Source organism: Mustela putorius, unplaced genomic scaffold (genome assembly GCF_011764305.1).
Source record: "Mustela putorius furo isolate JIRA1106 unplaced genomic scaffold, ASM1176430v1.1 tig00537248_pilon_pilon_pilon, whole genome shotgun sequence".
Taxonomy (NCBI): domain Eukaryota; kingdom Metazoa; phylum Chordata; class Mammalia; order Carnivora; family Mustelidae; genus Mustela; species Mustela putorius.
The window spans coordinates 10,150,679-10,727,394 of NW_025422387.1; the positions used below are offsets into that span (position 1 = coordinate 10,150,679).

The 576,716-nt window shown below is 42.2% G+C and overlaps 1 protein-coding gene and 2 long non-coding RNA genes across 4 annotated transcripts; 1 reads left to right on the top strand and 2 right to left on the bottom strand.

The window, feature by feature from the left end:
- Window positions 1-59,056: 59,056 nt before the first annotated feature.
- Window positions 59,057-64,613, bottom strand: LOC123390147. The gene is made up of 2 exons (XR_006604772.1): window positions 64,486-64,613; window positions 59,057-61,945 (listed from the first exon to the last, which is right to left on the bottom strand). It is a non-coding gene; the product is annotated as an uncharacterized LOC123390147 (long non-coding RNA).
- Window positions 64,614-118,663: 54,050 nt separating this feature from the next.
- On the bottom strand, window positions 118,664-405,244 carry MED13L (mediator complex subunit 13L). 2 transcript variants are annotated; one of them, XM_004753301.2, is made up of 31 exons: window positions 405,050-405,244; window positions 371,251-371,488; window positions 263,050-263,134; window positions 249,309-249,392; window positions 183,255-183,400; window positions 180,120-180,314; window positions 179,543-179,731; window positions 175,810-175,975; window positions 174,661-174,765; window positions 169,835-170,563; window positions 168,798-169,023; window positions 167,692-167,797; window positions 167,257-167,381; window positions 163,903-164,002; window positions 158,314-158,531; window positions 157,801-158,006; window positions 152,892-153,829; window positions 148,863-149,042; window positions 148,016-148,239; window positions 145,968-146,160; window positions 144,844-145,273; window positions 144,068-144,287; window positions 142,642-142,830; window positions 138,137-138,360; window positions 137,794-137,936; window positions 134,979-135,137; window positions 133,424-133,600; window positions 132,048-132,205; window positions 129,415-129,576; window positions 127,205-127,317; window positions 118,664-126,187 (listed from the first exon to the last, which is right to left on the bottom strand). In XM_004753301.2, exons 1-31 carry the CDS (start codon window positions 405,119-405,121, stop codon window positions 126,055-126,057), a joined length of 6,633 nt encoding a protein of 2,210 aa, XP_004753358.1. In that variant the 5' UTR covers window positions 405,122-405,244; the 3' UTR covers window positions 118,664-126,054. The 2 variants fall into 2 exon arrangements, with proteins under 2 accessions (XP_004753358.1, XP_004753357.1); XM_004753300.2 differs by having other exon boundaries at window positions 158,314-158,534.
- Window positions 405,245-525,808: 120,564 nt separating this feature from the next.
- On the top strand, window positions 525,809-528,491 carry LOC101688178. Its single transcript, XR_199475.3, has 3 exons — window positions 525,809-526,004; window positions 526,324-527,588; window positions 528,142-528,491. It is a non-coding gene; the product is annotated as an uncharacterized LOC101688178 (long non-coding RNA).
- Window positions 528,492-576,716: the final 48,225 nt, after the last annotated feature.

A 576,716-nucleotide genomic window follows, 5' to 3' on the forward strand; every position in this document is an offset into this window, starting at 1 on the left:
TTCATTTATTCCCACTAGTTGTCCATGTGTCTGTTGCTCAAAAATGCATATCTTCATTCTTCCCATAACATATAATACACAAGTAATACATACATAATATAGATATTATGATACATTATAATATTTTATATATATTATATATAAATATATATATTTGAATAGTAACAAACATTATATATTTTATATATATAATGATTGCATTTATATTATATTTAGATTTACAGATGGTGTAATGATTATATTATATATAATGATTATATTATATATAATGATTATATACAGAATTATTATATAATGATTATATCATAAATAATACAATTATATATTGATTATATTAAATATATATTATATATGATCATTATATATAATAAATAATCATTATATATAATGTTTAATTATATATTATAATCATATATAATTATATATATTACATATAATCATCATATATATAATATATAATGATTGTTACTATTCAAATATAGAGAAAATCTAAATGTCCCCTTAATCTCACCTCCCAAAGAAATCTGCAGTTGTCAGTTTAATGTATTCTTCTGGCCTGTTTATGGCTTTTTTTAAAAGATAAATTAAGATTATACTAAACATATTATTTTGTAACCTATATTTTCGCTCAAATAGACAGGCATCTCTCCCTGGCAATATAAACACATTTACCTCATTTTTCTGAGTATTTCATATTTCATATTTCTGCCCATTATTTCATTGTTTGAAATAAATTTATATTTTTAAATAACTTCAGACTCAGAAAAGTTGCAAAAATAGTACAGAGTTCCCACATACCCTTCATGCATCTTCAAATGTTATGGTGTTATGTGACAAACTATGACGATCACAACCAGGAAGTTAACCTTCGTACAGTACTATCAACGAATCTATAAACTTTATTTGGAATTTTCCAGTTTTTTTTACCGTCTTTTTTTTCTGTTCCAGGATCCAACCCAGGATCCCACCTGATGCTTAGTTGACACGTCTCTTTACTCCTCCTCCATACGTGACAATCTCATTCTGTCTTGGTCTTTCATGACACTTTTAAAGAGAGCCAGGTGGGTTTTGGAGGGTAAAATATCCTTGCCCACACCCCCAGTTTGGAATTACTGATTTTTCTCATAAATGGAGCTTTTGCAGTTGGGGCAAGAATGCCATAGAAATAATGGGGTATCCTTCTCAGTACATCATGACAAGAGGCATAACATGTGATGTCTATGGGCACCTGGGTGGCTCAGTGGGTTAAGCCTCTGCCTTCCGCTCAGGTCATGATCCCAGCATCCTGGCATCAAGCCCCGGATTGGGCTCTCTGCTCAGCGGGGAGCCTGCCTCTCTGCCCACTTGTGATTTCTGTCTGTCAAATAAATAAATAAAATCTTTAAAAAAAAAAAAGTGATGCTTAATTACTAGTGATTAACCTTGCTCACGTGGTTAGTAAGTTGCCTGCCAGGATTCTCCACCATAAAGTTACTGTCTACCTGTTTGTAATTATTAAATATCTTGAGATACCCTAGTTGAGATTACACAAATATCCTACTCCTCAAACTTTGGCTTTCTTGCCTTGCATCCACCCGTGGATCTTGTAAGATGCAGCACTGTTTTAAATGTTGGATCAATAAAATAAAACCCATGGACACAACACACCTGATTAATTAATCAGTAGCTGGTGAGATGGGTACTTTAGCCTGCAGTTTACATTGCCCAAGTAAATTCAAGCACATCCACCCGCCCTTTAGGGGAGCACTGAAGCATGACCTAACCCCAGGGCCAGGTCACCCATCCCAGGGCCAGCAATATGCCACAAAGTCAAAGACCTACTCTTGACCCTCATCAAATTGGGACTAAACCTTGTGAGCCAACCTAATACACGCGGCTGGGGTCACATGGCCTCCCGGGAGCCAATCCCTGAGTCGGAGGGATGGAGGGCTCTGATTGGTCGCATCCTAACCTCTGGACCACCTGACCTATACCTATACCACCTGACCCACTACAGCCTCTTAGCTGTAGTGGGGTTTTTCTCCGCAGAGATTAAGATGTTTGGTGCTGGAACTCTGCTAACAGAACCAATTATTTGAGAGCGCTCTTGTCTCCAATTTCACACTCAGGGAGTAAGTTTGCTCTCTCCCCCAAATCACCGTCATTTTATCATCCTCGTTAAATCTATCACTATTGCCAATTCTTTTTTTTTTTTTTTTAAGATTTTATTTATTTACTTGACAGAGATCACAAGTAGGCAGAGAGGCAGGCAGAGAGAGAGAGGAGGAGGAAGCAGGCTCCCCGCTGAGCAGAGAGCAGGAGGCAGGGCTCAATCCCAGGTCGCAGGGATCATGACCCGAGCGGAAGTCAGAGGCTTTAACCCACTGAGCCACCCAGGCGCCCCACTATTACCAATTCTTAACGTGGGAATATCTGACTGGGTTGTTCAGGAATTGAACCCAATAGAGAGCATCTCTGGCTCGCAGATCTGGACTGACCCCAACTATGCTGATCCAGGCCAAAGTAATTCTGATCTGTTGGCAACGGTCCAGAGTGTTGAGCTCCTTGTAGGAGAGTGTGGTACTTGATTAGTGATGTCTGCCCTGGGCACCAGCAAGAGGGAAAGGAGCATTTTTGCAATGTGTTTATCATTGAATATCTCAATAATATCTTCCTGCCCTGATGTGCTAACATCCACGTTGAGGCAATAAATGTCAGACCCCAGATTGTGCATCCGTAGGAGCTAGAGGCTAAAACTTGGAATACAGCTTTGCTCTACCAAGGAACTTACTTTTAACTAGGAGGACCAGATATTTAGGAAAACATCTGGATGTAGGGCTTTCAGGATCAAACTCTCCCAATGACTCCCTCCCACTTCCCCAGCTTTGATCATCTTGGGCTGCCAGAACACTTTTGGTCTCACCTTAGGACAGCTACTCTGCTATTGCCTGCAGAACCAGGCACCATTTACAAGGGGCTAAGTACAGATAAGCTCCAAATAGAGTCTCTCCTCTTGATATACTCAGAAAAACACAGAAAACTTGAAAGAGTACTAACAAAGAGAGAACATGCGTATCAAGAACAGGGTTCCCTTTGTGCCTAAACCTTTAGGACTGGAACATTCAGTGCCTCCTTTTGTTGGTGAGAATGCTCAGAATAGAAGCTACTCAATGAGAGTTCCTGAATGTTATGAACACATGCACCCAGTGGAGAACAGTCTATTGGGCAACACCAATGACCTTACCATGCACAGGAGTCACCTGGGGACCTTGCTAAAATGCAGCATCTAATTTGCTAGATCTGGGGCAGGGCCAGAGATTCTACATTTCTAACAAGCTTCCAGGTGATGCCAGTGGTGCTGGTCCCCAGACCACATTTTGGAGAGCAAGGGGCTGAGTAATAGAGGACAAGAATGCCCAGGGTAGAGACTAGGTGGGAAGATGGAGAAGGGGACAAGGGAGAGGAGCAGCTGGACTACAGAGCATAGGGAAGGAAGGGACATGAGTAACATTCTGAGCATCTCCATGAAAGCCCCAGTCCAATGTCTGACATGCCATATACAAAATAAATAAAACTAAAAATTTCCTGTCTTCCTTCTCTCCTTAATCCTTATGACTTTAGAAGTAGGTGGAATTGCTGTTTCTACTCCCCATACTCTCCAACACACACACACACACACACACACACACACACACACGTACACACTTCCTATGGGGAAACTGAGACTGGGAAGGGTGAGTAACCAGTCACAGGTTGCACTTTGGGCAAAGACTCCAGCCAGAAGCCATCTCACTCCTCTGTACTGCAACATGGAACCCGCAAAGGACCTCGAGAGGCTCTGGGGGTATGCGCAGAACCAGCTTAAGGGCGCTTGTCCAAAGGCCTCCATTTTCTCAAATAATGAGGCCAGTTGGAAGCTGTTAACACAGATGAGAACCAGCCAGCAACAGGTGAAAGGCCGTTCAACCTATCAGCACTGCTTTAAGCTATAGCATGCTCCTGGCTTCCTCTCCCCAACATCCAAGGGCCCAATCCCCAGATGCACCTGCCAGCAAATGAGCGGCAGCCAGAGGGGAGACTCAGGTCTCCCCCACTCTGAACTCGCTTGCATGTCCTCCCATTTCCTGGAGCCCCTTGGGAGAACAGTTTCTCTAGGTTACTATAGAGTGCTAATGAGGGGTAGCCGGCGGGAAAAGGCTGGGTCTACTTGATCCAGCACTTGGAATGAAGCCAAGGTCTCTCTGGCCGTAGATTCTCTCTCCCCTTCCAGGTTAGTGTGCTGTGTGCAGAGATTAAGATGTATAGTCTGCAAATGGACTAACCTTTTCCAGGCCTCTTTAATGAGGCTTCCCATAATAGGGCCATTTCTCTTTCTTATGTATGTATACACATTCATACACACATGCGCATGTGCACACACACACACACACACCCCTTAACATAATCCATATGGAAATAAAAATCTCTCCCTTGCTCAATTTTTTTAAGTGGACTCTATAATGGGCAACACTTTTTTTCTTCAAATGAAAATCCATGGTTCAACAACATGCATTTCCAGTGAATTAAAGAGAGGAGTTTCTGCCAACTGGCTAGGCTCCTTCTTAAAACTCAACTTTGTGAGTAGCAAGCAATCAACGAGACCGAAGTCCTTCTAGGATGTAGTGGGAACCCAGCACAAGGTATGGTAAAATCTCCCAAGAAGTATATTCAGTTCTGGAACTCTCTCTGAAGGAAGGAGCATGAGTAGCCTCCAACCCTGGATTCTTGCAGGGAGGAACATTATGGTTTGTATCATTCAGAAGTTAATCTACCTAAAGGGAGAGAATTCTAGCCTTTGATATCACCAGGTGCCTTCCAGTTTTAAAATACATATGTGGGAGGGAGGTTCAAAAAGCAGATTCTGAAATTGCCCCTCTAACCCTTCACTTCTCAACCACCATCCCTATAATTCATATCGGAGCTACAAACAGGAACCTTCTGGCAATTTCAGTGGTTTCAACTCCATCCTGGGTTAAAGGGCCCTTCTGACTTTAAGCTTCCCAAAGACCTGTGAAATCCCCAGTATCCTTTGTCATACAGCTGAATATAGGAAAACTCCAGATACAAGATAGCTCCACATCTACAGTGAGCCATGCTGTTCCCAATGGGAAGATCTAAAAATAATCTTTAAAAGTTATATAAACATTACTTGAGCTTACAAACTTCAAGGAACTAGATGAAGTCAAATATCTTCTTATCATATATAATTCATTGGGTTTGGCATTTTAAAATTATACACATTGTAAAATAACATTGATGTAGGAAATCTACTTTCCCTCACTCATTCAGATCAGGAAACACTTTAATTCAAATTCTTTGGTTACATCTTTGTTTTAAGAAGGCCACTTCTTGTATAGTAAAACTAGAAGTTATTCTAAGGATTTTCAAAAACCTTGACCACTTAGAAATTTAAAGCCATGCTCCCAAATAACTAGAAACAAAGAGGAAACCAAAGATTACAATTACAATTACAATTACAACAAGAAAATAACAATCATGAGAATCCTGGGTATTTTTAACATCACATGGGATGTGCCCAAAGCTGTAAACAGAAGCACAAGTCATAGTATTACATGTTACCATTATTTTGTTTAAAAAGATACAAATAAGTAAGCTAAATATCAACTTAGAAGGTTAGAAAAAACAACAAAAAAAATCACAGGAAAATATATGAAGAACTATGAATAAAGAGGAAAGGAAGGGGAATACAAGAAATTTGGATTTTAAAAGTCCAAAATGAGTATACAAAGCTCCAAAGGGTCTAATCAAGAAAAAAATGAGTAAAATATACAAAATTAGGAGAGAGTTGGTAGGAATAACCAACTCGATAGAAAAGATTAAAAATTTAAAAACCTCTTGTTCATGTGCAAAAATCTATCCTGAATATTTGCAGCATTTAGAAGGTTAACATTTTAATTTTTAAAAATAGCTATTAATATTCCTACATAAAGCATACTTGCAAGTAAGACAAATAAAAATCCCATGATAGGAAAACAAGCAAAAAACTTCATATGCAACTCAAAAAACAGAATGGATATCTATAGGTAATTAACATATCAGAAAATGCCTATCCACACTGTAAATCAAAGAAGAATAGAAACAACAAACAACTCCAATGCCATTTCCCACCACCATCGAATTAGGAAAAATTTTGTGTCTGTGGTTTGTTGTTAGTGTGAATGGCTATAGCCAATAAGAATGGAGATGAGGTGAACCAGATGGTCTCCCTCGTAGGTATATTAGCAAATTAGTTCAGTCCTTCTGAAAACCACTTGGAAGCATTTCAGGTAAATATCTAGCAATTTCCTTTAAGTGGAGAGGTTCTGAATGGAACTCTTCTTTACCAATGCTAATGAAGAAAACCTGATTTCTACACATTTGGGACTTGCAAGAAAGCAAAAGAGTCAAATTTGGGGTGCACACCAGTGAGATCAAACCAAGGGTGAGAATGCCTAGCTCCTGGCCCGTCCTCTGCCACCAGCTACTTGTATGACCTTGACAAATGATTTAATTTCTCCCAAGCTCCATTTCACCATCTGAGTAATAAGGCCACTAAATTTGATCTCTAGGACCTTCCCCTGATTGCTGACATGTTTTTTCACTCTTCCCAGTGCCAGGGTCTTCCTGGTGTCTCTAAGATAGCAACATTTCTGCACAAGAGAGGAAGAGAAAGATTAATGGGATGGGAGTCAAGAAAAATGGACTAACCATCAAGTAGGAGAGAGAGGTCCTAACCTTTCCTCTGCTTCATTTCCTGCATTTCTTAAATGGGCTATAATGCCTTGTACATTAAGCTCTCAACAAATATTTGTTGAATTAATGAAGATATGCAAGGAAGGAAGGAATTAATGATATAGAAGGCAATTTCCACAAGTTTTTTTCTTGCTCCTCCCCAAATCACTGGAAGGCTAAAATAACAACCAGCGATAATTAAGGTCTCTCAAGAAGAAACTGTGAGCCAGGGAAGGATACACTTGATTTCCTTGCCCCAAAGCAGACCTCACCTACCAATGCCACAACAGAATAAACACCAGTCCCTCTTGCCGAATAATTTCAAAGCAATGGGTCATTTCAGAGGGGAGAAAAACTGTCGAGTAAGTTGCAGGTGATTCTTCAGAGCTAAGAGGTACCTGGCCAGGAACATCAGCCCCATGGACCCAACCATGTCCATCTACTTATTCCTCAAGCATTATTATCACCCTGGTGGTCAGAATGGGAGGTACCACAGTGGGCAAAGCCACATTTGGGGTGTGGCTACCACACAGCATGGCTCTCTGTGACATGATGGGCTCAAACCCAAACTAAAAAGCAGGGCAGCTCACACTGGTTTCAGCCAAAAGGACAACCTCCTGTCTGTGTAGCAACACTCCTCAGGCCTTCACTTACAGCAGTCATCATCTGAGTCTTCCCCACTGTGCCCAGAGGGAACCTCAGAATCCTTCAAAACACTGATCCTCCCAAGCTGCCAATACCAGCCGATCAGTCATCACACAGACAAAATGTACTTGTGATCCCTCCCTGTGTCTCCCTGTGATTAATGACCCAATAACAGGGTATTATGAGCTGGGTGGTATCATCCCCAAATTTCTAGGTTGAGGTCCTATGCCCCAGTACCAGAGAATGGGACAGTATTTAGAGACAGGGTCTCTGCAGAGGTGGTTAAGTTAAAATGAGGTCATTAGGTCCTAATCTAATACGACCAGTGTCCTTAAAAGAAGAGGAGACTAAGACACAGACACACAGAGGGAAGACCACATAAGGACACAGGGAAGAAGGCTGCTCACAAACCAGAGAAGGAGCCCAAAGAAGAAGCCAACACTGTGCTCACACTGATCTCGGACTTCTGGTCTCCAGAATTATGAGGAAATGAATTTCTCTTGTCTCACCTCCCAGCCCATGGTCTTTCCAATGGCAGCTCTAAACAGAAGAACACAATGGGCACGTTAACGGTGTTTTAGGGAAATAAATTTTTTTTAAGATTTTATTTATTTATTTGACAAACAGAGATCACAAGTAGGCAGAGAGGCAGGCAGAGAGAGAGAGAGGAGGAAGCAGGCTCCCCGCTGAGCAAAGAGCCCGATGCGGGGCTCGATCCCAGGACCCTGGGATCATGACCTGACCTGAAGGCAGAGGCTTTAACCCACCGAGCCACCCAGGCGCCCCTAAATTTTTTTTTAATTGAGTTTTAAAGGAATCCATGAGTTAGAAGTTTTATAGAATGCCATATCTAATGCAAGTGTGTGCACGTGCAAATATGCAGAAGAGCGCGTATACCCACAAAGAAGATCACAAACCAAAATGTTCACAGTGGCTCTTTCTAGATGGCGGGGTTCCAGGCGACTGAGGGAGCAGAGGTGTGGTTTCTTGTTCTGGCTAATCCATCCTGCTTTTGCAGTGACCGTGTGTCAAGTGCATAATTCTAGAAGATTTTAAACCGTGTACGCAAATCTAAGGACCCAGATGTAACACCACCGCAGGTGTACCACCACCTGTGTGCAGGGGCTCACTGCGTGGAACTCACTCTGTCCTCGCAATCATCCCACAAGGCAGGGAGTGTTGCTATCCTCATTTTCTAGCAGGGAAAGCTGAGGCACAGAGAGGTTAGGTGACTTGCCCAAGATTGCGAAGCAGGCTGGTTTCCTGTCCACAGCCCTGACCATAAAGTCACTCTGCCTCTCTGCACAGGTGTCCTCTCAAGTCACCGCTCCGCTAAGAGCTGATCTGAACACATTTTGGGTTAGTGTGTGATTTGCTACAAGCGTGCATTAACACAAACATGTGCACTCATGCACATACGCACACTTGGTCACATTTAGCTGTGCTTTGTGGCTCAGCAAATCACCTGACTCCCTTCCCACTTGAGGTTCACAGTCTAAATGAACTCAACCCCCGACACCTTGACAGTGGGACACCCCTCTCCTGAATACTCACAGAGACCCTAGAAGCCTTACCTTCCTACGATGCAAGGCGATGACCCTTGTGCTCTTGGACAAGGGGCAGGGTAAGCAACCCATTCATATTTTATAAGTTTGTTTAATGGAGCCTTATTTTTTTGGGTTATGTATTTTTAAAGACCACTCGCTTAGATTGATGGAGACACTATGCTGAGTCTCCTCTTAAAGCCCGAGAGTTGGAGGAAGCCCAGCCCTTCTGGGGCCGAAGAGGGACAGGGCAGAGTTGCAAATGGACAAATGCCCGTCAGCAGGGAACTGGTTAAATAAATTATGTTCATCCCCGTAATGGAACCTTGCCTAGATGTTAAAAAGAAGCAATGAGAGCTATAGGTCCTGTCAAGGAAGGGTGTGCATGATGTACTGTTAAGAAAAAAAAGAAGTATTGCAGACCACTGGGGATAACAAGATCCTATATAGTGATAGAAATTGTGGACAGGAGATGAGGTTGCATGCCGATGTGTGTGCGTGTGTGTGTGTGTAATGATTAAGGACACAGACCCTCATTGAACAAACTGGAGTTCACATCCCAATCCCACTAGTTGCTAGCTGTGTGACCTTGGGTTTTCTTAACCTCTCTGAATGCTAATTGCCTCACCTGTAAAGTAAGGCAAAACCCTAATACCCACACCTCGTATTCACACTGAAGTGGGGGTGAAGGGAGAAGAGGTGGGAAGCATTTTCATTTGCTTGACATATATTAGGCACTCAAACAACAACAACAACAACAACAATAATTTGTTGTTGTTGCTTGCTTTTATATAGAAAAGGCCCATCTGGAAACCTGGCAAAGTTTTCAGTGTTCACCTCCGGAGAATAATATTGGCTCTCACTAGTCACATCAAACATGTATCATATTTGAATTTCTACAATGTGTGCTTTTGACTCTTGTCATTAAAATACAATAAAATGGTGTGTGTGTGTTTTAATGAACAAAGCTGACTTCTCTCCTGAAAGGAATCACATGAATTCTGAACATGCCAACAGTCTCATTTCTGGTGAGCTAGTTGTGATGTGGCCACACTCCTGGGGCAGGTCTCCCTCTGTGGAGAGGAGAACAGGAAGTGAGTCTCCCTCATGGAGTGGAGAACAGGAAGCAAGTCTCCCTGATTCTCTCTGGTGGGAATCAGCAGGTCCTGTGCGTACTCCCCAGATACAGACTTTGACAGTAAAGTCCACTCTAACTTACTAATTACCACATTCTCTTTTTTCAGTTCAATTCCAGAAAGCTGAACAAATGAAGCTGGGCCAAGTGAGCAAGCCACCAAAGTTCATGGGCTTCGAGAAGAAATATTGCCGCAAACAACTACAATCATTGCCTAGGTACTCGCTAGTGTCAGACATGATGCTAGTTACTTCTGTATCATCTCACTTCACCTTCCACAGAAATCCTTTACGGAGAGTGCTGATTGATTCCCTTTTTTACAAAGCAGGTAACTGAGGCTCAGAGAGGGGAAGGCCCTTGCTCAAGAGCACACACATAGAAGCAAAGCCAGAATTTGAGTCTAATTCTACTCGGCAAGCCTTCCATGGAGCACACAGTGGCAACCTGTGTACTCCATCAGAGGGAAAGAGATAGACTTTTACTGTGGTCAATTAAATACTTAGATGCCCTCAACCATCTAAATAACACCAACAAATTGTGCAAATTCTTTCATATTTGTGAACCCCTCCTTGAAATTTTGGTAGCTCTAGTGCGGAGTTTCTCAAATCATTTCTGGGATACCACTCTGTTTTGTTTTGTGTGATGGCAATAATCCTTAAGAAAAGATTTTCAAGGTATGATAATTTTCAGGAGTTTTAGGTTAAATTCATTTTGATCAGTAGGTTTCCTTATGCAGGACTTGTCAGAGCCTTTGCTAAGAGCCAAATGCATGGACTCCCCCAAGAGGGTGCAATCGAGTGCCACATTGTCCAAACTTATTTGATCATGGAACTATTTTCTTATAAAGCATATCCCAGAACAGAGTTCACTTTGGGACATGCTATCTTAAAACAAACATGCCTTCTTTTCTCTGGTTTGCTTTTCCAAGTACGTTTAAAACAGTAGAAAAGTTTAAACAGGTTTAAATCTAAGACCACAAGAAAAATCATCCAGATCTCTCCAGAAACTACCCCTGTGAAATCCCCAGATTCCTTTGACATACAGCTGAATATAGTACAACTCCAGATATAACATAGCTCCACATCTACCATGAGCCATGCTGTTCCCAATGGGAAGATCTAAAAATAATCTTTAAAAGTTATATATACATAACTTGAGCTTACAAACTTCAAGGAACTAGGTGAAGAAGTCAAGTATCTTCTTATCATATATAATTCATTGAGTTTGGCATTTTAAAATTACATTGTAAAATAACATTGATGTAGGAAATCTACTTTCTCTCACTCATACAGATCAGGAAACACTTGAATTCAAATTCTTTGCTTACATCTTTGTCTTAAGAAGGCCACTTTTTGTTGTCCTAAGAAAGCCATCTGTTCTGGCATAGTGTCCTAGTTCATGTCACATTCACTCCTGCATAAGCTGCTTAGAAATGCAGCCATGTTTAACGCATGGACTTCACCCATCTCTGGAAACATGGTCCCGGGGATAGAAGGACCAATGCTCATAATGTGGGGACAGCCGAGACAGCATCGTTTTCCTCCTCCTTTATCCTGTCATTGTCTGCTTGCGATCTCTACAACATCACTGCTCCCAGAGCTGTTTGTGAAGTGAGCTGAAGAAGGCTTGCTTACATGACATCAGATGGGCCGTTCGGAGTCATCGCTGCTGGAATTACTCTCAGGTCTCTCTGGTTCTGACAGGTGAATGGTGGAACCCTCCAGAGAACCAGCTTTGACATTCAAGTCATGCCCAAATAGAACTTTGAGAGTCTAAATAAAATATCTGTGGGAGTGCTCCATAATAGGACAGATTTTATTGGGACCCATCTATTTTCAACTCCTTCTCTCCTGTGGATAATTATGGGGAGGGTCTCTCACGTCACAGTGGGGCATGGGAGGGCATTTCTAAAGCGGAGATCTCCCTTCCAAGAGGCGTCCGCACTCAGGCAGCAATGAGTGGGTTAAACACCGGGTTTGCACTCCAGCTCAGGAAGGAGTCAGACCTGATGTGGCATGGGCCTCTTTCTGCCCAGGACCAGGAAGAGTGAAGGCAAGAAAGGAAAAATTATTGACCTAGGGAGAGCACTCAACTGCACCCTTATGAGTAAATAGGCCATTTATCCCCGGGCCCAGAGCTCCTTGAAAAGGTGACCGTCCATCACTCCCTCCTCCGAGCTGCCCCTTGATGAGCTGCTCTATCAATGGACTAATTTAGCTGATTACAGAGGAATTTGAGAGGAATGGACCGCCAGAGCCTGGGTCTGGGCCAGCAATGCATTAAGTCCACCAGTGTCTCCATCACCCCCATTGGGACCGATAGAAGCGTCTTATTCCTGAAAACGTGTCCCATCTGATGGGCTTTTGTTAAATTCAGCCCCAGCTTATCAGGTGCGAGGTGGAAAACCTACTGCTCCAGGGCATGGATCGTTCTGTCCTCCAAGTCCTTGATGGGGGAGGACAGCCTCTGGGACCGGTGCCAGGCTATTCTCGGCTGCTGGTCAGCAGCATGTCAACGCCCAGCCCGGTAGGATGGGAGAGCAGGAAGAGAGGGAAAGGCCCGGCCGGACTGCCATTGCTCCTTGGCTTCCCTAACTTTTTACAGTACACAAGGCTTAGAAAAGCCTTCATCCTCCTGTCAGGGAGGGTTAACCTCAAAGACAGGTGGAATGGATAGGATATCCCTGCTGGAAAGAGAATAACTCTTTCTTGAAAGTCCCAGAGCAGATTTTCATTAGACCCATTTGTGTCTCACACCCGTCCGCCCACGAGTCACTGGGGCCCAGGGACAGATCATCCGATGGGCCAGACCAGGTCTCACACCCAGCTTTGGATCTGATGGGGGTCAACCCCATCCAAGCCATGTGACTTGTGAGTAGAGGAGGTACTTCAAAGAGAAGTCAGGAGAAACAAAGGGTCCCTAAAAGCTCATCAATAAGTTCAGGACATTAAAGTGTTCTAGCTTCCCACACGGAAAATTCTAGATCTCAGTGGTGGTGAGCACAGAGGGAGGAGAAATTTCAATGATTCCCATGAGATGTCATCAAGACAGGTTAATCTCCCCGTGGAGTTTTACCCCACTTCCTGAAATACACTGGAATACACTGATCCTTCGAGATTTTTCCAACCCATTTGGCTTCGCCATAGCTTACATGGTACGTCAAAGACCAGCTGCTAATGAGAAGAGGCTTGACCTTATAGGAAACATGTGAGGTAGTGTTCCAGAAAGACGAATTTCTTCCCTCATCTCAAGGAGTAACTTTAAGCCAGCTGAACGAGCTCCCTACGCCCCTCCCTTGATTCAACCCAACAAAGAGTGGTAGGTAGGGGTTTCCCATGTCCCCTGGGGATAATGAATGAACCTCTATGAACCTCAGTTTCCTCCTCCCATAAAAGGAGGCTAACGAACCTCTACCTTAGAGAATTGCTCTGCGGGTTAGATTAGTTACACTTTCACCATCAACTGGACATACTTGCACCTGCTCAGCGTGGTACTCGCACTGGGGAATACAAAAAGAAACAAAACCAATAAAATTCTCCACCATTAGGAAGCTTATAGTCTCCGTAAGCTCATATTCCCGTAAGGGGAAACAGACAATAATCATGAAGAAATAGGTAAATGATTTTGAGTGTTAAAAGATAAGGTCTATGGAAGAAAAGCAGAACAAAGTAGCAGGATTAGGAGTGTGGGGAAGAGAAAAGGGGTCAGTATTAAATAGGATGGTCAGGGCGAGTCTCCACGCAAAGGATGTATTTGAGCAGGGACTTGAAGAAAGTGAGTGAGCGTGAGTAGGTGGGAAAGTCAGAGAGAAGAGCCTGTGCAAAGGTCCTGAGGTGGCAGCAGTCTGGCATAGTCAAACACAGCAAGGACATCATTGTGGCTGGAGAGTGAGCAAGGAGGGACATGGAGAAGACTCCAAGGGTCAGATACTGCAGAGCCTTGTAGCCCCTGTAAGACACGGGCGCAGGAAGTGATATCAGCATAGCTTGGCCCATAGAAGAGTCTGAGGAGCGGAGGGGAGGCGACAAAGATGATGGTGAAGATGGTAGGCTGAGGCTGATGGTGATGACGACCACGATGTGACACGCTGTGGCACCCAGACCTCCAACAATAGCCTCCGGGCTATCACAGACATGCTCTCGTCTTTCTGAGCTGTTCTGAGGATTTCCAAATTAACACAAGCACTTTGCACTTTGAACCTATGCTGAGAAAATTGCTCTGTAAACATAGGGTGTTTCCTGCCATCACGTCTTTATCGTGCGCCTGACACCATTATCACCCAAAGGTCAGCTGGCAGCACCCATTAGCAGAGCTAACACATCCCTGTTCTTCTCTTCCTCCTGATCCCAGCAAAATACCCTGAATCCGACAAACCACGCGAGGGATGTTGCATGCTCCTCGCTCATGGCCTTTTGCCCAAACCCACTACCTGGGTGATGTGTGTATGTAGTCCAAACACGCTGGAGATTATTAAAAACTAACAGACAAGGCTCTGAGCTATCAACATCTACATCATGGAACCAGCAGTGCCTGCCTCCTCCTGGCTCTTGACTCCTGGAAGCCATTCTCAAGTGTAACTAATTTGTATCAGGTGGCTTCTAGCCCAACTGAGTGGTACCTTCACGCCATTTCTCCGGAGAGGAGCTTCCCGAACATTTCCATCTCACAGACAGACTCCCTGTGTTAGGTGGCGGAGAGAGCCTTTGGGCACGTTTCTTCCCATTGCCTCTGACCTGGTTAACTGGTCTTGTCATGCCATCTAAATTCATTTTCTAAAAATCCATTATCACTGGAAGGTTCCTTCTGAAATTTAAGTCTGAAACTCTCCAACTCCTCGGTATCTTCCAAAGGCCCCCAAGAAGGTCTAGACTCCTTAGCACATCAGCCTCTGCTTCCTTTCCTGCTTTAGCAACCAACAGCCCTTAAATGCAAGAACTACTGTGCATGCAGTACCTCACTACCCAAGCCATTCTCTCGGCCCAGCCAGCTCCCACGTATGTACCTCCTCTGTTAATCCTTTATAGACACCGCCCCATCCCCGGCCAGGATCCCCAGCCAGGTGCACCCCAAGCAACCCTTAGCACCACGGAGCCCTTAGCACTCGGTTGTGTCTCCCCGTGTTTCTCTCACCTGCAGGACATGGTGTCTCCACCACCCTTGGGTCTCCGCCTCCGACGAAGGGGTCTCTTCATAGTAGATGCTTAGTTAACTCTCGGATGTTTAAACAGAGGAACTGGCCATGTGCTTAGTCCTGTACCATCCTTGATCTATGCCCTGAAGCAAATGCAAACACACGGTCCTTGGCGCTCTGCAGCAGGCTGGTTCAACTCTCTACTCCACTTCTTACCCGCACCGACCTTGGGTGACTTAACCATTCTGGTCCCTGTCTTCCTCTAAGAGAGGGGTAGCCCTCACCACTGCTTAGAGCCATACTGGGGACTAGATAAGGTATCCTGGTGGGTATTCAATGAGTGTTAATAATCACTGTTATTATATTCACCACAATTAAGGGGCCGCCATATCCCAAAGCTAGGGATTCTTGTCTAGGTGTTCACAGATGTATCCCAGGCACCTACCACGGTGCCTGGCACAGAGGCGGCGCTCAACAAACATTCGTTGAATGACCACGCAAGCTGGCTTTACTTAAGGGACAGGGAAGATTCCTTCGGCTTCATGTGTAGGATTCTCAAGATGAGCATTTTCCCATTCCCAGAAGGACTGATTCAGCTGGGCTTGGGTGGGACCCAGAAACGTGCATCTGAATGGGCTTCCCACGACCCGCCCCCCACCCCATGCCGCGCCCCCTGGGTCTCTAACAGTTCAGGGACTCAGCACCGGGATGATTCAAGTTTCTGTGAACCTCTCCCTCTTTTGCAGCTCATCTCCTACCCCTTTTTAGTGGAAGTATCCGAAAGCCCCCAACCCAGCATCCGCAGGGATCACTGCACCGGGGCTAATATTATTTTCGTGAGGCCCAGAGACCCAGCAGAGGCTTTTAAGTGAATTCTTAGTAACAGAACAATCAAGTTAAGAGATCAGTGTGACGCAGGGCATGAAATAGGAAAGTATCGTGGCCAATTGATTTGGAGTTTGTAAAATGAATTTCATTTTCTGGACCAAATGGAAGCCCGTCTTATAAATCACTGCCGCTCTTGGAGATTAATAAAGGAAACAGGCTTGATTAAGAATTCAGAGCATTGGTCCCATCGCAGATTTATAGACCCAAAGGTCTTGCCACAGGGATTTCAAGATGTCCCACCTGTTAATTGTCATTTAGGAAGATTAAGCCTGGGGGCTACTGGCAAAGACCTAAGGGCAGGGCCCGAGCCCTTCTGGAGGCAGAAAGGCAGATTCTAAAAAACGTATTTCCAACCCTCCCCAGAAACAAGCTAGTCACGTGGCCTTTGACAGGAATTTTTCCCAAACAGGCAGGAGATTTGACTAGAACACCCTTCTGAGTCTCTATTACAATCTGGCAAAGCAGGTTGGAGTCGAGATTTTTAAATAAAACATAAAGCAACCGGGTGGGGTGGGGGGCAGGGAGATGATTCATGAACTCAACCAAACCTAAAATATCTCCAGTGGGGCTCACGCAGCCTGCATGTGGAAAGGGTTCCCATGAGTGCCGAGGCATTTGGTGTCCATAATGATCTCTGGGATTCCTGATCTGTCAAAGGCTGTCGGCTCGGACTACAACAAGAGAGTACACCTGAGGACGCCGGCATTAGGACAGGAGACAGGGCCTCACTAACGAGTTTGCCAGGACAGAAACGATGCCTGTTACTCGGTGAAATGTCCAGGTTTCTGATCCCACACGTGCAAAGGTGTGCCGGGCAAATAGGAAGCCATGAAGCTTAGCATCCCACTCTAGAATCTCCCTGACCCTCATGGTTTAAAACCCAGTGAATGCTGCAGGTCAGGATGGGGTTCATAATTGTGTGTGATGAGCCCAGGGGAGGTTTTTGAAGTGCTGATAATGTTCTGCTGCTTTTTTTTTTTAATTTTATTTATTTATTTGACAGAGATCACAAGTAGGCAGAGAGGCAGGCGGGGGTGGGGGAGCAGGCTCCCTGCTGAGCAGAGAGCCCGATGTGGGGTTTGATCCCAGGACCCTGAGATCATGACCTGAGCCAAAGGCAGAGGCTTAACCCACTGAACCACCCAGGTGCCCCAGCGTTCTGCTTCTTGATCTGGATGTGCTCCGTTTGTGAGATTTTTGAACCCAGCTTTATGCCTAGGATACTCACTTTGCTGACGCTGATACTCAGTACAAGTTAAATACTTAAAAGCAGCACAGGAGTATGGGAACATAGTCTCTGCACCTGATGGTTCAGTAGCTGATAGATGGCCACCAACCTGGGAAGCCTTGTGCGTAGCTGATAGTCATTCATTCATTCATTCATTCGCTCTAATAAACTCTGTAGGCCTACTCTCTTCAGTATGATTCTGTTGAACCTTCTTGAGGGAACTTGCCACTATCTTAAATACTCCGTGTGGGTGCCTGGGTGGCTCAGTGGGTTAAGTGTCTGCCTTTGGCTCAGGTCAAGATCGCGGGGTCCTGGGATCGAGTCCCACATCGGGATCCCCGCTTCGCAGGGTGTCTACTTCTCCCCCTCCCTCTGTTCTCTCCCTCTCTCCAATAAATAAATAAAATCTTAATAAAATAAAATTCTCTTTGTAACTTATTGGCTTTGTTTAGTGCATTCTGTGTCTCTCCCTAGCGGAAGGCAACCTTGTGAAGGCAGGGATTTTGTCTCTCTTGCCAGGAATGAGTCCCCAGAGTCTGGCAAGTGCCTGCACATAGTAAACGCTCAACAAGTATTTGTCGGTTTCCCAAATAAAAGGAATCAAGGTAGTTCCCTAAGCTCTGGAGTTTCCAAATGCACACGTGTGTTGTGGCACTGGATCCCATGGTCATTTCAAGCGAGCAAAAATTACGGAGTGCCTTGAGACCCTGGAATGGCAGCAAAGAGCAACCTGGAGAGTGTCCTGAGCAAACTCCCTGTCCCTGGGAGCTTAAGGATTTTTAAAAAGCCATTAAGGTAACAGGTGATAAGACTTACGGGAGGAGAAAAAATGATGGGCTGCTGGAGAGGAGGAAGAAGGCAATTAGAAGCAAGGCAAAGCACAAGTAAGAGAAGCAAAAAGACACGTGAATTCACATCAAACTGAAAAGTTCCTGCACAGCAAAGGAAAAAAAAATAGCAACTTGAAAAGGCAACCCACAGAAGGGGAGAAAATATTTGCCAACCATCTATCTGATAAAGGGTTCATATCCAAAACATGTGAGGAACTCCCGCCCCTCGAGAGCAAAAAGCAAAGAACCAAATTAGAACATGAGCAGAGTATCTGAATAGACACGTCTCCAGGGAACACGTATGGGTGATCAGCCCACCCATGAGAAGGTGCCCAACCTCACTCCTTAGTGGGGAAATGCAAATCAAAACCACAGTGGCGGGTCCCTTCACACCCGTTAGAATGGCCGTCATCAAAAAGACCAGAGGTAAGTGTTGTCGAGGATGTGGAGAAAAGCCAACACTTGCTCGTACCCTGTTGGTCGCATGTAAATTGGCGCAGCCACTATGGAAAACAGAATGGGGGTTTCTCAGCGATTAAAAAATACAAACACTTGGGTGGCTCAGTGGGTTAAGCCTCTGCCTTTGGCTCAGGTCATGATCTCAGGGTCCTGGGATTGAGCCCCAAGTCGGACTCTCTGCTCAGCGGGGAGCCTGCTTCTCCCTCTCTCTCTGCCTGCCTCTCTGCCTACTTGTGCTCTCTCTCTCTCTGTCAAATAAATAAATGAAAGTCTTAAAAAAAACATATAATCCCACTCCAAGATATTTATCAAGATGAGATGAAATGGGGATCTCAAAGTGATATCTTCACTCCCCTGTTCACCGCACCCTGTTCACCGCAGCATTATCGGCAAGAGCGAAGACAGAAAACCCAAATGTCCATCCACAGAGGAATGGATCGAGAGAGTGTGGTGCATCCATCCATCCCATGCATAGTATTCCTCCTTGAAAATGAAGGGAAGTCCACCATGAGTGACAAAGTGAATGAACTTGGAGGACGTTATGCTCCGTGAAATAAGCTGGACTCACATACAGGATCTCACTTACATCAGAAATCGGAAACAGTCAAACTCTTAGAAACGGAGGGTAGAATGGTGGTCACCAGGAGCTTGGGGAGGAGGAAACAGGGAGGTGATGGTCAGAGGACACATTTTCAGTTACACAAGGTGATTATGTCCTAGAGTTCTACTGTATAGCATGGAGATTAGAGTTAACTTAAAATTTTGTTACAAGAGTAGATCTTACTTAAATCGAGTGTTCTTATGATAAAATAATAAAATAAAGAATATAGGAGGACACTTTGGGAGGTGATGTCCCCTTCTATGGGACAGACTGTGCTGATGGTTCCAAGGCTATATCCTGAATTCAATTCTAAACTCACTGAGGTGTCCAATACGTACGTCCAGCTTTGTGTCTGTCAACAACACCTCAATAAAATGGCTTGAAAACAAAAACAAAAAAGAAGTGGATGCTTACTGCAGACACTCAGTAAAGAGCTAAGTTATACCTGGAGGGTATAGAAGCTAGAACAGAAATCACACCCTAGCTTCAGAGGACCCGGGGCCCCTTCTGCCAAGAAGCTCTCGGAACTCACCTTAATCATAAGCCCATTTATCTTGACTTTGCCTATGTCAGAATCTCTTAAAAATGGGTGTTATGGACTGAAATGTGTCCCCCCCAATTCCTATGTTGGAGCCCTAACTCTCAGCGTGACTGTATTTGGAGAGGACCCCCCCCCATAAGAAAGTAATTAAGGCTAAATAAGGTCCTGAGTGTGGGGCCCTTACCCCATAGGGCTGGTGTCCTTATAAGAAAAGGAATCTCTGTGTGTTTCTCTGTCTCTAGCTCTCCCTCTATGGTCACAGGGAGGAGGCCACGTGAGGACAGAGACAGCAAATGGCCACCTGGAAACCAAAGAGAGAGGTCGAGTAGGAAACCAACCCTGCGGGCACTTTGATCTTCTACTTCTAGCCTCTAGAACTGTGAAAAAATAAATTTCTATTGTTTAATCCGCCCAGTCTGTGGTATTTTGATATTGCACCAAATGTATCTGGGTTTGTGGCTTTCAATTATACAGATTAGCTAATACTCCACTAATACTGCTGTACCACAAAGGTCTTAATGGGAGCAGCTTTTACTAGCCAAGAAAAAGAGTAATTCTTCATCAGTCTATCAGGAGATGTTTAATACACCCTGCTGGGTATGGGTGGTCAGAGTGGACCACTGAAGTAGTTTAAACAGTGTCCCCAAGAACCTGTTCAGAGTATCTTTCTTCTGAGTCATTCATTCAAGAAACATCTACTGAGTACTAACCATGTATCCAGGATTGTGCCAGGCCCTGGTATTGTGCCCAGTAAACAAGGATTAGCAAGTCCTGTTCTCAAGGGGCTGATGGTCTAGTGGGGGAGAGACAGAAACTCAACAAATGGACAAGACCATTTTGAAGAGTGAAAACAGCCCACAGGTGAATAGGGTGACAAGATGATAGCCATGGCGGGGTAGCTTTGATTGGATGGGCAGGGCAGGTCTCGAAGAGGAGGTGACATGTGATCTAAGACCTAAAAGGCCATCAGGGACCAGATGAGAAGAGCCTTTGCAACAGAGGACAGAAGCACAAACACCCCGAGACAGAGATGAGGTCACATAAAAGCCTCTTCAGCCCAAACTTAGAATTAATCACTGTGTTTGAAGGAGAAGGAGTGCTCAGTAATGTCTGTGGCTTGAACAGTACAGCTCACCTGTTTAGGCATATTCTAAACTCAGTAATGTAGGCATACCGGGGCACCTGGGGGCACTGCCCATTAAGGGGCCAGCTCCAGGTTTCGGCCCAGGTCATGATCTCGGGGTCCTGGGACTGAGCCCTGCATTGGGCTCCCTGCTCAGTGTGGAGCCTGCTTGAGATTCTCTCTCTCTCTCCCTTTCCCTCTGCCCCTCTCACTCCCTATTCTCTCTTTCCCTCTTTTTCTCAAATAAATAAATCAATTTTAAAAAATCATGAAGGGATAGCAGAAGTCCCAAGAGCCCCATCGCAGGCTGCTTCAGCCGATGTGGGTTTGGATCCCTGCCCCACATCTTGTCACTATCAGGGGCTACTGAGGGCCTGGTGGACTTGTAAGTGGGGGCCAACGTTTCTCTGGTCAGATGCCATTTATTCAAGCCTTGGTACGTTACCCCAACTTGTTATTATCAAAGTGGGATCCTCAGACCACCACCAGCAGCAACAGCAGCAGCCCCTCAGGGCTCATGAGAAATGCAGAGTCCCCAGCCCCACCCAGACCAACAGATCAGAACCTGCATTTTGAGAGTCAGGTGAATGTTGTCCATGGAGACTCAGTCCTCTACAAAACGCTTGATACCCATCCCTTCATTTTTCCCCCAGGAGAGAAACATTACAAGATGTGGAATCATAGGCAAAGGATGACCACACAACCCCCTGCCTCATCTCGCACTCACACCAACCTCAATGGCAGTGGCCATCGGGCTGCAGAGACCCAGTCCGGGAGAGAGATCTAGATCTGGAAAAGACCCATCGGTCAGAAGGGCTCGGAAGGGAGGAGACTCAGAAACGTCTGGTCTTCATTCTGTGTTCAGCTCATCCCAGAAATTAGAGTCACAGACAGTGTGCCCTGAGGAAGCAGGACCAAGCAGAGCACTGAGTTGTTGTGCCTCAGGGGGAGGTGAGTGAGTCCTTCGTAATAAGCTCTTGTAAAGTCCCGGGAAAGGGGTCAGTTACCAGCATGGCTAATCCCCTACTTCAGGGTCTCCAGGCCAGAGGTCTGTTTCCCCCCAAGGAATTGGACTATGGATACTACTGAATTGGTGCTGTCTTTGGTGGGGAGAAGGGTCTGGAATTTGCTGAGGCACAGCTGGCGTAGCGAGGGGTCACCTGCCTGGAAAATGAGAGCTGCCTTGCCTGCAAAACCCTTAGTGGGGAAAGTGCAGGGGTCGGCTGAAATGGTTTCAGCACCCATGGATCACATTAAAGGGCAAAGAAAAGAATATAATTTATAATTCAAGAGCCCAATAAGAGCAGGAAAACTCCATCAGAGGGAAAAAACACACGCACATGCAGAATGGGTTTCGTCGCCTGATCGCCTTCGGGAAAATGATGGTGATGATTTTGCACAGGAAGGAAAAAGGTTTCCAGGAATCGATGAAGGACACTGTTCAGAAACTTCCATAAGCGGGCATAAGAGACAGGACGGGAAGGCTCTGAGTATCTAATTGACAGATCGTTTAAGGATGCTGACAGGACAATGAATTACTCGGGCGATCTTCTAACATGAGGAGCATCACCTACAAGGCTGTTTTCCATCTCCGCCCCTCAGATTCCTCCTCCCCGTGACTCGACTCCGTTCACCCTCCAGCAGCTGTCAGGAGAGTAAGGAGAGAAGTCCATGCACGGGGGTGGCTCACAGAAGTTCAAAGGCCCTCTGGCACCACCCTCCCCCCCTCATTATGGGGCAAGGACAGGGATCATTTTAGGGAGGAAAATACAAACCCTTGGCTCCAGGGAGAACCCAACCCTTAGGCAATGCAGATTCAGTCGCAAGTCCTCTAAACCAAGACTCAGCAAACTTCTGTCAGGGACCAGACGGGAAATAGTTTAGACTTTTCAACTACTTAACTCTGCCAGTGGGGCATCAGAGCAACCATGGACAATATGTAAAGATAGGAACCTGGGTTTTTCCAATAAAACTTTATTGATAAAAACAAGTAGAGGGCCAGACTGGGCCCGCAGATCAGAGCATGCCAACCCCTAATCCCAAACAGTTTGGCCCTCTCTTCTCATTTGATAGATGGGAAAACCAAGGCCCAAGGAGAAAATGACTTGTGCAAGGCCACATACCTTGCTCAAGACAGAGCTTGGGTTCAAAGCCAAAAATGTTCACTCCGTCTTCAAATCTCTCTTCACATGGCCCCTTCCTCCCCTCCTGCCTTCCTATCTTCTTGATTACGTGCTAAATACCGCGATATCATACACAAACACAACCCCTGCATTCATGAAGTTCTAATGCTATCCTCAGAAGTTGTTCTTTAAATAAGCTTGCTTACAAAATCATTGTTTGGATTAGCCTGTAAATATGAATTCTAAAACCACTGCAGTTAAATTATTAAAATAGTGCTGACCTGAGACACGCAATACCTTTAGAAAATATATTTTTCTTTTCATTGGTATGTAATTATTTGTTGATTAATTATACAACTAATCATGCTCATTGAAGGGAAAACATTTTTAAAGCAAATAAAAATGGTGGAAAGAAATTGGCAATAACTCATTATTCAAATGTATTACATTAGCAATTTGGTGTATGTTCTTCTAATATATATATATAATGATATATAAATATAGATATAATATCTACTATATATTCTATTTTATTCTATATATTATATAAATATCTATATAATCACAACTCACATGTATGCACTCCCACATATATTCATGTCTCTATAAAGATATATGGGAGTTGTATGTGATTACATCTACGCATCCCACTCTGCACAGGTATAATACTGCTTCTACGCTGAAATGCATATTCATCCCCACCAACAGACTTACCGCAAGTTCAATGCCCGTGAGCTGGCATCTGCCCGAATTTCTCGGAAATCTGGAGGGACCGGGATGCACTAGCACTGGTGTTGGCTGAGATGAGGCAGGAAGGTCTACAGAGATGTGGCTGATGCTACCCCACGTTAAAAAAGGTGAGGAGAGCTGTCTTTGAGTGTTTCACATTTTAACAGGGTTGCCTGAGGGTCTCTCTCTCTCTAACATGACCCTGATGGTCCAGAAATAAGCATGTTTAATAGTCGAGGACAACGTCTGTAAAGATCCAGACCGATGAGCAACCGAAGATAAATAATCCGTGGCAGGGTAATGTTTGGCATGAGTTCTGGGGAGTTAGGACTGAGTATTTGTTTTTTGTTTTTTGGTTTTTTTTACCTTCTTCATCTCAGATTTCTGAATCTGACAAGCAAGTAAAACATGAGACCCTCCCAGGCCGGGGGACTCGGGGCTGTGACATCTAAAACCCGGTCAGCCCAGTGGCTCTCTCCTCTTTGAAGGGCGCCTCATGTCATATAAATCATCCATGTCCCACTCCAGGTCAAACACGTCCGTTTTCTGAGACCAGCGTGGGGATGGAGCATTTTTTGATTCAGACTGACGGATTCCATTCTTCCTCTCGTCAGCCCAGCTGCCACAAAAGCATTCCTTTAGGATTTTGCCAGTTGTAAGCAACAAGTGCCAACTCTGGGTGACATAAGCAAAATGGGACATTCTTGGAAGATTACTGGGTAGCTCACAAACCCTGAAGAAATGACTCAGAGCGGACCAGAAGAAGGGCACTATGGCCAGGAGCAGGAACTGGCTGTCTCCAAGGCACTGTGGTCTGGAAAGATCAGCTCCAAGCCCATTTACTCTCTGCATCCTTCCACACAAGGCTTCAGTTTTCTGAAGAGTCCAGCTGATCTTCCCAAGTTTCACACTCCACCCACGACAAGGGAAGGACAGCACTGCACTGGCGTTCTGCCCTTGGGAGACAGGTAGCCTCTCCAAAGCAAAACTAGAGTGATGTTCCTGCAGGCGATGTGCTAGGGCTCAGGGCTGATGTGCACACAGTCAGAAGAGCTCAGAGTGCACAGAATACATGGTCAGCTTTCCTCCCTAGGCTTGGGCACATGATGCTTGGGGTTGTGTGCGGAGGCTACAGTTCTCAATTTCCTTACACCAACGTGTAGTCATGTAATTAATTTCTTGTCAAAAGGATATATGGCAAAACCATTTACTTTTTAGCTGGCTGGAATGAGAGTATGATGGCTTGACCCAAAGCAGCCTTACTGGGCCATGGGGTCACTTGGGAAGTGGTAGCATCCATGGCAAAGCAGCAAACTCAATCTTGACTGCTTATCTCTCGACTTCTAAAAGAGAGAAATCAATACCTAACTTGTTTACACAAGCGAATCTGGGCTTTCTGTTACAATCCATTTATGCCTAAGTAACACAGAGTTCATATGCAGGAGCCACCATTAAAGAACTGAATGCAAGAGCAATGGGAGATTCAGGAAGCCAATGTCCCAAGCTGAATGGAGGTGGAGAATCAGGGAAGACTTCCTGGAGTGCAATGCTTTTGAGCCAGGGCTTGTGGAATGGGAAGGGGATAGGAGTGAGAAGGGGTCCCTCTGTGCAGCCAAGGAGGAGAGCTTAGCGACAGGCAAAGAGCAGAAGACTTTCACTGAATGCACATGACTGAAGCAGATTTGTCATACACAAGAGACTGATAAAGAAAGATAACACTAAAAGCAGGTTGGGGTGGGTCAGATTCTGGAAAGTTTTGAACTCTAAGAGAGTTAAAACCACATCCTCTTAGGCCAGAGGCCAACAAACTTCTTCTGTAAAGGTTCAGATAATAAATGTTTTAAGTTTTGTGGGCCACACACATTCTCTGTCACAACTACCTGACTCTGACCTGAGCAGTCATAGATAATGTGTACGTGAATCACCATGACTATGTTCCTATAAAACTTTACTTATAGGAATAGGAGTCCAGCCCACAGACCTTGGCTTGCTGACCCCTGCTACAGGCTTAAAGTTCCCAAAGTATGTTTCCTGGATTACCTGTCCCTAAACAGGGCTCAACAGAAACATGGTTCTATCAGCAAACAAGATTGGAAAGTGCAGTACTTTCTATGCATCTCCTAGAGTCACAATGCACACAGTAGTAAAGGCTCTGAAAAGTCCTGCAGCAAGAAAATCTGTTGGTCTTTGTTTATCCACCAGCCCTTCCCTAATTTATTTCATGAGAAATAAATTCTTCAGTTCCAAAGAAGAGACTTGGGAAACCCTGTGTAAGTGACGAGGAGCCACTGAACAGGCCCCACTGAGCCAGAGGTTTTCAAGTGCCAGACTGTGGTAAAGTTCTTACCAGCCATCTGTGAAATGATTGAAGTAACATCTATCTAGTAAGTTCTTCAAAACACAAAATTTATTCAGTTTGCAGAACTTTCCTTAATTTGGACATTATATCCTTTTCAGTTTGGTGTCTAGTTTTCTTTTTAGAAACTGCTGATTTTATAGGAAGGTAACCATCATTCTTTTAAATTCATTTATTAGGTCTATAAAAACCTGACATCTCTATGACAAGCCCCAGATAATATCTTTGCTTTAATTTTTAATCATGTGATATGGCACACACCAAGAAGAGAGCTTGAAACGAGGCTGGACGACCAAACTGTCATAAAAATGAACACGTATGAAACCACCAACCAGGTCAAGAAAATCAAATATCGCCGGCACCCCAGGAGTTTCACTGACGTCCTTTGCTCTTGATGGCCGCATCCCTCCTCTCCACAGGAAACCCCCAGCCTGATTTCTGGTAGAATTCTCCTGTTTTCAGTTTTCTGAATGGAATTACGTTCTTTTGTGCTTGGGGTTTATTTCCATCCAGCATGCTTCTGACATTCATCAGAATGTCATCGTGCTGTTGTGTCCAGCACGAGCCCATTGATTTTTGGTGATACAAGTAGTCCACTGAATGATGGGCAATTCTAGCTGTTGCCAGTTTGGAACTATTGCCAATAGTGGGACTAGGAACAAGTTGTACGTGCATTTTGATACTCGGGCATACATTTCTGCTGATACACACACACATGCACACACACACACACACTCAGCCCTAGGGGTGGCATTGCTGGATCTTAGGTATGAACACATGCAACCTTGCTTAGGTCAGCCCTATGCCCCAGGATAGTCCTCATCAATGCCTACTGAGCGAATTAACCAACTCCCTTTCCTTCTCCAAAGTAAACTGGTTTGGATAATAAATGAAATGGGCACCCCATCTTTAGAGGGTAATACCAAACTGCTTTCTGAAGAGGCCATGCCCATGACACCCTCACCAACCATGATGAGAGTGGCAGCTGCTCCAAGTCCTCGCCAACACTTAGTAACGAAGAGTCTTTTTCATCTGAGCCACTCTGGTGGGTGTGAGTAGCATCTTCTTGTAGCTGTAACTGGCATCCCTCTGATTACTAATAAGATCGAGCACCTCTTCATAAACATACTGATCATTTGGATGCTTTTCTTTGGAAAGGGCCTGCTCAAGTCGTGTTTTGATTTGGAGGGAGTTCTTTCAAGGTCTGCATAGAGCCCCTTCTGGACCACATGCCCTCCAAATACCTTCTCTTGCTCTGTGAGTTGACCTCCTATTCTCTTAATCTATTTGTAGAAATTCTAAGTTCTCCATGAAATCCAGCACCTTTGTGACTGATCTAAAAGCTGAATAAAGGCAATTCCCGCTTCCTCTGCACCCCTGGGCCAGTGCTGTCCCATAGAACCTCCAGCAGCAATGCGTCTGGGGCACATTTCATGTCGCTGCAACACAGCAACCAAATCTTTAATTCTATTTCATTTTAATCTCAAAAGCCACATGTGGCTACCATATTGGACAGTGCGGTTTTGGAAACTGGCACACTATAAGGAAAGAACAACTTCATGCTTCCGAGTAGAGAAATGGTTTGATGACAGTGGCCTTTGAAGGGCAATCAAGCTAAAAAGAATTGAGCTGAAACTCCTGGGCATGAGCACAGTAGGTTCAAACCGTTCTATACCCTTTCTTGAGCACCAGGACCCAAGTTCATCCTCCACGCAGCAGCGAGGGCACCATTTCTAACAGTCACACCCAGTTGTCATGCCTGTCCCTGGTTAAAGCCCTTCACTGGTTAAAACCTTCAAGTTTCCCCCCAAAACGGATGCCACAGTATGTATGAGAGATGCCGGAGTCTGGTTTCCAGTTTCATCTTCCGCCTGCTCTCTCCCCTCACTCCCTTATGTATCAACTCCTTCCCCACCTCAGGGCTTTGGAACATGCCTGTTCTTCTTTCTCGATCTCTCGTCCTTTCCTCTCCTCCCTTCCTGACTGCCCCCTTCACCTGACTAATGCCTTCCCCCCTGCATGAGTTCGCTAGGACAGCCATGGCAAAGAGCCACACACCGAGCAGCTAAGACGTGCTTCTGGAGCTCTCACACTTCTGGCCGCTGAATATCCAAGATCAGGATGTGGGCAGGGCCATGCTCCTTGTGGAGGTGTTAGGGTGTGAAGGGTTGTTTCATGCCTCTCTCCTAGCTTCTGGTGGTTTGCTGCCAATTTCTGACATTCCCTGGCTTGTAGATGGACCACCCCCATCTCGGACTCCATGCTCACATGGCATTCTCCCTCTGTGTGCGTGTCTGTCTCCCAATTTCCCCTTTTTACAAGGACACCAGCCATATTGGATCAGCAGCCCACCCTACTCCAGGATGACTTGATCTTAACCAATCACATCCACAACCAACAACCACGCAATTTCCAAATAAGATCACTTTGGGGGGTTTTAGGGATTAGGACTTCAACACACACACTAGGGAAGTGGGGGAGGACACAATTCAACTCATAAGACCATCTTCATGTCTGGAATGAAAATGGCACATACACCGGACAGTCTTCCCGGACTCCCCGAACCAAGTACACTGTGTCTCCCCCACCAAACCCTGAAGCCATATTCATTATGTCTGTTCACTTCTCGGAGCTCAGACCGCCTGTCTGTTTGATGTGTGTCTTCTACCATCAAGTGACACCCATGAGGGTAGGGACTATATCACCTCCTTTATACAGAATCTCCAGCGACCGACATGGAGCAAGATCTCCATCCACATCTGCTCAGCGAATGAACCAGTCACAAACTAGGCACAAACTGTGTCGTGTGCGGTGCACAGGCTCAGGTTTTGGAGACAGATGACCTGGGTTTGAAGCCTCACCTCAGTCCTTCCTATCCAAAGAGGAAGTCCGCTCTTCCATGACTCAGTTTCCCCCTCAGTAAAATGAGGATGCTCACAGTACCGCCCTCATTTCGTCAGGGGGTCAAAGGAGTTAAGACACATGGCCAGTGTGGACTTTGCCTCCTGGAGCAGGGCAAGACCGCAATGATAGCTCCCTTCAGGCAGGGAATGGCACAGAATGACCATTAGCGATTTTGCTATGACATCAAACACACGGCTTTTGCCCTAACTTTCAAAGCAATTCTTTTCTCATTTCATAAGGTCACTGTCCGCAGTCTCCTCCATCCCCGCATTTTATATTTCTGGTTGGTTTGGCCCCGATTCTCACTGGAATGCAATTTCATGGGGTTTGGGAAGAGATGATGTTCCTTGAAACTTCCGCCCCACGGCTCTCGAGATTTCTCAGAGATAGAAAAGTGGACTTGGCTCCGCTCGGAACCTGTTTGAACTTTCGTTACACATGCTTCAAAACCCCGAGCCCTTGGACTTCTCACCCATTTACTCTTGGCAAAAAGCAGCTTCCTGCTTCTGCGAAGTTAAGCTTTCAAGCTTTAGGGGAAAAGGCTTTTTGGACAACAAACAGCCCTTTAAAAACAATATTTTGATGAGTTAAGTGTAAATGAATCAGAAACACATGGATTAGGCTTCTCTTGATGTACACATGGGTTTAATAATTATCGGAGGTGGAGAAGAAGGGGAGTGGGGCTGGAAAAGCCGTGTCTTGGGTTTTATCAAATCTAAAATGTTTGAGAAGTAATTCAAGACATTCCACACACCCCCAAATGTAGCCAGATTTTCCAATTCCACTTCCAAGGAGCCACACAGGATCTTTCTAGTAACGACTGAGTGCTCCAAAGCGCCAGGTTTTCATGGCTTCTGATTGGCTGGCTCTGACGCCGTGATTTATGAGGCCATTCAAAGATTTATATATTGCCATTATAACAAATTCCTTCCAAACTGAACAGTACCCAAATGCAGCTTTATAAATATCCTTCCTGTTAGAAGCCTCTTTCTATTCACAAAACTCTCCTTCTTTGCCTTTTCCCCAGCCCCCCTCAAGCCACAGATCCCCCCACGAGGTCCCAGACCAATGGTGAGTGAGGGAATTAATTTTACCAGGGCTGAAACGTGTTTCACTTCGGATTGAGTTTTAAATGACTTGGGTCTATATAAGCTGCGGGTCATAAGAAGGTTATAGCTAAAGGGCTCATAAGTTAGGTGAAGGGTAGAGGGGTGGAATTTTACAAATGCTTATTGCTTTCATAAAAAGAAAAGCTAAGTTGTGTTCGTGCCGAACACAGTCAAACACTCCATACATCAGGGCACGCTGTTTCCTAGAGGAAATGTCCCTCACTGGTCTGGCGGGCTTCTGCCTTCCTCCATTTCAATGACATCATCTATGTTGGAGAAGTAACTTCTTCCACATGTCACCAACTGTGTGTCCTTCTCCCAAGTGAGTTCTGAGTCACTCACAGCTCTGAGGTAGGCTAACTTTCATGCCCTAATGGGCGGCAGAAAGGCAGAGAGAAAAGTGGTAGGGGAAGGACGTCCCACTGTTTAAATTCACTGCCCCAAAGGTCTTGTTTCCAATGATGTGCTCACAAGCCCCATCCACCATGGAGTAGACGTTATCAGGAAGAAAAATAACAAGAGTCCATTCTGCTTGAGGCTTGCAGGCAGCCCCATGACTACCCTGGAAAAACTGCAATGGGAGAGTTGTCTGTTTTAGCAAACACACAAGGGCTGGGGATCCAACACTGCCACCTGTGAGAGCCATCACACCAGTGACCCAGGCCATCTGTATTAGTCAGCGAGGACACAGCAATGCTGCATAACAAGCTATCCCCAAATTCCTAGGATTATAAGGACAATTGGCTGTTCTCATGCTCACAGATGTGAGCATGTGACTTGACCACATCCAGCTGAGCTAGGATGGACTTCACGCTCCAGATTGTGACTCTGGGTTCCAGACTATAGATTGGGTGCAAATCCATTTCAAGTATCTTTCCAACCTCCTTGTCCCAGCAGTCACCCAGGTCACATGGCCTGTTCCTCAGGTCCCCCTCTGGAGCCTGGGTCCGCAATCATTTCCCAGGTACAAACACTGTCACTATGCTACACCACTCCTTGTTCTCTGCAATTCATAACTTGTGCACTGAAATGCCTAACTGATACATATATTCCTGAAGGTGAGAGGAAGACACAGGGGTGGTTACCAGACCCAGGGGAAGGGAGTCATGTAGCAAGGGCTTCCTGAATAGAAGCAGCGACCTTGAGTCCAAGGACATCACCAGACCAAGGCAACAGCAATCTCCTTTTCCCCCCCTCCCTCCCATCTCCTTCCAGGAACACCATGGCTCAAACCCAGCCAGAAGACAGAAGGCAAAGGAACCCATTGATTCCACCCACTTAGGACAGCTACCTGGGCAGAGGAGAGATAAAGATCGGGAGTGGACCTGGAGGGGCAAGCCAAAAGGATCCAGCATGAACAAGGTGCTCAGAAAAGAAAGGACAAGAGGCTTCTGGGTGTGCTTAGAGGTAAAAGGTAACCGTTTCCAGCCAGCATAGAAGCAACACGACAGAAGGAGTCAAAACACCTGGATTCTTGTGTTCTGCCACGTGCAAGCTGGAGACCTCAGTAAGTCACTCCACTTCTCTAAGGCTTGCTTTTCCTTTTCTGCAAAAGGAGATAATCAGATTTCCCCTGCTCCCTTGAGACAGTTGCCTGGAGTTCAATAAGCAAATAACTGGAAAAGCATGTCCACTTCCGGAAAGTAGATTTTTGGTCTCTGCTACATCTCTAACCCCCCGAACAGAGTCTAACATGTAGCAGATGCTAAACATCTATGTGTACAGATAATGTCATTGAAACCCAATCCATGTCTTCTGGAATCCCACTGGGGTGTTCACAGCCTTGCCTACCCAATAATAAGGTGGGCTGTAGAACTTTCTCAAGGTTGCAGGCACTTGATCTGCCTTTCCAAGAGGCTGTGCATCCAGAGTCAGTCACTTCATAAATTCAGTGGGTCATGAAGGTGGTAGTGGCTGTTGGTGAGAGTTAGGATTGTACCATCAGCTGGAAAGATGAGAAACCCAATTCACATTGGCCTGACCAAAAGGGGAGATTTCTTGGTCCACACAACCAAGATTTCCATGTCCGATTAGGCAAATCAAGAGAAGGACCCCGGAGTTAAAACAAGCACCCAGCTGCTCTCCATCTCTCCATCATCTTGGAAAGTGTTAGCATTAGAAGGTGTTAGTTCCCCCTTGAACTTGTGTACAAGACATGCTCATGCTCATGTTGGGGGAGCTTCCTTTCTGGGAGCCATGTGGTTGCCCATTCTGAGGAAAAAGGAAGATCTCCTTGGGTGGCTCCCTTAAAAAGGAAACAAACCAACAAACCAAACTCTTGTCTTTATCAGAAATCCAAACAAGCATCTTGCACACCAACAGGTCCTATGGCTACATACTCAACCCTGAGCCACTGACTGATGTCTGGGGTGGGTGGGATTCATACCTTGATTGCACCTGCTGGTCCTTGGAGAAGGGTAGGAGGCAATCCCACCCAAACCCCGTGTCTGAGAAGGACAAACGCTTGCACAGGTGGTGCTAATGGGAAAAGAGTGGATTGAATGTTGGTGTGCCCTCTACATACCACCTCCCACTTGGGTTACCAGTGTACAATTTCCAAAGCTCTTTCCCCCACAGGCTCCCTATGGAGCCTACTCTGTAAGCGACATGAAGAAATATTTTGGTTCTGACATTTTCCTCCATGTTTCCAAGGAGGGGACCCATCTTATGCCAACTTTGCGGTAACACCACATTGATGGCTTCAAATCAGCCATGGTGGGATTATTTACACCATCGACGGAAGCTACCAGTCCGAAGTCAGGTTGCCAGAACGTCGCTGGACACGGGAGGTCTCCTGGCTCCGAGTTTTTCCACCATGTCCACCAAGAGAGGCGTCTGTTAACCATCCATTGCTCATCCTCCTTTAACTCGGCAGCAGTCTTTAGAAAATACGAATTTGGCTAAGCCATTCCACGCAAATCCTTTCTTGCTGCCTTTTGCCTTAAAAGGATCTTTCCAGGCTCATTCCTGTGAGCTCCCGTCATAACAAGCCAATTGCTAGTCGCTAAAACACCAGATTCTACATGTTACCGCCTCCATGTGCAACACCTTCTCCATCTGGTACACTCACACCCTCCATCAAAACCCAGTTCAAATGCTCATATGCCATCACAAGCCCTCCAGGGAGCACTGACCAAGGGCTCTCTGTGCGCCTGTCACACCTCTCCTCCAGGGCTTGCCACTGTGAATTTAATTACTCATTTACACATCCGTCACCCAAAAAAGACTGCCTATTTGGTTCACTGTTACAGTCCCAAAGTCTAGGACAAAGCCTCACAGACAGTAGGCAGTTCAAAAATAATCCTCAATAGAACGGCAAAACACACACACACACACACACACAAAACAAATATGTATTTGCCACTCGTTATGTGCCAGACACTCCATTAAGTATTGGGCTTTGTGACGGGGCTCAAAACACGGTCCCTGGCCTCCAAAAGCTCAAATTCTGCAGATAAACAAACAAGATAGAGACCTATCCTGATCATCTCTACACCCCTCCCACCTAGCGTTTATTATGAGCTAAACATCTGTTTATGGTGAGAAGGATGGTTAGTACCCGCCCTTGGCTGATTCAGGCCAGCGGGAAAGCACTCTTGACCCAGCTGTCATTTGCTGTACACCATCGTCCCCAAACACTATGAAGCATCCTTGTAGTATAAACACAGAGCGAGTTACAGAGACGCTGAGCCTGATGTCCGGGAGCCTGCTAGTGCTTCAACGAATGACATCAACTCTCCGCAAACAGGAAAGAACAAAGGAGCAGAGAAAGGGTTGTGTGCGGCACAGCGCAGTGGGAACGGGTGGCAGTCTCGTGCCGGGATCAGAGCACCGGGACACAGAGCACAAAGAAGCTGAGCCAGCTGCCGTATTTGGGTACAAGGGGAGCACTTCATCACCGCCACCCTGCGCTCAGAGGAGGAATGAAGGAGCAATGGCTAGGGTGCCTCGTGGACAAGGTAGAGACAAGGAGCACAGCCGGTATTTTTTGAGTGTTATCTCTGCACCAGGCACGGGACTGAGCACTCTGTCCCTCGAAGTCCATCGAATACCCCCAATCAGGGGACTGTGAATATGCACTTTGTACAGATTCCAAAACCGAGACTCGGCAGTACTGAGACACTTGCCGAAGAATGCACAGCCAGTAAATGAGAAGCCTGGGTTTCCAGCTCAGCTCTGTCTGATTCCTGAGCCGGGTTTTTAATCACAGCACCTTACTACCACGGAGAAGACAGAAAAGAATGCAAGACAGGTTTTGATCCTCTTCTTCCAAGAGGGAACGATTTGGAATCAAGTGGGAATAAGAACTTGAGAACAGGCCAATCTCTGATGCATTCTGGACTCTGAATTTACCTTGTTTGATTGTTCCCACACTCCTGCTCCTTTTTTCCTGGCGGATACTTGTTTCTGTCTTCTCTCTGGGCTGTTAGAAAGGGAGCTACAAGAAAAGATTTGAGGGATGCGTGGGTGGCTCAGTGGGTTGAGGCCTCTGCCTTCAGCTCAGGTCATGATCCCAGGGTCCTGGGATCAAGCCTCGCATTGGGCTCTCTGCGCAGCATGGAGCCTGCTTTTTCCTCTCTCTCTGTCTGCCTCTCTGCCTACTTGTGATCTCTCTGCCTGTCAAATAAATAAATAAAATATTTTTTAAAAAAAAGAAGGAAAAGAAAAGATTCTAAGATCCTAAAGGGAAAAAAAAACCGCCCACACTATAAATCCATCCCCTGAACAGAATGCCAAGGTGGGAGATCTCACCTGCCTCTCAAAGACTCCAACCCCCCATCAACTCTTAAGTCAAATTTTTGTATAGCTGGTGAACTTAGCCAGGACAGCAGGACTGGCAAGGGGGGAGGGGATTCTAAGTGCAAAGTCAATTTTTTTCTCTTTGCCCGAAAATTATAAATCTGTGTATGATGCAGACGCCACATTATGCAACAGCCAGAGTCAAGAGCCATAGGTCCGTAGTAGGTTAAAGAAGGCTCACTTACCTTTGCGAATTTCCTAAGTATCGTGTCTGGATTACATGCATGAGCTTTGGATTGCATTCAGTCTGATATTAATTCTCTGCTCCAGCACCTGGCAGACCCTAGAGTGGGTTGAAGAGTGCCCCCCCACAAGAGTTATGTCTACTTGGGACCTCAGAATGTGGCCCTGTTTGGAATCAGGGTTGTTGCAGAGGTAATGCATGTGAGGATCTTGAGATGAGGTCATCCTGGGGGTCTCCATATCCTGTGATGGGTGTTCTTGTGTGAGACATAAAAGGCATGCAGAGAAACCCAGAGGAAGACAGAGGCAGAGACTGGAATGCCAGGAGCCACCTGGGGCTGAAAACATGGGGAAGGATCCTTTCCTAGAGCTTCTGGAGGGCCCATGGCCTGCCCTGCTGACACCTTGATTTCAGACTTCCCACCTCCAGAGCGAAGAGAACCAATCTCTGTTGTCATAAGCCACCAACACCGGCAGTCCTCGAAACCAGCACAGACGTGATGCCTGCAAGCCCCTTCATTTCTCCTCTGTAAGCCTCCATTTCTCATCTCTAAAATGGGTCCAATAATAATACCTCCCTGTCAAGGAGAGCAGGGAGATTTGGGGGGAGGATGTCTTCAGGGTAGAGCTCAATAAACAGTAGCTGCTGTCATTATCAGTCCAACCAGCCTGTCAACCTGATCCCCGAGCAGACTATCCCCACTCCCTAAAACAAATGTCCAGGGTCCAGAGAGAGAAGGAGAGGGTGAGGCGTGTCATGGCCGCCGACTCACCCTGGGCATCACAGGTGGGGCTGGGAAAAGCAAGATAAAATCAGAGAAGACCCCAGATGACATGGGGAGGCCAGGGACCCCAGAGACAGGCAGGAGAAATGCAGAGAGAGAGAGAGAGAGAGAGAGAGATCACACTCCTTCCAATGCATCTTGGAGTACCCAAGACACAGAGGTACATCTGTCTGCCCCGTTTGCTTTTCTGTAAAATCAGGGAGACAATAAAAGCCCCTCCCTGGCAAGGCTGTTTTGAGGCTAAAATGAACCTCTGCATGGAACGTGCTTCATACATTGCCTGCTATTCACTCACTCATTTCATTAATTGCCACGCCCTTCTGTGGGCCAGACACTGTGCTCTGCATGGAAGAAGCACTCAGCAGATGGCCTCCAGGGTTTCTGTTTTTGTTACTCTTATTGGGTTAGGGGAACCATCAATACTAACCTCAGGCTCCTCTGACTGCGGAAGACAGATGCAAAGAGACCCATGCTTTCTCCTCTCTCTCCATCCCAGTCCGTTCCCAGACCTTCTCTTTGGCAACCCTCCTGCAGGCATCCACCCATCATCCAAAGATTTTTCTGGACCACAAAGGAGGAGAACACTGTGGGCAACTTCGTCCTACCCCAGTGCTGTGGGAAAGTGCCCCGAGGACACGGCCCCTGCTTCCCAGAATTGCACCGGGAGCTGTGGGGGGTTCATAAATCTCAGCAGAGACCTCAAGCCAGCAGTGCTGCTCTGTTGAGAAACAGGATGCAGGGACTTCACAAGCTCCCCTGTGCCCTCAGCCCCAACAAGGGGCTATTTGTCCTTCCATCCGTTCTTTCAGTAAATAGTTACTGAGCATCTTTATGTGTCAGAAGCAGTTCTAGGCTCTGAGAACAGAGAAGGGGAGGATATGAGATGCCCCTTCCATCACGGAGGTCATAGCTCTATTTATCATAAAGATAAATACATTATTTCCGATCATAAATGAGTAGACCTATGGGGCATTTATCCAACATGAGGATACTGTTTACAGAGGCGTCAGACCATGGAGTTGAGGAGAGGGGGCAGGTTGGGGAAGGGTAAGGATAATGAGTAGGAGTTAATCAGGCCAGCAGGGGAGTGGAGAGGGTTCCAGGCAGCTGTGCAAAGGCCCTGTGGTTACAAGGAGTTTTGCTGGAGGGCAGAGGGAGAAGAGCAGTGGAGAGCAAGGAATGTGATAGGGCTGGAAGAGGGCAGGGGTGAGACTCAGGGTCCTATAAGCCTTGGGAAACACTAATCTTTCGTAACAGAGCTAACATTTCTTGAGCACGTCCAAGTGCCAGGCCCAGTACAAGGGCTTTGCATGGATAGACTCGGCCAGCACCCCCCACAGAATCATGAGACTGGCATGTCCCATTCCCAGGTAGGAAACGCAGGTCCAAGAGATAAAATCATCTGCTCAAGCAGCAAAGGAAGTCCTTGAAACGCTTTAACTTGGAGTTTGGGGCTTTTGTGTTCTTTGCTTGCTCCCATAAGCAGGACGACAAGGAGAGTTTTGGGAAGGGAGTTGCAATAAGGTGAACCGTGGTCAGCCTGCGTGACCTGAGTACAGCTCCCAGGACAACCGGAGGGGCCAGAATAACAGCATCACTTTGCATCTAAATAGTGCTCGGCTTTTCCAGGTACGGTTCCCTTCCTTCAAGGTTAATTATTATGATCCCCATGTTCCGAAGGGACACTGAGACCACGAAAAGTCCGATGACTTGCTCCGAAGCAGAGTGTTCATAAAGGCCAGGTTGGGAACTCCCCTTTCCAGGCTCCCACACCAGTGCCTCCACCTGCCGCTCTGGAGCTATCAGCGGCCTCAACTGGGCACCGTCCCCTGCTAAGGCCACTCTCCCAAATGCCCAGGCGTAACAAGAAGAGGACACTTCCAGGAGGAGCTTCCGTGAACTTGCACCTGACGTCTGCACCCTCAAGTGGCACAGGAAAGGAAAGTCACAGTTTCAGGGAACTTCATTTGTAGGAAGTCACCACGGGTTGGGATCTATACTGCGTTCTCGTCTCCTTTACTCTCTGAGCCTCCATTCCTTATAAAAGACTGTGAAAACCACGGTTTTGTAGAAGGAGTGACGAACACCTGGTCCTCAAAACATCCCTCGTGAAAACAAGAGCCAAGAGCCGTGGCAAGAGAAGGCATCTGGCCATTCTGGAAAGACCCTTAACATGAAGCTTTGGAACAACCACAGAAAAGAAATGATCTGTGGTCGAGCTGTTGGTCCCTCAGGGAAAGAACGTATAGAAACTCAAATCTGTGGGAAAAGTCTGTTCACACAGGTATTAGCTAGCAGACAGGCAGACTTCTGCTGGGATATTTTTTTTTTAATTTTTATTTATTTATCAGAGAGAGAAAGGGGGAGAGAGTGAGCACAGGCAGACAGAATGGCAGGCAGAGGCAGAGGGAGAAGCAGGCTCCCTGCTGATCAAGGAGCCCGATGTGGGACTCGATCCCAGGACGCTGGGATCATGACCTGAGCCGAAGGCAGCTGCTTAACCAACTGAGCCACCCAGGCGTCCCTGCTGGGATATTTTGTAGGGGCCCCCCTCTTCTCTGCAGGAACACCTCAGGACCTTATTATCCCCACTGGACACTTTAGCTCCTGCCCCCCACCCAGCTGTGACAGGAGAAACCAGGTTAACAGTTATATTTTGTTGAAAACTTACTCTGCCCAGATACGATGCTACTGTGGGCAGGCACTGATGTCCACTGCATCCCATTTAAGTATTTTTGCTACCCCCATTTTACGGATGAGAACACTGAGGTTCATTAAGCCACTTGCCCAAGTGACAGAGCCAGCTTTTGAAGCCTGGCCTATTTGACCCTGCACTCTTAGAACATTTTGTTCAAAAGGCCCACTGGTTAATGCTCAAGCTCTTTTCACTTCTCAAGATTGCATGGTTCTCAGGTGTAGACCACCCCCACCCCTTGGCCCTGCTTCCTGGAAATCCTCTTATAGACATTATTCTTCCATAGGTCAAGTCTTGGCAGCCCCAGGCAGGGTCAGGGGACAGCCAGGCCAGGAAAGTTGAGTTTCTAGGCCATAAATTCCCCGTCTCCGACATGCCCCTTAACTGCTTATCTTTGGAAAACATGACCCAGGATAAGCGAGGGGAATGGCAGGCCAAGTCGTAAAGCAGCTGGCTGGGGACACAGGGTAGCCCAAGTTGTGTTCCTGACATCTTGACTGTGTCATGGCGGTAGACTAGCCCACTATGGAAAATAGCCCAACCCATTAAGAGGACACAGCAAAGTCACCATCGGTCTTCTCTCATCTGTCCTCAAGACATCCATTCTTGCTAGATCCCCTCGGAGCCATTACCCCATGTCTGTCCTTCACCCTCTGATTCGTTTCAGATGTGTGAATATGATATGAAAGCTCCGATTTCAAAGTCCCTGTGGATGGAGGCTCCAGCCTCTTGGGCCCCAGGCTCTGCATTAAGGTCCTTTCCCAAGGATGGATGGATGGATGGATGGATGGATGGATGGGAGCCTCACACATCATGGCAGGGGTGCCATCTTCCCAAAGGTTTCGTCTTTCTTACAGAAAGGGCACCAGAAGCCCCTTACTCCAAAGTGAGACAAGGGGAAGAAAGCTGGAGACAAGATTCTACTCTTGCTGGCCAAACAAGAAGCTCCAGTGACCATGCATTGAGGTGGGTATGCAGGGGGAGGGGAGCACTCAGGGAACCTGTAATCGTGGGAGACAGTTTTCCAACAGCAGCGTCTGCGGCAGGGCTCCTTAAACTTAGCTGTGCACCAGCATCGTATGGGGAGAGTTTCTTAAATACCATTGCTTGGACCAACCCCTGGAGACCCCAATTTAATGGCCCAGAAGGTGACCTTCTGGGTCGAACCATAGCTGTTCTTGCATTTGTTGTCTTTTAAGCTCCTTGGGTGATTGTTCTCTATCACTGGTAACAAATTACCACAATTGCAGAGGCTCAAGACAACACACATTCACTGTCTCATGGTTTTGGGGGTCAGGAAACTGGCCAAATTCAGCTGGAGCCCTTGCTTCAGCATTTTTCACAAAGCAACAATCAAAAAGCATTGGCGGGGGTGGGGGTCACATCCGAAAGTTCAGCTGGGGAAGGATTGGCTCTCTTTGAGTGCTGATGTAGTTCCAGTTTTTTTCTGGCTGTTGGTAGAAGGCTGCCCTTGGTTTTTTTTTTGGGGGGGGGTGCCTACATGGGCCTCCCTAACCCAGCCCCTTGCATTGTGGAAGCCAGCAAGGGACAGAGTCTACTAGCAAGACAAAAGTTACAATCTTATGTAACCTATCACAGACATGGCATCCCATGACCTTGGCATGCGCAAGTCACAGGTCCTGCCCAGGTCACAGGGAGAGAATTACACCCACGGTGCAAATACCAGGAGGCAGGTTCACTGGGAAGCATCTTAGCATCTGTCTTCCACAGGGTCACTAATGCACGGCCAGGGTTGAGAACCACTAATCTAGGGCAGGTCCCTCAAACCAAACCTGTACTTCTCAGGTTGTAAAAAGCCTGGACATCTCCCGAGGATCTTGTTAAAAGGCGGGTTCTGGCCACAGCACCTAAGACTGAATTCTTATGAAGCCCCAGGGGAGATGCCAATGTAGCCAGTCCTCAGACATTTGGAGGGAGTAGTGAGGACCTAGAGAATTTCATAGGGCCGAACAGATTCTTTAAGGCCCAATTCTTGTTCTGCCATTTGACATCAACTGATCTGAACCACACCACCTGCCACTTGAGAACCAGGTAAAGACCAAATTGAGAAAACCGTCCATTGCCTTCCAATACCTCTTGACCCATCCCAAGACACACCAGGATTTCTAGGAAGGCTGTGCATCACTGGGTTCAAATCCCACCTCTGCCACTTACTGGCTGTGTAACCTTAGGCAACTTACTTAACTTCCCTGTATCTCATTCATACAATGAATGAGACGTGCCTGCCCGCAGTGCCCCTGCCCTGAGCCCTGGGTCCCCGCTCCTCCTAATGAACGTGTATTCACCATAGTTGTACCATACAGAGTGACGTGACTGCATAAAGTCCTCTGTGCTCCTTCTCTGCATCCCTGCCCCTACATCCCCAGTGCCTGGCCCACCTGATCTGCTTACTGTCTCCATAGGTTTGTCTTTTCCAGAATGTCCCATAGTTGGAACACTACAGTGTGCAGCCTTTCCAGATTGTCCTTCTTCACTGAGCCCCAGGCATTTAGGCTTTTGCCATGTATTTCCACGGCTCGAAAGCTCATTCCTTCCAGGGCTGACCACTATCCCATCATGTGGGTGGGTCACCGTTAATATATCCATTTCCCTTTTTGGAGAACATCTTGGTCACTTCCAAGTTTGGGCAATTGTGAACAAAGCCATTCTAAATGTCTGTGTGCAGATTTCAGGGTGGACATAAGTGTTCAACTCCTTTGGGTAAATACCAAGGAGCACAACTGCTGGACTGTCGGGTAAGAATGTGTTTAGTTTTGTAAGGAACTCACAAACTGCCTTCCAAAGTGGCTGTCACATTATTCATCCACATCAGCAGTGAATGAATTCCTGCTGCCCCACGTCCTCACCAGAATTCGGTGGCATCAGTAATCTGGATTTGCACCGCCCTCATAGCTGTCTAGTGGTATCTCATTGTTCCTTCTCAATAGATCACTTAGAACAGCAGATGAACCTCCTCCCCAAAGGAAAAAAAAAAGGCTTCTGCTTAGCCAGCATACCTGTTCTAGAATAGCAGAAGTGGACAGTGTTCTACAGAGCAGATCTCGGAAGTGGGGGGCACAAGCCCTGAGGATATATGAGATGATCCCCTGGGGAGCTGGGGAAATAGTAACACTTGGAATTACTTTTGCCATTTTATGTCATGTTTTTTAGCTCCCCCCAATTTTCTGCATGTGTGGTGTTGTGCCTGCCGTGTATTTACAAGGTAGCAGATATCCTGGTTCCCCAGGTTACATGCTCTTGACTTGTCCGTGGCAGCTACACCCATGGTAAGCGGTTATGTGGGATGTGAGTCTCCGTGGTCAGCACCCCACCTCCCACTCACTCCCTGCAGCTTTATGCTTTGTGCTCCGGGGCTTGGCCGACTTGGGGAGAGCTTGCTGTACCCTTGCAAAGTGTAGCTTGGAAGGGTAGGGTTGCTGATGGTCCAGGAGGCAAGTCCCAATGGGTGGGTTGCAGACACAGACAGATCAACGTGCGAGTTTCTCAGCCTGGGGACAGACAATTCCCAGAGACAAAATCAAACCCAGTGACGATCTACCCGCAGTGAGGATCCGCTCACAGACACATTATGTGGACTTTGCCTCCGTCCCGGCTCCCTTTCCTGACTCTTTCACTCCAACTACCTGGGATCCCATCCAAGTAAACAACCTGCACACAAACGCTTCATGAGCTTTGCTATTAGAGGACTGCAAAGACAGAACCTAATACACAAACGCTGTGGTTCATGTATACAGTCACACCTAAATAGACAGGCAGGCACCGCAATATTATTACCGATACTGGTAGAGGATCAGAACCTAGAGATCTTGTAGATCATGCCTGCCTCTAGTGCATTCGATATGCAGACCCTGGGCTGAGTCCCACACTGGAGAATGTGTCTGTTACAGTTGTGGTGGCACTAGTTTTTGTCACCAACTCCCAAACGGTCCTACCAGTGCTGACATTTTCAGAGAACATAGCTCTTGCCTTTTTTTTTTTTTTTTTTTTTTTTTTTGTAATAGCCTTGATTTTGTTCGAGATTTCCAGAGAAGTTGTGCAGGGAGTACAGAGAGTTCCCCCACACCACGCCCCCCTCCACACCCCACCTCAGATTATCCTATTGTTAACATCTTGCATTAGTGTGGTGCATTTGTTACAGCTGAGGAACTAATATTGGTATGTTATTAACAAAAGCCTGTAGTTTACATTAGGGCTCATACTTGGTACTGTATATTCTTTGGGTTTTAACCAATGTACAATGAGTTGTATCTACCATTACAGTGTCACACAGTATAGTTTCACTGCCCTAAAAATCCTCTATGCTCTGCTAATTCCTCTCTCTGCCTCTTGTCAACCACTGGTCCTTTTATTGTCTCTATAGCTTTGCCTTTTCCAAAAAGTCGTATAGGTGGAATCACACAGTATCCAGCCTTTTCACATTTACTTGATCACTTAGCAATATCCATTGATGTTTTCTGTATGTCTTTTTATGTTTTGCCACCTCACTGCCAGCCTCTATTTAAAAAATCACACACACACAGCAGAAATGAAAGATTCAGGAACAGCTTGATCAAGGCGTGCAATGCTGTCATCAGGATCCAATCTCTTTCCTTCTCTGACTCTGCCTTACCCAGTGTCCCCTTTATCCTAAGGCTGGACATTTCTAAAGTCACAAGAGGTCCTGCCACAGATTGATACTTTTAGGTACACTCTCAACCTGATCCAATCACTGCCAAGGGGAATGGGGTTAGACAGTATGACTTGAGGCAGTCAGGGTCCAACCCCTGAGCTGAGGGTAGGCTCTGTCTTTCTTCTCTGGAGGCTTCTAGAAAGGGAAAGATGGGGTTAACAGCAGCAGGCTACCAAGGAGAACACCCCGAGCCCTCCCCAAAGAGGACACATGAGCTTCAAGCTCTATAGGGCACTGGATACACTAACACACTATTTCTGGCCTGATTCCCCAGGATGAGCTTGCCTAAATCTGTAAGCACGGCGTTCCCTGGAAATAAACATTGCTGGCTCCCAGAGGACGAGTCCCCCAAGGTTTCCAGTGGACCCTGAATTAGTTACAAAATTCCAGGGTCCTTATGGGCAAAAGATGTGAAATGCCACAGGTTTTTTGTTTGTACTTTTCAACTAAGAACTCTGTCCATGACCTGCTGAATGGCTTATTAAGAGTTACTAGAAGTTGGTATTCATAAACCCAATTTGCAAAACTCCAGGGCTTACCAAGCACTCCCCCACTTCTGAAGAGTTCCGAAAGCCCTGATTCATGATCCCATGACTCTGCCAGGCTCCCCATGAAATGCACACTCTGTTGGAATTCCAGGAGAGGCTGGTGGGTCACTGGGCCCTTTGGACCTTCCTGTGCCTCCTACAAAGGAGAACTGAAACCTTCAAAAATAAATGCATCACTGAAGCAACAGCCAAGTATGGGGGTGTAAAAACCTTACACAATACAAAAATGCATAAACAGTGAAATAGTTTAGGATTCCTCTCCACCTCCCCCAATCCCACCTCCTCTCCAGATGTGGACACCATTAATATTTTAGTATGTGTCCTTTCAGATCTTCTCTTATGCATTTATATCACGTATACAGACACACCGATTCAATGTTTAAAAACCATAAAACGTGATATTTGTAATATACATGGAGGCATTTCTAAAGCGTGCTTTCCCATTTAAAAATATGACTGCTGACCTACCCATTGGAGACCTACCTGTATCAGCCCATGCAAATCCACTCTGTTGCTTTGAACAGTTGCAGAGAACTCTCTAGTGTGAATGGACCATGATGCTATTCGCTGCTATGCTGACTCATATGTATTAACTCGTTTTAACCTCAGTTACCCCTCTGTCTTCACTTCCCCTTCGCCCTCACTCACTCCTTTACACTTTATCAGCCTCCTTACTATTCCACAAACACACCAGGCAGGCTCCTGCCTCAGGGCCTTTGCACTGGCTGCTCCCTCTGCCAGCAGTGCTCTCCCCCAGAGAGCAACTCATCTCTCTCCCTCATTTCCAACTCTTTACTCAAAAGCCACCATAGCAATGATGACTTCCCTGGTCACCCTACCCAAAATTCCAACCCACCCTTATCCTACCACTTCATACCCTACTTTAGGTATTTCTGTTGGCTTGACCAGCTCCTCTAGGATCAGTCTCCCTCCAACAAAGCCACCAACCCACCAGAGCAGTGGTTTTTGTCTATTTTGTTCATGGCTATGTCCCCAGTGCCTAGATATCAACACCTGCACGTTGTAAGCCCTCAAGAAACGTTTGTTGAATGAATGAACTAACGACAGCCGTTGTGTAATTGGCACTCACCTTATTCCCAACTTACTAAAGAGGAAACCAAGTCACTCACAGAGGAAGGTCAGTCAAAGACTCAACAGACCAGATGCAATTACATCATCGCTAAAACCTGTCAATTGCACCCTTGGTTTTTGCTGGGCTTCTGATTCGTTCACGTAACAAATATCCACTGAGCACCTATCATGGGCTTGGCTTTGTACAGAGTCGATTTGGGCAACGATTCAGCTCCTGCCTTTATGCAATTTACACTCTAGTGGGCGGGCAAGCCTAGAAATATCACAACGACAATTCTGAAACCACCTCAGGCTCATGGCGAGGGCATTAGCAAGACTTGGGAGTCAGGAAGGCTCCCTGGAGGCAGTGACATCCAAGGCAAGGGTGCGTGAAGGAGGAGCATTCCAGGGTGTAGAAACAGATGTGCATAGTCCTGGAGCTCAAAAGAGAGAGAGGTTAAGTAAACACAGGCCCAAAGGAGACCGGGGAACTTCTGCCTTTGGCCTAAGGCACTCCCCTCTTTTTTTGTGGGTAGCCAGCGAGAAAAGCCCAAGCACGCCCAGCCCCAGCGACGGGGAGGGCCAGAGACATTTTGCTGGCATTTAAACTGTCCCTAACACTTCCAAACGCTGGGGGCTCCTTCTGCTTTAATCCACGGAATTAGCTCCTGGCCCCACCAGCGCCATTCCCTGAATTGCTGGATGGCAAAGGTCAGTGCATTAAGCAGGGCAGATGAATACCCAGCCGTAAATCCCAGAAGCTGGCCTGGAAGCAGGCAGTCGTATTTCACACGGGACTGCTCCAGCCATCGACCGGCCCATCTTCGGGAGCGCGTGTTGTGTCCTGGGCCTCCGCATTTAGGAGCCTCGCTGAGCCCTCCTGCGCAGCGCCCCACACACGCTGCCCTTTGATCAGGGAAATCCAATACTTGAGGTCTGGGCTTTATGGACGAGCAAGTCTAGATTAAGGGAATTAACCACAGTGGATCACAACTAATAAAACGGTGCCCGGGCCCCACCGCAGCGTGGCCCTGGGGGACCGACGGTGGGGGGCGGGGGGCAGGCTGCTGCTGCCCAGGGTCCCACCGCCGGCCAGCGTGCCCCCCCTCCTCCCAGAGCAGCACAGTCCAGGGAGGCCGAGAGTGCCTTGCACATGCAAACACCCGAGTGGACTTTTCCTACAGAACTCGGGACTCCCAGACCATCTATTTACGCACATTTCTCCATGCTCTCATTCATTCCTCAAAGACTGATGATGGATAGGTGTGGTAGGCACTGTCCTGGATGAATTTTGTCCCCCCAGAGGCTAAGTCCAAATCCTAAGCACTGGTCCCTGTGAACGTGACCTTGTTTGAAAGTAGGGCCTTTGCAGATGCAACCGAGTTCAGCTGGAGTCCCACTGGGTTGGGGGGTGCCGTGGGTCTAAGACTGGTGTCCTCATAAGAAGAGGAGGGGACTGGAGGGGAAGAGGCCATGTGATGAGACAGGCCAAGATTGGGGTGACGCAGCCACGGGCCAAGATATACCAAGGACCACGACAACACCAGGAGCTGGGGCAGGCATGCAACAGATCCTCCCTCCAGCTAGCAAGAAGGAACCAACCCCACTGACACCTGGTTTTGAATGGCGAGGCTCCTGAACCATGAAGAAAATATATCTCCACTGTCCTAGGCCACCTGGGTTTTGTGGGACTTTATTGTAGCTGTCTCAGGAAACTAACACAGGCACTATGCTTACAGCGGTAAATACAAGAGACCCAGCCCCTACCTGCACGATCCACCTGTGTCCCCAGGAGACAGCCAAGGATGAGGCCATTGCAAGGCGATGGGGTGAGCTTTGGGAGCTCAGGACCATCTGGAGGGCAGAGGAGCACCTAGCATGGACGTATCATGGAAGTCATCCAGGAGGAGGTGAGGTTTCAGTTGAAGCATAAAAATGATAGGAGTTGGCCAAAGACTGGGAGGGAGCAGTGCTAAAAGTAGGGAGGGTCAGCCAGAGAGCATCCAGAGGTGAGTGAGAAAATGGTGCATTCAAGGAAACTAAGACTTCTGGGAGAAGAAGAGAGGGAGAAGGAGAGGGAGAGGTAATGCTGGCTGGGAGACTGGTCAGGAGGACCCTGCAAGTCCGCGTTAATGAGCTTGGGGTCATCCTGTGGGCAGAGGGGAGCCACGGTGGCCATGGGATGAGATGCCGGTCTGTGTTTAGAGGGGATTCAGGCAACTGGTATTAACTGGAGTGATGCTAAGTATACCTGGGAGTGCCCCGGGCCAAGTACCCGCCACTGCAGGAGTCTCCCTATTAAGGGCTGAGGGGTCCAAAGCCTGTCTCCATCCTCTCTCACTCCTAAAATATGGAAAACATGAGAAAGGAACTGCCAGGGAGTCGGGCTTGCACGCCATGCTACTGGCCACGGACTCTCTCAAGGAATTTGCCGAACACCTGCCGGGTCCAAGTCCTAAACCTGCATCAGCAAACTCGGTCCCCGCTGGGCAGGAACGCTGCCAGGACAGAAATGTCCTCCAGGGTGCGATGATGCAGCGCACGCCGCTCGAGGTCCACACAGAGCCACGCTGTGGTCAGAACAGGCCCCCAGGAAAGAACTCCCGATTGAGGAGAGAAATTTTAAGCTGGGCAGGTGATTCTGTAACACAACAATAAGAAGTATGAGAGAATTCACTGAGCGCCTACTGCATGCAGCACTCTCTGCAGAGGGCTTTGCGAATGGCTGCCTCTTCCAAGGCAGGCAACAGGCCGGTGCCACGACCAAATTATAGAGGGGGTGGGGGTGTAGGTAGGTGACCTGATAAGGTCCCACGGCTCTTGAGTGGTGCACCTGGGCTGGAAGCCCGTGTACCTGCTTAACCCCCCACCACACACCCTGACATGCTCTTCTTTCTCCTTTCTGAGTTTTTGAAAGAGAAGCTGAGCAAGGGAGAGTCAAGGAAAAGAGATGCAAACCAGACAGAGGTTGGGCCTCTGCTGCATTAAGGAGGGTAGTGGAGGGAAGGGGGTCCTCACCCCTGTGCATCGCCATGACCTGAGGAGACCCCAAGGTCTCCCCTGGAAGAGGTGCCTAGTGGGATGGTAAACCCCAGACACCGGTTTATAAATATCCAGTCCTTTTCAAGGAAGATCCACTCCAGGGTTTGAGAAGCAGGAGAGAAAGGGACCCTTCAAGTCAAGAAGGATGCTTTAGGCAACGGCGCCCACCATCCTGTATGATCTATAGTGGAAGTTTCTTCCTTTTTTTTGTTTTTTTCTTTTAAGATTTTATTTATTCATTTGAGGGAGAGAGACAGAGAGACAGAGAGCATGAGCAGGGGAGAGAGGCAGGGGGAGAAGCAGACTCTCCACTGAGCTGGGAGCCCAATGTGCGACTCGATCCCAAGACCCTGGGATCATGACCTGAGCTGAAGGCAGATGCTTAACCAACTGAGCCACCCAGGCGCCCCTAGAGGAAGTTTCTTCCTAATACACTCTGAGTCCTTCCTTCCCTCCTCTCTTCCTCCCACACACATCATAACTGCAGGTTTTATTGGAAAAATAAGAAAACTAGAGGGTGTGGTAGGCTCCCCTAAAGATGTCCCCTCCTAGTCCCCAGAACATATGACTATGTGATGTCTCCCCCAACACCCATGCTCAAAACTCAGTCTACCCATTCATCCCCTGCTCAGTGCCATCCATTCTACCACCTCAGCAGTGCTCACATCTACCCACCACTCAACATTTTCACTGCCCATGCCTCAGTGGAGACTCAGCGTATCTTGTCTGGAGTGTGGCCATGCCCTCTATAAAGGTGAATTTAATGTATCCACTTGGCTAGGCCATGGTCCCCGGACATTTGGTCAAACATCAGTCCAGATGTCACTGTGAAGGCATATTTTAAGATGAGATTAACATTTAAATCGGTAGACTGACTACAGTAGACTAATCACCATAACGTGGGTGGGCCTCACCCAATCAGGTGAAGGTATTTAAAAAAAAAAAAAAAAAGACTGGGGAGGAGTCTAGGGAGGAGACATTCTGCTCCAGACTGCCTTCAGATTCGAGCTACAACAGCAAGTCTTCCCTGGGTCCCCAGCCTGCCCTAAACACTGAATTTATCAGTGCCCAAATCACAGGAGCCAATTCCTTAAAATCTCTTTCACTCTGTTTCATTCTCTCTCCCTCTCTCTCTCTATACATATATCATTATGACATATCACCATTATCACACCCCCAAAATATATATATAGAGAGAGAGACATATATATGATAAATATATACATAGGTAATAGATAATATGCATTCATATTTAAATAATATAATTCACATTTAAATAATATATTATATAAAGAGAATATTCATATACATATGTATCGATTACAAGTTATAAATATAATTAAAATCTATAGTTTTTAAGTTATAGATTCGTATATAAATTATATATATCACATGTATTTAAATTATCTATATCTATTTATTACACAAGACCCTGACTCGGACTCAAATCCAATCTCCCTGCCTCAGGCCCTGTTCTGCCCGTCTGTTGTCATTTCTGTGTCTTTACTCACGAAGCTTCCTTTGCTTGGAATTTCCCCCCTCCCAATTCCTCTCTTCTCCTTCCCCCCAACCCCCTGCGGCCATCTCCCCCCTCACTGCTTGTCCCACACAGAATCAACCATCTGAATCAGTCAGGTTCAGACTCACCCAAGCTGATGTGACCTCAAAGCCCATGCTCTTAACTACAGGTGATCGACAGTTAATTCAGAACCTAGTTCATAACCTAATTCGAGTAGGCACCTTGTAATTCTGGAGATTTCCAGCATATATTGAAGGAGGTACAGTCAGGGAAGTAGTGAAAGGAACCCCCTCCGGGCATCTCTTAGCCTGGACAGTTTCTGGCTCTGGGCTATTCCTTTTCTGCCTACACACACCTTCCCCTTTCTTTGTCTCTTGCATCATCTCGAAGCAAATCCTAGGATCAGACCCACTGTCAATTCATTCATAAATATTCCAGAATGTATCTTTAAAGAGCAAGAACTTCTTGCTTTAACAAAACCACAATACCATTATCGCATTCCCCAAATTTAACAATTTAACAATACTTTCTTAATATTATCAAATGTCCAGCCTGGTATTCAGACTTCTGCTTATGTCATATATGTCATTCAAAGGGTTGTTGGGGTTATTGCTTTTGTTTTGTTTTCATATTTTTTTAATTTGTTTGAATCAGGATCCAAATAAAGTCCAGGTAGTTCCAGGCACAGGTTGTGACAGACTGATATGTCTCTTAAATCTCTCTTAATCTCTGAGTCTGTATGGGTTTCCAGAAAAGCAGAGCCAGAGATAAGGATTTGGGGACAAAGAGTTGATTTGGGAGGTGACCCCAGGAAGCACGGCGAGGGAGTGCAGAAGTGATCCAAAGAAGGCATTAAGAGCCAGTAAAGTCCATATTAATAAACCGTAGCCATTTGAGGCAGCTGGGGACCTCCAAGGACTGCCCACCACCTCCCATGTGCTCACTGAAGGCTGTTCCTGGGACACTAACAGGCCAGCACATTTCAGCAAACAGAGGGACCCTCGGGCAGCGACAGGACACAGGAAGTCATTGGTCTGTAAGGAGCTGTCTATTGCTGCCCTCCAGGACCGCCCACGTGGGGAGGTACGGACTCTGCCAGCTACAATCTCCATTTTTAACATGCATTTTCTCCCCTGAAGTACATAGGCCATTTTTTGGTTCTCATTTCTACTGTAACAAATGACCACAAACACGGCCTTCAAACAAGACAATAATGCTTACAGTTACGGACTCTGGAAATTCGGCACGAATCTTTTCTTTACCTTTTCTTTTTCTTACCTTTGCTGAGCCCATGGGAGTCGCTGGGCTCACAGCCCCCTTCCTCGTCTTCAAAGCCAGCGATGGTCTGTCTGGTCTGTCCATCGCTGTCTCACATCAGGTCACTCTGCAACTGACTCTCCCTCCCTCTTTCATTTATGACCCTGGACCCACCCAGATAACCCAGGAGCATCTCCCCATCTCAAGGTCAGCTGCTTAGCAACCGTAATCTCATCTGCTCTCTTGTTCTCTCTTAGAAGTAAGCACCGTGTTACTCACTATATTCACAAGTTGCAGGGATGCGGAGGTGGGAATATTGAGGGGCTGTTATTCCACCTGGCTCCGGTCCTTTGTTCTGGAGAATATCCACAATCTGGAAATTCGCAGGTGTTCCCCCATGGTACCATTTTAACACATCGCTCTGTCCTCCGCATTTTCTGCAAATTACAGTGGAATTTAGAGACTTCATTCAAGGATGGTTTATTTTGGGGGAGACCATGTCCCAGTGGTGTTGTGAGTGGGCTAAGTTTTAAAGAATTATAGTTGGCCCTGGAACAGCATAGGTTTAAACTGTGTGGGTCCACTTATATGCAGATTTTTTTTTTTTTACAATTAATACAGTACAACACTGTAGATATATTTTCTCTTCCTTATGACTTTCTAAATAACATTGTCTTTTCTCTGCTTTACTGTAAGAATACAGTATGTACTTCCCATAACATACAAAGTAAGTGTTCATCGACTGATTCTATCATTGGTAAGGCATTTAGTCAATAGTAGGGTATTGGTAGTTATACTTTGTGGGGAGTTAAAAGTTAAATGCAGATTTTTAAATGTGTCAGTGCCCCTAACCCCAGTGATGTCCAAGGGTCATCTATGCTAAATGGACTGAGAATTTCCAGCTGCTTCTAATCAGTCCTCCTGGTGCAATTAACAGGTGTCAGAAGTTGGACTGGGAAAATTTTTCAAAGAAAGACAACATCAGGGAATCAGAGAGATATATTCTTTGATTCTTTGCACACATACACAAAGTATTTTCTATTCCATGTTTACGCAAAAAATAAAAATCAAGAAAGAGAAGGCTTTCAAAAAAATTTTTGTGTGGTTTAGAGAAAAAAGAATGTCCTAAACAAGGCAAGAAATTTACATACCCATCAATCTGTGATAAAAATTCTAAAAAAAGTTACACTTTATCTGTAACTCAATTTGTTGAGCACCAAGGGCTCCCAGGTGCTGAGAAAGATGCCTAGAACCACACCCACAGGAGGTGTCTGGGGGGCTCAGTCGTTAAGCGTCTGCCTTTGGCTCAGGTCATGATCCCAGGATACTGGGACCAAGCCCCACATTGGGCTCCCTGCTCAGCAGAGAGCCTGCTCCTCCCTCTGCCCCTACCCCTGCTCATGCTTTCTCCCCCACCCCAATAAACAAATAAAAATCTTAAATTAAAAAAAATTTTTTTTAAACCACACCCACAGGAAAAAAGATTCCCCGACTAAATTCAAAATAAGAGTGAGGCAAACCAAAACCACACCACACCCATTACAATGGCTACTATCAAAAAATGTTTTTAAAAGGGGAAAGAAAAAATAACAAGTGTTGGTGAAGATGTGCCGTGACAAGTCCTTCTGCTTTGTCCCCGGTGAGACTGGAAAAGGGTGCAGCCCCTCTGGGAGATGGAACCGGGACAGTTCAGGTCAAGTAACTGAACACAGAGCTACCGTCTGATCCCGCCCTTCCCACTTCTGGGTACCTGCCCAAAGGAATCGAAAGCCGAGACCCAAAAAGAACTATGTACATCCAGGTTTCCAGCAACATTATTCATGACAGCCATGAAGTGGAAACAACCCAAGTGCTCATCAACAGATGACCAGATAGGGGCGCCTGGGTGGCTCAGTTGGTTAAGCAGCTGCCTTCGGCTCAGGTCATGATCCCAGAGTCCCGGGATCAAGTCCCGCCTCGGGCTCTCAACTCCAGGGGGAGTCTGCTTCTCCCTCTGACACTCTCCTCTCTCCTGCTCTCTTCCGTCTCTCTCTCAAATAAATAAATAAATAAAATCTTTAAAAAAAAAAAAAAAAAAAGATGACCAGATAAACAAAATGTGGTCTCTACATACAATGGAATATTCATCAGCCCTAAGAAGTATGGAAATTCTAACACATGTGACCATGAGGTCACACTGAAGACATCACACTAAGTGAACGAAGCCAGACACAAAAGAACAAATAGTGCATGATGGTGCTTTGACATGACCCAGGATAGTCAAAGTCACGGAGACAGCAAGTGGTGGTGATGGCCAGGGGCTGAGGGAGGGGACAGTTGGGAAGCTACTGTTGAAGGGAATAGAATTTCACTCTGGGATGATGAGAAAGTTCTGGAGCTGGATGATGGGGATGGTTGCACAACACTGTGAATGCCCTCAATGCTACTGAACTGGGCACTTAAAATCATTAAAACGTTAAATTTTATGTTATGTATATTTCACCAGAATAGTAGTTTAAAAAAAAAAAAAAGACACACAGTTGTGTCTCATTTCCTTATTATGAAAGCTTGTTTCAAAGTCAAGCCAGAAGCAAAACCATGTGCCAGGGACACGTAAAGAAGAAATCCTTCTAGGCAGGACGTTCCAGGTGAGGAAGAATAACCACATGGCCCATGCCAAGACTTAATATTCCTTTTGTTCTCTGTTTGCTTCCGGTTTTCTAAAATTGCTACATGTCTGGGTTTTCAAATATCAGGGACAGAAGATTTCTCCCCGTAGAGAATCTTCCAGAACACTGTCATCAGATTACGCACCGGATGACGAGGCTATTTGCATTCATCTATGTCACAGATGAAAACCATATTTCACAGCAACTCGTCTTTTAAAACAGACACCGAAAGGGAGAGCCACTATAGACCAAAGGACCTCGAGTTGGCCAAGAGAGAGGAAAAAGAAGCCAACAGAAAGGGAATGTGTTTTTCAAAGAGCTTTTAAGATGGGGAGGAAGAGTTGCTAGGGAGATGATGTGGATTCTGTGGAAATGAAAGCAACATGATTTATTTTTATTTTAATTTTTTTTAAGATTTTATTTATTTATTTGACAGACAGAGATCACAAGTAGGCAGAGAGGCAGGCAGAGAGAGAGGAGGAACAAGGCTCTCCCCAGAACAGAGAGCCTGATGTGGGACTCGATCCCAGGACCCTGGGATCATGACCTGAGTTGAAGGAAGAGGCTTTAACCCACTGAGCCACCCAGGCACCCCTGAAAGCAACATGATTTAAAGGAGGATGTGGGTTCACTCACATCCCTAGACTGAAGAGGCACAGGTCAGGCATAGACTTGCTAAATCTAGCACGATGTCACCAATAAGAGCATTTACTACCATTACACAGATTTAAGTTATATAGAATTGTTGGCTCTTTATTGGTTTTACTAGCTAAAAATATTCAGTCCATAGGCAGAAATAGAAAAGGGGCACTTCATAATCCTATCACACAGAGAAAACACCATTAACAACATTGGAGAAGGTCTTTACAAATGTTTTTACTATGCAGAGAAATATGTAATCATCTCTGCTCATGTATATGTAAAAGAAGTTACCACATATATGATTTTATGTAACATATACAATAAATTATAGATCCTATTTTATAAACAACAGAAAGGAGGCTCTCACAGTTCTGTAGGCTGGGAAGTCCAAGATCAAAGTGCGGGCATGGTCTGGGTTCTTGCTGGTGAGAAAGGACACTGATGGGCACCAAGGAGGGCTTTACCCCAAACCGGAGACCCAATACCCTCCCAAGGGTCCCACCTTCTAATACCATCACCTTGGGGTAGCGGGGGTGAGAGGGAAGGGATTAGGTTTCAGCATACGAACTTGGAGAGGGACACAGACATTCAGACCCCAGCGGAAGGGGAGACCACCCATAAAAGCTCATTATCTAGAGTGCCACAGCTTAACCAATAGGGGTTTCCCCTGGGGATAACGAAAATGTTTTGGAACTAGAAAGACGTGGTGTTGGACAACATAGCGAATGTGCCAAACACCACCGAATTGTTCACTCGAAAATAGTTCATTTGCTGTGTGAATTCTGCCTCCGTTTATTTAAAAGCGCTGTATCAAACCAGTGTGGACAGCGGGAGCTTGATCTGTCCAGGGAAACCCAGGGTGTGTCTGACACACATTTCAGAGTTAACCCCGCCCAGCAGCGAGGGGGCAGGGGAGTTAATACACCAGCGCCCGGCCGTCCACAGTTGAGCACTCTCCTAAGGTGTGCTACTTCGTGGCTACTTTTCCAGTGAGTGACAAAGGAGGCAAAGGGGCTCCAGGGGTGGCCCAAAGGTCACAGGTAGGACAGGTGTCAACTGTGTCACTGTTATCAAAGTTTGCCACAGTTTTGGCTTCGGTGTGATGTTTCATTATTTGAAAATACCTTCACTTTATTCATTTAGTCTCTCACCAATGGGTGTTGAGTATGTTTCCAGCTGTTATTACTACACCAGCTCCGGGTACATTCTTATTTTTCTTGGGCATACATCCAAGAGTAAAATGTGTGTGAATTTCCACAGAGGATGTGTGAATTTCCACCATGAAGATCAACACAAGACGGTTCTTCCAAAGTGAATGCATCAGTTTCAATTCCCTTTGCACTTGACATACCTTCTTAGCCCTGGCTGGTCAGATTTTTCCTTTTTTAAATTTTGCCAAACGAATGGGTAGAAAATAGTGTCCAATGCTGGTCTTGATTTGCCCTACCATTTATGATGCTCATCATCTCTTCATAAGCTTATCAGCCACAAATATCTCCTCATTTGTTAGTTCTGTTCATGCATTTTGCCCATTTTTCTATTGGGTTGTTGAGCTATACTTTTTGATTTCTAGAAACTCTTTTCATAGGTTCAATAATACTTTCCTTTCTTAGTTGGGTTTGTTGTATTTTTTCCCATTTTATAATGTGATTTTTAACTGTTTTAAGTGTCTGTTAGTGAGAAAAATTCTCAATTTTAACAGTCAAATTGATTGGTCTTTTTAGTTGTTTTAAAACCTGAAGATATGATGATAGGGACTTAATAGAATAAACCCTAGTTATGTCCATGCAATGGAATATTATAGAGCTACTAAAAATCATTTTGTTGGAAAATACTTCTTGCAACAGAAAGATGTCTGTAAATTAATGTTAAGTCAAAAATAAGGATATCACAAAAGCAGCAGGTACAAGATCTCACAGTATGATATTTTTTAAGCTTGATACTTAATAAAATATATTATGTTTTAAGCTTATAGACAAATGAGCTCTCTCATTTGTTACTGGTAGATGGTATAAATTGATACAGTCTCTCGGAAATGCAATTTGGCAATGTCTACCCCAAATTGAAATATATGTATATAGTAGCCCCCCACTGCTGTTATCCATGGAGTATACATTCCAAGACCCCCAGAGACCACAGATAGTACAGAACCCCACATGTATTGTGGTTTTTCCTACATATACATACCTGTGGTAAAGATTATAAGTTAGACACAGTAAGAGGTTAGCAACAACAATAATAAAATAGAACAATGAATCTACTATAATAAAAGTTGTATGAATGTTTTTCAGAGTCCATAGTCTCTCATGATTCACCTCCCCTTCCAATTTACCCCAACTCCCTTCTCCTCTCTAACACCCCTTGTCCTCCATGATATTTGTTATGCTCCACAAATAAGTGAAACCATGTGATAATTGACTCTGGACTCTGAAAAACAATCTGAGGGGATTGAAGTGGCGGGGGTGTGGGAGGTTGGGGTACCAGGTGGTGGGTATTATAGAGGGCACGGATTGCATGGAGCACTGGGTGTGGTGAAAAAATAATGAATACTGTTTTTCTGAAAATAAATAAATTGAAAAAATTAAAAAAAAAAAGAAAGATTAAAAAAAAGTTGTATGAATGTGCTTGCTCTCTCTCAAAATATTGTTTCAGAGATATTATTTATTTATTTGAGCAGGAGGAAGGGCAGAGGGACAAACGGACCCTCCATTGAGCAGAGAGCCCGATGCAGAGCTCCACCCCAGGACCCCGAGATCATGACCTGAGCCGAAGTCAGACACTTAACCGAGTGAGCCACCCAGCGCCCCTCTCTCGAAATATCTCACTATACTGTACCCACCCTTCTTCTTGTGATAATGTGAAATGCTAAAATACCTCCTTGATGACATAAGACACATGAACGTCGTAGGCACTGAGACATCGCGTGACGTCAGGAGTGACCTGCTTGTGTGTTCTCGTACGACCACCTCCTTCCAGACAGTGGTTGAGCACGAGCACTGAGCCCATGAAAAGAGAAACTGTAGATAAGGAAGGACTACAACAGGTCCTCTTTCTGGATGTTTACCCAGCCAGAACCCTCCACAATCACAGAGCAGTGCTGGCTCTCAGCAAAAGATAAAAATCATGAACCAACCACAGGATAGAATACAACGTAACTCTTTAAAACGAAGTAGTCTATATGTATTGTAATGAAGTCATCTCTGGGGCATACCATTAAATGAAATAAGCAAGAAGGTCTGTTACGGTATCATTTGCATTACAAATATTTGCAGCAACGTGAATTCTCCGCATGTGTTATTTGCACTGAATATCTCTGGAAGGAAGCAGAGGAGACAGGTAAATTACTGCTTCCCGGGGGGAGCCCGGGGTGGCTCAGAAAGTCTTAGGGCACTAAATAGTACCATACTTATTGGAGATGAGTGCTCCAAGAGCACCCCCAAAGCCTCAGGGGTGCAAAAAGAAAAGAATCATACCAAATCACCTCTACTAATTCACTCCAAGTTTCTCGATCATTTTCTCTGCCCCAGTCTCTATGGGACAGTAACAGCACCGATGCTATGGAGTTGTCTTGTGCCTCCTGACTCAGGTGACTCCAGGACCTGCCTCCCAGTGGGTGCTCGATAAATGGGAACTAGCTTTTGTAACAATATTCATTTGTATAGTGATTTTGCACCTTATCTCATTTGGTTTTGCCAACAGCTCTGTGCATTAAATAAGGCAAGAATAGTTCTGTCATTCCTGTTTTAGGGGAAATGGAAGCGCAGAAAAGATAAACCCACATGGGCTTCTCGCCCAGCTTGGGAGAGCACAGAGGAGGCTTCCCGGAGGCCGTGGCGCTGACCACAGGCTCTGGCACAAGACGACTGTGATCCGGTCCTGGCTCTGCCCCTCACTCGCTGGGGGACCCTGAGCAAATTACATAGGCTTTCCATGCCTCAGTTTTGTATCTGTGAAATGGGAACAATGAGAGCACCATTTTGTGAATTGAGAAGACAAGATAATACATGTTAATTTCTGCAACCCACCGCTCCCTTCAAAACCTTAGATACGATCACGTCACTCGTCTCAAACCCTTCAGTTGGGCCCTTTCTCAACCTGGAATAAAAGCCAAAACTCCTTACAGGAAGGGACCCACAAGGCCCAACATGGCCTGTTTGTCCAGTACCTCCCTCTCTGTTCTCATCCTTTGGCTCACTCTTCATCCGGATGCCTGTCTGCCCCTCCAACACCCAGCGCTCTGCCTGCCTGGAGGCCTGTGGATACTTTGTTCCCTCCGCGAGGGACACTTCTGCCACAGAGGTCATGTGGCCTCCCTGCCTCTTCGGAACTTCCCCACCATCTCCTTTTAAATCAGCCAGCCTCCCCTGACCACCCACCTCTTCATTCTGCACGATTGTCCTTAACCAGCACTTGTCCCCATCACAGATCTCTTTCCAGGCCTATTCATTTCTTGTGGGGACCAGGGACGTGCTCTGTTTGGTCCGTGGCTGCATGCCCAGCGCCTAGAACAAGACCTCGTGCCCTGCGGGCTCTCCGTAGGTGACAGCTCTCCCGATGCGTCTCGGGCAGTGGGCACAGCCTAAGCAAAGGCATGGCAGAGGGGAACAGAGCACTGTCCCCGCTGGGAGCCAATGGCAGTTCCTTTGAAAGGGCTCCTCGACCTCACTTATGGGAAATGGCCTCTGCTTAACCACCCGAAAGTTTGTGGCCTTGATTCCTTGGAAGCCCAGCTAAAGTGTTTTGGGGCTGCCGTGTGGTCTGAGCCCGCCTTCATCCCTTGCTCTGTGCTCCCCAGCCCCAAAGGCTAGGGGTCCAGGAAGCCAGAGCTGGGACTTCCCCCTCAGCTCCAGCCAGCAGCTCTGGGGGCCTTGGGAGGGCCTGTATCTGACAGAAAGAGGGAAAGACTTTGGAAAGGCTTTTCCTCCCCAGAGGAAAGCCGCCTTATGGAGCATTGACAGCTGACAGCAAATAAACAGAAGAAAAACCAGAAAGGGCCTGCATCTCCTCCATCCCTTTAAGAAAGACACCTCAGGACTCTGGCTGGAGGTTGCAGCAGGAAACCAAACACACACAGAAGGGCTGGGCGGCCAAATAAATAGTCATTTATTAAGGTACTTGTCTCACAGCCGGAAATCAGCATGGGGGACGGGAAGCCTCCAGAAGAGGCCGCCATCTTTAAAACCAGGGAAGGGGACAACTTGATTTGAAACACTTGTCTCCAGATGGGACCAGTAAAAAAACAGGCCCTCAGTCTGGTTCCTAACCTGACAGGAAAAGGAGTAGCAATGAACAGCTTTCTGGAACCTGCCAGGGCAGAAAGAAAGGCCTCAGTCCAGGCCATGACCATGCTGGCTGCTTGCCTGAGCCTCCCCAGACCTGGGCCCACAGGGCTTTCTCCAGATGGATGGCTGGGTCTAAGATAGTAGCCCAGTGGCACATTTCCTTTCTGCAAAGGGAGGCCGTCTTTGAAATGGAGCCAAACAAGACCTGAACAGGGATTTCCTGGCCACAGCTCTGGGCAGCACAACCGGCATGGGGCCTGTCTAAAAGCAGCTGGTTTGGGCCCCGCGGCTCATTTGGAAGCTTCATGAGCTCTCCTTCCATGGAGCCTGGGCAGAGCTGTCTCACTTGGCCTGGAATATTCTCTCCCTACCATTCCCCACCCCCGGCCACCACCATCACCACCTCTTGGCTGGACAACTCCTTCTGACCTTTAGGTCTCAGTCACCAGGAAAGTCTTCTCAGACAAGTTCACATGCCTTGTTAGGGGTGCTCCTGCGCCTCTCCCCCTCCCAAGTTGCACATATCACTGTGACATCTCACATTTATACAGGGGTGACACTCTGTCGCCACTCTTCTCCATGGCTCTGGTTGTGCTCAGCCTGATCACCGTAGTGTATGACACATAGTGAGCCCAGATTCATGTGTGTTCAGTGGACAGAGAAATGGAGGCTCAGAAAAAAAAAAAAATGAATATACCTTGGGCTTCTTAGCAAGTACCCAAGCCCTTGAATGTAGGCCTGAATGAATGAGTGAATGAATGAATGGATAAATAGGGGAGTGAATTAATGAATGGGTAGGTGAATGAGTGAGTGAGTCAGTCAGTATTAGAGGGAGAATAAACAGCACTGTTGCCCTCCGGGGTGGCCCAACCAGGCAACACCTTTTTTTCTGTCTCTCCTTTTCTCTATATGCAGGGGAAGGAGGCAAGAAGGTTGCTATGAGTATGACGAGCCAAAACACACATGGCAAGAGGGGGCATTTCCCGAAGGGGCAGCTCTGTCTCTGACCCCTTTCACCTTCGCTTGTTCTGATCTTTATGGGGCCGTCTGCCTTTCGGCATCAAAGGAGACAGCGGGGCCGTGATTTGCCCCACAACAGCTCTATAAAAATGTAATTACTCAATAATCCGCTGTCTGCAAAACAAACCATCTTCCTGTTTCTTCTCCCATAAAAAGCATTTGACAGCCCTGTTCTATCAGCTTATAAAACCTGGAGAGAGTTGCCTTAGCCCTCTCTGGAATGAAAACCCTCGAAGGGGGAGAGGCCAAAGCAGGAGAAACACAGCTCTGATCCCCGCAAGCAGCCGACAGCAAAATGCCTGGAGGTTTCTGGAGAAGGCCCACGGAGCAAGTCGGTTTGGTCCAGTGTGGGACTGGACAGGCAAAGGGTGCCTAGAAAGGACAGGTGGCTGGAGACAAGTGGCATCCTCCCAGCCCCTTGGAAACTCACTCTTTTGTATAGTCACTCGACAAACACGGACCCGGCACTACTATGCACTGGGCAGTCGACTAGGCTCTGAGGGTTCAAGTGCAGGATAACGTGTGTTTCTCTTTCCAGAAACTCCCATCTATCACTTGGGCTTCTTTTAAATGATGAAGGAGCCCTCTCAGGTGAAAGAAAGATGGGTGTATAATCTATCATCAAGTGGACCGAAGTCAGTTTCATCACAGTGAGGACACGATGGCCCTATTTTCATCTTTTTCATTGAAAAACAAAAGTAATTTGAGGCATCATTGATAGGATGGCTCTGTATCTTGATTATGGAGCTCTGTAGTGGGTTGAATTGGGTCCCCCAAAAAGATAGTCAGAGCCCCAAGGGCGGTGTCTGTGACTATGACCTTATTTGGAAATGGAGTCTCTGCAGATGGGATTAAGGCAAGATCAAGGTGAGCTCATCCTGCATTAGGGTGGGTCCTAAATCCGATGGCAGAGTCCTCGTGACAGGAGGAGAGGAGATATGATCTACAGGGAAGGCACCACGCCACGTGAAGGCAGAGGCAGAGACGCAGCCGTGGGCCAAATGCCAGGAGTTGGAGGAAGCAAGGAAGGGTCATGGAACTATTCACTAAAATGGGTAAGTCCTACAGTATTAAATTATACTTGGATTTTTTAAAGTGTTTAAAAAACAGAGTACGGATTTGCATAGACATTTCTCCAGAACCCCACCTCACACCCCCTAGGATGGCCACTACCAGAAACAAGACTAAATAAAACACGTGTCGGTGAGAACGCAGAGAAAGGGGAAGCCTCGTGCATCGCCGGTGGGAGTGTAAAGTGGTGCGCCCACTCTGGAAAAAAGGTTGGCAGGCTCCCCAGAGAGCAAACATGCAGCCGCCCTGTGATGCCACAAGTCCACTGCCAGGCATCTGCCCGATGGCAGGGGAGGCAGGGACCCAAGCACATTGTCACACACCAGTGCCCTGAGCAGCAGCAGTCTCGGCAGCCGAAAGGCGAGAGTGTCCAGTGACAGATGAATGGCTGAGCAAAATGTGGTCTCTCCGCACACAGGAGCATTTCTCAGCTGTGAAATGTGAAAGGAAAGTTCTGGCGCCTGCTCCAATGGGGATGCACCTTGAAGGCTGATGGAAGCCGGTCACAAAATGACAAATGCTGTACGAATCCACTTCGAGGAGCAACCTAGGACAGGCAAGTGCATGGAGCCAGAACGCACAGAGATGCCCAGGAGCTGGGGGAAAGAGAGCAGGGGTTAGTGTTCGATGGGGACAGAGTTTCACTTTGGGATGATGGAAAGTTCTGGAGACGGATGGTGGTGAAGCCTGCCCAACACCGTGAATGCACTTAAAGCCACCAAACTGCAACTTAAAAGTGGGCAAAATGGTAAATGTTATCTATTATATATAATGTGGTATGTATATGTTTGTTAAATATGATATCTAGTATATTTTGTATAGTTTATTATATGTTTGTGCAAGTTTTATATAAGCTTTATATGATTCTAATTATATATAACATCTAACTTAGATAAGTTTTATATATTATTTATATATTGTATATTATGTATATATATATATATTACATATTTGGACAGTTTTACATAGGAGAGATGCCTAGATGTTACCAAGGACTTGGCGTGTTCTTTGTTTTCTTTTTTATACTTTATACTTTTTGGTGTTTCTAATTCTTAGTTTACTCTGGATATACATAAATATTTTTTTAAGATTTTATTTATTTATTTGGGAGAGAGAATGAGAGAGAGAGAGAGCATGAGAGGGGAGAAGGTCAGCGGGAGAAGCAGACTCCCCGTGGAGCTGGGAGCCCGATGCGGGACTCGATCCCGGGACTCTGGGATCATGACCTGAGCTGCAGGCAGTCGCCCAACCAACTGAGCCACCAGGCACCCCACTCTGGACATATATTATATGTAAAGGGCTCACAGTCTGATGGGGGAGATGGACAAGGAAATCAGCTATTGCAGTGTATGATAATATACACACAGAGCTGGGGCATCTAAATCACTTCTATGGCACTGTGAGGGTGCCATAGAAAGGTCCCCAGAGAGAGCAGTGAGGAGGAACGAGCCGTTCAAGGGGCAGGGGTGGAGGAGAGAGGACATTTCGGGGGGAACATGCATTGAAAGTGCAACAAAACTGCCCAGTATGATTCTTGGCCTGGCTACATATTTGCTGTGTGTCCTTGGGTAAGTTAGTTTACCTCTCTGTGCTTCAGTTTCCTCTTCTGGAAAACAGGGATACATAACTGTACTGACTCCAAAGGGTGTTGAGAGGATTAACTGAGTCAATACATGTAAAGAAATTACAACAGTGTCTAGCATATGGTAAAGACTGTATAAGAATTAGATTGTTTTTTTTTTTTAATGACAATAAAGGACAGGAAACTTCTGGGAATAGGACAAAAAAAAGAAATGGAATGGCTAAAGGAGCCTGGGAAAAGAGCAACATAAGAATCATCTTCACTGAAATGAAAGGCAAATAAAGCCTTGGGGGGAAATAGACAAAAGGAAATCTGAAATCTGAAAATAAAGTGTCTTATGATGATGGAATTATGTCTTGGATCAAGATATTTATAGCGAACAAAATTGAGTTAAAATGGGTTTTGACTGAGTGAAAAGATGCTGAAAATGCGTAAAGGAGCCAGACTTGAAAGGCTGACTATAAGTCAGCCCCTTTGTTAGAGAAAACTCCACTGTATTCAACATTTGGAATTGATGACTTGGTGGTTTCCTTTGGGGAAGAAAATATCTTGACATTTCCTGGTAAGTCTTCCTTCCTACCCCCTTGCTCTCAACGACGTTCTCTATCAGCATAATGTCCTTGTGTGAGCATTGATGGATGTGAGTCCACAGATGATAGTCGGAATATTAGCTGTTTGGAGGCTCGGGGCAGCCTCTGCCATGAAGATGCAAGCCATGTCAGTGCATAAGCGCCTCTGATAGTCGTAAATCTCCGTTCAAGAAACTCCAGGACTTCAGAGCTGTGGCATAAATTTCCAAGCCCGAAGAGTAGCAGGGAAGCTTTAAGTGCTGGGTTTCAACCCTCTAGACTCCCTGGAACCACTGGTGAGGGTTCTGGCACCATCGATATGGCTCTTTCATCCCTCCAAGGAATATGTATGGTGTGGTAAGCCAGTGAGACACAGAATGTGGTCTCCAAAGGGAAGCCACAACGTATACATCAAGGCTCTTGGATCCGCTTTGAAATTTTGAATGGTGGATCTTTGCTCCTCGTTCCTCTGCATTATCATCTTTAAAATGGGTATATTCTGGCATGAATAAAAGGTCTTAAAGTCTGTGAGGGAAGGGGGACTGGGTCAGTTTTAGTCTATAAGTATTAGAACCTTATTTTGCATTTGTGGAAGGTTTGGAATCATCCTCTTATCCATTAGTCATACATTCAGCTTCAAGTAATGGCATATCTCACTGCAGTGCCTTAAATTAATCAGAATTCATTTGTCTTACATAACAAGGATTCTGGAAAGGGTCGACTACATGTTCTGGTCCAGCAGCTGCTGGAAACAGCTGCCACAGCTCCAGCCATCACATCCAAACTCCAGACAGGAAAAAAGTGGAAGGGGAAAGTACTGCCTCTGTCCTCCCTTCTGTTGGCAAACAAAGTGTTTCCTAGAATCTCTCGCAGTGACCTTTTGGACAGTCTTGTGTCCCATATCTTCCTGCTGCAAAGAAACCTGGGAAATTAGATCAATGATGATTCATAACTCGGGGCTGGGCCCCTTGGGAATCATACCCACCTCACAGACTGCTAGAAAGAATGAAATGAAATGATCCACCGGGAACTGTTGGTCCTGTGCCTGGGAAACAGCAAGGATTCCGAGACCACGGTGTGCCGCAGCCATCATTCCTCCTACACAAATCAGGGAGTACCTAGATTCATGTCTAACAACCTGTACAAGAAGAAATAAAGAGTGATGAGAAGTGTAATTTGAAATAAAGACAAAGCAACCTCCATATCCCTTAAAACCAATCATGGTCAGGGAAGGTCTCAAAACTTGACTCAAAGACTTTCTGCCTGTTTGGAACCATGATGAAATTCCTCAAGTGATGGAATTGAGAGCCTGTGTCGTGGTTCATTTGAGGCTCTGTGGCCTCATTAAGCCAAATCAATAGGAGGAGTGATTTAAGCAAATGGATAAAAGCTGTTTATTATTTAGCATTTTCTATTGGCTGAGGGCTGACCCATTCTCTAGCCCTACCTGTTCCTGACCCCACATTGTTAATTAATTTTTTTCGGAGCCTCTCACTGATGGACAGGCATCCTTGGGTGCTTGGAATGAGCAAGTGTTCCCATTCTACAGATGAATGAGGGGGTGGCAAGGAGTATGTCTCTTAGACAAGGAGACTGAAGCAAGGCGTGGCTCATCCCCTTCATCAGCTAAGGAGGTGAGAACAAGGACCAATGGAACAGTGGGCCAAACATGGGTACAATGGCCCCAGATCAGCCTAGATGGCCACCCACAAATTCTATCCTCAAAGGCCAAAGACTCAGGTCCAGCGATAAGAGCTGCATTAAGTTCTGAAGGTTATTAACAGCCATGACAATGATAATAAGGACTATAGATACTACTGTTCCTTACCGAACACGCACTGTGTTCCAGGCACTGGGCTAAACTCTGTATTCACTGCACCTAGGATCCCCCACCAATCTTACGAGGTAGATGCCATCGTCCAGCCCATTTTACAGATGAACAGATTGAGGCTCAGAGGCGATGTGTAACCCACTCAGCATTCCTCGAAGCAGCAGCTGAGGACACAAGGATTGAAACCGAGCTTTCTCAACCCTACCTACGACAACATGTCCAGGGTTTATATGGGTTCTGAAAAACTCAAGAAGCCTTTGCCGTCAAGCTCAACTCAGTCATCACTTTGGGGTCGGGGAGAGGGGAATTGTGAATCTACAGACTTTTTAGGGATGTGAACAAGTTTTCAGAAGTTGGGACCCTAAATCGCCACTATGTGTTAGGAACTTGCTGTTTGCTAGACAACGTGCGGAAAGAGGAATCCTTACCCACTTCCCAGGTCAGGGGCATTAGTCAGACAGGTGAGTGAACCCATGTGTGGGTTCTGTATTCAAGATCGTGCTGTCGTCTTTCCCCACAGAGACCCGCAGTTGCTCTGAGCCCTTTAGAAACCACTCCTCTTACCTCCAGAAGCCCGGAGGGAGCATTTATCTCTATGAAAATGGCATAAATGGAACTTGGGAAGACCCAAGCATCCCACCAGAGTCCCCACTCCTGTTCCTCTGGCCCCCAACCCAGCTGTCGTGGGTCTCCCAGGACTTCTGTAAACCTCCATGGTCTGAGATGGTGTGCAAATGTGTCCAGGTCCTCTGACAAGAGGACAGCAATGCAGGAGCATCTATAAAGGATTTTCCTGGGGGAAATGTGTGCGGGAGAGAGCACCGGCTAGGGAGCTGAGAGAGACCAAGAATCACGTCTGACCTGCAGTGCAGGAAATGGCGTTGGAGGGAGGCTGGGTGGAGGCTGGACCACCCGAGCAGCCTCAGGAATGATCAGCAAAGCCTCTGGGCAGCCCTACAGCAAAGTCACTGGCAGAGGATCCTTGGTCTCCCAGGAACAGTCCTGCCTCTGCATCCCTCCTCGCTTTGTCACTGCTTGGGGCCGCCCATGGGGAGCGCACCCTCCCCAAATAGCCCTTGGGGTCAGAGCCCTGGGGAAATTACGCTCCCTGTCCTTAAAGGTATGCAAGCTCATTCTCATGGCTACCCCAAGCTTCTGAAAGGTTTATAGAAACTCAAAGCAGGCGAATGTTCCCAGAATGACCCCGATCCAGTCTCCAAAGTCCACCTGCCTCGGGCACTGGCAGAGTCTCACCTGGGACCAGCTGGCTGCCGACGTAGGGATGAGAGCCTCCCTCTGGGGGTGACGTGCACCCGGGTCCTGCAGTCGGCAGTCTGAGCTGGAGAGGCGGAAGCCAGTCTGGACCGAGGAGAGGAGAAGGAACAGAAGCCTCCCTGGGGCCTAAGTCCAAGGCAACACAGTCCGCCCTGTCAACCAGTGCTTCCTCTGATTGGCGCGCATTGTAGGAACAGCCTGTTTCCATGAGGCTCACCCTGAGATGGCATTCAAGGTGCTCATGGTTACGGGTCTTTGGGTCAGACCTCACCTCCATCTCTGACTCCCTAGGTGGTCTTGGGAAGCTCAAGTGACTTTACCTCAGTCTACTCATCTGCAAAATGGGCTCGAGGAGAGCCCATCTCCCAGTGATGTTGGGGAAAAATAAAGGAGAGAAAGCAGTTAACCCTGACTGTTCCCACTGTACTCACTCCATCAGTGGTATCCTGAGTCCCATTTCGAAGACATGAGAAAACACCCAGTTCATGGACTTGTGACGTGAAGACAGAGCACGTATATAGACCCATTCATGGCTGTGATCATTACATCAGTTTTATAAATACTAACCGAAATCATCACTATAAATAGTAACCACGAAACCATCATCCCCAGGGTGCCACATGAGCCCTCAGCTTGGGCCACATGGAAGTGGGTCAAAGTTTAGTCAGATCTACCATCTTTACAGTCCAAAGGGGCTAATTTCATGAGGGCATCATTCACAGAGCTGCTGCGGAGTGTGGCGGGCACAAGGAGCCAGTGCCATCCATAGCCTGAAAGGTCAGGGGAGGCTGTAGTTCCGAGAACCTCGAGAGAGAACCATCAGCAGGAGGGCTGCTGTGACCTTAAACTGGGGGACACGGCAACCCCACCAAAGGTGCTGGGGAACAAATGCCCCAACCCCAGCTCCTTCCCATCCTGTGATCCTCCTGTTGATCCCCTTGGCTGAGCCCCCAGGATGCCAGAGGGCGCGAGTCTGTGCAGTGATGGAGAGGAATTGGAGGGAACCACTGGAGATACCTGACTGCTCAGGCATCTCGAAATCTTAGACTCCCATGCCCCCACTTGCTCCCAGGTTCGTGACCGAGAGTGGTAGTTCTGCTATGACCAAAAGTGAAGGACCTGGCACAGGAGCACTAAGCAAGCTCTACGGCCACACAAGTCCCTGTGCCCCTCCCTCCTCCCACCCCAAGCTTGTGGCAAAGTCACCAAGGTAAAGACATCCCAGGGGGGAGCACACAGGAGTGCATCCAGGAGTGCTTCCTGGAGGAAGGGATACCCACCTGGGCTGGGAAGGAAGAGAGGAGTGAGTCCTGTGAAGAGGTCAGAAGAGCAGGGTTGATGTGGGGGCGGGGAGATCGGGTGGGTATGGAACATATAGGGACAGGAGGCTGGAAAGGTAGGCTGGGCCAGGTCTTGCAGAACCTCAGAGACTGAGGAAATCAGCCTGAGCAAAGCGTGGGGGCCACAGGGAAGCATGGGCGGCGTGTCGGCAGGTGAGTGACGGTTGCCTTCCATCCCCAGCAGAAAGAGAGGGAGAGAGAGGGCCTGAGCGCCTGCGGAGGGGGGATCCGGTGAGTAGCGATGGAGCTGTGCCTGGAACCAGAGCGAGGAGTGAGAGTGTGTGTAGTATCTAATTTCTGCTGGCGTGTGTGGCCGGGAGCTCATGTGTGACCTGACCTGGGAGGAGGTCAAAATGACCCACAAACAGCTGAACATTCCTGATCATTCTATTTCCAAATCCAGGGGTTGTTTCCAGGAGCTCAGCAACTCTTCCTCACACAAAGCACCCCATGGCCACAGCCTCCCAGACCCTCTCCCCTCCACCCCCGACTCCCTCACCCCCGCCACCACCCATCCATGCCCAAACGAGCGCTCAGCCAGCTGCCAAGCTGCAGGGGTGGAATAGGGAGAGCCTGGGGGCTCTGAAGATGACCCAAGTCAGCTTACTCAGGAGACAGAAACGTGATCCGTCGTCCCGGGGGCAGGCACGACTCTGGGGGCAATGAGCTGCCAGATATAATTAGACTAAGTCCCAGCAACAGGCTCGATGCCCTGTGCATATCAGCACCCTCGTCCTGGCTTCTGTTTCTGGTGCCTAAGCACCATGGCTTTACCCAAGCCCTGACCTAGAGAGCCTTGAGGCAGAGAAGGGCTTGAGGTTTGCCCTTCGGATGGGCATGGCCACGGCCGCTACCCTGGAATCATGAATCGTAATAATAGAGTTCATAATAATGATTGACGATAATAGTAGAGATGATGATAATGCAATCAGGGTGACCGCCCTTTTTAAAATTAATTAACTCATTTGTTGAGAGTGGGGAGAGGGGGAACGGGAGAAAGAATCCCAAGCAGGTGCTGCACTGAGCAAGGAGACTGATGCAGGGTTCGATCCCATGTCCCGGAGATGACGATCTGAGCCGAAACCAAGAGTCACCGAGACACCCCAAGTACAACCACCTTCTGAGTTAACATACATTTGTGACAGGTACTGTGACCGCATTGAATCCACCCAGTGATCTCATGGGGGAGGTCGTATTATCCCCACCTTTTAGAGATGATGGCAAGGCTCAGAGAACACCAAGTGAGAAAAGCAGAAATTGAACTTGGGTCTTTCTGGACTTCCAAGCACGGCTTCTTACTGCTCTGCTAGTTCCTACCGACAGAGGGTGGCTCCGGAAACGTCCTGCCATTGTTCCAGCTCATAAGTGAGTCCCAAACTCCAACCTGGGATTCTGAGAACTGGATTCACTGGATTCTAGCTGCAAATTACTCGACCTCTGTGCTCTGGCTGGAGGCAGCTTTGTATCCGTGCTGGTAAGTAGGAGAAACATACAAAGGAAAGTTGGCCCCTCATCTTCGAATGCACTTGACCTGAAGACCATGGAGTGAAGTGACCCGGCCTCTATTTTTGAAGGATGTATTTCTGAACACTCGTCTCCAACTTTTGTAACAGGCCCTACATGGAAGTACTCAGACCCACGAAGCATTTATGTGGCACCTGCTGGACACAATAGGTTGCTATAGGCATTCTACCAAACGCAGGAAGAGACCAAGGGATGACTCCCTGGGAAGGTTTAATCCCTTGGTGAAGCAGAAGAAAGTGGCCCCACTTCACGCAGAGCTGCCCATCACTGCCTGCACTCCAGACAGCTCCAAGCCCTGGCAGGTGAGCTGGAGAAAGGGGGTATTGTCATCTCCCAGCATGTGGCGTCCACGACATTCCCACAGCCTCGCAAAACATTCTCCATGTCTTCTTCTCCCAGCTCCATCTATATATCCCTGGGTTGAGAAAAAATTGCACCCCCCTCCCTTGTAAGCTCAGAGTTCCCGGCATCATTTTGGGCAGAAGTGTGCACGGACGCTGATAGAGTCTTCTTTGATGGGATCCAGTCAGCCCAACTCCTCCTCTATCAGAATGCCTTGTTTACCCATTAGTGAAGCTTTGGACTCCAGCAGCAGACAGGCCGGCTCCAGGGCATTTAAAAGGTCAAGAATCAAGGGCCCAGGAAGGCAGTCAGCTGGGATTCTGATCAACAGAATTTCCAAGGATGAACATGGTTTTCTAAAGGCACCAGCAATGTGTTCTGTCCTAGAAGAGAAGGGACCAACTAGTCAGAGGTGATCCTCTCCAGAAAACAATCTTTCTCTCCTGCCTGAGATGGCCCGTGGTCCTGGAGAGCCTGTCCTTGATTGGAAGCATTGTTGCATCCCTTTGACTTTGGGGAAACATTCTTGGAAAAGCTGCTGCCTTGGAGAAACTGAGGCAGTAAAACTGAACGGGATTCTGCCCTAGTACTGGGGTCCACGTAGTCCTCAAAAGTAAAGGTTCATTCCAACCAGGAGGAATCCCAAGGAGTTAACTATAACAAGCCTTGCCTTTTAAAATCCCTTGAACGCCCTTGGCACTTCTGTGGAGCCGGTCCCCGATTCTCCCCTCTAATACGACAACTCGAAGAGGTACTTACTCTCTTCCCGGTGTTACAGGTGAGGCTCAAAGAGGATACGTTCTCCAGCTAGCTAAGTGGTGGTGTCGGGATTTGAACCCAGTTCTCTAGATCTAGGTTGGCTCCATCCCTAGGCTGGGAGGAAAATGCCCCAACCTAGCAGCTGGGAGTGACAGAGGGGCTGGGGTGGGGAACTTGTGGAGGCCAGAGTGGAGGAAAAGGCTCTATTTGCTCATTGTTTGCTTTTCCCAGCGCAGTTCAGGGGAGAAGGAGCCCTGACGGGCTGAACTGGTCAGACTGGGGTGTGGCGGTGTGGGGAGTAACACTGGGACCAGCTGAAGGTAGAGGATGACTCATCACTTGAACGGCGTCTACCTCGCAGGAAGCACAGGGAGAGACTCTTGCTGGCCAGTGTCTTTAGAGGAACAAACTCAGTTCATTTTATAGATGTGGAAACTGAGACCCAGACAAAAAGGGTCCTGGCCAAATATGGACTGAGGTTACTGGTTCCCTGGTGCCTACAATACTTCTTTTCCAAATAACAACCACAATAATCATAAAGGCAGCCACCATTTCACTAAGTGCTTCAGACGTGTCAAGCTCTGTGCTAAGCATCACATCGATGACATTGTGCTATATTTTATATATATATATATATATATATATATAATATATAATATATATAATACAAGTAACATATATAAATAATAATTATATATTAAAATTGGGTGATCCTGTACAAGTCCCTTAAATTATGAGCCTTGGTTTTTTTCGTCTGTAAAGTGTGGGCAGGAGTAACCAGTTATTAGAGCTGTAATATGTTAGATTTCATAAGGAATGGCAATAAGGTGAGCAGTCTCAATCAGTATAAACGGAAGGGAGTTCTTACTATGAGACCTCTTTCTTGGCTGTATGACTAACCTACTGCATCACAAATCACCATGAACTTAGTGCCTTGAAACAACACATATTTACTCTCTCCGTTTTTGTGCACCAGGAATTCAGGCAGAGTTTACCTGGGTCCTCTCTTGTAGAGTCCCCCACTAGCCCACCATCTAGGTGTTGGTCAGGGTTGAGGGCTCATCTGAAAGCTCACCTGGGGAAGATACTGCTTCCAAGCTTATAATTTAGGGGACTTGCGTTGTTGTTGGCAGGACCCAGCTCCTTCTGGCCTGTTGGACTAAGAGCCTCAGTTCCCAGCCGGCTGTTAGCCAAAAGGCACCCTCAACCCTCAGTTCCTTGTCAAATGGGCCTCTCCAATATGGAACTAGCTTTCCCAAAGCCAGCAAGGGTCTGCTAGCAAGAGGGGGGTTGCAACCTTATACAATGTAATCATGGAAGGAGCATCCCATCTTGTGCTCCATATTCTGTCGGAATATGCCAACAGATGCCAGAAGGCAGATGGCAGATGCCAGAAGGTAGGGATTACTGGGGCCATCTTAGCGTCTTTGTACCACACTCGCTGACATTTCCCTCCCCTTCTACAGAGGTCTTTACTACTGGACCATCAAGGAGGACACATCTGCTCTTCAGCCCAAAAGAACTGTAGCCTTAAGACCCCTCCTATATAGCAGACCAGGTTAACCACCAGCTGGAAAGCACCAGAAAATCCAATGTCCCGTCTTTGAAGAGGATAGAAAAGAGGCATGGTTTTAAATGACACATAAGCACGGGCTTCATAATCTAATTTGAGGTGGTGTTTCTCCTAAAGACAGATGGAACCTTGCTTATGAACACTTTTATAAAAGAAGGTGTCCTGTTTGAGATCAGGCAGAATCACATAGAACTCAAAATACCTTTGAGCCCAAATTACATTTATTTACCTAGCAAATATTTACTGAACATCTACTTACTGCCAGCACTGTTCTCAGCCCTGAGGACACTGTTGGTTAAAAATTATAATAATAAAATTCACATTCTATCAGCAGAACCTGGAGGAGGGGTGGGAAGAGACAGAGAGTAAAACAAATACCCAATTCTCTCTGCAATAGCAATAACCCATCATATGTGACTCAATTATAAAGTTTAAACATGAAATTTAAAATCCATGGTTTATTTCCAAATATGAGAATTGCTTTAAAACATTTATTGACAATTCCGGTAACTATTGTCTCAACAGAACAAAATTTCTCCAAAATGAAATTAATCTTTAAATAACTATGAAAATCTTAATGGAGGTAATAAATACATGGGTATATACATTTGTTACAACTCGCTGAAATGTTCTATTTAGAATTTGTGTGTCTTATTGTTTGTAAGTTATACCACAGTGAAAAAAATAAAAATTCATTTCAGAGAAAAACTACCTAAGGAGTACCATGCCTGGGAAAAAAATTTCCAACGATATTGCCAAATTATCTGAAGATATTGATTGTGGCCATATGTCATCTTGCTAAAATGACAGTAAGAAAATATACTTTTACATTACGAATAGAGAGCAACTTGTGAATTATAGATTCCTTTATGTTACCACTCATCCAAACATCAGCAGCCCATTAACCAAAGACCAAGTCTTGCATGATTATAATCAAAATCAGTCATTTTTAATATTTTGTTGATTTTTGATTATTAAATACCATGTTATTATACATATATTTTTTTTATTTTTGTTGTTATGCATTGTGTATGTCAAGACTGGAGCCCAGGACATCTTTTAGGTAATAGTTGGTTAGTTTTCATTGTAACATTGAGTATGTGGGTCTCCCAGTTTTCTTTGTGGGGGGGGAGGGAGATGCCTTTTGAGTGTTTGTCGTAGGGCAAGTGGGGGAGGAGAGGGGTTAGGGAACGGGAATGATTATGGGATATCAGGTTAGGTTAGAATCCAGAGCAGAAGGCAAAAGACTCGGCAGAGAGAACAAAGGTGAAATGGGGCTCTGAGTTCCTTGCGGCTTAGCGCTAGCATTGTTCAGAGGAGCATGACCATGTGCCTTCCTCTTACAGCCCCACTGCTCCTGGGGACTCAGGACCAGCGTACCACCAACACTGCAGGTTCCCAGGACTCACCCACAGAAAGTCTGCATCAGGTTCCAGGATGTGGCCCAAGACTGAATTTTTTACAAAGGTCTGCTAGTAAAATTACAATTTACAAGGGTTATTTTCAGGGTAATTCCAAGGATCGTGGACCTTCTTATGTTCTAACTAAGTCGTATTTATGGCACCCTTTAAAACATACATACTTGCAAGCAGTTAGAACCCCCAGGACCTCTGCTTCCCTTCCCCAGGAGGGTAGGAATTCACAGGTGTCTCTCTCTCCTCTGGCTAAGACCAGGCTGTTTTCTGACATCAGACCAGCACGCTGGAACCACCAGACTTAGGAATCGTGGTTCACAGACCAGCAAGAGATGGTAGTAGTTAAGAACACTAGGCCTGGATAAAGGAATGACAAACTTCTGTAAAGAACCAAATGGTAAATATTTTCACCTCTGAGGGCTAGACAGTCTCTGTGGCAATAATTCTGCTCTGTCACTGTGGCACGAAAACAGGTATTGGTAATACACAAATGAATGGATGTGGCTGTGTCCCAATAAAACTTTATTTATAAAAATGGGTGATGGGCCACATTTGGCCCCTCCACCATAAATTTACCAACCGTGGCTAGAGATCCAGGTGGAATGGTCGTGAAAACCCAGCTCGACGGGGCTGTTTGCGCTCACCTGAGTCACCCAGCTTCTCTGAGCCTGTCTCCTTATGTGCAAATTCAGAAAAATGATCAGACCAGCGTCACGGTGTCGCCAAGAGGCCCCTCACGTTTTAAATACAAAGTATTTGGCATCATTCTTGGGACTCGGTACACCATGAGGAAAGTCAGTTGTGACTACTGTCCGGTTTAGATGGCCAAGGTTCTGACCATGGCCCCTCCCCTTCCTACCCCCACCCAGAGGTTGACCTCTCTGTGCCTAAGTTTCTAATGCGTCAAGCCAGAATAGTAACAGTTGCGAGAACTGAATGAGATGCCAAGTATAACGCATGTTATAAGTGTGCTCAAAAGTTAGCTTGAATTGTTTTTGTTATAGCATGGTTATAAATTACTGTTTTATTATTATTATTATTATTTTATATCCTTCACAAGCAAGAAAACAGGACCCAAAGCCTTACCTTTTCCAAAAGTCTTTAAGATTTGAGACTTTGGTCCAAAACCCTGACTGAAAAAACGTATTTCTGGGCACCCACACACCAGCTTGGGGCCAGCCATACTGAGACCAAAAGGACCAGTACTCATCACACCTAACATTGTCTTTAAATTCTTAACTAAAGATGAAGCACAACATCCAGAAACCCTGTGAGAGCTTTGAGACAAAGCTCTGGCTCAGGGAAAAAGAAGTGGGGGCTATTTTAATAAATAGATTATTTTTATCTGGTTTTAATCTGCGATTTGCACTGGGTTCATCCTGCCGTTCATCTCCAGGATTGGCCATCAGCCTGTCAAAGGCAAGGCTACCTGGGCAAATGGGCTCTCTTTTGTTATATATATATATCCTGAGTCTGTTTTGATGGGGATTCTCCTAACACGCACAAAAGCTGACATAATTAACTCTGAACTTAGAGAAAATTACAGGGCCTTTTGCAAAAAGTGGTTCTTGAACCTCTCCTCTAGATTGCTACAACACACACACACACACACGCGCGCACACACATGAAAGTCTGAACAGTACTAAAGTAATTAAAGCAGCTGGGATTGACTGGGGTTCTGAGTGACCTTTTGGTAACTTACCTATGTCTGCCATTTAGAGAAAGAATAATTTATGATGCAAGTCAAAGAGCAGAAAACCAAGGCAGACAGAAATAGAATTCTGATTACCTTCGAGGGGTGAGCTGTCCCGAGGGCCTGAGCCCCTTGTGAAAAAAGGAGCAAAAGCAGTAAATGCCCAGGTTCACCCAGACCCAGACACCTGTGGCTCCCAGGTGGCTGCTCTTCTGATTTGTAGAATGTAAGAATTTCAGGGCTGGCACAGTCTTTACAGGTTTGACTGAGCCCATTCACTTGACAAATAAGGAAACTGAGGCTCGGGGAGGGGCTGAGTTGTTCCAGAGCCCATTACAGTGGACCTGTCCACAGGTGTGAAAATTTAACACTTTATCAGGACACTGGTACTCCAGATGGAAGGATCTTTATTTGTAAATTCTAAATAAGTTTGTCATTAGAGTCACAAATCGGGTTTGCAGAATCCAAGCTCCAAAGCCACGGCCCCTATTCTATTCCGGTTCCCTATTAGACACTCAACACATTTTTGTGGAACCAGCTTTCAGTAGAAATTACCCCTGGACTCGAGAATGCATGGGAGAGCTGGGGAGGCTTTGTACCAAAAATGGTGCCCATTTTGGGGACCAAATCAATGAAACAAAAGATCCGCCAACAACCACGCCCCCAACCAAGACTTCCCTTAATGCACTCCTATAGTGTCCCACTTTCACTTATGCTGTTACCGAGACCTGGGAAATGCATCCTCCATCTCTGGAGCTTCATGTCCCACCCATAATTGAAACCGCAGCTCACATGCAACCTCCTCCAGGAAGCTCTCGCTGCTCTTTCTCCTACATGAAAGCAATCCTTCCCTCTTTCAAGCTAACTCCCACACAGCCCTCGGGATTTTGTTTAAATGTCGATTTGTCAGGGGAATCTTTCCTGAACCTCTGGATGAGATTAGATTTTCTTACTTTTACTCTCAATAACAATGGCTACACTTTCTTTATTATCTATCCTTCCCCTCTGAACAGTAAGTTTCATGAGAACAAAGACTATATCTGTTCTGTTTTCTGTTGTACCCCTAGAATCCAGCACAGTGCCTTGGCCACAGGAGGCATGAGTAAATGGATGGGTGGATGGATGGGTGGATGGATGGATCAATGAATGGCTGAATGAATCAATTAATGAATTATGAATTACTCTGAAAATCAGTGAACAACAGTACAAATAAATGAATAAATCAATGAATTAATCAACATATCAATGAATTAATCATTTGTATGCTATTTATCTTATCTCTGCCATGCAGTTAATCTTATTTCTCAAAGACAGAACAATGCAATGATTGAAAGTGTGTTTCCTGGAGCTCCTGGGTGGCTCAGTGGGTTAAAGCCTCTGCCTTTGGCTCAAGTCATGATTCCAGGGTCCTTGGATCAAGCCCCACATCGGACTCTCTGCTCAGGAGGGAGCCTGCTTCCCTTCCTCTCTCTCTGCCTGCCTCTCTGCCTTCTTGTGATCTCTCTCTCTGTCAAATAAATAAATAAAATCTTTTTAAAAAGAAAGAAAGAAAGAGAGAAAGAAAGAAAGAGAAAGAAAGGAAGGAAGGAAGAAAAAGAAAGAAACTGTGTTTCCTAAATCCAGTCTGCCTGAGATCAAACCTTGACTCAATTCCCCACCTGTGTGATGTTAGGCAAACCACTTCACATTTCTGAGCCTCAGTTTCTCCACAGATGATAACAACCATCCTGCCCACACCTCTCAGGACTGTTGTAGGTTTAAATGAGATAATACATGTAAGTGCTCAGCACATCATACGTGTTCAGTAAATGTTCACTGTTACTGTTCTGAGAGTGTCCTACTTGGGGCAAGAATTGCCAAACTTATCTTTGGAAGACCTAGCACCTAGCACAGCACTCTATCTCATTCTCAAAAATATCAACTACACAGACAGATAATTTAAGACTCTCTGTATCGTGGGAATGTCAAATGTGTCAGTGTTTTAAATGGAAGCTAAAGGGACAGGACAGCTAAATGCAATACTTCACACTGAATGGGATCCTAGGTGGACGCTAAGAAGGACATTGTTGGGTCCACCAACAAAGCTGGATCCAAGGAGGTAAGGGAAAGTCTTGTATCAGTGTTAAATTTTCTGAAGTTGCTACTGTAATGTGGTTGCATGAGACCATCTCTGTTCTTTGGAAATACTGAAATATTCAGGGGTAAAGGCCATGGTATGTGCCACTTATTCTCAGATGTTTCAGGGGAAAAAATATATATATGTATAATTTTACATATAATTTTATATATATAAATAAATAAATATATTTGAGAGAAAAGGAGCACTCATAGCAAAATGTTAACAACAGAGGACCCTGATAAAGGACAGATGTATGTTCTTGAAACTCTTCCATAGGCTTGGAATTTTTTCCAAATAAAAAGATTTCTGGAAATCATGGGATGATCCTGGAGCCAGCTTGTGTTATCATTCCGGGTTTTCAAATAATAGTTATGTCTTAAAAGTAATCTGGTGGATTTATTTCAAGTAGAGAGTCCACTGAGTAGACTTGAGAAGGTGCGCACACACGATTTCCCCAATCCTCCTTCATAGCAAACATTGCTAATCAAGATGGCGCTCTTTCTCAGTAAATCCAGACACAGCCTCAGAATCCTTCTTAACACAGCTAGCTACTGCCAGCCCCACAGAGATGGCTCTCTGGAGGAAACAGCCACAAACTTGACCTCTTTCAGACATTTTTTCAGTTCCAGTTGGGGACACATCAAGATTCAAAGCCCCTCGAATGAAGGCACATTGGTCCCTGGAATGCCTAATCTATAAACCGTACCTCAAAGATGTCTATACTTTATCCCTCCCAAAGCCTAGAACAGATTTTCCTTTCGTGAGAGGAGGTTCCATGTGATAGGAAGATTCTGGGAGTCAGGAATCTTTGTGTTTGAATACTACCTCTGTCACCTTCCAACCCAGACAAGCTGCTTTGCTTTCCTGTGGCTCAGTTTCCCCATTTACAAGTAGGAAACAGCAACCCCCAGGCTATTGCAGGGCACAGCTAAGGCAGTGAACGTGAGCATCCTGGGCCCTTTCCAGCCAAATGATAGGAATACGGTGATCACAATTATCCTCGTCTCCATAATCATCTTCCCCGTTTCTTCTCTGCAATTCTCTGCGATTACACCCCCCACCAGCTAATGGAGCCCTGCTGCTCTTTAAGAGGCGGGGAAAGCTGCCTCTGCCCAAAACATTTCCAGGTTGGGTTTTTCAACAACCCACCCAGCCCTCCTGCCTTGAACCTGAATCATACTGGAGTTTCAAGAGAGCAGTTACGTGTCCATTCTCTTCAATTATCACTGAAAGGTTAAGTGCCCCAGCCCTTAGCCCCAGATGCCCATCTAGGGTTTCCATTATGAGCCAAGCCAGAGGAGCTGGGTCTGTGAGTTCATCTTCCCGCCCTGGCCCCTCCAGCTAATAGAAGCTCGGCCATTCTCCTGCGCGTAAAGCTCTCTCCCTGGGCAAAGCCAATTTAAATGGCACTCACAGCTCATGCCCGCATGTCATGAGCTCTGGGTACTCCAAGGAGCAGAAGCAATAAAATCTATTAGGTCTCCTTTGTCCCATCTTCTCGTGAACTTCTAAGAAAAAGGCACTAAGAGGATCAGTACCCAGAAAAACCTTCGTAATTGTGGCTTCTACACAGCGAATGAGGACAATTACCAAGGCAACCGGCCCATCGTTCTGGTTAAGGGCAGAGGGAGTTTCGTCGAGAAGAGGCTGTTTCGAACCTCTATTGCGCTGTAATCAGAGAGTAACCAACATTTTAAAAGGCCCTTGTGTAAAAACAGGAGGGACAGCAGGGGAGGGAAAGAAGAGAGGGGGGAAAAATTAATTTCCTCTCATTTCCTGCCTGTTCCATTGATTGCGGTCCAAAGGCAAGATGATGCGATGTACCCTTGCACCTGGGGCCACGGGAGCTGGCAGCCGAGAAGGCAGTCTTGTCTGATTTTTACCGATGCATTTATTTATTTATTTTCCCCGCTGGGCCTGGCATCTGCGGCATAGATTCCCAAGATGGGCGCGGCGAAGGTATCAGTAAAAATCTCACAGGCTACCTTGCAACTGCTGTGGGAGTTCTCCCCAGATGCATGTGTTTTGAGTCTATAAATATAGAAAATATATATTGGGTTTTTTTCCAACTTATTAAACAATAGGTTTATTAAAGCATGAAATGAAAGGTTGCATATCATGCATTCAGGTTCTTTTCTAGTTTTGTTCTGACAGTGCATGTCTTTGAAAGCATGCGTAAACAAGACTAAAACAAGTCAAGTAACGGAGAGAAACATTTGTATTATAAAAAAAATAAAAAAATATAAATAATAAATAAAAAAAAAAAATCTCACAGGCTGGTAGAGAGCCTCTTCTGGTGCCTTGTAGCCCCCGGAGAAGGAACACAACGTAGCCCTTCCCAATCCAGCTTCTACCGGCTTAACCACTCGTCTGGGCCGATCGTATTGGGACAGAAGTCATTTTGCTCATCAGAGTGTCTTGTGTGAGTTTCAGCTGGAAATCAGGGTCCTGGCACGATAAAGCGATAATCAGGACACAGAGGGGACCAGAAAACTCCAGATAGTTTTTCTGTCCTTGGGACTCTGAAGATTCTAATTGAAACCGAACGGGAGATGAGTTTTTTTTCCTCCTGTGCTGTGCGAGGCTCCTGGGAGGGCCAATGGCTCCGAGGAGAATTTGTCTTTGGGACATGGTCCCCATGTCCTGACCCCAGGTCCTCGCAACCCTGTCTTTTTTTTTTTTTTTTAAAGATTTTATTTATTTATTTGACAGAGAGAGATCACAAGTAGGCAGAGAGGCAGGCAGAGAGAGAGAGAGAGAGAGGAAAGTAGGCTCTCCGCTCAGCAGAGAGCCCCATGCGGGACTCGATCCCAGGACCCTGGGATCATGACCTGAGCCGAAGGCAGCGGCTTAACCCACTAAGCCACCCAGGTGCCCCCCTCGCGACCCTGTCTTGATCCCCCTTCCCCACCCACCCCCAGGCAATAAAATAAATACTCCAAGACCTGCCCCGTGTTTGCTCAGAGGAGAGAATGCACAAGCCTTCCAGTGACAGAGAAGCCACCTTTTCCACTGATGAGCTCCCCACCCCCGGGACAAGGGGCGCGAAGGGAGAAGTGTTCCCAGTGGAAGAAATTCATTTATCCACTCAGCAAATCCAGGCCAGACACTATTCTCCTATTTCTTACGGCCATGGTTGTTTCCAGCTAGCAGGGTCTATAATTCCGGTTACCCGGAGGGAACAGTAATGAAAACAGTCGTCGCCAAAGTCATCCTAATGGCAAGGAGCAGCAAGAGAGTTTGCTCCGTGCCAGGCTGCTTGTCCTTCCTTAAGCCTCTGGTATATTATGGTATCAAGTCAGGGTCCCAGCCAGAAATAAGCGGCATGTCCAAAGGGTTTAACTGAGGAGCATTTCATGTAAGGTCTCTCTTTTTTTCTAGATGTGCTACGATGTTTTTAAATTTTTTTCCCCATTTGTAGCTTTATTGAGCTATCATTGGCACGGAACGCAAGTGCAAGAGTAAGGCCTATGAAGTGTGCACTGGATACACAGATTGCCACGTGGTCCCAGCTGCAGGGCTCGCTGACACTTCCGTCGTGTCACGTGACTCCCGTTTCTCTTCTTTGGGGAAGAATGTTTAAGATCTCTCAGCCACTTGCAAGTCTTTGTTAAGTTCTGGGGTCACAGGTGTGAACAGGGTTGAAGGAAGCACTAAGGGATCTTGAAACTTCTGCGGCCTGCAATCGTGGGGTGCCATCAGCATCCTCGGCCAAGGGAAGGGGAGTAGTGTCCCAGGCGAGGGAGTGCCAGACCATGGAAGGAGAGCTGCCCAGCAGGAACTGGGGAAGGAGAATGGCCCAGCTGGTTTCTCCCTCTGTCCTCTCTCCTCTCTCTCATCAGAGATTCCCACTGGCCAATTCCAATAGGAAGCAGAAGGCGAAAGAACCAGGTGACACATGCCATGCCAGACAGCCCCCCCAGAGCACACTGAACGGGGTTAGAAGGGCAGGGAGATATGGGGCTCAGGAAGGGGCAAATGGAGAGCAGCTAGCACCTCAATGTCCCCATTTTACAGACAGAAATACTGAGTCCCCAAGAGAGAGGAAAGAGGTCATCCCGTCAGCCTCCCGATGAGGGGGCCCGAAGACTCCTAGTTCTGGAACTGAGGGATCTAACGACCATAAGGGGCTGGGACAGTGGCTCTCAACTTTAGTCTGGAGAAAAATCACTGGGGAGCTTGTTGAAATGAAGACCCCCAAGCCCTGTATCCAAAGTGTCTGATTCGGTAGCTCAGGGAGTGGGTGTCAGGAAGCACAGAGTAACAAGCACGTGGTCTAAGAACCTCACTCCAGCCAACACCAGCCCAAGAACACACAGGTAGGGGAGCGTCTACGTTGGATGGAATCACTCTGGACAGATACGACACTTAGTGTTCACAATGGAGTCCACCAAATGGAACTTACGCACATGAACAGGCCCCTCTCCCGCCTCCCCTGGGACCGGACCCACAGTGATCCAAACCCATTCTGGGCCCGAGCAATGAACAAAGCAGCTTACTTGTTACATAACTCTTCAAGAGTTAACAGAAGACACAGAAGAAAAAGTGAGAGGATCCAGTCTTTCTCTGGTATCTGTGTGATACCAAAAGAAATTTCCTCCAAACTGGGCAGCCATTTGCCCCAAGGATCTGGAGGAAGAGTCAGCATTTGGCATCCTGTCTGCTCTAAAAGGGACACCCGCTTCTTCTTGGCTCCACCCAGTGGGAACCATGCAGACTTGAGGACCCGGTTGGCTCCTTCTTCCAGTTGTTTAAGAGGACCCAGAAATCTAGATTCTTACCTGGAATATTTCCCTCTTTAAATGAAGGCAGCTGGGGTGCCTGGGTGGCTCAGTGGGTTAAGCCTCTGCCTTCGGCTCAGGTCATGATCTCAGGGTCCTGGGATCGAGTCCCACATCGGGCTCTCTGCTCAGCAGGGAGCCTGCTTCCTCCCTCTCTCTCTGCCTGCCTCTCTGCCTACTTGTGATCTCTGTCTGTCAAATAAATAAATAAATATTTTAAAAAATAATAATAATAAAATAAATGAAGGCAGCTACCCCAGTGGGCCTCACCCAAATAAAGCAAAAACAAAACCATCACTGCAGGGGTGCAGGGGCAGGAGACTTCTCAGAGGGCCACGAGTTTGTAAGCCCCATTGCAGGCTACATCATCCAGGATCCAGGATGGTCAGACCCTGGGGAAGTGCCCCAGCCTGTAATCCTGGTCCTGAAGCGAACTCACCATGTGGCCCTGGGACGCCACTCCCCTCATCTGTTTACCAAAGGGAGATGAAGATGACAGTCCCAAAGACCCTTTCCTAGAACTTGGGGCTGCCTGATTGGCCCACTGCCCCCTCGGAAGTGAAGCTATTGGACCGCATGACCCTTGTCAAGGGATGTCCATGCTTACCTCTGAGAGCGGGTTTTTCCAGGCTCATCCTCCTGTTGTCTGCATAATCCCCTAGTGTGACTACTGTCCCCCTCTCTCCCTGAGAAGCAAGAAGGTTGACCACAGTTACAGAATAGTTACCAGGAAAAACCTTTGAGGACAACACGGGCCTCTTCGAGTACCTTCTAGTTCCACGCAAACAGAAATAACAGTGCCCCTTCTCTACCCAGATGCACCACCTGCTGCTGGGTGACACGAGACATGTCGCTACCAGAGCCGTTTTGCCCACCAGAGCGTCCCTTACGCATATGTAGAAGGCATGCTGGAAATGGTCCTGAGGAATCATGGCTGGGCCACCCAGAAAGAACCTTGGGTTACAACAGCCCTAGACCAAGAGCAGACTCAGATTTTTTCTATCCTTTCCATTCTGAGACCCAAGGCTACATAGCCGCATCACTGCTTTTGATGCCAAGACTCATCCCGCGTCCCCCTCCATGGCAGTTGTCCTGTCCGAGCCTGTGTCATCTCCCTCCTGGATGATGGCAACAGCCTTCCAACACCCGCTGACGTCTTAATCCCTGAGGAGGCCTGGAAATCATGGCAGCAACACTCTGCCTCTCTTCCCATCAACATGTCCAGTCCATAATTCCGCCACATGAACCCAGGCTTGCTTTGTCCCTTGCTCTAATGGAAAATGGTAGGGATGGCATTTGGGGGATGTTATGTCACACTGGCTTTCTTGTTCCTCCCCCAGGCGCTCAACCACCACACCGCGAAGGGGCTGGTCCAGTGCAGCAGGGGAAGGGAGTGCCCCCTGCCTTCCATTTACACCAAGAGATGGCCAAAATAATGCCTTCTCAATATCCGTCCCCAGAAAAGAATTCTGCAATCAGTGTATGAGAATCGAATGCATGCAAATCAGCGACTCTACCTTTGGGGTGAGTAAGAGGAGTGGGGGCAGGAGGAGCCTTCCTGTGCTATTGGGGGACAGGAGAAGGACCAAACCTCCTTATCCTTTAGGGTCCTGATGTGTGTGAAGAGCTATCATAAACACTAGTGAAGATAGCTCACAGGACTGGTTGCGGTTGTTTTATTGTGATAAAATACACACAATAAAATACTGAGCATTTTAACCATTTTGAAGCATGCAATGCAGGGGCATTAAACATGTTAGCAATGTCAAATGACCATCACCACTATTTAGTTCTGGAACTTTTTCACCCGTGAAAAGAAATCCTGTACCCATTAATGGATACTGGGGCAGCCACTGTGGAAAACCGTATGGAGGTTCCTCAAAAAATTAAAAGTAGAGGCACCCTACAATCCAACAATCACACTACTGGGTATTTACCCAAAGGATACAACAGCACTAATTCAGAGGGGTACATGCACCCCGATGTTTACAGCGGCATTATCTACAAGAGCCAAATTACGGAAGCAGCCCATGTGTCCATTGACTGATGAATTGATAAAGATGATGTGGTTCATAGATACGATGGAATATTACTCAGCCGTAAAAAAGAGTGGGCTCTTGCCACTTGCACTGACGTAGATGGATCTAGAGAGGATACTGCGAAGTGAAATAAGTCCGAGAAAGATGGATGCCATGATTTCACGGATATGTGGAACTGAAGAAACAAAACAAATGAGCAAAGGAGAAGAGAAAGAGAGACAAACCCCAAAACAGACTCTGAACTATAGAGAACAAACTGATGGTTCCCAGAGGAGACGTGGGTGAGGGGAAATAGGAGATGGGGATGGAGGAGAGCGCTTGTGGGGATGAGCATGGGGGGGGAGGGTGTGCGAGTGCTGAATCACTCTATTGTGCACCAGAAACTAATATAACACTGTCTGTTAACCAATGGGAATTAGGAAAAGAAATGACATGAAAAGGAAAGGAAAGGAAAGGAAAGGAAACAGAAACAAAAAAAAAAAAAAAGAAAAGAAAAGAAAGAAAAGAAAAGAGAGAGAAAAAGAAACCCTGTCCCCATTAGACAATCATTCCCCACGCACCCCGACCTCTAGCCCCAGGTAAATACCAATCTACTTTCCGTCCCTACTAGGGATGATGCACAGAAGTAGAATCATGTGAGACACGATCTATCTTTTGTGTCTGGCATGTTGTGCTCAAGGTCTGTCCATGGCACAGCAGGCACTGATGCTTCATTCCTTTGTGTGGCTGAGTAATACTGCGTCATATGGACACATCACGTTCTGGGGACCCGTTCGTCAGCTGATGGACAAGCACCTCAGAGGTCTTGGGAACCATGCTGCTGGGAATACACATCACGTAGGTTCTGATCTAATCTGGCAGGGCTCCACCGGAGGTCCTTGTGCCTTCCCGGGGACATTTGGCCGTGTGTCAAGACTTCTCTGATTGTCACAAATGAGAGGAGTAGGACACCTGGGTGGCTCAGCTGATCATTGGGCTCTCTGCTCAGTGGGGAGCCTGCCTCTCCCTCTGCTGCCACTCCCCTCTGCTCCTGCTCGCTCTCTCTGACAAATAAATAAAATCTTTAAAAAAATAAAATAAAGTAAGAGATGCTAATAGCATCCAGGATGTTACTCACACCCGAAAAGGCACAGAACAGCCCCCCATGAGAAGTGTCCTGCCCCCAGCGGCCCCAGTGCCGAGGTGGGGACACCCCACTCTGACCCAAGCTCTCCAGCCTCCATGGAGGCCAAGGGAATATATCAAACTCTCCTTTGAGTACAGACTTGCTCTGCACATCCTTCCCAGGCAACAGTAACTCCATCTTCCCAGACCCAGAATCCAAGGCCGGCTGGCCAGTTTAGAAACGTGTGATTCCGGGTTGTTGCCTTTTTTTTTTTTATTTTTAACACCCACCATTTCCAAGAGGGAAATCAAAACAAAACTCTCCAAATCAATTTGCAGGGAAAAATAAAAGGATATTTCTGATGTTTTTCTAAGCTTTTCATCCTTTTTAAAACGGGGAGTAGGGGGGTCAAGCAGCTGCCGAGGAATAAAAGCAAGTGTTCAAAAGCATCAGTGACCGAAAGTCCGCAGGAAATCAAAACAAACCCAGCTCTCAGTGTGCGTAATTACGGGTACAATCAAGTAATAAAAGCTTTATTAGTTTAATGTGATTCCATCAAGTACCAAAAAGCGGGAAGGGGAAAGAAAATGGATATAAAAGAAGAGAGGGCGGGGGGAGACATGAAAGAGGGACATGAGTGGGCAGGATGGTGATGTTAAGACGCATCTTTAATTAAACCCCACGCTCTGGGTGTTGGACCTGTGTCTACCCCAGGGAGCAGCAGGAGCAGACACGGTCACCGCCCCCAGAATGGCGCCTCTGTATTCATGCAGCCAATCCATTTTTGATACTATGTGCTGGCACTGTTTTGGGCAGCGGGATTCCAGCAATGAACAAAATAGACCAGAACCCCTCCCTTTCCCCCAGAACATACACGCAAAGGAAGAAAACAGACATTAAACGAAATAGTAAGATGGGCGGTACGTTAGCCAGAGAAAAATAAAGCAGGGGAGAGGAACAGGAAGGGTCAGGGATGGGGCAGTGTTGGGATTTGAAGCAGGTGGGCAAGGAAGGGATGGCAGACAAGCAAAGATCTGAGGGAAGTGAGGAGGGAGCCAAGGGCAGATCTGGGGGAAAGAGCATTCCAGGCAGAGGGCAATGGAAGTGCAAATGTCCTGGGGTGGGATGCACCTGTGGAGGACTAGTGAGGGGGCCACCGGGAGAAGAGGGCAGGCCTATAATGAAGGCCAGATCCTGTAGGGCCTCACAGGGCCCAGGAAGGTCTTTGACTTTTACCCTGAGTGAGAAGGGAACCCTATGGGGGTAGGGGGGGCTTGGGACAGAGGAGAGACTCAGGACCTACCTGCTGGGTAGAGAGGAGAGAGAAGTATGACAAGGACAGGGGTGAGGCAAGAGAGGCATCTAGGGGATAAAATGTAGGCATCACTCGCTCTCAGGGTGCTGGATGTCTTACTCGCCCTGCCTACTCTCACCCCTGGAATGAAGGATTATCTAGACCTTGATATGAGGAATGCACAGTGGACAGTGACCACCCCATTCAAGGAAGGACTTGTTGTCCCGGCCACTGGGAGTGCTGTTGGTAGACGGCCCCTATAGGGATGGCCCTCAAGCAGAGAGCAGCCTCCCCCAGGTCCAAGCCCTTCCTGGAGTGTCTTTTAAAATGTGAGTTTTAGGGGAACCTGGGTGGTTCAGAGGGTTAAAGCCTCTGCCTTTGGCTTGGGTTATGGTCCCAGGGTCCTGGGATCGAGCCCTGCATTGGACTCTCTGCTCAGCGGGGAGCCTAGTTGCCTTCCCCTCTCTCTGCCTGCCTCTCTGCCTGCTTGTGATCTCTGTCAAATAAATAAATAAAATCTTTAAAAAATAAATAAATAAAAATAAAATGTGGGTTTTAATACAACTCAGGCAGAGTAAAGCCAACGGATCCGGAAATGATGGCCACTGTAAGGGTGGTTCGTTACACTCACAGATCCCGGGAGGAGGGGACCCACCACACGTAGCCACTCCGGAGAAGCAGCAGGGCCGGGCAGGAGGAAGTGGGCACAGGAAAAACATGGGAGAGAGCCTTTCCTGTGGTTTCCATGGGAAGGAATGGGTGAAGCAGGGTAAGCAGGCGTACAATCGGCTTGTTTGAATAATCTGGCAGGCTCTGGGGGAAAGGGGCTGCCCCTCACTGTCTGGTACCTGGTCTTGGGGTGATTGAGGCAGGGGGAGCTTGAGAGAGCCCACAGAGGAGGTGACCGGTTTGCCTATGAAAGGCAAGGTCACAGGTGGCTGGTTTACTCTCTCCAGGAATTGGCTACTCCTGAGAGGGACAGTCCCCCAAGGTCTGAAAGGTCCCAGATGTCAAAAACATCAGAATGAAAAGACATGTGTGACACAGGGTGGCCCCCTCCAGTGACTGACCCATGCAAGTGTATAAAGACCTGGGCCTCCCATTTTGTTGCCATATAGCATTCACGGATATGTTCCATTGCACTTGTGCAGACATTAGGGGCAATGGGGGGTCACCAAAGAATATATCTCCCAATGGCCAACAAACGCATGAAAATATGCTCAATATCATTAGTCACCGGGGAAATGCCAATGGAAACCCAAATGGGATACTACTCCATTCTTGGAACTGGAAATTACCAAGTGTTGGCGAGAAGCCTTTCTCTTTTGCCAAGTCAAGCTGGGGGGGAGAAGAAGTCCACTGTGTTCTCCAAAACCAAAGGAATCCAGAGACAGTCCCGATGGATCTGAGAATTCAAGTCAACAAAGTAGCTCTTCAAATATCAAGGCAGACATCAGGCAAATTCCCCATGCCTCCATCTTACCTCCTGAGCCCCCCACCCGGCGTGGTTTTCCCTCACAAGGCAATGTCCCCAAGAACACATGAATGGGGGGGCCTCTATTTTGGCCTCAGAACCAAAGCCAAGGGGCAGAGGGTGGCAGACACAGCTGCAGGCTTGAACCCCAAGTCTGGAGAGCTGATGGCTACGTGGATGGTCACATCTCTGACACGCTGCATGAGTCAGAACCACACAAAGTCAACTTCAGGTCGGTTGTTTTGAGAGGCATCCAAATGGCTTTCAAAAAATAAAAAAATAATCGCAGAGGTTACAGTGATGGGTATTGAAATCCAAATCCTAAAAGCCTCCTGACTACGGTGCTCCAGGTGGCCCAGAGACATTCTTTTTTTTTTCCTCTTTTAATCTAAATCATGTTCCCAGACAGCACAGAGCCTGGTATAAATTCTCTTCTGCACTAATCTTTTATATACTTTTATGCTTGTCTGAGATGATTGAACATGACTCATTCATGGTTCTGTTTTCAACCACCACTGGTCTTTTCCAGTCGGCAACATCTGGTTTTTTGCAGTAAAAGGCTCCCTTTGTCTATCACGTAACTCTGTGGTGCTCTTAGGAGAAGGAGTGCCTACACCAAGGGCTGGTCAGGTGCCAGTAACTGCCAGGCGTGGTAGGCGAGCTCGGAACATCTGCTCCGTTTACTGATGGTGATATGAAATTGAATGTCGGCTGAATGAAAACTGCCAGCTCCGCCAGTGCAGACTGGTGAATCTCAGCCTCTTTTACTGTTTTTGTCGCAAACCCCCTAAATAAAACTTAAGGAAAACTTTGACAATTATTCCTGTTCTGGGGCATACACACTCTCTCCTTTACCCTCAAGAGAATTCTGGGGGCACCTTCTCAGAAACCCCAGCGCTCCAGACAGCTGCTTAAAAGCCACTGGTGTAGACAGAGTTCACGATACAGTTCTGGGTTGATGTGAGTTATCTGCAGGTGATTTTGATTTTTACCTCTGCTTTCTGTGTATTTTAAACTCTCGATGATGAATGTTTATAACTCTGTAATCATAAAATAAATCGAATGTCTTAAAGAGAACTAGAATTGCTTGATACTCCTTCAACGTCCCTCATAAACCATCAAGCCAGTTTCTGGCAATCTGTCCATCAGTCTTTTTTTTTTTTTTTTTTAAAGATTTCATTTACTTATTTGAGAGAGAGCATGAGAGAAGTCAGCAGGAGAAGCAGACTCCCTGCCAAGCAGGGAGTCCGACGCGGGACTCGATCCTGGGACTCCAGGATCGTGACCTGAGCTGAAGGCAGTCGCTTAACCAACTGAGTCACCCAGGCACCTCTGTCCATCAGTCTTAACCAAGCCGTACGTGCACACCGGTCTCCGTGTTGGCATCTAAGACACGCAGATGAACGGGATGGATGGCCACTGAGCTCCGAGCTCGGACATGTTCATGGTGGGAAGACAGGACAGAAGTGGCTCTGCTCACCATCCATCTCCAGCAGCTCAAGGAACTGCTTTCCATCCCTGCCACTTGGAGCCCCATGGGTCTAGAGAGTGTAGACGCCAGAGCGAGGATGCTTCCATCACGGGACGCAGCAACAATACCCTCTTTAAACTCAAATCAATGACGGCCCCTGGTCACTTTGGGCAACTCTCGCCAGTTGGACAAGAAGGCAAAGCACCCGCCATATTGACAATTTATTGAACCACTCTTCTGTAGATGGAAATTGGGGCTATTTCTGACTTTTAGCTACTGTGGGCAAAGCTGCTACAAGAATTCTTGAGCATGACTTTTTGTGAACGTGTGTTCCCATGTGGGTAAATACCTAGGAGAGGAATGACCAGGTCGTGAGATTGGATGGATAACAACCTTAAAAGAAACTTCCAGTTTCCAAAATGGTTGTACCATTTTACACCAGTGTCCAAAGTGGTTGTACCATTTTACACCAACAAAGTCAATGTCCCCGTTGCTCCACATCCCTGCCGACACACAGCATTACCAGACTATTTTAACTATCCTAGGCCGTGTGAAATATCGCACTGTGGTTTTAAGTGACATTTCCCTGACAGCTAACAATGCTGAGTGTTTTTCCCTGTGCTTATAAGCCATTCATGGATCTTTTCTTCTCAAATATCTATTCAAGTCATTTGCTCATTTTATTGTCTTTTTATTATTAATTTATGGGTGTTTTTAATATATTCTGGATACAAGTCTAAAGGATATATTTGTTACGAGTATGTTTTCTGCCTCATGGCTGGCCTTTTCATCTTTAATGGGATCTTTTGGTAAGGAGGAGTTTTAATTTTGATGAAGTACAATTTATCTTTTTTTCCCGTATGGTTAGTGCATTTTGTCTCTTCTCTCATAAATTTTTCGTGGACCCCCAGGATTGCTAAACTATTCTCCAATTTTTTTTCTTTTAAAAGGTCTGTGGTTCAGCTCTCACACTGAGGTCTATGATCCTTCTCAAATTCGTTTTTGTCTGTTCAAGCAAAGTAAGCATTGAGGTTAATTTTCAAACATTAATCCAGTCGTGCCAGTGCTGTTGCTTGAAAAGACTTCCCTTTCCTAATGGAACTGGGGCATTTGCTGAAAATTACATGTGTGTGAGTCTATTTCTGGATTCTGGATTCTGTTCCATTGATCTACTGGTCTACCCTGAGGAATATCCTCCTGCTTAGCTTTTGTCCCCTGTCTCACCACGTTTCCTTTACCCTCATCTGAGAGAACCCTCTTAATAAACCACTTGAATAACATTCCCATTACAGGCTCTGTGTGGGGGGAAAAGAGACCTAAAACAACAGACACGTGAATTAATAGTTAAATGAGATGCTTTCAGGTGCTAGCTAGTACTAGCAATAAGACAAAATATGGTAAAACTGAGGAAAGGGACATTTGAGGCCCACTGACTTAGACAATAAGAGATCAGGAGAGCGTCAGTGTTGTGGTCGTTTCAGTGGTTCAACAGTGACAAGGCCACTGCTGGGGTTTGTTAATAAAGTTTTATTGGGACACAGCCATGCCCATATGTGGACATATTCACATATGTTCACATACTGCCTGTGGCTGCTTTCCCACCCTAAGGGCAGAGGTAATAGTCGCACCAGAAACCATATGGCCTGCAAAGCCTAAAATATTTACTATCTGGCCCTATAGGAAAGGTTGGCTGACCTCAGTCCTATTTTATCACTAGACTTTGAAATTTCTTGATGACATGACTGGGGTTGGAAGTAAGCAAGGAGGTACCTGAGATAGGGGTCATGACCTCTTATAACCTAATCTCTTCTCTCCCAGTCTCTTTGATCTGGTAGGTTTGTGCCCTTAAAGATTATTTTACTGTCTTCCCCCCCCCCTTTTTTTATCTGTCTTTTTTAATGAGCTTCCAGGAGGAAATGAGATATACATGTTTTCAATGATGATTTCCAAAGAAGTACTTAAGGGTCCATAGGAAGAAGTCTTCACAAAACTCTAAGAAGGAAAGTACTGTCTACTGAGAGGAAGTTGAATACACTGTGTATTATGAAGATGGGTGTCTCTTTCTGCCCACTTCGGGCCACCAGCCAGGGTCAACTCATCATGAAGATTTCATGCATCTGGAGCAAAATGAGAACCATGAGAAAAAAATTTTTTTTTTGTTCTCAAATAAAACCAAACATGTTCATTTGCCCTTTATGTGGAAATTGTCTTGTCAACTTTTTCAGCGTTAAAAAATATGCTTTCTAAAAAGAACAAATAGTGATTTTAAAATGGCAGAGATTTTTCTATTGTTTAGTCTCTGTCAAAACAAAAAGTTGACAACTTGATGTTAGTCCCTCTAATTTTTCAGAAAATACACTGATCTAGAAAATACCGAAGTCTGGGAACCAACGCACTAAGAGCAGTGCTGCCAGTGCAGGCCTCCTCCCATGCCCCTCCCCAGGGCACCGTATTGAGTGGGATGCTGAGGCCCTGTCTGATCTCACAGGAGCGTGCAGTGATCCACTAGTGATGTCTGCATGAATGCAGGAAGCCTCGCAGCGTGCATCTGCCTTCTGTAATGAGCATTATTATCAGCAGATACACCTTGATGAGTCTGGTCTTGAGAGCTGGGTGGCTGCCCAGCACACCGTAACCAGCCTGCTCCCAAGCACGCCCTAAGGCAACAAAAGAGGACATTTCTGGGGCTGGGGCTAACACCCACTGCAGAAACCAGCTTGCCAGAAGGACCCCAAAGATGATGTCAAAGGCAGAAACAACAGTGTCGTCATAAATTAGACCCTGCTTCCCCCTAGCAACAGTGTTACAATGAGTGCCCTTGGCTAGTCACTGGGCCCAGCCCGATCAAAGATAACACAATGTGGCACCAGGCATACGATTATAATATTTCAGTGGCATCTCAGATCTTTTTACCCTTTCCTCCAACCTCCCACCGAAGGACCAAGCCGAGGGGGATGGCATCACCTTCTCTCCAGGAGCACACATGAGCTAGACCCAGTCAAGAATGATTTACAGAGGTACTGATGACACAGAGGAGGGGAGGGAGGAAGAAGACTTTGCATTGTGTATATGCAACACCTGTTGGAAACTAACTTCCAAAACCTTAAAACCATTATTGCTGGTGAGGAGAAAAGACAGTTGTTGCTCACGAAAGGAAAAATAAAAAGAAAAAGAACATGGTCACGGTCAGAGGACAAAAGACCGTCTCTCCCCAGAGAGAAGACTCCACAACCTGACAACCACCACATTTTTGTGCATTTTTTTTAATGCAAAAAAAAAAAAAACCTTTTAGTTTGCAATTTGACATTGCATACAACTGTCATCCTGATAAAAGGCTGTTATCTGGGGAACTCTCAGGGGGTACAGCTTCAAGCAAAATCTCGTCTAATTTATTCCAGATAATTATTTCTATCATATAGCTGTCCGAACATCTGCTTTCCCCTGTGAACATGGGGAACCCTGGAATCAAAACCTTCACAGAGCCTTCGGAATCTCGAATCTTCTGGGCAAAGCTAGGAGGATAAGGGAACCAAAGGTGAAGGCCTCTGGCTACTTCTCCTGCCTTCTCCCTGCAGGGCCTGTGTACAGGACTGAGGTCCAGCCAGCAAGTGTGAGGCTGAATACTTATAGCTTGAACTAATTTATTAAAAAACAAAACAAAACTATGGTACTACTAGGCCCTTTTAAGGGCCTGCTGAAATCTCAAAACAGCTGTGTGAAGTCAACACCACATGACCCACTGCACAGAAGAAACCAGAGCTCAGAGCAGTTAAATGACTTACCTAGGAACACACAGCACCTAGGAAATGAAGACAAAATGCAAACCCAATTCAGCCAGACGGCCAGCAGCACTCAGAAGGCACACACGTGCCAGCTGCTCACTCAGCATTGGCTCCCTTCTTGAATTTTTACCGCCAAGGGGTCCTGCAGGGTGTAAGCCAACCAAGGGAAAGAGGAGGGAGCCAAGAGGCCTAAAGTGGTGCTTTCGTCTGGTTCAAGAGCAGGGTCAGGCACGGGCCCACTCTGGACTTGGTGCTACTTCTAGCAGACAGCCTTGGTGCGTGGGACTGGGTTTCCCCATAAATACAGACCTCTTGCCAGGTGCCCCTGGTCCACGTACGAGTGAAACCCAACCCATAGAAATGACGTGGGATGCCAGGCCTCATGGGCCTGATGAGGAGAAAGGGCCTTTCAATGATACATGCACACATCCAAAACCCAATAGGCCAGGCGGTCCCCTCCCTGCCCACCCCACCCCTAAGCCTGGAAACCATTTCTTAAACATGAAAACAGGGCCTCTAAGCTGTGAGATTAAACCAGAGGCAGCCTTCTTATCTCAGGTAGGAGATCCGGAGGCCCTCTGGGTAGAGAAGATCCCTTCGTGATGTAAACTACGTAAACTAATCACTGTGAAAGCTTTTTCAGGGAGTGGGGGAAGGAGAGAGACAGGGGCCCCCTCCAGCCCAGCCCAATTCCCCCCGCAGTGACCCAGATAAGGGACTAAATCCACCTGCCCGAACCCTGGAGCCCAGCCTCGACCACAGCCGCAAAGCCCAGGGCTGCAGACAAGAGAGGCCAGGGATGGCCAAACCCATTTCACAGATGAAGCCCAGCAAGATTCAGACATCGCGACATGTGACATCCCACTTCCCAAAGCCATGCTCGGGAAGCCATCCAGGGTCCTCTTACCATCCTGAAAACCACCCCAGCTAGCCCACCGTCCCCTCCCAAAAGGGGCACTGAGCCATGCGCCATAAGTGAGTAATTAAAATGAGTTTTGTGAGTCAGTTGTTGAACTGTCGGTAGCTTGAAATCAGCCCTTGATGGGAGCATAGACATCCCAGGAACCCCAAAACACAAAAAATCAGGGGCTCTTTCATTCTGTTCGGTCTTGTTTTCCAAAGAACTGGTTTGCCGACCCAACTCTGTGCGAGGTGGTGAAAACGCTTCCGGCCTGAGGCCAGGAAAATGGGAGTTCGCAGCCCGGCTTCTCTGAGGCCTTCTCTGGGGCCTTGGCAAGTTATTCCCGCCCCCGCCCCCATGGACCTCAGTTTCCTCATCTGTAAAATGAAGCTAGCAACTACGTCATGTGGCATGTGAGGACTGGGGGTCGGCATTGGTCTACGCAGGACTAGCTGGTACTAAATCAGCCCCAGGTTCCTGCAATTAAAATAACAACACAGGGTCCCTGACTGGCTCAGTGGGTGGAGCTGGCGACTCCTGATCTCCAGGTTGTAAGTTTGAGCCCCGAACTGGGTATAGAGATTACTTAAAAATAAAATCTTTAAGGGACTCCTGGGTGGCTCAGTCCGTGAAGTATCCAGTCCTTGGTTTTGGCTCAGGTGGGATCTCAGGGTTGGGAGATGGAGCCCCGGGTCGGGAGATAGAGCCCCGCATTTGGCTCTGCGCTCAGCAGGGAGTATGATAGAGATTCTCTCTCTTCCTCTCCTGCCGCCCCTCCCCCTCTCAAATAAATAAGCAGATGTTTAAAAAATAAATAAATAAAGTGTAATCTTTAAGGGGCACCTGAGTGGCTCTGTTGGTAAAGCACGTGACCCCACCTCAGGGTCTTGAGTTCAAACTCCATGCGGAGCGTGTAAACACCTTAAAATAAATAAACAAATTAATTAAATAAATAAATAAAAGTAAATAATACTCATTAATTTCCTTCTCCCGGCAATGTCTTTTTACTGCCTGATTTTAGCTGTCCTTTCCCTCTGGAACCCCACACGCGGGTTTGGGGGGGAGGTCCCGTGGGATTAAGGCAATGCAATAACTGAAAGAATTTCAACTCCAACCCAAAGCCACTTACCAGCCCCAGGAGCTCAGGCCAGTCAGGTGACTTCTGGCATCTGTCCGTGCCTGCCAGTACAGACAGGAGAAGGCCACCTACCTAGGAGTCTGCCAGACCACACGAGCCAAAGGTTTGTAAGGCACAGAGCAGGTGCTCACTACCCTGATTTGCATGATCTATAACGCTGTTGGCCTGGGGGATCATCTCCCCCCCCACCCCCTGCCCCGTCTTCCTGCCAGACTGGGAGTTTGCAAAGGCAAGGGCCATGCCCGGCACATAGCAGGCGCTCAGTGAATTCTGATGGAAGGAAACCCATTCACAGAGGCCTCTATCCCCTTCACGCTCCCAGGAGCCCAGCAGCGGGACAGATATTCCCTTGGGAGGAGCCAACAGACGTCCAGACGTCGTAGTCACCCGCCTGGGCCATGACCTTCAGAAGCCAGCGGCATCCAGGACCTAAGCCACCATTCTAACTGACGACTCAGCGAAGAGGTACACAAAGACCGGCTGTCCTCGGTTTCTAGTTATAAACCCCCCTCCCCGAAAGGAACACGCACTGCATCTCCGCACATGTACCCAGGCTCTTCCTCCTCCCAGGCGATGCCATGCCTTCCCCGCTCTGGGAGCCCTGCCCATCCTTCAGGCTCGGCTCTGGCACCTCCTCCAGTGCAGCTTCCCTACAAGAGGAAGGAACATCCCCAGCTTAGAGACACATCGACTACTGACATGTCTACATGCCTTGCCGTAGGCTAAGGAAGACACAGGCTCCAGACAGCCGGCCCCGGGCCCAAATCCACTCTGGGTGACTTTAAGCAAATCATTTCACCACGCAGAGGCTCGATTCTTGAAAAACTTCTCAGAGCTCTTGCAGGCATTAAACAAACCCAAAACAAAACAAAACAAAACAAAAAAACCCAAAACCCAAAACAAAACAAAAAACACACACAAAATGTATGTAGAGTACAGTACCTGGGACTTAGCCAGCCCTTGATAAATAGTAGCTTTTACTTTTGCTGAAAATAAGTCCCAATTTCTCCACCTCCACCCATACACACACACAGACACACACTTTATACACAGGGGATGTCAGGGGCGCCTGGTTGGCTCAGTGGGTTAAGCCTCTGCCTTTGGCTCAGGTCATGAACTCAGGGTCCTGGGATCGAGCCCCACATTGGGCTCTCCACCCAGCAGAAAGCCTGCTTCCCTCCCTCTCTCTCTGCCTTCTGCTCTGCCTACTTGTGATCTCTCTCTCTCTCTCTCTCTGTCAAATAAATGAATAAAATCTTTAAACACAGGATGTTCAGCGTGTAATTTTGGGGGAAGGGCTTGTGATATAAGACAGTAGAAGGTTTATCTCTATCAAGCACTGTGTGCTAGAATTGCACCCTGGGGTGGGGGGGAATGATGACAAAGGAATCAGCTGGAGCGTTCTAAATACAAGGGAGGCCAATCTGCCAAGAGAATAAGGATGTATCTGCTACAAACAGGACTGAGCTCTCAACCACAGGCTTCTAAATTTCCCTGGGTCCCGGTTTCCTCATTTGTAAGAATGTTACAAGGTTGTACAGCATTCAATTCCACAATCTACATGAAGTACAGGAGCCGAGGAGGAGTTAAAAATGTTAGCCATCATCAGTATGACTGTTACAAGTGCTTATAAATCCCAGGATACCTTGGAGTAAAGGGCTAAGGAGAAGGAAGTCATGGCATCCAGCCTGGGCCTCTAGCCCGCCTTCTGTCTTTGAGCGGGAAAAGGCCCTGTGCAGGCGAGAGAGGGGTTAGTTAGGAACCTGCTCAGCTGCAAGTAATAGAATCGCCTTAAACAACAAACTCTGACTGTCCCCCCAACACCTTCAGAGCAAGCTTCCCAGTGCTGTTTGGGAGCTCGGGGATGCCAAGGTTCTGACTGATATACTCCAGTGTTCTTGACCTCAATTCAGGGGCTCAGCTCTGTGTTGATCCTCGCCTGTGAGCCTCCAAAAATCGTGGGGAAAAAAGAGAGGGGACGTTTCCCAAAACAGCCAGACCCCCCTCCCACTCCCATAGCTGCTATTGGGTCTCACTGGCCAGACCCGGGTCACATGGCTTCCCCATCAGCCAAAGAAGCCCTGGCAAAGAGATCTGGTTTACCATGACTACTTAGAGATTCACGTAATTCACGCCCTGGGGCTAAACCCACCTTCCCTGGAGAATAGACACTGCCAACCTAGTTCTCGTTGAATGGTGAGATTGTATTAGCAAGAACAAAGAGGAGGAAGGTGGGGGTACCCACCCTGATTGTCCCTGGGATGCACATGAACAAAAGAAGCCATGAGGATCCTGTCCCCTAGTCTCTCAGGAGCTGAAGGTCAATCAAGACCTCAGGTGGGACTTATTAGATGCCTACTGTATGCCTAGTCTCCTGCCTGACACCATGAGAGGTACAGGAGACTTGGACCCTGTCCCTAAAAGAACAACGTAGGGGCTCCTGGATGGCACAGTCGGTTAGGCGTCTGACTCTGGGTTTTGGCTTGGGTCGTAATCTCAGGGTGGTGAATTCAAGGCCTGAGGCAGACTCTATGCTCAGTGTGAAGTCTGCTTCAGAGTCTCTCTTCCTCTCCTGTTCATGCTCTCTCTCTTTCCCTCTCTCTAAAATAAATAAATAAAGCTTAATAAATAATTAATAAATTTATTTATTATTAATAAATTGACTAATAAATAATGATTAATAATTCATCATTAATGACTAATATAAATATACTAAATAGAAATAATAAAATTGTTAGTTTTATTAAATAAATTGTATTAATAATAACTTAAATAAAAAATCAAAATGTCAAAAATAAACAAAAGAACAACGCAGTCAAGTCCTAGCTATAAGACACACACACAACGAACTAAAGGATGGACCCCTCAGTTGCTCCTGGGCAGCCAGATTTAGTGGGTCTCACCGTCCTAGGCCTGAAGAGTGGGCAGGGCCAGGGGAGGTGGAAGATACACTCCAGGCAGGGGCCTCAGCCTGAGCAAAGTCAAAGAGGAGTCAGTGATTCCAGAAAACACCTGTAGTAAACTGTCAAGGTCTGCACTGAACGCCAGGGGCAGAGAGGAATCCCAGACCCTGTCCTCAATGAGCTCCCGCTCCTGCAGGCACCGCGTTCCTTGCTATATCTCCAGGACCAAGCCCGTTCAGTACTACATCCCCGAGAAACAGCCCCGCCAACGATACATGGACACCATTTGCTGGGAGTCTGCTGTAAGCCAAGCACCATGAAAGCACCTCCCAGTCACGATCTCCTGTGATTAGGACAAGCAAACTGGTAGGGACCACAAATGCGCACCTTTTACAAATGATGAAACCAAGGTTCAAGGACCTTAAATCCCTAAAGAAGCGGTAGGATGGGGGTCGGGGAGAGTACATCAGCTACGTGCACTGTAGGACCCTGAGTGAATGATGTCCCCTCTCGGGGCATCAGCTTCCCCACCTGTAAAACGGAGGCACAGAGCTCCGGGAGATGGTGGCTCTCCAACCTTTCTGTGCATTAGAAACCCCTGGGGACCTTCTGAAACTTAATATCCTGGCCAAATTGCAGCCCAATTAAATCAAATGTTGGGGGTCAGAGCCAGGCATGGGAGGGTTTGGGGGGTTCTGTTTTGTTTTGCGAAACTGTCCAGGTGATTCCAACATGCAGCCACCTTTGGAAACCACTGGTCTACGAATTCCAATTTGCTGGCTGCCTAGGATATTCCTGAGATGACCTGGTATAGAAAGAAGGTATTGGGCCAAAAATAAAATAAAATTAAATATCCAGAATCGGCAAATCCACAGAGATAGAAAGCAGATTAGTGCTTGCCAGCGGCTGGGGGAGAGAGTTGGAAATTACTGCTTAATGGGTCTGAGTTTGCTTTTGGGGGATGAAAATGGAGATGCTGGCTGCACAACGTTATGGAGGTATTAATGCCACGGAATTGTACACTTTACCACGGTTAAAGTGGCAAATTTTATGTTCTGTCTACTCTGCCGCAATAAAAAAAAAAAAAAAAAAACGAAAAAAAAATAAGTAATTCGATTAAAAGGGGCACACAGGCTCAAAGCTCGGTCCCTCGACGCAAATTTGGGTTCAAATCCCCGCTCCTGCAACTTGGTAACTGGATGCTGTGTGACCTTGAATGAGTGACCTCAACTCTCTGATCCTCTCTCATGGATGGGAGAAATGGAGGTGAGAGCGACCCACCTCGGGGCCATCCTGAAGCTCCAGTAGAAAATGCTTGCAGTGCGCGCTCGCTCGAGGGATAGGTCCCACTTGGAGCCACAGGAATGCACCTTAGGGATTTCAGAGACCAAGAACGCGGGGCCCAGAGAGGGAAAGGACTGGCGCACAGCCACCCAGCGGTGTCGAAGCCAAACAGCGCGAGAATCCGGGTTCCGGGCCGTACCCCGCCCCACCACCACCTCCCACCTCCCGCGCGGGCCCGGACGCCTGACTCACCTGGTCCCCGGGCGCGGGGCGGGGCTCCCGGCCCTCACCTGGCGCTGCGGGCGGCCCACACCCGCCTCCCGCCTTTCATCTCCCCTCCCCGTGGCTCCGGGCGCCGCTTTCCCAATTGGCCTGGTGACGCCAGGGCCTGAGCTCTGGCTTCCGCGGGGTGCGGGGCGGGCGGGCGGGGCCGCGGCCAGGTGGGGCCGCCGCCAGGTGAGGCCCGCCCGCCGTGCCGCTTCGCCTCCTCCCGGTCTGTGGCGACACCTGCCGGCCGGCCGCGAAGGGACGCCACCCCCGCTCAGAGTACCTGCTTCTAGTTAACAAATTAATTCTTGAGCACCTACTATGCGCCGGGTATGGCCCTGGGTGTCCGGGATTCACACCATCCCTGCGCCGCTGTAATTTATAGACTACCAGAAAATTCAGATGCAACCAAAGAAAAGATGTAAGTTGTATCTGTCCTTGCTCAGATACAAAATAATTAGTCTAAGGGGACCACGGGAGAAGGCTTAGAAGAAGCTAAAAATCTAATGTGAAAAGAGCGTCAAAGTAATCTAAAAATTGGAAATGGCACGTGCGAAGGCCCTGAGGTAGGAAGGTACCTGGCTGTTTAAAGAAAGCAAAAAGGCCCTTAGCTGGAACCTAGCAGGTGTAATACAAGGTAGGCAGAGACCAGAAGAGACACCAACTATAGTCCCCCAATTCCCACTGGAGGACTGAGACCTGCTGGAGGAAAGGACTTGCCCTGTGGTGCAGAGTGAGGTAATAACAGCCAAATATGCCCAGTCCAGGGCTCTCTCCACTACTCCAGGCCTGTCATGTTTGTTATCGGTGTCCAAGAACCCATTCATTCATTCATTCATTCAACAATCATTTCTTGAGCAGCTATAATGTGCCAAAGCTGTCCTAAGCATTAAGGATATAATGGTAAAGACATACTCCTTGACATGCCCCCAATGAAGCATGTAACCAAACTAGGAAGATTAGAGAGGGCTCCTCCTTCTCCACGAGATATACCCCAACGGATGAATCTCAAACGGTGGAAATCTGGGACAAGAGGAACCACTTGTTTGTAGATGCAAAAAAATTAGGCCACAGAGGGAATGAGTTGGAATATTGAGCTGGACTCCTACTGAGATGCCAGAATCTTGGTGGCAGATTAAGCTCTGAGGGTGTGTCTTAGTAATAATCATTCACCCCTGGCTCCGAGACTGGAGAGTGGAGAACCTGCTTCTGCAGGAGGGTCCTCACCGCACCCCACCCAGGGCAGGCTGAAGGGCTGATGTGATCCACCACCACCATCCGTTATCATCATTTGGAACCTACAATCATTGCTTCCTGAACTGACTGCTCACCAGCTCCCAAGTCCTTGATTTACAAACCAAGAAAGATTTAACAATCACTCATCCCATTTGGGGCAGGGACTCACAAAGATAGAGCTATCCCTGCACAGATCACAGAAGGGACAGGTTGATGTTTAAACAAATCACTTCAACATGGTGTGATAAAAAGCCTCACCGGAAGGTGGGGGGCGGCGCCTGGGTGGCTCCGTGGGTTAAGCCTCTGCCTTCGGCTCAGGTCATGGTTTCAGGGTCCTGGGATCGAGCCCCACATCAGGCTCTCTGCTCAGTGGGGAGCCTGCTTCCCCCTCTCCTTCTGCCTGCCTCTCTGCCTACTTGTGATCTGTCAAATAAATAAAATCTTTAAAAAAAAAAAAAAAGCTGCACCAGAGGTTATTTCCATTTTCAAGCAAGCACGGAAGGTGGCAGGGTTTATCCTGCCTGCGAAGGCCTTGCGAGAGAAGGGATGTGTGGGCCAGGAGACCATTGATGCATCATCACAGTCCCCAGTCCTGTGGTTCTCAAAGCGTGGCCCTGAGGCAGCAGCATTTTTACCACTTGGGGATGTGTTCAAAATGCAGATTCTGAATTTGAAACTGTGGAGTGCACCCTGGCTGTGGGCAGTCTGTGATGCTGGGGCTCACTGGAGATTGAGGGTCTCCTGTCCTTAAGGGCAGGCCTTAAGGACACTGAAAAATCTGTGTTTTTGTTGAGCGCCTGAGTGATGCCCCTAATCTGAATGTCTGGAAGCAACACTTGGGTTGAAATCATTGCTTTTGCTTTTCCTCCAATTTTTGCTTTTCGTTTCTCCTTTTGTCTCAGGATGATTCTTGTTTGTTCTCATGGGCAGTCAGGGGCACACCCCAATGCAATGAGAACAAACATGACCACTAGGGAGGGATCCAGCAGACAACCATCCACGTGCCTGGGGATCTCCTGGGTTGAGCTCTGGAGGTCCCACATCCCCGAAAACCCTTAGATCTTAAGCGAATGGAGCATCCCATACCCATGTGATACACTCAGAGCTGCGAATTATGGTTTCTACAACCTTTTTATGCCACTCCTAATCCCAGTCCGCATTTTGTGACCTTCTTCATGGTCATCTTTCTGACTGAGGATTTCCCACCCACTTTAGCAAAGCTCGTCAGCACCATATTACACATTTTACTTCCATGGCTATAGGACTGAGGAATATCCTTAAAAGGTGACTGTATAAAGTCAAAAGTGAACATTCCCTGATTCTGCCATTCCACTCTTAGGAGAAGCTTCTAGAGAAGTTCGAAGAAAGTTCATTGCTGCATTGGTTGTAACAGTATGGAAATACAGAGGCATCCTAAATGATCAGTAGGACCATGGACAACTATATGGCGCTGTTGTCAAGTCGTGGGCATGAATGGACCAAAGCTGCATGTATCAATCAACGAGGATTTATGAAAAATGTAGTGCGGTGAGAAAAACATCTAGTAGACCATTCATAAAAACTGCAAATGCACCTGTATAAATGTTTATGGATCCTTAAGTCATACAATTCTTTAAAATAGGCATGAGAATGATGCACTGGATACTGGTTCTCTCCAGAGGCAGGGGAGAGGAGAGCAGGGAGGGAATGAGCCCCCACAAGAAGACTTCCACTGTGGGTTTTTTTAAAAAGATTTTATTTATTTATTTGACAGAGAAAGAGATCACAAGTAGGCAGAGAGGCAGGCAAAGAGAGAGGGGGAAGCAGGCTCCCCACCGAGCAGAGAGCCCGATGCGGGGCTGGATCCCAGGACCCTGAGATCATGACCTGAGCTGAAGGCAGAGGCTTAACCCACTAAGCCACCAGGTTCCCCTTTCACTCTATTTTTTAACAGCATGTTTTATCTCCTTAGCTGCGACACATGCAAAGTCATTCTATTATTCTCCGTGCTCTTCAGCACATCTAACGTACCTCACAAGTGTTTCTGCGCTACCTGGTGGTTTGTGCAGAGATCCACGCTCTTCATTACCCAGAAAGTCTCCGTGGCTTGATAAAATTTGAAAATGTCTGGGCTGCGTAGTCCAAACAGGAGTTTCTTGTGCTGTTTTGGGTCCGTATATTTTCTCAAGAAAAGGGTCTGTTCATCTGTGAGTTCCCCAGGCCTAGCAAAGAGCTCGACACCTTGGAGGTGCTCAGTAAATGTTGGCTAACGAGGAGGATACTGACCAAAAGTCTTCATCTTCTAGATGAAGAGATGAGCTGGGGGGTGAAGGGGTTTAGCTCCAGCAGCCACTGACATAGAAAGGGAAGCAAGGAGTCTTTCAAATTCCCCAGGACACTGCATGGCCCAGTGCTCCCGTGGTTTACGCCACCTACCCCTCACACATGGACACAATGCTTGGTGGATCCCTTTTGGATTCCAGAGACAACATATGTCTGAGTGAGCTACTTTGACCCTCTATGGAGGGACGCATAAGGCTGTCCGTGGAGAGTGGGGACCAGGACAAGAGAGGCTCTGTGGGAGGGTCAGGCTGCAACACACACAGGACAATACAACAATGGTTCTGCTGAAGTAGAAGATGACACCGCCATCTGGATATGTGGGACCCCTTACGCCAATGAGCCAGAAGGAATTAAAAAAAAAAAAAAAAAAAAAGTAACGGACTGGCTGGAGTGATTGACTGGAATGGGCGGCTTGCCCACAGTGGAGACAAGGAGGGCCATGTCCGGAACCAGGGGCTTCTCTGGGGGCCTCTGGCTCTCCCCTGCCAATAGTAATGGTTGGTACAAAACTATAGCACCCCCAAAAACCACAGCACCCACATCAGGATCTCAGAAGGGCAGATTTGGGTCACCCCCCTCCAGGCAAAGAGTCCCCACCAGCTGAAATTCAGAGTTCTGACCAAGAAGAGGGACACAGAGGGGCTAGCCTCTTGATTTCGGCTTAAGTCATCATCTCAGGGTCGTGAGATCGAGCCCTGCATGGGGCTCCCTTTTCAGCAGGGAGTCTGCTTGAGATTCTCTCTCTCCGTCTCCCTCTGCACCCCCACCGTGCTCTCCCTAAGATAAATAAATAAATCCTAAAATAATACTAAAAAGAATAGGGACATACAGAATGAGTACTGTTAGAAGGAAGTGGTAGATATAGATTAGGACCTCAGGACTGTGATCACAGCAAAGGGGAGGTAGTGACTTTGCATAGTTCCTATTTGCTTGTTATAACTGACACACAGCAAATATTCGTACACTGTGTATTTATTGTTACTATTAATATATAAATATTTCTATGTTGGCTTTGATTTTATACGCTGTTGTCTTTCTTCTACCTCCCGTTTTTATTTTACAGACAAGGTATTAGGAGTCACCATCACTATATAGGCTTTAGGGAACAGAATATTCAGCGGGTCCATGCCTGGATTTCGGGAATGATCTATGCCTCCAATTACAGCTGCAGTAACCCTGGGGAATGTGCTTGCCCTCGTTTTGCAGAAAAGAGTGAGTATTTATTTGTACGAAGCATGGCTGTGTCCTGTAAGATAGGAATATAATGTTGTTTTGTTGTATATAAAACATAAATGTGTGTAGCCGGGCACACACGGACGCAGAGGGGTCAAGGGAGGTGATGCTGTCAAAGGAAGAGGCGATTTATTGCCTCTAGCTCCAAATTCACCTCTTGCCCGCTCTGTGAAGAGGAATCTGAGCCTCTTAAATTATCTTCCTTTGCCAGATGGCGCGATATTGAGCTTTACCTGTAGAAAGAGCTGGAGACACTTTGCAAAGGGCTCTTTGCTGGTGCAGCACAGGGCTTGCGGCCCGGCCTTCTCAAGAGCGCCCCCCAGTGTCCGGCTCCTGCAGTGAACGGCAGGTACGCGCCGCTCCCACCTTCCAGGTGGTTTTGTAGCAGAGCGCCGCCTGGAAGGAGACACCCTGAGAGAGCTTTTCTTGACACCCTAATGGTGGGGGGCGGTGGGAGATTTCCAGCAAGTTCTGCCAGCCCGGCCCCACAGCACTTCTCCAACATCTGGCGAACCATGGCCAGGCCCGCTTAACAAGGTAGAGCTCTCAGTCTCTCTTTGGGGGCTCTACCTGAGCCCTGGGGTAGGAGCTGCTGCTTCCAGCTGCTGCCCCTGTGTTCTTTCGAATCCCCCATACTTCCCACTTAATTTTCACCAACAACTTAAGACCAATGCAAGCTGTCCTTGGGGAAGAGGACGACCTAAGGACCATCTCAGACCTGTCCTACCCTCTCCTCCCCCCTCTTCTTCCCCTCCTGTCCTCCTCTGTCCCGCCCTCCCTCCTCCTCCTCCTCCTCGCCTTATCACCCCCCTCATCCCTTTTGAAAAATAAACAACTCCAATTTTGTGCACTTGAGATGAAGATGCCTCGGATCCATTAGTGCTTGGCAGAGGGCTTCCTTCTTTTGCTGGGATGTCACGCTGGAAAGGGGTGGGCAGAGGGCACTGGGCAAGCTCAGAAGCCTTCATGGCCCCCAACCCAGCCCCAGTACAGCACTAGCCTCCCTCCAGGCACCTCCTGCCAGCTCCCTCTCCAACATGTGCTCCTTCAGGGTGTGCAGATTGAAAAATCTACACAGAAGAAGTCGAAAGAAAACTGAGACCCACAGACAAGCCCCAAGGGATGGAGTGGCCGGAAACTTCCTTTCATTCATTCCCTCTGCCCCCGCAGAAGCGAGGGGATCCACACAGCGTGGGTACCTCCTTCTGGTCAGCTGTACGGTCCGGAAATAGTGGTGCCTCACACGTGTGTCATGTGAGAATATATGTAATCTGTTACCAGGTGGCTTTTGACAACAGATTATGGGATATGCTGTGCCTGTCTGTCACTGGGGTCTCTTGGATGGATGACAGTGGCCCCGCATATTGGAAAGCAAGGGAGCAACTTAAAGAACAGAATAGATTCCAGATTAGCATGGAAACGAGTCTGTGATGCATTCATAAGGAAACACAAGCAGCTAGTAAATGTATATGTGAACATGAATATTTTTATTAAATCTGGAAGGATTAAGCCCCGACTCCTCAAAAATCTTAATTGCATGGGGGAAGGAGTTAATGAATGCATCACTTTCAAGTTCAAAGGCTTCAGCAATATTCGACTATTTTATAATGTGTGTATGATCATTTCTTAATAAAACAGCTGTTTCTGATTTTAAAAAAATCAATGTATGAAATGCACAAACAGACTTACGCTGGCCAAGTCCCCTCTCCAGACCTCAGTTTTCCCATTTGTAAAGTGGGGATGACTTTCTTTCCCTCTGTTTTACCTATTTAACAAAGATTTATATACACACATTCTCTGTGCTAGCTACCATTCTAAGCACACTATAAATATTAGCTCAATCTTTAAGAGGCTTTAAAGGAGAGACTTTTAATATCCTCGTTTTGTGGGTGAGGGAACTGAGGCACAGAGAGGTTGAGTGACTTGTCTGAGCTCACCCAGCTAATAAATGGCAGAGCCTGGTTCAAACTCAAGCAGTCAGGCTCCAGAGTCCAGCTTCTTAGCTACTACACAATGTTGGGAAGACTCAGTGGAACACATAAAGGTATCAGTACTATTTGGGGGAACTCGTGACCACTTCTCAGATTCTACCAAAAAATGTGCGCTCCCCACAAATCACCTGGATGGCCCCTGGCCCATAAAAGCACTTGGGACCCAACTGCTGAATGAATGAATGTGTGAATGAACAAATCTGTAGATATCTGGATTACAGCCTTATTCTTGTTAGGTTTTTTGCATGGCCAGCCTCTAGACCCAGAGTTAGCACATAGTAGGGCCACGGGGTGGAGGGACAGGAAGAGGGAGAGAGAGAATGATGACTAGCATTTGGCACACAATAGGCCCTCAGGAAAAGACTGATCCATTATAGCGGGATGGTTTTTCTTCTGTTTTGTACAGCCCCATCCTGACCCTTCCACTAGACAGGGAGCTCCAAGGGGACACCCAGCCCAGGGCCTGGCATAAAGTAGGTTGAGGAACACATGGCTAGGCAGAGTGGACCTGAAAGAACAGAAAGGACCAGGGCTGGACAAGACTCAGTCATAAGAGCTCAGGCAGGCTGACCCCATAGCACAGCACTCCTGCCTCTCTGGGCTGCTCAGGGTAGCCCTTGAACATGCCCTGGGTAAGAGACAGTAGGCTCTGCCTCTGTGAGGCGAGGAAACCTGAGAGGAAAGCACTAAGGGCAATGGAGAGAGCCTGAGGCCAGGCAAGGCTGGGGAGGAAACCTGCTGGCTATCTGCTGTGGGTCCACGGGGAAGAAACCCCCTACGCCGTGTTCTTTTTTGGAGAGGAAGGGAAGTCCCTACCTATTCCATCCAGGAGAAATCAGCCTGACCCCAGGAAAAAGGTTCTTAAGGGAAAATATGTTCAGGCTTCCCCCAAAAGCCAACTTTCCTCCCCCCTCCAAAAAAGCTCTAATGTCCACCCTATACATAATCAGACCCCTGGAAGAATCCATCTCTGCCCACCTGAGTGAAGACCCCTAGAGGCAAGATTCAAAACCAGGCCCACTCATCCTCCTGAAACTTGGGTCTGTTTTCACCCACCTTCACCTCCCCACTTCCCAGAGAAAGCGCCCCTCTCATTAACGGTGGTAAATGTCCATGTGCTTGAGAAGAATATGCAGTCTCTAATTGTGGGGTTCTATGCATGTCCATTAGATCTGGGTTGTTAATTGTGTTGTTCCAATCTTTTATGTTCTTACGTCACGTACAGCTCTCGGTTACTGAGAAAGCCATGTTAAAAATCTTCCACACTAATTGCAGATTTGGGCTATGTTAAGTGCAACCAGGTTTAAAATTATTAGAGCTTCCTGGGAATTAAGTCTTTTAACATTATATTGTCAGCCTCTTTATTTCTGACAGAGTTCTTTGCCATAAAGTCTTCTTAGTCCGATATTAATATTGCCATACAAACTCACTCTTTGCGTTCACCTGGCTTATGTCTTCGTGTGCTTACTTAACTCTATGTGCATCTAGTTTAGCTGTGTCCTTTCTAAACAGTATGTAGCAGGTTATTATTTTCATTTTTGTTCTTAATCCAATAAGACAATGCTTCTTATTGGCAATACTGATCTATTTTGATTTATCTATATCTAATAACCTATTTTGCACTATTTATCATGCTTTTTCTATGCATCTTTTTTTTTCTCTCCCTTTTCTGCCTTCTACTGGATTGCCCTGTGTTCTCTCCTCTCATTTTTCATGGGTTGGAAGCTAGCATTCCATTTTGGTTATTTTAGTGTCTACCCTTAGATTATTAGTTTGTCCCCTTGGCTTTGAGCTAATTGCAGACTGAGTTAATCAACATCGTTCCCTTCCTTCCAGGCAATACACAGATGCAACACATTGTTATTCAAATCATCCTGGGACAGTATTTCTTTTCACGTGGTTTTATGCTCTCAAAATACTCATTGTTTTATACAATTATTTCATTTAGATATACCTACCTTTTTATTTCTGTCCAGCACTTCTCCCCATATTCCAGCTTCCTCCTCTTGCCCTTCGTTTTCTTCTTCCTACAGTACAGACATTCACAATTGTTTTAGCATGTCAGTTGATGACAAAAAGCCTTTCTTTTGTGTATATGAAAATGCAGATCTCAGCCCTCACTCTTGATGGACAGTTTTGCTGGGTATAGAACTCTGGGTTGTCAGTTACTGTGTTCTCAGCACTTTGAAGATGGTGACTTTTATCTTCTATTGTTGCTCTCAAGAAGAATGATGTCAGGCCTTTGCTGTCATTTTTTTAGTTGATGGCAAAATTTCCTTTGTCTCTGTGTTCTGCAGTTGTATTCTGATATGGGTTTATTTTTGTTTATCCTGTTTGGGGATAGTTGTCCATCTTGAATCCGAGGATTCATGTCATTCATCAGGTATAAAAAAAATACTCTTTGAAAACTCAAATTTTCTCTGCTCTCTCCCACTAAAATTCTATTGCATGCCTGTCAGATCTTTTCATTCCAAACCAAGGTCCCTTAAACTCTCTCTCTCTCTTTTTTTTTTTTTTTTTTTAATTTTCTGTCTGTTGGTCTCTTTGGGTAGCACTCTGGGCACACTTCTCTTCTCATTCACTAACATACTCTTCATCTGTCCTATTTACTCCAAACACATGGTCATTGTTAAGTCTGCTGCTAAGTGTTGTTCTATGCATTAATTTAAAGAACTCATATATTATAATATCAAAACTTTGTTTTTAATACTTACATTATATTGATATAATTAGTTGTTTTCTTTATAATTTATTTATTAGTTAAAGCATTTAAGAACAGCACTCCAAGAAGGGAAGCCTAGGCTTCTGTCAATGGCTCAAAAAGTCATGGCACAAGGAAAGCTGAGATGCTGGGTTTTATTTATGATCGAAAGATTTTAGGCATTTTGTAAGCATAGAATCTTTGGTTCGGTAGTTCATGATATCGCCAGGAAAAAAAAAAGGGCCAAGTTACTTTCGGAGATGCTGACGAATCTCCCCAACCCTTCTGGCCCTGAGTCCATGGTCTGGCAAGATGGGAAATAGAGTCAGGAAAGCTGCAAGCCTTAGCTGCCAAATGAGTCTTTTCTCAGTTTACCCCTGGCTGAACAGGACATCAGACTGGAGATAATCGGCACAAATGAAGAAGATAACGTGACAGGTACTCAAAGATGTTTCCTTTGGAAGGAACCTTTCCATGACTGAGAGAGTGGAGAATGAGCAGGGATGCACTCATGCCAAGTTCCAGGAGTTGGTCCAGGTGCTGAGAGAGAACCAGGCTGTACGGGGTGTGGAACCCACCTCTGGGGACTTCACAGTCCAAAAAGGGACAGGCCCACTTTCACTTAATAGGGAAAGTGGGGCTCTCAAATGCTTCCCAGTTGTTGGCAAAAGTAACATGCATCCAGATGCAGGAGCACACCTGTCCCAATTCTTCATGGTTTACAAGCTGCTTTGATGCTTACAGGAGTCCATGAGTCCCCCTTTTACAGAGGGGAAACTGAGGCTCCAAGGGTAAATCATGTACCTTTTCTGTGCTTCAATGTCTTCTTAAGGGCCAATGGGGACAACAGTGGTACCTACCTCCTGAGGCTGGTGTGGGAATGAACTGAGTTGATACGCACACAGCCATTACAGCAGCATAGCAGGTAACAGAAGGAACAGGTACGACAGGAGCATTGGTGACTAATGTCATCCCCACCTCACATCAGAATCTAGCCTCCCCTGCACCCTCATCCCTCCACTACCACGCCGTTTCATTTTTGTCATAGCACTTATCTCTGACACCATGTACTTATTTACCTGTGTGCTCATTTATTTATATGTCCCCATAGATCCCATGTGCCAGGAGGCAGGGACCTCGTCTGTTTTATTCTCTGGGTGCCCTGGACATGGTGGCGCCTGAGAGCTATTTCTTGAATCTGTAAGCAGCTGAGAAACTGGCAGGGGCTTGATGTCAAGGAATCCCTGACTAACTTTGAGCCACAGGCCAGCTACTCACTGTAAACTACAGAAAATAGCTTCAGGGATGCCGCCGACCTCATCAGCCACAGGCACCCTTACGGTCAAGGCCACCATGCACAGCCCTGCCTCTTCCAGCAGCGTCATCATCCTGCACTACCATTATTTTGTGCTCCCAGCACACTCTGCTGGGATCTCTACTTCTAACACCTATTGGCGATTATGGATTTCCTGGACGGTAGGGAAGATTCTTTAAGACAGGCACTAAACTCATCAATCTCCAGTGAGTGCCAGCCATCTAGAAGATCCTTAGATGAGTGAATGAATTATAAGTGACACCAGAGTGGAGTTACCAGATACAATAGAAAACACCTAGTTTAATTTGCATTTCATTAAATAATACATACCATTTTGGTATAAGTATATCCCAAGCATGGCATGGGATATACTTATGCTGAATAGCCGCTGTTGCTTATCTGACATTCAAATTTAAACTAGACATCCTGGTTTGTTTGTTTAATTTGCTAAATTTGGCGACCCAATGGCAAAGGCACCTGCAGCGAGGGACGGGAAGGGGTGACAGAGGTCAAACCTAAATGTAGGCCTGGGCTTGCTGGGGAGGTGAGCACAGCAGGCAATACAGTAGCAAGAACACTGGAATCTAAAACGTGTTCTCGATCCAGAGAAGGTGGCAAGGTCCTGGGGTCAACCCTTCTGCCTCTGACTCTGTAAAGGGACATCAGGGCATACTTGGGGAGGATGGCTGCAGGAGGGGAGGGGGAACTGTTGGGAGATCACTCTGGTTAAGGAGAAGCTCTCATTTCATAGGCTGGCGCTCCTGCGGGCTTATAAAGTTCCTCAAGAAAGGTGTGTGTAGCTGAAAACACATGCCCAGAGGCTAGTTCCCCTGGTCTTCCCCCAAGATTAAACATAAACTTGAGAGATAAGCAGGGGCAGGACACATTTTCTTATAATTAGGAAACAACGCTTTCTTCCAGGATTAAAAAACAAGCAAGAGAAAGAAAAACTGCCCCACACAGGTCCACAGAATTTGACAGATTTTTAAATTTAACTCCTTACTATGGAAATTTCCCAACACAAAAGTAGAGAGAAGAGTATAACAGGCCCCCATGTATCATCGGTCACCTAGATTTAGCGATTATCAACACTTTGCCAATTTCGTGGGACCAATGTCCTGTCGCTTCACTTCCCCCCCAAACAAACATGCTGGTTTCCCCTAGAAATATTTTGATAGCAAATCTCAGACATCGTATTGTTTTATTCCGCTGCATGACTTTTAAGGCGTTGCAAACCCACTGGCTTTTCTCTGAAAGAACCGTAATCCCATTTTATGTATCTGGAAACTGAGGTCCAGAGAGGAAAAGTTCTTGCCCAAAGGGACAGAGGGGCACAGTGGGGCCAGCACCCAGCTGCCAGGACCCGAGGTCCTGAGACTCCATAAGGCTCCAGGCTCAGCCCACAAGGGCACAGAACTGAGCCCCCAGCCAGCCCTCCTCCTCCTCTTCCCCAAGGCAGGGCTCCAGACAACCAGACTTTGATCTCTGCCAGGGCCGAATTCCAGATGGACGCCTCGCCAGCCTGCTAGGGCCGGGCGATTGATGGGGTGTTAATGATGTCAGGGTTTACAGACAAACTCTGGGCTGGGGCGGGTGCGGAGGGCCGATTGTCAGCCGTGATGGGAACCAGACACCTCGGCACCACCAGCTCACGGAAGAGATGCAGGGCAAGGAGAAGGGCCTGGTGGCTTCTCACACCAGAGCAACCAATAGAATCCAGAATCAGGGGAAGGCAGGTGGTGCCAGATCCTCAAGGATCTCAGGGTGGCCCCGGAAGTCAGGGGTGTACAGAAACCCCTCCACGGGAATCTCGTGGGCAGGGCTCCCGGCTCAGAGTCCAGGGTCAGCCACTGAGAATCACCACACTCCATCTTTCCCTGTCGAGGGCCTCAGGTTACTCATCAATAACATTAAGAAGGTGTGACCAGATCAGAGTTCAGCAACATTTTCTGTGAAGGGCTGAAGAGTAAATACGTCAGCTTTGCCAAATATACATGCTCTTTTGCAATTACCGGATTCTGTCATGGTAGCGTGAGAGGTGCCATAGACAAGATCCAATCCAGTGGGCATGGCTGGCTGCCAATAAAACTTTATTTACAAAAGTAAGCAGTGGGCCAGATTTGACCTTTAGGCTATAGTCTGTTGACACCCTTGAACTAGACAGTCACGAAAGGTTCTTTGAACTCTGAAAAATGTGTGAGTCAGAGATTAGGGTTCACAAACTCATACAACTTTGGGGCCAGGCAGATAGATAACATAAAGGAACACAGTAAAAGCCAGTGTAAGACTGACTAAGGGTTACCACTGGAGAGCTCGTGCCTTGCCCAGAAGGGTGGGGTGCCCTCTACTCAGTTCCAGCCGACGTGGTCAGGTGGAAACCAATTTGCTCCCAGATGTGAATGATAGGTCAAGAGAACTTAGAAATCGACTTTTTTGGGGGGTGGGGAAGAAAGTGAAATACATTTGAAAATATTAGTTATGAACTCAAACTTAACAACAACAACAACAACAATAACAAACCAGTGTGTGGCCCAGCACATGTGGCCACAGGCCAAATGAGGGCCCAAGGGCCACCCATTGGCAAACCCTGCCCTATACTGCAGTTTCTACACTGCAGAAACAGTGTTAGTGATTCACAGAAGCCCAGAGATTATGTGGGGGATCACCTCAGTGAACTGGTTGTTTTCTTCCACACTTGGAAGTCAGACGGGAAGGTCAAGAACACTAGTAAGGGAGGATCCTGGCCTCAGCTCCTAAGCCTTTGTAAGCTTTGGAGACCTTTAACCAAGAATCTCCTTGCCAGGGTATTTGCCTCAGGCCCAGAACCAGTGACCTGTGAGGCTTCGTTGCCTAGGGGTGAGAGGGGGATGCAGATCCTCTACTTGGGAGGAAGAAAGCCAGAAAGTTCCTCCAGTCATCTGATCTATACCCGCAGATGGCCAACCAGCTTGGGCTCCTGGAAGCTTTGCCCCTCTGAAGCCGGACCCTCAGGAAGGCCCGTTCTGTTCTGGAAACCACTGTCTTCCTGGCTGGGCTGGAAGGGGCCTGGGTGGCCGGCCTGTTAGGGTTCATTGCCAACTGTCTCTGAGTCAACATCCAGACAAGATGAGGGATTCTAGAAAGGGCTACAAGAGGCATGAGGCAGAATAAGCATATGTGTGCTGCTAGCCCAGGACAGGGATATTTATTTTTATTTGGTGGTGGTGGGGGGAGGTTATGGCCTATAGGCCTGGGAGCCATTAAAAAAATGCCTATTAATCTTCCTGTTGGTCTCAGAGGGTAAAATTAGAGCCAGAAATGAGTCTGGAGCTCAAAGGACATGGGAAGGATCCGACAAAGCTCGCCCGTGTGAACTGCAGAGGAAGAAAAGATGCTTCCCGCCACTACCCCACACGAGTTACCAACCGCGTCCTGGTTTTTCTTCCTTGCGAAATCAGGTTTACTGAGGTATGATTTTTCAAAAAATGCATGCCTTAGGGTGCAGTCCTGTGCAAAACAGTATGGGGCGTCTCAAAAAATTATAAATTGAATTACCAAATGAACCAGCAATTCCACCTCTGGGTATATACCGCCAAAGAATTGAAAGCAGGGTCTTGAAGAGGTATTTCTACACCCATGTTCCTGGCCAACTCGATTCACAAAGGCTAAAAAGGTGGAAGGAACTTCAGTGTCCGTGACTGGGAAAACAGAATGTGGTGTATCCAAACAGTGGAATACTATTCAGCCTCATAAAGGATGGAAATCCTTGGCTAAAATTTAAGGACACCATGCTAAGTGAAGTCAACGAGTCACAAACAGACGATATGAGGGACCCCGAGGAGTCAAATCTACAGAGCCAGAAAACATAATGGTGGTTGCCTGGGGCAGGATAGGGAAAGAGAAAGGTGCACTCTTTAATGTTAATATGGTTTCAGGTTAGCAGGATGAAAAGGTTCTGGCAGCGGATACCCCCAAAATGTGAATGTCGTTAACACGGCTTAAAAATGCTGAAAACAGTAAAAGTTTACATTGTATGTGTTTTACCGCAATTAAAAACTAAAAGGAAAAAAAAAAAACTAAAAGGATTACATGTCAGAAATTATAAAATATTTAGCAGTTTACTTAGCACAGATTATTAAGGAATTATTTATCAAAATTATTAAAATCTTAAAATGCACTTATTTTAAAGGTAAAGCTCCTTGGGTTTTGCCAAATGTCACATCATCCCAATCGAAACAGAAATCTATCCCTCATCCCAGAAAATTCTCTTGGGCCCCTGCAGAGGTCTATAACTGGTTTTCAACAGCAAAATCAAAGTTTAATTAGAGGATGGATATCCCCACTGCCCTGGGGTCTGGGCCAAGCCTAAATCTTAGTTTCACACTCACAGGACCTTCTTACTGGCCTTTTCTAAGGTTTCTATGGAAGGGGAAGGAGGGACAAGAGGAAGGACGTTTACTTTCACTTCATTTCTAACTAGTTGAAGCAACACCGTTAACCATCCTTTCCCTAAACATACCCCCCTCACCTGGCCCCAGTGCCCATCCAGGACTCTGTCCCCAGGGGCTATGCACCCAAGCAAGGGCTCCCCTGGGAGATTCGACTCAGACCAGGCATCCTGGTCTGCCCCAATCAGCCTTGACATCTTTCTTGCTTTAGAAACGTCTGATTTGGGGCCCATAAAGATTCATCGGTGAAGGTCGCCCTCTGGTGGGCAATCTTGGACACACAAAAACTATGGGTTTCTCGGTTCTTGTAGAACTTCCTTTGAACCAAAATATTTGAGTGCGGAAATAATAACTTGACAGTGGAGAAACCCAGAAGGCATGGCCTTGAATATGCTTAACATCACTCATAATAGGAAAGAGGGACGCCCTGTGCCCTGACATGATGCACTGGGAAGGGCATTTCTTCCGTGGCTTTCTTGCCCCAAAATGCATAACCTCAACCTAACCATGAGACAGCTTCAGACCAGAGCGTGGTGGGCAGCGTCGGCTGAGGTTTGGACTTTATTTCTGAGCTGGTGCAGAACAGAGGAGGCACAGGGTTGACCGAGAGTCTGCCGTGCAACGTGCACGCAGAACAGGCCGCCCAGAGCTCCAAGTGAGGAGAGGGCACCTATGGGGGTCCCATGAGTGAGAGCTTGGCTCCTGTGACAGTGGGTTGGGGATGGAAGGGATGGTAGTGGGAGGAACTCGGATTCTGCGCTCATTTTGAAGGTGGGGTCAAGAGATTGAAATAAATGGGTCAGACGTGGAGGGGGAGAGAAAGCAATCGGTCTCCAGCAACCCTGAGATTTTTGGCTTGAACTGGACATCTGGAAGAAGAGAGGTTTGAGAGAGAAGAAGCAGGTTTAGGAGAGAAATCCACTTCACCCGTGTTTGAAATGCCTACTTGCCAACACGTGGAGGGTAAAGCAAGCCCTTCTGTGACTCTTCTGGCCAAAAGGCGAGAACCGACATTTACAGAGTGCCTGCTGCGGGCCATGCAGGGTAACACACCACGCTGGTGTCAGTTCATCTGCTCTCCAGGGAAATGACCTCTCCCCATCTCACTGACAGGGGAACAGGCACAGTGCGAGCAATAGACCTTCTCTTTCATGTTTAGAAGGTTCTAGAAAAATGGCCAGGTAAGCGCTCATCAGCCATGGTTCCTGACAGCTTGCTCATCGAACGTCTGCTGTGTGCGGGAGAGGCCGGGTCCACGGCGGAAACGGTGGACGGGTCGCACAGTGTGGTCAGTGCCGCGATGGTGGAAGCGCCAGCCAGGCCGGAGTCCCGAGAGGGCCAGGGAAGCCGGCCAGGATGGAGTGGGCAGGCCTGGAGACCGGGGGTGAGCAGGGAGGCCGCTGTGAGGCCCAGGTAGGACCTAGGGTGACAGGAAGACATGAAGGTTCCCGCAGTGGGCAGCTGGAGTCCCGGGAGAATCACCGCGGTCCTGTACAGATCCCTCGGCCGTCGGTATCCGAGGTGACGTGGCGGAGAGTCCAAGATCGGGAGCTGTGCACCGGCTCCACGGTGGTCGCCGACCTCCATCTTGGTTTCTAAGCGGCATCTGGAGAAGTCAAGGCAGGTGACTGCGCGGGAAGACGGGCTCAGCGGGAGCCGGAAGCAGATCCGGTTGGCGCGGCTCCTCCCCACACGCCGCTGGTCCCCCCCACGCCTCGGCCGGGAGCTCTCCCCTGGTCTCGCCCTCCGGGGACCCGCTCCCTCTGCGCTCCCCGAAGCTGTGGAACTCCGAGGGGACTCCGAGCTCAGGCAGACGGCGCATGCGTGCCGCTCGCTCCGGACTCGGGGCCTCACTCGCGGTGTCCCGGTCGGGGTTCTGGGAGTGGTGCCGAGGGGCCGCGGGGACGAGGGCGGCCTCCTCGCCCTCCGCCCACAGCGGCCGCTCTCCGCCTCGTCGTCCTCCTCCTCCGGCCCGGGGCCCCCCTCCGTTCTGGCGGCTGAGCACGCTCCAGGCCACGGTACGGCCCCCGCCGCCAGGCTGTCCTCACCCCGGGGCCGTCCTCACCGGCTGCCTCCCCGCCCCCGCTGCCGGTGCGCTGAGGCGGTGACCTCTGGGGTCCCCGAGTCCCCCCCAACCAGCCCCGACCCCTCTGTCAGCAGGCTCTGCTCCTCCTATTTCCCAACAGCCCTCCAACCCGCCACCCTCTCCTCAGCGCGCTGGGGTGTGGGCCTCCATCACCCCTGACTGCCCCTTCGCCCTCCTTCCGCACCACAGTAAGGGTTCTAGAAGGTCGGCGGGTCCAGTGTTTAACTTCCTCAAAACCGAGTCCCCGCGCTCCTCAGAAAGGCCTTAGCGCTTGAGTCTGGCCTACGCGCGTGACCTCGGCCTTCGGCGCGTGTCTCCACCGCCGCTCCAACCCTCACCCTGCCCCCTTGCGCCCCCTCCCTGGAACATTCGGCACCCCGCCCCCACGGCCGCCCCCGCAGCCCCCTCACTTGCAAGTTCTCCCAGGACACGAGCACAGTGCACTTACCCGCGGTGGCGGCCCTCACGGTACACGCGGCGACGGCGTGGTCTCTCCCGGATCATCTCACCGCTGTGAGCCACGTCAGGCCCGGGAGGGGGCGTCTGTCCTGCCGCCCGCAGTGTCCCCAGGCCCAGCCCCAAGAAGGCCGAATGACTTCGAGAACTAGCCAGGGACAGGACATGGCGGGTGGGGAGAGGGAAGGGGAGACGGCCAGGACCGAACGCCTTTCCGGACTGAGGAGGACTAGGAACAGAGCTCCAGGGGAGGATGAACCTGGCCCCGCCCAGCGCGACGTGACCGTGGACTTCCGCGCAGGCAGGTGCAAACAGGAGATCTGCCGCCACAGAGTCGGGAGTCACGGGGAAGGACGAGCTGACCTGCCGGAAGTACCAGGAGAAGAACTGTCCTGAGTTTGAACCTGGTCATGGCGGGTGGCTCTTTATCAGCCTTGCGCCTGCCCACGTTAGCAGAGTAGAGGTTGACCTGGACTAGCTAGTATTTCTCAAAGTGCGGCCCACTGACCCCTGGAGCGGAGTCGCCTGGGGAGTAGAGGGCATTCGATGCAGATTCCTGGGCCCGGCCTGCCGCCGACTGGCTCAGAACCTGGGGCTGGCCTGGGAATCTGAATGCTCACTGGCTCCCGCAAACCACGGGTTGGCTTTCCCCGAGACTACGCGGTGAGTGAGGCGCTCATGAGAGGAGCGGCCCGGTTGCGACAGAGCCAGGATGCGCGCCCTCTGGGAGGCAAGGCAAGCCGATGGAGGCGGGAGGGGAGCCGAACCTAGAAGCCAGCCCCCCACCACCGGCGGAAGGAAGGAGTGGGTTTGCGGGCCGCCCTGCCTGGACTGGGAGCTGGCTGCTGCAGGGCGGGCCATTCAGGCCCATGAGAGTGGGAGGTGGGATGGTGGATAAGAGGGTCTCTTGGGGTTTTTGTTGATTTGTTGGTTTTTGAATGGGAACGAATGCAAGAGTATTCTGAATGTTTATGGACTGCTTTACGGTAATCGCTGACAGAATTCAAAGACGAACGTTTCTTTCCAAAGTGTTTTGAGAGATAAAAGTAAATAGAGTCCATACACAAAAAAGGCAAAACTAAAAAGTAAAAGCAAATAAATATGTGTATTTTCATAAGAATTGGCTGACAAGTCAAAATATAACACAGAACAGGAAATGCAAATGGTAAAAATCACCCTATTGAAATGAAATGATTATTCTGTTAAGAAATAAAATGCAACAATGTGTATGAAGAACACCTAACACAAAATGACAAAGGTTCAAAATAAATGGTTGGTCAAAGATATAACACCAGGATTCTAATAAAAGGAAACAGGAGTGGCAAAATTAATATCAAAAGATAATTTAAAGCAAAAAGTATTACGAAGGGTCAAGATACAGAGATAAATTACATAACAAAATACATCATAAATCTTTATGCACCAATAACGTAGTACAAAAGAAAAAGGACAGCCCCAAATCGCAGTGGGAAATTTTAACTCCTGCTACCTACCTAGGACAGAATCTGAGGTCTTGACAGGGGTGTAGAAGAAAAAGAAAATACACCCAAGATAGAATTAGTTGGTTTCAAATCTTAATGCTTGGCGCCACACTTCCAGTAGGATGCCTATGTGTCTAACACTCCGAAATGCAGTAAGCCTGGCTGAGGAACTAATTTTTAAATTTTAATTGAATGTTAATTGAACTAATTTTAATTAACATTCAATTAAAATTTAATAAATAGGGATGCAGTATATAATGTTTTTCTTTTCCTATTAAATGCAACTTTATTATTTGGTAGAACTACATTTTATTTTAACCATCGAAAATTTAGCTTCCAGATTTAGATATGCTGTAAATGTACAATAAATACTGGATTTTGAATACTCAGTGCAAAAATAAAAATGCTGAATATCTGACAATTCTTGTAAGATTTTATGTTGAAATATAAGAACCTGGACATAGTAGGTTAAATGAGATATATTATTAAAATTAATCTCACCTTTTTACCTTTTTATGTGGCTACTAAAATAGAGAATTACATTTCTGACTCACATCGTATTTCTGTGGACAGTACTGCCCAACAGGACACACCTTGTTCTGAAGGTTCCAGAGAATGTTTGCAAGAACCAATCATAACTAGATTACATTGCAGTAAGAGAAAATTAGAGTCCAAGAGACTTTAAATTTGAAGAGAACTTTCCTTTATTTAAAAAAGAAAAAAAAAGGAAATGAAGAACTAAGTCTAAAAATAAGAATGAAAATGCTAAAACATCAACACCTGCAGGATGTAATCAGTTTTACCACAGTCCCAGATCAGTCATTTTACCCCTTTCGAGTCAGACACCTCTGAGAAGGGGATGCAGCAGACCCTCTCCCTAGACAAAGGCACACACATGAAGACTTCTGTTTATCATCTGAGCAGGGCCACCTGCATCCAGAAGGCCCCGGGCTCTAAATGCCTGTGTCATCAAAAGTGAAAATAAATTAACTAAGCAGGCAATTAAGATTCAAGGAAAATGAAACAAACCCTTAAGGAAACTGGGAAAAGGAATAGCAAGATAAAAGCCAGGATAAAAACAGCAGAATTGTTAAATCAATGAGCTGTTTCTTTGGGAAAAAATTAAAACAAAGAAATAGCACCCTACTAGAAAATAAATCAAGGAAAGAAACTCTGCGTCAATATTGTTACAAATGAGAAGGAACATATGTGACCAAAAACAACACATTCAGGATTAAGGGAGTACTCTGCACAATTGCATACTAATACATTAGGAAAACTCAATTTTTTTCCTCTATAAAAATCCAAATTACCAAAATTGACAGAGGAAATAGAAAACCTAAATCAACCACCAAGAAAGAAGTTCCTGTATTTTCTAATATATATATTTTCTGCTCTCCAAAAAGGCAGCGAGATGTGGTGAATTTGCTTCTAAATTATTTCCAATTTTTGAGGTGGATTCCACTCTTTCAATAGTCTGTGTTCAGCTAACGTTTCCTGGGTGCCTACTCTCAGCCCAACACAGTTGTCATGCAAGGTCAATGCTCCTGTGTCCCAAAAAAATGACTGGAAGGTCATCAGTTTCATCCTGGGAGGCACACCTGACCTCCCTCGACCTGACAAGGGAGATAACCTCTCTAAGCTTTGTGGAGAGATCTATCAACAGGAACAAAAATTGGTGTACATGTGTATATGTGACCATTATCTCTTCCAGAATGAGAACTCATATGCATGACAGCAGACAGGAAGTTATTTATGTAAACAAGGCGTATAAATTTACTAAGAACATCAAGACCTCTAAGTGAACAAAGATTTAAAAGAGAGAAGCTAACTGACAAAATGTTTACTGAAAGATATTTAAGCTCAAATTAAATAAGACAAGTACTATTTTACATGTTAAATTAAACTGATTTTCCCCCAGAGCACACATTTTGCCTTTTACTCTAAGCTCTGGTGTGGCCGATTTTCCTGAAGGTTGTCTGGCTTTCTGAAACAGGTAGATTGCAATGTGCCATATTTACTAAAGGGCAATGAAGGCATAAAATAGGCAGCAGCAGGCAGGACACACCATGTGCGGCTCATTTGTACGTGGTCTGCCTGATCTGAGTAGGGGGTGATATTAATGACTTTTCAGACAGATTTGCTTTGACGCCTAGAAGTGAACAGCACGGAGTAACAGCCCAGACAAATGCAGTTTTTAGCAGATTATTAAAACAAAACATGTACTTTTCTCACTCCCCTGCTTGTTTAAAAAAACAAACAAACAAAAAAACTGGCACTGACCCTCATGTTGTCTGTGCCTTCCTATCACCTGGTAACTAATGTTTATTGAGGAAATAACCTTTTACAGAGAAAAATCAATACTTCAGTCTTACCCAAGCTCCATCCTGAAGATTAAACTTTCTTCCTCATCAACTTCTATTTCGTATCTGCTTCATTACTTTGGAGTTTAGACAGAAGCAGGAAATGTCAAAAAATCTTTTTTAAAAAAAAACTTGACCTGAAATTTTCAATTGCAGTAGCAGAAGACTGGTAGGTCTGGTTCCAAGTGGAGTAAGATGCCCAGGGCAATCGTTACAACCACACAGTGACCCGGCACAACAGAATTTTCTAATGGTGTCTCATTAGGTATTAATGGCATTAAGTAATTACTGTGGAAGTGAACTTGTTGTCAAGGGGATGTAAACAAGCAAATCATTTAACAACAAGATAACATGGCGATACATTAAAATTGCATTTTGATCGGATTTTAGCATGTGGTAGATTCAAAAGTGAAAAAAAAATGTTCTTTACGTCATGGCTTGTGTGTGTTAAGGACAAGTGGCAAGGACAAGTTTCAGTATGTGGCTCCTGCTTCAGCAGTCTTATGAGAAGTCTGCTTTTAAAATCTTCTACGGACAAACTGCACTTTTTACCAAATATATATATATATATATATTTTTTAGCTCTTTGATAACTGTTGGGAACAAATCCGCGCCCCACACCTTCCTAAAGAGCGGGAACAGGAAGTGGCGTGGAATTGGAGCAAAGCAAATGGCTAGAAGCTGATGGTTCCTGAGCGCCCAGTCAGATTTTTCTTCACCTGATTTGCAAAATGTGTAAATGCACTCAACAGTTAACTTCTCCTGCCTCAAAGAGGTTTGGCTGCGGTTGCCAAATTGGTGCAGCCAGTGCTTATGAAAACAACATTCACAAACTATTGGATCAAGTCCCACCCGATGTAGGAGTTAAGTATCTAAGCTAATGAACACTTGTAAAAGTTATCATCTAATTCTGCTTATTAAAGGGACACAGGAATCACTGGACTGACCTGATTACAATGTGTGGTTCTTTTATAATGCTTTTGGCCAGCAGCATTACAAACAGTGCCGTGGTGACGGGTGAGGCAGAGATGGGAGTGGTCTTCTAACCGAAACGTGGCCTTGCTGTCCACCTTCTTCAGTGGTACAACTACAATAACATGGTCACGGCATTGCCATTTGCAAAGCATTTCTCAGACTCACGCCTGTCCTTCGTTGGCAGATAAAAGAACAGAGGCTGAGCAGTCTCAACAGCTTTCCCTCTAGGCTCCAACAATGTTAAATTCAGAACAATGCATATTTCTAAATGGATGGAGGAAGGTTAAAAGCAAGCTCTTTTAACATTTAGTCAAACTTTGACTGTAAGCTCTGCCAAGTCCTGGGGTTTCCCATTTGAGCTAGATTCTGCCCCTGAGAGCCTGTGGTTCTCCCTAATGGACGGACCCAAGAAGGAGGACACAGTGGCGGCTGTGCAGTCAACCAGCGCCCTGAAGGCACCTGCTGTATTAGATGGCATTCTACTGTCACCAGCCTGTGAACAGGGCAGAAAGCAAAGAGAGATCTGTTATTTCTAAGGAATATCAAAGAGAAACTGGCCCAGACCGTAAAGAGAAAGGAAGTGTAAAACAGACTTATAATTTGCTCTAGGATTGACCACCATCTGTGGGTCATGGATCTGATCTACTCAGAACAGTTACAGAACTAACCACCAGGGCTCCTACTTCAACATCGTGTATGTAGGCTCTCAACACGAATGTGGGAATGCACTAATACCCTGGAGTATGAGAACACCATCTGAGAACGACTGTTGGTTAGGGGGGTCACGGCAGTAAAGTCCTACATCCATCTTACTCTGGAAGGTAGAGCCTGGCTCCTAGCCAAGGAATGTTCAATCCATTACACATACACCTTCTGAACAGGTGTGGATCATTTTGTTACAAAGACAGGATGGGAGGGGAAAAAAGCCACTCAAAGTTTCAGTAATTCAATAATTTATTCCTCTAAAAAAGTGTGTAAAAGTATATAGCTCTCATTCACAAGGTATATATGAATGACATTTAAAATGGAGGCCTTTTAGTATTGTTTCTTTTTATCAAAGTCTTTAGTGTACTGTACCAGCGCTATACTGTAGTTTTAAATGAACTTCACATATTTTTGTATTCTTTCAAATTGTTTGCTATATATAAAAGAAGCTCACTGCAAAATGCTTGAAGGAAAAAAGGAAACAAAAGAAATTCAGAACTTCCCAGAAATGTACAGCTTTTACATTTAAAAAAGGTTCTGAAATATACATACAAGCATGCTGCACAATCCCACCCTCTCCCTTCCCCGCTTCCCCTTTTTAGTTCAAACCATGGTAAGAGTTCTGATTTCTGCAGAATTTCCAAAATTAAAAATAAAAAAAAAAATAAAATAACTTCTCACTCTGTAGCAAATCCAGGGCTTGTACATTTCAGATTAATTCAGTAAAAAACTCACAAGTAAAATAATGCATATTTAAGGGAAATATTATACAGACTTTTTCACACAGAAGTACATAATAAGATTTTTTAAAATCTATTGCCATTCATTTATTTTTGCACAAAAACGTATAAATATGTCACCAGCTTTTCTTAACTTAAAAAACTTAAATAAAAGACACCAGATGAAAACTACCCTTTGCTGCCTTTTTTTTTTTTTAGTTTTTGTAGGGGTTTTGTTTTTTGTGTTTTTTTTTCTTTTTTTTTTGCTTAGAATTGGGTTTTTAGGGAAGAAAAGCCCCTGCATTAAAAACAGCCCATATTAAAAAAAAAATTCAAAGTTCTGATGAATTCTGGGAAAAAAAGCAACCCCAAAGTGGTAAAAGATTACAAATATCTACTTTACAATTTGTCTTCTCACCAAGATAACTTTATACAAGTTTACAATCTTCATCATCTTATGCTCTTCAAAAGGCCTTGAGAATTTTTCCTTTCTGATTAAGAAAAAATAGCACTGCAATATTTTTAAAGTCAATTTTACACTGTACATATTAGATACAAATGGTTTGATATATCAGATTTTTTTTAACCTATACATTGCGAAAGTCACCCCCCCCCATTGGTGGCACAGAGAATAAAATTATCCATTTACAAGTTACTTCTCTGCTTACATATTCCCACCACACAACTTTTTTTAATATAATGTTTTAAACGTTAGATTATTTCAAGAAAAATACTTTTACAAAATCATATCAGTTATTACATTTTTCCTTTTTTTTTTTTGTTGTTTTGTTTTGTTTTTTTGTTAATAACCAGGATATGGAAGTCTCTTGGAAGAACTTTAAAATTTGCATGATTCTCTCCACAGATGACTAGAGCTCAACAGCCTGACCAGAGCGGCTTGCGGGAGGCAAGCCCATGCCCGCTGCCCTCAGACAGAAATACGCTGCAACATCAGGGTCAGAAACGGGGTCTTAAAGACAACCCTCTTGGGCCTGGAATGAGGAGTCATAAAATACTTCAATTAGCCATTAATGCTTTAAAAAGGCATTATTATTTTTTTTTTAAAAAGTCCCACCACAAAGGCTCAACTTCAAGTACTAATTTAATGGTTAAGTTGTAATATTTCTTTGAAATAATATTCCTATGGTCCAGAAAAAAGTCACCATATTTATAACTGATTTTATGAGCAAACACTTTCAATTATGATATGTACATGAGTCCCTTTTGAGCTAATGAGAGGAGAGACCTGGCTTTCAGTAAGAATTCACTAGAAAATATATTTCCGTTGTGACTATATAAAACTAATGAAGGTACTTGCCTCCATGGCTCTGGGTTGAGCTTGACTGCCTTCTGTATAAAAAAATGTTATCCTTCATGAAACGCTGGCCACTTTTAATAAGAAACATGGCAGAATGTTTACCCAGTTTGTTCTTAATAAAGCCTACTGCTGGGTGGTTTTGAATATATTACTTTTTAGGCATATCTCCCCAATCTGTTTTCACTCCTTTTCCGGCTTTTAGGACAGAGGTATGTAGTCAAAGAATCCTATGGTGGATCTGAGTTGGGTTTCAGCTACTGTACCTGGTCCTCATGGATTAAAAAAAAAAAAAATCAAAAAGTCACAAAAAACATGACAAAACAACTTAAAATAAATAAACAAAATGAAGACGCCTCCAGACCTTTTGTTATCTACACACAGGTATGAAGTCAACCAAAGCATTCATGCTGATCTAGATGGGAGCACTAGGGAGACAGAAACCCCATTATGAAGTCATATACTTGAGCTGGTTCTTATCTTTAAAAAGTCCCAGATTATGGAGTTCGGGTAACCCACAGGCCATACACCAATAACTAGAGGATTTCATCCAAAAGGGCTAAACTGCCCTTGTTTTTAAACAGAGACTGGAAACACAGACTCTTGTGCAAAAGGATACTGTCTCTTCTGTTTCCCTCTTAAAAACCAGTAACAAAAAAACTTCCTGTGGACCAGTGGTTTGGGGCTGCACACACCATAACCCTGGCTAAAAGTCACTGCTTATGGAAGTCTCCGGGTCCACGAGAGAAGTGTCAGTGAATCCCTCTGGGAATGAGCACTGCAGAGGAGTAATCACAGTGCAGGACTGTAGAGCGTGGTCTCAAGAAGAGGACGTGGGGCATTTGCAGAGTGGAGCAGGCTCCTCAGATGAGGCTGCAGGAAGGAGGAACTGAGCCAGAGAGAACAAGTGCTTTTCCAATTAAAGTATATTCATGATGGCGTTGTACAACTGAGTGAGCACCACAAAGTGGACGGGAAGGCAGGAGGTGCGGTCCTGGGTGGCCGGATTGCACGTGAGCCAGGACAGAGCGTTGTACTGCTCCAAAACAAACCTGCCGGAGAGAAGACACAGGTCAGAGGCACAGGTGCAGCAGAGGGACGCTGGCTGTACATGTGAGCATTCCAGATGTCAGTGGAGGAGGGCCTGGGTCATTCTTGCCCTGGGCCCTGCGGTCCTTCCTTTCACGTACCCGCTGCACCTAGCCCTGCACGACTGCCACAGGCGGAGTCACACGTGCTGTCTGTATAAAACGGGCACCTGGTTTCAAGGAATTCATATTTAAAAAAAAAAAAAAAAAAGGCAAGTGAAATAGCTCATGGATATCTTTATATTAACTACTGAAATGATTCTGTTTTTCCTACACTTGATATTATTCCGATATAATTTTGATACAATTGATATAATTATTAAAATTAACTTCAACTTATTTTACTATTTTAATATTGCTACTAAAAAAATTTAATTAGATTGTGGCTCCCATTATATTTCTCTTCAACAGTGCTGTACTAGAGACTCTGAAAGCCAAAATCATGTTGATCAGGTTTTTGCTTAATTTCCAAATCATTTAAGAGTTACCAAACACTAGAAAAAGCTTGCATATTTCCGTAAGGTACATGAAGATTGTTTATGACCTGCGAAAGTGAAAGAGAATTAGTGTACACTTCTGGGAGAGATGTCCCAACTATGGAATTTATGTTCCAGTTAATTTTATTTATAAAATCTATGTCGGGGGAGTAAAAAATTGATGTTTTCAAAGCCAAGTGCTTTAAGTTCCAGGCTCTGTCTTCTAACCACCCACCCCCTAATTCTGATCTATTTTCATCACTATAAAATGCCTCCTTTAAATAGGAAGCACAGGCAATTGTACTCGTACATACCTATGTAATTTAACAAAGTATACTATCCAGTGCTCACACAGGGGGATTACAGCTTTCACTGGCTAATCAGACAGTGCTCCCTGCACAAAAGGCAGTACACTTTCCACACTTAAAACACCTTGGAAAAACAAAACTGAAGGAAGATTATTTCAGTAATCTTGTACAGTTATGTTGCCTATGTCTGTATCTACCTTAAAACATCAGATGTGGTTTTGGAGTCAAGAGGATGTGGAACCCGCTGAGAATTCCTGGCAGGGAGAAGTTCGTCCGTCTGTGCTACAGAAATGTGGTGATGCAGCGAAGCCTGGCAAAAGAACAAAGGCAGTTACCTTCCTGGCCTCATCAACCACGGAACAGGAAAAAAGGCAGACCCGCGTCAGCTGGCAGCAGATGCCCCCTGGAGTCCTCAGAAGTCACTGCTTCTAGAAGCCTGAATTTTAAACTCACAGTAACCCAATGTGGTCCCAACTAACTCCATATATAGCTTTCCAGCAAAAACAAATGCACTGCAAATGATTAGATACCGTGCTTCTTTGGGTTTTAGTCTCTAAAAGGTGACAAAGTCTGGATATGACTGATTGTCTCCTTCTGGTAGTCACTCAACAAGTTCTTCTATCCTGACTTCCCATAAGCTGACAGATCTAGAGGCTCAAATTAGGCTCAGTTTCTTTCTGGGGGAGGGAGGGAAACAGGGTGCATGAACACTTCATAACAGATGCTGTGTCCTTCTTACCGCATCCTATCAGAAGGCAACTAATGTCTGCTGTCCCACTTGAAGTGCAACTGATCACTGGGTAAGAGGTTATCAGCATGCTCCATTCATTATAAAGTTCCCCATCAATTTTTCACCTAATGGCTTTAGCATAATTTTACTTTCTTAAATAATTGAGAAATACAGTATGTGAAGGAGAGTTAATATAAATGCTTTTCTATTTTTTAGTTTCCCAATTAATGAATTGTTGCTCAAGTAGCTTCAGAAGGTGTCTGAGAAGATGTTCTGGATTTCAATACAATTATGAACTCATATATTTGTTTCAGTCTCCTGCTACCATTGCTCTTCTTTATGTTCAAATTGTCCCATCATTGGTCAATGGGAACCCTCCAGTAGGTTCCTGGGTCCTTTGAAGTAACTCTAATTATCTTATGCAACTTTCTTGCTTTTTGGTATGACAACATACCATAGATTCATCTTGAATATTTCTTACTTCAGACCTATAATCAGTCCTTTCTTCAAAGGAACTCTGGTTCTTTCAAATGATAAATGGTATTTCAGAATGACAATTATAGCAAGAGAATTGTTTATGGATATGAAGCTGTTACTGCTCTTAAGCTTTTTCAGTAGACCGAGCTAAAAAATATGTATGCCTTAAGAGGAAAAAATAAATCTAGGTTCATCCTGACAAGTCTAATCGGAAATAATGAGGACATGGATTTTTTATGTAACTTCCTGGGTTTCATCATAGCATGTCATAGCCATTAAAGGAAATTGCTTCAATTGTGTTTGGTTTAACCTCTCCTGGTTTCTTTTTGGAAACACAAGCAGGTGTGTGCATGCACGCACCTTATCACAATTACTACAAGGTAATCTACACTCAGTAGACTGAATATACAACAACAGTCCTCGCTTCATTGTGGATAACTAACACCCCACTGAACGGATGTCCTAGTTTATCCAACTAGTCCCTTACTGGTAAACGATTCGGGTGCTTTCACTTTTTTGGTGTTGCTAGTTTCTTCTGAACAGATGTCCAGAGGTGGAATTGCTGCATCGACAGGGAAGCATGTGGGGTTGTGTCACCTGGCTTTCCTACTGGCACCAGGGCTATCTCCCCCACAGCCCTGCCAACAGAGCATGTTGTCAAATTTCTGGCTTCTTGCCAATCTGTGGGTGAGACATGGATTTCATTCCGGGTTCTTTCATCCAAAGTGGGAGATATTTTGTTTTAACCCTTAAATTCCAAGATCTACAAGAATGAGCATGTGTCAATGTAAATTTAGCTGCCTCCTGCCCTACTCTAATGAAGGAGCTGAAGCCTATGGCAGAAGAGGAATAGATCAGTCAATAATCACCTCCGCCCAAGCTCACCTTCACCAATGGCAATGCAGCATGGACTGACACACAACCAAGTGTCCACCTGACTCGTGCCCTGTGGGCCCCACCAAGTCTCCACGTTGCGTTAACGTGATTGCTTCCTCTGTGTTAATGGTTTTGGGTTCCTCTCTTGATTTACTCCCCACCCCACCCCCCACAAACTGTATTTAAAATCCCCTCAGAGTATAAGAAGATGTGAAAGAAACAGAGAGCACAGTAAGACTGTGCTAAGATTCAAGTCTCTAACCAAACCCGAATTTAAGCATAAGACCCTCTTCCCCAAAACTTCAAATATGACAGCAAACCAACCTTTAGGAAGAGGGGGCACTGGTTCTGAGCCTGTGGACATGATGACCAAAACCACTGGGGGAGATTCTCCGCTTTGGCAGTTGATACAAAATACCCGAGGGCCAGAGGCTGCTGCTTCAGCTCCTCAGGTGCCTCTCTAGAGAGAAGACGCTCACCCTGACTCTGAAAAACAAAGTCCCAAGAGCATGATCAGCACTCATCACTTCGAAGAGAGCTCTGCAAATCAACTTTTTACCAAGTCACTCTGCACACTGTGGACCCCCTTCTGGCAGCTTTTCGCACAAAAACGCCAGGTGACTGAGAAAGGTCAACAGGGGAGGCACATGGTCTTTGCTGCATGCGAAGACATCTGATAAATATGGCCCAGGCAGAAGGTTCCAGCAAAACTAACTACATCTACATGAGTCAGGCATAATACAGGTTTATTTGCTCTGGTTTCTTTTCTGTTAAAGTAAGATCGGTTCCATGGCATCAGGCATCAAACTAAAGGTGGAAAGGAAGGCCTCCGGCTGCTGAAGGCACTCCCACACCCAGGTGCTCTTTCACCAGCAATCAATCAAAACACATGAGCGCACCTGACTGTCTAGTGTCAACAACACGGATGTTAGGAAAACGTAACACTGCACCACTCCTTGTGTGACAACAGTGTCCCTGGCCCCCCATAGTGGTGTAAGATCTGCTCAAGAAGAGGTTTTGTTTTAATTTTCAGCAAACTCCTTAATATGAAATCTCTGTGAGAGCCTTACTGTGCATTTGGCAACTGATATTTTCCTCATCTTTGGTTCTTTTAGCTGGCTCCAAGAGCTGAAAATTACTTTTTATGCAAGCAGTAAGAAGTCATCATTTGTTTTCAAAGGCCTTCTTTTTGGAGGAAAAAAAATAGTCCTCAACTATCATATCAAATTGTATTAATTCTGAGTTGATCAAAAAATGAAAACTTACTGTAACCCTGAACAAATTCTTTCTGCTGTTGTAATGCCTTAACTGGCTATCAAAAAATATTTAATGCTTCAGAAAGGGGAACTCCTGAAAGCTTCTCAGGGGTCACTGGGCTGCAGGTGCTCAGGACAAAAAAGGGCCACTTGACCAGTTTCAGAACATGCAATCTTGGACTTCAGGGCCTGAGGTCTGACAAAGGCAGAAAGTACAGCAAAGCTCTGTTTCTTACAAACTCACATGGCACTTCAAAGACCAATTCTTTGTTCCTGGATAAGCTAAAGTGCAATCAAGGGCACTGAAAGGTGGTTGTTATAATTTCCATTTCTCAGATAAGGTAAATGAGGCTAAGAAAGGCCAAGAAAGCTTGATCAAGGTCACCATGCTAGAAGCGATGCAGCTATAACTCACAGCTACATCTATCAAACTCCAGGGCATGTGTTCTTAGTTGCTATGCTATTTGCCTCTAGAATTCAGATTAATCCTAAATTAAAACTATCTGACATAAAATCTGAAATCTTGGTTCCTATCAGAACAATCTCCAAAGAACCTATAAACTGTCATTAACTGACAAATGATTATGGAGGAAATAAAGACATTTAAAAAACTCTTCCTTCTAGAAAGGAGGACTGGAGGACAGGCAGTTACATGAGGGTAAGCCTACTGAGTCACTCTTTCCTGGTTTTATATGCTCTATGACTAATATTCTAAATCTTCTTTCTTTTGACTGTCCCTCAATGAACTCCAGGCTGGCATCGAAAGTCCCACGGACAGAAACCTAAGTCCTCTTACTACAACTCTGTCTTTAAATGAGTGTGAGAAGAGTTGTTTATGCTTGCCGAGCTTAACATAGTAGACAGAGCCATTTTTCTATGTCTTAAACCATCAATCTCACAATATTTTAAATAAAATGTACAAAAGAGTGATAAGGCATGAATCATCTAGCTTTTAAACAAAGTTAACACAAGCTACAGCAGAACCTTTTATTCTTCGATCCTGTTAATCCACCTCCAACATCCCTGGGATATTTAAAGATGAAAACTAGTTGTCGGCTTTGATGTTTTTCCTTAATACTGGGGCATGAGCCTGGACACATCTACAAAATCAACCTTTCATGGGCCCTTGCCATTTCGAAACCCGGCTAAAGGAAAAGACTGGAACTATATACAAATAAGGCACCATGATATTAAACAAGAGTAAAACTCGTTTCAGAATAATCAGAAAAATCAATCATCAACAATGTGTTCTTCAATTAAGACAGTCACTTTACATGTTAAATAAGCAGGCCTGTCAAACTAGCCCTGAAAAGTCACTATTTTGGCAAAAACAAACAAACAAACAAATAAATAAATAAATAACTGGAAAGCAGCAAGCAACCAGACCTAATTTTTGCTAAGAAAACAGTCATGGCAAAAAGAAAAAAAAGCAAGCCTCCCTGCTGTAATAGGGCTATTCTTCTGATAAAACATATTCATCAGGAACATTTTCAGGAATAATGATCCATTTCATTCTAATTCCTGCCTTCAATCAAAACAGAACAACTGCAGGGTCACTTTTCCACAGTGATTTCTCTTGTACCAAGGACCAAGACCATCAAGAAGAAAGGTGCATGAAGTAAAGAGACAATCACCCTCTGGAAGATCATTTTCCTTGAAGGCTGAGGCTGTTTTAAACAACCTACTTTAAATCATCCTTACCCGACTGTGCTGGAAGTGAGAGCCTACACCAATTCCAGAAGGAGAGCCTGGGGAAGGAACTGGGGAGGAGTTGGGAGAGGAATGGAGGTTCCCAGTCATTAAAATGCCAATATCATTGTCCATATCATCTGGGAATGGAAGGTCAACAAACATGTCATCTAGAAAGGAGGGAGGAAAATCACAGAAATTTAAAAAATAATCCATATCCACAATTAAAACAATATTCAGTTTTGTTGGCCCAGGACTGTTACAAGCACACACTATTAACAACTTGGTAAGACTTATTAATGTGTTGTCTACTGGATGCAAGATGCTGAGAATTATTTTTGCATTTTGTATTCTCTTCAATGATCTTCTAATGTGAAGTATTAAGAGACTGGAGAAATAAAGAACATAAAACAAAACCCCACACTCTGTGTAGCTTCCAAAGACACATAATAAGTTATGGCAAAACAGCTAAGGAAGCGATTTAATTATTAAACAAAGTTAAAACTGACACCATCTAAGAAAACAGCAGACTCCATCTACGTATCCAATTAGCATCTAAAACACTGGAGGCTGAATTAATACATATTAATAGGTGTGAACTGCCCTGAAACTGGAGGCCTATCCCAAAAGCAGATCAAAGCATGATGTTTTCATTAAGAAATCCTCTCCTACATTATAAAAGTAAGGTACACACACAGCAGAAAATTTGGAAAGAGAAGTATAAAAAGGGAAAACTATCACCCAGAATCCAAGTACTGTGAATGTTTTTGCTATGGTTTTTTTTCTCATGTTGTATTCCATTATGATCACACTATGTATAAATTTTGGTATCCTTTTAACCACCTGCCCTAAACAGGAGTAAATGTGGGCAGCTATTAAAAAAATCTCCAGAAAACAATGCAAATGGCTACATAATACTGGGCATTTTAGTTTATAAGTAATCACTACTTAACAAATGCCTTAATAGATAATCAAACCAAAGAAATCTATTAAGAATAATCAAATAAGGAGTTGTTTTGGAGCAAATTAAATTCCCAATGATTAGCTAAAGACAGGAACTATTTCACACTGTCTGGGAATCTGCAGACTTCTCAAATCAGATCAGTGTTTACTGTAAAAGTGGCCAGGCACGACCAACCTGGTATTTTTGCCTTTGGGGAAAAACTAATTACACAGGAGAGGAAAATACTTTTTTGGTCCTGGTAATAGTTGTACATGAATCCTCAAATCCAAATAGATTCTCCAACCTTCAATCCCCTCTTTGTGTTTTTTTTAGGTTTTTTTTTTTTTTTTTTGGAACACATGCAGCAGCCCACTGACTCCATGCTTCAGCTCTGCATGTTGCTGGAGAATCTGAGCTCTATGCTTCCATGGCCTTCCACACTCACCATTATTGGGGCTAAACCCATCTTCATTGGGATAGTTGGCTGGAGCCACCTGGATGGTTGATGATGTTGGGAACACCAAGATGTGTGTACAGGAAGCATCTTGAGGGGTGTTCAGCTGAGATGACTGCATGTTCAGAGCGGTACTTCGGCCAAAAACAGAGCCCATCGTGACGGCATCTTTAAAATAAAAAAAAATTTTTAAAAGGAAAGAAAGAAAAAAAAAAAAAGGAAAGAAAGAAAAACCATCAGTTCCTTTTGTGCATCAGTAAACAACTCCAGAAATCAAGTTTTAGGAGGACCTGAGCTAGAGAGACAGGAGTCTGACACAACTGCTAAGATGGACACACATTTACAGTTCCACCTAAGTGTGTAAATATCTTTAAAAAAAAACAAAACAAAACAGACTCAGAGCATACAGTTATGATAACCCAAGCCTCATGTTCTATGGGGAAGGTTAAGATAAAACTGGACTGTGCCCACTAAATAAGTTTTAATTACTTATGTAAGAAGCATTTCTAAAAACAAACCTCACACTTTCTTCCTGTGATTGCTCACAATTTATAAAGGACTGTTCTCCTAAATGATACAATTCTGTAGAAATGGTACCATTCAACTAATAATTATGATAACTAGCATTTATTGAGTGCTTACTACAGGCCAGATTCTGTGCTAAGCTCTGTATTCACCGATGTCATGTCATTCCGTCTTCACAGCTACCTTGAGGCACGATTATATCCACATATCATATGGAGGACAGAGAACAAAGAAGTTATGAAATATGCCCAAGTGGCGCAGGCAACAATGAACCTAGGGTCTAATGAGGCCAACAGAGGACACCTGCTTCTCACTGGACTGATGACAAATAAGCTCATTCTCATAAAACGCTACTGGTTTTTATAGGGAGTAAGTGGACAGGATGTCCCATTTGATCAGAGGCATATCCAGAGAATAAGAGCAGACTGAAAAAGGTAGAAAATTAGATAGAAAATTGCTTAGTTATAAAATTATCAAATAGCTTAGTTGCTAATTTTTTAAAATTCTATGGCCACAATCTTTTGCCTATCCACACACTGGCACTCCCATTTACTATGCACTTACTCTGGGCCAGATATAGCATTAATCACTTCACCTTTCTACTTGTCTCACCATTCATCCTCAACCACATCAGAAAGACTCAAATATCCTCATGAGGCTGCTCAGACATTGTCAAGTATTTGTCTTCAAAAGGATATTCAAATATGTATCATGACGGTAGTGTTCCCTTCTGGAGGGTGATCCTCATACACCAGCAACAATCATGGTCAAGCCACAGTAACTGGCCATGACTCTAAGAGCTCTCAGTCTTAGCCTCTCTTCCAAATGATGATCAACAAAGACAAAAAAAATCACAAACCCCTGCCTTTGGAAGAGACCAAACTTCCATTTTTGAACCCTAAATACAATCTTCTCTCACAAAGATAATGAAGATCTATTCCACACTTATCTGTAGACTTAAGTTTGAGTGAGCTGAACTGATGTGATACCTAATTACTGAAACTGACAAGAAGAGATTCACCTGGCATCACTACGAAGGACCCCTGGGGCTCCATGGCAACCAGGCAGGCACTAAGGATTGAAGGAGAGTCTGCGGCAGAGATCCCACACATCCGGCACACGTCCTTGAGCCGTTTACTGATTGTCTGTAGTGAACATTCTCCAAGGAGGATACTCCAATCTGAAATCAAATATCACGGTCATACTCAGTCTTTAGAAATTCACTGATAGGAAGCTTAAATGTTTTAACAGATTTGCCTGGTAATTGAATTTCCAGGATTGGCCCTAAAGGGAATAAGGCTTTGTACAGGTTCCCCTCCTTACTATAAAGAAAACGTTATTTGACCTTTCTTACACTTCATTAACAAAGGAACAAAGGCCTACTATTCTGTAGACTGAAATCATGTCTGAAATGAGCTGGAAGAGTCCGGCACAAACCCACATAGATTTAGGTGCTTCAGATGCTTTTTCGTGATGAGGCCAACTTGTTCTATCCTTTCCTCTCCCCTTCCTTCTCCAGTTCTGGTTCTTGCACTCCCCTCCACCCCACCCATCAACCCTCCACTTCCCCCTGCCCCTCCTCAGCACTTTTCCTTAGAAGAATGGCTAGTTGGAGGCAAACCTCAGGTATGTTTACTGCTGTAGACTGGCTGTTTCCATGAACGGCAAGCAGTATAGAAAAAAGGGGAACCCTTCTAAGAAGGCCCAAGAGAGCTGATAACAATGGGTGTGAGTGAAGTGCTCCAAGAGACATCACACAAGTCGTTCAGATTAAAACGCTGGCACGAATTCTCTAATATTTGCTTATTGCCTTAACACAAAGGCACTATGTGTCCTCAGAGAACTGTAGAGGGTTAAGTTACTCTGGGAATGGAAAAGCACTAGTCTTCTCTTTGACCCCCACCACACATGGAGCATGCCAGGCTCCTACAGCAGCACATGCTGTCCAGGTCCCGCCCCACTGTCCCAGTGAGGAAAAGCTACTCCACCACGGGTTTCCACTTTTACATAGTTTTATCAAACACACTGTGCTCCCTTTAAAGAGGTGAAAGGAACAACTGTTCCTTATTTCATATTCCTAAAGAAAATTACGCTGAAGTGGCTGAAATAAAAGACATGAACAATGTATTTTTAAAAGCCACAGAAAAATCAAACAGGCATGAGTTTTTAAAACCAAGTGAGAAAGAAAAGGCAGTATATGAATTTTACTACAAATACTCTGGTGCTAAAAAAATAAAAATTCACACAGTTGACTCTGAACTCTGTAGGCTCACATACAATACTATCCCACAGAAATGCAATGTGGTGCAGACCTCAGGTCCCCAAAAAATGAAATATAGATTGGTAAACTGATCTCCTGTACACTAGGCTCTTCTTGAATGTATCAGACCTCCAGGCTCCCGAAAGAAGATTCATTTTTAAAGAATATTATACTTACAAAAGACAAGGGTAATATTTTCTATTGGCCTATAGTGTAACTAGTAAAAAAAATTTTACACACAATAGATTCCTAAGAAAACACTTATACTTATTTTCATGTAATATAATATATGTATAAACTGCTTTTCAACCCTAATACTTAGCCTACTTGAGCACTTGCTACAATGCAGGTTGTATCTGTATCAGGGTCTTATTTCAGAGATTTCATAAATATCTGATATAAATTGCATGCAAAGAAATAATATGTGAACTCTAATACAAGGGCTCCACAAACTATAGCTTACGGGCCAAATCCTGCTCAGCACTTGTTTTTGTAAACAAAGTTTTATTGGAACAAAGCAAAATCCATTCACTTAGGTGTTGTTTGTGGCTGCTCTGACTTTACAATGGCAGAGTTGAGAGGCTGCAACAGTGACAAGCTGGCCAGCAGAGTTGAAAATATTTACTACCTGGCCCTTTACATAGAAAGTTTGCGGACTCTGCTCTAATATAGGTGAATACACAAAACCACCAGGCTAATTTGTGACATATGATTTGCTTTTGTGTAGACCTTAAGGGGAACAAAAAAAATTTCTCCCATCTGTATGTATACACTGAACTTTTTATAAATGTATCATTAATTAATAAGGCTTTAAAAATAATCTAGAACTATTCATACTGCTCACATAAAGTAGATATAGTAAGACAGCAAATGAGCTTGGCTCAAAGCCAGGCAACACCGCTGCCAGTGGTCAGTTGTGCTGTTAGTTATTTTTACTGCTTTGTAACTGACTGTTATATTTATGATGGGAACTATTAGCAGCTGGTAGGTATATGTGGGGATTCAACCTAAAAAGTCTATTCTGTTAGGTGTCCAGACTGAAGTCTATGAGACAGTGGCAATGTGAAAAAAGACCACTCCAACTTGCAACTATTTGTCCTTGTAAGTCAAGATCAATTTGCTCTTATGCCACCAATACAAAATAAATACAAACTGTATTGCCATCAATCACCAAAAAGAAATAAAAGAAACAGAAGTCTATTCTTACATATGACTTCTACCATCATCCACAATCTCCCATTTCAAGTTTCGTGTTAAAACTGATTTGATCTCACTGACTCAGTACATAAATAAACGTCAGAAGTCCTAATTTACTATCACTTTAATATTAATAAAACATTCTTTTTCGTATCTTTTATATTGGGGTTCAGTAGTTAAGATTTTCTTTGGTAAATGGTTTTGTTGATAATGAAAAGTTGAAAAACTGCACTTAAAACTACATTTAAAAGAATCAGAAAATACAAATCCACTTTACTCTTACTATCAACTTTATAATTTTCTCCCTCAGCTCAGTTAGGGACATTAGCTTAACACTCTTCCTTTGTTTCCTGTACTGACTGCTTCAGGAATCTCTCACCTTTAAGCTCCCCATGGCCAAGCCGCCCAAGTCGGCCAATTACAACTCTCCAGGGTAGAGATGTCATTTGGACAATACCTATGCACCACTCCCATAACTTCTGTAGTCCAATTTTACGTGCAGATACTTTACTCCTCCGTGATCTAAAAAAGAAAGAATTGAGGAAGGGGTCTCCAAATTAGTCAAGTCAAAGCGATCACTTAGCAAGGGAAAACCCATAAAACTTCCAAAGAACCCACCCAGAAAGCACCCACTGCATTTAGACAGGAAAATCAGAATGACTCGTATCTGAGGAAAGGCAGAGCATCAGTTTATACACAGCATAAACACTGAGACTCCTCACCTGTTTGGTAAAGCAATATTTACAATACAAGTTTCTAATAATTCCCCATGGAGGTCAGTGCAGGAAGCCAAAAGCCAGCGCTGGTCATGAGACAGACAGTAGCCCACAAAGAGCACGTTGTATTTCTGGCTCGCCTCTCCAAATGTCTCTCCTAGCTCCGTCTGCTTGTCTTTGATTGGGGCCAATATAAAAGGAGGGGAATAAAGCTGGATTGGGCTGGGTCGCTGAAATCAAAATAAAAGCCGGTATCAAGACAAAGCCACCCAACTCAATGTTTACAACAAAACACCCAAGAGCACTTAAAACCAATGGGGAGTAATGACAACAGACTGCCCCCCAAAAGTATTACATACCTAAATAGGAACTGTTTAAAGGACATCAGCTAGGGAACCCCAATCAAGCCAATGTTTCCTTATTAAAAGGAAATTACTATTTTGGAAAGTAAACTGGCCCCACTTCATTAGTCATCAGGAAGGCAGAAATTAAAACCACAATGAGACACTACTACTACCCACCAGAATGTCAAATTAAAAAAGAAAACACTGAGTATCAGTGAGAATGTGGGGTACCTAGAACTTTCAGACACCGCTGGTGATGTAATCTCTTTGGAAAAGTGACAATCTCTGCTAAAGACAAACTCACACATACCTTGACCCAATCCAGCGAACATCTATGTTTACCAAAGGACAGGTGTAAGACAGTCTATAACAGTTTTAATCCTAACAGCTCCAAATTAAAAATAACCTAAATGCCCATCACCAGTAAAATGGAAGATAAACTGTGTTATAGCTATATAGTCAGAATATTAAAGAGCAAAGACAGGTAAAACTACCACTCCATGTAACAGGACAGATGAATCTAGACACTGGGTAAAAGAAGCCAGACACAGAAAATACCAATTATATGACTCAATTTAAATTAAAGTCAAAAACAGGTAAGATATGTTGTTGTTAAGTCAAAACACTGATTATCAATAGAATGACTAGAAGGGATGTGAAAGACATTTCTCGATGCTTTTCAATTTTTGTTTCTTGTGCTTGTTATGTGATGTATTTAGCAGAAATTCATCAAATGGTATACTTATTACTGGGTACTTTTCAGCATGTAGATTATACTTCAGAGTGAGTGAGAAAGAGAGAGAGAGAGAGAGTGTGTGTGTGTGAGTTAAGAAATCAAAGCATTAGCTGTTATCAGTAAGAAACATTTTAAACCAACTCTGTACCATTTTTTTACAATTATACACATTTCAATATTTAATGATATTGGGGTCAGCACACTTCCAAACAGCAAATATTTTAGGCTTTATGGGTATCTCTTCTTCTGAATATTCTTCTCTTTTTAAAAATGGAACAATCATTCTTATCCATGTCATACCAACACAGGCTGTAGCAGGCTAACCTGAGCCCACAGTAACACCACAGTAACAGCTGCTGACCCCTGAATGAATACATGTTCATCCATCCATCCATCCATCCATATGGCATATACGTATTTATGGCATAAAAAATAGTAATAATGGAATTACAGAATTTTAAAGCTAAAATAAAGACCTGAGAAAGAGTCTAATGCAATTCCTTCATTTTAGGGACACAAAACACAGGCCTAGAGATATTAAACAATGTGCTCAAAGTTTCAAAGCCAACCTTATCATCGATCCATTCATTCTCCCTACACCTGAAAGTCTACTCCTAGGTATTTACCAAGAGAACGGAAAACATTTTCAACAGAAACACTTGTGCACAAATGTTCAAAACAGACAAAAGCTAAAAAGTGGAAAGACTCAAATGGCCATCCACTAGAGTAAACAAAATGTGGTATATATCCATACAATGGAATATCATTTAACCACAAAAAGAAATAAAATACTATACATGCTATGACATGAATGTACCTTGAAAACATGCTAAATGAGACACCAGACATAAAAGATTACATATTGTATGATCCATTTATATGAAGTGCCCAAAACTCGCAACTCCATAGAGACAGAAAAGAGACTGGTGGCCATCAAGGGCTGGGGGAGGGGAAATGAGCTACTAGGTATGGCGTTTCTTTCCAGGTTGGCAAAATGTTCTAAAATGAGACGGCAGGGACGCCTGGATGGCTCAGTGGGTTAAGCCTCTGCCTTCAGCTCATGATCTCAGGGTCCTGGGATCGAGTCCCGCATTGGGCTCTCTGCTCAGCAGGGAGCCTGCTTCCCCACCCCTTCTCTCTCTCTGCCTGCCTCTCTGCCTACTTCTGATCTCTCTCTGTCAAATGAACAAATAAAATTCTTTAAAATGAGACAGCAGTGATAGCTGTACAATTCTGTGAACAAACTAAAAACCACCAGACTATGCAATTTTTAAAAGGGTGAGTGTTATAACATGCGAATTATGTCTCAATAAACCTTTCAAACAAAACAGAACAGTCAGGTGAGAGCGCCTGAAAAGTCTAGCGAAAAGGAGAAGGTTAAATGCCAAATGTCTTAGATGCAGCAGACAGCCTGTGATAAATCCCAAAGTAAAATATTACTCCCCAAATATTTTTCAGATACTGGATATTCTATGAAAAACAGAAGAAGTGACACCAACAATAGGATTTCTTCTAATACTTGCATGGTAAATACTGAAACCCATTCCTTCTCATGTAAAGTGTGCTTGCATAAGGCTATGCCGCAGTAGAGATTCGGAATTCCCAGGTGCAGAGGCCCAGAGGCCGTGCTCACCACTGAGTCCTCAGCACCTAACATAGGGCCTGGCACACAGCAGACACTTGGCTGTATTTACTGAATGAAAGTGCCCTGCTTAGCTGCAGACTGAGGGAGTGGAAGCATTCAGCAATTAGCCATTACCATAATACCCATAAAAACTTATAAACCTCGGGAAATACATGTAACCTTTGATTTTGTTTTTAATAATGTCAAATGATTTCTTTCTCTTCCTGTTACAAAGCAAAAGGGAAAAAAAGGCTTATTTTTGCCATCTATTTTCATCTAGAGTCATCTATTTATCTCGTGGGCTACTGATAGTGTTCTGCCAGTACGTTATAAACTTTAAAACTTGTAGGTAATGCCGCAGGACATCTTAATACAGGTAGTCAGCCTTCACTCCCCTCTATGAAAATGCAGAACACTATCAGTTATCATTTGAAAATACGGCAACTTCTTACCAAAGCATAAGGAATGACTGCCATCTGAACTACAGAATAACTACATGAGGTAAAGAACTAAAAGGTTCTAAGTTTATAAAGAAAAGGCAGTAACTCAATTTCTGGAGACAAAAGAAAAAAACAGTAGAAATAATTTTTTTTTAATTCTAGAAAAAAAGCTAACAGAGAAAACAGATGAACTGCTCACAAAAGTGAAAAATTAAAACTCAAAAGAATAAACCAACCTAAACTGCCAAAGATAGAAATTGTAAATAACTGCAGAATGAATGTGGGTTGCGGGCTAAGCATTTTCTTCTGGATCAAGTGACAACAAATGTGGTATTAACTACATGCCTCATTTTTTTCCCCCACTTCTAAGTTTTTGTTTTTGTTTTTTTTTTTTTTTAAAGATTTTATTTATTTGACAGAGATCACAAGGAGGCAGAGAGGCAGGCGGTGGAGGCAGGGGGAGCAGGCTCCCTGCTGAGCAGAGAACCTGACGCAGGGGCTTGATCCCAGCATCCTGGGATCATGACCTGAACTGAAGGCAGAGGCTTTAACCCACTGAGCCACCCAGGTGCACCCCCCACTTCTAAGTTTTTATTTATATAAGAGATAAGCATTTCACTGAGTTTTCCAGAAAAACTTACATTACCAACTAAAATCAGCAGGTATTGGTGTTTTTAAGCTCCTTTAATATGAAGAGGTGTTTGCTGGCTTTTATTAACAGGTGATCTTTCATGCAATAAAAGTTGTGGGAACTGATTTTTGAAGGCTTTGAAAATTCTAAACATTGCCCTGTTCATCTATCTTCAGGATAAAGTCATTCGTAAAATAAAAAAAGTATACATCTTTTGTTTGGTGTTTTAAAATTCCCCTAGATATACATATCTGTGGGAAGTAGGTTTAAGAAAGTACTCATTTATATATCAGAAGCACCGAGATAAGGGAAAAGAAAGCAAGCCCCTGTAAACACATGCTTTGGAAAATTAGAAGCCCCTGCAGAATGAACGCATGCACAACTGCTGTACCAGGAGGGACAAGAGCTAGGGAAGGGAGAAAGCCAGTGATTTAATAACAGATCAGCTTCAAAAAATAGAGAAATAAACATAGGAAAGTCAAACATTAGTAAGGTAAGAGTGATGAGTATATTGCCGCCTTAGATCCTACATCAAAAAAACACCAAGAGTTTGCTTGTCTCCTTTCTCAAAAATTTTTACAAGTTTAGAGAAGTACCTCCTCTATTTTAAATTAAGCATCAGAGAAACCTCCCACTCTTAACAAAGGCTGAAGATACACCCAGCAGCCAACTCTCCTGGCTTGTATCCCTAGTATAAAAGCACTCTTTTAGAAATTTCTGCTGTGCTACTACCTACCTCTGGGTTCTTGAGGGTCATCTCAATGCTGGCGGCGGGCCCGAATCCTGTGAGGGACTTAATGTGGATCTGTGTGGGCAGAGGTCGCCGGCACTGGCAGTACACTGAAAATGCCATGGACTTCAAGTATTGAATGTAGAAAACTTGTTCGTCCTTCATTGTCTGCAGCATGTACTGGCAAGGCACAATCTACACACACAAATACAAATAAAACTAGAATGCGCTTGGAAAATGAAATGGCATGAATTCTTTGCAAAGAGGGCAGGGAGTTTAAGTTTTAAAATATATAAGGGGCACCTGGCTGGCTCTGTCAGTGGAGCATGCAAACCTTGATCTCGGGGTTGTGAGTTCGGGCTGCACATGGGATGTAGCGACTACTTAAAATCAAATCAAGTATTACATACATATGTGTATAAACATATATTATATACATATATGTTATGTACATAATGCAACTCAATCTTAACTCCTTAGATGACATAAAATCCTCTATTACAAAGATACACCAACAATTGAAGAAGAGGGGTCATCTGTTGGCCACATTACAGTCACTTAGAAATTACCCTCTTCCTTTTTTAGGGATAAATTGTTAATTTACTATTGCCATGCTCCAAAATTTTTAAAACTTGCTTTTTAATGTAGTTCTCTTTTTAATCACATGTACACACAGAGCGTGCAGTAACTGAGGAATTACTATCTGAGGATGTGAGACACAAACTTCACAACGAAAAACAATCAATAACATACTCTGGTAACTCTTTAATTCAATATTTTAATTCTGTAAGATGGCTCTAGTGAAAGTGACAGTAAAACAAACCCAAACACCCAAGGTATCATTTATCACTATTACCAAAATCTTGTAAAATTATTGTACTATAAAGCCAGCCAGGCGGTAGTGGAAGAGGCACGCTCACTGACTGCTCTGTGAAGGGAATGTAAATAAGCGTAACTTTTCTGGAAAGGAATCCAGCATTATTTGTCAGTACTATATCTAAGAATACGCTTTAAGAAATTACCTGAAGTATGAAAAAGAGATTATAAAGATGTTTATTACAGCTATATGTATAATAGCAAAATTTAGAAACAAATATCTAAGTGTACAATAATGATTACATCTGGAGAACATGCACTCATTAGAAATGCTGCTTGTAAGAATTTTAAACACGGCAAAGTATTCATGAATAATGTTAAGTATTAAAGACTAAAAATTATACTAGAAGTATGATTCCAACTCTATAAACAAACATACACAAAAAAGGCGAGAAATACACCAAAATGTTATGCAATGGTGGCTTAATCTAAAAGTAGAATTTTGAGTACCTTTTCCTTTATAGCTTTCATGTACTTCCAGTTAAAAAAAAAAATCATGAACTTGTATTTTGCAAAAACAACAATGAAAGCGAAAAATAAAGCCGCAAATAGTCACCTGGAGAATGAAAGAATTTCTCATATGCTCAGGTAAATTATCCAGCATCTCTGTGTAGCAGCGCATCAAACTCAACAGCCAAAAGTTTCCGGAAGTAGAGTCTTCATCTGCAGTGTAAGTGAAGGGGTCCACCATGTAAATGACAACAGCTGGAGGATAGGCCTGGCTGTCTGCGGAGTCAGGCTCAGTGGGAATTCCTATTCTCTCTCGTTCTGTGACGCTGCAGAAAGAGCCACTTATGAGATGCACAGAATAAACATAAGTCACACAAAATACACCAGTTCCAGAGCACACCAATGATTATAGATTAAATGTAACATCAATATGTGTATTACTAAAATGAAGGCAAACCAAGTCAGTTCGTAGGAAGACAGGTGGGAAATGACAATACACTCCTTTAAGTGGGAGATCTCTTTTTCCCCTCCCTCCTTCTCCTGGGGCTATATTCTAAAAAGGTATTTTATAATACTATTAATGTTAGTGTTTAATAGCTTACTATTACTATTATCCACTTATTCTGTTCACATAATAGTAGAATCATCACTAAAACTTACAACGAAGCTAATAAGTACAGTACTAGTAAGTTTATAAGAAGTCTCAGATTTCCTAACACTGAAACAAGAGACTGACAGTTGTCACTTCCCTGTGGGAAGAAGAGAAATAGAGCACTTCACTAGACTGAGAGATTCACGAGGCTGAGGCGGACAGCTGGGTGCAGAAGAGTACAAGTAAGGGTCCAAGCCAAAGCCACTCGTGTCAGTCCATGAACAACGTACCTTTCTTGTCCATCCTGCGAGGACTGAGAGGAGCTCTGCCCCGGCTCAGTGTCTCCACCACAGCCCATGTTCCCTTGCATTCTGTCTGCGGAACTGGCCCCAGTGCTGGGGTTCTGCCCTCCAACACTAGCACTGAACCCTGAAGAAGAGGTAGTGCTGGTCTGGTTAACAACGGCAGCAGGGGCAGAGGACGAGACAGGTGGTGGCACAGAGGAACCAGATGCGGAGCTACTTGCCGCAGGGTTCCCAGAAGTGCTGTTAGAGGTGGGATTGAATGCACTGCCAGCCGGGGGCGCTGCTGATCCTGAATTTGAAGCTAGTGGCCCTGCGTTCCCAGGTGTAGCTTGTCCCTGTGCTGCTGCTGGTGGGGACTGATACTTAGGTGGTATCAACAGGCTGCTGTCGAGCTGCAGAGTGGCTAGATAAGGTGCTGAAAAAGGACATGCAGAGAGGTGACATCAGTGATGTTCTGCAGTACTGAACTGGATCAGAAATTCAGAATGGCCCCTTTTTTAAAAAATGATGCTTTCAGGCTGCAGTACTCTAATTATGACACCCGAAATGCTATCTCCACACCTGAATATATGCTTATATATTCTTCAAACATGGAAATGAACATGAAGCTACTTATTATAAATTCTGGTGAAGAGGCTGATTAGAAAAAAAAAAAAAAAGTGAGAGAGAGAGAGAAAATTAATCCCTATAACACTTTCCTTTCAGACTGACTCTCTGGGCCTTCACTGACAACTGAGAGGCCACGTATTCTCTAGCCACCACGGTACACCATGCTCCTCTGTGTACTGAACTTTAAAAGCTTCCAAGATCCTCTTGGGAATGTCGGTTAAATTTAAGCAGTTAATACCAAGTCCTGCTGCTAAGTTTTCAAAATGTGGAGTAAATTAGATATGACTTCTTTAGGCAACTTTAAATTGCTTTTAAAGAATGTGTGTGCACATAAAAATTAGCATTTAATGACCTAGAACGCAGAAATTAGACCTAAATAAATACAGTAATGGAACACTAACATTACCTGAGACAAAAGTAGCATAATGCTGCTTCCCAAAGGGGGACAATTTGCTATTTTACTTCTCAGATTCTACTTGGCCAAATAAATTCCCATTTACCTAGGTGATGGCGGCAAACTTGCGCATAAAGTTTGAGTCTGGAATGATTGTCATTCTCCTCACTGCTCCACGGCTGGTTGAACCACTCGCTCACAAGCTCGTCAGTCAGCTTCTGTGCCACGGTCTTTCCCACGCGCATGATCCCGTCTCTTAGCACTTTGCAGATGGGCTTGTGCTGCCCAAGCCTACACATCTGATACCACAAGCAAGATCATTACTTACAACAGGAACCACTCCTGTCGTTAGCGGGGAGAATTCTTTATCATACGCATCGAAGTATTTTGCTTTTCTTTTAGCATTAACACGAACAACCAAACCAACATTAGACGCTGGTCCTTTCTGGTAATTATAATGTATGCTGAGACTGCTATCTGTCTCTCCAAAACCTGGCCTAGACCCTCTAAAGAAAAATAAATGTTTCTTCACCCCAGCCAATTCCTCCCACACAAGGGAAGTTTGCTGAGCACTACCTGATTGCTAATGGTCAAATAAAGAATTAACCAGATTCCTGCCTACTTTGGCTGACTGAGACATATGTCCACTAAAACCTCTTAAGTAATCCCTACTCATAATGTTTTCCCATAAGATAACATTAAAATTTTATGGGCCATCTGTTACAGACATTTGGAGATCACCAATAGCAGAAGCCACTGAAGCAGTGGATATGCTGATCACTTTTTCAAAGTAAATAGTTGTTTGAAGCACAATGCTATTGTTATTAATCTCCAGGACACTAAATGGGTACTTACAGCAAAGAATTAATGTAATACACCTGCAAAAAATAAGCTACTTAACTATCTACTCACCAACAGGAGAGCCCACATTATCCCTTATTAGAGGTGATAACTGAAGGCTTACCAAGCCCCTACCAAGTTCTCTAACGCACACTCTTCTCAACAAAGTATGCACTCCCGCCAAATGAGCAATCCTAGTAAAGTCATTAGTCTCTAAAAAGATCCAGCAATGCTTTTATATGTTTTATAAGTCATGTTAAAAGTTTCATCCAAGAGAAGAGAACTGGGCTCTAAAAAAAATTGCTTAGATAAGTTTTCTCTGTTATGGTCCTTGTGATTTAATAGTATTACACATCCATGAGCGAGGCACTGTATAGAAATCACTGTACCTAACGGTTCCTTTAGGGGCTTAACTGATGTCATTACCTCTTACATTAGCATCTCCTCACTTCTTTGTAGCAACACGTAAGTTTACTATTTCACGTGTGCCCATCCACTTCTAGATAGTGAATATTCTGTTATGAAACATTTTAGAAATTCAACTTGGCAACTTCTTTAACAAACACTCTTGTGATGTTTATAAAATGCCTGTAACAGTTCTTCATAAGTACTAATTTTATTTAATTTTGCCCAAAATAAAGATATTAGAAGTATAATAAACAAAGAATTTAGTGTACATACACTTTGGCAGAAAAAATGTGGCACTTAACCTTAAAGATACTCATGATTCCAATTTTTCGAAAGTAACAGTAATTTATGTACTAAATATATAAAATGATTCACCACCTTTTATATTATTATGGTTATTACATTATTAATCTGTATCAAAGTTCTAGTATTAAGAATAATGCAGTGCTAAATATACAACAGGGACATGACTCATTAAACTTATCTTTTGACTCAAAAATCCCAAGCTAAACATTTTCATACTGTTTTCAAGACCCCCCCACCCAGCACCAAGAAGGGATGCGCTTTCTTTCTGTAAAGGTCATCTTCTGAACATCCAGAACACCCGCTGGTAAGCAACACTTTTCAACTCAAGCACATACATGAGAAAAGAACAGCTGACGGAATTGTTAAGAGTGTGGGAAGGCTGGCAGAGCAGTCTTCTAAATCTAACAAAATGTAAAGCCAAGAGGGGAAAGCAATTTACTCCCAGGAAACCTTGCCAATTTAATTCTCTCCTTTATCCTCCAACCACTCGCAAATTTTCTTTGAGATCTACCTTGAAGATACTTGTTCTTTAAAATTTAGTCAGAGCTGGAAACAATCTGAGGACTCATGTCCCCAAAACGATCTTCATATCATTCTCACCTCATATACAGCACTCAAGTCCCTGAAGAAAGTTTTGGCTCCTTCGAGCAAGGCCTCATTTTCTGGACACACCACAATATAGGCAACATCACGGTGGCCCCCATATGGGTCCAACAATAGCCTCTCCCAAAATGGCAAAGAGAATGGTGAGATGGTGAGGAAGTCTTTGTCACAGCCTACCAGCAGAGTGGGAATGGGCAATGGTTCAGGAGACTCTTCTGAACCTGTAACAAGAAGGCAGTTAGGACGGTGTTTGAAAGTCCATTTCCTAGAACCTGGACAACTCAGAAGTTCTTGCTGCATTAGTCCTAATTCTGGCATCAGAAATTTCTTGTAGGTTGACAGGGTCACTCTCAATAGTACTCTCAAATCCCCTTATTACATGGCCCCTGACAAAGACCTTATATCAATGAGTCAGAACGCACTTAGATAGGTCCAATAAGGGCAGGTTAGAAAAGGTAAAGTTAGTTTTCCAAGCAGCACTATACCATTTCCTTTAAATTAAGCCTTAAAATCCTGACTAGGAAGAAGCTGAAAGAACTAGTTCAGAAGGTCATCAGGATGAAAATACAACGAGGATGAGGAAGATGAGGAGAATCTAATGAATACTCCAAATATTATTTTCCTCATTGACCTGGATTCGACCAAGGATGCTAAGAGAAAACTTAACTCCAAACTGACTTTAGGGAAGAAAAGATTATAAAGATTAAATATTAAGATAAAGATTAAAGATTAATTTATAAAATTATAAAACTTAATAGTCATGAAGAGGATTCCATTTTGTCAGTAAAGCTAGGACTGGACAGTATCTAAAACTGGAAGAATTGAAACGGGGAAGAGATTCTACCATAGGTTCCCCGTCCTGCCATTTTGTGGAACTGCTGCCAGGTTAGCGGTCCCTGCACATGCTGGATGTTCTCCCAGGTCCTGCCCGTGCGTTTCTTTTGGATGGCATCTTGGAGAAAGGGCTGCAGCGACAACAGCATGCGGACCACATCCTGGGAGGAGAGCATGCTGATGTCTAGCACTGCAAGAGAAAGGAAATGAAAAGGAACAAATTATACAGGGGGACTGGCATTCTCTTCTTCCCTGCCATCCTTCTGGACCTCAGTTATAGTCCATGACAAAAGACATTACTGGAGGTAGATTCTATTTTCAGTATATTCTAAAATGCTTGACTTACCAGTCAAAAGATATTATTTTATTATTACAAAGTAATTTATAATTTACTATGGGAAATAATAAAAGGAGAAATAGATCACTCTGTATCTAAGAGGTTAACTATAGAATTGTTTAGAAATAAAAAGATGGGTAGGCCTGAATTTAAAATCATACAGACCTGTTTCCAAGGTTGTTCATAGGGAAAGAGAGCTATAAAAGTTTCTTAATCATTCTATTACTTTTTTTTATAAATAGCAATGTTTTGAAAGTATGATCAGTGTGTGTTGGGGGGGACTTAAAAGCTCTTAAAAACTGTTAAAAATGCTCTTAATGTAAAATGTTTTCACAAAATACGAAGTACACAGAGAGAAAGACAATGTTTCATGCAGGCAGAGGCATAAGAAAACATGGCAAAAGCTACGACAGGACTGAAAGTCATCTGTCCCCAGAGGAAGGTGGGACTCATGGTTTCAGAAGAAATGTCCATCCTACTGAGGAGGGGCCCTCAACACAGAACCTGAAAACCTCTCAGACTCTATACAAAACTGTGCACGTATGAACATATGCATATTATTTACCAGGGATAAAGGTCCATAAAGGCTCATCAAATTCTCAAAAAGATCTGAAGAAAGAGCTAATGATGTGTGAGGTGATCAGCTGCATACCTAAAGGCCCTTCCTTACTCTTTCTTTTCTAGCTGACTGGGAATGGGACACAGATGGAAATCTAAGATTTATCTACCAACTAAACCTGAAACACAGGATGCTTAAGACATCTCTAGGTGTATCCCTAAACCAAACAAATTGCTAATCTAAATTTGCAGCCTCTTGGGAAAAACTGGGAGACATGGCAAGCCACAGGCCACATTCCTGCACAAGCAGCATGCCGGAGCGAAGGCTCAGCGCTCCCTTCAGATGGCTCTCCTCACTCAGCTCTGCTGCCTGCCTGAGAAGGAAGCAGTGATCGACTTTATCTTCAAGCCTGGGCTGCTTTTTTCTTAAAGAAAAAAGTACTTCTTGGACCCATGGCTCTATCAGAAGTTGGAGAATGACACACAAAGAGAACCACCGCTTAGAGAAAAACAAAAGCAGTCATCATTCTTTGTGGCTACTCGTGTGCACACAGAAAAGAACGTGTGTACTGACAGACACAGTGAGGGCACTGCTGTTGGCAAATCTGGCTCCAGCATCATTCATTTACGTTATCTGTCTGGTACTGTTAAGCTTGTGACTTTGGAACCCACACCTCCCCTGCAATAAAACTCTGCTCTTCTTCATATCCAAAGATGACAGGACTGATCCACCCACACACCGCTTTTCTGTCTGAAGACTACTATCTGGCAAAAGGAACCACCCGAGATAATCACCCACATTTCTTTAGGGGAAAGACTGTACTTTCTTTAATTCATTTAATTGATAAATGCATCCAGCAGACATTAATTAGAGGCCTGCTAAGTACAACGCACTGTGCTCAAACCCAAGTGGTTACAGAAATGAGCATAACCCTTGAATACTTCCTTACAAGTCTCCACCTCCGAGAAGTCTCTTGATTTGGCTACTCAGAAAACGCCTACTCATCCCCTACTCCACTGATCTCTGTCCTCTGAACAAACTTTCTCCTTCCAGATTTCCAACTGTATTTAAGAAGCTTATGTAACCTTTCCCCTACAGGCTGAGAGTTGTTCAGAACAGGGTCCACGTTTCATTCACGTAAGCAACTACTCCAGCCCAGCCTGTTCCCACCTCTCTACAGAAGCAGCTCCTCACCATGGTCAAAAGATATGTTTAATCCTCTTCTTAAAAGCTCAGCTACACTTTAATGCTTCTTGACCACTCACTCATCTCTTTCTTGAAACTTGGTTACGTTGCAGAGTTCAGCGAAGCTCTGTCTCAAGCTCTCTTGTCGGTCTGGGTTTCCTCCTCCTTGGTGAGCTTTCTTCCTCCTCTGTGCCCTGGACTTGAGTATCTACAAGTCAACTACTCACTTTCCCCCGAGCTGCAGGACTGGGAAGTCCCAAGAGTCTACCTGACATCTCTACCTGGGTATCTCAGAAGAGATCTTTAAGATTTCCCAATCTCAAGTTAGGAGCTTTCTCCCCGGACCTGGGCTTCTTCCAGTGCACTGATCTTTGAACGACATCACCATCTGTCCAGGTATACAAGTCACAAGCCCAGGTGTCTTCCTTACCATCTCGCTCTCTCAGACCCCTAAAATCCAACCCATTACCAAGTCCTGCAGTCCAACCACTTCCTCAACATCCCTTGAATGTTTCCACTCCTTTGCCATCTCCTTTGCTAAGACAAGAAACCAAGTTATTCTTTCTTATTTGAGCCGCTGCACTAACCCTCTCATCTTCGCACCATTCCTGCCATTTCCAAATCCACAGCCTGCACTGCAGTCGGAGCTTGTCTGTTTCTTACTACACAAATCAGAGGGCAATGCCTCTTCATGAACCCATCATGTTAGGGCTCTTGGGATAAAGACCTCAGCCCAAACAGGTCTCAAACAGCTCTCGGGAATCTAGCCAGCTCCCGAGCTCCCTTCAGTTCTTTCAAGATGTATTTATTTAAGGGGGGTGGGGAGTTGAGGAGCCAGGGAGGGAAAGTGGGGAAGAGGAGAGAATCTCAAGAAAATTCCCCACTGGGCGCAGAGCCTAACTTAGGGCTCAATCTCATGACCATGAGATTGAATCCTGAGCCAAAATCAAGAGTCAGATTCTTAACCAACTGAACCACCCAGGCACCATCCCACATTAAAAATAAAATAAAATAAAATAAAATAAAATAAAATATTTATTTATTTGAGACAGAGAGTCCTTCAGCTCTTTGAAAGCCCCAAGCTCTGCGTAACTCTGGGCCTTCCTTGCTGCTTTTTCTGCCTGGGACACAATTCTTTGCTCTCCACTTTCTTTAGCCAGTTATTTTGTACTTGGCACGGAAATCTAATGTTTCTACTTCCTCAAGGAGTAGAAGAAGGCTGACCTACTGCTCTTCTAGGCTGAGCCCCAGCCTAGGAAGGCCCTCCCACCCCACACCTTCATCACTTATAACAGTTTCTAATTCTATGCTAATTTGTGTAATTATTTGATTAATCTGATGTCCATCTTCCAGAATAGATTAGAAAGTCCCTCAGAGAGGTGTCCTGTCTCTTTCAGTCACTTTACCCCCAGGGATGCATCACAGCATAGACAGTGAATGAATAAGGGAAGGGAACAGCAAGCTGCAGGGCTCACTTAGAGCTCAACATTACACACATTTGTCAGCTGGAGCTTTTAATAATGGCAGTGACATGCCTCAGGAACCACAGCACAAAGCCAAGTGCAATCACTGTTACAAGACATGCAAAACACTGGAAAAGCAAAGGAAGGAGAAAATGCTCTGTAAATGGGTAGAAGGCTCCACAGGAGAAGTATTAGAGACAACCGAGTTAGAAGAATGGGTGGATTTAAATACACAAGGTGTGCCGACTACTTGTCTGTGTACTCGCAATGATGCTGATATGTAGCAGTCAGTTTGCCATGTGAACTGCCCACAGGAATCAATAGGAGAGGAAGTTTTCACAAAATAATGAGTCTCCTCAAAAGGTGTTTCAGTATAAAACACTTGTGTGTGTGTGTGTGTGTTTTAAGAGAAATGAAATTTAAAATTCTGTCCTTTATAATTTACCATCATACCAAGATAATTTTCAAAGCAAACGTGTATTCTGGGAAACCTACCGTTGCTATGAGGCCAAGAGTGCACAGTGGCACTTCTCACCAGAGCTTCATCCACTTTTCCACCAGTGGGATTATCCACATACTGTCGGCCCTGCTCCAAGGCATTAAAGCATTCCGTCCAGTAATCATTATTATCTGCTTGCACCCGGTCATAACTCCAGCTTACACAGGGAAGAGTCTGGCGACTGTTAGAGGAAATGTAGTCCAGGAAACTCAGTGAAGCAAAAGGTTGTGTATGTTGATTCTGGAGGAGGAGGAGAAGGCTTATAGGTGGCTCCTGGGACTTTCTGGTTCCCTCCATCTGAGGAAGGAAGGTAGTCTGACACATCATTAAACGCCTCTCCGCAGCCTGACCAATATCAGAATTCTTCCCAAAAATATCCAACTCATCTTCCAGGAAGAGTCCTGAATTGTAGCCAAGTTTGCGATTCATAATCGCACTAAACCCACAGGTACAGCGATACTGGTCCTCGTTGGAAGAATCAGGGATGTAAAGCCCAACGTCTGCCCCTTTGATGTTCATGTTGCAGGCACAGATGCAACAGCTGTCAAAGTTTCTGTCTTTAAAGATATTCATCACAGAATCTGAGAGAATCAAGGTGACGTAGAGACTGTGGGCTTCAGGAATTGGCTGCATCGTGGCAGGCTCCACAGAGTTAAGGGGCCGCGTGGTAGAGGGGGTAGAGGCTGGTGACCCCTGATCGGTGCTATCGTATTTAACCGACCCTTGACCACTGGCAGTGCCCCCACCTCTGGGAGTTCTTGGGGTCCTGGGGGTTCGTGGTGTGGGGACAGAGAAGCGAGGGGTTGCTGGAGATGGCAAAACTCCTGCTCCACTGTTGCTGGCTGGGGCAGCGCTGTTCAACGTCACTGGTGTGTTCATCTGTGGTGTATTCAGATAGTCCGGATCTGCTAGGCTCCCGACACTAGGCACGTTACTGCAACAGACAGTACCAAGTGAAAACAGGTGCATGTAACAGACATAATTACCCCACCTGGCCTGTGCATTTTTTTTTTTAAAGATTTTATTTATTTATTTGACAGCCAGAGATCATAAGCAGGCTCCCCGCTAAGCAGAGTCTGATGAGAGGCTTGATCCCAGGACCCCGAGATCATGACCTAAGCCAAAGGCAGAGTTTTAACCCACTGAGCCACCCAGGTACCCCTGGCCTGTGCATTTCTTATCATGCTTTCGCTAGGTATATTCAATTTTTTATCACACACACACACAAAAAAGAAGATTCAAAGGAGTCAATAAAAGTGATGGGAAAGCAAGAAGCAAGGTATGAAGAATAATATACCATACACCAAGAATAATACATCATTTTCCTTCTACTTATTCCACATCAAAGCAATCTCCATCTTAATCTTTCAAGGGAACTTTACTGTTTTTACAAGAGAACATGGTGCTGGGTTTGGTCAATGTAACACATGAGTTCAGATGCTAAATTGACTAGAAAAGTATAGGATAAAATTTCCATCTAATCTGCAATTACATTTTTGTCACTTTTCAAAATTTAAAGTCTGCTGCTGTACTTATCCTCTGAGATCATAATCCATACATGATTCTAAAGCAGTTATAATCAAACAAATAGGAACATTTGCCATTTTTCTAATTTTCAAAGCACAGTCCTATCTAGGCTTGCATTTTTATAGTACTGAATGACCATAAAGGAATCCAATTTAGGAAACCCGCTGGCCAGTACTACACTACAATTAATACCAATATCACATATGTAGCTAGGAGGCCTTAGTATTAATTAGATGAATTGTGCAGTACACATACTGTATCATAGCTCTCAAACTTCTAACAGATTTCTGTGGGGTGGTGGGCAACTTTAGTTCATTTTTAATCTTCAATATGCTATGTATTACCTACAGCACAATTATTTTTAGTTCCCAGAGACTGATCACACACTGTGTTATCTATTTTTTCATAAGCAATGACTTCTTTTTAGAACAGTCACACAGAAAACAAAAACGGTTTCTACAATGTTCTGCTGTTTTATTATTGTAAAAGATTTTTTTATGTACATTCTTAGAAGTACATGTAAAAAAAGCAAATGAGACCATTCTCTCCCAATTAGAAGGTATCCAAAGAAAAGATTTCATCTACTGCCTAATATTTTTTTGAAATCTATTAATACTGTACTTAAACTAATGTTCTTCCAATAAATGACATATTCATCCACTTATAATGTGAAAGAAGAATGTCATAAAGTGATGGCTCTTCAAATAATTTTCTTGTGATTTTTAATTAGCTATGCCTAAAAGACCAGCTTAAAAAATCCAAATCCAGCACTACAAAGAAACTAACTCTGAAGCACAGTGGTATCTTTGAGTGCAGATAAAAAATGACCTAGAAACCTTGATTAGCAATCACTGCTATCTCAGAGACCAAAATAATGGGTAATAATGATCTTTACTCTAATTGGACTCCTTTCAAATTCTTCTATTTGACAAAACCCTAAAATTATTATACAGTTCAGATCAGAAGAACTATGACTACTAACTGAAAACCTAAATAATTAAATTGCTCCCTAGGTAGTAAGAATGGTTTAACTTGTATAGTAACCTGATTTTTCCCATTCAATAAAAATGAACTAAGTACCAACACTATACTCAATGCTGGACATTCAACAGTGAAAAAGGGGATGAGAAGGTAGCTCACAGCAAATATGACAGGTGTCAAGCAAGTGAGCGTGCACGTTCTGAGTGTGACCAGGGTGCCAGGGTGATGGAGACCCCAGCAGAAGGAACTCACATAGTTTAGAACTGTGTTGCCCAATAGGGTTATCACTAGCCCTATGTGCTAAATTTAAATAAACTTAAATAAAACTATAAATTCATTTCAAGAGGTGCACAGCTACAAGCTCAGGGCAGGGGATGCCGTATTGGAAGGTGCTGATATAAAACACTTCCTTCATCAACAACAGCTCTTAACAGTGCCAACTGAGAATACCAAGGATCTCTGGGATGACAAAGGACAGATTTCATGTACCTAAACAATGATCTGAATTATTGATTATTTAAACTATCATACAGCAAAGGGCTGCCTGTCACTCTTTTGAGGAGTCTGTGTGTCTAAGAAATTCAACCATCAGATGGGTTCCTGGTGCCGCTGCCCTGGATGAGAATGGGGTGGCAACCCTTCTGGGTCCATGAGCCCTGCTGGACTAGACCAATCCCCCACTTACAGAAGCTCCAGCATGACTGGAGTACGGCAGTTGAAAACAAGCCCAGCGACCACCACAAGGGTACTTCTGAGCATGCTCTTGCCCTCTGATGATGAGATGTTATTGCCACAATACTTTCACAGCCACTGGAACCTTTCAAAAATCGTGTGGGGGAAGTCAGGCAGGATTATCCCAATTTTAAAGCAGGGGAAGACTCAGGTAAGCTGGTCATTTAAGGTCATACGGAGGAGTAAACAAAAAAGGCAGAAATGGAGTCCTCTGACAGCACAGTTCTACCTTCCTAAGTCTGGGTTCTTTTATCCTACACTCTGTCACTGTTTTTCACATTCTGACCCTAACTTTACATACATACACATAAAGCCTGTTAAGACATTAAAGTTGGTTTCATCAAGATGGTTTTCTGTGATGTCACAAATACAGCCCACAGAGCTGGATCTGGAATTTGTCTTATCGGCTCCTAAAATGTATCTCTGCATTAACTACAAACATTTTTTAAAAGGAGATTTACATAAAAATGCAGATCACCAGTCTCCCACATTCCTGCCTGAACAATGCACTGTAACTGGAGAGCACACAGTCCCTTTAAATGAGGCATACTCTTGGGCGCCTGGGTGGCTCAGCTGGTTAAGCATCCGCCTTCAGCTCAGGTCAAGATCCTAGGGTCCTCAGATGGAGTCCTGCATCAGGCTCCCTGCTCCACAGGGAATCGGCTTCTCCCTCTGTGTCCCCACTCCCCATCTCTCATGAAGAAATAAAATTTTAAAGAAATAATAAATAAATGAGGCATATTCTTAAGAGTTCCAACAAAGACGCTGCTCTCTCCTACTGCCCCTCAGGATGACACTGACCATCAGTGATGCCAAGACTTTTGCTTTACCCAACGCAGGTCATCCACACATTGTTTACCTGGTCCTGACAGAAATTTGAGTTTATGGCCTTTTATTTTAAAGCATTTATTTTTTCAAGAAATTATTAATCACAGGGGAAACGGAATCTACACTGTTGACAGACTACTATTTTTTGACAGAGTGAAATGTGCTCAAGCTACAATATACACCCCTTTTCCTTCCTCCGTGTCATACCAGCCCTGTTGCTGCTTTCTTATATGACATGGGTCAGTGTCAGAGAAAGTGTCTATGCTAACACTTCATTTTAAAGTGCTTGACGTGGGGCGCCTGGGTGGCTCAGTGGGTTAAGCCGCTGCCTTCGGCTCAGGTCATGATCTCGGGGTCCTGGGATCGAGTCCCGCATCGGGCTCTCTGCTCAGCAGGGAGCCTGCTTCTACATCTACTTGTGATTTCTCTCTGTCAAATAAATAAATAAATAATCTCTAAAAAAATAAATAAATAAAGTGCTTGAAGTAAGCACATTTGGAATCACCAATTTGTATAAATCAAATACTTACCACCATTATCCAAATAGTATTACCAACTCCAATCTAGTGTTTGACTCTGCGGTCGACATGGATCTGATACTGAATGAGCATGCACACCATGGTCCTCTACCCAAATAACCTTAATTTATCCATGTACATAACATTTAGTTAGAAAATATGCACATTTTCAACACAAAATAATGTGCACAAAAACATGAATGGCCAAAAAAGGGAAGTTTCAAATGATATGCTGATGTCATCATTTTAAGTAAATATTTCGTTAAGATCAAGACCACATTTCATAGGGCGAGTAACATAACACAGTCCCTGCACATACTTGTAGCCATCTCGATTGAAAATGGCTGCGGGTGGCATGGGCAGCTGTTCGATTTTAGGAGGGATCGCCCATGAAGGCCGAAACAGACAGGCATCAGGTATCTTCAGAGGTAGCAGGCACTGGCTCGGTAACATCTTCAGCGGAGCAAACATGGAGGACCCCACGAAAGGCTGGAAGGTGGGAGCTTTGTGCACATATGAGAAGTCCTGGGACAACAAAGGGGGGGGCAGTGATAATGCCGATGAACAACTTAGGACATACCACAACAATAACAAAAATGACTGCAAGTCAGTATTTTTCTCATCTAATCAGCAGAAAATGCTAATACCAACATTTTAAATTAATCAAGACACTATAATTAAAATACCAAGCAAGGTACCTCATGATCCAATTCAGAGGATTGTTAGAAACTTAGGTATATGTGGCATATAGATAATATTATTTTGAGGAAAATGTATATGAATCTGCTTGAAAACCACCCTGGCTCGATAAAATTCATATACTGGCAATTACCTTTACTTCCTCTGGTTTAGGACTTCCTAATCCATCTTCTACTTCCATTTTGAATTCAGTGAGCTGTGTTGAAACCATACTGACCATAGGGCTCTCCATCATGCCTAATGCTGTCACTGTCTCTGAACTGATTCCATCTTTATAATTCATTACAGGAGAAAATGCAGGGTGCTGTTCCAAGGAAGGAGGAGTGGGGAACATCCTTTGTAAGTCTGCAACTGCTAAAAGAGAAGAGAAGAGGAGAGAAAAGAAGAGAAGTGAAGAACAGACAACAATATTTATTTTAACAGGTGGGATTCCAAAAAAAATCCCAGTTCGTAGGCAGGCACCCTACCTGTCATTAGAAATAATGCTAACTGAATGGTTGTATCAGTTACACAACAGAATATTAATAATGGAAGTCTCTAAGAAGGCCATCAGCAGAAAATTATCCTTTTCTGGAACTTTATCACTATCCCCTTGATGCTTTATGATTTGGCTTCACATAATTAAGTGAACGAAGTCTACGTAATACATTTTTCTTCTAACAAATGATTGCCTGAAGAGTATAAGAAGACGAAAATAAGTAGAAGCTGGAAGAAATTAGATGGAATAACTTTATTAATATAGTTCTATCTCTGCTTACAAATATTTCAGAATTACATAAAAACGTGCTATAGTAAATTTTACATGGAAAATTCACCAGGTAGTTCTACTACAGAAAATAAAAATTGATTAGAGCTAGAATGGTGATTTAGATGTAGTAGGATTACTTAGCTAGTTTGAAAAATCTACCATATTCACTGCTCTTCGGGGAAATGATTCCGTATTGACATTAAATGCTATCCATATTGTACCCCTGGGGATAAAAATATATGTTTATAAAAAATAAAAAATTAAAAAAAAATGCTATCCATATTTATATTAAAATGAAACTTCACTGTTAGGTTTAATAAACCTACCTTGAACCAAAAGACAATTTATTAAAAATCCAGCTAGTAAAAAAGGTATCATTTAAGAAATAGTTAAAACAGGGATCCTCAATCTTTTTTTAAAAAACATCTTAATATACGTGAGGTTAGCCATCATCATTAGCAGGGGCTCATTAAGGCAGGGATACTGAAAAGTAGGAGCAGATGTAATGCAATCAAGTTGTGCTTGCGAAATTTGGCCACAAGGGGGTGTCCTGTACAGCAAATTTATTTACAAATTTAGAGCCTCGAGTTTAAGTCAGTCAGTGTTCTGCAATGGTATCTGATGTGCCATTTTCCAATCATATTGTTCTTTCTAGCAACTTCAGCATTTAAAGAGGCAAACAGTAACCACTGACTAGGCTAAGATACGACCTGTAGCTCTGAATCACAAATGAAGAAAGAATAACCGCACTACACTCTGCCCTGGGCTAGCATCTGAGGCAGAGCCCTATAAAGCAGCAGCACCCAGAGCAGTTCCACAGCTCAGCGCTGCTACAGCCCGGTCAGGTCATTTCCTCCCTGGGGGCCTTGGACCCTTCATCTAAATGGCTGGACTAGATGTGTGATTCTCACCAGGCTTACTTTCTTTCCTTTGTTTATGGGAGGATGGGGAAGCTTCCGCCATATGGAGGCAGAAAAAAAAAGGTGAGAACCTCTGCATGAGATGATCTTTAAAACACATTTCCTAGTTAAACAATTATATAATCCTGAATAATTTACCTTCTCTTGGCCTCCAGTGCTTATCTGTTACAAGGGACGGAACAGGCCAACAAACAGGATCTCAGATACCAACTTTCCCTCTCATTAGAGAAGCTCCACTTCCATTTATTTCCTACAGTAGGATTCTGTATAAGACTTCATTAGACAAATGGTGCCTGCTGCCGCCAAGAAAAAAAGAAAGAGAAAAAGAAAAAGGGGGGGAGGGAAGAAAAAAACCAACTCCCCCGCCAAGTATATCTTCAAGGTACCTTCTTCCTAGGACAGTATTCTACCGTTAAGGAATGGAACAATTCCTAGAACTAGGGATATAAGCCAACAGAGAACCAGTGGAGTCTGAGGAGGAAAAACGGGTCTTAAAATGTATTAGCAGTGAGATCAATAAGTTCTTTAAAACAAGAGTGAAGACTTTAATACTGAGTTAGGTTCCACTTGAAATATATACATCACCTTTATCTTTCAGTCCCTACTCCTTTTCCCAAGCCAAAGACCAGCTCTGGGTCAATTTTAATATAAAATTAATGTTTAAGTGTAACATTTAAAATCCTAAGTCTTCCTCATAAAATCTTCAAAATCCTACTATAGTTCTTAATCATCAAGTTACTTGGAAAATAAACTGTACAAATTCTCTTTGTGTTAAAGTATTCTGGCTATGGTGTAAAATTTTACCAAAAATTATTTTTATTAAATTAGCTACCAAATTTTGTCAAAGAAATCTAATAAAGGCGTTTCTCACTTGTAATAAAGACATTTCTCATTCTCAAATTCTTTGATGCTATCTAACACAGTTGTATATCTCAATTTTCTTTTTTTTTAAATAAACATTTCTCTTTTTTTAAGATTTTATTTACTTATTTGACACAGAGAGAGATCACAAGTCAGGAGAGAGGCAGTGGGGGTGGGAAGAGCAGGTTCCCTGCTGAGCAGAGAGCCCGATTCGGGGCTCAATCCCAGGACCCTGAGATCATGACCTGAGCTGAAGGCAGAGGCTTAACCCACTGAGCCACCCAGGCGCCCATGTGTATCTCAATTTCAACACCTCAGTCTGGTATTTTTTATCAAAAGTAAAAGAGAACACACAAAAAATTACGGAAAAGACGATTCCACCTGCCAGAAATTCACTTTATAAAGTGGCTTTCACTATTCTTATTAGCAGATAGTTGGTTTTTTGTTTTTTGGGCTTTTTTGGTAAGAGTTTATTTTTAAGTAATCTCTACACCCAACCTGGGGCTAGAACTCATACCCTAAGACCAAGAGTTGCATGTTCCACTGGCTCAGCCAGTCAAGCACCCCATTATCAGATATTCTTTTTTTTTTAATATTTTTTATTTATTTGACAGAGAGAAATCACAACTAGGCAGAGAGGCAGGCAGAGAGAGGGGAGGAAGCACGCTCCCTGCACAGCAGAGAGCCCGATGAGGGGCTTGATCCCAGAACCCTGGGACCATGACCTGAGCCCAAGGCAGAGGCCCCAACTCACTGAGCCACCCAGGCACTCCCCCCATTATCAGATATTCTTAAGAAAGACTCTTAACCTCGCTAGCTTCAAGTTCCTCATCTGCAAAATGGTAGTAATATCTACTTCATATTTTTTGTGCACATTAAATAAGATACACATAGAAGAGAACACTTCACCACATAACATCTAAACGTTCAGTAAGTGGTGAAGTCAATAATAATTAGCCCAACCTCCCCATTTTTGACTGGGCCAAAGATGAAAATGCTGTTAAGTTACAAGCAATTTCTGAGAAAGATACAACCTTAAACAGGTATTAAGATAAAAGAAGGAATTGGAGTCAAAGAAAAAAGACAGAAGCCCAGAGAAACATTCTGGTCCCCCAAAATAGAAAACCATGTCTTGCTTGTTCGATTTTCTTCTTATAAATGCTAAAGTAAGGGAGAGAACAGCTACCAGCATGGGCTGGAGTTGAGGTATATTATTGTATGTATTATTCTCACACAATACTACCTTAACACAGACTTGATGCCAAATTAAACCTAGTTATTACTGTATGTTGCTTTCTTCACTAAAACTACATACACGAATGAATAATTATGGACCTAGTCTCTCAACCACAGTATCCACTAGCCACATATGGCTATAGGGCACTCAAGCCAAGGGTTGTCCAAACGGAGATGTGCTGCATGCATAATATTATACACCAGATGCCAAAGAGTTAGTACAACAAAAAAAAGAACGCAAAATACCTCATTATTTTCTACATTGATTACATGTAAAAATGACACTATTGGTTATATTAAGTAAATATATTATTTAAATTAATTTTACATGGTTCTTCTTTAATTCCTTTAATGTAACTACTAGAAAATTTAAGATTGTTTGTGTATTTCTATTAAATTGGACAGTGTTATTCTAGACACTAAATTTTATAATATGTCAGTCTCTCTGCCTCAATGTACAATAAAGCTCTTGCAGAGATGAGAACTTCTTGCCATGCTATTTTATGGTCATGCCTGGGGGAGGGGAATACTGTGTGTATGTCCATTTACACACACATACACACATTTACTCTGTATACTTTGTGCACTATGAAAGATCCTCTTCACGCTTCTATATCTGTACTTTCCTAATGCTTATACTTTTGCTGTATTTCAAATTAATTAATTTTTATAGCCTGTACTTTATCATAAAATTTTGATTAACTTCTTTTTGAAACAATTATTTTCAAAATAAAAATGAGCAAAAGAAGAGAGTACACCGTATGCTTTCCTGGCCAATGATACTAACTAGCAGGATAGTTTGTGAGTGCAATATTGTGAGTCCAATGATCTTGGACAAGTTATCAGACATTTTAACATTTAACATCACAACATATCACTTCATGTCAAAAAGGGCAGAGGATTAACTGGCCCAATACAAGGAAAAGAATTCATTCATCTGACCTATTCATATGTATCTGCTTTAATATTGTCTCTTTTAATCTGTGAATTCCATGTTTGCAAAATTCTGCAGTGCAGAGTAATAAAAAAAGAAAAATGTTTAATTAAAAAAACTACAGCAACTGGCTGGCTACCATTATTCATTTTCATACATGTCATGCTTGAGAAAGCGTTGCATATTTTAAAAAGCTATGGATCTACTAAAGCTGTCAAAATCCAATCTCTGTATACTTCACACTTCTACATTTGAGTAAATCAGCACACATTTATAGGTTCATAAAACTTCTTGACTCATCCCTATGACACAGTGGTTTTTCCCCTCAATTTGCTCTCATTACCAGCTGAAATTAATGAGAAGGTATTAAAGAATGATTTGCAATGGAATTATGTTTCTGCTTCAGAGTACCCATGTAAGCTACCCTATCTTTCTCTTGTACAATACTGTAGTTTCCTAGGGTGAAGAGTAACTTTAAAAAAAAAAAAAAAAAAAGAAGAAGTTTCTCTTCTTGTCATCATAGACAATTAACTATTTTACCTCAAAAGGAAACACAAAAACTTCAGTATGAATTAGAAAAAGGACCATGAAGAAACAAATATTCCTCATCCTTAGGTAAATTGAATTTTTTGAAACATCTCACACAAGCTCTTATACTGGAATATCACTCTAAAAATCACTGTGTAACATTTATCCTACTAGGAAAAGGCTATTAAAGAAACAAACAAAAAACAAATTTTTCCACATTCTAAAGCATAAGAGTTAATTCATAATTTGAAAACAAAAGCAAAAGAAATTTAAACTAAGATGGTCTCTTAGCTGTCTGCCCCATCTTAGGAATTCCAACTTATATAAGGTTTTTTTTTGTTTTGTTTTTGTTTTTTTTAAATTCACAGTTAACATTTTTTAAAACAAAAAGCGGGGGGAGGGACAGAGGGGAACCTCAGATAAGGCAGCACTGAGTATGAGAACATTTTGTGTAAGTTATAAATAGTAAACCAAAGCTCCATTTCCTTTTCTTACTTGGTGGATAAGGAACAGCAGCTCTTCCATCCTTCCCAAGAGGCCGGTCTTCTGCCCCAACAGCAGGCATTTTTGATGAACGCAGTGCAGGTGACACAGCCTAAGAAAAGATTATTATTGAAAAAGGGCAACACACGTGTATCTAAGTAGGGCAGTAGTCGACTATTTAACATATGCCTACTGATATTTTGGAATAAAGGTGCTTCCTTACACAGTGTTTACAAGTGAACTTCTAGAAATACTCACAGACTGTGAAGCCAAGACAGCTACAAGCGTATCCAGAATGAAAACCAGAGTGACCGAGTCTTGTCTGCATGGATCTGCTAAGGGCAGACTGTACCATCAAAGCACAAGTTGGAGTCCTTAAGCAAATCTTCCTCCCAGGTCGTTAGAGAAGTGGTTTTAGGGACACAATAATTAAATTAGGGTGGTGTCTCCAAGGAGTAATTGGCTATCAGTCTGCCTTTCCTTCTGTTTGGAAGCAGGCAGTTAAAAGAGGTGACCTCAAGCCCTCCCGAAGCATGATATTTCTCTTTTTCACCACAAAAAAGCCATGTATCTTCTGCTCTTACTTCCACAGTTACCCTTCATCTTCATAAAAAATAACCTTATCACATAAAATTATTGAAATATGCAGAGAGGGCTTTTCTTTGAGTTGTTACTCAAAATAAATGAAGTCCATTAATAGGCAAGATTATCTTTAAGAACTCAAATGAATAAGTGGCAAGATGAAACAAAGCAAAAAATATTCTCACAAATAGAAGGCCTTTTATGTATGTATACTTATTCAATGTCACAGGGTTGAAGTGTAAAATTAAATTCAAAGACATTTGAGATGAAAACTTGGACAACGGCCTCACAACACCAGTTATCAGTAAGATGAATTAGCAAAAACAATTCTAAGGTAAGTGATTCTCTTGATTAAATGTCACACTAGAAATCAGAGTAAAGCAGAAACAATCATTTCAGAGAAATGTAAATTAGATTAAAAATGTCCAACCCTCCTTCACATATTAACATTACTAAGAATATATTCAAAAACCAAAGTAAACATACCCTCATTTAGTTCCACAGTAATACATAATTTATACAGAGATAAGTACAAGGGCTCTGAGCGCCAGTACAATCACTGGGGATGACGGCTGGGAACAGTCCCAGCTGCCCCACAATGCTTGCTTTGCCCTCTTTCTTATTCCTCTCTTTCTACTTCTTTCTGATTCCGTGTCTTTTTATGTTTTGTCCTACCATCCCCACCAAAGCAGCTAACCAAACCCTAAGGATCATTAAAACCAATCCTACATAACACCTGACGTTTAGGGAGATAGTCAAGTTCAAAAAGGCTCTCAGATGCCTGGATCAACGCTAAAGAAACATGTCATTTCTTTTCTTTTTTTTTTTTTAAAGATTTTATTTATTTATTTGACAGAGAGAAATCACAAGCAGATGGAGAGGCAGGCAGAGAGAGAGAGAGAGAGGGAAGCAGGCTGAGAGAAGGAAGCTGGCAGAGAGCCCGATGTGGGACTTGATCCCAGGACCCTGAGATCATGACCTGAGCCGAAGGCAGCGGCTTAACCCACTGAGCCACCCAGGCGCCCCCTTTTTAAAGATTTTATTTATTTATTTGACAGAGAGAAATCACAAGTAGATGGAGAGGCAGGCAGAGAGAGAGAGAGGGAAGCAGGCTCCCTGCTGAGCAGAGAGCCCGATGCAGGCCTCGATCCCAGGACCCTGAGATCATGACCTGAGCCGAAGGCAGCAGCTTAACCCACTGAGCCACCCAGGCGCCCAAAACATGTCATTTCTTGTACTGCAGTTTTTCTCACTGTCATGTCCTTTTCCTTCATGCAGCCACTGCCTGAATTTCCATCCCTGTGTTTTAATCCAATAAAAGTTACCAAACAGTACTCCTGCTTTCTGTGTATGAGGCTGGTGAAAACCAGCACTCGCTTCTACCAAGTCAGTTCCACACTCAGCAGCCTTCGCAGAGGGACACGTTATAGGCAGAGTTCAAAGTTCAAAGCCATAAGAGTGGTCAAAAACCTTCCTAACCCTGTCTTTACCCACTACTCAGAGAGCAGACCAATGGTCTGTTCCCCATCCTTCCAACCCTCAGCTGGTTCATTCTCTTGCTTAACCAAGGCTCATTCCCGGCTCAAACTAATGCCTCTCCCCCGCCTCTCACTAACCCTCTTTCCACCTCTGAAGTCAAATCTTTTCTTGGAGGCCATTATGATTTCATCATCTTCTAAGTACTTAACATTGGTATAATGGCGTATAATATCTGTTAATGAGATACATTTTTATTTTAAAGTGAGAACAGGCTTTAGAATTCTGATTCCTACTTAACCTTTAAGCGTTAACTTAAACACTCCTCGCCTGTCACTTTGTACTTGAACGTCCAGCATCTTTAGACACAGGTCAAGTTACTGCACTCACAGTAATAAGTGCACATGGGTGTATACATTTTTATATATTTTTAAGTACATTTGTAACTTTCTTTATATGCACTTCTCTGGAGGTCTGTGAATACCTTAAGTGTCAGGGCAGGATAATAATACCTGTGACCTCAGGTACACACCACAGGAAGTGACCATCAAATGAGTAACAAATACATGGGAAGTGGACAAAAGGGAGGGAAAGTAAGTACATACGTGAAAGAAAAATAAACTAATAAACTTATTTCCTTGAAGAGAGGGCCTATCTTACTCATTTTTTGGTCCCCTAAATGTTAACAGGTACTTCTTTTTGCTTAAAAGTACAGAGCTGGTTAGGAGGACGGGGACATAAATTTCCTGATTCAGAGGAGCTCAGCTGTTCTTCTAAGAAGAACAGCCTATAACGTGTCCCTCATTCTTATCTGTCACTTTAACCACATCATGTCTTAAATTATTTAACTTGTATGTACACAAGTCTTTTCCCCTACTATAGTGCCACAACCCTAAAAAGTACAGATCATACTTGTTTATCTCTCAAAATGTAGGCTAAGTTCTTACTGATGACATGAATAAAAAGTTACGGGGGCATTATCTTTATAATCAGAGCTAAAGGGACTACATAATATACTTCTACTAGTCTCACGATATTTAGAAGGATTTAAAAACTGAATGGGAAAGATTTTAATATTTACAACAGGAATAAACTAATAAAAGAAGACATCAACAAAGGGAAACCAAGGGGCGTTAGAGACTACAGTGACAACTTTTAGAATCCTTACAAACATTTCTGCAGAACATTCTGAACCTGAAATAAGGGGCCCCAAAACTGAGTAGACAAAACAATAAGGAAATACTCCAACAGTGACCCAAGTTCTCCCATGTAAGGAGATTTCTGTTTTGGTAACTATGGCAGACTCACCCCAAGTTCGTCATCATCAGAATTATCAAAGATGTTGTCTAAGTCATGCAGGGAAGGTGCCAGATCTGTCACCTGTGTAAGGCTACTGGAGCCAGCTCTGCCAGCAGCATTATCCTGCCGGACATCTGCGAGAAAGGAGGCAAAGATGCAGAATAAGTGACTTCATCCATAGAGAAGGAGTGAGAAAAGGGAATGGATCTCAATGCGCAAGACCTGCCTGTGAATTTTTCCCCTAGGTTTTGAGTTAAATTTAGAGACAATTATTTCCAAATATGTTTATCAGTTTTGAAAGTAACTGAAAAACAAACTATGAAAAATTAAAGATGGGATCAAATTACTGCTATTACAGTAAAATATAATTCTAAATCGAGAAGCATCTCCCTTGCATTTTACTTTAGCAACAATCCAAGTGAGGCAAATAATCATTGTACACACCTGTTTTAGTAGCAGAACTGAAAATAGACATGGCATTTTTCCCATCAGGCACCGGCGTGGAATGACCTGGTGTAGTGACATCCTTGGTACCAAATCCATCCTCTGACTGTATAATAAATTCAGCCAAACAAAACACATGAACACCAACCCAAAGTGTGGAATATGAGGGAGAACACAAAGAATTAGAGGGTAGAATGGAACTTATTATGAGCACAAGTATGATAAACCATGGTCTATGCAACCAAGGGAAATAAAAGATATGTCCTTTTCCTTGAATTTAAACAGAACCCAAAACTCCCACACTGTCCCTCCAATCCTATGGAGTATTCTGAGTCAATCTGGACGTTATGCCTAACCAGTACTGGTGGCATTTGATTACAGACCTGCCACGGTGTTAAAAGCTGCCTTTAATAACATCATAGATACTGAATTATGGTTCGAGCTTTCTGGATCTAGATAGATCTCTACAAAGGAATCTCTGAAGCATTCTCCTGAACTGTACAGGCCTCTTTTAATTGTCTATTTCCTCTATTCTTAAGAATACCTCTTTAAATGGCCCAGGATTTTGGAATGTTTTAAAATTTGAGGCTAAAGACAGCACACACCCCCAGTACTCACTTTTATGACAATGAAGCCACTAAAATTGATACTGACATAATTTAGGAGTAGTGTTGATAATAATTCAGATAGATATATAGGTAAAGCGCTTGGTACAGTAACCACATTAAGCGCTAAATAACCAATAGATATTGTTAACAACATTTTTTTCCCTTACATTTTGGATATTTTGAATAATAATTAAAAAGAAATAAGCAGGGAGCATAGGCCAACAAGAATTAGCATGAGAGGAAACATGCACTGTAAGCTATAGCCTGGAAAATATGAGGCTTCATTTATGTTCAGCTGACTTTTAAACAAAGGTGAGCCATGACATAAAAAGGAACAATACGTTGTTTCATACAATAGTACCAAGAGCATGAATATGGGGACAGAGCAATCAGGCAAGACTACCTCAAACATTCTGCCTCAGAAGTTTTCCCACACATGTTGTACTGACATAGATCAAAACCCACACCATGCTGGATACTCTCTATGTTAAATAGTACCTTATTCTTTTTCAGGGAATCCTTCTCCGTCCCTTGTTTGCATTTCTTGTTTGCTGTAAAGATGTATTTTATGTCGCCATCCTCAAAGGTATATGGATCATTGACTTCTCCCAAACTGTCTCCAGGTTGTTGAGCTAGAGGCAATGGGTCAAGGAAGTGGAGTGGCTGCATCTGGGGCTGCTTTTCTTGCCAGATTTTAAACCGTTTGTTAGGTTGTGCTAAGAGTCTAAAAGGGAAAATAAATGATAATTTAAGCAAGATAACGTAAAAAGATTATCTTTTTTTAAAAAGCAGCATTTATAATTTAAAGCACTTGCAAAACTTAAACTTAGAAAATTTATCTCTATAAAAAAGTTCTTTTAGAGAAGATGTTCACAAATAAAACTTAGTAGGTCTTTGTGAAGAACATGTTTCTGTCTCTGATTCCATGGATTCCAGTGAAGAGCACAGATGGGCTCTAAGGACAGAATGACTAGGTTCAAGTTCAATCTGTGTCATCTTCTGACTGTTTGACCCTTGCTTCTTTCTCAGCTTTGAAAATAAGGTAGTAATACGACTGTGGTGAAGATGAACTGAGATGGTCTGGGTAAACTGTCAAGAATAACGGATAGCTCAACAGCACTAAAAATAGTATTACTACCAGATGCAGGATACATACCTGACTGCATGCAAAGCCTTCCTTAAAAGTGTCAACATACAAAGAAGGCACTGACCACAATATGAAAAGTCTCATCAAGCTACATCCTTTGACTAACAAACAGCAGGCCCAAAATAAATTAATACCAAGTCCTAAATGCCACAATGAAACCTTTATATGGCAACATGTTTAAATAATGACACATGTGAAACCTGACTAAGGAGAAAGCATTGGACTTTTCAGCATTTTCCAAACGCAGAGTCCAGAATGGTGAAGAAAAGCGTGTTTCATTTTGGCTCTGAAGGGTGAACACGGGGAGATGAGGAGGAAAGCCCCGACTGTCAGGACCCTACGCCTTGGTCAATAGGCATCAGGTGAGTGGTATGCAGAGTCGCCTTACCTTTGCAACGCAGTGCTCTCTGAGTTTACCTCCATTTTGGCATCACATCTGTCACCCTGGAGCTCTGGGGGCCGGAACTCAGCATCATCAATGCGGGGGAGGCGGTAACTGTGCCACCACTTGTCTGATGACTCAGGGTTCGAGGGCCTAACCCCACAATATAAGGCTGTCTCGCTGACCTCTGCCATCAGAGGCAGTCTTTGGCCTACGAGGACAGTTCTGTCATCCAGAGTCGACAACTGCTGGAGTTCTAGCCCATTTCCATAGAGGGCTGGGTTCACAGGAACAGATGGCGGGTCCAAACTCTCTGTTTCCTGACCTCGTGGTTGAGGGCTGAGTGTTGGCGGCAGAGGGGAAATAGGGGAATGAGGTGAATCCATAGGATTCAGATTCATTTGCTTGCTTGTATTTCTGGAAGGCACGGCCATTTGTTTATCATACTTCCTACTGCTAGACACCTCTAAGGAGGAGTCTATCCCTCCCAAACCTAGCTTCTGTCCTGGTGTGTCCTGCTCCACACAGAACTCATCAGCCACAGAGGGCCTATGGTGAAATGGTATCAAGGGTCTCTTTTGCAATTTGTCTCCCTTTTCTGGTCTTTCTGTTGTTTTGTGCTTAGACGCAGGAGGTGGTAAAGAAGAAGATGATGATGGTCCTGCACTGAACCCTGGTTGAGATATTGCGGGAGGTCGATTGGGTCCTACTGCACAACGTTTTAAAAGTTTATGCCTGAAATGAGAATTAAAATAAGGTCAAGAAACAGATCTGAAATCTAACTGTTACATATAATATGTATGTAATATAATGTTGTAACAGTATAACATTACTACATCATTATAACATTACAAATAGATTGCAAATTGCAAACATTACAAAAGATTACAAATAGATATAACATTACAAATAGATGGCTCTGATAAGGTTTTGTCTTTTAAGCACACACTAGATCCCCAAATCACTGAAAAGGACTCTAGGTATTAATTATTCTTATAATGACTAAAATCTGCAACACTGATGGAAAGTGGTGAATCAAGCAAACATAAGTTAAGCACATAAGAGATGGACTTAACAGTGCTAACCCCTACCAAAGACTGATGTGAAAAATCCTCAAATCTTTCAAATTTGGTGATGGCCTCAGATAACGTATTCACACTGCATCTTAAAACCAAGAGTAATGAGATCATTTGCCAAGAGAGAGAGAAAAAAATCTTCTAATTTCTATCTTACAACACTCTACTAACTCCAATATAGAATGGCTTATAATAGCTTGTACTGTTGTAAGTTGGGAATAAAATAATTGTGATTCTCCCCCAAAGTGTGAAAACAAGAAAATGAGGGTCAATCCACGAATCTTTAACAGAATAAATAGACTAGAAATCTTATATGCCATTCTTATCAAAAAAAGAAGGAATAAAAGACAACTTTGGATCTTCCAGACTCACAAAATTAGACAGATGTTTAAAAAAAAAAAAAAAAGTGGTGAGTGAATATGAAAACAACAAACGCAGCTGTACCAAGCAGGGTAGCAAGTCTGCTCACATCCTAACACACTTCTTGGCAAGCACAGGTGTGAGATATTGCTCAGGAAGGGCCCACTAGATGATGCCAAGGTTTAATCTGTGCAACAAAGTTATACAGTAGGTCAGCCAGTTCCTCCCAATATATAAATCCACCCAGGGAAAAAAACCTGAGCTCTCCTGCCCATGCAGCAGTAACTCTCTGAGGCCACTAGGGTGGCATTAAATTACTGCTAAATATCACACTCAATGGTACCCTAGTGAGCAGTAAAACGGATTTGTGTGGCATAATGGGATGGTTTAGTGGGACAGGAGGATGGCCACCCTGCCCCATAAGGCCATTAAATAGTGTGAGGAGTGGACCGTTCCATAACGGGTTTGGTAATCTTGCAGTAGATAATCTGAAAAGACTCTTGCTGAAGTCTTTGCTACTCTTTAAAAAAAAAAAAAAAAAAAAAAAATCAGAGTTTGAAGAAGGTTGTTTAAGCATAAAGCTACTGACAATAAGGGGGAAATTGCACTTTAAATCTCCAGGGCACAGCAGCACACTAAGAGGTGAATGTCTCATCTGAAAATAATCTCAATCACATCTTGGAAGGGGCTTATTTTAAAACAGTTCAAAGAATCTTTTTTTTTTTTTTTTAAGATTTTATTTATTTGTCAGAAACAGAGAGAGAGAGAGCGAGTGAGCACAGGCAGAGAGGCAGGCAGAGGCAGAGGGAGAAGCAGGCTCTCTGCCGAGCAAGGAGCCTGATGTGGGACTCGATCCCAGGACCCTGGGATCATGACCTGAGCCGAAGGCAGCTGCTTAACCAACTGAGCCACCCAGGCGTCCCAGTTCAAAGAATCTTTTACATAAAACTTTTTCACTTGGATTTTCTCTCTCAGAGCATTTACCCACACCAGTCCTTTGATAGATATTTTATGGTAGCCTCTTCAAAGTAAGGACTTTTGGCAAACCAGAAAATCTCATAAAGTCATTTTTTTTTCAGTTGTATTTAATGACTCGGCTACATTGTGAAATGGTTACAATCAGGGATACACTAGGGAGTACCAGACTATCAGACTATCACAGCAAATCTCTGATCAGGTAAGAGGCCTCAGTGAAGCAAGGAGCAGGAAATCAGCCTCAAAAGGCTAACTATATGAGTGGTCCAGTGGTGGGAAGGAACCAGAAGCAGAGCCAAATAGTGTAGAAACACAAGGTGACTAAAAGAACGAGGCAACTAGAATTACTATCATAGACATTTCCAAGGACATCAGTGTGAAATGCAAGGATAAAATTCGTCTATAAAATGAAGAAAAATAATAAATGATAAAGTTTCTAGGCTGAAAAGGGGAAACTGTGATAAAAATGACTGGAACAAGATACTTGACTTGTGAGAAAACACACATGTCAATATTAAGGATATTTCTTAAAGGCATCCCCCAAAATATAAGACCAGAGTATGTATGAGAAGTCAGGTCTAGAGATAAATACTTGGAAGTCAATGGAATGAAAAGCATAACTAAAAAAAGACCTGAAGCTATAAGAATCTGGTCAGGAAATAGAGGAGTGATTCCAAAGGACAAAAGAAAAAGTGCTATTTATTTACACTTCAGGTAAAAACAATTAAAGGGAGCAAATAAAAATGTCACAGAAATCAACAAAAAGGTTATTTTTAACAGCTGAAAAATCTAGATTAAGGAAAAGAGGAGCAAAAATAGGATGAGGGCATAAGCAAAGCTAAATACACCAACATTTTTATCCTAGGTACGTTCTAAAGGTAGACCATAACTTGGCTATGAGCTACTTAGAAATAAGAATTAATAAGAAAAGGCTTTCTGTCACACAAGTTACAATGGCCTAGAAACAGAAGGAAAACAGGTATTCAGCTGGTATACCACACCTATCCTGAGACAAGAGGTGCTCAGAGAGGATCCTTAATGAACAACTTCTTCAAAAACACCCTCCTTAAAAAATCAATAGTGCACATTTCATTAGGCTAATATTTACAGCATCTCTCAAAAAAAAAAAAAAAAGCTGACTAGAGAGGCAGAGCTTGATAAAAGAGAATCAACATAAGGGACAAGAGAGGAGAGGACGGAAATACGGTGTGAAAACTGCTGTTTAAGCATGTACAAATACACACACCCAGTTTGTACATATTCTCAGGGGTCATTTGACTGCTTCCCTACCCTGAAGCCAACTTATTTATGTCACAATAAGAACCCCTAAAAAACTAGGGAAATGAATGGCCATTTTCTTAATATATTTTATCTCAAAAGAACTTTTTCTAATTGTTGAACAGTATCAAATGGGAAAATATGTACTTTGGAAGCAAAGCTACTCTAAGTTGCTCATTAAGTGAATAATCACCATCACATCCTCAACAGTCACCTGAGCTAGGGGTGAGGCTGATATACACTTAAAAAATCTAAGAACACTTGGCTGGGTACTTGGCTGGCTCAGCTGGTTAAGCATTCAACTCTTCATTTTGGTTCAGGTCATGATCTCGGGGTCATGAAATCAAATCCCGCATCAGGTTCTGTGTTCAGTACAGGGTCTGATTGAGATTCTCTCCGTCCCTCTCCTCCTGGCTCTCCCCCTGCGTGAGACCATTCTGCCCTCTCAAATACGTGTAAAATAAATAAATAAAATCTTAAAAGGAAAAAAGAAAGAAAGAAATCTAAGAACCCTAATGAAAGCCCATGACAATAAGACTCTTTACTACTACAAGGAGTGATAACTCAAGGTAATATACAGGGGAGCAAATATTTTCTACAGAAATCAATTCAGGGTTCTAATTCAAGTATCTAACTGAATGAATAATTTTAGCTTCTGGCAGGTTTTATTACTAAATACCTACCTCAAGCATCAAAACATACCAGCACTGACAACAAGACAAATTATCTATGGAAGGTCGATTTAATCCAAATTCTATGAACTCTAGCCAACTTGTTTAGTACTTACCTCTTAAAATTAAGAACAATTAAATAAATTCATTTAAAGGGGAATAGACTGTCTTATCAAATGCCTTTTGGTTTTGGAGTAGTTACCACAAAAAAATTTGTGGGAGCAATTTGATAACAGGGCCACAGTCACAGTTGTCAAATAAAGCTCTTTTTGAGTCCTGACAATAAAACTGTTATCATCTGTATAAAAGAAAAGACCTATCTTTTCCTTCTCTACTAGAGGAGGAAGACTGAAAACAAAACAAAACAAAATAAAATGATGAAGAAGAAGCGGTCTGAGAGTCCACGAGACAGCCAATACAACAAGGTCCCAACATTTTATCTGACCCCTGTTCTGCCTTGTCTACTACCTACCTAGAACAGGAACAGCTGACTCTTTGGGTTGGATCCACAAAATCCCAAGTAGCAGGATTATTAGCAGGCTCTTCTTCAAGAGTTGGAGTTGACATTTGGCTCCTCCTAAAAAAGGTTAAAAATGTGACTTGTGTAAACATGAGAAAATACTTATATCTCGATGGGGGAGGGGGGTGTTTTAAAAGACCTGAATACATTTCCCATAGTAATGTTAGCTAGCTGATAGTGCTGAGCAATCCAAGGTTGGGGGCGGGGGTGGGGAGAGGGACGAAGGAAGAGCAAACTTGTTCTATGCACTAGAAGAAGCAAGGTTCAAATATTTCTATTTAAGTTGACTGCACATTTTAACATGGATACAAAGCACTTAAAACACTATCTGGCACTATTAGTTGTTGCTTTAAAAAGTCACCTAAATTTTGTAGAAATTAACTTGAATTTTTAAAATTATCTTTTCCCAGCATCTGTGAATTTATGCCCTGAGACAGACTGTTTAAGCCATGTCTCTAAACTAGGAAATAATAAGAAACTACTAGGCTACTAGGAAATAATAAGAAACTGACATATCAATTCTTCCACTTTTTCAAAAATATGCTAAGGAAGGCAGGGAAGAGAGCCAGAGGAGGGACAGGGGGCAAAGGAAGGAAGCAAAGTCAGATAGGGGAAGAAAAGAATATGGCCTCTGGAAATCAACCAACAGAAGCACAGCAGGTGGCAAACACCCCTCTATCATCATTTCAGTTTAGAACTGTACTGTCATTTAAAACAGAAGCCCTAAGTCGCAGAAAATGTGACAAAGAAGGTCATTTCCCTTTGCAAATAGAAAACATTCATAAATTGGTATACAGAGGAAAACCAACCCACTGACTACTGCCCTCAGCCATATGTTCTAAAAAATATCAGATGGATACCTTACCAATCTTGAGATACTCAGGAACTTCCAAATTTCCTAGATAACCAATCAAATCAAGTCAACATCTTTAACACCCTTGCATTCAATTTTGCACTATTATGTTCAAAAAGATGATCTACCAATCCAATGACCCTTCAGGTTTGGTCACACGATGGTTCAATGTGACTAACACTCTTCACATAGTAATCAAAGACATGGTGTTACTAAACCATGATTCAGACGTAATGCAAAAATCATACTTGGACTGGGTTCTGTTGAGGATGCATTCCTTCCAGACTCGATGGACCATATGATTGTGGAGTTTTGGAGGAATCTTCCCCGATCTCTTTGGACTGTGCATAGTTATCATCCCCCCATCTTGGGAGCCTAGGTGACTGACAGCACTCTGCGTACCTCCACTGTCCCCTGGAAAAGACAGACAACTTACTTGGGAATGTGAAAATTATCTGAAAAGGTCTCCTGGTACACAGACTGTAAGCTTACTTCACAGAAATGTTTTGATTTTTGAAACCCGTATTATTCATGTAGCACCCTGGCAAGAACACTACCCATAGCTCTGAGCACAATTTGTGTGTACTGGCACTTTGGACGGTTCTTTGTCTCTTCCCTAAAATAGTTCACCACATCAACACTCACACACTCAGACAACCCAAGGGCATAGCCATTCAGAGGCATTCCGACTCTACAGATATTGGAGACAACTTAGCTATAAAGGCTTATATATCATAGTACTAAAGATGTGATCACAAATAGATTGTTTTAAATTTTTAAATCAACAATGCAATAAGTAAGTTTCAAGGCAGAACAAAACAGCAGAGGGAGCTTTCTGCTCATTTAGCTAAAAATCTATGCAGCAATTGCACAGAGCGCCCTGGGTCAGAGAAAGAACTTAATGGCACAAAGCTTTTAACAAGGTCAAATTTCAAATTTGCGTGTGGAACTCTCTGTCCTTATGCCTGACACAATTTATGAAATCTTAGTGCTAAAATACTGAAAGGTTATCTCGACATTCTGTATCAGAAGATTATTCACTAGTTTCTCTCTAATAACTCCACTTAGCTTTTCCAGCTATGGTTGGTATTAAATCCCATTTCTTTCTATTAGGTGCATTAGGATTACTGGTAATACTGGTTTTTGGTTATATGAGTATTTTACTATTTCTATCACACAAGACAAATATTGAAGTTGATTTCCAGTATTAAATTCTGATTCAATTACTTTCATCTATTTAACTTCATAGATATACTGTGGGTTTTATCCTCAATAGAACTATGATACAAAACATCTTGACCAAAATAATCAATTTTAAGCACTCTGGAAACCTCCACCCTCATCTGAAAAATAAACAACCTTATACCACAAATGAGTAGTCCTGATATGCTGGAACACAATCATGTTCAGATGAGCTGAACGGTTGGGCTTAGTTCTATTTAAGACAAAAAAACATAAACCAGCATCAAAATGCTGGTTCTAAGAACTATAAATTGCTTGCTCCCCATGAAAGAATTATTGTATTAAAAATTAGATAAAGGAGACAAGAAATTTGGTCTTTTACTCCTATCTTTATCTTTAAAGTTCCCTAACTTGGTATATGGTACAAAATAATTCACTTCAATTCTATAGTGGATTTGCAAATGCTTATTATAAAACTGGGATAAACAGAGAAACAGAAGTACAACACATAGCCCTGTGCTCCCAAACACCTTACAATTTAGCCAAAGAGATTATATACCCACAGTGTCATATGGGATGAATATGATCAAAAAATAAAAGGGATGAGGAAAATAAGGCACAGTTTTTTAAGATTAAAGCTGGGTTAATGCTTTTCAGTAGCTTTTAATGATTTAATTAAAATGGGGATGATACCTCATAGGGAACTAGACAAGACCTATACTCCATGCCATCATATACAAACTGAATGTTGTTTCTCAAAATTATCTCCATAAGTAGGAGACACAAGCAGAGGTACCTATCCACATGAGGCAAGAGTGATTTCACCAAAACCAGTTGGCCCTCCTAGGTCCCCTGCTAATCTAGAAGATTCTTTGCCATTTTAGGGGAAAAAGGGACACATTTTGTCCTATATGTAGGAAAACATGGCAATGCTCAATGTTTATCAACTGCAGAAATACAAGGCTGACCAAGACGTCTTTGTCTCTGAGATAGCATTAAGAGTCCTAAGCTATAATTCATTGTATCATGATGTAAAAATTAAAACAAATTCACTTTACAACAAAGATTCCAATTGCTTTTATCTGGTTGGCTTTAGAGAGTTAGGAGGCATCAGGGGATTTATTTACCCAGGGCTTAGCACAAATGACCTACACAGAGTCAAAGGAAGTAATGTAAAGACCTGGAGTTAGGAAGTCCACATTGAAAACCACAATAAACAAAACCTGGTGTTTCTGAATCGTGAAATTTATCGTTCCTAACTGATCAGACCCTAGGACATCATGCATACAGCAGGCTTTCAATTTTAAGTTTCAATTTTAAGTTGAATACAAATATCCCTAAGAGATACTAATTCGAGTCTCTGTATCAATATATCTTCTCTATGATGATTATTAAAAAGTCTGTAGAAGTATTTTTTCTTTTTCCTTTTTCTTTTTTAATAAAAACTGAGCAAATCCTTTCACAAGGAATCATCCAAATTCTCTGCTCTGCCATATCAGAGTTGGATGTCCCTTTTTTCTTACTGTCTCAGCAACTACATGGCTTCTCAAGACAGAGGCTGCCTGCTGCCCATTTCTATGCCTTCCGCACCATATCTGAGTAACTCCTTCCAGATAACATAATTGTGTTTTGAGTACTGCTTCAAATTGCTTACGCCACCATTTGTATACTGCTTTGCTGCCTACAGAGCGCTGTCAAGCTTTTTACCTAGTATGTGTAATAGCTGTCAAGTACATAGTACTTAACAGAGAAGGAATGGGAGGCTCAGGCCAAGTTTGAGAATTTAATAAGGCCAACTCACCTAGTAAAAGCTATATAGCCAGATTTTTAAATTAGGAGCTCAATCACAGCCTCTATACTTGCACCCGATATACTGCTTAACCATGAATATTTACTGAATCCCCTGCACATGCGAAGCACCACGTCGGAAACTGTGAAATGCCGTCTTAGGGAATCTCATGAGAATAGCCACGTAACTGTGTATCATGCTGCATAGTCTGTTTTCAGTTCAGCAGTCAAGACTTTATCTACTCTGATGCTTTCACTAACATGGCCCACGTTAAAAAGCCTATAAATAATCTCCCTTCAGCTCAAGTCTGATGAATATTAATGACTAGATTTCCAATTAAAACGACGTCAACTACAACAACCAAAAAGTTAACACAGAAAATATACTACTCCAAAGATGGCAAAATGCTCCCAATTTAAACAATTTCTGAATTTTTTCATAAAGGAAATTTTTTAAAGTTTCATATGTAATTAATACTGATCATTAATGTAGACAGATGACTGACAGAACAAAGCATTTCCCTGAGAGCTCCTGAATGCCAGTCTACCTTTATAATATAACAAGAAAAGAATTATACCAGACATGTTCCTGCCTGGCAATGGCCAACTGGGCAAATGTTTCAGCTATTTTCTGATTAAGCGGTTTCCATTTGTTTTAAGGAAAAAAAGAGCAGCCTCCACCTTGTCCCTTGTTCATGTATGTCTGTGTGTGTGCACACACATACATGTGTGTAAAGGGACAGATGTGTGTATCGAACTTAAGAGAAACAACTACACTGTCTAACTGGAATAAAGACTAATAGGGCACAATTCAAATTCGGAAGCACATCCATTCTATTTGTTGAAAATTTTCCTTCTGTATTTTGCAGACTTCCCATGTCACTCTACCTCCATCTCTTGGCATAAGGCATTTCTCAATGTGAGTTTACTCATCTGTTCCATGGCAAGGGAGCTACATAGTTTTCTGTGATCTCCTCCACCTGGATGAATACATTCCTGGATTATACTCACCTATGACAGCCTGTTCTGGAGAAGTGGGAGGGGTAAGAGGCATCCCACAGTTACTTGGGTCCTTCACACTACCAAGTCCCTGCTGCCCCACTGTAATATGGCCTCCAGCACCAGCAACACTCTGAGGAACTGGGATATCATTCTGAGAGATCAAAACAAATGCCGAAGGATAAACCATCCGAACACCACCTGTAAGGAAAGAGAGCAAGGAGAGAACCAGGCCTGAGAAAAAGTTCACACCGGGATGCCAACTTTGATATTCTAGTGGTCAGAGTCAAAGCTCAATGATGAAAATGAGGTGCTCATTAGGTACTGCCAAAAGTGATGTGCTCCATTCCTTCCTAAGTTAATAGCTGTTTAAACATGTGCTCCAACATTATGATAATAGCATTTGGAAGACAGGGACCACTGGTGCTTCAGGCAAGATAACTACTCAGCATATACCACTGTATCAAGAGAATAAAAAAAAATGGGAAAATTATGGAGATTATTTTTGATGAATCTCAATGATTATCTTTTTAAATTAAGAAAGATGAAGAAGATAGAATAAAGTTCTTCAGGCAAAATATTTTCTTACCAACAATTACTTCGACAGCCACAGGGAAATCATCGTTGTATCCCAACTCTTCTTCCTCTTTCAATTCTTCTTTCTTTTTCAGCACCATGGGATAGAAATACTGCCATTCCTCGATCAGCTTACGGGTGGCTGGGTCTGACATCTTGTATGCCTGGCCTGTTAGCGTGCCATTTAAGCCATAAGGACTTACCAGTACTAAGGCAGGGAGGAGAAACATATGTTACAGATCAGGGTAATAACTCCTACTTACGTGTAAGGCCACATATGTGGTCATTTAGGCTAAAGTCCAGCCTCACTTACTAGATAGGGCTATTTCCGGACTCCTTTTACAGTCTTATTTTTTAAAAGTTTCTCATTTTAGTACCTCTTACCTATATGCCTCTCAACATACATCAGTTTTTTAAGGAAATCAAATAGGAGAGGTAAAAAAAAAAAAAAATCAGACAGCTGTAGTAACACACAATATATAAACTATTTATGAAAGCTTCTATACACCTGTTTGATAAGAGTTTGATAATGTGAACAGAGACTCTTTTACAATAAAACCATTTAATACATATATCCCAAAACCTGCCTAGAACTTGGACACATTTTCCAGGGTTTCTGAGAATTCCTAGGTATTTGTTGTAATTTTAAAAATACCATATAAAAATAACTTGTAATAGCAAAAAGGTCTTGATGTACCAAGTCTGAAACATAATGCTTAGTTATAATTTCAGTTACAACTGTTTTGAAGGTCATTGATGAAACAACTCTAAGCAAAACTTATTGGACTCAAAGTCCCTCTACCTCTTCCAGTGTTTGACCTGATGTTATTTTCACTGACCTAGCCACAAAAATATAGTTAACATGATGCTGCATATAACCCAGCCAGTTTGTAGTCTAGGGGAGTTAACCTTCCAAACAGTATTTTTCCAGAGATAAACTTTTTCTTAATCCTAATCTCTACAAAAATCTCAGCATAGGCATTAAATGAGATGTTCTTTCTTTGGATGGCTTTATTTTTTTGATAGCTGGATGATATATTACAATATTCGGTGATAGCTATAGACATCACATATTTCTTGGTATCTTTCAGCTGTTCCTCACTGATTCAAATAGGATAAAAATACTGAGTCCAACCAACACAGTTAATCAAAGGGAATATTTCTGCATTAATACTTCTAGGAAATTCCTACATCAATAATCAATATTTCTATATTAATACTTCTAGGAAATTCCCACATCCCACATTAATTATATTCACTAAAATTATTTACAGGCCAACATCTGCCCCAAGAATGCCCCTCCTCCACACCAATCAAGGGAAATAAGCAGGGTAACATCCCACAAAAAAGTCTTCTATCACTTGAGACATCAGAAACAAACGATAAGACCTAAAATAACTGGTTTATGGAGACCTGATATTGCTAATATTATCTTTCCCAACTTAGATTAGTTACCTCCCCTCATGATTAGGAAATCCTTCTGTTCTTATCATAAATAAATGCTTTTGTTTTCAGTGATAAAGTCTAGAATGAAGTAAGATGGTCTTCAGCACCTTCATAGTTAACAAAACACAGTATTGAATAATTCTGGTACTCCATAATATGCAAATATTGTACAACTCTTAAGTATACAGTTTGGGAACTGGGTTTTGAATTTTATAAATGTTCACACAGCAAATACCAAAAATTATGGAATGGTAAAGTACATGGTTTAAAATATTACAAAAAGAGGGGATAAAAAAAATAGGTAACAATTAGGAGAGAGTTAAATGAGGATTCAACATTCTTTTTTACCTTAAAAAAAATTTAAAAGGCTCAAATATCTTTAGGGCAAGGAACAGATGTTTTCATCAAATTAAATCAGAATCATCTGCAGGAAATAAAAAACCAATCTTATGTAATACAGAGGCTAAACACCCATGACAGGTTGTTATGTCAATAAAAATATTTTAGTTAAATCTGTTAAAAGATCAGTGTTTTTTAAAAAAAATTACTTTGTATGATATTCTAAGACCATTTGAACCAGGCATCTCTAGTAATTAGACTGAACCAAAAGAGATTTTTCCAGAAGGGTGAATCTAATATTATTACATAAAAACATTATAACATTTAAAAAGTTATTCATATAAAATTCTGAACTCTAAAAACGAAACCAAAGATTTAGAAATCATGATTAGGAAACAGGGACATGGAGTTATTGTGATATAATCTAGGTGATTAGCTGAGATTTAATGAACATATACACATTAAGTTAAATTACAACCAAATACCTACAATCAACAGAGCCTCTAATTAAAAGAAATAATAAAGATATTAACATCACTGAAGAAAGTATACAACTCTAGAAAAAGGATTCTGATTGAAATTTCAAAATTAGTAATTTTCGGTAAGTCATGTTGTGCCTGAAACCATGGAACAAACAAAACAATGAGAACCTTTAATTTCTGATGTCAATTACTCATTGGATTGTATTTTTCAAATACTGATCTTTTTTTTTTATAATTTTTTATTTTTTATAAACATATATTTTTATCCCCAGGGGTACAGGTCTGTGAATCACCAGGTTTACACACTTCACAGCACTCACCAAAGCACATACCCTCCCCAATGTCCATAATCCCACCCCCTTCTCCCAAACCCCCTCCCCCCAGCAACTCTCAGTTTGTTTTGTGAGATCAAGAGTCACTTACGGTTTGTCTCCCTCCCAATCCCATCTTGTTTCATTTATTCTTCTCCTACCCACTTAAGCCCCCATGTTGCATCTCCACTTCCTCATATCAGGGAGATCCTATGATAGTTGTCTTTCTCTGCTTGACTTATTTCGCTAAGCATGATACGCTCTAGTTTCATCCATGTTGTCGCCAAATACTGATCTTTTGTTCTGAAGGCAATTCTCTACATTTTATTCCTTAGTACAACTTCACCTAAGACCATGTTGTAAATGTGATAAGCTCTAAGCTTTCAGCAAAATACTAACAAGCTTTCACTGTGAATAGTAGCTTTTCCTTTCTTCTTCAGAAGTTGACCCTTACACTTAGCTTTATAATGCCCATTTAAGATAATATCTCATTCTGCAAACCTTACCGGGAAAGATGGCTCTCCACTTGGTGTGAGAGAGGTAGACAGCAGGACATTGCCATTTACTTACCTTGAAATGGTGCAGGTGAAGACTGAGCCATATGTATATGCTCCTCATTGATCAAATAAATTGGCTGGTGTTGGGCAATCTCCACACTTGTGCATACATTACTTTCCCCATGAAGAAAGAATGTGAATGCGCAGGACAAATGCTCACTAAAAAGGAAACAATGAGAAACTCAATTCTACATTTTTGGTAGGAAATGAGTGCTAGGCACAGGAACTACTTATGGGATACAGCTTTACTTTATCGATCACCCATCAAAGCTTGCTTCTGATGATATTAATAGCATAAAATTCAGTTGATTTGATCAAATAATATAACAGTACCTTGCTGACAAATTAAAGATACTAGTTATGCCACACTGTGAAATTAAGAAAGCTATTGTGCAGATTGCCTCGTTTCATTTGCATAAAGTCTCCTATGCTGACTATAAACTCTTAAGGACAGAAAAAGAATCATAACATTTTTCTACCTTCCCATGCACTTGTATATGAACTGGACTTTAATGGATTCGGGGGCAAAGATTAAACAGTTTTGCTTATGTTTGGTATGACATAACAGTAACAATCATATTTACAAGCTTACAACATTAAACATGGTTAAAATTGTTCATCTAAAAATGACAATTAAGGACACAGCTGTATGTAAGTCCCCAATATACAACTGCTAAGGTAATACAAGACTCTAAATGGGCTGGTAATATTATATTTAATTTTTACAATTTGCTTCTGATCACAAAATTTTATTAAAGCATTCCATTTCTCCATTTTCCACACAATTAGCTAAAAATTGATAAAAATGATGTGTCTTGGAGAAAAATAATTTCAAAATTACTACAGAAGCACATTCTTTCAAAGTTGTTAATTTTGGCCCTAAGCCAGTGATAATATCTCCATTTCTCAAGACAGCTTATAAGAACACTTGCCTGATGAACCAAAGTCACTGTAGGCCAGGCAACTATCATTTAAAAAATCATCTCCAAGATAAGCTTCTTCTCAAAATTTCTCTAAAATATTATAAACTGGATTCTGAGTACTACCCAAAACATTAAATTTTGCTTAGATATAAAATTCTAATGCTTTAAAGAAAAAGTGAACTAAAAGTGATAAAACTTCTACTCTATCATACATGGAATCATCTATATTCTTCTCTGACAAGTATGTTGAGATAATCTGAGAAAATGGGTATTTTACCAGAATGTGAAGTTTCAACAATAAGAAACACCTATCTTGATATTTAGCACAACAGAGTAAACACGATAATAACTCAAATTTTTTAAGAATTTTGAAAAATTTTAACATCCCTTCCCTTGACACCATACTTTTAAGTTTTAAGTTCATAAGGAGGAAATGATACCTACAATTTAAATGTATACAGGTATAAATGTAAACTGTAAAATGTAAAAATGCATGGTCCTTTATTTTTGAAAATGATATTAGAAACGTATCAGCCTCAACACACATTATGCCTGGCACATAAGAGAACCAAAATATAGGTTCACTTATTACATAGGGGTTAATTTTCCATCTATGAACTTCAGTGAGGGGTCTGAGCTGACGTATCCCCATCATGCCTACTGTCCCGTGTAGTCAATAGCATGTTTATAAGAAAACTGGTCAGAGTTACAGATATTGAGCGTAGCACCGAGTATGTTCTCTATTTCACTGATTTCCAACTGTGCATGAGAAGAAATGCAACCAATGTTTATCTACCAATTAGTAAATGCTAGGAAGGTGCAAGGAGCCTAAAGTGACAACAAATAAAACATCATCCTTGTCCTCAAGGAGCATATGTATAAGCTAACAAAAGACTGATATGAATGTACATCAGACACTCATACAGAAAGAGAAGTAAAAACAAAATACCAAAGGAAGGTTAAGATGTAGTGACTTTTCCAAACTGGAAGATCCAAGTGCTTCAAGAAAACAGAACAAATGAAAATGGGATTTCAGTAGTAGAGACAAAAGAAAAAGTGAGAGAGAGAGCATGAGGCAAGGGTGGATGTTGTTAAGAACAGCATGTAGTCTGTAAACTCCAGTGGGGGAAAGATCTGACATGATGGGAAAAGAGTTTCAAAAAGAAGTCAGAGGTCACACCTTCAGACAAGTGCTAATTTACTTCACCTTTGTGATCATAGTTTTTTCCTATGTAAAAGCAACTGTGAGCACAAACTGCTGGGAACCTCATACGTTCCGATTCAGGAGGTCAAGCATGGGCTCCAAGAATCTGCATTTGTTACAAGTTCCCATGTGATGCTGCTGTTACTCCAAGCCCAAGGACCATACTTTGGGAACCACTAAACTTGATTGTATTTATATCCCTTTCCAGCTATACAGTTCTGTTTTTTCTAAGATTATGTGACACAGGAGGGCAGAGATGATAACAGTGACATTAGAAAATAGAATTTCCCTTTGACCTAGCAACACCACTCCTTTCGATTTTATTCCATAGATAAAACTTTTGTACAGTTATTGACTACAGCATTATTTGTAATAGTTAAATACTGAAAATAGCCAAAATGTTCTTCAGTAAAGAACTGGTTAACTAAACTCTGATCTATCATTCATCCCTAAAAAGTAATACTGTGCAAACACTTAAAAGAAAATTATCACACTGACATGTGGGAACCTCCAACATAAAATCATAAATATGAGGGAAAATACTGAGGTACAAAAACAATGTAATACACTCCCACTTGCATAAAATGGGAAGAAGGGGAAACATATGCATACACAATTTGCTTACACTGGCACAAAATTTCTTTGGAAGGATACACTTTAACAACCTAATAATCCTATTTGCCTTTGGGGAATGACACGGCATGACTGGGGGAGAAAGAGAATTCACAATTCATATCCTTTTATGCTTTTGAATGTGAGGCCATATGTCACACAGAGAGTAATGGAGGCAAGATCTGAAGGAAGCCCCTGCCTCCAATCCTTGTGCAGTGTGCTTGTTGGCCCAACTACAGGCATGCACTAGAAGAATCCATGGTGTTTCATCTTGTCATATTTGGCTCTCAGTTGAAGCCTGCTGAGATCATCTTTGATTCTGATTCTGTTATCCAATGTACTGGCTATTTGATCAGCAAGCCTTCAATATCTTTACCCATGTCATCGTAAAAATGGTGAAAAAGACTACACTGAGAATAGAATTCTATGTCATCTTATCAGATAGCTCCCAAATTACAAATTCACTAGGGTGCTGCCACCCATTCACTACTTCTTGTCCACAAAGGAAAATCTAACAGATTATGTCAAATCCCTTGATAAAATGCAGATACATAACAACTGCCATATTTCTCTGATCTAGACACCTGCCTTAAAGTAAAATTCAGATGATACAAAAGCCAACCCTCCTGATTTTACAGATAAGGAAATAGGGCTAAAAAGAAGTCTGGCTTGCAAATGCCATTCTTAGAGGCACAACTGGAATTTTTTTTTTTTAAGATTTTATTTATTTATTCGACAGACAGAGATCACAAGTAGGCAGAGAGGCAGGCAGAGAGAGAGAGAGAGAGAGAGAGGGAAGCAGGCTTCCTGCGGAGCAGGGAGCCCGATGCGGGGCTCGATCCCAGGACCCTGAGATCATGACCCGAGCCGAAGGCAGCAGCCCAAACCACTGAGCCACCCAGGCGCCCCGGCACAACTGGAATTTGACTTGAAATACAATGTTCTTTGCTCTGGTGAGGTTATCTGTAAGTGGTGATACTAATTTATATCCCTACCAACCCTTATACAGTTAAAAGATGATCAGATAATGTGAATGAACACTGAAAATAAGGGACTCTACAAAACAATTGCAGATACATTATGTTAGTGTTATCATTAAGAGTTAGGAGATACAACTTATTACAAGCTCCATACCTGTACTTGTTTCTTCGCACCCATCACCTACTTTTACCTAAACCATTACTCACTCAATTTCATCTTTTCATACACTCTCATCATGTGAAAATTGAAAAGGGCTTTAGAGATGACCAAGCTCAACACCTTTCTAATTCAGGGAGAAGACTGTGCCCAAAGTCACACTTGTTTAGAGCACAGCAAGAGGAGTTCATTTCCCCCCCCCCCTTCTTAACATGGTGCTCATAGTACATTCATGACATTCTGTCTTCAATCAATGCTACACTCACCCCCGTAAAATATATTCACTAATCAGTGTGATCACACACTATGCAACTTATACCCATCCCTGCATCATTTACACTAACCCTCTAATGCTGTGGATCACAAGGTACTAACAAATGAACACAGAACCAGCAACACTGCAAACTTCACTCAGTCCAACTAAACTTGGAGCCTTAGGTCATTCTCTTAAGGCACACCTTTTGACAAGTATTCTATCGACTTCTCAACTCCATTTATTCTCCACTCTTTATTCAGTAAAATCAGGTCTGATTCAGGCAATTCTTTATTTAACCTCTTTTATACCTTATTCCTTATTTAACCTCTTTTATACCTTAAATGCATCTGCAGCCACACTTCTCTCACCCCCCACCCTCGAGTCCTGGAGGACTACATATTTCCTTTTCTACGTAAAGGCACCTCCATACTCAAATTCTTTCCCATTCATGAACCGTCTTTATTTGTCCCTCTTTACGCCAAGCTCCTCAGCCATTAGAGACCATTTCTCGGCTGTGTTACTCTTTTAGGGGTACTGGCTTATCTTACTACTCCTGTTCACTAGTATCAAATAATCAACATGTAAGTAAAATGCTTAGTATAACAGTTTTTATAGTCATACCAATAAACATCTATGAATAAATAACTTTGGTGCTATAAAAGAAATCAGGTACTAGGAAAACAAGGGGGATACTATTTGGAATGGGTCAGAGAAGAACTTCTCTTAAGAAAAGGGGGAGCACTTAAACTGAGGTTTGCTTTTTAAAACAGAGGGCCATGGTAAAGACCATTCCAAGAAGAGAGAATTACATGTGCAAAGGAACAGAGTTAGAGAGTGTTTGACATTTTAAAGGAAACTTGATAAAGAGGCATTGTGGCTGCATCATTAGAAAAATGAAAAAGACTAATATAAGATGAACTTGGAAAGATAGGTCTATTTGTGCATTCTCTGCCTATCAAAGAGACAAAGATACATCAAAGTAGCTAAAACAACTAAATCCACCTATGTATGCTTACAAAAAGCGTACAAAAATAAAACCACCCCAAAAAATTGAAAATGAAGAAAATGACATGCTAGGTGAATCCAAATTAAAATAAAGCTGGTATAGAAATAACAATAAACAAAACAATAAAATACTTTTAAAACTTTGGTTCATCATTACATTATAATAAACAGAGGAATTCAACAAGAAACTTAAACAACTTTGAATGTGTATGTACACACCCACAGGGCATGCCATAGATTTTAAAAATGTGAAAAGAAAAAAACTGGTAGAATAACAAGGAGAAACTGACAAATCTCCAATCAACAGATTTCAACATATTCTTCTCAGTACTTAATAAAATAAGCAAATTATTAAGAAAGCAAAATTAACAAAGACACAGCAATGACAAAAATATATAAAATTGAATACTTGATTTATATATTTATATGCTGGCTTTCCAGAAATAATCTATTCTCTTTCAAGAACACATGCAAGAAGTACAAAAATGGACTAGGTACTAAGACACATAAGTCCTAAATTTCAAAGATCTGGTATCACACAGACCATATACTTTCTATAATGACAGTGCAATTTAGTTAGAAATCAACAGTTCAAAAGAAGAAAAGGTTAAAATAAAATCCCTTTGTCTGGAAACTTAAACATTCACTCTCTAAATAAATCACAGGTTACAATGGAAATCACAAAATATTTAAAACTGAATGACAATGAAAATAATACATGTCAAAATCTGCAAGAAACAGTGCTTACAAAGTAATTTATATCCTTATATGCCTATAAAAAAATCTTAAAATGGGACACCTGGGTGGCTTAGTGGGTTAAGCCTCTGCCTTCCGCTCAGGTCATGATCCCAGGGTCCTGCTCAGCAGGGAGCATGCTTCCCCCTTTCTCTCTGCCTGCCTCTCTGCCTACTTGTGATCTCTGTCTGTCAAATAAATAACTAAAATCTTTAAAAAAAAAAATCTTAAAATGAAGTAAACATTCAAATCAAGAAGTTGGGAGCAGAGGGAGGCAAAAAAGAACTTGATGAAAACAAAGATGAAAATAATCACAAAAACACATTAATAAAACAGAAGAGAAGCAGAAGTAGTAGTAGTAGTAGTAAAGTATAGAAAGGATTAACAAAATCCAAACTTGTTCTTTGAGCAAACTAAAGTAAGGACAAACCACAAGGGTGACTGAATTGGGGAAGGCAAGTAGGGAACATGCCTGTTTAAGGGGGGAGGGACACAAAGGAACCCAAAAGAGGACGTAACCACAGATAAAGTAGGACTCCTTTAATGATAAAAAATACTTTAGTAACTTTGGCCAATAAATCTCAAACACATGAAATGGATAATTTTCTATAAAAATAGAGGATTTAGAAAATATTTTGAAAAGAATAACTAAGAAATACGCCCACCCAATTCAACATCAGCTTAGAAGGTTTTATAAAACTTTCAAGGAACAATCAGTCTCTCTATTCAAACTGTTTCAACAAATGATAAATGGGAGAAATCCTTCCAAATCTTTCCTTTAGGCCTGTACAGCTTTGACAGTAAAATCGGATATTATTAGTTAGAAAAAAAGAAAGTCACATCTAACAGTTTCACTCATGAACACAGACACAAAACTACTAAATTAAATAATAATAAATTGAATTAAGAAGTGATCCAGAGATCTACAATACAACCAAGTGGGGTTTATGCTGAAATAAAATAATGGATTAACATCAGCAAGTCTATTAATATAACACAGTACATTAACAGATGAAGGAGAAAAACCAAAGAATCCATCTCAACACACAGAGAAAAAAAAAGGGTATATTAAAATTTTAAAAATCCAAGAATCGTTTAAAAAATAAACTCTTAGCAAATGGAAAGTTGAAAGGAATTATCTAACTTAAACAGATAAGGCAATTACCTTGCTTAATGTTAAAACTTTAGAAGGATACTCTACTAAAAAACCCAAGACAAGGATATCTCCTCTTATACACAACACTGTCCTGGGTGTCCAAGTCAGCCTAACAGAGAAAGAAGTAAAAAATCAAGAAAGAAGAGGTAACACTACCTTTATTTGCAGATGACATAATTCTCTCAGATTTTTTTCAGTGTAGACAACAGACAAACTAATAGAAGTAACAACAAAGTTCTTAAGGTTGATAGACACAAGATCAGCAATAGCTGTGTTCCCACATGCCATGCACAAAATATAATGGGAAAAAAATACCCCCTTAGTAATAGCAATGAAAACCAAAAAGAAAATAAATTAATTAATTTATTAATAAATTAATAAATTAATAAAAGATATGGTAGGCTTCTATGGAGAAATTTACAGAAAATTTGATTTGAAGAATATAGAAGATATAAACTCTTAAAAGATAGACCATATTCCTGAATATGATTATCAGTATCACAAAGATTACAATCCTCCCCCATACTGATCTATAAATTCAATGCAATTCCAACCAATATTCCAGTAAGTTTTCAGACAAGCTGATTCTAAAATTTATACAGAAGAATAAAGGGTCAAGAATAGCCAATGCAATTTTGAAATCAAAGCAACAGACTTAACTTACCAGTATCAAGATTTATTACTAAACCACAGTAATAAGAGCAGGATAATAATAACTCAAGAACAAAGACCAATGAAATTCAACAGGGAACACAGAACCCAGGCCTCCAATGGCTTCCTGTGTCACAAAATGTAAAGCCAAAAATGCAATAAATTTCAACAGCCAGCCTCAGTTACCGTTCTGACCAAATTGCCAATTGCTCTCTTTCATTCTCTTTCTCTCCATTGCAGCCCAGTAAGACTTCTTGCTGTCTCTCACACAAATCCCAATTCCTCCTCTGGCCCACCGAACACTGCTGCTCCCCCTGCCTGGAGCTCTCTTCCTCTCCTCTCTCCAGCTCTGCGGAGGGCTCTCTCCCTTGCTTCCTACAAGTTTTGGTTAAATACCAACCCCCCAGCAAGGCTGATCCTTACCATAGAATTTAAAGGTACGACTCGCCAGGATTCTCTTCCTCTGTTTCCGTACAGCACTCAACCACTTTCTAGTATGATCTCTGGTACACCGATCACAGGGCTCAGAGATGCCATGGAGGTAAAAACATTCTTATAAACTGTAAGGCTCCCTCTACATTATATTCTGTCTATAGACATCAGGAAGGAAATGAGATATAGGGGGAGACAGGGATGGAAGGAGAAAGGGAGAGAGGAAAAAAGTAAAAGTGATGAAAAGGAAGAGGCAGAAAGACAGGAGAAAAAATGAGAAGAGAAGGAGAAAGGAGAGAGGAAAAAGAGGAGAAGGTCATGCATGGGCTAGGAGGAGGAGACTAGACGGCAGTGGGTGTGTTTATTATGTAACTTCATCTCTGAGGTTTGAGGGTTTTGTTTGTTTGTTTTTTGTTTTTGTTTTAATCACGTTCAAGGGGCGCCTGCATGGCTCAGATGGTTAAGCATCTGCCTTCAGCTCAGGTCATGATCTCTGGGTTCTGGGATTGAGCCGCACATCAGGTTCTCCCTGTTCCTCTGCCTCTCCCCCTGCTCATGCTCTCTCTGTCTCAAATAAATAAATAAAATCTTAAAAAATAAAATACAATAAAATGAAAATCACACTCAAGATTATAATTACACTATTGGAAAATATTCATATTATGGACTTCATAGGGGTTTGCTCTATAGCTTTAGCATTTACCACTAGTTTTGTTTTAAAAATCAACAGGTGAGAATTTTGAATAAAAGTAAAATAAATGCTAAATTATTTTATGATTAATAAACAGGGTTTATATCTGTGCAAAGTTATTCACAAGAATGTCATTTTAAGAGCCCTAGATAAACACTATTGATGATACAAAGAACACTACAGCAACTTACTATTTTCAAAATATGAAATTAATTCTTACTTCAAACCTCTAACATGATTTATACAAGCTCATCCAAGCTCAAAATCCTTTTAAGCTTCCTTTCTCCCTCCTTCCTTCTCTCTCCTCTGTTCCTCTTCTTTCTTTCTCCATTCCTGCCTTCCTAACCTCTCAATCCCTCTCCCCGCTTCCAATTCTCTTTCTCTCCCTCTCCTTTCTCCCCTTCTCTCCCCTCCCCCTTCATTCTCCCTTAGTGCTTTACCGTATTTCAGCTATGCTACAAGCAGATCTCCAAATATTTCACCAGATGTTTGTAACTCTTTATTCTAAGCTTCAAAGGCCTATTTCCTTCAGAATTAAAGAGAGAAGCCATCAAAATATCTTGTTTCAAAATAACCCCTGGGTAAAGATGCCAGTGTCAGTCTGTAAGTGCAGGATTCCTGGTGCTTCCCTAGACATCAGAAAGTTAGGCAACATATTTATATTTCCCTAACCCAGGAATCATGAGACTATATATCCATGGAGAGATTATATATATGAAATAAGATTTATAGATATATAGATATAATGTTGGAAAAATCTCTTCTACTCTTGAATAGCTCAACATAACATACAGAGATTCCCTCCTGGCAATTAGCACAAGGAGAGCATGAAAAAGAAAATGTTCAGTGTTAGTCCTGGTATATGCTCACTTCATGAGCCACCCCCCCTTAGCCTCAACCAACCAGTCTGCTTCAGGACTAGACACTTTTTACCGCGTATGTCATGCTGCTTCAGATGTTGATGCTTTTGTTCATGCTTTTGTTCTTTTGTCTAGAATAAACTTCCCCTATCATTCCTCTAACTTCTACTCATCTTTTCCAAGAACTCATCTCTAAATTCCTAGAAAAGGCTAAATGCCCCCATATACCCCTCTGTGTATATCTCAAAGAACTTTCATATTCATACATTTTACATCCAATCCATCTGACTCAATTTTGTGAGGGCAGAAATCACATTTTATCTATCCTTCTGGACTTAGCATGGAATGTGGCATGGGCAGATGCCATATTAATGCTTCACTGAGTTTGTGATACTTTACTGTCTTTCCTCTAAAATTTTTTGGCATTTTACTAGGAGACTCAAGAAATAAGCCTGAGACTCTCAGTCATGAGACAGGGAAGACACGAGTGTAAAGCTATGATACTCCATCCTGCAATGCACTAGGTGATACTACCCATAGGCTTGAGGATTTCTGATGATCTTTCTAATCAGTCTTCTGGGGAGAGCCTGCTCTAGGCATACTGCTGACAGCTGAGGAGTATAATATAGTGCGACCCTCTTTGGGACCAAGGCAGTTTATATTCTCTGGACTAGAAAAGAGACTAGCACAAAATAAATAAGGACTAGACATATAGGTCAACAGGATATTCTCTTCAGTAAATGCGATTGAAGAACTGTGTTCTTTGACTATATTATCCATCCTAAGCAGTACAGCCAAATCAATCCTCCTAAAACACATTTGTAATAAAAATCAATACTACTCAATCCCATGTCATAGTCCCCCACTGCCCAGAGGAAAAAGTCTAAACCTCTCTGCCATCTTTCCAGACTTTCCTCATTCTGTTGCAACCCACTTTTTCCTTTTAAGTTGTATTTAAAACCGTTTCTATGTACAAACTCTCAATGACAGTCAGTTTGGAATGGTTAATGCTTTGTGAATATCCCACGTACATTCCTATAACCCACATCATTTCCCACACCTCCATTCTCCTTAAATCCCATCTTTCATAGTCCAACATCACTTCTACTTTCTCTATAGAGCTTTCTCATATTAGCTCTTTCCATAGAGACCTCCTTCTTCCCTGCTACTGAGAGCACTTACCTCACTTGGTACCCATGCTATCAGAAGAACTCATTTAATCAACATTTACTAAATACATCTATCCACCTTGAGAGTGTCTTGTGTAAGATACTCGGCTAGATTTAAGAATATGGAAATAAACAAGACGAGAACAGCCCTTAGGCATAGTATTACTTTCCTGAGTAATGTACCTAAAAACTTAAGAAGGAACAAAAATACTAACATAAAGCTACTATACTGGCCTGCATTGCAAGATCCTAAAGACATTAAAAGGTATAGCAATATCAAGATGGAGAAGTTCTGGTAGGATACCTCAGTCAAAATTGTATACTTTAATATTAAATCTTTTAAAAAAAAAAAACCTCAACATATAATTATAATATCTCATAGGGCTTTCTATCCTATGCAATCTTTTTTTAAAAGATTTATTTATTGGGGCACCTGGGTGGTTCAGTTGTTAAGCGTCTGCCTTCTGCTCAAGTCATGATGCCAGGGTCCTGGTATGGAGCCCCACATAAGGCTCCCTGCTCAGCAGGAAGCCTGTTTCTCCATCTCCCACTCCCTCTACTTGTGTTCCTTCTCTTACTGTGTCTCTGTCAGATAAATAAAATAAAATCTTAAAAAAAAAAAAGATTTATTTATTTGAGAGAGAGAGCACCAGTGGTTGGGGGAGGGAGAAGCAGGCTCCCCAGTGAGCAGAGAGCCTAATGCAGGGCTCAAACCCAGGATCCTGAAGACAGACATTTAACTGACTGAGGCACCAAGGCGCCCCTGTACCCTACGCAATCTTAAAGAATTATCAGTTTATAAAAGAATGACATGAACCTGTGGGAATGAGGGGGGGTCTAGGGAGAAAAAGTATTCCTCCTATTTATAAAATATCACATATTCCAACTTATTGTTATAATTGGGTAAAATTCTCTATTCTCAGAGATTCAAGAAGTAAAACTGAAACTGCATTCCAGTAAGAAAAGCAACATGGTTGCACTCTATCTTTCCAATACCATCTCTTGCTACATTAGTTTGTATGTCCAAGGCTTCCATCACTCCAGTGGTTTCCTTCAGAGGACCTGTCATGTTACTTATTTTGATGGTCCCCTCCCGCCCTAATGAGAGCTCCTTAAGCCCTCGGTGTTCCAGCCACCTAGCACAGCTCATAACACACAATACTTACAGTCACTGAATGAATGCAGCTTCAGTCATAACCAAAGATTAAATTACTTTTTTTTTTCAGAAAGTTCTACCTTGAGAGAACAAGAACACTGATACACACAGTGAATATATTTAAAGTGGAAAGAAGTTTAATTATTACTAGAAGGCAACAGTATGTAATTTCCAGGGATACGGGAAAAGGCAACTTTTAAAACTGTTTACTCAGGAAACACAAGGGACTGGTGGGGGTTGTACCACTGTAGTTGGGAAAGGACCTGCATAAATGCAAAAAAAAAAAAAAGAAGGACTAGTATTCCAGATCATTTTATTCTCCTACAATATTCTAAATCTTTAAAAAAAAAAATTTTTTTTTACTTCTTACACTGAGTTTTTGGAAAGCAAGTATTACATGTGCTTTCAAAATGCATTATGAATATTAATAAACTCCTATTCTTTTCATGGTGTAAAAAAGTGTTTTGATAACAGATTCACAATGCAGAACACATTTAGATAATTTTATCTAAATGCTTTCTGTGTTATGAACTTATCTTAAAATTTTCCAAGCTGTCATTAACCAAATCTCTTGCCAGAAGTAATTTGCCTCACTCTACAGATCCTCATTTGGGAATATTTTGCTAATGCTATTTTATCATTTCCTTTCCTTAAAAAATATACTGTTTACTTTGGCAGCTTTCACAAAGACTATGTAGAAACCCTTTGCTCACTAGCATAGTGGCATATGACCTTTCTCTTATGGGACAAGTCTTAACTTCTCTCTTTTAAAAAAGAGGAAAGCATTATAATATTCAAATAACAAGACAATTAAATTATTTCATAACACTCTGAGATGCTTTCACTGTTTCATATATCTTCCCTATAAATTATAAGTTAAGCCTGATACAAAAGCAATGAAAATGTCCAGGAAAGTTAATGACATAATTTTTTTTTTTTAAATGAGAGCAAGCACTTGCATTGTAACTGTCAAATTACCATTATACTTTTATGAAATCACCCTTCTAAGAAAAAGAATTACCAAGTAAATTATTATAATACAAAACTGCCTCACTGAACAATTTTCCTTCATTGTATATATACTAATAACTATATATATTTACACACACAATATATATTAAATCAGCAAGCTCTATGACTTCTCCTTTCTACCCTTCCATCCTCAAAGCTAAGTTGTTCACTGGCAGTAAATTTGGCACTGGTGCAGTGCACTATTTCTTGACAATCACAAGGGAACCATTCCTGGCACTGCAGTGGTAACAAACCAGCAGCACATCTTACATTAATGCAAAACAGTGTCCTAGTGCCCTGAAGGACTTAGTGTTTCTCCCTGGGTGCCTCACTTACTAGACAGTGCAGAGGCCATGACTCCCTATACATCTTTGATCCAATGGCTGGAAAGCTTGAGGACTTCCATCCTAATGATACAAACTGTGTAAGGTAATTTTCAAAATGCCAAAATAGACATACGAGCGGCTCTAGTCAGTGATATGTGCTTGAAAATCAGAAGCCAGCATATACAAAATTTGAGAAGGCTTATGAAAGTCATCTTACTAAAATCTCTCTTGAGGTTACTAAACTAGGCCAGATTATCTAGTTACAGTCTCTGGACAGCCCTTTGAAAATTCAATGGGAACATGCCAGGGAGAGAATACAGATTAAAGTGACATTTATATTAGGTAACTCATAACCACCACAGTACTTTTATTGCTTGCCACGTTAAGACATGCTTGCTTGCTTTTTTCTTAAGTATTTAAAAAAACCTTTTATTCATTTTTTGGTTGTTTTAAGAGATAGTAACAAAGTTTATGTGGCGAGGGAGTAGAGCAATGAGGGGGTTAATGGAAAGCCACAGAAATTTTTCTACCATTTTTTTTTCATTAAATACCGTGAAGACACTATATATTGCTAAGACCAATAAAGGATCAACTGATACTAACATAGCTAAGGGCTTTTCTTTTTTTTTTTTTAAGATTTTAGTTTTAACTAATCTCTACACTCAACATGGGGCTTGAACTCACAACCCTGAGATCAAGAGTCACATGCTCTGCCAAACTGAGCCAGCCAGGCGCCCTGCTAAAACTTTCTATATCCTTTTGCCTGTCTGCCTGAGGGCATACACTAGCCCTTCTCTATTGTTTCTTATTGCTAAAATAAAATCCCCCCAAAAAACAAAATTCACTTGTATAGTACATCTTAAAATCACCAAGTTTTCTTCTGTTTACACAAATATCTAACGACGGTTGACAGATTCTGCCACCTGAGGAGGAGCCAAAGCAGTAGTGATGGCAGAGTGACCGTCACAGCTTAAAAGAAACACAGGGACAGACATCTGACATCTACCTACATTCCCACACCCAGCTCAGAGTGTGAGAAATGACCTGACAAAAGAAGTGTGAAGCAGACGGAAATTCCAGTATGTTGCCATTCATCAGGTGAACAATACCAAGTAGGATTTCACCTACATGGTCCAACAAGCAACACCACCCCCCCAATCTGTTAACAAATAATGGTGCTAGATATGTAGTCTTCTTTGCTTTCAAAGTATTATTTCTCCATACTCCACTAATGTACTTTACTTTCCATCATACCTGAGTATCAATCCTTATTAGTTTTTCTGGTTTCAGTATATTTATTAATATGTAAACTACCTTAAATACTTCTAGAACATGATGAGGCAGGAAAAAGAAGAATCCATACTGAGAAACCATACCTTTTTCTCTCATACCCCAAGTCTATGTATGTAAGGAACTAACAGTGCTATATTATAATATGCATTTAATGAGCACTGATATACAAACTGAATAGTAGAACATTATAAAATTACCCTCTGTCCCTACTCACAGTAATGGTCACAGTTATATTTTTAAAAGGCAATGGCTACAATAAACAAAATGGAAGGGGGAATCTACTTTTTTATACTGTACTATTTCAGATCTAGCAGCTGATATTCAGCTCAGTGTGGCTTGGCAAATTCTTTAAAGGCTTTCCAACATTTGGCATTAGCCTACCAGAGAGCAGGGCCTTTTATATTCAGCACTATTGCAAAATGTCTCACTCACCAGTACTCCAAGGAGGTCACAGTTTTCCCAGCAAAGGCAAAATAAAATTGGAACTGACACTTATTTGGTAGAATGCTGTTATCAGCGAGTATTTATCTTGCATACTCTCCCCATACCACAGGCCTATTCCAGAAAGCTACGTTTTTTTTTTTTCTTTAATCAAAACACAGTGCAGCCTTTAATCATCAGCACTGCTTGTGATCCCAACCGTCTTATCCCTAACATAAGAAAAATAAATCTGACAGCTAAAACCAACAGAAAAATATATGTAAGATGATTCTATACTTTTCTTGGAGTCTATTTAAAATCATGAAGTCAAAGACAGCTACATGTTTTGCAATATGTTCATAAATTCTGAACAAAATTAACTTTGATTCTTAACAATTAAAAACAATTTCTCCTAATGAGGTAAAACTCATGTGAGAAGATATTTAAAAAAAAAAAGGGGGGAGATATAGGAACTCAGAGTTATCAGGGGCTGTAAACCTAAAAGATAGTATTTATTCAATGTAAGAATGGCATTAAAGGGACAAGAAATACAGGAAACATCACCTGAAGATGGAACACCTAAAAGTTGGTGCACAGCCCAGAGATACCCAATAAACACCCACTCTTCAAACTATTCTAATGTGCATAGTAGTTATGCATTTAATGACAATCACATACAATCAGCATCTGGTCAATGCCAAAAAAATATGTTAAGAATTATTAATGTTAATCTTTTTTTTTTTTTAAGAGCACCAATTTGCAAAAGGTTTAGAGATAAGAAGACTCTGTCAGAGAATCTCCTTTCATTATCAAGAATCAGTCGTAGTTGAGGCAACTTTTCACATGCTACCATGTTTTCAGTAAGCAGTATGTGAACCATATCTTTTCATGATACTTCTCCTAACAACAGGTAAAGAGATTTTAAAAAATTGTTGTGGTGCTTTTTTCCTAATCTTTTATTGGTTTATTTTAGTGATAAAAGCTATACCAACACACACACATATTCTCTACCACTTTCATTTGGAGTTTAATAGATTAAACTGAATCTAACTAACCCATTCACATTTTCTCCTTTCAAAACTATTTCTTAAGAAGTACAACTAAGTTTAGTAAAAAAATTCACTGAACAAATAATGAAGTTATGAAATATTATCTGAATCAAATTATCATCTGAATAAATACATTTTTCCTAATTAGTAATCACACCTTCAAATCTGATTAATATCACAATTTGAAGCAATCACACAATCTTATGTTAAATTCAGAGATTTCCACTTAAAATAATTTCCCCTCTCATAATACTAACAAAAGTGGGGGGGGGGGGATATGCTAGTCACTGGTTTTCACTTAATCTGGCCAGGGTCATTTACTCAAGTACAAGAAACTCCTTCAGATGTACTTTTTCTCCAAATGACTCTGACCGAATCTTATTTACTAATTTTAAACATGTATCAAGACTAGAAACTACCCAAACACCTGTCAATAGTAGGATGGATAAATAAATCAAGCTATATTTACACAACAGAATCCTATATGGCAATCAGAATCGGTGACATACAACTACACACAGCAACCTCAATGACTATCACAAACAGTGCTGAACAAGAGAAGACAAGCCAAAAAGTACATATTGTATGATTCTATTTACATAAAATATAAAAACTAATGAAACTAAGCTGGTAGAATAGTGCTTATGCTTGGGACTTGAAAGAAGAATGAAGGAGGTCTTAGAGTGCTGGTAACATTTTTTTTTTTTAAAGATTTTATTTATTTGACAGAGAGACAGCAAGAGAGGGAACATAAACAGGGAGAGTGGGAGAAGGGGAAGCAGGCTTCCCGCCAAGCAGGGAGCCCAATGCAGGGGCCTGATCCCAGGATACTGGGATCAGGACCTGAGCCAGAGCCAAAAGCAGAGGCTTAATGATTCAGCTACCCAGGGGGCCAAGTGGTAACATTCTACTTCTTGACCTGAGTGCACATTACATAAATGTGCTCAATTTAGAAATACTTACTGACCTATAAACACTGTAACAAATGTATATCTTATACTGTATTTTATACATCAATATAGTTATACATATGCAATCAAAAAAATAAAGCAAGGGGGTGCCTGGGTGGCTCAGTCAGTTGAGCGCCTGCCTTCAGCTCAGGTCATGATCTCAAGACCCTGGGACTGAGTCCCACATTGGGCTCCAGGCTCAGTGGGAAGTCAGCTCCCTCTCCCTTTGCTTCTGCCCCCTGCCCTCCGGCTTGTGCTCTCTCTTGCTCACTCTCTCAAGAGATGAAATCTTAAAAAGAAGCAAAATGTTAACATTGTGGATTGTACAGAATTTTAGCTTAAATCTGAGTTGCAAAAGCACATTTATCTTATAATCTGTGATAAACAGCAAAATGGTTTCCTAAAAATGCTCCTGTGCTGATCCCCAGAACTGTGAATAGTTTATTTGCCACGTGGCGGGGAGGATTAAGGTTGCAGATGGATTACTGCTGCTAATCAACTGACCTTAAAACAAAGAGATTATTTTGGATTACCAAGGGCCCAATATAATTATAAGAGTCTTAAAATGAGCAAGAGAGGGGCAGAAAGATAGTGTCATAGCTATAGTGTGTGAAAAAGACTCAAATAGCCACCGTGGCTCTGAAAATAGAAAAGGGCCACAAGCCAAGAGAAGCTGGAAAAGGAAAAGAAAAAGATTCTCCCCCAAAGTGTCTAGAAAGGAGTGTGAGCCTGCCAACATCATGATTTTAGCCTGGTAAGGCCCATTTCAGACTTCTGATACCCAGAACTGAAAAGATAATAAATTTGTAAGATAATAAATCACCATCAACTTTGTGGTAATCTGTTTCGGCAGCAAGAATAAAACTAATACATTATCCTGATGTCTTTAGTTTTTTTAGAATATTACATAATTTATACAAAGTAAAGATTTTAATCAATACATATATTTTAAAAGAAAAAACATAATAGGAATACACATTATAACATTAATGGTAACCTGTTTATAAGTGCTAATATAAGGTGCCAATCTCCCCCATATTTTTAGAGGTTATCTCTACATCCTCCAATAATCGAAGCATATGTTCATTACGTCTTATATCCACTTACTCAATACATATTTTCCATTCCATCAACAGTAAAGTTAGTTCTCAAGCCTATTCATTCACGGAATCAAAAGAATTATTTTAACAAAATCAATTTCTCAATTTTCCTGAAAAAAAAATGTCTAATGAATTTTGAGTTTATCCTTTACCTCCTAAATTTAGTGAACAAAACATTAGTAAATGAATTTTTTAAAGGGAAAGAAAGAGATCATTCTGTCTGAATTCAATAATACTTAAAAGTAAAATAAAGAGGGGCCCCTAGGTGGCTCAGTGGGTTAAAACCTCTGCCTTCGGCTCAGGTCATAATCTCAGGGTCCTGGGATCGAGCCCCGCATCGGGCTCTCTGCTCTGCAGGGAGCCCGCTTCCTCCTCTCTCTTGTGCCTGCCTCTCTGCCTACTTGTGATCTCTGTCTGTCAAATAAATAAATAAAATCTTAAAAAAAAAAAAAAGGTAAAATAATGCAAAAATCAATTTGGGGACTTCAGCAAATAGCCGTATGACTTCTAACTTATCAGTTAGCCTCATGAAAATCAGGCCATTCCAATGTTAAGGAAGAGTCAAATCAAATGGTATTCTACAAAAAATGTACAGACTGGAATTTCTTATTTATTTATTTATTTGACAGAGAGAAAGAGGGAGATCACAAGTAGGCAGAAAGGCAGGCAGAGAGAGAGGGGGAAGCAGGCTCAAGGAAGTGAACAATCAACGTGCTCCAGCTCTATGTTAGGCCAGTAGTGTTCAGTTAATTCTGGACACCACACGTAAAAAGCATGGTAAGCAAACTGGACCACACTTGAAAGAGAATGATTTACAAATAATTTACAACCTGGCCAACATGACAACAATTGAAGCAAGTAGAGATATTTAACCTAGAATTGAGGCAATTTAGGAAGAGACATAAATAATCCTTCATGCACAACTACACTAAAGTACACCCTACCATGAAACCTGTTTTGGTCAGCATGGTGTTTTATAACTATTGCTGAGAGAGTATGTGCTACCCTCAATTGTGGCAAATATCAATTTTATACATTGATTAAAATGTGGCAACACGATGGTCAATACTTCATGGCATATCGGAGAACTCAGGCATACTGACCAGGAACCACTGATACAGGAACTACAAAAAAATACACTTCAATTCAGTGTAGACTTTCTACTTGGGTTGTTTAAAGACAATATGGGCTGGGGCACCTGGGTGGCTCAGTGGGTTAAGCCTCTGCCTTCGGCTCGGATCATGGTCCCAGGGTCCTGTGATCGAGCCCCACATCGGGCTCTCTGCTCAGCAGGGAGCCGGTTTCCCCCCTCCCTCTGCCTGCCTCTCTGCCTACCTGTGATCTCTGTCTGTCAAATAAACAAATAAAATCTTAGGAAAAAAAAGACAATATGGGCTGACAAGAAGGGTAATATATTTGCTATGTGTCAAGGTGTGGTGAAAGAAACTCAAGCATACTGAAAGGGGAAGGGAACAGGATGACCTTTAATAGTACCTTCACTCCTGAGATTGTAATGATTCCGTATCTCAATTTTCAGATAAGCTGTACCTATTTAAAAATATCCCACATGGACTGATTACTCAGAAGCAGATAGAATACTGAAAGGCAAAGCACACCAAATTATAAGGGAAAGATGTACTGAAAGAGGGTAAAGAGAAGTATCTTGAATACTCCATTCTGAAACTTGACATGTGTATTGACAGTAAAGTCAAAAATGCATGAATTCTTAACTCAGTCTTCCGAACCATACTGTTCTGCTCTCCCTTTATTACCAAGATTACTATTTGAAAGCAGAATTTATATGAAGACCTATTTAGAAAGGTAGCAATATAAGAGAGGTGAATAAACAGAAATTCATTCTCCCTGGAAAGGAAACATAAGGCTGATAGTCTTCAAGAGCAGCATCCTGTCAACCTGAAGTATAAACCTTTGAGATGGAATGAAAGTTTAAAAAAAAAAAAAATCAATACTGTTTGAATAGAAATAGTAATAAAAATGAAGAAAGCTTCCTCGGGTTTGGTGCCATTACACTGTTCACCCTCAAGAACTGAAGCCTCAATGCAATTCTCCGAAGGGTAAAGGGCTGCATTCATCCACCATTAGCTGATGTTCACCTTGAACAATACACTCACACAACGTAAACTTTTAAATTTCTTATTCAGTTACACTTAACTTCTGTGCCCAGAGTCATCACTGGTAAGAGTTCCTAGAAATATTCTTTTTCTGGTCTCCTTTGTCAGCTGCTCTGGGAGAACAATCCTCTTAAAAATCAATGGATAGGTCTATCCCTCTACCCATTTAATCACTATAGGCTGAGTCCCCTCTGCATCAATTAAGCACACAATAGCATGTAGTACATAAAAACCACAATAAGCAATACAGAGAAAAGGATTAAAGCCATGAAAAATATATTAATTTATTCTATGCAACACACTTGTAATTCTTCCACTTTCAGTCAAGATCACAGTACAGTTTAATAGTCTGGTTCAGGGACCAATTAATCCTTTTATATTTAAATCAATCACTGACTCCTCTCCGAATAATTTAGCTTCTACATGCTGCCTCCCATTTGATGTCTTTAGGGAAAGAGCACAGTTAACACTATGTGGCACATTAATCATGTTTGGTAATAGAAAAAGAAATGCAGTATCAGAGAAATCTCATACAGAAAGTAGAACATGCTCTAAAACATGTTAGCATAACCATTATATACGCTGTCTTTTTCTTAATTAAAACAGGCAAGTTAAACCTGGAGCCAAGATTGCACCCTTCATCTAGCTTTTCATAGTTTGTGTGCATGCATGTATGTACTTTGATGATGTATAAAATATATATCCAGGAATAAAGCCATTCTATACAACCTCTTCCCCCCACCCCCACTGTTGTCAGATTCCTCTCTCCCATCCCAACCAACAGCGGGATGATTTGATGATGCCCAAACAGTGGGAGAGGGGAAAATAACAGAACAGCATATATTTTACTCAAACTGGCATGTGTTTGGCACCTTGCCACAAAGCTGTGTCCTTTTCCTTGAATGACTCTGAAGCCTAATGAATAGGGTTAATTCAGCGACATAGTCAGGTGTTGTCTGAAGAGTCCCTCCACTGCACGTCAAGCAGATGTCCATGTTTTAAGAATATTTTCTCTAAACAAAGAGGTCAGGAAAGCATTGAGAGTTCACATGACTAAGAGTGACAACACTGTACTAAATAATTCTCCTTACTTTGACCCACAGCCTGACAAAAGGAGGAGGTCCTCCTTTTCTTTCCTGGATCTTAATCACCACAAGAATAAGTCAACTTTGAATTCTAGTAGCCACACCATGGATGTATGATTTAGCTTCAGAAATTTCAAAGCAAACATAAGCACTTTTCAAACAGTTATAAGTAAGTGTTTTTAGAAACCTTAACTGGTTAACTTTGTATGTAGATCCAGCACTGAAAAGGAGAGTCTACTTGGCATAACTCGAATACACTGCTGACTCAGGAGCTCTGCCAGTTCAAACAATTCCAAAGGGAGGAAAGCACACAGCGAATGTTAACTCTGTGTTCACTTCACACCAACCGGACATATCAAATGGTAAAAGGTTAGGATCAGCTCTGTCACACTAATGGGAAGAAGAAAGAAAAAAGAGGCCATGCTTACAGGCAGTAATCCAAACTCATGGATGGTACAGCATCTAAAGACAGAAATTCAAAAGGGTGACTACATTCACTGTCATACTGAAGGAGTGTTTCTCTGGGTGTGTGAACTATGACAACCTTTGAGAATCTGGTTGACAACTATGACCTACAAATAATCATTAGGTAGAAAAATATTGAGTGTTATTCCTCTGATCCCCAGAAGAGTCATATCAGAGAAACATTTAAAAAGAAGTCTTTTGTCTGTTTTTTATCTCAGAATAGAACACCACTTATGAAGATTAAACAAGCGAACCGAGCTCACCATCAAAAATCTTGTCCAGAGAATAAGAAGTCACACCAGCTAACAAGCTACTACCATCAGCAGGGTAGTTTGCCTTGTGTTGATTTTTTTTTTTTTTTAAAGAAAAGTTTGTGTTGATTCATTCACTCTCTCCTATCTCATTTCCCCTTGTGAAGCAAGAACTGAAAGTGCCAACACAGAGACACAGAGCTGGTCGACCCTACAGATCACTACAAAACTACAAAACACACAAATAAATCCCAGCAGTTAAATGAAGGGGGGGGGACACTTCCTGTATGTATTTGGATAAAATGCACTGATATTTCAGTGACTGTACCTCTCAGATGGTGAATACCAAGAGGGAAAATGCTACACGCTCTTTCTGGATTCAGTTTACAATATGTTCAAAACAAGATCATAAAAAGCCTGCCACAGTCCTTTTGAACACTTAGTGTAATCTTTCCTTTCCTTCTCGTGTCTGCTTTTAATCTAGCTGTCCCAGTTCTGGGCTCAGGCAACCCTGACTGCCCCTGGCTGAGACAACAAATGAAAGCCTCACACATCCCCGAAGTGCTCCGCTCTCAGGCTCCCTGCTCATCTGAGCTGCTCTGGACAATCCTATCATCCTGCAGAGGACATTGTATTCAGCTTCTGGACGAGGACCTCAGGTTCTAACTCTTAAGAACTCCTGAGCTGAGAGGTTCTGTCTTCCTGTACTAGGCTGGGTGAGTTTGTGACTATCTGCTCTTCTATCTACGGAGAGTCAGTACTGAAAACTATGGCGTGACACAGCATGCATCCCAGCATATTTGAAAAGGTTCATATAAAAGAGGAATGGTCTTCTATGAATTTCACATTTAGCATAATTCAATCTACATTAAGGCACCAGATTTTCAAATAAATAATCCCGTTAGCATTGTGATTATCAAAGAGAATCCAATTTAGAGTTGCTATTTTATCAGGAGCCATTATTAGTTAGACAAGTTATAAGTAAAAAGAGAAACAGAGAATATGAATGCAACAGAAAGTACAAAAAGTTTTAAAATAGCTTTTCAAATAACCAATAACAAGGCATATTTTAGGTGTGTACTAGGTAATTAATAAAAATTAGGTGAATAAATGGTGACATTTCTAACAATATATAAAACCTATTCTGGAAAAAAAGACTGTTGCTTAAAAAAGGAAAAACACGTTTATACAGCTTGTTACTTGTAAAATCAATACTAAAATTCAGTTTTTTTTATTCTTTATATATTCTTTAACATACTATATCTAAATCAAAATATGATAGGCTGGCTTATAGTTATGCACACAAAGGAAAGAATTCTTGATTATCCTCTTGTTTTCAAAAGTTAAATCTGTTAATTTTAAATAATCATTGTGAAAAAAAAAAGTAAACACAAATATGCTCAGTATCAACATGAAATGTACTAGAATACCACTTTACTGACCAATTAAAAAAAAACAAACACACACACATACAAAAAGTAGTTAACAATGTGATGCAAAATCCAAAGCCAAATGGATATAACAATGCTACCTCTCAAAATAATAGCTGGAATGGCCATTTAAAAAGAAATTTGGGGTATTTGTTGCCTTTATTTCATATTGTTATTTTCTTCATTAAATGGACCGAACCACAGCTCTAACAGTACCATAAATATATGAACATTTTAGCAATTAATGTGTATGCAGTAAAACATGGAAATACAATTAAATAGATCAATTCATAAGGGAAATTTTAATAACAAATCAATATAGTGCTTTTTGCATTTCCACCTGTGTACAATTACTTTTTAAAGAGAAAAAAGAAAATGCACCCAAGTATGACATCTATCTAAATCAAGTACTTGATAAGGACATAAAATATTAAGAACAAAAATATCAAGTTATAGATTTATATGAGAATGTCACTGATAGCAAGAAAACAGTATTGCTTTCATTTTTTTTTTAAGTGGGTTTTCTTTATCCAACAAATCTGCATAGGTTAGCTGTATGGTACAAGCGGCATGTTTCTGATAGCCGATATAATTTAAAGTAAAATAATGCTAGTGATTAAAAACACAGAATCAAAATAGATTAAAATAATAAGGAAATAGGGATGTTGATAACACTATCTGGAAGCTGTTTCAAAGATATTCTCCAAGGCCTCCTAGACAGATGGAGGGTCTCTTACCAGCATTCCTTGTCCCATTCCTCCTTTCCTCCCAGCAAGGTCCTCCTGACTAAAGCCCAGTGCTCAATATTACTCGAACACTCATCCTTGCCTTTCTGTCTATAAACCTGTACATCCTATCTGAAACATGAAAAAGTTAAGTTAGAGGCCCAGTATTCCTTCTCGCTTTCTCCTTCAATAAGAAAACAGTAAGGGAAGCTTTCCTACAACAGCATTTGCTGAATATGTGTTTTTATTCACTTAGTTTTTATTTGGTGAAAAATTTCTAGTTAGAGTTGTACCTGGTTCAAGATATGGGTTACATCTAATTGTTCCATTTAAAAACCCAATTACTACTGTCTAAACAACCTGAGAACAAAAATTTGGAAGAGAACAAATAAATCCATGACTCTCACTGGTCACAAAGGGGAAAGAAAGAGGCACTAGTCTCCACTCTCGGAACTGAGAGCCGGTACAGTCATGGTGACAACTGGTCAGAAGCATCTGTACATCACAGTGGGCTGAATCAGGGGTAAGAAGCTAACCCACTCTGCCATTCAGAATTCCTTTCCTAGCACCTGAATCTGGACAGAGTGATTTCTAATCTCTCTAGAGACTGTATATATTAGAACCTGTAACCCTGAGATTTGCATCTGATCTTGCCAGGAACCAGGGGTGGTGTGAGGTTGGGGACGGGGGTGCGAGGGAGGGTGTGTGATGATGTACAGGGAAAGGAGCAGTCAAAATATTAAAAGGTTTGGTGCAGTATCTCAGAGTTTAGTGATAAAATTTTAGAACACAACAATGAAAATGGAAAAAAAAATCCATTTTACAGGTAAACAAACAAGAAATATACCTAGTAATACTATCTGAAAACAAACTTCAATTGGTAATGTTTAAGAGATAAACTAATCTATGGATCAGAATAAAGTTTTGTCTTTTTAAATATCCAGAAAAACTTATTTTTCCATCTGGAAAGGCAAAGGAAAGTGAGCTAAATTAGCCCTATCTTGCAGTCTTGTCTTATGCCTTTTAAATGGGAGCAGTATATCAAGTTAGAAAGTCATTACTATTACTGATTTCTATTTTTTAAATCCCTATGTCTTTTTTTTTTTTTTAAAGATTTTATTCATCCATCAGAGAGAGAGAGGGGCAGAGAGCGAGCACAGGCAGACAGAATGGCAGGCAGAGGCAGAGGGAGAAGCAGGCTCCCTGCCGAGCAAGGAGCCCGATGTGGGACTCGATCCCAGGACGCTGGGATCATGACCTGAGCCGAAGGCAGCTGCTTAACCAACTGAGCCACCCAGGCGTCCCTCCCTATGTCTTTTAATAGTTTTTTTAAAACTGAGGAGACACCATGATATTCTAGTATTCTTGCATTGTCTCTACTTAAACCTTGTTCCCAAGGAAACAGCTAACGACTCAATATCAGACCTTGCATAATTATTGACTACAAAGGAAGTACACTACAATGAGACATTTGCTCTTTAGCAATATGAAAATGACCCACTTGTTTTTTGCCTTAATATCGGTCTCTGATTTTCATATAGAGACCAGCACTTTCTGCTAGATATATGCTAACAAAAACAGGTTACATTACTTAACATGCTTTTGCCTGGAGAAGGTTACTAATTTCAGTGCCATTCTATTCTAGATTAAACAAAGACACAACTAAAACCACCTTTATTTTTAGGCACTTAGCGACTGCCTCTTTTGGAAGAGGCTCAGCTCTGAAGTCATTCCTGTTAAAGCAGAAGTGAAGATAATTGCTCATACACTACCATGGATGAACATATTTCTCATGACCAAAAAGCCTGCAATTAAAATAAATTAAATTTTAAAATTTACATTTTATATTAGAAAAAAAGCACAAATCTTCTTGAATATACTACATAATTTCTATATTAACGACAAATTGTCTTACCTTTTTAAATCTGTCTTTTTTCTAAAGAAAGCACTTAAAATGTTGGCATGTGGCATAGCAAAAGGAACAGTGATACATGAATCATTTGCAGAGTTAGGAAAAAGTAAATGAAATACGGAGAGTTCTTTTCCATAATCACTGTCAAAACCTTCTAATTTACACCTTTAAAAAATGCTTTCTGTTAAAGATTTACAAATCTTCAAAGCAGGCAGTTATAACTATATATGCAAAGTACTGGATCTAAAAATATAACATGCATGGACACTTTATTTTGCCTCAAATATTCACACGATAAAGGAAGGGTGGCCACTGAAAACTTAGCCTCCTTTACCACTGTATTTTATAAATTAAAATAAACATTTATTATGAAAATAAATAAGATTTGAGGGCAGGGTTTTTCAAATGGTAAGGGTTATAAAATCAGTTCAGTGGATTTCAATCAATATTTAATTAAATAGAAATGTATAAAATAGAAGACAAAGAGATTTTCAGACTTGTTTTAAGAAAGAGGAGACACGAATACATGTATCCTGGGTTGCAATGTCAGATGCATTTCTTTGAATGCAGTCAGGAAAAAAAATGAAAATTCTTTGAAAGATCAAGTAGTAAACCTCAATTTAATATCCTGATAACATGAAGATTTTTCATTATATTGGCCTTCTTAAATGTTCTGTTAAAGCCCCAAACCATAATTCACAGCTAGATTCTTCTAGGTATAACTTCATGGAAGTTAAAATTTTGACTCCTACATGACACAAGTTTTGGCACAGCTTCCCTAATATAGGTACTTTAGCAGGCCAGGACAATATACACATTTAGACAATACTTGAGAATGGACTCAAAATATGAGAAGTGAAATGACAATTTTGCCAAAACTTTATTAGACAAGTCTGTATGCTCTAAAATTCTCTGTGTACACATGGAACAGGCACCATCAATACTAAAGCTCTTTATAAACCAAATGTAGCTACTGAATGGGAAATTAAGAACGAATACTACTGAGACATTCTAATAACCAGTGGCAGGAAGCCAAGTCTGGCTAATACAAATGCAGTAAAATTAAAGACTTCTCCCTATGAATTAAAGCACATCTTACTTAGAAGATAGCCCCCCCTTTTTTTATTAAATAGTTATGCAAGTTCCATTTATAGATAATCCAGATTCACTTGTTTAAGTTTATAGTTCAAGAAATACACATTCTTCAAACTTAAAATTTTCATTTATCAAAAATTTAACAATACACTTTTTGAAATGTACATTGTACAAAATTGTAGCATAAATCACACATAACAGAAGTCAATGTTTTATAAAGTCAGACCCTAAGGAAATGAGTTGTTTGTAGATTCTTCTACATCACAAGCAATTCTGACAGAATTAAAATATACAAGAATATTATATAACATTTTAACATCAAGAAACACAAGACACATCCCTCAAAAAATTAAAAATAGAACTACCATATGATCCAGCTATTCCACTTCAGGGAATTTATCCAAAGAACATGAAAATGCTAATTCAAAAAGATATATGCACCCCTAAGTTCATTGCAGTAATATTTATAATAGCCCAACTTAAGTATCCACCCATGGATGAATGGATAAATAAGACATATATATGGACACACACACACACACACACACAATATGTAATACTACTAAGCCAAAAAAAGAAGAAAATTTTGCCATTTGTGGTAACATGGGTGGACCTTTATTTATGCTACACAAAATAAACCAGATCGAAAAAAACAAACACTGTATGATTCCACTTATATGGGGAATCTAAGAAACAAAACAAAAGCAAAATAAAAACTCAACAGACTGGTGGTTACTCGAAGGGAAGGAGATGAAGAGGCTCAATTGTATGGTGATGAATGGGTAACTAGACTTACAATGGCAATCACTTCATACTGTACAGAAATACTGAATTATAATGTACACCTGAAACATATAATGCTACATGCCATTTTCCCCACAATTAAAAGACATATTTTGCTAAGATAAAATAACAGAATACAATTAATTAGTATTTCATTTAAATAATTTTTAAAACTAGAAACACATTTTTTACTCTTCCCATAATTAAATAGTCTGTACAGTCTCTTTTAAAATCATACATAAAGAATTAATTCTAATTAGCCAAGATATTAACTCTGTCATTGAGAAGTAAAAGTTGACTATAGGGTCATCTGCAAAGAGTAATGATAAATGGCAACCAATTATTTTAAATGAGTTAGCTACTGAGAAGCCACACCAAATGATAAGAGCACAAGGAATAAGGTGAACCATAACCATACTTTTAGCATTTCAAAAGATGTGTACATTGTGTACAAAAGAAATCACAAGCCAAAAACTTCATTAAAATTCTAGCCTGACCCTCAATTTAACAGCAGTTATATAATTATATAGTCAACCAACCAGTTTTCAGTTTTTAAAGTCCAAAATATATTTTGTGTTTAACTACCAAAAATATACTTCATAAAGCTAAGGAACAGAAAACAGCTTCTTGGGGGTCTTGTAGGATACAAAGAAGTCACTAGGGAACACTGATTAGAATTCAAAGCTGAGATTTGACTTGTCTTTTGTTACCTCAAGAGATGGCCTAATACATAGGATAGAGAGACAAGAAGGTCAGACTATAGGGATGGTAAAAGTCATTAGGAAATACAAAGGTTGAAAGGGAGTGTTAGGTCTGAGAAACTGGGTCTTACTGGGTCAAAAAAAAACCTCAATTTTAGATACCTAAAGGCATCTGCTCGATTCTGTAGTAGAAAGAACCTGAAGGCATTAACTAATGGGAAAATTGCTCCATGATTTTACTAAGCTATACTGCAGAAATTAATTCTTCATTACCCACTGAGAAAAATGCCTTAGTGTCATTCTATAAGGGTGTTAAATCAATTGTGATCTTTGTGGGGAAAAAAAGCTGGAAAGCATCATTCATTCTTAAATGTCAGTCAGTTAAGAACAAAAATCACTAATGTGTTGGACTCTGGTTTGCATTACACGGTTTTGACAAGTTAACCATTTCAATCTTGTTTTGCTTAAGCTACTATTACAACTCAAGTCTCCCGGACACACTTACAAACTTGGACAAGGGAGAGGTTAAAGAGGGTATTGGGTACATAGGAGAAGTTTATTAGCTATGAAAATTAATAAGGAAGAACTTACAAGAATAATTTATAAGTGAAAATTTGAGGGGTTAAAGTATTTTGATTAAATGGGGATGTGTTTTATTGAAATACATTTCAATAAAACAATGTAAAAAGCAGTAAGGTAAGCCTCACCATTACTATCTTGCAAAAGCACTAAAGAAGCCTGAGATGTTTTCTAGAAAATAAACTATATAATCCATTATTCCATTTATTATGCAAATATCTATCTTTCTGAAAGATTAACAGAAAACATTTTCTCCATGTGTCAGGCGCTATGTAAGAAATCAAGAAATCCACACTACTAATTTTAGAGTTTCTTATTAAAGAATAAAAATTCTTTTTTTATTGGGTGACTTTGAAATTCTTGGAAAGATGTCACATAATTAGGGAGTTACAAACATGAATAAAACATAATCTTTATCCTTAAGAAGCTTATATTCTAGGAGAAAATATAAAATATGGCTATAGGTAAGTATAATAGAGGGTATAGAGAAATATCGGAGGGAAAGAGCATAGGTTTCTATAAAATTTCAGAAGAGGTGATTCTAGCTGTGAGAATCAAGAGGCTTTCTGGAGGACACAGGACAAAAGGTGAATCTTGAAGGATTTTTAGGAGAATAAAAGGTTAGGAAGGAGAACATTTCAGGAAAGAAAATACTAATTAGCAGCTAACTAACATTTATTAATTGCTTTCTTTGCTGGGCACTAAGTGCTTTACACATATTAATTCCTTAAATTCTCACAATAACTCTGAAGTAGGCAATATATTATTATCTCTATTTTGAAGTGATAAGAAAACAAAGAGAGTTGAAGTAACTTGCCCATGGTCACACAGTTTGTCAAGGGTAGAACCATGTTTCAAATTCAGATCAGGCTGAGGAAAGATCTCTCAAAACACTGAACTGGCATGAAAAAGATATATGTATTTTGGTAACCGTTGGCAAAGGCTTTCACTAGCTCACTGAAGTGCTTTACGCTCTTCTTCCTTTATAATGTTCATCACAGCTATGTTAGTACCCTGATTTTCATGATAACAGAAAACTCAAAGGGGGTCCCAGAGGCAAAGATAGAGCAGAGAAGCAAACCCCATCTTTGACCCACAAGTCCAGTGCTTCCTCACACCCACCTCTTCTTTTAAATTAGAATGGATGTTTACTTATTGTGTTCTAAGGGTTTCTCTGGGATGCCCCAAGCCCCCTCCCCCACCCACCGTGTTCCAGAGAAAGGTTTTCCATCCTCACCCTCCACCGCATGTCAACAAAAATGGCAATCAGCCACACATTTCATTTAAAAAACAGAGTTCTATGGGGCGCCTGGGTGGCTCAGTGGGTTAAGCCTCTGCCTTCAGCTCAGGTCATGATCCCAGGGTCCTGGGATCGAGCCCCACATTGGGCTCTCTGCTCAGCAGGGAGCCTGCTTCCTCCTCTCTCTCTGCCTGCCTCTCTGCATACTTGTGATCTCTCTCCCTCTGTCAAATAAATAAATAAAATCTTTAAAAAAAAAAAAAAAAACAGAGTTCTATGACTAAAAGAAATTTAATAACCATTTCACACACACACCAAAAAAAAGTCTTGGGTCTAGTTACCCTATCCTCATTGCCTGTTATTTTTTCTGTAGTATCCAAATTCTACACCAGACAGTATCAAACCTCCTTCGTCATCTCAACAGTCTTTCATTCATTTAATGTTTTCAAAACCCTCAATAAAAACCAACCTATCGTCATAACAAATTACAATCTAAGATGACAACCAAGTAACAGCGAAAACTCCCCAGTATCACCCACCATTCTACCTGCATATCCTCTAAATATATGCTATTTAGACCTCCAAGACTGTGATGCTTCTAGGCATGCTGAGTACCTTTCATTTGTACATGGCTTTTTTTTTAAGCTTAGCTTTCAAAAGTAATTAGAAAGAAAAGTTTTCGCACTACCATTAATAACTAGACACATAAATCCATGATTCTGTCAAGTTGAAACTCTTTTAAAGTAACACAATCATTAGTAAAAAGTTCATGAGCACCAAAAAGGTTAAAACAATTAAAACGGGAAATTCGGGGCGCCTGGGTGGCTCAGTGGGTTAAGCCACTGCCTTCGGCTCAGGTCATGATCTCAGGGTCCTGGGATCGAGTCCCACATTGGGCTCTCTGCTCGGCGGGGAGCCTGCTTCCCTTCCTCTCTCTCTCTGCCTGCCTCTCTGTCTACTTGTGATCGCTCTCTGTCAAATAAATAAATAAATAAATCTTTAAAAAATAAAAAAATAAAATGGGAAATTCCCAATACTGACAAGGATGCAGAACAACAGAAACTTTTCATACACTACTGATGGGAGTCTAACTCAGCACTTTGGAAAACTAATACCTATTAGAGCCGAATACCTATTAGAGCTGAGCTGTAGAACACCACAGTGATCTACATAATTTTTACCCACAAGTGCATGTACTTTACTTATAAATAAAATGCATTTGTTCATAATGTTTACATATATCTGCCAGTACCTTACCCTCAGTTAAGATACTTTTGAGTGTAAGATTCAGTTCCAAACATGGCCGGTGATGATAAACTCACATTTATTTTCTTTGAATTCTCCAAGTGGCAATGAAATGAATATGAGAATCATCATCAGATAAGACTCCTTAACATTCTTTAAGAAATTACTTTTTATCTAATCTTAAGTGCATAATTATAGGATAAAATTAATATCTTGGGTACTAATTCAAATTGCACTTAATGATCCTAGAGAAATGAATTACTAGAGATAAAAGATAAATTCTGCTTTGGTTTCTGATCTTTATTTCTTTCCTTAAAAGTTAACAGGCCTCTTTAATTTGTCTTTCTAACTTGGCAGATTTACTAAAATCTTGAATATATTGCAGTTATTTATATGTATTTGGTTATCATATTTCCTCCACAACTAACATAAATGGTAAAACAGCCAAATAATTCTGGTGAAGGAATAAAAATCATCTTTTTTCCCTCCCCAGAACTAAATATGTAACTGTGTAGAACAAAGTTAGCCTAGAAACAAAAGTAACCAGCAGCAGAATCCCTGGAGAGAACTACTGGAGTCATTTAACAGAAAATGGAGCTGGCTAACACCTGAAGGAATTACCTTAGATTATTCCAAGTTGCTCAAACATACAGCCTATAAAATAAAGCCCTCTGAGGCAGACAAGCGTCCCAAAGAGATTACATTTAATCATCCTCCTGAAATGGCAGAGACACATTCCACATGAAGGGTACAATATACTCTTGAAGAATGACAACACAGGAGCAGTAAACCTGAGAAGAGACGACAAATCTTCAACATCGAAACTCCAAAGCTCTAATACATCATTTATTTTGTTCAGGGGTAGAGGTAATTAGTTGCATTACAAGTGGGTCAATATCCACATGCCAGCCAGAGCTGCATACCAACTGAGTGACTGATGACAGAATGCTGTGTCATCAGCACTTAAAGTCCAGGGAGAGCTTTACAGGCAAAGGTCTAATAAATGAAGATGCAGCATTCTGTTTACGAGATACTGGTAACTACTGTTCTCCTGCTGGATTAAGCCTAGTCTACCCCAGACTCAGACTAAAAGTCTGTGTTATGGTCTCTAAAACAGTTTACACATGGAAATAGAAGGTCTGAATGTCAATTTCAACACCTTTATGTCCATCTGGCAAAATATGATAATTTCCTCCAATGATTAAAGTTGACTTTCAAAGGCATCAAAAATATGCCCTGATTTTCAAATATTTGGCATTCAAAAAATCTAAATTTAAGAAAGATACTTGGTTAAAAAAACAAACAAACAGCTCTGATGGTGCAAAAAGGAACTTTTTACAGCCTCATTTTAAAATCACTGAGCTATCTATATCTAGTACATTTATAAATAGGATTCAGTTCATTAAAATGTATTATTTCATATGTTTTTGGATCTCGTGCACTCTGAAATAGCTTCATCATTCAGTCCAGGACTCAAACAACCAAGAATTCATTTATTTTTCCTACTTATTTCTGGCAAAATATAAAATAGAAAAAGTTTTAAGCTCCTTAAAATACTAAAAGGATTCCACACAGCCAATCAAAAAACATCAAATATATTTTCTTCCTGACCAAGAAAAGGAAACAGCTAACATACTTAAACTGAAAAGTGCCAATTACTTCCTTATTTAACAAATTCTAAATGCAATGCATCAGACTAAAAGTTAGGATGTGAAGATCTACCACACCACTTGAGACATACATCCTTATGAGCCGATCTGCTCTCTTCACTGTAAGAGGTAAGCAATGACACAAAGAAAATATATCCTCACTTGTTTATTTTCAACCTAAGAAATGTTAAACTTCTAAAAACCAAAAATATTATTTCCTTCATATATGCTCTGGAGATAACTTGGTATTGACAACTATTATACTCATAAGTCTGTGTATGTAGTAAAATTGAAACAAATGGTAAGATTATTTAAAGTAAAAACAGGAATGGCTGGGTGGTTCAGTCGCTTACGTGAGTGCCTCCCACTCAGGTCATGATCCCAGGGTCCTGGGATCAAGTCCCAGTCAATCTCCTTTCTCGGTGGGAAGCCCACTTCTCCCTCTGCCTGTTGCTCCCTGTTTGTGTTTGTGTGCTCGCTCACACACACACCCTCTCTCTCTCTGATCCATTGATAGATAGATAGACAGACAGACATAGATAGACAGATAAATAAATAATTGTAAAAACAAAGTTAACACTATCGTGGCAATAAAAACTTTCACTTTGTAATCTCTATCCATAATGGAGAAAAATCAGACTACAGACTGATCCACTACCTTGTTAAACGTTTACACAGCTATTTTTAACTTTCAAATATTTATTTGAAGGTCATCAGAAGATGAAACGGGAAACCTTTCTTTCGGTGATAATTTGCTAATAACTGTTCTTAATTCAATGCTGCTTGATAATACCATCCAATAAGGAAAGGTGAATTAGCCTTTTCTTATTACAATCTAGCCAACTGTGAAACAATGACAGCAAAATAGAGAACACAGTGGCATACAGACTCCCATATTTACTATTCATGTAATCTCAAATAATCCTTCACCCCCTCATTAACATTCTAGAAATAAGTAATTTTTCATACCATCTAACAAATTAGATTGACTCTTGACTACAAGTGAAAGAAAACATATTATTTAAAATCATAATATGGTACAAGAATATGCAAATGCTACTGGGACAAAGTCTCTGTCTTTTCTTAAACTGCAGGGGGAAGAAAAAAACAAAAAACAAAAAATCCTTCAAATGCTGGAGTTACATACAGTACACATTTCCACAGGTGGAAGCAGGAAAGAAAAGCAATGTATGTTCAAGACTACCTCCTGGAGGCTCCACAGGATACAGTCCAGAGGACCCTTCTCTGGTGTGGAGCATTCTTTCTCTATCACCCACCTAGACCCTCAGGACAGCATCTTGTTTCTGATTATTATTCAAGTAGGGCATTTCTGTCTTCTGTCCACACCTAGACCCACCCATGAAAGCAAGGAATGTGTCAGTCTCTGGGCAGCCCTGAAGGGGACCCAGCAAATGACTTTTTATTAGCAGTAGGCATAGAGTGTAACACGAGGGAGGAAAAAATAGTCATTGTAATTAAGCACTGTTTTGGATTATCTAAGCCACTACTTCCTTCAAACAGTATAATCAATTTTAATTTCCCTCTACAACAGACTCTCATTGACCCAAGATTAATTAAGCAAACACCTTTTTCAACTACAACCATGAAAAATGTTTTTAAAATATACAGCTTTAAAATTATGCTACACACACACACACACGCCAATACCTGTGGTAGTACTATGATATTACTAATAACAATATAAAGAGTGGTTAATACTTACTTCTTATGGAGAGAAATTAATCTGAAATTTCTCTGCTCTTAAAAAACTTTGAAATCTGGTGCCCCAGATGTCTAGAGTATGAGTGGCTGGGGAAGAAAACATGCTTGGGAGGCAAGAGGCTCTGCAACAGTTTAGTAATTAAATCTTAGACTCAGAAGGGTGTTCCCAGGGTCTCCTTAATACCCACTGTGTCAACCAGAGGCCTGCTTTGGCAAAGACAGACAAGGAAGGCTGCTTACCCTCACAAGAGAACAAATGAGCCTTCTATGAGACAAAGCTGCCCCAAGAGCCAACTTCTCTCCTTTGAGCTCTTCCTCCCTTTCCTTCAGCACTAGGTGAATCCCACCAAGTATTCAGGGTGAGGTTAGGGACCACATCAATCCTACCAATTCTAGTTCCCCAGCATCTAGCACAATACATGGCCTTGAAAAAATAATCCATGCCCATGTTCTGTATGCTGAGTATAATAAACAGAAAGCAAGAAAATAAAAAAGCATTTTCACTCTCACGATCAGTGTCATATCGACCTTTTACAATCCGACCTAATATACATTCCCTATAAGGCAAGATTATATGTAAATCATGTAGTATCACTTCTGACCACGTCTGAGCTTTCCTTATAAACAGCTGATAAGAATCTGAAGAAAATACAGTAGAATCTCCTTCTGCATTTTGGCAGCACATCTGAAAACCCTGTCCCAACAGGCCTAATATTGCATGGTCAGCAAAGAGGAAAAGTGAAAGGAGTCTTCTACTTTGCTGCCTCTCTGAGAAGGGAATCACATTAGGCCATTAAGTAGTCAGATACATTATTTTATTGCTAGCAAAACCCTTGGGTAATAAAGAATGAGTACAAATGGCTATAGGCAGTTTGGGGGGAAAAGCAGGACAGTGAAAACAAAGCCAGCTCTCTCCCTCAGCAGTGGACAACCACAGTAAGAAAACCGTGCAGCAGCAGCAAAGCACTTGACCACGTGCGAGAGGGAGCTCTGCGGGCACGGCCATTTGCGGGATCTGGGCGTCAAGGCCCAAGTACAAGACCACTGAGAGAAGAAAAGAGCATTATGGCATTTTGTGAAAGCCACCTCCAATCAGACTCCGTCACCTACATACAATTCCATTCTCTTCTGAGTACGTGAGACTCATAAACAGCTATAGTGAAAAGTACATGTCCCTTGGAAACAAGTAAGAAAGGTAAACATGTCTTACTGAAAGGAACATTAACAATTTCCCATGAAAATGCTAAGACATACAAATAAAGAAGGATACTTCTTTAACATGGTTATCATCTAAGATAACTACTCTCTATGCAAAGAAAACTAATTTGTGTTACATCTTACACAAGTAAATAGCAAGAATGAATGATTGATTTTCATGGGATTCAGAGAATAAAACTGGACTCACATCCTTAACCTTGCTTGAAGGAGGTTGTAAAATATAATATTTTCTTCTAAAGACCAACTGCTTTACTCTAACCTCTTTACTGTACTACTGTAAAGTACTATGTGAGATTTTTTTTTTTATACACTGCTATATTGGTAAAAAGAAAAGCATGGGAATCCTTTAACACCATGGTCATAAACAATGTAAGAGCTTTACTTTTAATTACATACAGAATCTCATTACAAAATCATGTAAGAGTTTCACCTGTAACAGAATACAGAAAACTCCTACTTCTACTTTCAGTTTTCAGTTTTGGTCATGAAGAAAAACCTCTGGAGCAAAAGAAATCAACTCTACCAGCTGCCAACAGATGGCACTGGTGGTCACATGCAGCCGCTCCAGCCCCTACAGCTGGCCGGGATCAGGCTGGGCTGTGAAGAGCTTTAACAAGATGACTGACGTTATCATGTTTACAAACACAAAAGTAGTGCAAATAAGAAATGTGGGATCAACATAAATAAAAGCAGAGATCATTTTATCAATTGAAAGTGATGAGGTAAAGAATGTTTGTCAATGGGAATAATTGTGGAAGACTAAGTAAATTTGAAAATTATCAATCAAATCAATTATCAATTAAAACACTAACCACCAAGAGATAAGGAAATGTAAGATGGGAAAACAGTATAGTGTGAAGATCAGCCTCAATCAGTGTTTGAATGCTTACTGGCTTAGTATTATTAATTCAGGAGAATGTAGAAGATAAACTGGGACAAAATGTCACAGAGAAGGAGTTTCATGGTTTCAAGGCCAAATAAAATCTGCAAAACACTGAGATCAGTCCTAGTGCAACACATCTATGACACCTTTACCGATCATCAGATGAGACCATATCTGCCTCAACAGGTCTAATATGGTCCTCAACTATATACCTTGGGTAAAGCATTTGAAAGCACTTGTATCAGCAAAAGCACAGCTGGTAACACACGATTCCAAGCAAGGGAAATAAAAATTCGAAAAAAACATTTTCATTACACATTCCTATTAGTTAAAAAATAAATGAACATACACATATTTATCTACTTGTTTATTATTCTAGTTTCCTACTTGTAACCTCTTTATTTGAATGAATCTAAGAAATCATCAATTATAGATACAATGTCATTTTATTAACCACTAAGCCAGAAAAAAAAAAAACCACTAGTTACAATTCTTATGAAAGAAATGCTGCAACCTAAGATGTTAAAATGTAGGGGGTAAAATACCTCTTAGATCCAATAAAGCTAGTAGTTGGCTAATACTAATGTATTTCATTTATATATTCTAAACATACATCAAGTTATTTTTAATAAGAAGAGGTAAAAAGATACAAAGTAACATTTTTCTTCCACTTTTACAGATGGTCTTTTGCACACCAGTCTGGAGATTCCCCATCTCAATAGAGCATAAAAGAAGGAAACTAGCAGATGAGAATATGAGATCTGAATAAATGCTTATTGAATGAAGTAAATGGTTCATCTCCTCTATTTATTACACATCCCATCAATATGATATGTGAGGAACTCAACAAGGACAAAGTATTTGTCATAAAATACTATCCCCCCGCAAAGTTCTTGATTAGGATAATGTAACTTTAGGGATAAAAGGCTCAGATTTTAGACCAGACCAACTCTGGAACTGTAGCATAACTGTCTCTCCCACTCACCATAACATCAGTGTTATCATCTATGAAATGAACATAGCAGTTATTAGATCACAGGATTAAAATGCGGGCTTGAGGGATGCCTGGTTGGCTCAGTGGGTTAAGCCTCTGCCTTCGGCTCAGGTCATGATCCCAGGGTCCTGGGATAGAGCCCCAATCAGGCTCCCTGCTCGGCGGGGAGCCTGCTTCCCCCTTTCTGTGTGCCTGCCTCACTGCCTACTTGTGATCGATCTCTCTCTCTCTCTTCCTCTCTCTGTGTGTTAAATAAATAAAATCTTTAAACATGAAATAAAATAAAATAAGATAAAGTAAAATAAAATAAAACAAAATGGTGGCTTGAATAAATATACATAAAGCTTTTAGCACATGTTCAGAACACAGCAAGACTCAATAAATGACAACAAAGGGATCATTCACGGGTAATTATTTCATCTGTTAAATCACTTTAGATTAACTGAGGTCTTAGATGGGAAGATGATACTTGAAAGTATATGACTTAAAAACCAGTCTTATTCACCAAGGTTGCTTTTAGATATTACAATCACAATCACTTCGAGGGATGAGTCCTCAAATCAAAATCCATTTGCCTATAGATCTGAGTGAAGATCAAGGAAGGGAACTGCACCAAAATTGCACACTGCCCTCCTTATCTGACATTAGGTTCAGGGTGGTAGCCTGCTTTGTTAATCTAACACAGAGGAGCTTCTCTGGGCCTCAGATGCTTCTGACAGCCAACGATACCTATGGGACTGCAGGCCTATGGTCAACAACACAAAGCCAAAGAACCTCCAAGATAGCAAGGCTTATTTTAAGAGGGCACAATTTTCTTAAGAAGTACTTTTAAAGCAGACACCAGTTTAAATAAGAATTTATTGATAATCTGTTCTGTAAGACTGTATTCTGCAGATTACCAATTTTCAGACACTTAAAATTTTTCACTAACATTTTCCAAATACAAACACTCCTGATAATGTTATTTAGGATTTTCAAAGTGAACACTAAAGAATTCCACCTTCGCATAAAACCAAATGTACATGGTGATAATGTTTGTGGTAAACAGGATAGCAGAACCACTGGCCTATAAATTTGTTTCCTGACCCCTGCTGCCTCTGTTTATTGCCTTAGGATTGGCAATAGCTATTCTCAGAATAAAAAATCTGAATTCCATCTACTATCTTGAATTGACTTTCCTCTATGCTTTTCAGAATGTCACTGTTTTGGATTTGAATTCTTCATTTACATTTTAAGGACTCTCAGTCTCTCCTGGAACTGTTAATAGTCTAACCTGGAAAAATACTTACTACTGTTGTGCAACATCATACACTAGCACTGGCATCCCGCTTTATGTATTCATGATGGTCACATTAAAAGAGCTTAGATTTTCAAGATACAAAGCTAATGGAGGTAAAAGATGCAGGGCCTCAATTTGAGGTTCACAACCTGAGAGCTCTGATCATAACCTGGGGAACGCCCTGGACACAAGAACCAAGGCACGCAAGAGAATGCAGCAAGCACAAACGTCATAACCCAGTCCACGGGAGTGATAAAGTGCTGCATCCCAAAAGGGACTGAGAAAAACCCAAGGTCCAAGGAATATGGAGGTTCTATTTCATTTCACTTAGATGTCCTATAGCCTCTCCTGTTAGTAGTCCCTAAGCTAAATACTTACAGTATTTAGTATTTAGTTAATAGTCCCTTTATAGTATTTAGTTAATACTCCCTAAGCTAAATACTTATAAGCATGGAACTTAGTGGTTGAATCCTGAACAGCCCTGTTAATAAAACAGCTAAACAGCTCTCTGATACTTGGAACGAAGACTTGTTTGTGAAACTCATTCCTCATTCAGAACAATCCTAGCTTTGGTCTTTGCCCCTAAGAGATGCTGCTTAGTCTAGACGCCTTCATTCTTCAGGTCCTTCACGTCCAGGTGAGGTTCTTCAATTGGCTTGGGTTCCCTACCTCCAACTAACACGTGAACTGCCTGGGCTAGTGGCAAAGCCCTACATGACCCATATTCTTGCCCAGGCAACTGAGTCTTAACACATGCCCATCACTCCCTGACCCCACTCCACCAAGTCCAGGGCAGTGAGGTATGAGAAGCTGTGACAACAGCAGGTATGAGGGCAGACCCTGTGGCCACACTGCCAGGCCCCCTCTAACTTGCTGGTGGTCTAACTCTGCAGAAGTTACTTAACCTGTCTGCACCTCAGGTTTTACATACATAAACTGAGGATAACTATTACCTAGTAGGACTGTTACCAGAATTAGATAATCAAAAGAAAAACTAATTATATATGTCAAATATATCCTGATAAAACTGGAAAAAAAATTTTAGTAAGTAAATAAAAACTATTATAAGATGAAGCATTAATTCCTCCATCTGCCTATCTGCCCATCCTCCACTGACTTACTGAGATCCTACGTGAAGACTGGGCACTAGGCTCAACCATCAATTATCTGCCAGAGGAGGAGAGGGAGTGAGAAGCAAGTCTATGGCTACAACAAATAATTACAAGAACCCATCACCTCTTGTGATCTTTGGTCCACAGATCAAAGGATCATTTTGCCTTACACCTTCATTTTATAGGTAAAGAATCTAGTATCCAGAAAGAAGATTTGTGTAGAACCTTTATCAGTATTAATAAACTTTTATATTAATGCAAGCATCACATATGTTTGGTATTCTTAATCACTCAGAAGCATATTTGAGATATTATTTAAGGAATATGAATAATGAAAATATAAATTTATACATGAACAAACTTTTGCTTGGCTATTAAAAATTAGGAAGGGCTCCAGTTAATGGCTAATTATAAATAATACAACTAGAAACACCTTTGAAGAAAAAGTTTTTTCCATATACCATTTGTCAAAAATGGTAGGATACTAGGTCAAAGAAGAACACGGATTTTATAATTTACATTGTGTGATGTTCAGACAGGTTGGACTTCCACTTACATAGCAGCAATGGATAAATGCACAGGCTACCCTTAGGTGTCACCAATCTGTGTTGTCATTTTATTCATTTTGCTTCCTTAATGGATGAATTTTTACTTCCCATTTGTTTTACTCTACATTTTCTTAAGTAATAGGATAGGTGAACAAAATACTTTTGTCAAGTTCCTTGTAAAGACTGACTGAGGCAAAGACTTTGCCTTTGTATACATAGGCTGTTTTCTTGATCAGCCATAGAAGAAGGATTTATAGCATTTTCTGGATATTATATTTATATATTTAACATGATCAGTCTGTTACTCTTTCTGTAGTATTGCTGGTTTTCAAATACTTTGAAAAAATTTAATGAAAACACCAAAATACAGAGAATTACTGCTTCAATAAGTTTTTGTAATGCTTTATAAAACACAGCCAAAATAAATAAACTATCTGGTGTATGTGCTTTTAATGAGAATGTCTCATTCCATATGTGACTTTAGTGTATATATTTTAAGTCACCAGTTTCAGGTTTTTCCCATATTAATATACACTTTCCCAAGCATAATCGTTATAGTGTTTCCTTTCCTGGTGATGTTCTTTCACCCAAACAGGTATGTGTTACATTCACACACGGCTGACTATTTATTTATCTTATTTATTTATTTATCTTAATGGGGTATTGGCAGGAGCACTTAAGTATCACAAATTTTAGACAACTCTTACTTTTTAATATCTTAGAAACAGGTAAGGCAAACCTACATACATCTTTTTTACCCATTATAATGTCTGATTATTTTTCTACACATACTTTACTATGTATCAAGTTTTGTAAAACATAAAGCCTCACTCTCTCTTGACATGATGCATTAAGGGATAAAATAATAGCCAAGAGATATGTCTAAGTGCAAGGTCTATTACAAGATAGGAACTCATAATCTCAACACACATTTTGGAGTCTGACAGTTCAGAATTTAAATCCCATATCCACATAACTAGCTGTGTGACCTTAAGTAAATTCTGTAATCTTTCTGAACTTTACACTTTTAACATCTGTAAAATGTGCTATCTTCTCTCTCTAAAGATTATCAGGAGGAATAAATGAGAGGTTCGTGTGACAGACAAACCTAAGGTATGTCAGGTACTCTTCCAAGCACTTCATAAATATCAGCTCATTTAATTTTCACAGTAATCCTATGGAGCAGAGACAGTATTACCTCTCTTTCACAGATAAACTGAAACAAAGAGGTTAAATAACTTTGACTTGCCCACGTCACACAGTAAGTGGCAAAGCCAGAACTGGATCACGGGCAGTCTGACCACTCCACATCCAGGCTCTTGACACAATGAAGTGCCTCACCAGATCCCCAAAGCACTTGCCTATTACTGGGCATAATCTTAAGAGACAGTGATAAACCACAGTAATGCCCAGCACAGCAAAGGAGTAGTCCGTACTCTAGAGGTCCAAAGATGGCTGGGGGACACAATGTTAATTAAGATGACATACAAAACACTTACGTATTTCTAGGTAAAACTTATTACAGTGCAGAAATCTCTAAAGATACAAATTAATACTACTGCTTTATGAGTTGAAAAAGAAATCACTAATGAACTATTTTAAATCACTCTCCCAGAACTGAGAGCCTGGATTTTCTCTTAATATTGTTAAATGAATTTTACAAATAAGTAGCAGTTAGTATTTTCATCTTATCAACATTTAGCACCCAAATTCAATTACAAAACAGAGGTTCTAATTTTTTTTAAAATTTTTTTTTTAAAGATTCTTATTTATTTATTTGACAGAGAGAGATCACAGGAGACAGAGAGGCCGGCAGAGAGAGAGAGAGGGAAGCAGGCTCCCTGCCGAGCAGAGAGCCCAATGCAGGACTCGATCCCAGGACCCTGAGATAATGACCTGAGCCGAAGGCAGCGGCTTAACCCACTGAGCCACCCAGGCGCCCGAGGTTCTAATTTTTAAGACAAAGTACTGAAGTGTATTACATCAATAGCCAAGCTTTTTAAAAGTTTGCTTATTTAAGCAATCTCTACACCCAACATGGGACTTGAACTCAGAACCCTGAGATGAAAGAGTGGCATGTTCTACGAACTGAGCCAGTGAGGCATCCCTCAAGTTTACTTTAATATAAAGATTCAGGAGAAAATTAAGTATTATTTTACATTTACTTGTTACTTTTTTCTGATTAACAACGTAATACTTGTTCATTGTAGTAAAATTGAAAAACACAGGAGCATAGAGAGAAGAACACAAGTTATCACCAGCCATTCAGTATCATCTTTATTTTTCAATAGAGTTTGAGGCATTTAATTTTGAGATGGGGATAGCTTCTTTCCTGCAATGCTGAAAACATAAAATTTCATGAACCAAAGTAATTAATGCCAAGCTACTTCAAAAAAGAAATGTCCTTTAAACACTTGAGCAATATTAACTCCACTTAGAATTGTTTTAAATAATGAATGCTTTCTCCACTTTCAATGCTTAATGTAAACTAAGTTCAGTCAACAGACATGACAGAATGAATTCAAATAAAATTTGTTTAAAACAATTTAAACAAATTTTAATAAAATTAGAGTCATAAGTTTAAAAACAGATTGCTAATAAATGACAAATGTTGGAACTAAAATTCATTCTCTTCCACAGGAGCACCACACCAAATCACTCAACTGGTAACACTCAAGCATACCATGTTCAGCGTGGTTCCAGATATGCTTACACACTGGAATAAAAATGTAACTCTTGTTCTTCCAAGCACAACTGTTCTCTGAAAATGAACTTTCAGGCAAAAGAAATACTATTCAGATGAATACCATCTAAAAAGGCATTTACACTTTCAGTGTATATATATCAATAGCCAACCTCAAAATTCAAACCCTGTACAGCTGGTAAAAGGCAAGGAAAATAATAATAAAATGTAGTCATATAAAATGCCCTTCTTCCCTACTCCCACTCTCTGACAGTCTTATGGAATCTTTTGGGGTTTTCTACCATAAAACCTAAAGGCTTATTTGATATGATTTTACTTGACTCTAATTCATAGGACAGATATTTTCCACACTTCCAATTTCCTAAACTAGTAACAATTAATATTTAATGTTTAAAATGATCCTTTAAACTATTTTTTGATCATTTTGAATCTGTTAATCTAATCAGTGGGCTCAAATAAATCATATTAGTAAAAGCACTCCGATACTGTGGAAATTCAGTATTCACATCAGTTTTGGAAATGACTCCTTAAAATTTAACTTGCAAAGCTTTTGGCTTCTACACCTTATTTGATTTAATGTTAATTAAGCCAGCACTGGTTTTTATTATACACTCAAATGGGCTTCTAAGCAAGTTGCTGATTTGCTGTTCGAGGAAAAACCAGACTTGTTATTCTGCAGATATTCTTGTTAATAATCCTTTATGCCTGGTTTTTAACCACATTATTTAAACACAGGGAATATTTTCATCATATTTCATGAATAGTGTTGAAACAAAAAAAGAATTCTTCAAGTGACAAACTCAACACCCAAAGAACAAATAATCCAATCAAGAAATGGGCAGAAAATATGAAAAGAGATTTCTACAAAGATGACATCCAAATGGCCAACAGACACATGAAGAAGTCCTCAACATCACTCACTACCAGGGAAATACAAATCAAAACCTCAAAGAGATACATCTCACTCATTAACAAATCAGGAAACAACAGATGTTAGTGAGGCTGTGGACAAAGGGGAACTGCCTACACTGCTGGTAGGAATGCAAACTTATACAGCCACTCTGAAAAACAGTATGGAGTTTCCTCAAAAAGTTGAAAGTAGAGCTACCCTACAATCTAGCAACTGCACTACTGGGTATTTACCCCAAAGATACAAATACAGTGAACTGAAAGGGCACATGCACCCCAATGTTTATAGTAGCAATGTCCACAACAGCCTAACTATGGAAAGAGGCTCGATGGGGTACAATGGAATATTAGGCAGCCATCAAAAATGAAAACTTGTCATTTGCAACGACATGGATAGAACTAGAGGGTATTATGTTTAGTGAAATAAGTCAATCAAATAAAGACAATTTTCATATGATTTCACTGATACGTGGAATCTGAGAAACAAGGCAGAGGATCATAGAGGAAGGGAAGGAAAAATGAAACAAGATGACACCAGAAAGGGAGACAAACCATAAGAGACTCTTAAATCTCAGGAAATAAACTGAGGGTTGCTGGATGGGGAGGGGGACGAGAGGGATGGGGTGGCTGGGTGATGGACAATGGGGAGGCTAAGTGCTATGGTAAGTGCTGTGAATTGTTTAAGACTGATGAATCGCTGACTTGTACCACTAAAACAAATAATACATGTATGTTAGTTAAAAAAAAAAAAAAGAATTCAAATGAATTCTGTAAAATCTTACACTTACCGTAAGTTTCACAAATGCCTATGTACTCACAATTAATTAGCACACTACCTCATATTGTATATCAAGGTGCCGAGAAGATAGATTCCTGCCAGTCTTGGCTAGTAAACATTAGTTTACATGAACCATGCTCTATCCCCCTCAAAGCACAGCAGCACCACCACTTAAAATTTCAGCCAGCTTTCCATCCCAAACTTCATACTCCCATTTTCAACTAGACCCTGCCCTGATATGAGAGGCACTGGCTTATATATTAGCTCACTGAAGTATGTAGAACACAGTTATGATCTGTTCTGAAATTATACGATTAGATTTTTATTCACACTGGCTACTGTCTAACCAATCCTGGTTCCATTTTGGAACTTTCCACATTTGTAAAATTTTCCTTCCATTGTAACAAGCAACAGGAGGAACGGGATTAGTAAAAATAAACATGGCAGTAGAACATGCCAAACACCACGGGACACCAACCAGCCCAGGGCCTTCTGGGAAAATGTAGTCCGGACCAGCCACTGAATAAAATTTCTGGAGTCTAAAGGAAAAACAGCTAGAATCTCTGAGGACAGAATGAAATTACAATCATAGACATTTACTGTGGAAAGGTTCGTAAAAACGGTCTAGTCCCAGCCCTTCATTTTCTTTACAAACTATGGTAAAGAATTAGTTTAAATTATTTCAATCCAGATATTTAAATATCTGCTATGGGTTTGCTGGGTATTAGTTCATTTTGTTAGATTAGATTTTGTTAAGAGGCTCCTTTAGCACACACATGAAAAATGCCTGTTTATGATATATCACTCACTTTTAAGTCTATAACATGAACTGAAAAGACAGTAAATTAGTGGGAAGAAAAGAAACCTAAACCCTGAAAGCACTTTGTGGAATTAGATGCTGTGGAGCTTTATGCAAATCACTTAACCTCTCACTTAAAAAGCTAGGTAAGGGCCTAGGTAAGGAAGGCCCTCAGAGGGCCTTCCAACTCCAGTAACATAACCAGCCAGATTCCTTTGTTAAAAAGTAGCATTCAGGGCGCCTGGGTGGCTCAGTGGGTTAAGCCGCTGCCTTCGGCTCAGGTCATGATCTCAGGGTCCTGGGGTCGAGCCCCGAATCGGGCTCTCTGCTCAGCAGGGAGCCTGCTTCCTCCCTCTCTCTCTGACTGCCTCTCTGCCTACTTGTGATCTCTCTCTGTCAAATAAATAAATAAAATCTTAAAAAAAAAAAAAAAGTAGCATTCAGTAGTTAGAATGTTCTTACTTGGAAATTAAGAAACTGGATTAAAATGGAAAGTATTTAATTTTATTTAATTTTATGGCAGATTAAAGAAAAATTATTAACGCACAGATATTAGAATCTCCTGAATAGAATTTCTGAAAGAATACATAAGAAACCATTCATGGTGAATACCTCTTGTGAGTGGAACAAGGGAGAACGAAAGAAGTGAAGAGGGGATTTTTGCTGCCTTTGAAACTACTCAATTTTTTTCATGGGCATGCTTTTGTAATTTTTTTTTAAATGCCCATTTTTAAAAAGCTTAAAAGCACTTAAAACACGGAAGACAATGTAAATAGCAGAAAGTATAATGAACCAGAAAAGGGATGAAAGATTTCTAGTCTGGCTTGGTGTAGCCCTATGACCTTTAAGTTCCAACACTAGAGCTTTCTTATGAAAACAAGAATGAGATGACTCACTGTGCCATCACCCTGATGGGACTCAATTTTATATTATCTGTTCTTAGGTTACTCTTCTCTCATTCAGCCACTCAGTGCATCCATCAAACAATGAATGAACAGCAGGGACAGAACAAAAGTAAAGATAGTGCAAATTAATTTCCCTATAATGAAAATAATTAACAGCCCAAAAAATCTGCCAGAGTTCTAGAAATGTCTGACTTGCTGAAGAGAAAAGAACACGTAAAAGATAAAGATGAAAACCCAAAATCAATTACTAAGAAAGGTAAATATATCTATTCAGACCTTGACCTCTTTTATTAGAATGCTTTCAAATATATGTCATTAATTAAACAAAAAAAATCTATCCTCAATCCCATAAATTAGAACTTTGCTGGGGTCAGGATACTGTCTTCTGTTTCTTAATTGATTGATGGGTCATATTTTCCGTCTCTAAATACTAATTCAATTACTGATCTCCCTAATGATGGATCTGAATGCGTGAAAGTATTCTTTGTAGCCTAACAGTCATCGTGTATCAGAGAAAAATAAAGTTACTGTATTTTTCATCCCAGCTTTATGTGCCCAATAACAAGTTCATGTGGCTATCAAAGCAGCTTTCTCATAATTTATTATTAAAATATATCCCTCTGTTGTAGTTTTTCCCTACTTCACAACCTTTGAATAAAATATATTGTTAAATATTAAAACTTGCAGTCTTCCTAAGCATTTTAAGATATGCCCACTTTTTGAGCTTTAAAAGAATGCTTTTTCTTATACCTTACCCTAATGAATAAAATGAATAAAAGAGGGGAAAGTAACATTTTTTTCTTCCATAATTCTAAGTTTTGCTAAATGCCACAAATAAATTGTGGCTTTTGACTTAGTATTAAGCACCCAATAGTCCCTGAATATTCAGGCAAACCTTCAAGAGGCAGACAGAAAACCCACACCACTTTGTACCTTTGGTCTCTAACCCTCCAACCCAGATTCAAGCTGACTTGAGATATCTGACTACACTGAAGACTGCCAGTCTGACAACTCTAGAAGAAGATGCAGACCATGTCACTAGCACAGGGGAGCCCTTGACAGAGCAGCATCCAGCTCAGCCCCTCAAGGCAAGTGCCTGACCACTGCCTACTAATTGAGAAAATGTGCAAGGGTGGAAATCTCTTTCTTCCTTCTAACTATGCATTTAAATACCCTACTGGGGGCTTTATTGTGCAAGCAAGTTTCATAAAAGAAAAGCATAATTAGGAGTTTCCTCTTTGTGTCTAGCCTCCACAAAATTTCCCATTGCTGTAGTTAGACTTTCTAGCCCAGGAACTAAAGTGAATCATCCCTTTTAAAATAATAATAATAATAATTAACATCCTCAAGCCTCTACATTTTATCTTTCTCTAACCTTTTTGTTTTGGGGAAGAAGACAAAGACCTATTATTTGTTTGCTAATATTAAGGGTAAGAGACTTGGAAGAAATTTTGTCTAGTTCTGCACCTGGTGGCAGCGTGACCTTGGGCAAGTTACTTACCCCTCTCTATCTCAATTTCTTTCACTAAAATTAGGACTATCTATGATCCTACCTCTAATTTTCAGGGCTTCTGTGAGGAGTAAGACACAAAGTACCCAAGAAGCAGTATGTGTAAAGGTCCTGCCCTGCTACTGGAAGACATGCTCTTAGTTCTAGCACTTTCTCACTCTCTTACCAAGATTCTCCAGGTCCCCATTTTTTTCATCTGTAAAACCAAAGAAAATAACACAAAACTCCAGGTATGTAGAGAAGACTGGAAGTAATTTATATAAAACATTTGGCACAGTATCTCAACAAACATTAGTCCTAACTTACATGTCTAAGTTCCCTTTCCTTCCAGCTTGAAGTTGTGTTACTGAGTATCTCTAATGTGGTTGCTTTTTATTCTATCATTTCAATTTGACTTTCAGAACAGATCCAAACCTGTTCCAAAGGCTTGGCCCTCTCCCCTTCAAGTCTGAAAAAGATGCCAACTGATTAAACCCATAAAGAAAGGTTATAGTGACAACAGTGAGCACAACAAAGATTTTCAGGTTAATGTTATAATAGGGTTTAGGTGCGTATCAATTGCAATAATGTGATATATACCCTAGTTTCAAAAAAACTGACATGAGATATAGGAAGCTGCAGACTGCAAATGCTAAAATCCTTGGCAGGAGACAAAATAAGAAAATACAGAAGGCACTAACCAAAAACAGTCCTAGGCTATGTTAATAAAAATCTGCAGAAGTGAGGAATCAAGAGCAATAGGGGGCAAAGTTATAGATGAACCCCCATAATTTAGTGGTGATTTTAAACTGGGCTCTCAATTTTCTTTTTTTGTTTTGTTTTGTTTTTAAATTCTAGTTAGTTAACATATAGTGTTAACACTGGGTTCAGGAGTAGATTTAGTGACACAATAGACAGGTTGATTTTCTGAGTTGGTTTTTCTCTTCTTAAGCCTTAAAAAATCTTTAAGTGTCGAGACAATATTTAGATGTGGCTCTGGATTTCTATAATTCGTGACTTCTAAAGGCAACTACTTTAACTTTTCAGTTGTTACAGGAACAATGTTCCATCTCTACCCTCATGAACAGTAACACTTAGTCTAAGTCTCATGGCTTTAGAACCTTACCATAGCTCTGAACTTCCAGTACTGACTCTACATGCTTGGGATTCCTTCACCATTTGTTCAGAACAAAAACCTCAATCTATCACTGTGGCAGAAGGCAAAGGCAGTATAATATCACATTATAGTATCAATGAGCTACCTTTACTCACGGCAGCTCTCCACCCCACGTGAACACCTAGACTGTCTGCAGGTGCACAAACACAGGACATAAGGGCATATACAGATCCTACAAACCAATGCATCATCTCTTATATATCTTGGGGCCACAGCAAAGAGAAGCGGACATAACAGAATGTCAGTGGAACTCTGTAATCACGTCAGGGGTCCTCGTATTAGAAGTTCTCCTTTCCCATCCTCCATCACTGCAAAACACATTGCCCCTCTAGAGCCAGAGAGATCTTATTCCTTGAGACACAACTCTGCTAGGTCTGTCATTGCCTTTTCCTCTCTGGCATTCTACTAAGACATCCCAACTTCAGATCTGTCAAGCCCATCTAGCTTCATGAAGCTTTTCTCTTCCCTTGAACCCACACCAGAACCTCCTAGTTCTGTGTCATGCCTCCTTCACAGTCCAAGACCACAACCACACACAGGGACTCCTCTTTCACTGCCTTAAGGGTTCACATCTCACCTCCCTGATGATACTACGTTCTTTGGCAGGACTTTGTCAAGTTATTTTACTCATGTCCACGAAATGCCAAGGAAAGATTTTTTTTTAACTACTAATAGAAAGCTACTCACAGAGTATAGCTAACAAAGAAAATAAATTCTGAAATTAGTAAATCGGACTGAATACCAGGCAAAAGTATAAAACACGTTTTGCTTTCAGTTAATCGTTCTATATACATATACGTGGGCTGATCAACATATCATTGTGAACTGTTAAATTAATCCAGTTAAATAAAGCAATGCACCAATGAATGGGTAGCGTATGTATACTACCTGACATACTATCTATACAGAAAAAGGAAATATATCCATATGCCCTTGTGTATATCTGCATAAACTAATCTCCAGAAAGATAAAAAGAAACTGCTGATAGGATTTAACAGTGGGGAAAAAAACTGGCTGACTAGGGGATGGTGAGTGGGGAGAGCCTTACTTTGTTACCTACATCTTTTTGTGCTGTTTAAATTTCACATTATATACATGTATTTACCATTCCAAATAATAAGTTAAAATAGAATAAAATAAATCCTTGGGCACACTTCTGCTGAAAACATATTCAGATATGTACACTGAAGTGAATGAACACAAGAATTAAAATGCTCTGCTGCGCATATGATTTATTATACTAAAGACTCATGCTCACCCAAATCATTTCTTGGGTAGCTAGGGAGATCCTAAATGCTAGCTAGCCCCGATACAACTGTGTAGTTAAATGAATTTTTATCCTAAATATTTATTTGAATAAATCATCATTTAGCATTAAATGTGTAACCTTTAACCTTACTATTGAAGACAGAATGAAGAACTCAGAGAAGGAGCTGTTATAAAACTAGAAATGCCTGGATTTGAATCTTCCACTTTTTAGCTGTGTAGCTCTCAACCAATCACTTCACCTATCTGGACAGCAATTTTCCTCTTAAGGGCAGAGTTAGCAATGTTAGGCGGAAAGGCAATTCCATCCTATCACCTATTTTTTGTAAATAAAGTTTTACGGGAACAATCTATGCTCATTTCCTTATATATGCATATGCTGTTTTCACAGCACAATGTCAGAATTGACTAGTTTTGATAGAGACCATACACCCTGCAAAGCTGGAGATACCACCTGGACCTTCGCAAAAAAAAGTTTACCTGCCTTTGCTTAAGAGATTTAAATTATGGACAAACCACAACTACAATGAAGCTCCACTCCAAGAAGACAGGAAGTCAAATCTATTTTCAGAATACAATGAAGACATTATCTTGTTCACTCTAATTTTCTCCAAGTACAATATGGAGTTTTCCAGGGGCTACGTGATGTGTGATGTCACAACAGACGACATGCAGAAGCAGACACAGAACACAACTCTTTCCCCATAAGCCAGACATTAAAAGAGATTGCAAAAACAGTTCCACTCTTCTGACTAAAAGGTTATTTATGCTAAATACAATGAGTTTATTCTTGTTTTTTGAAGTCATGAACATTTTAACTTTTCTTGGTTTTAATTCTTTAGAATAAATATTGGTAAGTATAACCCAGACAAACAAAAGCTCTCGTGGGTGCTCAATGTTTATAGGTGTTTTTAGACCAAAAAGTTCAAGAATATGCTATACTACAGCCCTAGTGAATCATAATGCCATGATTAACTGGCCTACCAGAACAGTCTACACCCTTGACAGGGTTTGGATAAACAAAAAGTAAGAGTCTACCAGGGCCATGATACCACCATTATCCAGCAGGCAGTTTAAGGAGAGAAATTTGATAATTCTAATTAGAAGCTCCCCACGGTATTTGTAAGAATTTTCATTCAAAACCGTGACATAGGGCCAAAGGAAAATAGCTTGTCCTCTCTATGTCATACAAGGGAAATGACCATCCAAGGATTACCTAGTGCTTGGGTGTCCCAACTGGGTACCAAAGCACCCTGGAAACCTGCATCAAATTCACAAGGGTGTGGTGACATATTTTTAAATTGGCAGGGGACAAAGCAACATCTGTCAGAGACTATGCAAACTACTAGCTCAAGGTAGGTAGTGTGCAGGTTCACTATTAGACTATATCGCAGTCCCTACAATAAAGTCAAATCTTAGTGAAACTGGGTTTTCAGTGGTGACTGCAACCTAAAATGCAATGTGTAAAGTCAGTAGCGGTGCTCAATATGATTTCAAGATTTGAAAAGTTATACAGTGCCCAAAAGACACATATATCCTATTAATAAGCAACTGTGATTATTTAAGAATAAATGTATTCTTTCAACTTATGTACATTATTTGGTCAAAAAAGTACTAAGTTGCTGTTACGGAAATACTTACTAATTTTCGATAAAAACCTAATACTTAAATGCTCTCTGAACTGATTTTAACATCTTACCTGTTTCTTCACTAATTAATGCATTGATTAAAATGTCTTGAATTTGCTCATTTTATATTTGAGTTAGAGTCTCAATTTTACTTTTTTGCAAATTTTATTTTGATATGCTGAAGCTGTCCTCCAGTGTCTGTAGAAATAACTCTATTTTTTAAAAAGCTAAAGTTTAAAGATTCACTTAATAATCACCAAGTACTATGGAAGGATATTTGTTTGGAATACATAAAGTACCAAAAAAAGCAAAAAAGCCTCTACATACACTCTCATATTCAAATAAAGGATGTACCTATGTGTTCAAATACAATTAAACTTCCTTAAAATTCTACATGGTTTTCCGTATTTTCCAATTTTTAATAAATATATTCAACACCTTTTGTAATCAGTAAAATACACAACAGGGTTTTTTTTTTTTTTTTTGATGTTTGGCATGATTTATGAACAATTCTTCAAAAAAGCAGTATTAGGAAAGCTTTAAAAAGTGAACGAGTAAAATGGAATTAAATTCCCTCCAAGGAAACATTTTAGTTTTATTCACTAAATAGAGGGCGAAGGACAAAAGAACAAATGGCCACATTTGTATAATTAGTAACTTTTAGTGCCAGACTATGCCAGTAAATTAAAAATACAGAGAACAATTTATTTTACCCTCAACCTCCCACTTCATTGCTTCCTATTATTTTTCCCCCCATGTCAAACCTTCTCATCTAGATCACTGTTTTCAACTCAAGCTACAGAAGTGATAAGTGTCTTTGAGGAGGAAAAAAATAGGAAAAACTCCATCTCCTCTTTTTTTGGAGCCCGTGTGTGGAAAGGTGGAAAAGAAAAGTAAACCTCAAGTTCATATATAGGTTTCTAGATGTGTTAAATGATGCCAAATGAGAAGATCCAAATGAGAAGAAACTTCTGGAAGTCCTGGTGGTTTATAAGGAGCTTCCTTCTTGCCTCATCCATACTCAATGTGACTGCTGGATCCACCTCTGCCTGGGTTGCTCTTCACCTACACTACCTCCTTTTATTCCCCATAGTTACCCCATCTTACTACTCCAGACAGTTGATTTGATACTACATAGAACTCTTTTATATGTAAAATATCAAAAATATACTACCATGTTTGTAATGAACCTTTATAGTCCAAAGGCCTCTTTGTAACTACACATGCACTTGAGATCAAAATCAAAACTATGAAAATGCTGGCATAAAGGGGTGAAATTTTGTGGAAATTTTATCGTCCACCTTTAATGCATATTTTAAAAAATAACTTTAATGTTTATAAACGATATTAAACGATCTGAAAGAGAAAAAATAAAATGATAAACAATACTATTTCTGAATTATGATCACTTGATTTTGAAAAGTAGATCAGTTTCATTTATAATATAATAGCATATAAAGTGCCATGAGAAACTAGGATGAAATTTACAGAACAGGCCTTAAACGACTGATTTGTGTAGTCATTCATTCCACTGTTTGTTATCTCATTTAATCCTCAAAATGACCTGTATAAAGAAGATGTCACTACTATTACCTTCTTTATTATTCCTACTCAGAGGTTAGAAAGCAAAACACAGAATATAATACATGGACCATTCTGACTATGTACACTTAAGACCATAATTAGAGAGGGGTAATAATAAAGCCCTAGATTTCTGTCATCTATTTCCAAAGGAGCAGTCTACTGGCTGGTAGATTCAGCCCCATTAGTATATATTTGTAATAATGTATATGTGTCTTTCTTTCTTGAAAAAGTCACACATACAAAGAGTTCTAATTCCTGAAGTCACGTGTTACAATTCTTAATGCTTATATTGTGGGTCAGAATAAGTGACTCCTGCTCATCCACCTCAGTCTATCTGACGTCACCCCAGCCTTAGCTCCAACGTGACACCTCGGTAACTTCGGCTGTTTCTGAAACTATCTGCCTTGTTCAAAGTAATTACTGCATTAGCTCTTAAAGAAATCAGATACACAAGTTACCAGCACCCCAACTGAAGGCCTCCTCATGATGTACTCAGAAGAATTAAAAGAAATCTGGAAATCTGAAAAGCTTCATTTACAGAAAATCAAAGCACAAATACAAAATTCTTTGTTCTACAGCATCTTCAGAACATACCCTGTACTGTACTCCAAAAGTGAAACACATTCTAATGTACCAGTAATAACCTTCAATGGAAGAATCCCCTGGTTTGAAATGTACTTAACAAATATTTTATTGAATTTTCACTAGGTATTTTTAGCACTGTATGTTTCTAAGGGTTAAGGGTAAAGAGAAGACCTTGTCAGTATTGTTAGTAACTTACCTTTTTGAACCCACAACATGCTTAAAATTATTAAGGAATAATGCAAGACAGTTATGTATTTACGTGATTATAATCAATGTTCCAAACCAGCTTATAAGTCCTTAAGAGACTTGTAAACAGAGGGCTGTAGAGCTAAAGTTGAAAAGTAAAAGCACATAGTCCCAGTTTTTCTATTTTCACATAGTGGGGGTTTCAGGGATACCACAATATCTTGCTCTTTCTTTAAGGAACTCTAGTTGAGAGTGACCTTTCTTTTCAATAATGAAACTGAGGCCTAGAAAATATTACTTATTTAAAGACACAACAAATCGTCAGCAAAAGATAGCTGTATTTCAGAGATGTGAACCACACTCTGATACAAAGCTTAAATTCTAGACTTTAAAATTATAATTAAGAAACAAAAGATGGCTTAGGGCGCCTGGGTGGCTCAGTGGGTTAAGCCGCTGCCTTCGGCTCAGGTCATGACCTCAGGGTCCTGGGATCGAGTCCCGCATTGGGCTCTCTGCTCAGCAGGGAGCCTGCTTCCTCCTCTCTCTCTCTCTGCCTGCCTCTCTGTATACTTGTGATCTCTCTGTCAAATAAATAAATAAAATCTTTAAAAAAAAAAAAAGAAAGAAAGAAACAAAAGATGGGAGGTGGCATGCTACAATGAAATTGACATAATACTTTTAAGACCACTGAGATTAAGTTTAAGATTCTCCAGCTAATATTCCAATTTTCTCTTTCAGTGAATCTTACCTTCTACATTATCCTTTGTTGTGTTTAAATCTCAGCTGACAGAACAACTTTAACCAATTGTCTTCAATCATACATACTAACGTATCTCTTTGTTTTCTTACATCCTCAGTACCTGGTAACACTCTGTAAATTACACTGGTCAATTTCAGTAGTACATACTAATACTTCAAATGCTGGCCACCAATGTTCCTTCTAGGCTCTTCTGTGCACAACCAATTTAGAGCGCCTCCCCTCTCCCCACCCTTCTTTCTATGAGCCATGTTAAAATCTCAAAATGTGTTCAGGCTGCTTCTACTAATAAGAGTAGTAATTCACAGAGCGCTAATGGAGGACAACATCCAACAGAGTAATGTAGGCTTTTTACTAGACAACACTTAAACTGAAGTAATTAATAAAGAGCCCAACTGCTCAAACTTGAGACTTGAGGAAACCCCTCAATAACATAATAATACTGAAGAAAAACTCACATAAAGCCAATTATTATAAGAATCAAAGATTTGTAACCAATTTCTAAAATGTAATATTTTAAACAATCAACTTTTTTTTTTTTCTTGAGAGACAGAGAGAGAAAATGAGAACACGTGCGTGTGAGTGGGGATGGGGTGGGGGAAAAGGGAAAAGGAGAAGCAGACTCCTCACTGAGCAGGGAGCCCAACCTTGGGGGCTCAAATCCCAGGATCCCAGGATCATGACCCTGAGCCAAAAGCAGATGCTTAACTGATTGAGCCACACAGGTGTCCCTAAAAAATCATCTCTTAAGCATGGTAAAGGCAATCTTTTTTGTTTTAAATGATCCAACTCAATGCTTTATTAGTTAGAGGTAAAGTTAGAGGACTTTTAAGACATCCTTGGGCAAACTAAATAGATTCACAACAAAAAAGTGTATTTCATTCAGTTCAACAAAACCTTCAATATTCTTTGTACTAGAAATTAATAGATGTAGAGTAGAATAAAAGGGAAAAAAGATGCACACTGGACACCAAAATATGATTCTGTTCTAAAGAGTCAATGATGGAATGATACAGGAATAGCAAAAAAACGAAGGAGACTAAATTCTCATCTTCCTTAGTATAAATTCAAGTGAAGACTAAAAAAGTCTTTTTTTTTTTTTAAATAAATAAATAAATAAGAACAGAAGTGAAAACATACTCTTAATAAATTTAGAGGTAAAATGCCAGGGTAAAAACAGCTAGAAAAGTTGCCTCCATAGCAGCTCAAAGAAGAGAGATCAAAGTCAACTCTATGCCAGGGAAGGCAGAAGGGTTGGGGGAGAAAGATCATGCACAAAGAGAAAAGGAGTTTGGACAATGCTAGGAATTGTGAAAGGCAACTGTGGCTGGACAAAAAGGCTTCTACTGGGGAGCAGGGATGCCAGATAAAGTGCGGGTAACATCTAAAACATAGCTGACACCACATAGCATTCTTATGTGGGAGAGTACCTCACCAAGAGTAGTCTGACAGAAGTCTGTAAAGAAACTAACTGAAATTTAAATAAAAACTTAAAATATGTATTTAAAAGAAAAAAAGAAATGAAACGAAGAGAAGAGAAAAGAAAAGAGAAGGGAAGGAAAGAGAAGGTAAGACAAGTCAGGTCAAGTCTATACAGGGCAGAGTGATTAGAACCAGGAGAAACTTGAAGTCAAAAGATGCAGACAGAGGCGCCTGGGTGGCTCAGTCATTAAGCGTCTGCCTTCGGCTCAGGTCATGATCCCAGGGTCCTCGGATCGAGCCCCACATCGGGCTCTCTGCTCAGCGGGAAGCCTGCTTCTCCCTCTTCCACTCCCCCCAGAGTGTTCCCTCTCTCACCGTGTCTCTCTCTGTCACATAAATAAAATCTTTAAAAAAAAGAGGCAGACAAGCAGAAGACTGTAACAATAGACCCAACATTAGGACAAGGAGGAGGTTCCATAATATATAAGTTAGTATTACATCTTAGCACCCAGAGGTTTCCAAACTCTTCAACCATAAATAGCAAGCTATAATGCTTCAACTTTACCTAACTATTAATAAACCCTAAATGAAGTATATATTATCATGCTCGACTGATAGGTTCTCAGATACACATTTAATACCTTCTATGTATCACACTTAATAAAAGCTTTACTTTTACAATATTCTCCAACACTCCAAATATACCAAAGAGGTAAGCCAGATGACTATAAAATACATTAGTACTCTCCATTTTTTTCCCTTTGATTCCTTTATATAAAAGTTCAGCAACAGAATTAGAATGCAAATAAGTATCATGTTTTGAAACTTACACCAGAATGGAGATGATTTTTATCAGACCTTAAAATATGAAGTAAAAAAAAAAGGCTTTAAAAACAGAGAAACAGCTCATATTAGTATTTTAGGGGTAGAATCAAGATACAATATGCCATTTCTTATATAGCTTGTAGCCATTATATAAATAGGTTTATAGCAGAAATATTTAATTCATTTAATGCAATCACATATAAAAATATTTTAATAGCAATCATCCTCTCACATAGGAACCTACCAGAAACATAAAAAATTGTATTTATCCTTAACTTTTTTTCTAAATAATTACTACCACCCACCTCTTCCACCACTAATGGCAATCAACCACCATTAAAACAATAGCCACAGGGCTCCTGGGTGACTTGGTTGGTTAAGTGACAGACTCGTGATTTCGGCTCAGGTCATGATCTCAAGCCCCCCATCAGGCTTTGCACTCAGTGAGGAAGTCAGCCTGTCCCCTCTCTCTGATCTTTCCCCCACTCATATTCTTTATCTCTCTAATAAATAAAATCTTAAACACACACACACACAAACCCAGCTGCATGCTAGGTTCTAGACACTTTATGCTATCTTACCTAATCTTACTCAATGTTATCTTACTCAGGCCTAAACAATCCTAAAAACAATTTCCATTCTTAAAAAAAAAAGCACAAACCTAGGCTCAGTTGTTTAAAGGAGAGTGAAATTTGCTTATGTAATCTTAACATTTTAAATTATGTTTCAATAAAATGATGGAAGAAAAGATGTGAGGAAGAAAATTACATAAAGTCAACCAAAAGCAACAATTTCAAACAGTATTCTTAACCTTCTTTTAAGAAATGAACATCCTTGCCTGAAGGTGAAAGAGAAATGTCCTGAAATCTAACTCTAATCTGTAATGCTTTCTTTCCCCCTAGTGCCAACATCCTATGCAGATGCCACAGGCCCAACATTTTACTGAGAGCACTCATCTCACCTTTCAAAGAAAGGACCCATTTGGCCCTTTCTTTAGTTTGGTAACCTCCTGAAACTTTCTTTCTCTTACTGTCCTGTCCCATTTCTCATTCTACCTCTTTCCCTAAAGGAAATTAACAAGGACTATTTACGAATATTTCTGTAAAGTTTTAAATGTGACTTGGGACAAGGCTTTATATAAATGTCAACTTAGAAAAGAAATAATAAAAACTTTTCATGCCTTTACATTTTTTTAAAAAAGATTTTATTTATTTGACAGAGAGAAATCACAAGTAGTCGGAGAGGCAGGCAGAGAGAGAGAGAGGGAAGCAGGCTCCCCGCTGAGCAGAGAGCCCGATGCGGTACTCGATCCCAGGACCCTGAGGTCATGACCTGAGCCGAAGGCAGCGGCTTAACCCACTGAGCCACCCAGGCGCCCCTATGCCTTTACATTTTTAAAAAGATGTTTCGTGCTTATGAGTTTGGGGGAAGAGACTATAAACATTAATATTTTTAAAACAGTATATAACACAAAAGCCATTAATTAATAAATTGAGAACAACTGATACCACCCAAATACTGAAATCACCCAGAAAACAGGTGTCATTTGATTAATTAATTAAAATACTAAAATTAAAGTCTCAGGCCCAGATGCTATTTTTAATAGAAAAACAGTGCAAATCTAAGTGAAGCACAGTTAACAGCAGGTTAACAAAATTATAGTGTTTTTCTTTGTCCTAAAATATTCATTAGGTTCCATTTCAGGTAATAATAAAGTAGCTCCTCCCAAACCAACAGCTCTATCCTTGCGAAAAATAATAACCAAACTTGTGAAAAAAATATTAAAATCTGCTAAAAATAAATGTTACTAAATAATAAACTTACTAAACACAGGCAAGAACTTAAAGAGGGGACAAGAGTCTACACATAAAAAGAAGCAACAGCACTGTGTGAGCTTCCCCTTTCTTTAAAGAAAAAGTTTTTAACAAGAGCACAGATTGAGCCACATGCAGAGACTGAAACTAATACAAATTCCAATCTTACTGGCTTTGAAGAACCAGAGGACTGAGTTCAAAGAGACCAAGCAGCTGGGGGCGCCTGGGTGGCTCGGGTCATGAACCTGGAGTCCCAGGATCAAGTCCTGCATCAGGCTCCTTGCTCAGCAGGGAGTCTGCTTCTTCCTCTGACCCTCCCCCCTCATGCTCTCTCTCAAATAAATAAATAAAATCTTTAAAAAGGAAGAGCGAGAGAGAGAGAAAGATCAACCAAGCATCTAGAAAATGAGAAAGGAAAAGCCTGGGAAGAAGACAGTGAAGATAAAATTCTGACCAAATCTCTGGTAGACACCCCTGCAACTAAGACTAAAACAGTGGTTTCTCAAACAGGGGCATTGTGGCCTCCCAAGGGACATCTGGCAATATCTGGAGACATAGTGGATTGTCACTACTGAAGGAGGAAGGCATTACTGGCATTGTGCAGATAGAAGCCAGGGATACTGTTAGGCATCCTATTGTGCATGGGACAGTATCCATAACAAACAATCATCTGGCCCATAATGTCAACAATGCTGAGATTGAGAAACCTTACATTAAGAGAAGTAAAAAGATTTCAACTGCTAACCACCGCAGGTGTGAGACAGGAGGTTGGAGTCTAAGTTCAGATAAAGTTCATTGCTTTAAAACAAATCAAAACAAAAGCCTAAACTAAATCAACATTCTTCAGTGAAATAAAACAGAATCCAGAGTCCTTATATTATTTTCAATGCCCAAAATGTAATTCAAAATTATTCACCAGATGAAGATAAAGCAAAATCTAACCCATAATAAAGACAAAAGATAACCAATGGATATAATCCAGATACTGTATTTAGTAACCAAGATTTTACAGTAATTATTTTAATTATGTTTACAGACGTAAAGGAAAATGTGTTCATAGTGAATTAACAAAATAGGTAATCTCAGCTGATTCTCAGTGGAAGCAAGAGAAAGATACAGTGGAAATTTGCAGAACTGAAAACTACTCTATTGAAAATAAAATATGGTCTTTATTCTTAGTGCTTCTTTCAAAATCTGTCTTGTGCCCATAAGATGATGATTTTCACTAAATCCTGACCATAAGTATATTAAAAACTAAATGGAGGTGAAAAGCATGATATCTAGACAATCTGATATTAGAAAACCCATGGCAGGGGCGCGTGGGTGGCTCAGTGGGTTAAAGCCTCTGCCTTCAGCTCAGGTCATGATCCCAGGGTCCTGGGATCAAGCCCCGCATCGGGCTCTCTGCTTGGCAGGGAGCCTGCTTCCCTTCCTCTCTCTCTGTAGTACATTAAAGAACAAAGTATATATTTTACTGTAAAGTGTTTAAAATCCTTCTTGAAAGTAGGCAATATGTATTGAAACAATTTTAAACTATGAAAATCAATTATTAATGTTGAGGATATAAGTTTTGATTGTAGTCTCCTTTAGAGCACTAACAGAACAAATAAAAAAATTTAAAATGGTGGTAATTCTGTTTTGGTTATTAAGGAAAAAGGAAAGAAAGAAAAACAAAGTAAAAAAGCTCCCTAGGGCACCTAGGTGGCTCAGTGGGTTAGATGTCTGCCTTCCACTCAGGTCCTGGTCCTGAGGTAAAGCCCCACATCAGGCTTCCTGCTGGGCAGAGAGCCTGCTTCTTCCCCACCACCCCTCCAGCCACTGCTTGTGAGCTCACTCTCTATTTCAAATAAATAAATAAAGATCTTTTTGTAAAAAAGAGAGAGAAAAGAAGAGTTACCTGGACAGCATATAGTTAACTACCATCCCCTCTAGCTGAACTGGTCTTTCAGTTAAAATCCTTCTCTGCATAATGTTTGTGAACAAAACAGAGGGTGTACTACATGAAAGACACTTTTTAAAACCACAGATAGTTAACACTGATTTTTAGCACAGGCTCTTTTTTAATGTTTCTCTCCTCCCTCTCCAAATGCAGCAGTTTTTCCCTTTGCATCTAGTTGTAGTCAATATAGCAAGAATCCTATATTCAGTGTCTTCATTTCAACCCGCATTTGTAACTCAAACTACTACAACCTCAAATCCACCACTCCACTGAAACTGCTCAAGGTATAGTCACCCTGACTACATAACTGCCAAAGTTATCCCATCTTTCTACTATGTATTTTACAGAGCCTGTATGGCAGCCACAGTGAATCATGAAACTAAAAATCCGTGGCTTTGGTGACATCAACCCTCCTGGCTCTCACTTGTCACTTACCTTTCATAGTCTCCTTGTGTATTCCTCTTCCTCTACCCACCTGCAAATGCCAACACTCCTCAAGACTCTAACTGCATCTCTCTTCTCACTTTGCACACAATTCTCAAATATATTCAAGTGACAAAATACATAGTATCTTCTGCTATATCTTATCAGCAGATAATTACTGAAAATGATAAGCCAGCAGAAAATGACTATGTTTTATAGATTTTTTTAAAAGGCCGTGAAACTAGGGATGTGTGATTAGATAAGTCCAAATTGTTCCATTAATAATCTTTTATGGATTTCCCATCAGCCAGCCCTCATCACCAGATACATGGCAAAAGGTACCACCTGTAAAAAGTCAATTTATGATAAAAACTGAAAATGATGATCACCAATGACCATATTTTTCTGGACACTAAGAAGAGATTCCCTTTACCTTTCACACTGCAAGCACCTGTTTACATGTCTGCTTATGGTCTGGATGAGGAATTCCTTTCCCTGCCTTTTCATCTGTGCATCTCTAGATGGAAACACAGATAACTGGGGCATCATAAGAAAAGTAAAGGGAAAAGGATGGGAAGATGCCTGAGAAGTCAAAAGGAATGCAGGGAAGGTAGTGGGAAGGAAAGAGAGAGCAGGGAAGCTTTAAAGTGCTCTAAATATTCTCCTACATCAAAGTACTTCATCTTGTTATATCAAATCCTTTTTTTTTCTTTTTTTGCTATTAAAACCAAAAGGTGAGGGCATTTCTTGGATATATAGGTGAGGTATTATGAAAACATAAAAAAGAAATTAATCTGTGGCTCTAAAGTAGAAAAAATACCCAGATGAAACAACACAGAAGTGGTCAAAATTATATACTTTCAAGTATATATGAGCTCCCACACATGCATATTTCCTAGCAGCACATACGAAAGTAATTAGAATATTTAAAACTATATAAGGCTATTTGTAGTATCATCCAAGAGCAGGTAGGTTTGCCCACAAAGAAGAAACAGCTGATCAATTCAGAAAATGCACTAGCAAAGTACGTACTGGCGTTAATTCAATGCCTGATACTAGTGCATCTGATACTAGAAAAAAATCAAAGGTTCGAATGATTACTGGGAGCAATCAATTATTTTACTAAAATTAGCATTCAAAAAATAAAGTGTGTAAACTTCAAGTCTGCAGTAATCAAATACAGGCTGACATGAGACTAAACAGAAGCAATCTCCATGAATAATTTCTAAATTATTTTAAAGGAATGCAGTTTTCACTTTTTTTTTATTTGAGAGATATTCTTATATCTCTCAAAAAAAAATTTATTTTTATTTGAGAAAGAGAGAGCACAAGTCGGGGGGAGAAGGGTCAGAGGGAAAGGGAGAAGCAGACTCCCCACTGAGCAGGGAGCCCAGCTCCCCCAGGAGCCTGATATCAAGACTGAGCCTAAAGCTGATGCTTAACCAACTGAGCCACCTAGGCGCCCCTTCACTGGTTTGTATTTAAGCATATCCTGGAAAGAAAAAAGTTTTTTTCAAGTTCAACATTCTTTAGAAACCCAGAAACTGTGTATGTTTGATGTAAGTTGTCACAACTCTTTAGGAGAAAGCCAAAGTTTTCTTTCCTACCTATTATATTCTTAAGGATATAAGTAACAGGGGCACCTGGGTGGCTCAGTCATTAAGCATCTGCCTCTGGCTCAGATCATGATCTGATCATTAACATTTCTATACTACAAGAAAATGAAGTTCTATGGGCGCCTGGGTGACTCAGTGGGTAAAGCCCCTGCCTTCAGCTCAGGTCATGATCTCAGGGGTCCTGGGATAGAGTCCCACATCCGGCTCTCTGCTCAGCAAGGAGCCTGCTCCCCCACCCCCCAGCCTCTCTGCCTACCTGTGATCGATCAATCTCTCTCTCTCTCTGTCAAATAAATAAATAAATAAAATCTTTTTTTTTTTTAAATGAAGTTCTACCTTCAACCATGAATATAAAATCCAAAAATAATAATTCAATTACATTGCTCAGAAATCAACAGCCTCCCAGTTACAAATTAAATTATCTAAATATACTACACGTATCAGTTACATTTGGTTTGCTAAAGTTAGGAATACTTCTGGGATTTAAATCCCAGTGCAAAGATATATAGATGTTATATAAAATAGATCTGGTAACTACATTTAACTTCAAACATTAGTTTTTACTATTAAAATACTGACTGCTACTCTTTCAGTCCCTTTTTTATTTCCACATTTCCCCATCATCCCCAAATTACTGTGGAATCACCATACAAATGCCTATAGCTATGGTTCAAAAGTTTCGGAACCAGCTCTGTTCGTTCACCAGCTGTAAGAATAACACTGAGCATGAAGAGGTGCACAGCAATGAATGGTAAAGATCATTGTATCAAAGCAACACCGTATAAAAGCAACACCATATATAACCATTCACTTATCAACCTAAAAGCCCAAACCTGAACCACCAGTTCAGCCCACCTGAACCCTAAACGAGTTACAGAAAATCTACATTATCTGTAAATTTGAGGAAACACTAAGATGGAACAAATGCATTAGTTAGACCAAATCAATATAAACAAAAGAAAAAAATTTCTCTCCATCAAAGCATCTGTAAACAAAACCACACTTTTACACACCCATACACATTAGCACTCTTTAACCAAAAGTTTTATTATCCTTTTCAGGCAAACTTTTTTATACATAACACCTACTTCCTATTTAAATACATTTTTGGTGCTACCTGGTGGTTTAGTGGCTAGGATCATAAATACATTTTTGCGGGGGCGCCTGGGCAGCTCAATCAGTTAATGCTAATTAATTAAATCACTGGTAGGAACACGAAAAGTTAAGAAAGTAAAGGTTCCAAAAGAAGCAGGAGCTGTCAGCCAAAATTGTGGCAAACTACCTAAAAGGATCTAACCTTATGGCTACCATGTAAAACTTCAAGAGCTCTTATCTGCAGCCAGAAGCTGGAATCCTTAGCATGGGGAAAGCTCACACACAGTAAAATAGAATTGAGATTGTATGCACTCCTATTCAGAAATGAAATAATCACCCATCAACTTAGGACTCCAATTAAGTCTATGCTGTGTTCAGAGAGGTAAGTGGAGTAAATATGTGGCTTTGAAGGCTCTGGCTTTTGATCCTGGTTTGATTGATCTAAAATTCCATGCATGTTTAGTATAAAGGACTGCCTTTAAAGCCATGCATACAATAAAAAATAGTTGCAAATTTAGGATTGTTTAGAAAAGTAATTTACTGTCCTGGTTGGAGAATTCTCAAAGAAGTATTCACTGACTTTTAAGGGGAATCAATCAATTCTATAAAAACTATCACCATTTGAATTCAGCTGACTATTTTTAAAGTTATGCCATATAACACTATATAACACTTGAAGGAAGGAAGATTTATAAAAAAAAAAAAAAAGGACAATGAAAATAACAAAATAGAATATTTTCATTCCAAATAGTGTCGTAAGAAGGGGCTTACACATAAATTATTGATAATCTTTCTAGTCCAATTTCCAATATTCCACAAAATTTATAGAATATTTAATAAAATGTAATCCAGTAATCTATTTTAATACCTCTAAATTACTAAGGTTATTAGAAAATACATAAGTTGCTTCCCCCACCCACCTCTTCCCAAAACACAGTAGTGGTCAAGCAAAAGGAATGAAAACTAAAAGCATAAGACTCACCTTTTGTTGACTGGTTTTTCATCCTTTTCATAGGGTCGGACAAACCACTTTCCAATCCTAACGAAGTTCTTATCCATTAGGCACCTACAATAATTACACCAAGAATTATATTTATAGTTTCAATAACAAATTAGCGAGTCATTAAATCAAATAATCGCAGATGAAATACGCTATTGAAAATAAAAACATCGCTAAACTGTCAAAATGTTTTATCATTTTAAATTTTTACATTACAAAATGCTAAGAGAACCTTTGACTTTGGGCATATTTTATTATGCGTTATTCTTGCACATGGAAAAAAATATGCACAATTAATTGGTGGATATATTCCTGAAATGTCTTAAAGTTCTGAATCACTTCAAAACCAAACAAACTTTAGCATTATTTCCATTCTTGGGTCATCAAGAATATTGGGGATATGAGTAGCATTCCTTAAGAGTACCTCACAGGTAGTCTTCCTAGTTACTGATGCTCATTTCGCAAGTTATAATGCTGACTTTCTGGCTTGGCATGTGATATGCAATGCTTTCGCACAGACCTCAGAAAGAGAAGCACTGTGGAGCCTCTTCTACTTGGGGTGTTTTCTTTTATAGGCGTGGTGAAGCACATGGCAATGGCTTTGCAGGAAAGAAGGAACTGCAACCATTTCTTTAAAAGCAATTATCAGCTTCCCTTATATCTAAGTTGGGCCTCACTTCTGTTTCCATGCTGTATTATGTACATTGTGTTTCAATGTCACAGGGTAACCTTTCTGATGACACATTAAATGGCAACTCGACTCCACTCATATGATACCAAAAATGCACACAATTCAACAGGAGTGACAACAATATAGGCAGCTATGACCAAGTTCACTTCTGTGCAGGCAGATGACAGCTATATCATAACTGCCATCTGGCCGATTCCGAGATGCCATCATCCGCAAGGGGTATCCTTGATTTTAAAAATATAAAAATGTGGGAGAAAATGTACATTTTGAAATTGATGAAATTCAGCAATCCCTAACATTATTCAATGAAATGACATATACTTTGTAAGAAAACCTGTCAGAAAGTTGGAGTAATTCTTCTAACCACCAGTAAAAGAGCTATATAGCAATTCTTTATTCAATATTCAGGCAATTCTGCACGTGGCTTTTCCCTCTGTAATTTCCATACCATCAAGGAGGATGGAAACAATTCAAGCCTTCACCCAACTCATTACGGGTCAGATGGGTGAGTAAATGGCAATGGTTTCTGCGGCCGCAGTGTTACTCCCTGTGGGCAGAGCCGATGTGGAGCACTGCTGCACCAAAAAATCACTGGCTTCAACTGCTTTTATTTTGAAAATAAATTTCTACAACAATCCTTCTTGCTCACAGTGTAGAAAATCATTTTTAAAGCAACGCAATCTGTTTTCCTAAGATTATAAATTAACTTGCTTTTAGGGTTAAAGACCACGTGACCATTAAAGTTAGAACAGGAGGGTGCCTGGGTGGCTCAGTGGGTTAAGCCACTGCCTTCAGCTCAGGTCATGATCTCAGGGTACTGGGATCAAGCCCCGCATCTGGCTCTCTGCTTGGCGGGGAGCCTGCTTCCTCCTCTCTCTCTCTCTGCCTGCCTCTCTGTCTACTTGCGGTCTCTGTCAAATAAATAAATAAAATCTTAAAAAAAAAAAAAAGAACAGGAAATGTGAATACCCAATAAGGTGGAAGTACTCAAGAAATGAAACTTAAAACAAATCTCCACAGTTTGTACCTTAGCTCTGAGACTTCACTGTATTCATCAGGCAGGCAGTCAGGTAGGATGGATGGATGGAAAGGTATTTCCATTGAAACACTCTAGTGCTGGTGACAGATTCCTTCCTCCAATAATACTACCAATAATTGCCACTAGCATCACTACCACCATCACCACATTTGATGACCAGGTGCAGTATATCATTTAATTATTGTAAAATCTATTATGAGATAGATGTTATATGCCAATTTTTACACTTGGAGAAGCTAAGGCCCAGTGAGAATATCACCTACAGAAGGTCACACAGCTAACTGACAGCAGAGTGGAGAGTAAGCCCAGGTATACAGCTGATCCCAAGACGAGAACATTTAACTATTACCAGATACAGACTCTCATGCTGTCTCATTTCTGAAATTCTTTCCTCATTTTCAAAGTCCAGATTCATCATGTATTTGATGAGCCTATTTAATGTTTCTTTATTCTCTAAGAGCTGTTATTAAGTTGAAGGTGTTCTTAAAAATCGACAATGCTTAGCATGAAAGCAATGGGGCATGTAACAGGTACAAAATCACATCAAACACTAAACACAGTCTTCTACTGCCACACATCCTCACTTAATAAATAACACTTAAGTATTCATACTCTCATATATGTCTTGAAGGTCAGAATTCAAAAGAACCATTTATTCAATAAGAGAAAAAACAACATGAATATATTGTTTAAGTACAGGGGAAAAAAATAACAAGGCTTCAGATAGTGTAACAGAAAAGAAAAACAGATAAAATATCTCTGACTAAAAAAGACAAAGTGTAAATAAAGCTTATTTCAAAATCCTTGCCCTTCTATGAAGTAGAAGTCACAAGTCCTATTTGCTGATTTCATTCCAGTACAAACAAACAAGGGGTTAGAGGTAATGGAGCAGCACATAGCCAAGACCACTCAAGTACAAAGGCAAAAGGCAAAAAGCTCATGAAAATCCTGAGAGTCTGACTCGCTGTGCTGGAGCTCCCACTATAGATCCTACTTCTTTGTCAGGCAATGTCAAAAACGGTTATTATCACTAATACACAAAACAACCATGGAAACTACTGACTCTTGAACCTGAAACAATCTGGTTCCAAATGATAGTCATAAATGACTTAGTGATCTTCAACTGCTAATCAGTTTCTATGTGATCAGTGATTTCCTACACATGAGAAACATGAGAACACAAAATTGCTATGAGTAAAGTGCAGCTGACTCTTCCAACGATCTAAGGTTCGGGGCTCCAACCCCCCGTGCACCTGAAATCCACATGTAACTTTCGATTCACCCAAAACTTAAGTATTCACAGCACACTGCTGACCGAAGCCTTACCAACAGCATAAACAGATGTTAATCTGTTTTATATTTTGTATGTTTTATGTATTATGTACCACAGTCTTACAATAAAACAAGCTAGAGAAATGAAAATATTAAGAAAATCACAAGGAAGAAGAAATATATTTACAGTACTGTACTGAACCCTACCCACCACCACCGCCCCCCCCAAAAAAAAACAGGTGTAGGTGAACCCTATAGAGTTCAAACCATGTTGTTCAAGGGTCAACTGCAGTATTTTTATTCAGTTTTGTAAGTACTGGATTCGCAACTGGTTTATCTTTACATGAGGAAGCAATTTCAAATGTCATGTTCAGCAGTGATATGGCAGAGAGTTAGCAAAGGGTTGGGACAAAATTAATGAAGTTCCTGAGTACTGTGGCCCTGACCCCCAACCTAAGACAGAATTAGTTACTCAGATGTAAAGATGGGTTAAGTATGAGGATGAAGTTTCTTTTCACTCAAGAAACAGGTTTAAAGAACTGAGCAACCATCACTATCAATTTTTACACTCTTCAATCTCCCAAGTTTCAACTATACCTGATGCAAAAAACAAAGTTCACTCAATTTCTCTCTCCCTCTCTCTTTCTCTCTCTCACGCACACACACACAAACAGAGAGACATATGGATACTCCAAAACTAATACAGAAAGAAAGAATTTCCATCTGGTGTTTTGTACTTGGGTCATGGGATGAAATAAGAGAGGAGTGCGTCTTTGCTGAGGAAGACACTTCTACCACCTGATGCCTGGGACTATACAGGTTGGCTCAAGAGCCGACTTATACTGAAAGACTAAGCCCTTGGTTCTCAATCATTTTGTGGTTATGATTTTACAGTATAAGTAACTATAATGAAAGTTACTATAGACTCCTCTCTCTCTCAAATAAATAAAACCTTTATATATATATATATATATATATATATATATATATATTTTTTTTTTTAAATGGGGCACTTTGGTGGCTCAGTCACTTAAGCAGCTGCCTTCAGATCGTGTCATGATCCCAGGGTCCTGGAATGGAGCCATACATCCAGCCTGCTTCTCCCTCTCCCTGCCTCTCCCTGTTTGTGCACATGCATGCATGCTTGCTCTCTAATAAATAAATAAATCTTAACAATAATAATTTTTAAAAAGTTATTATAGACTCTTTCTCCTGAAAAATGCATGGAAGAGCAAAACACTGCATATAATTCCACAGGGCTGGTGAACACTCTTGAGGCAGATTCTGAAGTGAGAACTTGCATATAAAATACCACTGATCACTAGTAACCCTGCTTTGCCTGGAATCCCTCTTTCAGCCCACTCTATCCTGTCCTCCCCTAATTTAATTCTGTTCATCTTTCTTGTCCCAGATCAGCCAGCACAGCACTCTAACATCTACAAATCAGCACTTTTATCTCCAAGATAAAAGTGCTTTTTATCGCTGAGTTGTAATGATTCATTTCTATGGCTCTTTTTTCCCCAAGAAACTATGAGAAATCTGGGGGCAGGCACAGTACCTACCTTATTTGCTGGCAATATTCAACAAATATTTAAATGCCTGTTATGTAATATGCTATATGTTCTCCTCTATACTAGTAGCTGCTCAATAAATATCTGAGAAATGAATGCTGTACACTAAGGAGTGTTTTTCTATTCACAACATAACAGTGTTATTCTTCATGTCTGCAACCATTAATCGTTGGCAGCCTCATACTATTACTTGAATTTTGTTGTGTGTATATGTTCCCAGCTAGTGAATAATGTTGGGAGGAAAAATAAAATCTACATATTTCACTTTTTTTATAGCACATGAGCTCTCACTCCACACTAAAATCATAGTAGATATTCAACATGTAGGGAATTACATAGATGCTTTAAAAAAAAAAATAGATAGGAAGGCCAGCACAACTGTCCATAGAATTCAATTATACTTAAAGAACAGAATTAAATCATTTTAAGAGAGATAATTCTAGAGGTGCCTGGGTGGCTCAGTCATTAAACATCTCCCTTCAACTCAGGTCATGATCCTAGAATTGAGCCCCACATCAGGCTCCCTGCCTGGCAGGAAGCCAGCTTCTCCCTCTCCCACTTCTCCTGCCTGTGTTCCCTCTCTCACTGTGTCTCGGTCAAATAAATAAATAAAATATTTTTTAAAAATAAAAGAGAGAACTTTAAAGTATAAAAACTGAGTAACATCAGAAATATAATTTCACCTTTTTATATTCTATAAACCTTTATTTTTTAAGGGACAAAATTTATATTTAACTTGACAAATATAGCCTATCAGACACTTCCTCTACCAAAAACTGCTTCAAATCAACATCATAAATAGCACCAAGAATGAAAATTAAGCCTAGCTGTTCCAGTAACCCTAGTCATTACTGAGATTGCCAAAATTACCTTCCTATCAAGATATGACATAATTCAGTAAAGTAGCATAATATTATCTTGCAAGGTCACAATGTGATTCCAGATTTATAAAAACGTTCTTTAAGCAATAATTCCAGGAAAGTATTTCTCTTTAGAAAATAATTCCCAGCCCCCTACTATCTCCCAAAAAAAATCACTGATTCAAGAATAAAACAGCTCCTGAAAAATGAAAATGAAATCAGGTTGTGTGCTCGTATGTGCATGTGTGCATTTGTATGTGTATACATGCACACATGTTTCTGGGTTATGAGTCATAGGACTCTAAATAATTAACTACAAGACTGTGCCTCCAAATTGGCAAACCCTGACCTCCAATCCCAACACCATGGCAGACCTGGTGTAAGATCACAAGTGCCAGAGCAGCAGCCACAGCGTAGCTCAGCGAACTATTTCCCAGATGGGACCATTAGGAACTTTAGAAGGGAGCCACTACCGGCTCTGGATCTTCTGTGCACCACAAAGTATGCAGGTGTGACAGTTTTCAAAGATTAAAAAGTCCAAGGACAGCGTTGCTCTACCACACCCTGAATCAAAGTACATTTTAGTGTTATTATCTCGTTATGGAGCTGCTCGGATAAACTCAATTTCATATAATTTCATAACAGAAGTTCCTCATCAGCATCAAAGCCCCTACCTTACCACTCCAATCTATACAAATACAAACGCAAAAAAGTCTCCTTCCTAAAAACTAATCTCCTTCCTAGAAATCGCTCCCAATTCCTAACCAAATAAAAGAAAGTCCTATAATCTAAAAAGCTGAAGAAACTTTTTCTCAACTGATCCATTCTAGCTTCATTATTTTGGGTTCCTACTGTGCCCTCTGGCACAGTAGTGCCAGTGGTGAATGCTGTCTCCTCTGGCCAAGTAAACCCTATCATTTTCATCCTTTCCAAAATCTCTGTAAGGTTAAGCATCCATTCCAATGCTGTTCCAAAGAACCTCTCCTCTAATTTCAAACTTTTTGTTTTAATCAATCCCACTGTCCAGACACACATTTTTTTAAGTCTTAATCCTTTCTCTGTCCTAAAAATATTAAATAGATAAATCAGTTAGTCTTAGGGGGAAAATGTTTCTCTCTAGACATTTATAAGTAGATACACGCTTTACCCACCTGTGTGTGTAGTGTTTATAGTGATTCTTCCTTTAAAAGAATGTGCTCCTTAGATCTAAAACCTCATTTTCCTACTTCCTTTAGAGAACTGCACACTACCACAACTCAATAAAATGGGAATTTGTTGATTCCTCACTTCCTGCTGTTATCAAATTATACCCAAGGACTCTCAATGCTGCAAAATTATATCACCTTTTCTTCAACTAGGCCTGATCCTACCACCATGCTCTTGTGAATATATTAATTATTTTTAAATTTTTGAACAAGTACATCCAAGGACAGTGCTCATTTGCCCTCTGATGATCACCTCTATTAAATCACAATACCATAGGACATTGAAAGCTTATAATACACAAATATAATGCTACTGCTATCATAATTATAATTCCAACTTCTTCCATGTTATTTTTACTGTACTTTTCCAAATGAATATCTTCCCTCTAAACACCAACTCTTGGCAAACCAAGAAGCTCTGGGCCAAAGGCAATTCTATAGCTGTGTTATAAACTACCATGGGGTGACTATGCTGGCGATCCATTAGGAAAGCAGCACCAGTGGACTATTCTAAAGGGCCACTATGTTTTTACAAATGTCCAATACTCAGAGATTAAAGTCTCCCTAAGTAAGTATGGACAGGATAGAGCATAACAGCTTCAAAAGACCCATGTATGTAATCTTCCGTTGTGTGCAAAGCAGTGATTTGCCCTTGAGAGGAAAAAAAATACCGTTCCATCAAAATCAATTTATGTGTTTTATTCTAAAAACTTAAGATAATTAAAGTTAAAATATACTAACCACATTTAATTTGACAGCATTATGTTAGACACTTTTAAGCATTTCTACAAAGCAATATGAATGCAAGATTTTCCAAAATCCCACATGCGATGCAAATTGCTGAGGCAGCGCTAAAACTCAGTGATATGAACTGCACATATTTCTTGGCTTTTTCTTACACCTCTCCAACCCAATGATTTATTTCACTGAGTTACAGTTAGGTAAGAAGGATACAGTATACTATGAAAACCACACCAATTACAGTAACATAGGAATAATAGCCATCAAACCTGCAATATTAAAAATACCAAATGAAGGGGCGCCTGGGTGGCTCAGTCCTTAAGCGTCTGCCTTCGGCTCAGGTCAAGATCCCAGGGTTCTGTGATCAAGCCCCGCATCAGGCTCAGCTATTTGGTAGGAAGCCTGCTTTTCCCTCTCCCGCTCCTCCTGCTTGTGGTTCCCTCTCTCACTGTCTCTCTCTCTGTGTGTTAAATAAATAAAATCTTAAAAAAAAAAAAAAATTCCAAGTAAAGAAACTAGTGGAAAAGATCGAAGGTTTTAGTTTTCCATGACCTCTTCACATCCTAGCTCTTTTTCCACAGTGCTTCCCAAACTTCCCAAAGTTTCCACAGTGAGGACTGTGAGGCAGCCTGAACTTGAAACATGAAGTGTAACCTTTGAGAAGTTCATGGTCAATACATAACAAAATCTCACTAAATTGTAAAGACTGATGAAAACAATCTGAACTCGGACATTATCAGAAAATGATGGGAAAATCGGCAGACAGTCTACATAGGTTACAACAAAATTAATGATATTTTATCATTCCAGGTATTTTGCCCAAAAGGGATAATCAGTCCTTAAGAAAATAAGCACACTTACTATCTCTAAAAGAGAAAAAATATGCATGACTGCATCATCTAAAACTATAAAACTTAAAAGACCCAAACAGTCTCAGATACTAAAATTCTGACTCAAAAAAAAAAAAAAAAAATCACAAGACTATACCAAAAGAAGTCAATAAGGTTCAAAGTTTTTAAAAATGTGTATAAATACATGCATGACTGTGTTTTCAAAATATATCTGTTCTTTAGTAATATAACCAACACCAATTTGGAGAACAGAGTATGAGAAGGAAGAAGGCCGCAGTCAAGAGGTATGGTAGATTGTATTGTATTTTCAAATACGCTCTATACCTCCCTGGGGGTGGGGGTGGGGGATTAACATCAAGTTGTTGCCATGTGACTTGGGTACCTCCTACAGGTACAGAAACAATACTTCCTCATCCGTTTAACTTTAAGCTTGGTGGCAAATTTCTCAGCCAATGAAATGCGAGCAGAAACATCATACACCACTCCTAAACAGAGGCTTCAATGAGCCATTATGCATCCTGCCATTACTCTTTGCTCTTAGTCAAGAGCCCAGTCAGTCTCTGAGAGGGCTGCCCGATCAACATGATTCCTACCTGGAGGCAAGAGGATATAAGGAATGCTACCAGTAAATGACTCACAGTGGGCAAGCAGCATGAACAAGAAAAAAACTTCAATTGTTGCAAGATAGTAAGATCTTTCAGGTCTTCTGTTACTGCAGCATAACTGAGCCTAACCTGACTATAGAGGAGGCCACTGAAAAACTTCATCAAACACTTAATGACAGTAGGCCAGTAGCAGTCAAAATGAAGAGAATGGGACTAACTAGAGAGATATCTGGAGGGTGGGGGGTGTGGGGTTATCCAATATTATATGATAAGAACCATAACCAAAGAAACAAAAAACTGAAGGGGACCAAGATATTGAACAGGCCATCACATGGAAGTAGGATTAGATAAATTATATATGAGCCCCAAAGAATAGGATTAAGGTCTTTTTAAAACAATTACAGGAAACAGACTTCTGCTCAGCATAAGAGACTTTCAAACAATGAACTCTGTAACATTCAACTAACTAATGGAATGTTCTGACATTTCTCTGAAAATGAAAAGAACTCCTTTAGAAAGCTGTGCTCACACAAGCAGAAGTTTTCAAGGAAAGGAGGATGACCACATAAAAAAGGATATTATAGAAAAGGATTCCAGAATTATCTGGGTAAACAGGCTAACTGACTTAATTTAGTGTCCAAATTCTGAAAATAGTATTACTGATATTTCTATTTTCTAATATTAACAGTGAAGGAATCTGACAGAACACCACCTTAAATTTTCTAATATTAACAGCCATTTATGAGCTCTTATAATGAGAAAGGCACTATGCTGAGCAAAACAATCCTTCACCATTTTAAAGGTAAAGAACAAAGACTCTGCAAGCTTAAGTCACTTGCCCAAGTCATATATTAATTAAGCTGGCAGAGCAGAGACGTAAAACATCTTCCATCTCTGAAGGTAATGAAGAAATGGATGTGTTGCCATGTGTGCCCCTGTATTACAGGCCAGATATGTTATACAGGCCAGATATGTTAGCTTCTACATGACACCTTGAAGGACAATGCTCTTGAGTAACCAACAGTGAGGTTTTTGGTTTTCGTAATGAACAGATGACACTGGCTAGGCATATACAGTGCAGTGTATGCAAATACTGCAGAGCTATAGGAGGAATAAGTAAATGAAAGATAAAATGTTTTAAGCTCTATTGCCTTAGAATTTAAAATATTCTACACATATCAATACAGTATTAAGTATTACCTCAGCACCAATCAATAGCAATAAAAATGAAATTATTCTGTGTCAAGTTTACAATGTTATCTTAATTTCTATAGTGAAATTATTTTTAATAAACCACAGCAGTAACTCATCCTCCTGTGCTCACTAGCAACTGCTGCCTTTTGGAAAAAAGATCAATTTCTATGACTCCTACTTAGCTGCAAGTGAGAGCCTCTCAAGGTAGTTAATGGAATTGCTTTTTAATTAAACAAATCCATATCTTAAAAAATACAAAAAGCAGAAATAATAAACCACTAGTATAAGCTTTGTTAATATGCAAACTAGGAAAAAAATAGTTTGGGAAGCACAAACACCCTGCAGGTAATACATTCCTTGATGATCTGCTTCAATAACCTTAATTCTGGCTTTCATGCTAGAAACTCAAAACACCCTCACTGGGAAACCCAGTCAATCTTTCTGAATAGAATAGAAAGGGCAAGGCATGATAGAAAACTGCCAAGCCAGAAATAAGAGAGGAAACTGTATTTTAATAAATTTAGGCTGTACACAGATTTAGTAAGTTTACGGGAAATGGTCTAAGCTAGGGACAAACAAAAGGGCAAGAAGCATGTGTTAGCCAAACCAGTTTCTGGTGATAATGAATAAAGAGAGCTAAAAACCACCATTTAAAAGGATTCCCTGCCTCATGAGCAGGCTAATTTTCACTCATACAACACAGCCACTTAAAGTTTGATGAAAAGAGAACATTATTTTGAAAGGCAAAGGAATTATTACAATGTTTCCCAAAAATCTCAACTTGTCCTTTTAAATTGTAGTAAGGGAGCTAAGTAGCTTGATTATTATTTTCTAAAAGAAATACTATTTCAAAGTAAAGTCTTGTAAGAGGATTCAAATCAAAGTATGCAAAATAATAAATTTATGGGGAAAGGAATGAACAATTCTCGAACAGTAACAATAGGTCAAGCATTATGCAGTACGTATCATATACATCACCTAACAAAAACTCAAGTTGCACAATATCCTTCACTTAATTTAAAAGTGTTTACTAAGGCTTAGTGAGGTTAGGGTAACTGTCCGAGTAACAGACTGTGAAACCAAACCAAGGTCTAATCCAAAGTTCTTTAGCTAGCTGAAGCTTTATTGCATGATACTGCATATGTCACAAATAACTTTCCTATCGAATAATAACTTAACCTGAACATCAGGAGTTTTTTTTAAAGATTTTCTTCCTTCCTTCCTTCCTTTCTTTGAGAGAGAACATGCACACGTGTGCTTGAGAAGGGGGAGCAGACTCCCGTTGAGTAGGGAGCCTGACATGAGCCTTGTTCCCAGGACACCTGAGCTGAAGACAGACGCTTAATCACCTGAGCCACCAAGGCACCCCTCAAGTTCAGTTTTTATCACAAATGTGGAATTCATGGGCATAGAATAAATGAATTATCTCCATTTTTCTCTCCCAGCTTTTCTGTTCTAATTTTCTCCCATTTAAAACACAAAAGACTGAAAAGAACATAGTTCAACCACAAATTAATATTTTTTCTGGAGAAAAATGATATTAAAAAACACAGTGAGCTATTTTTTTTAAATATGTGTTTTGTTCCACATACATTACAAATTTTCATGAAAAAGACTGTGTTTGGGGTGCCTGGGTGGCTCAGTCAGTGAAGCATCTGTCTGCCTTTGGCTCAGGTCATGATCCCAGGATCCTGGGATTGAGCCTCACATAGGGTTCCCTGCTAGCAGAGAGCCTGCTTCTCCCTTTCCCTCTGCTGCTCCCCCTGCTTGTGTTCCCTCTCTTGCTATCCTCTCTCTCTGTCAAATAAATAAATAAAATCTTTAAAGATACATTAGTCATTATACAGATAATAAGAACTTTGTGATGGCATCAGATTATAGAAACAGTCAAGTTTCCACATTTTCCTGAAGGAACTTTGTGTGTACTTTTGTTCTGCAGTAGGCGAAAGGAGAAAGAATTATCAAATATTTGAAATATTTAAGAATATTCAACTCTCAAACATCAATGCTTCTAAAATGCACTGCCTTAGTAACAAATGGATGGCCTCTAGGTCCAATTCAAAGCACAGAGATGGGAACTGAAGCTCAAAATGAAAAAGATATATTTGGTGGGAAAGGTCTTTCTGAGTGACTTAAATGGTGACAACTTATCACCTTCTGAGGTCCCCTAAGCATTGACACTGTAATGATATCACCATAACTAACAGCTTGGTTAAGGAACTGAATAGTACCAGAATATCATTTCAGCTTTGATCACCTGAAAGTACCAAATAAAGACTCAGAAATGAAGAAGTTTTTCTCATAGAAGTTCTTAATTAACCCATTCCTTCTCATCTGTTTTTCCCCTTAAAACACTATCCAAGCCAGGAATATACTGTTACGCCATAAAGTAAAGAGGCACTAGAACAATGACAGGTCAAAAGGCCATTAAAGCCATCATGATGGGGCTTCCCGTGGTCAAACCTGGAAGAATTTACACATCGAAATAATGGTAGTAATGAATTATAATCCAATGAATAAAAAAGAAATTCATTTCTCCAAATTTATATAACTAAAAAGATTAGGGGAGATTAAAAACATACATACGTGCGTACATACAAGAAAACGAAAATCTCTTCCCTATAAAAAGAATGTCAAACAATGAAAGTAGAAAGAATGGTGACATTTAAAAATTAATGTAGCACAGCCATAACTCTCCTTATTTATACAAAAGAAGATAAAACACAAGTCAAAATGTGGTAACAGGATAATTAAACAATCTCATTGTATCTGGCCACAAATTACTTAATAATTACAAGGACAGAAAACAAAGGTCATAGTTAACAAGTATTTATTAATTTACAGTGAAGAAATCTGACAGAACACCACCTCAAACAAGTGATCAACAATGTTAATATCATTGACACAGAAAACAAAGGCCTCCTGGTTTGATATACTGAGAAAGACACAATGTTACTTCTATGTATTTATAGTATTACTATAAAATGCATAACCTAAATCTAGTCATGAGGAGACTATCTAAAATTGAGGGACATTATATAAACCATAAGGCCTGAACTCATTCAAAATGTCAATGTCAAGAAAGGAAAAAAAAGGCTAAGGAACACTTCTAGATTTAAAGAGACATGAAGACTAAAATATATGATCATGGATTGGATCTTAGTGGAAAGGGGTTTAAGATATCAAGGACATAACTGGGACACTGATGACCTCTGAGCTGAACTACAGATTAGATAACAGCATTTTATCAATGTTAGATCTCCTAATTCTAAAAATTACACAGTGCTTACATGACTGGATACACTTATCCTTAGGAAATGTATACCTAAACACTTAGGAGTTAAAGTAAGAACCATCTCAAGTGTGCAAATGACTCCTGAGTGGCTCAGGAAATAAATTTAAAATCCACAAGTTAGGAGTAAAAGGGCAAGCAATCACACAAACTAAAAAGCAAATGAGGTAAAAGAAAAACTAACTGGTGAATCTGCGTAAAGGATATATGAAGTTCCTTGTGCTATTCCTAAAACTTTCCTAAGGTATAAAATTGTATCAATATAAAAGGAAGGAGATTTACATAATTTTATCTGCATAAAATTGTATGTGAAAGCAGTCTGAGAATTACAAGAAAACCTGGGAATACCCAGCACTACACTTGAGTGTCTCAAGACAACCGTGCTGCTGTTCCTTCTCTTACCTTTCTAACAGATTGTGGATTGCTTTGAAGAGCAGTGTCCGGCATTCATAGGAAAGGCCATTTTCCCAGAGTCCTTCTTCCACAACTGAAAAAAGCAAAACAAAACAAAAAACTGAACCAGTAAGAAAGGTGTCCAAATAAAAATTAACTTTCAAAACATTTTTCTAAAGCAAAGTTAATGCATTCACTGAAATGAATTATCTTTTGCTGAAACTGAAAAAGGAAGTTAAATACTTGCCCAACGTCATAAAATACCTATGTACAGAAGGAAATCACACGTTTCAATTTTAAAGTTTTCAAAATATAAGCATGGTAAAACCCCTCTCCGGCAAAAGTCCCTCCAACTCAATGCTTCAAAATTTGAATTCATTTGAAATTCTCAAATTAATCTTTCTACCTCACAGTGCCACAAAGACAAATTTTATTAAAATTCTATTTAAAGATAACAAAATGTCACAAACTAATGCTAAGGTTAGCATCTGTATTTTTAGAGGAAAAACCAAAAGGAGAAAATATTCCAAGATGTTAGTTATTCAAATTTCCTTCAATGTTCTAAATAAATAAATAAATAAAATGTTCTCAATAGGATTTTAACGACATGATTTTAGAGGATATGCCAAGAAACCAAATCTTAATAGAAAATCAAATTTATTTCCTAAACTTGTAATTTCATTATGATTGACATTTTGGGAAATACCGTATTTGCCTTGGAAATATAACATAACACTGAGCCACATGTAACTCTAACACCAAGAGAATCCAACAGATTAACAATGCCCTATGCGTTCCTAACATTCTTTTCATATATAAAAGGATGTAAAACACCCTAGAGAAGACAGCTGATTTCCTTTTAAATTATATTAGTTCAGTTCAAGATAGCAAAAAGTTGGAAGGATGGAAACGACATTTGCAGAAGAAAATTTTCTCTCCCTTTTACTTGTTATCTTGACAAAAGCACTCACCAGAAAAAATTCTGACAGAGAATTAAAACGCATGTTAAATCCACAATGCATCTGTAATGCTTTTACCACACCAACAGACATCTCAAAATGCATCTCCATATTCTCCAATAACATAGAATCAGAAAAAGTGTATTTACATTTAGGGGTTTTATCTATAGAACTTTTTTTATAATGATAAAACTGGATAATTTTACTCTTGGTATGTCAGATAGGCTCTTTATTTTCCTGCCTATGTGGCTAACCATGATTTACCAAATTTCCCAAAGCAACCTCTGTCAGAAACATTTTATTATTTATCACTAAAGAAATGAAAATAAAGTACAGCAAATAAACAAACACTGCTGCTAGCAACAGACTGCCTCTGTTGAAGACAAAACAACCGAAAGTTTTCTACAATCCACTGACGGTGTCATGAATCTGTGTTCTCACACATTTATCTTCTAGGAAGAGTTTTCCTGGGTAAGAAAGAGAGCTAACATTTCAAGAAAATGAACACCCCATATTAATTTGCTTTTCCTTCCTAATGTGTCTCATTGACGGTAAGACACCATCAATTTAAAGAAGCACAATTTTTTATACATCACTGAAGGTGAAGGGTTTTGTAGAAGCGAGCTGCCAATTAAACTATAACATGGCTCTTATCACTTAACAATTTTTAACTTGCAATTATTTAAAGAGCTTTTATATTTATTGACTTTTATTTAATTAATTTATTTAGTTTAGAGGGAGAGAAAGGAACCCAGGGGTAGGGACAGAGAGAGAGGGAGAGAGAAGCAGAGAAACAGATCTCTTGCTGAGCACAGGGCCCAATCCTGAAATTAAGACCTGAGCCAAAGCCAGGAGTGCGAGGCTGAACTGACTGAGCCATCCAGGTGCCCTTATTGACATGTTTTTCAAGTATCATTATTGTACATACATAAAACAGATAATATAAGCCCCCACAGAAAAAGGTTGAAAATTCCTAAAAATTCGTCAGCATTCAGTGTATGACTCTTCTGAACCACTTTGTGACTCAGTCACTAGTGTCAGTGTTTTTCTACATAACAGTCTTTTGTGTTATAAAGAGTGCTGGTGATACAGCATTTGTGAAGAGTACCACTCTTCTTTCCAAGATTTTTTTCCAAGTTGGTGACGCCTATTCTGCAGGTTTTCTTTTAATTTAAAAAAAAAAAATTAATATCTTCAAACACACTTTAAAATAACAGCACCAATAAATTTCTAAACCAAATATCAACATTGTGTAATCTGCTTCAACCACCCTGTTTTTTTCTTTCTTTTTGTTTGCTTTGATATACTTTAAAGTACGTACTTTGGTATACACCAAATCAGAATCCAAACAAGGTCTGTCAGTGGACTCTCCCTGGAATGGGAGTAGTTGATAACAAAGCGACATGGGAAATTTGGGGAATCATGGAACTGTTCTACATCTTGATTCTCTCAAAAATCAAAATGGTTATAAACCATGTATATTTGGTAAAACTTATAGACTAAAAACAGTAAAATTTACAATCTTTTATTGCTCTACATAAACTCATTTTACTATTAGACACAGCTTCTGAACCTATGCCATTATGAATATACTTACTGATTTTTTTTATTTTTAGTGTTGAATATGAGAACAGGATATGAATCAGAAGAACTCCTACTCTAAATCTACGTATCCTGAACATGATTATTTTTATCCAAACAATATGATTTATTTGGTTAAGCTTCATTCACAAATTATTAAAAGCAAAAAAAACAAAACACACACACAAAAAACAGTTTCACCCACAAGAGACTACAGACTAGAGTGGTCCACCCTTACAATACAATATACTACACTGGGGCTCCTGGGTGGTTCAGCTGTTAAGCATCTGCCTTCGGCTCTGGTCACAGTCCCAGGATACTGGGATCGAGCCCCCACATCGGGCTCTCTGCTTGTGGGGAGTATGCTTCTCCCTATCTCACACCTCCTGCTTAGGTTCCTGCTCTGGCTATCTCTCTGTCGAATAAATAAATAAAATCTTAAGAAAAAATATACTATCCTATAAATTGTATTAAGTACTTCATATTAAGTACTGCAAATAATACAAAGAGAACAAAAATTTCTCTAAAACATTTCTCAAAAAATTCTTAAATACTGAAAGTTTGAAAAATACCCTTATTAATATACTTTTTATATGGTAATTCTTATATTTTCCTTTACATTATGTAAATTTATATAAAGTTTAGGCACCAATTAAATACAACACTGGGAAGAAAGAAGTAACACAAAGTAAAACAAATCTGACTACATTAAGCTCTTGTTTAAGTAGGCTTAAGAAACAACAGAAAATTATAAATGATCCTATAAGCTAACCAGTAAAATTTAAAATGTAAGTCAGCAGAGGTAATTTACAAGGGCACAGTATTTGGATTTCAAATGAACGCCTAAATTTCATCTTACATATTAAAGATTCAAGAGCAGTCATTAATTTATTGGAAGTCAACAACTGTAATCAAGGATAATAATAAATAATATCAATTAGGCCATGCATTTTAAGGATAATGCATTAGTTTGCTACTCTTTTAACTTACTGTTTTTAAACACCAAGCATACTTGTAGAAAGGAACAAAAGACCAAGCTTTATTATCTACTTCATGTACAAAATTTCCAGAAATAAAAGAGCAGTGGATTTTCAATGAATCTCTAAAATGCTAACATAAGTTAAATCCAGAACAGCATTTTTGGAATCTAATAGATATTTGGCCAACATACACTGGCCCACAGTTCTTGGCTATGTTATGCCTCAAGCACCAGGCTAGAAATTAGGAATGCTCTCAAAAAACTAATATAGATTTTGAAAACCTCTATAAGGCAACAACAACTTTAAATCCTTTGCAGTACAGCTATCAAATATTTTTTTAAATAAAAAAATAGAAGTCTTTTATTTTAAAATAAGAGTAAAATAAAATAGCTTACTATCAAGGTTGATTTTCTACCTAGGAAACAATCTTTACCAATTTCTGAGGCTTTCTTCTATGTACTAAGCTTTGAATGGAGCACTCCCCACAAATGGGGGAGTGGGAGAACGTTTTCACCACAGTGCCATGATACAAAGTGAAGGACATACGACATTTAGCCACTCAGTATTTGACTTCTTCCAATCACTGGGAATTGCCTATTTCATACGTTCTGCTGGGTGTCAAATACGGTCACCCCTAGCAGGAGCTGAAAACAAGTGCTCTCTTCCATTCTCTCCAGCAATATGGACAAGGACATAGATGCTAAAGTCCACTAGATGCTCCTGTACCACATCTTTGACTCTGGATCTAGTGACAGAAAAGAGTAGACATAGATATTTCTGTCACTACTGGAAATAGAAACCGTAAGATCAAGTTTCTGGTGCTAAAGTAGCAGAGGTACTGCGGCATCTAGTGCCCAGTGGTGACAGCACGAGTATTCTCTTCAAACCAGTTCTGCAGCACTGATTCTAAGATGGACAAATAGGTTCTGTGAACACTCAATATTCTTTTAATCAACTCCTTTTCTTAGTCTGCAACTAAAAATTCTGACCAATACAATTTATTCTAATCTCCAACTTATAAATAAAAAAAACTAAGGCTTACAGATCTTAAACTTGCCCAAGGTCACACAACTAATAAATCCAAGAATCCAGAGTCATATATGGCTATATTCAGAAGCTAACAGGATCAAATGTATTTTGTATCTACTTTTTATAAATACTAAATATACAAACTATATCATTAATAAAACTCCACAAGGGGAAGCAATTTATTTTCATAGCTGCAGTGACTAGAATATATCAGATATCTGTAAACATGTGTTTTGAGTTGACCTAATATTATATTTGCACATACCTTTCAAACTTCACTGGATTTCGTTTCAATATAAAATCTCCTTTTATCCAGTTAAGAGGATCAGTGGCAAGGATGAGATTCAAGACCAAGTTTTCTGACATTTAACAACCATGCTCCTTGCACTATACCATACTTCTCCATAGGGTTAGTGTTACGTTAACCCATCCCATCTATCTCTTATTCTTAAAGCTAGCTACAAAGCCAATCTTCAACACTGAAGTCAACTTTCCCTTTGGATCCACAATTTGCACCTTAAGTTAATGTTTTCTAAATAGCTGCAAGTAATTTTTTCAAAGGTAAAACAAAACTGAAATAGCTTCTGTAATCTATACAATTCCAAGAGAAAATCATATTTTAGTTTTAAACTACTTTTTTTCTGAGATACCTTCCTCCCAAAGTGAAATTTAAACTAACATTCCATTTGCTTGATATTTAGATTCTTCAGACAGTAAGGAGGGATATGGGGGAGAGACATGGACAAGGTACTAGTAGTCTAAATTAAGTTTCTGTAAATGAAGGAAGATGCATTCAGTACTTAATTCTCTATCTCCCTTCCAAGGTGGACTGAGAAGAAAAGCAACCACCAAGAAATTTATAAGAAAGCCTGCAGGTGCTGGACCACATCTTTATGAAATCTATAATCTCCCCAGGGTATACTATCTCTTATCTTTAAAATTTTAAAAAGCCTTTCTAATTCTTCTGATCTTTCCAGTTTATATTTAAATACTTATTAATTCTTTAAGAATATAAAGTAGCAATAAGACCATCTCTACAGATGACTATAAATCTACTTAAATGTAATGCAAGAATTTTTCTATAAGTTTGTTAGTCTCAGAAAACAAAGCACCAAAAGACCTAAAATGTGTTCTATAATAAATGAGTGGCAAGATTCAACCAAAACAAAGAATTCCTGAATTAAAACATTCTCCTGTTGTTGTATGGTCTATTATAGCCAAGTTAAAACAGAAAAACAGAACTAAGTAGTGGCACAGCTGCCTATTTTCAAAGAAAAACTATTTTGGCACTAAGTTATCACATTTAAGTTGTAAAAGCTATAATAAGAATTTGTTTAAATTGCTGTTATTCTACATTTTTTAATATAGCTATACTCATAATCAAATATTTAAACTGCAAAAGTACGATATAAATTTTTTTCTTTGAGCAGGAGACAGTTTTATAAAGCAAAATTTAGGTAGTAGTAATTACTTCTTAGTGCCCAAATAATTTTTCAAAATCCTCACAAATTGTAATATAACTTCTTTCAACTTTGAGAAACATGGCTCCTTGCAGAATTAATAAGCTTCTCTGAAAGAAAAACCATATAAAAGGTTCAGGAAAAAAAGTCAATATGGCAAAATATCAAAGCAGCATATACTTCAATGATTTTTGTGTTTCCCAGCAGAGATCTTGGAAAGATAGCCCTTCCAATTCAACCAATGAAACTGACATACTTTACTTGAAGGGGTAAAAGTGGGAGGAGGGAGAATGGAATCGGGTAGGGAGGAGCATAAAAATTGTGAAATCTTAAAGAAATTCAAGTTCATGCTTTTAGAATTTAGGTCACCCTGGCTTACACAGTTTAAAAGTAGAATTACTTTCAAAGAATACATATTTCCTCTGAGCTATGATACATATTTCCTTTTAATGTATCATATTGCTGCAAGAGCTGAAATGAACGTCTAGACATCAAAAACACTTCTTACTCCCACCTACTGCTTTTTTACCTCAGGCATCAAAACTAATGAAACCTATTATCCAGAACATTGGGTTCAGTAACCACATTGGCCACTGCAAATATTGAAGGGGGGAGGGGCACTCTCTGGGATGGCACTCCTTATTCAGCCATTAAAATTACTGAAAATCAAATTTTGCTCCAAACTCCAGAAATACAAATAGATTAAAGCAAGGAAAATGAAACAAGGAGATTACTTCTCAGGTAGATTTCAGTGACAAAGTGCTAAAGATAGCACAGCTTTGAATGCAGGATTTATAATTTGCCCGCTGCCTTTGTTTTCTACCTTTATTTGAAATTTATAAAGCATACTAGTTTTTTTAATTGATTTTTTTAACTGCTTTAAATTGTTAAATCCCCTATCAATTGCGCTAAGCAGATAGCATAATGAAACATCTATCAATTTAATTTTATGGGCTGCATCAAATGAAATGCTTTAAAGATAGAGAATTCTGAAATATCTACTTTCTTAAAATTGACATGAAAAAACTGAGTAACAAAGCAGCATAATGCTACATTAATTCTGAAAATAGCATTATACCCATAAAAAATCCAATTACATACAACACGATTGATCACAGTTATGCTGCCATTGATTGCCTTGTAAAATCTATATTTAAAGTCATTAATAACTAAATGGACTTATTACTTATATCAAATTCAACCTACTTAGTGCTCTGATTTCCTTGAATTACTTGTGGGTGTAGACTATTTGGTATCACTTAACAAATCTATACTGAAAATAGATTTTAACTTTCCCAATGTCAGTTAATCAAATAAGAATTAGATAGAAGATATAGATCAAAATACCCCATTTGTTTTGACCTATTTGTAACTTTAAATAATTACTAATATTGTTAATAGGCATAGGACAGAAGTTGTGATTCAAAATTCTAATTTTTTTTAAAATTTAAGTATAGCTGACACACAATATTACAGTAATTTCAAGTGTACAACATAGTGATTCAATTTCTCTGTTATGCTATGTTCACCACAAGTGTAGCTACCATCTGTGATTCACAATTTTAATAGTATAATGTTTTACTAAGGAATCTCTAACAGCATGAGTTCTCTGTCAGTTGCAGGATAACCAGAATTTTAATGACGGTTTCTACACAGCATTGTAGCAGTTGAGACATGACCCAAGTTAGCATTTCAATGGATCACAGGACTCCATGTAAAGCTACTAAACTTTAAATTGAAGGAGACCATAAAACTAAATTTCTAGATAAATTGAACACGACCTTCAAAAGACAATTGCCACAAAAAAAACAGTCAGGCTGCAATGTTTCTTTAATAGCTACACAGTGGGGAAAAAAGAATCTTGCACAATGGCCGTTACTGACTTCTAAGAACAAACTTGCCCCCATTTGCTACTTCTTCCAGAGACTTTTTAAAAATAACTATTACTTTTTACACTCTAAAGCTATCAATATGCTCTTAATTTTGCTATATAATATACATAAACAAAGGTCTGAAGAACAGCCATCAAAATTAAGTTATCTTTGGTTGATGGATTAACTATTTTTTTCTGTACCACGTTGTGTTTGCAATAAATTTTTTTAAAATAAGGCTATTATTTATTGAACAGCTACATGCTTAAAAAAAAAAAAAAGCTACATGCTCAGAAATTACAAGAAAGATCAACATTCGTAGAACAGGAACCACCACAAAACAGAATTAAATTTTGAGAAAGAAATCCAGATATGCAGTTCAGTTAGGACATTTAGTTTAAATCATTAATGCTACAAAATAAACATTTTATAAACTTACACAGACGGGGACACACACACACACACACACACAGATTGCTACTAACATTCTGACAGGGCAAGTCCCCAAATTGCCTTTTACACTAAAGCTCAAACAGTTGTCTGTCACTGCTATTACAGTGAGTAATCCTTGCAGCTGTAACTGTTTGAAATGCAGCTGTCTGGTTGGCTTTCTCTCCCAACCCCCACTCACCCAGCATTTCTGCTCCTGCTACAATAATCTTAAAGAGCATTTTACAGGAGGCTTAGCCCTGGCTGAGGGCACTCTTCGGCGTGACCGAGAGAACATGGAAACACGATTCATTAGACACGCCTGGAGTGATAACAATGGTGCTGCTTCTTGCTGCCTTTCATTTCGTACATCAGGCTGAGACTAATGCATTCTCGTTACACAACAAGCACATTTACAGACAGGAAAAAACTGTAATCACCTTTGATTAAGAGACAGCATATTTTTCCTATATGAGCCGCCAGCCATACTGACATAGTAATTATTTTTTAACTGACAGGTTAAAATAGCAAATGTAGCAAAAATAACATCTGCCCAAAAAGAGAGAGTGAGAAGAAGGGGGGTGGAGGGGAGATGACTACTATGAATAATACTTCATACACAAAGGTTTTTCTAGACCAGGCTCCGTGCCATATCCTTGAGACCTGATGGGTACTTCGGTCTGTATTTAAGCTAGACAGTCTATGGCAAATAAGAACAGCAGACCATTACCAAGCAATCTCATTCTACATATCCAATTCTTTGGAGGCAAAAAATACAGAATTTTTTTTGTCATCTTAACTGTAATTATTATCGATCTTCCTTCCATTCCTTTCACCATAAAACTACAAAATTCAACAGCAGTGTTACTCTCTTCTCTTTTTCCATCATCCCACCTCCCTCTCCTACAAAATAATTTGTTCTCTTGACTTTTTCCATTACATAGTTCTACTACAAAATAATTTGTTTCCCTTTACATAAAGTGCTAGGACAAAACAAAAAGTCTACTTTCTCTTTTAAGTAAAAGTTAAAAAAAAAAAAAAACCAACAAATGTATTCTTTATTAAAAACAGGAAAGCAGAATAATAATAATTTTGTATCTTTTTATCATATCCCCAGCTTATCACTATACCTGGCAAAGGTTTGAATTATAGATATAAAAAGCCTTTACTTTAAAGGGAAAAAAGTCCTAAGCCGCATTATAGTGAAACATGTAAAGTCAATTTTCAAAAATAAATCACTTCTCCACATTCCCACACAACTACAGTCTTTTGTGGGTTTATGCATATAGGTTGCTGGGTTATTGTTTATGGGGAATTAGGTGGTTAACAGAGGAAATATATATTAACCACCAGGAATTGAAAGATTACAGTTAAACCAAATTATTGGAAAATATTTTCTCCGGATTAGTATATTTTTTTTAAACGTTAGTCTCTTTCTTAAGCTTTCTATAACACTACTCTATTTTACAATTAAGAATGTGCTAGAAAACTAGCAAAACAGTATTTGTGAAAATCTGTAACTAAAGAAACAAAAATAAGCAAAGAGGAAAAGTTAAGTGTAGTTCATAAAACTTTGAGAACTAAAATAGCTTTTTAAAAAAAGTTACATAGCACGAATGAATTTCTGTAAAACAGCAAAATGCCTGAGCAATTTTTAGCTGCTGGATTTTAGAGTTTTCTGATCTGTGGTACCACACCAGGTTAGAAAGTAGGAAATCTGTAGCCTATCTTTAATGTGTGAGTAAGTGGGTCACTGAGCTCTGATGTGCATTTAGAATCACACAAGTCCAAAATTTTTATCATCTGGAATAAAATAAGTTATTACAGAGGATAACATCTACAGTATTTCTATTCTGTAAGTGTCCAAGCCTCCTTTGTCATGACTCCCCCAAAACTAATCAAATCACTTCTATGACTGTTCCCTGCCTGTCTTCTGTCCGGGAGATATAAAATTAATCATCATTATCAAACATGTCACTACAAAAATTTTTTTACTAAAAAAATTCAACTTAATTGAATTCTTAGTAATGAGAACATTTTGCATTAACAAACGACTTGGTTTACATACAAGTTTCCATTATATTAACCTGATTCTAAGAAGAATCTTAAAAGCCAGAATGTACAATTCTCCCCTCAAGTCTTCAAAATTAATTTATGCTTTTTTAATTCAAAAACAACCTATTGGAAAGCAATAAAAGCTTCTCAAAACTTTAAATTGAAACATATCCAGGAAAAAGCTGTCTTTATCCAAAACTTTTAACAAGCTAAGCAGTTTCCAACTCATAAGCAAAAAGTTCATAAGTAATCTAAATACTCCAACATGGCCAACATTTTCACTTTATGTAGGTGGTTCAACACTACAAGATTGCTTTAAAGTAATGATTCAATAATGAAATCTGAATGTTCTTTGGGAAATGAAGATCAGTTATTTACACAGTGGTGTGAATGAGTCCAATCCTATTTTCTTTCTAAACTTGGCCAAGAACTGCATTTTGACTAGAGGGTGAAGTGACCTAGTAACTTTGGATAAGGAACTATCTGGGGTGGGGAAGGGCTGGGGAGGTTCAATACCACACCCAGCAGTGGTTTTCTCCCTGGGGTCCTAAGAGTATTGTGTCCTATGGAAGAGTCCAACCAGTCTCTGGCCCTTTCCAAAATCTCTACATGTTAGTAAGTGTTGCTGCAATTTTTATCCATTGTAAATAATGAAATTCTATAGAGGCGTCATTTGAAAACATAAACAAATACGATGAATTTGCAAAGAAGACAGAACTTGCAAACCACTCAGGAAAAGAAGTAAAGAGAACTAGAAGCCCAGAAAGCCTGGGTCACTCTGCTAACAATTCCCTGGCTCTGCTGCTTCTTTCATAATTCTTCTCTACTTTCTCTGTTCTTTCCAGCTCTCAAACTGCAGAATTCTAATGTAGTGCACTAGAATGTGGGAAAGCCTTCCAAGATAGATTGTGGAAATTTCAAATATTCATAGAATCAACTGCTAGCCAAGCTACTCTTTCACATCACAAAACCCCAGACTAACAATAGAATTAAGCATTACAGGTAAAAATCAGCTTTTTACAAGTTAGCCTTAGAATTTACCCACCAGTTAAGCAGAGGTTTTTCCTATGAGGAAAAAATACATATTTTCCAAATAATTAACTTTTTTTTTTGCTTATTTATTTTCTAAATAATTAACTTTTAAATTACCTTTTGGAACACACAATATTAATACTAACTTTGTCAACTGGTGTCTGCCCATGTTGATTCTCCTTTCCACAATTTAAAAAACAGCTATTAAACAGTATAACAATGAAAAGCTACTTTAATTAGCATTTGCCACTTAAGGAAAAGTAGAGAGATCTGAGAGTAAAGAAGTAACTCAGGAAGCCTCTGTGGTAACTGTAATATTTCTTGGGAGCTATATATTAGATGTTTGTTGTAAAAAATTATTTTGTATGCAATTCTCTATTGCAGCTCACAATTTTAAAGCCTGTTTTTAATTGTGCTTCGAAAATAAAAACTACATATGGAATAATATGAAGTTAAAGGTTCAATTACACATAACATGATCACTATTTTTTTTCCCTGACCACAACTTTTAAGATGCATGTTCAAATATCTTGTAATGGAATAAACAAAAATTATAATTGCTATAAATTTTTATCCAAGCTTTCCAAATCACATTTTAAATATTAAGTATATGTATACAGCCTTAAAATGACAATGAATACCCTAAACTTGCATATTTTCAAAAACAATATTACCCCTAACAATGACTTAGCAACTTACATGTTTATCAGATAATAAAGAAAACAGCCTTAAGACAAAATGCAGTGAACATGAAACAAATGTTGTTTGGACAGAAGATACACAGATTAACACCCTGTAAAGTACAGATATCATACTTGAGTTTCTTTTACACTTCAGCTTCTTCAAGAAGCAAAAGCTTGTTAACAGTTTTCACTGCTTTCACTCCCAGCACCCTGAGACCACTCTCCATGTGAGAGCCAAAGGGATCTTTTCAAACTTTAAATCAAGCCATAGCATTTTTCTGCTGAAAATTCCACTCCAATGGCTTCAAACAGCATTAATAACCTATTTAAGGTCCTTACCACGGCCTACCGCAAGGTCCCACCTGATCACATCACCAGCAATCTCTTCCATCACCTGCTGGTTTTCCAGTTTCAACAACACTGTCTGGCTATCTCTTTCTCCAACAGAGTGAGCTCACGGTCTTCAGCCTTAACTTTCCCCCTTTGTGTGGCTGGCATATTCTCAGGTCTCAACTCTACGGTCATCTTCCAGTGGCTTTCCCTAACTACTCCTGTATCTGAAATGACCCATTCCCAGCCGTTCACTTTCTCATCAGCTGCTTTGTACCACATGGCCATGAGAAGTTCTACACACACACACACACACACACACACACACAAGGAAGCAGAGCAAAAGACAACCTATTACCCAAAGACAACTTAATGTTACCAACTTTTCGGACACGAATATTATACATGACGAGGTAGCATGGTATTAGGTATGAGTCTAGGAATTTTGACACTACATAAAGTAGGAAAACAGACTCTTTCTATTAAAGGCTTAGCTTTTTTCCTACGTATGATTTAAGGAACATTGTACACATTCTCAGACTTGTGATTTTATTGTTTCCCTGGAAACCAAACAGGGTCATAATTAAAGCACAAAAACATTTCTATAGAAACATGTATAAATGAAAGATGTGAAGAAAGTAAGATCTTACTTGAACCTATGATAATTAGCAAGATTACAATGAATAATGAAAAGGATTCTTGATGGTAAAATCAAGAAAATTATATTACATTAAAACACTTCACAATAATGACAATAAACTATCACAATTTAAAGCAGTTACTAGTGAGTCTCCTACCAGTTTTATGTTAAAATCAGACAGTTCTAAATTACAAAATTTCTATCCTAATAAGCAGAAATTAGGATATCCTAACATTCAGACATAAAGCTCTTTGTCTTTTCTAGGCATAACTGATTTTAGCTATCAATTTATAGATTATGACTATTATTACTTAGGAGGACTCTGAATTCATAATGTCCTCTAATTTCTAATGACTGTCATGTTCATCAAATTTGGAATAACAAAATAAAGTTACATAAAAATGGAGTGACACTAAATTGTTAAATTTATATTACATGTTGATATAACTGTATGTATAATAAATGTGTTACTTGTTCCATTCTATAAAGTCCCCTTGTAATTATATGAAGCCGCATCTATGGAGGCCTGGAAGAACCTTTTATTTTTTCTCTTAGGGTCAGGGGGAGAACAATACAAAAAAAAAAATTTGTGGAAAACTAATGTGGAATCATTTCTGTGTATGTTTTAGCAATTTTGTATGATTTTTGTTCCCAGATTCTCAACTATTTCTGGCTTATTAACAGACACCAAATTTTTGTAATCCTTCCTAAAAATTTTCTGAAAGCAAATTTATGTTTTTAATCAAGTATAACTTAAACATATGAAAATTAATGATAAATTCTCGATTTGAGAGACAATATTCCATCTATTTCTGGATAACTCAAATATTATACTCTGAGCTAGGTTACTAAAAACCCCATTTGCAGCAGAGATGCTCAAAAATGAAGGTAACTAAAGAAGAAATTGAAACACAATGGCTCTTTTAAACTGCCTAGACAACTATTCACTATTCATATTCATTTTTTATCCTTCAGTCTGGAAAAAGCAAGGCCCCTTCTAATTTTCAATTAGGCATATACTGTCCTGTTTAGTTTTTTCTCTAACCATTTTGCCCTTTAGAAGGTGAACTTAAATTAAGTCAAAGACATATAATACACAGACAGTAATCTGGAAGTGGATTTTTGCCGCCCCAAACCAGACATTATGCCTTGCCAAGGGAGAAAGTCTGCATAAATAAGACTATTCACAAGATAGGAAGCATCAGTACATGCCCATTTACCTCCAGGGTAGTCACCAAAACTTGAAAGCACCATTAAGCACAGCATCAACGCTTTTGTCTAAAAGATTTCAGAGACTAGAAATGATCCTGGTATCATATATATCTACGATTTTCCAGGGGGAAAAAACGGGTCTTTAGGCTCAAAAGAAACTGTCTACACATTTCTTATTAACTATGAAAATCACCTCCGCCTTTGAAGGTGATCATACTTTTGTATGTTTAAGAAAAAAAATTCTTGGCCACATTGGAATAACATAAAAAACTGTTTTATACTTACTTTACTTTAGTCAGGTTAAGAACAACTATTTTTAAAATAAAACTCTCCAGATTGTGCAGTTTCATTTTTCCACTGCTCATTTTCTATGACAATCTGACCAAGAATTTCCCTGGGGAAAAGGGGAGATGATACTCTGAAACCTCATTCTCAGAGAAATAAATCTTTGATAACATGTCCAGTTTTTCTGGAAATATTAATGAAAAGGGAATGATGTCATAAACTGAAAGTCAGTTTTAGAAATGAGCAAGTCAAGCTCGTCAAAAGGCCAGAAAGGACTTTCTGGAAAGAATGATAAGCATCTTGGAATCTCACTACTTCTTTCACACACTGAGCTCCAATCTGCAGCCATTTCCCTGTGAGCCAATGCACTTGATGGGTGTGATAACAGATGGATCATTGTATCTGCCAACTTCCTGTGATGTACTGTATGGGGACTGATAATTTAGTGACTACAGAAGTCCTACAACAGACAATGCAAGCAATCCTGGCATTCAGTAAGTAGCTGCATGCAGTCCTTTGACAGTCTGTAGGTGTTGAATATATGTGGATTATTGTACAATGTAAGCTCTCTGCAACTATCGATACTACTTTCAAAGAAGAAAGAAATTAAAAACTGGGCAAACTAAGAACTAAATAGAAAAACAGCAAAGAACAAGTATATCTTATCTTTAAGGTGGCATTTTTTTTTAACTTAAAAACACACACAAAAATATGTATCACTCAAAGGTCTTATGACAGTTTCATGACCAGATTAACTAGAAATAAACACATACATAGCCATTATGGGCTTGGTTTTTAAACTGCACAACCTGACAATACTGATATTTTGGGTGAAATAATTCTTTGTTGTAGGGGAACTGTCTTGTGCATAAAAGGATGTTTAGTAGCATCCCTGACCTCCATCCAATTAGATGCCAGGAGCACCCTACCCTCAGTGGTGACAACCAAGAAATACAACCAAACACTCCCAAATGTCCCCTGGGGAACAAAATCCCCATCCTCCCACACACCCCCAGTTGAGAATCACTGACGAAGACAGTCTAGAATTGTAATCTTCCAACTCTAATATTTACTTTGAAGGAGAGGAAGAGACTATAAGGAACTATACACAAAATAATCAAATATAATCTATACAGTGTGGACCAGTTAAGCACATATTACTAAAAAGAGGAATGGCCATCTAAAAATTGAGTGAATAAATTATTTACCAATTGCACAGAAAACTGGAAAAGCAACTTCCATAAACAAACATAAGAAGTGTGCTTAATTCTCTCTTCAAGGGCACCTGGGGGGCTCTGCGGGTTAAGCCACTACCTTCGGTTCAAGTCATGGTCTCAGGGTCCTGGGATCAAGTCCTGCATTGGGCTCTCTGCTCAGCAGGGAGCCTGCTTCCCTCTCTCTCTCTCTCTCTGCCTGCCTCTCTGTCTACTTGTGATCTCTGTCTGTCAAATAAACAAATAAAATCTTTAAAAAAAAAAAAAAAAACCTCTCTTCAAGTCAGAAAAAAATTCATAGCTTTACTATAATACGGAGTACAAATGAGACCAATGATACTTCCTTAAAATCCCCATCATCAAATAAACTGCATTATGCTGGGCACTGATTTTACAGAACTGTCAACTTTAACAGATGCTTAGAGATGAAACTCTCTAGGTTTTAGGTTCTAGTTAAAAAAAAAATTCATATTTATGCATGTACTTATAAGTTTGTGTGCCTATATACACTCAAAATCGCAATGCAATCACATTTTAGAAATCTCAGTACCAAATTAAGTACGGCCATGTTATTTTACTTGCATATCACTGGGCCCTGCCAAATTTACTCAGGCCACTTCTGCAGAAACTCTAATGTAATGCTACTAAGTCACAAGTACAAGATCTCTTTTAAGAAATTATTTTATATTAGCACTTATAATAAATGTCCTATAATCAAATTAAGTATGCTATTTATTCATGAAATGTGGTTCTCTTTCTCATTTCTCTCTGCCTGCTCTTTTTGCAATTTCAATACTTGCCAAACCTGAGCTACAAGGTGGCTGAAGAGAGGAGGAAAAAACAATGGGGTGGGGGTACAGTATGCAACAATACATAGCAGTTACAATTCTTCAATTAGTAAAAATTAAAACTATAAGGTTCTTGAAAACCATGAGTAAATTTCATTGACTTATGACAATAATACAGGCATAAAGAGAAGAATCCTTGGTAACTGGACAGAAGGAACATGGGTGAAATAGCAAAGCTTCCCCCAACTAGAAGAGGCCATGAGCATTACTAAACAAAACCAGAATCAATTTCTGGCAGGCCCCACAGTGTTTACTCTTCTTCCTATACTTCTCTCTCTTCTTTACCACATAAGCAGCCTTGATTTTCAAATTCCCAGGGAACATCCATAAGACCCAGCACTTTATCCTACAATATTCATTCTCTTGGTCAAAAACGCCCAAAGTCCAATCCTGGCCTCCCTCTCCTGCCTGCAGGACTCCTAATGCAAAGGCTCAACCTAAACAAGAGTGGAAATAGAAAACTCTAACAATCTGAAAACTGCCTACGTGTGAAGAAGAGCCAGACCAACAAGACTGACTGTAGGTCAAGCTGGTACAACGACTCAAGCTCTGCTCAAACACTGGCCTTAAGAACTTCTGGGACCACGTGATTGGTCTAATTAGAGATCGCTAGATAGAGACATACAAGCTCTGTAGGCCACAGCTCACCTCATTTGACTGACAGGATGAAAACCATGAATAAATTTCATTTAGCCCGGCCCTCAGGCCTAGAGTCAGACAGAGGAGTAAAGAAGCCTCCAGAAGATTCTAGCATCTAGCCATTCAACTGTAGAAGTTTACCCCACTGAGGCCTCAGACATCATGGTGCAGAGACAAACTACATCTACTATACCCTGTCTAAATTCTTGGACTAGAGAATATGTGAGCATACTAAAATAGTTCTCGGGTACACTACCGAGTTAGGTGTGCTTTGTTACACAGCAATACCTAAGTGAACAAAATGGTAAGGGGACAACCACTACAGGGAGGTAGAATTTTTCTGAGACCCCATGCTATCAAATAGCCAAGCTCATTAGGATGTGAGAAAAAAAGCTGGCCAAAAAGGGAGAACAACAGGTACAAGCTCTTAAAGCAGGAAGGAGCTTAGAGCTAGAGTCTAGTTGGTCTAGCTCTAGGGGGTAAGTCATTCAAATGGTAAAGGCTAGATGATTCAGAGTTCGGTTGCACCTTTATGAGTTATTTAAAAATTATTTTCAGTATAAAAGAAAGCTGCTGTAATGCTTTAAGTTGGGCAGTTTTTCAAAGATCTCTTTGGTAGCTGTGTGTTTCTAGACGTTAACTGAGGAAACTGAACTAAATGCTATGGTTCCTTTAGATCTACCAGGCAAAGACTCAGTGTTTTTCAAATCAAGTCTCTAGAAAATCCTTAAACTCTCCACAATACAAATACAAATTATCTTGTATTTTCACAAAGTTAAATAATCTTTTAAAACTAGTGTGTATTTGGAATCATCAGAATAAATGCCTTCTAACTGAATGCCACCACACAATTTCAGTGTGCAAGCATTTACATGTGTGTTCCCCCACCACAAGCTAAAGAGAAAAGAACACAAACTTGGTCTATATACGATGCATTCATGCCAAATGAAGGCCAAATGAAGTTGCAGAAAACTGCAAAGGGGAGTTTTAGAGCAGTTCAAAACAGGGGAAAGTGGCTGAAGAACTAAAGAAATTGGTTGAAGAAAGGAGTCATCACACCTTTCCCAGTAGAATAAGCAAGCCAAAATTAAGCAGAATTGTTTCAAAGCAGACAGTACCAAATTCTTGCCAGGAACAAAAAGTTATAATCAAGTAAACATCAGGTAGCTTAAAATACTATGCTGTTAATCTGCATTTTTATTGGTTATATAGTTTGGATAGTTACATTTAACCTATAAAATTATCTAAGTTATATATGCTCTAAACAGGTATTTATTCCAAATTAGGGTGTCCAACTCTCTAAAATCTAATAAGATGAACTTATTAGAAAACATCTAATAAGATGTTTTCATTAACAATGATGAATATAAATTGGTGACTTTTACATCATATATAACACATATTAATTATATGCACATTTTCATCAACATTTTATTTTTCAGAGTGAACTTAGGATCCCAGATGACCTACATCATTTATTTTAAGTTAGCGTAACAGAAGATAACCAAGGTGAATCATCAAGAGTAAAGATTAAGTAACCCAAAGTAATTTTGAAATAATTGTGTTTTGAGGAATAGTCCTCTCCTGCCAACTTCTGTCTTCACTTTGGCTAAATCTTTGTTATGCTTCAAAGCCTAACTCAAGTATCACCTCTCTTTATGAACATCCCAGATTTATCCAGCCCAAATTCCGGTGAGTACCCTAAACTCCCAGATATTGTCTACACCATTCCTAGACATGCTGCCTGACACTGTTAGCTATTTTGTGCATTCCTGTTGCCAAGACAGCTGATGGTAACCCGACAGTCATGACAGTTCGTTTACTGAGTGATAGATCGTATCTGTTGCAGCACAAAATTCACTCTCCATAACAATCTCCATTTTAAAGTACAGAAAATGAGGTCATAGGAATCATGTAATTTTCTCAAGGCCACTAAGCTAACAAATGACCTAAAATTCAAAAAATGTGGTCTGTTTGGTGAACTAGTATTAAAGAATGGGACTCTGAAACCTCAGATCAAAGTCACAAGGGACGTGAAAGACGGAAATTCTCAGGTACCCCAAATTACATTAAAATCACAGGGAGGGGGAGCCTGGGTGGCTCAGGGTTAAAGCCTCTGTCATGGTCCTGGGATCCAGCCCCACATCGGGCTCTTTGCTCAACAGGGAGCCTGCTTCCCCCTCTCTCTGCCTGCCTCTCTGCCTACTTGTAATCTCTGTCAAATAAATAAATAAAATCTTTAAAAAATAAATAAAAAATAATAAAATCACAGGGAGAAGGGGGCCTGGGTGGCTCTGTCAGTTAAGCACCTGCCTTCAGCTTATGTCATGATCCCAGGGTTCTGGGATCAAGCACCACATCAGGCACCCTACTCAGAGGAAAGCCTGCTTCTCCCTCTCTGCCCATGCACTCTCTCACTCTGTCTACCTCAAAATAAATAAAATCCTTAAAAAAAAAAAAAATCACAAGGAGACAGTCTTTAAAATCTATTAATAAGCTTTCCATGCAACTTTCTTATATATGCTGAAAATCAAGAAACACTGTACCCAATGCTATTCTACCTCCATCTAGATTACGGTTTTTGAGAATAGAAACAATCTTATATAGCTCTCCCTCATCTAAAGAACATAGTATTGGGACACCTGGGTGGCTCACTTAAGTGTCTGCGATCAGCTCAGGTCATGATCCAGGGTTCTAGGATCGAGTCCCACTCCAGCTCCCTGCTCAAAAGGGGAGTCTGCTTCTCCCTCTGCCTGCTCTGCCTGCTGCTCCGCTTGTTTTGTGCTCTCTCTCTCTAACATATAAATAAATAAGATCTTAAAAATAATAATAATAATAATAGGGACGCCTGGGTGGCTCAGTTGGTTAAGCGGCTGCCTTCAGCTCAGGTCATGATCCCAGCATCCTGGGATCGAGTCCCACATCAGGCTCCTTGCTCGGCAGGGAGCCTGCTTCTCCCTCTGCCTCTGCTACCACTCTGCCTGCCTGTGCTCTCTCTTTCTCTCTCTGACAAATAAATAAATAAAATACTTTAAAAAAATAAATAATAATAATAGTAATAATATAGTATTATAACTCCCAAACTAGTAAGAGTTTAATACATGTTGGCTGCCACATTATTCTACAGATATAAATAAAAATAAGCCATTATTTAGATGTTATGTTGTTAAAATCTAAATAGACCTAATTACTCCACAAAATAAAGTTTATAAAACACAGTCCCCAGTCTATAGGTATTTAATCACCCTAGACTTAGAAAACTATGATAATGTCTATGGTTTTCAAGGAATTTCTATTTTTTAAAATTTTAACACATCAGCATTTGTTGATGGTGTTAGGTGTAGAGAATGGATAGAGAGCAACAGGGTAATAACATGGAAGGCTGGCAGGGGAAAGACTGTAAGAGAGTGAAAGAACCAAAGACCTCTTGGGTGGTCCCTGGATTTCTCTCTCAATGCTCTATTCTGTAAAAGCAGCAGAGGCCAAGCTGGAACTCTCCCAAAGCTACAGAGTCTTTTTTCTTGTTGCTTCTAGGCTTAGAGTTTTATGATTCAGTAAGGTGGGTGGTGAGTTAAACTGCTGTCTTCCCATACCAGACATTTTTCTGTGGCCATCAGGATAAATCTGGGGAGCTCAATTAACATGTGTCTGACCTTGGTTAAGTCATAATTCCTCAAAAGACATCTGCCATATTGTGACCTACCAGAAAATTCCAAGCAAAGGTTATTAGCTGGCAGTGAAAGGTGTGAAAGCTTTATTCTATAGCACCTTTTTTGTTCTATTTTGTTTAACCAATAATTCTAAGGTACTACAGTTCAAGGTATTTTAAGATAACTAAAACTTCTGCCATAGGAAGTTTGCTTACTATCTGAGAAAAAAGCAAAGAACCAGTGTTTTCAAATCAAACCACCCTAAAACACTTATTTACTAAGAACTGATGAAATTCAGAGCAATTAACACATTTCGTTAATGGAGGATACCACAAAACCATATACAGTTGAGAAATATTCCTGGATTCTCTGAATCTACAATTACTACCACCTAAGTGGTAACAAAGGAGTCAAGAAAAGACAGGGCTATCAATGAGACTCTGGGCTTTCATCAGAAAAACAGAAATGCATATCATTGCGAATGGCATATCATTATATGCCAAGCCTTCCCACTAACCCAAGGCCCTCTGAATCAAGAACATCATAGAGCATATTTCCCAACATTTCAAAGTTTGAAAAAAGAAAACCTTACATAGTATCCTACAGTTTACTGATTGCATAAACTAAAAGATAAAGGTGATTCAATGATGACCGATGAAAACCTGGTAGGTTTTCTAAATTACACTCAGCAGGAAACAACACATCACAATGCAGTCTCCTTTTATCAAAGAATGATATCACAATCTCTAGAGAAAATATTGCTTTTCAGTGGTCAATATTATAATCCCACTAAGGGGTCCCAGTTCATAAGTGAAACAGTTTGTCATCTAAAGTCAAAGCTAAAATGTTTTGTTATACTTACCTTCTTTTAAGAAAAAAGATAAATGGCTCTCCTACAGTTACAATAAAATGTTTTTTTAATATTTTCCCAATTTGATTTCAAATTCCTTAAGGGTAGAAAACATGTCTTTTACCTCTCTCACTTACATACATTACCTAGCACAAGGTAATATGCTTGCTGAGTATTTACAAGATGAATACACAGATACAAACTGTTCTAGTTTCGAAGGCAGATTGGACCTTTAAAACAATTTTAAGTATACTTTCTTTTTATAACTTATCTAGAAACAAAATTATCATAAAAAAGGAAAACCTGCATAAAGACAGCAAAGTATACCCCATCCCCTTTTCCGGCCTGCTCTATCCTTACTATCCTGTTTTATTTTCCTCCCGCGCATTTTACCACCATCTGACATACCACATATTTACGTGTTCATTATCTGCCTCCCACCACCCACTAGAATGAATGTACGTTTAATGAAAGCAAAGATTTGCTTACTTTGTTTCAAAGCTATATCCCCAGTGTTGAGAACATTCCTTGGGACCCACTACACACTCAGTATAGGTTAAATCCATCTTCAGGATTCACTAACAATGTTCTTATTTCTTCTAGGAATATCTGTAGAGCTCTAGTTTTGCATTACCAAATGAGTGAATCTTCCAGATATATGCATGTAAACAAAAAATTATTTCATCCCTTGTGAAATACAAGGTATAATACAGCAGGTACCTGAGGGGCACATTTGAGACAGCAAACCATCACATCCTCATCTAATCACAAAAAAGGACCCAGAAAAGGAGACATCACGCAATTAAAACTGGTCTAAAACTGTAACCTTCAATAACAAGTGGTCATCACTAAAGTTAATGGTTTCTCTTGCAGCAGCAAAGAACAAATGTAGCACTGACTTGCAAACTGTAACATCACTAACTATTCATAAAACGTGTTGTTTCAGGGAGCATGATTCCTATGCAGCAGGAATGATACTAAATATCATTAAGGCTAAAATGATACAGTCCTCACATTTTAATCTAATTTCTTTTAAATGTTTACCTGCCTTGTTTGACTATAAGTTCCTTGTCTACAGGGCCTGTATCTGTTATCTTGTTTGGTTCTCTCAACTGCTAATTATTTCATTATTTGCTTAGTTTAAAAAAAACAAAACTCTCTCCATTAACATAATAATCATGAGAAAAAGCAGAGAGACAACAGGGCTGAGCACAACAAATATTTGTTGATAGGAATTCAATACAAAGATCAAGATGCCAATAAAATTAATCTTCAATCTATAACTTCATTTCTAAACAATTCAATTATCATATTAAATATCTACCCAAGGAACCTAATATAAAGGCAATTAAATAAACCTCAATTAATCTGTTAACATTCTGTTTCAAACCAATATTAAAGTTATGCAAAAACAGTTATTGTAATTATATAAATGAAGGGCTATAAACATTAGGTGGCAGCAGCAGTACACTGTATTATAATCCTGAAACTGATTTTTTATATTCTCATATACAGAAACCTGATCCATAAATGGAAGCACACAAACAGCTTCACATATAAAATATGCAAAAGGAACTGAAAATACAATAATAAAACATAAAAATAGCACTTTTTATCCATATTTTTCAAATTATTTCTATAATAACATAATTGAGCAATATCAAAATGGAATTGGCAATTTTCTATAAAATGTATTCAAATTTTTGCTTTCTACCTGTGCTCTAACATTCTACATTCAAGTTGCCAGCTCCTACCTCCAAAATTATATTTACAGCCTGTCCACCTCTCACCACCCTCACCACACCCACCATGGTCCAAGCCCCCAGCAGAGCTCACCCAGATCATTACAAGAGCCTCCCTGTTTCTGGGCTTTCTCTCCCCATCCCACCCTCAATCCAGTCTACCCCCCACATGAGAGCCAGAGAGACCCTTAAAAAAAAGTTAAGTTAGGTCACCTCTTTCCTCCACTCAGAACCTTTCAATAGCTTCCCAACTCAGAGAAAGGCTGTATTCTGTCTTCAGCACCTTCTGTGAACAACAGCCCCACTCATCCTACCCCAACCTACCCGGTGCTCAGCTCATTCCATCCAGGCATACTAGTTCTTCATCAGGTCAACAGGCACCATCTACCTCCAGTGCCTTTGCACTTTGTTTTCTCTTCCTGATATGCTCTTCTGACAGATATTCTGTCCACATGAGTTCTTCCCCATATCTCCTTCAGGTCTCTGCTCAAACGCTACCTTAATCTATGACCACTCTATTTAAAATAGCAGCCATACTCCTTCATGGCTTCATTTTCCCCCATGACACTAATCAGCATCTGACATACTTTACATTGTACATGTTATTTCTTTACTATACCCCGTACCAGAACTTAAAATGCACAACAACCAATGTTTTAGTATGTTTTCTTCACAGTTTTACTTCCTGTGCCTTAAAGAGTGCCTGGTAAGTAGTGGCAGTCAAGTATCTGTCAGTAAATGACCCTAATTATCAAACAAGCATATAACAATAGTTTTATAACTGTTGATAATGCAAGACAATAAACTATTTTAAAAGTTCAAGGGTGGCGGGGGGGGGGGGTGCCTGGGTGACTCAGTGGGTAAAGCCTCTGCCTTCGGCTCAGGTCATGATCTCAGGGTCCTGGGATCAAGCCCCACATCAGGCTCTCTGCTCAGCGGGGAGCCTGCTTCCTCCCTTTCTCTCTGCCCGCCTCTCTGCCTGCTTGTGATCTCTGTCTGTCAAATAAATAAATAAAATCTTAATTTAAAAAAAAAAAAAGTTCAAGGGGAACCTGGGTGGCTCAGCTGGCTGAGCATCCAACTCTTGATGTTGGCTCAGGTCATGATCTTAAGAGTCATGGGATTAGGCCCAGCATTAGACTCCATGCTCAGCATGAAGTATGCTAGTCCCTCTCCCTCTGTTCCTCCCTGCCCCTTCACGTGCTTGCTCCCTCTCACTCTCAAATAAATAAAATCTTTATTTTTTTCAAGGCTGAAGTGAAGTTAAAGTTTATTTATTTTTAATTTAAGAGAGCACAAAGCAGTGGGCTCAGTAGAGGGAGAAGAAGACTCCCCACTGAGCAGGGAACCTGATGCATGATCTACCAAAGATCATGATCTACCAAAGGCAGACGCTTAATGAACAGAGCCACCCAGGCAACCCAATAAATAAAATCTTAAAAAAATTAAAAGTTCAAGATTACTATCCATTTATTTATTACTTTTTAAGTTCAAGTATGCACAATTCATGTGTGTGTTTATGTTTAAAAATGAAGTGACACTCTTACAAAACATACGTTTCAAAAAAATGTGAATTAAAGTCAAATGTGTGACAGTGGCCATCATAATATGCTAAATTTAAATTTTTTAAAAATAAGAACCATTTTTACAGTGTCTTTAAAGAATAAGAATTGCAAGCAGCCATGCTCTTCCTTATACTCAAATCAAACAGGTGAATTCAAAATCGCCTGCTATATTTTATCTTATCGACTGACAAGCTTTGCGGGTTCAGGCTCCACTGGCTCCAGAGATAGAAAGAATTACAGGTTGGCTGTCTACCAAATGACTCTATTGTCGGTATTGACTGCTTAATTCTGCACTATACCAATAGCTAACCACTGATTATGAAATGTTCAGTTTTACTCTATTTTCTTTACTCTTTATATACGGTAGAATAAACATTTGAGCAAGAGATGGAAATAATAAAAAACCTCAATAGAGTATGCCTCCAAAATTCTCACCTGTCCTTTGTCAGGATGATCAGTATTGTAGTCAACATCCTTAAAAGAGACTTAGAAAACTTCCAATAAACACACACATGAAAAAGCCATCACTGTAACTTAATTGTAATATGTAGTAAATATTTTTTCACATAGCATACTTGCACAGGTTCCAAAGAAAAAATTACAAAATTGCTTGAAAAAGGTTCTTTTTTTGCTTTGCTTTCTATTGTTTCATTGTTGTCCTCAGAGGACGGTGGGGGAGAGAGGCACAGAGCATGAAGAACTAATGCTGAATATTTTTCTTCCTTCCTTGGTGTGAAACTAAATGAGGGCACGTTCTACTATGCTATATCAGTGTACAAAGAAAATTATCAGGCCACATTATATTCATACAACAAATGAAATAAAACACAATCATTTCTTGATCACACATCAATTAAAAAGAAACAATGATCACCAAAACCATGGAAATTCAGGCATGCCTTCACTTTCTGAAAGCTGGCTTAGAAAGATCTCTATTACAAATGGGTTTGTGTTCCAAATTTTGATTTGTAAATCACTGACTTGGAATTTAAAACTTTGTTCTCCTACAGGAACTACGTTAAACACATCAGTTAGGCTCCCAATAGCTGTCCGTAATAGCTGATATTACCCCAATCTACACTTCTTTCTTGGGAGTTGACTCACCTTCATTATTCTTCTTGGGATCCCTTTCTTCTAAACTGTGTCAGTTAAAATGTGCATTAATTGATTTTTCTGGTCTAAGTCAGATACCTAACCACCATGCTTGCTATATATTGCTATGAAAACAAGCAAACAACTAAAGGGCAAGGCAAGAAGAGTAACCAATACTTTCTGTTCTTCATGACTCTGGAGAAGCCTGGACCCTGATGAGTTTTATTCATGTTCATAAATAGGATATACTAAACTTACAAATCCTAAACCACATAAAGTAAGTATATAAACCCTATTTCCGAGCAAAAAAGAAAATCACAGCAATTTGTACCTTTATAAAAACAAGTTATGGATTGGCTAAGTGAGACCACACACATACACTTCCTTCAAATTCCCAATTACTTAGCCAATGCTATAGAACTTAATAAAAGCCAGGTGACCATAAGGAGCCACAGAATAGGCACATACACAGTTTATCTTTGCTTGGCTTTTCCTTCACCCCTTGGGTTCCATGTGTCTCACACAAGGAAGGGCCCCAACTGAGCTGAGAGATTCCTGCTATTCCACTGTCCCAAAGGCTTAACTCACCATTTGGAAGTACTTACACCACGATTCCATTGAAAGGAATGTTTGACAATAAACTTTCCTGGTTCCTAAATCAAACAGCATCAAAAAGGCCATATCCTCATCTAGTATGAAAGAGCAAAGCTGTACCCTAAAAATTCCCTTTCTCCTGCCCTTTACAGTCCCAAAGAGCTTGGCTCCCAACAGTCTAATCCTGAGAATGATTTCAAATTCCTCTTCTGAAATTCTGGGTGATTATGACATTGAGTTTGGTCTGAGGACCGAAATATAAATTCTCAATTCTCCATGCTAACGGTTAATCAATTTGGCTAATATAACTAACAGCTCATCTACTATACTTCCCACCATGAATGTATATTCTGTATGGCCCCAACTACCTTTCCAAGAAGCTTTCAAAGATTAAGTGAGATAGTATCTGGAGGTACCTAAAACGGTGTCTCCAGCAGAGAGTAAATGTTCCATGAAAGATTACGGTAGTCTGTGCACATAAGTACTCTGACTTAGGACACTAATCTAACAGATTTAATTATTTGCTATCTAATCATCATCTATGCAACACTGCTTCAAGCTGCGCTTCACAGCATCGCTGTGGTGTTTCTGACCTGTAGATGCTCCACTTAATTCATCTCATACTATTTACAAAGGTAATTCCATGTCTGTGTGTCTAACATAATAGCATTGCAGAGCACATGACTCTGTTGTCAGTACACTAACTTCATATTATGATCCCATTATCTTCATATAGCCATTTAAATAAAATTGGCTTATCAACATTACCTCCATCAGATCAAGGAATTATTATCTGTCTGATACCAAATAAGGCAGCCAAACTTGTAGAAGAAAAACTGCTCTCTGGAAGGCATGGGGGTAAGTTTAGTTCCTCTATATCTGCCGGTACATTGTTAGATAAGGTAATGCTGATCAAATCAAAGGAAGTTATAAATGGCAAATGGAAATCTTTAACAAGGAATCCTGACATTTAACCTCTACATACATTACTAGGTATCCTGAAGAAAGGGACATCATAGCATGCATATGGTTTCCTTGCCACCAACTGAAAAATAACTTAGGATGGTTTTGTGAAGCTGTGTCCCAGGGAGGGCAGCTGAATGCTTGGCCCGTCTCACCTTTAAAGAGGACTGGAAGGGTCCAGTCCAGAGATTCCATGTTCTCTCCTGTTGCTACATGGTTTTCAAAGTAAATGGCATATAGTAATTCCTGAGTAACTGCTTCAAATGCCTTATCAATTAGTCTAATCCTGTTGAGAAAAAAGTTTTAAAATTCCCACACACAATAGTAACAAGTTTCAACAGCCTATTCCAAGTTCTCTGCAATAGCTAAACAAATCAACAAAGAAAAATTGAATCTTTCCTATTTGGGACAAGAAAGGTTTAAAATTTTGCTAACAAAAAAATTACTTTAAATTTTGATAAAATTCTCTAAACAGCCCAAAGTCAGGAAGAGTAGCAGTGGTCTAGCTATAGACAGAAGGTATCATAGATTCGTCTATTACAACAAAGATGCCTAACTCTCAAATATTTATGCTGTGCCTACTATGTGCCAGAAGGTATTACTGGAGATGTAAGAATGATAATTATACCCTTGGGCCCATACCTAGAGATGATAAGACATATATCCATTTAACTAATACTCAACAAATATTTATAGCACTATCCGTGCTTATTTAGAAAGCTTGTAATGCAGGAAAAAGAGTGGTTAATGCAGTGTACATACCACTGTTAGGTTTTGACAAAAATGAAGTAAAAGGTGGTCAGCCAAAAACTTAAAAAAAAAAAAAGTTGTTTTTTTTTTTTGTTTTCTTTTCCTCTTACAAATGTAAAGAACCAGCTGTATTTCTGAAGCCCTGATTATCATTTACCATTCACACACTCAAAAACAGCACCTCCCTTCACTACACTTTTCTAATTTGGTAACATTATATTAAATCTTCACCTAAGTTTTCTTCCTGCCACAAGTATAATGCTGACTTTGAAACTTAAGAAATACCAGAGAGTTATATCCTATCAGACGCTTCACATTATGAGTAATTTTCATCAGTGGCAGTAAAATATAGAATAGAATTGCTTTACTGCTATTGCTACCCTTGCTGAAGACAACCACTGTAAAAGGGAAGGTGAAATATGTCAATACCTATAAACATTTCTCCAGGCAACAGAGCACTTTTTGGCTTAAAGGCAAACTGAAGAAGACAATCTTGCACTGCACTGAAAGCTCCTCTACAGAAAACTGGATAGCAAGGTATTACAAATACCCTAATTATGGTAACACAATTTACCCTTACCATACATGAGGATCACCCTTATTCTATGGCACTAAAATGACAGTAACAAAGTTTGATACTTTAAAAAATGGGGAGGTGGGTGGGAAGAGTGGTAGAAGGGAGTCAAGGTGAAGGTAAGCATATAATCAATCTTCCCCTGCAAGTTGGAAAATAAGGTTGTAGGATAGCCTTAAAGGATGAAAAGTGATAATGAAATAGTCTTTTTACTATCTTTTTTTGGCTAATAAGATAAAAGACTCAAGAGACAGATACAAAATCTAAGCCTTAATAGAAGAACAAAATTCTAAACATAAATGCCAAAAATTTCTTTCTAGGCTTTAAAATAACCTACCTTAGTATTACCAAACCATAGTTTTGTTACCTTACAGGTAGAACGATAGGGACTCACTTTTTTTTTTTTTAATTATATTCATTCTTGTACTGTTTGAGCCTTTTTATACAGTAAGAATGTGCTAATTTTTAGTCATAAAAAATAAATTAGCACTAAAACCTATTCCTTAATTTGAGAAACTACCCTATTACTATTATTAGTATTAGATAACATGAAATTATTAAACTACTAAAAGATGACTTTTTCCCAGTTGCTAGGAATGATTCATTTTTAAAGGCATTTGCTTCCATTCATCCATATATACACATTCATTCATGTATTTAATTACATGAAAGTTCAGGAGAGAAAGAAAAAAGTATTAAAGGGATCCAAGTATTTCCTAGATTTCTAGGTGTGCAATAACTTTCAACTCTCCTCCCTATAATTATATTTTGTTTTGGGGCGCCTGGGTGGCTCAGTGGCTTAAAGCCTCTGCCTTCGGCTCAGGTCATGATCTCAGGGTCCTGGGATTGAGCCCCACATCCGACTCTCTGCTCAGCAGGGAGCCTGCTTCCTCCTCTCTCTCTGCCTGCTTCTCTGCCTACTTGTGATCTCTGTCTGTCAAATAAATAAATAAAACATTTAAAAAGAACAAATACTAAATACATTTTTATGGAACTACGCAAAATCTCACATTAAAATTATTTACATAACTGCTGGTAAAACTGCATAAATGTTGATGATATTTCTCTCCTACAAAATGAAAGCTCTTGCAGGTGGCTCGGTACAAGTAAAAGAGGGAATGAAGTCTGAAAAACTTTTATGTCAATGGCAAGAAGTGCTTTATATAGTAACCATCTAAAGATAAAAATTGGCCAAAAAAGCGGTGTGTCTAGTTGACAATCTATACCGAAAACTTGTTGGCTTATTTGCCTGCCCAGTGACCCTGCTCTACATTTCTACCTAAAACCACTCTGCCTTAAAAATAAACAAATAAAAACAGCTTCTTTTTCTTCTATTATCTTAGGGAGAGAAAAGTAAAAGCAAGGAAAAATACTAGAACTTAGATACTTTGTAGAAAAAGAGAGGAAGATACATAAAACACAGATACACAGGTAGATATAGAAATAGGTATTGTGTTTTCTTCACCCATCCATCCATCCACAGACACCAATCTATATCCATACTTTCAAATCTTTATTCATTCTGCTTCCCATCTAAATTAAATTTGACCCTCACTGCTGCATCTGATCCATTCTTCTCACAACTCCCCAAGTTATCTAACTAAAACATAGCTCTGATCATGTTACTCCCTTGTTTAAAAATTTTCACTGTCTGGGGCACCTGGGTGGCTCAGCTGGTTAAGCATCTGCCTTCAGCTGTGTTCATAATCCCGGGGTCCTGGGTACAAGCCCAGCCTCAGGCTTCCTGCTCAGGGGGGAATACTCTTGCCCCTCTCCTTCTCTTTCTACCCCCTCCCCAGCTCATGTTAGTGCAGACAGATATGCACACCCTCTCTCAAATAAAATCTTTTTTAAAAAAATGTTCACTGTCTGGGGCGCCTGGGTGGCTCAGTGGGTTAAAGCCTCTGCCTTCGGTTCGGGTCATGATCTCAGGGTCCTGGGATCGAGCCCCGCATCGGGCTCTCTGCTCAGCGGGGAGCCTGCCTCCCCCTCTCTCTCTGCCTGCCTCTCTGCCTACTTGTGATTTCTGTCTGTCAAATAAATAAATTTAAAAAAAATGTTCACTGTCTAAAAATAAAGTCCAGTGATCTTAGAATTAATTGTACTTTTTTTTTAGCCCCACCTATTTGTTTTATACTTCCTTCTATCTACATGTTCCAACCCACTAAAACCCACCATTTTAGAAACTCTGAATGTACCCTCTATCTGCACCTTTGCTCATACTCTGCTCCATGTACCCAGAATAGGCTACCTTGCCCCTGTCTCTGCCTACTATTATGCCATGCTTTCCATAAAACCTCCCTCATACCCTTCCAGGTAGAATTAATTGGTCTTTCCTGACTTCTCAAGGCATTCTTGGTATATTTAAATCACAGAATTCCCCACATCTTGTCATACATAATAGTTAGCTCTATACGATAAGTCTTACATCCCAGTAGATTATAGGCTTATCAGAGGGAGCTGCCTAGAGTTCAGCAATCACATCCTACTGTTAAACACACCCCCCAACAATTCTAACAAAGGATCCCACATGTTTTAGATAGTCAATAATGTTTGACACACCTGTGGGTCTATCTGTAAATCACTTTTTAATTCTCATTTGACAAAGAGAGCTAGCTTCAAAAAGATGGCTATGTCCAAAAAGTCAACTGAACTTGCCTGAATAAGAAAGTGACTTAAAAACTGATACCTATTACTTATAACAGAAGTTTCTCACAGTTTATCTAAATATGTCAAATCCCTCACCACTATTTAATAAAACCCTGAAGAACAAGTAATAGAATAAGGAAACAGGGAAATTAAGGAGAGATGAGAGAACAGAAGCAGCAACATGCGAAAAGGCAAAGAAAAAATGGGCATTGGGAACGGTTTGGCTAGAGGTAAGTGAGTTGAAATGCTGGGTTCCTTTTATAGGCCCCAAAGAGCCTGAACTAGTTGGCAATAAAAACTATTTGGTAAATGAATGATAAGATAACATTCAAAGGACAAAGGGCCAGGAAGGGGAGAGATATGACATTTCTTTTATTTTGGCCTCTGATGATTACATTTTTAAAAAATTTATGGACTACAGCAGAGATATAAATGGACAGACTCATTTCTCTTGAATTAGATCATATACCAAAACACACCTATTAAATAAATGCACATACTGAGAGATTCAGCTGTCCAAAGAATGGCTCTAACTGCAAAAATTTTTGCAAAGACCTAATTGGAATAAGAGCTGACACTGAGATTGCTATTATACCAGTATGGCCCTAAGCCAAACCTCTTGTTCTGGTGGACCACGCAGGCTATGTCACTGGACATTAACCTCACACAACATGCAACAAGCCACCAAGTGTCTAGTCCTCTTGTGTCTGCCTAAGGCCAGATCCTACCAGATCCTACCTTTACTTACAGTAGAGCCAATCCAAGAAGGCAAAAATAAAGTCATTTCCACCCTTCTTATTAACATCTAGCTATTGTCATCATTTAGTACACCAAATTTCTATAATGAGTGAGATGAGAAAGACTTAATAAGCCAGGCTAGCATTCCAAACCTCCCATGACCAGGCCTTAGCGGTGTCTTGGTCTCACGTGCCACTACTTCTTTACTGCACCTCTATTCTCCAGCTAAACGTCACTGACTACTCCCCACATAAGCAACACTGACACTCAGAATCCTCTATTTATTTCTCTGACCTCCCACAGAACTCAACCACACTGCTCTCATATTTGCCATTTTCTGACTTGTTCTATATCCATCTGAAGGGCTCTAAAGCAGTAAAGATACTGAGAACTTCCTTTATTAATGGGCATTCTAGAATCATAGAAAAATACAAGCTTTGGAATCAGATAGGTCTGGATCTGAAACCCAGATCTGCTGCTTTCTGGTTATAGAGTCTTAGGCAGGCCACCGAATTCTCTTAATGGAAGCTTCTTCTTTTGCAAATGCTATCTATAATGTGTTACTACTAGTTATCCTAAGAATTAGAACTAGCATACGTAAATGGTCCGGCACTATACTCGGCCTGGAGTAGGGACCCAGTATGTCAGTTGCTATTATCACTCAACGTTGTGCCCCTCCATGTCCCCCTCCCCACAGGTCCATCACATCCCGCAATTATTTAAGAAAATTAACACCACGGAGAATAAACGGGGCCCATAAGCTAAATCTCATTTTAACCAGGCTTGCTGCAACCAGAATTACTTGGGGGAAAAAACTGTTTAGTAATAACACTGTTACTCAAAAGAAATGTACATATGAAGTCTTCATGAAGAAGCCAATTTTCATATATTAACTCATTAAGAGATCAGAGATGTCTTAAGTTACTATAGAGGTGTCAGAACTGTTAAATGCCTTAAGTGAAAATGTTTCTTCACATCCTATCTTTAAATTGCTTCTTTGAAGAAAAAGAAAATTATTTTAAAAGGTATCATGAAAAGACTCCATTAGCAAGGGGTTAGGACAGAGACTTGACAATAAACACATACATGGAATTACTTTGTTACATTGATTTTGAAGTAAAACATAGGAAAACTATATTATATATGGCCTTTAGGAAAACATAAGTGTGATACATCCCATAGACTGACTGAACCTGAGGAACAATAAAGAGGCCACATGACATAAGACCTAAATGCAAAAACAAAGCTACGGCAAGTTTTTTGAAAATCAGAATAACTATAACCATAATTTCAAAAAGTAAAATGATGCCCTCTGCCTGTAGTGGCTATGGGAACTGTTCAAACCAATGCATGTCTATTGTTAAATGCCCAAGGGTAAGTCGGTGGCTACCAAAACATAAGAGGCAGTGAAGCAAAATATAAGGTAGGCCTTTTAGAAAGACATTTCCTAAATCTAAGGACATCTGAATGCACTAACACACAACCTGTATTCCCTGCGCTTTCCCAGCTCTACACTTCTGTTAGCTTTCTTCAGCCTGCCCAAGGTGCCTAAGTGTCATTCTACTTTTTGGCTCCCTCAAATACCACCTCTTACCACTGCCCTCTGCACTCTGTACTGCATTGGCAGCGGCCCCTCTCCCTTCATCATGTCCCAGGCATGTTTCACTTACCCTGACCTGTATTACCTGCATGCTCCAATTTATATGGAAATGTTATTTTGTTTCACAGAAGCTCTCTCCCCTACTGAATTACAAACTTGCTGTGGACAGAATGTTCTTACAAAGACCCAGAAGAGTTGTGAAAAGAGTAAAGACTCTGTAAATGCCTGTTGAATGAAAAGGGAATAAAAAGAAATTTTTGCAGTCTGTAATTATTTTTAGTGTAATTATGTTCTAGCATAATTATATTACTGTTTCCATTTCTAAACAAATTCTAAAGCAATGGTTTATATCCTACTTAAAAGAGGAAGGTAAGAAAAAACAATATTTTGTGGGATTTTTGGTTTGTTTGGAAATAGGTGACTAAAGTGTCAAATTCTGTTTGCAGGTAGTTTGTTCAACTTCCAGCCTACTTCTCCCACTCAAAGAATGCAAGCCATAGTCTGCTGTACTTGGTACACCTCGGGGGCTTCCCATTCACTCACTCTCTGCTCACAACTTCCCTTGCACAGATCCCTCAGAAAGTAGAAGGGTACTATGGCTAAAAATCTGGGAGTCACAGGACCCAGTCTTCTCAAAAACCCAATGGTGTCGGGGCCTCTGGGTGGCTTTGTGGGTTAAGGATCTGCCTTCGGCTCAGGTCATAATCCCAGGGTCCTGGGATGAAGCCCCGCATCAGGGCTGAACAGGGAGCCTGCTCCTCCCTCTCCCTCTCTGTCTGCCACTCTGCCTTCTTGTGCTCTCTCGCTGTCAAATAAATAAATAAATTCTTAAAAAAGAAGAAAAAAACAATGGTACAGAAAAAGAGAAGGAGAGAAGCGCTGTTCAACAAAAACCAAGTTAAGAGTTAACAGTGCACTTATATAAGAAAATGCTCTTATTTTTTAAAGATGCACACTGACCAAAAAAAAAATAAATAAATAATAATGTCATACTTTATAGGACTTGTTTTAAAACTTTCAAGAGCAAGCTGATGAAGCAAGCATGGTAACACATTATTAACTTGTAATTGTAAGTACAGATGAAATGTATATGGAGTGTTCACAATTATCTAGCTTTTTCATGTATTTCAAATTTTTCATAATAGAAGTTAAAAAGAATTTTTTAAATAGAATTAAAAATTTGAGTCTGTAAGAACTGACTTCTACTCCCAGCTAGCCTATGCACTATATGGACGCAAGTAAATTACTGAACCTCTGTCAACCTTAGTTCTTCTCTGGTTAAAAAAATGGCAATAAAAAGCTCAAAGACTTGTTCAAAGATTAAATTGTATGTAACATAATTAGGACAACGACATCACATAATAATTACATATGTTAGTTATTATTAAAATTCCTGCTGGAAGGTAGAATAGCCTAATTAAAGAGTTTTATTTTTTCACTGCACCCAGAACTTTCTGCTGTGGGAGGAGAGGGGGTACATGGCAAGAAAGATCAATCACCTTTCTCTAGTCCAGCATTTGCTAAGAAACTACAACAGCGGCTAAAAGCCACAGAATGGAACAAAGGAAGGAGAAGGTGGCTCAAGTGCCACCTCCTTCAGCAAGAGAAGGCCTAGAGCATACTCTGTGACTGATGGCCACCACAGTCTCCCACCTTCTCCATTTCCCCCACGTCACCACCACAAATAAGAAACAGAGAAGAGAGCCAGAAGCAATCAATTTCTTTAACAGGAATAATTAGGTATGTCATTAACAACAAAAATCACTATGATCCCTACAAAAGAGAATTAAAGGTAAGAGTTGTGTACTCTTTTAAAAGCCAAAGCAAGTTAAATTCAGTCTCCTAGAAGAAATGATGGTCAATATTTCAATGGCACCTCCACATTGGAAGCATTTCTCCCCTCTTGAAAGAAAGAGACCAGACACATCTGCTTCTATTTTAAGCCATTCTCCTTAGTGCAGAAAATTCTGTAACCAAATGGAAAAACTTTCTACCTGAAATATGCGAAGAGTACATTTAGCTTAATTCTTCCTTTTGTGTTGGAATATATTTGCTCATAAGCACACTGAGGGCTTACTCACACCATGGCTCATGGCTCACAGGTTCCACCCTTCTCCAAGCTAACAACATTCTGAGAAAAAGAAACAAATAAGCCCTTCATTAAAAACAGAAAATAGAAAAAGCCCTAATACGTATACACACATCACTATCAGTGAAAGGAAAACAAAAAAATAGAGGACATAACAACAAGAACAAGAGTCACAGCTGCCTGCAGCACTGTTCCTGTCGCTGCAGGATAAACAGTGATGATGTGAACATAAACAGCAGCTTATACTTAAGAGTTTCCTATGAAGCTAAGTGCTGTGCTAAGTGATTTCTATGTGTTAATTCACGTACTCCTCATAGTCAACGAAGTATTGGGACTCTAATTACCTACTCTACAAATGAAGAAAATGAAATTTAGTGGTTTCACGAAGATCACAAAGCCACATGCAGTAGAGATGAGACTGGAACCCAAGTCCGTCCCCAAAGTCCCTGCTGTTCAATACAGGACTGCAAGACCTCTTTCTATTTTTATTTATTTTTTATTTTTTTAAAGATTTTATTTATTTGTTTGAGAGAAAGAAAGATCACAAGTAGGCAGAGAGGCAGGCAGAGAGAGGGGGAAGCAAGCTCCCTGCTGAGCAGAGAGCCTGAAGCGGAACTCGATCCCAGAACCCTGAGATCATGAACCGAGCCGAAGGCAAAGGCTTAACCCACTAGGCCACCCAGGTGCCCCACAAGACCTCTTTCAAATGGAGTCCTACACTTGCTGAAAACCTGACGCTTGACTATGGCACTGCCAAAGCCATTCAGTGGCAAGACAATGATAAGCCAGAATCATCTTCCCACCATCAAATAAAAACAGCTTAAAGCTAATTCTGCTCAGTATACTTTTAGGAGAAAGAAAAATCCTACTTTTGTAACAGAATTAGCTTCACAGAAAATATTTATTTTTCCCATATTGTGAGTTCAAACTCACTGTATCCAGAAACCTTAGAATGACTCATTCTCTGAAGATTTTGGAAAATTAAAGTGTTAATATACTTAAGAATGGAAAATCTGTGTCAATAATACTTAAGAGACACACTAGTGATTCAATAAAATATCGTGTAAGGTACCAACATAGCATAAAATACACACACTCCTCATTTTTACCTTTTAAAATCTCTTAAAAGATAGATATTTAATTTCAACCACAGAAAAATAAGAACTCTACTACTAAAAGCAATCTTTTTAGGAAAACAATATACTTTTTCAGGCCTGAATACTTCCAAATCCCTATCTACTTTAAACCAATTAAATTTAATGAAGGCCAAGAGACTAAATTGAGCAAACACACCAGAGTTTAGCCACAATATGTACATTTCATATTTGTTCATGAAAACATTCACAGTCTGAACAGGACTCTTTGATCCAAGCCTATCAGTACTGTGGGCATTATGGGAAGCATTTAATGGTTGGAATACCATTTGGCCACACAAGATCTTAAACAAGTGTCTGGTTCACACTTACCTAATTAAAAAACAAACAAACTTTAGAAATGTTGACACATGAAATGTTCCTTACTGATTCTATTGACAGAATTTTTTTTGTCCTTCAAAACACAAAGCATAAATATATTGGTTCTCAGTATTCGTTCATTTTAAAATGATCAAAGACATAATTATACATATAAACACTTATGATTCTATATTTTTATGATTAAGTAGTAGGTAGAAATTAAAATAAAATACAATTTCCATTATTATATATACAAATTTATACTCCATTTATTTTTCTTTTTACTCAAGAGAGGAAAAATTTCTGCACATCAATTATTTGTTTCTATAGACAATTCACTCCAGAATGGTTTTTCTAAACCTTTTATATAAGAATTTTTCTTCATTCTGTTATGAACTGTCATGATTTTATTTCTGAAAAAAAAAAAAGTGGAAGTATTTAAGTCTTTATTACTTTAAGCAGGTTCAAATTCATCCACTTTAATCTTATTTTTCTCTCCAACTATATGATCAACATTCCCCAGCAAAAATAACTTCTAACATATAACTTTTCACTGAAGCATATTTTATATATATGAATACATCTATTAAGATGCCATTTTTAACTCCACATTAACTAATGAAAGAACACAGAATTAAAGGCTGCAGTAAATTTGAATAAACGTAGAAATTTCCAATTCCTAAGAAAAAGCTTCAATACTACAAAGTTAAGCTCCATGTATCTAAAAGGAGAGAAATTAACAAATTAGAGATGAAATAGAATAAGAAGGGGAAGAGATAAGGAACCAAAATTACTGGCATTTTGACCATGTTAATAATAATGATTGACAAATACTGGACATTTAATAAGTCAGCCACTTTAAATACCTTGTGTCATTTAATAATGCTTATAACCCAGTGAGGTAAATACTACTAATAGCTCCATTTCACAGATGGGGACCCTGAAGCACAGAAAACTAAAGTAACATTTTCAAGACCACTTAATTAGTCAGTGCTTCATTTGGATATAAATGTCTTTTTAGTCTGTAACAAATCCAGAAATTTAAAAAGAAATTGTTTATATCAATCATCAACCAATGGTTTTTAATATCTCATTTCTCTAGGGAAACTGAAACACATTCAATTCCACCTTCTTTCAACAACAAAAACCCCACCATCATCACCTCCTAGGAAAGAATTTTCTTTACTGAATTCTAAGTTTTACAAGAAGATCATTATTAAGAGTTATAAATCCACAATATAATATTTATTTAGAGAAAATATGTTTATTTAGAAGCTTCTTTTAAAAAATAAATAAATGAATTCTATTTTCTGTCTCATTGACTACAACAGGGTCAAAGTAGAGGCTCTGAGATTATGTCCAACAAATGAAGATCCCAATCTCAGAGTTTATGTAGACATTACAAAAACCATTCCAATACCAAGTGTTTATTTTAGTATTGGCTGTCTGCCCAGAGAATGCCAGAGTACATTTTAACCAAGTGGACAGAAACCAAGCAAGATGATTTGAACTCCACTTTAAATATACTGAGGTCTATATAACACCACAACACAACTTCCTCTTATTACTTTTATACATAATCAGCCTCCTCAAAGTCTCGTAATTCATTTCTCAATTTACAGTTCACACTCTTACATACTTTGAATTTTAATTGAATTTTGGAGATTTAAAGAAAAAAGCACTAAACCACCAATACTGGTATCTTGTTTTCTAAAAAGTGACATCTGAGAAAAAGGTATAATATTAAAAGGACACACATGGGTATATTTTATCTGGAAAGAATTAGAAAGGTTGTACTGTGTTTATGAATACATATAAAGTTATTTATAGATAGTATGTGCAGCACCTATATAATTCCATAATAACAGCCTCTCTCTTGATTTTCAAATTAAACCTTGAACATTACTCTAGCTGAGTCTCAAGAGGAAAGAATTATGAATGTGCCAAATTCTGTTCTTTATTTCAAAGCATTAGTGTGAAATAATAAAGAGCTAATATGGTCCTGACAATTACTGTACATTTCATTAAAATTTCATCTCTTTGTCCCATTTAAGGACTCACTACGTGCTTGTGGCCATATGGAATCAGTTATACAGACTCTGATTTCTTCTCCATAAACATTACTTCACTACTTACACGGTTAACAAAAATAACATAAACTAAGAAACAATTTACACCATTTTTATAGTTGAGTTTTCCAACAATTCCATTACAATTCAAATCACCAACACATCATCAGGTCAAATTTCATCACAATGAAGTTGAAAGAATTTTAAATTTTTCACAAAAGAACACAGAAGTCCCAAATAAGTTGTTCGTTAACATTAAATGAAAAAAAAATTAATAGCTAATTTTTTAAGCAAGACTGTTATGCTTTTTTACAACATACATTTCAGTGCTACTGAATGAAACACTTAGTAAACACGAAACAATTTACATGAACCATGAAGTATTAACAACAGTGATCAACTCTCATTCTTCAAATGGCCTGCCAACACTGCAAGAGTCACTCCAGAAGCACAGCCAGGGTGTAACAAGAAACAGGACAAGTCACTGAGTCCGCTTTGGGCACTGGGTCTCATGTAGGAAGAAATGAACTAATTCTTAGTTTGTAAACTTTTAAAGCAGGAACCTGGCTACAATCAAGCCCCCAGCAGAATAGAGTTAAAAGTAGACCTGCACTGAACTCCCTCCAGTAGCAATGCCTGAAGCAGTTCTGGGTAGCACCTAAAGCCTCAGAAAAGTATGATGGGAAAAATCTACACATATGAAAAGACCTATCATCCCTCACGCACATTCTCAAGTACTAGCTCCCAAATTCTTTGCATTATGATTACAGTAATACAAACATGCACACTGCTGCTCCCAAAAATACCATTCTAGATATTTATCAATCTAGAAACTAGATAAACAATTATATTCAATAAATGTTTACTGAATGACTATCTACTAGGTGCTAGATTATGATAATTAATAGTGAGTAAGACAGATACAGTGTCGCCCTTAAAAAAGAGCCTACAAGCTACAGGGGAGACAGATACAAGCAATTACAATACAAACAAGCAAATGCTATTGTGGGAGTAGCAACGGGTACGACCAAGAAACACACGAAGGCAACTTACTCAAACTGGTGGTATCAGAACGGCTTCCCAGAAAAAATTACATCTATACTAACAAAACAAATATATATATGGCCTGATATTAAATAGTATTCTAACCCAAGTGAATTCACTCACTTTATATCCACTCTTCCCCAACAAACTCTCCCCCTTTTTACTCACCACACATTCTAACCTACTCATCCTTAATCTATGGTTTTTGGGTGAAACTGACAATGGATATGCTAATGTTAAGAAATAATATCCTTTCAGGAGTAAAGGCTAAATGGACATAATCCCATAGGAGTGAATTAACACAACAGGGTTGAGGATGGGTAAGGCTGCACAGTTACTCATATAAACCCTATCCATGCATTTTCTATAGAAGGTGAGGGCCAATTTATGCTCAATCCTTCAGGTCCAAAACTATTTTAGAATTCTCAGTGTTGTCACTTGTCTCAACCTGACCCAGGAATTATTTAAATCAATGTTTTGAAAAGATCTGAATCAATACTATATATTAACCACAAGATTTTTTTTTTCTAAAACCAGTAAAATTTCCAAATAACTCCAATAAGGAAGCAATACTATTTGACCAATTTTTTATTATAGCCATTTTATTCCTTAAAAATTATATTTGAGGGGCACCTGGGTGGCTCAGTGGGTTAAAGCCTCTGCCTTTGGCTCAGGTCATAATCCCAGAGTCCTGGGATCAAGCCCCGAATCAGGCTCGGCTCTCGGCTCAGCAGAGAGCCTACTTCCCTTCCTCTCTTCTCTGCCTGCCTCTCTGCCTACTTGTGATCTCTGTCTGTCAAATGAATAAATAAAATCTTTTTTAAAAAATTATTTGAGTCAAATGATTTTTATCTGTTTTTCTCTTTTATTATACCTTAACATTTTAGTAGAAAATTCACATTCAACTGATTAAAAGTTTTATGAAATCAAAACCTTTTTAATGCAAAACATTAACATTTCAGAATTCTCACAGTTAACAGAATATAAATAAAACTGCCTAATATATTTACAAAAGAACCCAAAACAAAAAACCCACAAAGGTTAAGGAGCAGAAATCACCCAAACCAAGTATTTATTAATTTAAAAAAAAAAAATCTAGTCCAAGACATAAATTCCACTTTTTATATAATAAAAATTCAGGCATAACTGCCTTGTTCATAAGGGGAATTTAAAATGTACATGGGAAGTGTTTTTTATAAAAATTCATAGTAAAGTTCAGCAAAAGGCTTCAGGCATTATTTCCCACTCTTAGTCACATTTGCCAAAGAAGAGGGCACTAGTTTCTGCTACAGCTTCAGTGTACATACACTGAAAATTACACACAGGACCATGGATTGGTGATAAGTAACTGTTAACCAGTATCACGTTGTCCACCATAATTTACCTTTTTAAGAGTATTGCTAGTTACAAAGAAATACCAAGAAGCAAAATTTACAGCCCAGGTAAACAATTAATTTGAAAGGACTTAAATGTAGGCTACAGCTAATATACAATTCAAAGACTACTCTACACTAATAAATATTTCAAGTTACACTTACTTTTTAGTCATTTGTTCATGTTGGAGGTTTTCACTGCCAAAGTAATGACCAGCAAAAAGTATAGCTGGAGCTTAAACCAATTAAGGATCGGCTGATATTCACATAAACGACACTTTTTTGGATCAGTTTTCCAAATGCGCATTACAATACATGCTTAAAATACTAGCCTTCACTACCTGCTTTTGGATTATGGGGTCTATGTTAATAATCCAAAGAAACACAGCAGTCTTCTGCACTGGTGCTGTGTGTAAACTCTAAGATAAATGACATCCAGACTCCTCAAGTGAAAACATACTCGAATGTGTCCTCAAGAAAGGACAGAAGGCCATTCCGAGGATATGTCTGAGCAAGACTGAGAAAGCTTAAAGCAATAACAAGGACACCATCACTTCTGTGGGCTCCTATGACAGCCTCATGACCGGAAGGCCCATGCCCACTCCGGCCACACCCACTTCTGCCCCCCTTGCACACTGCAGCCTGGCAGGGCCACAGTTCCCATCTCGATCCCAAGCCACCCGAGCCCTATGTGTGCTTAAAATATGTAATATGGAAGGGCGCCTGGGTGGCTCAGTTATTTAAGCAACCGCCTTGGTCTCAAGTCATGATCCTGGGATCCTGGATCAAGCCCTGCATCAGGCTCCCTGCTCAGTGGGGAGTCTGCTTATCCCTCTCCCTGTGCCCCTCTTCCACTCATGCTCATGTGCACTCGCTCTCTCTCACTCTCACATAAATAAATAAAATAAATCCTAAAAAAAAAAAAAAAAAAGTAACATGGATTCAGTCTCCTTGTGCTTGAGATAAAGACTCAAACCTTACCATGCCAGAAAAGCCAGTGGCAGCTTGGCTATGCCTCATCTATCCCTAGATGATACTCAGATCTGCTTCACCTGATACCACACTCCCAGGCATTCTCTCCACTAGAGCCACACTGGTCTCCTTCACGCCTGAATTACACTAAGCCTTCTGCCACCAATAGTTCCTATCTTCTCTCTTGTGTAATACCGTCACTCCTCTCTTCACTTCCTTCAAGTGTGCTTTACTGTCACATCTCAGTCCAAATACCGCTTCCTCGGATAACACGGATTTCCTTTTATTAAGCCCCATATTATCTGTATAGCAAGCACTGTACAGCCTGCAACTGCTATACCTTATTTTTTTTTCCATTTACTTAGGTGATTTTATTAATAACTCCCCTCTTCCCCACAGCCTAAATAAAAAAGTTGTTAAATCCAAGTTTGTACTCAACACTGTATTTCCCAGTACTTATGCACAGTGACTGGCACAAACTGAGCATTCAATAAATCTGTTGAATGAATGAGTGAAGAGGGGGATTTAAAGAAATCAATATGCATCTTTCATTGGAAAATTTATTGCCACATTTTCAGTTGCAATCCCACTACAATTTATTTTCACTGAATTAGAAATTTGTGAATAGTACTCTTCAGGGATCAAATTTTTCATACTCTGACTTGGAGAATGAAGACTAAATTCTTCATACAAGACCCCATGAATTTACATCACAAAAATAATAGTGTATTCTAGAGTTAAGTCTTTAAAAACCAGACTGCTAAAAAGAGACAAAAGATTAAAAATGAGTTCATAAAGATAAAGAAATGGATAGGAGAATGGATTGAAAACAAAACTCAGACAATAAAGAAATGCCCCAAAGAGAACAAATGGCATATAGAAAAGAATATATTTTAATTTACTGTTGGAATAAAAAAGATACTAGGGTATAAAACTGTTGGCAAAAAAAAAAAAAGATTAATATGCTCTTTATACATGAAAATGGGCCTTCTAATACTGGCAAATTAAACAACTGATTTTTAAAAATCAGGAAGTATATTAGAGCCAGCCTATTAAGGGTGTAATACTTTACTATAAAAATGTCACAATCAACAGTCCAGCAAATACTGTACAACATTCATTTTTCCTTGTTAGAGTTATGCCAACTTAGAGATTTGGAGGTTTAATTTGTCCCCATAATATTTACACTTCTAAAAGTCTCGTCCTTTAAGAAAGGCCATCGCTTCTACATTGTTATTTTATGTAGAGATCACTTCAAGATGTCAAGCGATCAATTCATCACATTCTGTGTATTCCATTAGGACACAATTTATTGTGGAGAGAGCCAAATATAAAATATCAAACGGTAACCACTTAAACCTGACTACCTTATTAAAGACTGTGTTGCTGCCATGCAGATATTCCAGTGTGTCCTTTCCTCACCTAGTTTTTATTTTCTTGACTTCCTTATTCATTATTGCTTTGTGGCTAGCATTGCTTTTTGACATGTATTGATCATGCTAATAGCTATAAATCTGCTTTCCAGGTCTGGAATTGATGGGCTGTATTTTATACAAATCCATACAAAATGATGTTTATCCAAAAGAATAACATTTTTTAGAAATCTTCACATTTGAAATAGTCAAGATAAAATACATTAGCTTTTTTTTTAAAAAAGGCATAACTTATATAATCATTTTAACACCTTATAATACATGACATGTAGTTTTTCAAGACCAGTAAACTACCTGCATCAAGTCTACCACCACAACCTCTTAAGCCAACCTAATCTTGTGCTAACTACCTGTCAGAAGGACTAAACAAACAGCCCTATGTGAATGGAGTCCTCAAGTTCAAAATGGACAATTATTCCTAAATATAAAATACTAAATATTACAAAGATTTATTACATTAGTCATGAGAACAAATAAGAGTATTAATCAGAAGTAACACACCTCTTTATTTAACTCCTAGAGTAGTACTTGGTGTTTCATAAACATTTTTATGACTCAGTGCATAAATGAATGGCATAAATCTTTGTGATGAGAAACTAGTCCTCCAATCCAGAAGAAGGGTGAGAAAACTGAACCCGTTTTAAATGTGGACAACCCATAAACCTACAGAATCCAGCCAACTCTAAATGTACAACGATTTAATCCTGCAAGAGACTTCTTGGAAGTGGTCCTGTTTTATAAATTCTCATGATCTCAGTTAGAACTAAAGGGTGATTCAAGGCAAGATGCAAAATAAAATAAGAATTTTCTTCTTATTTTATGTTTAAACAAGTCCATCAATGCTTATATGAAGGAGGAAAAGACAAGTGCTAGGGGTATATAACATAGATACTAAAGTACTTGTTTAAATACCATAATCCAAAATGGAAACCCACCAGGTGTTAGAGACAAGGCAGGGAAGGGGGGGGGGACCCTCTGAAATGAAAGCCAATGAGAAGGTACAAGCTAGCCTAAATGAGTCCTCAAGGGATGCTTGGGTGGTATAGTCCGTTAAGCAACCAACTCTTGGTTTCAGCTCAGCTGTGATCTCAGAGTACTGAGACTGAACCCACATGGGTTCCACACTCAGCACACAGTCTACTTAAGACTGCCTCTCCCTCTTCCTTTGCCCCTCCACTGCATGTGCATACTCACTCTCTCTTAAATACACTTTTGTAATATTAATACATTATTTGCCTTTTTGCACTGTGTTGTACATTCACACTGATAGTCCAGAAGCAATGGTGGGTAAAACTGCTGGCACCTCATCAAAATTGTTTCTACTCCCTGAAAGAACCTAAAGGACCCCACCCCCACCCCTCGGGGCTATAGACTAATTCTTTGAAAAAGGATGGCCTGAAGTTTGTTGAACAAGCATTTGGTCCCCAGATTGAGTCCTATCCCAGACACCCTTTCTGTCATGGCTCCAGTACTTAAAGTCCTTCTTAAAATGAAGCTTTCTAAAATGAGCATATAACCCCAGACACCTCAGATGAAGACACAGCAGTAAAACTGGTAAACTACACAATATTTCCATAAAGACAGCCTAGCTATCATCTTAACTTTTTTAGTCACATACCAAATACCCAGCTCTTTCTCATTCACAGTTGTGTCAAGCTCCATCTCCTCCATCTATACCTGCCAATCTGTTTTTTAAAAACCTCAATAAAGGACTTCACATTCACCCCCATTACATTTTACCCTGTTGATAAGATACACATACCAAAAAGGTATCTTTTAGAAACTTGGTTCTACCATATAAATATTGACTGTCTCTCTCGGCTTTCTTTTAAAGGAAAAAAAAAAAAAAAAGCTTTATGCAGTCTTTATAATCATGACTTCTTTTTCACCACTGAAGACTTTTGTTGTTAGTTCAACAAGTGTTAAAATAAAACCAAACCACAGGCAGAGCCCCATTACATAAAACCATGGACCTTCTTTTTGGGCCACATAAAAAATTCAATCAAGACCCACTAGGATATAGAAATCCTACCTAACACATAACCCTAAATTTCGCAAAAGTTAAAATTCTATGTAACTGCTTATTTCAAGTCCATGACTCTAAAAAATGACCAAAGTGTTCCTTTTTAAAAGAATCCCATTTCCAGATGTGAAAAATTCTATCAGATGACAGTCACATGTGATTCCCTCCCCTCACTCTCACTGAGAAAGGCCACAGCAAAATGCTGTTGCGTTATTCCAGGCCACTCATGATGCCACTGCCAGAGATCCTTTTCAGCATACATCCTAGACTATTAAATACAGCTGAAACAACATCTTGCAGTTTTCACTCTCTAGAAATGAGAAGCATCCTGTCTTCTGTAAGTGGCCACAGAAAATGAAAGCACATTTCATAAAATCTAGACCTCTTTTTACTCCTCTCTAGTTACTTTATCTGGAATGCTAAGCATCTACCCAAGGCAACAAAGCATACTAAAAAGATATGAGTCAAAAATCCTAGAGCCCTTAAAACTGAGTGACCCTGAGCCTTCACTCTGCATCTGTGTGACCATGAATCTGTCCATTTATCAGCACCTCAGTAAACTCAGAAAACTGCACGTGTTATAGCATCACTGTACAGAATAGTAACTAAGATAACATATATAAACATGCCTCATAAATCTGGCACAGAGTAAAGCTCTCAATACACATTCGTTTCCATCTTTCCAGTCACAGTGGCTTTCAAGGAGTAAGCATTCCCACATTACAGCATTATGCTTCCTCCAACCCATTTAGGCAAAAACCCAGTATTATTCTGAGTTCCCACAGCAGACAAAAGCTCTCACTATCAGTCCAGGAGCTAATACTTTCAGAGAGAATATTACAGATTGTGATATAACTGAGATCAGTAAATTTGTCTTTTCAGCTTTAGATGTAGGTACAAGGCACACTAGAAGCACTCAAAAAAAGTTGGCCAAATTAGTGATCCTCAGCCTAAAAAAACTATTACCCATGGGAAAAAAAGAAGTACCGAATGAAGGGTGAATTATTTTCAATCAAAAACTTTCATCCTCATGTTTTCTAAAATGATTGTAAGGCCTGGTGGTGCAGTCAGTTGAATATCTGACTCTTGGTTTCAGCACAAGTCGTGATCTCAGGGTCATGAGATTAAGTCCCATGCTGGGCTCCACACTGAGTTCAGAGTCTGCTTGAGATTCTCTCTCCCTCTGCCCCACCTCAAATAAACAAATAAATCTTTTTTAAAAAATGACAGTAAGGCCTTAAAATTAAAACTTTAATGGCTAAATACAACATGGCCAAATACAGCACTAAATATAGGTACACTGCGAATATAATTACCACATATAGCAATAAAATCACTCCTAACTGAGCGACCAAAAAAATCAAGAAACTACATCACGACAATGCAGAGACAAAGGCAAAGGAAAATGACAGTCCTATTCTGACATAGTAGGATGCAGGATATTAACATGGGTATTTTAAAATATGGCATAATAAATACATGGGCTATAATGAAAAAGATCCATTTCTGTTTCACAACTTGTTACCTTACCATGCTTGCAAGGAAAGAAGGAAATTAAATCTAGGATATTTAACATACTCTATTTCCTTTCCTCAATTGTCTCAGAGAGTATGCTTTTGTTAAGTATCAAAATAGAGAAGTGTGAAATTGGTAAATACTTCTAAATATTGGCCTAATGACTGAAAAATGAAATATCTTGCTTTAAATAACTTGCTTTAAATTGCCAGGAATCAAAAGGAAAAGCAGTCAATTGAGTGAACATTCTCTCACTACATTATATGTGAGAAAGGAAGAATGGCCAGGCGAGGATAGCCTAGTGCAAACATTTACATGAAATTTGGGAATACTGCAAATACATTTGCAGGCAAAGGTAACAGAAGTACTACACAGTATAAATAGAAAATACAATAAATAACCTAAGGAAATAAAGGTTTCCCAGTGGCAAAGCAGAAAAAGTTGCAGCTACAGTAGACAAATTAGAAAAAGCCACCATATAATTTAGAATATAAGGCTTCTCTATGATTAGTTAAGGTGAACAAATGAAAGAAATTTCTTATAATTGACCAAAAGTAAACAATAACTCTAAGACAAACTCTGGGAGGAGGAATCAGTAGGTAAACACTGAATTCATTTAAATAATTAAAGCTGCTCCTCTTCTAGATGTAAAGCTAGAGTTAGAGCTAATGAGATCCTACATTTTCTATAAATGGGTTATTTCTTCACTAGGAATAAAGAGAAAAGGTTTGACTCAAAGCAACCTAAGGGCTGAACTGTATTTGACAGCAATTTTGCTGCTAACAGACAGATGCCATACAGACTGAACTAGTTTCTCCAATCCAGGTCTCATTTATTATGTTTATCTCTATAGGATGTCTCTGTGGAACAGTTGTTACTAGTTGCCAACACCTATCTGAAAATGTAACAAATTTAACTTCTGGAGTTTTCAAAGTGAATATGGAAGTCTATCACATGAGATAAAAAGTGAAAACCTGTATATATGAAAATACAGAAATATCTTCACATAGGAAGATACTACTGCCTCTGCCAGAATATAAAAAAGAATACTAAGACTCTAAAGGCAGGGGGCAGGACACCTGGGTGGCTCAGTGGGTTAAGCCTCCGCCTTCAGCTCAGGTCATGATTTCAGGGTCCTAGGATCGAGCCCTGCATCAGGCTGTCTGCTCAGTGGGGAGCCTGCTTCCTCCTCTCTCTCTCTCTCTCTGCCTGCCTCTCTGCCTACTTGTGATCTCTGCCTCTCAAATAAATAAATAAAATCTTAAAAAAATAAAAAAATAAAGGCAGGGGGTGCCTAGGTGGCTCAGTCAGTTAAACAGCTACCTTGGGCTCAGGTCACAACTCTTCCCACTCCCTCTGCCCCTTCCCTCAGCCCCCACCCCTACCTCAACCCCACCACTGTGCGCACACAGGCAAGCTCTCTCTCTCACTGGCTCTCAAATAAATTTTTAAAAAAAGACTTCTAAAGGCAGGAAGGGGTGAGGAGGGGAGGGGATCAATTATCTCAGTCATTTTAAGCTGTAATATCTATAAGGATTGAAAACAGAAGGAAATTTCTTGAATTTATTTAATCAAAGGCCTAGAGTGCAAGAAAAACCCTTCTAAGACACACTGCCTCATCATTCCTATCATTCCTCAAACCCTTAAGTTTTGGAGGTCAGTTACATGAGCTCCTATTACACTTTTCTTAATAAAGTAAATTTTTATGTAAGTATCAGAAAACACACAGAAAAGTGCAAGTATGATAAGGGTATGACTCAACTAATTTTCATAAAGTAAACACATCTGTGTAACAAGAACCTCACCCTCCCCCCCCAAAACCACCACCACCACCACCCAAAACTCAGAATATAATGAACTTTCCAGAATCCTCACCTCCCATCCCCACCATGGCCTCTCCCAAGCATTACCTCCCAACAAGCGTATCTGCCATCCTGATTTCTGTTACTACAGATCAGTTCTGCCTAGATCTATACTTACACGAAAAATCTGAAAACCGCTTGGAAAGAAAGCAGTTCTCAAGATCATCATAGCGATCAAAATCTTTCAAACCTTAAACATCTAGTCTCAGTCAGTGTGAGATAAAAATCAATTCTCAGGTAAATGACAAATTCCTACATAATTTACACCCATTTTTATAGTCACTCATCTGTTTTCCCAATGTAATTCCTGTTCCCTCTGTGCATAAATACTTAAAAAACAACACTTTGCCTGAAATCTCCATCATCTCACATGAAAATTTCTCAAGTAATAATAATTAGCGTAATTTTAAAATTGCCTTCTATATTGATTTTATTAACTTGGTGCCCAACCTCACTATTCTTACTGTATTTAATAGGTCCTTTTCATTACTGACCATCTCCCTGCATGATTAATATTGTAACTAAAAACACACAAGAAGGGGCACCTGGGTGGCTCAGGGGGTTAAAAGCCTCTGCCTTCGACTGGGGTCGTGATCCCAGAGTCCTGGGATAGAGCCCGTCAGGCTCTCAGAGCCTGCTTCCTCCTCTCTCTCTGCCTGCCTCTCTATTTGTGATCCCTGTCTGTCAAATAAAATAAATTTAAAAATCTTAAAAATAAATAAAAAAATAAAAACACAAGAAGAAAAAATCTGTCATATGAAAAAAATATAGTAAAAGTTCATTATCGTATTTACAAGAAAGTCAGGGTCAGAAAAGATTTACTAACACCAACTTAAGTTTTATAAAAGTAATTCCTTTGTTGGAATTTCCAAGACAGAATTCTTAATAGGGGTCAGAGAATTTTCAGAGTCAGCTCCACAGATTTGTGTTATGTTCATGATGGTTAACTGAGATAGTACTCTTTGGTTCTCAACCAAAACTTATGATAACAGATTATTTTGTATTAAAATATTTGCAAAAACCTAAATTTATACAATCTGACAATTCCAATTTCTGCACAGTTAGGAAGAACTAGAGTTCTAAAGACTTACTTACAGAGCAAATTGTTCTTTGAGGTTGAGCTACAAAGCAATATACCAGATAATTCTGAAAATCAGAGTAAAATTTAGAGCTAAGATCAATTACATAACTATAAAAGCAGTCATTTCAAAGGAAAAACATCAATTTCCCATTTTATGTTAGAAGTACCCAATATACAAATAGAAGAACATGAATATATCTTTATTAATAGCGAAATAAACACTTTAACTTAAAAACAAAATAAACACATTTATACCACCCTTCCAAACCACTTAAACTGTCTTTACCTCATAGTTAAGAACATGGCCTTCCTTATTTTCTTCCTATTAACCTCTGGACAAAGAACAGTGTATTATCAACCTTTAACTTCCCAGTACACAATAGGAATTCCAATCTTTTTTTATGCAGAATCGAACCCAATATTCACTTCTAAAATATTTTATTTAGAAGGCAGTTTGAAATGAAAAAAGGAATCTAACTCATCTTTTTGTTAAATGGTCTCTGAATATAAAGAACTTACCAAGACTTTACAGTTTTGCTCCCTGTTGGCAAATCAATCTGTATCAGAATGAACTTTGTGAATTAATGTTCGGCACCAACCATTTTAAAAATAATAATAATAATGCAGAACACAACTGGAAAGGTAATGAGCAACTATGGCTATGCTTCTTAAGTCCAATAAACTTTTAGAAGTTTTTCCAACAAAAGACTTAAAAATCTCCAATTTACCTATATGTACATGTCTACACAATTTTTGAAAAAGAGTATTTTGATGTCAAGAAGTCCTAGAGATGATCTCCTTTTTTCCCAACTCATATTACAATACAGAATTTTACTATAAAACTGCTTCTGCCTATATTTAAAATCAGAGGACAAAGACAAAAAATAATGTTATGTATAGGGATTAAGGATAAATGGGAAAGTTTCTCAAGGTCAAAGAGCAGTGGCAGGTAACAGGGACATTCATACATCTATTTTAAAATGCAATAGGAAATTAGAGTGGAAGAAAAGGAAGGCAAAACCAAAGAGCCTGGAACAAAATCTTGAAGTAAAACCATAGATTAGTATGGTCATTCTCCAAGAGGTAGTCCTTCATTAGAGAATCAGCAGCTGTTTACCCAGCTAAACCTGAGTCTATGGTCATATCTATTAGAAGTTCAAGTAATTGCCTGAGATCCCAACGACATATCAGAAAGTGCAAGATGCTTGACACGTCTCTTAACTGTCAATGTCCTTTATTTGAGCAGCTCTACAATCCAAGAAACTTACTTTGTGGCTTTTTCCCATTCCATTTTGTTGTAGTTAGCTAATAACAGGAGCAATCCAAAGGATTTCACCCCAGTCTCTGTGGCTTGGCCGTACTGTCCATTCTGATGCCATTTATAACAGAAGACTAATACTATTATTGGCTATCTGTGCAATGGAGCTCAAGTAAGAGGAAAACACACAAAGCCAAGAAAGTGAGGCTTAATAGATGGCAAGAATGAAAATATCTTCTGGAGAAAACAAATGGTTAGTTGTGTCTGAAGTCAAGTCAAAAAGAATGAACTTGGGGGCGCCTGGGTGGCTCAGTGGGTTAAGCCGCTGCCTTCGGCTCAGGTCATGATCTCGGCGTCCTGGGATCGAGTCCCGTATCAGGCTCTCTGCTCAGCAGGGAGCCTGCTTCCTCCTCTCTCTCTGCCTGCCTCTCTGCCTACTTGTGATCTCTCTCTCTGTCAAATAAATAAATAAATAAATAAATAGATAGATAAAAGAATGAACTTGGAGCTCCTGGGCGGCTCAGTGGGTTGGATTTTCTGCCTTCGGCTCAGGTCATGATCCCACTGTCCTGGGATCAAGACGGGAAACAGGCTCCCTGCATAGCGGAAAGCCTGCTTCTACCTCTCCCTCTGCCCCTCCCCCGGCTTGTGCCCTCTTGTTCTCTCTCTGTCAAATGAATAAATCTTAAAAAAAAAAAAATAAATAAACTTACTTTTTTAATGGACTATAAAGAAAAAGATTTTATTTGCTGAATAAGTCTATAGAGATTAGAACTGACCATGTCACGCTGACATGCTCCTGGGCCAGGAACTGTCTCTTGACCAATCAACATAAATTTCTAAAATGCCAGTGCTTTCAGTGTCAACTACCACAGAGCAAAGGCAAAGCTAAAGAAATATGCACCTACCCGCTGCATCCTCTCTCTCTCATGATCTCACTTTGAACTTCACTAAGTAACCAAAAATATCCTCCACAGACTCCCAATTCCACATCTACCCAAATACCAGAAACTTTATCTCTCTTCTGTTACCATAAATCATTGGCATTCAACCTGGAGCAATGTCCACCTCTAAGGGGCAACTGGCAAATTCCAGAGACACTTTTATGGAGACTGAGGGGCAAGATACTGAGGGTACTACTGGCATCTAGTGGATCAAGGCCAGAGATGCTGCTGAACTTCCTACAGGGCACAGGAAAGTACCCCCAAACAAAAGATTCCCAGCCTAAAATGTCAACAGTGCTAAGATGGAGAAATGCTGGCATAGATGAATTACCCATGCTCCCCTAAAGCAAGTCCCCAGAGGACAAACTAGAGCCTACCTCCTACCAACTAATACAGGATACAGGTCCACCAACTCTCACAGCTGGCTGTTACATCAATTTGTGTGCAATAAAAGGTAGACTCTTAATTAAGTGTATCCAATAGAATTTGATCCAAGTAATACATATTTTAAGATATCTAAACTAAACAAATCTAAAGGGCTAATCAAGGCTGTAATAGTTCCACCTTACTATATAATCCTATTATTTATACATGGAAGTAATTTCTAAAGAACCTGAAGGGTTGTTTTTTTTTTTTAAATTTTAATAAAAACTAAGTATTCTCTACACCCAACATGGGGCTTCAGCTTACAAACCCCCATGTCTACCGACTGAGCCAGCCAGAAGCCCCTAGTTCTTTCTTAAATAGAAACATTCACCTTGAAATTTTATCTGAATACATCATTGATAAACATTCTTCCCTTTTTAAAAAAAAAAGGTTACAATTTAAAACAATTTCTCATTCAAGCATTTGGTCTTCTGTTTAATAATATGCATTATTGGGGCGCCTGGGTGGCTCAGTGGGTTAAGCCGCTGCCTTCGGCTCAGGTCATGATCTCAGGGTCCTGGGATCGAGTCCCGCATCGGGCTCTCTGCTCGGCAGGGAGTCTGCTTCCCTCTCTCTCTCTCTGCCTGCCTCTCTGTCTACTGTGATCTCTCTGTGTCAAATAAATAAATAAAATCTTCAAAAATAATAATAATAATAATAATAATATGCATTATAACAGTTAAACCAAAATTTCCTTTGCACATCACCCAACTGGAAACGAACACTGGCAACTTAGACAATAAGGATACAAAAACATTTGTCATCGCAAATTACACTATAAAACAACTGCTTCTTTAAATCAAAGTTTTAAGTTAACTAAGGTTTGTGAGATAGAAATAAATGGGGGAAAGATTACATTTTTACAAATTATGGTTTTTTGGGTTTTTTTTTAATGGAAACACACACACAAAAAAAAACCACAACTCAAAACAGACTTGGGTTTGGGGGGGGGGTGGTTGTGCATGTTTAAACATACTTCTACTACTAATGCTAGGACCTAAAATTATACTTTAAATTGCTATAACCCAATGAACTTCTGGGAAGTAAGAAACTCATGGAGTTTATAATCACAGGTCTCACCACCTCTCACTATCCCTCATTCCCATGCCTTCTTTCAGTTTAATCCCCATGGACGCTTACTGCAGTCACTCCTTTGCACAAACTTTCATCTCCCTTGCACCTCATTTCCTTGTATACTCCAACAAAACCCTTGTTAATTTTCAGCTCCCCACCTGATAATCAGTGCCTGAACCTATGCAGTTACATGCACTATACACACATAGACACACACACACACACACACGTGCACACACATGTATATGTATGTCTACATATATGTGTACGCACATCTATCTATTGTATACATGCATGTGTGTACACACATATATGTATGTGTGTGTATACATACATATTTTGTAGTGTGTATATATATGTATACACACACACACACATACACATATACACACACTACAAAACACCCAACCCCACACAAACTGGTCTTTGTTTAAACTCAAAACCACAACTTAAGTGGGCTCTTGGCGCTGTGTATATGATTAAATCACATTGCCCTGGGCCCTTCACTTTCCTACTCTCCTAGAAGAACTAACCCTTTTCTTCTAAACCTTCCAGAAACCTCTGACATCTCTTTCTCTATCTTAGCTTTCAAGCGATGACCTTGCTTCCTTTTTCAATGACAGTCAGAAAGAGAAATTCCACATTCCACATCTACTACCTCTCTGCCTTCTCTCCCATTACTCTATATGACATGTCCTTGCTCTTATCTAAAGCCAAACCCTCACTTCTGTACTTTTTCCTATCTCCTATAGCTTACTGAAGAACACTCCTCCAGCAAATTCTACTCATCCTCTCTGACACTATCCATTTCAAATTCTCTACTGTATCACACCCAACATATAAAACAAGTTTTTTAAAAAGCAGAAGGGAAAAGTAGAGAAACAGGTACCTTCTCATAAACTTAGAGATCCACGAAACGAATATGTAATATAGAAACCAATGGACTCCAACTAATGGCATGTTTACTCATCCCATCCAGCAATCTGGGTCATTATTGAAGGATCGCTTTTTTTATGAAGTTTCCCACATACCCTCATCCTACCCCAAAGTTTCTGCATTTTCAGAGCACTCTGATAACCCTAAAATAGTTCTACAGAGATATGCATGTTTATCTCCCCTCTTGAGATTTTAACTTCCCTGAGGTTAAAGATTGTGTTTTAGTAAATATACTGCATGGCACATAGCACGCAGGTGGTGAATGGTCTTCAAAGGAAGAAATGAATGAATTACTGCATGCATTTCCCGTAGTTTACAAATTTGAAAAAATATGCCCAAATGTTTGTTGAAAAAAAAGTGTATTTAAATATATTACAACCACCTTTTTAAAAAAAGATCAGAGGATTTGAGGAGCACCTGGGTGGCTCAGATGGTTAAGCATCCGCCTTTGGCTCAGGTCATCATCTCCAGGTCCTGGAATCAAGGCCCATGTCGGGCTCCCAGCTCAGCAGGGAGTCTGCTTCTCCCTCTCCCTGTGCCCCTCCCCCTGCTTATGCTCTCTCTCTCTCTCAAATGAATTTTTTTTTTAATCTTTAAATAAAAAGATCAGAGGATTTGAGAGTAACAGGAGACTACAACTGACAATAGTGTATTATATCTATTTCATTGGGTGTAAATATTGGGAAATAAACTCATAGTGGTTAAAAAGTTGTGCAGATTACAACTATGTCAAAAATTCTGAGATTCAGACAAAGCATGCAATGGGCAAATAAATATTATAATAGAGTTTTTAAATGAAACTACCCATAAGCAGGGGTGCCTAGGTATCTCAATCCTTTAATTCAGCTCAGGTCATGATCCCAGGGGTTCCCTGCTTAAGGGGAATCTGTCTCTCAGTCTCTCTCTGCCCCCCCACCCCCGCTCTCATGCTTGCCAGCTCTAATAAAATCTTTAAGGAAAAAAAAAAAAGCAGGCATAAGCAACTTCTTCAGTTCAATGTTACTTAATTATAAGAATGGTAGACTACATTTTAAATGTAGGATAGCTACAACCAACTGTGTGGCTCAGTTGTTTAAGTGTCCAATTCTTGATTTCAGCTCAGGTGATGATCTCAGGGTCATAAGATCAAGCTCCACATCAGGCTCCACACTAGGTATACAGCTTGCTTAAGATTCTCTCTCTTCTCCCTCTGCCCCTCTCCTCCCCACTCAGGGTGTATGTGTGTGTGTGTGTATGTGTGTGCATGCGCACACACATGTGTGCACACACACTCTAAAAAAAATACTAAAATACAAATTTCTAAATCAACCTATAAAACCAAGCTAATGTATGAAACAGCATTACAAAGCATACCAAATAAATGACTAAGTATAATCAAGAACATCTGATTTAAAATACCAAATTCCTAATTTCTGAACACCACAATATGAATTCCAAAACTGTCAATTCCTAGTGTTTATAAATAAACTTTGGTACTGAAACCCTTAAGTCAATTTTATAATACAACCAAACACCCATTAATGTGAAATGTCATTTTTCAACTATAAGACAAATATTCCAGTGCACTCACAATTTCTCAAAGTTTACTTTCTTTCCGTTTAAAAATTCATAGGATACAAGGAAACTAAACAGCACTACTTTTTTAGTGTAAGGAAAAGGGAAGGGAAAAAAATCAACATCAGATTCTTTTCCTAAGTGAGTTATAAATTCTCCTTGTGTAGAAAAAAGAATGCATGTGTGTGTGAGTGTTGTGTACATGTGCACATGTCTGTGTAAAGAAGATGAATCTAAAATAAATAAATAGATAGATAAATAAATAAATAAAAGCTTCCTTGACAAGTATTTGACAGAACCGCCTTTGAGATAACTAGGTTAAGACAAAATTCCAAGATCTGTAACATTACACTGAGTAGAAGCCAGCAAAACTCCAAACATGGTTTATAAGCCACCATGCCAACTCCCCTTAAGCCTCATTTAAGAAGGATTACCACTTACAATCTAACCTCACTGTGCCACTGCTTCAGTCCTGTGTCCAAAGAACCGATTAAACAAACATGGGGTTTCAGCAAATGAACTCTTCATTAGCTACAGAGCGCACACTGAAGAAGGCCAGTCAATGTTCAGAAAGTAAGATGCCCTCTGGTAAGCTTGCCACAATCTTTAGTTAAACCTTAAATTTCTAGGATAATTATAATCAATCTGCAGTAAATGTGATGGATGAGATTAGATTTCAATATTAAATAATGAAAATTAACAGAAGTAAATTAGCAGCTATAGAACATGGATGGTATGGAATATAGAGTTTTTAAAAGTGCACTGAATGGAAACTACATGCGTTCAGGAAATGTGAAGTTTGTATAACAAAGAAGAGAGGGATGTTTTCAGCTAAGTGGCAACTAGCCAATGTCTCACTCTGAATCAAATCTGTCATTGAAATGAGGTTTTCCAGGAAGCAATAAAAATAATAAAACTTTAGCCTTCAAAGAAGTGCCGCTTAAGAAAAAATTCTGTGGCAAACATTCAAGATGTCAGCAAAAGCAACAGTAAATCATTTATCCAACTTGAAATCTGAACAATTTCCGGAGATGTCAATTTTAAGACCTCTATCTAAGCTACAGGTTTGAACTACTTTATTTTTTTTAAGATTTTATTTTATTTAACAGAGAGAGAGATCACAAGTAGGCAGAGGGGCAGGCAGAGAGAGAGGGGTAAACAGGCTCCCTGCTGAGCAGAGAGCCCAATGCAGGGCTCCATCCGAGGACCCTGAGATCATGACCTGAGCCGAAGGCAGAGGTTCAACCCACTGAGTCACCTACACGCCCTTGCACTACTTTTCTAATGTCAGATATTCACACACACACACACACACACACACTCTATCAGTAAAAGCCATTATTTTTATTTAAATCACATATCTAAAAACCATCAACTACTTATCACTTGAATTGGCATTCTTAGTTTTACAAGAGAACTAAAAGTCATTCCTATTAAAGTTTCAATACTGTGTAAGGCTTATTTGACAATCACTACCAAATATTTATGACCCAGACCAGTTAGAAGTAGTATTGTGCATGGTGGTAGGATTTCTCACAAGGATACAGTGTTGAGTTTCAAAAGAAATCAATTAGGATTATCATCACAGAACTGACTCCAATATTAATGAATCATAAAAGGCCTAAGAAAAGCCAACAAGCACATCCAGAAGACTTGTTTCGTATCAACAAGTGGCAACTCACAAAAACTTTATTAAAAAATGTACACCAAGAAATTTTAACAGATAAAGATCTTTATTCCCGAAGTACCTCATTTGGCAAAAATTTGTAACTGGTGAAAACTAGGATTCAATTTAATCAATCTATGAAAAACTACTAAATGCTTACTTCCCTACAAAGTAGTCAGTAGAAGCAATACTACTGGATAACCAAAAAGAACCAATAAAGGTAACAACTTCTTTATTTTTTAAAAATACAAGAAACCTATATAACCAATTAGAATATGAATATAACAGGACGCATTTGATCGCTATATCACAAGTTCTTCCTCAATCTTACAACACGAATCTTACAAGGCTGTTTCAAAGATCTCTGCAAGCCTAAAATTGTTCTTAGGTAATACCTTATGAAAAATCAACAGGATTGCTGATTATGACATTTAATAACATGCAGACTCCAAAATTCCTTAGCATATCACTCAAGGCCCTTTGTCATCTGGCCCCACCCATCCTCTTTGATCTATTACCTATTCCCTGGTCCTGCCCATTTATTACAAAAACACCAATTTTGCTGGTCACACGCTTGCCTTTCTCCATGCCTTTATCCACTGTATTCCCTTCTCCCGAAATAAAATCTCATTTCAGCATCTCATCATACTCTTCTTTCAAAGGTTATCATTTTCAAATACTACCTCCTCCACAAAGTATTCCAATTTCTCCCAAGCAGTAATAATCTCTCTTCTGAATTATAATAGCATAGCTATAACTATTTCACAAAACCTCATTTTGTATATAATGTTATTCTTAGTTACAGATCTTAATATGTCATTTCTTCCCTACTTGACTGAGTGTCCTGTGACCAGATCACACCTACTAAACCAAAGAAGCAGTAACCCACAAAATCCCAAACCAGAAGAGATTAGGTACCAGGTTTAAAGAGTCTTCCTACCCATGCCATGGGGGAAAGAGAAGCTTCAATTCTATATCTGCATTTCCATTCCTGTTTAGTGGCTTTTATTGCAAAGTAAATTACTTTTTTCCAGGAATAACTTCTATGGACCCAGTAAAAGTCTTAAAATATCTTACTCAATTGTCACAGAAATCCTGAGTTAGGCATGTGATACCAAGCCCATTATAAAGCTAAGGAAATCAAATTTCAAATTACTAAATAACTTACTACAAGATCATTCAGTACAGTAAGAACTCAGAAAAGCTGGTGCTAGAGTCCAAGCTTTGTGATAATGGCTTACTGCTTCTCTCTCACTATTCTACCCTGCCTCTGGATTATCAGTAGCAAAACTGAAACACAAAACTTACAGTAAGGGCGGGCAGGTGAAAGAGCAAAGACAAAGCGATAACCTTCACTGCAGATTCTAGTTTTAAGAGTCCACATTCAGTGCATCTATGATAGACCTCTGTTCTTTTCAACAGCAGCCTAGGAAATGTGTTCCCATGTCCACACTTGGCAATTCCAAATTCTTACTCTAATTGAACCCATCTTTTCTACTGCTCTCCCAAACAAACTTCCAGCTTCCAACTGTTACTGTGACGCCATATACAGCACGTTTATTAATATCCAGTGTTGTGTGCTCAGACTGCTATCCTTCCTACCCACACTCGTCCTACTTTTTTTTGTTTTCTCCAAGCAAACTGACTTAATGACTCCAGCCCACATATTTTAGCCTCCTATTCCCTATGAAATCACATTTCATGTTTTATTATATGTGCTCTTATTTCCCTGCGGAAGTCAATATAAAGTATTGGTTAAAATCACAGACCCTGGAGCCAGATGCCCTTCTCTACCACTTATGTGTCCTTTGGGAGATTATTAACTTCTCCAGGCCTCGATTTCCCCATCAATAAAGAAGAAACCATAGTACAGTCTGTACCTCACAGTAATAGTATGATAAAATGAGTTAATACAGAAAAAGTGCTTTGACCACTGCACAATACATAAATAATGCTCCAGTGTCAGCTATCACTGTCATGTCTTTCAGTATCATGGTTTTATCTCCTCAGAACTATTAACTATCCCACAATGCTAGACAGACACATCATTGTTTTATTTCTAAGTTATATTTTAATGATATGCTCTTAAGTCTTTCCAAAAAAAGAGTTCAATCTATTAGGTATTCGCTAACTTATTTAAAAAAAAAAGTATATGCTAAAATTTTATTTCTAAAATACAGGAAAAAAAGTAAGAATGCTAATCATAGGGGACGTAGAGAGGTGAATATCTGCTCCATTAAATCTAGAATCTGTACTGACCCAACTGTTCCATTTAATCAAACACCATGTAAACTATTAAGAGTGCCTTCTGACTTTAACAGCCAATTTCCCAGAGAAAGAGCAAGTGCCTGCTAAAAGATCTTAATAATCCAAAAGGCCTGGAGAGTACTGCCTTTTTTCTTTTTCTTTTTTAAGTTAAAAAAGGCTTTTCCTCTTAAAAGAAATCAATGAAAAGCCTCTTGAACACAGCAAGAAGATCAGGTTGATTTTAGCTACAATGTAAATCCCTGCAGAATTTTAGAATGCCAACAATAGTGTCACTTTTCTCATTCACTGGATTTTTTCCTGTTTTTTTTCAGGACTACAGTAATCTATGTAACATTACTAACTCTTCACCAGTATTACATTTTATGTATTATAATCAACAAATTATAAGATCATTATCATATTACAGCTGCTGTTGGTAGTCTTGAAAAGAAATTCTAAACATGAGGAATGTAATTATATTATGACCAAGAAGATCAATTCGCATTTGTAAAACCATGTTTTTTGAGTAGATTGAGTTTTTAAGCAAAAACGTAAAGGGAAAAATGCCTATGACCAGATTAAAGGTTATGTTGTTCAAAGATCCTCAATTTTCAACAACTCTAAAAGGATGGGAACAGTCATGGAAATAGTTATTGATCGGAGTTCACATTTTATACAGTCAGCAAACGATATGGATGCCAAGAAGCTAAGTAAAATAAAACATAATTATTTTTCCTTACCTAGTGAAAGGAAAAATAAGTCACTTATATTTTTAATTAAGCGTTAATAATTAATATATAATCATATTATATAATATATAATATGTAATATAATTAAGCATTTTATTTCGAGATAATCGTGTATTCACATGCAGTTGTAAGAAGCAATACTAAAATTTCTCCCAAACCCTTTATCCAGGGCCCCCCAGTACCAACTGCTTGTAAAACTACAGCACAGTTTCACAACCAGATATTGATATTGATACACAATAATGTCTTGTATCGCACAGGATAGAGAACATCTCCATCATTACAAAGATCCCTCATGTTCCCCTTTGAAGAGCCATATTAACTTTCCTCACCTCCTCCCCGAGTAAATTCCTGGCAACTACTAATCTGTTCTCAATGCCTATAATTAAGTCATTTCAAGAATGTTATATAAAAGGAATCACACAGTATATAATTTTGGGATTCATTTTTTCACTCACTATAATTCTCTGGAGATTCATCCAGGCTGTTATGTGTCTTTTTTATTAACCAGTAGGTATTACATTATACAGAAATATTACAGTTTTAACTTTTCATATGTTAAAGGACATCTGGGTTGTTTCCAAACTGGGGCTTTTATTAATAAAGATGCTACAAACACTGAAATACAGGTTTCTATGTGAATATATATTTTCAAAATCAGGAGCATAGTAGCTGGGTTGCATGGTAGTTTCAAGTTCAGATTTTTTTCTTTTTTTAAGTTAAACTATAATGTATTATTTGCTTCAGGGGTATAGGTCTGTGAATCATCGGGCTTACACAATTCACAGCACTCACTATATCACACACCCTCCCCAATGTCTATCACCCAGCCACCCTATCCCTATGCCCCACACACCCCACCAGCGACCCTCAGTTTGTTTCCTGAGATTAAGAGTCACTTATGGTTTAGATTTTTTAAGAAACTGCCCCTTTTCTAGAGCAACTATACCATTTTATAATCCCACTAGCAACACATAATTCAGTTTCACCATGCCTCCTCCAGCATTTGATGTTGCCACATTTTTTTATTTCCTCCACCTTGACAGGTATGTAGTAATAACTGATGATAATTTTAATTTGCATTTCCCTAATAATAGGTCAATAATATCAAACATCTTTTAGTATGTGTATCTGCCATAAGTACTTGTCTCTTCATGTCTTTTGACCATTTTCTAACTGGACTGCTTAGGTTTTTATGACAGAGCTTTGAGAAACCTTTATATATTTTGGATACTAGCTCTTTATCAGATACAGATTTTTCTTTTTTTCTTTTCTTTTCTTTTCTTTTTTTTTTTTTTAAAGAATAACTTATTGGGGGTGCCTGAGTGGCTCAGTGGGTTAAAGCCTCTGCCTGTCAAATAAATAAAGTCTTTTTAAAAAAAGAAGAAAAAACTTGGGTTTAAAAAAAAAAGAATAACTTATTTATTTTTTATTATTTTTAATTTTTTTTTAAGATTTTATTTATTGGGGCGCCTGGGTGGCTCAGGTCATAATCTCAGGGTCCTAGGATCGAGCTCTGCATTGGGGTCTCTGCTTGGTGGGGAGCCTGCTTTCCCCTCTCTCTCTGCCTGCCTCTCTGCCTAGTTGTGAGCTCTCTGTCAAATAAAATCTTTTAAAAAAATTTTTTTATTATTTATTTATTTATTTGAGAGAGAGAGAAAGCACAAGCAGGGAGAGCAGCAGCCAGAGGAAGAGGGAAAAGCAAACTCCCCACGGAGCGGGGAGCTGGATGTAGGGCTTGATCCCAGGACCCTGAGATCATGACCTGAGCCGAAGGCAGACGTGTAACTGCTAAGCCACCCAGACGCCCCCAGATATAGGATTTACAATACTCTCTCCCACTTCAGCTTTTCATCTTTTCAAAGAGGGTTTTTGCAGAGTACAAGTTTTTAATTTTGATAATTTATCAACTTTTCCTCTTTCGTTTTCAGGTCTAAGAAGTCTTAACTCAGTCCTATACCATGAAGATTGTCATGTATATATATATTCATATTCATACAAAACTTTTTTGGCAAAGGTTTTATAGTTTTATAGTCTAACATGTCTTAATCCCAGATCAAAGATTTCCATATATATACACACATACACACACATGTATATGTATGTATGTATATCTGTGTGTGTTTATACACATAAATTTTTTGGCAAACATTTTATAGTTTTATAGTTTTTTTTAAAGATTTATTTATTTGAGAGAGAGACAAAGAGAGAGAGCATGGGAGAGGAGATAGTCAGATGGAGAAGCAGACTCCCCGTGGAGCTGGAGCCTGATGTGGGACTTGATCCTAGAACTCCAGGATCATGACCTAAACTGAAGGCAGTGGCTTAACCAACCGAGCTACCCAGGTGCCCTAGTTTTACATTTAAAGCCTGTGATTCAGTTTGAGTCTATTTTTGTAGAAGGTGTGAAACTTAGGTCAAGGTTCATTTTTTTGACTATGGTCGTCCACTACCGATGTTGAAAAAAGGTAAATGAATTTCCAGCATTTTCCAGACCTGCACATGTTTTGTAAGATTTACAAATCTTACAAGTATTTTTTGAGTAATTACAAATGGTATATTTTCAATTTTGTTGTCCACAGGTTCATCACTAATATACAGAAATAAAAATGATTTTTGTATGTTTATCTTGTAACCCTGTGACCTTGTTAAACTTACTTATTAGTTCTAGACTTGCTGGGGTTTTTTGTTGGTGGCAAGTTTATAGATTCCCTGGAATTTTATCTGCAAACAGGGACAGCTGTTTCTTTCTTTCTGAGTGCATGCCTTTTATTTCTTCTTCTTGCTTACTGCACTGGCTAGAACTTCAACATTATACTGAATAAGAATGGTAAAAGCAGACATCCTTGACTTGTTCCCAATCTTAGCGGGAAAGTAATTCACTCTCATTATTTGGTATAATGTAAGGTGTAGCTTTCTGTCAGTGTTATCATGTTGAAGAAATTCCCTCATTACTATTTTCATAGAGTTCTTATCATGAATAGGTATTAATTTGGGGGCTCAAGTTTGTCACAATTTGCAAAGAGAATTCATGAATAAGTATTGACCTTCGAAATAGTTTTCAATTCTGTTTCTGTTAAGTATGAAGTTTGTGAATACAGAAAAATTACTCACTACATCAAATCTGAATAAAAGTACATTCCTGTTTATTATATAACATATGCCTTACACAAATAGTTTCAAATCTTATCTTTTTCAGGAAGAATCCAAAACATGATCATTTGGGCAACACATCAAACAGTCTGATACTTTGTGTTAAAACAATTAACGAAACTCATATACATTGTATGTATGTGTGTGTGTATAAAACAAGTACTCCCTTGCATTCCATGCTTTTAAAAGTTCACTTGTTTTAATTTCAGAGAAAATTGTGATATTCTGCCCCATTCTGGACATGTGAAAACAATGCAATTTGACCCTGTTAATGGAAATAAGAGAGAGTTTCCTATCCTGGGATGTTTCTGCTGTTACCCTGAAAATCACAGCTTAGTTCGGTCAAAAATTAGTCATTTCCCATCAACTATCTCAAACAAAATCCTACCTCTAATCACTATTTATCTAATGTTTAAAAACTGTAGTGGAACTAACCAGGACCCACTGGTGAAACACTAATCAAACTTAAGTTTAATTTAAATGTACTCTAGCATCAAAATTTAGAAGTCCAATTATTTCAAACCACAAGAAACCATCAAAGAGAAAATAAAGGTGAGAAGAATATACCCAAGGTATTAATAATTTATATCCTAAGTTAATTTCACTTTATTTGTTAATAATCATAAGAAGTAGAAACAGAAAAAGCTGAAATAGTTAATATCCAAATGCTAAAAATGCAGAAAAATAATTACGGTAATATTTTTTAAAGGTTTAATACTCACTAATACAATTTATGAAAGAAGGCAAAAAACAAACAAACAAAAAAACCCCACCCAATACTGCACTTACAGAGCTATGGGAAAGTTGTAGGCTACTGCCTTTTAGGATCAATCCCCTCTACATCCTCCTATCAGGAGAGACTCCACCTCTGACATTAGCAGCCAGGCACACTTGCTTTTTAAATGACAGGCCATAAGAAAATACTTTTTAAAACAAGAATATTGATACCGGGGCGCCTGGGTGGCTCAGTGGGTTAAGCCCCTGCCTTCGGCTCCGGTCATGATCCCAGGGTCCTGGGATGGAGCCCCCGCATCGGGCTCTCTGCTCAGCAGGGAGCCTGCTTCCTCCTCTCTCTCTGCCTGTTTGTGATCTCTCTCTGTCAAATAAATAAATAAAATCTTTAAAAAAAAAAAAAAGAGAATATTGATATCTATGTTAGTTATTTTTATTTCAAAAATAAATGAAATAGGGATGTCTGGCTGGCTCAGTCAGTACAGCATGCGACTCTGGATCTCAGGGTTGTAAATTCGGGCCCCTTGTTGGGTGTGGAGAAGGAAGGAAGGGGACAGGACAGACTTCTATCTGCTTAGTCTAAGGGAAAATATTTTTAAAAAGAGTAAGAAAACAGAAATGAAATGCAAAAATAAAACTTGACCAGAACAGAAACAACACATTAAAAAAAAAAGAAAAAATTTAATACTAATAAAAAGGGTGTATCATCTCTGACTTCATAGGACTTATTCTAGGAATGCAGGACTGTTCTTCCTTATTTACATTAAATATATCTGGGACATGAATGCAGCAATGTATTAAGCTTGTGTTATAAACCCACTTGGGAAATTGGACAGTTAAAGATTCCTCAATTTCCAATACAGTAACAAAACAAGTAATGGGAATTTTAAAAAGTATATTTCAATGCAAAAATGAAGTTTTTAAAACTCATTTCTTTTTAAAATAATCAGAAGACTTTTTTCAATGTAGTCAAAGTTTTATGGTCAGTGCTTTGTCTCAGAATCTAAAAATTAAAGACTTTAAACTTAAATAAGCATAAATATCAATTGGAAGTAGGCCAATATATTAATTTATTGTTTTAGAAATAACCTGAAATGGGAGCTGTCCAATTACTTTTTTAATATTTCTTCAAAAAAATTCTCAAGTGGTATATCTAAATATGTGACTAAATCTAGTCAACAGAATTCAGCATTAATAAGAAATCTTAAAAAAAAAAAAAACTCCTCCTCACAATTATAGAATTCATAATGCCTTATAACCAGAGTCCCCCAAATGAAAGGAAAAAACACAAAGAAATATGAAAACTACATGTCTACTCCTCAAGAGAAGGAAATCATCATGGAAATAGTAGGACTGACAATCATAAAGTGCCTCTAAGTCCAAAGGAGAAATACAATTCAGAAGGAAAATGATTACTTGACAAGTATCTCATTTAAAAAAAAAAAAAAAAAAACTTGTAATAGTGAATTCAAATGAGAACTGAAAAATATAAAAATAAAAAATACTGAAATATAAAAGTATATAAAATATATATTTAAAATATATATTTATTTTATATTTTAAATATAAAATATTTTATATACTTTTTATATTATTTAATATTATATATAAGCGTTTATTAACTTTCTAGCCTTCCAACGACTTTTAAGACTTCAAATTATGAGAACCAAAATATAAGAATACTAAAGTGGAATCTTCCACATTTGATTTCTTTTGCAGAGAGAGATGTAAGTGAAGGAAGGAAAAGGAAGAACATAAAGGAATGGGAAGACAAGGGAAGAAATCCCTGTCTGTACCAACACCCTCATTTCTTTTTACATACAGGATGATTCCTAATCATTAGAGGGGTAGTAGAAATAATTCAATTTAAGACTAATTCATCTGTCAATCTTCAACCCATCTGATCAAATTCACTTTCACCACAATGAAAATTATTTCAAAAATATAAAGCCCGCAGGGGCACCTGGGTAGCTCAGTCAGTAAAGCATCTGCTTTTATCCCAGGGTCCTGAAGTGGAGCCCCACGGAGGGCTCCCCACTCAGTGGTGAGCTCTTTGTCTCTCTCTCCCTCTGCCTCCTGCTTGCTCTCTTTCTCTCTCAAGCACTCTCTGTTTCTCTCAAATAAATAAATAAAATCTTTTAAAAATACACACACACACACACACACACACACACGCATACACATATATCCCACAGTAAAAAAGAATTTTGGCAGAAATGAACAAAAACAAAAATTTACATGTCTTACAGAATATACAAGTTGGTTAAAATCAAAAGAATGTTAAAGTATGATTGGGAATACAATAGGCTAGAACCATTCTATTTTTTAAATTAATTTACTCATGATTAAAGATAAAACTCAGGGCTTCCAGTCAAGATGACATCGTAAATTATTTTGACCCACCCTGTTCCAAATACAAAGCAATCATAGATAAAATAAAGAGAAATTTAAGAAGTATGGCTAAAAAATATTTTTAAATTAAAAAACAAAAGGTATGGCCACACTTAGGAAAAAAAATAAAAACGACAAACTTTTCCACAAAACAGAAACACAACAGTAAAAGGGGCTGAAGCTGTGAGGCTGCTAGGGTCTGCTTTTAGAAGGATACCAGTGGAGGCCTAGACTGCAGATCCTTTGAGAAAAGGAATAAAAATGGCCCACCCAGGATAAGAGACTAGAGTCAAAATCAGGCTGAAAAAGAACTGCTGCTAACAGATGCCCAGGGGTTAAGTAAGCTGTCTGTGTTGGAAGTATGGCTTCTGAGTACCTAGAAAAGTGAAAATACACAACCTAACAACTAAGGCCCTCATCCAGTTGCCTAGCCCATAGAACAAAGATATTATGGGGGGGGGGAGGGGGTTAGGTGCCCCAACCTGCCAATTTAAGATCTGGTTTTGGATGGGGGCCCCAGTAGGAAGAGCCACTTAAGAACACCTGCAAAACCACCAGATAAGAAGGGAATGTGGGGGTGGGGGGACTTGACAGTCAGGCTGTACCATGACATGTGAAAAAAACTAATAAGAAAGACAACCTACAAATACAAGCAGCTGAAATATGAAATCCCTCCAAACAAAATAGATTCAGGAAGTCTGGAAAATGCCTGAAAATAGTATGTATATAACAGTTCCTAAGAGATAAACATAAGAAAATTTACTAAATTTCTTTTATAAAAGGATAAAACTCATGAAACAAGCAAAAGTGAAACAAAATTATGTGGAAATGAGAAAAATCAATTTAGAATGCAAGAAGATAAATTTCTGAGATTTAAAATAAGGAATAAGGTTGAAAACTCAATGAAAAAAGTATAAACTGGAAAAACTGAAAAGGAATCAAAGAACTAGAAGATAATAATGAAGACATTAATTAGGATGTGGCAGAGATAAAGAATTTTTTAAAATACATACTATAAAGGACAGATAAGGAGGTTCCAAGATGTGTTTAACAGCAGTTTCAGAACAAGCAAAGAAACAATGGCAAGAGATTAACCTTATATCAGAAAAGAGAAGGTTTACACTGAATCACCTATTATCAAGACAGGTGAATAGTGTAAGAAATTTACACAAAGGGAACATTCTACTAACAACTCATTTGACCTAATTTTTTTAAATTACATTTTTAATTACATTTTGAGTGTTTGGTTGTTTTTTTTTTGGTGTTTTTTTTTTTAATTTGTATACTTCACATGCTACCCAAAAATACCACAGCGATCTTCTGGGTGGCACCACAGAGTAAAACTGAAATGAAGGGCCAGTAAATAAGATGCAATTAACAAAAAATGTCTGACTGGCCCAGTCTTCAGCAGCAACTCAATAGTCCTTGAAATTCAGTTTCTATACCAGAGAAATGAGTCATGAGATGAAAGTGCTTTTCTTTTCAAAACGGTGGAAAACTTGGGATTGGGGTAGAAGAGTAACAGAACAGTAGACTGAAGAACTGAGTTAACACGATTCCCAACAAAGAAAAAAAATTTCTTGTTAAGTTAAATCACATATATAAACAAAAAGCAAGCAAAACTAGTGCTGTAACAAATTATTCAATCAAAAATACCTATTAATTTTTCTCTCTGAATTTAAATTAAGTAGTCAGAAAAGTAGTAACGCTGGCAACAGAAGCTATACTTAAACTCTCAAGTTTTAAGTCTCATTTTGGCACTTCCACTATCAATATGGCTGAAGAACTGATGGTTTTTTGTTTTATTTAAGATTTGCTTATCTTAAAGAGGAGTGAGGGGAAGAGGGAGAGAGAATCTTCATGCAGACTCTCCACTGAGCACCAAGCCTAAAATCCCAACATGAGCCTCACCCAAAAAGTCTGATCAGCTGCACCAGCCAGGTGCCCTGATGGTTTTATCTGGACTGGTCAAGATAGACAACTGGTTCAAGTTTTAGGTGTTGTGGCAGGAATACTAAATTAATAAAAGTGCATAAATCTGAGTTTATGCAAACCAGGCTTCAAACAGCTACCTAAATCATTTACTTCGATAGGAACCAGTATCTTCAGGAATCTTTCAAAGATACATAGTAGTTTAACAAATAACCACACAAATCTGAAACACAAACTACAGACAGAACATCAGTTCAGTGTCCCTGAAAGAAAAGTATATTTGTTGCTGGTGATAAACAGCATATTGACTCTACTTTAGTCCAAATCTCCACCCAGGTGATCCATAAATTCACACTGAGCTCCAAGGGATGACAAGATGGCCACAGACACGCAGCCTAACGGCAAAAATGGAACTGTGTACATAGCAGAGGGCCTGGCCTCATGAACTAGCACCGCTCAGGCAGCAGCCATCTGACAGGAGAGAAACACACCACATGCTTTTTGTGCTTTTTCAGTTATCTGGTAATGTCAGCAGGCCTTTGGCTTGCTGCCATAAGAAACTCTTATCTCTGTTCTCTGCTTTATCTCTTTGTCCATTCTTCAGGCATTTAGCACAACTACTACTCTATTTTCATCAGTAAGATGTTCTCCTGGGACAAAAATGGGAGCTCCAACTGCTTCAAAAGCAGTTATTCACCAGCTGCTAGCTAAAATCATGAAAATCAGAAAGCAATACTTTATGATTTTTTTAATCAAAGGAACATAACATTTCAAATTGGCATTTAGCACCCAGCAATCCAGCCTCTTTTATAAAAAGGGGGAAAAAAAGTTAACATAAATGCAACTGCTTTGATAGAAAATTTTTGCATAAGAGAACACTTACTCACTTACTGAGAAAATGCCAATGAAATCACACACCCATTAACAATAAGAACTACCATCAATAGTGTTTATTTATGTATGGCAGATAACCAAAACACGAGTTGTTAAGGGGTTACTTTTCTTCCACACACCAACAATCCAAAAATGTTTTTAAAATGAGTACTAAAGAAGTGAAATGTAAAAAAATAAAATAAAAATAAAAAATTTTTTAAAGCGTCTCATCTCTTTTTCTACTTAGGTATGAAATGCACTGTCAATTTTCTATCACAGCCTGGCCTCAATCTGTCCTTTCCTTTCCCCTCCTGACATAAAATTCTATGTTCAAGTAACCCAAGAGCATTCAATGTATCCCGTGCATGTCATATACTCAAAACCAAAAATCATTTCTCTTACATTATGCTATCTTGCATAGCTTGTCCTTCTTCCCCTCCTAGTGAAATCCTAGTCTTCTTTAAAGGCAGTAGGTCCCACCTACTTTTGCAAAGTTAGCATCAATACCAAACAGAATAAACCGCTTCCACTCCTATGACACCATGTAGAAGTCTGAGCCTGCCTCTGCACACTGAGACCTGTCCGACAACCTTACTCATGGAGTTGAGGGCACAGAGTATTTCAACTGGAAACCATGCTGAAATGTTAGTTATTGTTGCCATAACTTGATAGTTAACCTCTTTCTTGTGTCAATCATCCTGCCTCCAATACCTCCTTAGACTCAGAGCTCCTTAAAGGCAGGGCCTCAAGAAATGCCTCTTACAATCAGAGCTTTTACCACTTACAGCTCACAGCTCTCCACATAATAAGCATGCAAAAACTGTCTGATGAATAATAAACAACAATGTATGAACACGTTTCAAGAAAATTAGTAAAATGAATTACAGCTATAGCTTTGGACAAACACACAGATTTTAAAGAACGTAAGACATTAAGAGTACAATCACACAAGTTAGGTCTTCTACTATCTCCCTTTAGATCCTAATTCCCATCCTCCCTGACCCTAGGAAGCACCAAAATTTATGTATCTACAGCTTGATACCCTGATCTGGACCTATAAAGTAGACAGGTTACTATCCGATCCATTCAGAGAAGAAGGCATCAGAGAAGAAGGCACCATCTATTATCTGCTATTGTTCTCTCTGCTCTGAACACCCAAAACTACCTCTCTAAGGTCACTTCTCTCTCCAGTCCCCTCTGTCCTCTCAGCTCTGCCATCTCCTCTCCTGTATCCGCTTTTCCATGGAGGGCTGACCCATTTTATACAATATTAGACACAAACAAGTTTTATCCTCTAAGTAAAGCAGATGTTGATTTTTAATAGATTTCACAAACATAATCTCAGCCATTTCTACCTAAGAAAATTGAAAAGAGTTTACATAAAGTGATACAAGCTTCATGCACTTTATTTTTATGTCAAACAGGTTCCTCTAACAATATCCTCATCTACAGAACACACTAAGTCCTTACTTAGAGGTATTAAATTTTAAACTGTGTCGCCCTTGAGGCGAACAGAAGCTCTGATTCTCTCACGTTTAAACATTAGCTATCAGAAAATACTTTCATCAAATGCCTAAATTTCTACTTTCAGTAAGCGTGTAAAAGCATTAGCACTGATTGCCCTAAAGCACTTAGAGGAAAATAGCTCCCGTTCAGCTAAACAGTCACCAGATTTTAAGACTGGAACTTCATACCTATTGACCACTTTTTTTTTTTTTAAATTCAAACCTGTAACAGGAAAATCCTGTTGATCTAGTATCGAACCCTATCCTCACCTACATCCCCCAAAATAAGGAAATACATCTGCCTTAATATCATACTTCAACATTTAAGAAGCTTATCACCTAAAATTACTATCTTTATATATTAAAGGGCATATTAGAAGCATATGAAATTTTAGAGAATTTCCATATTAGAGGCATCAATCAGAAAATTATTTTCCTGAGAAAGTTCAAGGCTGTATGAGCATTTTCGATCCCAGATTGTGTTTCTAGGTAATATTTAAATCAGCAGAAACCCAAAATACTTTGTTACGGTCCAAATGAAAGAGGAAAAAAAAGGGGGTGCCTGGGTGGCTCAGTAATTAAGCATCAGCCTTCAGCTCAGGTTATGATGTCAGGGTCCAGGGACAGAGCCCCAAACCCACACAGGGCTCCTGCTCAGAGAGAAGTTAGCTTCTCTCTCTCATTCTCCCTCTCTGCTCTCCCTTTCTCTCAAATAAATAAAATCTTTTAAAAAGAGAGAGAGAGAGAAATTCTGAGGAGCCTAGTTAAAGAATCAGATATGATTAAATTCATTTACCAACATAAGATTTGTCTGATAAAATGACACAACCCTCTCTCTTTTTTAAGTATCTCATTTCCTTCTGAGACCAGGAAAAAAAGCAATGGCAGCCGCATAGCAGCCATTCAACATTTCCAAAGCACTTTTGTACTTCTGACAATGTTAACAACTTAGTATATTTTAGCCAACCTTTCTCATCACACACTGATTGCATAAATGATGCTAAACCAAGACACCAGTTATATTCACAATGAATTATCACACTTATTAGTAAAACAGCATCTGGAGTTCAGATAATTTAAAACATAAAGAGAACAAGTAAGAAAAATAATCTTATCAGGTCTAAATTGTAAAACTCTTGGAAATTCATTCAACTAGTAATTGTTTAGCTATTGCTGAATTATTTGGCAGGCAAGGTATTAACAGTGCTAAGTGTATGTATGGAGATTGTCCTCAAAGCCGACAGTCCACTGGGAAGGAAAGAAATACAGCAAGCAAACAGTTCTATGACAATGCAACCGATACTTATTATGCACACTGAACCTCCATTTTCTACCAATGAATTTGAATTGGTTTAATGATTAAAGATAATTGATGAAATAAGCACTAGTCAGCAAGTTATATTTTTTAAATAAAGGGCCAGAGGTAGAAAATATAATAAATGTTCTTGTCACACAGTAGATATGACGGCTATTGTTGCTATAATTTCAAGGGGTGGGCTGCCATTAAAATGGACCCATCATCTGAGTTTAAAATAGAAATTCAATTTGAAGAGAGGGGGCTACAAAAGAAGGACAGCCATCCTCAAGATTCCCTACTAAGTACACAGGCTAGCCTTGAAACTGCTAGCTAGACTCCAGACTACAAGAGAACCAATCATGCAAAGACTACTAGGTCAACAATACAAAACAGAGCACACCCACCGGCCTGATAAACAAGCCACCAGGCTTGGCATAGGACAGTGTCTGTCTCTAAGCCTCCATATTCTCTGAAGTACTTTATCCCAAACTGAAAACATCATTTGGAAATACTATACACAGAAACCACAGGAAAGAACGCCTACATGATGAAATCTAATAAGCATATTTTTTATTTTAATGCCACTTATCTATCATATAAACCTTGGTCATCAAATGTATCCAAATAAGAGCTGGGATAGTAAATCCAGGAACCCTGAAATGACTAGGTTTCCCTCCCTAAAAAAACCTTTAAGGAAGAGGAAAAAGAATAAAAATAGACAACACAACAGAGAAATAAAAATGATCCATACGGAGATCAACATCATAAAATGCTTTACTTTTTAAACAGTGACTCAAATATTCTACAAATTTAAAATCTGTGCATAAAGAAGGTATCTGTGATTCATAGTTGCCAGCATTATTAACATACAGGAGAAGCACAGAAATGGTCTTTAGAGGTACCGTCCCCGGAGAGCTCCATCTCCCTGAAAGTGTACACAGTGTTTCCGGAACAGGATTATCACACTTATTAGCACAGGTGCTTTTTCTAGGAGATCATACAAAGCTTTCTGCTAAAGAAGTTAAGAGCCATTCATTTCAGTTTCCAAGGTTCCTAATGTTAACCTTTCCTTGAAAATGAACACTACAGTAAGAAAATAAGTTATAAGAATTAGCTTTAATAAGGTCAAAACAAATCATCAAAACTCCATGGAAATCTTTTTACAGCATAAAAGGAAAAAAGTCTACTCTAACTGTAGGCTGTAAATTTGAAAATTTTAAGTTTTAGGGAACTAAACTAGCTTTACAAAACAGATGTTGTTGCCTGTGCCATTTAATCAATTCAAGTCACATTCCTAGAAGACAATATAGCCATCTGATGAGTTCAGCGTCAATGGAATGAGCCAAATCCACACAACAGCATTTTACAAAAATAATCAGTGGTTTAAAGCAGGGCATGTGCAAAATTCCTGAAATAACACATACATAATTCACTGCCAAACTCAGATCAATTCAAAATCTGCAGAAGCAAGAAGCATTATTATGGCTCTGAAATCCATATTCAGTAAGGCTATGTTCAAAAAGTTTCATTTCAATTTCAGGAAAATAAATGACTAGAGAAGCTCAATAATGATTTTGGCAGATATCAGTTCCCTTCCTTCAAAGCAGAATCATTTTACACAGCTTAAGATTTCTTCAAAGATAAACACCAATTTACAGGCCCTAAGTCTTGAATTTAAGGATAAAATGCCCTCTACTTGAGAAATACCACACTGTATCTTCTCAAATATTGTAGCTATCCAGGCAACAGCTAGAGGTAAAAGAGCACAATGGAAAAGAGAAAAAGCACAGCCTTATTAGAGATCAGGTTGTTATTATGGGTCCGCCACTAATTAACTGTATGAATCTTGAGCAAGTGATTTCTCTGTGCCATGGTTTACTTCTCTACACCTCTCTGGGCCTTGGTTTACTCATTTCCAACCAGCCCAAGGCCATGATGCACAAGGAACCCCTAATTTCCCCCAAAAGCCACCAACCCTGACCACCCACAGCGTCCTGGGGTCTTCATAGCCAGCATCTTGCCACAGACTCACTCATGTCCTCCTCAATAAGGCAGTTTTAGTGCTTAAGAAAAATTCAAGTTCCTTCTCACAAAAGGCTTGGGAGTAAATGGAAAGCTAGATTTCTTCAAAGTATATGAACACCTTGCAAAAGAATGAAAGAGAAATTACAGTTTTACAAAAGCACTGCCGTCCTTACAAGGCCCCATACTCAGTACCTGGCTTTGCTAAAACTTCTCAAACTCATCTCATGATTGTTTTCCACAGAAATCTACAGAGGCCCTAAATTTAGTCTGAGCTTACTCACCTGCCAAAAGCGGGTGGGGGCGGGTGACTGGGCACAGCTGGACTAAAATCAGTGGCTCCAAAAACCACATTCCTCTGAACTCTCCGGTTCTGTGAAAGTGCCTCACAGGTGTCAGGACAAACGTCTACACACTATCTTCAAGCAGAAAGAGCAGCAGTTTTATTGTTTTATGTATACTTTGGTTTTCCACGACAGGTAAAACCACATGTAAGAAAAGAGACAATGGGCCTAAAATGGAGTCGCCTGTGCTGAGCCCACATCACCAAACCGAAGCTCAATACCTATTTCAGCCTCCCCGGGGAATGTAATCCTCATCAGTCAGCAGGGGATTAGAGGCTGCCAGTAATGAGGTATTCTGCCTGGCAGAACCCTGCTATCCACCAGAGAAAGGTGACCTAGCCTGAAGCAACCAGCTCTCGGGTACAGTAACTGCCTTCTCTCACCTCCTGTCTAAAACGGCTTCCATTTTGTACAGCTCTTCAGAGCTCCTTTCTGTCTGCTAGATAGGATGCTGCCTGAATTCATGACTCATTGAATAAAACCAATGAGATCTTTAAAATTTAAGTCAGTTTAAGTTTGTTTTTTAACACATGCTACGGGCTCATGTAAGATGTGGTTTTACAAGTAGGCTCTGTTATGTTTGCAAATGATATGCAAAGTAAATAGTCCTTAAAGCTCTACCATTCTGTAAGATTATGACTATTCGTTTGAAATGGAATTTGACAGTAAAGTGAAATTTGTCTTATAGAAACTTGCTTTGCAATAGAAAAACTAATAGGCTACATCCATTTACTACTGCAAGAGATACCTGGCGTTACTTACTATTCATCATGGTGTAGTGCTACCTATAAAAGTTAATTAAGAGCTTCAACATAATTCAAAGAGTGGGTAAAATAAAGATGCATTTCTATACGAAATGTTAAAACTTTTACTAAAACTCATTAATTCTTTCAATCAGAACTGAGAAAAAGGAGTTAAAAATGCCAAAGACTTAAAAGCCTGGCATTGTAACTAGTGGGACCCCACTAAACTGCAAATCATTATAGCATAGGAATCTCCAAAATAATACAAACAAGGATGGATGGATGGATGGATGGATTATTAAATAATAAGTCCCAATACCACAGTATAAAGACATTTAGCATTATGGCACATAACATTTAACACCAAACTTTGAAAGAAACTTTGTAACTTGAAAGTTATATATTAAAGTTTGACAACAAAAGGTAAAAGAGAGGTGAGGAGAAAGATAAATCTTATGAACACAATTTAACTTTATTCTGCCAAAAGAATTCCTAATTGACAGAATTCATTCAACAAAGTATAAAATAAACACTGTAAATTTCAAAATTCCCCTATATCAAGAATTTTCAATCATACAGCTTAAGTATTAAATACTCACAACCATAGTTTTCAAATGTAGTACTAAGATTTATCTACATATCCTCAAAGACAAAACATCAGAAATTCACTCTACTTTTAAAGGTGTGTAAGAAAACCTAATAAACCTTAAGCACTTCCTTAATAATAAGTCCAAACAATCACGCTCACTTTCTTACTTCTATGGCAGAAAATTAAATTCAGGTTGCTAACTAATGCTAACTAGTGGTATATGATGTAAGTAGAAAACACAGATAACAGAAGGTTTACACCAACACATGACAACACCTAGAGTTGTTAATAAACTGAAGAAATTTCAAATTAAGAAAAGAAATAAGAACCCAAGGGAACCAAACATATGTTTCCATATAAGCAGGATGTCAAATAATTACACCACCACATTATCCCCAGAATTAAATGTCCACCTCGAACACCTCAAACATCTAAAATGGTATCCTCATGAAATTCTAAAAGGAAATCATACCAGAAAACTGATAAGAAAGTCAGATATGGAAATACATGCTATTTAATTTCTCTAAGCCTCTTTTAAGAACTTTATTTAATATGGTTAGAATCCTAACATCCCTACACAACCCAATTATTGGTAAAGTTAGTATTAATTTACAAATATACTGCTTTAAATTTTTTCAAAGAAAACTGTCAGATGAAAGGAAGAAAATAGAGAAGATCTTTAGTAGTGATCGATTTGAAGTTCTTAGTTTCAACTATTCAAGATGTAAAGAAAGGGCCACAGCAAAGTAGTAAGTACAATTTTGCAGAGGCCAGAATGTGAGCTGCTGGTGCACTGGCAGTCATTTCACTTGCAAATGAGCCCCACAGGTGGGTCTGCAATTTTTTCATTATTGTTTATTTTTCTCACCTAGTTGCCAGAGAAACACAGTAGAAGCTATTGTTGTAAGCGTTTTCTTTTATCAGTGGACATAAAAATAAAAAGCAGCCAACTGCTAAAAGTGAAGAGGCTTAAGGAATGACTAGTGCTAGCCAAAAGGACAAGGGAGGAAAGTCACTGGGGATCACTCAGACTTATAAATGGAACCAGTGACCATATGCTTAGTCAGAAAAAAGAAAAAGCCATCTGCAAAAATATTTTTGGTGAGTGGACCAGCAGGACGAAAATTATATTTTACAAAGTAAGATTTTATCTCATAATGGCATTCGCAAAACTGGGACTTTTGGAGGGCTTCTAGATACATCTCTTCCAAATGTCGATAGTATCCTATACCACAATAACCTAGCGATCTGCTTCCAAAAGTAAACCTAACTTTTCTGCATACAATACAGCTTCTGCATACAAAACAGACCTAGAGACTTATACTTATTTTATGCTCTTTTTTAGTAGAAATCAATAATTCTGTTTTCAGTGAGTATAAGATAATAGATACATGCTATGTGTTTAATCTATTAGCATTCTTCTAAAAAAGGAAATAAATAAGCTCACAGCTCCTTCCAAGACCAAAAAAAAAAAAAAAACAGACCTAGACTTTAGGGATCGCAATGTAGAAATCTGTCTACTTTGAGAGAGGAGAACTTACCAAAACCTTACTTACCATAAAGCCCCTTGTGATTCAGACCTGGGGCTGAAGAGTCAGGAGCCGCCCTATGTAAGGTGAACTGCTGCATTCTGTGTTTCCTGTCATCTGGAAGGGATACTGCCTGGCAAGAACGTCTAAGAACTGTTCCACCTACGTATCTCAGCAGCCACGATGCAAATGGCTCATACCAGTTCTCCCAACAGTCCTTTCTTCTGGTGGCGATGTTTCTGACTCCTAAAGTATAAACCTTTAACCAACTACCTCGCCTACAGTATGTGTCTAGGTGTTTGAATGCTGCCCTGGCTTTTACTATAGAACCTTGCCTCATTCCCTGTTCTTTATCTTGCTCTCCATTATGTATCTCCCTTTGTTCTACCCCTATTTCCAATTTAATTTCAACATACTGTATTCTCTACACCTGGCTCCCACACTTCCTCCGAAACTTTATTTGACTTGCATGTGGATCCCCGTTTGTCATCCCCCCCGCCTTTGTCATCTTAACTTCACAGGTAACCAAGCCAGAGTCCAAGACGAACTGGCAGAGGACAAGATGTGTTGCCTTTCAGAATACATGAAATGGCTAAGATAAAGGACAGAAACAATTTATCGTCACCAGAAAAGGCAGCCCTGTGTTCCTGGTGATGATCACAGTTGGTATTCACTCACAGATACCACTTCTTTACCATCTCTTCTCAGGGCTAGCTGGGACAGTTAGTAAGTGGAAGGGAATACACTGTTCCTCCCTCCAACCACACTTGCCCTCCTACGTTAACCAGGTAAATATACTAATACTTAGTGGTTCAGGTTCATGGCTATAGGGCTTTTCCTTAATGCCATCTTCCTTACATCTGTATCTTCTTTCTCCTGTGCCACTTCTGCTGTGCGCACCTCAGTCTCCCATTTGCATTCTCCCATACTATAAATACACGTGTCTTGGAATAACGATCTTACTATCAACATCATCATGACTGAAAACAGGACTTTTTGTTGTGGTGCTCTGTTACTGGATAGATGTATTTTTACAGATTCTTTTTCGGTTGTCCTTTGTGTATATCCTATTTGTAGTCACTCAGAATAGTTACTCTTTGTATGGTTTTTTCACCAATTGGTTACACAGTGAGGTGCATTCATTTAATTTTATTTTTGATTTTTTAGAGGTTATATAAAAAGTTAGATCTTGTTTTATAATTACGTGAAATGTGATTACAAAGTGAAGTGTACAAAACAATGCATATTCAGAAGTCCAGAAAACACTTTCTTTTTTAATTTGGTCAATAGTGAGTTGTATAGAAGATACAGTTTTTGTTTTATATTCTTTTGGAATGTTTAAATAGGGACACATACACAGTTGAGAATCAGTACTTCAGTAATAACTTCCTTATGCTTTAAGTCCCCAGGTAATTAATAATAGAGAGGAGTGTAAGTTAAAAAAGGACAGGCTATCCTTCATAGCCCTTGATCTAACTAGTTTTGCATCTCATTATATTTTTTCCTCTTTCTGTTATATTCATCCCTCTTCAGTGATAACATGCTCATTCCTAAAACTGTTAAATCTTGAACATACTGGCATCAATGATTTCTGTCTCCCGTATGAAGTATCATTCTTTCTCTGCTCCTTACAAGTAGCAGAGCTTGGCTCTGTTAGTTTGAGCTTAAGGTTAAGTTTTTAGCTGTTGTGTTGTTTTAACAACTTTGAAAATATGAGAATACATAATATGGCTAGATGAGCTAAAGGTAATCCCCAAAAGGTTGGTAGCTTTCTTAATTTTCCCCAGCTTTCCATTGCTGTTCTAAGTTTCATGTTTTCTTTCTGCAACCAGAGAAAGAGAAACAAAAAACCCAAGTTTTAAGTTATGCAGTATATTTTAAATGCTTCAAAGAGGAAAGCATACATACTAAATATCTTTCGGGGGTGACTTAATATGTATGGTTGTGATTATCCCAGTGATGAAGCTTGTATTTCCTTAAAACAGGCAGTATTACTGCTTGCTCAGGCTCCAGGATGATAGAAGATAGAAGATACTTTTGAATTATGAAAGGACAAGATAGGAAAATAACTGAAATGGATTAGATTGGTGGCCATTTATCAAAACAGGTATGTTTGCCTGGCAAAACAGGTATGTTTTGATAAATGTCTGTCTCTAACCCAGTTGCTTCTTAATGGAATTGGTAGCCCAGAGGAGCCTCCCTCCTCTGGCCAAAGAAAATAGGGAAGGGGTGCCAGAGTGGGAATGGCTAGGAAAAGGAGCTCTTCTTCTTAAAAGACCCTTCTTTGTTTTGGCAGATCTGTTGAGAAGGTGATTCTTTTGTGGGGTGGCTGGGAATGATCATGTGTGCTTCCTTCAGGGGTGGCACGAAGGAATCTAGTAAAAACCCATGTCTTTGGTCCTAAATAACTGAGTGGAAGAGGCCTAGTCCTATCGGAATGTCACTAGGTGAAAAGCAACTAGGAAAAAAGAAGAAAAAAATGACTTGGGGAAACACTTTTTACAGCACATCTTTTTGAAGTGCCATCTCATTTTCCATGCATTATTGGAATACACATTCACTGACATCCGAAGTGCTTGTGAGGCTGGAACTCTAGAACAAACCAATGAAGGTAAAGTCCGACTTCTCTCTTCCTCTACTGATACCTTTGCTATCTCCAGTACTGCTTTTTCAGGTCTGATTAAGCTTTGGCAGCAATGTGAGACTGAACTGACAGGTTCCCAGAAGGCAAACCACATGTTTAACGGGTTAACATAGGAAGGCAAGTGTGGTTGGAGGGAAGAACAGCGTATTCCCTTCCACTTACTAACTGTCCCAGCTAGCCCTGAGAAGAGACGGGAAAGAAGTGGTATCTGTGAGTGAATACCAACTGTGATCATCACCAGGAACACAGGGCTGCTTTTTCTGGTGATGGTAACTTGGTGATGATGATGATGATGATGATGTTGTTGTTGTTGCTGTTTCCTGGTAAAAGTGCAGTACAAAAAAATGGAAATGTTAACCCCCTGCCCAAAAAAGGGCATCATACGTAATATATTTTACACAGTCCAATTAATACAAATATAAATGCATATATAAATGTGTGTGTGTGTGCGTGTGCATGCACATGTGTGTGTCTTCATAAAATAAAATGTACCTGTGCAAGAATTGTCAATGTTTACAGGGAGCACTCAGAGACTAATGTTTTTCTTAAACTATCAACATTTTAGGTAGCCATTACCAACAGACTTTATATATTCAAAGTATATTACAGAGAGGACAAGCTTTAAAGTTTCTGATTCCTGAGGAAAAATTATAAACAAAGGAGTTATGCCTCATGTTCAACCTCCTTTAATAACTTCTACTTTGGGTTAAATAATATCCAAAGATCACATCCAGGAAATATTTTTAAACTATCCATAGAAAAATCACATAGACTAGATTACTTCCTTTAGAAAATCATAGGTTTAAAAAAAAAAAAAAAAAAAGATTTACTACTATAACTCTGCCAAATTATTAGTCTCTGGCCCTTTCTAATGCCTTGTCCGGCAAACAACCCCACACTTTTTTTGAAACACTAACTCAAAAAACACTGCTCTTCACCCAGTTTACATATTCTAACTCAACATCCTCTACTATGCTTTCCTTCGTAAGTAGTTTTCTTCCTATTCCTCACTGCCTCCTACCCACTGCTGAAAGACTGGTCAGATAACTACTAGAGCCAACCTCCTACCACAGTGAGATTTGTTCCAGATCCACTTACATGGTCCCAAGGCCAAAGTAAAACCAAGAAAATACTTCCTCAAATGATACAGAGTCCTCAAACTGCAGTAAGCCCAGAAAATTTCCAAGTGGTTCAACTATAATCTAGGCTCTCAATACTAATATAACATTTAACTATGGCTGAACTAAAATTAGCCTTCCTCCTGAAATACTCTTCTAAAAGCTCTAAGAAAGTTAACCATTCTCCCCCTAAATTTTTCTAATGTTGTAGACAGTCAAATACCACAAATTACACGAAGCCCATTTGACTGAAGTCAAACTCACACGCCTTCTCCTCCCATTGCAACTTGCACACTACATGAGATAGAGCATTGTGGCAGGGAAGGCAGGTAGACTGAGTCTAAAGTACAAATCTCATAAGCACGGTTAATTAGTAAAGGCACATCAAAATGATTTCCAATCACCACAATAGCACACATTCTCTAGAGTATATTCAAAGGATCAGAATCTTCAGTGAGTCATTACATGATAGAGTATAACTTGGATTGCGTATCTGGAATGTCAACTACATTCAAGTTGACAGCTTTGAAATGATGCCACATTCACATTCCTAAAGGAAATCACAAAAACCACTGAGCAAATGGTATGAATAATATTCTTACTTCTTCCAAACCTGAGACCATTTAATAAATGTTTATTGAATGAACTGCCTTATTTCATGAATACATATATCTCCTAAAATTCCTTAACATCACCCCAAAACAAAATAATCTAAAATCAATCTTACAAGGTAATCAACATATACCTACCTACATGATGTTCCTATACTGGTACCATAGGGCCCCAAAATCCAACCACATGTCCTTCAGGAAAAATGCCTATGTTCTGTAGAGCAGCTAACATTCACTGCACAAACACACTATAAAAAGCCACCAAGGATTGTAAAATCTAAAATTGGCACAATTTATCTATCACATTTATTTCAGCATACAAGCAGAACTATACAAATAAGCATCCACAAATCCTACCTGGGTTTAGAAAAAATGTAAATAGTAAACTGGCAACCTCACGAATACAGAAACCTCTAAATAAAGCTAATGGAAGTGGAGCGGCATTTATAAATGAAAGCGCATCAGGAGATCAAGATAAATCTTGTGAAAAGCAGATGCTGAAAAGCACTCTCAGGTTTACCACATGAAGCTGTCAACTTGAAAAGCTTAGGGAAACCATCAAGAAAACTAGTTTCCTAATATAATCAATAAATTCACTGCCATGTAAAAAGGGAAGAAAGGAAAGGAAGAGCACAGAGAGGGAAGAGAGGGCAGGAAGAATGAAGGAGGTTAACAGAATACTAGGAGAAAATGTCATGATACCCTTTGTAAGGCCCCAGGCAGATGAAGAAATCCTACGACATCCCTGGCTCCATGGTCTTCTGTTAGAAAACTTTCAGTGCCTCTTCTTTAAGATGAGGCCAAAATGGCTCTTCTGCCACTTCTAGCCATTGTTGGTTCTGTCCCTACAGTAGCTAGCACTGTCCAATACAACTTTCTGTGGAGACAGAGATGTTTTTATCTGTACTATCCATCAGGGTAGCCCTTGGCCATATATGGCTATAGAGCACCTGAAAGGTGTCCTGTGACTGAAAAACTCAAGGTGTTACTTTATTTAATCAGTTAAAACTTAAAGAAATGGGGCACCTGGGTGGCTCAATTGTTAAGCATCTGCCTTCGGCTCAGGTCATGATCCTGGGATTGAGGCCCACATCTGGTTCCCTGCTCAGCGGGAAGCCTGCTTCTCCTCTCCCCCTCTCCCCTGGCTTGTGTTCCCTTTCTCACAGTCTGTCAAATAAATAAATAAAATCTAAAAAAAACACAAAAAACAAAACAAAACAAAAAAAAACCTTAAAGAACTACACATGGTAAAAGAAGGCATGAACTCACAGGGGGAAAAAAAAAACTTTCTTATACTACATCTCTAAATATTGGTCATGTACAGCGGTGCCTGGATGGAGCCATCATTTAAGTGTCTGATTCTTGGTTTGGACTCAGGTCATGATCTCACGGATCATGAGATTGAGCCCCATGATTGGCTCCAACCTCAGTGTGGAGTCTGCTTGAGATTCTCTCCCTCTCCTCTGTCCCTCACTCATGCTCTCTCTGCCTCCCCTCTCTAAAATAATCAATCTTTGGAGGCATACATTGAAACTAACTGATTTATACTCTGAGACAGACAGATTTGGGAGTTAAAAATAATTTTTATGAAAAAAAAGAAATAATTTTTATAATAATCCAGAAAGAATAGAATATAAATCTAGAAAGTTCCAAGATTTTGCTCATTTTAACCTCCTTAACAAATAAAAGTACTGCGCAGCCTGGCTGGCTCCGTTGGTGGAACTCTTGAACTCAGGACTGTGAGTTCAAGCCCCACAATGGGTGTAGAGATTAAAAATAAAAACTTAAATAATAAGCAAATAATTATTAAAATAACAAAGCAGAAGTACTCATCAGAGGTCTCAAACTGCCAATCTCTACATTCCTAATATAAAAAGTTTCCTTCTCAATTACACTGCTGCTCGTATCACATTTTAATCTTTCCTTATATTGTTTATAAACTTTGCTATACCACATTCTGCTAGATAGCATTTTCTAACAGTTATGCAACATATTCTCTCTTTTTTTTTTAAATTTATTTATTTGACAGAGATCACAAGTAGGCAGAGAGGCAGGCAGAGGTGGGGGGAAAGCAGGCTACCCACAGAGCAGAGAGCCCGATGTGGGGCTCAATCCGAGGACCCCGAGATCATGACCTGAGCTGAAGGCATAGGCTCAACCCACTAAGCCACCCGGGCACCCCCTCTGCAACATATTCTTAAGACTGTACAACTACTAAAATAAGTCAAAATAATGAAAAACAACTTTTTTCAAATGTTTATTACATTATGTGTATGTATAACATTTTCTGTGAGAAAGTCAAATCTACCATAAAATCTTATTATACCTCTATAATTAAATATTTTAAGTTTGCAAATAACATCCTCTTAGAAACCCATGAAATTAAGCTGGTGATTGTTTAGTATGTTTAAGTTACTTTGTATAAATGATTAGTACTGAAACCATTATTATTTTCTTATTTGAAGAAATGTAACTCAAGAATAACCGAGTCTCTGTCTCCTGTAAAATCATCAAAACTTATTTATGAGTATCAGCGAATTCAATCTCATCATTTTACTTTTTCTTTTCATCCGAGTATACAATGGCAGTATTTCTTACAAATTCGCCTTTCTACTGGGAAGTTTGTTTTTTTTTTTTAAGATTTTATTTATTTATTTGACAGATAGAGATCACACAAGTAGGCAGAGAGGAAGGCAGAGAGAAGAGGAAACAGGCTCCCCACTGAGCAGAGAGGCTGATGTGGGGCTTGATCCCAGATCCCTGGGATCATGACCTGAGCCAAAGGCAGAGGCTCAACCCACTGAGCCACCCAGGAAGTTTTTTTAAGGTCAAACTACTAAAAATAGTTCAAATTATTCCTCAAATATACTATATATGGAGGAACTTAAATAAAATCTACTTCTCCAACATAATACAGTATTCAAACTTAATCTCCTGTGGCCCAATATAATAGCCCCCCCCCCAAAAAAAAAAAAACACTTTAAACTAGTCTGAGCAAAACACATAAATAAAAAAATAAAATAAAATATGCTCCACCCTAATAATCTATTTATACAAAACAATGAACTATAAATAATACTAAGTATCCCAAGCGAGTCCTGAAAATACATAGTCCTAACAGACAACAAAACTACAGCAGAAAGGACACAGAATTAGAACATATGTTTTCACCTTCCTTCTGAAACTCAAAATCCCAGTACCATCTCAGAAAGTGGAGTTATGCTAAGGCAACTCCTTGACATGCTGCCATTAGATCAAGCAGACTGTCTTCTGAGATGTTGCTATGGCAATCAGAGATGGCTATCCTAAAAAGAAAAAAATAAAAATAAAAAAACTACTATTATCAATTACAGTTTCAACACAAGCATCTAAAAACTAATCCAATGCTGGAAGAAAAACTGTCTTATAAATGAAGTATAAAGCCTACTGCTCCCATAATTTGCATGGCCTGATGAATTTCTATGGTATGAACTTCAGTTCCTCACTCTCCTTCAATAAACCAAGCAGGAGGCCTTCCCACCAATTCCTTTCACAAGGATGGAGGGACCAATGGACTAACAGGTAAGTGGGAAAGAGGACAGGAAGCAGAATAGGAAGGGAGGGAGGAGACACCTTCCAGCTATATAAAAACAAACCAGGAGTTTTTACCTTTGAACTGCTTCCAAAACAAAGGCAAAGGCAAGTATGGAGGAGCAGATATTTGGGAGTTAAAAAAAAATAAAAACACTAAAATTATTTGCAAGTTTTCCTTAGAGTGCGAAAGTTATTTTTCTTTTCAACATTTTGTAATTTATTCTTCCAAATTCCTAAGTTTGGCGTTTCTGATTTACCTGCACATAATGATCACTACCAAATAAGAGATCTTTTTATTTCAAGGAACATATTTCTGGTGGAGAGTTAATTTAGTTACAAGTTAGAAAAGCCAAGAAATGCTTTCTGAAATCTTTGCTCATAAGCCCAGAATTTAAAGTTCAAATCTAGCAAAACAGAATTACATCCAACTTGTATAGACTCCCTTTATAACAACCCCCTCCATATATACACACATACCTCTTGCAGAAAAACACCGTGGGGTGTCTTTAAAAGTACAATTAAGTCACACAGTGAAGTATAAAATTCCTTAGTGATATAAACAAGTCCACTGGACACAAAGTTCTATACTTCTATATTTTAACCAACAGATCAGATCAAATAACAACTACAAAACGTAATAAAATCTTGCCAGTATGTTGTAATCACGGTAACACACACACACACACACAAAAAAAAGTTTCTGGGACCATCTGACTCATCTTGTTAAGCAATAACTCAGTACTGGGAGTCAAGAGCCATTTAATGAAACTGGAATTACTTACCAAGAAACCATCTTCTTATCTTCCCTTAAACTGTAAAAAGGTTTAAAAAGGGGGCGGGGGTGGGGAGAAGAGGAACAGAAGTTTTGCAACCCTATTCAAAGGCGTGAGGCTACATCAAATATTTTTAAAATACTAACTAAAAACCTAATTCACTCAAAATTAAAATTCCAATACTGTATTTGTATTCATCCCAAATGTGGATGAAATGCAAGTAACACTAAAGTTTCTCCCTATTTATTAGGGTAGCAACAATATCAAAATAAAATATCTTCAACAACAACTTCCTTCTCTAGTTCTCTTTCAAACAACTTACATAGGAATGAATAAAATGGCTGATTCAAAATCATTTCATTCAACATGCTTAAAAGTAAATAAAACAGCCCCATCCATATTATCAATAAATGCCTTTCATCCAACCCACTGAAATTTCCATCAAGTGACCAAATATGTATTTGGTTTCCTCTGTACTACCTTATTGCTAAAAAAAGAAATACATGATTAACCTTTTGCCCCACAGACAGATGTATGTTGTTGTTTTTAAGATTTTTATTTATTTGAAAGAAAGAGCCAGCAAACATGCAGTGGGCTGAGGGAGCAGGAGAAGCAGACTCCCGGATGAGCCAGAGCCCAAAGCCAACTCAATCCCAGGACCCCAGGATTATGACCTGACATAAAGTCAGCTGCTTAACCAACTAAGCCACTCAGCCACCCCGAGAGATGTATGTTTTTAGTGAACTGATAAACTAAATTCACACTTATTTGAAAATGTAAGTAAGCCCACCAATCACAAGACTGCTTTAAAATAGTGAAAATGTTTTCAAGACAACCTTAATTTTACAAATTATCAAAATCTATATAAAAATATCAAAGGATATCTTATCTTTCTTACTTATAGATCCACAATGCCTAGCACAATATTTAGTAAAGAGTAATTGTTTCCAGTACATTTTTTAGATAAAATGTGAATCCAGCCTCTTTCCCTAAATTTCAGGTAGATTAATTTTAATACCAATGAGTTAAAATTCTTTTTATACAAAAGTTCATTTTTTTTAAAGATTTTTTTTATTTACTTATTTTGAGAGAGAGACAGAAAGAGAGAGGGAGAGAGAGCATGAGCGGGGGAAGGGGCAGAAGGAAAGGGAGAAGCAGACTCTCCACTGAGCAGGGAGCCCAATGGAGCTCAATCCCAGGACCGTGAGATCATGACCTGAGCTGAGGGCAGATGCTTAACAGACTGAGCCACCCAGATGCCCCAAAATTTCAATATTTAAGAATCGAAAAACCAGATGTAAGGGGTGCCTGGATGGCTCGGTCAGTTAAGCATCCAACTCCTGATTTCAGCTCAGGTCATGATCTCAGGGTCATAAAATGGGAATCCCCAAGTCAGATTCCACACTTAGCAGGGAGTCTGCTTAAGTTTCTCTCCCTCTCCCTTTGCCTCTTCCCCCCATTCACACAAGCACACACGTGTGCGCTCTCTCTCTCTCTCCTAAAATAAATAATTTTAAATTTTATTTTATTTTTTATTTTTTTAAAGATTTTATTTATTTATTTGACAGAGAGATCACAAGTAGGCAGAGGGGCAGGCAGAGAGAGAGGGAAGCAGACTCCCTGCTGGCAGAGAGCCCGATGTGGGGCTCAATCCCAGGACCCTGAGATCATGACCTGAGTCGAAGGCAGAGGCTTTGACCCACTGAGCCACCCAGGCGCCCCCTAAAATAAATAATTTTTTAAAAAAACAGATGTGATTAAAAATATACTAAATAGCTGCTTAATGGTCTTCACGGTATCTCACCTAGAAATGGTAGAATCGACTCCTTATATTCTCCTTACCATCAACTTCCTTGTTCTAATGTATCTAACACACTGCAGCCCAGATTAATCCTTCTCACTGCTCAAGACTGTTCAAGAGAGCCCCTAATGGTCTACTGAATGGTGGTAATGCCTTAATTCAGTTTTCAAGCTCTCCCATAATCTGACTCAAACTACCTTTTCAAATTTACTTCTTCCTCTTCTCTTTATCATACCCTTCTCAATAGCCAAGCTGAAATTTTAGCTATTACCAGTTCTTCTCTAGTGCTAATCACTTTTTCAGTAGACCATCTTTTCTCCTTCCTATCCCTGAAGCCCACATGTCCTAGTTCAGCTCCCTAAAGCATCATTTTAAATGCCATTTCCTCCCTGAGAGTTACCTCATCCCAGTAGCTACAGGTCATCCCTACTCTTCAAAACTCCCAGAGCATTTTATCTGTATCTCCACTATGGTTCCTAAGAGATGACAGAGTACATTATTGTTACGGATAGTCCTCACTCCTACTGGTATCTAAGACCTTCAAGAATCAATGTTTGGCTCAGGAAGAAGGTGACATAGATGCTTCTAGAAGGAAGCTACATAAAGGAAAATCTCAAAGCAGTTGGAAAAACTGAAAACCAAGGCAAAGGCTACTTCAAGAAAAAAATCAAGTTTAAACATGTACTTATTGGTGACATAAATACTGGGAACAAAATTAGAAAGGTCACTTTACTGGCCAATATAGGATGCACGCACCAATGCATGCTCATTCCTCCTCTTCTGTTCCACACTCATAAATATCCTACTAAATATAAGGGATACAGCAGGTCAAGAGAAATTTGGTGTTTTGAGAGATAGTAGCAAAGACCATTGTGCTCTTATTGTGTTTGACACTGAAAATCCCAACCAAGATGTATCTAACTAGCAAGGAGATCTAGTATATGGAATATGTAAAAACATGCCATAATAATATATGGCAGCAAAGTTGATATTAGGGACAGAAAACTTTGAGCAAAACCCACTGTCTTCCCCTCAATGAAGAAAACTTTAATTTTCTGGGTTTGGGGGGGGTGGGGATTTGTTTGGTTTTGTTTCATTTCGTTTTTACAAAACTGCTAAGGTGGGAAGTCTTTCCCTTTAGCTTGACAGAATTTAACTGTGTTGAAATACCTGCTCTTACCCTATGATGACTATCACCTCCCAGGAAAGCACGTAAGCAGTACTAAGACTCTGCCTGGATGTGGATAACTCTGCAGGATAGAAGCAGGAGCCCAGTGAGAAAAGTTGAGTTCATATAAGCAACTGCTTCATGATATTAAGGATGCAACACAGAAAAAGTTAATCTTGGGATATGGAAGAGATAAATTACTAAGCATTTTTTTTTAACTTCCTATTCTATACCTGCAAATTTAGTTGTCTTAAACAGTAACTATGATGTCCTTGAGTTTCAAATATAAGATTAAGAAATCCCCATCAACCTTCTCCCACCCAATAAATAAAGCCTTTTAATGTCTAACATGCCTTACTTACCAGCATTAAGCATGCTTTACTTATCTAAATCATCTTTCTATCATCCCAAGGTACTGGCATCTTACAAAAGACAAAACTCAAAAAAAAAAAAAAAAAAAACCCTGAGTTTAACGTTTTAAACTGAAGAAACAAATCCCTGATGTCACAACAGGAACAAGAAACTGGAGGAGGAAACAACATGAACAGAGCAAAAGTACTATCCCTATCAGAACATTTATCACCCTGTTTTGTACCTAACCTGTTTATCTACTTGTCCCACTAAAGGATAAACTCTCAGAGATTAAGAACTGAGCTGTCCAGTTTATCAGTGAATGCCAAATACCCAGCACATCATCTGGCCCATGTCCAAAGTGCAATACCTGAAGACTGAACTGACAAAAAGACACAGCAAGAGTAAAAATTACCCACTAAAACAAGCACTCTGAGAATTAGACTAAAATAAGGTGCCCCAAAGTCAGATTCATTAATTAAATTTCTGAGAAAACTGAACTAATTACATACTTCTAGCTCCCAGAAGGCAGTGACCACTCATTCCCAGCACACAGCCCAGTGCATAGCACTCAACGAATGCTGCTGAACTGAATTCCACACTTCCCTCCTCCACATTATATTAAGACATCCCATAACATACAGAGATGCAGTAGCAAAACTATCTACTAAAGTAGCCTTTTTCTAATTAAACCTTTGTCAGGTCATTTTAGGAATGACTGAATTTTATCCTAACCCAGAGGCATTCAGTGATGAAACTGACTTCAAATAATACCCTTGGAAGAAACTGGAAATAGAATAAAAGATTCTTATTTTTTCTAACTTTCCTTAATAGTGTCCTTAATCTTACCTTTAATCTAACTTTAGAAAGCGAAAACTTTTTCAATCTACTGTCCAATACACTGAGCAATTACTGCCCACTCCCCCTTAAATACAACAAAGTGAGGATAAGTTTTGAGGATAAGTTTTTACTCTGTTCAGAACAACAACTGAAGATGACTCCTGCAATGCCAATTATAATCATGTCAACCAGCCAACATTTACAACAAAAACATGCTTTTTATATCCAACATGTCTTTATCCTAACTCTGGAATTCACGGTTCAGTACTCTGTGTACTTTCTGGCATTTTCCAGAAATTCAATCTTCAGAAAACAGTTTCATACTTAACACATCAGCATTTTGTCTTTTGTGACACTGAGACCATACTTCTGAGAAAAGAATAATGAAGCTATAAAAGACTCTCTAATTTCAAATTTCTTCTCCAAATAACCCAACACAAAATCTGTAATTTAATAGAGTACTTACAGCGTTATGCAAAGCACTTAAGACTAGCAGTAAAATATTTGACTGATGGTTTTGCCAAAGAACCGACGACATTTATAACTCGGTGGTAACTTATATTTTCCTATTTTCAGAAACCCAAAAACCAACAAAGGACAATTTTAAAGACTTTTTCAATTATAACAGGAACAAAAATGATTTGGATAGACATGTAATTTTTAAGTGATCTAATCAAATGTATACTTTAACTGATTATCACAGTTCTTACAAGTTAGTGTCAAGGGATATTTAAATTATAAAAGCCAATTCCACAAATCATTTTAGATTAAAAATATTCTGGAAGCAGACAGATTATCAATAATAAAGAGATGGACATTTAAATTTCTTTTTCTATACATTATTGAACTTACTTTTAATTTATACTGAGTTTTAAAAACATGTAATTGAGGAAAAGGAAATTCTCATTAACATGAAGAATTAAATTTTAAATTACCTTTATGTAATAATATTTCTGCCATATTTTAAAAATCTAGCAAACAAAGGTAAAGGCAGATATTATTCTTGCCAGTGTTCTAGTATTATAACAAACTATTCAGGGGGCAGGCTTCATAGATCAGTACTATAATATATAATAATAAAGAAATAAATTCATTTCAGAAGAAAATAATGAATTCTATATCCATCTCATTCTATGCATCTCTAAGTGATCTTTAGGATTTCTTTACAAAGAGATACATAAAGATTGATTATTTTTTTGTTCCTAATGTGACCTCAATTAAAATCCCCACAACCATCAAACCACACTTCCAGAAGCACTCATCTATTGTATACATATTAACTTAAATTTTTGTAATTTAAAATTTACACCATTTCTTGGCAAAATTGAGAGTAAAATGTTCTCCTTCAAGAAATGTTCAACATTTTAATGCCTAAGACCTAATTCCAGAAAGTTCTTATCTAATAAGCTCAGTTGCCAAACAGCTTTTGTGTGAAACAGCAAAATTATCTCTAACACTAACACCTGGACTAAAACTATATTGTATAGATTATCTTACCTTGTTTGTGCTATTATACCTAATAAATCTTCTCACAAAATTCACATCCAATAATCATAAAATCGTCGCAAATCTCCATAAAATATTAATCTGAACTAAGGTTCCAATGAATATTCACTTTTCCCAAATGCTATGTTCCATACTCACAGACTTCCAAGAGAAAGCTGGGAACTCATTGTTTATACAGCCCACTCCCAGATATCCCATATCTTTCAGCAGGACATCTAAATACACAAACTGAGCTTAAAAAGAGTCCATAACCAACGAAAAGTCCTTTGTGTTGATATACCTAAAGTGGCAGAGTTTAAATTTTGTAGTCCCTACACTTGAGAATTAACCAAAATAAGTAACCAGATAAATTTGGCGGCATAATACCTAACCCTGGGAAAACTAAAAAGCTGGAAAAAGCTGTGTAGCTCCACTGTTTAAATACAGCATCCCAACTAATATACTACTGAACTAAAAAGCCAGTGATTAGTCTGCAGTCCCTCTAGTGTTCAACCAGTTAAATTAACAATCTCAAGATGGCAAAGGCTGGTATTTCATATCTACTATATCTGTTCAACATACTATATGAAAATGAATCTAATAAACACAAAACAAGGTGCAAAAACAAATCAGCAGAATCTTAAATTTTTCCCTGTAAATCATTTAAGCTGAAATTCCAAAAGAATAAATTCAAAACTACTTTCAAGTGCAAGACTGATCACCAAGCCCCCAGCATGATGCCTAACACATAACAAGTGAACAATAAATATTTGATTCTTGTCTGGTTCCCAGACTATGTCAAGCTATCATTTATTCTCAGTTTATTGCTACTATAAAATTAGGCACAATAAGCATAAATAAAAACTATTCTGCAAATAAAAAAAACAAATGTAGAAAGGGAAATGGGGCCTATTATAGCATGCGACATAAATGGGAGTAGTAATCCTTGTTAATCCAATATTCTTGTGAATTCTATATGTGTAAAAGTGAATACAAAGTCAAAAAAACTAGTCCACGGATAATTAACATATACCATACACTCACTATAATTTCCAAGGATTAGACCACAATCCTATTAAAACAACATGGAACATAATTTTAGTTTTTTATTCTAAAATCCCTTTAGGAGGAAAGGCATTAATATTATCAACCATCCCTGAATAGCCAAAGCCAGAAAATGACTAGTTTCATGATACTTTCTTAAAAATCAAACACCTATTATATAATTGAATTACTAGTGACAATGCCAAGTGAAAAGGAATTCAACTTTTATTCACAGGTAGAAATTATGGCCAAAACTTAACTGTAAAATAAATTCATTAAGATTTAAAATAGTTTGACAGTGACGTTCATTAAAGAAAAAGTATGATTATGAAGAGCATTTACACAGCCTTTAAATTTATGAGCTTTTCATATTCACTTCACGTTGTATCATAAAATAAAGCTGTAATTCCCATATTAAAGAATAAAAGACGAGCAAATTTAAATGGTCTATGGTGACATATATAACAGAAGGCATGGCATGACCATTCCACCTTATTTTTAGTTAACTTAACATACTTATATTATGATCTCTACCTCTCAAAAGTAAACTATAACTAAAGAGTGGTAAATTTCTTCCTGGCCTCTGTTCCATTTTTGGATACGTGAGTAAGGGTGAATAGGAAGGAGTAATCCAAAACCTATACTTCCACGGAATGCCAGGTAAAGTCACAAACGAAAAAAGAGAATGATAGATGGTGCCTGGCCAAGAAAGTATGATTCACTAATGATGGAAAGACTCTTCAAGTCTCCTCTGGGAGATGTGGCTGCATTCCATGTATTGCCAAATGGAAAGTTCAACCAATACAGGAAATTCAAGCTACTGTAGGTATATGTGTGTGTTTGCAAGTATCTCTGGAAGAGACAGATCAATTTTTTTAATAGTCTTTGAAAAATGCCATTTAAAAATTACAGAACTGGTAAAGTACTAACTTGCTATCTTAGAGTATCTGATGGAACCAAAAGGCTATCTTTTATAACAATAGAAAAGATGTATACCAACACTAAAAAGTGCCTATTAAGGATTTCATTGAAAATGTTTACTTAAATCATATACTATATCTCATTTTACCAAGAAGTCTATTGTCATCATATCTTAAAAAGTTAGCAATTAATTCAGGATTTCAGGGTGAGAGAAAGAAAGCTCAATGAAAGTTTTCAGTCAGTTGGATTCTATACTGAAAATGTGCAATTTCCAGAGAAAGACCAGCAGAGCAATGTTAGCTAAATTTTTTCTATGTAGCAAATATCAACTCTAATGTTGAACTGGCAATTTATAACGTATGTAGGACGCCCAAGGTCATTCAATCCATGATGTATTTATAAGTTAATAAGGCTTCTGACACAGAAATACCATTAAGCACTTTAACCCATTTAATAGGACCCTCCCACAGCCTCTGTTCTACAAGACAATTAGAACACAAGCTTTTTGCTAACTGTCCCAACTACTTGCTATCTACAACGCTAATGGAAATCATTTATGGAAAGTTAGTCAATAAATTTTAATAAAAACTTTAAAAACTAAACTGCAGACTATAAAAAACAAGCTGCAAAAAAAAAGGGAAGAAAACTGTATCACTGTCTTTCCAATATACAGTTAAATCAATGAAACAAAAAACCTTTCACATATGCAGTCATGTGTGTTCGTTTTTTTCAAGATTTTATTTATTTATTTGACAGAGAGAGGTCACAAGTAGGCAGAGAGGCAGGCAGAGAGAGAGAGGGAAGCAGGCTCCCCACTGAGCAGAGAGCCCGAGGCGGGACTTAATCCCACGATCCTGAGATCATGACCAGGGCCAGAAGACAGAGGCTTAATCCACTGAGCCACCCGGGTGCTGTGTATGTGTTCTTTAAAACGGTCTTCTAAACAACAGCCTGTTCTCCTCTGTGATCCAAAACACTGGGAGGGCCTGAGAATAGTCAATGATGGCAGACTGACAGCCTATACAAGCTCCTATTATACTCATTCGTTTACTCGTTAATTTATTCACAACAAATATGTGTCAGGAATTGTGCTGGTCCTGGAATTACCACTATAAGCAAGAGTCAGATGCAGGTCCTGCCTGCCATGCAGCCTACAGAGGGCCTTCCCTCTAGTCCTATTCAGAAACTCTCAAAAAACCCAATTGCCTATGAAGTTCAAACTCATTGGCCTAGGTTTTAAGCATAAATATGCATTTTCAATCAACTTCTCATCTTTAACTCTTCCCAGATAGATATTCCAAACTTTCCTCTCTACAACCTTACATATGCAATTCCATATACATGAAGTGTGCTTGCCCTAACATAGCCATATGTCCAAACACCAAAATCTCACCCCTTCTTTAAGGCTCAGCTCAAGAATTAACTCTTCATCAAGGCCCTGCCTCCTTCTGTAACTGAAAAAGTACTGTGTGGCCCCTCTTAGGACATCTGTAACTAATACCCCACGTACAAATGCAGCTCCCCTATTTGTCAGCTTCTAAAAAACAAGAGTATGTTTCTGATTCATTTCTGTATTCTGAGCAGCACCTAAGAGAATGCAGGCTCAATAAAAATCTGTTAAATAAATACATGGTGGTAGCCGTAAATATTAAAGATTAAATAGTGATAACACTTTATGTTTATAAAGCTCAAAGAATGATTTTAAAACATCTTCTCATATATTATTTTATCACTATTAGACAATACTATAAATTTTAATGTGTGGGCAATTGAGCTGAATCAGTAGTGACCTCAGGGCATTCTGTCAAAATGTTTTTGCCCCCTGAGGATCTTCTAGCTCACTGCCTCAATCATACTGGGAATCAGAATGCTATCTATGCATATCTGGACTAATCACAGATAATACTATGGTTAAGACATTTAACCTTTTTTTATAAAATGGTTGCTTGCTTACTAAGGATGGGTTGGGGGCCAGGGGGATATATATTCAAATGTGTTTGAGGGCTTTGGCTAACTGAGTTCTGCTTAATGAAGCCTTTCCTTTAGCAATGCGGATAATTGTCCCAGCCAAGTCTGCTATTCAAATCAAGAGCCCGTCTTTGTTATACTCTTCATGAAACCAGTAAATGGCATGATAAATTTTTCCATAATAGAGTCACTGTCAACAAATGTTATTTCCTCCCTAAACAATCAGAGTTGCATATAGTTTTCTTCCAAGAATGTCAAAGCAGACGTCCTATCCACTATTTTTAAAATAAGTTAAAAATATAGTGCCTACAACTGACCCGAGAGTATCTGAATTTTTCTAATTCAGACTACCTATGTTTCAATATAAATAACATGCCCTCTTATAAAGAGCAAACATTAAATTTTTGCTTATGTTTAAATAAGTCCAAGATTACCTGTGAAAAAAACAAAACAATCTTAATGAAGAAACCTCATCTTGATGAGGTCCTTCACACTTCCGGTTTCAGGGAGTCATTCTACAGATACTTGAGTATTTCCTAATGGTGTCAGAAAGTAAGCCTTCAAGATTACCAAGAAGTCTTATCTGCCCCAAGGGTAGCAAAGCCATAAGCAAAAGTACTTTTTTAATGGCAGATATTTTATTAAGTAGGAAGACAAAGTTTCCAATAACAGATCTTTTTTTTAAATGGCAGATATTATATTAAGTAGGAAGACAAAGTTTCCAATAACAGATCTGTGAATGCTCTAACCTTCCCTTTACCATTTTATACAAAGATACTTTGTCTTCAACACAAAGATACTTTGCCTTCATCCAATTTTTATCTTATTCTTAATTTTTTTTTTAAATCAAGCCAGTTCTGCTGCATGATCAACTACAAACTGCTGGGTATTATTCTGCCACAATACCCTGGCAACCAGCTCATATTCAGTTACACTATCACAGCATTTTTTTAAAAAATTTAAAAAAAAAAAAAAAACCTAATTGTATGATCATGTGGGTATTGTAGAAGCCCTTTAGTTCAATCCTAGATGGGCCTCAAGAGGATAATGCTTATTCTGTTGAACTCACTGCCAAATCACAATATGAAAGAGCCAGTATCAAAACAAGACCCAATTATACAAAGAGTGCATTTTATCAATGTCAGGTTTATAAGAAATAGGTATGTGGCCCAGTACTTGGAGAAAATTGTTCAAAAATATTTACACAGATGGAGCTTTAACGGAAATTATCGAACACTTGCTAGCCATAATGATATTCAATGAGCATCAATTTAGGTAGTACCAGGACAGCATCAGTCACAAAATAAGAGCAACACAGTCTAATTTCATAATTCTCTAATACTTAAAAGAGACTGCCAAACTGTTGGGAACTTTTGGGATGGGGGAGAAGCAGCACATTTATGTATTATTTCCACCATTACAATATTCTTTTAAAAGCATAAAGAAAAGCTTAGTTTCCAGTGATACACATTGCTGAGTAGACTACACCAAGTTCTAGCTGCCATTTGCTCAAACATTCTAAAACAAAACAAAATAGAAACCGTTTGTAAATACTTTTTCAAACAATTATTCATGAATGTTAGTCACAGCATAAATTGGTTTAGTCTACCACATTTTGAACAGGTCCAGAATAATTAAATGGTAGCCTCAGCAACCACCTCCTGCTTCCTCCAATAGTTAACATGTTCTCTTACTGTGATTTTTCAAAATACATATCTATGATAATAGGTCTATAAGAAGAGGGGAGAAAAACACCTCTTAATGACAACAGAAACAAAACTGTTTCAGTTACTTAAGATATTTTATAACAACAAATGCTAATCTCATATAAACTAAATATTCAAATGGCTTATATTCATGTCAAATTTTTATGACTCTGAAACTATTTTTATTTTATTTTTATTTTCCCTTTATCTTTAGTGTGTGCTCAGTTAAGAGGACCTACACTAAATGTTTATGAGCTGACATTACTGGAACCAACATTTGCCACGTGTCACAGAAAATATTTAAATCAAAAAAGATAGGTCCTCTGTCCAGTATTATGCAAGCCAGCATTCTTTCTGTAAGTACAGGAAATAGATCTGAGTTGATATAAATAGAATTGGAACAGTTATGTAGGTTTTATTTAAAATGGTTTGGGAAACTTGACTGACTCATTTTATATGGCACAATCACATAGTTTCATGTTATATATAGCTCTGCAACCAAATAATGGTTTTGATTTTGAAAGGTACAACATATGGGGCTGGATTCTACCATAATAAGTGACATGAGGAAGTCACTCACAGGCATTTTCTAAGCTCCAGTTCCCTTATGCGTATACTATTTTCAACAGCATATATGGAAGAGGACATTCTCTGAATCCTCCCAGTGATGACCTAGGAGATCCATTCTCACCTTCTTCCTTATTAGAAAAGCCCAATTTCACTGGAGAGAGTTTTTACTTCATCTCCTATGTAAAATACTAAACAGTGAAACTGACATGATGCAATCTGAATGGGTCAGCAATGAATTTCCTGGTAAATTCATGTCAGTAATGTATTTGCTTATAAATTCTGTAGCAAAGGTGTTGTTCTCTAGATAGATAATTTTATATCTCTACCTCATTCAGTTTTAATGTTCAAATATATAATTTTTTCTGGAATTAATTAGGCCATTAAATTCTACTCATAGCTAAACTTTTTCTCAATTTGCTACATTCATGTCCTTATATTAACGTCCCTTAAAAAAGAGACAACAAAGAAATTATATTATGGGGCCAATAAATCTTTATACCACTTTAATGTACAAGAACCTCTTCTAAATCTTTCGATTTTCTTTTAAGGAATAAAACTTTGAAGTACAACATAAACAAAGGGAGTGGGTATCAAATAAGCTATCCTTAAAATTACTAGCCTAAATACTTTTGTATCAGTCACAATATATTCATCACTAAAATTAGTTTTTATGACTCTGAAACTATTTTTATTTTATTTTTATTTTCCCTTTATCTTTAGTGTGTGCTCAGTTAAGAGCATATAAAGGAGGGAAAAAACTATAATACACTAAATAATGGTTTCTCTAATTTCAGGTTAATTTTCAATCCAACTTGTTCAAGTGGTGACTTTAACCCTTCATTAGTGGGGGTTTTACTCATTTACTTTATACAAGTAGGAGACTTCGTATCAATGCAAAAATATTAGATTGTAATGCCTTTACTTACCAAAACATAAATCCCCCCTAAAAACCAACTGATTAAACTTTTCCCTGAAGCAGCAATCTTTAAATTATAATTTTTTACCAACTGTTTAATTTTCATATCATTAGAACATAAGCCTTTTACATATTATTTCACCACAATCTCAGTATAAATGTCTCATTTTTCATAGAAAAAGCTAATTACACGGTTCAGTAAGTTGCCTGTGGTAACACATCGATTTTATTTACATTCCACAGTTAGACTTTAGCTTGCTCTCTCAATTGCAAGCACGCCTAGCTTAATAATTCTATCTAATCCATTAGATCTTTTCCTATTCTTCATATGAAAGAATTCTTAATCGTACTGTAACTTTACAATATACATGTGTTGTTTACAAAAGTATTAATAAGTTTTCCATTTCCATTTTCTCTTTTATGAGAAACTTAGGACTTTCTGTTAGATCTATTATTTCAGTTAAATACACACTGGAATCATTTGGATAATCATCAATGAAAACTATTACTATTTTATGCTTTAGAAAAGGAATTCTTTTAAAACTACACATAAGAAAACAAAACACAGTGTAATTATTTTAAAAGTCAGAAATTTTTTTAACAAGAGTTGAATAATTTAAATCCAGTGAGAACTAGGAATACTTAGTTCATAAACTATTTAGAAATAGCTATCATTTTCCACTAAGTAAAAGTGCTTATTCTCACAAAATACAAATGTATTCTTCTATTACTATATACATAATAACAACAAATATGAAAATTAGAGTAAAATTTACTTTTCAGCAATGCATTGTTAATCTCAAGAATTAATGCCATGTAATAAAATCTCCATATAAATGTTGATAGGTAAAATACTACAAATCTAGAATGCTGCAGAAAAATTCACCAGAATCTTATACTTGAAAAATAAATAAATCCAAACAATAAATCCCCAAAAGAATTCTTTTCTAATTTAATCAGAGATTAATTTCAGTGAATCATAAACTGACCACCAATAATGGGAAAAATATATATATAAAACCAGGAGAAAAGAGTCAGGGATCAGATAATCTCTTTAGAAGAAGAAATTCTGAAACTGAACATTCTGCCTACAGATAACTTCACACCCTGTGATTTTTATATGTAAAAGGATCACTACTTTCACAAAAAGTAATTTTTTTCAATTGAGAATAAAGCCATTCACAGTGTTGACTGAAATTATTTCATTTTGTCAAAGATAACCATAAACCAAAATTCAACTGAAAATTCACAGACCTTAGATATAATAGTATATTCCTATATACTTAACTATGATTTTAGAAAAGTCAACATCAACACTTTACAGAGCTTCACTTCACTGTCATAACCTGCCTTGGTTAGATATCCCGTGTTTTTCTTCTTTCTCCTCTCCTCTGTTCCTCTCCTTTCCTGTTACTTGGGAATGTAGTCTTCATTTGATCTCTGTTGTTTCTAAGAGCTCAAAGTCAGGTTTCTCCTCAAGCCAGAGTGAAAACTGGGCTAGGGAAAAGACTATTCACCCCTGATTTACCTAATAATTACAGAAAGAAAAGGGTATCTTTAAAATCTGTGGACACTAAGTAATCAGCGTTAGCAAGATCAATATTGAGACAAATTGACATGTGCCTTTGATGGGATGGCACAGAAATACTCATCACCTACTCAATATTCTTGTCAAAAATGTTTAACCTGAATCTTATCATGAGGAAACAGACAAATTCAGAATATGAAAAATTTGATAGGAGAACAAATTACATCAGTATCATTGAAAATGTCCTACATTCTCACAGAAGTTACATGATCAAGTATTTAGGGGTGAAGATTCATGAAGTCTAGAAATTACCTATAAAATGGTTTAGCCAGAAAAAAGGTTATGTGTGTGTATACCCATCAATATTTTTCCCAAAAAAAGCTGAGGAGGGAACTAGGTTGTCTTGGAGATAGCTAAACAAAGGTTATATCAATCCTATCATTTCAGATTATATACATTATAATCTATATATACACATTACAGTACTAGCAAACTGGCTCTCCATTCTCTTCCCTCAGACTTCCTGCATCCTTACAAAATGTGCACTTCTCTTTCCAGAGGCTTGCAATCAGTTCGGTGGTATATGCAACAGTATTAGCATGTCGTAAATTATCTTACACCCGTCACTACTAGAAAACAAGATCTCTCTTTCCTAGTTCTCTAATGTCTAATGCTTTTTTGCAATTGCCCATACCTCCTGGCATAGGTGGCAGCACTCTGAAAAATAAAAAACCAATACTCATGACTATAAATGCAACAAAAGGTAATAATGGCCACTCTGCCTCTACACTGACGGTGGAGCCAATTCCCAAGGCTTCCAACACGATGGGGCATTTTTTAGAGGTAGACAGATGTCTACCTGTAATAATCAAAAGGAAAAGAGATAGCACAGATAAATTTTAAAATTATAGACTGCACATCTATAGCTTGGTTTCTTTATAGAACATACACAAAATAAAATGGATATTTTATACCTTATTTTTAATTAGGTTTCAATCTCCTCACAATATCAAATTATTAAACATTTTAAGCATATTTATTTTAAGTTAACCTTCTGAGAGTACAATACTGTGCTATGTTAGAAATATGTAAGATGGGCTTCATTCATTCACTCATTCAACAAGCAATACTAAGCACATACTAGGCCATATATAATACTTGTCTTTCTGGACCAGGGACTCTTAATGCTTTGGGTCAAGACATCTTTAGTTCCTAGAAGCCTGTATTTGCCCACTGTACCATTTTGGGGTTTTAAGAAAGCTTATCTTTCCCACCACTTACTAATAACCAATCAAATGACCAGAAGATTGTGTTCATAAAATAATTTCGTTTGGTGGAATTGGAAAAGTCAGTTTGGTGTATTTTATCAATCGCTAAAATTCAAACTGAAAAAATGCAAAAGAATTTAGTTAAGCAAAACGAACAAAGGTATAATGAAATAAAATTGGCAAAGACTATTAATAAAAAGTTCAGTATGTAATCATTGGTATTTTTTAACTTAAATAAATCTGTACCTTAAACTGAGGAAATGTTTAAGTTCATAGCTCAATTCAGAATAATTTATTACAATATTATTGCCTTCCTGCTCATACTCATCTTGTATATTATCTTCCTAATCATGTCTGAAACTTTCCTGATCAGAAACCTGTAACAATTCCTCAAAATCTATCAAATTCAGTGCAAATTCCTCATCCTTACTTCAGTGCACTCATTATGGCCCACCTTCACGGTCTTTCAGTCTCTCCTCAAACAAACCTGCTCTTCACACCATTTGTTCACTGCCAGCAGGACCTTTGTACAGGCTACTTCCTCTAACAAGAACAAGTTCCATCACAACCTAGGTAGCTCCTACATATCCAATAAAATGCACCTCAAGCCTCTGGGCTTCCCATCATCTCCCTATCCTGTTTCCCAAGACTGAATCTGATGCTTGTGCAAAATCCTATAACCTAACCAGTTACAGCTTACTTCATTGTAGCATAATTATGGATTCATTTAGCTCCTCAAGTACAAGGAGTCATTTTACATACCCAGGACTGATCACAGCTCTTGCCTAACATTAGAAGTTGAACAAACAGACCAGAAACCAAGAAGGTTATCAACCCTTGGCACTAAGGCTGTCAGTGTTCCTATTGTAAGTTTATAAAACATTTGTGCGTTGGTCCTAAAACGGAATGTCTGCCCATAGGGAAAGCAGTCAATCTAGTACATTTCTCTCCCACAGACTTTCAGTGTCTCTCTGCACTGTACATATTGTCTTGTGCTTGTCTTACACCCCTTTTAGACTCTCAACATTTCAAGGGTAGCAATTACATTCAAACACTGTAACTGGACCCACAGATATAGGTATTCATGGATGGACACAAGGAAGGACAGGCACATGTTTGTGTTCAGCCAGTGCCCTGCTTCAACACCATTATGTGGAGAAGCCAGCAAAGTTACAAACCTACCTTACAGAGATCCAACAGACACATTTTAAAGTTCTGATCTCCTCATAATGCCATCTAAGGTTTATCATGAAACTATGTATAGCAGAAGTCTACACAATTGTCATATGTATAGGGAGGGATATCTTTGCTGCTCTGACATTTTATTATTCTCTTACTCTACCCAAATTTTAAAACTCAAACTCAAAAATCTGATCACTCCAACCCAAAAGTGTAATACTTTAAAAGTTAGTATTTTTACTGTAAGATTTTTATTTATTTATTTATTTGTCAGAGACAGAGCAAGCATAAGCAGAGGGAACGGCAGAGGGAGAAGGAGTGAGAGAAGAAAGCTCCCCACCAAGCAGGGAGACTGATGTGGGCCTCAATCCTGGGACCCTGGGATCATGACCTAAGCCGAAGGCAGATGCTTAACCAACTGAGCCATCCAGGTGGCCCCAAAAGTTAGTATTTGAGGAACTTTAGCAAGCACTGAATGTTCTACAGATCATTTAAAAACTGTCAAGGTGTTTTAATTTTGTTGAATGAGTTGTCAATGTAGTAGCAACAGCAACAGTCACAATTAGATGAACTGTTCTCTGTGTTATTCTAAGAACTTTTAACTTTTCTTACCCTTATAACCCAATTTACAGTGAGGAAAGTGAGGAAAGTTACTTAATCAATGATACACAGCCAGCAAGCAACTGAGCAGGGACTCAAACCCACCCCATGCTCTGAACTACTATGCCAGATAAATAGCAAAATACTAGGCAAGATAAATAGCAATTCTCCAGACATGGGCCCAAAGGTGTTTAACTAAGTGACAGGGACAGACTATAAAGGTATTTAAGTGCTCCCTCTGACTATTTCATAGATACTTCAAGCAATTAACAAAAAAAAAAAAATCTAGTACCTTGAAACTAAACTGTGTGCCTATCCTGTAGAATTGTTCTCTTTCTATGACAATACTTTACACATTAAATCAAAGATGGTTGCTTTGGTGTTGTATTATAGTGAGGCTTCTTAGTAGTATCCCATTTAGGGTACATTGTAAAGACAAGGGAACTACCAAGGATTTTAAGAAATAGTAAAATGTCCCTATAAAAAGAAAATGTTACAGTAATGGTACCATCACGCTTAATGTTTACAGGGTTCTGTTAAAATTTATTTTACCTAAAATGAAATCACTCTTACATATATTAAAGATCAAAACAGATTTCAAAATATCCTCACTTACTATGACCACCAATTAAAATATTTCTTTGTATCTTTTTCTCATGATCACTCTACCTGTCATACAAAGTTATCCTTATGCCATTCACTTTTCTAATTAAGTTCAAATACTTTCTAATATTAGGTTGAACCATATAAAATTACCTTTTCCAACCACTTTTACGTATGGACTGGACACTTCACAGGCTTTACTTTAATCCAGTAACTTTCCCCAATTCAACATATCAAAGAGAACAGACATACTTAACAAAGTTATGACTGTTCCATCACTGGATTACTTTCCTGGTGGCACACAAGAGAACAGCATACACTGCTTTCAGACTCAATAAAAATAAAAAATAATCATTCTCCTGAGAAATCATTCTCAATATATTGTCAGATGAAAAAAATGGAGTTACAAAACAGTATAACATCAATTCCATTTATACATAAAAATACCAAATATTAAAACTGTTTTAGGAGCACCAGGGTGGCTCAGTGGGTTAAAGCCTCTGCCTTCGGCTCAGGTCATGATCCCACAATTCTGGGATCAAGTCCCACATCGGGCTCTCTGCTCCCCGGAAACCTGCTTCCTCCTCTCTCTGTCTGCCTCTCTGCCTACTACTTGTGATCTCGGTCTGTCAAATAAATAAAATCTTTTTTTTTTTTTAAACTGTTTTAGACATCAGAATTTTTGTTCTCTTCACTTGACAGTTGTGTTTTCCTAATTTTCTAATTAAAATGTAGTATTTCTGTGTTTTGTAAAAAACAGTTCAAAAAAAGTCGATCTTTCCTTATTCTTTACCAAAAAAATACTTAATACATCAATGAAATATAAAGCAACTATAAAAAAATAAATAAAGCAACTATAAAAATTTTAAATAGCCTTCATCTTTTTGTTAACTCGGTAACAAAGTCCATGAGAAATAACACAGTAACTTAATTCTAAGAGCACTGATTATGTGCTTTGTTGGTATGGACAAATAACTTTATACATCAGGTACTTTGGGTTTGGCTTCATCATTATTATAAAGTGATAATTTGTGCTGCTAACAAATAAAGACCAGACCAAAAAGTTAAAACATATGGTATCAATATGGAGTAGAGAAATGGAAGGAGATTAAGAATCAGAATCATGAGAAATAAAGGATGAACAAACAAAAATGCTCTATTCCTCTACTACTTGCGAAAAAAATTTTAGAACAAAAATATATGTCTTGATACTTAAATGGACAAACATAGATGTTATAATTATCTTCTAGGGGTATCTTATTATAAAAACCCTGATAAATGGAATCCAGATGCAGTTAAGCTAATTTTACCTTAGTTCCCTGCTAACTACATGAAATATGCTTTGATATGTACGTAAGTTCTGATAGTCTGCTGATTAACCAGCTAAGTAAGCAATCTTACCCAGACAGGGTTCTTATATTTATAAACCAAATATTCTACAAAGTAAGGAAAGCAAGGTTTGTGTTGAATAGACAAATGGACTATAAGGTAAACAGCTAATTAGTCCACTGAGGTTTACTGCCCTCTGGCTGTTGTGGCCCGGGATATCACAGATTTTTTTAAAACAGCTGCAAAGGAAAGCTAGGAATATATCAAGCAAAAGTTGGCAGGAAATCCTTTAGGCAAATTCAAACACCTTAGAATAGGCCCTCAAATATAAAGTTAGTTTTACTCCTTCCTTTAAAAAAAAGAATACTAAATATATCAACTAACAAAACATTTCAAATGCTATCTGAACTTTTTCAATCACACACTAACAAAATACAGAGTAGTTTGGACATAATAAAAGTTGGCTCTAGGAGACTTAGGTCAGGAAGATTAATGTACTACCCTAAGGATTGTAATTAATCTTGATTTAGAAAAGTTCTTTAGCATGCTTGATGGAAACATTTAGGTAAAGAAGTAAAAATTTTTGAGCATTCAAGAATATTAATAACGTTTCCAATGGTTATAAATCTGTGGTAAATACAAAAAGTAACTTAGAATAATGAAACTCTTATATTAATTCAAAGTTTCCAGATATCAGATATAATCTGAGGTTAAAAATTAGGCAACACTGGACCAAGTAGTTTCTGAAATCACCTAATTATATAAAATGCAGAAACAAAACAAAGGAAAACTTGCCATATCAAAATTATACCAGATTCTTTATATTAATCTTTCTTCAGAATACTATCCAATGTCATCTCATAATTTTGTCCAGTAAGGCTTGTACTAACTTTCTATTATCACTTTATAATCTTCCATCAGAGTTCAGCTGGTAATGAACCACAACAGCCACAATCCAAGAAAAAACAATTCTGTTCATTTCACTGACTTGCTAATTACTCACAATTCACTATCACTTTAAAACAGCGGATCTTGCCTTGATTCCACCCCCAAAACATCTAGAAGACACAATATTTCCTTTAGAAACAGTGGTTCACAGGTTCTGGTTCCTAGCATGACTGGGAAAGAACAAGAGATCTGGGGGGGAAGGGAGGGCACAGAAAGAAGAGGGGTAAGAGTGAAGACCTTCCTTTTGAGAGACACACACATTAAACAATTGGATTTTTCTCAGCAAGTCTTAATAAATATTTTTTGAAATTTACTACTATTAAGAAATATATATGATGATAACAGTTTTTAAGAAAAAAAACAAAAAGCTTACCCTGCAGCTCATGATGTATTACACCTACTAGGTTGGGTTCGTCTCCCCACCAGAATATCCATAATTCTTTGCAATCTGGTTTGACATCACGACGCCATACACACAGCAAGTTGGCTTGCAGACAACGGATGAAACTTAACAGGATTGGGTCATCTTGGGCTGGGGCTGAAATTATGGGTCCACAGTCCCCGTGCCCTCCAAAATTGTACCTACGCCATTTGATTCCCGTGAGTTCAGCCTGGAAAAAAAACAAGAAAATTACAAGGGTTTTGGTATTTCTTCTTAATCACAGAATACTAAGAACAAGCTCCCATTCAGACAAGCAAATTTGCTAAAATAACTATTTATATTACTTCAGATAAAATTTCTCTCACTGAATAATTTCGTCAGTCCTCCTTGATTTTAAAAGGGAGAAAAAAAATCACTTCTTCATATCAAGATTTCTACACAGCTCTTTATATTAAATACCAAATTACAACAAACAGATGACAGAAAGAAACTTTGCTTCTAAGAACAATTCCCTACTGTAGTTTTGTCTTTTGTTTTCTAAACACATTTTAAAACACCGACACGAAACCAGCTGAGAGCAGAACCTGGATCTTTATTCCATTACCTACATTTGTTTTTTTTTGTTTAAGATTTTATTTATTTATTTGACGGACAGAGATCACAAGTAAGCAGAGATGCAGGCAGAGAGGGGGGGGGAAGCAGGCTCCCTGCTGAGCAGAGAGCCCGATGCGGGGCTCCATCCCAGGACCCTGAGATCATGACCTGAGCCGAAGGCAGAGGCTTAACCCACTGAGCCACCCAGGCAAAAAGTATAAATGATATAGCTATCATTACTAGTAATGATAGTACAATTTCTCTTTTTTCATATCCTTTTTGCATTTTTCTCAGACAAGTTCCTTTATTTCTTCAAATGAAAGCAGTGTGTGTGTGTGTGTGTGTGTTTTAAACAAAAAGCTTAACTTCAATTTTTAAATAAATGTCAAATGTCAAAGAAGCAAACTAAATAAAAAGCTAAAAGGGGGCAGCTGAAATCAGAAAAGTTAAGTAGGAGGCTAACTTTTCTTATATTCACCTAAACTAGTGTTGTGTGTTCATGGACCAGGGGGGGGGGGTGGGGGGGCTGAAGGGAGGAGAGATAAAAGATACCAATAAATATAAATCACTACTGTGATTTTTGTGATAACCATATGTAAAAGTTTAGAAAATTAAGAACTATCAGAGATTTAAATATTAGGTGAGACAGTCCCCCAAGAAATCTATGAATGGCAATTTACTCACTAGAATACTTTCACCTATAACACTCCACGTGGTCCAGCAAACAAAATATTTGGCTTTGATTCAAAAGAATGGTTTCCTAATCCTAGCACTTGCACTAACTTCCTATTGGTGCTTCTCTGGTCTCAGTGATAAAGGGAAGCCATGGCCACCTGCTCCGTATTTTTTATGGAGTTGTTCTAGCAAGTGACAGAACACAGATGCAAGTGACGTAACAACAAGCCTACAAACTTAATCAGTTCATAACTAATTCAGCTGGAAAAACTGGAGAATGTCCAATTATTTTAAAACAATTTAGTTCTTTTACCTTAAAGCTAAAATTAAATATCATTATACCAGTCTTCACTGGAAAATCTAAAAATGGACCACTATTTAAGCCTGACAGAGATAACTAAGCATAAAGTTAATGTTAAAGACTTGGCTTTAAACTTGGAATTATTGTTTGGTAAGAGCAAAGACAATTTAATGATACTGAAATACTGTCCAAAAAAAATCCCTATTATGGATGTATATTCACTTAGACTAATATATGTCCCCATATACCATGATCACATTTAGAGCTAAAAAGCAATTCCATGGGGCGCCTGGGTGGCTCAGTGGGTTAAGCCTCTGCCTTGGGCTCAGGTCATGATCCCAAGATCCTGGGATAGACCCCCACATCGGGCTCTCTGCTCAGCAGGGAACCTGCTTCCCCCTCTCTCTCTGCCTGCCTCTCTGCCTACTTGTGATCTCTGTCAAATAAATAAATAAAATCTCTAAAAAAAAAAAAAAAAAAAAAAGAGAAAAGCAATTCCACACAAACTTCTATGGACGAATTTCTGACAAAAGTATAAATCTCCAAGATTTAAAATTCTTTTTCTAATGATTTCAAAATTGGGAAGCAACCCTTTAAAATATTTCTAGAGACAAGTTATCCCAAAACACAGTATTTCTCTCTGCCAAAGACAAACAATCCACAATTATATTTAAATTTAAAATTACATGGTTTTTAAAATATAAAATCAAAAGGATGAAATTAAAATATACAAGGAACAAAAACAATATGCACATATATATAATAATAACCACAACCATCACCACAGAGTCATCACCTATTTATTAATAACAAGCACCACAGTAGGGTCTTCACACTGTGTAATTTCTAACATTAAACAATATACTAGTATCACCACATGTAATTTCTAATCTTCACAAACAGACAGCTGAAGAAATTAGGACTCAGGTTAAATAATTCTGCCATAACTACACAGGCAGCAAATGGCAGAACCCAAATATAACTCGATTTAAAGCATAACTGAATTTAGAGCATAAATTCTTTCCCACTCTACCATGCTGCTTCATAAGGCTAATGGTAAAAATTAGTCCTAGAGGATTATAAAATAGTACAAAGAAACTGTCATCTACTCAATTTAGCAATGGCAAGAGCTCATGGCCATACTTTCTAATTTAAGAAAGTTCATGAATCTTTCTTTAGTCTTCCTGAGGTATTAAGAAAACTAGTACAAGAGTGCCCACACACCATCCCATGAATAGAAGACTTTTTTTTAATTTCACATAGATAATTATGTGAACATGTTACCACTATAAGACTAATCTACACAAGCTAATTTTTAGAGGATATGTATAACAAACCAAGAAAACAACAATTCTAATAATAGCAAGAAAGGCTAGAAGGAAATATTCTCATCAATGGCTGGCATCTGCTGTACAGGTAGTCACGGTCCTCAGAAAATTGAACTTAACTGGCAGAGACTCCCCTGGCCTAAAGAGAAAGCCACTATAGTCAGTTCAGAATGGTTGGAATTAAATAGATTGTAACAGAATCAGGATAAATGCACTTTCTAACAGCAGGAATGTATTTAAAGAAAATTTATATTGATGCTTAATGTGCTATTCTTTAGGCACAATACATAAGAAATGAGCTGATAAATTCCTCCAGTGGAAATCATTTATTTGCACTGACCCAATGCAATCAGAACCCACATGACCACACAGAACAGTATATACTTGCAGTGTCTCCCCCTCAGAGTTAAAACTATATTCAGTGATTACCAAACAGTAAAAGTTACAGGCCTTGATATGAATGAACTTAGGGTGTAGTATCATGGAAAGAACACTGGCTGGAGATCAAAAGATCTAGATTCGAGTCCTGGTTTCTCAACTATTTACCTATATGACATTAGGAAATCTACTCCATCTCAGGGACCGTAGCTTCCTGACCTGTAAAGTGATATGGTTGACCTAGATTCTATAAATGAGTTCAAGTCTCCTGGCCCAGGCTAATTACATCCCACTCACAAAGGCAACTTGTAAATGAGATTGAACCCTTAATTATATGCCTTAGAATGATCAGTAGAAATAGGGGAGCTGCCAGAAGATTTGAATTTTCAAGAAACAGGTAAAAGAAAGACTTCTCAAACTACAGAACAATTACCTTAATATCAATCCTGAGCAGGATTTTAGGACAGTGTATAGAAAAGGTAGCTGTGATCAACAGGGACTAACACGAGCGCACTAGGAAATTCCCAATCTGCCTCATCTCACAATCTCCAGTGATAGGGTTACTACTCTGGTAGACCAGAGATATACAGCAAACATATTAAATCATCCCTCAACTTGAGTCACAAAAAGAAAAAGTCAGGGATAATAGAAAACTTCTGTTAAAACATAACTAATCAGCTCCAGGTAAAGACACCAGCGTAAACACACACATCTGCTTTTGCTCTCTTAAATCCCTCTAAAACATCAGTAAAGAATTTGTTTGTTTTTGTTTTGCTTTTCCCTTAAATCATAAAATCACAATGGAAGGTAGGAGAGGAGATGAGAGCAACAAGATTTTGAAAGTTAAGAAATAGATGCTCAAGAGATAAAGAAATTTTTAATACCTGAAACACTGAATCCTAGCTATGGAGAAAGGGCAGATAAAACACAATTTTTACAGAATCCCCTCAGCCTCAGGAATCAAAAATACAGGTATCTCTGGAAGGAGGGTTAAAAGGCAGAGAGGAGATAAAATAAGGAAAACTGGCTGAAAGCCTACTTAGAACCCACTGCCCCTCTTACCCCATCAAACAAATGGAAGGGTATACTCTGGGGCCAGTAACAGAGGTTATCCTGACTGGGGGACACAGACACACCTGAATGCAGGGAATCAAACTGAAAACAGTGCATTAGGTGAACATGTACAGAATAGAAGTCAAAAACCACCCTCTCCCATTATCTCCCTCTAAGCACCCAGAAAGCTGGTAGCCAGTCTTTCATCCCCCAGAGAGAGGCATCTGGAAAAGTCTTCCTTGGGAAATCTAACCAACTCAAGAGAAAAGAACTCAAAATACTGACATCAGAGGTTCCCCAACTAATGAGCCCACCCAGATCTGTGAAGTACACAGTAAACAAATGTCACTCACATACTCAACTTCCAAGATGTTTCTTAGTCCACCATTTCTAAACATGAACAGAAAACCCGGAACTACTAAATAGTCGAGGAAAAACATGAAGGAATGACAGAGACAAAAACAAATAGAAACAAAAAGAAAATTCAGAGGAAACAGACAACATTGGGAGAAGAAAAAAAAAACTTAATCCATCATTAATATTCTCAAACAGATAAAATAGTGCAACCATTTAAAAAGAACAGCACACTATTTCAGAAAAGAAGAACCAAAAATTAAAAGAGAGCTCTTGGAAATTCTTAAATAAGGATGCCAGAATGATAAAACTCAACAAAAGGGCTGGAAGATAAAGTTCAGAAATTTACTTTCTCCCAGAAAGTAAAGCAAAAATACAAAAATGAAAAATAGAGAGGATGAGGGAGATAAAATCAGAGGAGCAGCCCAGGAAGTTCAAAACCAAATAACAGAACGTTCAAAAGAGAAAATACAGAAAATGAAAAAGAGGAAATGACTGATAAAATAATTAAAGAAAATTTCCCAGAAAAATAGAATGTGAATTTCTAGATTGAAAGGACTTTCTGAATACCCAGAACAATACATTAAAAGAGGCTCAAGGAAGGCATATCAACTTGCAACACACACAAGTTCCTCAAAGCTTCCATACTGTATAAAGAGATCACAATGAATCAGGAAATCAGAAAGATTTCTAACTTCACAACAGCAATACCAGAAGCAAGAAGGCAATGTGGTGCAATTGCTTCCAAATTCTAAAGGAAAAGTATTTCCAAACGAGATATCTATGCCAATCTAAAATATCAAGTATATAAGCAGAATAAATAGATTTTAAATGATGCAAGGCCTTAAAAAAACAGAAACAAAAAACAAAAAGTAACACCATTTCTCAGGAAGCTATTAGAGATGTATCCCATCTCTAAAAAGAGGGAATAAACCATATAAGCCATGAGATCCAGGAAACAGATCCAACATGGGACAGAGCAAAATGAATTCCTAAAAGAAAAAAAACAGGGATTATCAGATGGTTACAGGTTTTCAACTGCGTATCAATGTACAGAGCAACCAATCCAAATTATAACAGGTCATCTCTCAAGAAGATGGTACTAACAGAATACATGTAAAAGTCTTAAAAGGGGACTCAGACGATAGGCAAAAAGAATGGGAAGGATTAACTTAAAATACACAAAAAAGTTACAGTCCAAAAAAGAAAAAAAGTAATTACTATCTTCAAAATTACGCAGAAAAGGAAAAGCAATGAGAATATACTGGATGGCTCAACCATGCATTAACATAATCAAACAAATGTTAACACTGAATAAGCTAACCAAAAGAACCATATAACGACTTCAGTAAAATGGATGGATGGGAAAAGTTTTTGTAGGAGGTAGAATCAATGAGCTAAATCCTCATCCTCAATAGTGAAAGATGCAGAATTTGAAAACCTTAAAAGAAACTACAAGCTTAATATTTAAAAACATTTAAGTAAGAATCCAGATAATCAACAAAAGGGGATGAAAATGTTTGTCTCTTGGAAAAGGTAAAGTAGGGGCCAGGAGCAGATGTGCATTATTCATAAAAACCTTGTAGAACCATTTGATTCTTTAACTATATATGAATACAACTCTAATTTTTAAAAAAGAAGAAAACTAATCAAAAATGTAGCAAAAAATTTTATTTACTATATCAAGAAGTTACTAATTCTGAGAATTCACTTATACCATTTTGTAGACTGAGTCTACCAAATTCCTAAGCTTAAGAATAATTCAGTATCCCCTAAATTGTGCTGCGAAAGTCAAAAGGTTATTTACCATATGTTAAAATATTGTGTTCTGCCTCTTTTCTCCATTGCTAGACTATAAAAATTTCAATTAAAGGGTACTAGGGTGACTCAGTTGAGCATCTGATTCTTGATTTCAGCTCAGGTCATAATCTTAAGGCTGTGAAACTGAGCCCCCACTTCGAGCTCCATGCTGGGCATGGAGCCTGTTTAAGATTCTCTCCCTCCCTCTCCCTTTTTTTTCTTTTTTTAAGATTTTATTTATTTATCTCACAGAGAGAGAGAGAGAGAGAGAGAGGAGAGCCCAAGCAGGGGGAGGGGTAAGAAAGAGGGAAAAGCAGGCTCCCACTAAGCAGGGAGCCCAATAGAGGGCTTGATCCCAGGACTCTGGGATCATGACCTGGGCCAAATGCAGATGCCTGAGTCACCCAGGCACCTCTCTCCTTTTCCCTTTGCACAACCCCCTCAACGCCAAAAACAAAAACAAAAACAAAACAAAATGAAAACAAAAACAAAAAACAAAAAACTTCAATTAAGCAGAGATATACTTCCAGCTGCATGCCTCCTCCGACCTAGGTCTGCTTAACTCTTCCTACCCATAGCTAAGCAGCTTGCCAAGGTTGCATTCCCTCTGCAGAGGAGCTGAGGCCAATAGGTCAATGGTCCTCCATGTGATTCCCATCTAACATATGATTTCCATATTGTGAGAAATACAATGTAACTCTCTATACAATGAAGTTGTATATCAAAGATGCTTTCTAACATCTGTATATTTTTGCTGATACATAATAACTTTTTTCCTGAATTGTGATTTCATTTTCAGCCCTCAGTTTACCAATATTAATTCAAAACCATAAAGATAAAAAATAGGGAGCTGGTTTAGCACATGTATGAGTGAAAGGGGTCCAAAGATTTTGACAGTAAGTTTAATATAATTAAACAATGTAAAATAGCTACAAAAAAAGTTACTGCCATCTTAAGCTCCATTAATAAAAACATGGTACCGAGATCCTACACAACAGATCTTATACAGCAAGTCACTAGTCAATACTACTTTTAGCTCCCAGCTCCACACTTTGACAGAAATATAAACAGGAACAAATTAACAAATGAGGGACTAGGATGGACAGGAAATCTAAACAGGTCATATAGCTAGAGGTTATATAGCCTCATGTTCAATCCTTCCAAGCAAATAAACATGGCATCAAAAAAAAAAAAAAAAAAAAAGAATAAAGGCATAGCTCAAGTAAGGTGAATGAATTTAATATGGAGTTAACATTCTAAAGAAATCTATAAAGTCTTCAATTTATACGAAAGACTCATATGTGGAAGATGAATTAGATTTGCTCAGCACAGACCAAGTAATAGCAGAGAACTGATGATTAAAACAACAATAGTGAGAGTTTTCTCAAGAAAGAATCCCTGGCTGAGATCCCTGAGAAGCACAGATACAAGGCGTTAAGGAGAAGTTGTTAATACTGGATGTGGCTTCAGGGGCACTTGGGTGGCTCAGTGGATTAAGCCTCTGCCTTTGGCTTAGGTCATGATCTCAGGGTCCTGGGATCGAGCCCCACATCAGGCTTTCTGCTCAGCAAGAAGCCTGCTTCCCCCTCCCTCTCTGCTTACTTGTGATCTCTCTCTCTGTATCGAATAAATAAAATCTTTTAAAAAAAAAACTGCATATGGCTTCAAACATCAAAGGATTGGCTGGACAACTAAATTTATAAGATTCCTTTCAAACCTGAAATATGAATCTCAAAGGTTCTTTTCTTCCAATCATGAGATTTTAAGCCTCTAGTATCATTTGTATCTCAGTCAACTAACTAGTTCAAGAGGCTGACAAACTATACCCCATGGGTTGGCCAATTATTTTTATGAAGTTTTATCCATACACAATTTTACCCATTTATTTACATACTGACTCAGGTTCCCTCCACACTACAACTATAGAGCTGAATAGCTGCAACTGAGACTGTATGACCCACAAGCCTGAAATAACAACTCTAATCCTTTAAAAAGAAAAAAAGGTCTGCTGACCCCTGAACTACGATAACATACACAGGCAAATATGACTTTTAAAACATAAGAAGCACCATAACTTTTATCAAAAACAACTAGACAAAAAACATGAAACTGTTCAAACACTGAACAAAGGCTGCACAAAGCCAGGATCTCTGAGTGAAGGAAAACAAATGAAGCAGGCCCTGCAAAGGCTGAGGCAGCTGGAATTTATGAGAACAGATCACCAGAAAGCTCTACAGAAAAAGAGCTCCAGAGATCTGATAGGGGTTCTTGAGAAAATGTTCCTGCATACACTAAGCTACAGTTCAAAAAGAAAAATTCCAAGAGGCCAGGCAAAGAATTACTAGAGAGTCATCACTCCAAAAGCTCACACAGAGCTAGAAGACAGTCTAATTCTGAAGAGTCAGGGTGAAAATACACTGTTAAATATCATGGACATTAAACAGAGACCACAAAAAGGCCATGCCTCAAAAGTAAGAAACTAGGCCTATGTTAAATAAAGACTGCTCTAAACCACCCAAATAATTGAGTCTCAAAAATAATGATCATCACCACAATCATCATCTCATCTACAAGTTAACTGCCAGCCAAAACAAAATTCAACTTTACAGGAAAGAAATAAAATCCAGACTCTCAACAATATAATAATCACAATATCTAGCATCCAATAAAAGGATATCAGACATTCAAAGATATAGCAAAAGGAGACTCATGGTCAGGAGAAAAATCAGTGAAGAGAAACAAACCCAGAAATGGAAGAGATGACAAAATTAAAAAATCAGTTTTAAAACAGCTATTATAATTATGGTCAAGAATTGAAAGGAAAACATGAATAAAAAATGAAAAATATAAGAGCATAAAAATTTCCAGACACAAAATATGAAATAAAAAATTCACAGAATAGGCTTAACAGTAAATTAAGCACAACCCCCCCCCAAAAGAAAACTAGGGGACTTGACAACAAACAGTATAATTATACAAGCTGAAGAACAGAGAATTTTTTTTTAATTGAAAGAATAAATATAAAAGCAGAACACTATAAAGTACTCTAACATGCATGTAATTAGAGTCCCAGAATGCAAAGGTAGAAGGGAGGATAAGAAAAAGTTTTTGAAAAATAGCCAAACTATCTCCAAATATCATGAGAAAAATGTATTTCAGACTCAAAGAGTTCTGTTACTCAAAACAATACAAACAAAAAAAGCTCAACTTCTGATCATCAGTGATTTAAAAAAAAACTATTAAAAGCTGTCAACACGGAAAGAGGACACATTACATAAGGAAAAGCAAAGACAGTACTTACAACAGACTTCTCAACAGAAAATATGCAAACCGGGAAACAATAGAACATGCTAAAGGAGGGGAAAAAAATGTCCATATCTGGAATTCTAGATCAAGCACAAGTATCTTTCAAAAGTGAAGGTAAAATACAAGCTTTTTTTGAATGAAAGAAACCAACTGAACTCCACTGTAATAAATGTAACTAGAATGAATTCTTTTTAAAAAGTTCTTCAGGTACAAGGAAAATATCAGATGGAAATCTGGATCTATAGAGAAGAATAATGTGCACCAGAGATAGTAAATATATAAATACAAAAGAGTTGTTTTCTTATTTTTTAATTTCTTTAAAACAAATTAACTCTTTACAGCAAAAATAATGCATCACTGATTGTATACAGATATAGAAGAAAAACATATGACAACAGCAGCACAAAAGCCAGGAAGAGAAAATGGAGGTATACTGTTCTATACCTTTTTTTACATTATAAATGAAATTTATAAATTTCATTATTATGAAATTTATAATGTAAAAAAAGGTTTTTTACATTATAAATGAAATTTAATAACACTTGTAGACTGTGATAACTTAAAGGTGGATATTATACGCCCTTGACCAGTACCTAAAAAGTAAAACAGAGTTTATTTAAGATGCCAGTACTGAAGATAAAATTGAATCATAAGAAAACACTCAAATAATCCAAAAGCAGGCAGGATGGGGCACCTGGATAGCTCAGTCAGTTAAGTATCTGCCTTTGGCTCAGGTCCTTAAGTCCAGGGTCCTGGGATCAGCCCCACCTCTGGCTCCCTGCTCAGCAGGGAGTCCACTTCTCCCTCTACCCCACCCCCCCTTCCCGGGCTTGTGTTTGACGCTCTCTCTCTTTCCCTCTCTCAAATAAATAAATAAAATCTTAAAAAAAAAAATCATAAAAATAGGCAGGAAAAGAGGATAAAAAAGGGAACAAAGAATAGACGGGATAGATGAGGGAAAATACCAAGATAGTAGACTTAAACACAATCATCAATTACATTAAACACAAAGAGTCTGACCATTACACAAAGAGTCTGACCATTACAAGTAAAATACATCAATTCTTAGAATAAGTAAAATTTTAAAATGCCCAAGTATATATTGCCTATAAGAAATGCACTTTATATATAAAGACAAGTTATAATACAAATAATAAGGGACCTAAAATGGCTAGACTAATAACAAAGTGGACCCCAAGAGGCTTATAAAGGAATAAAGAAGAAAATTTTGTAATGAGAGAACTGTCAATTCTTCAAGAAGACATATATCCCAAGTGTGCAGGCATCTAACAACAAAACTTCAAAATATATAAAGCAAAAACTGATGTTAAAACTGATTAAAAAAAAAAAAGCAAAAACTGACCTAAAAGGAGAAATGGACAAATCCAGAATTATAATTAAAGATTTCAGCATGCCTCCTCTCAGCAACTGATAGAAAGAGTAGACAGAAAATCAATAAGGTATAAAAAATATGAATACTATCAACCGACATACCAAACTGACATTTATAAATAATAATAATGATAATACACTCAACAGTATACACAAGTTTTTCAAATGCATATGGAACACTCACCAACAGAAAGCATATGCTGATCCAAAATCAATTATCAATTATCAATACCATATTTTTTAAGGTTTTATTCATTTATTTGTGAGACAGAGTGCACGTGAGCAAGAGAACACAAGTGGGGGGAGCACCAGAAGGAGAGGAAAAAGCGAACTCCCCACTTAGCAGGGAGCCCAATGTGGGGCTTGCTCTCAGGACCCTGAAATCATGACCTGAGCCAAAGGCAGCCACTGAACCAACTGAGCCATTGAACAGGTGCCCCAATATAGTTTTTAAAATTGAAATTTCTGAATAGATTTGAATTTGAAAGTCACAAAAACACTTCCTTTCCCCCCACAAAATCTGGAAATTAAATAATACCTTTAAACAACACATAAGACAAAAAGAAAATCATAAGGGAAAGTAGAAAATGTTTTGAACTGATTATGAAAGCAAAATATACAAAAATGTATAGCGTACAAGTAAAACAGTTGCTTAGAGAAAAATCTGTAGCTTTCATATTTATAGTAGAAAGAAAGAAAGATATATAAAATTGCCCCAAACTTCTCCCTTCAGAAGCTAAAAGTATAATTTAAACCAAAGGTAAACTGAGGAAAGAAAATAATGAAGAGAGCAGAAATAAATGAAATATGAAACAGACTAACTACACAGAAAACCAGTAAAGTAAAAAGCTGTTGTTTTTGTTTTGGGTTTTTTGTCTGTTGGTTGGTTTGTTTTAAAGATTTTATTTATTTGAGGGGTGTGGGGAACACAACCAGGGGGTAGGGGCAGAGGGAGAAGCAGACTCCCCACTGATCAGGGAACCCCATGCAAGGTTCCATCCCAGGACCCTGGGATCATGACCTGAACTGAAGGCAGATGCTTAACCAACTGAACCACCCAGGTGCCCCCCTGTTGTTTTTTTTAGTCAATAAAACAGACAAGGTTAATCAGGAGGGGGAAAAAAAAAAAAAAACAAATTACCAACAACAGGAATAAAAAAGGAGGAATTATTTCACATCCTAAATACACTGAAAAGATAATGGAATTATTATAAGCAACCTAATGCCAATAAATACAACTACTTAGATTACATGGACAAATTCTTCAAGAGAATTACCAAACTTGGGGGAAAAAAAAAGTTAAATATCTGAATAGCCCTCTATTAAAGAAATGGAATTCACAATTTAAAACCTTCCTACAAAGTATTCTCCAAGGCCAAGATGGCTTCACTAGCGAATTCTATCAAATATTAGGAATGAAATACTACACAACCCTATACAAACTCTTTCAGAACACAGAGAAGGAGCTAATTCCCAAATCATTTATGAGACTAGCACTACCAAAAAAAGACAAAGACATCGTAAGAATATCTACATGTGACCTTTCATTAACATAAATTTTTTTAAACATTAGCAAAATATTAACAAAGTCCAATCCAACAATACATAAAAATTGTAACACACCCTGCACATAGAGTATATCTTGGAAATTCAGGTTTACCATCAATGCAACTGAATCAAACTAGTTAAAAAACCCATTAATAAAATCCCTCACATTAACAGAACAAAGCCTATAATCATCTCAATAGAGGCAGAAAAACATTTAACAAGATCAACACCTATTTATGGTAAAACTAAGTAAACCAGGAATTAAAGGAAACTTCCTCAACCTGATTAAAAAGATGTTCAAAACCACAGCTAACATCACAATTAATAATGAAAGACTGAATATTTCTCACCTAAGATGAGTAACAAAGCAAAGAGGTACATCGTGCTATTCAACTTTGTAACTTTATGTCCTAACCAACGGAATAAAGCAAGAAAAATAAGTAAAAGGCACAGAAATGGAAAGGAAGATATGAAACCATCTTTATTCACAGACATTATCATGTACATTTACAAAATTTCAAGGACTTTACAAAAAAGATACTACAACTAATAATGGAGTTTAGGAAAGTTGCAGTACAAAACTTAATTGTATTTCTACACATTAGCATGAAAAGGTAGAATATTTTTGAAATAATATTTTGAAATATTTCAAAATTTCAATATTTAATAATATTTCATATTATGTATTACTTAAATATTAATTATAAATAATAATATTATTATATATAATAATATTTTTTAAATAATGCCATTTTAAAAAACATTGAAAAATATGAGCTACTAAGGGATAAATTTGATAACATGTGCTCCAGACCAGTATACCAAAAACTATAAACAATGTTGATAAAAATTAATGATCCTAAAAAAAAAAAAGAAGCTAGACTATGTTCAAGAACTGGAAGATCGAAAATTGTTAACAGGTCAATTCTTCCCAATCTGACCTACAGATTCAGTGAAATTACAATAATATCCCTGCAGGAACTTTTATGAAAAACTGACAGGTTGATTCTAAAACTTATACAGAAATGCAAAGTACCCAGAAGAGCCAAAACAATTTTGAAAAAGAACAAAGTTGGAGAATTTGCCCAGACTTCAAGACATACTATAAATTTCATAACAGTGTTTTATTGGCATAAGAGAAATACAGATCAAAGGAACAGAATATAAAATCCAGAAATAAACTTATGCATAAACATAGACACATATATCCAATATATTCAAATAATTTTTGACAGAGATGCCAAGGTAATTCAATGAGAATAGTACACTCTTTTCAACAAATAATGCTAGAACAACTAGATACCCACATACCAAAAGAATTTCAACCCCTACCTTACGCCACAAAAAAAAAAAAAAACCCACAAAATGGATCACTTGATCACAGACCTAAACCTAACAATTAAAACTACAGAACTTCTGAAAAAAAAAAAAAATGACAGAAAATCTTGGTTACCCTGGAATCACAATTAGAAATCTCATACAACTGGTGGAAATGTAAAACCATACAACCGTATTTTAAAAGTTTAACATTTCTCTATAGAGTGAACCCAGTTTCCCACATAAGTAAGCAAGTTGTGGTAAATCAATATAAGAGATTACGACTCAGCATTAAGAATAACCTATTCACATAACAATAGGAGGCATGGCACAAAACACTATCCCATATGATTCCATTAAAAAAAGTCTAGAAGACAAAATGAATCTACAGTAACAGAATAGTGGTTATCTGGAAATGCGGATACATCACAGATGTTTTCTATTTTGATTTCAGCGGTGGTTTCTTCACATAAGTATACATTTGTCAAAACCCATGAAACTGTACTTACTTGCTTAAAATGGGTTCACTTTATTGTACGTAAATTATACCTCTATAATCAAAAACTTTACATACTAATGGAAGAATTCAGGGGGGAAAATCTCTCAAAAAAAAAAAAACCCCTATTTTTAATATAGCCAAAATATCATCTTACCATCTTGTTCTATGTATCTCTTGTAACTCTATGTATCATCTTGTAACTATGAATCTCTTTTAGAAAGTATGCAATGTTTTTGAAAAAATTATTTTCACACCTAAGTACATTAGAACACTGGTTAATGATTTATATTTATTAACCTTAACTAAAAGAGAACTCTTGTGAAATTTCTGGGAACTGAATTATTTAATGAAGTTCATTAGAGTCATCAGGATGATTTCTCGTCCAACTGCAATATCAGACTACAGACAATAATTTCTATCATTTCTCTGCATAGCAGACATTGTTAGTTGGCTACCCAAACATGAATGGCTCCTTACTCCGTGGTAACATACATTCTCTATTACTGAGGCAAACAACATGCTTCCTTAAAACTTCCTTGATATGGCTAGAAGTGTTACAAGGAAATTGGAAGACGTTTCCTTAAAAAAGAGGAGTTAATTTTGGGTTGATTTTGTGTGTGTCCTTCCTACCTTCCCTACTCCTTCCAATCCAGAATACCACCACCATGACTACAGTTTGAACAACCATCTTGGACAATATGCGACTACTTGTGATAAACTAAAGACAAGGGAGTAACAAGAAAAGCCTGGGACACTTGACGCAGACAGGACCAAACCAGCTCTTAAATGCCTGCCTCCAGGCTTACATATAAAAAAGAAATTAACTTCTGTCTTGTTTAAGCTATTTCTCTAGCTTTTAACAAACACATGATTGTGGTACTATCGTAAGTCATTTTTGGTTTGAGCATTCTAGCTTTTTTATTTTTAAAAAACTAAATGACTTTTGCGGGCGCCTGGGTGGCTCAGTGGGTTGATCCTCTGCCTCTGACTCCGGTCATGATCTCAAGGTCCTGGGCTCTCTGTTCAGCAGGAAGCCTGCTTCCCCCTCTCTCTCTGCCTGCCTCTGCCTACTTGTGATCTGTCAAATAAATAAAATCTTTAACAAAAAATAAAAAATAAATAAAAATAAAAAACTAAATGACTTTTAGTGAGGTGATACATTTTTTTTAAGATTTATTTATCTGAGAGAGAAGGGGGGAGCAGTTATCTCCAGCAAACTTCCTACTGAGCATAGGGCTCAATCTCACCACTGCAAGATCACTGCCTGAGCCAAAACCAAGAGTTGGATGCTTAACCTTCTGAGCCACCAAGGAGCCCCTATAAGTTCTTTTTTTTTTTTTTGAGACTATGCAGTTACCTAGGTTTTTATCTTGCCCCAGTCATTGATCAAAACAATAAACTATCCTACTTTTTCATTTTCCAAATGATTCCTCAATTTGGAATAAAGCATTCTAAAAGAAAAAAAATATATCTCCCTATCTGTGGGAAGAAATTTTAAGCCGCATTATTACTCATTAATCTCTGATGAATCTTTAAAAAATTGTAAACTGTATTATCACTCCACTAATCTCAGGCAAATCTATATGCTCCAGTGATTTCTACCTTCATACCTGCACTATATTATATGGTCTACACTGTTAATTTTTAAAAGGCTCAGAAAAGAAAGAGTCCAATAATGCTTGGAAGAGCTAAGAAGAGCTTCACAGAAGCCCTTCAAGGATTTAGATAGGAGAACAAAGAGCATACAATACGTACACAATGGTTAAGTGCGTTTGGGCTCTGAAGTCAGAGACAGCTCCATCATCTGCTGGCTGTTTAAACTGACATACTGGTTACATGAGTTAAAATTCTTGCTTCAGTTTTTTTATCTGAAACATGGGAACAGTACTACCTCATCAGCACCTTGATGAGAAAAATGCATGTAGCTGGCAAGCAACTAGACAGTTTCAGGCAATTAATAAGCACTTTTCGAAACAGCAAAAGCTCTAACAATGTGTATAACATTTAAGATCTGACTTGAAATACAGATTCCTATTAGTGAACGCATGGAAATTTTAAACAGGAAAACAAAAAGGTTTTTTAGAGATTAATAGCTTTTAAAAAATAAGAAAACCACAGAATATGCATACCCATATATATGAAAAGATGCTCATGACCTCATTAAAAATAAGGAACTGAAAACTACCATACTGAGATTATTTCATACATAAGAGTAGAAAAAATTCAAGTAAGTTTCATTAGAGGCAAGGACAGAAGATATGGGGCATTTACATATTGCCCACAGGAATGTAAAAATGACACTTTTTTTTAAAAAATGTTTGACTATATCAAAATTTAATGCATAACTGTACTGGCTCAGAAAAAAGTGAAATGATGTTTCTCATAGCTGATGGTCAAGCAATAGTGCATCCATCCTATAATGCAGAATACCAACTGTTAAACAAATATAGAAAAAAAATCAGGTATATCTAAATTTGCTGACTTATTACAGTATCTTCAGACACTATTAAGCAGAAAAAGCATGCTACAGGAGAAGCTGGAGAATTATCCCCCATGATTTTTTTAATCCATAAATATGCCTATCATCAACAGAATGCACAAACAGGTGTAGGAGTGAATTTTAAGTCCACATTGTTAGAACATAGTATTAAACTAAAAAAGCAAGTTGCAAAAGAATATAGTATATTCCATTTATAACAAGCTCAAAAACATGCAAAACTATATATATATATACACACATCCTAAACATACATAATTAAAACTTTTTTAAAAATACACAAAGAGAGATGCTTGGGTGGTTCAGTTGATTAGGCATCTGCCTTCAGCTCAGGTCAGGATCCCAGGGTCTGCATCAGACTCCTTGGCTTACCAGGGAGCCTGCTTCTCCCTCAGCCTGCCAACGCCGCTGCTCGTGTGCGCTCCTTCTCTCCCTGACAAATTAAATCTTTAAAAAGTAAAATAATAAAATAAGTAAGAAATTTTTGAAAGATAGGGGGGCCTGGGCAGCTCAGTCAGGTAAGCGTCCAACACGTGATCTCAAGTGTACATCTTGATCACAGGGTAGTGAGTTCAAGCCCTGTATTTGGCTCCACACTGGGCGTGGAGCCTACTTAAATAAAAGAAAAAAAATACAGAAAGATAAACATGAAATTCAGGATAGCTGTTAACCTCTGAAGGGAGAAGGAAGAATGGGAAGGGAAGGGCAGCACAGGATTATGCAAAGGATAAAATGTTCTTTTTCTTACTTTGGGTATCAGGCACATGGGTGTTCACTGTGTCATGAAGATTCTTTCTATGTGATTTACACATACTACTTTTATGTACTCATATTTAATAAAAAAATTTTGGAACTGCATATGTATATGCACAAACATATGTGAAAGAAAAACTCTGGAATGATGAAAATTAAACTACTGGTAGTTACCTCCCCATGGTGACAGGGTACCTTCATGTTTTATTATTTGAATATTGTTTGAATTTGAAACTAATTACATAATTTTTATTAAATATATAAATACATAATTTTTCTTTTAAAATTATAACTACAAAACTGTAACCACATGGAAAATGTGTGAGTGAATTCAGCTGAATGAGGAACTATATTTATATTGTGATTACCTCTACATACACAAAAAGGGAACATTAACAAGAATGGAAGAGCTGGGGTAAATCTGATCTAATGGACTGTTCTCATTTTTTATAAGTTTTAATTTCTTGGAAGCTACATTTCTTGGAAATATTTCATATTTCATTAACTACTACCTCACTTGGAGAGAAATTAAAGAAAAATGACAACTGCAAGAAAGCCAACTCTCCACCTTCAGGGTAGCCAAGTGAAAAAATCTACCCACATGGGAAGGCTGTATGAATTACAGCCAATTGACAATGGATAGTACACACTGTGCCAGTAAGTGCACTCAGAACAACAGGAGAGGATCCCCACCACACCAAGGAGATTACATCAAAGAGTTCTGAAGTGCATTGTACATTTTAGAGCTTTCACTGACAACTGGCACTGCCAAGTAAAAGTACAGCCCTGGCAGGGAAGGCTCCACAGTCCAGAGAGCCCAGGAATGTGCTGAAAAAGCAACGGGGTATGGAGGGACCAGCAGAGAGGGACAGAGGAAGGGAAAACTTTCCCCAAAATGCGAGGTAAAGATACGACATGGCATAACAATCACACTCTTAAGACCTATAAAAATATCATACAATCAGAAAGCTAAGTACTGAGGGAACAAAAACAGAAGGGCAGAAATAAAAATTTAAAAGAACTCAAAAGTCAGAATGAGGGAGACACCAAAGACACATACTGTTTGGAGTCTTCACAAATATCTTCTCTATTCTATCCACTACACCAATTCCTACAAATTGGCAATTTACACGAAGGCAAGAAGAAAACCAGGGTTACAAGTCTATCTCCTCCTCCTACCAAAAATATCACCAATATGAAATGTAACCAAAACCTTTAAAAAACTCAAGGAAAACATCCCAAAACAGATTTGCAGAGAAAATATGTAATCTGCTTCCTGAGCTTACCCCTATTAGAAGCAAAGGCTCTATGTAACAAAGGCTATGTGGCTAAAGCCCACTGCTGTCAGGGTACCCCCCCACACACCTTTTTTTCTTTCTTCCCGTCAGGGTTTCTCCATGCCCATTTCTGATCATCAAAGTTTCATGAGCTCTTCCTCTGCCAAAGTGTTCATTCCACCTCCATCACCACCCACACCTCTCCAAAGGCCCGTTTCCATCCACCCTACCAGCCTTGCCTTCTCCATTCTTCCCCACATTTTTCTCCCCATCCTTCCTCTTATAAATCTCACTCCTCAACTTCAGAGAGAACTCTTCCTCTCACTACCTCAAATCTTATCTGAAAACAGGCAGGTTATAGATGTAAATGTTTTTTACTTTCTTTTCTCTAAACCTGCCCTTTTGCCCCAAGATCCTGTCCATAATTATTTTAAAGCTTTTTGAGTTCTGTAGGACCTAACAGCAAAGACCAGGCTCAGTGAATACTTTCATAAATGTATACCTGTGATCAAAGCCTAAGTCTTCTGCTAACAGCTATAGCACATAGATGCTTCCAACTCTTCCTCATTTTACATGCACAAGAATGCAAATGCCGTAAGACCAAGAAAGAACACATCTGTTTGCCATTTGGTTCCTCTCCCATGACATATGTAATTGGTCACCAAGTCCTATCAGAAGTACCTCCAAAATATCACTTGATCCATTTATTATCTCTTTCTGCTCCTACTAGCCTTGCATGATTTCTTACATCTAGCCTACCCTAGGAGCCTTCTCTCTGCCTTTGGTTTCTCCCTATTATAATCTACACTCCACAGAGCCCACATGAGTTCTCTCTCTGAAACATCCATCTGATCATGTCATTATTCTCCTTAAAATCCTTCAGGCATTCCCCAAGTGCATACAGAATAAACTTCCAGCTTCTTCATGTCATCCGATCTGGCATCAAACATCACCTTTCAGTCTTCTTTCCCTTCTACTACAGACTAGGCATTAAATAAAAAGTATACCTAATGAAAGAATAATTGACAAGATGTCCCAAAATGTTGTTGGGTGACATACATTTTATTTATATAACTGACAAACTTATTCATCTCAACCATACATTATTACCACTGAAATCAAACTTTTACAAAATGGCTAAAGTTCTATCCACATAATTTTTTAAAACTAGGTTGAAGTGTTTAAAACATTTCTATTTTCAATTCCAATATAAAAATGTAAGGTGGGTAACAAGGAATATAAATCAACAGTTACTTTCTAAAATGAACGTTAACATATATTATACCAAATTTCTCAGAGTTTCTGGAATATGTCAAAGTCAGCTCTTTGGATTCTTAACAGTGTATCACATCTACCATATGAGAAAGTTTGGCAACAAACGCAAAGCTCCTTTAGAAGATAAGTGCCTCCTTAGTGAGTTTCATTCATTTTTCCATCTAGAATATTCCTTGAGATTACTAAAGAAACTACCAAAATAAGCTATTTATCTTAACAGATTCAGGAGAAGACTTTCCTAAGAACAAATAAATCTTTTTCAGCTCAAATTTATAAAATTTACTAAAGAAATCAGTTTATTAGCTTACACATATCAAAATATGGGTTCTCATAAGAATCACACCACTGTTTAAATGTTATAGGATCTTGCAGACAGATTCAAGAATAGCACCATCTGTCTGGGTTACAAAGCTCAGTTTCACCACGGTATCACCAAACAGCAACAAAATATCATTTTCATACAAATCTCTCTCTCTCTAGTAATTTACAGACATATAATGAATTTAATCTATTTGGGATCAGCACACTTGATTCAATCTACACAGATGATTTCATTTTGTATGTAAACCAACATATTTTTTAAAATGTTTTTAGTAAGTAAAGTTTGGTTAGGAACTTATATTTCAAAAGATAAATATTTATGGTCTTGAGCAGCTGGTATGTAGATTTATGCTCTGATATAACCTCTAAATATTAAACTGCTCAGGTGCTTTACAAATGTGTAAAACTAAAAAGTACCTGTTGTTGAGAATAATTATCACTTAAGTAAATGTTCCTAAAATATCTATAGCTCTAGAATTACAACACCACATTTTCTCAAAAGACTTCAATCCTTCTTTTTTTTTTTTTTTTTTTTTTAGAGGGGGGAGAGAAGAGAAGGGGGATAGAGAAACTTAAGCAGGCTCCACAGCCTGCACAGAGCCTGACATGGGGCTCACTCTCAAAACCCTGAGATCATGACCTGAGCCAAAATCAAGAGTCGGACACTTAACTGAGTTAGCCATCCAGTGTCCCCTCAATTTCTTTTCTTTAAAAAGAAAAAAACTTAAAAAGAGAATTATAAATTCTATAAATTCAACCATGAAAAACATAAAAATAAAGCTGAGAAAAATTTCATTATATTCCTGAATCCAAAAATAGAAAATACTTGCCACTGCAACTTGTAATCTAAACAATTAATATAGGCACGACTGTTACAGTTAGAACACCCTCTATACCTCCCCTCCACTGAATACTAAGGCAGACCACAAGAGGGTGAAATTCTAAATACATATGAGTGCTCTTTGTCCTAATCTTCACCAGTGGAAGAATTGCTAAAGAGCATTTATGGAATACAAGATGGCATACTGGGTAGTCTCAAATGAGTAAACCAACAGTAAAAGGCAGGGTAAAAATCTTAGTCTCCAACTTTCTGCTAAAATTTTAAGAGATTATCTCAACAGGATACTTTTTTTTTATTTATCTGAAGGCTTTTCTTAATCATTACTTCAGTCTCACTAAAAATGGACCTTAGGACGGTGTTTGATCTTTGCTAGACCGACAAGGTATAACTACAATTCTACTCAATTTTACTCTCCCTTTATAATTTGCCTTGATCCCCAAAGAGCGAAAATCCCACCTCCACTTAATTTGTCCCAATATCCAGTCTTAACAATTAATGTACCACTAAATTAAAATCACCTTCACTGAAACAATTAATATACCACTAAATTAAAATCAGCTTTCATTGAAAACAAAATACATTGAACCACTAGACTCAGAACCTGGAGGCAGTTATATACGAGCAGGGCAGGAATTCTTAGCACACACCTACAATATATGTATGCCATATATCCAAAAGTGGAGTTCTTTTCCAGGATTTTTGCTCATCATCAGTAAGAACCCCATCATAAGGTACTAAATTGCGGACTTGGGCAACAATTTGGAGCAAAATTAGAGAGAAGAGAAGATACTGATGGAAGAGGCATCCTTTAAAATAAGATTTTCTGGAGTGGCTGACTAAACTATAAAAGAAATTCCAGAGAAAAAGAACCAGAAAAATATGGACAACAGCAATGGTATTTGATACAATTTAAGGGGGCTTACTTTAAGAAGAGCACTTCTCATTTGGGCAGATGTATGTCGATTCTAGTATGACTAGCTCAGAATTAGCTTTATAATTAAGTGTACAAATTAAGAAGATAACATCTGACCTACTTAAAATGACCATTAAAGGAAAATAAAATGATGGCTGATAACCACACGCACATCAAGTAAAATGCAAAATTCTTAGCTCAATACATTTCATCTTTGAATCTGAAAAGCATTCAAGCTACAACTAAGACTGTCCCCTCTTCCTTGACACTTAATCACAATCTACATCCTCGCCATCTTTGAAGAGGTGTCTAGCACTAATCCTAGCCATTGCCTGGGTTCTTACTAGCAACTCCTGCTAGACTCCTTTCATCAACTAAGAACTTTTCTTCTATCAAACATCTCTCTTTCTGCCCCTCCACTATTGCTGCTCCTAAGTCCACATGAGGCTCTTGCATTCTAAAAAATTTCTTTCAATCTACCTTTTAATCTCTTTCCCTTACCACTCCCAAATCCCTGCTTGCTTTACAATCAAGCTTCTTCAGCTGAAAAGTGTACCCCATTCACTCATTCTGCAACCCACCAGAATCCAGAGTCTATCCTCAATAGTCAAATTTCAACTAAGTATGCTGCCATCCAAATAGCAAACTTCATCTTTCACGCCTTACCTCGTCCCTTCAAGGTCCACTATGACTATCTCCGAGAATCGTATCCTCTTTATTTTTATTGCAGAGAAAGCAAATTATAATCAACTGTAGAGCATACATAACATACACATTCATGACTTAAATATCTAGGCTTCATGAGAAGTGATCCTGGACCAAAATCAAATTTTTTAAAAATGCACAAAAGTTAAAGAAGGATGGGTTACAGAGTTCAACAATTCTAGTTTGTCTATGTAAGAGAGCAATCCTAGAAAGGCTTTTAATTTTAAGCACATTATTAAATGTAATACCATTTAACACACTTATTTTTCCTCAATCCATTTCTCATAATAGTTTCTATATCATCTTGGATTATCTCCTGCTTTTAGTTTCATATCCCATCTGCTCATTTAAGATTCACGTCTGTCCAGTTTCTGAAATATTTGTCACTTTAGTCATTAGCATTTTGCGTAATATAGCACTGTTTTTTTAAAGTTCAGAACTGAATTATTTTAGAAAACTGATTATTTTAACAACACCATTTCTTAATCCAAATTGGCCTGCCCACACTTCAAATTTTCCATCTAACAAAAATAAGATTTCAATAAGTTTTTTTTAAGACTTTATTTATTTATTTGAAAGAGTGTGTGAATGCAGGGGGGGGTGGGGCTCCACAGAGGGAAAAGCAGACTCCTGAGCAGGGAGCCCGACATGGGGCTCAAACCCACGACCCTAAGATCATGACCTGAGCCAAAAGCAGATGCTTAACCGAGTGAGCCACCAAGGCACCCCGGATTTCAACATTTTGTAATATTTTCAAAAGAAACCAAGACCATAAATCAGAAGTGTTCTCCTACATACCACTTCAGTAAATATTCTTAAGGACAGACTCAGAATTATCAACTGAGCTTCCAAAGAATGTCCTTTCCATTTCTCTCTAGCAGTTCCTTCAAGATCCAGTTTAAAACTCTCCTTCTGGGGACACCTGGGTGACTCAGTCGGTGAAGCGTCTGCCTCCAACTCGGGTCATGATCCCAGGCCCTGAGATCGAGTTCCGTCTCGGGAATCCCTGCTCATAGGGGAGCCTGCTTCTCCCTCTGCTTGTGCTCTCTATCTCTGACAAATAAAAAACAATCTTTTAATAAACTCCCCTTCTGAGTTTTTCTGGCTACAAAGTCCTATGCTATCTGTTAGTGATGCTCTTCCTCAGCACTTATCATATAGCATCCTAGAAATTAAATATTATATGTAGGTCTTTTTTCCCACATTATCAAAGCATTAGTCCTTTTATAAGCCCAAGCCAGATTTTAATCACTACTAATATATATATACATTATTCAAAAATGAACTCTGGGGAAGCCTGAGTGGCTCAGTCTTTAAGGGTCTGCCTTCAGCTCAGGTCATGATCCCAGGGTCCTGGGATAGAGCCCCACATCATAGGGCTCCTGCTCAGAGAAGCCGGCTTCTCCCTCTCCCACTCACCCTGCTGTGTTCCCTCTCTCACTATGTCTCTCTCTTTCAAATAAATAAATAAAATCTTTTTTTAAAAAATGAATTCTGGAGATGCCTGGGTGGCTCAGTCGGTTTAGCTGCTGCCTTTGGCTCGGGTCATGATCCCAGGGTCCTAGGATCGAATCCCACATCAGGCTCATTGCCCGGCAGGGAGCGTGCTTCTCTCTCTCGGCCTCTGCCTGCCACTCTGTCCCTTGTGTGTGCTCGTGCTCTCTCTCTCTCTCTGACAAATAAATAAAATCTTTAAAAAAAAAAAAAAATGAATTCTGTAAGTCCTAAATTTCTCAAATATAACATATAAAAAATTAACATTTCTAAATAGTAGTTTATTGGTTACCCCTTCCAATCTCACCCTCAATTCTCTTTTTCATTTCACTAGGGCTCAGAAGTCCTGATTTACCACACAATATACCAAGTAGAAACCGTACCTCTGCTGGTGAGTGAAGGAAAAAAAGTAAGGAAGAGCTAAAGGATAAAGAAATACAAAAATCTTTCCTGACATCACAGGACCTGCCACAACTCTCAAAGTTTTAATAGAAGTGTATCAAAGAGGAAGCAGGAAGGGAAGGGAAAATTCTTCCCATGGTGGGGGAGGGGGCGCCAATCTATAGCTCTCAACACTCTCTTCAAGCCTCTCTCTCTGATAGCAATCCTCTCTCCAAGACCTAGAAAAGGGTTTAGGTGCTGGGCTGTCCCCACTCCCCCTGCAGGGGGCCAAAAAGGGTTTTAGGGAGTGCCTGCTCTGACTGCCAGCACTACAGAGGAAAGGTGCTCCTGACATTCTACCAGCAACAATAAATATAAGTTCATTCCCATAAAAATGTTGCCATAAATAACACAAGTAATCAAGTAAAACACAACATAAATAAGCTAACAATCATTTGTAGCAACAGAAGGCTGTTTTTACATGGAAAAAAACTCAGAAATTAGCTCTTTTAAATATTTCAGAATACCAAAGAACACCTACATGTAAAATTCTACACCTTTGGATAAAAACTTAGGACTCTATTCATATTCCACTTGATTAATAAAAAAAACTACAGTTGAAGGTAAGGGGACTTCACTCCTTCAGCAAGGTCTAAACAATATTTTTAGATGTTGCTGCATTATTAAATGGAAAATAGAAATTAGCCAGTAGTTGAAAATATATACTTTGTTCAAAACATAGTAAGAGTTGTGACATGCACGTCAGACTAAAACATGATTTAGTCTTTAAAAAGAAAAAGATATTTATTAAGTACTATTTCTGACGTTCCCTGAAACAAATCTCAAAATGTTAATAGAACTGCTATTTAAAGTTCAAAGAGCACTCTGGAACTGCCAAGGAATTAATAGCTTAAACCACCAAATAAGAGCCACAGTCCAATTTCCAGGCTCAGCCAGTCAGAGCTTAGGGTTGGTACAGTAAAATCACTCAGCATATTAAAGACACACCAGGCAACTATGGATCATATATACAAATGGAAAATTGGAACATTCAAATATAAAATTCAGGTTTTTCTTCTCAATAATGGCTTATTGGTGAGGAAAGATACAAGAACAATTTAACCTTCTGCCCCCCCTAAAACAACTACAAATACAACATAACTTTCATACTTAAAACAATGAATTTTGCCACTGCAACTTCCTAGTGAACCACCTAGGGCTACTCTCTGACCTGAGTCATAATTTGTTAGAAGTCTCTTCCTATTAAAAACTACTCTTTCCTTAAAGGGTACTCAAATTATCTTTCTTATTTCCTGCCCTCCTTCTTATTTCCATAACGTTTACTGAAGGAGAAACTGAGGCACATAACCGTAACACAACCAACTTGATCTGATTAGTTAGTTACTAATAAAAAACATGAATACACTTAATTTTCCCCATTACCATTCACTGCCCATTATGCTGGACTCATGAAATGTAATCCTAAACTGAAGGTTTAGCAAAAGACCCACAGTACAGCTCAAAGAATGAAAATGAAGAAATTCTAGATCAAGTCCCAAACAAAATCTCTAACAGGTTCCAAAATCTATAGGTCGCCTACCACATTAAAGAAAAATACTGAATTCCTATTCCTTTGATGTATGATAAGCACACATCTCTTGATCAGTTGACATTATCTTTTAAAAAGGTTAGAAACACCTAAAATATTACCAAGCCACAGTACATATAGCCTACAAAACATATATTCAGAATACAGAGCTAAAAACCTATGTAAGTTCAAGGAAAAATAACATAATTGTGATCAGGACCTGAAGGAGCAATGAGAACTCCCTTAGGAATAAGACAGAGAACAGCTGTCCAGTAATTCATTTTTATTTAACAAATGGTTAATGAAGGCCTAACTATTAAAGAGAATGCAAAGATGATACAGACAGGGTTGGTGCCCTACATAACCTCATGTGCTTATCACAGGTACACAGAAGGAGGTATGGGAGTGACTAGTACTGCCAGTGAGAGTCAGGGAAAGCTTCACAGAGGAGGTGATATTTGACCTACTTAAAAGATGAGTAGGACTGTACCAGGCATATATAAACATGCAAAAAAAATTAAAAATAAAAAATAAATAAATAAATTAACTAGGAGCTGATTCCCTGAGTGAGATATACATATGTTCTTCCCTATTTCTCTTTAGGACATTAAAATTCAATCATGAGAATTGCCAACACAAAATGTTTTTTACACCAATTATACTCTTTTGAATACTTTACTTATTAGCTCTCAAATTAAACCCAGATGGATTTAATCATCTTTCCTATTTAATGAAATAATGTAGAACTCTATGAGGAAGCTTCATGTGTCTTAGACAAAAATACTTCCTCAGAAACTTGTCAATGCCCTTTGGGGAGAAAAAAATCAAAACAGTTTTCATGGAATTTAATATACCCTCTAGATGATCAATCTTTGAAATTCCCACTCAATATTATAAAAAATTCTTTTCACAATTATCTTATTTAAAACAAATAATTTCCTCAAATTTAAATATCAATTGTCTTAAAATATATCCAAATGATGCAGTGATATAGAACAAATTATGACTCAACTTTTACAGTAAAGAGACCCAGTGATGAAGGAGAAAAGAATATTTACCTGCACGTTTACCTAATTCTCTTTATCTTCCCCCAATTTCTTAAGTTAAAGTTACAAATTTAAACTATGAAAAATAAAGACACAAATGAAATCTTAATATAATCAACTCAGGGGTTCCTTCAACAGTAATGGAACTGCACAGTACTGGAAAAAATACAAAATGTAGAATGCTGTCAACCAGGGCTCTGTGCTATTTCACAGTAGTAAAAATACAGTTTTAATAGGATTCTACAATTCACCAAGAGTAAGAAAACAAAGTTTCAGAAATACACATACTATACCAGAGTGTGGAGATGCCAATGACATAACATTTTCCCTTAGACACAACAGATTCTCCTAATTCTCATCTAAAAATAAAGAAAATTAAAAGTCATCTTTATTCTTTTTTTTCCAGAACCAAATCCAAATGTACTCTGAAAGACATTTTATTAGCTCAAAAAAGGAAAACAACTTTATTCCAACAAACATAACTAAAGCATGCTAACATAAATGCAAGCAAAACAGGCGCCCCTAAAAGAAGACTATGATAGCCAATTTATGGGGATAAAATCTAATCTTTACTACAAATGGATCTTTAAAATGAAGTAAGACATTGTAGTAGAGTAAGGGAATTGTCGGAAATAAATACCAACCACATTTTAAATAAATTTAAAACTTTTATAGCAACTCAAGATAGAAAACTATGTAATGTACATAAGTGACTTTATACTAAACAAAAATTGGGCACGCATACATATTTCATTCATGCAAATGAGTCTGAATTTACAATTCCTCGTTTATGTTAATATTTACCAAGATTAATGGAAAATCATCTCCCCTATGTAATGAAGTGAATTCCCCCAACAGAACAAAGCTAACACCTTCAAATCTTTCAAATAAACAATGAAAGCACATACTATAAAAAGAAATTATCTGAACAGGATCAGAAAGAAGTTAAAATGATTCAAGAGGGAAAAAAAGTTCCAAATTCCAAGAACACATTGTAAATATTGATTCATTAATTCCAAAACTCTAGACTCTAAGCAAGTCCTACGAAACAAACGTGCACGTGTGTGCGTGTGTGTCTGTGTGTGTGAGAAAAATTTTTTAACGATACGCCACAGCACATTTTTAGGCTACCTAATTACCTCACTTTGCAAGGCATTAAATGTTATTTCTCAAAATAGGAATGTTTAAAAAAACACAAAATAGAAATTCTGGTAGCCAATACTAGCAACACAAATAGTTTATAAAGCAGATTAGCACAAAACACACTTTTAAATAAATGCACTAATAAAAATAGTGCAGAAAGTCCTTTTCTTGATTTTTAATAGCAGCAATGCCCAGTTCAGTAATAATAATACTCAATATTCAACCATACTCTCTCTCACTGGCTAGTTTCTATGAAATAAACATCACCCACTTTCAGGAAAAAAAAAAAAAAACACATCAGTACCTTCTACTACTGAAGGAGGAAACATTACTGTTCTAACAAAAATAAGTCAAACCATTTCAGAAAAATATTTAGTCTATCTCTGAATCAAAGTTTTGACAGTTGGTTCATTAAAAAAAAAAATCCAGATAAACAATCCTTTTACTATTTACATTGAGTTTCATCTCAATTTTAAATAATCTAGCAAACATAACTATAAAATGTACTTATCTTTTGCAAATGATTGTCTTAATTTATAGCATGTAATACAAACTGGTGACAGAGTATATCCTTTATTAATCTCAAGAGAAGAGGGGATCTCTCAAAGTGATGAATACAATTAACTCACAGTTAACAAGGCTAAATTAGCCAGTGAACAAAAAAGATGAATCCATTTTTACATACCTAATTAATATACTCCACTACTGTAACTTAACGTTATTTGAAAGAATGCCTTAAGAGATTTTTTTTCCCAAATAAATACCTAATACAGTCATGAAAAAAATGACCAAAACATTCCAAAGAAAATGCTAAGCTATATAAGCATCTGGGATAACCTCAATAAACACTTATAGTCCTAAAGGCACCTCAAGGCCTTCATCCTCACAAAAAAGGAGGAGTCCCAACCTAACTTCCTCTCCATGAGCACTTCAAGCAGTAACACAGCAACATTAGTTTTGCAGCACGCAAGGCTTAGGTACATTATTTTCTCTTTAAAATTATGAACTCATCACACGTACAAATGGCTCTTTAAAACGGTCCAGTAAACTGCTACACTATGCCTTAAATTGCTGTCTATTATGTACTTAAAAATATTTACTAGCAATTGGAGGTTAATATGGCAACTATTACAGGGTGGCAATTATTGCTATTAAAAATATATAAATACTGTAACACCATGTGCTACCAACAACAAAATGCTAAACAGAAAACATACATTAGCAAATTATAAATATTTTCATTAAAGAAAATAAACCATCCTGAAAATAAGATGCTTTAGGTTTAGATACTAAAATTGGCAACTGGGATGAAAAAATACCCTATGTATGTATTTTGGCACTTGAGAAGATGAGAGAAATCATTCCCTTTTGCTCATTTTCAACTTACAACCCTCCACATTTGGTTCCAGCTCAAAAGAATAGATCCCAAAGTTTCTATATTTACCATTATCTTCTCTCTCTGCAAAAATATAAATCTCCTAAGAAAAAAGAGAGCAGGTCAACAACAGATTACATTAAAGCTTCATACACAGAATTAATGGTCCTTCATAGGAAGTATATACTAATATGTGTGTGTGTGTGTGTGTTTCAATTCAGAGAGGGAGAATTTGATATCATCACCCAATTACTCCACAGTCAGGAAGAGTCTAAGCAAATAAAACAATGTGAAGGTGGAATCCACATACTTAAGAATTAGGTCGCACCATATCAAAGAGTATATACTTAAAACTAGTTAAAGAACACAAAATCACTCTCCTCCATATGCTCTCAACAGAGAAACAGAACTAAAGAAGCAAAACTAAAGATATACTTCTATCTGGAAATTATGTCTTCCCTCAAGGGTGGTTGATACACCATAGGGTGCCCTGTTACACTTTACAAAAAGACAAGATTTAACGCACTTAACTGAATGATATCTGAGTGAGTATCTAACAAGAGTCTCCCAGAAATGTGATGGATAGCATGAGAAAACAGTTGCAGGAGCTAGGGATCTCACAACAGGCAGAATAAGAAACACATACAATCATCCATATCATACACACCCAAGACACTTTTTCCATTAGGAAATGGGGGTAGGGGGTGACAGAGAATTTGGGAAATTTGATACATGCAGTAGAAAATCAGAAAGCAAAACAAGAACAAAAATCTTAAAGCAGTTGATTGCACAATCTACTTTTGCTAAGCCACAATGAACACTTGAAGGTAATAGAAAGTGGGCGGATCATTACTGTGGTACAGAACTTTAATCTCTAGTTTATATTTCAATCCACATTAATATGAGTCTAGGTAAATTCTCTATAAACAGTACTTTTCTCTGTTCAAAAAAACTGCAGGCCAAAAAGAAAAATACATGCTATTATTAAGGACATAAGAGTTCTTGTAACACATGCTTTATTTTAAACAAGAGATGATTTTTTCTCCTTTGGAATTAACTATTCCATACAACGTACTTCAGACAACATATTTTTAATATTCTAAGTTCCTGCTGTGTCAGATTTTCAAGGAAAACTGCATTTGAATGAGCAAAACTTTATATTATCAGCCGCTTTTTAACTGATTCTTAATTAAAAAAAAAAAAAAGCACCTTTTCCACCCTCCACATACAAGAGAATGTAGACATTCTACAGTCCTTAAAAAAAAAAAAAAAAAAAGTCAACCCAGGAATTTCTTGAGTTCTGCGTTTCAAAGTTGCCATCTAATGAGTAATCCGACACACACACACACACACACACACACACACACACTTAATTCCTGGTTTGAAAAGGTTGAGAGAAATACCCAAAGTAGAAACCTCTAGTTGGTCATAAAACACAAAATCCTCTCCTATAAAATTGCTTGTTCTCCAAAAGAATCTCAGGCATCTTATCTCTTTAACATTATCATCCTTACCTGAGCTTAAAAAAAAAAAAAAATTTTTTTTTAATTGTATATCTTAAAGCCTGGCTACACACATAAATATAGTTTCATTGGTCTACAAAATCTACTATATATAGATTAGCCACATATACACAAGCCATTACCAGTCAGAATGATATATAGTAATTTCGGGGCTCTCTCCTCACTAATATTGGTCTACTTGGTTATTTTAATTACCTGTTAAAGTGTCAATGTGGTCACCAGCCACCAAACAAAAACCATTTTAAATACCCCTTAATCAATATGTTTGCTAATCTATTAAAGTCTCTGAATCTGACTGACAGTAAATGATATTGTAGGGGAGAGAAAAGAAGAGGTAAAATGAATTCTATTCCCATATGTCAAAAGACCAAGGGAAAATTATCACAGTACGAAAAGGAAGAACTGAAACATATAACTGAATTTTAAGATTAAATAAAGATTATTTGAAGATTTTAATTTTAAGATTAAATAAAAATGTTGAAAGAAAAAAATTAACCTGATCTATACACTACAGTGAAAGCACAGATATTATGTCACTCTGTCTTTGTGGGTAAAAAATCACGTGTTTTGATGCTTTCATCTGCATAAGGAAATATTTAATAAAATAGCACTTCCATTTGAAAAGTTGGCAAGGATGTGTATTCCTCCACCAGTCTCAAGGAAAAAAAAGGCATCTATGCCGACCCCGACCCATAATTAAATGTAACTAATTACAATTTGAACACTAAATTATTTATTCAGTGTAACTGTAAACAAGGATTAAAAGGAAATAATGCTTCTATCTACTGCAGAGATTACAGAAAACTATTTCCAAAATGCATGTTCTCCAAAGACAACCCCCCCCAAAAAGGGTACATAACTTAAAATAAGTTGGGGTTTTTTTCTAAAGGCTAAATTAAACAAACCGTTCAGCCAATTTTCCAATTATATTCTACGCTTGGAACATAATTGCCTTACATCTGTTTACAAATCTTTGCTCAATATTTAAACAAATTCGTAGTCTCCCGGGCACATAGCTATACATACAGTAACTCATGCACAAAGCACATATTTAAAGACCACGCACTGCAATTATTAGCCTAAACGCCAGGTTTAACAAGGTGAATGTTTTCAGAGCTAGGTAATACGACCCAATAAAAAGCAAAGATGGCATTTACCACCAAATGTCACAGCACCGCCAGGAAAGAGTTGCCGGAGCCCTATACATTTTTAATTTCGATGAATCTAGACGTCGTCGTCGGGTGCCAGGCTTCCAGGAGAACAATTGACACCCGAACTGCTTCAAGATTAAGGCAGGCGATTCAAATCCGAAGGAAAAGTTGTCAATTATCAGAGAGAGAGCGCGAGAAAGGCGAAGGCAGATAAAAGCGATGTTATCAAACCGCCCAGCTTGTTGCTTTTGTGTGTGTGTGTGGATTCGTTGTTAGGATAGAGAAAACAGTTTTTAAAAGACACAGGAGGAGAGAAAGAAGAAAAAGCCTTCTCCACCTTCCGTCGGCTCCGTGCAATGGCTTTACGGCTCTCCAGCGTAGTAAGCCCCGAGAGGCAGGCGGCTGTCGATGTTTACAATCGCGGGAGCTTCGGATGCAAGAGTCCTTTACTGACACAATCGCATTCAATCAACTGTTTTCGGGCGAAATTGTAGGTGTCATTATGGAATTTAAAAAAAAAAAAAATTCAAAAGGCGGGCGGGCAGCCTATCCGACAAGGGGGGAAAAGGCTGCTTATCGCGGGCGCGGGCAGCACAAGGGAAAGCCTTCCACATTTAGGAAAAAAAAAAGGGGGGGGGAAGGGGAGGGGAAGGGGGGTGTGATTGCAACAGAGGGTGGGCGTTCGAAGTGCGACCCAGAATCCGCAGCTTTGAGACTTCCACATGCAAATTCCACGCCGAGCGCCGCGCTCACAAATGATTTTTAAAGAGCCAAATAAACACTGGATGGGATCCAAGGCGAGGGAGAGACGATCCAAAAGGGGGAGAATCGGCGAGAGGCGAACGGCGGGGAGAGGCGAGGGAGGGGCGAAGTCCCGGCGGCGGGAGGAGAAAGTTGGTCGGCGGCGGAGGTCGGGGACCCCCCCCCGGCTCAGCCCCCCTCCCCGCAGCCCGGCTACTCACCAGCGAGAAGAGGTTGGAGTGACAATCCTCCAGGCTCGCCCCGTTCGCCACCCAGTTCGCTGCCGCAGTCATGATCCTCCGCGAGCCCGGCCGCCAGAGCGGGGCATGTCGGAACGAGGCGTCCGAGGCGAGGCCGGGCCGGGCGGCGGCGCCTCGCCGGGGAGCGCGAGGCGGCCGGGCCGCCGCCGCCGCCGGGGGAGGGCGCGAGGGCCGGCGGGCGGGCGGGAGGCGCCGCGGCGACGCCGCGCCGGGGGCGGCGGGCCCGGGCCGGCGGGGGGGTTCGCGGCGGCCGCGCGGCTCCTTCCTGCTCGGGCGGCGGCGGCGGCTCCCGCGGCTCCGGCGGCGGCGGGGGGCGCTGTCCGCGCGGCCCGGCGCCCTCCCCGCCTCTCAGGGCCGCCGCTGCCTCCCGGGCCGGCGCTGCGGGCCGGTCGCCGCCTCCGCCTTCCCTGTTCCTCAGCCGCCGCCGCCGCCGCCGCCGCCGCCGCCGCCGCCTTGTTTATCTCCAGCCACCGACTCCCCTTCGGCCCCCGCCGGCGCGTGAGGGGAGGCGAGCCCCAGAGCCGCCGCCGCCGCCTCGGAGCCGCCGCCGCCGCGGAGCGCGAACTCGCGAAGGGGGGGGTGCGGACGAAGCCAGCGGGCGACCCCGGCAGCCGAGCGACGTCCCCTCCTTCCTCTTCCTCCCCCACCCCCCCCTCCTCCCCAGTCAGCCTCGCTTCTCCTCCCTCCCCGGGCTCGCTCGCTCTGACAGCAATGGCGGCCGCCGACCGCGGCTCGGCCCGCCATTGGCTGGCGCCGCGTCACGTGACGGGCGCCGGCCGCGCGGGGGGGGCGAGGGGTGGGCGGGGGAGGGGCCCGGAGCGGCAGCCTCGGCGGCGGCGGCGGCGACAGCGGCGGCCGCGGCTCGCGGGCAGCTCGCGGGCGGCGCTGCTGAGCCGAGCGCGGCTGGAGCCTCCGGCCAGGAGAGGGAGGAAGAGCGAGAGTGAGAGAAAGAAGTACGGGCGGCACGGCTCCCCGGCGGGCGGCGCCCGGCCGACCCCAGGCTGCAGTGGGCTGCCCCCGCTTGGGCGCCGTGTCCCGCCCCCTTGGGGGTACAGATCTCTGCGGGGCGCGACCGCGGGCCCCGGGAACGCCCGTGGCGACCGCGGCAGAGGGCTCGGGCACCCCCACGGCGTGTGCCCCTGGCGGCGCAGGCCGGCTGGCGTGACTGAGCTCTGCTGTGGACACGGCTGCCGGTCCCAGTGCTCCCGGGAGTGCTTCGGCAGGATCGCGCTCCGTCGTCCGCGTTTTGCAGATAAGAAAACTGAAGCACAAAGAGATTAAGTCACTTGCCCGAGGTCGCCTCGCTGGGTAGAAGAGGCAGCGGAATTCGAACCCCTGCACAGTGAAGCCATGCTTTTGCACTGGGTTTTATAAGCCTCGTCCAGGGATATCCACGACTGCCACTTACCGCTTTCTGTGTATCAGGCGCTGTACAACGAATCCAGAAATGCCTTCTGAGCCCTTACTCCTAGGCTCTGTATTTATTCATTCAGTGCGTAAATGTTCCTGACCTCTTGCCATGTGCCGGAATGTAACTGCCAGGACCTGTACTAGGGCTGTGTTGCGAGCAGACCATCCCTTATTCATTCAATCATGAACACTTTCTGAGAGCAAATGGTCTGGGAGTGCCAGTCTGAAGAGGAGGCCCTCTCCAAACCCTCAAGGCGTTTGCTCCCTGCAAAGGTGGGGAGGAGAACAACTTCTTCACTAACAAGCCCCCAAACATGGAAGAGAAAGCTCTTTCACATGGATTGGACTAAAGGGAAGGAAGAGTAGAAAACAGCGCAAAGATGGCGTGTAATACAAGTGAGAAGTCTTAGACCTGTGACTTGAGCTTTGGACCTACCACAAAGAATTCTAAAGCAAAAGCATGAGCAACATGTTATAACATGCATTATTACCCTGGCCAGCACTACGTTATAACCCACTGACACTATGTTATAATGGATGTACATACATTGTTTCATATAATCCCCAGAACAACCACATAAAGAAGATACTATTACTATTCTTAGACTGTAATAAGGCAAGGCTCAGAAATGCAGTGACATCTCCAAGATCTCCAGTCAGTGAGCCACTCAAACCCTAGTCTATCTGTCTCCAGAGCCCAACCTGAATCCCAAAGGCTCTGTGAGCAGATGCCTGCCGTGGGCTTTGGCACCCCAGGTGTGTTACCTGGACCAACATAGTTTAATCCTCTGAACCTCATTTCCTAATCTGTCAAAAAGAGATCCTAACTGCTGACCCACGGAGCTCAGGCCAGTGTTGTGCATTTCTATTAAGATACTCTTGATGAAAACGCTTAGAAAAAAGAAAGAAAGCCAGCCAAAGCACTTTATCAACATGTACAGTGTGACTTTGGCCTGAGCAGTCAGACAGTGAGATGGTCCATCCCATCCAGGTGTATTTCCATCCCAAGAGGACTTCATCCTATGCGGTCAGTCACCAAATTCTCATTCTTCAACAAATGTAGGTTTAACTTTTTAAAAAGTCTTCCAGAGCATCCTAATAGAAAATGAGCAAAGGACATGCACAGTTTAGAGAATAGAAAAGACATATGGCTTTTAAATATGTAAAAAGATGTTCAGACTCTGAGCATCATTGCTATGGACTAAATGTATCACCCTAAAATTCATATGTTGAACCCCTAATCCCCCATGGGATGATATTTGGAAGACAGAGATTTTGACAGGTAATTAGGTGATGGGGATGAAGCCCCTATGATGGGGTTAGTGCCCTCATAAAGAGACATGAGAGAGAGTGCTCCCTCTCTCTCTTTCTGTATCTCTCTCTGCCATGTGAAGACATAATGAGGAAGAGGGTTCTTACCGGGAACCAAATCTGCCGGCCCCTTGGTCTTGGACTTCCCAGCCTCCAGAGCTGTGAGGAATTCTGTTGCATAAGCCACCCAATGTATGGTAATTTGCTATAGCAGCCCAAGTGGACTACATCACTCATCAAAAGAAAAACAAAATTAAAAACAGTATTGGCAATATCTTACAAGCTTAGGCAAATATGGAGTGAAGCAGAACTCTTAACACACTGCTACTGGGAGTATAAGTTAGTACCACAGCTTTGGTGTCCATTTGGAGAATATCAAAATTTATAAGGTACATACACTTTCACTCAGAAATTCTGGGAGTTCCTCTGACAGAGATGCTTGTGCAGATATCTAAAGACCTGCAGTGCAAGGAGGTGAACTATAGTGCTGTTGGCAGGGCAGAAACTGGAAGCAATCTACGTGTCCATTATTTGGGGAGTAACCAATATAAGGTAACCCCATGCAGCCATTCAAAATAATGAGTTAGCACTAGGTGTGCTAATATAGCATAGTCTCTGAAATAGATTATTGGGGCACCTGGTTGGCTCAGTCAGAAGACTGTGCGACTCTTGAACTCCAGGTTGTAAGTTCAAGCCCAAAGCTGGGTGTAGAGATTCTTTTTTTTTTTTTTTTAAGATTTTATTTATTTATTTGACAGAGAGATCACAAGTAAGCAGGCAGAGAGAGAGGGGGAAGCAGGCTCCCGGCTGAGCAGAGAGCCCTGAGATCATGACCTGAGCTGAAGGCAGGGGCTTAACCACACTGAGCCACCCAGGCACCTCATGCAGAGATTATTTCAGAATAAAAAATAATAATAAAATAGATTTTTAAAAATAGATTATTTTCTAAAAATAGATTATTAATTGAGATATCCCTGGGACAGTAGTAACAGCAGTTGCCTCTGGAAGAGGAGTTAGTGTGGAGAGAAGAATTCCTATTCATTGTACTGCTTACATTTTCTTTTTTTTTTTTTCTTTTTAAGATTTTATTTATTTATCCATGAGAGACAGAGAGAGAGGCAGAGGGAGAAGCAGGCTCCCCAATTCAGAATTTGGGACTCGATCCCAGAACCCCAGGATCACTACCTGAGCCGAAGGCAGACACTTAACGGACTGAACCACCCAGGCGCACCTCCTTTTTTTTTTTTTTTTTTTTTACTAAATGTGTATTGTTACCTATTCAGTGCAATAAGTTAGAAACACCACCAGCCAATCAATCAAATTAAAAACAGAATAATCAAGTGGCACCATAAAAAGTAAATTAAAAAGCAAATAAACAGCACAAGACAAAGGAGAAAAACTTCACCTGAGATTTCCTTGGCTATCAGAGCCAAGGCCCCAGAGTGGAAGGGAGAAGGCCAGAAGTGCAGTATCTGATTGCCTTGGCAACAGGAGCACAGAATGAGAACCCAGGGGAAACAGATTCTAGTCTCAGATGCACCACTGAGCAGTCCTGTTCCCTTAGACAAACCACTTCGCCTCTCTGGGACTCAGTTTCCTTATGTGTGAAAAGAGCAAGCCAGGTGATCCTTCAGATCATTTCTGACTCTCCACACAGCTGAGAAGGCTGATAAAAGATTGGGCTTTGGGAGTTGTGACTCCATAGAATAGCAGTGAGAGTTGATGGCAATCCCTTGATAAGATCAAAATACAAAACAAAGCAAAACAAAAGAAAACCTATCAACCCACCCTGAGGCAGCAGCGAGGCACTCCCACAGGGGACTGCGAAGCCCAGCTCCCTCCGTGGGGAGCTCATGGGAAGCCTTCTCCTGACTTGGTTTCCCCATTTGCGACAATGCCTGCGGCCCAGGCAGGAACCAGACGGTGGTCCGCTCTACACAAGTCTCAGGTCTTATTCTGAGAACGACAGGTTAGTTCCCTTCCGGGGTTATCAGATGTAATGGCAGAGAGAAAATGGAAGCAAATATATGACCAGAGGAGGAACCATCTATCAGAAAGGCCACAGGAAGCTGCCACAGCTGCAGGGTGGGAGCATTTTGTAGGGCTTGCGAACACCGCTTCAGAGGAACATGCACTTGGGTTCCAATCCCCACTCTGTTGTGCACGAGCTGTGTGGCCTTGAGCAGGTCATCGAACCCCGGTGACCCCCATTTCTTCTTGTGCATTGACCTCCCAGGGTGATCACACAGAGAAAGTTCTTAGCACAGTGCATGCCCCCATAGGCAACCATCAATAAATTATCACAATTCCAGGTACTTGTCCATCCTTGTACAAAGGAAAGTAGCACCTGGGCTTTCCTGGGTTTATTTTATTGTAAATATCAATAGAAGCACCAGAACGTTACCTGGAGTAGGTCCAACAATACTTGAGTTTACTGAGAAAAAGGGAAAACTCCTCTTTCTACCCCACTGAGATGACCAAAGTTACCAAATTGTTGTGACTCCTTCTCTTCCCTCCACGCCACACCAATAACACAGTTTAAACTCACATTTCTAAGGGATTTTAAAAAAAAATTTTATGAAAATGGGATTGTCACATATAATACTTTGCAATCTGCTTTTTCCGCTTAACAATTTATCACAAATATACCTCTAGGCCTATATATCTAGATCTCGCTCATTCTTTTATTAGTTGTATAGCGTTTCATAGCACACCTGTGCCATAATTTATCCAATTATTCCCCTATTCCTGAACATTCAGGTGGTTTCCAGTTATTTCTTCCTCTAAATAAGGGCAGAGCAAATATCTTTATCCATATATCCTTAGGCACTGACACTTTTATTTCTGTAGAATAAAGCCCCCAAAATAGGATTGCTTTTTTATTAATAAATACAGCCAGAAGACTTTCCCCCAAAGAATGTGGCAAGTCACACTCCCTCAACAAGATGGGAAGAGTGTCCATGTCCTCCCCATCCTGCCAGCATCTGGAGGTTGCCCACCTTCTTCAGTTTTGGCCAACCTGAGGATGAAAAACGGTGCCACTGTTATTCCAATTTGCTTTCCCCGAACTCTAGTGAGGTAGCTCTTCTCCTCCTCCATGTCTCCGGCCACTCGTGTTTCCTCTCATGTGTTTGCCCCTACGTCAGTAGCTTCAAAGGAAAAAGAACTAAATTCAGTCCCGCCCAGGGAGACCAGGAAAGGGCTTAGGGCAACCACAAATACCAGTCTTCAGTCACTGTCCCCTGGTGTGGACAAGGCAGTGCATGGCATAATCCCATAAAGATTTTTCTAGACACTTCCACGTGGCAGGCCTATCCTTTTCATTCCTTTGCTTTGATAATTTTTAAGTTGATGTTTTAAGTTCCCTCTGAGAGAATGGTCTTATACCAATCAAGCTGAGCTGCCTTGGGCAATAACAGCTTTGCTCATAACCACCAAGGATTTCCTAATTGTTCCAACCTCTCCCCTAAGACATCGCAGAGGATAAAGTGAAAGCCACAGCAGCTGTCGCTGGCTTGGAGCACGGCTGGAGGTGTAAGGCCAAGGACCCTATAGCTGGACATGGAGCCCAGCATTGAGCCCAGTACCGAGCCCAGTACCGGGCTCAGTAGGGAGCCTGCTTCTCTCCCTCTGCCTGCTGCTCCCCTTGCTTGTGATCTCTCTCTCTCTCTCTGTCAAAGGAATAAATAAAATCTTAAAAAAAAAAAATTCCAATGAGCTTAAATGAACTATGTTCACTGGCATTTTACCTATACCTTTTGCAGGCACCACAAGGACTCCCTTGCTGCTGGTGACTCCAGCTTTTAGAATAAATTTGGCAGCCCACAGTGAATTGCTTTCAAATAACTGATAATAAAGAAGTATGTGAACAATGCCCTCTGATATTTTTCTTTGATGATGCTGTCACTTGGCCAAAGACAGGTGACCATATTCATGATTTTTCCGGCTTCCACTAAGCTTCCTACATGTTGCAGGCTACGGCCGTGGCAGGTGGTGACATAGACCACATGAAACTAAATTCTATTTCCTCTGGCTAGACACACATAACAACACACTCTTGAGGGGCGCCTGGGTGGCTCAGTTGTGAAGCATCTGCCTTGAGCTCAGATCATGATCCCAGGGTCCTGGGATTGTGCCCTCCCCCATTGGGGTCCCTTCTCAATGGAGAGTATGCTTTCCCTCTGCCCCTCCCCCTGCTTGAGCTCACTCGCACTCTCTCTCTCTCTCTCTCTCCCCCCTCTCAAATGAATAAATAAAATCTTAACACACACACACACACACACACATATTCTTGAAATCCAAACAGCCTCGGTATATAACCACCAACCCCAGTTGTAGGGTGAGCAAAAAGTCTTCCTCTCCAGGGGTGTACCAGTGTGTAGGGGACGTTCCCAGAAGCAGCAGGGGCTCAGGTGGCCCAGGCCCACACTGGGCTCTGGAAGGGGAGGTGCCAACATCCCTGGCAATTTTGCCAATGACATTTCACCCTCTCTGTTCTCCGTGCTCCGGGCCAGACCCAAGCATTCAGAGGTTTTGTAAGGAGGACAAATGTCTTTTCACCAGTGGCCTACATCAGGGACTCCAGCCGAGGTCTGAGTAAGTGAGACAGCAGCTAATCTGGCCCCCCACCTCTGTGATACTGCTTTATGAGAATCGACGGCCAGGTCCTGGCACATGACACAAGAGCCACTGTCCTTCCAAATGTCGTGGCACTTTGAAGTCCTAAGCCGGCTCCCGAGCACAGGTGGCCATCTCCCGGCTGGCTGGCTCCCTGTCTTGGGGCCAGATCTTGCTTTCTGCAACAGACCATTTTATTCGAAGAAACCTTTGGAAAGAGCACAGTCCTTCTCAGGCAACAAACTGGAGGCAAAGAAAAAAGAAAAAAAAAAGCCACATGTGAAACTTGAGTCTTCCTCTGTCTCCACTTAGCCCCAGTAAGTAACGGGCTCCCTGAGTTTCTCCAGTTGCTTGGGTTGTGGGTTCTCAGCAAGGACCAAGCAAGCGACTCATCTCTCCTGTCTCAGTCTCAGTTTTTCCTTTTTAAAATGGGCTGCCCACTTCTTAGGACGCCGCTGGGTTGTAATCAATTGCTTTTTTAAATTGCGTACACAATTTCTCAATTTTCAAATGTGCTGACTGCAATCGTCTATCGTGGCTGGAAATAGAGTACGTCTACAGTCACTCTGTTGCTGCTGTCGGTACAGATCGCTTCCCCAAGGAAATAAATTACATTTCATTCTCTATATATTGTTTACTTTATAGTCTCTTGATCTTACTTTGCTGACTTCTTGTTGTAGATTTTTCGGTAGCTTGGTTCCCACTTAATCACAACAGCCTCTGTAAATGTTAGCGAGTTGTGTTATGGGGATTTGCTACCGGCATTTCACAACGGTTACTGAACATAGAAGCCCCTTCTTTATTCTACCGAAAATACCTCGGTAAATATTCCCCTCGCTCAGAATAATAATAATAATAATAGACCTTTAAAATGATTTTCCAACAAGCAGACTTTATTTCACGTTAACCATGCAGTAAACTCAAAGCACATTTTGCATTGTTTTCTGTTTGTGGTTTTATGAAGAGGTCACCGTTTACACAGCACGTGCTCCCTGATGGTTCTGCTCATTATAATCTAATCAGTCCCTCCTCAAAATCCTAACAGAAGAAGGGTTTTCTTCTATCTCCTACCAGAGCTGTGTGGTGCAATCCAAAGGAGGCCCCATCCTTGGTTACCTTCTACCGCCTTTTGGGGAGGGCGCTGTTTTCTTAGTGTGTTTATTGACTTCTTTTTTGGCCAGGTATCTAATCATCACAGCTATCTTTTGAGGTGGGTCTTGCCTCATCCCCCATTTTACAGATGAGACAATTGAGGCTCAGAGAGGTGAAGTGTCTTGCCTGGGGTCACACAGCTTGGAAATGCAAGGCAGGTCTGAAACCTTGGCCACGACCTCCTCCTGTACTGGGGGTGGCTACAGAGCCCTTCCATGCTTCAGACACCCTCTGTCCCTGGTTCTGAGCTTCCCATGTTCTTCACAGGGTGCCTGGAACAGTACAACTCTGCCACTTACGAGCCATCTGCTCTTGCATAAGTGGCCTTACCCCTCTGAGACTCAGTCTTCTCATCCATAGCATGGGCATAATTATACTAGTCTCACAGGGAGGTCGGTAATAATAACAAGAAGCCTGGGGCGCCTGGGTGGCTCAGTGGATTGAGCCTCTTCCTTCTGCTCAGGTCATGATCCCAAGGTCCTAGGATCAAGCCCCGCATCGGGCTCTCTGCTCAGCGGGGAGCCTGCTTCCCTTCCCCCTCTGCCTGCCTCTCTGCCTACTTGTGATCTCTCTCTCTCTGTCAAATAAATAAATTAAAAAAAAAAAAAAAAAAAAGAAGCCCGGACATATTTATCAAGCTCTTCCCATGTGCCAGGCATTGGACCAGGTAACTTATACCATGCTCATTTTTATATTTTTAAATATTGTTTTAAAGGTTTATTTATTTATTTGAGAGAGAGAGCCTGAGCAGGAAGGGCAGAGGGAGAGGAAGAGAGGAACCGAAGCACTCTCCATGCTTAGCATGAGCATAACACGGGGCTTCATGTCATGCCGAGATCATGACCCGAGCCACAAAAGAGACTCAGACGCTCAGTCGACTGTGCCACCCAGACGCCCCTACACCGTGCTCATTTTTAATCCTCCTGACAGCCCGGGGAAGGAGATCCTGTTATTATCCCATTTTGCAGATGGGGAAAGTGAAGGATGACATGGAAATATCCAGAATGGGCCACCACCCAAGCCTAAGCCTTGCCCTCGTTGTTGCTGTCACTCTCTTTGCCCCAGGCCCCTCTGCCCCCTTTTCTGCACAGCAGTCAGAGGAGTCATGGTCACACCTAAGTCCAGTCATGTCACACCTCTGTCCCCAGTCCTCTGGTAGCTGCAAGCTCAGGCAAAGTCAAAGCCAAACACTTTGGAGGACCTGGCTTTTTCCTCTCCTGCTGGCTTCCTTCACTCACACTCAGCTGCAGGCTCGTGACCTCTCTCTGGTTCTGGTCACACACCAGCCTCAGGGGCTCTCTCGTTGGATCAGATGTCCCCGTATTGGGAAGGCCTTCTCGGAACCCCTGCATCTATTTAGTTGTCTCTCAGCATCCAAAATCCCCTGACATAGGGGTGACCAGATGGGTCCAATTCTTGACCTGAGCTGAGATCAAGCACGATCTCACAGTCGTGAGTTTGACCCCCGTATTGGGCTCTACACTGGACTTGGATCTTACTTAAAAAAGAAAAATATATATATATTTGTTTCCATGCATTTTTCCCTGTCTCCCCTCCTGTATTTAGAACATAAGCCCCATGAGGACAGGGTTAGCTTTCTCTTCCCCTGTTTGTTCACTACAGGATCCCCAGGGCCTAGAATATTGTTGGCATTTGTCGGATATTTGTTAAATGAAGGAATCACAAAATAATGCCAAGTAGTAAGCCCCTGGCCAGTGCCTGGCATAGTGCAAGTGTCCACAAACATGGACTGCTCCAATCAGAGGTGTTAAACCACCCCGAGCCACAGGCAGCTCTTCTCCTTGGGAGGAGGGTCAAGGCCCATGTCAGCTCAGAGCCTCATTCTACCCCTTCCAGAAAAATCTGTCCTGTGGGGCCTGGAAGGTGGGTTCCCCCAGCAGCAGTCTAACGAAGTCAGCAGCACTTCCTCATCTAGAAGAGGAGGAACCCCAAGGCAAAGAGAAAAGATTCTCCCAGACTTCTCAAGGGGTCCACAAAGAGAGAGAGCACATCTCCAGCAACATGAGTGGACAGCTGCCTTCCAGAGCTTCGGGGCTCACCATAGAGCCCGAGTGTCTCAGGCGAGTGCTCTGCCTCTCCCCCGAAGCCTGGCCAGCACCAACGATGGATTTTATATCATAAATCAATTTCCCCTCTAATTTTGAAAGTAACACGTGCCCTATAAAATATTCAAACATCAAAGAAATGTGTAATTTAGAAAATGAAACTCCCCCCCTCCCTTTCCCCAACCCAGACAACTTACTGTTAACAGCGTGTCATATACTGGATTTTTATCTAGAATATTTTTCCCAAGCATATTCTAACATTGATTACTTACAAAAATGGGATCAATCCATACATAACTTTTGCACCTAGATTTTTTTTTCTTTAATCAGGTGATTGAGGTACAGTTTGCATATCGTCAAATTCATTGTTTTTAGCGTAGGCTTCTCTGAGTTTTGAAAATACGTTATACCATATACAATTTTTTAAAAAGATTTTATTAATTTATTTGACAGACAGAGATTACAAGTAGGCAGAGAGGCAGGCAGAGAGAGAGGAAGGGAAGCAGACTCCCCGCTGAGCAGAGAGCCCAATGCGGGGCTCAATCCCAGGACCCTGGGATCATGACCTGAGCTGAAGGCAGAGGCTTTAACCCACTGAGCCACCCAGGCACCCCTATACCATATATTGTATAAGCATTGCCACAGTAAAAATTCAGAACAGTTCCACCAGCCTTCCAAATTCTCTTGTGCCCTTGGAATAAACCCCATCCTTCAGGGTCAGCTCCTGGCAATGATTAACCTGTTCCCTCTCCCTCTACTTTTCCTTTTCCAGAAGGTCCTACACATGGTATTATAGACTACATAGACTTTTGTGTCTGATTTCTTTTACTCGGCATTATAATGCCTCTTGAGTTTCCTCCACATTGTTCCGTGAATCTGTAGTTCCTTCCTTTTGATTATTGTATAATATTTCATTGTATGGATAGTCTACAGTCTGTTTATCCATTCATCAGTTGAAGGATGTCAGGGTTGTTTCCAGTTTGGGGCGATTACAAATCCAGCCACTCTAAACATTCACATACAAGTTTTGGTGTGAATATAAGTTTTCATTTCTCTTGGGTAAAATCCCAGGAGTGGGATGGGTGGGCCATATGGTAAACACATACTTAGCTTTATAAGAAACTGCCAACATGGTTTCCAAAGTGACTTTTCCATACACCTTGTTTTTTTTTTTTTTTGAACCTTGCAAATATGTTATTATCTAAAAACATGTATTTATTTGTTTGTAAAAAAACTTCCCATCAGAATGTAAGCTCTAGGAGGGCAAGGGTACTGTCTCCTTTGTTCAACTTTGCGTCCTCTGTCCAGAACAGTACCCTGGCACATAGTAGGTGCTCAAGAAATGGGTGCTGAACGAATGAGCCAGATAGACCTCCCTCCACGCGAGGACACTTTGATCCATGTCATTAGCCTGAGAGCGGTGGCGTTGTATTGTGCTGTCTGGTGTGTCTCTTCCCTTCACCTTACCGTGGGCCCCTGCCTGTCTTCAGATTCCCACCACAGTGTGCATCAATGGACTTGCATATTCTTTTGCAAGTGAATTTCCCATTAAAACAAATTTCTGGAAGTAGAATTGCTTGGTCAAAGGAGACAAAAGATCGCAACTTCCGTAGATATTGAAAAAGGCGATACCAATTTATACTTCCACGAAGAGTGGAGGGGAGGAAATGGCCTGCTTGAGGAGATTTCCTGCCTCACCCCAACCTCCCCTGCACTGAATATTACCGGTTGGGACTAATGTTAAATCCGCCCTGCTCCAGGTCTCAGGGCTGCCCTGACATTTGGACCTCCTACATGGGCACGGTCTCCAGAAAGAACGGTGGACACTGACACAGGACTGCCGAGTGCCTGTTTGGCTAAGAAAGAACCCCAAAAATCAAGCCTGAAAGCTAACTATCTAAAAAAACAGAGTCCTTGGGGCGCCGGGGTGGCTCAGTTGGTTAAAGCCTCTGCCTTCGGCTCAGGTCATGATCTCAGGGTCCTGGAATCAAGCCCCGCCTCGGGCTCTCTGCTCAAGGGGAGCCTGCTTCCTCCTCTCTCTCTGCCTGCTTTTCTGCCTACTTGTGATCTCTGTCTGTCGGATAAATAGATAAAATCTTCTTTTAAGAAAATTTTTAAAAATAAATAAATAAATAACAGAGTTCTTCCTATCGTCTGATAAACAAAAGGCTATTTTGCTCCATTAAAAAAAGAAAAAAGGCAAACGCTCTGAGAACAAAGTAAATCTACTCGTCCTACATTTGGTCCCTGTTTTACTATTTTACCGTGAATTGGGGTGGAGGGTGCAGCATGGGTCGTGGGGCTGAGTTTGGATGCGAGTCTGGATGCTACCAGCAGACCCGCGTAGGTGACCCTGCAAGGACTCTACATGAGAACAACAAAAGGTAGCTGGAAAAAAAATGAAACTGAACGGGGAAGAAATGAAAGTGTTACAATTAGCTAATTGGACCCAGTTCTTCTGGATGGAGCTTTATCTCTCCCACTGTGCACAGAGCTCTTCTCCACATCAAAGACTACTACAAGCCTGGAGAATTGGAACCGATGTTTATGGAGTGCTTTGAAGATGTAAAGTACTGTTTAAATGCTAAGTATTATTATTATGACTTAAAATTTTAAATGCCCTTTTTTTTTTCCTGGTGGGAATTTTTAATATGTTTGTGATTCTTACTTAATGCCAAAAGCGAGCCTGTCTGTGAAATGCTATCTGGATTCAGGCTGGGGTGGGGCAAGCCACCAACGTATCTTTGGAATACTGAACCAAATTCACCACTCTGTCCTTGTAAATTGTGTTTTCTGGGAAGATGAACACTGTCAATCCTATGCTGTCAGTTTATGTAAGAACATGTCTCAAGATCTAATTGAAATACAGCATCTTTCCAGGCAGAGTTGATAGAGTTATCACATTACAGATTTTATTTGACTCTGCATCTCAATTCATTGCTTTGTATAGTTTCCAGATTTCTTCATAAAACAGAAATTAGACACAGTCTTGACATTAGAATTTCACAAAGAAGCAATCAAATCCAAATTACTTCGAAGAAAGAAAGGACTATAAAAGTGACTAAACCAAATGAAAGGAAAAAACATTCTGGAGGGCCCTAGTTCATGAATTAATTTTCTTATTTGGTCCTTGGGACAAATCCAACTTAATTTAGGAGGTTGCCAGACGTAAAACACAAGGACAAACTTTTGCATCTGTGGCTACTATGAGCTTGGAGATAAATATTGTAAAGTTCAGAAGTTTTGTTTACGTTCATCTTTTTTTTGTTTTTTTTTTTTGCACAGAACTCAGACAATAAACTACACTGGTCAGTATTCCTTTCATGTGTTCACTGTGTGCTAATAGCTTTTTTTTTTTTTTTTTTTTTTTTTTTTTTTTTTTTTACTATTGGTAGGGAATTTTTTAAATTAAAAAATCATCAAAGCTTAAATGAATTGCCTGACATAAAACTTGGGTCCAAAATGGAACATGGTCATTGGGCCTTTGCAATTTCCTATGGTAACCAAAGACCAAACTGTGTTTTAAAAACTATTCTAGTAATGAGTTCACAAGAGGTCTCAAGTTACTAAGTGGCCTTGAGCCTCTTTTGAAACCAAAGCAAAGGAAAATCTCATTAATTTGAACTGTGCTAATAATGGAATTTGTTATAATTCAACCTGGCCTGAGCTACAGTTTACCTTTGGTCTACCTGTGAAGGCAAGTTTACTGGAGTGACCATAAAGAAGATTGTGCAAGAAATATTTCATATCTTTAAAAGAATAAACTATTTTAAGGCTTTTAGCACCTCACTTTTAGCCAAATAAATTCCTGTGGAATTCAGATGAGTTTTAAATGTTGATTGGAGCAGACAGGAAGTAATATGACTTAGGAACCCTTTTTTTTTTTGGTCAAATTCTTCTCTGTACTCCAAAGAAATAAAGGTTCACTTTGTTTAAAGATTCTAAACAGTTCCTTTAATGCAGACAGATCTCTTAACCTTCCCTTCATACCAGTTGTCATGAATGAATGAGGTTTCATTGAGGCAGTAGCAGCAATCGGTAATTACAACCACTAACAAAGGAAATAACTCAAAATAATGTTTTTTTCCATTGCACTTGTATGTGTCAGGCTATGTGCTAAGCCCTTTCTAATTTCTTTACACTGTGTCTGATAACCGATAGGTTCTTAGTAGATGATCACACTTACTATTAAAGTCGTCTGTGTCTTCTTTCAGCTATAGAAGGACACTGACATCTGTTGGTATCAATGGACAGATCAAGGATGGTCAAAGAAAAAGGAGGAAAATATCATAAAGAAATAGATCAATAGATGATGGAAGATTAGATAGAGAGATAGATAGATAGATAGATATGGGGGGCTAATGGTGGATGGATGGATGGATGGGTGGATGGGTAGGTGGATGGATAGACAGATGGACAGATAGATAGATAGATGGAGATGGATGGATGGCTGTATAGATAGATAGAAAGAAGTAGCAAAGCAAAGAGATAGGAAGAGGTGACACTCTGGCCATGCTAGCCCGCATATAGGAATGGTTTTTCTCTCTACCTACTCAAGAACTTCAGCAGGCACATTAGAAAGTTAGCCACGAACCAAGAATCACACAGCCCTCCTGGCAATCACAGCTCTCCTGATGAAGTCCCAAGGGAGCCAAAGGGAACCAATGGGAGGAACCTGAGCAAATTTGTTGCCAATCTGTTTGGGAGGCTGCAGAAAGGTTCAGTGGTATGGCTGTGTGTGCCAAGTAAATACCAAGGTCCTGCTAACTTGAGGAATTGGTTTGATTCCATGATGTCTGAGTTGGGTTTTTCCACCAGAGCATTATCAGGATGTCATTTAATGGGTACCAAAAGTCCCCCTCCTTAGCAGAAGGAAATACTTCAAATTCTCACCATTCCATTTACATTAAAATTTTTTGGAACCTTTATTGCTTTATCTGATTATAAGCGTAATACCAGAAGAGAACCAAATAAAATAAGAGAGTAAGAGGGAAAGGAAAAGAAACACAGCTCTTCATAAAAAATTCTAACAATACAGATGAATATTAATGAGCAAGTGAAAATGATGTATGATCCCATCACTCAGTGATAGCCACTGCTAACATGGTGGTGAGTGTCTAATTAAGAGTATAAACAATATATTTCAAGGATACCTACCATATGTTGGAGATATAAGGGACAAAATATAGTTATAGTCTCTGAGCTTAGGGACTTCATAAACATATTAAATGAATTATTACCAATGTGATGAATATTTTGTAACTTGTTCCTTGCACTCCACAATGATGATAGCCATTTTCCCATGTCAAATATATATGTATATTCGACATATATATCAGGGATAAGAAATATTACTAAAGGAGCACCTGGGTGGCTCAGTCAGTTAAGTATCCGACTCTTGATTTCAGCTCAGGTCATGATCTCAGGGTCGTGAGACTGAGCCCCTAGTTGGGCTCTGTAGTGGGCATGGAGCCTGCTTAAGATTCTCTCTCTAGGGACATCTGGGTGGCTCAGTCAGTTAAGCAGCTGCCTTCAGCTCAGGTCATGATCCTAAGGTCTTGGGATCGAGTCACTCACTCAGTGGGGAGCCCTCTTCTTCCTCTGCCTGCTCTGCCTGCTGTTCCCCCTGCTTGTGCTCTCCGCTCTCTCTCTCTCTTTCTCTCTCTGTTAAATAAATAAATAAAATCTTTTTTAAAAAAAGATGATCTCTTTCCCTCTCCCTCTGCCCTTCTCCACAGCCCCCCAAATTAGTAAGCAGCATCACCCTTTTCCCTTATTCTTTCTAAAAAGGATTCAATATTTGCCTGCCTATTCCCTAGACCTTTCGTTGGGCTCATCAAGGACAGGAACACACTAAGAATGAGTACATTGATTTACATCAGGAAGGACCTGAAGCCACCTGGGGTAGAACGGGGTGGGCCAAAATGGGGGGAGAGGGACTAAGAGGGAAGGAATGCCTGGAGATGAGAGATAACCCAGGCTGAGGTCTGGAGGAAACAAGGGGAAGTATTGGGGAAGTAGGGACTGTGACTCATGAGGAAACGTTCAGATCTTAAGGATTTCTCAAGGAGACTTCAATTTCAGAGATGAGTTATTTGCTGATGCCATGGGGATTGGGGACTTAGGATTCTTTGGAAGGTGCTGCGACATTGAGGCTGGCCACCATATGGCCAGGTGTGGTTTGACACTTGTAGGACAACCTCATCCCTTTTAAGGGTGGTACATGTTCCATGGTGGGGGATACGAAACTTTATTTCATCCTTCCCTACAGGCAGGCATGGAGGTTGATACAAATGCTTTTGCAACTAAATATAAATCCCATATAACATCTTTACAAACTGGTTCACTTAAAGAAGTGAATAGATAGATGAATGATAGGTAGGTGATAGTTAGATAAATGGAAGGAAGGAAGAAGGAAGGAATGTGGGGTGGCCAACAAACTATGATATATCTATACCATAGAATACTATTCAGCAATAAACAAGAATGAAGTATTGATAGACAACTTGGACGAATCTAAAATTAATTATGCGGAGGGAAAGAAGCCAGACTTCTGTAAGTTTCCATTTATATACAATTGAGATGGAAAGCAGATCAGCAGTTGCCTAGGGCAGGAAGGGGGACGATGAAGGGGGATGAGGAAACCTTTGGGAGTGATCATATATTCATGATCTTGATTGTGGTGAACACTTCAGGAGTATATACACATGCCAACATGTATTAAATTGCACAGCTTAAATACATGCAGATTATGGCATATCCATTAAAACTTAATAAAGCTATAAAGTAGGTGATGATAGATAGACAGTTGGAGGGTGCATTTTTAAGTGAACAAGAGAACAGAGACCCAGCAGAGACCTGTTTATGAGCTGCTGGGCTGGGGACTGAAGAGAAAGGTGACCAGTCCAGTATGATAAGCACTCCAGTGGAATGCCACTGTACAGAGGAGTAGAATTTGGCAGGGGCAGAGGAAGTAGTCCTGTTAATAGGGCTTCTAGGAATGAGAAGTGGGCTAGGCAAATGATCTCACACCCGAGCCCCAAATCACACTAGTTTCCATCCACAGGGTAGGCTTATTTATGGCCCCTCTGCCCCAATCTAGATGGCTCCAGAGCTCAGCAATGTGCCTGGCACATGGCAGGTACTCAGTAAATGTTTGTCAACAGGAACAGACCTCACTTAAGCCCCGCCCAGCCACCATGGACATAGAGGCATCACAGGTATCCCATCCTCTTCCTGTCAAAGGGCTGGACCACCTTCCCAAGCTGGCCTGGAACCCACCTCCATTCCACAGTCCCCCAGCCCCTGGCTTCACCTGCTATCTTCCACTCAAGCCTGTCTCTTGGAGCTAATGAACAAATCCGCTTCTCCAGCCCTACCTTAGAAGCTCTTCTTTGGACACGGATTCACTCTTTCTCCTGGCTTCCCATGATGTCCTTTGCTTCTGCGGGAGGCAGGTTATTTGAGGTCAGTTACAAGACCGGAACAGACCAGGGTTTGTGCCCCAGCTCTGCCTCTCTCTGACTTTGTGGCTGTGGGCAGGTGATGTTCCCATGTTCCTTTTCTTTCTTTCTTTCTTTCTTTCAAAGATTTTATTTATTTATTTGAGGCAGAGAGGCAGGCAGAGAGAGAGGAGGAAGCAGGCTCCCTGCTGAGCAGAGAGCCCGTTGCGGGGCTCAATCCCAAAACCCTGGGATCATGACCTGAGCCGAAGGCAGAGGCTTTAACCCACTGAGCCACCCCGGTGCCCCTGATGTTCTCTTTCTGAGCCTCAGTATCCTCATCTGTAAAAGAGGGTTAGCAAGCATGATCTACAACAGTCTTTGTGATTATTCATGAAAGAAAGGCAGGAAGTGTTTAGGACACTGTGTGGCACACAGCAGACACTGAGTAAAAAGATAACTTTATTTTTTACATAGTCATTAAGAGGTTAAGAGCTTGGACTCTGAAGACAGGCTGATCCAAATTCAAATCCCAGATAATTGCTCCAGTGCAAGCGAATTAATACTTTTGAGCTTTGGTTTCCTCCTCTATAAATCAGAGATGAGGGTGCCTGGGTGGCTCAGTGGGTTAAAGCCTCTGCCTTCGGCTCAGGTCATGATCCCAGTGTCCTGGGATCGAGCCCGGCATTGGGCTCTCTGCTCAGCGGGGGGCCTGTTTCCCTTCCTCTCTCTGACTGCCTCTCTGTCCACTTGTAATCTCTGTCTGTCGAACACATAAATAAAATCTTTAAATAAATAAATAAATAAATAGATAGATAAATAAGTAAATAAATAAGAGATGATGCAGATTCACTTGTCAGGAGCCTGCAGGAGACAGAGGGCACATTGAACCCAGGCAATGTGAAGCGAGTTTCATAAAGACATTATATGCATAAGTATGAAAGGAGTTTAGGAACCTCCACAGGGTAAAGTGCAATCCCTGGGTCTGGCAAAGGGAGGCGCTGTTCCAACCTGAACCTGCAGGATCAAGGAAGAGTGTTAATTCCAGAACCTGGAAAGGGGACCTATTGGAGCAAATCACCCATCAGGAGCAGTGGTTTTGGGGAAGATACACAGCCAGCCCACAGCCCAGGCAAGGAGGAGCCTGGGGGATTAATATCCCAACCCCATTGTCTTCTTTCCCCTGATCTCCTGCCAGAGTCTCTTCTGTTTTTTGGACCAACCTAACCAGAGGCCAGGGTACATGGGACCCCACTGATGCCACCCACCCAGGTCAGCCTCTTGGGCTTAGAGCAAGAGTAAAGGGCAAATGTCCCCAGTAGGAGGGCAAAGAGATGAAATCCAATAGAAGAAGTTCCCTCCTTGTAGAATCAAAAGGATTCATTGAAATGATGTTGATAAAGCCTTTACCACGTAATAAGGCTTTGCTCAGTGGCGGCTGGCCCATGGTTAGCTGGGAGCCCACCCTAGCCTGAGTTCTCCAGGTTGGTACCAGGCCAGCCTTGACCTAACCTAACAGTGTCGGGAAGGGAACAGAGCTGATCTTCTGCTACATTCTGTGTTTACTTAGAAAAAACTTGGCTGCTGAGGGGAAGGGGGGGTTGACTGTGGTTTTCTGCAACAGCTGGGGGTAGAGGGGAGGTGCAGAGAGGGGGAACTGGAACACATTAGGATGTCTGAAAGTCAGGAGACCCCAGAACCCCGGGATCTGAGAAGAGTCCACTTTGAGGGCAGTGTTCGCCCACATTCTCTTTGCCAAGGGACTGTGGATTTCGGGACTGAGTGCCAAGTGGCCTGGGACTGGTCCCCAGGAGACAGGGCCACGGGGCAGCCCCAGCACTGGCCACGTGGAATGTGCCACTCTTGGAACCAAGGCTCTTGCTTTTTAAAATTGGCTTGTAAATCTCTGTGTAGTTTGCAGAGTTTAGGAATTTTATTTTATCTGGATTAAAGTCGTGTTCTGCTTTGGCATCGGAAGGCGTTTATGACTGTTAAAACAAGAAATGAAAAATATAGGCCTGGAATCAGCGAGGCTGCCTCCTGCCAGACTCCGAGGGATTTGTCTTAGGGGCCAGGCGGAAGGTTTTCTGCCCCTTCTCCCCGACAACTCGAGTAGCACTTGGGAAAGCCGCGGCTGACAAGGGTTGGGGAGGGCGTGGGGAGAGGAACAGCTTTAGCTTTGTTTGGGGAACATCCTTCACCTTTGCTTCAAGTCTACTCCCCCTCCCCCACCTTCAACCATACCCTCCAGGGCATTGTTTAATGTTGCTGTCACTTGGCTGCTCTGGGCCTAGGGGGCAGGTGGCTGAAGACTTTTGATTCATTGTTTGGGGATAGCTATGAACTCCCAAATTGCAATTTTGGACAGGATTTAAATAACTGAGATTCCAGCTTCCTTGGCCTACTTTGCCAACTTCTTTATTCCCTCTTGCTTTTAAAGCACTCTCTCTCTCACATACACACATACACACACAGACTTCTTTCCTAATGGCAAAAGTTATACATGCTTCCCGAAGAACATGTGGAAAGCAAAGCAAAGCACCGACGTGGTGGGGGGAGGGGGCCATAAAAATCACAAGAGAAAATCGCTCAAGCTTCAGCAAAGAAGGTTCTGGTATTCTGCCTCCTATCCATCTATCATCTATCTATTCTTCTTTAATACAAACATAGACGGTAGGTAATCTTGATCTTGTTGCCTGTGTGTTCATTTATAGTTTGTAAGCATCTTTCCTTTCCTGCAGACAATGCTTTGTATTTTATGACAAAAATACAAACGACGACCACTCGGGCACTGAGGTTAAGAATTCAATCTTTGTAGGCAAAGAGATCTGGGTTCAAATCTCAGATGGTCAATTTCTAGCTGCGTCTTTGGGCAAATGACTTCATCTTGCTGGACCCGGGTTTGCTCATCTGTAAAACAGGGATAAAACTGCATCCACCTCAGAAAGGTTGCTGGGAGAACAGTAACATTCCAGCAGATAAATAAGAACCTGCAGTGGGGGTGCAGGGTATGGGGAGAATGCTTGTCTCCCTAGTGAGTGCTCAGTAAATTACGGTCCATATTGTTACTGAGATGGTCTGCAGTGACCCATGCCGGACATTTGCGTTTTTCCTTTCCCGGGAGTGCTACATGTGGCATTCTCTCTAAATGAGAACTTTGGGCTCCGTAGCATTTGTTTCATGGTTAACAGCGAGATGATTTTAAACTTCTATCTTCTCCCAAGACTGCTCGACAAAATTGGCAGTCTGTACTATGCAAAAATTCACCCAGAAATGGAAGAGAGGGACATTTGCAAAAGCTGGGTTGTGTCTACAGAATTAGAAGGCACAGTTGGACTAATTTTAGTGCCTAAAAATGGGAAACATTGGAATCATGCTTCATGGGAAACTAAAGTTCTCGAAAGTGGCAAAAGGAACCATCAGGGCTGGTTGAAATGCGGACCCATTGCAATCCGCGCGCAGACTCTGTTTGGCTGGAAGGGAAAAGGTTCAGGGAGAAAGGGTTAATTGTCTTTCCCGTCTTGGGGTGGAAGTGATCTAGTACAGGCTGTGTCTTCATTGTCTTGGTTTGCCCAACTATCCCCTTTCCTTTGTCTTGCCATGGATGGTGTTGTTGATCCTGTGACCGGGCAGTCACTGTGCTGGGGCTCTCCGCTAGTCTGTCCTTCAGGATTCCCAAGAGGGGCAGGCCCCTGTGATTGGCCTCCCGTGGGCAAACGGCACACAACTCACTTTGTATCTGAGGACTGGAGCGGGGGCCTGGCTCCTTTTTGGCACAGCCAATCAGGCCGGGGCTGAGAGTTTATGAGATGAAGGGGAACCACTTTGAAGAAAGGCGCCCTTGTCTGCTGCTTCGCCATCGCTCAGTGGGGAGGGGTGGGCATGGCCAGAAGCCTGGTGCCCTGGGGATGGATGGGGAAAGAAAAGAAGCTGAGAAACCAGGGTCGAAATTCTTTCTGCGAACAGGAGAGCAAAGTGAGCAGTCTGCCTTCCTCTCCTCAGGTGTGTTCTCCCAGTGGGAAGCCATGGCCATCGCCAAGGGTCAGGATGGGTGCATCGCAGCCCCTGGTTGAATTGACCTCCAGCTCCCACCCCTCCTAGACAGCAGAGAGAGTAAGGTGGAAACACCTCTAGAAGCAATCATGGGGACCAATAATCTAGAAGCAATAACTCCACCAAGGCAGAGAAGGACCACTTCAAATCCTCATCCCCCCTATGGGCTTTTACTTCCTATCTTGGAGCCTCAGTTTCTCCCCAAGGAGGCCATTTTTTTTTTTAAGGTTTTATTTATTTGACAGACAGAGATCACAAGTAGGCAGAGAAGCAGGCAGAGAGAGGAGGAAGCAGCCTTCCTACTGAGCAGAGAGCCTGATGCGGGGCTCAATCCCAGGACCCTGAGATCATGATCTGAGCTGAAGGCAGAGGCTTTAACCCACTGAGCTACCCAGGCACCCCAAGGAGGCCATTTTTAATAGTATCTCGCTCACAGGGCTGTTGGGAGGACTGCGTGGAGCACTTCACACAGTGCCTGGTATGCAGTAAGTACTGAGTAGTTAGAAGCTATTATTATTAATTGCAATCATATTTGGTGTCACAAGAGGTATTCTACTTTCAATGAAGCCAGAAATAGGGTCTGTTCCTTTGATTTTTCTTTTCTTTTCTTTTCTTTTTTTTTTTTTTAAGATTTTATTTATTTATTTGACAGAGAGGGACACAGCAAGGGAGGGAACACAGGCAGGGGGAGTGGGAGGGGGAGAAGCAGCCTTCCCACCAAGCAAGGATCCCGATGCAGGGCTCAATCCCAAACCCTGGGATCATGACCTGAGCCAAAGGCAGATGCTTAACTCACTGAGCCACCCAGGCGCGCCCCTTTAATTGTTCTTTTATCCATTTACTCAGACAATCAATGAACATTTAATAGAGCCTACTAGGGGCTGGCTGTTTCCCTGGGGATGATGTCCTTGGGGTTTACAATGCATTTAGGCTCTGTTTTAAGCCCTTTCTGTGTATTAACTTATATAAGCAACACCATGGGGTAAGTGTCGAGAAATTGAACTTGTCTGAGATCACATAGCTCGTAAGATTAAGAGCTGGGATTTGAACTGAGGTCTGCCTGCCTCTCAAGTCTGTGTCTTAAACACCCTGCTAGTCCTAAATGAACAAATAACACATGATTCCTGCCCCTACACCCCCAGGCAGTGCCGTCCTCTGGAACTTTCTGCAAGGAGAAAAATATTCGCTGTCCGCACTACTCAATACGGTACCCACTGGTGGCTACTGAGGACTTGAAATATGACCAGTGCAACTGAGAGACTGGATTTGAAATTTTATTTAATTTGCATTAAATTCAGCAAGATTTTAAGAAAGCCACACACAGGGCCAGTGGCTATCGTATTAACCAGCACAGCTCCAGGAATGTAGAGCCTGGATGAAAAAATTCACATTGGCCAAGGGGGTGAGTGTTTTGCCTAAGCTCCAAGAACACAGACAGGAGGACACAGCCTTGGTGTGGGGCATGGCCTGAGGGCACCAGAGGCTTCCTAGAAAAAGTCATCTCTGACCTGAGTCTTAAGGAAGGGGCTGTTGGCAGGAGGGGAGGCATTTTTAAATATACCCAAATATGCTGGATTTCACAACAGCGCCTGTGGACAGCCAGTACTTTGGTGGAGATTGAAACCTGTAATCAAGACCCAGGGTCTTCTTTGAGCTACAAGATAACCAAAGCTTACGTGGGAAGGATGAAAGAATAGTGGGTTCAGGAATGTGTCCACTGTTTTGTTTTTGTTGTGTGTGTGTGGTTTTTTTTCCCCCTGCTACAGGTATGAGCTTGAATTTGGCTTTGAACCATCACCTTTCTGAGGGTGTGCAAACACTTGGAAAACAAACCTGAAAAATTCACCAGCTCATTGGAATGCTTTGGTCGATTTTGTATGAAGTCAAATGTCCAAGAATTGTGAGCCAGCTCTAGGCAGACAAAAGAGTACTAATAGTAATAAGGATAATGATGATAACAATGAAAAACAGTTACCACTTATTAAGACACTTACTTTGTGCCAGACCCAGTGTTAAGTGCTTTTGTGTATTGATCGTCTCACACAATCCTACAATCCATCCTTTACATGGCAGCAAAGTGGCCTTTTTAAGATCTAAACTCTAAATCAGATCATGCTAGTCTGCGGCTAAAACCCTTAAGTGGCTTCCCATTATACTTAGAATGAAATCAAAGTTTCTTGCCCTGGTCTGCAAGGCTTGGGCCCTGCCTACCTCTCTCCCCATCTTCTCCCATTCTCTACCTACTTACTAAGCTCCAGATACATAAGACCACTTTCTGGTATAAAGGGCCAAGCTTTGGCTACCCCAGGACTTTTGCACTTGCTGTTCCCCCCAATAAGCTCCTCAACTCCAAGCCCTAATCCTCCACTATGTGCTGGAGGGCAGGAACCTTGTCTTTTTGGTCACTGTAGCATCCACAGTCCCTATGGTGGTAGGTATTCAGTAAAAATTTATTAAATGATCGAGAGAATTTGAACCTCATATACTAAGCCTTATTATCCTCACGTAACAGATGAAGAAACTGAAGGTCAGAGGGGTTAATTTGCTCAAAACCACATAGCTTGTTAGTTTCTGACACATAGCTGACACATAGCTTGTTAGTATCTGGAGGATTCTGACCATCTTCTCCTATTGGCCCGCTGTGCTGGGGTTACATATACACCTCAGAAGGAGGAGCATCCTTCAAGATACGGTTTTCATCCCTTTACTGTGCAAATGGCCCTGGTTTGCCTCACTTCATTCTTTATTGCCAGGATCTGTCTATATCATAAGAAACCCTAGCCTGCAAAACTACCCAGTCTTCCTCTGGCTTTTACTTTATGTTTTTCTTTGATCATAAAAATGAGTACTGTAGGAAGACTGGAAAGTATAGAAAAAATATATGAAGAAGCTGGGAGGAAAAAAAAAAAAAAAACCTACTCACTACTCATGATCTCACTGTCCAAAGGCAATTTGGTTAACTCTTTGGTTTCTTTACTGCCAATCTTTTCTATCATCTTTAACACAGAACTGATACTGTCTTGGTATGTAATTTGGTGTCCCAATTTTATCCCTTAATGCTACAAATTTTTAGAGGTCTTATTTATTTATTTGTCAAAGAGAGAAAGAGAGAGTAAAGCAGAGGGAGCAGCAGGCAGAGGGAGGAGCAGGTTCCCAGGAAGCCTGCTGTGGGACTTGATCCCAGAACCCCGAGATTGTGACCTGAGCCAAAGGCAGACACTCAACTGACTGAACCGCCCAAGCATCCCCTTTAATGCCACATCTTAAGATTGTTCTCAAGGGGGTGCCTGGCTGGCTCAGTCAGCAGGGCATGCAACTCTAGATCACAGGGTTGTGAGTTTGAGCCCCACGTTGGAGGTAGAAATTACTTAAAAGTAAAATAAAATCTTAAAAACAAAAAAAGATCTCTCACAAGACACTAAAATTTTTCATAAGTATTAAAGCCAAAGGTTGCATGATATTCCCTCACTTGGGTAAAGCCAGTCCACTCAACCAAATTTCTTTTGTTTGGGGGAGTCCTTCTTCTCATCTTGCAGGTCAGTAAGCCAAAACGAGGACTTAAATGTAAGGAGGCACACCTGCAATTGTGACTTAAATATAAAGAGATGCAGGAACTGTGATGTTTCCCTTTGAGATCAGAAAAAAAAAAGGCATGTCTGCATTTCATCAGAATAATTATTGCTATGATTTTATCATTTCCTGAGATTCCATAGTATATGGGAGTTGTGGACATTCCAAAGAAAATCATGAAATTTTACCTAAAAGTCTTCAAAGGTTTTAGGGCTGTGTTGGCTCTCGGCAAAATCCCCTCGGCTGTCTTGCCGCCTACACTTTCAGAGTGCACCGAAGAGGTAGGGTGGCAAAGGGCAAGGAATCTGGGAAGTTCAAAGTCCAGTTTCTAGACTTAACTACGTGCCCTTGGACATGTCACTCCTCCTCTTTCCTGTGAAATGAGCGTGATGGTCCTCGCCTCAGAGAACTGTGAAGGTCAAATGAGGCATCAGACAGGGAGGGTGTATAGTAAACTCAAAAGTGCCATAAAGTTGTTTGGAATTCTTACGATCCGATGAGTTATGACCACAGTGGCTATTTAAAAGGACTTAAAGGTCAGCAGAGCCTATGTTCTCCAGCCCAAATCTTCAAAAGGCTGGCTCTTGTGTTAAGATGATATATATAAACCAGATTAGCGCGTCCTCTGCTTGCGATAAATTCGCGCGGATTTGAAAGAGTGGGTGTGGCAAGCTTGGCGGCTCGCCGACCCAGCATCCGCGCCCTAGCTCCCCTGACCCGAGCACAAGTACTGTCTGGGTGAGGTATTCAGTCCCCCAGTCCGTGCGCAGCATGTGACTCTGGGCAAACGGACTCCACCCCCGGCTCCAGAGGCGAGCCTGATTGGTCAAAGGATAACCCCTCCCCTTGCTGGTGATTGGTTGGGCAGAGAGCATGTGATCCCATTCTGTCCTCTGAGACCTGTGGGGACGTGTGAGACAGGAGGGAAGAGATCTCGCTCCTAACAAAGTGTGATAGGAAGAAATGTTCTTTCTTCAACTTCTGGATGCCCTACGGCAGACTGAGGCAGCCGTCTTGCTACCACACTGGGGATGAAGCCAACACGGACAACGGAAGACTGGAGAGAGTATGATGGTCTTAACAACAGCAATAACAGTGGCAAAAACTTACTGATCCCTTAGAGCCTGCCAGGTCCTAGTCTAAATGTATCACATGCTTTGGCTCAGTGGGGTAACCCCACTTATTTGGATGTTGATTTTTATGCAACCATTAAAAATGCAGAATTTTTTAATGGTTGCATAAAAATCAAAATAACAATAATATTTAGGGGAAAATGAAATTCTACTTTCAATGTCCATAAATAAATTTTGTTGAAACCCAACCATGCCTACTCATTTACCTATTGTCTGTGGCGGCTTTCATTCTACGAGAGCCAAGTGAAGTAGTGGAAGAGACTGCCAACTACTTTGCCAAGAGCGAAGCCTAAAATATTTGCTATCTCGTCCTTTACAGAGAAAGTTTGCCCACCCACAACAACCCTGTAAGTTGCTGTACTCTTGTCCTCTTGTTTTTCATAGCTGAGGAAACTGAGGCTTCCAGAGGTTAAGTAATTTGTCCAAGGTCACACAGCCCTTGAGAAGTGGACTTGAAAATCACTGTCAAGGGGCGCCAGGATGGCTCAATGGGTTGGGGCCTCTGCCTTCCGCTCGGGTCATGATCCCAAGTTGTGGAATCAAGCCCCACATCCGGCTCTCTGCTCAGCGGGGAGCCTGTTTCCTCCTCTCTCTCTCTCTCTCTCTCTGCCTGCCTCTCTGCCTACTTGTGATCTCTATCTGTCAAATAAATAAATAAAATCTTAAAAAAAAAAAAAAAAAGAAAATCACTGCCAAACAAGCTGGTTCCAGAGCCAGAGTTCTTAACCACTTTGGGAAAGGACCTGGATTCCTGATGACATTGTTCAGAGTCAACCAGCCCTAAATCCGCCTCACCTTGGGACCACAGGTTTCAGTGGTATATGACATTGCTGTATTATCGAAGCCAGTCTGAGATTGCGTTTTTGTTCTTTGCAGGTGAAACCATCCCAGCTGATGCCGTGAGAGAGAACATGACGAAGGTCAAGAGCGGAAAGGAAACATAAGCATGAGCCTCTTGGACCAACTGCCTTTTGTCCTTGCTCAGGAGAATAAAAGCTCTCTTTCTCCAGACACTTCAAGTCTCTACAAGTTCTTCCCTTTCAAAGGGATTATGAAGTAAATCCTATTTTAGAATTGCTGCTGCTTTTGGCAATCTGCAATATTAGCCTGATGAGGAATTACACTTGCTAATAAAATATTGCAAGTTGGGTTGAGTCTAATTGTTGCAAGTGCTAATAGTAATGGCATGTCATAGGGACTTCTGTGCCGGCACATCCCTTGCTTGGCTACAGCCCATGTGGAAAATCAATTTCCTCTAAATGTTTGAAGAATGGCACAGAAGGACCTGATTTCTTTTCCCTCTGCTGGAGTCAATCTGGAGACAGTGAGCCCATAAAATGAATGAGAATAACTATGGGTCCAAGATGCAGGGTGGGATGCGGAGCTAAGCAAAGCCTGACCTCGAGCTCGAAGTTCTAGCTTTTTTGTCCTATGGCCAGACACAATACCCATTTGCGTCCCAAACTGATGTGCTCTTAAAAAGTCACAGGACAGAAGGGCTTTGACTTTGACCCAAAAATCTCACTTCTAGGGCTCTCTCTGCCAGGAAAAAAATGTCCCGAGTATACAAGAATATTTGAACAGGGTATTCCTCGCAAGCTGGTTTGTGATGGTGAGAAAGGGGAGGCAAGATAATTATCTGACAGGAGGAGATTAATTATGTCAATGGTGATATATCTATGCTCTGTAGCCACGAAGAAAGAGATAAATCTGTATGTATTCATATGGCAAGATTTTTAGGATACAGTATTGAGTGAAAAAAGGCAAGGTGCAGACCAACATCTATGGTATGAGGGAGGTTTTAGTAAAAAAAAAAAAAAAAAAAGCCTTCAACAAAGATGTGCATATTTCCACATGGATGTTTATACATGAGTAAAGTGAGGTCTGAAAGGATCCACACCAGGTTGCAGATGAGATGGTGATGGCTACGCCCAGGCTGGAAATGCTACCGGTGAAAGGGGAAACTTTCCTTCTTATTATTTAGATTTTTTTTTTATGTCAAGGGTATATGGCTTTGGTAATGCAAAAGGACATAAAGAATTGGCTTCCCGCCATGTCTGAATAGCACCACGGCAGGCTTGTCACTATTTTTGAGGATACGGAAGATCAGAGTGCAACTCTGTGGTCTGAATGATCGAATCAAGCCACAGGTACAAGTTGTTATACACTTTAATCTGACAGGTCATAGCTCCTCCTGGGCTATAGTTACCACAAACGAGCTTCATTCCTTGCTACCTGCCTGCCTACCAAACCAGAATATCCTTTCACCAAGGCCAGAACTGAAAGATTTACCTTTTGGGAGCACCTGGGTGGCTCAGTCGGTTGAGCAGCTGCCTTGGGCTCAGATCATGATCCCAGGGTCCTGGGATCGAGCCCCATGTAGGGCTCCCTGCTCAGCAGGGCATCTGCTTCTCCCTCACCCCCTGCTTCTCCCGCCCTCCCCCCACTCACACTCATGTTCTCTCTCTCTTTCTCTCAAATACATAAATAAAATCTTCAAAAAAAAGAGAAAGATTTCCTTTTTAAAAAATTGTGGGAAAATATATTCACGTAAAACGTACCATTTTAACCATTTAAAAACTGTAACATTCAGTGGCATCAGGTGCATTTAAGGTATTAGGCAACCTTCGGTGCATCCAGAACTTTCTAATCACTCCAAAAGGAAATCTGGCATCCATTAGCATTGCTATCTTTTCCCCCCCTTCCCCCTCCCAGCCCCTGGAAACCACTAATGTGCTTTCTGTCTCTGTGGATTTGCCTATTCTAGACATTTTATATACGTGGAACCATACCGTGTATGGCCCTCTGTGACTGACTTCTTTCACTTAACATCAAGTGTTCAAGGTTCATCCAGGCTATAGCTTGTAAGCAGTACCTCATTCCTCTTTATAGCTGTATACTATTCCAACATGAGGACATGCCACAACTTGTTTATCCATTCATCAGTTGATGGACATTTTGGATGTTTAATATTTTAGATATTATGAATAATGCTGCTATGAACATTCCTGTATACATTTTTCTTCAAACATCTGTTTTCGCTTCTCTTGGGTACATAGATCGGAGAGGAATTGTGGGATCTATGGTAATTATTTGTTTATCCTCATCAAGATTTGCTTTTCAAACCCCAGAACAATAGTCTCTGGACACTAGAGGACATGAAATGAGTGGAGGAAATCTCTCCTGAGTTTCTGTATGTCTGCTGAGTCCAGGCAGTAAGACTTGGGCTGAATGAGGCACCTGGGTGGCTCAGTGGGTTAAGCCTCTGCCTTAGGCTCAGGTCATGGTCTCGGGGTCCTGGGATTGAGCTCTGCATCAGGCTCTCTGCTCGGTGGGGAGACTGCTTCCCCCTCTCTCTCTGCCTACCTCTCTGCCTACTTGTGATCTCTCTTTCTGTCAAATAAACAAATAAAATCTTTAATTAAAAAAGAAAAAAAAGACTTGGGCTGAAGTCCCAATTCTGACATGATCTAACTTGGGAAAATCACTTAACCCTTCTAAGACCCTGGGGTTCTTCCTCTGTAATGTGGGACTGATTATAGGACATACTTCATGGATCTTTTATTCATTCAAATAATAATTTATTATTCATTCATACACCTACTGTGCAACACATAAATTTTTCAGTACTGACAAAAATAGATAAGAACCCCAGTCCTTGTGAGGAAAGACAGACAATTTACTAATATGTAACAATAAGGTATGTAGATAATGTTAAGTTTTATGTGGAAAATACAGAACAGGAGGCCTGAGAGAAGGCCTGACTTTTAAATGATGTGATTAGCATAACAATAAGGTGATATATGAACAAAGACTTGAAGGAAGAAACACCAGTCATGTGGCTCTCTGAGAGGAAGAGGTAGTGCAAAGGCCCTGGGGCAGGAGTGTTCTGCCATGTGCACACAAAAGCAAAGAGACTGGTGTGCCTGGACCAGAGGGCATGTGAGGATGAACAGAGGGGATGATTTTGTGGGCCACAGTGAGGACTCTGGATTTGACTCTGAGAGAGAGATAAGGAGCCCTTACAGGTTTTTCACCTGAGCTGACTTATATTTCAAAAGCATCATTCAATCTGCTGTGTTGAAAATAGACCACAGACAGACAAGGGCAGCAGCAGGGAGACCAGTTGGGAGCAGACTGCAGTAATCCACGTGAGACGAGCTGGGGCCTTGGACCAGGGTGGTAGCATAGAGGTGCTGAGAAATGCTCGGGTTCTGAACGCATTCTGAAGGTACAGCCAACACAATGTTCTGTTGCGAGTATTAACTAAGATAATGTGGCAAAAGCTCTTATCACAGAGCCTGCATATAGTTAGTACAGAGTAATGGTGGCCATGATTATTTCAAGGTGGATATAGTATGTTCCCCTGCAAGGGCTGATCAGGAGCTAAAAAGAGAGTGAACAAGAGGGAAGCTGTTAAGGATTCTGGTGTGATTTGCAGCGAGTTTTAAGGCCACCAAAGGCAATGGGCCTTTAACACAATGGAGACAAGGAAGTCTGCACCTGCCAGAGAACAGGGAAGCCCAAGGCAGCAAAGCCACATTATTTAGACCAAAACAGAGACTTTAGGGCCAACTGTCCCTGAAAATTGCAAAATATTCTTCCTTCCAGTGTTTGGACAGCAACATCAGAGGGCAAAATGGTGGTTTCTAGATTCCCCAGCTTTGGAAATACTTACCTAGGTTTATCACTGCAGGCCAGGTATTAATTTGGGGGTTTTCAGATGAACCACACTCACGCAGAACCTCTCTCAGGAAGAAGAACCAATTGCCAAGAGACAATAGATTCCTTTCAAATCACCTTCTTTTTGCTCCAAATCCTAGAGACGAGACAAGAGGTTGTTTCTGAGGCTGATGGAGATGAATTTTTCCAGGGGAATGCCAGTGTTGCTCCTCCCGCCTCTGGTAATGATGCCTCCTGTGAGCCCTCTGCCAACCCCTTCCCATCGGACATCTGGCCTCAGCAGGGAGAAACGGGGACCAAGGCACTTATTTTGGCTCTGCTATCAGCAAAGGAAGGCTGATGAAATTCATCATTAGTGCAAATTAAAATCCACCAAACCATATTCTCTCTTCCTTATATCACCTGCGTTTCTAGAACTGACAGGGGTCTCGCTTTCCTTTTGTTTTCATTTTGCTCTGGATTAAGGTGTGATATTTTTTTACAGTTAATTAGAAGATAATAATGCCAGTGAGCTTATTGTTAATTATTTGTATCTGTACTTAATACTTGTAAGTGTGCTCAGTTCTCTTGAGCTAATATTTGGCTTGTCAGATGTGTTAGTCATGGTAATTAATTGAGCCCATATACATTTACTGGTGCTGTGGGTAGAGTTATAGGAACAACAGCAGATATGAAATGTCTCCACCATGGTGTGCTTATCCCTCGAAAGAGAACTCTGGGGGATTGGATCCTTCTTGTGACATTCACTTTGTACCTGCCTGGCTTCTTGCCTCATTCCCCACAAGAGGGTCTTCTTTATAAGATTGTAAGACCCCTCCCTGCCTCCCACCATATCGTCTGTCTAGGCTCCCTGTTAATTCCCTTTATTCATCATGCACAGCTGTATTATTGAGGGCGGGGGGTCAGGTGCAAAATAAAAACACAGATTCCCTTGTTCAAAACTTAAGAATTTCAAGATGGCGACAGCAGAACATTCAACCAGATGTCAAGCCCCAGTGGATGTAGAAGTTGAATGCCAGCGAAACCAGATCTTTGTCCTTTGCCTTTCTCTATCCAGATGTACCCACCTCTCTTCTCTACAGCCGGGACAGTGTGCAGCACACAAAAGGGGCTCCAGAAATGAGCCAAAGAATTTTCTAAATCCAAGACTGAAAGATGCAAAAATGTAACCACGTAGCTTCCCTTAACTGAAATCTTCCCGTGGATGGGCAGAAAGAACTTTCCGGAGGAACAGAGATGTTCTACATGGATGTAGGGGTGTTGGTCCCATGGCGGGAAACATTTACCAAACCTCATCAAACTGCAGGCTTTAGAATTATGCATTACATTGTGTCTAATTACACATCGAGAAAAATGTAGCATGCCTGAAAAACCCCCACTGGCTCCATATGACCTTCAAGACAAAGTCTATTTTTGTCCCATGTCACACCAGGTCCTTCCCCCAGGGACTGTTCTTAGTTTTCCAGCCTTCCCTCCAGCACTTCTGCGGCTCCCTATTCTCCAGGGAGGCTGGCGGCCAGCCTGCCCCACCTCTGTGCCTTCTCAGCCCAACTGCTCCCTGGCTCAGTGGTGAAACATCAAGAAGTTAACAACCAGGGTGACATCAGCACCAACCGGGAAGGACTGAAGAATGGGGATAAGGCCAAGTCCCGGAGCCGCCTGCTGTACCTTAACCCCTTAGGCCTGCATTCTGGGGAAGTGAGGGTCAGGAGGAGGGGTGGCTGGCAGGCTCCAGGCACGGGCGATTGACCCATCCCTATGGAGGTGATCCCATGTTCCACCTGGCAGAAGCACGTGAATCTGGGGACTGCCTAAAATTCAGGCCAGCCTGAATTCAGGAAGCCAGGCCTTCCCTCTCGGGCAGACACCTTCTTCCTCCTCCTTCGGATCTCAACTCAAGGGTCTTCTCCTCCAGGAAGCCTTCCTGACCCCCTCTCCTCTCTTGATCTCTCTTTCCACATCTCTACAATAGTATTCACCACTAAGATGAATTATTATTGTTTTCTTTAAGGCTGAGGCTGTGACTTGGTATTCCCACAGTCCAGCAAAGTGCAGAGCACTGAGACCCGAGGCAGACAATGCACGAAGGAATTTTCCTAGCTCTCTTGGCACGTGGTACCAACACAGACACACATTCATGGATGGGTGGATGGATGGATGATGGATGGACGGACAAATGAGTGAGTGAATTTCCTCTTCACCTTATCTACATTTCCTCTCCACGAGGCAGTGGGCACTCTTGGTACGTGGGTTTGAGAGACAGTACTGTAGCAATGACCATCTCAGGCAACCTGGAGACGCCCCAGGGTGACTTTCAGAGTGACCATGGCCTTCCAAACATCCGACAAGGTCACTATTGATCTGGCTTCACGGAATTGTTGGGAAACTCAACTGAGTCAACGCCCACAGCCCCTAGCCATCGGCAGCTCGGACCCCTTGGGAGACTGGATCCTGTGCAGCCGGCAGCCAGGCTCAGTAGATGCGGTCACCAGACAACGGAACGGAAGTCACCGGCCATTCACAGCCATCCCCAAGCCAGCGGTGCTGATTTCTCCTTTCGTGCTCTTCCCAGTCTCCTGGGTCAGACAGTTGCTTAACGAAAGTGAAAATTTGGGACACCTGGGTGGCTCAGTCAATTAAGCATCTGCCTTTGGCTCAGGTCATGATCCCAGGTTCCTGGGATGGAGTCCGGCTCCTTGCTCGGCAGGGACCTGCTTCTCTCTCTTTCTCTGCCTGCTGCTCTGCCTGCTTGTGTTCTCTCTCTGTATGTGTGTACGTGTGTGTGTGTGTGTGTGTGTCAAATAAATAAATAAAATCTTAAAAAAAAAAACAACCAAAAGTAAAAATTTCCCTGCAATAAGAATATAACTATTGGCAGATGTTACCGAACCGGAATCTGAAAAACAATAAAAATAGGCCTTTTCTCATTTGCTTCCCACTTCCTGTTTCTCTGCCGGAAGATTCCAGTCTCAGCTTCGAGAGAGAAAAGACAGTGGTCCAGGTCCACAGTCCTACGGAGAAAGTGACTCAGGGATCACCTTCCCGATCTAAATGCCTGGTTTTCAGCCTTTCTGAACATGCTGCTCCAGAATAAGTCATGGCTGAACGTGGCACAGATTGTCCCATCGCCCCATACCTCCGCCTCCTTCCAAATCACAGCCTCTCAACCAAGTCCTAAGTTTCCAAGAAAAGGCAGATTTGCATCCCGCGGAAGAGCTGAGACTCCAGAGTCAGACAGACTGGAGTTCCAATCCTACTCTTCCTGGTTCCTGGCTGTGAGATCGTGGAGACCTCAGAGATCTCCTAACCTCTCATAGTTTTGTTTTCCTACCCTGACTGGCGAGAAAAGAAGAATGTCTCTATTGCAGATTATCAGTGAGCACTCAAGGACACTAAGTGGCAGAACTTGGGTGAGAGTTTATCAGATGTTGGTTGTTATTGTTTATACTCATGGTTTTATTTATTTATCTACTCTTATTTTTAAAGTAGCTTCATGCCCAGGGTGGGGCTTGAACTCAGGACCCTGCTATTACCGACGGCGCCAGCCAGGTGCCCCCAGACTCATTGTTTTAGAAAGAAGACATGGGATGGCAAAAATACTTAAAAGTTTTATAATAAATCCTGCAGGCAGGACTGGAAAAGCATAAAGACCCTTGCTGGATAAATTGCTTCATCACCTCCCTAAGCAGTGGACTGAAAAATGTACTCCTTGTCCCTGCAAAGATTTGAAATCAAGTCCCTGGGCCCTATTGTATTGGGAAGGGCATCTTCGCAGATGGAATGAAGTCAGGATCTTGGGACGAGATTGTCCCGGATTATCATGGGCCCTCAAGTCCAATACAGGTATCCTTGGACGAGCAGAGAAAAAGGGAGAGGACACAGAGGGAAGAAGGCCATGTGAAGACAGAAGCAGAGCTTGGAGGGATTCGGCCACAAACCAGGGAAGCCAGCCACCATCCAGCACTGGCAGAGAAAAGGAAGGACCCTCCTGTAGAGCCTTGGGCGGCTGGCACAGGCCTGCCAACACCTCGCTTTCACATCTCTGGCCTCCAGAATTGCAGGAGAATACACTCCTGTTGTCAGCCACACAGTTCGTGACCATTTCTTGCAGCGACCTCAGAAAACTGACCCGTCCTGCGACACCTTCAGTGGTCAATGCCGCCCCTTGCCTCCACGGCCCTGTTCTCAGAGGACAATGATGATGCTATCTGGTAGAAGCCAGCATGGGGCTCTTACAGCCTGATGATCGCCAAAAGTAGACAAGCCTGGGTTCAAATCCCAGCTTCCCTTTTCACAGCTGTGTCGTCGTGGATAAGCCAAGCACTCCTCCGTCTCCCTGAACTTCGTCTCTTCATATACATCAAGCAGGAATAGTGATATTCCGACCCCGTGAGATAACAGGATGCTTCAGAAGCTGCGTCTGATATGCCTGGCCTCCAGAAAATTCTTGATGAGCGGTCACTGGGGTGTTTCTTCTGGGCAAATCCAGCTAGCTTCTTATACACATGGCAGGATGCCAGTGTGGTTATGGAGTGGCCTGTGGCTGCGGGTGATGGGGTGGGGGTGGGGAAGGGGGACCCACGCAGCTTAGTGATCTGAGTGGCTTCGAACTATGGCCGTGCCTTGTTATCACGGTTCTCTTCCTTCTGCAGGAATGGAATGACCTGTCTGCCTCGACTGGCCCTGGGGAATAGCCAGCCATTCTGGGCTGCAGATTTACCCTCCTCGGCTGCAGCCAAGGTGATAGGGAGCTCCTGAAAGTCAGCCCTGTGCTCCCAAGGAGTCACTCTGTGTCTGCGGTGAAGCTTCCAGAGGCAGTGACTTACGAACAAGCAGGGTCCACTCCATGGCAGTCCCGCTCCTACGTCTTGAGTGTGTCTGTGTTCGCAAAGTTCTGCCATCCATGACTCCCCCTACTTACTGCCTCGAAGGGGCACATCCTTTCTACTCAGTTAAAAGGACATTTTCCAAGGAGAGCAGGTCATATTTCAAACTGCCTGGCCAAGGTATCAGGAGCCACTAAAAGGGGGCATTTAACACCGTATTTATTTTGACTGGCAAAACAGGTCACGGCTGTGAAAGAAACAGCTCTTGAGAATGAGGCGCCCTAGCCGGCTCTGGGCTCGCTCTACCCACACACACACTGTTTAAAGCATTCCAGAGCGGCTGCCAACGTTCCTGGCAGAGCCCTTATTTCTTTACATGTATGTTGCATTCCGTCTGTTTAATGTGTGCTCTGTGCCATGCGTGGATTTTGGCAAGGCCCGACGGGGTGGCAAAACAGGGCAGGAGGCAGAGGGAGACAGGAGGCCGACGAACGAGCCCTATTTCCCCGCTGGCTTGGGGGGTTGGGGGGGCTGGAGTTGCACATAGCCAAGGGGGATGGCCTAGCAGTCTTCCTCCAGATGTGCTTGAATCACATGCGTGCCACTCCCGCATCGCCCGCCCCCCAACACCCGCATTGTAGGGCAGGGGAGAGAGGGGGCTCGGGGCGGGGCGCAGCTTCACCGGTTCTGATACCGAGCCAGAGAAAGAAAAGTGACGGAGGAAGGAGGGGAAATCTACTCACACCCACGAATCTGGGCTTTCCCTAGAAGCCTTCTAAAGGCCTTGAAGGCTGGAAAATGCCAACACCTGGATCCCATGTCCCAAGGCCTCAAGAAAGCCGCACTCAATCTTTACATTATTGTCAAGGACCAGTAAGTACTTGGTTGGAGATGCCGAGGCAACGGGCTGCGATCTGGATCCGATTTCAACCGCTTGGAAGACGGGGGAGCCAGGTTTCTGCACTGCCAAAACATCTGGTGAACGGAGTTAAAAAAGAAACGCACCGGTCCGGTGGGGGAGAAAACAAAACCCTCTAGAAACAGTTGCTGGGTATTGGGTGACCCAAGACATTCCACTGGCTGACTCAAATGCTGGCTTTTGCATCAGGTCCTGATGTACAGCCCTTCGGAAGGGGAAAGGAAAGACTCCGTCCAGAGAGAAAAAGGAAGGTCACAGGGTTAACAAACACAGAAAGGCTCTCCCTTTAAGAAAAAGTTTCAGGGCGCCTTTTTTTTTTTTCCCCCTCTTACATCCAGCCAAGAGTGTGAACAGAATCCCCCTGTTAAGAAATGGAATTATTCACCTGAATCAGGAGAGATGACACGGCACAGGAAAAGATAAGCTTCGGGCTCCTAATAAGAAACAGCCACATGTGAAATAAAATTAGTGCGAGTTGTGTAATCCTAGTTGGCCAGTTGTAAGAACAGGGAGGAGAAAGGAGCACGGGGAACATGTTTCAGATGTGATTCAAGAGATCCTGGAGCCGGTCCTGACCCTCTGGGTTGGAATTTCTGACTCTCTTCTCTGCCTTGACTCAGAATAGGAAACCGTATCCTGACCGCGCGTTTCTTTTTATAGAATTAAACTTTCTTGCCAACTTCCTCCAGAGCACAAGATCATCCCTCATCGTCTCTAAACAATACGCCAATCATCCGATGGAAGGAAGGGGTTGAGGGGGTGAGCACTGACCTGTTTGCACCAAACATAACCCAGGCCCCGAGCAGAAGACAGACAACGGGAACGGAGTTTGGATTGCGTACCCGGCCTGGTAAATACAGCATGTTCCTACAGGTTGGAAAACCGTCTGGCTCATCTTTGTACTTTCTCTCTTTCTCCCACTTCTTCTAACTTGGATCTCATCATTCGGCTTTGACGTTGGCCAAGTTCACGTTTGCCAGTTACCGAGCAGATAATGGATGGCTCGTAAGATTAGTCAGATGCTAGAGATGAGGAGTCGGGCAGCCAAATGTATATGTCTGTCTGATAAAATGACTTCTCTTGATCCTGATTCCCCCACCCGGCCTCACAGGCTATCCACATGCCGACAGGAATCTAGCAGGATGAGAACAGGAAAGACTTAATTCGCGTTTGCTCAGGCGCCATATTTGCAACTGCCAGCAAAACCCCCAGGAGACCCTGGGCCCTGGCAACCGGTGGCGGTCATTCCTTGTGTGTAAGGTATACTGGGGCCCAGGAGCCCAAAGGGGGCATTAATAGAATGCAAAGTGTTTAGTAGTCCCTCATTAAAAATGGATTTTGTTTTCAATGCTTTCGGGACGGGAACAGTGAGGTTGGAAACTGCTTGTAATTGGGAGCCATTCTCCTGCCAGATTCTAACAGCTTGAAGGGATATCCAGTTTTAGGTTTACAGTACTACATTCTGGCTCATTGAAATCGCATCTAAACGTTGCCAGAATGTGTAATAAACTACAAAATCTGTACAAAAATATATCGACATAATGGCTCTGGAGCCTTAAGTCACAGGGGTCAGGGGGCACTTTGCCCCCAGCAGCATTGTTCAAACTCTGTCCCACAGCAGACTTGGGTCACCAGGGACGGCGATCATTCACGGGATGTAGACCGTGGTCTGACCAGTCGGCTCCGCTGCCTAGAAAAACCATGTTGAGGGGCTGGGGCATCAGGCATCTCCTGACCCATGGCCATGGATGGATGGCATCCCTACCCGTGTCACACCAGCCGAGGGCCTGGGGTTCGCACACAGCAGACCGTTCCCACCTGCTCCCAGAATAGAGTCCCGCACACCGTGCTCATCTCTCCACCATCACTCCCGCCAATCCTTCGCTCACAGGGTTCTAGACCCAAAACATCTTCCTTCACATCCTCTTATTAACCAAGTTCCCTCCTGCTTCTGAGCCTTTGCTCATGCTGTTCCCACTGCCGGGAACAATCTTCTCCTGGCTGATTGCTGCCTCTCATCCAGCACTGAACTTACAGGCCAATTTTTCATGGAAGTCTTCCCTGACCCCCTGGGCTGGGCGCCTTCCTAGCTACCTTAGTCTGTTCAGGCTGCTGCAACAGAAATACCATAGGCTTGGCGGCTCAGGCAGCAGACATTCATTGCTCACAGTTCTGGAAGTTGGGAAGTCCAAGATCAAGTCCAAGTTGGGAAGTCCAAGATCAAGGCACATTCTGTGGCTGGTGAGGGCCTGCTTCTTGGTTCATAGACAGTGGTTTCTATGCTCCCTCTCACGACAGAGGGGTGAGGGAGCATCTGGGGACCCTTTTATAAGGGCACCGATCCCATTCCTGAGGGCTCCACTCTCATAACCTAATCACTTCTCAATGCCCCTTCACCCCAAATACCCTCATATTATGGGTTAGCATTTCTGCATGTGAATTTAAAAGGACCCAAACATTCAGTCCATAGCAACAGCACTGATCTGCCTTCGGATCAGGTCATGATCTCAGGGTCCTGAGATCGAGTCCCGAGTCAGGCTCTCTGCTCAGCAGGGAGACTGCTTCCCCTCCTCTCTCTCTGCCTGCCTCTCTGCCTACTTGTGATCTCTGTCAAATAAATAAGTAAAATCTTAAAAAAAAAATTGTCACTTAAAACTTCTGTTTGGCATCTCATTAGAACAGCAGTTCTCCAGCTGTACTGTGCACACAAGTCACCTGAGATCACGTTAACATGTAGTGGGGGCCCTGATTCAGCTCCTCTGGTGTTAGTCCCAAGACTCTGCATTTCTAACAAGTCCCCGTGATGCTGATGTTGCTGGTCTATGGCCGGCACCCTAAGAGCAATGGTACCAATGGTTCCCAGTCAGGGTTCCGTGAGAGAAGAAATGGGTTGAACTACTAGCTACTATTTCCTTAGTTCTCCTAAGGGTGGTCCTTAACTAGAACCAGTAGCCAGAAGTTAATTCCTTACATCTCTTGGGATGTTTAAGGACAAGGTTTCCTGACCTCCATACACTTGATGTTTGGTGTTGGATGACACTATGTGGTGGGTGCTGTCCTGTGCATTGCAGGATGGCTAGCAGCTCCTATCCACTAAAGGCCAATAGCACCATTGCCCTAGTTGTGATGACCGAAAATGTCTCCGGACCTTGCCCGAGGTGTATGGGGAGACAACATCTCCCTGATGAGAACTACTGTCTTGACATTAGGTCATCATTCCCCGGCAGCACCCAGTTCAGAAGGATGAGAGGTCAAAGAAAGTGTTCCAGTCATGGCTGTAATCCCACTGTTTAGCACAGTGTTCTGTAAATGGCAGACCCTCGACATGTTTGTGGATTGAATGAATGAGTGAATTAGTTGAAATAAATGAATGAAAATGAACTCCAGAATCATGCTTGGCTGGTGGGTGACTGGAACTGCCTTCACACAGCCCCCAACCTCCTCCGCCCCACTCTCCCCCTCAAAAAAAACAGTAAAACTTAGTGGGCCAGTTGTCATCCAAGGCACAATTTTTCTAAATGTAGCATTTTTCCAAAGTAAATATCCTTTTGAAAAAAATGTGAAGAAAGATTCTCGCTGGAGATCTTTTTTTAAACGTCTCCAATGACTAAAATCCTCTTACAGTAAGTACCTAGAGAATTGCATTTGCTTAAAGAAAAAAAAAAACTGCTGTTTTTAGTCTTAAGTGTAGAAAGTACTTGAAAATCATGTATTTTTTTTTTTGCATCTGACTGGGAAAATTATAAAATGATAGAATTAATTTTGGTTCTAGATTGTTTCCTTTTTTTGTTTTTTTTTTTCCTCAGCAGAATATCTGTAATTTTATTTTTTTAAATATCTTCCAAGAAATTTTTTTTCAACTTTTAATTTTTATTTATTTTTTGAATTTCCTTTCAGTGTTCCAGAATTCATTGTTTAGGTGGTTCTAGATTGTTTCTAAAACTCTATCTCAGACTGAGGCCTCATGGATAAAGTATCACCAGGGAGTTATTTGTAAAAGTGGCGGGGAGGGAGGCCCCAGAGTAATAACACCAGGAATTTGAAGAAAAACAGTAGTTGTAGGGTTTGGGGGGGGCGGGGGGGGAGAAGCACGTAAGCTTGTATGGTTTCAAGATGTAAATAAATAAAGATAGATCTTTACCTTGCTTAAAAACTATGGACTTGGGTTCTACTAAGAAAGAAAGGGAATTCATTCAATTTGCTTGTTTCTACACACTCAGAGACTCAGAGACAAATTTTAAAACCAAAATGATATGTAGAAAGCAAAGCCAACGTGTCCTTCTTCTATTCCAACCTTTGGGCAAATGGGATTTGGAGAGCTAAAGAGGTTTCTGGAAAAGGATACAGTGGTGGTGACATTCCAAAGCTCTACTAAGCATATCTTTCTTTACCTAGTAGAGGCAGAATATCGTTTTAATCTTGCATGCCTACCCTGCAATCAGATGTAGTGGCTGTATGAATAGTTTTTGCAAAAAATGTGCTACGATTGATTGTTAATGTCTGCCACAGACACAGGAGTGGAGCGTGTGTATTTGCTGGTATGGTCATCTCTTCTCTTCTCCTTCAAAAGGAGAACATCAAGAAGGCGTGGCACATCTGAGCACAACATTTCTCATTCCATTTCACACAGATACTCCAAGATAGCATTTAGATTCAAGAAAGCTCTCAAGACAGACATGACACAGAAACACACTTTGGGGGGACAACTTCCATGTAGAGTTGAGAAGTCATTTCCCTTCCTTCACTGGACTTATTGGAATAGGATACCAAATGACTGACTCCCTCTCAGTGCCAGCGTGGCCAGAAAATGCCATTTCCTCCCATCTGGTTACCCTCTGTTTGACTCTGTCACTGTGAAAACCATATGCTGCTGAAACAACACTTCCTCCTTGGAATAAAAAGGTCTTTTTCATAAGACTTATTAAGTCTGCCTATCGATATTCATCATTATTCAGTCTGCTTGCTGTCCACAATATTTAAATGAGGGGAAATTAAAAATAGAAAAAGACAAGCTTAAGACCTTCAAGACAATGACAAATAAGTAATCATGGGGAAGAAAGCAAGAGTGACCATAGAAAAACAAAAAACAAAAACCAAAAAACAAACCCATCTCAAAGTTAAAAAAAAAATCCACAAGTAGACTGTTAAGTTTCAATATTAGTCTGTATTTTGAAAATAAGAGTAGAGATGATTAAAGAGATGAATTCACATTTGAATAGAGTCCAAATGACTTAAGAATTATTTGGATTCAATTATTTCAGTTGGACAGAGAATGATATTAGAGTTATATGATACATTAGGGGTTGAAATGAAATGGAAATATTTCTTTCATTTAAAAGCAATTTTCTTTGCCTTTGTGGTCCTTGAGAGCTTCCTAGCATGTAAGCACCAACCACCTTCCCCCATTCTTTTGTTTCGGACTCATGGACTCCTATTTCAGATCCAGTGTGTTGGCGGAGGGTGGGGGGGGAGTGGAGCCTGAGTTCATGAGGGCTCCTTTTTTAAACCACGTGTTTGCAAGTGTTTCCATGTAGAGTTGAGAAGTCAGTAATTCCAAATCCAAATTAGAAAGTTTTGGTAATAGTAATAGAGTGGAGTCACACCTGAATTTGGAGCTGGCTTTAGAGCTTCCAGATCATAAAAGACACCACCAGGAGGTCCTTCGCTGAGTAGTGGGGTGAAGCAGGAAGGGCCAGCTTGGAAGGACAGGAAGCAGGCTGAGCTCTTCTCCACTGCTTCTCAAAAACACAGTATCTGCGTTGGCCCCATTAAGCGAGATCTAACTTTAAGCCCAGCAAACAATTTATTAAGCACCTACTATGTGCCAGGCCCTATATTAAGGGCTCTTACAAATGGCATCTCATTAAACCCCCAGGATAAGCAGAAACTTCCTAGTGGGCTCTACTCATTTCTCAGTCCTAAGTGTGGATTTGATAGTCACCTGACAACAGGGTTTCTCCACCTCAGCATTACTGGCATTTAAGGCTGGATAATTCTTTTTTTCTTTTTAATTAAAAATTTTTTCTTGCTAGGTTTTATTTATTTATTTATTTATTTATTTTAAGTAGATGAATCCGTGACTCTGAGATCAAGACCTGAGCTGAGATCAAGAACTGGACGCTTAACCGACTGAGCCACCCAGGGGCCCCTAGGTTGAATTATTCTTTGTTGTTGAGGACTGTCCTGTGTTGTTGAATGTTTAGCAATGTCCCTGGGCTCTACCCATTAGATGCCAATCGCATAACCTACCTTAGTTAGGACAACCAAAAATGTCTCTAGACATGGCCAAAGGTCCCCTGGAAGGCAAAACTGCCCTCCGATGAGGCCCTCTTCCTTAGAGACAGAGTGTTTTGAATCCTTCAGAAACTCTAGACAAACATTCCTTTTATTCCCTCCTATAGTCTGATTCAGTGGTTCTTAAACACAAGTCGGGGTGCAGGGCAGCGGGGCGTGGGGGAACATGTCCCTACACCGTACCGTATATGCCCTACTATTCGAGCAAGAGTAATTTGACTCCATCCATTTTTGCCTTCCATGTTTACATAAGAACTTTACCTCTCCCTTAAATTTAACACCACTGGCCTCCTGAGGAGTTCAGCAGAGGTCACAAAGGTCTTCCCAGCACAGACTCTCTCTCATGCTCTGGCTTTTTCTAAGAAGCCGGTGATGATAACTGCCATTTTGAACAACTTCCCTTGGAGCTGGACCAGCACTCTGCTTCCTCACGTTGACGCTGTAAGGTCGGTACTATTTTTGCCCCACTTCAGGAGGAGACACTGAGGCTCATACAGGTTAAATAGCTTGCCACAAACTACGTCGCTAGTAAACGGTGGAACCGATTTGATGCCAAGCCGCATTTCTCTTCAACAGAAAATATGCACAGCGTACGCTCAGTAACTATTAGCGGCTGTTTACTAGTGGGAAACAAATCTGTCTAATTTGATCATAAGCAGTTATTCAAAATGATTGCCCTAAACCAAAAAAGACGGTTTCTACTGGCCAGTTCTCCCAACATCATGGCTAGCAAGGATCTGGATATTCAGGACGTATGTGGCTACACACCCAAATTGTGGTGCTCTTCCAAAACACAAAACAGAAGACACCCAAACACGCGTTACCTAACCGTCAAAACAAAACAGATCATTTCACTCGGAGCTACAAAAAGACCAGAGTGTTGGCAGGTACTATAAAATAATCTCGATCACACTTGCCACGTCACAGCATCATTACACACTTACTACCACATTACCCCCATGTGGCTGGGTGCTTTCCAAGGTCAGGGCCTGACTTACTCATCGTCCCCTGACCCTGGTCCCAAACTACATCTGCTGAGTTAGTGAATAATACACGAAGGCCCTTTGTAACCTAACATTTACACACAATTTATCTCCATTCTCTCAGTAACTGTGGATGGTATATATTTTTAAGATCCTTTTTTTCAAGGGAAGAGATGGGCACTGGGGGAGAGAAAGTGACCAGCCCAAGGTCACTCCCAGTGACCCCAGTAGACTATGGTTCCAGGCTTTGTACTCAAGTCTGGGGCTTTGAACCCCGGATCTCATGCTTTTTCCAATAAGGATTCCAAGGTAAATGTGTGCTGGGAACCCCAGGTGCTAGACTGGGCCCTGATATTTAACGTTTCTGAACTGTCTTCGTATCAGGCAAATCAGACATAGGGGGATTGCAGCCTACGTGTCTTTAACGTACAAGGATTCGGTCACGTCTGCTTGGGGAGAAAGGGAGACCAGTGGAATAGGTATAGGTGGCTTCCGTGGCAGGTTACAGCGTGTGTTCATGTCCAGAAGAGTGTGGGTGGGACCCGATATGCTCATCTCTTGTCATCTCAGGAATCATTTGCCTCTCTTCATGTGTGGCCCTTGGTGCCCTGAGTGGGAGTCCAGTCTTTATAAATGGTTTCCAAGCATTGAAGGATCATTTCTCATATAATCTGACCCCTAACTTCAAGGAAATTGCTTCATCCTATTCTCAGCCAAAGAATAGTGTGGGATAAATTGGGTAGGCAGGACCTACTGCATGGAGAGACTGTCTACAGATGACCTTTGTCCAAAAGATTTTTTTGAGGTATATATGTGACTATCACCAAACATGCTGATTTTTGATCCCAAGATATACTTGAGAATCGCTGGAAAATCATCAAAACCAGATCCTATGCAAGAGATGTATGAAGACATAAAATAAGAAAGAAGGACAATTTTGACTTTTTTTTCTTTTGAGAGCTAGGCATGGTTCTATGAAGTTCACGTATACTAACTTATTGAGTCATCTTAACATAACTATTTAGGGGGTGCTTGGGTAGCTCAGTGGGTTAAAGCCTCTGCCTTCAGCTCGGGTCGTGATCCTGGGGTCCTGGGATCGAGCCCCGCATCAGTCTCTCTGCTTGATGGGGAGGCTGCTTCCTCCTCTCTCTCTGCCTGCCTCTCTGCCGACTTGTGATTTCTGTCTGTCAAATAAATAAATAAATATTTTAAAACAACAACAACAAAAACACATAACTATTGGTAGACTCTAGCATTATTATTCTCCTTTTACAGATGAAAAAAAATTGAGGTACAGAGGGCTTCAGTAAGTTGCACAAGGACATAGCTAGAAAGGGGCAGAACTAGAATTTGAGCCCAGGTGGACTGGGCTCTCGACACTACACCGCACTCTCATCTCCCCAACCAGGCAGGGATCCCCAGGAGACGGGGATTTTCCCATCTCCTCCAGACCTGACCCTGTCCAGTAACCACTGGGCAGCCCGGGAAGAATAGTTGGGATATGAATCAACCTCTTAGATTGTTGCAATCCATCAAAGACTGATTCTCTTTGACAAGAGAAAGGGAAGCCAGTAACTCAACATTTTGAGACTATCTATAGCCTGGTAATCACCAAAAGGAGTGGAAACAGGGTGATAAAATGAAATATAAACAGCCTCACCATTATCTACAGTGGCTGGTTGCTCTCTATAGAAAACAGCACCTCTTCGCAATGTTTTGTTTGTGTTACCATTTCTGCTGGTGTGAACGAATTACAAATAGAGACGTACTTAAATATTTTAGTGAGAAATCTACTAATTGGGCCAGGGGTGGAACGTGGGTCTATATTTGTTCTCTGAAAAATGCTTTGCGAAGCCCATTGGCTTCCAGGAGGTAGCAGGGGAAAGGCTTAGCCTACTCAAGACTGTTTTCAAGCAAGTTGACAACCACTTGGCCAGGGTTCCTTTAATGAGCTAATTACAAAGGGCTCTTAGGTGTTCTCCGCAGCCGGCCCTGGAGGAGCTCTACTTAAGAAACACTGAATTGAGTCATTAGCACCTGAAATACTGTGAACACTATAGACTCTGAGGAACTCACAATGACATGAATGTATCCGCCACTTCAGACTGATCTCCTGTAACAGTCAGGACTTTTTCAGTGGCAAGCAACAGAAAACCAACTCAAGCTGGCTTAAAGAGAAAGGAATGTTTGCTAGCATTAGGCATGGCTGAATCCCTGTGTTTAAAGGATGTCAGCAGGAAACTGACTTTGTCCATTTCCTGGCTTTTCTTCCTTTGTGTTCCCTGCATTCTCAAGCAGGCTTCCCCTAAATGCTGTGGGAGCTGTTCCTGGCTGTACATTCTACCAGCTTAACATCCCAGTGCAAAAAAAACCCCCCAAAAACCAAAAAAACAAAAACCAAACCTGGTTAAGGTTCTTTGGCTCTGATTGGCCCAGCTTGCGTCATATGCCCACCCTTGAGCCGATCCCAGTGGCCAGAACAGCGCCACTGTTCTAAGTCAGGACTGTGTCGTGGCCTACCCCAAAACCCAAGACCTGAGTGGGCCTGTTTGAACCACAAGGATCAGGGAGGGGGAGGGCATTTTCCCAGAAAAATATCCAGATTCTGATGCCAGACCAGGGGTGGGGTTGTGGATGCTGGATAGTCAAAAACCAGTGAGTGTCTCTAGATCCTTCTCTCCAAATTAGCTCCAACAAGCAAGGTGTTAGCAAGCAGAGGAACGTCCTGTATTTCACAGGCATAATCTAGATGTTTGCTAGGGATAGCTAAGGTTTAAAACATGGCCGGCATTGGCTACAATATTTTGGAAATATTAGCTGCAAATTGTGCTCACCCACATGGCTTAAAGTTTGGGGGTTTTTCTTTCTATGTTTCCCTTTTTTTTTTTTTAAATTCTGGAATGAGTCCTTAAGAAAAAGAGGAACAGATGGGCGCCTGGGTGGCTCAGCGGGTTAAGCCGCTGCCTTCAGCGCAGGTCATGATCCCAGGGTCATGGGATCGAGTCCCGCATCGGGCTCTCTGCTCAGCAGGGAGCCTGCTTCCCTCTCTCTCTCTGCCTGCCTCTCTGCCTACTTGTGATCTCTGTCTGTCAAATAAATAAATAAAATCTTTAAAAAAAAAAAAAAAAAAAAGAAAAAGAGGAACAGAAATGCCACAGGATGATTTGAAACAGACGATTCTGAGAGCAGACAGATATAGCAAATTAGCACACAGTTGACATTCCTTCTGTCCTGATGACATTTCTTATGTTGAATAATATTCTCAGGGTTCCTCTCCGCCTCTCCTTTTTATGCTAATGACTTTACTCCTAATTACAAAAGCAATACCTGCCTAATTCAGAAAGAATTGAATGCATCCAGAAAGCACGACAGACAGAGGACATCAGCTACCTTTTTTTTTTTTTTTAAAGATTTTATTTATTTGAGAGAGAATGCGCTTAAGTGGAGAAAGGTCAGCCGGAGAAGCAGGCTCCTGTCAAGCAGGGAACCCGATGCGGGACTCCATCCCGGGACTCCGGGATCATGACCTGAGCTCAAGGTAGTCACCCAACCAACTGAGCCACCCAGGAGCCCCATCAGCTACCATTTTAATTAGAAGCATCTATTTAATGAGTACCAGGCCCTAGGTGTTATCCGGGCACTACTTAGCCCCATTTCACAGATGAGAAAACTGAGGCTCCCAGCATAAATGTTGAAGCTGGGAATTGAACTCATGTGTCTGACCCCAAAGCCCTTGCTCTTATCCACTCTATTATTCCTCCAACTATCCTATCAGCAAAAGCTTTCCAAAATTAACCTTACAAAAATGGCAAATTGTTCATCATGTTTCATGACCTGCTTTTTTTTTTTTTTTAAGATTTTATTTATTTATTTGACAAAGAGATATCACAAGTAGGCAGAGAGGCAGGCAGAGAGAGAGGAGGAAGCAGGCTCCCTGCTGAGCAGAGAGCCCGATGCGGAGCTTGCTCCCAGGACCCTAAGATCATGACCTGAGCTGAAGGCAGAGGCTTAACCCACTGAGCCACCCAGGCGCCCCATGACCTGCTTTTTCATAAGCCACATTTTCTCATGTCAAGTACTGGGCTCTTACGCAGTATTTTGTACTGCAGATCTATCATTTGGGAGTGCCATAATTTACTCAACTAAGCCCTGAATGCTGGACATTAAGGGTGCTTCCAATTTTTTCAGTATCATGTTAAAACTTCAGGGAATCACCTTGGGGGAACATTTTCACCCACATCTCTGCCTTATGTCTTTCAGATAAATTCCTAGAAGTGCTGGATCAAAGCGACTGTGTATTTTTAATGTTTAGTATCTATTGCCAAACTGTTCTTTAGAAAGGCAGGCCCAGTGTACAAAACCACAGCAACATATGAGTTTCTGGTTCTCCACTCTGTGTCATTCCACCGCTTCCTCAGACAATACTAGTCATTAGCTAATTGTGCCTCCCATCCCCTGCAAAGGAAAATGGGGACCTTTTCAAAATATAAATCATTTAGTAGCATTTAAATGGTTTAATGCAAACACAGTGGTAAAAATTTCTCAGTAATAATCTGGGTCCTGATCCTTGTTACTGTCTGCATTAAGAGAGTTCATAACCTTTTTCCTCAGCCCAGGGGACTGAATCCACAAGCTGGGCACAGGACTCTAGCCAGTACCATTAAGATAACTAGATACAAGTTAGGAGTGATATGCTGGCTTCAGTGAAGGACACTATAGAGCTGACCTGCCATATTAAATCCTTGCTTGTGACTTGTGTTGACATGGAACCTCTCCCACCCACCTTCCCTCTGTATGGAAACCACCCTGCATTGGGGAGCCACTGTCAGCTGTTTTGTGTCCCAGGATGGGTCCTGATTGACCCTGGGGCCATGGCCTATAATATAGTTGGACTCAAAACACAAGAAAGCCAGACTTCTTTGGGGCAGCTGAAGTTGAAGAAATGAAACAATTGAAGACAAGCGGAGAGTAGCTGAATGGAAAGTAGAGCATCGGAGGGAAGATTCTAGTCCAGAGCCCGTGGCTCTATGTCAGGCACAGGCATGGCACGCAGTAAGCACGTGCTCAATACACACTTGTTGACTTTGGAATGGCTTCAATTACAGAAGATCCACCTTTTTCTACTCTGTTCAGCACCGCTTCCTCCTCCTTCTGGTAGCCTTCCTTCAGGAATGCTTGTGGGTACTGTAATTCTTTTTTTTAAAAAATATTTTATTTTATTTATTTGACAGAGAGATCACAAGTAGGCAGAGAGGCAGGCAGAGAGAGAGGAAGAGAAGCAGGCCCCCCGCAGAGCAGAGAGCCCGACATGGGGCTTGATCCCAGGACCCTGGGATCATGACCTGAGCTGAAGGCAGAGGTTTTAACCCACTGAGCCACCCAGGTGCCCCTGGGTACTGTAATTCTAAAATGTTCCTCTAGCAGGAGAAAGGCAGATTTCCAAAGGAATGGGAAAAAGAGGTCTACTTTGTATGAACTGACACTGTCCTCTTGATCAACCTAAACTGAGAGATGAAGTGTAGACTCCTCCATTCTTGGGGCCTCTAGTGGTGCAGCATCAACATCCTTTTCCTGCTTCCACACCCACTCTCCTCCTTGGTTTATTTCCATTCCCAAGACATGCCCTGCACTTTGTCCTGTGTGAATCAACACTACTGCTTCTCAAGCCTGCATTATTCCTCCTTCCATCTTGGCCATGAAAATCCCACAAGGCTGGGTGCCTGGGCGGCTCGGTGGGTTGGGCCGCTGCCTTCAGCTCGGGTCATGATCTCAGGGTCCCGCGTCGGGCTCTCTGCTCAGCAGGGAGCCTGCTTCCCTCTGTCTCTCTGCCTGCCTCTCCATCTACTTGTGATTTCTCTCTGTCAAATAAATACATAAAATCCTAAAAATATATATATATATATTTAAAAAGAAAGAAAGAAAGAAAGAAAATCCTACAAGGCCATCACACATACCACCCTTACCGGGAACCTTTTCCTGGTCTGCCTTACTTAATGTTCTTCAAAGCACTGGTCAGGACCTAAGATTTCCCTTCTTATTTGTAAGATTATGGTCTGTCTTCCCTGCCATGAGGCAACTCGGAGAGATCCTGTTCTATCTGGTTTATGGCTGCATCCTTGGGTCTTAGAACAGAACCTGGGACATCATAGGAGCTCCAAGAACCTATCTTGACTGACCCAGCCTTTGGGTGTCACCCAAACAAGACCAGTGACAGATTTTGTCTGGAAGTTGGACTCTTGGGGGTAGAGGGTGGGCTCCTGCTGAGTCATCTGATGGTCATCTGCCATGAGTCCTTGCAGCCAAGAGCCACGGGTCTGTTCTTGTCTCCCCTCTTCCCAAGTCTTATGGCTCATCTCTTCTTTAATCCCAGAGCCACCACAAACTTGCAAAAACTTACTTCTTTCTCCAAGTGACTCTCTTTCCATTCCTTGTCATCATAAAACCCTAACCATATACTGATCTTCATAAGTGACATTCATGGGCTCATTTGCAGCAGAGGAAACTGAGGCAGGGGCTTGCCCCCATGTCCCAGGACCAGCTTTGAGAAGCTTTTCTGCAGTTCCTATTAAGCTTGGCTGGTCAATAGCCAGCTCAGAACAAGATGCAGTCCCTTCGCTCTGTTTTCTAACTCCCCAGTTCGCCTTTGGCAGCCTGACCTCCACTTGGCAATGAGGAAGTGACTATGATCCTCCGGAAGCAAAGGGCCAGGTGGGAGGTGCTGAGTGCCATCTGGAAAGCTGGGGACTAAATGTGTTCCTGGGTGGCTTCTGGGGGAGGTGCAAAACCAAGCTCCTCTCTTTTGGGGCTTGGGGCCCCCTTTGCTTCTATGCCTATCACAGACCATCTGACGTTTTGGGGCCACATGCCCTGATCCTCTCTTCAAGCTTCTGTCCACTCTGATTGGACTCGAGATGGAATTTAAGACATGGCGTTGGGATGATTTCTTGACCTGCTATCTATCCAAACTCACATCTTAGCATCCTTTACTAAATGTTTATTGAGCACCTACTCTGCATGGCCGTATTCTAGAAAGTTGGGGTATGGCAGATCCTGGCCTTTATCTAGCTTACTATCTAGCAGGGGGAGATAAATAATAAGTAATAAACCATAATAAGCAAATTACCTAGTATATTGAAAGGTTCTAAATGCTCTAGTAGAGCCAGGTAAAGGGGGTTAGGGAGAAGTGAAGGGGCAGGTTGCAGATTTAAACAGATGACTCGGGAGTGGTCTCACTGAGAACAGACTGGAAGAAAGAGTGGGCTGAGTCCCACAGGTGCCTGGGGCAGGGTGTCTGAGGCACAGGGGCCACTGAGTGCCAAGACCCTAAGCGAGAAGCTTTAAAATCCAGCAGGTTTGGGTTCCAACCTCAAATTCTCTACTCTCTGTCTGTGTGAGCTTGGGAAAGTTAAGTAAACTCTCTGAGCCTGTCTCCTTACCTGGGCACTGGGGATAAACATGAGAGAATACCCATAAAGCAGCTGGAACAGAGCTGATACTCCATGACCGTTGCTAAGTATGGGCCCTTCCCCATCCAAGAGATCTGGGGAAATCACTGCCAGAAAGTTCGAGGCAGCAGCAGACAGTGGAGTGCAGTGATTTAAGACCATCGGGCGCAGCTCTGTCATTTAGGAGCCCTGTGACCTTGGGCTCGTTTATGTAACCTCCGTCTCCTCTCTTTAAAGTAGGATAATAATAGCAAGGACATCAGAGAGGCGCTGGGAGGGATAAATGAGGGAATCCTGGAACGCGCTCAGGAGGTGGGCTGGGCTCTGAAGAAGCACTCAATGAATGGCAGCTATTTTTTGGCGGAAACCATGGGGAGAGAGGCTTTCTTTTCTTGGTAGGATTGCTAAGTTGGTAGAATGCGAGCTGGGAGCCGCCGGGGCCATCCGTGGGCAGCCCTGCCTGCAAAGGAAACCAACCCAAAGAAGGCAGAGCTGAGAGGTGGACAGAAAGGGACTCCCGATGACTTTTTTTTTTTAATGGAGCTTTAAAGAATAATATTAAAAACTTATTGCCACGGGGTTACACCATGCATGCATTTAGCTTATGCAAACCCAATGCCAAGCTGAACTTGGGAAGGAGGAAGCGACCTTGAGAGTCGGGAAGCAGCGTCAGGTGGAAGGTGTTGAGGGCTGTCCAGAAAGGTGCGGATGAATTTGTTTGTCTTTGCCTCCCGGAGTTTTGAGGGATGTACAAAAGCAAACGCTTCTCCCCTGCAGGAGTCCTGCCTAACCATCCCAACGTTCGGCACCAGGATGCCTTTTTGAAAACCTCCCCAAATTTCATCAACCTGCTCATGAACCTGTTGGAGAAAAGGCACAGCAACAAAAAGCCACTATGAGCTACTCTCTGATTTTAAAGGAATTTTTTCCCCTTTGCACTAGTGCTGATGATCTAGTCATATGCTTACGTGTGGGAGGTATTGTTTATTCATTCAATGGACAATTCTGGCTGTACTCTGGATACGCAGGCCCTCGCTGTGACTCCGAAGCCCAAACCCAGCCCCCACCCCCGACCTCTGCTGCCTGCAGATTGCAATGGGGTGGTTTTCAGTCTATGGCCTGCAGCTCACTGAGTGGGTCGACAGCTCCCACCCAAAGGCCACACACCGATCCCGAGAGGCCACTCTTTCTCCGGTTCTTGTGAACAAGTAACACATCCATTCATCGATTTCCAGCTTTATGCATGACTAAGTGCCACTTTCTAGGAAACTACTAAGTGAGTTACTACGCTTTACTAGTCATAACTAAAATTAGGATGTTACTAGGGTTTACCAAGAACTCAGCCGTGGTGCTTTCCTTGGAAGCTTGGCTCCTGCTCTGTGTTTGCCAACACTGGAAAAATCCCACTGCACAGGGGCGTCTGGGTGGCTCAGTGGGTTAAGCCTCTGCCTACGGCTCAGGTCATGATCCCGGGGGTCCTGGGATTGAGCCCTGCATCGGGCTCTCTGCTCAGCAGGGAGCTTGCTTCCCCTCCTCTCTCTCTGCCTGCCTCTCTGCCTACTTGTGATCTCTCTCTGTCAAATAAATAAATAAAATTAAAAAAAAATCCCACTGCACAAATCACAGAGTAGATAAGGGGCAAAAGATGAGAGGAAGGGGTTTTGGCCTCGTCTAAGTGAACCCAAGGTCAAAAAAAGTTGACCTAAAATCCTAAGCCACTGTTCTAGAAATTCAGAAATCCCCTCTCTGTGGTGCTGTCCTTGCCCCCAACACACACCCATGTCAAGAACCCTGACATTTCCAGCTGCCCCTAATTCTGACTCCGCACATTTAAACCATAGTGGGTTACCCACACAACACACTTTAGACAGCTAGTATCCATAAATAACATTAAAATTCCAGTTCTGACCTCCAAATGGCTAAGACCTCCTTCTTACACTTAATGAATATTTATTAAGATGAAAATATATCTGACATATTTTAGTTCTGGGGCCTATGGTGATAATCCAGTCTGTCACATTTCCTGTCTGCACGAAGCTTACAGTCTGGTATCAGAAAAAGGTGTCATGCAAGTAAATAGTAAAGCAATGATATAAATCTGGGCGCTTAAAAAACAAAACAAGGTACAGAGGTGGAGAATAGCAGAGGAGGCCCTATGTAAACACAGTAGTGAGGGTTCTGTGGTTCAAGCAATGGAAAACAATGGTGGGATTTGGTTGGAAAGACGTGGGGCGGCTCACAGAAGCAATGGAAAAACTGGACAAGGGGCAGGAAGGCATCGCATCAGGGAAATTCTGGGGATCTAGGGAGCAGGAAGGAGTGGAGTGTTTTAAATGTTTCACATACAGCAATGACCATGCCTCCGGACATGGTGTGTAGTTCCCCATCCCTGACCAACTTGGACATGTGAGTTGTTTTGGCCAGTGGAATGTCAGCAGATATGACTCATAGTCACATGTCAGATCTGAGCTAAGAGCTTTAAGAGAGAACTATTACCTGCTGTTTTCCACTGGCCACAAAAGAACTTGTCCCAAAGCAGGGGTGCTCCTACAGTCCGTGTCCCGGAGTCAGAGGTGCATGGAGCAGAGCTTCGGGACCTGAAATGTAATAGACATGAAACAAACTTGTGTTGTTGTAAGCCACTACGCTAAGGGCTGCTTGTCAGCATAGCTGACAGATACACTGAAAAGGATGCTGTTACCCTCATAATTGGTACGGCAGTTGAGCAGACAAAATCAATAGACATTGACTATTGAAGGCATTTCTAAGAAAATGACAAAAAAGCCCAAGCCTAAAAGCCTGCAAAATACTCAGCCATGCAAAGAATCAGGTAAAGAGTGTTCTAGGTCACATGTCCAACGATGGGAAGTAAAAAAGCTCTTGGCGTTGCTAAGAAGCCGGAACATCCTCCTTCTTTGTCCTCACTCTGTTTCCGTTGCCCCTGTTTCCAAACCTTCAGTTTGGATTCATGTTTGTAGGGCCACTTTCGGCTCCGTGTACTTGGTGCCCACCTCAAGTTCACCACCCCTGACCACGTACCTCTCTAAGGACTCAGCTTGCAATCGTCTCTGGTTTACCCTAGTCATAGCAATTTAGAATATCATATTTCCCCAAACACCAGCTTGACCCCAGTCCAAACCCTCTGGAAATACAAGACCGGGCATCAGCCGGGGGGGTGGGGAGGGCTTTCCCCCCCTTCTCACTACCCAGGCTCATTTTGTGGGACTCCACCTCAGCACCAGGGAAAGAGAAATCCCACCACATATCTCCTAATTGGTGGCCACACACAGCTCGTTAAGCTTAATTAATGAGCCTCTATCAACTCATTTCTGAGGTCTTAGTGGAAAGTTGAATTCTGCATGCAGTTTGGGGAAACAGATGGGTGGATATGTACGCATAGTTCTCTGCAGTAAGTTGTGTTCCTGGTAGGCACTCATTGGACACTTGGTCTGAAACAGCCAACATCTCAAGCTTATTAGACTGAGAGTCTAATAAGTACTAATGAGTATCTGCTCCTAAATCCTATGAAACAGCCCCATTTTAAGATACCTGCCTGCATTCAGGCCCTATGTCTGAGAAGCTGCCTCCATTCCAGCCCAGGAATATTTCCCAGGGGATTTCCATTTCTCAGTAGGCTTCCCTGTTCTTCACTGATTCCCTGTCCTTGGCTCCTGAGAGAAGCGTGTCTTTACAGTGAATTCTCTCTTGTCCATGGGACCTAAGCAGGTGTCTGTTCCTTACAAATCAGGATGTTCAGACAAGATCCCCTGCTCTCAATGTTGTCCACGGCTGTGCTATCTAGCAGGGACCATTGCATCATTACCTGGACACGTGCTACTTGCCACCCCCGGGAGAAGGTTTGGCTTTTTTCACAGTGGGTCAGAGTGAGTCCATTAGAGGGGAGCCAAGGAGGGACAGGGAAGTAAAGACATGGAAGAAGCTGCTGGCTCTTCTGGAAGTCACAAGCTGGGGTGACTACAACAGGGTCAACTTCAGCCTTGCAAACTTGTTTTGTTGGGCCGGAGCTAAGATTTTTCAAAAATTTGACTGCAAACGCTTTTGGGCAGGAATGAACATTTTTGGCTCACCATGGTCCCCACCACTCCCTATGGTCATGCATCCAATGGCTTCCTTCACTTGGTCACGTGATCTGTGTGGCCTCTGTGGCCCGCTGGGACTGTTATCTATGCTTTATGTAAAAACACTGTTTAGAAAATGTTAGTTGGACTCTACGTTCAGTTCAACACTGACCTTACACTGGAGATATCCCAACCAGAGGGACCACCTTCCCAACCTCTGTTCCTCATTTTAATACACCAAATGTACTAAAGACTTACACACAAATATGCCTGGAGAGGGAAAGGAGCATCTCTCATTGTTTCTGCTCTCAGCTAGAGATGGAGAACCAACGCTTCTCACCAGTTGCTGAACCCAGAGGAGGAAAGTAACCTTGGGGTGTTTCCTTTGGAAGGCAGGAGGTTTGTCACTGGGATCTCCTCTGCCTTAGGGACCATCTGACTTCTCAGGGAGGAAAAGCAAAAAACAGCCCTCTAAACTAGAAGAGAGGCAAAAAGGCGACTTTGGGATGGCCACGATGGTGGGGAGGCCTAGTCCAGGGACAGTGCCGAAGGTGGGGGGCAGGGGGTGGGTACCATGTGCCCAAGCCTGGTAAGAGACCTCGGGCTGCATTCCCCAGCTCAGCCTGAACTTTCGACCCCATTGTCTGCTCTAATTACTGGAACCAGCAGGATTAATTCCTCGACCTACTTTCCAGTCCTCTTTGCTGCCACAGAGCGATAAGGCCTCACTGGGCTTCTCTCTGTCATTTTAATGCAGCAGAACTCGCTGAGAAGTTACATGCAAACTTGCATTTGAACCAAAGGAGCATCTCATCTTTGAACTGAAGAAAGGGGCTCAGGATAGCTCCTTTTCGGCAGATTTTCACATTCAGTTTCTCTAAAGTGACTTCACAAAGAACAACCAAACACATGAAACACATCCCCTACTTTGAGAACAATCAGATACGGAAATAAAAATAAGATATCATTTTATAGTTACTAAATTAGCATAAATTTAAACTGTTCATACCAAGGGCTAGTGAGGTTATAAGAAACTTACACGTTCACAAACTGCTGGTTGGCACAACCTTAAAATACAGCAACATGTATCAGGAGGCATAAAAACATTGCTGCCCATTTATCCTGTAATCTCATTCCTGGGAAGTTATCCAGAGGAAGTGTTTCAAAAGAAGGAAAAAGCTGTATACATAGAGACCTTCCCTGCAGCCCAGAGACAGGGGTGGCAAAATGACCTGCCGGCTGGCAAACCCAGGGGACAAATCCAACCGGAGGCCTGTTTTAACCCGGCCAACAAGCTAAGAGCTTTTTCTTCATTTGTTTTTTTTAAAAAGGGTTCTTAAAAGATTGTTAAAACAAACAAGCAAACAAAGACCGTGTGAAGTCGTCCACTCACCCTGGAGGAAGGGAAAAACTGGATGGAGACCATAAAGTAACTTGAGGAGGTGTTTACAATACACTGAGCTTTGTAGAATATAAATGGAATGTTCATTATGACGGCATCCTTGCAAAGAGACGTCATGCCCATTCAGACAGGATAGAAGGCAAAGAACAAAATCTGTTGTTTGGAACGCGTTGGGAATGATTTATTTATTTATTTATTTGAAAGAATTCCTTCTTAGCGGAAGCAGCCGCGTGCTGGTGGGTTGGGAGTTTACTGTGTAACCTCTGTATCTTTATGACAGAGTAGTACACAGCCATTAAAAATGATGCGGGGGCGGGTAAGGGGGCGGGGTCTGCACGGACTGAGTTGGAAAGATGCTCATGACATATTGTCAAGCGAAAAGGCGCATCACAGAACAGCACGCATGGTGTGATCTCATTTACATAAACTGAATATGGATCCATCTCTGTAAATGTGTGGAGAATAATCTGGAAGGAAGGATGGACACTGAAGACACAGCAGTTATTTCTGGGGGGTGGGATAGGGTGAATTTTATTTTCTTTTTCCTACCTGAAGGTTTCCGTGGGTTTGGTTCTTGAAGGTTTTTTTTTTGTTGTTGTTTTGTTTTTTTTTTTGGTGTTGGGTTTTTTTTGTTTTTGGGAAGGGGATTGGCAAGAACCACTTATTATTTTTAGGATCAGAAACAAAGTATTTTCATAAAATCTTCGTTTATGTTGTCCAAATGTTTTTACAATATAAAAGAAAATTTTGCCGGTTACAATGTGACCGAGGTCCTAGGATTCTGAGCAAAACTGACCTCTCCCAGCTGCTGGCCTGCCTTGTTGAATTGCCTCCACCTTAAATGGCACTTCCTCTAGCCTGGGGCTCTCAGACACAGGCAAGAGATTGGGGGTTGGGGCTGGGGAGCAGTGAGGGGGGTAAAATTTGGGTTCAAGATTTAAGGTGCCACCAAAACACTCAGTAATCATGATACCGATTTTAGTGTTGTATTTCAAGAGATAAAAATTAATGGGAAAATCCATGATGGACAAATATTAAAATTTAAAATTTTAAAATGTACAGAATCAGAATGTTTTTTTTTGTTTTTGTTTTTGTTTTTTTTGGCTGCAGGCCCCATTATGGCTTGACACTGAACTGTTACTGATTCTGTCTTTATTTTAAAATGTTGCTATTTATAAATTAATTAATTAATTGTTGATATTCATCATGGATTTGGGGGAACATTAATTTTTACTTTTAAAAAGTATTGTATTAAAATCTTAACTTATCTTGAGCCTGGCTTTTTTGGCATCCCCTTCAAATATATTAAAAAGCGTTGAATTGTACACTTTTAAATGATCTTTATATTTATTCCGCCTCAATGAAGCTGTTTAAAAACTTATACTGTAGCCACTGAAATCTGAATTGTATGTGATTTTTATGAAGTTATTCTTTTGATCTTCTCCCAACCACTTACAGGTGTATAAAACATTCTTAGCTCTCGGCGACAGAAAACTAGCCTCCAGCCTGATGTGGCCTACGGGCCATAATCTGCCCACTCCTGAGTTAAAATGTGGGAGTCAGCTGGCCTCTGGCTGTTTCCTCCACTGTTTCCTCCCCCAGAAGATGGGCCAACAATACCTGTCACTCGGGGTTCTGTTGAGGAAACATGGGCTGGCACCTAGGGCAGAAACTGCCCTTTGGGGTGTCAGTATTTGGGTTCCCCGGGTAGCCAGGAACAGGAGAGCCTGCTTCCCAGGCTTCAGGGCTGTTAGACCAGCCCCAGGCCCCACTCTGTTCTCTTGGCGCCAGGGTCAGTCCCACTTTGTGCTCCCATTTCTCCGCAGAGTTGTTAATGACTGTCTGACCAGCCACCACCTAGCAGCTTATCTGCTTCATTACTGCGTGAAAGGGCTGTAAAGCTCCAGATAACCCTCTCTCCGGGCAGGAGGGCTCCTGCCTTATCACACACTGGCTTCAATAATTAACCATGCGAAGAAATAAAAACAAATATTGGGCAGCGAATGCCTCATATGTGACCAAAAGACCCTGCAGGCTCTGCGGTTCCCTGATGGCTCCACCTCTGAGTCCACTGCAGTTTTCCACCGGCTCAGGGTCCCGTTTCATGCACCTGTTCCCAAGCAGGAGACATACCCCCTCCCCCACCCCATCACCCCCGCCTTAGATTTCTGGTTTATACGCACCCTCACCCTTGAAGACCCTTCCCCGTTTTTCCCCTTCCAAGTCTTTCTTGTTCCCCAGTTCCTCTACTTTAATCTGTCATATCAGATTGCGAAAAAGGGAAAAAGAAAAAAAAAAAGGACTAAGGATGCCTCTGTCCCAGGCTTGTTCGGAGGATTAAAGAGACAAAGCACATGAAGGACCTGGCTTAGCGCCTGACCCAAGATGGGTCTTGGTCGATAGCTGTTAGTATCATTTCAGTAGATGTGTTAAGTACCCTAGTACTTCCAGGCATGCCCTTACTCCCAGGGGTGCAGACTGCCTCTGGGTCAAACTTCATCACGTAAAAAGGCAGCAAACATCTTGCTGTTCCAAAATGGCTCATCATCAATGTCACTCATTCATTCCGCAGTGAGGGGCTTCTGTGCCATGTTAAGTAATTAGGACTCTTTTGCAGACATTTTTTAAAAGTGAAAAGAAAAAAAAAAAGACTCATCAAAGCTATGTCACTGTATTTCAGCTCCAAGCAGTGTTCTAGACCAGAGTGACATGGATCCTGTCCTCCAGGAGCTTCAGAGAGTTGGGGGAGTTGGGGGGGGGCAGTTTGCTAGGCACACAATGCAAGGAACTCATGGGAAAAATGGATCAGTTCAGGCTAAATGGTCAACCTCAGAGGCTTCCTGGAGGAGGAAGGGTATGAGTTGCCCTTGAAGGATTACTAGGAGTGGCCCAGAGGCAAAGGGGGCTCGTGCATCCGAATCCCAGTACAAGGGAAAAGTGCACAAGGCCCTTGCGGTGTTTCCGGCAAACTGTTACAATGGAAACTGGCAACTGTTTTAATCATAGTTCAAAGACTCGCTAGGCTCCCAACATTTTTCTTCACCCCACAACATATGCGCCATTGAGGATTTGAACCTGGGCTGCTGGGGGTGGCAGAGCAAATGCCCAAAGTTGTGTGTGCTCCATTTTCAGCATCCAAACAATGGAGATGGCCAAGCCAACCTCCCAGGGGTATTATCAGGACAAAATCAAACAACATACAGAGAACATTTGGAAGCCAGTAAAAGCTAGAGATTGTCATTCGTATTCATCCTTGCCAACTTCTTCCTCCAGCCTGTTCCCCACCCACCCAACCAAAGTCATTGTATCACCAATAGCACCCAGTAATGGGTCAATATGTTTATTCATAAATATCTCCAGAATAGAATCTGACTCTGCCTTTCAGATGCTTTCACAGTTGTACAGCCCCTGTTAGAAATTTACCCAACATCCATTCCTTCTCAATGCACACAATTTGGTTTGGGGTGGCACTGTGCCAGTCTCCATGGCACAGTGCTACCCCATGAACTTAGGCCATGGAACATGAAGGGCCTAAGTCAATCTGGCCATGTGATTCACCTTTGGACAATGAGATCTGAGCAGAAGGCTTTTGTTTTCTTGGGTGCCTGGGTAGCTCAGTGGGTTGGACCTCTGCCTTCGGCTCAAGTCATGATCTCAGGTTCCTGGGATTGAGCCCCTCATTGGGCTCTCCAGTCAGCGAGGAGACTCTCTCTCTGCCTACTTGTGATCTCTCTGTCAAATAAATTTTAAAAAGAAGAAGAAGAAGAAGGCTTTTGCTCTCTTGACAACTGAAGTCACAGCTGGCATTGCCTCTGCCTTCACCTTCCAGCCTTGACTTGGGAAAATGATGGCTGGAGCTGTGGCAGCCGTGGTGTGGTTGTGAGCAAGTGGTCAAAAGACTCTCAGAGATAGTAGTCCTGACATGACTGAGCCACTCAACCAACACCACATGTGTTTAGCCACTGTCATAGTTTGGGTTACAGACAGCACCAGAGGTCATTCTGATGGGTTGAGCAGGGTTGACCATAGACAGGCTTTTGTTTAGAACCAAGAGCACCAAACCAAAGCACCAAGTCGTGGGTGTCTGGGGTCCAGAGGCAGGTTACCAGGCAGGCTTGGCAACTTAGAATTCACGTCCTGGTGCTGAGGCCAGGACTAGAACACAGGAGAGCTGAGTCCCCTTGGCTAAGCCAGAAACATGGCAACAGGTTAGTTGGATGGGGAGCAAGTGCCTCCATCCAACCTGGAAGGCCGGGGCATGTCAGGGCCAGACAAACAGGTCTCCAGCAGGGACAAGAAGGGCTCAAACACCCTGACACCTGACTGGGTCTGAGGTTCTCACTCCCCTCCATGCCCTGCCCCCTCTGCTTCCCTCTGCCCTTCCAAAACAGGTTTTGGAATCTTGTTTCTCGGATTATCTCTCATGAGGTTATTTTTACAACGTTCTCCCTTTGTTCACTTGCTGCTCAGAATAAGGTTGAAAGCTGATAAGACAGAAGACTTAAAATTCCAAGGTGCTATAGCCCTTTCTCTCCCCACCTCCCCCATGCGTAAACATTTGCTGAGCGAGTACCTGACCGCATGAATGACTGGGTCCTGCGGATGCCATCCCATTACTATCTGTGCTAATCCATAATAATTTCTATTTGACTTTGGACTGTGTTATGTAATTTGAATTTTGCAAATTTGCCTTCCTAATTATGTTCTTCTTTGGTTAACACAGAAATTACTTTGCACAGATTGAGTGATAGTGGGGAGAAATTTGCTAGGTGTTAGGATCATTAGGTAGATAATCCATGTATTGGCAGTCGAGAGCTGTCTATATCAGGAAGGTCAGCTAGGCTGATATTTGAAGCAAGGAGAGTATGTGTGTGTGTGTGTGTGTGTGTGTGTACACGCATGCCTGGTATCTGCTTCTGCCTTAGCCAATCCATGGAAACTGGGTATACTTAAAACCCTACGTACCAGTTCAGTCTTGGCCTAGATTTTCTGACCCATCCGGTCACTGTTCTGAGGGTTACAAGGTAGCCCATAACTTCAAAGATCCAACAACGAGTATAACTGGCCCTGTACAGACTTCAGGACCTCGGTGCCCTGGACTTGGTTTCCAGCTTAGTATACCAGACACTAAGATGCTGCATTATCTCCATTCGCCCAATATATAAAAGAATGAATGGATGAGCGATTGGTTGGATGGATGGATGGATGGATGGATGGATCAATGGACAGTTGAGTGGATCAACTGTATACAATAGATTCCCAGTCTCAAATCTGGGTTCTCCATGGATAATTTCTGTGTATTTACTTTTGTACCGTCTGTCTACCTAGATCTCCACGAGTTAACCCTTCTGTTTGGACTGGGTCTGGGGTTCACTTGGATCTTGATTAATGCTTTTTTCCCTGAAAGGGATCCCAAGGGCCCAATCTGACTGGAAATTCCTGGCCCTATGTGCCTGGGCCTGGGATGTCTGGCTCCTGGGCTTGTTTCAAAGTTTAGACATTTGATGGGGCCTGCCTGGCCATGTGCCTTTAAGCTGGCAGGTCTCATCCTAGCCACTCAATACAAATGAACCACTGACACTGTCGACTCATTCACAGCCTTTGTCCTGAACCATTTGCCTTGACCTAGCTAGCTTGGCTTTTGTTCCTAATATCCTCTAGATATCTTGGCTCCAACCCCTGTAATCAACCCCCAGATTGATTTATGATTCCACACGATTGGCTGAGATCTCATGGTTCTCTCCTGGACAATGGGTCACTCTTGACTTCCTAACCCACAATTGTGTCTCTGGGCTCTGCCTTCGCCCTCAGTGAAGGTTCACACCAATCCCTTTGATTATATCTCCCCTGGCAGCTTCCGGTTAACACTTGGCCAAATCCAGGACCCTAGGTCTTATCTTTCTTATATCCTTCTCTCCTGGGTCCATCTGGCCTCAGGATCTAGAGCAGGATGTCTATACTTGGATCGTCTAACACCAGCCTTCTCTGATCTCTCTTGGCAGCTTTCATTCATCCAACATTTATCAAATACCTGCTATGTGTCAGGCAACATGCCAGCCACTAGGGATCTAATGGCAGCCCGATGATACAGTCATGACCCCAAAACGTCGCAGAGAGACAGACCTGTAAACAGACCAAGCAGTGTGTTAAGAGAACGGAATCCAAGAGCTCTGTGAACCATCAGCCCCCACCCCCCGCCCCAATAAAGAATAGTCAAAACTAGAATGAGGGAGAAGAAAACACTGCCAGACACCAAATGGGTTCCAAAAGGAAACCTCAAGGATTGTGAGCCCGAGTCTCCTGCCCTGGAAACCAGACCCACTTCCTCCTCTGAGGGCCCCAGAGGCCTGCCCTGCCCGTAGTGACTACGGATGCCATCAGTTGCTCCGGTAACCAAGCTCTGGAGGGCTAGCCACGCACAGATCAAACCTGATCAAACCTGCCTTCTCGAACGCAGCCCAGCAGTCCCTGTTTATCTGCTGGGGACACGTTCCAAGACCCCCAGTGGATGCCTCAAACCATGGAGAGCACCAAACCCTAGATAAGTACTATGTTACACACCCATGATACAATCTAATTTCTAAATCAGGCACAGTAAGAGATTAACAATAATAACCGATAATAAAACAATTATAACAATATACTGTAATCAAAGTTGTGTGAATGGGGTCTCTCTCTGTCCCAAAATATCTTCTGGTCCTGGACCTGCTCTTCTTGTGATGGTGCGAGATGATAAAATGTGTGTGTGATGGAGTGAAGTGAAGCGAATGACTTCGGGGCTGTGACATAGCCATCAGCCTACTACGGACCTCTTCCTATACCCAGGAGGATCACCTGCCTCCAAACCACGGCTGATCGCGGGGGAACCAAAACCATGGAAGGTGAAACCGCGGATACGGAAGGGGACCACTGCATGGCTCCAGAGCGAGTGCAGTCTCATTCCCGCCTGAAGGACAGTCTGCCGAATTATTGAAAACGCAATTACTGCCAATCCTGCCCCAAGATAATGGGGATAAGGGCTATTAAAGAACTATCTGATCTTAACTAAAAATGAGAAGGAAGCTAAACCCTTGTCTCCACGAGCTGGGAAACCACCAAGAGACGTCCGCAGGAAGATAGGGTCGCAGAGTAAAGAATAAAATGAACACAAAACAGTAAGGTTTTTTGCCCCATCCCCCACATACACATTCTTAGCTAATACAGCATGGCATCTGCAAAGCTGAACTCACTCATTTGAACTACGTGAGGAGAGGAAGTCAAAAAGAGTATATGATTCCAATGATAGAATTTATTTGGAGATAAATTATTTAATTACCTGGAAAAAAAGTATAGTAGCGAAGGAAATAGTGCTGGAAAGTGGGGGAGGGTCTACTTCGGTGAACAGGGAAGGCTTATTTAGTAATAGAACATCAGCGGTTTATACATGGGATGCCTGAAGTCCTCAAGCGTCCCCTTCCTCTTCCTGTCTGGGTGGGCTTCTCCCTCATCCCAGCTCTGCTTTCTTAAGACGGCATTTATTCCATCCTTCTGCCCAGAATGTAAGGCGGACAGGAGCAAGGAGAGAAGCGAGCTTCTCCGTAAAGGAAGGTCCAGAAATGGGACCCTGTTTTACTTGTTACCCAATCAATTTCTACATCAAACCCTTTTTTAAAATAAGATTTTATTTATTTATTTATTTGACAGAGATAGAGAGAGAGAGAAAGAGAGAGAGAGAGAGCACACAAGTAGGGGAAGCAGCAGGCAGAGGGAGAGGGAGAGGTCGGCTCCCAGCTAAGCAGGGAGCCCAACACGGGCTAGATTCCAGGACCCGGAGATCATGACCGGAGCTGAAGGCTGTTGCTTAACGACTGAGCCACCCAGGTGTCCCCTACATCAAACCGTTTTGTGTTTGTCTTGATTCCGCTAGAAGCAGAGGCTCAAACAGGACTTAGAAGGATTTTGTTAGCGGAAAGTTCGGTGTGAGAAAACAAACAAACAACAAAGAAGGGAGTCAGGCAAGGTTAGGAGCACCATCGTGAGACTCTTCATGAGGAGAGGGAAGGACGATTTTGTGGGAGCATCCCAGATCACTGTGAAGTCTAAGGAAGCTTTGGCAGGACCCTTGATGTATGCCTGCTGTGCTCAGTCAATGGCTCAGAGCAAAAGACCTGGGGATGTCCAAGGCAGAACAAGGGCCCTTGATCAATTACATGCTCTGCAGTAAGAGGTCCTCAAGGCACATTGTCATGGTTGCTCCTTCTCTCTGTATCATTATGTCGGCTCCAGTTTCAGGTTTAACCCATGTAAGTCTAGAGTGGGGCTTACTGCACAGCTTTTGGGTACAGGAGGAAACTAGAGAGAGAAAGTTTGCAGGCTGAACTATTTCAGTTGCTGAGCTATTTCAATGGTTTGTGGAAACCATTGGGGTAAATATTTAAAAATCAAAGCAGAGCCTCTCAACGGTAGTCCTCTTCTGGCAGAAATACTTGGAACAATTGTCAAAATATCTTTATTTTCTCCCCAGATCTGTTGAATCAAAACCCCGAGTGTTGAGAACCAGAGCTCCAATAGATGCCATATTTATCAATACCACCAAGGACAGGGAGGCTTGTTTGAGGTTATGTACACCAAATCCAAATTAAATGCTCCCCCCAAAATGAAATCTGACTATATTTTAATATCACAATGTCCCTACCTTTTTATTACCACTAGTGGCCACATAGAACCCCATGCTTCAAATTCCTTCTATTTTCCAAGTCCTTCTTTCAGACAACTAAAAAAAAAAAAGGACATTCTGAGAGAATTGAGCTTCAGAGAAAGCAGTAAGGTTACTCAGTGGTTTCCCTTTTGTTAATTTGAGGATCTTAAATTATGCAGCTGTGGTGCACACATTTGCATGTTCAATTCACATGCCAGAGCTATCACGCTACAAGATAAAAATCAACCATCATACTTCAAGTAACCCGTGTCTGGTTTCTCCTCACCCAAATTTCAAGGCTCACCCTGTTTGAGATAAAAGAACAGATAATGAAATCACTTGGGAAATGCAGGGGGAGTACTGGGGGGTCAAGATAGGAAAGTTGGGGTCATCAAGCCAACTCCTGCCGCTACCCCTTCTGGATTGCGCACATTTTCTCGTTCAACTTCCCCCTGGATTTCAAAACCTCCATGTAGCCCCTTCCCCAGAAGGCACTGACTGCCCTCCCAATTCCTACCCTTACATAGTGACTGGGCAGGAAATCCAGAGCCCAGTTTGTCCTCTGCCCAACACTGGTAACCTTGAATTTAAAGAAACCACCACAATACAGTTGGCCCTGAAATTGAACCAATGTCCCACTATATGCAGATTAGGAAGTCGGAACCACCTGACCATTGGCTGGTTGCTGGGGTGACGTCACAAAGGCCAGACCATGCTGTGGCTGGAAGTGCTGTCGGGGAGTTTCTGGACAAGTTGAAAAGTTTTTTATTATTTGTGTGTTCATGTAAAAAAAAGTGTTCATGTACAGTCAGAGCAGGAGCGCTCATGGCTGAAGAGCATTTTGCTCTCTGTGTGGTTGCTCTGTCTGTCCCATTACTTAGGATGTTTTGGACAAAAATGACACGGGGAGAGGAGGTGGCAGTGAGGGCAGCTGTGAATTCCAAATGAGCTATGGGGACCTCACAAGTCTCTTCAGCTTAATGTTTTCCGGGATGGTCCAAACTCTGTGGGTCACCTGGTGGAAGTCTTTGGCTATGATCTAGACCCCAGACCTACAGACGTGCAGGCACAGGAGGTTGGGGGCCTCCCGACTTTTCCCTCCCTTCCTTTGCCAGGCTCAAGGCAAAACCAGAATCAAGTCCTCTGACTTGTGAGAGCTTCTGACAGAGGCCCCCCTCGATGGGAGGCTCCCCATTTCAAAACCTCTGAAAAGTTGAAAGTCTGTTGAACAGAGAGAGAAAGCTCATATAGAGATAAAATAAGCTTCACACACCCTGAATGATTGTCTTTCCCAAACTATTGCCCTTGAAGTGTCTGGCGGCAACTGTCACACTGCCTATTTGGTCTGCTAGAAGCACTGAGAATTTTTCCAACAAAGCACAACAGAGGATCCCTCCTCCCCACACTGGCACAGGCAAAGATATAACAGGGGGAAAAAAAAGTTTTATGGGGGTGGGGGGTGGGGGACAGTCGGTTTTGTTTGTTTCGTATGCCCAGATACCATTTCACTTTCTGGGAACACCATCCATCTTTTTACTTTGGGGAATCATCCCCCCACTTGATCAGTCTTTGGATGGAGGGAAATCTTCTGCCCCCAGCTTTAGACGTGAGCACACATCCCAGGCCTAGCCAAAGGCCTGTTCCATTCTCCTGACTACACAGTGACTAGATCAGTAGTGGGCATGTCCCACGTGAAAGTCAATCGTGGGACTTTGATGGGAACCCTTTGAGAATAGGTGCTTTTTCTTCCTCACTGGGATTACCACACTGATGGTGACCATGGCTTCTACAAAGAGAGAGGCTATTCAGCAATGATGTCAAAACTGCCGCCTCCTCCCACTCCTGACCAAAAGAGCTAAAAAAGAGAGACAGGGTTCTGACAATGTTGTTTGAACATCTGGATCCAGCCATGCCTGAAACTAGCCACTTGTACATGTCAGTCAATGCAGCCAATACATTTTCATTTTTATGTAAGTCAGATTGAGTTGAGCATCTGTAAGTCCTCAGTAAGAGTCCTTACCTGTACATCCAACCTCTGGGCAGACCTTAATCTCAAGGATGGGTTTAGGGCTATACTAGTCCCATCCCTGTGCGGTTTCTTACTGGTTCTCTGCTTGGTTGGTGGGGGAGAGAGAGGGTTGGTGTGATGGCAGATAGGCCACACAAAGGGGAGACTGGTTATTCTAGTGTAACGTTCTACACTAGGGATCAAATAAAGGAGATTTGGGTCACAAAAAACTAGGCAACTATTAACACCTCTTTGACGCTCACTTCTCTCCTTTGTAACATGGGGACAATGAAAATCTCTCCCTCTTGGTGTTGTGTGGTGGCTTTATGCACAGCGTCTGGTGCATAGTAAATGCTCAGGAAGGAATGGCCATAAGCTAATTCTAGATAACCCGCCATAGAAGAGATGGGCTCTCTTCTCCGGACCTCTGGTGCGAAGGAGTCACAGTGGAGGGGAGGGCTCGGAAAGCCTTCACTGCAGTTGTGACCAACAGCTCTGAGCCACTGTTGACACTGCACCTGCTGACTGAGTAGCATGCACCTGCCACCTGCCACTCCGAGAAGGAATTCCAGTCCAGCCAGAGCAGGTGGCCTCCCTTCTAGGCCAGATCCTGGCTGTGTGCAGAGTCTGTGAGCCTGCCCACCTGTTCTGAAACCCCAGTTACACTCTGTTCTTTGCCTGGCCCACCTCCTACCCCCAGCTTCCTTCCTTGATCTGACACCTTCCGTGTTCTAGGCACTGTGCTAGGAACCCCAGGGGACATAGGGGAAGAAATCCGCATTTCTGGAGTCCCTACCACCTGCCACACAATGCCAGGTGTGGCCATAGCATATGCTTATCTCTCAGCTCCCAAATTCTGACAGTAATGTTAAACACACCCATTTTATGACAAAGCAGTGAACTGAGAGCGGTACCCACTTCAAATCAAGATCCAAATCCTGGGGTTTCTTCAAAGCCATATTCTCCCTTTAGCATGCTGCCTATTGCAACAAAGACTATATAGTGAAATGATATTACATTAAAACTGTAGTCCACAGGGTGCCTGGGTGGATCAGTCATTAAGCTTCTGCCTTCAGCTCAGGTCATGATCCGAGGGTCCTAGGATCGAGTTCCACATCAGGCTCCTTGTTCAGCGGAGAGCTTGCTTCTCCCTCTGCCTCTGTCTGCTGCTGTGCTCTCTCTCTGTGTGCCAAATAAATAAACAAAATCTTTAAAAAAAAATGTAGTACACAATTGCATTCATGGGTCTTTATCCCAGAAAAATAAAAATGCATGTATATACAAAAACTCAAATATGAATATCTATGTGGCTTTATTTGTAATTACCAAAAGCCAGAAACAACCTAAATATCCCTCAGTTGGAGGATAATGGGGGGGGGGCAAGAACTGTGGTGCATCCATTTCATGAAATATCACACAGCCATTAAAAGAATGCACTATTGATACATAAAAGAACTCAGACCCATCTCAAGCGCATTAGGCTAAGTGAATGAAAAAAAGCCAATTTCAGAAGTCTGAATGCTGTATGATTTCATTTATGTCACATTTTCAAAATAACACACAGAATAGGTTAATGGTTGCCAGGGACTGGGGGAGGGGAGTTGTGGCTAGAAAAAGGGTAACATGAGAGACTCCCGTGCCTCTCAAGACAGTTCTGGGTCCAGAGCCACCTAGATGGCTCAGTGGGCTGAGCGTCCGACTCTTGATTTCAGCTTAGGCTGTGACCTGAGTCGTGGGACCATGCCCCATGTCGGGGTCAGCACTCAGTGGGGAGTCTGATTGAGATTCTCCCCTTCTCCCTCTGTCCGTCCCCCTGCTTGTTCGCTCGCTGGCACTCTCTTTGTAAAATAAATAAATAAATCTTAAAAAAAAAAAAACAACAACCTACGGTTCTGAGTCCTAACTGCAATGGTGATTGCACAAATCTACAGGTGATAAAACTGCACAAAAGTAACACACATGGCACACAAGTGAGTTAAGTCCACACCCGTGAAATATGAGTGTTCGGTCAATAGTATTGATGCTGGTTCCTGGTTTGTGTACTATACCATAGCTGTATAGGATGTTCCTATTGGGGAAAGCTGGGTGAAGGGTATACTCCCTGCCTTTTTTTTTTTTTTAACTTCTTGTGAATCTATAATTATTAAAATATTTTTAATTAAAAAAAAAAAGCCAGCCCTGTGCCTAGCACATAGTAAGTGCTCAATACATAGTAGCTATAAATCCTACTAGGGTTCCAACCCTTATACAGACATGTACATGGAGACATATTTTAACACTGACTCAAATTCAGAAGGAAGAAAGCAGAGATGAGTATTAGAAATATATAGTGAGGGGCGCCTGGGTGGCTCAGTGGGTTAAGCATCTGCTCTCAGCTCAGGTCATGATCCCAAGGTCATCGGACTAAGTCTCATATCAGGCTCCTTGCCTGGCGGGGAGCCTGATTCTCCCTCTGCCTGATGCTCTCCCTGCTTGTGCTCTCTCTCTCTCTCTGACAAATACATAAATAAAATCTTAAAAAATGAAAAAGAAAAAGAAATATACAGTGAATCACATAGGTAACACTTTTCTCATAGCCATATTGAAAAGGTAAAAGGAGCATGTGAAATTTAGTTTAAGCAGATATTTTATTTAACCCAATATACCCCAAATATTACCATTTTAACATGTAATCAATATAAAAATTAATGAGATAGTGTGCGTTCTTTTTTAAATTAGTTTTTGAGGGGACTATGTCTTTGAAATCTGTGTAAGTTAGCACAACTTAATTCAGATGCTAACTTTTCATTGAAAATACTTGTTCTGGGGCACCTGGGTGGTTCAGTTGGTTAAGCGACTGCCTTCGGCTCAGCTCATGATCCCAGATCTGGGATCAAGTTCCACATCGGGCTCCCAGCTCCATGGGGAGTCTGCTTCTCCCTCTGACCTTCTCCCCTCTCATGCTCTCTCCCACTGTCTCTCTCTCACATAAATAAATAAATAAATCTTAAAAAGAAAAGAAAAGAAAATACTAGTTCTGGATTTGGATTTTATAAAATTTACAGTTGAGAAATTAGATTCACATACCCAAGTTATTCCAAACATACTTAAAGTTGTCCAATAACTGAATGCAGTATTAAGTCTTTTAAAATTTTAATTTAAATTAATTAAAATTAAATAACATTAAAAACTTAGGTGCTTGGTGGCACTAGCCCCATTTCAGTGCCATGGCCACACTTGGCTATTGTGCTAAAATCGAGGCAGGTGTGTGCCAGATAAGAGGATTTTAAGTAAGGCTTTGGGGACAGTGGTAGAATTTGGGCTAAGCGTCAAAGGCCTGGTATGATTTTAATAGAGAGGGGAAAATGTCAAGTACACAAAACATCGTGGACCAAAAGAGGCAGATTCTGCTTGTTGCCCACTTAATACCTATACCCCTTTTACCTTAGCAACTACACTTTGATTTTGGTTAGAAGTGGCAACAGACCAACTAAAACCACTACCTTTTTCAGCTTCCTTTGCAGATACTGTGGCCAAGCCATTTCTGATTAATAGCACGTGGGAAGTAGTTGAGTAGAGCTTCCAGGAAAGTTCCTTTAAAAAATGGGGCTGACCCAACTGAAACGCCCTTTTGCCTTTCCCTCTTCCTCTTTCTGCATATCTAGAATGGAGACATGATGGCTGGAGTTGCAGCAGCAATTTTGTCACCTTAAAAATGGAAACCATGCACTAAGGATAACAGAAAAACCAACAAAATGAAGGTGGGGACATACCATGCCCACTCTGGACTTCTTTTTAAGTGAGAAGAAAATAAACCCCTCTCTTGCTTAAGCAACTATCATCTCAGCTCTGTGCTACTAACAGCCTAGCACAATTCCTAACCAATACAAGGTGTGAATGTGTCAGGAGAAAAGCAAATAGCTTGATGGGATTAGTGTTTGAGAAAACCACCCTGGGAAAATTATCTATTAAACTTCTGTTCAAAGAGCTTGAAAAAGGATAATTTATGTCACCATCACTGCAGTAACATTTTGTTGTTAGTGGTTTTTCACTTGATCTTAGTCAAAAGACCAAGAAGCAACAGTTGTTGGTTTTCAAGGATTTGAATTATTTACTTACTTGGCGGTAGGGGGAGGAACAGAAGGAGAGGGACAAGCAGACTCCTAGCGGAGGGCAGAGCCTGACACGATCTCGATCTCATGACCCTGAGATCACACCCTGAGCCAAAGCCAAGACTCAGATGTTCAACTGACTGGGGCACCCAGGCACCCCTGTAGTAACATTTTGTTAGATGAGGAAGCCAAGACACAGAAAGGTTAAGCAACTTGGTCAAGGCTGCAAAGCTAATAGGTAATGGATCTTGGCTTCAAGTCCAGGCAATTCGAGCAAAGGGATGCTGTCTTGAATGGAATTAGAGGAGTTATGGCTGAGTAATGTGAAGGAATTTGGACTGGGTTCCTACACATGTAGCTTGGCCTAGATATTCAGACCATGCTAGCTTTAATGCCCACAGGCCCACCAACCCGAGCTCTTGGATTCGCCACAGTGTGTCTTAGATTCGCCATGCTGTGTTCCTCCACTTGGCTGCCTCCAGACTCCGGCCCACGCTTCTGGAATCTTCCAGCTTCTTCACAGTGTACTAACTGGCTTCATGGAAGTGACCTCTTGGCTATATACCATATTTTTTACACGCCAGTGCTGGGGCCAACCCTCTGGTCTGCTCCCCAGCTGTCTGAACCAGCAGGGAGCTCCCTCATTTTTACCCCAAGTATAGTGACTTCCCCAGGGGAGCTCCTTATTGAATGGCCTGAAGTCAGCCTCACTGCGGCTGGTGTTCAGCTGGCAAGCCTTGGTGTGCCGTGCCGAGTTCCTAGCTGGTAGCTGGGCTCACCTGTCAGTGGCCATGCTCTGCAGATTATTAAAGTTTGAATATTGCCCTGCCTAGGTTTTAAACTCTGTGCCTTAGCTGGATCTTGGGCAAGTCACTTCATTTCTCAGTTTTAATGTGCTGATCTGTAAAATGGGACTACAGTGCTCATCTCCCCGGGTTCCTAAAATGGCAGAATCGGGTCTTGCCTATAAGGAACTTAGCAGCATACCTAGCATCCCAGGAGTGCTCGGTAACTGAGTTACTTGGATCCTGCCAGCCAGGTCTCACCCTGCTTGAGAGTGGGTCTGTCAGTGTTATTGCTTCCTAGGTCTTAAACCTGAAGGGTGGGGCATCTTTGATGCTGGACAACCATAACCGCACGATTCTAAACCTCAGTCTGGTATAATGGAGGGAATGCAGGTCCTGGATGATCTGGGGGTCCGTTCTAGCTCAGCTGCTGGTACACGACAAGCCACGGCCATCTCTGACGGATTGCAGACTGAGGCCCAAGGGGGGCCAGGCAGGCTGTATAAGTGGGCAATGCTAGGCTGGTGGGCACTCTAGATTCAGACCCTAAAAGAGGAGCAAAGGCAGTGGGCATAGGGCATAGGGATGCACGGAGTCCTCTCTTAAAGGAGGCCAGTCCCAGCAGCCTGGGGTGTCTCCTAGCAACCTCTTGAGGAGAAGGGAGGGAGAAATGAACACCAATTAAGCTCTAAACCATGTACCAGACTTTCTGTGTATTATCTTACATAATTTTTATAACATGTTTCAAGGAAGGTGGCTTAATCTCCATTTTATAGAGAAGGCGATTAAAGCTCAGAGAGGGAAATGAACGGCCCCAAGTTCACACAGCTGGGAGGCAGCAGGAGCCAGAATTCAAACCCAGGCCTGACCATCCACAGAGGTGTCTACAGTTCCTGGAGAAATGATCACTGTTCACCCATCTCCGGGTATCTTCTTTGTGGGCTGTCCCTCTGCCTCACCCCTTCTCCCCAGCCCCCAGCGACTCCCCAGGCTCCTCCTTGTCTGGCACCCTTCAGTTTAAACATCACCCTTCGGGGAGGGAGGCCTTCTGTGACCCCCGGCTGAACAGGCCACACCTGTCAGCACTGTTCTCTCTCAACGGGTTACTCACTGCGTCACAAATCATAATCACTTATTAACTTTTTGTTTGCTTCCTTATCTAAACAGGGGCTTTACTTTCAAGGAGTTTGCATTTAAATGGAGAAGAAAGGCACCGAACCCAAGAAACAAATAGTTATGCAGGATGGTGGGAAAGTGCTGAGAAGAAAATAAAACAAGGCAGCAGGCTAGAAAGTGACAGAGAAGGGAAGGACACTTTAGGTGGGGTGGTCAGGGAAGGCCTCTCTGAAGAGGTGATATTTCCAATAAGATCCGAGAGCTGAGAAGGAGTCATATGAAAATCCAAGAGAAATGTGCTTCCTGCAGAGGAAACTGTATGTGCAAAGGGCCTGGGGTGAGAATATGTTTGGTGTATTCAAGAGACAAAAAGAAGGGATGCCTGGGTGTCTCAGTCCATTAAGCGTCTGCCTTTGGCTTGGGTCATGATCCCGGGGTCCTGGGATCAAGTCCCTTAGCAGGCTCCTTGATCAGTGGCGGGGAGCCTTCTCTGCCTGCCGCTCCCCATGCTTGAGCTCTCTCGTTCTCTTTCTCTTTCTCTGACAAATAAATAAAATCTTTAAAAAATGAATAAAGTAGGTATACAATTAAAAAAAAAAAAAAGGGTGGGAGAGAGAGAGAGAAGAAAAGAAAGCCAAGTGGCTGAAGCTTAATGATCCAGGGGAGGCTGACAGGATGAGACAAGGCAGGACCAGATCATACAAGGCCTGTGTCCATTGCTTATAGTTTGTCTCCCAACTGGACCATGAGCTCCACCAGGGTAGGCACCCCGTCTGCCTCACTCACTGAGGCGCCATGGCCGGCACTCAGTAAATATTGGCTGAATCAATGAACAAATGTGCCTCCTATCCTCTCCATACATGCCTGTATGTGTTCTGAACGTGTCTGTCCCCCAAGCCTTCCCGTCCTCTCTCTGGTGTCCTGTTCATCCCAGGCGCTAGCTTGGAGAAGGCACCTCAGCCACGTGATATTATCTCCTCACATTCTCAAGGGCCCCTCTTCAGAGAGAGCTGCATCTCATAGCACGTTTCAGAAAGCTCCCCCCATCTCCACAAGCTTTATGATATTTCATGGTGGGATTTTAGGCCCCTGTGTGTGTGTGTGTGCATGCGCGCGCGCTCATATGTATGTATACACAGTTCAAGGTCCTAGTGCCCCCTCAGATAGGCTACCCCAACCCACAGGCTGTTAGGAAACTCGGTCACATCAATAATTCCCATGCCTTTCTCTACACCGGTGCCCGGGGGGAGCAGCAAGTTAATTAGCTTTGCTAGAAAGGACCTGTGAAATGTTTGGAACTCTGCAGTCTGAAAACCCTCTAAACTCAAGGTGTAATTCTGCATTCCAGCCCCAGCCTGGGCTCGCTCAGCCAGACCTTACACCTGTTCACAGGGCTGGGTGGTATTTACAAACAGTGGACGCTCGTGAGTCAGCAGGAGGACAGGAATGGGGACACCCCCGTGCTGTGTCTGAGTTGTTGCCGAGTTAACTTAATGATGAAACAATCACCATACATTCTCCTTCTCTGGGGAGTGCAAATGGCTTTATAAACACCAGGCCTAGGGCAAGCGAGGGAGGAAGGAGGCGGGAGGTGTACCTTGGGTGGGGAGTGAGCGTTCAGTCCATTAAGGGGAGTCTAAGAGCAGAAGTTAATGGTCCCCCCAGGCTTGGAAGTTAATTCGGCCTTGAAAATAGTTCTCAAAATCCATTTGCCAACCACTTCTGCCCACACTGATCTCCACGCCCGCCTGCAGCTCCCCAGCACCGCTCATCACTCGCTTGGTCTGACTTACTCCAAGATACCCGGGAAGTCACTGACCCGGGATTCGAAGAGCAAAATGCATTCCTTCTGTAGGCAACACTGGGCCAGGACTAGTGGGAAGCAAGTGAGGCGTTTGCCTCTGGCCCACCATTTAAGTGTTTGCCAAAAAACTCAGTAATCAAGATAAAATATTGAATGCAATATTTTTTTAAAAAATGAAGATGAATGAAAAACCTCCATGAGGAGCAAATGTCAACATTTATAATAAAGACAAGATCGTCTCCTCACTCACCTGACTCCTGCTCTCACTTGAATGACCTTGACCCTTCCCACTCACATGACCTTGAGCCTCACTCACATGTCTTTGACCCTCAGTTGCATGATCTTGATGCTCCCTCATCTCACTCTAGTCCCAGCCCCGATGCAAGATGATTTTAGGTGGTCTGGAAGTGAACATTTTAAATTTTGATACTTAAGTATATTTTTAAAATTACGGCACGTGAGCCCAGCTTTCCACTTGTGGTAGAGAGATGATATTTTTCTTTTAAAATATATTAATTTTTTAAGGATTTTGTTTATTTATTTGTCAGAGAGAGAGAGAAGAAAGAGCGAACACAAACAGGAGAAGTGGGAGAGGGAGAAGCAGGCTTCCCACTGAGCAGGGAGCCTGATGCGGGGCTCGATCCCAGGATCCTGGGATCATGACCTGAGCCAAAGGCAGACACTTACGGACTGCACCACCCAGGTGTCCCTATTAATTTCAATAAATAAAGAACCAAGCTCATTTAAGGAAATTTACTGATTAAATAGCACAGGTAGTCCGTGGATGGGGCCTAGGCCCTGATAGGGTGGTACTTGGGCAAAGGTTCCCCCGTGAGCCCACAGAAGGCAGGACCAGGTTAACTTCTATTCCTTATTGTATGAAGGTGACTTCTGACCTAAAGCAGGCTTTAAGGAGAAGGGCACAGGGCTTACCAGAGGTGTGGCCTTGACAGTCACTGAACCTCCCTGAGCCCCAAGCTCTTTGCCTCTGAAATGGGGCTCACCATACCCACAAAGCACAGTGAGGTTTATGGGAGATGATTAGAATGTACTGACCAGGGACGCCTGGGTGGCTCAGTGGGTTAAAGCCTCTGCCTTCAGCTCAGGCCATGATCCCAGGGCCCTGGGATCGAGCCCTGCATTGGGCTCTCTGCTCTGCAGGGAGCCTGCTTCCACCCCTCTCTCTCTGCCTGCCTCTCTGCCTACTTGTGATCTCTGTCTGTCAAATAAATAAATTAAAAAAAAAAAAAAAAAGAATGTACTGACCAGATATTAGCAGTAGGCCCTTTCCCCTATAAAAAATACTAAAAATTGTATTTGATGACCGTTTGGTTATAAAGATGAATACAATCCAGGCTCAATTATATTCACTTTCATGACCGTGCGGTAGAGGTATGCATCTTGCTTCCCCTGCCCAACCGAGAGGCTGGCCCCGAGCATTATGGACAAGCACTTATGTACGCAACTCTTTAACCTTTATAATAACATCGCAAGGCAGTCATTACCAGTCCCAGATTATCTATGAGCAAAAGTAGGCCCAGAGAGGTTTGGCAACTTTCTTGAGGACACACAGCCAGTAGGGAGCAGGGCAGAGATTTGAACCCTGATCTGCCTGCTTCTGGAGTCTTCCTTCCTGCCTCACCCAGGACAGGCTGCCAAGGGTGATTATGTCCCTTGGTAAAAGAAACTGTGATTAGGTGCAGGGCCAGCTCCTGCAAGGTCTGTAAGGGGCAAGCCATCAGCAGGAGGACTCCAGTGGCCTTGCCTTCTAATCTGGTGGGGGCCGGGTGACATAAATACTCAGGCTGGTTGTGGGAGAGTCTGTGGGCATTTAAACGGCCTCCACCGACAGCACAACGTCCTCAGAGCCTCTAAGATGCCCAGCACCGAACTTCAGCAGAGCAGAGAGCTATTTGCTCTGTGCCTCTACGGTCTTGAAAAGGACAAAGAAAGAGATAGAGAACTTTGGAGGCAGACCAAAGGCCCTCGCGTTTTCCGCTGTGTGTCCCTTTGCCGGCTCCTCAACGAGGAGGGCCTGACAAGTTCACCTGAACAAGGGGTCAGAGCCATTCCGTTCCACACACGCGACACTGCGATTTTAAGCAATTGTGGCTGGAGACAAAGATCCTCTCCGGGGGGGAAAATCCAACCGAGTATGCAGTTTCCAGCTTCGGCGCTTCTTGAATTATACATGGGCAAAACCCCCTTGAAGGCTGCTTTTTAAGCCGTGAGGGGAAGGCATATAATTTTGGTCTCTGGCATTCTGCTAGAACACTTGCTGAAAATGGGGCCCCTCCCAGAGCCAAGTGGCGTTTGCCTCGAAACCAAACGGGGGGCGTCTGACGCCTCAAATAGCTTCAAGCTGCAAGCAAAAAGGATGCTGGGATTACTGCAGGCTTGTCTCCAGAGGGCTGGAAGGCTCAGGGGCCTAGAAGGGCCCTCGGAGGCCCTGACCTGGTGGCGGCAGTTATAACGCAGGTCCCTGCACCGCTCTCCCTCCTCCTGGCTGGGAAGAGCGAGCAGTGCCGTCTCCATCTGGAAAGGGAGGCAGGGGCTGGAGAAGCCATCTGGGAGATGGGAGGTCCAGGCTCAGGCGGCCCTAACGCCACGCCAGGACCAGAGGGAACAGCGCCGTTTCTGGCTCCTGTAAAGGGGTCGGTAGCTGCCAAATGCTACCCACAAGATGGGGCTCCTCGGTATTCTCTCCCCAAGTTTGCCCAAGGACAGTGGGCAAGGGCATTCTAAGGTTCTTCGTCCTCCGGGATCATTTGGGTCAGTGGTGGCTAAGGGTGTGGGCCTTGGTGACAGCCATAGGTTGGAATAGCACTTTGTAACTTATTAGCCGTGTGACCTTGTGAAATTCTCTGCATCTCTCCGACCTTCCGTTTTCCCATCTGTAGAATGGGCTGATCGCCCATTCCACACTGTTGCGGTGTAAAGCCTTGAGCACAGCAACTGGGCAGATTTTCGGCGCTCAAAATAGGGTAGCTATATCATGATTATTGCATCTTGAAGATAAGGAAATGACAGGTGATCTTAGCATGTCGTTAAGGTTGGGGGGAGGAGGGCATGTGTGTGTGCACGTCCCCTTGAACGTGTGTGTCTATATGTGCATGCGTAGCGTGCGTCTGTGCGTGGGCACACGCGCCAACCAAAGGTCGGGAGAAGAGCATCCTGTGCCCTAGATGTGGAAATCTGAGAAGGGCAAATACTTCATTATTTAGATTCAAAAGCTACTCATTAGGCGAGACCAGAGCACTTAGAAAGCCAAGCTGACCTACAAGTGTGAAATGTTATTATAAGTAATGACAATGATTACTGGGTGAGGGTGTGAGCAGAGAGGGAAGCCTGAGAGGTTAATGTCCATTAACTACCAGAAATTAGGAGATCGCTCTTCTGCAGATGCTTCCAGGCTAAACCTAACGGTCTGTTTATTTACCTCACGGGGAGCTCTTAGCACATCAAAAAGGTATTTAAAACACAACCCCCCCAACAATTAGCTTTAGGAAGAAGAGTAAATATGGATGCAATTTATCACTCCCAGGGCCCTGCTATCAGAGACAGATGCCGTCAGTTAAATAAAACAGACCCTAAGACCCGCAGGAAAGATCAACCAAGCAGCAATTGGCTAATTTGCTGATCGGCAGTGGACAGTAGGCCCTTGGTCACACACACACACACACACACACACACACCATTCATATCTTTCTGTTCACTTTTATAACCCAAGTGATACGTTCCTTTTTGCATCCAGTGGGAGAAGGAAGACTGAAGAATGAGTTGAAGTGATTTCGACGGCTTGGCCCATCTTTAATTGAAAAGTGTAACCGAGAGACACCCGATCCTGGAAAAAGCCAGAGGACTGGGGCTTTGCCGTACGGGAGCCAGCCATCCCAGTTTGCCTGAGACTCTGGGCCTTCCCAGGATGGAGGGCTTTCAGTGTCCAATCCCAGGCAAACAGGGATGGCCGGTCCCCCTACTGAGGTCCCCTCCCCCATGGGGGCCCCTAGTGTGAGCAACAGTCATCCCCAGCCAGAGCAACAGTGGGCAAAAGTTGGCTTGCTCCTAGCCTCAAAGAAATCCTACCTCCCTGCAGATGGCAAAAACAGACTGTGATCCCATTAGTGGCAAGCGTGTGGGGTCACGCGGGACCCAGGCAGGAGCCGCACCAACCGAGGTAAGGGTCCAGGGAGACCTCTGATAGGCACAGGCTCGAGGGGCCAGAAGCTGATCATGAACAAATTGCTTTTTGGGTCACGGACACCCCCGGACAGAAGACGGCCGAGCCCTGAGACACTCGGCACGTTCTGGAACCTCTGCTCCCACCTCAGGAGTATGCTGTACAAACCAGGGCTGTGTGCTCGAGATGCACAGAATTCTACCCCTTCGGCTGTCGCTGCTGCCTCTGAGCCTCCGTGTATAAATATCTGTGCGTGTGCGTGTGTGTGTACATTTCCTGACATATTTACGGAGTCTCAGTTTGCCAACCTTTGGGGCAGAATGCAGGAACTATTTTTCATCCTAATCTGCTGTAATGACATGTTTTATTATACTATTTCAGCTGTTTCCATTCCTTTCGCGGTGCATGTTTTATGTATTTTAACTAATGCTTTAATTTCAGTACAGCGTGCCCTCAGGTGATTTCACAAAAGCTAACTTCGGAAAATCAACAGGGAGTCACAGCACTGGCCGTTGAGGGCTCGACCCACGCACCACACAACTCCGAAGGCCAGGAAAGGGCATCTGAGTGCGGGGCGGGGAGCACACGGGGGCTTGAAGGTGGACTGGGGATGGGGGGGCATGGCCTGTGTTCAGACTAGGGCTTTTGTCCCATTTTGCCCTGAAATTCTGACACCCCGGCACCTTTTCCCTTCTGAACAAATCAGGATGGTTGGGCACCCTACCAAGATGGTAGGCTTGACAGTTGAGGAGGCAGGTTCTTGGGAGACAGGGGGTCTCAGGGTGGCCCGGAGATAGCCTGGGGTATGGAATGCCCTCTGCGTGGTTTCAAACCCCAGCTCTGCCAGATATTCTAATAGTCGCTTGATTCCGAGGAAGTCAGTTAAACCCTCCACTGGGCCTCAGTCTCCTCATCTGGAAAATAGGGCTGGGAATGTCTATCTTGCAGAACTGCGTAAGCGATGGCAAAAGCAGTGTGTGTTCTATTCCTGGCACACGGTTTCCCTTTCCCCAACAACCGAACAGTGAGGGAGTGGGGCTGGATGCCTGCCAAGGGCCTGAAGTCCATCTCCTGTGGCAGGATGAAGAGCCAAGGGTACCACCCAGACCTCCCAGACTCGGGCACCAGCGTACCCCCATGGCTTATTTAGACCCTTTGGCAGTGGGGGCTGCGGGGCACGCTTCTGTGTATTCGTGCTCGTGATGTGTCAGACAAGTCCTGTTAAGGATTGCCCTTCATCATCCCGTTTAATCCCCCAGCAGGCCACCTGCTGGGCAGGTAAGATTATAAGCCCCATTTTGCAGGGGGAAATAGGGACTCAGAGAGGTGAAGACATTTACCAAAGACCACACAGCAAGCAAATGCTCAGTGGGGGCGTTTGTGACTACATGGTGTGACTCCAGTGTGTGTGATTTTAATCTGAAAACCCTGAAGCCTCCTTGCCCGGAGGAAGTGGAGAGTTGCTTACTGGGGACTACAAGGCATTGAGAACAAATAGAAAGAAATAGTCCAATGGGCAGAACTGAGAAGCCCTCTCGTTGTCCAGCCTCCAATACTTCCTTTCAGCCTGAAATAATCCTCTGTGTTCCTAAGCCAAGGTAGGGTAAGGGGAGAGGCCTGATCTTCTACACTTGTTCTCTTTCCTTCTCCTGTCTCTTCCCAACCCCACTCCATGCCCACAGCCCAACCCGGAACTTCCTGCCTCTGTGTCTATGCTCATGCTATTCTCCTGACAGATATGTCACTTCCTGGGGCTCCTGAATGACTCGGACGGTTAAGCATCCAACTCCTGATATCGGCTCAGGTCGTGATCTCAGGGTCGTGAGATCGAGCCCCATGTTGGGCTCTGTGTTCCGCAGAGAATCTGCTTGAGATTCTTTTCTCCCTCTCCCTCTGCCCCTCCCCCAGCTCATGCGCAGGGTCTCTCTCTAAATAAATGAAGAAAACTTTTTTTAAAAAGTCACCTCTTGGGGCTGCCTGGGTGGCTCAGTGGGTTAAACCTCTGCCTTCGGCTCAGGTCATGATCTCAGAGTCCTCGCATCGAGTCCCACATCAGGCTCTCTGCCAGGCAGGGAGCCTGCTTCCTCCTCCTCCTCTTTCTCTCTCTCTCTCTACTTGTGATCTCTCTCTGTCAAATAAATAAAATCTTAAAAAAAAAAAAAAGAAAAAGTCACGTCTTTCTCCTCTACATTTTCTCTCTGAAAACTCCTATTCATCCTACAAAGCCCAGTGTCCAGGCCCTTGTCTCCTTAGACTCCCACGAGTAGCGTATTCGCCAATTTACTTGTCGGATTTACCTGTTGCATGATCCAGTGCATGACACAAAATGATGGAAAGTTGGTAGAAGAGTTGGCTGGTCAGAAAAGTCTCAGTTGTCTCAATCGCCCCACCTGGGTGACAATCGCCCAGTGTGTTTCAAACCCTGGCAGTGTGCTACCACATGCCATGGCATGTCATTCTCACTGGAACCCCAGGAGGTGGGCATCCTCCTTCCTATTTTCTAGACTACGGGGTGGGGTGGGGGGAGGGGGTAGCCAACCACAGCCCGCGGGCCGGTTGCCTGCTTTTGTAAATAAAGGCGCGTTGGCCACGGTGATGCTTCTTCATTTACGGATGATGACTGCTGCACCCGTGCTACGTGCTACGTCGCAAAGTTGTACAGCTGCCCAGGGACTGTAGGGCCTACAAAGATATCTACCATCTGACCCCTTGCAGAAAGCGTGTGCCGGCCCCAGTCAATCAAGATGAAGATTTGTGGTTCCGAGAGGCTTAGCAACTTGCCACAGTTAACTCAGCCAGCCAAGGACAGCCCTGGGGTTCAAATCAGAGTTCAAGGCGGGCTCTCTTTCAATGCCCTATTGCCAGCTTTGCTTTCTTCCAACGTCACCTTCTACAGACTGTCCCCTGTGCTCTGCATCAGGCCACAGAAGAGGCTCCCTCCCACCCAGCTTGGGGGCCTGAGTGCCTCAGGTGACTGAAGAGGGGGTCACCCTGTCTCAGGTGTGGGCACAGAGAAAAGGCAGTGAGCAGGGAAGGTTTTTGTTTTTGCTTTTTAAAGAATGCGAATGCTGGGGCGCCTGGGTGGCTCAGTGGGTTAAAGCCTCTGCCTTCAGCTCAGGTCATGATCCCAGGGTCCCGGGATTGAGCCCCACATCGGGCTCTCTGCTCAGCAGGGAGCCTGCTTTCCTCTCTCTCTCTCTCTCTCTCTGCCTGCCTCTCTGTCTACTTGTGATCTCTGTCTCTCAAATAAATAAATAAAAAAAATCTTAAAAAAAAAAAAAAAAAAAAAAGAATGCGAATGCGTTTGATAAAGAATCTCACCTCAAAGACTTGATCTCATTTCCCAAGCACTTAACAAACAAAGCAGTGGTGCAAAGCCGGTCAGTCCTCACTCAACCGCTCTGCTCTTCCCAGTTTCAGTGGGGCCATATCCAGCTAAGGCTTGCAAGGGGCAGGGCCTTATCTGGGTCTTGAGACCGCCCCTCATTGCAGGACACAAATCCCCTTCCCGCTTCTCACTTTCAAGCTCCTCTGATGTCCACACCCCCCAGCTCCCAACCTGCACTCACCTTCCCCACCCCAACCCCCCAGCTTCCCTCACCCCAGCATCTCTGGGGGTCTGCTTCCCTACCCAGGCCCAGGAGTTTTATTTCAAGCTGAGATACAATTACAGATCATGTCCCCCCCCCCCACCACCAACCTATTCTTTTTAATAAAGCTGTTTCGTGTCTCTACCTCCTCCCGCCCCTTCTGCATTCCTCCCATCTGAGCCTTCCCCTTCCCCCCTCCTGTAGGAAATGTCTTGGATTCTCTCACTGGGGTGTAATGGTTAAATTGCTACCAGCTGATTAAACAGCAGAAGCCCAAGCTGTAATCCTCGGCGCTCAGGAACCCAGCGAGGCAGAGGTGAGGGCCCTGACCCGCTTAGCCCCTGCTGACCCCCCTGCGACATGGCCGCCCTCGCTTTGCTCCATTCATTTGTCCCAGGCTGCCCAACAGAATCCTGGGGGAAGGTGATGGGAGGGAGGAGGGGAGGGGCGGGAGGGGGTGGGAAGGATGCTGACACCGGCCCTGGCCCAACCTCCAAGGAATGTCTGCCCGCCCCCATCCCTGTCCCTCCCCTGCCTGGGCAAGCGCGCACTCACACACGCACACAGACACATCCACACCCCACACCCACTCACACACACCCAGGCTCTTTCTCATTCTCTGCAGAATGAAGACCAGATGAAGGAGATAGCCCCTCGCCCTGCCCCCCCTCCTCCGGGGAAACCTTCCTCCCACACCTGCCCCCACAGAGGGAAGGATCTGGAAGACAAGAGTGGTGTGAGATCAGAGAGGGGTCTGGGAAGAGGGGGAAGGAGGGCTTTGAGGGAGGGGCAGCCTTAGGTTGGACCCTGACTCCGACAGCCATGGGATCAGGCATCACCAAGTCAGGACTGCCTGCTGGGAACTTTGATTCTCGCCTGTCCGAGCTTTGTTTGGAGGCTGTGGCAACAGCCTCGCGAGGTAGCTATGAGGTTTCAGCTGGCACATCCCTGTGCCCAGCCCCGCACAAAGCAAGTGTCATCTCCAACCGTCTGTGCTGACGGCTGGGGTGCCCTCCAATCGGGATAAGCTTCAAACACAGCCACGTGTTTGAAGGACACCCAAGTACACCCAAGGACCGTGTACTCTTGGCTCCGTACTGTGCACCTCTGACCCTCAGCTCCCCTCCCCAAACTGCCATCATCTCCATGTCCCCATGTGCCACGCCGCGCACGTGCCAGGCTCCTGCCGGCAGTGGCTCTCCTCAGGCTCTGGACAGAGAATAGCAAGGGGGCACTGAGCCTCCTTGGGAGAAAGTTTATTACCATGGAAAGAGCAGTTCAGAGGAGTGGAGAGTCTGGCCTCGCTTCATCCTCCCCCACACTTATCTCAGAAGTGGGAGAGAAGAGCCTGCGGATGAAGAGGGAACTGGCCCAGTACACTGCTTTCCATGGGAGAAGCAGCCTCTGTATTAGTCAGAGTTCTCTAGAGAAGCAAAACCAGAGAAACATATAATAACTGCATCCGTCTAGATAGTTTTGTATATAGATACAGAGATGTCCTCTATCTGATATATATTGGATACACGATATAGACAAATATAGAGACGTGTAGATACAGAATATATGATACTGACATCACCTATACTCATCTCTATCGATCTACCTACCTATTGGGAGGGAGAGGGAGAAAAAGCAGTGTATTATAAGAAATTGGCTCTGAAATTATGGAGGCTGAGAAGTCCCACGATCTGCTGTCCCCAAGCTGGGGGGCCGGGAGGGCGGGCAGTGTAGTTTCCGTCCAAGGGCGAAGACCTATGTCCTGCTCACAGTCAGGCAGAGAGAGGGAATTCTCCTTTCCTCCTGGTTTTTTTTGTTCCGTTCTCATCCTGGGTGGGTGGGTGGGGGTTGGTGGGTGAGACGCACCCACATGGGGGAGGGGAGGGCCACCTGCCTTACTCCCATCTACCCATTCAAATGCTAATCTCATCCTTAAACACCCTCGCAGACACACCCAGGAATAATGTTGAACCAAATATGGTGGGGGGGGGGCCCTGTCAAGTTGACGCCTTAAATTAAATACCGCCCCAGCCTCCAAGAGGGATAGGAGAGGGCAGAGGGGAGATCAGGCCCGTTTCTATGTAGTGCCCCCCAAATTCATGTCCCCCAGTACCTCAGAATGTGACCTTACTTGAAAATAGGGTCTTTGCCGTGTAAGTAAGGTAGAATTGAGACACCATATCGAAGCAGGGTGGGCCCTACATCCAGTGCCAGGGTCCTTATAAGACACAGGGTCAAGGCCATGTGAAGACAGAGGCAGAGAGTACAGTGATGCTCCACAGGCTGAGGGCCTGTGGCCACCAAGAGGCTGGGAGACATAAGGAAGGATTTTTCCCTTTGAGCCTTCGAACCCCTTGATTTTGAACTTCGGGCTTACAGAACTGTGCAGGCAACAATAACTGTTTTTATTGGAGTTGTCCGGGCTCTGATCATTTGTTAGAGCAGCGACAAGAAACGAATCCACCCCAAAAGCATGCATCCTTGGTCCTGATTTACCGATGGGGAAACCGAGGCTCAGGGTAGGGAAAAGTCCATCATCCAAAAATCACACAGGTGGTTGGAAGTGGAGGCAGGGCTCAAAGCCAGGTCTGTGTGATGACCGTGCCCAGAGCCTGTACCACTGAGTGCACCCAGGACGGACATTTCTGTAGGGGAGAGCCATGGTTGGACATAGGAAAAAAGCAAGGACAGGCTCCCTCAGCCACCCAGGCTCAGAGTCCACAGAGTCTCTGAAACTTCCTCTTCCAAGCCTGCCTCCCAAGTCCCAAGGCCAGGAGAGAGCTGAAGAAAACCCTGGACAGGGAACTCGGGTCACAGTTGGTTTGACCAGACTGTTCTTCCTGTCTGGGAACTGTCCTGACCTTGGCATAGGCAATAAGCTCCTGGGTCTAGTGGCAGGGCTGAGGCTGGCGCCAGTGGAGGTGTGAACCTGAAAGTGAGTCCTCCCCTGTTTTGCAGTACCTGCCACACCCCAGTCCTGGCCTGCCCCAGGGGTAATTTATCCGGGAACACAGGGCATCCAAGGCCACCACAGGCAGCCGGTGCACTGTGGAACACACAGATCTGGGTTTAAATCCTGCCTTTGGCCACTTGGTAGCTGGGTGACTGTGGATGGGTCTGTGCTCTGACTCGAACTCAGTTTTCTCATCTGTGAAATGGGCATAATGGGCTAAAACTGACCTCAGAGGTTGTTGTGGGACTGAGAGTCCGCTGAGAAGTGCCTGGCACTCAGTCATGTTAGCTATTGTTACAGAAAGGAACTTAGGGGGTGGCGATGCGAGTAATGGCTGCATGTGGGAGCAGTTCAAAGGTGGCCAGTCCCGCTGATGGGCTGATTGGGGCATCTTCGGAGTTAAGAATAATTGGTCATTTCTGGCTTAAGAAAAACCAAGACTCGGCCAGGAAGAGCTGTAGCTTGCGCAAGGCTGCTGGGTTATCTTCCTAGCCCTCTGCAGGCAGCCAGAACTGGCAGCCTTTTCCTCCTGACCAGACAAGTGCCATTAAGCTCCTGCAGGCACCACCCAGCACGTCTCCTGGTAGAGGAGCACTGGAGACAGAGTCCAGGCTCCCCACCCCTCTCCCCACACTCCGCTCTGAGGACAGGAACTGGTCACCACCCAGAGTCCTGTTGTTTCCGTCTGAGCCCGAGAGGACGTTGAGCTGGGTCTTTGCCGATAAGGACAGGTTGGGTTGAGTAACCGGATCTCTTCCTTATCCAAGCAACCGATCTTTTCTGAAGTTCAGCTTTGGTCTGAGGAGGTGGTTCCTACACCCACCACCATGAGTTCACAATTCTCTAGCAGAGACCCCACGGCGGCCTCTGGGTGAAGAAAACAAGCAATGCCCCCATCTGTTTTCCCAGCTTTTAATTTGTTAAGCTCACTGATTTGCCCTCCTGTCCCTCGTTCCCACCTTGGGGAAGCAGGCTTATATCCTATGCAAGGGGCAGACTTGAGGTTCCTACTTGGGTTTTTGTTTTTCTCCCCAAGGGTGGGGCTGCCTCTCTGCCCAAGGAAACCCACTCCCAGCTTCCCATCTCCAGCTGCCCCCCCTTGCCTATTTCTCATGCCTGACTTGAACCCAGATCCTCAGCCTGTCCCTCTGCCAGGCTCCCGATGTGACGTTCACACATCCCCATTAGCGCCGTTATCCAATGACTCATGAGAGCACAGAGCATTCATCGAGCTGTTGCTTTATACCAGGCACTAAGCTAAACGCTTTCCCCACGTTATCTCGTTTAGACAGGAAAATAACCCGCAGAAAGGAAGATTACTTTACACAAGAGGATTATTTTGCAGAGAGGGTGAACTGTCTGAGCTGGTCACTCATGGGGGGACCAGCATTTGAATACAAGTCTGGTTGACTTTGCATTCCCGGCCCTGAACTTCCCAATAAACTCTGCTGTCCCTGAGTTACCCGCAGACTTGTCCCCTCCATCCCAAATTCGGGTCCCCATACCCCCAAGGTACAGAATTTTTAAAAGCAGGGAGGCACACCTATTATTTTTTAAAAAGAAGGTGTATCGGCTTACAATTAAATATATTACAAACAAAGGAAACAACCCTTTAAATTCCTCAATTAATTTACTGCATTTTTCTATTATCTATGCTTTCGGGATTATTTCTGTCTGTACGGTGACGATCATATAGCGGCACAAATGCTATTGTGCATCTCTTCGCACTTCAGTTCCGTGACCTCACTTGGCAACTGACCATGGTGGGAGTATTTACACCAGGGAAATTGGCAAACGCCACAAATCAGGGTTTCCTCTACAGAGCCAGTAATTAAACATTTATCTGTACACTACTATCTCCACCTTTGTGGGAGGGATTACCATCTCCTTTTAACAGATGAAGCAATTGAGGCTCTCGGAATGCTAAGTGATTTGCCCAAGGTCAACTACCAGGGAGTGGCCCAGCCAGGATCTGATCTCAGGTCGTGCCATTTCCATTGCTCTGATAAGTGTCCCTGTTAGGTGAAGGCAAAGGGGAAAAAAAAAACCCCCAAAGCTCACTCTGGTCAGAGACTGGAGGCTCTGGACTTGCAAAAGGCCTCTGATTCGATTTAGAAACCAGGTGCTAAATCAGGCAGCGGGGCGAGCCCAGAAAGACAAGTTCAAGGTTTAAACCGGTTGAAATCTCATTCCACTCACTTGCGTGAATATCCGGGAGCTAGTGCTAAGTTGGCCCAATTAAAAGTAATTTCAGCTCTAGCACCTCTTTGAGGGTTATTTAAAGAAGACTGAAAAATTAATCTTTCATTTATCCCAAGAATAAAACAACATTCCTGCCCACCCCCTTCAAAGCAAGACACTCTTTTCACAGTGATGAGATGTGGGTTAAACCCACCTTATTCATCGTGGACCTGATAGAGTTTGCTGCTTCTTTTAGTTACACGTATATTTTATGTAGATTCAAAGTCCCTTTTGTGAAAGAATCCTGAGCTCAGCAAACATCAGAAAAGCCTGAAACTCATAGGTTGGTAAATACCATTTGTTCAGTCTTTAGGAGAGCAGAGGACTCGGCCTGTGTGCCCTACAGGGACATGATCCTTGCTCCTGGGGACTGTATAATCTTGTTTGGGGATTGGAAAGCTGACATAATACTAAGCGGTTGAAGCACAGTTACAGAGAAATGCAATTATAAAACCAACGGGAAGAGCCCTACAACAACTGTTGTTCGGGCTATGCTGGCTAAACCACACTTAGAAATCTTTTTTTTTTTTTAAAGATTTTATTTACTTATTTATTAGAGAGAGAGAAAGAGAGAGAGAGAGCGTGCATGCACAAGCCAGAAGAGCAGCAGAGGGAGAGGGAGAAGCGGACTCCTAGCTGAGCAGAAAGCCCGATGTGGGGGCCCAATCCCTGGACCCTGAGCCGAAGGCAGCCGCCCTGACTGACTGAGACCCCCAGGTGCCCCAGAAATTATTTTTATAAACTTTCAAACTAAAAAAGTTGAAGGAAAGATGGAACCCTGGCAATAAAGCTAGTGAGAATTGGTGAGTCAGACATTTTTCATTCAAGGTAAATAGTACAGTCTTTTAGAAACAAGCCAGGTAGATAAAACGATGCCAATGTATGTTTTCCCAACAGATCCCCTCAACTGTTCTGTAGAGGCCTCTGCTCTTTGTGTGTGTGGAAGCCATTCTTCCTTCTTCTGGTAAAAACACACCAGTATTCCTTGGGGGAATTACTCCCCGCAATCTCCAACCACATAATTTTCCAGGAGCTGATTTCACCCCGACTAATACAGGTGTGTGGCAGAAAGTCTTCCATGATCGTTCCCCCACCAAGATCCCTCTCTCGGTACTTACACCCTTGAGTAACCCCTTCCTCTTGAGTGTCGGCTGGACTGATTGATGGGCTCCTAATCCATAGGATACAGGGAAAGTCATGTGATGTTGCCTCTGTGATTAAATTACTAAAGATTGTGATTTCCGTCTTGCTAGCAGACTATCTCTGTTGCTCTCTTGTTTGCATGCTTTGAGGAAATGAGCTGTCCTGTGGGAGAGCCCATGTGGCCAGGAACCAAGGGCAACCTCCAGCCAGAGCAACAGCCGGTGAGGATCTGAGGCCCTCAGTCCAGCATGCTGCAAGGAACCAAATTCCGCCAGCAACCACGGAATAGTTTGGAAGTGGATGCTTCCCCAGTTGAGCCTTCAGGTGAGACTGAGCAGCCAGGACCAATACCTGTGAGAGAGTGTGAAGCAGAGGACCCAGCTGAGCTGTGTCCTGGACTCCTGACCCACAGAAACTAGGAGATAAAATAAATGGGAAGTTTGGGGGTGGGGAACCCTGAGGGGCTCAGTCAGCTAAGCATCCAGCCCTTGATTTAGGCTCAGGTCATGATCTTAAGGTTGTGAGATCGAGCCGCATGCCAAGCTCTGTGCTCAGTGCATAGTCTGCTTGGGATTCTTTCTCTCCCTCTACCCCTCCTCTACTCATGTGCACATTCTCTCTCTCTCAAATAAATAAATAAATAATTTTTTTAAAAACTGCTAAGTTTGGGAGTAATTTGTTATGCAGCAATAGATAGCTAATAGAGGGTGAATATGTGACCTAGGTCTGACTATCCAGAGCACTGCATTCCCCTAGCCACAGTGAATTAGTTTAAGGATGTCTGTATGATTCAATTAGGGATAATCAGATTTAATCCTGAGATTTTTGTAAAATCAGAGAAGGAAAAGATGTTCTGTCCATTGGTCAGAGTTGGGAGCTTCACAAGCTCCCTTGTGAAGATGATTTACCCGAGAATGAAACAACACAGTACTATGAAACAGAGATTCCAGGCCCTGATGACATTGTTTGAGCCCCTAGATCCAGCCTTGCCTGAAGCTTTACTTATGGAATTTTCAGATATATAATCTAATAAATACTGTTTACTGCTTAAACCATTTTTTAAAAAAGATTTTTATTTATTCATTTGACAGACAGAGATCACAAGTAGGCAGAGAGGCAGGCAGAGAGAGAAGGGAAAGCAAGCTCCCCGCTGAGCAGAAAGCCCAATGTGGGGCTTGATATCGGGACCCTGGGATCATGACTTGAGTCGAAAGCAGAGGCTTTAACCCACTGAGCCACCCAGGTTCCCCTGCTTAAACCATTTCGTATGGGGTTTCTGTTATTTATTAAAGCCTCTATTAAAATCTCCTTTAGTATTCATTTGACAGATATTCATTGCTAAGAGCTCTGGGGGGTATAAGGATTAGAATTAGTTATTGAACCTGGTCTCAAGGGACTATGGTTCCTTAAAACAAAAAGCTACATATATAACTTAACATCCACTTAAAACATAAGATGCTTAATTTCAAGGATATCATTCATTATTTACACTTGTACTCTCGGTGTCCAACACAGAATAGGTGCTCAATAAATGTTTACTGGTCCTACAAATACAAATCAAGTGCTCTAGACGTGTAGAGAGAAGAGAAATCACTTTCAACAAGGATGAAAAAAGGCTTCATGAGGACCAAATTTCAGCCAGTAGGTTTGAAAGGATGACCTGGATATGATTTGCAGGGATGTGGGAGAGGGCGTTCCAGGCAAGGGAAGCAGAATGCACCTGGCAGAGCATAAAGTGTATGGATCACGCTGGCTGGACTAAAGGGAGGTGAAGGGCACTATGGGAAATAAGGCTAGGAAGGTAAGATGGGGTCAGCTCTTAGATGGTCTTGACTGATACGTGTATACTGACCTAGTGCCATGTCCAAACTCAGTGGTTCATAATAATAAACACTTCTTATCTCACTGTTTCTGTGAGTCACCAATTCGGGAGCAGCTTCGAGGGCTGGTTCTGGCTCAGGTTCTCTTGTGACATTGCAGTCATGACATCAGCTGGGGCTGGTGTCGCCTGAAGGCTAGACCGGGGCTGGAGGATCTGTTTCCAAGATGGCGCACTCATGTGTCTGGCAAATTGGTGCCGGCTATTGGTGGGAGACCTCATTCCTCACCACATGGGCCTACCCATAAGGCTACTTGAGAGTCTTACAACACAGTGTCTGGCTTCCCACCAAGTCAGTGATCCAAGAAACAGCATGGGTCAGAAGCCACAATGTCATTGATGACCCAGCCTTGGAAGTCGCAGCCATCATTTCCGTAATATGCTCTCGACTATATGGCTCAGCACTTTCAACTTGGAAAATGTACTCCAGAGGTACACACAGAGGAGTGTGACTACCAAAAGGCAGGGATCCTTGAAGGCCACCCTGGAGGCTGGCTGGCTGGCACTAATAATAATCAGTTATGTATTTGATTGCACATCACAGAAAACCTCACTCATAGTGGCTTAAGCTACATGAATTTTTACTATTTATTTAACAAAGGGTTAAGGGGCACATGGTCCCATTATAGTCAGGGCTCAACATGTCATCAGGGATTCTAGGTCATTTTCATTTTTTCACTCTGTCAGTTTCAGAGTATTGATGATATCTGTTCTCATGGTTGCAATAAAGCTGCCATGGCACAAGCCATCACATCCTCACATGACCATCAAATACAGAATAGGAGGAAAAGACAGGAGTTATTCTCTTGCAATTCTTTTCTTGCTTGGGGAAGGAAAATCTTACAAAGACACACCCTCCCCCAAGACTTCCTTTCACATCTCTTTGGCCAGAATTGCCCACCCCTAGACCAATTACTGACAAAGAAGAACAATGATGTCCTTAAAAAAAAAACATCTAGACATGACCCATTTGCTGGGCCTAGAGAGGTTGCTGTCTTGAACATCACCAAGGGAATTTATGAATAAAAAAGACAGAAGGAGTCACTGGGTAAGTGAACCCAGAGTGACTATGACCCATAATGATGACTATCTTAGGTTACACTTTTGGGGGCACTTACAACCCACTAGGCTTGTGACTAAATGCTTCACGTGCATTATCTCATTCAACCTTTGCAACCATCCTATGTACCCATTCTTTATGGGTTGAATGATATCCTCCCCAGATGCATAAGCTGAAGTCCTAAGCCCTAGTAGTTCCAAATGTGGCCATACGTGGAGACTGGGTTATCACAGGCATAATTAATTCAGCTGAAGTCATTAGGGAGGGCGCTGCTCTGGTAGGACTGGTGTCCTTCTAGAACGGGTAAGCAGACACAGACGTACAGAGAGGGAAGAGGACAAGAAGACGTGCCGGGAGAAGACAGCCCTCGAACAGATCCTGCCCGCCGCTGCCCTCAGAAGGGAATGACCCCGCCAACACTTTGACGTCCAACCTCTGGCCTCCAGAACCGTGAACAAAACATTTCTGTTGTTTAAGCCCCCCAGTTTGTGGAACAAAGTTTCACAGTGACAAATCACGGCAGCCCTTGCAAACGAATACATTTCACAGAGCAACGGCTGGGAAAGCTAAGCACATTTCCCAGGCCACAGTGAGTCCAACCCGTCTGTCTGGCCCCAAGCCCAGGCTCTTAACCATTATTCTAAAACGGATTGTATCCTGCAGCAAATGGGGAGCCAGAGAAAGTTTGAGCGGGAGGGTAAGCCCATCAGAACCATTCGAGCCCTGTTTGGGGGGGAACGTCATCATTTTCAGAGATGAGAAAGTTCCTTTTTGTGCCTGTCATCAATCTCTTTTATCCCAGGCTTACTGCCTCTGGCCTGGTTTCTAGGAGACAGGCAAACCCCCTCCTAGAGGCCTCCTCGTAAAACCCCCCATGCGGACAAGAAGTAGGTAATTAAGTCTCTTCCTTTCTAGGACCCGTGGTCTCCGTCTTTGATCTTTCCTCGCTCTGCCCTAGAGCTTCCCCCGCCCCTGAAGGAGGTGTGGGCAGGGTGGGAGAATGGCCCGGCCGGGACGAGGGTCCGGAGCACCCAGCACTGACCCAGAGCCAGGGGGAGGCGGCCTGGGGCCCCCAGCGGACCCACCCCACACGGTGTGGCCACAGTGAGCCCCGAATGCCTGTCCACGTGGCGAGGGACGGACAATGCTGCCTCTACTCTCCCTTCTCTGCTCCTTCTATCCTGAACCACTTAATAGCTTGGAGACTCTATTTCCCAGACTTCAAAGATTAAATGTGAACATCGGAGCTGCATTTTTGGCTAAAAAGAAAGAGAGAGAGAGAACAAGAGTGAGGAGAGAGAGAGAGAGAGAGAGAGACTAAGGAGCTGGTTCTTCTATCTTGAGTCATTACAAAGCTCCTCTCCCAGCCCCGCCCCCTCCCCCCACCCAGGCCCTCCTCCCTCTCCATTCTCTATTCAGTTCGCAAGGCTGTTAGTCCTGCCAAATGAGCCACTGATGTGGGAAAGTTAATTTATTTTGGCAGGCTTCACCATCGCTGCGAGAAATGGAGGCTGTGCACCCTACTACCGCAAAAGACGCAAATTATTGTGATGATTCATTCATTCCTCCCTGCACTCATTCATTCTCAGGGCACGGGACTGGGTCTTTCACGGACACACGTGGGCAAGCTCACCCACTGCCTTCTACCCCGGAGGCTGATGCAAGGATTACCCCAGGTAACGTGTGTACACACGATCGCACGCGAGGCTCATCGCTAACCCTCACTGAGCACTCTTTATGTGTCCACCTGTACGGCAAACTTTTTTTTTTTTTTTTTTATTTTAAAGCAGTTTTTTTTTTTTTTTTTTTTAAGATTTTATTTATTTATTTGACAGACAGAGATCACAAGCAGGCAGAGAGGCAGGTAGAAAGAGAGAGAGGAGGAAGCAGGCTATCCACGGAGCGGACAGCCCGATGCGGGGCTCGATCCCAGGACCCTGGGATCATGACCTGAGCTGAAGGCAGAGGCTTTAACCCACTGAGCCACCCAGGCGCCCCTACGGCAAACTTTTTACCTGCTTTACGTATTACCTATAATCCTAACGCAGCTCTCTAGGGCGGGGATGATTATTATCTTCATTCTGGAGAGGCAGGGACTGGAGCTCAGAGGGGTCAAGGTGACCTGGCCATGGTCATTACACAGCTCATCAGTGGTGGAGGGGAGTCAAGGCCAGCTTCCTCGGATCACGACCCACGTGTATAAGGTGCTGACCACGTGGCGGGCACTGGCCTCAGCCCTTGCCTCCCCTTGCCTCCCCTCTCCCATCCTCCTTATTCTTCACACGAACCGGTGACGCAGGCACTGTGATTAGCATCTCTGTGTTGCAGCTGAACACACTGAGGCTGGGAGAGCATGGTCAGGGAGGCCTGGCTATGACACAGAGCAGCGGAGCGGCGAGCAGGCGGGCTGGGCTGGTGAGACGCTCTGGCTTCCTTGCAGTCCGACAGCCTGGGATTTAGGTCTGAGCGCCCCATTCTCGTTAGCCACACACGCGCTATCAGCATCACAGACCTTCCTTCCTGTGTCCTCCCGGGGTCCTTGGCACAGAGATGCTGTGACAGAGCCCACGCTGTACATTCACCGAACCCCGTGACTTCATTCTCTGGGGCACACGTGTGGATCCTGGCAGTTAGATGGCTTCATGGGATTGAGTTCTGACCAGTTAGAAGGTCACTTCCAGGCCTGGCCTTTTATTTTTTTAAGATTTTATTTATTTATTTGATGGAGAGAGATCACAAGTAGGCAGAGAGGCAGGTAGAGAGAGAGGGCGGGGGGGGGGGGAAGCAGGCTCCCTGCTGAGCAGAGAGCCTTATGTGGGGCTCGATCCCAGGACGCTGAGATCATGACCCGAGCCGAAGGCAGAGGCTTAACCCACTGAGCCACCCAGGCGCCCCGGCCTTTTAAAAAGCCCATGATTCTCTATCGGCTGGCCGGACACAGAGGAGCCCATGGAAGATTCTGAGATCCTAGAGGAGGGATGGGAGGGTGGTCCCCGAGTGCAGGGAGCTGAGTTCTGCCCAGCTTCCCAGCTCAGATCTGCTGGACTGTGCCGCACCACCTTTCCCGGGGTGCCCACTGTTACAGCAGCTAGCCTGCCCTCGCTCATCTGCATACGGATGTTTCTGAAAGTGTTTTAATGAAATCGTGCTCTAGGGTTTCCTTGGGAGAGGACTCACCTCCACCAGAACTCAAGGTTCATGAAGGTGGAGTCCCCTGTGTCAAGCACACTTGGGGAAGTAATTAACTGACCCTCCCGGCTCAGGGATGCTTCCTGGATAGTAACAGGGGAAGAAAGTCTTACTCACCCTACTTAATCTCCATCCTTTTCCGATACTCACACCATAACCCTCATCCTCTTCCCTGCTGGAACCCTGGTCACAGCGCGGCACTGGGGAGGCAACTCCAGTAGGAATATCTAGAACCAGCTCATCAAGGCAGACATCAGACATCAGACATCATTCTTCAAGTACCAAGCTGACTTTGTTCCCTCCCCATTGGCTGTGAAATCCGGGAAAAGCCAAGTGGCATAGGCTCCAAGCTGCACACGCTATATTCAGATGTTTACAGAAAGCCAGTGCACAAGGATTTGCTCAAAAGCTAAATTTCCTCTTAGCCAAAGCCCAGAAATACCTTTTAAACCTTGAGCAAATAAGCCAGAGAAGAAGGCATTTTCCCTATGACGGAGACTTTAGAGCCTGGAGATCTTCAAGTTTTCAAGGAAACAAGCTCACTGCAGAAGCCCCTCGCAGCCCAAAACCAAAAGGCTTGGTGGTGAACTTGCCCTTCGGTCCCAGCGCAGATGGGACAAACCGCCGTGTGTCCCAGACCTGACTTCAGACATGGAATATCTAAGTCCATTTGGAGAGAGTGCTTGGCTCCAAATAAAATTTAAAAGCGCCATTGTTTAAAAAAAACTCACCAACCAAACAAAACCCTTTGCCCATGGCCTGTTGAAATGAGTAGGGTGTTCCCTGAACATAAATTTGCTAGAACCGTCACTGACGTTGAGAATACTGGTTGACACCTCCTATGTGGCAAGCGAGGGCTTTCTACAGGAACTCCATGTAATACAACAAGTCTCGGACACAGACATGACCATTATTCCTCTTTCGTGGGTGCAGGAATGGAAGTGCGGAGGGGTTAAGTGACAGGTTCAATTTCACAGGGCTAGGCAGTGGGCGTGCCAGGATCCCCACTCAGCCCGGTCCCAATTGAAAGCCCAGCTCAGCAGGGCTATATTTATCTAACTTCTCTGTGCATCTCAGGACAAGAATAGTAACAGTACCTATTTCATAAATTTAAGTGAGCGGATATATGTGCAAGTAGCTAAAATGTTCGTTTCTCTCATTGCATTTCATCCTGTGTGTTGTTTTACTTACAAGGCGGTGCTTGGGCTGCTGGCGGCGGGAAGCAGAGTTAGGTGCCGGTGTCTGGCTGCGGGAGAGGCTGGGGGGAGCCACGGCCAGGAGGCAGGTAGGGGCTGAGTGAGTTGGCAGGGCTTGAGGTGGTAAGAAGCAGCAGCAGAAGGGCTTGGCAGGTGGAGCAGTGAGACCTCCAAATCCAGCAGGTCAACCAGCGAAAATGGCATCCTAGATTAAAGTCTGATGTGATCCCCACTGGAGACAGCCACAAAGGCACCCGACCTTTGTCCTTGCTGTGGGGACAATGATTTGGCTGAGCAAGAAGAGAATCAGAGAGGGAGGAAAGGCTGTGGCCATCTGGGATGGTCAGCGTGATGCTTGGGAGAAGGAAGGAGCCACACTCCCTCGGGAGGCTCTGGGGGAGAAGCCTTCCTCCCACCTTCCAGCTTCTGGGGGATGCAGGTGTCCCTTGGCTTGTGTACGTTTCACTCAAGTCTCTGCTCCCTAGTTCACACGGCCTCTCCCCTCCTCTTTTCTCTTCTAAGGACATTCATCATTAGAATGATCCGCTCTTGAGATCTTTAACTTTATTATACCTACAAAGATCCGTTTTTCAAATAAGGTCCCATCCACAGGTGGACGTGTCTTTTGGGATCCACCATTCAGCCCACTATAGGCAAAGGAAATAGAAGGCTTCATTTGCCCCCTAGAACTTAACAATCATTAACAAGTTCAACTATAAACGAGTACAGAATATAAAATAAGAGTTATCCATGGACCCAGAATCCAAATTTAACAGATGTTAATATTTTTCCATAATTGTTCTGATCTCTGTCTTGGAAAAAAAAATAATAAAACAATAAAACACATTTCTTCTCCTCCTTCTCTCCTTAGAGATAACCGCAGTCCTGAATTTGGTCTTTTGTTCTTGTATGTGTGGTTCATATGCTTCAACTGCATGTGTAGGTAACATTAAATAATTGATAGTATTAGTTTGTGCACATTTTAAAAATTTTGCATAAATGGGCACGTGCTGTATTTATCCTTTTTTAAAATCAGCAGCTATATAAAGATATAACTCATACATCGTAAAACTCATCCTTCTAACGTGTACCAGTCGGTGGCTCTTACTATGTTCACAGAATTGTGAGACCATCACCACTGTCTAAATCCAGAACATTCCGTCACCCCCAAAAGAAGCCCATACCTCTAACCCCTTCTTTTCTCTCCCCTCAACTTCTGGCAAGCACTTGGCTACTTCCTGCTTCCCTGAAATTGACTATTCCGAACACTTCATATCATTAAAGTATATGTGGTCTTTGGGGACTGGTTTCTTTCATTTAGCATCGTGGTTTCAAGGTTCATCTGTGTTGTGGCAAGCATCAACACTTCCTTCCTTTTCAGGGCTGAATCATATTGCCTTGCGGGAATTTGCTAAATTTTGTTGATCTACTCATCAGTTGATGGAGATTTGGGGCTGTTTCCACTTTTTTGTCTATTATGAATAATGCTGCCATGAACATTCACGTACAAGTTTCACTTCTCTTATGTTTCACTTCTCTTGGGTACAGACATAGGAGTGCTGGGTTGGGTTTTTTTTTTTCCTCTTTTTTCAAGTGTTTACTTAAATTCCAGTTAGTTAACATACAGTGTCACATTCGTTTCAGGTGTACAACATAGTGACTCAACACTTGCCTACAATACCCAGTGCTCATCATGACAAGAGCCCTCCTTCCTCCCCATCACCTGTTTCCTGAATCTCCTTAACCCCTTGCCCTCTGGTCACCATCAGTTCGCTCTTCATATGTCTGTTTCTTGGTTTGTCTCTGTCTCTCTCTTTTTCCCCTATGCTTGCCTGTTTCTTATGTTCCACATATGAGTGAGATCATATGGTATTTATCTTTCTCTGACAGACTTAATTCACTTAGTATACTACTCTCTCTAGCTTCATCCATGTCATTGCACCAGATTAAGATTTCATTCTTTTGTATGGCTGAGTAATATTCCATTATATATAAATGTGTGTGTGTGTGTGTGTGTGTGTGTGTGTGGTATTGTTGGAGTGGTATTGCTGGGTCGTGGGGTAACTCTGTTTAACTTTTGGGGAACTGCTGTCCAAAGTGACTACACCATCTCACTTCCCCTCTAGCAAGGTTGTGCGCTCCAATTTCTCCCCATCCTTGCCAATGCTTGTCATTGGCTATCTTTTTGATTCTAACCATCCTGGTGGGCATGAGGTGGTATCTCACAGAGGTTTTGATGTTCATTTTTTTTTCTTTTTTTTTTTTTAAGATTTTATTTATTTATTTGACAGACAGAGATCACAAGTAGGTAGAGAGACAGGCAGAGAGAGAGGGAGGAAGCAGGCTCCCTGCTGAGCAGAGAGCCTTATGTGGGGCTCAATCCCAGGACCCTGAGACCATGACCTGAGCCGAAGGCAGAGGCTTTAACCCACTGAGCCACCCAGGCGCCCCTCGATCTTCATTTTTCTGATAGCAGTTGATACTGAGCACCTTTTCGTGGGGTGTTGGCCATTGGTGCAGACTCACTGGAGAAACATCTATTCAAATCCTTTGTCCACTTAAAAAATTGGCTTGTTTGATTTTTTTTAATTTTTGAGTTGTAAGAGTTTTTAAAAATATATTCTAAATACAAGTCCTTTATCAGATAGACAATTCGCAGGTATTTCCACACATGCTATGGGATCGTGCACAAAAGTTTTAAATGCTGATGAGGCTCAATGTATCTTTTTCTTTCGCCACTTTTGTTTTTATATTTTCAATGTCATTTCTAAGAAAACATTGCACAATCCAAGGTCATGAAGATTTATGTGTATGTTTTCTTCCAATATAGTTTTAGCTCTGACACTTAGGTCTTTGATTCATTTTGAGTTAATTTTTGTATATGGTGTGAAGTACCTACTTCAGCTTCGATCTTTTGCACCTGGACATCTGGTTGCCCCAGAACAACGGGCAGAAAAGACTATTCTTCTCCACTGAATTGGCTTGGCACCTTTGTTGAAAATCTGTTGGCCACAAACGTAAAGATTAAATCCTGGGTTCTCAATGCTCTTTTATTGATCTCCATGCCAGTCTTTAAGCTAGTGCCACACTGTCTTGATTTTTGTAGCTTTGCAGTAAGTTTTGAAATGAGGATATGTACATCCTCCAACTGTGTTCTCGTTCAAGATTGTTTTGGCTACTCTGGATCTCTTACATTTTCAATTTCTGCAACAAAGGCATCTGGAATTTTGAGAGAGATGGTGTTGGATCTGTAGATTAATTTGGGTAGTACTACCTTCACAGTATTATGTCTTCCAACCCATAATCATGGGATGTTTTCCAATTCATTTAGGTCTTCTTTAACTTTTCAAAATGTATTATAGACTTAAATATTTAAATATTGTAGTTTTGGGATGCCTGGGTGGCTCAGTCTATTAGTTATCTGACTTCAGCTCAGGTCATGATCCCAGGGTTCTGGGATCAAGTCCTGTGTTGGGCTCCTTGCTCAGTGGGAAACCTGCTTCTCCCTCTGCCTGCTTGTGCTCTCTCTCTCTCTCTAACAAATAAATAAATAAATAAATAAAATCTTTAAAAATAAATAAATAAATAGTAGATAAATAATAAACCTTGTAGTTTTGTTAAATGGACCCCTAAGTATTTTATGATATTTATCGTACATGGAATTGTTTTATTTTCAGATGGTTTATTACGGATATGTAAAAATATAATTGATTTCTGTATATTTGACATTGCATCCTGCAACTTTGCTTGACTCGTTCTTAAGTTTGAATGGTTTTTGCTGTTGGTGGTGGTGGTGTTTGTATCTGAGGATTCCTTAGGCTATTTTTATACAGAAGATCATGCCATTTGCAAATAGGGGCAGTTTTATGTCTTCCTGTTTTTTTGTTTTTTTTTTTAAGTAGGTTCCATGCCCAACGTGGGGCTTAAACGCACAACCCTGACATCAAGAGTTGCACGCTCTACTGACTGAGCCAACCAGAGGCCCCTGTCAAATATTCTTTTTGTACCTATTGAAATGATTGTGTGGTTCTTGGCATATTACATTGTGTTTTTTGATATGTTAAACCAATCTTGCATTCCTAGGATAAACCTCACTTGGTTGTGGTATATAACCCCTCTTACATGTTGCTGGCTTTGTTCTTTGTTGTTGAAAAATGTTATGTCTATATTCATAAGAGATGTCGCTCTACAGTTTTCTTTTGATGTCTTTGGTTTTGATATCATGGTAATACTGGTCACAAAGAATCATTTGGGAGGCATTCTCTCCTTTTGTATTTTTTGGAAGAGTGTATAAAGCATCGGTGTTCATTTTTCTTTAAATGTTAGGCAGATTCACCAGTGAAGCCATCTGTGCCTGGGCTTTTCTTCGAAGGAAGTTTCTTTAATTACAAATTCAATCCTTTAAAATTTAATGAGGATTTTTCAATGGCCTAACATATGGTCTATCCTGGAGAATGTTCCATGTGCACTTGGGAGGAATGTTTTCTGCTCTTGTTGGGTGAAGTGTTCTATGCATGTCTGTGAGGACTGGGTCGGTTTATAGTATCGCTTGAGTCTTCCATTTCTTTGTTAATCTTCTGCCTCATTGGAAGTATAGTATGGGAGTCTCCAACTATTATTCTCGAACAGCTTAGTGCTTCTTGCAATTCTGTCAGTTTTTGCTTCGTGAATTTCAGAGCTCTGTTGTTACATGTTTATAATGATTATATCTCCTTGATTGATTGACTCTCACCATTATGAAATGTCCTTTGTCTCAAGTACAGTTATTGTCTTAATGTCAATATTCTCTGATATTAGTATAGCCATGCCGGTTCCTTTCTGCCTACTGATTGCATGTATATCATTTTATTTTATTTTATTTTTTACCTTGAATCTACTTGTATCTTTGTATCTAAATTTGCCTACTGTAGACAGAATACAGATGGATTCTTTTTAAATTTGTTCTGCTCCTTTCAACTTTTTGATTGGAGGGTTTAGTTCACTCACATTTAATATAATTACTGATAAGCCAGGGTTTAACGTAATTACTGATAAGGTCTCTGCAATTTTGCTATTTGTTTCCCCTGTGTCTATGTCTTGTTTTTTACCTTTATTCCACTATGACGGCTTCCTTTTGTGTTATGAAGATACTTTCTTAATGTACCAATGAATTCCCTTGTTCTTGCTTTTACTGCCTTTTTATTTATTTATTTATTTATTTTGGCTTATTTTCTTCGTGGTTGCCCTGGGCATTATAAATAGCATCTTAATTTAAAACAAAATTAATGCCAACTTAATTTCAACAGTAAACACAAATTTTACTTCCATATACCTCATCTCCTTAACCCCTTCTCTGCGTTATTGATGTCGTACCATAGAAGTATAAAGAACAAATTACATCTCTCACACATGATAAGCCCATCAGGACAGGCTTGTAATTATTATTTTATGTAGTTGTCCTTTATATAAGAAAGGACTAAAAAATACACTTATGCCTTATTTTATATTTACTCATGCGATTACTTCTACTTGTGTTCTTTATTTCTTTGTATGGATTCAAGTTACTGTCTACGGTCCTTTCATCTTAGCCTGAAGGACTCCCCTTAGGTTTTCTTGTAGGGCAGGTCTCCTGTACATATTTTTGGTTAGCAAATACTCCAATAAGTACTCTTTGTTTCATTTGTCAATGTCATCAATTCATCTCTATTTCTGAAGGGCCGATTTACTGAATATAGAATTCCTGGTTGGCAGTATTTTCCATTCAGCCCCTTGAATATCCCATCCCACTGATTTCTGAACTCCGTGGTTTCTGATGAGAAATTCACTGTTAATTTTATTGAGACAAGGAGTCACTCTTCTCTGCTTTTAAGATTCTCTTTTGGTCTTTTGCTTTAGACAGTCAAACCATCTGTGACATATCTGTGTCTAGATAAGGATCTCTTGGAGCTTATCCTACTTGGAATTTGTTAAGCTTTTCAGATGTGCAGATTAATTTTTTTTAAAAATCAGATCTGTGAGATCTTCAGCCATGATTTGTCTTCAAATATTCCTCTGGCCTGTTCTCTCTCTCCTTCTCTTCTGCGACTCCCATTACGCACAAGTTGATATGTTTGATGGTATCCCACAGATCTCTGAGGCTCTGTTCATTGATCCTCATTCTTTTCTTTTTTTTCTCTCTGTTGTTCAACCTGGATGCTCTCAATTTGCCTGTCTTCCAGTTGGCTAATTCTTTCTTCTGCTAGCTCACATCTGCTCTTGAGTTCCTTACTGATTTTTTCATTCTAATTATTGTATTGCACTTTTCAACTCCAGAATTTCCATTTGGTTCTTTTTATAAGTTCCCTTTATTGCTATCCCTATTCGATAATATACCATCTCATACCATCCTTTAGTTTTTTGAACATATTTAAAATAGCCAATAAATTCTTTGTCTAATAAGTCCAGTGTCTTGGCTCCCAAGGGGACTGGTTCTTGTGTATAGCCTGTCTATTCCTATTTTCTTAATGTCTTTTTTGAATTGAAACTGGAAATTTTTAGTAATCCTTTGTGGCACCTCTGGAAAATCAGACTCCCCTCCTCTGTACAGCTTTTGCTTTTGCTGTTTGTCTAGTGACTTTCCTGAACTAATCCTAAAAAATCTTTACTCTTTTTTGCACATGGCCACTGACATCTCTACTTGGTTATCTTAGTAGTAAGCTTTTTATTGCACAAAGAGTTTCTTAAATGCGTTGAATCAGTTACTCTCCCAGCATTTACAGAGGGTCTGTATGTGTGTTGGGCGTACTTTCTGTGTTGTGGCAGGCAGTTTACAATTGCCTTAGCTTTCATTTCTGCTTTCACAGATCTTCAAGGTTAGCCAGAGTTGAGAGATGAGAGCCTTCTTAGGTATTTCTTGGGCACCTACGCAGCTTTGCATGTGTGCAAGTCCTTCTAGATCTCTAGGACTATATCAGAGCTCTTCATGGATAGCTGATAGTCCAGTTTGTTTTTTTCCTTTTAGTTGTTTGGTTAGCCTCTTTTATCCCCAGATGGCAAAAAAGCCTCAATGACTGTGATGTTAAAGAATTGCCACTGATTGTTTCTGACAAATGCCTTGGGGATATACTGAGCACTCAGGTCAGATAAAGATAGGCCTTACCAATGGAACTTTCCAGCTAGCTTTCAGGCCAAATGGTGACAATTCTTTGGGAATGGGACTTTTGGGAAGCTCTAAACCCATTTCACCCCTCCAATGACTCCTGGGCTGTGAGGCTGCTGGTTTTCCTAGCTATCATAGTTGCAAGGCTATTGGTTTCCAATGCCAACCACAGAACTGGGAGAGGAGGATAGGATTGAGTTAAGTTAAAAAAAATTAAAAAAAAATTTTTTTTAAAGATTTTATTTATTTATTTGACGGAGAGAGATCACAAGTAAGCAGAGAGGCAGGCAGAGAGAAAGAAAGAGGGAAGCAGGCTCCCCGCTGAGTGGAGAGCCCGATATGGGACTCGATCCCAGGACCCTGAGATCATGACCCGAGCCGAAGGCAGCGGCCCAACCCACTGAGCCACCCAGGCGCCCCGGTTAAGTTAAAATTTTACAAAACTCACTATTCTCACTGAGATTCAGCCATTAAAAATTTATATATCTATATCTATATCTTTATCTATATAGACATAGATATATCTCCCTGGGTTGTTGTCTTTCATTAATTTCCAGAGTCCTAAAAGAGTTAATTTGGACAATTCTTGATAGTGTTCCCATAGCTTTTATGGAGGAGCAAAATTTTAGCTATCCTTTCTCTCTCATTCTGAAGGTTCTTCCATAGATGTATGAAATTGGACAACTTGTTTTATTCTTTTATAACTGCCTTTCTCTATGTATGTTGATGCCTAGTTTATCCATTGTTAGTTAACTGCTGAATCATTTTTTTCTAAGATTTTATTTTTAAGTAATCTCTACACATAACATGGGGTTCACACTCATGACCCTGAGATCAAGAGTCACATGCTTTTCTGACAGAGCCAACCAGGGGCCCCTGAATAGTATTCTAATTTGTAAATAAACCATAGCTCATTAATCTACCCTTTTAGTAAAGACAGTTATTGTTTTCTGATTTTTGTTCTTATCAATAATACTATAATAAACATATTTGTGCAGGTCTCAGTGTACACATGTGAGAGAGCTTCTCTAGGGCATACATCTAGAAATGTACTTGCTGAGGCATACAGTATGTGTATATTTAATTTTACTTGATATATCCAAATTTCTGGTCCACCAGAAAATGCCAACTCTCCAGGAACAAGTTCTGACTTTTGTCACATTCTTGCCAACACTTGAAATTATCAGATTTTGTTCATTTTTGATAACCTAATGGGTATGAGATGGTATCTCATTGTTTCTTAATTTCTATTTGGAGGTGGCTATTAGCCTGGCAACGTGTAGAAAAGCCAATGAGAGTGAGTATTCTCAGTGCAAAATGTCTCTTTTAGCTAGTCCCTCTGAGGCCAGACCCTAATGGTCAAGTCTGCCCCCTCTCCTCCTACAGCTGAAGATCGTTACCCAGGTGAGCTTCAGATGAGATCACAGTCCCCTCTTGACCTCTTGATTGTAGCTTTGTGAAATTCTAAGCAGAAAGCCAAGATAAGCCTTGTCTGGCCTCCAGATCTACAGGAACTGTGGGATCAGAAATATGTGTTGCTCAAAGCCTCTAAGCTTGCGGGAATGTTGCTCTGCAGCAATAGATAATATGGGAGGGATGGACAGGTTGACAACCTTTGGGATTCTGTGGGTCTTCTTTAGTGGTTCTGGGCTCCATCCCATAGAGAAGAGATGAACTAAGTCTCGAAGACCCTCATCTTTCTAGTTTTCTGTTTCCCTGATGTCACAACCTTGTAGGTGGGGGCCATGTCTATACTCCCAGTGCCCTGTGCAATGTGTGGCACAGCACGGGTGAGTCATCATTAAATGTCCAATCCTAAATTGATGAGTGAGATCCAACAGCCCGCAGAGGATCAGCAGAAGCCCAGCTGCAAACACAAATATCCTCAGGAATAAGGTCAGAGTCTGAGGCTGAAATAACCCATTTGGTCTCTTTTGATGAGGAACAACAAGGGAGCCCCATGGGAAGCATGAGCATTACCCCGACCATGACTGTGACCTTGGGTGTGCACTGGGTCCTGGTGAAGGCATCAGGGAAGTGTAGGGCCGTGGTTAGTATAAGGGCTCTGGAGCCCATCAGATTTGGCCCAAGAGCCCCTTCCCGGTTCCTCTTCATTGCTAAGCCTCAGTTTTTCATCTGTAAAATGGGGCTAATATCCATACTTCCCTTGCAGGGTCATTGTGAGGATTGATGAAGACATGTAAAATTCTTAGTACATGGTAAATGCTCAGCTAACTCTTCTCATGAGAAACATACTCAAACAGTTCACCTTTTGGGTAAGCTGGTGTGTCCCAGGCAGCTAAAAATGTATACACTGGAGTCCAGTTTTCTCTCCTGGGGCCACAGGAAAATGGCTCCTCCCAACACATGCCAAGGAGAAGAGGAAGCTTGGAAGGAAGCCTGGGCAGTGGGGAATTCGGGGTGGGGGGAGGGCAGGGATAATGCTCAGAAGTCACAAGTTCCTCTTTCTCTTTCTCAGAGAAATGCTGCCCGGGCCCAAAGAGTTACAGGAGACAGGACCAGTCTGACAAGTAAACACAGTCGTGGTTGTGCAACTGAGGTAATTGGAGGGGTACACGGAATGGCCACCCCCAAATTACCCACAGGCCTCTCACTGCACCTGAGATTTTGAGAAGCACATTCACTGCATACCTGTCTGTGCTTTATAAGCTACTTTAGTAGCTAATCTGGTCACTGCAACAATGCCACGAGGTAAGTATTTACGATTAGTCCCATTTTGCAGAGGAGGAAACTGGGGCCCAGTAGTTACGGGCTCACTGCGAGTCAGGCAGGTAGTAAGTGGCAGAGCGGGAAAGCAACTTGGGTTCGGCTCCAGGTTCATGGTGTTTTCTCACTCATCCCAGCTGCTCACCAAAAGTTTATAGAAAAGAGTTCAGCCAACTGAGAAAATGGTCAAGGGCTTCTCAGACTTGGTTCTTTGGTGTCCAAGGGGTCCCTGGGACGCTGGAAGGCAGAAGGGGGTTGACAGGGTGGGTGGCCAGGAGGCTTGGGCTCCCCACACACCTTCACCGGGTCCTCCCCACTCTATTCTGTCTCTCAAGGTACAAAGCATTCGATTTGCCGAGGTACGTGATACAACAGTGAAACCAACCAAGAGTCTGTTGAATATTGCGCATCAAGCCCGAGGTGGGGAGGGGGGCATCACTTCAGGGACTGTAAGAGGGGTTTACAAAACAACCCACTTGTGAGAACTTGAAGAACAATAAAAAATGAAGTAACGGCTCCGTCTAGCAACAGATGGGCTGTCCCACAGCTGCATCTGGTTCCTTAATTAATTGCTTCGGCAGTGACTTGGGTGGTCAAGGGAGAGTGCAGATCTGTTTAGCTGAGTAACCCGGCACCACCCATTATCAGCAACAGGGAGCAGGAGCCTGGGGTGATGAAACCCAGGCTGAGCAAGTTTGAACAGGGCGGAGACACAAGGAAGACACTTTTGTGAGGTGCTGTGGACTGGCGAGGCGCAGAATTGCCCCTCTGAACGGAGGGCGCCCCAGAGTCTGGTATTCCACCACGGTCACTGCAGGTCTGCACCCTGTAGATGAGGGCTCACCTTTGGAAAAGCACTCCCCCACCCCCCCTGCACCTCTTCCTAGCCCCCTACCTCTTGCTGGCTCACCAGACCCCGCTGGACAGAGACCACAGGATGGACCATCCCGCAGACTGGCGTGAAATCCCAGGCTTGCAGATCTGTTCCTTAAATGCTCGGACCATAACAATATCCACCTAATGGGCTACCTAGAGAATGGGCTAGATAATGCACAGGAAGGGCCTCGTGCCATTCATTCCTGGCACGTGGCGTGAGCTCCGGAAGTTATTGGTCACTACCCGCGGCCTCATTCAACGTGGGCAGGCTGGGAACAAGGTCCTCTTGGGTTCTTACTCACTCATTTAACAAGCGTTTAATGGGCACTTACTCTGGGGCAGCCACTGCCCTGGGAGCTGAGACCAGAGGTTGAAAAGTGGCTTTTCCTCAAGCAGCTCCTGGTCTATAGGGAGGCAGAATTGAAAACAATTCCAGCTCTGTGTGTTAGAATGTCTGCTTGGTGACAACGAGGCTAGTTACTATTTATGGTACGTGCCATGGGCCAGTGATGATGAACTCTACATGCGTGATTATCTCATTGGATCCATACGAGAGCCTTCCTGTTACGGACGGGGAAGCTGAGGTCTGCGAGATTCCAAAAGGCCAAGTCTTATGCTCGAGGTCACATGGCCAGCGGTGGCAAACCTGGGCTTCCAATCCAGGGCGTATGAGAATTCCCCAAAAGGCTGTGACACATGTAAAGTTTTGGGGTGTTTGCAACATCACAGAGAAGTCAGGATGCACAACATGTAAAATGCCTCCAACTACGGGCCCCTCCTTGGCAGGTCATTCATGCCTTGAAGCCAAGCCACCAGGATGAAGCAAGCAGCTGGCTCCCAAGTTCTAGCCTCACCACTGATCAGGTTTTGTTTTGTTTTGAACATTTTATTTATTTATTTGCAGGGTATAGAGGGGAAGGAAAAGGGACCAGCTGATTCTGGCGCTGATCGTGGAGCCCGACGTGAGGCTCAATCTTGCGACCCTGAGATCAAGACCTGAGCCGAAATCAAGAGTCAGAGGCTTAACCGACTGAGCCACCCAGGCGCCCCACAACTGATCAGTGTTGAGCGTTATACATTTATTAGATGTGCTAACATATGTGAAGCACTTAGGTTTAGGTTTGGACTTTGGTATGGATTTGGGTTTATGCCTGGCCCAAAGTCAGTGCTCTGGAGTACTAGCCGCTGTGGAACATCCCAACAGGCCTGGCTTTTGTATGATTCGGAGACACATGAATTTCAGTGGCTTCGCTTAAACAGTAACACCAGCCCCCCAACGACATGGATCAGACGGCACTGAGCAGGGCACAGGAAGTGGGAGTCCTCCCACAAAGCACAGACTTTCTTTTGCTGCTAGTCCTTCAGTCCCCCAAGCTCTCCGTAAATAATAGATGTGTGTCATCATCAGTGACCGACTGTGTCACCTGCTTTCAAAGTCGTCTCCTGATTGGTCAGCAGGCACCTGCTGCTCAGGTCATACAGGGAAAGCGAGGCGTGTCGCTGTGTTTCCTCCTTGTCTCTCAGGGATCACCCATGCGACGCTTCACACAAATAGGTAATAAAAAAGGAGAACCTGGCCAGCAAAGATGCAAGGGCAGTGTGGCAAAGAAATGAAACAGCACTCTGGCAGGGCTGGAAATGGAAGCTGAATGGAACCTCAGTAGGCTTCGTTTTAGTCAGGCTTCTCTGGACAAAAAGAACCGATAGGAATTCTATCTATCCATCTGCTTGTTATGACGCACATAAAAGCTATGATGCACAGATATGATATGCAGGTACATTCTCTAGATAGACAGATAGCAAATAGAGACTAGTAAATCCGAAACCTGTAGGATAGGCTGGCAGGTCAGAGACTCAACTGATGCTGTAGCTTGAGTCCAAAGGCTACCACCTGGTGGCTGGATTCCCTCTTCCTCCTGGGACCTTCAGCGATTGAGACCTTCAACTGATTGGACGAGGCCCACCCACATCATGGAGAACAACCTGCTTTACACAAAGTAAATGGTAACTGCAGCTGAAAAATACCTTCACAGACATATCCAGAATAATGTTTGACCAAATATCCAGGTACCGAGGCCCAGCTAAGTTGACACAAAATAACCATTAAGGGATTACCAGCTCATAGAAGAAACAGAAGATCCCCAGAATGTTGACACTGTGTGTATTTCAGAGGCTCTAGAACTGCTGCCAGAAGAAGACAGATTTACCGATGTAAATGAGGGAAGTAGTTGTGACGAAAAGGATGAAGACATTCCAGAGGAAGTGAGACCAGCGGGAACTCTCAGAATTTCATGACACCGAAAGTACAAAGGATAAAAGGTTGGAAGCTGATCCGATCTTAGAAAGGATGATGACCGTTTGCCAAGGCATATAAAATATGCTTGCTCTGTAGTATTAGTCACACAACCAGAAGAAGCAGGCAGGCACTGTTCAAACCGTTCTTGACAATTTTTATACAAAGAAATACAATACTTCCATTCTCGGTGTTTCCAATGTTCTAAAATATTAAATACATGTTCGTTTTGCTATCTTTTCATTTCCTTCAACATTCATCACTGACGGTAAGAGAGTTTTCGATGTTTTGGCAAAAAAAAAAAAAAATGTTAAAGGTCACAGCATAATCTGATTTGATCCCAGTGATTCTTAAGATCGTTCTGTGCCATTTCAGCTCGTACGATGATCCTTCCAGGGCGCATAGCCGCGCAAAGCAAAGACTGTCTGCTTCATTTATCACATCCCCATCAACACTACCACCGTCGCACCATCAACACTGCCACCGAGCAGGCCTGGCAGATGCCCCGGGATGCCAGGCTCGACGTCTAGCTCCTTCCGACACCCTTTTCTGACTCAGGACAGGGGGCCCCTTGCAAAACGCCAAGCCAAGGCCCTGCCCTGCCCTGGCCAACGCTCTCCTTCCTCTCTCTGAGGGCTGTGGGATCCTCAGCCGCCCCAGGAAGTTCCCAAGGAGGACAACTCGATTTATACACCCATAAAAATAACTCAGGGGTGATAAACAGCCCCACGTCTCCGGGCTAAGCCACTCTTACACAACCTGCCTTGATTTTACAAGCCTTCTATGGTACTGAGAGGCGTCACTGAGGCCGAAAGAGATGTACGCCCTTGGCTGACACCACGGCCGGGGGGTAGGGGGGGCCTCTGGCCATAATGCCTGGAGACAAATGACTTTGGCTGTGACTTGGGGTGGTTCATTCACAACAGAAGACACACTGAAATAGCACAGCCGACGGATGGATGGATGGGCAGACGGATGGATGGATGGATGGATGGATGGATGGATGGAAATCGTGAGATTTCTTTCTACTTTTTTTTTGTTTGGGGCAGGAGATGTAAGTATTGATGGTCATAGCATAAGACTCAGAATACACATGGGCCAAAGGCGAAAAAGAATCAAAACCACTCAGAGTCTAAGCCCCAGGGAGCACCACTCTGTGGTTTCCCCAACAGTGAACTGGGGATACCAATAGCAGCCACTTGGCAAGGTTGCTACAGGGATAGAGGCTTTCTATTCTCCTCCCCTGTGAAAGGGGCCCTAGAGGAAGACCCTTGTGGTTAAATCTTTGTGCACAGCCTTAATTGTTTCTTACGGGTGAATTCTTGGGAGAGCAACAATAGCATCAAAAAGGATACATATTTTGACGGCTTTGTTCATCCCCTTCCAAGTCAGGAGACTGATTTAAATATGGGCTACCTGGGGCCTCTGTTGGAGTGAGAACTGGTGCCGCTGTCAAAGTTGTCAAACTTGTCCCTGCCCTCAGAGAGGAGAGATGGGCGGAGGGTTAGACCTCCAGCCTGGGCCTCTCACTGACTGTCGTGGCTAGAATGTCAGCTCCATGAGGGCAGGCATAGTACCCGTCCCATTCACTGCTGGATCCCCACTGCCTCCCGCGAAGACTTAGAAGAGCCAACGGGGATCCCTGGGGACCAGCTGGGACCAACCGGGGTCCTAAAGTCTCTGTGCACTTCTGCTCACCGCTTTCTATCGACACCAACCTGGATTCCTTTACCATGCAGGCTTTGTTAAATTCTATAATGAATAAAATATTAGCCAACACACTTCAAAGAGAAAAGGAGGGTGCGAGAAACTCCCCAGAAGGAGAAAGCTGGAACAAAGCAAGCCAGCCAGGAGAGGCGAAAATAAATAAATGCATCATTTGTATTGTCATTTGATTGACACGTCTTGAATCATTTATGGCGAGCTCCACCTCTTTCTAATAATATGGAAATCGGAAACATGTTGCTTTCAGTCATGATTACGAGTGAGTTTCAGAAAATGTTCACAGATGAGGGAGACGGATGTTGGTGGTGGCGCAGCCATTAAGGAAGGTGTCCCGTGATTTATGGGTCTCCGTGTGTGGCCACTGAGCGCTTCCCTAGCTGCTGTGGCCTCTGACACGTGGTCAGAGAGGGAACTGTCCCTTGTCCTTGTAAAAATGATCACCCAGTCGTCAAATATTTATCGAGCACCCACGATGCACCAGACACCGCACTAAATGCCAGGGCTATACAGGACCGGTCATTCGCTTTACTGACATAAAATACCGCGTGAGTGCCCAGGCTAGACATAGCACCATGTGGGATGCCAACAGGAAATCAGCAAAAGAGTCTGGGCAGTGAGACAGATGCAGAAACAAGTAGCCACCTTCCCCATCTCAACAGCGTTGACTCTGCTGTTCCCATTCTCCCAGATGCCATAGAGGCCACAGCCTGAGGAGTCTTCTGGACTCACACTGACCCAGCTATGGCTCCTGGCTCTGCAACTTGCTGTGGAAAATGGCTCACCTTCCCAGCCTCCTTTTTCTCATCTGCAGGAAGGACTGTCAGATAAAACAGGCGTTGCCTTGTCAGTATAAGTATACCCCAAGTATGGCCTGGGATATACTTGGGATATACTTATACTTATACTTATATCCCAGTATAAGTATATCCCAGGCCATACTTGGGATATACTTATGCTTAAAAAAAATTTAGTATTCATTGTTCCTCTGAAATTCCAATTGAATTCGATGCCTGTCATTTTGTTTTTTCACTAAGTCTTGCAAACCTAGAAGGGGAGACTGTGATGAGTTTTGATGGGTGCCTCTCAAGAGCATGAAGTTGAGCGAAGAACAGGATTCCCTGCTCCTTAATATTTATATAAATTAAATGCATCCAAAATGGCATGGATTTTCACTTACAGGTAAATAAAGTTATAGAGTGCTTGTCTCTGGCCAGTGGCGGATGTACCAGAAGGACACATAGCAAATAAGTGGGTGCTGAGGTTGAGGGCGGCTACTGGGGAGGAGGGCAGCCATGGAGGAAGAATCTTATTAATACAAAATAAAACAAGAAGGGTCTTGCACAGAGAGACGATAATATGCACCAAGGGTGTGCACTCACCCATGGGCTTCCAGTGGCTGCCCTGCCCGGATGTCAAAGTTAGGAAGATTTCCATTTTAGTCTTAAGCTGACCTCGTGTAGACCATGTGATTTTGGGCATGAGACTTCTCTGCAATGTTTTCCAGCACCTCCGACCAGTTCTCTGATTCTCTGTATCTGCTGGGTGTCCACAGTTCCATTCAACTCTGATACTCAGAACCTGGAGCTAGCACAGACCCCTCCCCCAGGTTAAGGGGGCTCAGGCCCACAAGACCGCCCCCACTTCAGACACCAACCTGAACCAAGGGTGTTACCTGTGCTTCCAGCCAACCAGGTTGACATCCGGGATCCTCGATCCTTGTGACCCCTCCCCTGCTAGAATGGTTCACAGGGAACTTGGGGGAAACATTTATGTATTATAAAGGATACACAGGTTTCTTATAAGGGATGCAGGTGAACAGCCAGATGAAGCAGTACATAAAAAATGAGGTCTGGAAGGGTCCTGAGTGCAGAGGTTTCTGTCCCTACAAAGCTGGGGTGCACCATCGTCCTGGTACAGGGGTGCCTTCACCAACCTAGAAGTTCATCAGTCCTCCCCGTTCAAGAGATATTTAATCTCCAGTCCCCCTTCTTCCCGGAAGTCTGGGGGATGAGATGGGAAGTTCCCTCCCTCTAATCCCAGGGTCTGTCTGATGACCCGCCCCAGCCTGAGAATATCTAGGGTCCCCTCCCTCAGTCACCTCATTATAACAAACTCAGGTGTGACTGAGAGGGGCTTGTGGCGAAGAACAAAAATGCTCCTCTAGGCTGTATCACTCTAGAGGGGGACCTGGGACAGACCTGGGGACTGTCCTGGGGACTGTTCTGACCTGGAGACAGAACCCAGATGGGGTAACAAAAGATACTCCTCTGGCTCTTATTGCTTCGGAAATTACAAGGGTTTTAGGAGATGTGTGCCAGGAACAGTGCACAGGACAAAGACCAAATACGTATTTCTTATTCCATCACAACATCACAACTTGCTTTTGCTGTCTCGGGGTTCTCTTCTGGGGTGATAGTGAGCCATCGTCCAGAGAGAGTCGTGGTCTGACCCTTTAGATATGATGCCTGAACAGGACTGGGCACACTGTCTGATACTCATCATGGAGATATTAGCAATAGGAATTAATTATTCATGCTAACCCAGAGAGAGATGGTGTCTCCCTCTCTCTTAAACACACACATACACACACACCATCTTCATTTAGCTCAGTGCAACAGCCGTTATCTCTGTGCTTATGATGGGTCAGGCACTGTGCTAGGTGCTGAGGTTCCAGAAATGAATGATACATAGCTTTTGTCCTTCTGAAGCCCACAACTGAGAAGGGAAACCACAGGAGAGGTCACGATCCTATCAGGTGTTTGGTGCATAGGTAGACACAGACTCGGGCTATTACAGGAGCCCGGGGTGAGAAGTGGCTAACACAGCTCTGTACTTGTCCCCTCAGGGCACCTGGGTGGCTCAGTGGGTTAAAGCCTCTGCCTTCGGCTCAGGTCACGATCCCAGAGTTCTGGGATCAAGCCCCGCATCGGGCTCTCTGCTCAGCAGGGAGCCTGCTTCCCCACCCCTCTCTCTGCCTGCCTCTCTGCCTACTTGTGATCTCGTCTGTCAAATAAATAAATAAAATCTTAAAAAAAAAAAAAAAGAATCAAACCTCAGACACACAGACATTCGGATCCATGTCTTTTCTTGGAGGGTGTGGTTTTTCTGAGAGCCGTGCTGTCGTGAGAGGGGAGAGAGGGAAGCAGGACTGGGCTGTGGAAGGAGCTAAGAGAGCCGGTCTCAGCCTGGTCTCCGGGGAGCTCTGGAGTATGAGTTGCATCGCCCAGTTATTCCCCTGTGACCAGGTAGTGGGTGGACCTTCTGCACCCTTGTCCTTCTGTCTGTCCTCCACCCTGGGCTGCTCTGGGAGGGCAGAGCAGACGAGGCAGCTCCCACTTGGCTGAGCGCAACGGTGGGGGTTGCACTGGTCCTATATACGGGTGATGACCAGGCACCAAAAGCATCCTTGAACTTCTCGTTCTCCACCCCTGACCCTTCACATGAGGTCGACCTCCAGGCGCAGAGAGACTACAGGTGGAGAAATCAAGTTTGCAAGCTGAGAATCCCAGACTTTCAGCCAAAAAGACTCATCCGAATCACCTAATCCGCCTCTGGTCTTGCAGGTGAGGTCGGGAGAAGTTCAGATCTTTGCCTAAGGTTCGGGTCACGACCTCCATTGCCATAGGTGCCAGCCAGCAGAAACGGAGGCCGTCTAACACTATAAGGCACGGTGGAGACGAGGCAGACGGAAGAGAAGGGCCCTTCTAACAGGACAGCAGCACCCGGTTTCCCACAGCTCTGAGAGAACAAAGACCTAGAGTCGCCAGGGCCTCTGAAATTCTCCAGAGAAGCTGGAAATGTGTGTGTGAGTTTCATGGAAAAATCTCTGTTTTGAAATGTTGGCAACTAAGTGGAGATTCTTAAGAAGAACATGCGAGCCAAGGAAAATATGTCAATAGGGCTAGACGGGGCCCTGGAGTCACCAGTGTGCAATCCTGGCCTCTGGCCCCACAGCTCATCCTAACACAGCCAGGCTGCCCGGGGCCAATGTGCTTTCCGTCACGCCAGTACCAGGACGAGAGGAAAAACATAACAAGGGTGGAGGGAAGATGAGGGCCCCGAGGAGGGATCTGGGAGTAGAAGATGGGGAGAACCACCACGGGTGCAAACCCAGAGTCTCCGTGTGATCTGGAAGGGGAAACCCCATGGCAAGGCGATTATTTTGTTTTAATTGAGGTGAAATTGATGTACTATCAAACAGTTTTAAAGTGGGCCATTCAACGGCGTTCAGTGTCCTTACAACATTAGGCACCCCCCACCTCTACCCAATTCCAGAACATTCTCATGGTCCCCAACAGAAACCCTGTCCCACCCAGCAGTCACACCCCCCGCCCCCCCGCCACCTTCCCCCAGCTTCTGGCAACCGGGCATCTTTCAGTCTGTGTACCTCTTCCTGCTCTGCTCTTCCACACCAACTGGATCTTACAACAGGTGATCTTCTGCGTCTGGCTTCTTTCACTTAGCAGGACGACTTAAAGATTCAAACACGTTGTAGCGGGTCTCCGTGCCTGGTTCCTTTTTGTGGCCGAGTCATATTCCATTGTTGGGTAGACCACATTTTGTGTATCCACCCATCGACGGATATCCGGGTGTGTCTAGCCCTGGCTGTGGCGAACAGCCCCAGGACTCATTTTTTAAGGGGAGCTCACCCCTCTGTGCTGCTCAGGGACACGGGGCCCACTGACCCATTAAGGACATCAGGCGCAGCGCCTACAGCTGAACAATAGGCCTTGGTTCCTTTCAAAATCTGAAGGAAAAGGCCTTTTAGAGTTGAAGAGAACGTTTTCATTTGGCCCGGATGACATCTGTCTGTATCCCAACACAGTCATAAAATACAATTATGGAGGAAGTGGCCCACAAAGGCGCAAGGGGCCCTAGAGGGCCACAGAACCGTCCAGGACTCTGGAGTGGGAAGAACCACAGGGGGCCTCCCGGCTGCTCCACTTGCCAGCCTCAAGAACAGACACGCAGTGCCCTGTGGTCCCCTGTTCCATGCAGTTCGGGGCCTGGCACCTAGGAAGTATCCGATACATTGTTTTTAGAAAAAATTGATTTATCTGCGATGAGTCACTGAGCCTCTCCGTGCCTTGATTTCGTCATCCGAGGCCTGAGAAAGAGAAGAGGGTGGTATGGAGGGCGAGAGCGTTCTGGAACCTTCTTCCTTCCCTTGGATTTTCCCACCAGAATGAAGGTGACATCCTGCTTCCGAGAGAAGCCGACTTCTGACATCTTGGCGGGGGGCAGCCAGGGTCTGGAGAAAGGGGTCGCTTGGCCAGGGAAAGCCACCCAATGAGCAGGAGGCCAGTGCTGCCAGAGGAAGGGTCTGTGAGTGTGAGAGTGAGTGTGAGCGTGTGTGTGTGTGTGTGTACCATGTGTGCACGTGTGCCATGAAGTTGCAGGGATGTCCACGTGGGGAGGTGCAAGGGTCTGTAAGTCTGTTTTTTGTGTGTGAGAATGAGCGTGTTGGGCACATGCGGGTGTACATCTGCGTGCCCCTGCGAGTGTGCACACGGTGGGTGGGGGTGGTGGAAGGGAAGGGGTCCGAGGAGGGAGAGGGGAGCAGCCAGGTGACAGTGGCTCAGGAATCCTGCTTTGACTGGAGCCACATTCCAGCAGGATGTTAGGATGTTAGGGGCGGGTGAGGTTGGAAAGGGGAAATGGCCCCGTCTGGGTTTTGTCTTGATGAGAGGAAATTCTTTGCCCAAGGCAACAGTTCCCCCTGGGGTGTGCCCTCCTCTGTGGGTACCTGGGAACTCCAGAGAGCCCAGCGACCCTCTTCAAACCCAATTTGCATTAGAAACCAATGTGGGTTTCTTTCTTTTTTCTCTTGAGGCCCTGAGATGCCAAGATCCTCCGGCAAGTAATAATGATGCTTTTCAGACCACGACTTCAAACTGCTTAGCTATGATTAGTCCCCTTTTAAACACAGGAAAACTGGGGTGACTTGAAGGAATTCTACTGACAAGTCAAAGGGAGGCTGGAGCCTCCCTGCCAAGGTGACCCCAGGGGTCAAAGAAAGCTCGGCCCCATGCTGGGTCCCACTTACCTGGGGGCCACAGCACAAGGAAGCCCTGCTGGGCTCTGGACAGAAGTAAATTGAGTCTCCTGTTGATGTCTCGAGGGCAAACCCTGCAGGCTGAGGGGGCAGACTGCCCTTAGAACATTCCAGAAGATACTTCTGTCTGAAGGCAGCAGAGTGTCATGGAGTTAAGAGGCAGCTAATTGGTGAGAATGGGGTCTGAGTCCTGTGAATGTGACCTTAGTTTCCTGTCTGTGAAATGGGAAAGTTCAGCACAGTGGACGGCACATACCCAAGAAGACTTCAATAGCATCACCGTCGTCATCATCTCCCCAAGAAAAGACTACTTCCCTGGCAATGGAGATCCCGAGAATCTCAAAGCGCAGAGATTTGAGGAGGCCAAGAAAACTAATCCTACACTCCTGGACCCTTCAGCTCAGAGTTGCTGAGGGGTGGGGTGAACTCTGCAAGAACAATGCCGCCTTTCTGAGCCTTGGTCCCTTCGTCTGTGGTAATACACTCCCACGGGATGACAGACAGCAGGTACACAGTAGGAGATCCAAAATGGCGGCTCTGTTGGTTGAATCCATTCAGTCAAGGAGCGGACTGGTCTGACACAATCAAAATGATTCTCTACAGTGAATTGGGGGTTTGTTCTGTCCCCAAACACCGACAAAGACCCTGTTCTGTGCCAGCTCCTGGGAAGTCACTGGGATATGAAACAGGGCCACTATCCAACGAGAGGAGGGTGCAATTGGACAGTGATGACCTAATCTGATCTTCACGCCTGACAGACATTCACCAGGAGGCTGACACGCTCCTGCTCAGACGCTTCCCTGGCAGACCGGCCTCCTGGGAGGGTAGACCCAACCACAGGGTCTTGAGGGAACTGCTGTGGCTGTCCCTGAAGATGCGGGGGTGACAGAAGAAAAAGAAAGATGTCTCTGAGCTGTTGGCTAGGAGAGTGTGCCAGACACAGAAATGTGTTTTAGAAGACTGAAGGGCAGCCTAACAAGGCTGCCTTGGGAAACAAGGGAAACAAGTTTTCCCTCAGAAGCCTAGGGAACTCGCGGCATAAGCCTCTCTGAGGTAAAACTCCCTCAGCATCACACGAAATTGGCACAAGGGCCACGAAGCCACCAGCTACCAGGCAAGAAACCCTCGGTGTCATTTACTGACAGAAACGAGCTTCCCTCCTTCCCTATGGCACACACCCTACGGCTGCCTGCAGGGCTAGTTGAGGACAGATTCCAGAGGAAAAGGAACAGGGAGGGAAGGAACTGGTCACTTAGGACTCTGGTTCCTGTCTCGACTGGGGCCAGGAAGCAGCCTGTGGTGCAGCTTCCTGGGTGAGAGAGGCCCTGGCAGAGAGGACATGAGCACAGATCAAATTACGACCGAGGTGGACAGGGTAAGGGAATGAGCCACCTCCCCTGCCCTGGGCCCCCTGGCATGAAACTCCATCTTGCCCAAGTGCCTGTATTAGTCTCCTAGGGCCGCTGTAACAAAAATACCACAAACTGGGTGTTTTAAAACAACAGACATCTGACGTCTCACAGGCATGGAAGCCAGAAGCCTATAATCAAGATGTTGGCAGGGCCGTGTTCCCTCCAGCGTCTCAGGAGGAGGGTCCTTCCTCGCCTCTTCTAGCTTCTGGTGTTGGCACTTGGAGTTCCCTGGCTTGTGGCTGCTTCATTCAGCTCTCTGCCTCATCGTCCCAGCAACGAGTCTCTGTGTGTGTCTGGTGTCTGGGTCCAAACCTCCGTCTTCAGATGAGGTCCCACCCTATGCCTGTACGAGAATACTGGAATTCTCTATTTCCAAATAAGGTCCCAGTCCCAGGTTCAGCTTGGACATCAATTTGGGGGTCGAGAAGGGAGGGTCCCTAGGGGACTCTGTCCTAAAACCAAGCGTTAGCATCATAAAGTCCTGGGTTCAAAATCTGGCTTTGTCACTAATGAATTGTAGACTTTGGGTCTGCTTCTTTACTTCTCCAGGCCTCTGATTCCTCGTCAGAGACATGGGAACATAATGTGCGTCCGGCAGGACCATTGTAAGGAATGGAGCTAATGCATAGAGCTCAACAGATGGTGGGTCTCACAAAATAGAAGAAGTCTTTTTTTGTTTTGTTTTTTAAAGATTTTATTTATTTGACAGAGAGAGACACAGCGAGAGAGAAAACACAGGCAGGAGTGGGAGAGGGAGAAGCAGGCTCCTTGCTGAGCAGGGAGCCTGATGTGGGGCTCGATCCCAGGATCCTGAGATCATGACCTGAGCTGAAGGCAGAGGCTTAACAACTGAGCCACACAGGCACTCCCAGAAGAGATCTTTATCTTTCTTGCTGTGGAAAGCTGTCCTGGATCTGTCCACTCTCTGCAGCTCTGTTTCCAGATGTTTCCAACCCGACGCACACCAGTGCCCCCTACACCTCCCTGGAACCCTAGCGGACAAGCACGGGTGTCAAGTTAGGCCTCCTATGGCGGTGACCGTGGGTGTTGCTGCTTCTCTGGTGCACCTGCCCGTCTTCCGGGCAGAGGCCAGGAAATGGCTTTCCCTACAAGGGAGAACGTGTGCCGGGGGGAAGGCCAAGGGGCAGAACAGTGTGATTCCAGCCGGAGAACATCCACAGGATTCTTCCCATTGTTCCCCAGGTCCAAGCTTCCAGGTGGAGTGGGCAGGAGTGAGGCTGTCTTCAGACAGCCACACTCCCAGACTGCGGGATCTGGCTGGAGCTACACTCCAACAGCTGTGTAGGCATTATAAATCTCTCTCCTGGAGATGAGGCACAGAGGCTCTCGATGTGTCCTGCTAATGGTAAATCTGTCAGCGCCCACAGCACCAGCTCTGGACTCTGAAAGCATCAAGGTGAGACTGTCTGCCTCCCTCAAGCCTGTTCATTGTACCTGCAATCTCTTCCCTTCCAAATGGGGAAGGCTGTCCTTTGCTACACTGACAGCATTAAGGGAGTTTGAACTGCAAACCAGGCTGTGCTTCAAATCCAGTCCAAATGCCCCTGAACCTGAGCTCTGACCTGCCAGCTTTCTGCCAGGAGGAACCCCCCCCCCACCCGCCATGCCCTTCTCCAAGACATGGGGTGATTTGGGTGACTTGAGGCCAGACAGTGTCCCTTGGGTACCAGGAAGGTCTGCCTGATTTTTGTTTTGTGTGTTTGTTTGCTTCCCAGTGCAGTCTGTCTTTAAATCTCCACCTTCAAGAAAAGTGGTCATATGCTTTCTTTTGAATGTGAAATCAGAAGTTCAGGTCCCTGATGTATCACCCCACAGATGTATGACTTCGAACAATCACTTCATCGCTCTTGAATTCCTCGTTGTAGAAAAATGATTATCAAATCTTTCTTCTCCGCTGGAGACACGGATGATGAAATGAGATCGTCTGTGGCTATCAATCAGAGTTTTAGTTGGCAACAACCTGTGGATTGCTGATAAATCAGCTCTTCAGAAACAGGGAACTCTGGTTTGTAGCACTTGCCGATTTCCGTGGTGTAAATACGTCCGTCCGTCGCAGCTGGTTTGAAGCCACCAACACGACATCACAGAGCAAGGAGCTAGGAAGAGGAGTGAACGACTGGATCTCCTTGGCTGGCCTGAGTGTCTCCAGCACAGCCCTGAAGACAACAGTCACCAACTCCAGCTAATTTTATCAGGAAAAAAAAAAGTACCCAAAGGATAGGGGGTAGCTTGCAGAATTTCCAGCTGGCAGCTCAGACTTGAAGTTTAGGCTGCCCAGAGTTACACCCCCGAATCACCCCAGAAACAGGCCAATGGCGAAGATGCTGTCACTGTCCCCTCCAGCGCAGCTCCATCCTCACCAACAACTCTAGACACTGGCCAAGGCCACGAAAACTGCACACACGGGAAACCACACACCTGCTGCCCGCGGCCTCACCAGCCGCTAGAAGGCACCGGGGAGGGCGTGGGTCTTGTTCCCTCCCACCGGGAGCTTCCCACGTGATCTCAGAAGGTGCATCTGATTGGTGGAGCCAAGTCACATGTCTGTGCACCTGCCATGAGTATATTTGTTTATGAAGCAGCTAGAACAAATCACCAACAACCAGGTGGCTTAAAACAATGGAATTATGTGTAATTCTGGAGGTCTGAAGTTCAAAATCACAGTGCCAGCAGGGCCAGCAGGGCCCCTCTTCCTCTAGAGATTCTAGGGAAGAAAGGACTCTTCCCTGCCTCCTCTGGCTTCTGCTGGCTGCCACACCCGGATCTATGTCTTCCCTTGGCCTTGTCTCCTCTCTCTCTGTGTCTCTTACAAGAACACTAACTGGATTTAGGGTCCATTTTGGATCAACCCTAAAGAGCTCATCTCAAGATCCTTAACTTACACCAGCAAAGACTGTTTCACCCAATAAGGTCACGTTCACGGGTTCTGGGGTTTAGGACATGGGCACCCCCTTTGGGTGCCACCATTCAACCCACTATAGTGAGTATCTCTATGTTCAGCTTCTAGAACAGGTTTATTCTTGTGGGAATAAGAAGCGGGGCAACTACAGCTGGGGATGGGGGCTGTTTGGAAGGGCCAGATCTGGGGTGTTTGTGCTCTCTGTATGTTATAGTCATGTCTTATAGGGCTCATTCATTTATTCAACATTTATTGAGCTTTAGGCTGTGGGCTAGGCACTGGGTATGGAGCTGATGGTGACTTCATCCCTACCCTCAGGCTTGCAGCTATAAACAGATAGAATTCCAGTAAAGAAACATCTAGAGTGCCAGGGTGGTGCTTTGCCTCACTCGATGGGCGATTCTTCAATGATAAGAGGTTTCGGAGGCTGGGAGGTTCAGAAAAACATCCCATGTCTTCTAGAACTGGGGTCTCCAGTGTTTTTGGTAAAAGGTAAGAGGGTAAAATATTTTTTGCTTCGAGGTCACAGGGTCACAGCTACTCGCCTCTGCTATCCAGAACAGAAGCAGCTGTAGGTGTTTTGTCAACAAAGGGGGGTGGCTGTCTTCCAATCAAACTTTATTTACAAACACAGGTGTCTGTCCAGATTTGTCCCAAGGGCCATAGATTGCCGACCCCTGATCTAGAAACATGGAGGAGCCCGGCACAAAGCGAGTGAGTGCTCAGTAAGTTGGCTTGAGTTTTCCCATCCTCGGTGTCTTAGAAATGTATCGAACATGGATGACTGAGTCAGGGCGGGAATTAGCAGATTAAAATGCTCTGTGACCCACACTCTTGGATAAATTAGACAGAGCTGAAGAATTGTGGTGTCTGACAACAACAGAGTTCAAGTTTTTGAGATGAATTTTCCCTGTTTTAGAGCCAAGGGCTAGCTAATGTGGTCTGAATTCTAATCCCTGGTGACAGCACCCCACTGAGCCAATAAAGCAGCTGGCCAGCATCATCACTTCTCTGAACCTCAATTTTCTCATCTGTAGAATGGGGAGAGTTAGTTTCATCCCACGGCATGCTTGTGAGGATGAAGTGAGATGATATTTATAAAAATGTGCACCTAGTGAAGGCTCAGGAAACTCATGCTCGGTGAGTTCCTGACAAGCCCGAATTTCACAGACTTGAACCTGTGAAAATCAGCACACCCAAATGTCTATAACAAAGTAAGTGTGATTCTCAAAGGAGGCCCCTGGGAGGCCAGCCAGGCTGCCGGGGCACGGCATGGTGCGGGAGCCAGGCCCTGATTAGCCTCTGGAGCCTTGGCAGTTTGCTCTGACTGTCCGCCGTGGTGGCAGGCTGTCGTTCTTAGAGAGGGGACTGGATTTCTGGACAGAGCCCAAAGTTAAATGGAGCCAGGTCTGATGAACAAGGTAGAAGATGGAGCTGGCTGGGATCACTTTGGGTGATAAAAGACTCGTGATTGCAAAATAATGAGCGGGGGTTACTTGGGTGGCTTGGAACCTGGCTCTGAAGGAAATCCCCAGAGAGGCCTTCCAACAGCACTCTGAACAGCCGTGGCCTTGTGGGAATAAGTAGTGGGGCGACTACAGCGGGGGGGGGGGGAGACACCTGTTCGGAAGGGCCAGATCAGGGGTGTTTGTGCTCTCTGTATGTTATAGTCATGTCTTATAGGGCTCATTCATTCATTCAACATTTATTGAGCTTTAGACCGTGGGCTAGGCAGTGGGTATGGAGCTGATCGTTGACTTCATCCCTACCCTCAGGCTTGCTGCTATAAACAGATACAATTCCAGTAAAGAAACATCTAGAGAGTGCCAGGGTGGTCTATGCAAATGGTGCCTCTGGTGTTGTGCAGTGCGCAGCCTGTACAATGGTATGTGTCAGCCTTACTTTATGGGTGAGAAAATAAGGACATGAGTTATATTCACAGGGTCAGGGAGGCATTGAGCTAGATCATTAAGGAGATGAAGGAATTTTCAAGGCAAAGGGGGTGGGGGAAAGGGAATATCCGACTCAGGCACAGTGTGTACCAAAGCACGGAGGAGGAGACGTTCAGCGAGGAGGTATATTCAGTGACTGCTGAGACATCTGGCGGATGTGGAGCAGGCAGGCCGGAGCAGTGAGGCTGAGGGGACTGAGTCAAGATCTCCCAGGGGCTGCTGAGGGAGTCGGAGAGATCCAGGGATGTCAGACATTCCATTCCTCTGAGTTGGTCTCCCAGCCTCTGCCCCAGGGAGAGATGCGGGAAGGAACACTGCCCTTGTTATGGCACAGAGCTGTCTGGATCCCAGCTCTGTGGGTTGTAGGCTGTGTGTTATCTCACCAGTCACTTAACCTCTCTGAGCAGGACTTTACTGGCCCACAAAACGGAGATCACAGTCATGTCTCCCACTGGGGGTTGGGGGATTTGGCAAGATAGAGTCAGAAATATAGTAGGTCTGGTCTTTGTCAGCCTTCATGAAAGAGTCAGAAACCAACAATTGGGAAGACAGCACCAGTCCTCTGTTGGTTGAGTGAGTAGGTGATTATTCTCATTTCTGGAAGTCCCTGGAAAGTTTAGGCCCGGTCTCCACAGTGCCCTCGTTATCATGAGCATCCGAGAGCACTTTCTCTGTGTTTAGCATTACCCTGGCTCCTCCGAGGTCTTTTAAAATGCAAATCCGCCCTCTTTGAGTCCCGGGTGCCTCAGGTTAACCGATAAATGACTTTTGTCAGCAGATTCCATTTACCCAGGAGCAGTAGGGTGGGGCACACTTGGTGGGGGGCTGCGCACCTCGTGCTGGAAGGGAGGAGGTAAGGCTTTACACCCCCCACACCCCACCCCCTGCCCAGAGACAGCTAGGAAGCTCCCGGGACTGAACTCAGAAGGAAGGTGGCTAAGAGCCCCAAGGGAATACAGAATGTCTCAGTGCGGGGTGTGGCGTGGGGTCCAGTGGACCACCCGCCCTGACGGGGTCTGCTCTGTGTGCTGGGCAGGGACTATGAGCACCCTGGGAATGCAGGCCCTGCCCTCGAGGGACTCACAGTCTGGCAGGAAAACCAAATGCAAGCAGCTAAGTAGGGACACAGAGGCCAAGGTGATAGCACAGGGACCACCTGTTACTGAGCACTGACAATGAGTTAGGCCCTGTGCTAAGAAGCTTCCTACCTGTTCCGTCTAACTGGAGGTGGCTGTTAGCAACCACTGTTTTCGGATGAGCAGACTGGGGCTCAGAGGGAGCTTTTATAAAAACGCATGGCTCAGGGGCAGAAAGCTAGAAAGCGGCAAGGACTCCAAAACCCAAGTTGTCCGTTGCCGTGTTGTTCGACCGGAACTGAAGATCAGCCCACGGTTCCAACGAGGGGCTTCTCTCGTGCGTTTGGGTCTAATTGGGTCTAACGAGAATATGAAATGAGAGAGAACTGCGCATTGGAAGTGCTGCCGTATAAAACTATGTATGAAATAGAGCCTCCTGTTAGGTGCAAAATGTGGAATAATGCAAATCTCTCCCGTTTTAAAAAAAGACATCCGTAATTGCATCATTTCAAAACCAAGTGGCCCGAGTGAAACTGAAATGGTGGTGTGCTATCCGCCACATGTTAGCGACATTGTAATGGATAAAGAGACAGGCTCACCACCCCCCTTGCAAGGGTTTGCTTGGGTTATCTGAGGATTTAATTATGCAGGAATACATTGCTTTTTACAACTGCGACCTCCCTCAGGACTGTTTGTGCACGTGTATAAAAATATGTAACCCGTATAAAATATGTAACTCCTTCATAGACTTACATGCATACAAAGATTCAATTCTTGCATACAAAAAATTTCACTCTAGGGGCATCCGGGTGGCTCAGTGGGTTAAAGCCTCTGCCTTCGGCTCAGATCATGATCCCAGGGTTCTGGGACCGAGCCCCCTCACTGGGCTCTCTGCTCCGCAGGGAGCCTGCCTCCTCCTCTCTGCCTCTCTGCCTACTTGTGATCTCTGTCCGTCAAATAAATAAATAAAATCTTTAAAAAAATTTTTCAGTCTAGTTTTCAAATTGCATTTCCACACGCCTCACTGCTTGTCTGGGTTCTATGGCGTTCTACAGAGTCTACATGACTAAAGATCTCTCTTGGGGGAAGAAGAGAAGGAGGTGAGAAGCACCCACATCGGTAGACTGTAGAGTTCTAGTCCATGACTACACCCTTGGAATGATCTTTATGCATTTCCTCTGGGCCACAGGACACCTTGTGTACAGCCATTCCCAGCTGAGGATGGTTCCTAACGCACCTGCCGCCTACCCTAGCCTGTCCGCGCTGCCTGGCTTGCCTACCTGCTCCTTTAGGAGTCAACCCCAGCACTGCCCCTTCTGTGTCCTTTCCCTAGCGCCCCCACCCCCACCCCAGCTCCCGCTCCTGCATTCCACTCTCAGCGCACCTATTTTTTGGCAATGACCTGCAAAGGTTTGTTTAGAGGTCAGTTTTATCTGTAGGCAGGAAGCTCCCAGCGGGCAAGGACCAACTCACTTTCGTCTCCCTACCCTCCACGCTGAGCCCTGCCTACACAGTAGGTGCTCAATAAATATGCCATATAGTAGACGCCTAGGAAAGGCTTTGGGGAATTGGCAGTGAATTGAAAAGGAGAGTAAGAAACATTCCAAGTACTGGGACTGCTATTCCTCTGGGAAAGGCGTGGCAAAGGCTTAGGGTCCCGTCCCTCATTTCTAGGTCTCTTGTACATTCCGGGTGAGTAAGCAGGTAACCGTGGTGTGTGCTATCCCCAGCGGAGGTAGACTGCTTCCCAAGATGGCTGAGGAAGTTATTCCTACCTCACTTGCTTTTTTTTTTTTTTTAGGATTTTATTCATTTGACAGACAGAGATCACAAGGAAGCAGAGAGGCAGGCAGAGAGAGGAGGAAGCAGGCTCCCCACAGAGCAAAGAGCCCGATGTGGGGCTCGATCCCAGGACCCTGAGATCATGACCTGAGCTGAAGGCAGAGGCTTTAACCCACTGAGCCACCCAGGCGCCCCCTCACTTGCTTTTTTGCAGTGCATGCTGCCCCTGCTCCCATCTTCGGCTTGAATCTGGGCTGACCCCCTGCCTTGCTTCCAATAAAGCAAAATGGAGTCTGGTCAACTTCTAGGCCGCAGCCACCAGAGGTCTTGCAGCTTCCATTTTCCCACTTTCTTGACACCCAGCCACCATATAAAGAGGCCCAAGCAATCCTGCTGGAGAGGCCACCCAGAGTGTAATCAAGCCCCCCTGCCGGCAGCCAACACCATCTACCAGACCTGTGAATGGGGACACCTTGGATCCTGAAGCCCCCGGCCAAGCTCTCGGCAGAATGCAGCCATGTGTGTGGACCCAACCGACACCATGTGAAAAGAAGGAACTGCCCAGCTGGGGTTCCTGACCCCCAGAAGCAGGAGCAATAAGATCATTGCTCTTTCAAGCCCCTGTATTTTGGTATTGTTTGTTATGCAGCGATAGATAACCCAGACGCTAACTCTGTGCAAGCCTAAAATCTGGTGAGGGGCTATCTGTGGCTTTTGATCTGGGAGTAGGACAGGGGATACTAGAATTCAAGTGTTTCTGTTTTTAATGTGTCTGTTTTTAATTTTAAAATATTGCAGGGTCCCTTGAGGCAGTGATCCAAGTCGGCATCGCTAGAATGGGCCAAATTGGCCGTGTGTATCATCGATTTGATCAGGAGACATTGGGAAGAATGAAACATACCTTCCATGACCCAGCTGAAAGTACCTAACCTGATTGGGAAGAAACATGGAACAAACCCAAACCGAGGGGTATCTGTAAAATAAGGGACCTGTTCTCTTAAAAAACGTTAGCATCGCCCCGCCTGAGTGGCTCAGTGGGTTAAAGCCTCTGCCTTCTGCTCAGGTCATGATCCCAGGGTTCTGGGATCAAGCCCCGTGTCAGGCTCTCTGCTCAGCAGGGAGCCTGCTTTCCTTCCTCTCTCTCTCTGCCTGCCTCTCTGCCTATTTGTGATCTCTGCCTGTCAAATGAATAAATTAAAAAAAAATCTAAAAAAAAAAAAATGTCAGCATCATGAAAGACAAAGACAGACCAAGGAAATGTTCCAGATGAAAAGAAGTTGAAGAGACCTGACAGCTGAAAGCCACGTGTGACACAGAGTTTCCTTTTGTTTGTAAAGGACATAGTAGGGACAAATAGTGAGTCTGAATAAAGACTGTAGATCAGATGATAAGACTGCATCAGGGGGCGCCTCAGTCGCTTGAGTGTCTGACTCTTGATTTCCGCTCAGGTCTTGATCTTAAGCCCGAAATCAGGCCCCCGGCTCAGCAGGGGGAGCTGCTTGAGAGTCTCCCTCTCCCTCTGCTCCCCTCCCCATGCACTCTCTTACTCTTTCTCAAAATAAATAAATCTTTTTTAAAAAAGAAATTGTATCAGTGTTAATTCCCTGGTTTTGATAATTATATTGTACGATACTATATTGTATGAGGCTGTCATTTGTTTTTAGGAAATAAACGGAGTATTTAGAAATAAAGACATGTTATGTTTGCACCTTCCTGGGGAATAGCTCTGGAAAAAGAACATGCACACGGTCTCTTCTCTATGCCTGTAGCTACGGAGAGAAAAGAGACGAGGATAAACCACAGGTGGCGAAGTGTTCACATTTGGGGAGTCTGGGGAAAGAGTATAAGGGAATTCTTTGTGATGTGTTTGCAGCGAGTTCTCTGGAAGTCTGAAATCATATTAAAAAGGATTTTTTTTTTTTTTTTAAAGGAAGAAGCACACCGTGGTAGGTAGGTGCCTGGTTGAACCATCCACTTCCGGGACGGGCCTCTCCCTGGAAATCCCTGACGCCAAGAGCTGACTCTTGCCCCTTTCTCGCCTCCCTCTGGTGGCATGTGTGTCCCACAGGCCGCGTGGCACCTGGCAGGGATCCACAACTACCAGTGAACTCATCCTCCCCGCCCCGGTTCACATCCCAGCTTCTCTGCGGGCGAGGCCGGGTTTTGGATTTTTCACAACAATCCATAAACTCCAAGGAGACCGCAGGGAAAAAGTCTTTCCTTGGAGATGTCTGGAGCACTTGGCCCAGGCTCAGTTACAAGTCCGTCTTCCCGGCTCACCTGAATTTGGGGGATTCCCATTCAGCGGCACAAAGCACAGGATGATGGAGTGGACGGGCTAGAGGAGCCCCCCTTCGAGTAACAAGCGTTGTCGAGAGCACACCCCGGGGGCAGTTTCACTGCATTGTATCTGCCTGGGCCAGGGGTCAGGGGTGAAAGAGGAGAGGGTGTTTGTGTCCACAGGAGCAGCCCAGGCAGCGTCCCCCTGATCGGGGTCCCCCAAGGCTGCCAGGCTCAGGGATGCCAACTGACCATACCTATTTCTGGGCAGAGCTTCCAGAGTGAAGTGGGCTGGGCCAGAAGAAGCCAGGAGCTTGGGATCTTAGAGACCCAGGAGGGCAGTGTCTGACTCACCACTTCCTGGCTGGGTCATACTTGCCCTGGAGCCAAGTTGAAGGCCCTCTATCTACAGCGGAAATGATCCAACACACCTGAGATATAAAGTGCTATGAAAACGCCTGGCACAAAGCAGATCCGTCCACAAAACCAAGGCGTCGACCCCACACACATCTACCAAACCCTGACTCCCAGCCATGCTCAGCAGAGGGTGAGCTCCGCCTCCCTTGTTCCTCGAGAGTGGGCACGGTGCCTTCCCCTCTGTGCTCTTCTCCTTCTCGGATGGCACCCTCATGACCGAAGCCCACGTGCTAGATCATCAGGGTTCAAATCTGAGCCTCGCCTCCAAGCGACGGAGGTTAACTGACCCCACCTACGCCTCGACCCCCCCCACCCCAGAAATGGGTATGGTAATCACATCCATCTCGTAGATTCCATGCAAGGGCATACTGGCAGGGAATGCTGAAGAGGGAGCAGCCACACACCAGGCACAAGTCTGCTCTCTCTGATAGTATCACCTGCATTTTACAGATGAGAAAACTGAGGCAGAGAGACTGCACCATTTGCCCAAGATCACAGGGAGAATAAGAAGCAGAGCTGAAATCCGGTCCAGGAATCTGTCTTCCTAACCCCTGCAGCCTGCGGCCAAAGGCATATAGTGAGTGCCTAGTTCATGGTTCCTACTACTATGTGGCTGTCCCGCCTGGGCAGTTACACAAGGCCTGGCGCCGAGAAGGGTCATGCTTGTTCATGCTCTGCTGTCACGCTCTTGAAATGCTAGATCATTTTACGAAGGGGTCCCACATCTTCATTTTGCATTGAGCCCCCAAAATTACACGGCCCGTCTTGCTCAGAATCTTAAAGGGGATTTTTACTTTACTTCTCTTTCTTCCTTCTTCTCTACCTAGACTGTGAGCTCCCTGAGATCTAAGATCTCAGCTACGTTCCCTCTACATCCCCCCTGGTCCATGATGGACAGGTAGCAGGTGCTCACATTCTGGCCAGGAGGGACAGAGGTGGCCGGAGCCACAGCTCTTGTCCCTGCCCCCACTTCCCTTCAACACCCCAAGAACAGCTTCCAGCCCAGGGAGGCCCAAGGACTGCAGGAGAAGGAACCTTCTGGGAACTCTGGCCAGTGGCCACCAAAACCAGGTCTTTCCAGATGGTGGGCAGAGTGAGCCATAGCCGGGAGACACTGCAGCTTGCTACAACGGGGTTCCAGGAATCCCAGGCAGGCCCGAAAGACCCTAGTAAACAGCTAATTATCCTGCTGATTTTGTGCCTAGTGGCAGGGAGACCCGGCGTACTGGGTAATTAAGCCGTTGGAGCTGGAGCCGGGCAGGGTTTTCTCCAGCCTGGAGTTAGTGCAGAATCCAAAGTGCAAGCTGGTGGCCAGGGCACAAGGGTAAACAAGACCCTCCCTAAGGGCAGACCTGATTCAGTCCAAAGGTTCAAGTGCAGCAGGGACAATGATTAGAAGAAATTTTATTTCCCCTTTATACAGGGAGCAGGTTGTGGGCGGGGGGGGGGGGCGGCGCGGAGATGGGGGAGAACATAGGATATGCCCCAGACCGCCTGCTGGACTGGCAGGATTAGAAAGGGCTTGGGGACTGGGCAGGACGTGGGTTTGGCATCACCCCCTGGAGTTGGACATCACCCCCTCCCCAGCCTGCCCGCCCCTCCTCCACAAACATTTCTCCTTACTACTATTCTAAAAACGGAGATGAAATTCACATAACATAAAATTAACTGTGTTACACTGAACAATTCGGTGGGATTTTGTGCAACAATCTTGTGCAAGTACCACCTCTATCTAGTTCCAGGATGTATTTCCTTCCAAAAGGAAGCCCCGGACCTGTTACTCATGTGTCCCCCCCCCACCCCCACCCATCTTTCCTCCACCCCATCGGCTCCTGGCAACCACTAAGCGGCCTTCGGTCTCCAGAGAGTTACCTATTCTGGACATCACATATAAATGGAATCATAGCATATTTGACCGCTCAGGACTGGCTTCTTTCCCTTATCCTCATGTACCTGCGGCTCACTCCTGTGGTAGCATGCAGAGGTGCCTTATTCCTTTTTTACCGCGAAATAATATTCTATGGCTTATATGCCATCTTTTGCTTATCCATTTATCCGCGGATGGACATTGGGGTCTTTTCCGCTTTTTGGCTTTTGTGACAATGCTATGAATATCCGTCTACAAGTTTTCGTGTGGACATGTTTTCAGTTGTCTTGGGTCGACACCCAGAAGCGGGACTGCTGGGTTAGAGGGCAATTCTCTACCGAGTGCTTTGCTGTGTTCCACAGAGTTGCGTCCTTAAATGCTGTTCCCTGCAGGATTGCACCAGGGTTCTGATTCCTCAGCATCCTTCCTAGTACTTATTTTCTTTCTTTCCTTTTTTAGTAAAATAATCCCTGGTTTTTCACAGGAGCCAAGGTAAGCCTCTGTCTGCCACTGGGGCTCCAACATAGAGCCCTGTCTCCTGGATTTGCAGGAAAGCCCGATGTAAGTGAGGGGGCAGGAGAAGCACCGTGCACCCCGCCCCGAAAGGATGCATCGCCTTGGAAGACTGGCTCCAGGCTGCACCAGTCCTAAAGGGCCCGGGGGAGCTCTGGGTGTCATGAGCTGCCCCTGGTGGCATGTGGGTCTGAGATCCTCAGAGCCCAGGAACTGAGTGTCACCGAGGGGGCAGCGTTCCACCAGCCCTGCGGAACACCGGTGGCCTGGGCGAGCTGAAAGAGGGCGGTGCGGACAAAATGAGGGGCCACACGGGGACGTGGTAGAAACGGGGTCAGCCTGTGCGAGTTGTCACACGGCTTTCCCCACAAAAGGACCAAACTCTATCATCATATTAGGCTCCAAAGGGGAGAGAACCAGAAATATCTGGCCAAGGGCCCTAATAAGCAGACTGTAAATAATGCATTGACTATAACATATTGATATGTAAGTAATAATTAAAATGTTTGGGGAGTGCTTCCTGTCTGCCAGGCACGGTGCTAAATGCATCATTTCATGACAGCTCACAGCAATCCCAGGGCCTAGGATAAGGACCTCTGATGGCCCTCGGAGAAATTCAGTCCCCTGCTCCCTGCTCTTGAGGATGCCTGGGGCTCCACGTTACAGACAACACAACTTAGACAGGCTCAAATGGCTTTAAACAGTAAGAAAAGTCTTTTCATACGATAAGAAATCCGAGGAAGGGCATGGACCATGCACCATGCCCTTAGCTGGGAAGAGCGGTTTCCCAGAGGCCGGCGGCCTTTCCCGTGTCCCCTCCGCTGTCGCTGGATCATGCAGTCACCAGGAACCAATCTTGGGCCCGGAGGATGGGGGGCAGGGAGGGTTGCCTGGAGCCGTCCTTTGGGTAGAATAGATATTGAGGATGTGGGAGGGCTGGGCTCAACCACAGCGAACAGAGCCAGAGTTTGAACCTGGAGCCGCCTTCCTCTTGACCGGCCCGATTCGGCTCTGGCAGGGCTCGTCCTGCAAAGTCCCGGCCCAGGGCCGCCTCCACTCCCCACTTCTGTTTCCACCATGGTCTCCAGCACCTGGGCCTCAGCCGCCTTCGGTGCTGCTCCCTCCCCCCCCCCCCCCCCCCCCCCCGCCTCCGGCCTATCGGCGACCCCCCCCTCCCCCACCAAGTCCATTCCAGTCCGCCAGCCCAGCTCAGAGCCTGTTCAGAGAACTTCTCCGTTGGCTCCAGATGGTGGGTCCTCCCACATCAGGCTTGCCCGGCAGCCTGCAGGGCTGCGGCCTTTCAGAACGGCTCCCACTCTGGGCCAGGGACCTTTTGGATCAGCTGTCTGACCCCACGCAGCAGCCGTTCCTGGCCCGCAACCTCGCCGGCCGGGCCCCCAGCAGCGGGGAAGCCAGCGGGGACCTTGCTCATTCAGGAGGCCGGACCCAGGGCTGGGGCTGTGCCTGGCAGCAAGAGGACAGTGGGGTGGTCCCGGGCAGGGGTGGAGGGCTGGTGGGGGGAGGTGTAGAGGAAGAAGAAGGAGAGAGAGAGGACACAAGGAGAGCCTGAGGCAGTAAGGGGACCTCGCCTGGCTGGTGTCGGTGTCCCCAGCGCTGAACTGGGTGTCTGGTACAGGCAGGAACACTTGGTTGAACTTGCCTGCAAAGCAGAAGTGAGAGAAAGTGCAGGGTAGGAGGAGGGGAGGGAAGGGGAAAGAGATACAGAAACAGAAAGAACAGAGCCCCAGGCAGGACAGGGAGCGGGGCTCTGGCTCTCCCTGCTCTGTCCCAGCTTTGTCCCTTCCACTGGCAACTGACTAGAAGGACAGAGAGGAGCGGGGTCCGATGGGAAAGAAGACACAAGAAGGCCATGGTGGGGGGCCCCCGGGGAGAGCCTAGGGATGAGGACTCGGACCCTGAGGGAGAGAAAGGGGAGGGCAGGACAGTAATCCAGAAAGGCAGGGGCTGAAAGGCACCGGTGGGGTGATGGACACAGGCAGGACCCACCCAGCAGAGGAAGTGGACGCCAAGAGGGGCAAAGCATGGGAGCCGCTCGGGCTCATCCCTTTGATGAAAATGCACATTAACAAACATGCTGGGATCTGACAAGTGCCCACAGGCCCGCGGCTGCGGCGTTAAAAAGTGCTACATCTGTCAGGGCTTCAAGTTGTAAGTCAGCACTTTTCCTTCTTCTCACGCTGGGATCCTGCAACTCGGCTTTCCCTGTGCATCTCCCGCAGGCAGGCAGGGGTCTGCACAGAGCCCCAGGAGGGCAGGAAGGGCAGGGCGGGCAGAGCGGGAGGGTCCCTGGGGCCCCGCCACAGGGAGGGGTTTCGGCAGCCGCTAGGGGGGCCCGAGCTAATGGGGAGGATGGAATAGGTGCCTCCAAACTCATGTCCGTCCAGAACCTCAGAATGTTACTCTATGGGGAAGGGAGTCTCGGCAGACGTAACTAGTGAACGCTATTGAGATGAAATTATTCTGGATTTAGAGCGGACGCTCAGTCCAGCGACGGGAGTCTGAGAATTAAGGAAGATGTGGAGAAGGAAAGAGGAAGGCCATGTGCCTACAGAGGCAGGAATGGGAGTGACGTAGCGACAAGCCCAGGAACCCCAAGGATGGCCTGGAGCCACCAGAAGCTAAGAGAGAGGCTTTCCGCTAAAGAAGACCGACTTTCCCCTAAAGCCTCAGGAAGGAACCCACCAGGCCAACACCTTGATTTTGGACGTCTGGCCTCCAGAACCAGGAGAAAACAATTTCTATAGTTTTAAACAATCCAGTTGTGGTCATTTGTTATGGAGCCCGCGGAGGCTACTACAATCTCCTGGCCTCCAGGCCCGTTCTGCCTGCTCTTGGGTCTATGGGATGAAGGCAGGACGGTTAGAAATAAGAGAGGGCTCCAAGCCCTCCAACCTGGTCCTGTCAGATCTCCAGAGCCGGAGAGCGGCTTGTTCTCTCCACCCTTGGGAGTCCTATTTCTTCTCTTCTCTCTAGAACTCCTCAACCAGGAGGAGGACGGGGCTCTGGGAGGGCTTTCATCTGGCTGTGTGGTCAGGGGCTAACGGGGGGGCAGGGCTTGGGAAAGCGCTAGACCCCACAGAACCAGGCCTGGGCTGCCAGATAAGGGCTGCCTCTGGAGGCTGTGATGTCTGGGGTTCAAATCCTGTGACTCCTTAGGCATGCCTGTGACCCAGGCTTGGGTCAGTGCAGCCTTCCCCTCTGGGCTTTGAGAGCCCCCCATCTAGAAAATGAGAAAGAAAATGCCTATCTCGTGGGGCTGTTGGGAGAGTTAAGGAAGAAAACAGGTGAAGAGCTTGGATAAGGCCTTCGTAAATGATGATGATGATTTTCTAAGCCCGTCTCTGTCACGAGCCCTGAATGGTCACGATGAGCCATGAAGGACGACGGTGACTGCCCTCTAGCAGGAAGGCAGGACACACATATGTGAAATTATTAGGAAGCCACAAAATACAGGATAACAGCAAGCGACTGGGGTTAGGGCAGCCTGACCAGGGTCAGGTCTGACAGGCGTCAGGAAGGCAGGAAGTAGGGTAGCGTGACCGACATGTCCTGGTTTGCCCGGGACTTGCCCGGATTAACCACGGGAAGTCCCACATCCTGGGCAAACTGGCATAGCTGGCCCGCCTTCCTGGAGGAGGCAACTCTACCTAGGCCTCGAAGGAATCATTCATTCATCCGTCTGTTCAGGCATGCGTTCATTCATTCCCTGAACATCTACTGAGAGCTCACCACGGGCCAGACCCTTTCAGGCCTTGGTGACACAGGACACGGCCCCTGCCCATAGCACTCCCATGCAGACTTGCACGGCATTCATGCATTCATTCCATAAAGCATTTAATGAGCACCTGCTGTATGCCAGGCCGGCCTAGGTCCAGTGAAGGCAAAGAAAAATGATGTCGCTTCGGATCTCAAGGTGCTCATACCTAGTCGGGGAGAGACAGGGTGGCAGGTAATTCCCTCCAGTGCAGGCAGGGCTATTGCAGATGGAGAGGTCTTGGGGAGAGCGAGAGGGACCTCTCACCCCATCCTGGGAAGGTGCATGGGATCTTCTAGAAAGGACGGATGCAGAGCTGACTCTGACAGCAGAGTTGGTAGGAGCCAGTCTGAGAAACGGGGAAGGGCGTCGAGGCAAAAAGATCAGCCTGAACACGGGGAGCTGGACAAGGTGCCCACGGGAAATGCAGGAAAGGCGCTTGGGTGAGGAGAGGCACAGACCCTCGGCAGGGATGTGGTCCAGATGAGGACGAGAGGACATGGGAGGGGAGGGAGGAAGTCCGGTTTGCAGAGGCTCGGAGGGAGGACCTGGCAGGACTTGGGGAAGGATGGTGGGGTCTTGGCTGAAGGGAAGTGTGCAGACCCTATGCCCACCCCGGCTGGGGGCGGGGCAGGACCGACAGAGCATTGTGGGAAGGTACAGAAGAGGGAGGAGACACATGTGCACATGCTTGACTTCAGAGCCAATCAATCATTACAAGAAACCAGAAGAAGAAAGAAAATCAGGTCCTGCTGTCACTGGACACACTGGACACTACCCTAAGCTCGGGCCCCAGCTTTCGGCACTGAACCTTCATGTCTGGGACAAGCACGCACCTTTGTCCCTCTTGTCCTGTAATTGTGTCTGTCTGATAACAAACACTCATTGAGCATTTTGGAGCCGGGCCTCTTTGCTAAGAAAGCAAAACCAGATGTATGAGGGAGAGAAACCTAGGGGGCTCAAGAGGACATGAGTGGTCAGGGAGGGTCCCCCCGAGCTGATCCCCAATGATCCAGGAGCACTAGTCTTGGGAAGGTTCGGGGACAGGAGGAGTGTTTCAGACAGAGAGAACAGTATGTGCAAATGCCCAGAGGCAGGATCAAGCAGTTCCCATGCAAGGATCAGAAAAGCCAGGCAGGCTGGAGCGGCAATTAGGTGATGCGGGCTTAGAGGAAACAAACTGCCTGCCGTTGTTCAGCATGTCAGCAGCAGAGCTGGGGTTAGGACCCAGGACCCCAGCTTTCTGATTTCCTCTCGATCTGACCCTCCTTCCCTTTCTGGGGAAGTGAAGACAGCAACGCGGCAGGCGTCAAAGAAGACTTTTCAAGACTCTGCTGCTGCCCCAGAGGCTGGCTCATCTCAGCAGTGGGGCACCGCTCCCAGAGCTGGAGAGCCAGCCTGCACTCTGCTCCGGTCTTTACGTCTGCTCCCTTCATTTCCAGGCCTTCCAATTTCCTGATCTAGGAGAATTTTACAGGCCTGGGGTGCATGGCAGACTGTAACAACCGTCTGCTGAATAAACGACCCCTCTGTCTTGACGTGCAGGTAGTTAAACTTCATGCTGAGAGCAAAGGTGAAACAGGGCCGGGGGGCGGGGTCTGCTTTGCCAAGGACCCGCAGGCTGCCTTCACTCACGGGGGCTTCAATTTGTCATTGGCGGAACATGACTGACAATGTTTACTTAACTCCTTGGGTGTTTGGAACTGCTTAAGCCAAAATGTTTTTGGCGTAAGAAATGCTTCCTGAATTCTATTGTGGGGCTCCCTTGTTTGCACCCCAGTTCTCCAGGAAACCTCTCCCCCCGCATCCCTTGTACAGTCTCTGGGTGATACTAAATGCATCCTTCAGGTCCAGGGGTGCCATGTGACTCTGGACTGGCCAACCAGAACACTGCAATCCTCTGACCACAAGGACTGGATTAGAGGGGGTCATTTAGCCCCATCAGAACCACTGAAAAGCAGTGCTTTTTGGAAATGGCTACTTAATCTTTTCCGATGGATTTAAACCTGGGAAAATGTGACAGGAGCTGCTGGCAGCCATGTAATGGACATTGAGAATGGGAACAATATGGAGCTCCAGGAATATCTGCACGCCTAGATACAACAGTGCCTAAAGCCCATATATCCTCTAGACTTTTCAGTTGTGTACATCAACAAATTCCTCATTTTGCCTAAACCAGCTTAAGTTGGATTACTGCCTACTTGGAATCTAAACAGTCCTGATATGATCACCATTAGATGAGCAGACCATGACTTGTGGGCTCAATCCAGTCCCCATCCCATATTTTTCCCTCTCTTTTAAGAACTTTACTGAAATATGTTACATAAATTTATCCACCCATTTTAGGTTAAAATTTGTGAACCTATATAGTCATATAATTGGCACCAAAACCAGTTATTAAAACACTTATCCACTCCCAAAATTTCCCTCATGCCTTTTTCTTTAAATCAGTAAAAAAAAAAATTTTTAGAAGGCAGGGATGGGCAAAGGGAGAAGGGGAGAGAGAATCCCAAGTAGGCTCCACACCCAGCAGGGCTCAATCTCACAACCCCAAGATCATGACCTGAGCCAAAAATCAAGAGTCGTGCACCTAACCAACCGAGCCACCAAGGTGCCCATCAGTAAACAGATTTTTAAAAAACAGCTTTATCAATATATGATCCACATGCCATGGGACTCATTCATTAAAGTGTACATTTCAGTGGTTTTCAGTATAGTCACAGATGCGCGCAACCATCACCACAGTCTCCTTTAGAATATTTTCATCAGTTCAAAACCCCATACCCTTCAGCTCTCAACACCCCCGTAACTCAGCCCTGGTTCTCCTCATTCCAGCCCTACTTTCTGTCTCTACAGATTTCTCTGGTCTAGACACAGCAAATAAAGGAAATCACACAATCTGTGATCTTCTGTGTCTGGCTTCTTTCACTGTATTCAAGGTCCATCCCCACGGTGGCGTGTGTCAGGGCTGCTATCCTTCCCGTGGCTGAATAATGCTTCGTTGTGTGGGGAAACCACATCTTGTTTATTCGCTTAACAGCTGATGGAAATTTGGGCCATTTCCACTTTTTGACTAGTATGAATAATGCTGCTATGACCATTTGTGTACAAGCTTTTATTTATTATTTTTTTTAAAGATTTTTGTTTGAGAGAAAAAGCATGAGTGGGGGGTGGGGGCATAAGGAGATGGAGAGAGACAAGCAGACTTCCTGCTGAGGGAGAAGCTCCATACGGGGCTCCATCCTAGGACCCCAAGATCATGACCTGAGCTGAAGTCAGATGCTTAACCGACTGAGCCACCCAGGCGCCCCTGTGTACAAGTTTTTGCGGGGATGTGTTTTCACTTCTCTTGGGTATATACATAGGAGTGGGATTGCTGAGTTGCATGGTGACTCTGTTTAATCATTTAAAGAGCTACTAGACTGTTTTCCAAAGTGCTATTTGGAATGGCATTCCTGTTAGCTGTGTGGGAAGATTCTGGTTTCTTCACATCCTCCCCAACACTTGTTATTATATGACTTTTCAATTATAGTCATCCTAGTGCATGTGAAGAGCCACAACCTGTTTTTGTAAATAAAGTTTTACTGGAGCACAGTCATGCTCATTTGTCACTTACATATTTTGTCAATAAAGTTTTATTGGAACGCAGTCACGCTCATTGGTCATTTACATATTGTCTATGCCTGCTTTTATACTACAGTGGGAGAGTTGAACAGTTGCAACAAAGATGATGTGACCCACAAAGCCTAAAATATTTCCTACCTCACCTTTACAGGAAGAGCTTACCAACCCTTGATTAAGATCGATCCTCTTATTTCCAGTAAAAGGAAAATAAAGCCCAGAGACGTTATATCTCTACATAGGGGCACATAGCCAGGACTGGAATCTTTCTGGGTCTTAGTTCCTACATCTACAAAATGGGATACAAAATGGGAGCATTAAAAAAAGCAAGGTCTGGGGGCGCCTGGGTGGCTCAGTGGATTAAGCCGCTGCCTTCGGTTCAGGTCATGATCTCAGGGTCCTGGGATCGAGTCCCACATCGGGCTCTCTGCTCAGCAGGGAGCCTGCTTCCCTCTCTCTCTCTCTCTGGCTGCCTCTCTGTCTACTTGTGATTTCTCTCTGTCAAATAAATAAATTAAAAAAAAAATTATAAAAAAAAAAAAAAGCAAGGTCTGTAAAGTGCTTAGCCCAGGGGCTACACTTCTGTTAAACGCTTCTTTAAAATCCAGGGTGCCTGATGCACAGTCCAACGGTCTACCCCTTCTCCTCTGATGTCCCACACTGATGATCTTCCTGTTAGCAGCTGGACCCAGCTGAGTTAGTAGTGCGTGAACTGAGCCTTGCTTACCCTGCTCTGGAGAAGCCTAAGGTGCATATCCTACATGCAGTCAGGTTCCCACATCCGGCAGCATCGCTCAGCATATAGAGGGTCCTCTCCTCTGGGCCATGTCCTCCCCTCCCTGCTGTCCTGCGGGTCTCTGCTATGCCAGCATTCTTGCTGACCTGCAAGCTGGCTGTCACAGCTCTGCAGACTTCACACCTTCCTAGCTCTGTGTCCGAGGCTCAGCACCATTTGGGCAGCCATGGTGTCAGCCCTCCCCTGTCCCCGATGCCACATTTCACCCGTCCCCACCCCACCCCCGCCGTAGCTGTGCGCCCCACAGGCCAAGCTTCAGTGGTTGAGAACATGGGCTCTGTTTGAAGTCAGGCAGGTCAGGGTAGGGATCTGGCCCGGGGGCCTTGGGCCCGTTACTCCACCTCTCTTGGCCTCAATCTCCTTATCTGCAAAATGGGGACCGCCACAACTACTAGTTAGGGCTTCCCGGGTATGAAATGAGCTAAATGTATGGGAAGTCGGAAGCACAGTGCCTGGACGGGTTTCATAAATGTGTCCTTGGGAAAGCAGGAGTGGAGAAGAGTGACTGTCTTGCAGCTGTACTCAGGGCTTCTGTGCATTCTGCTCATTTTACACTGGGGCTGGGGGCTCAGAGATGCGAAGTGAGCTCCCCCATATAGCAACTGAGGGGCAGAACTCTGCACCTAACCTCCTGTGTTACCTCTGTGTCTATGTCCCCATCGCTGGGCTGATGATTTGGAGGATCTCATTCTCTTCCAGTTTTTTGTTTTAAGATATTATTTATTTATTTGACAGAGAGAGAGATCAAAAGTAGGCAGAGTGGAAGGCAGAGAGAGTTCAGAAGCAGACTCCCTGCTGAACAGAGAGCCTGATGCGGGGCTCAATCCCAGAACCCTGGGATCATGACCTGAGCCAAAGGCAGAGTCTTTAACCCACTGAGCCACCCAGGCGCCCCCTCATTCTGTTCTATCTCCAAGATCCCAGTTTCTTCAAGGTCCATCTCCTGAGAGGGGCGGGGATGGCTTGCCCGCCTGTCCATCTGGTCTCCTGGCCAGCCGGCAGTGCCCACAGGCTGCCCTCTCTCCCTCTCTCCTCTCCTTTCGGTGGCTTAAGAGCATCACCCTCTCTCCTCTCCTTTCGGTGGCTTAAGAGCATCACCTGCTTCTTGCACAATGACTCAGCCAGGGAGAGCAGGCTGGGGTCCTACAGGTGTTTCTGCTCCTGGCTAATTTGTTTTCACCAAGTTGCCTGGCTGATGTGCAAAGCTCCCTGTAAACTGGAAATGGCTGTTTGCTGGCATTGTGGTGGCAGGATCCAGAGGTCTTACTAACTCGGATTCAGCAAAAATGGCTCCTCTTTACAAGCCCTCCTAATGAAGTTAGTTGTCAGAAAAAAGAAAGTCAGAAGTCAGGAAAACAAAAAACAAACAAACAAACAAAAACCACCATAAAATATGTGGGAAGTGACCCCTGTTGGGAACTGAAAACAGTCACAGCTTGGCATGATCTGTCCTTGCTCAGTTCCTGTCACCTGCTCTCACTCTTCACAGCTGACCCCTTCCTTCTCTTCCTTCAGGTCTTGTCTAAAAACATCACCTCCTCAGGGCAGCCCTCCTAGATTTTTCATCTAAGTCGCTACCACCCCCCCCCATTCTTCACATCCTCATTTCCTGCTTGCTTCCTGGAGCACCCTTAATCCAAATTATGATTTTTACACATTCCTTTTGATTTACTGGCGGTTTCTGCCAGAGGCAGGGCCCCTGCCTGTGTGCTTTACCCTTCTATAAACCAGCTTTGTCAGCGCCTAGCACGTAGTAGGCACTCAGGGTATTCTGAGAACCTTTCTTGGAGCAGTGAGGGCCGCGCAGGGAAGCTGCTCTTTGGCAGTGAGAACACGCTGAGCCGGAGGGTCCTCTAGCGGGAAGCTGACTTCATTCCTCTGTCCCCAGCCTAACCTCGTCCAGAGGCTACCCAGAGGGAACCGTGCGTACAACTATTTTTGCAGCTTTTCAGACTTCCGAACAAGCTGCCTTCCCAAGAAAACACATGACACAGAGGCTTCTTTCTCCCCCTCCTGCTCAGCCAGCCAGTGTCCCAAGGAACAGCTCTTTGTTTACAATAATAAAGCAGGGGCCATGGCAACGCATTGTGATGTCATGGGAGTGTGAGGTCATAAATCCTTCCAGAGGAAGAATGGACGCTGCGGACACAATGGGCCCCGCGCTTCCCCTGGCCTGGCCAGGGCTGCTGACAGATAAGTTTTTCTTATACCAGGTGGATCATTTCCTTTTCTTTTTTACTTTCTTCCCCCTCTCCCTCTTAACACATTTGTGTTCGTCCTTGGAGGAAAAAAAAAAAAAAAAGGGAAAATTAAAATAAATAAATAAAAAGTTTTAAAAAGACTCGGAGTGGAAAGATTTCTCCCAGGAATTTCCTGTTGGCTGATGTCCAGTTCGGGGATGCCAGCAAAAACGCGAACAAGGCTTGCTCGTCCCGGACCTGCAGCGACAGAACCGCCCCAACTTCCCGGTTTCGTGGCTAAAATACGACAAAGCCTTGGAGAGTTTCTGGGCTCTGGACCATGGGGTTTGGGGGGAAGTAAAGTATTTCTCTTGCTCACTCTCTCCGTCTTGTCTTCTACTCAATCTTTTCTTTTGCTCTGTCTTGATCTTTGTTTTTCTTTTTGCTGATATCGATCCATCTGGCTCTCAGCCTCTGGTTTCTCCGTGTTTCTCTGCTACTCTGTCTCCTTCCATCTCGGTCTCAATCTCGTAGTCTCAGCCTCTCTGTGTTGTTCTTTCTCGGCGGTTCTCCTCCTGCTGAGAGTGTCTGTCTCTCCCAGTCTCTGTCTCAGTCAGCTTCACGGTTTTTGACTCACTGCCTCTCTTGCTCACTTTCCTCTCATCCTTCCCCTGGGCTCATGTTACTGAAACGGATCAACATTTCTCACTCAGAAGACTGGGCTTTGTGATCTGCGGGTTGAGTGGCAAGGCACCCGTATCTCCAGGCTGGGGGCTCCCAGGGGCAAGAGGCGCATCGGTATGGGGGGCATCCACTAGAGGGACACGCTGGGTCTATGATTCGGGAGCTGGACATGCAGCTGGAGCAGTCGGCGCCATGGGCCACCGTCTGCCAGGGCCCGCAGACATTTGGGTGACCTCCGTCCCTCCCCGCCAGCCCCTTCTGTGCCATGGCCCCCCACCACATAGCAGATCAGGAGAGGAGGATGCCTGTTTGGTTGGAGAGTGAAGGGGGGATGGGGAATGGGGGAGGTTCTTCCAGACTTGGGCCAGCCCAGGCCCCCATCTGATCCACAGCCACCTCTGGACAACCCGTACTGTGTTCTGCATCAGCCCCCATTTTTAACCTGAAGCCAGATTTTTCTGACTCAGACTTATTGACATGGGGCTGGATAGTTCTTTGGGTGGGACCTGTCCTATGCCTTGCAGGGTATTGAACAATCCCTGGCCTCGACCCTCTAGACGCTGCAGGCCCTCTCCCCACAAACTGTGACACCCCAAATGGTCTCCAGACATTGCCCAGTGTCCCCCTGGGGGTTATCACCCCTGACGGACAACCACTGGGCCTCTAAACCACCTTGGCTTTTCTTCCTTTTACCCAAATTCCTCCCTCTTATTTTCTCCCTTGTTGAAATCATCCGTGGTTCCCTATTATCATCTCAGCAGACATCTACACGGGACTTTCTAAGTGCCAGGGACTAACTTGCCAGCATCTGTGTCGCAGGGCTGTGGCGAAGCTGATGGTGACAAAGCAGCACCCCTTGGCCCAGAGCCAGGGAGTTGTGACCACTATTATCACTATTGAAGGTGGGGCTCAGTGTCCCCAAGCTGTGCCCTTCCACGCATCAGGTGTTGCACTGGCCTTTCTCTCTCCCTGCATTGACCTCACCTCCTTTCTCTGCTTGGCATCCTCCCCCCAGCCCCCACGACCTGATTCAATCTGACTGGTACTCCCTTGGGCTCCCCCAGTGGAGGCTCCTATCTTTTTCAGGGCTACCTGGGGGCTGGGGGCTGGGGGCTGGGGGTGGGAGTGGGGCGGAACAGGCCTGTGGTCGACTCATCTGTGTTTCCCAGTGGCAGACGGGGTTGAGACCTGGTGACCGCTGAAGGTTTCGATGGGCACAGGGCAAGTACTGTACGAGGGGATGTCTACCACGGGGCCAGAAAGAGGCGCAGGAACCAGTCCTGGCCTGTCCTCCATCCCACCCGACCAGCTCCATCCCATGCGACCAACTCCCGGTCCTGGTGTACTTGGTCCAGACCCCCTCTCTTACTGGCTCAGTGGGGCAGGGGGAGTCAGGGAGGGGGTGGCCATGTGTCCGGGCCTGGCCAATCGGAGGAAGCCACGCCCCAGCCACAGTAATTGGCTTGCGGATGCGCACATGACTTGGATCGGGTCTAATGATAGTTTTTGGAACAAAAGTGAACTCAAAGGTGAACCTGGGGCTCCCCGGGGTCTTCAGGGCACCAGGAGGGGAATCGAAACAGAGACGGCCGGGACTGAGAGGTGCGGCAAGAGAACCAGATGTTACCATCTGAGGCCCTAAGGCAGGTGATGCTTTAAATTTCCACCTTGAACTCCACTTCTGAGGCCAATAATTTGCCTATTTCACTGACGCCGTTTGGAGTGAGCTTTGTGTCCCTTTATGTCACATTCCAGACTCCCAAACCAGCGCCTTCCGTCCCGCAGTGCCTCCTCGCTGCTCCTCCAAGCGGGCCTCGCTAGAGAGCCCTCGGTCCTCCTGATCGCGGACACAAGAGCGCCCGCATTGACGAGCAACGGCTGGAGGTCCCCCGTCGCCCGGCGCGCTGTTTGCCACGCTTGCTCGGCAAACTCAAGGTGGCACTTAGCACGGGAACTGAAAACACATCCATGGGTCCCCAGGGAGGAAGAGGGGGCTGCTGAGTGGCTCTCCCCTTGGGGTCTGTCTGCTCCGTGTCAGATTAAGACACGGAGGCCTCCCACAGAACAACGGAAGGCCCAGCGCGGGGGCACGAGCTCACCAGGCCCACACCTGCACCTCTCCCTGCGAGGAGAGACGCAGGGGCTGGGGGGGAGGGGTTCTGACTCCCTCTACAACCCCCCATTGTCTTTAGGCACGGCCCTGCCCCCCGCCCTGCCCCTGGAACTCCGTCAAAGGCAACTTGTTAAAAAGGGAGCTGTGGAAGATGGGGTCCCCGGCTCCAAGCTCACTCGTGTGGACGCCACTGCACCTTCTAGAATGAAGTGCAGATGGGCAAGTGTGTGCACGTATATGCGAGCCCTGCGTGTGAACCAACGTGCCCTGCGCGCTGCAGATCGCATTTTCATACGAACAGCGGGGGTTGATGCATCATGCACGTGCACGACCGGTGCGCACGCGCACGCACACACGCACGCGCACGCGCGTACACCCCCCCCTTGTGTGAAGCACTTTAAGACCGCTCCGTGCAGGATCCTAAATGGGGACAAACGTGGGGCGTGGTGCTGTTAGGCAGTGAGTGTTGATAAAAGCCAATAGACAATTCTTCCCAGTACCCAAAGTATCCTCCACGGTGTCCAAATGCCTCGGTCCCCCCAATTTTGGGGTTGTGGGAAGCACCCCGCAGCCCAGTCACTTCCCTACCATTTCCCACCCTCATGCCCAGATGGTGCCCGCGATCTAATAGCAGTATAACCCCCCTCAAGGCTGCGAGCCATGGAATAAATTTCAAGCCATGCTATAAACTGTGCTTTTGGATGTCATTGAGCGATCCCGTGCCAATGACATCACTGTTTCCATGGCAACTAATGTAATTAACATGAGAGAAAGTGCAAGGAGAAAGAGAAGGGAAAGAGGGAAAACACCGAGTCCAACCCCAAACAGAGCAAATTACACGGTGGGGGAAGAAGGGGGGCAGAGGGGCCTATAAAATGTTTTACTGCCACTTGTTAGAAAGGCCCGACATAACTCTACTCATGGCTGCGGGGGTAATGAGATCATTTGCAAACTGTATCTCTCGCAAAATACAGAAAGGGCTTTGTCGCCTTCACAGTTGATGGAGTTGAAACAGAGGAGCTCGCTCCAGGTGAGGCAGCAACGCCATCCCCTCCCTCGCTGTTCAAGGCTCTTATTAAGCCCGGGTCTTCTCAGCCCAGGACCCAGAGGGGACTTCAACAGACGTGGATTGGGCCCCTAACAGGCTGCGTGGACACACTGAAACATACCCAAGCGTGAAGGTGAAATGGGCAAATCCACGAAGCAAACACATACTTGGTGGCTGTGTGGGGTGAGGACATCTCAGTGTCTAGGTGGGGCCTTCCAGCACCTGGATCCCGTGTCTGGCGTCTCGATTAAGCTGAGTCCTAGGGACCTCGTGTTTCATGCCCATTGAACAGATGAGCCCGTCAAGGCTCAGAAAGGAAAGAGCACTTGCCTGGCTTGGCCTAGCTGAGCCTTGACCTCAGCTCCGTCTGACTGCTGCCACGGTATTCTCTCCACTGTCTCAGGCTGTTCCGAGTAATCCCCAGCTGTTGGTCAACTTTGAGTTGAGCTGAAGGAAACCCCTAGTCCAACCCTGGCTTTCAAGCTGTGTGCAGAGTCTGTTAAGTCCCTCTGCCTCCCTGCGCCTCAGTTTACCCAAGGTTCCCCTGGGGTGATGCCATTGGGGTGCAGTGGTCTACAAAGGCTGTGCCACCTGGGTCCATAGATGGCCTCCGGTCAGAGTCATCTGGGCCTGCCAGGATGCCTGCCCTAGGGTTTTCCCACCCTCCCCCACGGAGATGTGAGCTTCCTCGGAGACACTCGGGGCACAGTGTGGGTGGGGACCCTAGAAGCAGTGAGGGCAGGACTGGCTTTCAAATACGTGGTGCCTGGTGCAGAATGAAAACATGGGCCCTTCTTCAAAAGAGAGAAACAGGGCTGTTAGAAGTACTTAAAGGAGGGGGTGGCTCCGTCGTTTAAGTGTCCGGCTCTTGGTTTTGGCTCAGGTCGTAATCTCCGGGTCATGAGATTAAGCCCTGCGTTGGGCTCTGTGCTCAGCATGGAGTCTGCTTGAGATTCTTTCTCTCCCTCTCCCACTGCCCCTCCCCCCACTCACATGTGTGCTCTCTCTAAATAAATCAATAAAATCTTAAAAAAAAAAAAAAGGTACAAAAATGTAAAAAGCTTTTTCCTTCTGCAGTCTCTCTTCCTGGACCCGTCATAATGTTTTTATTGGCTACTGAGGGTTGTGCTCTCACGGGTGTCAGGATTCTTGGGGGGATATGCAGACCCTCACACGTGCCTAGGGCCCTGCCATCACTGGGCAGGGCCCTAGGCACCTGCATGCATGGCCCACCGGCTGCCAGCCACAGGACCGACATCAGCACTCTGGGGAGGGGCAGGGAAATTGGACCGGTCACCTTCCTCTCTCAGAGGCCCCGATCCCCTGATCTATGGTACACAGGTGACGCCAAGGATACTGCAGCCTCCGTGCTGGAGAGCACTTGGCACCTGGACTAGGAATGAGCAAGAGCCTCCCCCCCACCCGCACAGTTGCCCATTAAAGGCATCATGGCGCTGTCAGTCTAGGATGGTGACGGCCCGCACCAAGTCCCCACCCTGAGATGCTCCACGACGTGCACACCAACCCTAACTCTCCTTACACCACCTGCAGGCCCCCGCCAGGGACAGAAGGGTGGCAACAGCCACTGGGGGTGGTGGGGGAGCAGGCAGAGAGTCCAACCTGGGGAGAGGGAAGGGTAGCAGGAGCAAGACCCCAAGACTGAGGCTCCAAGCCCCCGTGCATGTTGCATTGTCCTAACAGCCTCCACTTAGGAAACAAATCCAAAGATGAAAGTATGAAGAATTTTAAGAAGCTGGCAGCAGAGCATGAACCCCCAAGTGCAAGCCCTGTATAAGCACATCTGTCCCCTGCCCATGTAGCCGGCCTCAGCTGTGGCTCTCATCGGCTGTGATTCCACAAAGGACTTCCTACGGCTGAAACAAAGATTTCCTAGCTAGAAGGAATATTAATTGTAAGTGATAAAAAGATAACCCTCAGAAAAAAAAAATCATCCCTTTACAATGGAAAAACCACGACCTCCGTCAGGCCTTGAAGGTCAATGCCAATGGAGTAGATCAAGTTGCTAGCATACACCCTTGATACGATGCGCTAAGAATGACCTCTATGATCTTCCTCCCCTTACCCATGACCCCAGGCTGAGCATGAGAAACCTATCAGACACATCCCAATAGGAGGGCATTCTACCGGACACATGAAACTGCCAAGGTCATCGAAATCAAGGAAAGTCTGAGGCACTGCCACGGAGCAGAGGCGGCTAAGGAGACATGACGGCAGAACATAATGTGGTGTCCTGGATGGGATCCTGGGACCCAAAAAAGGGCATTAGGGAAAAACTAAGGAAGTCTGAATAATAAAGTATGGGTTTTAGTTACTAATAATGTATTAATATTGGGTCACTCATTGTGACAAATGAACTATAGTCATGTGAGGTGTTCATTAAGGGGGAAACTGGGTGTGGGGCATATGGGAACTTTCTGTATCTTCATAATTCTTCTGCAAATATGAAATGGTTGTAAAAAAAAAAACAGTCTGTTAAAAAAGAAGACATTCTCTCAAACCCCTCAAAATGCCCCTGACCTAGTCCAAGGTCATCAGGGTGCAGATGAAGGCTGTCCAATGAAGGATCACCATCATGGGCTCTGGAGGCAGGAGATTTGGGTTCCAATCCTGACCCTACCATTCTGCTCTGTCCTGAGGCAACTGACTTCACCTCCCTGGGCCTTAGCCTGGTCACGTGTCAAAAGGCAGGGAGAGTAACAGAGTTGCAGGGTTGTTGTAGGGATCAAAGTGGGAACCTCAAGGAGCCTGGCCAGGCTGGTGATGCTGTACCCAGGGGTGGGGACCCATCTAAGGACACCAATGAGGTGAACCTTTTCCACCTACATTGGGGCCATCCTGGATCAGAAGATGTCTTATGAACAGATCACATACAGACATGGCTTGATTGACATGATAGCCCTGCTGAATAAAGGCAACATTTCATTGGAAATGCCAGAGTTTACACCGAGTCACTGAATTGTGTCACCGGACTTCAAAAGAGATGGTGTATCTGCCACCTCTCTCTGACAAGGTGGCTCCTGCGGAGAAATGTGGGTAAATGCAGTCTGAGTGGGGCAGTATGGAGAGAGATGCTTCCACCAGATTCCTTAAGAGTTTCTCAACAGGCAGAGCTCCTCTCTCCCCTCGGCATCCGTGAACTAGCGGTCATAATGCTGCCCACCTTGTTGGCAGGACTCAGTGAGCCAAGTGCGTACAGAATGGGGGCTGCTGGCCAGGCACGAGGCGTGAGCTCTGCATCTACTCTGTGCTCCCACCAGGAGCTATGCCAGGACCTGATGTTTGTTAGATCTCCAGCTGGGTGACTGTTCTCTAAGCCGGACCTTACTACCTCCCTTTCACAGGTGAGGAAACTGAAGGAGGCAGAGCACAGAGCAGGTGTTAAGAGAATGCACACGAGCCCATGTCCTGGGACATGGGATAGCTAAGGTACGATGAGGGGTGGGCGTAGCAAAACAGACCCAGTCCCTGCTCTTGAAGAATGCCCCTTGCCCCAAGGGGAAGTAACTGTTCATATATACCCAAGACCCCTCCCAGGCACCTCAGTCTGGACACCCACCTCTGGGGCTGAAAGCCAAAGCAGAAAGTGGAGACTTTGCCCAAACCCCCAACAACGGAGCATGTGGGTGCTGGCACTCAGACCTCAGAATGTGCCCCGAGCCAGGATGGCCTTTGCGATCCCCCTCGAGCACAGGTCCGGCAGAAAGGTGATCAACTCATCCCCCTTTGCCTGGGACCTTCCCAGTTTTCACACCAAACGTCCTGAGTCCCGGGACATTCCTGTCATGGGTGCCCTCGATTGCTGGCCACCGTACAGGTAGGCAGGATATGAGGATTATAATAACAGAATTATTACTAGCATTGATTAAGTCCTTGCTGTGGGCCTGGCCTATATTGGGTCATTTTATCCCCACAACCAGCCAAAAAGGTGGGTGCTGTTATTATATTGCCATTTCACAGATGGAGAGACTGAGGTTCACAGGGGCATTGTGGAGGCTGGAGCCAGCCTGGTCCTTCCGGAGGACAAGCATCCTTTCCCAGCTCCCACAATGGCATTGTGTGGGCTCATGGCAGCTCTGTGAGGAGAGAGGGGATTCGAACTCAGATTTACGTTTCTCCAGAGACCGAACTCTTAACCACAACCCTGTAAACTAACTGGATTATGCTGCAATTAAGGAGCAACTCTGCCTTCGGCATTTTCTGTATCCTTGGAACAGCAAGTTGAAACATTTACTAAATCATATTCTCAGAGCTGCCCAGGAAGGGGGAGCTATTCAAATCCAAGGCGATAATTTTCCTTTGCATGCACAGTAGGAGGTCTGCCCCTTGGGGCATTTTGTGCAAGGTGTGCAAACACCACCGGCCACAAATGTCATGCTGAGAATCAGAGCAGCTCCCAATACGGGCAAGGCTGGGCTCAGGTTGACCCACAGGTGCCCATCTGAAGGCTGCAAAGGCACCACCTGCCCCCCAGCCGTCCCTCCTGCTGCCCTCCTGCTGGCCTACCTTGGCCTGAACATCCCACTGTTGACTTTGATGGGCTCAAAGGCAGAGTGTGGCTGTCTCCTTCAGGCTGCTGTGAAAATGCATGTTTCCCAGGCAGGACTCCACCAGGCACGGTCCAGGCTGGTGGTTGGGACTGTTTGAAAAAGCAGTCCTGCCCACATTCCAAATTTGGAACTCAGAGGCTGGCAAGCGCCACACTTGGCCAGAACATCGTACTTTCCTTGCCCTCCACCGGAAAGCACTCTGTGCAATTATAGAGCCCCAGAGGGAGACAAGGAATTGTTACTCCATTTCTGCAGGATTTGATCACATGTCTCAACTTTCCTGCCCCGCGCCCCACACAGTAAGTTTGGGGAGGTTCTTAGTCATAACATCTGCTTCACGAACATTCAGGTCAACCTGGGAGTAGTGGCCATCCATTTCTCTCAGAGCTCTCCTTGTACTCCACATCCCCATGCTTTTTCCCCATCACCCTGGGTCAGACCCCTTGGCCCCTGAGTGACCTGGATGACAAGGTCCGAGTGTGCTTCCCTAGGGCGCACTGGGGATGGGGGCAGGAAAGGATCTTTGCGGGGAGGGGGCAGCAGATGACCTTGCAGGATGGAAGGGAAGTTATAAAGTTGGGGAAAGGAGACATCCCCATTTAATCCTGGCCAGGATGATTTTTCCCAGGGCAGCCTTGATTGACTACCATAGCCTGGCAGGACCTCTACCAGGCTTGGTCGGTGAGATACCTTCCTTGGTAAGAGGATTAAATAAGAACACATGGAAAGCTTTAGCATCAGGCCCAATACATAGTAATGTGTTGTTTTGGATAAAAATGTATGCTCTGATTTATGCCAGAATGTGTCCGCTCCTTTCCAGTGCTGACCTACACCCACAAACACTTACAAGCCCGCAGTACCTGTTATGTACCAGCCGCAGTGGGTAACACCCAGCCGTGGAAGGGAAACTTATTGACTTACGGATACCAGGCACTTTACCTGCATTGCTTTGCTTACTACCCCAAGAGCCTGAACAAAGAGACAGAATTATCCCTATTTTATAGATTCAGAACTGAGGTGCCCTAAGCGGCAGCACTATGAGACCAGAGCCCACGGGCTTTCCTCTGTGGCACAAAGTCCCTCATGAAGAAACAGTCCTGGCCTTCAAGAAGCTATGATCTGCAGTGGAGTAGATAAATGAACACATGGGAAAAAGAACCACGAGTCAGAGTTGGTGGACCCAGAAGAGCACCTGTCTAAGTTCTATGAGCCCAATGCAGGTCGGTTTCCCCAAGCACAGGAGGTCCTGTTCCAGGGGGCACTGCTAAGCAGACATGGCAGGGTTTTCATGGAAGCGAGTAGACAGGACACAGAGAAAAAGCTGGGGGAATTCAGGTGCCAGTTAGTCTAGAGAGGGCAAGAGGCTAGAGAGAGGGGAAATTTTGATGGAGGACTGATTGCAAAGCCCTTACTAATGAACTGAGTAAGCTCAGGCTTTAGTTCGGCAGGTGATGGGAAATCCTTGTTGGCTTTTAGTGAAGAAAGCGATAAAAAAAAAAAAAAAAAAAAAAAAAACGGCAGCGTCTTGGGAAAATCCATCCAGTCGTGTACATCATCATAGTAATTACAAATACTTCTACTACCCTTCGGCATCGTGTTTCTTTCTTTGTCAGCCAGGCACTGTGCGAAGTTTGTTAATGCCTTATTCATTGTCCAAATGACACACAGTGGGAGGTTTTATAATCATCCCCACTCTCCAGTGTCTGGTCCCCCAGTTCCAGATGTGGAGATGGGTGAATCTATTTTGCACGTAGGATGGATGTGAATGGGGAGGGCAGAGGGCAGAGTGTAGTGGGTTGAATAGTGTCCCCCCTCCCAAAATCACTGTCCACCTGGAAACTCAGAAAGTGACCTTCTTTGGAAATAGTGTCTTTGTAGATGTCATTAGTTAAGGATCTCAAGATGAAATCACCCTGCATTTAGGGTAGGTCCTAAGTTGGATGACTTGTATTCTTATAAGAAGGGGCGCGGACACAAAAACGAAAAGAGAGGAAGGTGAGGTGACCATGGGGGCAGATGGGAGATGTGATTATAAGCCAAGGAACACCAGGGTTAGCTGAGGGTCACCAGAGGATGGGAGAGAGATGGGGAACAGACCCTCCCTCTGAGGCTCCAGAAGGAACTCATCCTATTAATTTTGGATTTCTGTCTTCCAGAACGATGAGCAAATACATTTCTATTGTTTTCAGCTGCCCCATTTGTGGCAATTTGTTATGGTAGCCCTAGGAAAGTAATACATATTTTTCAGTCCCCCAGAGAAGGAGCTGATTTGGTATTCTGACTCCAAAGCCCCGTCTCTCTCTGCTTTGGTCTGACCAAGGGGAGCAGGGATGGAAGACTAGATCCCAATGAGGAAGCCTGCTGTGAGAGCTGAAAACAGGGTGTGATCCATGGGAATGTGGGCTCTGGGCTATACCCCATGCCCAGCACACAGTAGGGGCTCCAGATTTGTCTACAGGAATGGGAACTGTCCGCCCTACTAGGTGCTGATCTATGAACGGGTGTATGAATACACTGGAGGCGGACTGCATGAAAGGGGGTAAGCGAGACGAGGTCAAGGGAGCCCCGTCAAGGTTGGGAGGCCGGAGGAAGAACAGAGACTGCCCCCTCTTCTCTCTCCTTTGGCCATCAGATGGAGACTGGCTAATCTGGAGGCTATGATCTCCATCACACATTTCAGAAGAACCTACACTTACCTCTTTCTCCGGTCTGGAGAACCAAGATAATTCTAAGTGCTAGCCTATTAAAATCATACTCCTATACCCTCATCATGTACCAAAAAAAAAAAAAAAGAAGAAGAAGAAGAAATCCACACAACTCTTACAGCAAAAAGTCCCTGTGACTCTGAAGGTCCAGAAAGCATATTTCGTCTCCAAACCCCCTCGCCCCGTCCAATCTCTCTCAGCCTAGAGAAGAGATAGCAGATATTTTTCAGATAGGCTGTTTTTTTTTTTTAATCAAAAGGAAATTAAAGAACAGGGAATGATGTACATTTCTTATGGGGAGAGCGGGAGTCTTATTCCTTGACTGTCTTAAAATAGCCTGATGGAACGCAATATTTGCATTATGCTCAGGGTCAGCTGCTCTGGGGACTGCAGCCCAGGCCTGCCTGGAGAAGGGAGCGAGGGGTTGGGTTTTGAGATTTACTGCATTAATGCTTCTCCAGTTTCTGTGGAGTAGCCACTGGAGAGAGGCTTGGCTGCCGAGGCAGTGAAAGAAACACATGCAGAAACGCAGTATCAATAACTAAATATAACTCACATCTGAAATGCCTTTCACTGCACCCGGAGTGCTTTCCAAATATATTATCTCATTAAATCCACACAGAAGCAGAGGGAGGTAGGGTCCTCTCTCGCTCCTCTTATGAGGGAGTGGAGATTCAGAGCCCAGGGTTTCTGATGGCATGCGGCGTGTCCTTTCATGTGCATCTGTGGTCCTGCACACCAGCTTCCCAGAGGACGGGTGGGGATGGGTGAAGGCAATGCCAGCTGCTGTAACAAACCGACCCCCAAATATCAACGACTTCACGCCATAGGCATTCGTTCCTCACAATGTGAAATCCCAAAGGGGTGTTGCTGATTGCCTGGCAGCCTTCCACATGATCATCTGGGGGCCCCAGATTCACCTCATAGCCTCAGCATCCTCTACATTTAGCCTACAGAGGGGGCAGGGCTTTTTGAGCCAGGCCTGGAAATGCCCCCTCCTCTATCGCGTCCACCTACATTCACTGGATGGAGCTCAGTCACGTGGCTATAACCCCCCGCAAAGCAGGCTGGGAAATGTAGTCTAGCTGTACTGTAAGAGGTAGAGGAGGGATGTGGTGCAGAGCCAGCTCTCTACTCTCACTTCCTCCTCCAAGCAAGGCAGCTCCAATTCTATCCGTTTTCTGTATTGCATTCTACATAAGATTGAGTTTAAAGAAAGGACCCCAGGACTCTAAAAAATATGTCGAGGGTCCAGATCAATGGTCCTCAGACTCGGCTAGTTGTCTGGACTGCTAGGGTAAGTTGTGAAAAACATAGATTCCTGGGTTGTTCCTTTGGTGATCCTGATTTTGTAAATATGGGGTCTGCTGATTCTGTAAATACAGGGTCTGCTGTAAACAGGGGGTCTGCTGTATATGCTGAACCTCTTCACTTGCTTTTGGAAATCCATGAACAGTTTGGTGAAGAATGGAGATGGCGGATGAATTTCTATTCATGGTGAACAGAAATTAGGGACAAGCAAAAAGTACCCGTGAGGATGCGGAGGGACAAGGGCTCGAGGTTCAACCACTCATCTAGAAACATGAAAATAGACACGATCTATGACCCCGAAAGTCTACTCTAACCTTCGGTTCTAAAGGAACTCTTACCCATGTGCACTCATAAACACATATAATGATGCATCACTGTCATGACGGCCAATTTCTGCAAATAACTCAAATGTTCATCAGCAGGAGAAGGGAGAGACTGCTATATGGTCATATGACGGAATGCAACATAGCCACACACACACACACACAAAAGAACTATCGCTATAGACAAGAATACATTGCATGTAAACAATGAACCTTGGAACACTAAAAAAATAAAATTTTAAAAGTATACATTGCATCTCCCAAACACTTTGTTGAACACAAAAAGATCAAGGATCAAGAAAATAACCTTGGCATCAGAAAGTCCGTAGTTCAAACCATGCTAGCTGTGTGTGCTTGGACCAATTTATTAGCCTCTGGGTCTCTTTAGTTTCCTCATCTCTATAGTGAAGACAAAAAGCCTTCCTTATAGAAGAAAATATACAATGTATCTAGTCTCCTAGTTGGAAAAAATATAAAATGTATTTAGCACAGGAACCAACACATAGTAGGTACTCCATACATTGTAGCCTGCCTAGGCAAACAAACTCCTAATAACTGTGTGGGCCAACAGGTGGCTGGATCTGAGACAGCAAATGCTCAGGACACTATGGTCACCATGATTGTACAAGTCTTATCCCTGTATCTGTTTTCCATCTCTGTTTCTGTTTGTCCTGCCTTCCCCCATCCACTTCCTTCCAGTTAATGTCACTTGACTGTATTTTTCAGAGCGCAGTGAGCTGTCTTAGATGATTGTGGAAGGAGGCATAGAAGCCCACAGACACTAAACATCCATGCTGCCGCGTTGCTTTGATGTAGTTGACATTAACTTCTTTCAAGTCAGTAATGCTCTCCCGGCATGATCTCAGGGCACATCTCAGGGGCTCCTCACAATCTAACACCACTCCTCATTCCCCCTGTCTCCACCTCCATTCCCTCCTAAGGACCCTTCTGAGTTCAACCCCACACTGTCTCCAAGGTCACACTCCCACCAACTTCCTCACTAGCCAACAATTCTGCCCCATTTTGAAAATGGTTGGAAAATACTGGCATATTCCAGTGATGAAACTGGTCTGACCCAACATGGGCTGCTAGGGCATCCTTATGGTCTGGAGTCCTTCAGGTTCATTTGTTAAGGGGAAATATCCCTCAGAAGCTATCTTGCTATCCTGATCACCAAGGCCATTCTCCAGTGATGGTCTCTGCTTCCTTACCCCTGATGAAAGGGCTGTTCTACAAAAGATTTTGGGACAGCAGAGGTCATTTAAATATCTCAAACACAGGATTACCAGAAGGGCATGCAGGGAATGCTAAGAGCTATTACATAATAGCAGGATTCCATGGTCAAATCAGTTTTGAAAATGTCTGATTAATCACAATTTAAGAAAAGCCTGCAGGACTTGTCAGAACATTTAATATGCTAATGTGCTTAAAATCCAATGAAGGGCTAGAAATAAAGCATTTCCCATATCCTACCACAGAGTTTCTTGGAACATTAGTGTTCTTTAAAACACCACCTTTCCCCTTCTTTTCCCCCACTTTCCCCCTTCTTCTTCCTCCCAAGAACCAAAAAACTTTGGGGGAAGTTCTGCTCTAGATGGAATTTCAGGTTGACAGCATAGGAAATAAGGTTCCTGCTTTCAGTGATCTCATTGGGCAAGTCTTCCCGCTGAGGGAAGGTAAGCCAGGCCCCTGGTTTTTCTTTGCCTCTCTCTACCCAGCAGCAAAATGGGTGCAGGGCCATTAACACCGAGCCTGTCAAGAGAGTTGATTACATTTTGTTATTATGTGACCCTGGAGGGAGACATTATTATTATCATCAAGGGTGCATAATAGTGGGCAGCTCCACAGCATCATATAATTTCTGGATGACAAAAAAAGTTTCCCATTAGATCATCTAATTGGTTCCTTTGGTTGGAACAGGAAGATCCCGGCTGGTCTAATCACACCCTTGGCTTTGTAGGCACACCTGCCTCCAAGGAGCTCAAAGGGCTTCACTCTTATTAAGAGTCAAGAGCCTTTCTGAGGGTGAGGGAAGAGGGCAAGGGGTGGTTTCCTCAAAGACAGAAAAATCTTCGTGCTTTCAAGTTACAATAGAGGCCTCGTTCCCAGATGTTTAAATGGCAGGCCAGCTGGTAAAACAGCTGACCCAACTCCACAGTGGAAATTACTCCAACAATACTCAGAATCTTGGGTTTGGATGGTACTTTAAGATGTCAAACTGGCTTAGCACTTTGCTAAGGGAAGACTGATGCCTCTACTTTGCTCAGAGCTTAAAATATGCTGACTTCTGCCCCCCTGAAGACATACGGAGCAAGGAGCCCCTTTTTTACTTTTCACCTCTCAATTCGGAATCACAAAGGCAGAAATGTTAATCAATAAACAAGACCTGGGTGCCTGGGTGGCTCAGTGGGTTAAGCCGCTGCCTTCGGCTCAGGTCATGATCTCAGGGTCCTGGGATCGAGTCCCACATCGGGCTCTCTGCTTGGCGGGGAGCCTGCTTCCCTCTCTCTCTCTGCCTGCCTCTCTGTCTACTTGTGATCTCTGTCTGTCAAATAAATAAATAAAATCTTTTAAAAAAATAAATAAACAAGACCTGGGGGCGCCTGGGTGGCTCAGGTGTTAAGAGTCTGCCTTCGCCTCAGGTCATGATCCCAGCATCCTGGGATCGACTCCACATCGGGCTCCCCGCTCTGTGGGAAGCCTGCTTCTCCCTCTCCCACCTTTCCTGCTTGTGTTCCCTCTCCCACGGTCTCTCTCTCTCTCTGACAAATAAATAAAATCTTAAAAAAAATAAAATAAAAAATAAACAAGACCTGGTTTCAGACATTCCCTCGAATTGCTGGTGTACGCTTTCTATTGAAAAGCGATAGCACTGAGGGCCAAATGGGTTCTGCCATTCGCTGGCTGCGCGTGACGTGGGGCAAGTTATTGAACGTGTGTGAGCCTCAGTGTCTCCTCTGGGAAATGGAGCGGTAACAGCACCTGCTTCTTGGTGTCAATGTGAAGATGAAGTGAGCTGGCCCGGCACCACAGGAAGGGGTCAAAAATGGCCGTTATCACCAGGGCGTGAGAAAGACTCTGTCCTAGGAAGACCCCTGTGGCCTGGGCAGAGCTATTCAGGAGCTAGGGGTGTTAATTTTTTCTTTTTTTTTAATGTTCAGTTAGCCATCGTGCAGTACATAATCAGTCCTTGATGTAGTGCTCAGAGGTTCATTAGCTAAGTATAACACCAGTGCTCATCACAGCAGGTGCCCTCAATACCCATCACCCTCTTCCCCTCTGAAACCCCCAGACTGTTTCCCCAGGGTCCACAGTCTCTCATGGTTCATCTCCCTCTCTGATTTCTCCCCCTTTGGATTTCCTTCCCTTCTCCTACGGTCCTCTGTGCTATTGCTGTGTTCCGCATATGAAAAAAACCATACGATAATTGTCTTTCTCTGTTTGACTTACTTCCCATCACATAATCCCCTCCAGTTCCACGCATGTCGATGCAAATGTTGGGCATTCATCCTTTCTGACAGCTGAGTAATATTCCATTGTATATATGAACCGCATCTTCTTTATTCATTCCTCTGTTGAAGGGCATCTTGGCTCCTTCCACAGTGGTGTTAAATTTGGAGGGGACAGTGGCGTTAGGTTCTCAAGTAAGCACAGAAGACCAAAAAAAGGGATGGAGTCAAATTATTTCTGCCCATATAGTAGGGCATATACGGTACCGTGTATGGTCCACTCAGGGGTTGAGAACCACTGAGTCAGACCATAGGAGGGAAGAAAAGGAATGTTTGTCTAGAGCTGCCCAAGGATTCAAACCATTCTGTCTCTAAGGAAGTGGGTCCCTCCCCAGGGACATCTGGCAATGTCTGGTTATGGTCACTCTTGTGAACTGCTGGTGGGAATGTAAACTTGCCAGCCAGCTGCTCTGTAGAGCACTCTAGCAATACGCAGCTACAGCCTTAAAATGTGTGTGTCCCTTGACCAGCAATTCATCTCTTAGGAATCCGCTCCAGGGAAATAAGAGAATGGTCAGTGCGTCACTCAGCCCTAATGATACTCACGGCACTTTTTGCTGTGATGCCGAGATGGGGACCTACTTGAATGCCCAACAATGAGGAAATGATGGAAAATATGGTACTGACACATGATCTAGCTATCAAGAATGACGCAGAAGTGTGTGTGTTGACATGGAGAGGGGTCCCTTATGCACCGTGTGAAAAAGAGGCAGATGACAAGGCAGTCCAATACATTTCCAAAGGGTCTATATCTGCATGCGTATAGAAAGAAGGCTGATGGCCAATAAACATGTGAAAAGGCGCCCACCTTTGCCATAATCCGAGAAATGCAGAACAAGAAGAGGCACCATGTTCATCCATGAAATTGACAAAAAAACTATTAAGGACGGATTATTTCCAGTGTTGTCAAGGGTGGGGTGGGGAGGGCATCCAATTTCTCCTGCCTGGTAAGAACTTTAATCTGGCACAGACTTTTTGGAGAGGGATTTGACAATGTGAATCAAAATTTACATCAAGTGACTCTATCACTTCGTGTGTGTGAATCTTGCCCACAAACGTTCCTGTGCAAGTGGACAACCGGGCACACTTTGTATTTGTGATCAACGGAAACAACCCAAGTGCCCAGCATTAGAGGGAGTGGGTCTAGAAACTGCAGCGTGTTGATGCAATGGAATGTTATCCAGTTGTCAAAGAGAATAAAAAAGACCTAAATGAACTGGTGCAGAAAGCACTCCAAGACATAGCGGTAGGTAAACAAAAGCAAGTCAAAGAACATACACATTGCATGATCCTGTCTATTTAGAAAATACTACGTATCAATCTGTATAAAAACGGGTGTCTCCACGTACATGAATAGAGGTTGGACAAGTTCCCACTGAATAGTTAACGTCCTCGGTTATCTCTGTGGGGAAGCTTTGGGGCAGAAGCCAAAGGGGCACTTTTTCTTTTATATTCCATCTCTGTTTGAATACTTCGCATGCAGGCATATAATCCTTGGCTGAATTTGAAAAACAAAGAAGAACCAGGGGAAGATGTTAGCCTTAGGTCTTTCTGGGTGGAGGGGTGATGGATGATCTGTTTTGTTTTGTTTCTGTGGCTTGTCAGGATTTTTCTGATTTTTCTACAATGACCATGTGTTATCTGCAACTTTGAAATTTTTTTTTCAGTAACAGGAATAATATTGAAGGAATATCTTACAAAGGCATTGTAATAGAGAAAGCTAACGCAAACTATAGGACCCAGCTTGCCCTCTCAAGGATCGTGTGATCTATGTGGACCCCCCACTCTCTCTCTCTCTCTCTCTCTCTCACACACACACACACACACACACACACACACATGACAAGACAGGGCACAGGCAGTGAGTGCTTCTAGAGGTCAAAGGAGGAGAGAAACATGCAGTGAGGTGGCGGGGAAGGTGTCCTCGGGGCTGTGGTAGTTAAACACTGGCTTGTAGAAACAGGAGGGCTTTAATAGACAAGAAACCCTCTAGTAATTGAAATTCTATTATCTGTGCTGGTGGCATCCTGCTCTGGGGATTAATGACCCTTGTTATCAATTAATTCTTCCTGGATTCCAAGCTAGATATCGGCTACTATGACTTAAGTGGCTTTCTTTTGCTTCCCTCCTTCGTGGACACGGAGACCTTTCTGTACAGCTCAACAAGAAAAATAAGCTGGGTACCCCATCCATCTCCCAGATTAAGACCACAAACAAAGGAGAGGAAACTCTCCCTGATGTGAAGACACAATTCCATCCACCACCAGCAGCCCTGGCCGGTCTTTGATAGTAAAGAAATGAGCTCTCCAGATTCCTTCCCCTGCCTCCCCCAAGGCTGCCGCGCCTGAAGTCCAGCACTGCTCTCGCCACATCACTTCCATCCTCAAAGCAACCCCAGGAGGAAGCGGGTCATTGCCGTTATGGAAAAACTGAGACTCGGAGTCAACTGCCAGCCATAGAGATTGAGTTTGAGGCTGGAGAACCGGGCTCTTTATCTGCATCATCACTATTTTGAACTGAGGGCAAGCATTTGGATGATCTCCGAGCTAATGAGCTTCCCACCTTCTGTGTGGTGTCTGCAGCCCCTTGTACCTAACTTGGGCCAGACACATGGGCTTTCAGTCTCTGCAGAAGAGCTCGGACGGGGTCCCGACCGGGCACATACCCTCTCCTGCCTTACCTCCCCAAACAGGGGCCGAGCATGAATGTAGATGACCTCTGCTCCCAACGGTTCACAGGCAGGTGTGGGAGACCTGTCCTGAAACACACGCCTTCAGTACAGCGTGGGAAGTCTGTGGCAGGGGGAAGTGGCCAGGATTTGGGAGAGATCGAGAGAGGAACTGAAGTGTAAGCAGAATCCTGAAGACGAATGCACGTCTGCTGACCGACAAAGAACGAAGAAGGCACAGCCAGGCATATGGAACACCCAGGGCCGCTAACACCAGCCCACACTACGCACTGACCAAGTAGCTGCTTTTCATGGATCAGCTCATTTTACAATCGCCCAATCCTCTAAGACAGAGGCCATTTTATCTTCATTTAAAGGGACTTGCCCAGCACTGTGCAGCTCAGAGGGCGAAGGAGCCCATCCAGGTCTGTCCGGCTTGAGAGCAAGTGGTCTTGACCCTTCCGTCCACTCCCCCAGGGCAGGGGCTCTCAACCTGGGTGACTGGGCCCCTAGAGGACTGTTGGCAATGTCTGGAGACATTTTGGGTTGTCACACCTGGGGGTAGGGGTGCCGCTGGCATTCATGGGTAGAGGCCACTCAGCATCATGCACAGGACAGTCCCCCACCACCGAGAGGTACCCAGCCCCAAATGCCGCTCGTGCCGAGGCTGAGAACAGGCACAGAGTGTGCAGGCTGCCCGCTGTCTGCTGGGTACTTTGTGGGTAGCCGGGAAAGATGAGACCGGAGAAAAAGATGAGGACGCAGGCTGGGGCAAGGTCCAAGTGCGCCTTGGTCTGGGGCTTGGAGTTGGCTTGGGAGCAGGAAGGGCTGAGGGAGGTGCAGAGTTGTGCCTTGGGATGATGGATCTGGCACTGCAGGGAGGCCACCTCCGAGAAGAGAGGGTGAGGGAGAGGGAGAGAGGTGTGGTCGCCTAGGGCCATGGCTCGGGGTCCAGCTGATTGCCAGGAGGAGGCAGAAAAGTAGCTCCTCTGAGCAGCTGATGGGCTGACACTTGTCCCACTATGAAGGATGGTACATTAAACCCTCTAAATGAGAGTAGCGACCTGATTAGAGATGGAGCCTGGGGGCTTCCCCTCGGGATGCGCACAGATTAGCACGGATGTTCAAGCAGCCTCACTGTGAGCGGCTGTGGGAGGCCTGCGCTCGGCTGGGCGTCCACCCCTGCCCTACAGGGACGGATGCGCACCTGGCCTGCCTGAGTGTCCCGGCAAGCTCCCAAGGGTCACCCCGACACCCCCCACCCCCAGCCCTCGCCTTGTGGGACCTCATTCATTTGTCCTGCTCTTTTCCCACCCCTTCCACTTGGCCGGTCTCCTCCTGAGCAGGGGCGCTGGAGGTGGAGGCAGGGCACAGACCAGGCCTCCTCCCAGCATGGGCCATTCCTCCCCCCTCTCCCCTCACCCCCTCACCTGGCCCTGTGCCAGGGGGCTCTTGTAGGAGCCAACTTCTGGGGAGGGGGTGGAATTTGTTTGTGCTGGGGTTCCTGATGGAGTTGTTTGGGCGGAGCTTAATCTTTTTGCCTAATTCTGGAGACAGGTGTCTTGGACAAGGATCCCCCAGGACTCCCCGCCCTGGTTAGGCCCCTGGTTGCTTCCTTCAAAAATGCTTGAATGTTTGAACCCTGGGACTCCCGCGGCTGCTGCTGCTGCATGCGTGTGTGCCTGTGTGTGCACCTGCGTGTGAGCCTGCGTGTGTGTGCATGTGTGTGTGTGTGTAAGTGGAAAGGCTTCAGGGCATTAGGACACCCTCGTGGCATCTTAAGTCATGAGATCATGTCAGGTCCTTGCTCAAAAGCCTCCGAGAGCTCCCAGAACTCCAAGATGAAAATGTGGCCCCCCAGGCCACCCCCCCACCCTATCCAGCACTCTGACCCTCTTTCTTAGTTACCTCCTTAAATTAACCTGCTGCTCCAACCAGCCAGAAGCATCTCTCCCTCAATCTGCAAACACACCTTGGTGATTCCCAAGCCCTGATCCTTCCTGGGGTGGGTCCTGGGGCTCCGCCCCCTGCCTTTTTCCTCTCTGGTGAAAACGATTTCTTCAATTTCCATCCCTTCTCTAAGACCCTCCTCCATACCGTTCCCCCCCCACCTCCTCCCCACCCCCACAGGTTTGGAGATGGACATTTCTACTCAGCGGTTGTCCCTGGGGGCAAGTGCCTCAGTAGATGGGGGAGCGGTGACAGTCAACGTTTTCTTATTATTTTCTTAATTCTCTCTAACCCTTTCCTCCCTCTGTTCCTAGGCAACCACTAGTCTACTTTCTGTCTCTGTAGGGTTTCCTACTCTGGACTTCTGTGAGTGGTATCATGCAATCCACAATCTTTTGGGACTGACTTCTTTCACACCATAACGTTCTCACAGTGGATCCATGTGGTATCGTGAATCTGTACTGCGTTCCTTTTTATGACCAAATAATATTCTATTTTGTGGCTACACCACATTTTATTTATCCATTCATCCACTGATGGACAGAAATAATGCAGGCACGAACATCTATATATGAACTTTTCATATATATATGAACTTTTCATATATATTTTCATATATACATGAACCTTTATATGAGTATATATTTCCATTTCTCTTGGAGTAGTCCCTGTTTTAATAGCTTCCTTTTTTAGTGGCCACGTTTCACTTGTTTTGAGATTTCAAATAACATTAGAACACGAAATAGTTGAGTGCACGCAGAGAAGGTACGGGTTTAACCAAAACTTAAGAAAGACTGCTCTGTGCAATAAAATGTCTTTCCCACTGGAAATGAACTTTCTCGAAGGGCAGTGCTCGTGTCTTAGATTTCTTTAGGGTCCAAGGAATTGCTCAACAAGCTCTTGCTGAAGGTTGTGAATGACTAAATCCTTTCAGATTCTGCAAAGGTTCACCTCATGAAAGTACCTCCACATACGCGGGGTCGTTTATCCTGCCAAGTGGAGGTTACCGCAGAACGCAAATACCCCTGCCCATTTTACAGATGAGGAAACTGAGTAAGGGGACAATGGCCACAGCCCTGTACCTTGGAGGACTTCTGGAAGAGGTGGAGGTATGGCTGGGCTCCCCTGAGGGTGTGTGAGGCTGCGGCTCTGCTTTAAACGGGAAAATCTGGATTGTCCCAACAGATACATGATCTGGCGTTACTCATTTTACAAAAGGATACCTCGTTGTGCAAAAGACCGGAAGATCCTTTTCCTTGCCAGGTCCCCAGGGGGCCTTGTGTTTTGTGGGCAGCACACTGCGGAGCCCATCATTTTACACACCAGCTGGGTGTCTAGAGGAATTGTAAGTCAAAGCTTTGTAAATTGGATCATATTTTAAAGAATAGATAAAAAGAATAAGACTGTGAGTCCTTGGGTAGACTCTGTGCGTGAGGTGATAATCAGAACCAGATTTATGATTTCTGGAAAGACAAAAATCAGAGATGAATGTCAACAACACCTGGAATCCTGTGAAGATTAATTAAGAGCCTACCAGTGCAACAGGCACTGTCCTAGCTTTATACATGTTCTCTCATTTAAATCTCACCCAGAAGAAAGAAAGAAATAAAATAAGGAACCAAAAAAGCTGTTGAGATAGGTGTCATTTTTCTCCCATTTAGAAGTTGGGGAAACTGAGGCTCAGGGATATTAAGTAACTTGCCCTGAGTCACAGAGCTCAGAGGTAGAGCTGGGATTCCAATCAGGCCCACCCGTTTTTGGAAGTGGCTGTCTGTGGCCTCTGAGGTCAGACTACCCAGCTACAATTCCAGCTGCATCCGTTCCCCACGGAGCATCTGGTTCCCAGCCCATGAAATGGGCTGCAAAATCCTCCCTCACTTGATGGCTGGGATGTTTAAATGAGACAATTTATTCAAAGACGCTGGCACACAGCTGGTGCTCCAGAAACGCTAGCAGCCATCACTGCCCTTGGCATGGGACGGTCCGCACCAACATCAGCCCGCACCAAGCTCCCACAGCAGACAGTGAGGCCCAAAGGCCCCCCCTGGCCCTGCCCCGCATTACATACTAGCCTCGGAGTCGCATGGGCTGTCCTCCACGGCATCCCGCCACTTCCTCACTCACCTCTCTGAGCTTCAGTTTTGACAAAAAGGAGTTACAGAGAGCACCCACCCCAAAGGGTAATCGTGAGGATAACATAAATCACGAAAAGCACCTTAAACTAGGAATCCTCTAATGCGAGCGTTTAGTGTTCCATCCTCGCTTCCAAAAAGCGAGGCACTTTGCACATGCTCCTTCCCATGACCCTTGATCTTAGCACATGTTTTTATGGGAGAGGAGCTTGGCACCAGAGGGGCTAATAGCTTTCCTGGTCTCCTGGGCCATCCCGGTGGAGCTGGGATTCGTGCACATGGGACATTGTGTGAGTCCTGCGGGTTATCTACCCAATAGAGGGGTAGTCTCCCTGATTTTGTTTGGGTGTGTGGCATTCCACACACATGGAAGGAGGCTCGTCCCCATCCCAGAGGGATATGTGGCAATTTGGGCCCTCTGGGGAGCAGACACTAAGGCAACGTTACACATGCAAGAGATTTACTGGGAAAGATGTCTGTGAAGGGGAAAAGGGAGGGGCAGGAGGAGGCTCTCTTGAAGGACTATCTGAGGGGCACGCCTCCGCGGCCACCAGAGCTGCATGGCATTAGTCCCAATCCCTCAAAGTGATCCCACTCCCCTTGGCAGTCTCTGTTTAGGCAGGAGTATGTGATGTGCCTGGACCAACGAGATACATGGGGAAGCCCAGCGGGGCACCTGTGGGAGCAGTGTCTTGTCCTATTCCACTCAGGGCAGCTCTATGGGGGGATGTGGTGTCATCTGCAGGTCTGACTGGGGCTGGAGCTTTTTTTCTCAAGATGGTCCCTCACATGGCTATTGGCAGGTAACCCCACTTCCTCACCATATGGGCTTCTCCATAGAACGGCGTGAGTGTCCTCACAACATGGCGCCCGGCCTTCCCCAGGATGAGTGATGGGAAGAGAGAGATAGGAAGAAGCCATAGTGCTTTTTATGGCCTACTCTCTAAAATCACATACTGTTATTTCTGCCTTTTTCTGTTCATTATGGCAAGTTACTCTCAAGGGGAGATAAATTAAGTTCTACATCTTTTTTTAAGATTGTATTTACCTAAAGGGGGGTGCCTGAGTGGGGGGTGGGCAGAGAGAGAGGGAGCCCAATGCACGATTCCATCCCAGGACCCTGGGATCATGACCTGAGCCAAAAGCAAACGCTTAACCAACTGAGCCACCCAGGTGCCCCTAAGTTCTACCTCTTAAAGGGAAAAGAATCAAAGAATTTTTCTGACTTAATAGCTACTTGCAGTTGGGTCTTCTTTACATATCAAGCCCACCGCATGGCACTGCCAGCTTGGGCAGTGAGACTTGTATGCTGGGGAGGTGAGGCACACCCAAAACCCTCAGAAGATTATCTAATTCGGAAGCTCTGGTTCCATGAGATTCTCAGGGAGAAAGTCTGCTTAAAGATAGGCGTGCCCCTATAAACATGTTCTACCTATAAATACATTCTGACATAATAATTTACTGGGAAATATTAAAAATATACAACAAAAGGGGCACTCGGCTGGCTCAGTCGGAAGAACACGCAATTCTTGGTCTCGGGGCTGTGAGTTCAAGCCCCATGTTGGGGCTGGAGATTACTTAAATAAATAAACTTTAAAAATTATGTTAAAAATAAAAATATACTGGAGGCCTTGGGTGGTTCCATCGTTTGAGTGTCCAATTCTTGATCTCAACCCAGGTTTTGATCTCAGGGCTATGAGTTCAAGCCCTGTCATGCTGGATATGGAGCCTACTTAAAATTAATTAATTTGTTAATTAAAATAAAAAACAAAAATATACAACAAACGACAGAGTAATTCAACAGCTCCTCCGAACCACCATCTAGCTTAAGAAATAAAACCATGCTCATAGGATGGAAGCCCCACGTGCTCATCGATGCTGATAACACTGTTCTCCCCTCCCCCCACCTCATGGGGACCACTACCTGTATTTCAGATACTTTAGCTGCATATACTGCAGACCTACAAAATATATAATATTGCGAACCATGTTTCTGAACTTTGTAGAAATGGGGTCACACTGAATCGATTCTTCTCTAGCTTGCTTTTCCCTTTACATTATGTCTCTAAGATTTAACCATGTGAGGATGTGAAGAAATTAGAACCCTCCTACGTCACCGGTAGGAATGCTGCAGCCACATTGGAAAACAGTCTGGCAGTTTCTCAAAAAGTTAAACACAGGATTGCCACAGGACCCAGCAATTCCACTCCTAGGTATATACTCAAGATTATTAAAAAGCGTATGTTCACACAGAAACTTGCATGCGAACATTCACGGCAGTTTTATTTACAACTGTCAAAAAGTGGTAACATGCCAAATGTCAATCAACAGAACAGATGAACAAAATGTGACAGATCGGCCTGACGGAATAGGATTCAGCCATAAAAAGGACTGAGGCACTGGCACGCGCCACAATGTGGATGAACCTTGAATGGTTCCTTTATACGGAATGTCTAGAATAGGCAAATCCACATGGATAGAAAGCAGATCTGGGGTTGCCCAGGCCTCGGCATGAGGAGGAAGGGGGAGTGCCAGAGAAGGGGGGTGGGGCTTCTTTCGGAGAGATGAAATTACATTGGACACGATGGTGGTGACGCTGTACAGCTTTGCGAAGGTACTAAAACCCACCACACTGTACACTTTAAAGAGTGAATTTTATTAAAAAAATAGAATAATAATAATTATTGGCCAAAACTAAAAAAAAAAAGAGTGAATTTTATGATGTGTGGATTATATCTCAATAAAGAAAGATACAACAGTGTTAATATGTGGGCCTGGCCATTCATTTTCGCTACTGTCTAGGAATCCATGAGTATGTGGGTTCTCTATGTCTCCATTCTCCTGCTAGGGGACATTTGTGTGGTTTCTCACTTTGTTGGGATTACGAACAGGGCTGCCACAAGCAGTCTCTGGATATTTCTTTGTTCAAGGGTTTCTTGGAGGTATATACCAAGAAGCGTGGTCACTGGCGTGTACGGTAGACACAACTTCAACCGCACACTACCACTCTCCATAACTCCTTTGTGAGACTGGGGAGAGGAGGCAAGAAAACCGGCTCTGCCTCCACCCTTTGCCCCTGCAAACCACCTGAGGTCTCAGAAAATAGGGCAATGAAAATGGAAAACAAATAGCACAAATCAAGTGGTGGGCTGCTTCCCCTGCTGCCGTTCGGAGACCCACCGGATGGGCAGCGGGGCCTCCCCCACCAGAAAATATTAACAGCATTTAATGAATATTCACAAGGATTCATTAAACATTTCCCCGTGTGGCTGAACAAAACAGTGTTCAAACCCCCAAGCCATTAACAAAAAAGGAAGAAGAAATATTACAGGGACGATATGCACAAGCTAAAAACGCCACAGGCAAGAAACAGCTGCTTCTTCTTCTTTTTCTTCTTCTTTTTTTTTTTTTTAAACTCAACTTCATCTCCTTCATCTCACTGGTGTTTAAAATGGGCCCAGTGTCCTAAGTCTCTGTGACATGTTTGAAGAGAACGGTCCTGATTAATATTACAACGATTACATCTTCCTGCTTCGTGTACCCAGAAGGTTGCCTTTGTGGCTGCAATAATATTTGCAAATTGCAAACTGCAAAATTTGAGACGTTTTGGTTGGAAAGGGGCCTTTCTGCGGGCAGACTCGCTGGATCCCTGCAGCCACCCGAAGAGGTGGTCAGGGTACTACTAACACCCATAACTTAACAGTGAAACAGGCCCCCATTCATGAGTGGACTCACCCAGGGCCATTACTATTGTGTAATTTCATAGAGATTATAATTATATTATAATTAAATTAAATATCTAAATATAATAATGCTATTAGAATATGTTATAATAATAATATTATATATACAATATTAAATTATATTGTGTAAATTTCATAGAATTTAAATGGGATCAAGTATTTCCAATGAAAGCTTTGTGACCTAATGGAGATGTGCTGTAACAGCATATGACACAATGGGCTGCGAAGACTTGGTATGAGGAAAAAAGAACGTGAACTATCTCAATAACGTCTTTTGTACTGATCTCAGGTTGAAATGGTATTTGGTCTCTATCAGGTTAAATAAATAAAATATATTAATAGAACTCCCTTTACCCTTCTTTTTACTTTTGGAATGTGGTTGTTTAGGGATTTTAAATTTCAAGAGACTATTGTGTCCTCCGTGCTTTGACCCGCTTCAGAGGAAAGCCGACCTTGCGACCTCGTGACCTCAGCATCCTGACCACAGCCAGCTGAACCAGGCGTGGGCCTGACCCAAAGACTGAGACTCAGAGCGGGGCCGGGATAGAAGCACAGCCCAAAGGGGCTGCCCTCCACTGTGCAGTGAGGAGCGAGCCAGTTAGACCTCTCTCTCTGGTGGAGTTCTAAGGTCAAGACACAGAAGAGGTGGGAGCTTGGGCAGAGGCTGGCAGACCTAAAGCGCCCAGTATGACCCACTTCTGTAAGTCACATGCTGTCACTTAGCCACATTCCATTCCTTAGAAGTGAGTCACCAAGCCTTGCTGGTGGGGGAGGGGAATCAGGCTCCACCTTCTGAAAGCAGAAGTGTCAAAAAGCGTGTGAACGTTCAGAAACCACCCCGATGCCCAAGTCCTATTACTGGGAAATGGTGAAAGCAGGACTAATCAGTCCATTCATTCTGCGAATACACATCCATTCATGCGCCAGTCACATCTATGCTGTCCAATATGGTAGCCATTAGCCCCACAGACTACTGAGCACTGGAAATATGGCTAGTGTGCCTGAAGAATGGTATTTTAAATTTTATTTAACTTTTTTTTTAAGATTATTTTTTTATTTATTTGACAGAGAGAGAGAGAGATCAGAAGTAGGCAGAACAGCAGGCAGAGAGCCAGATACGGGACTCGATCCCAGGACCCTGCGATCGTGATCTGAGCTGAAGGCAGAGGCTTAACCCACTGAGCCACCCACGGGCTCCTTAACTTTATTTAATCTAAATTTTAAAGCTCTTCATTCAACTATTGGAAAACTTTTATATACGTTTGGAACCACTTAGGTAAGTGAATCCACTCTCCCTGCAAATTTTATAGAATTTAAGTGGGATCAAGTATTTCCAATGAAAGCTTTGCGACCGAATGGAGAAGTGCTATAACAGCATATGACACAATGGGCTGCGAAGACTTGGTACGAGAAAAAGAACGTGAACTATCTCATTAACCTCTTTTGTACTGATCTCGGGTTGAAACGGTATTTGGGCTCTATCAGGTTAAATAAATAAAATATATTAATAGGACCCCCCTTACCTTTCTTTTTACTTTTGGAATGTGGTTGTTTAGGAGATTTTAAATTTCAGAATGGCACACATAATATGCCTAGGGACAGCACTGCAGGACTTCACTAAACTCTGTGGATTTGTAGCTCCTCCCTTCCTGGAGCTTACAGTCAAAAAAGAAAGCTATTAAGTAATTAATCCAGAGAAGAATGAGGGGATAATGAGGGTTGGAAAGCAGAAATCAGGGAGCTGTGTGAGTCTCACAGGGGACCTGACCCTGATCCATCCATTTCCAAAGCAAGCCTGGCATCTGAGACGGAATGAGGGGGTGAGCACGCCCAGCACTGGGCGCGCCAGTGGGAGGTAGAGGAAGAGGTTGGTGCTGGGGGCCTGGTGCCAGCCCCTTGAGGTCAGGGCCAGAGGAAGCGGATGTGCCAGGAGCGCTGGCACTCTGGAGTGCAGGTGGAGAGGCGGCAGGGCGGGGCTGGACTGCCATCAGCTGTCAGGCTGGCACTTGCTGGCTCTGCCTACGCAGGAGCCAGGCTCTGGAGCCCTCCAGGCCTCTCTGGGTGTGGCCTCATGTGTCTGTGCTGGAAAGCACCTGGGCTCCTGGGAAAGCCAGAGCATGCAGCAGGGGTGCTGGCACTGACCCTAACCCAGAGTCTACCCAAGCACAGGCCAGAAGGGAACTACTCTGGTCCTGG

Coding starts and splice junctions, on each gene's coding strand:
- MED13L (XM_004753300.2), bottom strand. CDS start 405,121: ATGACTGCGGCAGCGAACTGGGTGGCGAACGGGGCGAGCCTGGAGGAT. Junction 174,766..175,809: donor CTCAACAGAACCCAGTCCAA/GTATGATTTTTG, acceptor AACCTTTTTTAG/GAGGAGCCAAATGTCAACTC. Junction 133,601..134,978: donor GTCCTTCGTAGTGATGCCAG/GTGAATCTCTTC, acceptor TTTATTTTAAAG/ATGCCGTCACGATGGGCTCT.